This window comes from Phycodurus eques, chromosome 8, assembly GCF_024500275.1.
Source record: "Phycodurus eques isolate BA_2022a chromosome 8, UOR_Pequ_1.1, whole genome shotgun sequence".
In the NCBI taxonomy this organism is placed as follows: domain Eukaryota; kingdom Metazoa; phylum Chordata; class Actinopteri; order Syngnathiformes; family Syngnathidae; genus Phycodurus; species Phycodurus eques.
Genome location: NC_084532.1, coordinates 1906209 through 2482924, shown reverse-complemented (window position 1 = coordinate 2482924; position 576716 = coordinate 1906209). Strand labels below are relative to the sequence as shown.

At 44.5% G+C, this 576716-nt stretch overlaps 3 protein-coding genes across 14 annotated transcripts in view; 1 reads left to right on the top strand and 2 right to left on the bottom strand.

The window, feature by feature from the left end:
• Positions 1-67269: 67269 nt before the first annotated feature.
• LOC133406468 (pituitary adenylate cyclase-activating polypeptide type I receptor-like) lies at positions 67270-122652 on the top strand. Of its 3 annotated transcripts, none has more exons than XM_061684113.1 (14): positions 67270-67433; positions 79416-79559; positions 81546-81648; positions 84136-84249; positions 85436-85539; positions 86279-86376; positions 90369-90501; positions 99863-100016; positions 100109-100169; positions 100244-100313; positions 100403-100494; positions 110275-110404; positions 120392-120433; positions 122253-122652. In XM_061684113.1, exons 2-14 carry the CDS (start codon positions 79503-79505, stop codon positions 122532-122534), a joined length of 1440 nt encoding a protein of 479 aa, XP_061540097.1. In that variant the 5' UTR covers positions 67270-67433; positions 79416-79502; the 3' UTR covers positions 122535-122652. The 3 variants fall into 3 exon arrangements, with proteins under 3 accessions (XP_061540097.1, XP_061540098.1, XP_061540099.1); XM_061684114.1 differs by having other exon boundaries at positions 122266-122525; XM_061684115.1 differs by lacking the exons at positions 67270-67433; positions 79416-79559; positions 81546-81648 and adding an exon at positions 82400-82485.
• A 59248-nt stretch (positions 122653-181900) lies between these two features.
• nlgn1 (neuroligin 1) lies at positions 181901-470092 on the bottom strand. 6 transcript variants are annotated; one of them, XM_061683179.1, is made up of 12 exons: positions 470019-470074; positions 469723-469913; positions 432950-433611; positions 336675-336734; positions 307583-307735; positions 276037-276249; positions 267897-268163; positions 258147-258508; positions 257666-257826; positions 244321-244477; positions 207569-207646; positions 181901-184000 (listed from the first exon to the last, which is right to left on the bottom strand). In XM_061683179.1, the coding sequence occupies exons 3-12, from the start codon at positions 433476-433478 to the stop codon at positions 183404-183406; spliced, it is 2577 nt and encodes an 858-aa protein (XP_061539163.1). In that variant the 5' UTR covers positions 433479-433611; positions 469723-469913; positions 470019-470074; the 3' UTR covers positions 181901-183403. The 6 variants fall into 6 exon arrangements, with proteins under 6 accessions (XP_061539163.1, XP_061539168.1, XP_061539164.1 ...); XM_061683184.1 differs by having other exon boundaries at positions 258147-258310; positions 469723-470092; XM_061683180.1 differs by lacking the exons at positions 469723-469913; positions 470019-470074 and adding an exon at positions 450301-450341.
• Positions 470093-494197: 24105 nt separating this feature from the next.
• Positions 494198-576716, bottom strand: part of ect2 (epithelial cell transforming 2) — a 237404-nt gene continuing 154885 nt past the window's right edge. For 2 of the 5 annotated variants that reach the window (XM_061684632.1, XM_061684635.1), the window contains 8 exons: positions 568780-568861; positions 552195-552273; positions 542375-542494; positions 539220-539358; positions 537024-537178; positions 526086-526193; positions 521636-521764; positions 494198-495155 (listed from right to left, as the gene is read on the bottom strand). In XM_061684632.1, the coding sequence (XP_061540616.1) occupies positions 495060-495155; positions 521636-521764; positions 526086-526193; positions 537024-537178; positions 539220-539358; positions 542375-542494; positions 552195-552273; positions 568780-568861 (908 nt within the window). In that variant the 3' untranslated portion in view covers positions 494198-495059. Of the gene's footprint in view, positions 495156-521635; positions 521765-526085; positions 526194-532409; positions 532638-533323; positions 533411-535507; positions 535901-537023; positions 537179-539219; positions 539359-542374; positions 542495-552194; positions 552274-568779; positions 568862-576716 lie in introns of those variants that run through there. The other 3 variants (XM_061684633.1, XM_061684634.1, XM_061684636.1) reach the window with 3 other exon arrangements.

Sequence of the window (576716 nt, the reverse complement as noted above, 5' to 3'; positions counted from 1 at the left end):
AGGGACAAACCGAAAGCAAAAGAAGAAGAAGATGGAAGAGTGAAGTACAACAGTTGTAATGGACAAAATGTTTCATCAGTGGAATACACTTTAGTGGTAGACTTGTTACATCCATCCATCCATCCATTTTCTGAATCGCTTATCCTCTATAGGGTCACGGGCATGCTGGAGCCTATCCCAGCTATCTTCGGGCTGAACTGGTAGCCAGCCACTCGTAGGGCAGATATACTGTTCAATTAGCAAGATGGCGCCTACAAGTGTGGTCGCCTCGGTTACGCGCTCTCCAGTATTGTTTTTGTGTTTTTCGTTCGTCTTTGGAGACATTACATGACTCACTTACACAAGGGGAGACTTGCTAACCATCAAGGAGGCTCCTCCGGACTTTCTTTCGCAAATCCGCTCAGTTATTTTCCCCGAGTTACTCACCGCAGCGGCATCCGCGGTCTTCGGCGCATGGAGGCGGAGGCGGCGCCACAGAGGGAAGCGAGCCGGCATCCAGGTGAAACTCCGCGAGAGAGGATACAGATTGTCGTTCCCGTCAATCCACCTCGCGAATGTACACTGAATGTAACCCTAACAAAAATGGACGCGCTTCATCTTCTGATAAAGACCAGTAAAGACTTCAGACATTCCGCCGCCATGTGCTTTACGGAGACCTGGCTTTGCGACGCTGTACCCGACGGCGCCGTCATGCTTCCGGGTTTTCATCTCCACCGAGCAGATCGTATCATGGAGTTATCGGGGAAAACAAAAGGCGGCAGGATATGCTTCTATATCAACAAAAAATGGTGTACAGACGTCACGTAGCTCAGCACACACTGCAGCCCGCATTTGGAGTCGCTGTTTTTGAACTGTAAGCCATTCTACTAGCCGCGTGAGTTCGCATCATTCATTCTGGCTGGCGCCTATATTCCGCCTTAAGCTAACACGAACGCCGCACTGCTAACGCTCGCCGAACAAGTCAATGAAATTGAAAAAAAAAAAACACCCGGACTCACCCCTCATTATTCTCGGGGACTTTAACAAAGATAAACTCAACCACGAACTCCCTAAATACAAGCAGCACATCGACTGACCTACCAGGGAAAATAATACTTTAGACCACTGCTACACTACGGTAAAAAACGCAAACCGTGCTATACCTCGTGCACCCCTGGGCTCGTCTGATCACTGCTTAATTCACTTTATACCGACGTACAGGCAAGAACTTAAATGCGCGAAGCCTACAGTGAAAACAGTGAAAAAGTGGACCAAAGAAGCCAAGATGGAACTTCAAAGCTGTTTAAACTGCACAGAATGGAGTGTATGGAAATTCAGCTGGCAGCCTGGATGAATATACGGACACTGTCACATCCTATATCAGTTTCTGGGAAGAGGTTTGTGTACCAACAAAATCTTTTCGCACATTCAACAACAACAAGCCGTGGTTCACTGCTAAACTTAAGCAGCTTCGCCAAGCTAAGGAGGACGTATATCAGAGCAGGGACAGGGCCCTGTATAACCGAGCTAGAAACCAGCTGACTAAAGAAATTAACATTGCAAAGAGGAACTATGCAGCAAAGTTGGAAAAACAGTTTAGCGCTAACGACTCTAAATCAGTCTGGCATGCATTCCAGTCGCTGACTAATTACAAGCGACGATACCCCCAAGCTGAGAACAATAGCACACTAGCCAACAACTTGAATACCTTCTACTGCAGATTTGAAAAGGACACTTTCACACCCCACACCCATCTGGCCGCACCCCCGACTACAATCACACCTCTAACTTCTGCGTTTACCATCCACGAACAGGATGTGAGACGCATCTTCAAACAACAAAATATTAACAAAGCGGCAGGCCCAGACCATGTGTCCCCATCCTGCCTCAAAGTCTGAGGGGACCAGCTCGCGCCAGTCTTCACTCAGATCTTCAATAGGTCTCTGGAACTGTGCAAATTACCATCCTGTTTCAAACGCCCCACCATCATTCCAGTCCCCAAGAAACCTACAATCTCTGGTCTAAATGACTACAGGCCTGTCGCCTTGACATCTGTGGTCATGAAGTCCTTTGAACGTCTCGTGCTGGACCACCTCAAGAGCGTCACAGGCCCCCTGCTGGAACCCCTGCAGTTTGCCTACCAAGCGAACAGGTCTGCGGATGAAGCAGTCAACATGGGACTGCACTTCATCCTTGAACACCTCGACAGTGCAGGGACCTACGCGAGGATCATCCCTGAACTCCTTTCATCCAAGCTTCTCCAGCTCAGCGTCTCACCTGCCATCTGCCAGTGGATTTACTGCTTCCTGACGGGCGAGGCTGGGAGAGACCACCTCATCCACATGCAGCATCAGCACTGGGACGCCCCAAGGTTGTGTCCTCTCTCCGTTGCTCTTCTCTCTCTACACGAACGACTGCACCTCAACGCACCCGTCTGTCAAACTTTTTTCAGATGACACCACTGTCATCGGCCTCATCAAAGACTGTGACGAGTCTGCATATCAACAGGAAGTGGAGCGGCTGGAGCTGTCGTGCGGCCGACACAACCTGGAGCTGAACACGCTCGAGACTGTAGAGATGATCGTGGACTTCAGAAGGCATCCTTCGCCACAGCTGCCCCTCACGTTGTCCAGCTGCCTTGTGTCAACCGTCCAGACCTTCAAGTTCCTGGGAATTACAGTCTCTCAGGACCTGAAGTGGGAGACCAACATCAACTCCGTCCTCAAAAAGGCCCAGCAGAGGATGTACTTCCTGCGGCTTCTGAGAAAGCACGGCCTGCCACAGGAGCTGCTGAGGCAGTTGTACACAGCAGTCATCGAATCCGTCCTGTGTTCTTCCATCACAGTCTGGTTTGGTGCTGCTACAAAAAAGGACAAATTCCGACTGCAAGAGACAATCAAAACTGCTGAAAGGATTGTCGGTACCCCCCTACCCACCCTTGAGGACTTGCACGCTGCCAGAACTAAGACAAGAGCGTCCAAAATCCTCTCAACCCTCCACATCCCGGTCACCAGCTCTTCCAGCTCCTTCCCTCAGGTTGGCGCGACCAATCAATGCAAACTAGTACTAGCAGACATTCCAACAGCCTCGTCCCTCTTGCGATCAACTTCTTAAACACCTAACCTACAATTCTATTGCAACGTGCTGGCAATTTTTTTGACTTGAGTTCGTTGTCACATTTCTGTGGGGCCAATTATATATTACTTTTGCACTCACTGTAGTAGTATCACCACGCTGCACTATTTGCATATCTGTTGTTGACCTATACTGGCCACTCATGCCAGAATAGCATCTGCTCCATTTGCACACTGATTGAGGAGTATCTGTAACATTTGCACAACAAACATTGTCCCAGATTATCGCGCTACTCGTCACTTTAAACTGCATACACTCCTTGAACTCTTGGCGCCCTTTGCACAATGGTCATTGCACCGGACGATTGCAATATTAGTCATTCGAACTGCTCTAAGCGCTAAAGGACTCTGCATCTTTTGCACAATTGTCAAAAAAAAAATGTCCCGGCATTACCAGATAACTACCCTTTATTGCTCAGAGACTCTCTTTTTTTTTTTTTTTTTGTCAATGTCTTTATGTCTCAAAAGTGTTCTCTGTCAATTGACTGTATGTTGTCGTACTCGAGCGGCTCAAACTATCGGAGACAAATTCCTTGTGTGTTTTTTGGACATACTTGGCAAATAAAGATGATTCTGATTCTGATTAACCTACCATGCATGTTTTTAGGATGTGGGAGGACATTGGAGTGCCCGGAGAAAACCCACACAGGCACGGGGAGAACATGCAAACTCCACACAGGCGAGCCCGGATTTGAACCCGGGTCCTCAGAACTGTGAGGCAGATGTGCTAACCAGTCGTGCACCTTGCCGCCTAAAGAGAGTTCTAACCCAAATAATTTTGATTCATGTGTACAACAACATTATGCGAATATGAATTGCTAGAATCACGCATACACCTTTTTTGATAGCTATCTTAGTCCATAAAGCGCCAGGATTGAGGCAGCCATTTTGCATTCACACAATAGTAGACGGCAAAATAAATCATGTTATTTGTGAGATATGAATTTGTGAAAGTGTGGGGACAATTGCATGTCTTTTCTGTTATTACAGGTTGTATAAAGGCACATATAATGGGTTTCATGCAGATGTCGGCAGCTCGGGGAAAAAGGGTGCTACAGCCCTTACTTCACTTCCTTGTTACAGTATTTAAGGAACTGATTGGCCGTGTAACCCATGTGACATGACGACGTCAGAATAAAAACACTGATTGGCTGACTTGCCTCCCTGACTGCCCAAGTGACCGAAATGCAGCGTCACCGTTCAATGGAAGTAATATCCGCCGTTTTATTGACATTACTTCCGACACACACACACACACACACACAAACACACATTCATTTATAGGAACTGTCAGTGTCAGATGCTCACTGCATCGTAAGATCATGAACGCTGGATCTTTTTGTCGAAGTGCTGATTGATCATCTGGCCCACATTGAAGTGGAAAATGTATAGTTTGTGTTTGAAATATATCTTTGTGACACCAGTCCTGGAACCTTTCTGACACTCCTTGTATAATGTATATATACAACCCCAATTCCAATGAAGTTGGGACGTTGTGTTAAACATAAATAAAAACAGAATACAATGATGCGTCCATAACAGTCCGGATGGTTCTCTCCTCTTTGGCCCGGAGGACACGACGTCCACAATTTCCAAAAACAATTTGAAATGTGGACTTGTCGGACCACAGAACACTTTTCCACTTTGCATCAGTCCATCTTAGATGAGCTCGGGCCCAGAGAAGCCGCCGGCGTTTCTGGGTGTGGTTGATAAATGGTTTTTGCTTAGCATAGTAGAGTTTCAAGTTGCACTTACGGATGTAGCGCCGAACTGTATTTACTGACGTTGGTTTTCTGAAGTGTTCCTGAGCCCATGTGGTGATATCCTTTACACATTGATGTCGGTTTTTGATGCAGTGCCGCCTGAGGGATCGAAGGTCACGGGCATTCAATGTTGGTTTTCGGCCTTGCCGCTTACATGCAGTGATTTCTCCAGATTCTCTGAACCTTTTGATGATATTATGGACCGTAGATGATAAAATCCCTAAATTCCTTGCAATTGTCCTTAAACTGTTCGACTATTTTCTCACGCACTTGTTCAGAAAGAGGTGAACCTCGCCCCATCTTTGCTTGTGAATGACTGAGCAATTCAGGGAAGCTCCTTTTATACCCAATCATGGCTCCCACCTGTTCCCAATTAGCCTGTTCACCTGTGGGATGTTCCAAACAGGTGTTTGATGACCATTCCTCAACTTTCTCAGTCTTTTTTGCCCCCTGTCCCAGCTTTACTGGAACGTGTTGCAGCCATAAAATTCTAAATTAATGATTATTTGCTAAAAACAATAAAGTTTTTCTGTTTGAACATTAAATATATTGTCTTTGTAGTGTATTCAATTAAATATAGGTTCAACATGATTTGCAAATCATTGTATTCTGTTTTTATTTGTTTAACGCAACGTCCCAATTTCATTGGAATTGGGGTTGTACAATATACAGTTTGTAAATACACTGTTCCAGATTATAATGCATTAGGATTTAAGATAAAAAAGACATTCAGGTTTTTTTTTCACAATTTAAAACAGTTATGTAGTTTTCAAGATTTTTTTTCTTATCCTATTATGTCATACTTTATTTACTGGAATAATTCCCAAATGTAAAATGTTGTCAGTCGTTAGTACTGTTCCTATTGAGCCATTATTGTCATGCCATTTTAAATTTCTCCTGATGTGCTTTCTCTGACTTTTCAAATGCAATTAAATAGTCTTGTTAATCCAATCCCCACCACGGATTGTCTGTGTTGTTTGGCCATCTGCCTGCTGACCTGCCTGGCAGCCTCCATTTCCACAACACATTTGACAGCAGTGACACAGAGACAGCAGATCTCATGTTCTTTCTGATAAGCAAAACAGCTAAACAGAATGTGACATAGATTCTGCCTTCATTTTGTATGCTGTCCTCTATATTTGCTCATATTCAGTCATTCACGTTTGGTCATTGGTAGTCGTAGTTACCATTATTATTAGAGAGACATTTTCTACAGATTACTATGTTGGAGGTCCCTATCACTTCAAACAAAAGATAATCATGCATTCTAATTTGTCAGCAATAATATAGGAGTTACATGAGAAAGGTTCCAGGAAACAAACGATATATTTCAAATTCATAGCTGGGATATAGCTTCAGCATGGCCACCACCCTAGTGAGGATAAGTGGTATGGAAAATGAATGATGAATGAAGTTTTATGCTTCGAAGTAATTTCTCTGGAGTCTACTGAAACTTTCTCAGCCTTTTCTGCTTTCATTTAAAGCAGGAAGAACTCTTCTGGGATCCTCTGCAGCTCCCTCATCACTACCACATTCATGTTCTCTTGATATTTCTGTGTCATCATTGTTTTCAGCCCTGATAACCAGACCGGCCACTTGAGGCATTCTCACAAATTTCCAGCCTCCTTTTGGACATTCCAGACTCCTTTTATTATAGAGCCAGCCATTAAATTGAAGCCGGAGACTAATGCTAACATACAGACCCTTTAAAAAAAAATTTGAATATCATGGAAAAGTTTATTTATTTCCATAATTCCATTCAAAAAGTTAAACTTCTATAGATTATAGATTCAGGGCCCACAATATAAACAATTTATTCATTTATTTTTACATTATTTGAGCTTCCAGTTCATAAAACCCACGAAATCAGGAATTAAAAAAATTAGAATACTGTGAAGAAATCACCATTTACTTCTCAGTTTTTGTAGAAAAAAGAAAAAGAAAGGGTCATGTTATCCATCCATCCATCTATCCATCCATCCATTTTCTGTACTGCTTATCCTCACTAGGGTCACGCGTGCTGGAGCCTATCTCAGGTATCTTCGGGCGAGAGGTGGGGTACACCCTGAACTGGCCGCCACCCAATCGCAGGGCACATATAAACAACCATCCACGCCTACGGGCAATTTAGAGTCTTCAATCAACCTTCCATGCATGTTTTTGGGATGTGGGAGGAAACCGGAGTACCCGGAGAAAACCCACACAGGCACGGGGAGAACATGCAAACTCCACAGAGGCGGGGCTGGGATTTGAACCCCTGTCCTCAGAACTGTGAGGAAGATGTGCTCATCAGTCGTCCACCGTGCCGCCGGGTCATATTAAATCAATACAAATATGGTACATTCAAAACAATTTGTTAATCTTCAATACTTGTTTGGGAATCCCTTTGCTTTAATAACTGCCTTGATGCGCCTTGGCATTGAAGCAATCAGCCTGTGGCATTCCCTGGGAGTAATGGAAAACCAGATTTCCTTCATGCTTTCTCTGTTCTTCATTTTTGGGTCCGATTCATTCGTCCAAAATCTTTGCAAAGACTTTATAAATCGTTGAGAGCTGGCCAGTTAAGCACTGTGATGGCATTGGCATCAAAGCAGGTTTTGGTGCTTCTGGCGGCATGGGCAGGGGCCAAGTCCTCCTGGAAGATGAAATCTGCATCTCCATACAGATGCGCAGCAGAAGGAACCATGAAGTCCTCTAAAACATTCTGGTAGACTGTTGTGTTGACCTTGGATTTAAGAAAGCAAAGTTTACCAACACCTGCACTGAACATTGCACCCCAAATCATGACTGACTGTGGATATTTCCCACTGGACCTCAAGCGGCTTGGGTTCTGTTCTTCACCAATCGTCCTCCAAACCCCTTGGACTTTGATTCCCGAATGAAAGGTACACTTTACTTTCATCGTAAAACAGGACCTTGGACCACTGGCTGACAGTCCAATCCTTCTTCTCCCTGGCCCGGTTGAGACTGTTCCTACGTTGGCACAGGCGCAGTAGTGGCTTTACCCGAGGAGCCGACAGTTGTAGTCCATCTCCCGGATGCGTCTGAATGTGGTGTTTTTTAAAGTTGTGACTCGCGCCTCATTCCACTCTTTCTGGATCTCTGCTAGATTCTTAAATCTTCTCTGTTTGATAATCCGCTGAAGCCCATGTTCATCTCTTTTGCTGGTGCATCTTCTCCTGCCACATGTTGTCCTTCCACTAGACTTTCAATTGATATGCTTGGACACAGCACTCTGTGAACAGCCAGCCTCCTTAGCAATGAACTTTTGTGGCTTACCCATCCTATGGAGGGTATCAATGATGGTCTTCTGGCCAGATGTCAAGTCTGCAGTCTTCCCCATATTGAACCCAACTGAGACAATTGAACCAAACTGAAGGAATTTAATGACACCTGGGGAAACCTGTGCAGGTGCTTTGAGTTGAGTAGATTATTAGTGTGTGACACTCAGTTTAAAACATTTATGGCCTGCAAAATTTGGGCTGATTTCTTCACAGTATTCTAATTTTTGGAATTCCTGATTTCGTGGGTTTTATGAGCTGGAAGCCCAAATTATATAAAAATAAATACTTGAAATTGTTTACATTGTGGGCCCTGAATCTATGATCTATGAAAGATTTACTTTTTGAATGAATGAATTATAGAAATAAACTTTACCATGATATTCTATTTCTTGTAGGGATGGAGAAACCGAGGCTTTCTGAAGCAATTAATCACTTTGAGACAATTGGCCTAAACTGATTCACTGCTTCGAAGCATTTGACACACTTCAAAAGAGCTTCAACAAGGGAAGCATTGACAAAGCTTCTTTCATGGCTGTCATGTGTCTCACTGTTTTCATGTGTTCAATAAAGACCTAGTTACCAATCATTCGTATTGTGTAATTCGGTAAATAAATGTTCCAAAGTGACTATTACAATAAAGTGATGCCTCATAATAGGTGCCTACAGATGAGGATTTTTTTTAACTTTATATCAACATAAAATTTATTTATATAGCACTTTTCATCCATTCATCCATGGCTTTTATCTACTCTTTTGAGTTAGCTGACCTCATTAGAGAGACTAGTGATAATGTCCAGGGTCTTGTGCCCTTATTTCAGAGGTAGCTCAGGCATAGGTTTGTTTAAGTGGCTAGAGGAGGCACAGGCCTGCATGAGAGTGCGTCATTTTTCTACATCTGAGAAGGCTTTTTTTCTGTTTAATCACCTTGAGGGTGAGGCACGGGAGGAGATAAAATATCGTTCCATTGTTGAACAGTAAGGTCTAGAATGTACCAAAGCTGTTTTGCAAGAACTTTTGGGGTCTACTGACTTCTATGTGGCCTTGCAGGAAGCCTTTTTTCCCCACAAGCAACAGGAGTGTGAAACCTTGCAAGAGCTTTCAATTGCGTTAATGCGCCTTCTGGCATCAGTCAAACAGTGAGCACCTTGGGGTATGCCAAACTCAGATATAGTATGTTGCTGTGTGACCAGTTTGTAGAATTTCTTTTGGATAGTGCGCTCCATTGTTAACTTTAAATTTAATTTAATTTGTTCGAAGGCAGCCAACTGCTAGCTTGCTGGAGGTTCGGAGTGAGGAGATCCGGTGGGAGCAAGAGGGTTTGCCCGGAGGTGTTAGGAGACAAAGCCATTCTGTTCTTTCAGTCCTTGGCTTCCAAGTGTGAAGTGAAGAGTAGCCCCCTTGTGATGGCTACTACTTCAAAACCATCTGAGTGGAGTGAGGTGAGGGAGAGGTTAAAGCTCCAGGAGGAGCAGCCAAACCAACTCACCCAGACTGTCTCCCTTTTGCAGAGGTCTCATCCAGGCATACCACCTGTCGCCCGATTATTTGTCGATGATGCCAACAGCCATGTCATATTGCAAGGGAGTATGATGGGCCTTGGGTTCCTTTTCACCCAAGCCCTTCGTTGCCAGCTCAGTAGTCTTCTGGACAGCTCAATCCTTGTCAACCATCCGAAAACCAGAGCTGCAGAGCCACAGTTTGGAGGGGACAACCACTGACTCAGAAGAGGTTATTAACCTTATGTAATCTTGCCCACATTTGGTGGTGAATATGGGTGGGCTTATGGTCCCTTGCTTGGTAGACACTGGGTCAATGTTGTCTACAGTTGCAGAGAGCTTTTTTCATGAGCATTTTGAGCTTTGGAGTCAGCCAAAGCTCAAAATCTTGTCATTGGTTGTAGCTTTGAGCAGCCAATCGGCTGGCTATCCTCTATGTTGACTACTTGGAGTTGGATGTTGAGCTCTGCAGTAAGTACATGGGTCGTTGTGGGGTGTTGGTGGTTAAAGACCCCCTGACTGGTGTGTCCCCTGCTGTGCCTTCCGTGTTAGGGATGAACATCATCCGCAAATGCTGGCTTGAGTTTTTTGGGCAGCATGGTTTGGCTTTGTTTGATCTTCACCCAAAACAGTCTTGACGCTGTACCCAATGGCGTCCACATTCATCGAGCGGACCGCGACATGGAATCATCGGGGAAAACAAAGGGCGGCGGGATATGCCTCTATATCAATGAAAAATGGTGTACGGACATCACGGTGCTCAGCACACACTGCAGCCCGCATTTGGAGTCGCCATTTTTAAACTGTAAACCATTCTACTCGCCGCATCATTCATACTGGCTGGAGTCTACATACCGCCTCAAGCTAACACGAACGCCGCAATGCTAACGCTTGCCAAACAAGTCAATGAAATTGAAAAAAAAAAAAAACACCCGGACTCACCCCTCATTATTCTCGGGGACTTTAACAAAGCTAAACTCAACCACGAACTCCCTAAATACAAGCAGCACATCGACTGACCTACCGGGGAAAATAATACTTTAGACCACTGCTACACTACGGTAAAAAACGCATACCGTGCTATACCTCGTGCACCCCTGGGCTCGTCTGATCACTGCTTAATTCACTTAATACCGACGTACAGGCAAGAACTTAAATGCGCGAAGCCTACAGTGAAAACAGTGAAAAAGTGGACCAAAGAAGCCAAGATGGAACTTCAAAACTGTTTAGACTGCACAGAATGGAGTGTCTTTGAAAATTCAGCTGGCAGCCTGGATGAATATACAGACACTGTCACATCCTATATCAGTTTCTGGGAAGAGGTTTGTGTACCAACAAAATCTTTTCGCACATTCAACAACAACAAGCCGTGGTTCACTGCTAAACTTAAGCAGCTTCGCCAAGCTAAGGAGGACGTATATCAGAGCGGGGACAGGGCCCTGTATAACCGAGCTAGAAACCAGCTGACTAAAGAAATTAACATTGCAAAGAGGAACTATGCAGCAAAGTTGGAAAAACAGTTTAGCGCAAACAACTCTAAATCAGTCTGGCATGCATTCCAATCGCTGACTAATTACAAGCGACGATCCCCCCCAAGCTGAGAACAATAGCACACTAGCCAACGACTTGAATACCTTCTACTGCAGATTTGAAAAGGACAGTTTCACACCACACACCCACCCGGCCGCACCCGCGACCACAATCACACCTCTGACTTCTGCGTTAACCATCCATGAACAGGATGTGAGACGCATCTTCAAACAACAAAAGATTAACAAAGCGGCAGGCCCGGACCATGTGTCCCCATCCTGCCTCAAAGTCTGCGCGGACCAGCTCGTTCCAGTCTTCACTCAGATCTTCAATAGATCTCTGGAAATGTGCGAAGTTCCATCCTGTTTCAAACGCTCCACCATCATTCCAGTCCCCAAAAAACCTGCAATCTCGGGTCTGAATGACTACAGGCCTGTCGCTTTGACAACTGTGGTCGTGAAGTCCTTTGAACGTCTCGTGCTGGACCACCTCAAGAGTGTCACAGGTCCCCTGGTGGACCCCCTGCAGTTTGCCTATCAAGCGAACAGGTCTGCGGATGATGCAGTCAACATGGGACTGAACTTCATCCTAGAGCACCTCGACAGTGCAGGGACCTACGCGAGGATCCTGTTCGTGGACTTCAGCTCAGCGTTCAACACCATCATCCCTGAACTCCTTTCATCCAAGCTTCTCCAGCTCAGCGTCTCACCTGCCATCTGCCAGTGGATTTATAGCTTTCTGAAGGGCAGGACACAGCAGGTCAGGCTGGGGGAGGCCACCTCATCCACACGCAGCATCAGCACTGGGGCGCCCCAAGGTTGTGTCCTCTCTCCGCTGCTCTTCTCTCTCTACACGAACGACTGCACCTCAGCGAACCCGACTGTCAAGCTCCTGAAGTTTGCTGATGACACCACTGTCATCGGCCTCATCAAGGACGGTGACAAGTCTGCATATCGACAGGAAGCGGAGCGGCTGGAGCTGTGGTGCGGCTGACACAACCTGGAGCTGAACACGCTCAAGACTGTGGAGATGATCGTGGACTTCAGGAGGCATCCTTCGCCACAGCTGCCCCTCACGTTGTCCAGCTGCCTTGTGTCAACCGTGGAGACCTTCAAGTTCCTGGGAATTACAATCTCTCAGGACCTGAAGTGGGCGACCAACACCAACTCCGTCCTCAAAAAGGCCCAGCAGAAGATGTACTTCCTGTGGCTTCTGAGAAAGCACGGCCTGCCACCGGAGCTGCTGAGACAGTTCTACACAGCAGTCATCGAATCCGTCCTGTGTTCTTCCATCACAGTCTGGTTTGGTGCTGCTACAAAAAAGGACAAATTCCGACTGCAAGAGACAATCAAAACTGCTGAAAGGATTGTCGGTACCCCCCTACCCACCCTTGAGGACTTGCACGCTGCCAGAACTAAGACAAGAGCGTCCAAAATCAACCAACCCTCCACATCCCGGTCACGAGCTCTTCCAGCTCCTTCCGTCAGGTCGGCGCGACCAATCAATGCAAACTAGTACAAGCAGACATTCCAACAGCCTCGTCCCTCTTGCGATCAACTTCTTTAACACCTAACCTACAATTTTATTGCAACGTGCTGGCAATTTTTTTGACTTGAGTTCGTTGTCACATTTCTGTGGGGCCAATTATATATTACTTGTGCACTCACTGTAGTAGTATCACCACGCTGCACTATTTGCATATCTGTTGTTGACCTATACTGGCCACAAGGTAATTTTCTTCGGATTTAGACAAATGGTTTTCTTGGTTGAAAAAGATCCGTTTTTAAATTTGTGATATAATCCATAATCTTCTTTTTGCCTGTGAACAAATGCCATTTACATTCCATGAAACAAAGGTTATGCTTGACATATTAATGATAAGTGTACAATTGTTATAAGTGAATGTGGGACAATCTGTATGAGTGTATCGTGTATGGTGGGAAAGATAGATAACTCTCAGAAATATTATATATCTATATTCGTTAAGTGGAGGTGCGGGGGGTGCCTTAAAGAAGGAAAAAGCAAGTGCCATAGAGAGAGATGAGTAAAAAGAAAACAAGGGCCATGTCCCATCTCAGTGAGTGGAGGATGTGCGTGATTCCCTTTTTTTGTTTCCCCCATACAAATTATTACATGGTTTTCTACACGCTATATCAAATATTAGAGCAAACTTGGAAGGAATACTCATCTATTAGAAGAGCCAAGGGGTGATTTTTGAATCACGAAACAGTTGACTGTCTACGTATAGTTTGTCCACAACCGGTGAGGTGCGTTTACCTTGTTGCCGGTCGCTCGTTGATTTCGGGTGGAAACTGGTCATTCATCCCAAACTGTGTACCTTTCTGCTCCCATCCTTTCGTCTTTAAGTAGACTTTCTGCTGGAAATGTTTGAATTTTGCGATGATTGGACGGGGATGATTCCCTGCTCGTGGTCCTCGTAGTCTGTGCACTCGGTCGAAGTTAATGTTGGTGTGTTTCTCCTTTGGGATTTTCAGCGCTGTCGACATGAAGTTTTTTACTTGAGCCTCTGGATTATCAAATGTATTCTTGGAAATGCCAGAAAAAATGAGATTATCCAAATGCTTTTTGACTGTTAATCCAGCATTGCTTCTTTGATTTAAAAAATATATAATTTTTTCTTTCTTGAGAACTTCTACCTCAGTTGTTATCGCTTTCATGGCTGAATCAAGTTCGGCATTTGTCTTCTTTTTGCTCTTTGACTTGCTGGTGCGTGAACTCCAAGATGGTTTTGACGTCCTTAATCTCCTGATTTAATAGATCGACAAGTGATAGCTTCTTTGTTAGTGGAGGAGAGGACTTGAATATGGGCATCGGGTGTGGTGGGTAGTAGATCTTCAGTGCGAGTGGACGAATTAGTCCCCTGTCTTTTCAGCGGGGTGCTGCGTTCGTCATGGTGGGATCCGCAGGCTTGCATGACGAAGCGATCGGAAGTTCCATCGATGAAATCTTCAAGTGGCTCCACGGTGGGATCTTGACGTCAGCGGGGACTGAAAAAAGGTAATCAACAATAATCAAAAGAGTGAATGAGGAGGAAATGAAGTTTCGGGGTTGGTAATCCGATTTTGCAGGGTTGCCGCCAAATTTTATCTGGGAAATCTCGCTGTCTCGCGTGGTGTCCTAGCATGTTGCGGTCACCTCAGAGCATGTCAAAATAGCTACACTTTCCAAGGTAAAGAGGGGAAACCTGCAAGACATCAGTTTAGTGGGATAAAGAAGCAGTACTGTATAGAATGGTGCCGTGTGACCATAACCTTCTGATATGTTATTTCCACAGAGAAAATGCACAAATTATGGACAGGGTGTCTGGAGAGAAGGACTGAATATTTAACAATTGGAGTACAAATGATTGTTTTTCTAAATGAGAACACGGAAGAAAACGTTGACCTACTGCAGATGGTTGCCATAGTGATTGGTGAACTGGAGACGCTGCATGGGAGACAACATGTTCAAACGCGTGTGTTCAAGTGGAGGAGTGCTTGTGTGTATTTTTGCGTGTGCGCACCACTCAAATGTATCAGAAACTGGTCAGCTCACATGGCTGTGCCAAGCTTTGTGTTTTTCATATGGTACCTCCTTTTTTTATGATGCAGCCTCATGAAATGTTCACCCGGGGAAACCATAATAATAATAATCAGTAACACAATCATATGTAAATGGATAATACAATTACATTTAGGAATGATGCTTTCTTCTTTTTACAAGTTATCACAATTTTCTATGAATGTCATCCATCCACAAATTGGCATGAAACAAGGCCATGAAGGTGTAATCATGTGTAGGCTACTAATTGATTAGACTAAGACTTTTTTTTTGGGTCAGTTTTCCATATCATGGCCCCTTTTAAAGGTCCCATATTTTGGTTATTTAGAACGCCATAGGGTGACTCTCAAACAGGTATTTAGTCTAAAAGTGTCCATTTCATGTCAAATAACACCTTGGTCTTGTCATATGAGTGTCCAGAAAAGGCCCCTCTGACACCTACTTTTATTTGACCCAGCTTTGAGAGACCGGACACCCTGCGGAGGAAACTAATTTCGGCCGTTTGTAACCGGGATCTTGTTCTTTCTGTCACGACCCACAGCTCGTGACCATAGCTGAGGGTAGGAACGAAGATCAACCGGTAAATCGAGAGCTTCACCTTTTGGCTTAGCTCCTTCTTTACCACAACGGATCGATACAAAGTCCGCATCACTGCAGACGCTGCACCGATCCGCCTGTCAATCTCCCGTTCCATTCTTCCCTCACTTGTGAACAAGACCCCAAGATACTTGAACTCCTCCACTTGGGGCAGGATCTCATCCCCGACCGGGAGAGGGCATGCTACCCTTTTCTGACTGAGGACCATGGTCTCATGGTCTCAGATTTGGAGGTCTCATCTCATCCCAGCCGCTTCACACTCAGCTGCGAACTGCTCCAGTGAGAGTTGGAGGTCATGGCTTGATGAAGCCAACAGAACCACATCATCTGTAAAAAGCAGAGATCCAATACTGAGGCCACCAAACCGGAACCCCTCTATGCCTCGGCTGCGCCTAGAAATTCTGTCCATAAAGGTGATGAACAGAATCGGTGACAAAGGGCAGCCTTGGCGGAGTCCAACCCTCACCGGAAACGAGTCCGACTTACTGCCGGATATGCGGACCAAACTCTGACTCCGGTCTTACAGGGACCGAACAGCCCGTATCAGGGGGTTCGGAACCCCCTACTCCCGACGCACCCCCCACAGAACCCCCCGAGGGACACGGTCCAACGCCTTCTCCAAGTTCACAAAACACATGTAGACTGGTTGGGCGAACTCCCATGCACCCTCGAGGACCCTGCCAAGGGTGTAGAGCTGGTCTACTGTTCCACGGCCAGGACGAAAACCACACTGCTCCTCCTGAATCTGAGATTCAACTTCCCGACGGTCCCTCCTCTCCAGCACTCCTGAATAGACCTTACCAGGAGTGTGAGGAGTGTGATTCCCCCTGTAGTTGGAACACACCCTCCGGTCCCCTTTCTTAAAAAGGGGGACCACCACCCCAGTCTGCCAATCCAGAGGCACTGTCCCCGATGTCCACACGATATTGGAGAGACATGTCAACCAGGACAGCCCTACAACATCCAGAGCCTTGAGGAACTCCGGGAGAATCTCATCCACACCCGGGGCCCTGCCACCGAGGAGCTTTTTAACCACCTCGGTGACCTCAACCCCAGAGATAGGAGAGCCCGCCTCAGAGAACCCAGACTCTGCTCCCTCATGGGAAGGCGTGTCGGTGGAATTAAGGAGGTCTTCAAAGTATTCTCCCCACCGGCTCACAATGTCCCGAGTCGAGGTCAGCAGCGCCCCATCCCCACTATAAAAAGTGTTGGTGGTGCACTGCTTCCCCCTCCTGAGACGCCGGATGGTGGACCAGAATTTCCTCGAAGCCGTCTGGAAGTCTTTCTCCATGGCCTCACCGAACTCCTCCCATGCCCGAGTTTTTGCTTCAGTGACCACCAAAGCTGCATTCTGCGAGGCCAGCCGGTACCCATCAGCTGCCTCAGGAGTCCCACAGACCAAAAAGGCCTGATAGGACTCCTTCTTCAGCTTGACAGCATCCCTCACCATTGGTTTCCACCAACGGGTTCGGGGATTACCGCCACGACCGGCACCGACCACCTTACGGCCACAGCTCTGGTCGGCCGCCTCAGCAATGGAGGCGCGGAACATGGTCCACTCGGACTCCATGTCCCCCGCCTCCCCCGGAACATGAGCAAAGTTCTGTGGTGGTGGTGGGAGTTGAAAATCCTTCTGACAGGGGATTTGGCCAGATGTTCCCAGCAGACCTTCACAATACGTTTGGGCCTGCCACGTCGGACTGGCCTCTTCCCCCATGATCAGAGCCAACTTACCACCAGGTGGTGATCAGTTGAAAGCTCCGCCCCTCTCTTCACCCGAGTGTCCAAGACATGCGGCCGCAAGTCCGATGACACGACCACAAAGTCGATCATCGAACTGCGACCTAGGGTGTTCTGGTGCCAAGTGCACGCGTGGACACCCTTATGCTTGAACATGGTGTTCGTTATGGACAATCCGTGATGAGCACAGAAGTCCAATAACAGAACACTGAACGACCTGGAAAGCCGTTCCTCCCAATCACGGCCTTCCAGGTCACACTGTGATTGCTCATGTGAGCATTGAAGCCCCCCAGCAGAACGATGGAGTCCCCATCGGGAGCACTCTCCAGCACCCCCTCCAAGGACTCCAAAAAGGGTGGGTTCTATTAACTGCTGTTTGGTGCATAGGCACAAACAACAGTCAGGACCTGTCCCCCCACCCGAAGGCGGAGGCAGGCTACCCTCTCGTCTACCGGGGTGAACCCCAACGTACAGGCGCCGAGCCGGGGAGCAATAAGTGAACCCACACCTGCTCGGCGCCTCTCACCGCGGGCAACTCCAGAGTGGAAGATATTCCAACCTTCCCTGCCAGAGAGGTGACATTCCACGTCCCTAGAGCCAGCTTCTGTAGCCGGGGATCGGATCGCCAAGGTCCCCGCCTTCGGCCACCGCCCAGCTCGCACTGCACCCGACCCCTATGGCCCCTCCCACAGGTGGGAAGGGGGACCCACGTTACCCTTTCGGGCTGTGCCCGGCCGGGCCCCATGGGTGCAGGCCCGGCCACCAGGCGCTCGCCCTCGAGCCCCACCTCCAGGCCTGGCTCCAGAACGGATCCCCGGTGACCCGCGTCCGGGCAAGGGAAACCTGTGTCCATTTTTTGTCATCATCATAAGGGGTCTAGTGAAGGAACCTGAATTCTATAATCACCTATCAGACATCTGAAGTCATCATTGCTCTGCAGAATGATGGCCATTTGCCGCTGGCTCCAGGCGCGGTCTTCTCATATTTACAGCAACCCCCTGCAGCCATTGTCTTCTCCAACATCTGTTCTTTGTGGCCTCCACATGCACCCTGCTGGGAGCTTTCCTGCAACACACTCCCACACCCTTATCTGATTTCCATTTTATACTTTCTGCAATAAACACCCTTGTTTACCCCCAGACCAGTTACACAATAAAACCCTTTAATCCCCCTTTTGATCTCTGATTTTCAGAGATCAACATCCTCTCAACACGCAGCCTACTTCGCTACGATACTCAATAAACCCCAAACTAAATACCACAAATGTCCAAAACAACTTAAGAAGAGGATACAAAGGCGTCGTTCAACGGAGCGAGCGCCTTCATGGTCTCCACGTCCTCTTTCAGTGGCAGCTGCAGATATTGGCCAGGGGTCCTTCGCTTCAAAGGCCTTGAGAGCAATCCTCAGGACAAGACTCCTGAGAAAAGGAATAATACACCCCCCACACCAGTCACGCTCCCAGGTGAAATCCGCCATATGGTTGATTTCCTGCTGAGAGAGAGGGTTGATCTCTGTGGGGTTTATTATAGAAACCAATGCACAAGTGCCTGTCCATCCACTGGGTAACAAGTCCCACAACAGACCATCACCACACATCCACCACAATCAGACAGGTTGTCTTCCCTGTCGCAGAGGCCCACCTGACAAGACCTGCAAACAAACCCTTATATAAATTAATCACAACTCTGCAAAAGATACTCCTGCCAAAGGGGAGGACTACATAATTCCTGTATACATACTCCAGAGAAGGGACAAGTCGGCAATTGTCACCCATCATTCATATTATTCCCCAATCAATCATTAACCTGTTTCACAAAAGTGTTAATGTCAAAAAACCAAGAATCACATAAAAATCAGCGTTAAGTCAGCACACCAACAACCTGCAATACAGCAACACTATCAAGCTGCATCCTCCTGGGCGTCCTGTAAAATAATGTTATTTCAACAAATCAGTCACCCCCTCTTCATCATGTACACAGTCGCAAAGGTCAAACATTCAACAGTCTGTGTAGTCCGTATTCTCTTGTCAGTCACACTGTCCTTGGTAACTAAAGGACTGTAGTGTTAGAATAAATGTACATAGGTTATCTCATGTTTACTCTAATCCTATTTCAAAGCATTCATTCAGCAGTATAATGTTGATTGTATCATGAAATTTGACGTTGTCTGTGAAGCGGACTGTGCCCTCATCAAAAGATAGTGGCTGGAACATTTTGTGGTCGAAGGTTGAAACAATCAGCGCTGATGAAGAACACATCTGCATCTGCACAATGAGTCATATCTGTGATTTTTTTACGTTGCTGCTGTGTGTGCCCTTATCTCAAGATAGCAGCAGCAACGTCTGTGTAATTAGGAACCACACAAAGGAAATAAAAAGAGAGGGATCAGCAGAGAGTGCTCAGAGCGGTAGGAAGTTGTAACTGCGTACATCTCTATCCGTTCTCCTCGCGAGTAAAAGAACAAGTCTCTTGTCTTCCTTCCTTGTTTATTGTTTATTAAATGTTCTAGGTTGTTTGAACCTAACATGTAGTCTGTTGGATTTATCTCACACAACACCTATAAAAATGCACAAAAGGAATGAGGACGCTGGTTTCTTTTTCTCATGAGGAGGGCGTATGGGAGATTGTTCAGATTACAGCCTCTCAACACGCTCTAAACAATCTCTCCCGTCGCTCCTGTATTTATTTGAAATAGGGAGGTTTTACAAGACATAACGTACTAAGCTACAAGACACAACACACTAAGGGTAGAGTTTCAAGATAAAGACATTGCACCAACACCTGCCACGTCCCCGACCACGTCCTTTGTCAAGGCGCCCTTCCATCGGATGATTCCTGTTGAGTCATCTTCTTGAAGGCGAGACATCTTCCTTTCTCAAAATCGTCCATAATAAATACTAATGCAAGCTAAGCAAATAAATGATAACTTCTATAATATATTTAACATTTCCCTCCTGTTTATCATGTATTTGCACAAATTCTCATGTCATTTTACAGTCACTTCATTTCGATTTTTTAACTGTAGATCATTTTTATGGAACAAATACATTTACACTCAGAGTAAACTTGTCATACATGAATGTTGTAGTTTAAACATCGTAATCACCTGGATCAGGAAACAAATCAGGTAAAACAACATCATCATCATCATCATCAACATCCAATAAAGGATACATCTGCTCCATACGGTTCCATGTGGGTAATTGCTGTGGTGATTAATCTACTGATTAAAGCCCGAATGCATGGGATACAACAACATCCACACTACGCCAGAATGGCTGCAAAAACAGCAATTGATATCAATATTGGTGAAATTAGGGTTTTGTATTTACCAAAAACGTCCATCCAGCTGTCCCACAAGGAGTGTTGATTGAGGGTCCGTAGACCATCGATGGCTCTGGTCAAGCTGCCATCTGAAGCAGTATTGTTTGTTCTCCAAACATACCGCAAACACCTCCCTCTCTTGCGAGGACCATGTCGACAGCTATGCGGTTTTGGAACGTCCTTGAGCTACTCATGCACAGCTTCCAACCCACTCTTGAGTCCAATTTCCTAATCTCTGTACATCGAAGTAGATATAGTTTATCCCATCAACATTTTTATTAATCGTACACCACCAGCATATGAAGTATTCAAATCCTCCTGCAACTTGGTCAGCTAATTTGTATTGATTAGGAACCCCACGAGGAACACCTATGGCGTTGATGTATGTTTTATGTTGGATAATTTTGCCTCTGCCAGGATAAATCTCTTTTTTGTCTATGTTCTAGATTGGACAAAAACATTGGTGCCCTTTCCATTAAATCTTGAACAGGCATAGGGTAAACTGACACATGCAATATCAAAGTGATAATAGCGCACAATCCTGATATATCGTTAGGTAATCTATCAAACAGTCTATCATCTCCGCACCACCACCAGATGCCGCTCCGTAATACTGGCATAAACTTTGGTCCGACTTTTAAGGTTACTTCACACTGTGTGTCGTTCAGTGGTCCTAATTTTTTGCCTTAACTAATCATGTTTATACAAGTAAAATTATTCGGTGCTACTAAAATAGAAAACATTGGTTTGTGTTTATCTGCTTTTGTTACGGGATATATATAGGATCCCATGATTTACACCTCTCAGTTGGTACAGTAGCGTTCATTAATGGAATAATACAATCTTGTGATAATTGTGCCGGAACTATGCGCAACAAAGGCCTGGGACCCATGCAAACCACACAATCTTTTCTCGTTACATTTGCTGCTTGTTCCACCAATAGTAACCAATTGTTATTTTGTCCTGAAACTCCTGTGACAACAAGGAACCAATCATCAGTAGTTATGTTGTTAACCATTAAAATTTGTCCACCTTTCTTTGAAGTTTTCAATGGCATTTCTGGTTTAACACGGTTCCCATAACACAATGCTACTCGGAATTGGGGATCTTTTCCGCCAGAATATGCCCACAAGCTCATCATCAAACACACTGGATGACTTGATTTGTATTTCAATATTAAACTATGGGCCGTTTTGCTTATGTTAAACTTCTTTCTATGTCCTTTTGCTGTTTTTAATGACCAACTGGACCAATCATAATCTGTTTCACCAATGAGGTGTTCCCATCCAAAGCCTATAGTTGCATACCAGTCATATCCAAATCCCCAATTCTGCCCATTCTCTTGAGCATCATTGGTGAGAGCCGCATATGGAATTATGATTAAAGCAGTTTGATTTTGGGGGGCACAAAATATTAAACCGGTTTGCCGCGTTTGGAGGCCATGTCCACAGTTCTGATCATCAGCTGTACTCCTTTTGATACGAGTTAATGATTCAAGATTTTCCATTATTGGGTTCGTCATATTGGTCTAGTTGGTAGGTGATTTTCTATCTAAAAAATTGGCTGTATCATTTAGGGTGGGACGTCCCATGTACCACATAAACATAACCAACACCATAGTAGCCAAAGTTGCTACGTAACAACTTATCGAATCTTGTAACCAATGTGGGTGTGCCATTCTGCTGAGTTCTCACTAAACGGGTTGGTGTCTTTTTTCTTCACTGACCAGCAAGCGTTTTCAGAATCTACACATCTGCTCCCGCACCGTTATCAGACTTTTGCTCACCTTCCCTATTTGAGTACTCAGCTGAAATGACTCTTTTAACGTGGTCAAGACACTGTGTCCATGACCTTCCTGTCTCTTCCATACATTTTTTCAGTCTATTTTTTTATTGTCCCATTCATTCTTTCCACTAGACCTGCACTCTGAGGGTGGTAAGCACAATGGTTTTTCAAATTGATGTGGAACATGGTTCCTATTTTATTGATTATTTGATTTACAAAATGAGTGCCATTATCGCTGTAAATGGTTTCAGGTATGCCATATCTTGGAATGATGTCTTTACATAGTGCTTTTGCCACCGTCAGAGCATCAGGTGATTTTGTTGGGAATAATTCGATCCATTTCGAAAATGCATCTATGATAACCAAACAGTACTTATTTCCCTCACTTTGACTTAATTCTATGTAATCCATGTGAATGCGTTGGAAGGGGTATGTAGGCACTGGGAATTTAGGTCGCAATTGCCCTTGCGGATTATGTCATGCACAGATCAATAATTCTTTTAATATAAATTGAAACCATAGGTTGTAAAGTGTCAATGTATCTGTGCCACCATCCCTCCAGTTGAGACATGTGACACACCATGGCTCAATACAGCAGCCCATTTGAATAGGTTCTTTGGAAGTATTTGTTTCCCTTCTGTGCTAATGTAAATTTCATTTTGTAGTTTTGCACCTTGTTTTTCCCAATAATTGCGTTCTTGTTGTGGACTTTGTTGTTGCATGTCTTTTAGTGTTTGGTCATCTCAGGTTTGTTGTTCCATTTTATTTTATTTATTTATTTATTTATTTTAAACCTAAAAATGGCTTATAGGCTGCTTCTTTCGCGGTTTTGTCAGCAAATGCGTTTCCTTTAGAAACCTTGTCAGTGCCAGATGTATGTGCAACACATTTACAAATTGCCACTTTTCATGGATGTTGCACTGCGTGTAATAATTGTTTAAGTAATTCAGCATGTGTTACTGGCTTCCCTGTTGACGTAATAATTCCTCTGTTATCCCAATATTGCGCAAGCACATGAGCTGTGGAATACGCATATTGGCTATCAGTATAGATTGTAACATCTTTATTTATCATTAGTTTGCATACCTCGGTTAATTCTACTAATTCAGCAGCTTGTTCAGCCAATTCCTGACAATCATGCTGCGTGCCTTCATCAGGTAAGGGTATTAGTGTGGCTGGATTTAAGGTTGTGCATCGCTCAACAGTCAAATGTGGTTGTGACAGCAAGATGGCCACGCAAGATAAATGTCTTGCAGGTGATAAAAACGCCATATTCGTTTGCAATAGGAGAGCAGACACTGTATGTGGGACCTTAAGAAATAACACAATTGTGGAACTGCTCTCTACTGCCATCGAAGCTGCCACAATTGTTCTGACACAATGCGGTAATGCACACGTCACGCTGTCCAATTTAGTCCAAAAATAAGCCCATGGTCTCAGTTTATCACCGTATTGTTGTGTAAGTACGGCGGTCATGTAATAGCTTTTACAATCTACCATTTGAATGAATGTTTTATCATTAAATTTGGAAGGCCTAGCGCAGCACTGGACACCAAATGTTGTTTAATGTCACAGAAGGCCTTTTCTGCCTCTGTATTCCATTAAACAGGTGATGTCATTTTAAGGTTGTCGTCATACATTAATTTTGACAATGGTGCAACAATTTCTGCATAGTTTGGAATCCATGCTCTACAATAATTTGTCAGACCTAAAAATTATTATTATATGTTTCTTAGTCTGTGGTTTAGGATTTTTTAAGACTATAGCTTTCCTGTCTTCTAATATAGTCCTTCCTCCTACACTTAAATTTTGGCCTAGATATTTGACTTGCCTTTTACACCATTGCAATTTATTTTTGTTAACTTTATGTCCCTCTTCTGCTAGATGATGCAGTAAGGCCAATGAATCTTTGCATGTCTCTCCATCTGGAGATGCCAGGAGAACATCATCTACATATAGTAAAATTTGGCTCCCTCCTGGGGGAGTGAATTTAGACATGCGTGTTGTCATAACTTGTAAATAAATGAGTTGGACTTTCACAGTAACCTTGCGGTAATCTAGTAAATGTATATTTTTTGCCCTGAAATGTAAATGCAAACCAAAATTGACTGTTCTTTTCTATTGGTACAGAAAATAATGCATTACTTATGTCCACTACTATAAACCCAGTAGCGTCTGGTCTTAATGAATTTAACAATGTGTGTGGATCGGGTACGCATGCTGCTCTCTGTATTACTGCAGTATTTACTGCCTGTAAGTCTCCAACCCACTGAAGGTGGGGGCTTTTTTACGGGAAAAATGCGTGTGTTACATGGTGATTCTGGACACTCCACTATAACTCCTGCCTTAATTATTGCTTCAATTACCAGTTTGATTCCTTCATGTGCATCTGGTTTTAATGGATATTGACGAATCCCTGGTCTATATTCTGTTTTGGGTCTAATTTGTATTGTAAAGCCCCTTTAATAAGGCCTACATCAAATGGTCCTGTGGACCATAATTTTTTTGGAACTTTTTTTAATATTTCCTCATCAATTTCAGTGAGGATCATTTGGTCAAATCAAACAGGATGCATGTGTTTCCCTTCATCACCCTGTATTGTCCAAAACATCGCCTTCCTAATTAGACCAGTTGATGCACTGTATTCCAGTTTGTTTTTTATTTGCTGCCAATCATCTGTCTCCTGTCCTTGTTTTACTAATGTTCCCATGTGTTTCCACTGTGACTCATAATATTTGCACAATGAAATATGTGGGACACTTGTATTTTTATACAGTTCCTTTAATTTGTCTGGTAAAATAATTCCTGCCGCGACTTTTGCTTCACTAAATACTGACTTTATTCAAAAATGACAGGGTGACAATGAATGTCTGAGTTTTGGTAACACTCAAGCTTCTACCCACACGGGGCGGAGGATTCTTGCCTCTGCTTCCAAACCCAGTTGTCACTTAAAAATCCAGTCTTATGCATTCATACTTTTACACATTCACACGATACTAGTAACATTTTTACAAACACACGAAAATACAGAAACATGGAAACACGGAATTTAAGTACTCCGCCGTCCCCGCGGAATTTGTCGGACTTCGCCGTCCCTCTTTTACTTTGCCAGTGACTAGTATTACACAAGGTTTATTCAACACGGAATTTAAGTACATACAGGACTCCGCCGTCCTCGCGGAATTTGTCGGACTCCGCCGTCCCTCTTTTACTTTGCCAGTGACTAGTATTACACAAGGTTTATTCAACACGGAATTTAAGTACATACAGGACTCCGCCGTCCTCGCGGAATTTGTCGGACTCCGCCGTCCTCTTTTATTTGCCAGTGACTAGTATTACACAAGGTTTATTCTGCCGCAGACTTCTTCGTCGCGCAATTCACTCAGTCTTTAATCCTTTTTCCTCAAAAAATTTAAAATTTAACTCACCAAAGTCGTCTTCAATCCTGTGGATTGTCGTCACCCTTCAGATCCCAGTTGAAGAGAACGAAGACCAGTCCCGGAAAGGGTCTCAATTGCCGTGGCCACGGTCTCTTAACTGGATGTCGGCTCCACAACTGGAATCCTCGGATGTATTGACATCCGGCTCGAAGGACCAATTTAAATGTTGGATTTATCTCACCCAACACCTATAAAAATGCACAAAAGGAATGAAGACGCTGGTTTCTTTTTCTCATGAGGAGGGCGTATGGGAGATTGTTCAGATTACAGCCTCTCAACACGCTCCAAACAATCTCTCCCATAGCTCCTGTATTTATTTGAAATAGGGAGGTTTTACAAGACATAACGTACTAAGCTACAAGACACAACACACTAAGGGTAGGGTTTCAAGGTGAAGACATGGCACCAACACCTGCGACGTCCCCGACCACGTCCTTGGTCAAGGCGCCCTTCCATCGGATGATTCCTGCTGAGTCATCTTCTTGAAGCCGAGAAATCTTCCTTTCTCAAAATCGTCCATAATACTAATGCAAGCTAAGCAAATAAATGATAACTTCTACAATATATTTAACAAGTCTCTTGCACGTGATCAGATCCGTCATTACGTCAGTTAGCCGGCTTCATTGGAGCTCCATTTCTGCTTTTAATTAATACGACACAAACATTAAACACAAAAAAATAAACAATTAACATTACATGACAAGCGAGACTTCTCAGACAATAACATTGACCTGCACCCAGGAGTTGATGTCCATTCCCACATATACCACACAGACAAAACTGAACACAGAACACTTATTGGTTGAACCATAACACCTAATCATCCCATTTTGAAGCATTAGTGCTCTTACCCAGTTTGCGGATCCACATCCATAATTTGAGAGTTATGAAACTTCTACAGTCACATGAGGCTTCTTTAATGCAATTAATATCCAACTTCCCTCGTTCCTGTTTGGGCAAACAGTTAACTTATCTCCTGCAACCACGCAGCTTGTATTCGAAGGTTGATAGGTTGGAAACAAATATTACAATCACTACACTAGGTCTTCCTCCTCAGTAAACCAATATTTCTGCTAGAGTGATGATTTAAAAATAGCTCAGGCTAATAATAATTCATATTTATCACACTCCAGGTTTAAAAAAAGTGGCTTGGCTCGATGTCGCTCCACTAACCACACGTTACTGCGCATAATTTTCCCCAGGTACCTTTACAAGTCTACAGGTGTCCTTCATTGCTTTTGCTAATATACCGTAACTAACTGTTTGCCTAAGTCACCTAATTCCCAATATTACATCTGGCAAATTATCAAATCATGTCACCCTCAACTACTACAGCCCAGGCCTCTATCCATTGCATTAATTAAGCGACCCTATTGTAAATCTCTCCCTGGCCTTGGCAATACCACCCCCTTGTATCGCACTTTTTATTACTCTAGAACAAAGTCAAGAGAGTGGATCCCAAAAAGGCCCTAATACCACACCTCTACCATATGATCGTAAAACTCACACACGCGCCCAGTCGAGTAATGTATAATTGGCCCGACAGAAATGTGACAACAAACTCAAGACAAAAAAAAAAAATGGCAGCATGTTGCAATGGAATTGTAGGTTATCTGTTTAAGAGGTTCATGGCAATAGGGAAGAAACAGTTGGAATGTCTGCTAGTTCTATTTTGCATTAATCGGGAGCGCCTACCTGAGGGAAGGAGTTGGAATAGCTGGTGACCGGGATGTGGAGGGTCCAAGAGGATTTTGCGCACGCTCTTGTCTTAGTTCTGGAAGCGTGCAAGTCCTCAAGGGTGGGTAGGGGGTACCGACAATCTTTTCAGCTGTTTTGGTTGTCCGTTGGAGTCGGAGTTTGTCCTTTTTTGTAGCAGCACCAAACCAGACTGTGATGGAAGAACACAGGACTGATTTGATGACCGCTGTGTAGAACTGCCTCAGCAGCTCCCGTGGCAGGCCGTGCTTCCTCAGAAGCCGCAGGAAGTACATCCTCTGCTGGGCCTTTTTGAGGACGGAGTTGATGTTGATGACAGTGATATCTGTTTGCATTTAAAATCACTCTTAAAAACAGTCACAATTCCTCCACCTCTGCCGCATGTCCGGGGAGAATTGAAATAACAGCACTCATTAGGTAAAAGTTCTGTAAAGACAGGACTCACCAGCACTCAGCCAGATCTCGGAGATAAATACGAAATCCAGTTCCCGAGATATGAAGAAGTCCTTAAGGATAAAGGTTTGACCAGGCCAAACCTAGCAGGAGCTGGCGGGTCAGGGCAAACAGCTGACGAGGAAGTCCGACACAGAGGGCACAGATACTCCAGATTCACTCCGCGCCAGCGGATGCAAGGAGAGCAGGGGCCGCAGGGCTGGAAGGCCACATCGCAGCCTGCCGACATAACCAAACAGGCAGGAACAGGGTCCAGGGAACGCTGAGCGACACACAGGTGAGGACCAGTTCCAAAACCACCTCGATCGGAACGTGCCAACACGGCCCTCAGCCTCACAAGGCAGCCACCGCGCTTTCCACTCATTTTACGCCGATGCGGTGGAGCAAGAGTGCGTCGGAGGTATGAAGGGATATGCGATAGGAAAGGAGGCTCCGTTCCTCGCCCCCCGTAATAGTCAAATTTATGCACATTTCCAGCGGAGATCCTCAGATCTAGTAATGTTTGATGATCATTTACCAGCAGAGAACTGACGGTTTGTGTGCAAACAGAAAAAAACACACACAACAGGTGGACCAGCTGACGGCCTGCCTGACACACATCTTGCCACGTCGCCACCAAATCTCATAATAGAATATATTGCGTAAGAAAAAATATCAGAGGAATGAAAAACATATACAGTGGGTAAGGAAAGTATTCAGACCCCCTTAAATTTTTCACTCTTTGTTATATTTCAGCCATTTGCTCAAATCATTAACATTACTTTTTTCCCCTCATTAATGTACACACAGCACCCCATATTGACAGAAAAAAACAGAATTGTTTAAATGTTTGCAGCTTTATTAAAAAAGAAAAAACGAAATATCACACAGCCATATGTATTCAGACTGTTTGCTGTGACACTCATATATTTAACTCGGGTGCTGTGTTTGATTATACTGATTCAACCTAATTAGGAACGTCGATATGACCTTACAGCTGATAGTGCATGTCAGAGCAAATGATAATCATGAAAAGGAACTGCCTGAAGAGCTCAGAGACAGAATTGTGGCAAGGCACAGATCTGGCCAAGGTTACAAAAAACTTTATGTTGCACTTAAGGTTCCTAAGAGTACAGTGGCCTCCATAATTCTGAAATGGAAGACTTTTGGGACAATCAGAACCCTTCCCAGAGCTTTCCGTCCGGCCAAACTGAGCAATCATAGTAACACTAGCTTCATGGCGAGCTTGGCGCTGGGGCTCCCCTTTCATGCCCCGTGGCTGCTCCCTGGGTCCCCCCCTTAACGTTCCCTTATCGGGCGCCCCTATCCGCCCTCTTTTCCAACAAACAAGGGACACCGTCCCACTCTCGGGCTGGGTGGGGACTGGCTGCATCCTGGGCCCTGCGGGTTGGGAGGGGCGTCTTTCTCTCCTGGGATGGAGAGGTGGGGTGCTGTCGGGGCACGTGGGGCGGTGTGGAGGGGAGGGGTTTGGCTGGGGTGTGTCATTGGGTCCCTGCGGCCTCCTCCGGGTGGCCGGTTGTCGTGGTGCCTCGGTGGGGCTGGCAGACCACCCTGAGTCCCTCGGTGTGGGACATGTCGCGTCCGCTGGGCTGCTCTCGGGTTGACTCCTTGACCCGATCCCGCCTCTCGATTGATTGGGTGGGGTCCTCAGCCTCCGCGGTGCAGGCACAGGAATTACAATACACTTCTGTCAGTCATTGTGCATGCAAAACGGTGTCAATTCACTTGCAAGTGCACCCCTGGGACTTTTTCGCTGGGTGTGGGGCCTCTCCCTTATTGTGACAAATAACTAATGATTATGTGAATGGCTTGGGTATCCCCTCACTCAAACTCTGGTCCGAAAGACATTTATAATTTACATAGCCACTCCTATCACAATTAAGTTGTAAAGCCCACTTCACGACCCTTGTCATGCATGCTTCTTCTCCTATCCTTGTCTTGTCCTATCTTGTCCTGTCCTTCCCTCACAAGATGTAGCACTACTGCCCCATACAACACTCATATCTAATGTGTCATTGTTCTAGATATATCAGGGTTTACCTTTCTTATCTTGTTCACAGTTAGTGCTTTGTCTTTTGTTGTCTTCTTTTCTCACTCAGAAACCTTGTTCTGTTTGACTGATCGAGTAATAAATATTCATTATACGAAGAAACCACTGCTGCAGCTTAAAAACTCCACAGTACCTGTACCTGGGAAGGGAGCAAGTTGTGTCAGTATACAACATGCCGAGGTGCATTGGCAGCCGATCAACTTATTCCAGCCAGAGCTGCAGAACGATAGCTACTCAACAGAGCTGGTCACCCCTATTGCGCCACTGCTCCCATTTACTGGAACTCAACCCCATCCGTTCACCGGAGCCCAAGAACATTTACAAGTACAATGGAAAAGGCTTTATGACGCGATAGATAAACGTTGGCCTGTATACCATCTGATTGAGATAGAACCGCTGATGGCCGCAGGTTTCAGATGGTGGCAGCAGGACTTGCAAGTCGAGTGGCAATTGTCATCCAGCGAAACCATGGACAGACGAAGGAGATGGAAGAATGGGAGTGCGGCACCCAAAATGAGGTTGTGGAACCACGGAAATGAGACGGTATGGCAACGATTCACCTGGGCTGAGGTCTTTAAACAATTAATCGACAGGCCAGACAGCCCTTCAGCCTCTGGGGGCAGCCCCAAAGGAGACCTCATTAATGGGATGCAATTTATTTTGTTTTACCACAGCCTTAGATTATTTTGAGAGACCAATAGAGTTTAAAAGGAAAGGGTCTGTGTTTTGTGTGGCACCAATGGACAACAAGGTGTAATCTAACGTTTTCTTTGATCAGCGATCGATGATGTACATCTGTGTGTACATGGCCACGATCCCCTGTAATGGACTTAATGCTGTTGGAGTTGACATAGAAGCAATGCCCCAACCAGGCCACTGCACGCAACTTGTGAGAGCACCCTCCATGCCGGCTACGGCAGTTAAAGAAGAGGCTGAAACCAGAAACCAAGAAACTCAGTTGGGAGAGGCGATCACATTAATACACAGTGGGAGATGACTGCACTGTTATCGTCGTCCGAAGTTATGGTGACAGCCGTATCCCAGGGAATAGAATGGCAGAACAGAACAACCAACTCAGTGGACGTGGAAAATCAAATTGCACCACCCCCTGGATTCAACCCACTGGAGGTACTCTGCGATGCTGCAGAGCAACGACAACAAGAGGCGCATGTAAGAGTTATGAGAGTATTAGCCACTGTGTGGAACCGACCCAAGGGTGAAGACAGTGAACCTCTTCCCCAAAACTAAACTGCAACCGTAAAGACAATGGAAGGACTACGATGGTACGACTGGGATTATTACCGATGACTGACACAGATTAAATGAGGACCAACAAAAATTCATCCAGAATTACACTTAGAATTTACACTTGTAAAGGAAGTTAATCCAACAACTATTTGACTACTTCGACAAGATGCCTATGCAACGGTAACCTAGAAGAGACAGCAGTAGAAGAGCCCTATGATGGTTCCAGTAGTTTGAAGGAATATTGGGGATTTAAACCACCTTAAATCTGGAGCACAAGGGAATTTGGACAGATGCTTCGTTGTAGTAGGACTCCTGATGTGTTGTTTCGTTCAGAAACATTTCGTTTAAAAGAACAAATATTTTCAGTAAACATAATGAGCTGAAATAGTTTATGAAATTATTTCGTTCTTTGAGCTCTGCCGCCGTTAGCCAGCCCACTCGGACTGGAAACAGAAGCGTTCGAGCCGGCTGGGACTGGAAACGGAAGCGTTCTGTGCAGTCTCGACGTGTCAATTGAGACGTGCAGCTGGTGCGGCGGAGAAGATCCGGTCAATTTTCAAAATAAAACACATTGACACGCAAACTGCAATACAACAGAAATTATATAAATTGGTCATTCTTTATCTGCGGCCCGGTAACAAATGCCTCACAGCCCAGTAGCGGTCCGCGGACCGGTGGTTGGGTACGACTGAAATAGAGGATTACTGCAAAAACCTTAGGAAGAGAGCTCATCAACATCTATCCTCAATCCTTTTCCTAATGTAATTACAAAATTTTAAGTGGACGCTTGTCGAGGGGATGGCCGATCTGATCAAGTTTTGGATTTGCACATTTTGGTCATCGAATGAGACTTGGAATGGAATCAACTTTTTCCGTGCACTGATGTTTTTGGTTAATTTTGGTTTTCATCTCAAAGGATCAGCTTAAAATGTTTTGTCTCATTTTTGAATGAGTAGATGTTTCACAGACAGTTCTTTTTTGTGAATTTTATTTTTATTTTCATGATTTGATGCTTATGTCCTTGCTAAATTCTATTAATTAAAGAGCCTTTTTCTGATATTAGAATAATGTAATTTCCTTTTATTATAAGAATGATTTGGGACTGTGTTAACTATGTTGGCAGACATAACACTCTACCAACATAGCCTATATACATTTTACTCCTATTCTTGAAAGATTATTTCCGCTGTAACATAAATTCATAACAGGTCCTGACTGTCGTATAAAGATCGTCTAATCATCCTAGGTCAGTAACAAGTGCAAAATATCATTAAGAGCGGGAGCAGATTTAAAGAAGCATGGTTAGATCTTCAGCCGACAACTGCTAATGTTACTCTCTCGAGGTGTTGGCTAACTTAAGCGGGGCCGACACTTCATCGGCAGCTGTTAGAACCGAGGTGAATCCTTCTTGACGCCGGCTTAAACAAGCTCCCGTCACCGTTTATGGTCCGTTTTGTGTAATACGCAACGACAACGAGGAGCTTTAATCCTTTAAACGGAGAGCCGGTCAGGACTCCTTTGGTACCACAGGTGCAGGAGAGCCTGGGGTAAGTGAGATCTGACACACTCCGCATCACTGCAGACGCCGCACCAATCTGCCTGTCGATCTCCCGCTCCATTCTTCCTTCACTCGTGAACAAGACCCCGAGATACTTGAACTCCTCCACTTGGGGCAGCATCTCTTCCCAAACAAAGAGAGGGCACTCTAGCCTTTTCTGACTGAGGACCATGGTCTCAGATTTGGAGGCGCTAATTTTCATCCAAGCCGCTTCACTCTCGGCTGGGAACCGAAGCCATCAGAACAAGAAACAAGAAATTCTGTTCATAAAGGTAATGAACAGAATCGGTGACAAAGGGCAGCCTTGGTGAAGTCCAACTTTCACTGGAAACGTATTCGACTTATTGCCGGCAATGCCGACACACTACGTCCCGAGTTGAGGTCAGCAGCACCCCATCCCCACTATACACAGTGTTGATGGTGCACTGCTTCCCCCTCCTGAAATGCCGAATGATGGTCCAGAATTTCCTCAAAGCCATCTGGAAGTTTTTCTCCATGGCTTCACGAAACTCCTCCCATGCCCAAGTTTTTGCCTCAGTGACCACAAAAGCTGTATTCCCCTTGGATAGCCAGTATCCATCTCAAGAGTCCTACAGGCCAAAAAGGCCCAATAGGACTCCTTCAGCTTGACGGCATCTGGTGTCCACCAACAAGTACGAGGATTGCCGCCACGACAGGCACCGGTCGCCCGCCTCAACAACGGAGGTGGGGAACATGGTCCACTCGGACTCAATTTCCCTCACCTCACCGGGACGTGGGCGAAGTTATGCCGGAGGTGGGAGTTGACATTCCTTCTGACAAGGGACTCCTCCAGATGTTCCCAGCGGACCCTCACATAACATTTGGGTCTGCCAGGTTGGACCGACATCTTCCCCCACCATCGGCACCAACACACCCCCAGGTTGTGATCGTTTGACAGCTTAGTCCTTCTCTTCACCCGAGTCTGCAAGACATCTGGGCGGAAGTCTGATGACACGACTACAAAGTTGATTGTCGAACTGCGGCCTAGGGTGTCCAGATGCCAAGTGCACACCTGGAAACCCTTGTCTGAACATGGTGTTCATGATGGACAATCCGTGACGAGGGAGTCCCCAGAAGGGGCGCGCTCAGGCACTCCCTCCAAGGACTTGAAGAAGGGTGGGTACACTGTGCTTCTGTTCAGTGCATAGGCACAGACAACAGTCAGTCAGTCACTCAGTCAGTCGTCTCCCCACCTGAAGGCGGAGGGAGGCTACCCTCTCGTCTACCGAGTTGAACCCCAACGTACAGGCACTGGGACGTGGGGAAATTTGGGTTCGGGGGTGGTTGTCTGGTACCCTTCCCTTTGGGACTGGTTGGGTGCTTCCGTTGGGCTGGGGAACCGCCCTGGGTCCTGGGGAGTGGGTGACGTACCCCTGGGTGGGTCCCCCTGCAGGATGGGCTCGGTGGCTTGGTTCCCCCTTGCGGGTGGAGGGGGCTAGGGCCGGTTCCTCAATGTGCCGGCTTAGCAACTCCATACACCAGTTGACGAACATCAGAATCAGAATCATCTTTATTTTCCCAAGTATGTCCAAAACACACAAGGAATTTGTCTCCGGTAGTTGGAGCCGCTCTAGTACAACAGACAGTCAATTTACAGAAGACTTTGGAGACATAAAGACATTGACAAAAAACAATTGTGCAAAAAGATGCAAAGTCCTCTAGCACTTAGAGCAGTTCGAATGACTAATATTGCAATAGTCCGGTGCAATGACCATTGTGCAAAGGGCGCTGAGACTTCAAGGAGTGTATGCGGTTTAAAGTGACGAGTAGTGCGATCATCTGGGACAATGATGGTTGTGCAAATGTTACAGATACTCCTCAATCAGTGTGCAAATGGAGCAGATGCTACTCTGGCATGAGTGGCCAGTATATGCAAATAGTGCAGCATGGCGAGACAACTACAGTGAGTGCACGAGTAATACATAATTGGCCCCACAGAAATGTGACAACGAACTCAAGTCAAAAAATTTCCAGCTTGTTGTAATGGAATTATAGGTTAGGTGTTTAAGAAGTTGATCGCAAGAGAGAAGAAGCTGTTGGAATGTCTACTAGTTCTAGTTTGCGTTGATCGGTAGCGCCGACCTGAGGGAAGGAGCTGGAAGAGCTGGTGACCGGGGTGCAGACGGTCCGAGAGGATTTTGCACGCCCTTGTCTTAGTTCTGGCAGCGTGGAAGTCCTCAATGGTGGGTACGGGGGTACCAACAATCCTTTCAGCAGTTTTGATTGTCCGTTGCAGTCGGAGTTTGTCCTTTTTTGTAGCAGCACCAAACCAGACTGTGATGGAAGAACACAGGACTGATTCGATGACCGCTGTGTAGAACTGTCTCAGCAGCTGCGGTGGCAGGCCGTGCTTTCTCAGAAGCCGCAGGAAGTACATCCTCTGCTGGGCCTTGAGGACGGAGTTGATGTTGGTCGCCCACTTCAGGTCCGGAGAGATTGTAATTCCCAGGAACTTGAAGGTCTCTACGGTTGACACAAGGCAGCTGGACAACGTGAGGGGCAGCTGGACAACGTGAGGGGCAGCTGTGGCGAAGGATGGCTCCTGAAGTCCACGATCATCTCTACAGTCTTGAGCGTGTTCAGCTCCAGGTTGTGTCGGCTGCACCACAGCTCCAGCCGCTCCGCTTCCTGTCGATATGCAGACTCGTCACCGTCCTTGATGAGGCCGATGACAGTGGTGTCATCAGCAAACTTCAGGAGCTTGACAGTCGGGTTCGCTGAGGTGCAGTCGTTCGTGTAGAGAAAGAAGAGCAGCGGAGAGAGGACACAACCTTGGGGCGCCCCAGTGCTGATGCTGCGTGTGGATGAGGTGGCCTCCCCCAGCCTGACCTGCTGTGTCCTGCCCGTCAGAAAGCTGTAAATCCACTGGCAGATGGCAGGTGAGACGCTGAGCTGGAGAAGCTTGGTTGAAAGGAGTTCAGGGATGATGGTGTTGAACGCTGAGCTGAAGTCCACGAACAGGATCCTCGCGTAGGTCCCTGCACTGTCGAGGTGTTCTAGGATGAAGTGCAGTCCCATGTTGACTGCATCATCCGCAGACCTGTTCGCTTGGTAGGCAAACTGCAGGGGGTCCAGCAGGGGACATGTGACACTCTTGAGGTGGTCCAGCACGAGACGTTCAAAGGACTTCATGACCACAGATGTCAAAGCGAGAGGCCTGTAGTCATTCAGACCAGAGATTGCAGGTTTCTTGGGGACTGGAATGATGGTGGAGCGTTTGAAACAGGATGGAACTTCGCACATTTACAAAGAGTGAAGACTGGAGCGAGCTGGTCCGTGCAGACTTTGAGGCAGGATGGGGACACATGGTCCGGGCCTGCCGCTTTGTTAATCTTCTGTTGTTTGAAGATGCGTCTCACATCCTGTTCATGGATGGTTAACGCAGAAGTCAGAGGTGTGGTTGTGGTCGCGGGTGCGGCCGGGTGGGTGTGTGGTGTGAAACTGTCCTTTTCAAATCTCCAGTAGAAGGTATTCAAGTCGTTGGCTAGTGTGCTATTGTTCTCAGCTTGGGGGGATCGTCGCTTGTAATTAGTCAGCGATTGGAATGCATGCCAGACTGATTTAGAGTCGTTCGTGCTAAACTGTTTTTCCAACTTTGCTGCATAGATCCTCTTTGCAATGTTAATTTCTTTAGTAAGCTGGTTTCTAGCTCGATTATACAGAGCCCTGTCCCCGCTCTGATATGCATCTTCCTTAGCTTGGCGAAGCTGCTTAGGTTTAGCAGTGAACCACGGCTTGTTGTTGTTGAATGTCCGAAATGATTTTGTTGGTACACAAACCTCTTCACAGAAACTGATATAGGATGTGACAGTGTCCGTATATTCATCCAGGCTGCCAGCTGAATTTTCAAAGACACTCCAGTCTGTGCAGTCTAAACAGCTTTGAAGTTCCATCTTGGCTTCATTGGTCCACTTTTTGACTGTTTTCACTGTAGGCTTCGCACATTTAAGTTCTTGCCTGTACGTCGGTATTAAGTGAATTAAGCAGTGATCAGACGAGCCCAGGCCTGCACGAGGTATAGCACGGTATGCGTTTTTTACCGTCGTGTAGCAGTGGTTTAAAGTATTATTTTCCCTGGTAGGACAGTCGATGTGCTGCTTGTATTTAGGGAGTTCGTGGTTGAGTTTAGCTTTGTTAAAGTCCCCCAGAATAATGAGGGGTGAGTCCGGGTGTTTTTTTTCAATTTTGTTGACTTGTTCGGCGAGCGTTAGCAATGCAGCGCTCGTGTTAGCTTGAGGCGTAATATAGACTCCAACCAGTATGAACGATGCAAACTCACGTGGCGAGTAGAATGGTTTACAGTTCAAAAACAGCGACTCCAAATGCGGGCTGCAGTGTGTGCTGAGCACCGTGACGTCCGTACACCATTTTTCGTTGATATGGAGGTATATCCCGCCGCCCTTTGTTTTCTCCGATGATTCCATGTCGCGGTCCGTTCGATGAATGTTGAAGCCGGGAAGCGTGACGGCGCCGTCGGGTACAGCGTCGCAAAGCCAGATCTCCGTGAAGCACATGGCCGCGGAAAGTCCGAAGTCTTTACTGGTCTTTAACAGAAGATGAAGCTCGTCCATTTTGTTGGGTAGGGAGCGTACATTCGCGAGGTGGATCGACGGGAACGCCAATCTGTGTCCTCTCTTGCGGAGTTTCACCTAAATGCCGGCTCGTTTCCCTCTGTGGCGCCGCTTCCGCCTCCATGCGCCAAAAACCGCGGACGCCGCTCCGGTGAGTAACTCGGGGGAAAAAACTGTGCGGATTTTCGAAAGTTGGTGACATAAAGTCCGGAGTAGCCTCCTTGATGTTTAGCAGGTCTCCCCTCGTGTAAGTGAGTCATGTAAGGTCTCCAAAGACGGACGAATAACACGAAAAACACAAAAACAAAGACAAAAACAAAGACAATAGTAGAGAGCGCGTTATCGAGGCGACCACACTGGGAGGCGCCATCTTGCCATCATGCATGTGATATGGTGCTCATTTAATAAGTTCCATAGAAACGCTATAGGCTTTACTTGCTTGTGGTGGCACGACGAATAACAACACAGATATCAAGTAAGATATCAACTCACAGGTTCTTACTTTAGACACTATAAAAGCATCCTACCGCATCACTCATCAGTAGCGCTGCCTTGCTCATTTCCCACATTCTGTCCTGCCCTACCTTTTTCTGTCCTCTCTCATCTTGTCCAATCTGCTAGTTGTTGCATGTCCTCACCGGGTATCCCTCCTGTCCACAAACAAGAACAGGATTTGACTTTTGTAACATTACTTGTGGTCAAATATCTAGACTGTGTAACTATTGTTCTGTTCTGGTTCGCACACCTATTCACCTTGTCCACTCTGTTCCTCTGTCTGTCTCCTAAAACCCCTTTCTTTCCAGCTGCATTTTCAATAAACATCAGAATAATTAAAAAATAAGCAGAGGGAGTATTTCAAACTCCCCTGTTGCACAGCAAAACTGTTCCAGCACAAAAGGCAGACAGCTCCACCATTCTGCAATGCCATACAGCTGAACAGGATAGGTTAAAAAAAAAAAGATTAGAGAAAGAGCATCAGAAAAACATCTTGACATAAAACAACTCAAATGTGAGGAGGTGAGGGATGATCTCAGTGCTCAGGCCAGCCAAGAGACATTGAATCAAGGGTAACAAAAGCTTATTAAATGACAATAGATAGATTGATAGATTACGTGTTTAACGAGTGTTTACATTGAAGAAATTTCTTTTTTGAGCCGAGTTTTAATTTTTCAAAGAAAAGAGGACGAAAAAGACGTTACGTTTTGTTTTGTTCTGTATTTTTCTCCCTCTATGTACAACCCCAATTCCAATGAAGTTGGGACGTTGTGTTAAACATAAATAAAAACAGAATACAATGATTTGCAAATCATGTCCAACCTATATTTAATTGAATACACTACAAAGACAAGATATTTAATGTTCAAACTGATAAATGTTTTTAGCAAATAATCATTAACTTAAAATTGTATGGCATGGCCGAAAATCAACATAGAATCCCTCAGGCGGCACTGCATCAAAAACAGACAGGATATCACCACATGGGCTCAAGAACACTTCAGAAAACCAATGTCAGTAAATACATTTCGGCGCTACATCCGTAAGTGCAACTTGAAACTCTACTATGCAAAGCAAAAGCCATTTATAAACAACCCAGAGAAACGCTGACGGCTTCTCTGGGCCTGAGCTCATCTAAGACGGACTGATGCAAAGTGGAAAAGTGTTCTGTGGTCCGACAGGTCCACATTTCCAATTGTTTTTGGAAATTGTGGACGTCGTGTCCTCCAGGCCAAAGACGAAAAGAACCATCCGGACTGTTATGGACGCAAAGTTCGAAAGCCAGCATCTGTGATGGTGTGGGGCTGTGTTAGTGCCAATGGCATGGGTAACTTACACATCTGTGAAGGCACCATTAATGCTGAAAGGTGCATACAGGTTTTGGAGAAACATATGCTGTCATCCAAGCAACGTCTTTTTCATGGACGCCCCTGCTTATTGCAATGCCAAACCACATTCTGCACGTGTTACAACAGCGTGGCTTCGTAGTAAAAGAATGCGGGTACTAGACTGGCCTGCCTGCAGTCCAGACCTGTCTCCCATTGAAAATGTGTGGCGCATTATGAAGCATAAAATATGACAATGGAGACCCCGGACTCTTGAACAGCTGAAGCTGTACATCAAGCAAGAATGGGAAAGAATTCCACCTACAAAGCTTCACCAATTAATGTCCTCAGTTCCCAATGTTTATTGAATGTTGAACACAGCGGTAAACATGACCCTGTCCCAGCTTTTTTGGAACGTGTTGCAGACATAAAATTCCAAGTTAATGATTATTTGCGAAAAACAATCAAGTTTATCAGTTTGAACATTGAACAGCTTGTCTTTGTAGTGGATTCAATAAAATATAGGTCGAACATGATTTGCAAATCATTGCATTCTGATTTTATTTATGTTTAACACAATGTCCCAACTTCATTGGAAATGGGGTTGTACATACTCTGACACATATTCCAGCAGAATAGATAGGGATACTGCCTCTTAAAACGTGAGATGACATTGGCCACAAAATAAAACGAAGAAGTGGCATGCTGGTTGCCACTCGCCAGTGTGTTGCATTGCCTCCTTACAGTCATGGATTTTAAGACCAAAATTCTTCGTCTACGACACCAAAAATAGTCAACATCCGCAGTAAATTGGTTTTATGATCTCCAGCACTTGCTGAAATTAAGACCATCCAGTGACTTTCGTTTTGTAACTACGACGCTCGCGGCAACACTCAGCGGCCTACAAAGTTGCGGATTCGCATAGCAGCTCAAGTCAACAGAGGAGGGAGCTGGGCGGCTTTTCTCCATGCGGAAGCACAGTTGTCACGGTGGGCTAACAGCTAAGGTAAATGCTAACCCCTGCAGAACACCACTCCTACGCATCTTCCTTTACAACTTTTGCTCACTGGACAATACATTAGATTATTTACATAAGCAATTAACATCAAAACACAGAATGGCCTTCCTTTGTTCGGTGGGGAATGCACGAGCGCATAAGCACTAATGACGCACATCTGACGGCTTGCTCAGCATCAACAATCCTCCTTACCCTGGCACTCTGCCCAGCCACAAATTCAAATGTCTTAAAATAAACATTAACACGATTGATCGTCCGTTCTTATCTTGTTAGAAATGTAAAAAATACTTGAATTATTCAAAGTTGACAAGTTAATTGAGGTATCAATAGTATAGTATTCACTGCACAATAACAAAGTACATTAATACAGCACGTTAATCTCATTGTACTTGTGTATTTTGAGAATAAAAAGGCACTTTTATACTTATTATTATATTACATTATCTTATTTACAACGTGATTGCCTTCCGACCAATTCAGGGTGTACCCCCCCTCTCGCCCCGGGTCAGCTGAATAGGCACCAGCCCACCCGCGACCCTCGTGTGGATAAGTGGTTCAGAAAATGGATGGATGGCTGGATGATGTTAATAAGATACTATTTTCATTTAAAACATATTTTATATGAATAAAAAATATATTCTATTATAGGACCAGTTTGATATAAAATACAATAATATACAATGTACATATGTAGGCGGATCCCTGCTCCAGCATTCCATCAGTTTGGGGGTCCTTGGCCTGGAAATCGTTGAAGATCCCTGATATAAGCCATAAAAAAATTATATTGGTTATCTGTATTGGTGGAAAAAAACAGTTATTGGTGCATCCCTAATAAGAATTATACCTAAATAAATGTTTAAAAGTCAAATTGTTCTTAAAGATTGAATACAAATGGATTGTACTTCAAAGTTAAATACAATGTAACGTTTTCAGGGTGGAAAAAGAATCACTACTTTTTCCTGTTTGGTTGTAATATGACGAAGATTAAATGGTTTTATGCATTCATTGTTCAGACCTTCACCACATACCATGCACCTAGAAGCACTAGTGGTACTTGTTCCACACTTTGGGAATCACTTATCTATACCATGAGCGGTGAAGACTATTTTTCCTTCTCCATTTTTGGACATGAAACAGGATGCCGCTTGATCCTCTTCAAAATTGTTTATTAAAATGCCAGAGGATTAACATGCATCACCTGACATTTCCACTGGCTCGTTCATTAGTAAGAGGCAGCAGACAGTGGTGTCGACTTTCACATGAAGTGGCTGAATGACACCAGCAAGAAATGACTGTGGATTTACACCCTCGTACAGTATATGAGAGACTTCATCTTCCACCTGTGTCCAAGACTCATAAGTCAGCCTATTTATGTAAATGACAATGTTCGGATGCCTCATTCTTTTCCATTTGTTCAATAGTTCCCACTGAAACAGCACTCAGCTTGTAGGTTGGATTAGCCCATGTTTGATAACCTTCTCCACATTTTTCACTAACTATAGAATCAGAATCAGAATCAGAATCATCTTTATTTGCCAAGTATGTCCAAAACACACAAGGAATTTGTCTCCGGTAGTTGGAGCCGCTCTAGTACAACAGACAGTCAATTTACAGAATACTTTGGGGACATCAAGACATTGACAAAAAACAATTGTGCAAAAAGATGCAGAGTCCTCTAGCACTTAGAGCAGTTCGAACGACTAATATTGCAATAGTCCGGTGCAATGACCATTGTGCAAAGGGCGGTGAGACTTCAAGGAGTGTATGCGGTTTAAAGTGACGAGTAGTGCGATCATCTGGGACAATGTTGGTTGTGCAAATGTTACAGATACTCCTCAATCAGTGTGCGAATGGAGCAGATGCTACTCTGGCATGAGTGGCCAGAATGTACAAATAGAAAGAAATCATGCAACCACAAACTTCAACTGAAAATACTGCGAAAATAAATGTTGTATTGCTCACGACTAGGGCTGGGCGATTCATCAATTTAATCAATATATAGAATATTTTGGGGTTACTGATTTCTTTTTTCCCCTCCTTGAGCCGTCACCTTATCAGTGGAGGGGTTTGTGTGTCCCAATGATCCTAGGAGCTAAGTTGTCTGGGGTTTTATGCCCCTGGCAGGGTCACCCATGGCAAACAGGTCCTAGGTGAGGGACCAGACAAAGCACGGCTCAAAGACCCCTTATAATGATGACAAAATATGGACTCAGGTTTCCCTTGCCCAGACACGGGTCACCGGGGCGCCCCTCTGGAGCCAGGCCTGGAGGTGGGGCTCGAAAGCGACCGCCTGGTGGCCTGCACCCGGGCCTGCACCCATGGTGCCCGGCCGGGCACAGCTTGAAAGGGTAATGTGGGTCCCCCTTCCCATGGGGTCACCACCTGTGGGAGGGGCCATAGGGGTTGGGTGCAGTGCGAGCTGGGCGGTGGCTGAAGGCGGGGACCTTGGCGATCCAATCCCCGGCTACAGAAGATGGCTTTAGGGACGTGGAATGTCACCTCTCTGGCAGGGAAGGAGCCCGAGCTGGTGTGTGAGGTCGAGAAGTTCCGACTAGATATAGTCTGACTCGCCTCCACGCACAGTTTGGGCTCTGGTACCAGTCCTCTCGAGAGGGTTTGGACTGTCTTCCACCCTGGAGTTGCGCACGGTGAGAGGCGGCGAGCAGGTGTGGGTTAACTTATTGCTCCCCAGCTCGGCGGCTCTATGTTGGGGTTCACCCCAGTGGACGAGAGGGTAGCCTCCCTCCGCCTTCGGGTGGGGGGACGGGTCCTGACTGTTGTTTGTGCCTACGCACCAAACAGCAGTTCAGACTACCCACCCTTTTTGGAGTCCTTGGAGGGGGTGCTGGAGAGCGCTCCCACTGGGGACTCCATCGTTCTGCTGGGGGACTTCAATGCTCACGTGGGCAAGGACAGTGAGACCTGGAAGGGCGTGATTGGGAGGAACGCCCCCCCGATCACAACCCAAGCGGTGTTCTGTTATTGGACTTCTGTGCTCATCACAGATTGTCCATAACGGGGAAGCAGTTCACCATCAACACTGTGTATAGTGGGGATGGGGCGCTGCTGACCTCGACTCGGGACGTTGTGAGCCGGTGGGGAGAATACTTCAAAGACCTCCTCAATTCCACCGACACGCCTTCCCATGAGGGAGCAGATTCTGGGTTCTCTGAGGCGAGCTCTACTATCTCTGGGATTGAGCTCACCGAGGTGGTTAAAAAGCTCCTCGGTGGCAAGGCCCCGGGGGTGTATGAGATTCGCCCGGAGTTCCTCACGGCTCTGGATGTTGTAGGGCTGTCCTGGTTAACACGCCTCTGCAACATCACGTGGACATCGGGGACAGTGCCTCTGGATTGGCAGACTGGGGTGGTGGTCCCCCTTTTTAAGAAGGAGGACCTGAGGGTTTGTTCCAACTACAGGGGAATCACACTTCTCAGCCTCCCTGGTAAGGTCTATTCAGGGGTGCTGGAGAGGAGGGTCCGTCGGGAAGTTGAATCTCAGATTCAGGAGGAGCAGTATGGTTTTTGTCCTGGCCGTGGAACAGTGGACCAGCTCTACACCCTTGGCAGGGTCCTCGAGGGTGCATGGGAGTTCGCCCAACCAGTCTACATGTGTTTTATGGACTTGGAGAGGGTGTTCGACCGTGTCCCTCGGGGGGTCGGGAGTATGGTGTACCGAACCCCCGTGATACGGGCTGTTTGGTCCATGTACGACCGGAGTCAGAGTTTGATCCGCATATCCGGCAGTAAGTTGGACTTATTTCCGGTTGGACTCAGCCAAGGCTGCCCTTTGTCACCAATTCTGTTCAGAACTTTTATGGACAGAATTTCTAGGCGCAGCCGAGGCATAGAGGGTGTCTGGTTTGGTGGCCTCAGTATTGCATCTCTGCTTTTTGCATATAATGTGGTTCTGTTGGCTTCATCAAGCTGTGACCTCCAACTCTCACTGGAGCAGTTCGCAGCTGAGTGTGAAGCGGCTGGGATGAGGGAAGTCTGGGCCTCCCTGCTGAAGCTACTGCCCCCGTGACCCGACCTCGGATAAGCGGTAGAAAATGGATGGATGATTTCTTTTTTTAAGTAGATTTTTTTTTACCCTCAGCACTTTCCGTAGCTCGCTGACACACACTGTTTACTTTACACTGACAGCATGACGCCCAACTGAGAAGAGCTAGTTTCCTATAGAGGCACCATTTCGTCCATCATTTGGAATTGGTATGGGTTTGCAGCGTCAGACAATGAACAACAGTCTGCTGCAAAGTTATGCTTAGAAAATGTTCAAGACAAAGCGAGTAGCGGGGCCGAATTAGTTCAGCTTTTGAAACTAAGAGACGTGGCAGCAAATGTTGTTTTGTGTGGGACACGGAAGGGAAAGGTCACTCAAAAAACTGAAAAAATGAGCGGAATAATTTCTTGTTTAACGTATGACAAAGGAGAGGAAGGCAATCACTGAGTCTCTTGCGCTGAACATTATGTCAAAGTTAAGCTGCCCATTTATATGTTGCAAAAGCAGTCCTTCATCTGCATATGGATACTGATCAGCTTCAATTGTTGTTCGCAACTGTTGTGATGAACTACATACAATCTGTCCAACAGCGTATCCATATGAATTACACATTCATTGAAGTTCTGCTTATTATTACAATCCTTGTATTTTATTCGTCAAATCACAGAATATCACCTTTTACCCGACTACTTCCAGTGGTGTAATTTCACAATAAGAGGGTCTTGAAGTTCACCAAACATTACAACAGAATGAAATGAACTTCCCTCGGCTGAATTATATAGGCTAGAAATACCTCTTCCCATCAGAGGTTTGTAGGGGTGACATTATGACATGTACTGTAACAGCGCTTGCCTAAAGCCTCATGATGTCGAGAGTTTTTTTTTTTTTTTTTTTGCTAAAAACTATTTATTAAAATTATGCAACATACAGTACCTGGCATGTACCTGGAGTGCTATATATGGTATGCAGGTTTTGTTTATATTTTCAGAGACAAAGGTTAATTTTACTTAGAAAAAACATTATTTTTGTGTTGGTTTAATGTTTTTTTATGTTATGTTTAATTGACACTTTTGTTTTTGTATATTAATCCCAAAGGGAGTATTTAATTCATTTGTTACTTTGTCAAACACACACACATGCACACACACAAAGAGAGAGAGAGAGAGAGAGAGAGAGAGCGAAAGAGAGGGAGAGAGGGAGAGAGAGAATAATTTTATTTATTTAATATTATTTATTTGGCTGCTAATTTAGCGAATGTGAGATGGGATATTTCACCACTTGTCGTATGAAACACTAAATACACAGGTACTGGCTGTTGTTAACAGGGCACTTACTGTGTACAGACCCTTTCCAAAAAATTTGAATATCATGGAAAAGTTTATTTCTTTCCATAATTCTATTCCAACAGTTAAACTTTCATAGATTATAGATTCAGGGCCCACAAATAAAACAATTCCAAATATTTATTTGTTAATTAATAATATGTTGGGCTTCCACCTCATAAAACCAATGAAATCAGGAATTCAAAAAATTTGAATACAGTGAAGAAATCACCATTTACTTTTCATTTTCCTGTTGATAATACCGTTTAATGGGGTTTAGATCTGGCAGGTTGGCTGGCCAGTCAAGCACTGTGATGGAATGGGCATCAAAGCAGGTTTTTGTGCTTCTGGCGGTATGCAAAGGGGCCAGGTCCTGATGAAAGATGAAATCTGCATCTTCATACAGATCCTCAGCAGAAGGAATCATGAAGTCCTCTAAAACATTCTGGTAGAATGCTGTGTTGACCTTGGATATAACAAAGCAGAGTTTACCAACACCTGCATTGGACATTGCACCCCAAATCATGATTGACTGTGGATATTTCACATTGGGCCTCAAGCAGCTTGGGTTCTGTTCTTCACCCAACTTCCTCCAAACCCTTGGACCTTGATTCCAGAATGAAAGGCACACTTCACTTTCATTGGAAAAGAGGACCTCAGTCCAGTCATTCTTCTCCTTGGATGAGGGAAGTCTGGGCATCCCTGCTAAAGCTACTGCCCCTGCGACCCCACCTGGATAAGCGGTAGAAAATGGATGGATGGATGGATGGATGGACTCCCTCCTCATTCGACTCTTTCTGGATCTCTGTTAGATTCTTGAATTTTCTTTATTTGATAATCCGCTGAAGCTCACGGGCATCTCTTTTGAGGTTTCAGTTCTTGGTCGACTGGGAGGAGTATGGTCCAGAGGAGCAATGCCTGGATTTCTCGCAAGTTTATTTTAGATGACTCATTAATTTGGGATTTAGGCCTGGAAGGATGCCAAGAGGTGTCCATTGAGGGTTGTGGGGTACTGTTATGATCTGTGCCCTGCAGTTCCTTTTTTGGAGTTTGGCCTTTTTTGGAGTTTGGGTGGTCCTTTGTGCCTCGCTCACTCCCCCCCCCCCCTCTCTCTCTCCAGCAATTACCACCTCCTCTGTTCCGCACCTGTTCCCAATCAGCACTCATCACTGCCCTTTATTTAAGCCTGCCTAACCAAGGGATCCGGCGCCAGAGTATTCGCACTTGTTTTTGGTACACAGGCCGAATCTTCTGATTCCTACTCGTTTGTGTAAGTTGTTTATCTGGCCACCTGCACCTGTATTCATCCACTTGTGTTCTCCTCCACTTCACTACCATGCCATCAAGCTCTTCCACCTCCTCATGCTCCAGACTCCTGCACATTCCTTGTTCCTACGGACCACTATCACGCCTTGGATATACAAACCCTGAGCTATTCTAAAATAAACAATTCTTCTCGCCGGCATCCAAGTGAAGCTCAGTAAAAGAAGATACAGATTGGCGCTCCCATCAACCCACCTCGTGAATCTACGCTCCCTACCCGACAAAATGGACGAGCTTCATCTTCTGACAAAGACCAGTAAAGACTTCGGACGTTCCGCCACCCTGTGCTTTACGGAGACATGGCTTTGTGAACGCGTCCCCAATGGCGCCGTAATGCTTCCAAGCTTTTAACTACACCGTGTCACGGAGTTATCCGGGAAAAAACAAAGGTGGGATATGCTTCTATATTAACGAAAAATTTTGTACTTTTTTTTTTTTGTCCTGTTAGGCTATTAGGTCAAGCAGAATGGAAAATCTGTATCCCTTTTATGCTGAAACAGTTTTCCTGTGTCACAGTGGAGTTTTTAAGCTTCCGCTGTGGTATTATAATTGAGGTTTATTGAGAATCAGACTTGATCAGTCGAACAGAACAAAGTTTCAAGAAGGGAGAAAGAAACAAAGACAAAGTACTAATTGTAAACAGGATGAGTGAAGTAAATCGTTACATTATCTTCAACAATGAAACGCTTAATATGAGTATTGCATGGGGCTGTAGTGCTACACCCTGTGAGGGAAGGACAGTACAAGATAGAACAGGACAAGGACAGGAGAAGAAGCATGCAGGACCAGGGTCGTGAACCCGGCTGTACAACTGAATGGTGGCATTAATTATGTAAATTATAAAAGTGTACAGGATGAGAGTATAAGTGAGGGGATACACAAGCGATTTGCATATTCATGAGTTGTTTGTTGCAGTAAGGGGCGTGTGCCTGTGGACACATGCAAGTGAATTGATACCGTTCTACATGCACAAAGACTGACAGAAGTGTCCTGTAATTGCTGTGGCCGCACCACGGTGGCTGAGGACCCCACCCAATCAATCGAGGGGCGGGATCAGGCCCAGGGGTCCACCTGAGAGCAGCCCGGTGGACAGGAGACGTCCCACACCGAGGGACCCAGGGCGGTCCGCCGGGCCCACCGAGGCGACAACCGGCCACCCAGCAGGGGCTGCAGCCAAACCCCCCACCCCCACCCCCCTCACGACCCACCACCCCCCAAAGAAGATGTATGTGGTGCATTAAAACATGGGGAGTGTGTGTGATGCATTTAAAATCCAGGGGGGTAGGCAGGGCGGATGGGGCAGGGCGCACGGACCGGGAAACAGCACAGACGTACTGAAACCCAATCCGACACCCACACCCTCCCGATCCCATCCCAGTCCCCCAGGAACCCTTTGATATGTGTATGTGCCCAGAGGGGATTATTGAGAAATATATACAGTGAATGGTGTGAGTGTGTGCTAAGTGAGTGATTAAGAGGCATGACTCTCGCAGGTTGGGCCCATTAGGCCGGACAACCAAAGACGAAGATGGCCATCCCACCCAGACCCGCAGCACCAACCACGGAACCCCCCACCCCCACACCCACGCCAGCACCCACTACCCGCACTTGAGTGTGTGAGGTGGACCCCCCCACCCCCAAACCAGGCAGGGAAAAGAAACCCACAGCAGGCCGCCCGGCATCCCCCACGGGAAGAGGAAGAGGCAACCGCAGCAGGACGCAAGGTCCCGAGAGAAGAGGAGGAAGCAGGGCCGAGGAGCGACAGTGGGGCCCCACCGCCCCCACCAGTAGCCAGAGCGGGAGACCCAGGCGGGTGCCAGCCGTCACCGCCCCAGCACCCACGGAACATGGGCGAGTCACCATCACACCACCATTACTCCACAGGAGGTCACCCCAGTGGTTCCCCCCAGCCCCGAGATCAGGAAGGAGTGAAAAATAGTCCCGCCCCAACAGACTCTGGAACAGAAACACAGGGACAAGAGAAGATCCCCACAGCATGCATGTGTCTTTTCACCATGCAAACCGATCTAAAATGTGTGAAAATAAAAACAAAAAATAGAATAATAATAAAACAACAACAACCTCAACAAAACCTCGACATCAAAGAATATATATTCCATTGTTTACTTTCACACTTATGAAAATAGTCTTGCTATTGTCAAATGTCAGATGGCACCCTACTCAGGCAAGAGTCTAGATTTAGCATGTTGAGGAAAGGTATCTCTCTCTCTCTCTCTCTCTCTCTCTCTCTCTCTCTCTCTCTCTCTCTCTCTCTCTCTCTCTATATATATATATATATATGTGTGTGTAATTGATTTTTTCCTTCTGCTGATATTGATGAGGCCGATGAGAGAGGATAACGCAATATATTCTATGATAAGATTTAGCCACTGATTGATGTTAGTAGCTTGTTTGTTTTTCCAGTTTAATAGAATTGTTTTCTTAGCGGTAGCTAACGCGACAAGTAATGATTGTGAATATTTATTAGGGAGGTTAATTATGCTTAAGTCGCCAAGTATACACAATCTTGGGTAGGTGCATTCCTGCAGTTTGAAATACACGAGAGTTTTTGTATAACCGAAGACCAAAAGCGTTGAATTGGTGTACATTCCCATATAGCATGAAAATAGGTGTCTGGGGTATTTTTGGTGCATTGCACGCATATATTAGATGGAGAGAAGCCCATTTTATGCATAGTGTACTGAGTAAAGTGTGTTCTATGAAGCACTTTATATTGTATAAACTGTAGATTTGTGTTTTTTTGTCATTCTAAACGTATTGTTACAAATCTGTATCCAGTAGCTACAGTCAGCAGACATGGAGAGGTCATCTTCCCATTCGGTGATTGGTAAATTGATTGATTTAGTAAATGAAATTAATTTATAAACTTTTGGAGATTACTTTTACTTTGCGGGAGAAGCTTCATTATTTGCTTGACAAACTCTGGCAGTTCGAGGGTGCTCAGGAGTGTTGATATTCTTTTTATTTATTGCTGCTTTTTATTTATTGTATTGAAGAAAGTTTCCGGCTGTTATTTTGAATTCTTGGAACAGTTTATCACATTCTAAAAACATTATTGTTAAATAGTTGTCGTAGGTGGTTAATTCCATGTTGTTCCCATGTACTAAAATGAAGGGGTATATTATTAATTTCGAAATCTGGATTATGACAGATTGGGGAGAGCATACTGGGAGCTAATTGAGATCCTGTCGATTCTAAACTTTGCCACCAACCCGATAAGGTGGATTGTTATTGGATTCTTGATACATTTATGGCGTTGAAGATGAGTAGAAATAAATGGGAGTTTTGGTAGTTTGACGATGTTGCAGTCTGTTTGTTCCAATTCTATCCAAGAATCACACTCCTCACTGTGGTGCAACCATTTGATGAGGTATTGTAATTGGTTAGCTAAATAATAGTGTTTAAAGTTGGGAGCATTTAGGCCTCCATCCTGTTTACTTTTCTGAAGAGTGGATAGACTGCTTCTATTTTTCTTATTTTTTGAATAAAAATATATTACAGCAGAATCTAAGGTTTGAAACCATTTAAATGTGGTCTTAAATGGAATCATTGAAAATAAATAATTTATTTGAGGTAAGGTTTTCATTTTTATTGTAGCTATTCTTCCCAGTGATGATATAGGCAAGTTATTCCAGCGTCTTAAATCAGATGAGATTTTTTTCCAGAAGTGGTGTGTAATTTAGATTGGTTAGCTCTGTGAGTTTTGACGAAATATTGATACCAAGTACTTAATTTTTCCTATAGGCATAGGGTACTCTGGGATTTGATCTGCAGGAGTCCATGAGCTTGCTGTTATTGGGAGTATTGTCGATTTTGTCCAGTTAATAGAGTAGTCTGATATTTGTGAAAATGTTTTAATGAGATTGAAGACTGCATGAAGAGAATACTTGGGTTCCTGTAAGTAAAGAACAATATCATCAGCCCATAGATTGATTTTGTGTTCTGTCACTAGTGAGCAGATACCTTTAATATTAGCATTCTGACGTATAGCGGCAGCCAGAGATTCGATAAATATTGCAAATAACATTGGTGAGAGTGGACATCCTTGTCTGGTTCCTCTTTGTAATGTAAAACTTTGTGAAGTGATCCTATTTGTGGTGACTGTCGCTTTCGGCGAATTGTATAATGTTGCTATCCAATGTATAAATGAATCTCCAAAGCCAAATTTGCGAAGTACTGCAAACAGGAAAGCCCAGTTAACTTTATCGAAAGCTTTCTCTGCGTCAAGTGACATGATGATTGCGTTTAGATTTTACGCTGTGACATGCTTTTTAAATTCAACAGACATTATTTGTGGAACTTCTACCTTTAATGAAGCCTGTCTGGTCATAGTGGATTATCGACGGAAGTACCTTTTCAGATCTCGCTGCGAGGGCTTTTGAGATAATCTTGATATCTACATTAATCAGTGATAAGGGCCGATAATTTGCCTGGAGAGTGGGGTCTTTACCTGGCTTTAGTAATAACTTAATTGAAGCTGTGCTCAAATGGCTACTAATTCTACCTTAATCCTTTATCTCATTGACTGTTCTGAAAAATAGAGGTGCTAGTATTGGCCAAAAATGTTTCATGAATTCAACAGGGATTCCGTCTGGACCAGGTGAAAATGGTGTACCGACGTCACGTAGCTCACCACACACTGCAGCCCGCACTGTTTTTGAACTGTAAGCCATTCTACTTGCCGCGTAAGTTCACATCCTTCATTCTCGCCGGTGTTTACATTCCTCCTCAAGTTAACATGAATGCCGCACTGCTAACGCTCGCTGAAGAAGTCAGCGAAGTTGAAAAAAACCCACCCAGACTCATTATTCTTGGGGACTTTAACAAAGCTAAACTCAGCCACAAACTCCTTAAATACAACCAGCACATCGACTGTCCTAAAAGGGAAAATAACATTTTAGACCACTGCTCTATGACACTAAATAACACATACCGTGCTATACCTCATGCAGCTCTGGGCTCGTCTGATCACTACTTAATTCACTTAATACCAACATACAGCCACAAACTGAAATACGCAAAGCCTACGGTGAAAACAGTGAAGAAGTGGGCCAACAAATCAAAGATACAAGCCGTGGTTCACTGCCAAACTTGGCAACTTCGCCAGGATAAAGAGGACGCATATCAAAGTGGGTATAGAGCCCTCTATAAGTGCGCTAGAAACCAGCTGACTATAGAAATTAACATCGTAAAGAGAAATTATCCAGAGTAAAGTTAGAAGAACAGTTTTCCGCTAACGACTCTCAATCAGTCTGGCATGCATTACAATTTCTAACCAATTACAATCGACCATTCCCCCAAGCTGCGAACAATAAAAGACTAGCCGACGACTTGAACACTTTCGACTGCAGATTTGAAAAGGACACTTTCACACTCCACACCCACCCAGCCGCACCACCGACCACCATCACACCTCTGACTTCTCTGACCACCATCACACCTCTGACTCCCCCTCCTTCCACGAACAGGAGGTGAGACGCATCTTCAAACAACAAAAGATCAACAAAGCGGTAAGCCCAGACCTTGTGTCCCCATCTTGCCTCTGCGCAGACCAGCTCACTCCATTCTTCACACAGATCTTCAATAGATCTCTGGAACTGTGTGAAATATGTTAAGGACGTAATATAATGTCCATGTTCAATAGATCATGGAACCTTCAATCGTCCTTGCGCATTCGTTTTCTTTGTCCAAAAAGAGAGGAAAAAATAAGACACCAGAGTGCTGAGTCTCAGGGTGCATTCAATCAACTGTACACCAGAGTGCAGATTCACTGAATGACACACCTTGTTAACTCCTTTTATACACGTCAGAAGGTTTCGTTATGACTGTTCAGCAGAAGGTTTTGATATATGTTTGGCAGAAGGTACCTCTGGCCTTGGGTGTTATCAGAAAAGGGGGAGTCATCCCAAAACCATCATTCCTCAGTAATCTAAACTCCTACATATTCTCATGGATAACAAAACTTAATCATGTATTACCCATTAGTGTTTTGGAAACGGAACTTAATTGCTAGATAATGGAACATAGCTTCATGAGTACAAAATAGAACAATCCAACAATTCCCCTGTTTACATAGTGGAAATATGTAACAAACCCTAAGCAGTACTACTCTATGTGTAAGGCAATCAGAGGATATTTCAACAATGTAGTCATGAGCTACGCATTCTTCATAAAGCAGACTCTTGAGACAGGCCCAAACCCCCCCCCATATATTGATTTGAGGAGGGAAAAAGACAAGTCCTGTAACATGCTAAGATAAAAGAAACTGTATATTCTTGTATATTGATGGATGAATCAATAATTCATCCATCTGAACACGACGTCGTCTTGTGTGAGCAGAACTTCAGGAGTAGGAGCTTCTTCGGAGGTCGTCAACAGCTGTGATTCCGGCTGGTTCATATTCTTTTACACCACTCCCGAGACCATCTTGACACACAGTGTCCTCGTACATGGAATAATACAGCATCTGAAAAGTAACAACAAAGTAACAGCAGTAACAATAGAAATTATAAATGTAATTACAAGGTGTTTCCATTTTCCAAACCATGCCGTAGCCCAATCTTCCAGGGGGTTGGAAACGCCTGTTGAATCTGCCATTTCAGCAGCCAAAGTTTTTAACCCATGTAGGGCTCTCGTTACTTTTCCATCCGCGGCTGTGTTGTTGGGAATAAAAGTACAACATTGTGGACCAAACATTGCACAAACACCATTCTTTTCAGCAAGGATCATGTCAAGAGCCATGCGGTTTTGAATTGACATTAGGGAAGTGGGGGCCAATTGTTCAGCTAAGCCTTCAATGGCATCACTGGTTAAGTTTACTGCTCTTTGCAAATGGTAATAACCAAAGTTGATCCTATCCACATTCTTGTTTGGAGTTACAGGGAACAAGGCAGAGATGATGGGCATATTTTCAAATCCTGCTGCAATTTGATCAATTAGTTTGTATTCATTTGGAACTCCTCTGGGCACTCCAATCCCATCTATGTATGTGGTTCTGTCCTCTGACCAATTATTGCTGATTGATCTCTTTGACTTCACATTAGTTTCTGTTTTTGGTCTCGTTGGAAGAAAGTGACTCGAAAGATGACTCAAAAGATGAGCCAGAACCTGGAGCAGGAAAAGAAAAAGAAAAACCATGGTATATTTTGAAAGGGCTGAGTTTGTGAGTACTATTTACAGATGCTCTGATGGACATGAGCACAATTGGGAGAGTTCTCAACCATGACATATTTGACTGTGCACAGCATTTAGCCAATTTAGTTTTTAGTTGCATTCATACGTTCAACGACTCCTTTCGTTCACTACTAGTTCAATTACAGCGCATCCAGCCACTAGTTCCCAATTGTTTTTCCTCTAACAACAACCATCCGTAAACAACTTTCTCCCTTCCTTCAACGGTTCAGACAATAAATCTGAACGAGATGCTTTGTCTTTTCTAGCCTTCTCCTCACACCAATGCATTCCTTCAGTTACACCGTCAGCCATGTTATTATAGACATGTGTAAACTAAATATGCGGTTGTTCTAACAATGATATTTTGTTCATTTTTTGCTTGTTTGTAAAGGTTAATAGTCATGAGTTGATGAAAGCGGTTGTGGAGTGTTTGGTGTATACGCAGAGCGGGTGCATAAGCACCACGTGCGCATTTTTCGATAAGAGCCGCAGCTGCTGCAAACCAAGGCAATAAATCCGATGTCAGGTGATCCACTGCCGCAACACCCTCTCGTCCCACCACTATTCTATCAGTTGGTAAAATACCATGAGTGTCTGATAGTTTTTCAAAAATTCTTGTTGATAAATCAAATCGTGTTCTTTATCATAGAACAAGGTACAATGTGGAGGGTCAGGGGGTGGCAGGAATGGCCCCAAAGACACAATCCACGGCTTCCAGTCCACAAATGCCTGCAGCACGCTGTTATTTATTTGACACCTGTGGAGTCACAGTTTTTTGTTGGACACTTGCCAGCACATGTGTACGCAGGTCTCCTTTGGCCGGCAGCATGGTTCCATCTGGAAACACTATGTCAAGTCCGTGTACTGCACAGACAATGGCAGCATTACATTTCTGTAAAATATTTCTTTGGCACATTTCCCCTGCCTCGTCCTGTTGTTTCACCATGTCCTCTGGGCAGCAGGTTGGGACAACAGTTGGCAGTGTGTCCCTCTTGTCCACATAATAGAATAGAATAGGCCTGGGAACGCCTTGGGATCCCCCTGGAAGAGCTGGATGAAGTGGCTGGGGAGAGGGAAGTCTAGGCGTCCCTGCTAAAGCTACTGCTCCTGCGACCTGACCTTGGATAAGCGGTAGAAAATGGATGGATGGATGGATAAACTCATGAAAGAAACTACGCTGGAGATTCAATCACGAAGCATGGACGACAATCTTATTTTCTCCGGGATTCCAGAAAATGCTTATGATGAAGTTTATGATGTCTGTGCTCAAGATACAGCAAGATACAGTCGACAAGATTACCTTTCACCGTGTCCACCTATTGGGAGGCCCTCGTCCAGCAAACCAACCACGTCCCATCAGTTCAAAGTTTGAACACTTTCAGCAAAAACTGTTTGTAAAATCAAAAGGTCGGGAGCTCAAAGGGACTTCGTTTGGAATGAGCGATCAGTTCCCCAAGGAAATCAACGAGAGGTGTAAAATCTTGCACCTGTTGATGAAGAATTACCGTGAGAAAGGCAGACGAGCGTGGCTTGTTGTCGACAAGCTATATGTCGACGGCCAACTGTTTCGTGATGCCAACATCACGCCTTGGCTCTTCTAGATAAGTACGTCTTTTGCTCTGTTGTAAATATGAATTGTCAAAAGTGTATTGTATTGTGTTTCATTCTTTCCACTCTTGCTTAGACAAACAAAAAAATTTAATCACGCATGCCACCAGCATAATTCACTCCTATCTCTCTGCTTTTCTGCTGTTTGTTTCCACACACACTAAACACATAAGTCCCTCAAAACTCTTCTTGCGCACAACAAACAACCACCACACACCATATTATCCCCTTGTCCCTTGTCACAGGGACACAGTTGTATTTTCTTTGTTCAGTGTTTGTTTGTTCGTTACCCTTCTATGTACCCTGGCTTTGCTGTACTTAAAAATAGCATCTCTATCACCCTCTCTAAATAACATTTGTCAACACAATACCAAAAAATCTCCCAAAAACTGTCAAAAAAACAACAACAATAGCATAGTATGCATAGTACCAAATCTATTTAAAATTATGATACACGCACCCATTATATGTCACACTTAACTTTTGTTTCATGGAATGTCAATGGCATTCAATTGCAGGCAAAGATAATTAAGATTATAGATTTTATCAATAAACTTAAAACAGACCTCCTCCTATGACAAGAAACACACCTTATTGAGTCAGAAGAAAAATGCCTCATTGACTCTAATTTCGTTCAAGGTATCTTGGCCTTTTATAACTGTAGACAAAGAGGAGTCTCAATACTAGTCCATAAAAGACTATTTTCTACAATAAATAGTACAGTATCAGATCCAGAAGGCCGATACATAATTATACAGGCTTCAATATTTAACAAGCTTTACACAATTGTCAATGTATACGCTCCTAATAAAGATGATCCAGCCTTTTTTCACATGCTCTTTTTACACTTGTTAAACTCGTCAACCAATTCTACGATTATCATGGGAGGTGATTTTAACCTTGCGTTAAATCCCCTAATAGATCACTCAAATCTAAAAAATAGCAATCAGCCACAATGCCCCAATATACTAGAGTAGTATATGGACGACTTTGGTCTTGTTGACATATGGAGGCTGAAAAAACGTACTAAAAGAGAATACACATTTTTCTCATCGGTTCACCGCTCCTCAAGAATATTTTTTTTCTTTCAAACAATTCGGCAGCTCAAAGAATTACCCCCAAAATACATCCAATCATCATCAGCAACCATGCACCAATTTCTCTCAATCTAAAAGTTGAGTCAAGTTTGGGACCCCCACCAACATGGTGCTTCATCACATCCCTTTTGAAGGACCTGGATATTGATTCTTTCGTGAGGAAGGAATGGGATGAGTTTTTGAAATTCAACGACTACCCAACCATATCCCCATCTCTGCTGTGAGAAACCGGGAAAAGCTGTATTGAGAGGTCGAATCATATCATACTCTTCGTATAAGAAAAAAACAGAAAAGAAATTGGAAAATGGAATTGAGGAAAAAATTAAACACCACACAGAAGAATATGCAATTAATCTGACAGATACGCTTAGAAACCAACATCAAAAGGCAAAACATCAATTAGATGTTATCTTATCAAAAAGAACAGATTTTCTACAACAACAGTTAAGATACACTAACTTTGAGTACAATGATAAAGCAAGAAAATTCCTTGCGAACCAACTTCAGCGCAATAAAGAAAAGTCATTAATTATAGCCATTCAAGATTCAAACGCCAACTGTACACAGTCACAGCTAGAAATAAAAATTTTTTTTACAATTATTATATTATTGTACAGTCTCGCAAAAGTTGTCTGTGTCTGCTCACGAGCGTAGGTTCAAGCTGGAGGGTGGTGGTCTCTCTCTGGGCGCGTCTCAGGAAGCAAGGAGACAGATTTGGTTGAAGACGAAAAATGCGTAGAAAAATCAAACAAGAAACAAAAGAGGCAGAAGAAGAAGAATTGTTGTTCGTCACGCCTTGTTGGGAGAGTATGACCATCTCTGTTCCTACCTTTTTTTGTGTCTCCCTGGCAATTTCAGAGCGATCACGCTTGGCTGGAAGTAAGCTTGGTACCTTAGTAGCCCTCTGATCGCCTAGCAGTGGCCCACGGATAGGCTGGGAAGCCGAGTCTGTTCTCGTCCCGGCCTTCGCGGTTACCGAGCCGTGTGCCTGAACAAAAGAAAGGGGCGGGGTGGCCGGCCACCCCATGGCTGGGGAGCTAAGAAGCCAGCCAAAATTTCAAAGTGAGGAGGGAAAAAAAACAAGAGCGTCAGAAGGCGGGAGTTAAGAGTTAAATATCCCAGATGTAGGGCGTGGGCAAGAAGGATTAACGACCTGGGGAAGACCACACCCATCAGCTTGAATATAGACTACAAATTTGATAAAATGGGTTTAAAATCATATATTAATATAAAATAACCTCAACTTGGTACTCTCTTTACTCAGCGGTCAAGCATATCAGACTGACTGTTTATACTTTAGGTTTGGCAAATCAACTGCTTATGGTTCAAATCACATTTTATGCTGCTTAGAGTCTAATCAAGACAAACAATTCTCAGAATCGCGCAATTGCCATTGTAAAGTAGACACACTGACAGACATCAAGGCATACATTTGGAAAATTTCTGCAGAGTTTGTGAAAAATCAAAACAGACATTTATCCTTGGTTAAACATCAAATGAGAGTTCACGGGTTGCAGTACTCTCCAACGCCAGTGGGTGGGGCCTTGCGTGCACATTTGGATATTAAGCAAATAGTTTGTTGCTGCAGTTTATCCAGGTGTGTGTGTGTGTGGGGGGGGGGTGTTCTGGTAACGGGGTTAGAGCCATTACAGATTAAACATTCCTCAATTAAATACACAAATTAAAGACAGCCTTGATGTTCCTTTAACCATCACAGAATTACATAACACATTAAAAATTATGCAATCAGGACGAGTGCCTGGCCCGAACGAAATCCCCGTTGAATTCATTAAACGTTTCTGGCCAATACGAGCACCTCTATTTTTCAGAACAGTCAAAGATATAAACAATAAAGGTCAAATTATCTTAAAAATCTAAACACAATCATCATGACACTTGACGCAGGGAAACCTTTCGATAAAGTGTGCTGGGCTTTCCCATTTGCAGTATTTCGCAAAATTGGCTTTGGAGATTCATTTATACATTGGATAGCAACATTATAAAATTCGCCGAAAGCGACAGTCACTACAAATAGGATTACTTCACAAAGTTTTACTTTACAAAGAGGAACCAGACAAGGATGTCCACTCTCACCAATGCTATTTGCAATATTCATCAAACCTCTTGCTGCCGCTATAAGTCAGAATGCTAATATTAAAGGTATCTGCTCACTAGTGACAGAGCACAAAATTAATCTGAATGCTGATTATGTTCTTCTTTACTTACAGGAACCCAAGCATTCTCTTCAGGCAGTCTTCAATCTCATTAAAACATTTTCACAAATATCCGATTACTCTATCAACTGGACAAAATCAACAATACTCCCAATAACAGCAAACTCATGTACTCCTGCAGATCAAATCCCAGATTACCCTATTCCTATAGGAAACATTAAGTATTTCGGTATTAATATTTCATCAAAACTCACAGAGCTAACCTTTCTAAATTACACACAACTTGTGGAAAAAATCTCAGTTGATTTAAGACGCTGGAATAACCTGCCTGTATCACTACTAAAAATGAAAACCTTTATCTCAAATAAATTATTTTTTTCAATGATTCCATTTAAACCCACATTTAAATGGTTTCAAATTGTCATATACTGCCCTGCAGTTCCATTAATGGAGCCCTTTCTGTTTTCAGCACCTGTCTTCAATCAGCCTCATCACCACCGGTGTATATAAGCCTGCCTGTTCCCGGAAATCCTCGGCTAAGTATTGCAGCCTCTCCTAGCGGTACCACAGCCCACCTTACTGAAGTAAGCCACTTAACTCCTCGTTCCCTTGTTAACTCTTGTGTCTCCTCGTTCTCAGTGCTCCCCTGTGTTCCTGACCCACGTCATTCCTGGCACCAAGCCAGCCGCCTGTTCTGTCCACTGCCTGGCACCTGTTCACGCCGCTGCCTGCCAACACATCCAGGACGACATCCATAACCTTTCTTCAATAAACTTCATCATTTTACATCTGCCTCCGCCTGCTCTTGGGTCCAACTACTCCCCACACGTGACAGAATACTTAGGCCACCATGGACCCAGCAACTCCGGAGGCACTGAAGAACTCACTAACCCTCTAAGGCGCCCACATTGGACTACAGGACAAAATACTGCAAGAAATCACCGAAACGCTCCACTCCCTTTCACAACAGGTCTCCCTCCTTTCTCAACAGATGCAATCCATTCAACCCCCTGTAACTATTCCTCCCAAGCCTCTGGGCCACCCCGCTTCCCATACAAAGAATCTCATGTCCCTCCGCCCGAGCCCTACTCCAGGGACCAAGGTGCTTGTAGCCAGTTTATTCTTACAACCCCAATTCCAATGAAGTTGGGACGTTGTGTTAAACATAAAAAAACGAATACAATGATTTGCAAATCATGTTCGACCTATATTTAATTGAATACACTACAAAGACAATATATTGAATGTTCAAACTGATAAACGTTATTGTTTTTAGCAAATAATCATTAACTTAGAATTTTATGGCTGCAACAGGTTTCCAAAAAGCTGGGACAGGTGGCAAAAAAGACTGAGAAAGTTGAGGAATGCTCATCAAACACCTGTTTGGAACATCCCACAGGTGAACAGGCTAATTGGCAACAGGTGGGTGCCATGATTGGGTATAAAATGAGCTTCCCTGAATCTCTCAGTCATTCACAAGCAAAGCTGGGGCGAGGTCCACCTCTTTTTGAACAAGTGCATGAGAAAATAGTTGAACACATCACCACATGGGCTCAGGAACACTTCAGAAAACCAACGTCAGTAAATACAGTTCGGTGCTCCATTCGTAAGTGCAACTTGAAACTCTACTATGCTCAGCAAACGCCATTTACCAACAACAACCAGAAACTCCGCCGGCTTCTCTGAGCCCGAGCTCATCTAAGATGGACTGATGAAAAGTGGAAAAGTGTTCTGTGGTCCAACGAGTCCACATTTCAAATTGTTTTTGGAAATTGTGTACGTCGTGTCCCCCGGGCCAAACAGGAAAAGAACCATTCAGACTGTTATGGATGCAAAGTTCAAAAGCCATCATCTGTGCTGGTATGTGGCTGTGTTAGTGCAAATGGCATGGCTAACACCATTAATGCTGAAAGGTAGATACAGTTTTTGGAGAAACATATGCTGCCATCCAAGCAATGTCTTTTTCATGGACGCCCCTGCTTATTTCAGCAAAACAATGCCAAACCACATTCAAAGTGTTACAACAGCGTGGCTTCATAGTAAATTCATAGTAAAAGACTACACTGGCCTGCCTCCAGTCCATTATGAAGCGTAAAATATGACAACGGAGACCCCGGACTGTTGAACAGCTGAAGCTGTACATCAAGCAAGAATGGGAAACAATTCCACCTCCAAAGCTTCAACAATTAGTGTCCTCAGCTCCCATATGTTTATTGAATGTTGTTAAAAGAAAAGGTGATGTAACACAGTGGTAAACATGACCCTGTCCCAGCTTTGTGTTGCACCCATAAAATTCCAAGTTAATGATTATTTGCTAAAACCAACAAAGTTTATCAGTTTCAACATGAAATATCTTGTCTTTGTAGTGTATTCAATTAAAAATAGGTTGAACATGATTTGCAAACCATTGTATTCTGTTTTTATTTATGTTTAACATAACGTCCCAACTCATTGGAATTGGGGTTGTAATTGCTCACTATTCAATCTCCAAACGTACAGTTATCCCACCGAACGTTCCAAAGTAGTATATGTCACTAACCTCCTCCACAGCAAAGCAGTAAAATGGTACACTTCATTATGGCACAACTCCTCCCCGGTCCTCCTTTCCTTCGATTCCTTTTCCGCCGAACTCCGTAAGGTTTTCGATCACCCCGTTCAGGGCAAAGAATCCACCCATCGTCTCCTCACGCACACTCAGGGCGCTAAATAAGCAGTGGAATATTCCATTGAGTTCCGGATATTGGCGGGTGAATGCTGGTGGGAAGACGCGCCGCTTGGGGGCATTTTTTTCAAATGGCCTCACCGACCAATTTAAGGATTAGCTAGCGGTCCGGGACGAGCCCTCCTCTCTCGAGGATTTCATCGCCCTTTCCATCCGTCTTGATAACAGACTGCAGGAGAGCGCACGAGAGAGGAAGGCCCGCGTATGTAAGAATTCTCCCACTCAGAGCACCATGCTGTCGGCTTCTCACCCGCCTCCCGCACCGTCTCCCACACTTCCGTTACTCCCTGTAACTACCACAGAACCCATGAAAATTGGTAAAACACGTCTAGACCCGGCGGCACGGTGGACGACTGGTTAGAGCGTCAGCCTCACAGTTCTGAGGACCCGGGTTCAATCCCTGGCCCCGCCTGTGTGGAGTTTGCATGTTCTCCCCGTGCCTGCGTAGGTTTTCACTGGGCACTCCGGTTTGCTCCCACATCCCAAAAACATGCATTAATTGGAGACTCTAAATTGCCCGAAGGCATGACTGTGAGTGCGAATGGTTGTTTGTTTCTATGTGCCCTGCGATTGGCTGGCAACCAGTTCAGGGTGTACCCCGCCTCCTGCCCGATGACAGCTGGGATAGGCTCCAGCACGCCCGCGACCCTAGTGAGGAGAAGCAGCTCAGAAAATGGATGGATGGACGTCTAGACCCACAGGAGCGTCAGCGTCGAGTCATCCAGCGGCTGTGTATCTACAGCGGTCAATCCAGTCACTTTATTTCCTCATGCCCCCTCCGATCAAAAGACAAGGCTCACCACAACCCGAGAGCATCGTGGTGAGCCAAACCTCCATTCCCTCAAGCTCTCCCTCTCACATGACCGTACCTGCTTGCATTATAGTTTCTGTTCAGAACACCCCCTTTACTGCCCTTATAGATTCCGGTGCCGATGACAACTTCATTCATGAAGCAACAATTCACCAGCTCCAAATGCCTCTCCAACCACTTCCATCCCTTAAGAAAGTCACAGCCCTGGATGGCCGAATCATCTCCCGCGTTACCCACCAAACAGTGCGATTCACCTTGCTCATTTCGGATAATCACTGTGAGAACATATCCCATTGACACCCCATTAGTCCTCGGAATTCCCTGGCTCAAAAAACACAACCCCACCATCGACTGGACACACTTAGCCATCACAGGATGGAGCCTTCGCTGCCACTCACACTGCCTGCTCTCAGCTGTACCGTCCTCTGATAAATCGACACCCTCTTCCACACCCGTTGACCCTGAAGTCCCTGAAGAATACCATGACCTCTCTATCGTGTTCAGCAAAGACCTGGCCATTTCTCTACCCCCCACCGCCCGTATGACTGTGCAATTAATCTGCTGCCGGGGGCCCCTCTTCCCTCCATCCTCTGCAACCTTTCCCGACCTGAGAAAAAGGCAATGGAGGACTACATCGATGACTCTCTGGCTTCCGGACTCATACGACCTTCCTCCAGTGGAGGCCGGCTTCTTTTTTGTTGAGAAGAAAGACACCACTCTCCGCCCACGTTTTGACTACCGTGGTCTCAATGACATCACCGTCAAAAATAAATCTCCGCTCCCCCTCATCAACCCCTCGTCTGAACCCCTCTGTGTCGCCCAGATATTCACCAAGTTGGATGTACGGAACGCCTACCACCTCATCCGTATCCGAGAGGGGGATGAAGTGAAAACCACTTTCAACACCCCTCTGGGACACTTCGAATACCAGGTCATGCCGTTTGGATTGACTAATGCCCCCGCTGTGTTCCAGACCTTCATTAACGACGTCCTCCGTGATATGCTAAACTGGTTTAATTTTTGTCTATTTGGATGACATTTGGCGGCATGGTGGACGACTGGTTAGAGCATCTGCCTCACAGTTCTGAGGACCGGGGTTCAAAACCAGCCCCGCCTGTGTGGAGTTTGCATGTTCTCCCTGTGCTTGCGTGGGTTTTCTCCGGGCACTCCGGTTTCCTCAGACATCCCAAAAACATGCATGGTAGGTTAATTGACGACTCTCATTTACCCGTAGGTGTGAATGTGAGTGCGAATGGTTGTTTGTTTGTATGTGCCCTGCGATTGGCTGGCAACCAGTACAGGGTGTACCCCGCCTCCTGCCCGATGATAGCTGGGATAGGCTCCAGCACACCCGCGACCCTAATGAGGAGAAGCGGCTCAGAAAAAGGATGGATGGATGACATTCTCATTTTCTCCTGCTCCCTTGAAGAACATCGGCGTGATGTACACCACGTCCTCTAATGCCTCCTTGAAAACCGCCTGTATGTTAAACCCGAAAAATATGAATTCCACCTCTCCTCCATACACTTACTGGGCTACGTTATCTCTAAAAGACAAATACATCCCGACCCTGCCAAGATCCAAGCCGTCGTTAACTGGCCCACCACCCGCAAAGAACTGCAACGTTTTCTTGGATTCGTCAATTTGTACCGTCGATTCATCCGTAGTTACAGCAAGGTCACAATTGCCCTCACGGGCCTCACATCCACCACCTCCCCCTTTCAGTGGATCCCGGCAGCATCCCAAGCATTTAGTCAACTCAAGACCCTGTTCACCAGTGCGCCCCATTCTTCGCCACCCCGACCCCTCCCTCCGGTTCGTGGTGGAGGTTGACACCTCGGACATGGTTGTTTGTCTGTATGTGCCCTGCGACAGCCCCTGGGCTGTCCTCTTGCAGCGGGACCCCATGACCCAGAAACTTCACCCCTGTGCCTTTTTTCCCGTTGTTTGTCCCCTGCCGAGAGGAACTACGACGTCGGCAACCGAGAGCTGCTGATCATTGTATGGGCCTTGGAAGAGTGGAGACACTAGCTGGAGGGGAATGAACTACCATTTATCATTTGGACAGACCACAAGAATCTCTCTTACCTCTGTTCCGCAAAACGCCTTAACCCTGCTCTTCTTGAGCAGGTTTAATTTCAGTCTCTCCTTCTGTCCTGGCTCCAAAAACACCAAACCAGATGCCCTGTCTTGACTTTACTCACCCCCCTCCAGCCCTGACAAACCCATCCTTTCTTCCTCATGCTTTGTTGGAGCAGCCACTTGGCAGATCCAACAGGTGGTAAAGGAGGCCCAGAAGACTCAACCCGATCCCAAGACCGGGCCTCCAAACCACCTGTTCATTCCCGAATATGCACGCTCTGACATCCTTCAGTGGGCCCACAACTCCAAATTCACCTGTCATCCATGTATCACCCGCACCATTCACTTCACCCGGCAGCACTTCTGTTGGCCCAGCCTTGTTAAAGACACCAAGGAGTTCGTCCAAGCCTGCTCTTGTCTGTGCCCGAGGGAAGTCGTCACACCAGCCCCCAGCTGGGCTGCTGCATCCATTGCCTACCCCAAGCCGCCCTTGGTCCCATATCGCTCTGGACTTCGTTACCGGCCTACCCCACTCTGAAGATAACTCTATAATTCTCACTATTGTTGATCGCTTTTCTTAATATGTCCATTACTTTCCCATCCCCAAGCTACCATCTGCCTTCGACACTGCTAACCTACTTGTCCAGCATGTCTTCAGACTCCACGGTATCCCCATCAACATAATATCTGACAGAGGTCCTCAGTTCTCCTGCCAGGTTTGGAAGGAATTCTGTAAAGCAGTGGGCACAGCAGCCAGCTTGTCCTCAGGGTATCATCCACAGACCAACGGCCAGACGGAGCGGGCCAATCAATCACTAGAATCAGCCCTCCATTGTGTTGTGGCACACAACCCCTCATCCTGGAGCTCATTCTTCCAATGGATTGAATACACCACAACTCTCTCACAAGCTCCTCACTAGGGTCGTGGGCATGCAGGAGCCTATCCCAGCTATCTTCGGGCGAACCTTAGATTCTGATGTAATAAATTTTTATTAAATAAAAAAGAAAAATATTATTAGTCTATCTACTCTTCAGAAAAGTAAACAGGAGGGAGACCTAAATGCTCCCAACTTTAAACACTATTATTTAGCTCACCAATTACAATACCTCATCAAATGGTTGTACCACAATGAGGAGAATGATTCTTGGCTAGAATTGAAACAAATAGACTGCAACAACATCAAACTCCCAAAACTCACATTTATTTCCACAAGTCTTAAACGCCATAAATACTCCAAGAGCCCAATAATCGCATCCACCTTAAAGGCTTGGTGGCTAAGTTTAGAATCGACAGGATCTCAGTTAGCTCCCAGTATGCGCTCCCCAATCTGTCATAATCCATCCATCCATCCATTTTTTGAGCCGCTTCTCCTCACTAGGGTCGCGGGCGTGCTGGAGCCTATCCCAGCTGTCATCGGGCAGGAGGCAGGGTACACCCTGAACTGGTTGCCTGCCTATCGGAGGGCACATAGAAACAAACAACTATTCGCACTCACAGTCATGCCTACGGGCAATTTAGAGTCTCCAATTCCTGGGAATTACAATCTCTCAGGACCTGAAGTGGGCAAACAACATCAACTCCGTCCTCAAAAAGGCCCAGCAGAGGATGTACTTCCTGCGGCTTCTGAGAAAGCACGGCCTGCCACCGGAGCTGCTGAGACAGTTCTACACAGCGGTCATCGAATCGGTCCTGCAACGGACAATCAAAACTGCTGAAAGGATTGTCGGTACCCCCCTACCCACCATTGAGGACTTGCACGCTGCCAGAACTAAGACAAGGGCGTGCAAAATCCTCTCGGACCGTCTGCACCCCGGTCACCAGCTCTTCCAGCTCCTTCCCTCAGGTAGGCGCTACCGATCAACGCAAACTAGAACTAGTAGACATTCCAACAGCTTCTTCCCTCTTGCGATCAACTTCTTAAACACCTAACCTATAATTCCATTACAACAAGCTGGCAATTTTTTGACTTGAGTTCGTTGTCACATTTCTGTGGGGCCAATTATGTATTACTCGTGCACTCACTGTAGTTGTCTCGCCATGCTGCACTATTTGCATATACTGGCCACTCATGCCAGAGTAGCATCTGCTCCATTTGCACACTGATTGAGGAGTATCTGTAACATTTGCACAACCAACATTGTCCCAGATGATCGCACTATTCGTCACTTTAAACCGCATACACTCCTTGAAGTCTCAGCGCCCTTTGCACAATGGTCATTGCACCGGACTATTGCAATATTAGTCGTTCGAACTGCTCTAAGTGCTAGAGGACTCTGCATCTTTTTGCACAATTGTTTTTTGTCAATGTCTTTATGTCCCCAAAGTGTTCTGTAAATTGACTGTTTGTTGTACTAGAGCGGCTCCAACTACCGGAGACAAATTCCTTGTGTGTTTTGGACATACTTGGCAACTAAAGATGATTCTGATTAATGCATGTTTTTGGGATGTGGGAGAAACCCCACACAGGCACGGGGAGAACATGCAAACTCCACACAGACGGGGCCGGGGATTGAACCCGTGTCCTCAGAACTGTGAGGCTGACGCTCTAACCAATCGGGCCACCGTGCCGCTGTCATAATCCAGATTTTGAAATTAATAATGGGACATGGGAAGAACATGGAATTGACCACCTACTTCAAATGTAAATAAAAACGGAGAAATATTTGTATGAGTGTATGTCTGAGAGAGAGAGAGCGTGAGAGAGAGCGTGAGAAAGAGCGTGAGAGAGAGAGAGAGAGAGAGAGAGAGAGAGAGAGAGAGAGAGAGAGAGAGAGAGAGAGAGCAAGAGAGCGTTCACTTTTAAAGCACCAATCCACGCGCAGCGCAATGTTGTCCTTCGAAATACGAATGCTGTGGTTATTTCAGCAGCAGGACACTTCCGTGGTAATACTTCTTTCTTTTTATTTATTTTTCTGCTCAAAATAGTTTCCCATCTTGGAGTAATTTGTTGCCAGAATATGTCCCCTATGGAGGATTTCATCGGCACGGCAGCGCAATAAACGATATAATGGTAAGCTCTTCCATAATGACTTCACATGAAATACAGCTGCCATGTTTGGAAATTGGCGCTGTGTTTTTTGCGTCATGGTTAATGCGCAGCGCGTACACATGAAATAACGAGATCTTGCGACGTGTCTGTTGGGATAAGAGAGGAGGTTCCCCTCCCTCAGCGCGCTTTGTACAACAGGAATACAAAAAGATAACTGTATCTGAATGCCCTCCACGTTCTGAGGGATATGTACACACACACACACACACACACACACACACACACACACACACACACACACACACGTCCGATTTGGGAGATGAGGACCTGTTTTAAATCCATTTCAACATTTTTGTCAAGGTCATGCTTATGATTAAAATGAGTCTGGTCTTCTTTGTCGTTTCAATGGATTTTATCTATTACATTTCATTTAAACAGGCATGCCAGTTTTACACAAGAAATAAGCGCTCCCCATACTTTTGGAGGAGTTTAGCTACCACCCAACAATGCATTGACAGCTGTGTAGTATTCTTTTAATTTAGTGTTTGGCAGGTTGTCCATCCTAAAATCTAGAAAAAAATTCCTCACTGTCCTTCTTGCGACTGCTGCTATGAAGTGGAAGACATTGGTTTGATCAAGAACATGTGAGAACATATACCAACTATAGTTTCAATCTTTCTGAAGTACTTTAACACAAAGCAAAATCACAAATAAAATACTTAAAGGCTTGGTGGCCGACTGGTTAGCACATCTGCCTCATAGTTCTGAGGACCGGGGTTCAAATCAGGCCTCGCCTGTGTGGAGTTTGCATGTTCTCCCCGTGGCTGCGTGGGTTTTCTACAGGTTTCCTCACACATTCCAAAAACATGCATGATAGGTTAAATGAAGACTCTAAATTGTCTAAATGTCCGTAGGTGTGAATGTGAGTGAGAATGGTTGTTTGTCTATATGTGCCCTGTGATTGGTTGGCGACCAGTTCAGGATGTACCCCGCCTCTCGCCCAGAGTCAACTGGGATAGGCTCCAGCACGGCCGCGACCCTAGTGAGGATAAGCGGTACAGAAAATGGATGGATCAAAAATCCTAAGTCAAAATGTTACAAAGTAATTTGTTTTTACGGCTGTTGATTGATCCAGAAATATATTGCATGCGGATTAATTGCAAAAATGTGCTGTTGTTGCAAAAGTGAAACTAAATAGAGAGATAGTTGACGATCAATTATGCGTAGTTTGCACTAAAACTTACACACCTACCCCTCTACACAATGGGCTCACAACAGAGATAATTTCCTTCTTGAACCTCGGGAATAGCTGCATTATGCTGGGTTTACACTGGCACAAGCAATCCCACGTCTCTGTTTTGGATTCAGCATTGAATTCACCATGTCACAACAATATTGTGTGTAACAGAAGAGTAATTAAGTAATTATCCTTGACGTCAACAGCACTCTCTTGGGAGTCGTGTAGTGAAGATTTACCAGAGTCCCCATCCATCCATCCATTTTCTGAGCCGCTTCTCCTCACTAGGGTCGCAGGCGTGCTGGAGCCTATCCCAGCGATCATCGGGCAGGAGGCGGGGTACACCCTGAACTGGTTCCCAGCCAATCGCAGGGCACATACAAACAAACAACCATTCCACTCACATTCACACCTACGGGCAATTTAGAGTCTCCAATTCATGCATGTTTTTGGGATGTGGGAGGAAACCGGAGTCCCCGGAGAAAACCCATGCAAGCACGGGGAGAACATGCAAACTCCACACAGGTGGGGCCGGGGATTGAACTCACTGTCTCAATACCTCTGGAGGACTGTGTATATTTGTTAATAATACATTCAGACATCCCTTTTTACCATATGGATTGATGGATGTAATGAGGACAAGAAATCAAAAGAATTCTTGCTCAATTTCCTTTTTCGCCCCTTCATTCACATGCCTCCCTCTTCCCTCCCGAAATACTCAAGACTATTGTATGTCATGTCTGTGTGTATTAATCCCTGTCATAATTCCTAGAGCTAAATATAGAGCTACACATTTGAGCAACCCTAGACAGTCAACTGCGATTAACATGAGATGATGATACTTTCTGAAGAGCACTTTCTGAATATTTGCTGCATATTCATACACAATTTTTTTGTCTGAAGGAACTAATGCGATTTAAAATGAAAGAATAGGATATGGTGTCAAGCTCCGAAACATAATAAATCGGAATGAGATTATGGCCTGTGAGGAAAAACCTTTCCCACCAAACACACTATCTGTCTCACATATCCCCCCCCCCCCTTCTCTCTAATGATGTGCCTCGTCACAGAACATTCTGTGGCAGCATTTCACAATAAGTGAGTGATCGTGAAGCAGCCCCCGCTTCTCTTTCCTCACTCACTGTTGAGAGGAATAATTCCTTTTCCTCTCATATAATTTTTTTTCCTTTGTCACTAACATCCATTTACGTTCTCAAGGGAGTAATTCATTCTTAGTATTTTTAAGCCATTCTTTCTTTGCAGTGCGCAGTCCATCTTACTCTTTAACGTCAACTAGACTGAGCGGACCCCCTGTCATTAATACAAGTGTTTTAATGCTCAATTACCATAGGACTGCCTTGTTTAAAATTTGTAAATGTGAGGAATGAACGAGCGTGCGCACGCACGCACAGACACAAGCACTCGCACACACACACACACACACACACACACACATACACACACACACACACACACATACACACACACACACACAAGCAAGGGTTCGCTGTGCTAGATCAGTTGTTGAAAGATTTTCTATAGCAGAGTACTGGCAGTCAATATGTGGACTTGGCAAAATTGCACACCTCAATTCATGTTATGTCATTACAAATCCCTCTTTGACTATTCAAGCATCCGACAAGCCAAAACTGTTTCATTTATAATACATCATAAAGAGAACAACAGTTAATATTTTTTAGTCAGTCATATTAAAGAGAGTTTATTAAAAGGAAGCAGAAAAAAATAAGCAGAAGTAGCTTTTTGGTCCATAAGGTCTAGTCCAAATCTAAAATCAGCAGTTCTCTCGGCTGTTGCTCTTGACAACAGGGGTGAGGGCTATTGGGGGATGGCTGTTCTGGCAAAGCTATAGTGGAGCAGGATAGCCAAGCTGCCAAGCTCTCCTTGGAGGACAAAGACTGAGTACTTGTTTCTGCTATTTGGCTTTACACATGACATCAAGCCCCCCCCCCTCATTTTCCCTCCACACTACCTCCCCAGGTCTGCAGCATGATGACATGATAAACATTCACTCAAATGCACTCAGACCTCAGGACACTGTTGACAGGCTTGTGTGTTCAGCCATGTGAAATACACACTGACATGATTGCTGCACTGGTGTTGTGTTGTTTTTGAACGATTCCTCCAAATGAACAAAACTGAATAGGATCACTTTAGGAACTGATTCGTTCCATTCTCAGTTATGTTGAGCTCACTCAGCTGCAAGTGTGCCGGCCGGGAGTGGAACTGCTGCATTCTGTCATTCATTCGTGAATCTTCCACGAATGACCAATGACACAGCCGGTGTATGGGCAGGGGAGGGACTTTACTGAATGCGACTCGTGATTCTTTCATTGTGAAATGGCGACATGTAGGACTCTGTGAATTCTGCCCTGTGTGATTTGTTCGATGTGAATGAACGACATCACTCAGAGAACAAGACTCCCTGGAATGATTCGTGCGCTGCGAAAAAACAAAATGTGTCAGTCAGTGAACGATTCTCACTTGAGCTATTCGGTTTCCTCCACGCAGAAATACGCTTTTATTGACATCCGTTTCTCCAAGCTAAGGGCTAATTTCGAGTCTAGCCACAAGAAAATACACACACGACCCATTGCCATTGGGGCATGTGTCCCCATTATCCTAACAGACTACACAAAAAGTAATAAGTGGAGAGGAGACTGGTGAGGGTAAATGTATGTGTGTAGTGCAGGCAATGTATTGTAAGGTTACATGTTTTGTCCCCAAAATATCTAACCTTGGCTGTCCCTCTGATGAGCTCATTTCTAATCCTATCCAACCTGGTCACACCAAAAGAGAGCTTAAACACCGCCACCTCCAGCTCAGTCATCTCTTCAGTGATACTGTCTTTAAGGCGTACGTCATTGCTGGCCTCGCCACTGTTTTATACACCCTTCATTCTCGCAGAGACTCTTATGTCACATAACACACCTGACACTTTCCTCTACCCGTTCCAACCTGCTTGGATTTGTTTCTTCATCTCCTTACCACACTAACCATTGCTTGGGACTGTTGATCCTAAGGGCTCTATTTTCGTGACTAGCGCAAATCCAGCACTGTGCTTGTCATAATCTGTGAGTTTTGGTAATTGCTGGACCAGCGTACCGTCAGCACATTTAAAAATGGGACATCTGCGCTGGTGTGGACGTGTTCACACCCGGCTTAAATCCTGTTCAATCGAAGCAGGTTCTTTTATAGCATTTAAATAGTCTCACATGATGACGACTCAGTGATCGGTGCATGAGAGGAGCATTGAACAATAGCGGTATAATGTCATTAAATAGAGAATGAACTGGTGAAAAACAGCTGGTGATTTAAATATGACTGCGGTCCTCATTAAGAACTTCTCCAGCCGTGGCCCAATGGTTAAGATCATCGCCTACCACCGTGGGGGACCTAGGTCCAAGACCCCAACCGGACCATCCGTCACCATCCGCCGGACTCACGGCTGTGGTGTCCTTGAGCAAGACACTAATACCCCGAAATGCTCCCCGGGCGCTTCAGCTGCCCCCTGCTCCAGTGTGTTCCACTAACATGTGTATGTGTTCACTGTGATGGGTTAAATGTAGATAACAAATTTCATGTGCATGCATGCATGTTCATGACAATAAAAGGTGATTCTTCTTCTTCTTAAAGCCTCTTGTTATGTCTTGAGGACATTAAAGCCTGGATGGCATTGAACGTTTTGCATTTTATCGATAAGAAAAAAGAAGTTATTGTGTTTGGTTCCAGTGGCCCTTGTTAATGATTTGGACCCCTTGACACACTAATAAAAACCAACAGTCTCTAACTTTAAAGTGGACAGTGATTTTAAATTGGATCGGCAAATTGGTGCGGTTGTCCAAGCCCGCTTTTTTCATTTTAGGCAGCTGGCTAAAGTAAAGCCTCTTCTTTCACAACAGCATTTTGAAACAGTAATCCATGCCTTCGTTACGGCTCAGATGGATTACTGTAATGCATTTTATTTTGGAGTCCGTTAGTCCTTCCTCAGACGTCTCCAGTTGGCTCAGAACGCTGCTGCTCGCTTCCTAACTGGAGCACAAAGGAGGGAGCACATAACCCCATTTCTAGCCTCCCTTCACAGCCTCCGTGTGCATTTTAGAGTCCATTTTAAGATTATTTTGTTTTTAAATGTTTTAATGGTCTCGCCTTACTTTACCTTTCTGAGCTGCTCCATCCCTCCACTCCTGTATTTTGTCTCAGGTCAACTGACCAGATGCTACTGGAGATGCTAAGGACTAAGCAGAGGCTCAGAGGGGTTATAGCTTTTACCGTTGCCGGTCCATCTCTGTAGAATAAATATTAGGGAAGCCCCCTCACAGTCCATCTTTAAAATCTAATCTTAAAACCCATTTTTATTCTTTGGCTTTCAACTCAGGATGGACTCTGCACAGTTTTAGAGTGCTGTATTGTTTTTTTTAACGTCGCTATTGATCAATTGTTTTAATTTGCCTTAGTTTTGTTTTTATGTAATGTACTTTGTGTGCAACTGTGGTTGTTTTAAAGGTTCCATAAATTGGCTATTTAGACCGCCATACAGTGACTCTCTAACATGGACTTCTGTCATATGAGTGTCCAGTGTAGCATATTTGTGGTTTAAATAAAATTGTAATTAATTTGGAAAAAGATACGAAGGAAGGTAAACGTCTGCATTCACTTCCGGGTTAGTCCGATTTATGTTTTTACCATAAAAATCAAACTACTTTTGTCTCGTAGAGAGCAGCACGTCACTTTTTATACATATAAAATTTAGGGAAAGTGATGGGGAAACCTTTTTGTCGGTCCCATAGCTAAAGGGTGCTACATTTTATGAAATACGAGTCCTAGATGACAGAGGCTTGCTTAAACTCAAAACACACACACAACACAACCAAGGGTGGATTTTATAGAATATTTAATGACATCTACAAGGGATCTTGTATCTACAAGGGATCTTGTAGATGTGAACACAAAGAGGCTAACGACAACAAGGAAACATGCAAAAAGGGCAATAGAATATCGGGTGTTGCTGGGCTAAAAATGTGAAGGTGAGTGTTTAATGCGTTCAGTCAGAGCGAGAGAGAGCGAGAGAACAAAGTTGGGATTTTGTGTGAAGATGATAATTTCCCCGAATTTATTAGGCACTAATATTGTACAGTCTGGAAAACACTGGTATGTTACTCACGAACGTAGATCAGCTGATAGATGGGGTGGTCTGTCTCAGTCATCTCGGTAAGCACGGAGACAAGTTTAGTCAAATGAGAAAAAGGATGCAGAAAAATGAAACAGAGAATATGACCGTCTCTCTCCCCGCCAGCTTTCTGGGATCTGCTAGCAAGTTCAGAGAACTTGTATCTGGTAGCTCAGCAGCAACTGTTCTGGAGGTTTAGCAGCGGCGATCCCAGCTGCTTGGAGTGAAATCAAGACAAACAGTTCTCAAAATCTCGCACCTGCGCTTGTAAAGTTGACAAACTCTCACAGACATCAAGGCATACATTTGGAATAATTCGGGAGAGTTCATAAAATATCAAAACACAAATTTTCCTTTGGTTAAACATCAAATGCGAGTTCACTGTTCGGCTTTGCAGTTCCTATCAATGCCAGTGAGTGTCGCCTTGTGCGCACATTTGTCGACTCGTCCCTTTTGGCTGCTGCCAGTTCAAACGAAGAAAAGGACTCTTCAATCACTGTAAACCAAGATTTCGAGGGGACCTACTAATTACTTTAGGGTCCAATTGAAGTATGCCAGGCATCCTCTTAGTGACTATCTCACAGCAGGGTGGCTTCGAAGAATGCAGTTTATCAAGCCGTGGGGAGTCACTGTGTCACCTCAGGTTGTGGGCAGCATGTTCGCTACACCAGAAAAGGCCCCTCCAACATCGACTTGTGTTTGACCCAGTTTTGAAACTGCTCTGTCCATATTTGGCTAAGACCGCCCCTTTCCTCTGATTGGTTGCCTCCGTGTAGAAGACCCACTTGTGAGAGCACTTGTGTTTGTTATGTTGACAGCACTGGCTCGGGAGCAGAGCAGTAGGTGGCGATCTTCGCTAGTGACGTAGATAAGCTCGAGAAATTTGTATAGCCTGATTTCAGGCCTCTCGGCAGAAAAACGTTTGTAGCTCAGGAATGTGTGGATGATTTTAATTCAACAATTAAATCAATTAAATAATTAACGACTGATGCACTATAGAGCCAATGTAACATCCCAAATACTAGAAAAAGTTGGTTTGTTAAAATATGGGGCCTTTAAAGTAAAGCTGGGGCGGCTGTGGCTCAGTTGGTAGAACGAGTCGTCCAGTTACCGAAGGGTCGGCGATTCAAATCCTGGCTCCAACTGTCTGTAAATCGAAGTGTCCTTGGGCAACACACTGAACCCTAATTTGCTCCCAGTGGGCCTGGCAACACCTTGGAGCAGCCGCCCATTGGTGTATGAATGTGTGTGTGAATGGGTGAATGTGAGGCTTAGTAAAGTGCTTTGGGTAATGTGATGGTGTAGATAATAATAAAGTTAAATGAGTTTCTACGCGGCGGCACGGTGGCCGACTGGTTAGAGCATTCTGAGGACCCGGGTTAAATCCCCGGCCCCGCCTGTGGGGAGTTTGCATGTTCTCCCCGTGCCTGCGTGGGGTTTCTCCGGACACTCCGGTTTCCTCCCACATCCCAAAAACATGCATGAATTGGAGACTCTAAATTGCCCATAGGTGTGAATGTGAGTGCATATGGTTGTTTGTTTGCATGCACTGGTTGCCCAGCGATTGGCTGGCAACCAGTTCAGGGTGTACCCCGCCTCCTGCCCGATGATAGCTGGGATAGGCTCCAGCACGCCCGCGACCCGAGTGAGGAGAAGCGGCTCGGAAAATGGATGGATGGAGTTTCTAACCCCGCCCCCCGGCCCCCCAACCCTCAATAGCTGCGTGCTGGCCAGTACGTGGGATGATTAAAACATATAATAAGGATGATAATACTAATAATACGTTCAATTAATTGATTTCTGCACTGATTAAGAGGGTTGCATGCTCCACTTTTGAAATGAGTGTCAGCCCCACACACACTTTCGTGTATGACTGCCTGCATGTGCACTGAACAAATTCACCAAATTCGCATTAGATACCCTGCGCCAAAACTAAGACGTGCTCCCACTAGGCGTAAGTTTAAATGGACTTTGTGACACCAAAATGTCACTCTGCCTAGTGCATCTCCAAGGGGACAAGATCAATGCGCCGACACACCCAGCTTGGCGCAGACGGGTCTGCCAAACTGGCAAACACAAGTCATGCACTTGAATGAAAATCAAAATGCGCTGAAACACAGCTGCGCCATCCATCCATTTTCTTTTACCGCTTATCCTTGCTAGGGTCGCGGGCTGCTGGAGCCTATCCCAGCTATCTTGGGGCGGGAGGCGGGGTACACACTGAACCGGTCGCCAGCCAATCGCAGGGCACATAGAAACAAACAACCATTCACACTCACATTCACACCTACGGGCAATTTTGAGTCTTCAATCAACCTACCACGCATGTTTTTGGGATGTGGGAGGAAACCGGAGTGCCTGGAGAAAACCCACCCAGGCACGGGGTGAAGATGCAAACTCCACACAGGCGGGGCCGGGATTTTAACCCCGGTCCTCAGAACTGTGAGGCAAATGTGCTAACCAGTTGTTCACCGTGCCACAGCTGTGCCATCTACTAAAATAGAATTCTCACATGCACTGGGCGGATGTCAACGAACACACCCTTGTTGCGCTGGTACACCCGTCTCGACACAGGTCCGTCTGCCAAATTGGCAAAGACGCCAACGAGCCTAGCGTTTGCACAAAAATCACAATATGCCACAATTTGCGCTCCGGCGCACGTTGTGCACTCTGCAAAAATAAAGCCATTAGTGGTCCTTCACCTTCGTTATCTCATCTCCCTCTAGCCTCACTCTCCCCCTCCACCGCTCTCATTAATGCAAATATTGTCTGTCTGCCTGTCTTCAGCTAATCTTCATTCTTCTACTTTCCAGTGTCTGCCTCCATTTTTCTGATTGTTCTTCCAACTGCTCAGAGGTCTCACTGCAGATCACAGTCTTATTTGCGAACATCATGCTCCATGGGGATTCTAGACTAAGCTCATCTGTCAGCCTATCCATCAGTATTATAAATAGAAAGCGGCTGAGAGCTGATCCCCAATGCAGTCTCACCTCTACCATAAATCAGAATCAGAATCAGAATCATCTTTATTTGCCAAGTATGTCCAAAACACACAAGGAATTTGTCTCCGGTAGTTGGAGCCGCTCTAGTACAACAGACAGTCAATTTACAGAACACTTTGGGGACATAAAGACATTGACAAAAAACAATTGTGCAAAAAGATGCAGAGTCCTCTAGCACTTAGAGCAGTTCGAATGACTAATATTGCAATAGTCCGGTGCAATGACCATTGTGCAAAGGGCGCTGAGACTTCAAGGAGTGTATGCGGTTTAAAGTGACGAGTAGTGCGATCATCTGGGAAAATGTTGGTTGTGCAAATGTTCTCTCTTCTTTAACACCCCACAGCACAACTCACCACTGTTCTACAGCTCTCATCCTCATGCAGTACCACAGTTCCTCTCTGGGTCCCACTTTTGGTTTTTTATATAGTGGCAATCTCTGATCTCCGGCAAGCTAAACCCCCACACCCTACATTGGTTTTGGATCATACAAAGACTGGTTTGGATTGGCAAAATGTTGTGTCATCACTCCCCCAGATCCACCACAGCATGGCAGATGATGACAGCTCGCTAAGAGAGAAAGCTAGTTGCTAACTGAGCTAGGCTTTTTCTTTAAAATCTTTCCACCTTTCGTAGTTTACAACATTTGATAAACTCTGCAATATAGAAGAAAGAGGACTAGCATCATTGTGCAGTAATTATAGTGCATTTGTACCACTCAATATGAAGTTGCATCTCTTCAAAATGACTGAATACTATGGGCCGTAAACGCACGTCCCACGGTAAGTTAACGTGTGAACCTCAGGGCTGAATCATGAAGTGACGAAGTACTGAATGATCTGGTGAATGAGTTTTTTTTTCACTGATTGTAGTGTTTCTGTCCAGTCAAAAGAACAGCCGTTGCTATTACTATGCTGTACTAGTTTTGAAGAATGTCCAATTCTCAAATAGGCATAACCACACCTAATATATATTTAATTTGTACCATTCATATACACTTGGTGAACACAAAATATACTAAATTCTGATACGTATTGGCCAAAAGCTAAAAATAAACAATTACATTAGTATTATTAAATAGTAACAAACACATAAGACTTGACTGGTATTATATCTTTAATCATTTGGTTCTACAGGATGCAGTGGGCGGAATCAGTGTTGCATGTGGTTAGCGTGTCTGGCTCAGTTCGCATGCCCTCCCATTGTTTGCATGAGATTTTTCTATATACATCCATGCACAATCTTAAAACATACAATGTAATACTCTATATTGCGAATGTGAGAATGAATGGTTGTTTGCACCCAGTAGTCTAGCGTCTCTTTCGCCCAGCTGGGTGATCCTGAACAGGATAATCAATAGAAAATAAATGAATGAACAACTATTAATAAATACAGAATATAATATATACAGAAAATGATGTTTGATTGTCCACATATTCGACTGCCTATACATTAGAAATGCTGTTGTTGTTGTTTATAACATTTAACTTGAAAATACAACTAGTCCCTGACCGGGAAAATAAGGTTTATGTCCCATGCAATTATAAACAAACATTTGAAAGATTGCAGACTTTCAATACTGGCAGTAAATGTGGTATTGGAAATATGTGGGCCACTTTTCAATATTTTGCTTTTTTTTTTAAGTACGTATTGCACATCAGTTGCATCTCCCTTTCCACTAGTGGTTTGTATTGGCTTTTTGCAGGATTTGATCACATTCATGGGTCTTTGCTGTTCCATCCTTACAAAGAAAATGCTGCTGATAAAGGTGTTTGACGAAGATGGCGCAGCCTTTGCATAAAAGTCACAAGGGCAAATCACATGTAAAAGAGACCAGTTCTTCTAGCTTCAATCTTAAAGTAAGGCGTTGGGCATAAGGACCAACTTGTGTTCTTCTTCATCACGTTTTGTTTGCTGTTTGTTTCTGCCCTTTGTATGTCACTTCAATGTCAGCTTGTTCACCATCAGCAAACTTTTATTGAAGTTTTTCTTTCCATAAATGGAAATTCTTGAATGGCAGCTCTTGTACTTTTGGTAGTGATGCAGTGAATGACTGATTTTATTCATGTTTTGTGTGTTTTAATATTTTTGAAATGGAGTAATTTCATAAAGAAAATAAAATCTTTTTAATGTGATTTTAACAATGATAAATCCCCAACAATAACTCCTAATAACTTGAACCTGATAAGAAAGGGTATTTGGGTTCAACGTTATTTCAATTGACACAACTAGGCAAGATGACAGTGTGAATGGTTGCCTGTCTATATGTGCCCTGCGATTGACGGGTGACCAGTCCAGGATAAACTAAAGCTTCTCATGACCCTCAACAGGATAAGCGGAATAGAAAATAGATGGCTGGATGAAGGGAATTAATGTTTCAATAAAAAAGGGTTTGAAAGCATCTGTAGGCCTATAATTACTGGTTAGATCCTGTCAACACAATTAAGAAGTACAATCACAGCTTTAGCTAGATGTGAGGGTGACGCCTAAAATCATTTAGTTTTCAACATTTTTGTCAAGAAATTTCAACATTTTCATCTTTACCGTCTCTTACTTTCACAATTTCTTGTCCTGTTCAGATCCCGAAGTGAGCTGTGATACTCCTGCTGTGGTCGACTCGTTAACCATTTATGTGTTGAAAAGGAAACTCACAACAAAGAAACAAAATGTTAACTGCTCACCTCAACCCACTGGCCTTGGCTTTCTTTCTCCTACTGCTATTGGTAAGCAGAAAAGTCATTTGGCACCGTCTTCACCTTAACATTATGCTGGTGTTATATGTTATTGTCTGTTTGCAGGATTAGTAAAAATTTACTACATTATGAGGAGGAAGGCATCATGAGAATAACTCTTTTAGGGCTAATGGTAGCATAAGTGCCTGAGATTTTAAAATACAGTGAAAATACAATCATTGCTTTTAATGTCTTTAAGGGTGCTTATTTTTTTTCTTCACACTCGGGGGTAGTATTAACCTCTCGCCTCGGCACAACTCTAATTAAGTGGTGCCGGATTGTAAAATGGGATTTTCCGCCTGCACACACATTGTTTGCACTGGCCTCATGCCATGCCGAATAATTAAATTATCTTCCAAGATAATTATTTAATAAATTATTTCTACAAATAAAAAATGATGGTGTGCAATATGAGGGGTTCACTATCTGTGAAGAATCTTTATACATGGAGAAAATACTGGTTAACAAGTTTACACTGCGTATTTATAGGGAGCTGTTTAGTAAATAAATAATAAAATATCAATCCAATTTCTGAGATCGAACAAACCTCTCCATGATCAGTTTGTCAACAGACACATGCTTTCCAAGGTAATGGGAGTGCAGTAGCAAACCTGCAATATTTCCTACATGTTACTTCACTAAAGTGTGTATTTAAATACAATAACAAACAAAAGTGTTTTTTTTAATCCCAAAATAATTGGTTGCTGCATTTGTTGATCTGTTTGTTGATTTGTTGTCCACAGAATAACCTACTACTGCATTTTACAGTGTAATAAATAACTTCCTTCATCAGGTGTGAAGCAGTTTAAAGACTGTTAAGTTCAAAATGAGCTGAAAGCCCATTTCCATGAAAAGAGTTTCCATTTGGACTGTATTTACATTTTGCACTAGTGCATCACAGAAAACATCACTAGTACAAACAATGAAACAGGCTTACCACCACCTTAGTTGGTAAATAACACAATATAATTGTTCTATCATTTAAAGGGGACATGGGGACACTGGGCGGCACGGTGACCGACTGGTTAGAGCGTGAGCCTCACAGTTCTGAGGACCCGGGTTCAATCCCCGGCCCCGCCTGTGTGGAGTTTGCATGTTCTCCCCGTGCCTGCGTGGGTTTTCTCCGGGCACTCCGGTTTCCTCCCACATCCCAAAAACATGCATTAATTGGAGACTCTAAATTGCCCGTAGGTGTGAATGTGAGTGCGGATGGTTGTTTGTTTCTATGTGCCCTGCAATTGGCTGTCAACCAGTTCAGGGTGTACCCCGCCTCCTGCCCGATGACAGCTGGGATAGGCTCCAGCACGCCCGCGACCCTAGTGAGGAGAAGCGGCTCAGAAAATGGATGGATGGGGACTCTGGTAATTCTTCACTACACGACTCCCAAGAGAGTGCTGTTGACGTCAAGGATAATTACTTAATTACTCTTCTGTTACACACAATATTGTTGTGACATGGTGTATTCAATGCTGAATCCAAAACAGAGACGTGGGATTGTTTGTGCCAGTGTAAACCCAGCATAATGCAGCTATTCCCGAGGTTCAAGAAGGAAATTATCTCTGTTGTGACCCCATTGAGTAGAGTCCCAGGCATCCTGGGTGATCTCTGGTCCAAATTGTGCTGAGGCCACATAATGTAGGATAAACAGGACTGTAAAAGCAGTCCCCTCTGTGTGTCTGCATAGCTATTAGACTGCAGTGACACCTGGCATAATCCAATGTTAAAAGTACATGTCTAAATATATTTATTTATTTTCATTACAGAAATGCCCTCCTTTGGGTTGGCTTAGGGATAGTGCCAGCTGCTCTGACATATTTTGATTGGTAAAGAAGGAAGTTAAACAGTCCCATAACTCAGAATTCTCCACATTCTAGTTAAAGAATTGTGAAATAAATTAAGCATTTTTCCTGTAACAAACATGAATGTGATTCTCTTCGCCTTGTCACTTGTGGTGTGTGTGCACATACTGTTTTACAGGTTGCATGCCAGCAGGTCCCCTCTAACTGTGTAATCAAGAGGGAGGAGGAGAAATGTGCTCAGATGATGGCCTTGGATGAGGCTGGGAATGATTCAGAATTTGGTAGGTTTATGCATGTCTGTGTTTGTTGTTTAGCCATTAAATTTGTTTTGTATTTTGTTTGTCAAAATATATGTCCACATGACTCAGTAACAAAAGAACAATACAAAAGAAATAAGATTAAACAACATCCTGAAAGCCATCAAAAGAAGCAGGTGATAAATTTTTGTTTTCTACAACCTGGTTATCTGTAGACACTATAAGTAAGCTATATAGATCATAGTGACAAATTTGGTTTAATGTATCAGGTCTATTTTATCAAGGCTGTAAACTACCAAAATTCATAATCCACAATTTTATCCTTTAAATACTGAATAATTGACCATGTGTTTTTCTAGTTACATCTTTTGAAGTTGATAAACCCATCCATCCATCCATCCATCCAATTTCTGAGCCGCTTCTCCTCACTAGGGTCGCTGGCGTGCTGGAGCCTATCCCAGCTATCATCGGGCAAGAGGTGGGGTACACCCTGAACTGGTTGGCAGCCAATCGCAGGGCACATTCAAACAAACAACCATTCGCACTCACATGCACACCTACGGTCAATTTAGAGTTGTCAATTAACCTAGCATGCATGTTTTTGAGATGCGGGAGGAAACCGGAGTGCCCGGAGAAAACCCACGCAGGCACGGGTAGAACATGCAAACTCCACACAGGCGGGGCCGGGGATTGAACCCAGGTCCTCAGAACTGAGAGGCAGACGCTCTAACCAGTCGTCCACCGTGTCGCCTAAGTTGATAAACCAAATGAGGTAAAACACCTAAAGAGAACAAAATGATGAAAAGTGTGGTGTCGTCACCGGTGGTCAAGAGTGGGCTGTTTATTCAAGAAGAGCTTGAGGTACGTTCACGTAGTTTTAATATAATACGGCTCGCAAGGAGGCAACATAATTTTATGTAGACTAGCAAGCCAGTGCTAGCAGTATCGTTTGTATGTAAACAAGCCGGTGTTCTGTCGAATCATGTTTTAAAGCTTCGGTAAGCATTGGTTCGTGCGCGTGAATAACTTTTTACAACAGCAACCAAGTATGTTGACAACGGCAAGCATGGGAGGCGAAGCGACGGTCACAATACGCAATCCTATTGATTGACGTCAAAGTGCGCTGTTGGAGAGTTGTCCTTGATATGTCACACTTCATGGAAGATATCCAAAAACTCAAACATGCTAGACTTTTCATTTTGGTGTCGTAGGGCTATCGTAGGGCCAAATCCTTGGTCGTGGATTGTGTCACACAACAAGACGTTTTTGTCATTCCCGTCAAAATATGTCGGGCCCAATCTAAGAGGGCAAATATCGAGGGAAAAAAATCCTGTAGTCTGATCTAGGTATTACTTGTCGCTTCAGCATCGCGACATAAAAAAGCAATGCGACCCACTGGAAACTTTCAGCAGATATATTTTAATGGCTCAAACGTAGTTATGTGTAGCAATAAGAAAGATGCCAGATGAAGTAGCATCTATTTTCCCAGGTAGTAGTAGTGGGGTTTGACCGACAGTTGACAGCTCAGCAGGGCATGGTTTCAAAGCAATTAGCGGACATACCCACAGCATTTCAGAGTAGAGAGAACGGTTTGATTTTTCATGATTTTTGAAGCCTCATTTTATATAAAAGGTGATTTTTTTTTTTTTTTTTTTTACTCATTCTAATTCGACATATTTATTTTCACTTGACAGGAACTTTAAATATTGCTCACCGGTCCGTGAGTCCATACAGAAAAATGTACGAGAAGAAAGGCTGCCACCCAACTGAAACCTCCATCCATCCATCCATTTTCTGAGCCACTTATCCACACTAGGGTCGCAGGCGTGCTGGAGCCTATCCCAGCTGTCATCGGGCAGGAGGCGGGGTACACCCTGAACTGGTTGCCAGCCAATCGCAGGGCACATACAAACAGACAACCATTCGCACTCACATGCACACCTATGGGCAATTTAGAGTCTCCAATTTATACATGTTTTTGGGATGTGGGAGGAAACCGGAGTGCCTGGGGAAAACCCACGCAGGCACGGGGAGAACATGCAAACTCCACACAGTCGGGGCCGGGGATTGAACCCGGGTCCTCAGAACTGTGAGGCTGACGCTCTAACCAGTCGGTCACCGTGCCGCCCAACTGAAACCTATAAAATCTAAAATCTAACAAAAGTACATTTTAGTAGTTTTTTTCCAGTGGTTTGCTTACAACATCAAGACTTAGGGTAAATGTATTTTTATTTGGAACTGTCGACAAGAAATTTAAATATTTGCATTTAGGTATTTAAATCCATATGTAATAAATATGACCTGAAAATACATTATACGATTCTGGAAATAATGTTAATCCTGGCCTGTCTTGATATGGATGAGATATAGGATACACTGTAGGTGGATGGATTCAGGAAATACACTATCAGTTGGATGTTTACAAAGAAAATCCTGATGCTCTTCATTAACTAACACAGGATTAAGAAGAAAGACACTGTGAGCATCCATGCACCTGTGTTGTGTCTTTAGGGTGTCCATGGATGTGGGACAACCTGACGTGTTGGCAACATGCCAGTATTGGTGATGTGGTTGAAGTCATTTGTCCTGAACTCTTCTCTCAGTTCATGAGTGAAGAAGACTATGGTGAGTTCCTGATAACAGTAAGCTTGTCTGCTTATAAAATGAGGGGTGAGACAAAAATAACATAATTCTTTGTGATTGCGGCTTTTTTTTTTTTTAAACTAGCTCCAGAATATTTACATTGTTTGTCTTTATGTACAGTGTTGCGGAGTAACTAATTACTGTACATGTAAGAAGATAACATAATTGAATTACAAAATGTAATTGTAATTAATTACATTCATCCATCCATTAATTTTCTGAGCCGCTTCTCCTCACTAGGGTCGCGGGCGTGCTGGAGCCTATCCCAGCTGTCATCGGGCAGGAGGCGGGGTATACCCTGAACTGGTTGCCAGCCAATCGCAGGGCACATACAAACAAACAACCAGTCGCACTCACATTCACACCTACGGGCAATTTAGAGTCTCCAATTAATGCATGTTTTTGGGATGTGGGAGGAAACCGGAGTGCTCGGAGAAAACCCACAAAGGCACGGGGAGAACATGCAAACTCCACACAGGCGGGGGCGGGGATTGAACCCGGGTCCTCAGAACTGTGAGGCTGACGCTGTAACCAGTCTTCCACCATGCCGCCTCAATAGTTTCATCTTGATAATTTTGAACTTTTTTTTATGGAACATTCACTTAACTTGTTTGTCATATGAAGCGATATTCGCTAAGTTGTGCACATTTGTCATTAGGTCAATATGGTATCATGTTTTCCACATGCTGTACACATATACACTATATGTATACTGTATATATCTATAATACAATAAATATTTTATTATGTACAATTTACATTTCATCAGTTTGTCATCAGTTTATTATTTGTGTAAAGAGGAAATATTTGCTTATTTCCAAAATAATAATCTATGGTTTTCTTTCACTTTTTTTAGAGGAAGCATCCAAGGGTCCTGTTGATGCATTCATTCAAAATTAAGAAAAGTAATAAAAATGCAATCAAGTCTAATTAGTGCTATTACACTGAGAAAGTAATTGAAATAGTTCCACACACTACTGTTACATTTTCAACAGGATAGCATGTGATTGTAACCAACTGCATTTCCAAAGTAGTCTTCTCAACCTTGTTTATGTGTCAACATTTATAAAATCAACTGTACATAAAAATAAAAGCAATAATTAAATAATCAAAAATAGCATTAAACGTATTGAAAAGTTTATCACTGTCATTGCTCTTGTATTTACAGAGCTGGGGAAGGTCAAGCGTAATTGCACAGAGTTTGGCTGGTCAGAGACGTTCCCTCACTACATTGATGCTTGTTTATATGAAGAAGGAAACAGCAGTCATCCGGTTTGTCTACAACCACCAATAGTAATGTGAAGGAGCATTATAAAATGTATGTACAGTGGAACCGAATAGAAGTCCAACACAATCTATCTCATGATGGTCGTCCATTTTCAAATTCATGATAATTTCCCATTGAGATGAATTTAGAATTGTCATAATCCTATCGAGGGCGTACCCAACCCTATCGCCCAAAGTCAACTTGGACCCTTAATAGGATAAGCAGTGGACATAATATGCATGATTTATTATCAACTTTTTGATGACAACCTGGAAAGTGATCTGAGTACCAAACAATTACATAACCAAACTGTGTTCCTAAACATAGTCATTGCGGGTGGAAAGGGTCCAATTACTTAAAAATGGGTGGTTGTACCACAAATGCAGCTCTGATGTAATTTCTGCTCTTCATTTATTATTAGCAATATTTTACTGAGCAGTGAGGACTAAGACGTGTGCTTTCCCATGCCTGCGTCCATGGTCTTCATTGTATTTCTCCACATTGCCATCAACGGTCCAATTTTGTGGTGACATTGCAAAAAAAAAAAAAAACATTAAAAAGCCAGAAAAGGCAAAATACACAGAGCTAATCTTTGAGAGCTGTTGTAATTTTAAGCAATCTTACAGGCACATTTTTCTCAAAAATGTTGGTTCAATTCCAAATTGTAAGACCTGTTGTCCACTTTAATGGTTCCACTGTTAATGAAAGACAGTTTATTTATTTGTTTCCCCTTTTCCAAACCAGGACATGTACTATGTGTCAGTGAAGGCTCTCTATACTGTTGGCTACAGTACATCTTTAGTATCCCTCACCACAGCCATGGTCATCTTGTGCAGGTTCAGGTGAGAAAAAGCATACTATGGAGATGACAGATCTCGGTCCAGAAATTGTATTTGAATTGTTGTGCATGTAATCTTTTTTTACATCTTTTCTGCATGCAGGATTTTTATTTTACTGTTTTAAATTAAATAATGAAATACTTGTAATGTGCTGTTGTGTGATATAATCTAATATCATTTTATTCATCTTAATCTAAAAATCTATTATATTTTTCGCAGCATTATTTGTAACAAATCAAATTATTTTTCGCCAGGTGATCAAGTATTGGAACAGATGAACTTAAAATAGATCGTGAACAAGCTGTAATATTTAGTCACAAGGCAGCTCAATGGCTAGCACAAGGTTTAAATAAGGTTTAGGTTTTAAATCTAGGCTTGCACCTTCTTGTGTGGAGTTTGCATGTTTTGTACTTTTTTTTTTCTGTGTTTGTGTGGATTTTCTCAAATTGCCCACAGTCTAAAAACTTGCATGGTGGGTTAATTGAATACTCCACCTAGCCCACTGGTGTGAATGTGAGTGTAAAATATGGTTGTTGTTTATATTGTATGTGATTTGGGATGGCCTGGTGAACACTCCAGGGTATACCCCACCTCTCGCCCAAAGTCAGCTGGGGGATGCTCCAGTTTACCGTATTTTCACGACCATAGGGCGCAACCGTATTAAAAGGCGCAGTCTCAGTTACGGGGTCTATTTTTGTATTTAACACATACATATGGTAAAACACATGCAAGCTTAAAACATGCGGTAGCATGCATGCATGCTAAAACAATGTTTTTAAAAAGGCAGCGGGAGCAAAACTGAGTTTAGTTGTACTTTATTTAAGTATTTAACAATGTACTCATGTTATGTTTTGATCAATCCTCATCCACAAATCCATCAAAGTCCTCATCTTCTGTATCCGAAATGAACAGCTGGGCCAGTTCTCAATCAAACACAGCAGGTTCAAGTCAGTCTCGGTACCGTGCGAAAGCTCAAACAACAGTGCAAGCAGACACGTTAGCCTAATCCAGTCCACAATCCATTCACAAATCGTGGCGTAACTCGCTGCCTCCTAGTCTTAATAAAGCTGTGTTCGCCATCTGTCATCCATGGCTCCCAAGCCGCTCGCAACTTCACTTTGAACGCCCTTACATGGATGTCCAGCGGTTTCGTCAAGCCTCCCGGAATGATGGCAAAGCCCAGAGTTATTGCACTCAGTCGAATGGTGACTGTAGAGACGCTTCTCCTGGCTGTTCTTTGCTCATTAATCCATTGCTCAAGTTGGTCTTCCAACTCGGGCCACCTCGCCTTGTTTCCGCGGTTTGTTTTTCTTTTTTTTCCGTGGAAACTCAGCTTCGTCTTCTTGACTTGGCGAAGCTCGTTTTCCTGCTTCCTCCACTTGTGAACCATGGAGTCGTTGAGCTGGAATTCTCTCGTGGCTGCTCGATTCCCATGTTCCTCTGCGAAACTGATTGCTTGCAGTTTAAACTGTGCTTCGTAAGCGTGGCTTTTCGTAGGTGACATTTTAGGGGGTCCTTAGCCAAACCGATGTTCTTTTGCACATTGCACACCCTGGAAATGCTCCCAGTCAGTCAAGCGGTAAAAAAATAAAAATAAATCGATAAATAAAAAAAAAATAAAAAAACACCCCGGTGCTATATACCTACTGGAGGCGTGGCTTTAGCGTCCTATTTCACGCACCCTTCCCGTGTCCTCAGCCACGGCCGCTTTTCCTCTGTGTAAACAGCGTATCGGCAGGAAATGCTATAAAAAAAATAAAAAAAAAAAAAAAAATTCAAGCGGAGCACTCATCACACAACAAAATTTATTGATGTTGGAACTCGGTGCACACATAAGGGGCGCCGCGCCGCATTATAAGGCGCCCCGTTCATTTTGGAGAAAATTTAAGACTTTTAAGTGCGCCTTATGGTCGTGAAAATACGGTACCTACAGAATAAGGACAAGCAGAATAGAAAATGTATGTATTTAGTTACAAGTGCTTTGCTTACAATAACTGCATTAAGCCTGTGACCCATTTACATCACCACATTTTACATTCTTCTTTTGTGATGCTTTTCTGGGGTTTTGCCAGAGCCTCTTTCAGTTATTGTTTGTTTTGGGGTTTACTCCCTTCAGTCTCCTCTTTAATAGATAAACTGCATACTCTATAGGGTTTAAGTCTGGAGCTTGACTTTGCCAGTCTATAACATTCCACTCCCCTCATTAAAGTAAATGCTTTGTTGTTATGCCAGTGTGTTGTGGATCATCGTAGAGGTGTCACAATTTAATTGATTAACTGACAACTATTTGATCATCACATTAATCAACAACTATTTTGATAATGATTCATCATTAAGAGTCATTGTTTAACTTAAAATTGTCCAAATACTCTGAATCCAGCCACTCAACAGTAAACATTCTCTTGTTTCTATAGTCCTTCATGAAAGCAATCTGATTATCTTTTGTGTTTAGTCAAAATAAAATATTTGCAAACAAACTTGTTTTTTATTTAGTTTTGTTTCATCCTTAAACAGTACCAAATAAACAACAATAATCTGTTAAATAAAAAGTAATTTGAAAAATTTAACTTTAATGCAAAATGAATTTGAATGAATGACTGGTTAGAGCGTCAGCCTCACAGTTCTGAGGACCCGGGTTCAATCCCCGGCCCCGCCTGTGTGGAGTTTGCATGTTATCCACGTGCCTGCGTGGGTTTTCTCCGGGCACTCCGGTTTCCTCCCACATCCCAAAAACATGCATTAATTGGAGACTCTCAACTGCCTGTAGGTGTGACTGTGAGTGCGAATGGTTGTTTGTTTGTATGTGCCCTGCGATTGGCTGGCAACCAGTTCAGGGTGTACCCCACCTCCTGCCCGATGACAGCTGGGATAGGCTCCAGCATGCCCGCGACCCTAGTGAGGAGAAGCGGCTCAGAAAATGGATGGATGGATGAATAGAATAAATCTATAGAATAATAAATTGTAAAAATATTCGACAGTGACAGTTCTAGATCATTGTCTCGCTGCATGATGACTGATCTCAGGCAAAAGGTTTATGTAGACTTCCGAGTCTTGCTGTTGCTTCTTCATTCTGCTGCTGTCATCATGTTGTCTATCAATGAAGATTAATGACCTCAGCCGAGAAGAAGCCACCAAGCCCAAGCCATGACATTACCTTCACTGAATTTCACAGATGAGCTTGTAGTATGTTTGGGATCATGAGTAGAGCTAGCAAAGGTTGATTGATGGAAAACCATCACTTTGGTTAATGTTAATCTTTGTTTCCTCAGGCCATAATACATTCACCCTGAGATTTTGAGGCTCATCTCTGAACTTTCTTCGACAAAGCCCAGAGTTTCTATTGTTCTTGTTAATGACTATCTTCTGATGTAGTCTCTGTACTTTTATTGATGTTCATGACATTTTTCCTACCCTGTGGAAGTTGTTGCTGGTGTCACGAACAGTAGTTTTAGGGTCTTTCTTTACAGCTCTTCATGTTCTGTTCTTTTCTTTGATCTATGGAGTCAGTGTCTTGTACATCGGTTTCCCATCTTCTCTCAGCTTCACAATTGCTTGATATTCATCCATTAACAGCTCACAGTTTTTTATTTTGGTTAGACCTCTAACTAACTTTAGTATAATCCTTGTCTTCTCAGGCAAACCCAAAATCTGAATTTAATGCTTGAATAAAGAACTGTAACATTTAACAGGACACCTGGTTAACAAATCACCCCCGTTACCATGATCCAATGTTTTTGCACACGATGTGTGGGTGGAATCAAACAAAAGGTGCTATCTTCTAAATTGTGTGTCTGATCCAGATGAAAATAACTGAAAATAAAAATAAAATATAGATTTCTTGTCATATATTCATCGTTTGATGGAACCCAAATGTTTTCAGTCTACAGTATGGCACAAAGTAAAGAAATTGGGCCCACTGTTCCAAAACTATTGGAGGAGATTGCATGTCAGCATAGCGGTCATCATCATCATCATTTCCTCTGGTTTCTATACAGGAAGCTGCACTGTACAAGGAATTTCATCCACATGAACCTCTTTGTGTCATTCATCTTGAGAGCTATTTCTGTCTTCATCAAAGATGGTGTGTTGTATGCCAAGGAGGACAGTGAGCACTGCTTTATTCACACTGTGAGTAACATACACACCAACCCTGTGGATATTGTACTTAAAGGACCTACAGTAGCTAATACTTTGAACATTGGCACTTATTCCATAGTTCTGGAGTTAAAAACTATGTCTGCAGAAAAATATCCCCCCCAAAGTAGACCCAGTAGTAATTTTAGGCTTGTTTTCTGATGACATATTTAATTTTCAGCCAAATTTTGGTCCGCCCACAATTAGGTCAAAACCTGCCTGATTGACACATCAGACTGCTGACGTCAGCGACAGAATGACGAGCACATTTCCTTGTACTAGTTCGTTTTCTTAGTTGCTTCACAAATCGATACTATTGATCTGTCCCCACTTCGTCTGTTATTTTTACGCAATATTAACCGATTTAAATGGGTGACAATAGCTTGAGAAAAAAATCGACGCTCAAAATGTCTGTGCAGTGTTGTAAAATTCCACCTATTTTCCTCATTCTGCAGAAACAAAAACAAACTGTCGCATATATTGAAAGTATGGATGTTGTTTGAGAAAATAAGTGAAAATAGTTACATTTTAGTAGGCAATGCAGCCCTATGGGGGGCACAAGTCAGTGCAAACAGTATGCCGCTCCCAACCCCGGATAAATGCAGAGGGTTGCGTCAGGAAGGGCATCTGGCTTAAAACCTTGCCAAACAAATATGAGCGTTCATCCAAAGAATTCCATACCGGATCGGTCGTGGCCCGGGTTAACAACGTCCGCCACCGGCGCCGTTAACCTGCAGGGCGCCGTTGGAAATTCAGCTACTGTGGGTCGAAGTCAAAGAAGAAGAGGAGTTGGAAAGCGTGTTCTTTGGCAGAAAGAGAAGAGGAAAGAAGAGAGCCTAGAACTGAATGTGGGGACTTTGAATCATCTCGGGAGTTGGTTGACATGATGATTAGGAGAAAGGTTGACATATTGTGTGTCCAGGAGACCAGGTGGAAAGGCAGTAAGGCTAGAAGATTAGGGACAGGGTTTAAATTATTTTACCATGGTGTAGATGGGAAGAGAAATGGAGTCGGGGTTATTTTAAAAGAAGAGTTGGCTAAGAATGTCTTGGAAGTGAAAAGAGTATCAGATCGAGTGATGTGGCTGAAACTTGAAATTGAGGGTGTTGTGTGTGATGTGATTAGTGGCTATGCCCCACAGGTAGGATGTGACCTAGAGGTGAAAGAGAAATTCTGGAAGGAGCTAGACGAAGTAGTTCTGAGCATCCCAGACAGAGAGAGAGTCGTAATTGGTGCAGATTGTAATGGACATGTTGGTGAAGGTAATAGGGGTGATGAAGAAGTGATGGGTAAGTACGGTAGACAGGAAAGTAACTTGGAGGGACAGATGGTGGTAGACTTTGCAACAAGGATGCAAATGGCTGTAGTGAACACTTTTTTCCAGAAGAGGCACGAACATAGGGCGACCTACAACAGCGGAGGTAGAAGCACGCAGGTGGATTACATCTTGCATTACATCGTGCAGATGATGTAATCTGAAGTAGGTTACCAACTGTAAAGTAGTGGTAGTGGAGAGTGTGGCTAGACAGCATAGGATGGTGGTGTGTAAAATGACTCTGGTGGTGGGGAGGAAGATTAGGAAGACAAAGGCAGAGCAGAGAACCATGTGGTGGAAGCTGCGACAGGACGAGTGTTGTGTAGCTTTTCGGGAAGAGGTGAGACAGGCTCTCGGTGGACAGGAGGAGCTTCCAGAAGACTGGACCATAGCAGCCAAGGTGATCAGAGAGGAAGGCAGGAGAGTACTTGGTGTATCTTCTGGGAGGAAAGGAGAGAAGGAGACTTGGTGGTGGAACCTCACAGTACAGGAAATCATACAAGGAAAAAGGTTAGCTAAGAAAAAGTGGGACACTGAGAGGACCGAGGAGAGGCGAAAGGAATACATTGAGATGCGACACAGGGCAAAGGTAGAGGTGTCAAAGGCCAAACAAGAGGCATATGATGACATGTATGGCAGGTTGGACACTAAAGAAGGAGAAAATGATCTATACAGGCTGGCCAGACAGAGGGATAGAGATGGGAAGGATGTGCAACAGGTTAGGGTGATTAAGGATAGAGATGGAAATATGTTGACGGGTGCCAGCAGTGTGCTAGCTTGATGTAAAGAATACTTCGAGGAATTGATGAATGAGGAAAATGAGAGAGAAGGGAGAGTAGAAGAGGCAAGTGTGGTGGACCAGGAAGTGGCAATGATTAGTATGGGGGAAGTTAGAAAGGAATTAAAGAGGATGAAAAATGGAAAGGCCGTTGGTCCTGATGACATTCCTGTGGAGATATGGAAGCATCTAGGAGAGGTGGCTGTGTAGTTTTTGACCATCTTGTTCAATAGAATTCTGGCGTGTGAGAAGATGCCTGAGGAATGGAGGAAAAGTGTACTGGTGCCCATTTTTAAGAACAAAGGTGATGTGCAGAGTTGTGGGAACTATAGAGGAATAACGTTGATGAGCCACACAATGAAGTTATGGGAAAGAGTAGTGGAGGCTCGACTCAGGACAGAAGTGAGTATTTGCGAGCAACAGTATGGTTTCATGCAGAGAAAGAGTACCACAGATGCATTATTTGCCTTGAGGATGTTGATGGAAAAATACAGAGAAGGTCAGAAGGAGCTACATTGTGTCTTTGTAGATCTAGAGAAAGCCTATGACTGAGTACCCAGAGAGGAACTGTGGTACTGCATGCGGAAGTCTGGCGTGGCAGAGAAGTATGTTAGAATAATACAGGACATGTACGAGGGCAGCAGAACAGCGGTGAGGTGTGCTGTAGGTGTGACAGACGAATTTAAGGTGGAGGTGGGACTGCATCAGGGATCATCCCTGAGCCCCTTCCTTTTTGCAGTGGTGATGGATAGGCTGACAGATGAGGTTAGACTGGAATCCCCATGGACCATGATGGTTGCAGATGACATTGTGATCTGCAGTGAAAGCAGGGAGCAGCTGGAGGAACAGTTAGAAAGATGGAGGAATGCACTGGAAAGAAGAGGAATGAAGATTAGCCGAAGTAAAACAGAATAAATGTGCATGAATGAGAGGGGTGGTGGGGGAAGAGTGAGGCTACAGGGAGAAGAGATAGCAAAGGTGGAGGACTTTAAATACTTGGGGTCAACAGTCCAGAGCAATGGGGAGTGTGGTCAGGAAGTGAAGAAACGGGTCCAAGCAGGTTGGAACGGGTGGAGGAAGGTGTCAGGTGTGTTATGTGACAGTAGAGTCTCTGCGAGGATGAAGGGCAAAGTTTATAAAACAGTGGTGAGGCCAGCCATGATGTACGGATTAGAGACAATGGCACTGAAGAGACAACAGAAAGCAGAGCTGGAGGTGGCGGAAATGAAAATGTTGAGGTTCGCTCTCGAAGTGACCAGGTTGGATAAAATTAGAAATGAGCTTATCAGAGGGACGGTCAAGGTTCAATGTTTTGGAGACAAAGTTAGAGAGAGCAGACTTCAATGGTTTGGACACGTCCAGAGGAGAAATAGTGAGTATATTGGTAGAAGGATGATGAGCATGGAGCTGCCAGGCAAGAGACCTCGAGGAAGACCAAAGAGAAGGTTGATGGATGTCGTGAGGGAAGACATGATGGCAGTTGGTGTTCGAGAGGAGGATGCAGGAGAAAAGGATGACGTGCTGTGGCAACCCCTAACGGGACAAGCCGAAAGGAAAAGCTGAAGAAGAAGTTACATTTTAGTAGGCATGTTTGGTTAAAATTAATTGCTGTCATGCTTTGTTGCAGAAGGAATGATCCATGCCCTGCAGTTCCTCTTTTGGAGCTTGGGTGGCACCTTGCGCCTTGTCTCTCGCTCTCCCCCTCTTTCTCCCCAGCAATCACCATCACCTGTGCTGCGCACGTGACTTCAAGCAGCACTGATTACCACCTGTATTTAAGCCAGTCAAGTCCAGCCTTCGTCTGAGTATTGACACTTGTCTGTGACTCACGAGCCGACGCTCATACGTCCAGGTTTCTGTGTTATGCAAGTAATTATCTGGCAACAGAGGGTTGCATCTGTACTCACCCGATTTTGTTCTCTCCCATCTCCAGTGTACCTTCCGTGCCTTTCCGGCCTCTCTGCCTAATCCAGGCACTCCAAACCACACCACCTGCTCACGTTTCCGCTTCCTGCTCGCTCCTTGTCCCCGACGGCCCACCACCTCGCGTTGGATAGCCTTACCCTGTGCCAACCTGCAATAAACCATTCTAAATCTACTCCCTCTGCCTCAGTCTGCTCTTGGGTCCAATCCAATCACATCCGACTCCGCACTGTGACAGAATACTCAGGCCATGATAGACCCAGCGAGTACAGAAGTGTTGAGGGAAGCGCTTGCCGATCAGGGCGCGCACATCGGCAGACAAGACAAATCCCCCGCAAGATCATGGACTCATTAAATGCCCTTTCACAACAAGTATCCCTCCTGTCCTCCCAGACCCACCTCAGGAATCCTTCTGTGAGTATTCCTCCCGTGCATGTGGCCCCGCCTCCCGTACAAAAGAGCCACATGTTCCACCTCCCGAGCCTTACTCGGGGGACCTCTGCTCATGTAATACATTTTTATTAAACTGCACTCTCGTATTCGACCTCCAACCACTAAGCTATCCAACCGACAGATCTAAGGTTGCATACATTATCAAACTCCTACGCGGCAGAGCTGCCAAATGGGCCACTGCACTTTGGTATAATTCCTCCCCGGTACCAACCTCACTAGACTCATTAATGTCCGAACTCAAGAAGGTTTTCGATCACCCCGTTAAGGGGAGGGAAGCCACTCTGCGTCTCCTTGCTCTCACTCAAGGTTCGAGTTCCGTATCATCCTACTCTATTGATTTCTGGATACTCGCGAGTGAATGCGGGTGAGACGACGTAGGGCTAAGGGGAATTTTCTTTCAGAACCCCCTGCCACCTCCTCTTCATCCCCCACTACACCAGAGGAGCCAATGCAACTAGGCATGACCCGGTTAGGCCCCCAGGAACGACAGAGCCGCTTCACTCAGAAGTTATGCATCTATTGTGAACAGCCTGGTCACTTTATAGCCACTTGCACTCTCAAGCCAAAAGACCTGAGAACGTCGTGGTAAGCCAAACCAACACCTCCCAAAGCTCTCCCTCCCGTATGACTGTTCCCGCATGCATTCTTGGTCCCGTTCGCAATACACCAGTCTCTGCCCTCGTTGACTCCGGCGCAGATGACAATTTTATCCATGAGGGCTTGGTTTGTCAGCTCCAGCTTCCCCTCGAGCCCCTCCCGTCCCCTAAGAAGGTTACGGCCCTGGACGGGCGACTCATCTTCCCTCTCACCCATGAAACGGGAACATTCAACCTGCTCATTTCTGGGAATCACCGTGAAACACTCCCAATTGTTTGCGTCCCTTCCCCGGAGACGCCACTTGTCCTCGGCATCCCTTGGCTCAAACAACACAACCCTGCCATAGATTGGACCCAAATGTCAACCACTGGTTGGAGTCACTTCTGTCATTCCTAGTCTCCTTTCGGCCGTCCCGTCCTCCAGCACATCTCAGCCACCAATAAAACCTACCGATCTCTCCCGGGTGCCTGAAGATTATCACGATCTATTCCCCGTGTTCAGCAAGGACCTCGCCATCTCCATTTCCGAGGCCTCATTGACATCAAGGTAAAAAACAAAGCGCCACTGCCCCTTATTGATCCCTCTTTTGAACCCCTCTGCAACGCCCAGATTTTCATGAAATTTGATCTATGCAATGCATATCATCTCATCCGCATTAGAGAGGGGGATGAATGGAAAATGGCTTTCGCTACCCCCCTTGGACACTTCGAGTACCTGGTCATGCTGTTTGGATTAACCAACGCCCGCACCGTTTTTCAAACCTTCATCAATAACGTCCTCCGTGACATGCTGAAATGGTTCGTTTTCGTCTATCTTGACGACATACTCATCTTCTCCTGCTCCCCCAAAGAAAATTGCCAGCATGTCCGTCAAGTCCTCCAATGCCTTCTTGAGAACCCCCTTTTCGTGAAAACTGAAAATTGCGAATTCCACCTCTCCTCCATTCACTTCTTAGGCTACATCATCGCCAAAGGACAGTTACAACCAGACCCAGCAAAGATCGTCAACTGGCCCATTCCCTCCAACCGCAAGGAGCTTCAACGTTTCCTAGGTTTCACCAACTTCTATCGACGTTTCAGCCGTGACTACAGCAAGGTTGCCATACCTCTCACCAGTCTCATCTCCACCAGCTCACCTTTCCATTGGACCCCTGCCGCATCGCAAGCATTCAAATGCCTCAAAGAACTGTTCACCAGTGCTCCCATCCTGCGAAACCCAGACGCCTCCCTCCAGTTCGTGGTGGAGGTCCTCTTCCAGTCCTCTCCGTCCTCTTCCAGTGGGACCCAATTTCCCAAAAACTTCATCCCTGTGCCGTTTTCTCCTGTCTATATTCGAGCGGAACTATGACGTCAGGAGCTGCGAGACATCGTTTGGGTCCTGGAGAAATGGAGGCACTGGTTGGAGGAGACCATTACACCCTTTATTATATGGACTGACCACAAGAACCTGGCTTATCTCCGTTTCGCCAAACAGCTTAATCCCCGGGAAGCTCGCTGGGCTTTATTTCTGAGTCGGTTCAATTTCTGCCTCTCCTTCCGCCCAATGGCAAGCCTGACGCCCTCTCCCGAATGTACGCACTCCCCTCCAGTCCAACAGAACCAGAATCCTTCCTCACTTCCTCGTGTTTCGTGGGAGCAGCCACTTGGAAGATTGAACAGTGGGTTAAAGAGGCTCAGAAGACTCACCCGGACTCCAAGACCGGACCTCCTAACCGGCTGTTCGTACCCGATGACGCACGCTCTGACGTCCTTCAGTGGGCTCACAACTCCAAGCTCACCTGAACCCCGAACCATCCATTTCATTCAGCAAGACTTCTGGTGGCCCAGCCTAGTCAAAGACACCCGAGAGTTTTTCCTAGCCTGCTCCATCTGTGCCCGAGGTAAAGCATCGCATCAACCCCCAGCTGGTCTGCTGCGCCCCTTACCCATTCCAAAACGCCCTTGGTCCCACATCTCCCTGGACTTTGTCACCGGCCTACCCCAAACTGAAGGTAGCACTGTTATCCTCACCATTATTGACTGGTTCTCTAAGTGTGTTCACGAAAACTTCCCAAATTGCCCTCTGCCTTTGAGACTGCTAACCTTCTTGTCCTCCACGTGTTCAGACTTCATGGTATCCCTGGTGACATTGTATCGGACCGGGGTCCTCAGTTCTCATCCCAGGTCTGGAAAGAGTTCTGCAAGGCGGTGGGTGCAGCAGCCAGTTTGTCTTCCGGCTACCACCCCCAAACCAACGGCCAGACGAAGCGGCCGTTGGTTTGTTGGTTTATCAAAACCTGGAATCCGCTCTTCGTTGCGTCGCTGCTCGCCATCCTGCCTCCTGGTGCACCTTCTTCCTGTGGGTAGTATATGCCCACAACTCCCTCACCAGCTCCGCCATAGGTATGACTCCCTTTAGGGCATGTTATGGTTTCCAACCTCCATCCATCCATCCATCCATTTTCTGGGCCGCTTCTCCTCACAATGGTCACGGGCATGCTGGAGACCATCCCAGCTATCATCGGGCAGGAAGCGGGGTACACCCTGAAGTGGTTGCCAGCCAATCGCAGGGCACATACAAACAAACAACCATTCGTACTCACAGTCACACCTACGGGCAATTTAGAGTTTTTCAATTAACATACCATGCATGTTTTTGGGATGTGGGAGGAAACCGAGGTGCCCGGAGAAAACCCACGCAGGGACGGGGAGACCATGCAAACTCGACACAGGCGGGGCCGGGGATTGAACCCCGGTCCTCAAAACTGTTAGGCTGACGCTCTAACCAGTCGGCCACCGTGCCGCGTTTCCAACCTCCGTTGTTTAAAAATAAAGGGCATACAGTGGTGATACCCGTGGTGAAGGAGCATCTTCGACAGGTCCAGTGTGTGTGGAAGGACGTCAGGGCTGCTTTAACTGGGTTGGTGGAGAAAAATAAGCGGCTGGCCGATCTCCATCGCTCCCCTACACCTGTATACAAGGTGGGTCAGATGGTGTGGCTCCCCTCCCGTGACCTCCTTCTCCAAACCGAGTCACGTAAGTTCACGCCGCGCTTCATTGGAGCTTTCGTGGACCTTTCACCAAAGTCATCAGTCCCACCTCTGTACAGTTGAAGCTGCCCCAGTCTCTCAAGATCCATCCTACATTTCATGTGTCTCTGCTCAAACCTGTCTACACCAGTGCTCTTGCTCTTCGCCTGAGTATTGACACTTGTCTGTGACTCGCTGGCCGACGCTTGTACTTTCAGGTTTCTGTGGTATGCAAGTAATTATCCGACGACCCGCATCTGTACTAACTCACTGCTCCAGCCACGCCGCCAAGCCACACCACCTGCTCACGTTCCCGCTTCCTGCTCACTCCTTGTCCACGACGGCCCAACAACTCACCTTGGATATCCTTACCCTGTGCCAACCTGCAATAAACCATTCTAAATCTACTCCCTCCGCCTCAGTCTGCTCTTGGGTTCAATCCAATTTACATCCAACTTCGTACCATGACATGAGCAATATGGAGGTAAGTGCATGCAGTTTATTTCTGCCTATATACACAGGTTTAGTCAGCTCATTCTTATATTGAAAAGGAGTTTGGGAAGATGATGTAACACAGGCATTTGCTTTCATGAAGTTAAAGGCTTTTTGTACAGTCGGTGGGGTTGTGTGACCGCAGCAGATTTTGTAGGGCACCGCTGGCGGCCGATACCATATTCGTACCATATTAATCAATGACAGTGCAATAAATTAGCAATTTTTTAGCATATTATATTAGCAATTGAACATGATTTTGGGCTGCTGGTGTGTTAATGTGAGTGTAGATAATAGCAATAAAAGGTATAATACCAACTTCAACAAAGCGGTGTTTGGAAACTCAGCAAGAGGCGTTTTTCTATTTTTATTTCCTGAAAAGTTTTCATTTTAGAAGTGGGGGATTCCACCTGACAGCGATGATGTATAAAATAGAAGTAAATACTGCCATTTTATAGGATAGTAAACTCCTTCGTCATCACAGGCTATGCCGCGAATTTGGTCTCCAGTTCCGTCGCTGACGTCACTCGAAGACACGGCGGCGTGTTCTATCAATTTTGACGATGAAAAAATAAACATTCCCAGGGCAATTAGATATTTGCAAAAAGAAAAAACAGATTGATGTTATTGGAAATGACTGCCAGTTTCATTTTCTTGAGCAAAAAATACATAAAGAGAACTTTTTAGTGAAATACAGGTCATCTGGACGTTAAATTGTGAAGTCAGTGCAGACAAATTGATTGTGTGCCGTCCAAAATCTCTCAACTCACAGTTCTCTCTTCTCTTGAAGTTGGAATGTCGGGCTGTGATGGTTTTCTTCCATTACTGCGTCCTCTCTAACTATTTCTGGCTGTTCATCGAGGGTCTTTATCTCTTCACTTTACTGGTGGAGACTTTCTTCCCCGAGAAGAGATACTTCTTTTGGTACATCATCATTGGCTGGGGTGAGGCTGCTGACATCAGACGTTTCACCCAAAGATACTGTATAATCAGCTGCTATATTGTACTTGTCCTATGTCATTATACTTCATGATAGGAACCCCTACCTTGTGTGTAACCATCTGGGTGGCGCTGAGGCTGCATTTTGATGATATTGGGTATGACTGACAAAGTCTTGAGCCTACGGTGGCTGTTCCATGTTTTTATTTTAATCACCATGATTCTCTTTCAGCTGTTGGGACTTGAATGACAATGCTGCCATCTGGTGGGTGATAAAGGGACCTGTGTTGGCTTCAATTATGGTGCGTTTTTCTCTTTGAGCCTTGTTCTGTGAATTGTTCTTTCATCAAGATGATGTCAGTTATGCTTCTTCTTTTTTTTTTTTTAATAGATCAACTTTGCGCTCTTTATTGGCATCATCATCATCCTCGTACAGAAATTGCAGTCCCCAGATATTGGAGGAAATGAATCCAGTATTTACCTGTAAGAGTCATTTTTAACATTTATTTTCTGTTAAGTTAATGACAGTTTCAGCTCTGTAGTTGTAAAATGATTTACTGTAGCTTTCAGTTCTTACATATTAAATAAATTGAATACTCAATTAATGATACTGTCATGCATGGACACATAAATGTATTTCAGTGAGTCTGTCATGTCCCTGAATATTCTGAACCAGCGCTTAGTATGATGCAATGCAGTTCCACACACCCACAAATTAAATCTGCAATAATACTTTAGGTTAATTGAAGATTGTCCATAGGTGTAAATGTATTGTTATGTACACTGAACAAAAATATAAATGCAACACTTTTGTTTTTGCTCCCACTTTTCGTGAGCTGGACTCAAAAATCAAAAACTAAATTACACTAACTAAAACTACATACACAAAAGGCCATTTCCCTCAAATATTGTTCACAAATCTGTCTCAATCTATGTTAGTGAGCATTTCTCCTTTGTTGAGATAATCCACCCCACCTCACAGGTGTGGCATATCAAGATGCTGAGGAGACAGCAGGATGATTGCACAGGTGTGCTTTAGGCTGGCCGCAATAAAAGGCCACTCTGAAATGTGCAGTTTTGCTTTATTGTGGGGGTTTTGAGGGTCAGAAAACCAGTCATTATCTGGTGTGACCACCATTTGCCTCACACAGTGCAACACATCTCCTTCGCATAGAGTTGATCAGGTTTTTGATTGTGGCCTGTGGAATGTTGGTCCACTCCTCTTCAATGGCTGTGCGAAGTTGGTGGATATTGGCAGGAACTGGAACACGCTGTCATATACACCGATCCAGAGCATCCCAAACATGCTCAATGGGTGACATGTCCAGGGGGTATGCTGGCTATGCAAGAACTGGTATGTTTTCAGCTTCCAGGAATTGTGTACAGATCCTTGCAAAATGGGGCCGTGCATTATCATGCTGCAACATGAGGTGATGGTCGTGGATGAATGGCACAACAATAGGCCCCGGGATCTCATGATGGTATCTCTGTGCATTCAAAATGCCATCAATAAAAGGCACCTATGTTCGTTGCCCATAACATACGTCTGCCCATACCATAATCCCACTGCCACCATGGGCCACTCGATCCACGTTGACATCAGCAAATCGCTCACCCACACGACGACAATTCTTTGGTTATGCAAACCGATTGTTGCAGCAGCTGTCCGGGTAGCTGGTCTCAGACGATCTTGGAGGTGAACATGCTGGGTGTGGAGGTCCTGGGCTGGTGTGGTTACACGTGGTTTGCGGTTGTGAGGCCGGTCGGATGTACTGCCAAATTGTCTGAAACGCCTTTGGAGATGGCTTATGATAGAGAAATGAACATTCAATTCTCAGGCAACAGCTCATGTGGACACTCCTGCAGTCAGAATGCCAATTACACGCTCCCTCAGAACTTGCGACATCTGTGGCATTGTGCACATTTCAGTGGCTTTTTGTTATGGCCAGCCTATGGCACACGTGTGTAATAATCATGCTGTCTAAACAGCATCCTGATATGCCACACCTGTGAGGTGGGATGGATTATCTCGACGAAGGAGGAATGCTCACTAACACAGATTTAGACAGATTTGTGAACAATATTTGAGGGAGATGGCCTTTTGTGTATGTAGAAAAAGTTTTTGATCTTGGAGTCCAGCTGACAAAAAATGGGAGCAAAAACAAAAGTGTTGCATTTATATTTTTGTTCAGTGTATGAATTATCTGTTACAGTTCTGATTGTGAGGAGGACCTATCTGTACATACAAGAAGCTAGCAAGAGATGAATGTACAGAGTTCTTCTATGAGTTTTTAATATTTTAATATATGTGATTGCAAATCCTGTGGTGTGTTCAACACTGGGGTTAGCAAAGACATGCATCAATTTGTGACATACAATTCGAAGTATGTCACAAATTGAGGAGTCATTCTGTTGAATGTCTGTATGACACATTCTAAAATTAAGTTGTTGTTGTGACGTCCAGCTTGTCCCATCAGGGTTCCCCATAGCGAGTGACTCACATTAATAGTTTGGCATGTTTGAAAACGTGAATAGAAAAGTAGGCATTTACCGTAATTTCTTGTGTATAATGCACATTTTTTCCCGCCAAAAAAATGTCAAAAGTCAATCGTGCGCATTATACATAGACACATTTTATAAATGTATGCCGCCATCGACAGGTTAAGAAAAATATGTACACTTTCATTCCAATATTCCACTGCCACCTACAGGTTATGAAAAAGGTGTACACCTTCATTCGGGTATGCCACCACCACCTCTAGGTTATGAAAAAGGTGTACACATTCATTCTAGTATGCCACCTAGAGGTTATGAAAAAAGTGTCTCTATACTTTCATTCCAATATGACAGGGTTAGGGTTGTACATATGACTGCATATATGTACAGTTGTGCTCATAAATTTACATACCCAGGCAGAATTTGTAAATAGTTTTTAAAAATACGACTGATGATTGAACAACCATCATTAATTTCTTTGTTTATGTTTTGTTTAATGATAATGCTTTCTGAAATGCTTGACAGTTTAATTTGAATCCCATTAAAATATAATTAAATGTGTCTCGCCTGGTCCTTCATCTTTTCTTTAAAGTATTGTACACATCATTGAAATTCTGCCTGGGTAATCAAACACATGAGCACAACTGTGTGTTTTCTCATTTACGAAATAAATGTTGGGCTGGGCGGCATGGTGGCGACTGGTTAGAGCGCCAGCCTCACAGTTCTGAGGACCCGGGTTCAATCCCCGGCCCCGACTGTGTGGAGTTTGCATGTTCTCCCCGTGCCTCCGTGGGTTTTCTCCAGGCACTCCGGTTTCCTCCCACATCCCGAAAACATGCATAAATTGGAGACTCTAAATTGCCCGTAGGTGTGACTGTGAGTGCGAATGGTTGTCTGTTTGTATGTGCCCTGCGATTGGCTGGCAACCAGTTCAGGGTGTACCCCGCCTCCTGCCCGATGACAGCTGGGATAGACTCCAGCACGCCCGCGACCCTAGTGAGGATAAGCGGCTCAGAAAATGGATGGATGGATGTTGGGCTGTGAATTTCAAAATAGGAGTACTGTAAATAAAAAGAAAATATTACGTGTTCAAATAAAGTGCTTAACTTTAGAATAATTCTTTAAAAAAACTAACAAAACACAGATAATATTTCATGTGTAACAGACACGCCATTAACCAGATGGCACCCAGAAACACCCAATTTCGGCCTGTTTCGCATACCTGCCTCGGCTGCCCCGCTGAGCCTGTCTGCGTACACAAGAGATTTAAGGAAAACCAGGTCCACTTATCAAAAGAGAAGCACGGGAGTCTTAGCTTCTCACACGGACACTAAATTCATTACCAGCCAGCCTGAAGAATGTAATCATCAAAGCTAAGGCACGGAAAACTGGTTTCTCACTCGGATGCTAAGTTAATTAAATTTCACCCCCAGCCAGCCTGAAGAGTCTCACCAACAAAGATTTCTTTTTTTGGGACACTGACTTGATGACCAAGAATGTGAGAAACCCGCTGGTCAGTGGTTCCACATGAAGGCACAGGGCCATTTGTTCCTTTTGTCTGGGAAGTAAAGATGGCGCCTACCAGTGTGGTCGCCTCGGTAACGCGCTCTCTAGTATTGTCTTTGTTTTTGTGTTTTTCGTCGTCTTACACAAGGGGAGACCTGTTAACCATCAAGGAGGCTACTCCGGACTTTCTGTCACCAACTTTCGAATATCCGCTCAGTTTTTTCCCTGAGTTACTCACCGGAGTGGCGTCCGCGGTTTTCGGCGCATGGAGACGGAAGCGGCGCCACAGAGGGAAGCGAGCCGGCATTCAGGTGAAACTCCGCAAGAGAGGACACAGATTGGCGTTCCCGTCGATCCACCTCGCGAATGTACGCTCCCTACCCAACAAAATGGACGACCTTCATCTTCTGTTAAAGACCAGTAAAGACTTTGGACATTCCGCGGCCATGTGCTTCACGGAGACCTGGCTTTGCGACGCTGTTCCCGATGGCGCCGTCAACATTCATCGAGCGGACCGCGACATGGAATCATCGGGGAAAACAAAGGGCGGCGAGATATGCCTCTATATCAACAAAAAATGGTGTACGGACGTCACGGTGCTCAGCACACACTGCAGCCCGCATTTGGAGTTGCTATTCTTAAACTGTAAACCATTCTACTCGCCACGTGAGTTCACATCATTCATCCTGGCTGCAGCCTACATCCCGCCTCAAGCTAACACGAACGCCGCATTGCTAACGCTCGCCGAACAAGTCAACGAAATTGAAAAAAAACACCCGGACTCACCCCTCATTATTCTCGGGGACTTTAACAAAGCTAAACCCAACCACGAACTCCCTAAATACAAGCAGCACATCGACTGTCCTACCAGGAAAAACAATACTTTAGACCACTGCTACACTACGGTAAAAAACGCATACCGTGCTATACCTCGTGCAGCCCTGGGCTCGTCTGATCACTGCTTAATTCACTTAATACCCACGTACAGGCAAGAACTTAAATGTGCGAAGCCTACAGTGAAAACAGTCAAAAAGTGGACCAATGAAGCCAAGATGGAACTTCAAAGCTGTTTCGACTGCACAGACTGGAGTGCCTTTGAAAATTCAGCTGGCAGCCTGGATGAATATACGGACACTGTCACATCCTATATCAGTTTCTGTGAAGAGGTTTGTGTACCAACAAAATCATTTCGCACATTCAACAACAACAAGCCGTGGTTCACTGCTAAACTTAAGCAGCTTCGCCAAGCTAAGGAGGACGCATATCAAAGCGGGGACAGGGCCCTGTATAATCGAGCTAGAAACCAGCTTACTAAAGAAATTAACATTGCAAAGAGGAACCACGCAGCAAAGTTGGAAAAACATTTTAGCGTAAACGACTCTAAATCAGTCTGGCATGCATTCCAATCGCTGACTAATTACAAGCGACGATCCCCCCAAGCTGAGAACAATAGCACACTAGCCAACGACTTGAATACCTTCTACTGCAGATTTGAAAAGGACAGTTTCACACCACACACCCACCCGGCCGCACCCGCGACCACAATCACACCTGACTTCTGCGTTAACCATCCATGAACAGGATGTGAGACGCATCTTCAAACAACAGAAGATTAATAAAGCGGCAGGGCCGGACCATGTGTCCCCATCCTGCCTCAAAGTCTGCGCGGACCAGCACGCTCCAGTCTTCACTCAGATCTTCAATAGATCTTTGGAAATGTGCGAAGTTCCATCCTGTTTCAAACGCTCCACCATCATTCCAGTCCCCAAGAAACCTGCAATCTCGGGTCTGAATGACTACAGGCCTGTCGCTTTGACATCTGTGGTCGTGAAGTCCTTTGAACGTCTCGTGCTGGACCACCTCAAGAGTGTCACAGGTCCCCTGCTGGACCCCTGCAGTTTGCCTACCAAGCGAACAGGTCGGCGGATGATGCAGTCAACATAGGACTGCACTTCATCCTAGAACACCTCGACAGTGCAGGGACCTACGCGAGGATCCTGTTCGTGGACTTCAGCTCAGCGTTCAACACCATCATCCCTGAACTCCTTTCAACCAAGCTTCTCCAGCTCAGCGTCTCACCTGCCATCTGCCAGTGGATTTACAGCTTTCTGACGGGCAGGACACAGCTGGTCAGGCTGGGGGAGGCCACCTCATCCACACGCAGCATCAGCACTGGGGCGCCCCAAGGTTGTGTCCTCTCTCCGCTGCTCTTCTCTCTCTACACGAACGACTGCACCTCAGCGAACCCGACTGTCAAACTTCTGAAGTTTGCAGATGACACCACTGTCATCGGCCTCATCAAGGACGGTGACGAGTCTGCATATCGACAGGAAGCGGAGCGGCTGGAGCTGTGGTGCGGCCGACACAACCTGGAGCTGAAAACGCTCAAGACTGTAGAGATGATCGTGAACTTCAGGAGGCATCCTTCGCCACAGCTGCCCCTCACGTTGTCCAGCTGCCTTGTGTCAACCGGCGAGACCTTCAAGTTCCTGGGAATTACAATCTATCAGGACCTGAAGTGGGCGACCAACATCAACTCCGTCCTCAAAAAGGCCCAGCAGAGGATGTACTTCCTGCGACTTCTGAGAAAGCACGGCCTGCCACCGGAGCTGCTGAGACAGTTCTACACAGCGGTCATCGAATCAGTCCTGTGTTCTTCCATCACAGTCTGGTTTGGTGCTGCTACAAAAAAGGACAAACTCCGACTGCAACGGACAATCAAAACTGCTGAAAGGATTGTCGGTACCCTCCTACCCACCATTGAGGACTTGCACGCTGCCAGAACTAAGACAAGGGCGTGCAAAATCCTCTCGGACCCTCCGCACCCCGGTCACCAGCTCTTCCAGCTCCTTCCCTCAGGTAGGCCGCGACATGGAATGCAAACTAGAACTAGTAGACATTCCAACACCTTCTTCCCTCTTGCGATCAACTTCTTAAACACCTAACCTTTAATTCCATTACAGCAAGCTGCCAATTTTTTGACTTGAGTTCGTTGTCACATTTCTGTTGGGGCCAATTATGTATTACTCGTGCACTCACTGTAGTTGTCTCGCCATGCTGCACTATTTGCATATACTGGCCACTCATGCCAGAGTAGCATCTGCTCCATTTGCACACTGATTGAGGAGTACCTGTAACATTTGCACAACCAACATTGTCCCAGATTATCGCACTACTCGTCACTTTAAACCGCATACACTCCTTGAAGTCTCAGCGCCCTTTGCACAATGGTCATTGCACCGGACTGTTGCAATATTAGTCATTCGAACTGCTCTAAGTGCTGGAGGTCTTTTTGTACAATTGTTTTTTGTCAATGTCTTTATGTCTCCAAAGTGTTATGTAAATTGACTGTCTGATGTACTGGAGCGGCTCCAACTACCGGAGACAAATTCCTTGTTTTGGACATACTTGGCAAATAAAGATGATTCTGATTCTGACAATGGATGGAGCATGAGCGACACCCACAGGCGGTGGAGAGCTACTGCAGCTCCGGAGGAACTAATCAAAATCTTCACCGAATTTGAATGTTGTATGATATTTCAAGAACTTTGCATGAACGCTCCCACTTTTTACCATCACAACAGCGCCACAAGTGATTGTATTTCTGCAAATTGGAATGTCTGATGTCAAATCTGTTTGTCAACTGGGCTGGATAGGATGTTTCACCTCACACAACACAAATGCCAAATTCCAATTATTGCAGTGTTCTCAACAACCACATACAATTGAAACATTCATTGCAGGAGTTGAAGAGAGTGCGTGTGCGCGTGACAATGCAAAGCTGGAAACCGGTCTTGTTACCTTAGATCCAATAATTAATATTTTATCCCACTGGCTTTAAACCTCAAAATAATCCTAGGATGGGAAAAGTAACATTCAGAGGTGGTCTACCTCCCTTTTGGGGCCCCCGGGAGGGGGGGGGGGGCACCCCCTTTCGGCTGGGCATAAAGGCCAGAGTCCCCCTTTTGGTGTGGGCTCTCGCTTGCACGACCACCTTTCCGAAGACTGGCTCAGCCAGGAAGCCCCACCTCTCACCACGAGGTGGCAAGGACACCTCAGACCTTTCCCCGCCACAGGGCACACTGTCAGCGCCCTGAGCTACCCTTGCGAGTGCCTGGGCAGCTCACGGGCAAGCTCCGTTGGGAAGGAAATGGGCGGCGCACGTCTGCTCTTGCGGCGCTCTTGCGACTAGCACCACCCCCGGGCTCCAGCCGCCCTGCACTTGGAACTCTTCTTGTTGCTGTTTTTCTTTCTTTTTTCTATCCTCCTTTTTCCATTAACTCCACCTGTTCCCCGTACGAACCGGACCGGCCAAACATTCGGGAGATCGACCAGCCTGCCTAAATTGTGTCCCACACAACGCAAGTCCAACTTGCGGTCTACTAAAGTACAGATTGCCTATTTGGGTTTAAATTAATGGGAACAGGAATCCCCAGCTCTATGCATTGTCACCCCATGCTCATTTCCACCCTCACATCACAAGTCAGCCTCGTCCTCTCCTCCTCCTCTACCAATGTTTGTCTGTCTTCTGTTTTGATTTCCCCTGCATTGTTACCCTGTACATTCCCCTGTTAGATGTAATTACGTTTACTATAAAAATCCATTACCTGTATCAGTTGTGTGTTTGGCTTCGACAAAATACCTCTCTCTGGTTATCGAGAACTCTTATCTAATTCCTGTAGCAACCTTCAGATTACAAGACATCGAGATTTTTCGTCACTTTGTCCTGGAGTTTTACACATCTAAAAAGAGATGTGGTGCCCCTTTTCGAGATAAAATAATTAGATTTACCGCTTAAACTTATTTTTATCCAAACCAATATATGCTGCACGTTTTGATCATACGGGTAGAAGCAAAATCATGCATTGTAAAAATGCATTGTACATAGGTAGAAGGGTTTTCCAGAATTTTGAGGTCAAATTTGGGGGTGCGTATTGTACATTATACACGAGAAATTACGGTAATTATGAAATATAGACTAGGGTTTCTTCTAAAGATGGTTGCAACCAACTTATTGATGTACTTTGTCGATGTGCTGGTGTTGTGGAATCCATGACAGGCTTTAACCCGTGAGTAGTAATAATAATAATAATAATAATAACAATAATAATAATAATAGGCGGCACGGTGGGCGACTGGTTAGCACATCTGCCTCACAGTTCTGAGGACCCGGGTGCAAATCCGGCCTCGCCTGTGTGGAATTTGCATGTTCTCCCTGTGCCTGCGTGGGTTTTCTCCGGGTACTCCGGTTTCCTCCCACATTCCAAATACATGCATGGTAGGTTGAATGAGGACTCTAAATTGCCCGTAGGTGTGAATGTGAGTGCGACTCGTTTGTTTTTATGTGCCCTGCGATTGGCTGGCAACCAGTTTGGGGTGTGCCCATGCTCTCACCCAGAGTCAGCTGGGATAGGCGCCAGCATGCCTGAGAGGATAAGGATAAGTGAGGATAAGTGGGACAGAAAATGGATGGAATAATCCTAATAATAACAATAATAATAATAAGGGTGGCACGGTGGACAACTGATTAGCACACCTGCCTCACAGTTCTGAGGACCCCAGTTCAAATCAGGCCTCGCCTGTGTGGAGGTGGCATGCTCTCCCCGTGCGTGTGTGAGTTTTCTCCGGGTACTCCGGTTTCCTCCCACATCCCCAAAACATGCATGGTAGTTAATTGAAGACTCTAAATTGCCCGTAGGTGTGAATGTGAGTGTGAATGGTTGTTTGTTGATATGTGCCCTGCGATTGGCTGGCAACCAGTGTACCCCACCTCTTGCCCGAACATAGCTGGGATAGGCTCCAGCACGCCCGCGACCGTAGTGAGGCTAAGCGGTATGGAAAATTAATAAATGAATAAATAATAATAATAATAATAATAATGAAGAAGAAAAACAAGAATACATTTTCTTTCAAGCGCCTTTTCAGGAAACTCAAGGACATACATACTAGTTTAGGTGCAGCTGCACATTGCCGCCCTGTGCAACTGCACACTCCGCACATGCCAATTCGCGCCACTGCACAAACCAAGAAATGGCACTACTTGCTGGGGTGATATTTAGCACACTAAAGATCCCCACAATTCATGAAGGGCATTGTTTCAGTAAACCCCCTTTGCTGTGATGGAATGTGCTTGTCCATATAATGCTATGCATGTATTTCTCACGTGTGTAAATGTTAACACTGTGTAAATTTAACATCAGTTATGTAATGCCTCCTCTCGGGAACTAACAGAAGGACATCCGCTTATTTCCTATTTGGCAGGAGACTGGCACGCTCCACTCTGCTGCTAATTCCTCTGTTTGGGATCCATTACACTGTGTTTGCCTTCTCCCCTGAGAATGTCAGCAAGAGAGAGCGTCTAGTATTTGAGCTCGGCCTGGGATCCTTCCAGGTAACTCGTTTACTTTGGTCAAAATCGGTTGATGGGTGTTTAAGTATACAGTTTTGCAGCACAGGAACTTTACTTCACAATGAGAAAGTTAAGATCAACCAATCAATCAATCAATCAAATCTTGTTTATATAGCACTTTTCATACATGAAAAAATGGAACCCGTAGTAATTTACAGAGATAAAAAGAGGCAATTAAAATAGCAAGAAATATATCAGAACCCACCCCTCCCATCCCCACACCCAACATTGTACAGAGCCCTCCAGCACCCCCGGGGGAAACTGCAGAATGACATCCCCTTGAGGAGACCGAAAAAACCTCCCAGCGTGGAGGCTCCCAAGAAGAGATACTGCGGTAAAACTTAAAAAGACAATATGACAGGATCAAGGACAATTAAGATACAATTAAATAGGATACAAAATAAATTAATAAATAGATAAGTTAATAAAATAACTAAATAAATCGATAGATGAATAAGTAAATGAGTAGATAAATAATTGTCTATATGAATAATAAATACATCCGTTAAAAGCTAAATAAATAATTTAAAAAATAAGTTAAAAGCTAAACCAAACAGGTGAGTCTTGAGCCTCTTTTAAAAATCAACAGTCTCTGCGTTTCTGGTAATTTTTCGGCAATTAAAGAGACATTGCAAAGGGAGCCAGGAACGTTTTCTTTTGGGGCAGGGTCTGTAAACTGATCAGCATTTTGGATTGGATGGCCACATGATGAATTTTATTTCAGCCTGCAGCTGTTCTTATAGATACTACTTTTTTCATTGTGCTAGAACATTTACAGACAAAAAGCTCGCACAGATGTGGCTGGACAACAAAGTACAGGCTTGTGATGTTGCTTTTTCCCTGAGGCGGAGTGCAGAGGAAACGGCAGTGAGAAACTAGATCTGACAATGGTGAAGTCATGATACATTTGTAAGGTTCAAACAACCTAGAACATTTAATAAACAATAAACAAGGAAGGACCACAAGAGAATGGTTATTTTTACTCGCGAGGAGAACGGACAGAGTTGTACGCAGTTACAACCTTCTACCGCTCTGAGCACACTCTGCCGATCCCTCTTTTTATTTCCTTAGGGTGGTTCCTAATTACACAGACGTTGCTGCTGCTATCTTGAGAAAAGGGAACACACAGTAGCAACGTGAAACAATCACAGCTATAACTCATATTGCAGACGATAATGCAGATGTGTTCTTCATCAGCGCTGATTGTTTCAACCTTCGACCGCAAAATGTTCCAGCCGCTATCTTTTGATGAGGGCACAGTCCTCTTCACAGACAACTTCAACTTTCATGATAATTTCAACATTATACTGTTGAATGAATGCTTTGCAATAGGATTAGAATAAACATGAGATAACGTCCATCCATCCATCTATCCATTTTCTGAGCCGCTTCTCCTCACTAGGGTCGCAGGCGTCCTGGAGCCTATCCCAGCTATCATCGGGCAGGAGGCGGGGTACACCCTGAACTGGTTGCCAGCCAATCGCAGGGCACATATAAACAAACAACGATTCACACTCACAGTCACACCTATGGGAAATTTAGAGTCTCCAATTAATGCATGTTTTTGGGATGTGGGAGGAAACCAGAGTGCCCGGAGATAAACCCACGCAGGCACGGGGAGAACATGCAAACTCCACACAGGCGGGGCCGGGGATTGAACCCGGGTCCTCAGAACTGTGAGGCTGACGCTCTAATCAGTCGGCCACCGTGCAACCTATGAGATAACTTATATAAATTTATTCTAACATTTCCCTCCTGTTTATCACATATTTACTCAAATTCTCACATCACCTTACATCTGTCACTTCAGTTAGATTTTCGACTGGAGGATCATTTTTATGAAAACAAATACATTTACACTCAGAGGAAATGTTAATCTTTATTCATAGTCCCCTGGATCTAGAAACAAATCAGGCAGGTCATAATGCACGTCATAATCATCATCACTGTCATTATCTTCATTGTATTTTCCAAAGGCATTTATCCAGGAGTCCCACATGGAGGTGTCAACACCAGAGTGTTCCTTCATTTTACCATTAAGGGTTCGGAGTCCCTCTGTGGCCTCAGTGAGAGCTGTGTTGTTGGGAATGAATGTGCAGCATTGTTCTCCTGAACATAGCACATACTCCTCCTCTCAGCCAACAACATGTCAACAACTATCCTGTTTTGGAATGCAATAAGTGATGTGGCTGATAGCTGTTCATGTACAGCTTCAAACCCACTCTGTGTCCAATTGTCCAATTTTTGCACGTTGTAATGGATGTAGTTGATTCTGTCTACATTTTTGTTGGTTGTACACCACCAACAGATCGAGGACTCAAATCCTGCAGCTATTTGATCTACTAATTTGTACTCACTTGAAACACCACAGGGAACACCAATGGCGTCAATGTATGTTGGATCATTTTGGCCCTGCCAATCTGCTGCTCTTTTCTGACGTCGCCAATGTTCTGGCATGACAGTGGATAAACCTGCTGTTAATTCTTGTACAGACATGGAATGTGCCGATACCGGTAACAACAAAGTTACTGGAGCACAAAGACCTGTTACATTCTTTGGCAATTTATCAAATAGTCCAGCATCTCCACACCACCACCAGATGTCCCCTCTTGGCTGCGGATTGAAGTCAATTTCTACCACTATTGATACTGGAGGAACCTGAATTTTATAATCACCTATTACTCTTGAGGTTCCATGTGTGTTCGTTTTCGTGAAAGAGCTACAATTATAACGACGCGTTAAAAGTCAACCAATTTATACCTGACAGAGGAGTCTATACATTTTACAGAGCTCTGGGTCAGTAGCTACGCTTATCCTAGCCTCAGCAGAGACAGCGCAGAGGGAACAAAGCTATCTGTTCTTGCCCCCAACTTATACAATGCTTCAAAAAGGAAGTATGGAATTGCTGTCATCTGATTGGTCCAACGTCCACTGACGTCCTCATTGTCCTGCAAAATGATGGCCATTTGCCGCTGCCTTCAGACACTGTCTCCAGTCTGTTTTTTATTGTTCCATTCATCCTTTCCACTAATCCAGTGCTTTGAGCGTGGCAAGCACAATGATTCTTTAGATCAATGTGAACCATCACTCCGATCTTTTTCACAATTTGGTTAACAAAATGGGCACCGTTATCACTGTATATTTTTCCAGGAATACCATATCTAGGAATGATATCCTTGCAAAGTGCCTTTCACATATCAAACATGCCCTACAAAAAAAATTTTGAATAAGAATTAAAGCCATAAGTTGTATAATTTTGATGTATCTGCTCCACCATCCCTCCTGTTGAGACATGTGCTACACCATGACTCAATATAGCAGCCCATTTGAATAGATTTTTTGGTAGGATAGGTTTGTTGTTTGGTCATACATAGATGTCATCTTGTAATGTTGCGCCATTTTTCTTCCAAAGTTCTTGTTCAGTTTGGGACTTTGTTGTTGCATATCTTTTAATGTGTCTTTGTGTAAATTTGTGTTATCTTCTATTGCTAACACGTGTGTCTGTAAACTTTATTTTCTTTTTATCTTTTCTTATTTTTTCAGCATGGAGGGGGTGATTTACATACTCCTCCAAGGTGCCTGTAGAGAGGCCAATGTAATGTTTGTTAACCTAGCTGCGAATTGCATCTTTTGAACCTGCATGGAGAGCATTCTTCAACTGCTGTTGAAATGGTTCATTTACATCTCCATCCTCCTGCAGGCCGCTGTGAGTCTTGAATACAGTTGTCATTCTTACTCTGTATTCCTCAAAAGGCTCATCATCCTTTTGTTTTACTCTTCCTATTTCAGTGTAATTTGCTCTCTGTCTGAAACACTGTGTTGCTCTGTTAATTAATCCTTGCACCAATTTGCGACTATCATGGGCCAAAATCCCATTTTCATCTCTTGGATTCCATCCATCCATCCATTTTCTGAGCCGCTTCTCCTCACGAGGGTCGCGGGCGTGCAGGAACCTATCCCAGCTATCATCGGGCAGGAGGCGGGGTACAGCCTGAACTGGTTGCCAGCCAATCGCAGGGCACATACAAACAAACAACCATTTGCACTCACATTCACACCTACGGGCAATTTAGAGTGTCCAATTCATGCATGTTTTTTGGGATGTGGGAGGAAACCGGAGTGCCTGGAGAAAACCCACACAGGCACGGGAAGAACATGCAAACTCCACACAGGCGGGGCCAGGGATTGAACCCGGCTCCTTAGAACTGTGAGGCTGACGCTCTAACCAGTCATCCACCGTGCCGCCCTCATGGTCCTCTAATATTATGCCAATCTGGTCCCATGACTGCCATCCACACTTTAAATTCAAATTATATGATCGCCTTAAATTTTCCATTTTCTCAACCTTCTGCATTCAGTTTTGACTGATTCCAATTCTCTCTTCCACTATTCCAACTTTCTCTTCCTTTCTATGGAACATTAATTGTTCTTTTACCATCTCTACACATTCTCTGTCTTTCGTTTCAGATTATTTTTCCTTTATTTTGTCTACATTCTCTTTCCGTTCTCTGTCTCCCTCTTCTCTATTTGAGGCTACTGTCATCCAGCATTCTGTTTCCTCAAAACCATTTTTCTTCATTTTTTTTAGGGTTTTTCTTTTTCTTTTTTATGATTGATTCCTGCAACGCGGCTATTTTTTGTGTATTTAACTAACCATTAAAGCCGTGTTCAGTTATCCATGTGTCTAAATATTGGATTTTATCAGGTACTGTTTTTTAATGAACTTCCAATCTTTACACGACAGTGTATCCCTGGGTTTTATTTTACTACTCCCTTTCCCTATTTTAGAGAATTTTGTCAACACCTAGGGTGTTCTAAAACTAGTTTCTTTCAGTCAGACAGCAACTTAAATTTTCTGTTGTGGTAATTCTCACTTCAACCTTTTCAGGTGGAGAATTATTGCATTTGCATCCACACCAGTCTGCTGTTTACAATCCCACTGTTTTATATGAGATAAATACCTCGTGGTATTTTTATCTCCATTCGTTCACTTCACATTCACACAAGTGCTTTATAACTGCAATTTTCACGGAATTTAAGTGTACACAGGACTGCGCCATCCTTCTTCTATGGAATTTATCAGACTCCGCCGTCCCTCATTTACCTGCCATTTACTAGTATTCACAGGGTTTTTATTTCCTAACGCGCAATGACCTCCAGTTATTAACACACAATGACCTCCAGTCATTCACTTCCCCCCTTTAAGGAAGTTTAACTCACCACTGTTGTCTTCCCTCCGTCGGAATGCCGACAACCGTCAGATCCCAGCTGGTGGGTCGAGGTCCAGTCCTGGAAAAGGATCTTTAGGCTCACTCTAGGGAGTCTGCCGTGGCCGCTGTCTTTCTGGAGTCCACCACACCCGCTGGAATCCTCAGGTCTTTTGGCATCTGGCTCGAAGGACCAAGTTAATGCCAGGTTCAAACAACCTATAACATTTAATAAACAATAAACAAGGAAGGAAGACAAGAGACTGGTTATTTTTACTCGTGACGAGAACGGACAGAGTTGTACGCAGTTACAACCTCCTACTGCTGTGAGCACACTCTGCCGATCCCTCTCTTTTTATTTTCTTCGGGTGGTTCCTAATTACAAAGACGTTGCTGCTGCTATCTTGAGATAAGGGCACACACAGTAGCAACGTGAAACAATCACAGATATAACTCATTGTGCAGATGATAATGCAGATGTGTTCTTCATCAGCGCTGATTGTTTCAACCTTCGACTGCAAAATGTTCCAGCCGCTATCTTTTGATGAGGCACAGTCCTCTTCACAGACAACTTCAACTTTCATGATACATTCAACATTATACTGTTGAATGAATGCTTTGCAATATGGTTAGAGTAAACATGAGATAACATACATTTATTCTAACATTTTCTCCATGAGACAAATTTAAAAAATACTAAAATCGGATTTAATAAAAAGTTAGGCGGCACGGTGGATGACTGGTTAGTGCGTCAGCCTCACAGTTCTGAGGACCCGGGTTCAATCCCCGGCCCCGCCTGTGTGGAGTTTTTATGTTCTCCCCGTGCCTGCGTGGGTTTTCTCCGGGCACTCCGGTTTCCTCCCACATCCCAAAAACATGCATTAAGTGGAGACTCTAAATTGCCCGTAGGTGTGAACGTGAGTGCGCATGGTTGTTTGTTTGCATGTGCCTTGCAATTGGCTGGCAACCAGTTCAGGGTGTACCCCGCCTCCTGCCCGATGACAGCTGGGATAGGCTCCAGCACGCCCGCAACCCTAGTGAGGAGAAGTGGCTCAGAAAATGGATGGATGGATGGATAAAAAATTAAAAAAACAACAACAAAAAAACTGAAGTTCTGTCGGCTCACACATTGTCCAGCAACTAAACACTGCTGCTGGAAAACTGGAAGGATTATCAAAGATGGAGAACCCATTGACTCAAGGGAAATGCCATATTTAAAATATATAAAACGGTAATATTTCATTATGCAATTGTTACTTAAGTGTCAAGCTACTGGGCCTGTTAGGTAGCTATTCACAAACTGATAGCTAACCACTAGTCATTGTTTGACTTAATGTACTGTATTTTGCAAAAAAAAAACTATCGTTGTGTTTATACATCATTTATGCATATGGGTACATTATTTTTTTTCCCCAAATGCCTCTCCTGTTTTTGATTCTGTGTTGCAGTGTGTGCGCAGTAGCCAGAGGTGGGTAGAGTAGCCAAATGTTCTACTGAAGGAGTACTGCTACTTTAGAATAATATGATTCAAGTAAAAGTAAAATGTAGTCCTCCACATAATTATTTGAGTAAGAGTAAGAATGTACTGAGTAAATGGTAACTTAAATCAGCATGAACGTCAAATAAAATAAAAATAACTGAATAAAATGACTTAACATCACTTAACCTAAAACATAATGAAGAAAATATTTATAAAACAAACAAATGATCAATAAAATCTTTCTAAAATAACAAACTAATTCAAATTCACCTCCAAGAAATGGTCTTATACTATTTTGTTTCCACTTGTTGAAAACTACAATAGGCTCACCAGGCAGAGATGACAAAAAACCGAAACAAGGCTGCAGTGGATATTAAATGTCCACATAGACCCCTGTTCAAATGCGAGGTTTTTGTGATGTAAAAGAATTGAGACCAAAATAACTCATTTTCAAACTTTTGCCACCATTATTGTGACAGAATTTGCGCAACTGAATTGATTTTTGATTTTTTTTTTTTTTTTTTTTGTCTTTTTGAGAGGGTAGTGAAAATAAACTGAAATAATCTCTTTCAGATCACAATTGCAAAAGAGATCTTCTGGTTAAATACAATTAAAATAAAATAATAATCACAATAAAATACATCTGGTTTAACAAGGGCGCACTGCCTCTTATAACTGGCATGTGGCTGTGTTCAGGACTAACTATAATCACTTTTAAACACTTTTAAAAAAAAAAAAAAAGACTGCACACAAAACCGCAAAGGTTTTGTGTGCAGTCTTGTGGCTGCCGCTGCCTCATGCCGTTTGATTGGTAAACTGGATTCTAAACACAAGTCGTTGCATTAGATTGGTGCAAACAGTGCCCAATGCGGAAGTGTCAGGTCATCATGCTTTGTAGATATTTCGGTGTAAATGTGTAAAACGTAAGTCACTGATGGTGTAGTGGTACACTCGCCTGACTTTGATGCAGGCAGCGTGGATTCAGTTCCCACTCAGTGACGGTGTAAATGTGAGTGCGAATGGTTGTCGGTGTCTATATGTGCCCTGCGACTGACTGGCGACCAGTTCAGGGTGTAGTCCGCCTTTCACCCGAATTCAGCTCGGATAGGCTCCAGCGCCCCGCGACCCTAACCAGGTTAAGCGGTGTTGAAAATGGATGGATGGATGGATGGATGTGTAAAATGTTTCTGAGCCCTTCCAGTGTGCACTCCTCCTTGAGGGTAAAAAAATAACACAGCCTGTGCCTCGTTGTCTGTCCACATCTATGGGAGCATTTTGTCTGATGAGTAACTACAAAAGTGTCAAAATAGAAAAGTAGGGAGTACAACAACTGCAGATTTTCAAACATGGCAGATGAAATAAAATGCAGCGGGTAGTCATCAAATCGGGCTGTTCGGTCCCTGTAGGACCGGAGTCACGGTTTGGTCCACATATCTGGCAGTAAGTCGGACTCGTTCCCGGTGAAGGTTGGACTCCGCCAAGGCTGCCCTTTGTCACCAATTCTGTTCATAACTTTTATGGACAGAATTTCAAGGCGCAACCGAGGCGTAGAGGGGGTCCGGTTTGGTGGCCTCAGTATTGCATCTCTGCTTTTTGCAGATGATGTGGTTCTGTTGGCTTCATCAAGCCGTGATCTCCAACTCTCACTGGAGCAGTTCGCAGCCGAGTGTGAAGCGGCTGGGATGAGAATCAGCACCTCCAAATCTGGGACCATGGTCCTCAGTCGAAAAAGGGTGGCGTCCCCTCTCCTGGTCGGTGATGAGATCCTGCCCCAAGTGGAGGAGTTCAAGTATTTTGGGGTCTTGTTCACGAGTGAGGGAAGAATGGAACGCGAGATCGACAGCGGCGTCTGCAGTGATGCGGACTTTGTATCGGTCCGTTGTGGTAAAGAAGGAGCTAAGCCGAAAGGCGAAGCTCTCAATTTACCGGTCGATCTACGTTCCTACCACCTATGGTGACGAGCTGTGGGTTGTGACCGAAAGAACAAGATACAAGCGGCCGAAATGAGTTTCCTCCGCAGGGTGTCCGGGCTCTCCCTTAGAGATAGGGTGAGAAGCTCGGTCATCCGGGAGGATCTCAGAGTAGAGCCGCTGCTCCTCCACATCGAGAGGAGCCAGATGAGGTGGCTGGGGCATTTGATTCGGATGCCTCCCTGGTGAGGTGTTCTGAGCATGTCCCACCGGGAGGAGACCCAGGACACGCTGGAGAGACTACGTCCTTCGGCTGGCCTGGGAACGCCTCGGGATCCCCCCGGAAGAGCTGGATGAAGTGGCTGGGCAGAGGGAAGTCTGGGCGTCCCTGCTAAAGCTACTGCCCCCGCGACCCGACCTCGAATAAGCGGTAGAAAATGGATGGATGGATGGATAGTCATCAAATCAGATTCCAGAGCCTCTCAAAAGTAATTACAGGGAACTGTAATTTCATTGTGCGGCACGGTGGACGACTGGTCAGAGCGTCTGCCTCACAGTTCTGAGGACCGGGGTTCAATCCCCAGCCCCGCCTGCGTGGAGTTTGCATGTTCTCCCTGTGGCTGCGTGGGTTTTCTCCGGGCACTCTGGTTTCCTCACACATCCCAAAAAGATGCATGGTAGGTTAATTGAAGTCTCTAAATTGTCCCTAAGTGTGAATGTGAGTGCGTATGGTTGTTTTTTATGTGTGCCCTTCGATTGGCTGGCAACCAGTTCAAGGGTGTACCCCGCCTCCTGCCCGATGATAGCTGGGATAGGCTCCAGCACTCCCTTGTGAGGATAAGTGGCTCAGAAAATGGATGGATGTAATTTCATTGTATGGTGTGAACCCAAAGTACCAGGTTTTGCCTGGAGCACTCTCCGGCCTGCGCCAGGACCTTATGTGGATGTTACATCATTTTATTGTCGGAAGTGACTAATTTCAGAACATTGTGAAAGATAATACATGTTTTTATTATATTTGAACACAGCAGAGATAGGCCCAAATATTAGTTATGTGCTGGGGAGGTGCAAATTGTTTGACTCTTCCCATGCGCTGACAAATCAAGCTACGCAACAGGCACCACTCATCTGTTCTTCATCCTCCATGAACCATGAAGTATCCTTCTAACTAACAAACAGATGGACAAATATGGCACAGCCTTGCCTTTGGAGGAGGTCTACAATAAAAGATAACATATCTGTTCGAAGTGTTTTGCATAGTACTTTGTGTAATACAAATATGCATTTAGTTTGTGTTTTATCTGTAATCTGTACATTTTAATCAAAATATTTCAATGTTGTGTTTCATAATTGGATCTCTGTGTCATTTTAGGGGTTTGTGGTGGCTGTCCTCTATTGCTTCCTGAATGGAGAGGTAAATATTCTTTTAATAAAATACTAATTTACAATTAAATATAAATTACTTATCTACAGTCAGTGTACAATACAATCAATTGAGCGCTACACAAAATATGGTACGAAAATTATTTCTGTCAGTTAACTACATTGTATATAGTACAGTGTAATTACACTATGTCATTATTATCTATCTCCTTGAACCGTCACCTCTTCATGGTTGTAGAAGCTAAATTTCCGGGGGCATATGGGCAGGGTAAACAGATCCTAGGTGAGGGACCAGACAAAGCACAGGTCGGAACCCCATATGATGATGAAAAACCATGAACATGTATTACTTTTCCCGGAACCAGGCCCTCCTCTGAAGCCAGGCCTGGAGGTTGGGCTCGATGGCGATTGCTGCTGGCTGGGCGCTGCACAGATTGGGCTCAGTTGGGCACAGCCTGAAGTGAGTCATCACTTGTGGGAAGGGCCAAGGTAGTCTGGTGCAGTGTAACCTGGATGGTGACCTTAGAGGTCCGATCGCCATCTTCAGAAGCTAGAGTCATTTCCCTATAGGGACATGGAATGTCATCTCTTTAGCAGGGAAGGAGTCTAGCTGTTGTACAAAGTCAAGAGGTTCCGACAAGATATAGTCAGACTTGCGTAGACGCACAGCTTGGGTGCCAGAATTAGTCCTCTGAAGAGAGGTTGAACTGTACGTTAGGGTTCACCCTTATGGATGAGAGGGTAGTCTCCTGCCGACTTCTGGTGGGGGGACAGGTCCTGACTGTTGTTTGTGCCAATGCATCAAACAACTGCTCAAAGTACCCAATCTTTTTGACGCAGGCCGGAGAGTGCTCCATGCAGTCAATGACAATGAGACCTGGAAGGCTTGATTGGCAAGAATGGCCTCCCCTGAACTGAACACGAGTGGTGCTTTGTCATTGGACTTGTGTGCTCATCACAGATTGCTGATAACAAACACGATTTTAAAGCATAAGGATGTCCATACTTGGCACCAGAATGCCCTAGGTCAGTGGTCCCCAACCTTTTTCTGCCATGGACTGGTTCATGCTTGTACATATGTTTTGCGGACCGGCAACCATTTGTCAATGGGGGGGCAACTGAAGGACCTTTTCGATCGGAAGCTAATCGGTCACTGGCCAGGGTAGGGGCGGTGGTCTGGAGCTCATTGTCAATGGGGGGCAATAGGACGTGAACGTGGCGCCTTCAGGTATCTGGAAATTGCACCCAAGAATTTACCATACTTGTGCAAGTCCACAGTTCTCTTCCTGATATCTTGGCTGATTTAGTTTAGTTTACTTTCCCATTGTGTTACACAAAGTGGCATTGTTTTTCAGCTGTGCCTTCAAATGTGTCCACATATGCGTCTCGAATTAACTCAAATCTTGTCAATAAGTATAAGTTTCCAAGGACATGACATCTTCAGGGTTTTCCAAAATTCGTTTAAGGCATAGTAATCAGATTGTATGTAAACTTCTTACTTTGAAGAAAGTAATGAAAAATTGTCGGAAAAAAAATCCCATCATTAATCAAATATCGAGCAAATTAACAAAATTTAGGTCATCCTAATTGACCTAAAACAGGAAAACCTTTCATATCAGCCAGTGAGGTGAAAAGAAATGTTGTAAACGAGTAGTTTCAACTGTATGTGTGAATATTGTGCCATTAGTTTTAGTAATAGAAAGACTTATTACTTGCATTGTTTAATTGCACAGCTTGATCACATTTAAAATAATATCAGTATAAATAAGCCTATAACAAGGAACTTAGAGAATCTACTACAGTGAAGCTGAGGGATAGGCTGAGGGTCCATTAATAATGACCTTGTGAAGTATATCCCTCAAGGTGCAATCGGAGATCAAGAGGAAATGGCGCAGCTGGACGGTGAACAGGTACTTTGCTGTGGACCTGAAGCACCGGCACCCTTCGCTTGCGAGCAGTGGAGTGAACGGGGGGACACAGCTGTCTATCCTGAGCAAGAGCAGCTCCCAGATCCGCATGTCCAGCCTACAGGCCGAGACTCCAGCCACCTGAGTAGCACCGCCGGTATGCCGCAACCAGAAATGATGGATCTGACGTTACGAAACCTACGACACCCACTCTTCTCCCAGTGACAAGCCTCACCAAACCCCTTCCTCAATCCCTACCCAAATCCCTACCCAGATGAAAGCATAATGGAAACCACACTTAACTCCAACTCCAACTCTAATGTCTTGTGTAACATGCTTTAAGCTGAATCGTAAAGTAACCTTTAGTCACACGTGGATTGGAATGGGTGACATTGTGGAGAATGGCAAACTGGATTGGTACGGTTCTTTATTGAGCATTACAGTGTGTTTACATGTGATACAAACAACTGGAATAGAGAATGATTTTCCACCTGTCTGGTACATATTTGGATGGGTTCTATGCGAGCCAAAGAGATAAGTGTGTCCTCTGAGGAATGGACGCTGGGCCACAAATTATGTAGTGTACCTTGAAGACACACGTAATATTGACAACTACTATGGTAGTCGCCAGAATGCCACTGGAAGAATGTCTCAATTTAAGAGAAAGTATCCCTTAAACTTGTGGTTATAAAAACACTTATCAGAATAAAATTTTAAGTCTAAAATTTTTATTCTGTTGGCTCACAAATAATCTTATTATGGCTTTTCAGGCACCAAAAATATTGTGGAGGTGTGAAGTTGACAAAGACACAAAAATGTCAGGCAAGGAGCCTGCCTGATATTTTTTGAGTAAAATTCCCAAGCTCTTGCATTCTGCTTTGAATTCACAAGTGTTTTTATTATCTTTGTTGGGGTTCTTCTCCCACTCTTACAGTAGATTCATGGCTTGGGTGTGTGTCCCTTTAACTCATTCACTGCCATTGACGGCTGTTGAATTCAAATATCCATGTTAATATGGAGGACTGGCAGTGTTCAGAAAGGTGACAAAGTAGGCATACTAATATATCTTAAATAAACAGATTTGCTGACATTGATTTGTAGGTGAAGACATGAAATTATATCTAAAACAATTAAACTACTGTAAATGTTCCCACAAATTAGATGTTTATATGCAGACAAAGTATACTTGGGTTTGATTCCAAGGTTCTCTTTCGAATCAGTGTGCTGTGCTGATGTCTGTCTAAATACAACTGTTACGAGAAACTCTCTGAAGATCTCACCGTTTTAGAGGCGAATGAGGTCAGAGGATATGTAGTTGGAAGCAGCCGTTAGTACATAAAATGTCAATGCATGAAACTTCATGTATAATTCCTGTGATTTATTATAGTACAAGTTCTTTATATAACAATGCAGTTAGCGATGGGAAAATGATACCGAGGTTTTGGAGCTTGTGTCACTCTTCCTGAAGAGGAGTGATTCGAAACGCTGCGTCGGAGCTTGTATCAATACACCAGTGTCACGTGACCGATGACGTTTGAAGCTTCGAACGCGCTTCGCGCTTCATTCCTTCAAAATGTTTCGAAGCTTTTCATTAGCTCATGGTGTGTCAACACATTCTGAGCGAATGACAGCTTGACAGGTTTGACAGATTTGAGAGGTTTGACGCCATACTAGCTATATAAGATGCATAATTATGCTTCAAAATGAGGTTGTGAGGAGATAGAGATTTGGAGAGTGAGAGTATTTTGGCAAGTCAACCATACAAGTCCCCAAATGACAAACCATTATCTTTAAAGGGTTTCCTTAAAAACACCACACACACACACACACACACAAAACAATGTTTTTGAATTCACACACCATGATCATTTGCAAAGTATGAAGGATCTCTAATTGTGTTAGGGACTTTTAGTACAGTTTTTTAAAAAAGCTCAAAGCTTTAAATAAACCCTTAACCAACATCCATCCATCCATCCATTTCCGTTACTGCTTATCCTGGGGGTGCTGGAGCCTATCCCAGGAGGCGGGGTACACCCTGCACCGGTCGCCAGCCATTCGCAGGGCACCCTTAACCAACATTAAACCACATTTAACATTTAATATAATTTGCATTTATTTTTTAGGTTAATCTAGAATGTGTTTTAGAATATGGGGGAGAGCATCTGAATATGTTATTGTAATGACAATATAATGAGTTATTTGGTATGAACTTGAATGACCATATAGACTTTTATTGCTGTCAGGGGAAACAGTCGTGCTCTCTTCAGTCGTGCTCTCAGTTGTCCACCAGATGTCACCGTCACTGAAGCCTTGAAGCTTTTACTCTTTTTCAGCACAATTGTTAGGAAAGCCTCAGTGTATCATGAGGCTTCACTTGCTCACCACTAAATGCAGTGTTAAATGTGATGAACATCTCTACATACATTGATTTTTCTCTTTCAGTGTGTATACAACAGGCCGTTGAGGAGGTAAAGCGCATAATAACTGATGCTTTTGTCACTTTTTAAGTTGACCCTCTACAACTGCCTTCTGATGGATCTTTCAAAACAGAGGTTTCATTCAAATTAAGAGACTTAATTCATCATATGACATGTGAGTGTTTCCTTTCTGTATGTTTGAAATGAAATACATTGGGATGGATGTAATCTACACTCAATTTACAATACTTATTCCAAAAATGACCGAAGGTACACCTCACTGAATTTTTGCACAGACATCTCTGCTTGCTGAGCTGCTTTTGTTTGCAACTGATGTCATCTACCATTTCTGATTACTGTTAAACAACTACAGAATATGTTCCACAGGACATTTTTTCCTCAAGTGCCTTGAAGCAGAAATCAAGTATGTTAACTTATTTTCATTGGAAAAACACTACTGCGAAGATCAACATTGCTGGATTACAGTTTTTTATTATGGTTATAACTAAATCAGAATTTTAAACCTGGAGGTTAAAACTCCACACATATCTTCTTTGCTAAAGATGAGCAAAACATTCAAACATTTGATGCTTTAATTTTTCATTTGCACATTTTCATCATAATCATTTCCTATTTTCATACCTGATAATAGCAGAAAACCACATCTAGAAAACCTTCATACAATACAATATATATTTAAAGTCCCAAAAAAATAAAAAATGAATTTGCAACATGTTATGTCCAGAAGACGTCTCAAATGAAGCAAATTATATTTATGTTAACCTGATTCTCTACAATTGATCTGAACACTTTTAAGGGATTGCTGTATTTTACAGAACGGCACACTGGCCGACTGGTTAGAGCGTCCAGTTCTGAGGACCGGGGTTCAATCCCCGGCCCCGCCTGTGTGGAGTTTGCATGTTCTTCCCATGCCTGCGTGGGTTTTCTCTGGGCACTCCGATTTCCTCCCACATCCCAAAAACATGCGTGGTAGGTTGATTGAAGACTCTAAATTGCCCGTAGGTGTGAATGTGAGTGTGAATAGTTGTTTGTTTATATGTGCCCTGCGATTGGCTGGCAACCAGTTCAGGGTGTACCCCGCCTCTCGCTCGATGGTAGCTGGGATAGGCTCCAGCACGCCCGCGACCCTTGTGAGAATAAGTGGCTCAGAAAATGGATGGATGGATGGATGTAGCTTACAGTAAAATCAGGCAGCCCAAATTCCTCAAAACAATACTAAATTTTTCTATTTTGTCTGAGAAAAGGTCAATTTTACATCTCTAAAAATGAAATAGTTACAATGGTGTTTGACACAGCTACCTCTCATTTTCAAACACATCATATGAAATTTTAATCAGAATCCATATTCCAAACTGTTTGCACTTTCCTGTATCAAAGCCTCATGCCATAGGTGACTGCAATTGCAGGTAGACCTCAAGCGCATTGTGAGTAAAACAGCTTTGCCCTTATGCTATCTGACCATCACCAAACTAAACAGAGCACTGGGCCACTACCTGTATGTAGACCACATCTGTATTTCTTGCTTTGTGAAATAACATGCACATATTAAATCTGGTAATGGAAATTTAAGCGCACTGGCTAATTTAAGTTTAAACATTGGGGTGGCAGCAGCCCATCAATAAGGACTTGGGCTTCCGAACCGGGGTCACAGTTTGAGTCCTGGACAAATAAAAATGGCAACTTGTTGTTGGAGAGACATTTGTGTGCTTCCCAACTACTGTCGAGGTGGTCGAGTAGTGCAGCACAATTTGTGTGCCCCTTTTACTCTCTTCTTGCATGCCTGCATGTGTCTGATCTACAGTAGTTTTCTGTGTGGTGTGCAACACAAATGTACAACAGTGTGAGGAAAAGAAAATCCGACCAATCTACCGTGTGGCAGAATGGATATTAAAGAGAAATTGTCCATGTATTCGCCTCTATTTGCGCATTGTGAATCAGAATCGGAATCATCTTTATTTGCCAAGTATGTCCAAAACACACAAGGAATTTGTCTCCGGTAGTTGGAGCCGCTCTAGTACAACAGACAGTCAATTTACAGAACACTTTGGAGACATAAAGACATTGACAAAAAACAATTGTGCAAAAAGATGCAGAGTCCTCTAGCACTTAGAGCAGTTCGAATGACTAATATTGCAATAGTCTGGTGCAATGACCATTGTGCAAAGGGCGCTGAGACTTCAAGGAGTGTATGCGGTTTAAAGTGACGAGTAGTGCGATAATCTGGGACAATGTTGGTTGTGCAAATGTTACAGATACTCCTCAATCAGTGTGCAAATGGAGCAGATGCTACTCTGGCATGAGTGGCCAGTATATGCAAATAGTGCAGCATGGCAAGACTACAGTGAGTGCACGAGTAATACATAATTGGCCCCACAGAAATGTGTCAACGAACTCAAGTCAAAAAATTGCCAGCTTGTTGTAATGGAATTATAGGTTAGCTGTTTAAGAAGTTGACTGCAAGAGGAAAGAAGCTGTTGGAATGTCTACTAGTTCTAGTTTGCATTGCTCGGTAGCGCCAAAACATTCAAACATTTGATGCTTTAATTTTTCATTTGCACATTTTCATCATAATCATTTCCTATTTTTATACCTGATAATAGCAGAAAACCACATCTAATGCGTATGTCTTCATACAATACAATATATATTTAAAGTCCCAAAAAAATGAATTTGCAACATGTTATGTCCAGAAGACCTCTCAAATGAAGCAAATTATATTTATGTTAACCTGATTCTCTACAATTGATCTGAACACTTTTAAGGGATTACTGTATTTTACAGAACGGCACACTGGCCAACTGGTTAGAGCGTTCAGTTCTGAGGACCGGGGTTCAAATCCCGGCACTGCCTGTGCAGAGTTTGCATGTTCTCCCCGTGCCTGCGTGGGTTTTCTCCGGGTATTCTGCTTTCCTCCCACATCCCAAAAACATGCATGATAGGTTGATTGAAGACTCTAAATTGCCCGTAGGTGTGAATGTGAGTGCGAATGGTCGTTTGCTTATGTGCCCTGCAATTGGCCTGGCGATCAGTTCAGGGTGTACCCCGCCTCTCGCCCAAAGATAGCTGGGATAGGCTCCAGCTTGTGAGGATAAGCAGTACAGAAAATGGATGGATGGATGAATAGCTTACTTTATTCATGTGGGACTGATGATTGTGGATGTCAAAAAAATATATACAAATGATGACAAATATTCATGCAATTCTGTGTGTCTTTTTAATCTTAAAGTAGTGAGTGACGTGCTTAAAAGGTCTGTGGCAAGACTGTGAAAAATGTGCAGTTTAATGTGCAAGTGCCAATGTTGTATCTTGTAAATGGATTTGTTAGTGGTTCAAAGTGAACATAAAATAGTTGTCTTGCGCTGGGATTGTTCATATTTTTGTTTTAAAAATTAAGTTATAAAGTTGGCATTTGCTGAAATTGCAACGTTTCCTGCAATGCTTCTGTGTTTGCTAGCAAGTTAATGCCAGTGTTAAATTGTTTTGCACTGATGCAAACCAGGAAATAAGAAATAAAGATTAATCACAAGAGAATGTGTCGCTCTCAGGTTGGAGGGTATCCACAAGACAATTTATAAGATGCAGATACTGCTTTTGGTGTCATTGGGTATGGCTGGAAAAATAGTGGCTCTTGGGCCATCAAAATCCCCCAATCTCTAATGTTGTTAATATTGGAGCATGTTGTAAAACTACTGAAATATCTTTTTGGTGAGTTAATTTTTTTTTTTTTTGTGCTTTGTAAGAAAATTGTGAAAAATAATTTTCTGGTATTTTCCTTCTGATCTTTTCAATTGAAATACTTCATTGTATTTGTAATTGCTGGTTCATATAAGTTAAAGGGTCATTTCAGGTGTAAAAATTTACCCCTTCAGTGGACTGAAGGCTGAATATAAAACTTCTGTACGCATCTTTGTCACTCCTAAGCTCCCGCTCTCTCACTTGATCTGACACAGCATAGTGTGTGTTTTAAAGATCGTTTTTTGTACATTATGGAACTAATGACAATAAATGTTTTTAACTTATTGGCCCACGTACTATTGAGCTTTTACCATTAAGTCAAAAGGATGGTACATGTCTCACTAAGAAAGTAGAGTCCTGTGATTTCTCACAGCTAATCAAAAAACAATGAAAGTTTATTGTTCAAAAACTAATGAAGGATAAGTACAGTAAATTCCATCAATACATCATTATTGTTAATGTCACGATAATGATGAGGCAGTTTGAAATTGTTACTTAAATAGGAGTCTTCTAATCTGCTACGTATTTTTCACTGAATTTCAATCAGTACATAATAGCGACAGTATATGGATACTGTATTTCATATTTCACACATGGGGAGGCCCCTCCTTGAGCGGCCACCTCAGAATCAGAATCAGAATCAGAATCAGAATCAGAATCAGAATCATCTTTATTTGCCAAGTATGTCCAAAACACACAAGGAATTTGTCTCCGGTAGTTGGAGCCGCTCTAGTACAACAAACAGTCAATTTACATAACACTTTGGGGACATAAAGACATTGACAAAAAACAATTGTGCAAAAAGATGCAGAGTCCTCTAGCACTTAGAGCAGTTCGAACGACTAATATTGCAATAGTCCGGTGCAATGACCATTGTGCAAAGGGCGCTGAGACTTCAAGGAGTGTATGCGGTTTAAAGTGACGAGTAGTGCGATCTTATTGTGGTGGAGGGGTTTGTGCATCCCAGTAATCTGAGAAGCTAAATTGTCTGGGGCTTTATGCCCCTGGCAGAGGCACCCATGGCAAACAGGTCCAAGGTGAGGCGCGAGACAAAGCATGGCTAAACGAACCCCTATGATAAGTAAATTCATGGAATCACATTTTCCCTTTACCGGTTGCGGGTCACCGGGACCCCCTCTGGAGCCAGGCCTGGAGGTGGGGCTTGAAGCCCAGGTATGCACCCATGGGGCACAGCTCGAAAGAGTAACGTGTGTGTCCCTTCCCATGGACTCACCACCTGTGGGAGGGGCCATAGGGGTCGGGTGCAGTGTTAGCTGGGCGGTGGCCGAAGACAAGGACCTTGATGGTCCGATCCCCGTCTACAGAAGCTGGCTCGAGGGACGTGGAATGTCACCTCTCTGCCAGTGAAGGAGCCCGAGCTGGTGTGTGAGGTCGAGAAGTTCTGACTAGATATTGTCGGGCTCGCCTCCACACACAGCTTGGGCTCTGGTACCAGTCCTCTTGAGAGGGGTTGGACTGTCTTCCACTCGGGAGTTGCCCACGGTGCGAGGCACCGAGCAGGTGTGGGTATACTTATTGCCCCCCGGCTCAGCGCTTGTACATTGCCGTTCACCCCGGTGGACAAGAGGATAACCTCCCTCTGCCTTCGGGTGGGGGGACAGGTCTATGCACCAAAAATAAATTCAGACAACCACCCATTTTTGGAGTCCTTCGAGGGGGTGCTGGAGGGCGATCCCGCTGGGGACTTCATCGTTCTGCTGGGCGACTTCAATGGTCACGTGGGCAATGACTATGAGACCTGGATGGGCGTGACTGGGAGGAACGCCCCTCCTCCGATCAGAACCAGAGTGGAGTTCTGTTATTGGAGTTTTGTGCTCATCACGGATTGTCCACAAGGAACACCATGTTCAAGCATAAGGGTGTCCATATTGTATGGGCACTTGGCACCAGGAAACCCTAGGCCGCAGTTCGATGATCGACTATGTGGTCGTGTCATCGTACTTGCGGCCGGATTCAGGAGGAGCAGTGTGGCTGTGGAACAGTGGACCAGCTCTAAACCCTCGGCAGGGTCCTCGAGGGTGCATGGAGGTCCGCCCAAGTAGTCTATATGTGTTTTGTGGACTTGGAGAAGGCGTTCGACCGTGTCCTTTGGTGAGTCCTGTGGAGGGTACTTCGGGAGTATGGGATACCGAAACCCCTGATTCAGGCTGTTCGGTCCCTGGACAACCAGTGTCAGAGTTTGGTCCGTATTGCCGGCAGTAAGTCCGATTTGTTTCTGGTGAGGTTTGGACGTTGCCAAGGACACGGAGAGGGGGCCCAGTTTGGTGGCCTCAGTATTGACTCTCTGCTTTTTGCAGATGAAATGGTTCTGTTGGCTCCATCAGGCCGTGGTCTCCAACTCTTACTGGAGCAGTTCGCAGCCAATTGTGAAGTGGTTGGGATGAAAATCAGCACCTCCAAATCTGAGACTATGGTCCTCAGTCCGAAACCCGAACTGGTTAGGGTAAGATTATCCTGCCCCAAGTGGAGTTCTTGGGGTCTTGTTCACGAGTGAGGGAAGAATGGAACTGGAGATCGACAGGTGGATCAGTGCACCGTCTGCAGTGATGCAGACTTTGTTTCGGTCAATTGTGGTGTTGAAGGAGCAAACCCGAAAGGCGAAGCTCTCAATTTACCGGTCAATCTATGTTCCTATCCTCACAATTTATGGGTCATGACTGAAAAAAGATCCCAAATATAAGTAACCAAAATGAGTTTCCCCCGCAGGTTGTCAAGGCTCTCCCTGAGAGATATGGTGAGAACCTCAGTCATCCAGGAGGGGCTCAGAGTAGAGCCGCTGCTCCTCCACATTGAGAGGAGCCAGATGAGGTGGCTCAGGAATTTGATTAGCGTGCCTCCTTGATGACTCTCTGGTGAGGTGTTCCGAGCATGTCCCACCGGGAGGAGACCCCGGGGACGACCCAGGATATGCTGGAGAGACTATGAGAGACTAAAAAAAAGTGTACAGCAGGCGCTGGGAAGCATTTTTAAACAATAAAAAATGCAAAAAAAGTCCAACCAAAGATTTGGGATTCAAACCACTGCCTGTAATTAGTATAAAGGGGAGAGTTCTAAACTGGAATTCATGAGAATTTACATGGAAAGCAGCCTGTGTGAAGTAATGAGGGAAAATAAAAAGAAGTGCACAGGAGACGCTGGGAAGCATTTTTCAGCGATAAAAACTGCAAATGCGTGTAAAAGTCCAACCAAAGCTTTGGGATTCAAACCACTGCCTGTAACTAGTATAAAGGGAAGAGTTCTAAACCAGAATGCGTGAGAATTTACTTGAAAAACAGCCTCTGTGAAGTTCTGAAGGAAAATAAAAAAAAAAGTGAACAGCAGGCGCTGGGAAGCATTTTTAAGCGTTAAAAACTGCAAATGTGTATAAACGTCCAACAAAAGCTTTGGGATTCAAACCACTGCCTGTAACTAGTATAAAGGGGAGAGTTATACTCTCAAATAAAAGATATTTTATTGGGAAAGAATCATTTGTGAAGTTATGAGTGAACATAGAAAAAGTGTACAGCAGGCGCTGGGAAGCATTTGTAAGCAATAAAAAACTGCAAATGTGTGTAAAACTCCAACCAAAGTTTTAGGATTGAAACCAATGCCTGTAACTAGTATAAAGGGCAGAGTTCTACTGTAAAATAAAAGCGAATTTACTGGGAAAGAATCATTTGTGAAGTTATGAGTGAACATAGAAAAAGCGTACAGCAGGTGCTGGGAAGCATTTTTAAGCAATAAAAAATTGCAAATGTGTGTAAAACTCCAACCAAAGCTTTAGGATTGAAACCAATGCCTGTAACTAGTATAAAGGGCAGAGTTCTACTGTAAAATAAAAGCGAATTTACTGGGACAGCATCCTTTGTGAAGTTATGAGTCAAAATAAAAAAAGTGTACAGCAGAGGTGCTGGGAAGCATTTTTAAGACATAAAAACTGCAAATGTGTGTAAAACCCAAACTAAAGCATTAGGATTCAAACCACTGCCTGTAACTAGTATAAAGGGGAGAGTTCTACTCTAAAATAAATGCGAATTTACTGGGAAAGCATCCTTTGTGAAGTTATGAGTCAAAATAAAAAAAGTGCACAGCAGGCGCTGGGAAGCATTTTTAAGCCAAGAAAACTGCAAATGTGTGTAAAACTCCAACCAAAGCTTTGGGATTGAAACTACTGCCTGTAATTATTATAGAGGGGAGATTTCTACTCTAATAAGCAAGAGATTTTACTGGGAAAGCATCTTTTGTGAAGTTATGAGTCAAAATAAAAGAAAACTGTACAGCAGGCGCTGGGAAGCATTTTTAAGCGATAAAAACTGCAAATGTATGTAAAACTCCAACCAAAGCTTTGCGATACAAACCACTGCCTGGCACTCGTATAAAGGGGAGAGTTCTTCTCTAAAAAGCAAGCGACTTTACTGGAAAAGCATCCTTTGTGAAGTTATGAGTTACAATAAAAAAAGTGTACAGCAGGCGCTGGGAAGCGTTTTTAAGCAATAAAAATGTTTTGACGGTCGCCGCTCTGCCCCACAACCGCCCAGAGATTTGGGGAAGACATCCCCTGAAAGGTGGATTCACAACAATCGAGTGTGTCGAACGTCAGCCCACTAGCTCAAACTTAAGGGTTCAAAAGATCTGCCGAAATCACATAGGTCGTCATGTTACATTTAAATCAATAAAGGCCTACTACTGGAGCGAAACTGGATGTTTTGATGGTCGCCGCTCGTCCCCACAACCATCCAGAGACTTGGGGGAGACCTCCCCTGAAAGGTGGATTCACAACGATCTGCCGAAATCACATAGGTTGTCATGTTACAATTTAGTCAATAAAGGCCTACTACTGAAGCGAAACTGGATGCTTTGACGGTCGCAACTCGGCTCCACCACCGTCCAAAGACTTGGGGAAGACCTCCCCTGGAAGGGGGATGCACCATGATCGAGTGTGTCGAACGTCAGCCCACGAGCCCAAACTTAAGCTACTGGGCTGACGTTCGACACACTCGATCGTTGTGAATCCACCTTTCAGATGAGGTCTTTTCCAAGCCTCCCGGAGGTCGTGCGTCAAAGCATTCCATTTCTCTCCAGTAGTAGGCCTTTATTGACTAAATTGTAACATGACGACCTATGTGATTTCGGCAGAACTTTTGAACCCTTTTGAGCTCGTGGGCTGACATTCGACACACTCGATCGTTGTGAATCCACCTTTCAGATGAGGTCTCTTCCAAGCCTCTCGGAGGTCGTGCGGCCGAAAGGCGAGCGTCGAAGCATTCATTGGGAAGTCGAATCTCATTGGGAAGTCGAATCTCAGATTCAGGAGGAGCAGTGTGGTTTTCGTCCTGGCCGTGGAACAGTGGACCAGCTCTACACTCTTAGCAGGGTCCTCGAGGGTGGATGGGATTTCGCTCAACCAGTCTACATGTGTTTTGTGGACTTGGAGAAGGCGTTCGACCGTGTTCCTCGGGTGTCCTGTGGGGGGTGCTTTGGGAGTATGGGGTACCGAACACCCTGATACGGACTAATCGGTCCCTGTATGACCGGAGTCAGAGTTTGGTCCGTATATCCGGCAGTAAGTCGGACTCGTTTCCGGCGAGGGTTGGACTCCGCCAAGGCTGCCCTTTGTCACCGATTCTGTTCATAACTTTTATGGATAGAATTTCTGGGCGCAGCCGAGGCGTAGAGGCGGTCCGGTGTGTTGGCCTCATTATTGCATCTCTGCTTTTTGCAGATGATGTGGTTCTGTTGGCTTCATCAAGCCGTGACCTCCAACTCTCACTGGAGCAGTTCGCAGCCGAGTGTGAAGCGGCTGGGATGAGAATCAGCACCTCCAAATCTGAGACCATGGTCCTCAGTCAGAAAAGGGTGGCATGCCCTCTCCAGGTCGGGGATGAGATCCTGCCCCAAGTGTAGGAGTTCAAGTATCTTGGGGTCTTGTTCACGAGTGAGGGAAGGATGGAACGGGATATCGACAAGCGGATCGGTGCAGCGTCTGCAGTGATGCGGACTTTGTATCGATCTGTTGTTGTAAAGAAGGAGCTAAGCCGCAAAGCGAAGCTCTCGATTTACCGGTCGATCTACGTTCATACCCTCACCTTTGGTCACGAGTTGTGGGTCGTGACTGAAAGAACAAGATCCCGGATACAAGCGGCCGAAATGAGTTTCCTCCGCAGGGTGTCAGGCTCTCCCTTAGAGATAGGATGAGAAGCTCGGTCATCCGGGAGGATCTCAGAATAGAGCCGCGTCTCCTCCACATCGAGAGGAGCCAGATGAGGTGGCTGGGGCATCTGCCTCCCGGACGCCTCCCTGGTGAGGAGACCCCGGGGACAACCCAGGACACGCTGGAGACACTACATCCTTCGGCTGACCTGGGAACGCCTCAGGATCCCCCCGGAAGAGCTGGATGAAGTGTCTGGGGAGAGGGAAGTCTGGGCGTCCCTGCTAAAGCTACTGCCCCCGCGACCCGACCTCGGATAAGCGGTAGAAAATGGATGGATGGATGGCTAAAAAGCTGCAAAACATGCGCAATTACGACATTGTCCCCTATTAGTTTAGATAATGGAACCTATCGGAAATTTGGCGAACGATTCCAACGAATCCTTAAGTTTAGAACCGGTTGTCGACAGGAACTGGTTTTCGATTCCCATCCCTCTCCATAACACGTTTTATTTTCTCATACTCTTCACCCACGCGGCACGGAACTGTGTGCAGACGGCAGAATAGCGTCACCGGAACATTGCCTTCGAACCTAGATCCAATGTCGTGCGACTCTTGGGGAACCTTCACGAAACCTTGTCCTTTCCCCACAGCAAAGGGTCGTAAATCCTGGCCGCACATGCAGGCAATTTGACAGCCAAGCAAGTCTTCACATTCTGAGGCAACTTACCTTTTGCGAATCCTGCAGTTTTTTTGTTGCTTGTCCGCACCCTTTGGCGTTTGACAATTGTGCCTTATGAGGCCACTTGTTCGACTCACTTGTGTATTTGACTGTGACCGCACACTTGTTACAAGCAGCATGTTCCGTGTCAACACAGTCACACTCAATTTGTCTGTGTTGATTCTCAGTCATCCACGTAATTGTAATCCACAAAGGTTGAATTGAGCAACTGGACTGTTCTTGTTTGTTCTTGTTCCACACCTCAAATTTTACAGCTGAAGAATACTTTTGGATTCAAGGTGGTACATCTTGAGCAAACAAGAACAGTCCAGTTGCTTGATTCAACCTTTGCAGGTCATACTCAATTCTTGCAAACTTTGCACAAATTGCTGATTTCCCCCTAATCTCTTACAGTTGAACAGACCTTGTTCTTGACTTTGGTGGTCGGACTTTAATCAAGCTTGGTTCTCTGTGTGCGACACAGTTTTCCTCACTCTACTTTGGCGGGCTTGAGGTCACACATGTTCATTGCACGTTATTTGCAGATGCAGTACTTGACTAAGACGGTAGTAATGTTAGTCCCTTTGTTGAGCAATTTTTCACTCAATGCTAAGGGGAATTGTTCAAATATCGATTTGATTTGTGTTGTTCCTCACTGCTTGAGTAGGAGTCTGGTTTTCTCTTCGCTGGGTTGTTTCTCCATGATGTGTCAGACAAAGTATAAGTCAAACTCTTCGAGTGACTTCACGTTCAATGTTCCTGTTGGCAGAGTTGATCAGTGTTGTTTCAGTGGTGTACCACAAATGCAACTCATTCATTGACATCGTACTCTGATCCAGTTCAGCAGCAAGGCACTGCTATGGAATGTCACAAGAATCACGTCTCGCAATGTCAACACTAACCCTCATCTCCAAGATTAGCCTTTTACTGCAGTTTTTTGGTAAACAGTCTGATAGTACAATCGGAAAGTATGGAGGACTTCAACCAAATAAGCTATGCAAAGCATATTTATACTGAAATATGTCTCTGGCGCCTCCTCCATTTTTGTTTTTTTCACTTTGTCACAAACTTCCCCATCTCTTCTCCTCTGCCAGCTCTGTACAGTTAACCCTCGCTTAATAATTAACGGTTACGTTATGATAAAAAAAACTGAAGTAACTGAAATCAGCAATACAGCAAATAATGATGTATTTTATTACATTGCTATATACAGTATCTTCATACGTTTCATATATGCATTCCAGTGCCAATTTGTGGAACTGCACTTTTATGAGACGTGCAGGTTTCTTATTTGTCCACTTGAGGTCGCCATCTACACACAAAACACAAGCTGTGAGTTATGTAAATCAATTAGTCTCTAAAGCTAACTATCAGAGATGTGCAGGGAAGTAATAATTACACTGCATTGACCTTTAAATCCGCGATGCTCTGAATTTGCAGTAAATGAACCGAAATATATTGAGGTATTACTGTACATACACCACTGTTGTTCTAATCGGTTGAGCGGGCAGCCTGTTGATTTGTTTCAGTAGTGCTTCCTGGAGGCTTGTTTATCATTCATGCTTCAAAGTGACTATACTGATAGCCCCCATTATTTGGGAAGTACTGATTTGGATTAATATGCGTGAGAGAAATAGGGGGGTATAGATTTGCAGCCCAATTATCAGATGTCACACACACACACCTAATTTTGTAATGAACCTGGAGGCAGGAGTCCTTACTGTCCTAATCAGTACAAATTTGCCATTTCTTTTCAGGTGTGCCCTGTATTCCTAAAGCAAGAAATGTTGTTATAATCAAAGCCTATAGTGCAAACAAGTTTCCAAGCTATTTGTAACTGATTGGAAAAAAATAATTACAATGCTGACTATTTTTCAGGATTCTTGCAAGCATACCTTCTTGAAGCCATGTTGCTTTTTTTGTGAAATGTTCTGCCATTCAACAATAAAAAAATCCTTTGGTAAGGGCATTCATACATTTGGGCTTTACTCTGTATGTTATGTGATGTTCTCTGCAGGTTCCTTCAGTACTTGACCGAATTTAGGTTCTGGGTGAGTTGTACTCACTTTGACCCAACTGTTGTACGAACAGATGCCACACTGGAGCAGTTTAAATCTGTCCTGACCAAATACAGCATCCCTGCATATCCCAACAAGATTTCTGCTACTGAGGCCAACACTCCTTCCTCATGAACCTTTCCAGACTTGCTAGGATCTGCTCTCTTGGGGTGCCAGTTCATCTACAATAAAGGAAAATATCTGTCATCCTTGTGATTCAATAATATGGAAATGCTTTTCAATGGGCAGGTGTCATTCTACTACGTTTTATTTGCAGTACTATTGCTTAGTGTACTGAAAACAAGCAACAACATACTGGATCTGGTGTAAAACCTTGAATTCTGGTCTAGCAATCTGATTTCTATCCTGTTTAGCCCTTGCAGGGTATGAATGAGCCGGCACAGTGAATGACTGGTTAACACACCTGCCTCACAGTTCTGGAGACCGGGGTTCGAATCCCGGCCCCGCCTGTGTGGAGTTTGCATGTTCTCCCTGTCCTGCGTGGCTTTACTCCGGGCACTCCAGTTTCTTTCCACATCCCCAAAACATGCGTGGTAGATTGATTGAAGACTCTAAATTGCCCGTAGCTGTGAATGTGAGTGCGAATGGTTGTTTGTTTCTTTGTGCCCTGCGATTGGCTGGCGACTGGTTCAGGGTGTACCCCGCCTCCCACCCGAAGATAGCTGGGATAGGCTCCAGCAGCCCACAACCCTAGTGAGGATGAGCGGTAAGGAAAATAGAGGGGTGGATGGAGGGTTAGGGTTACGAGGATAAGACAATGTGACACTGAAGCCAACTCATTAGCAAGCTGGGAATTTTCTTTCTCTGTTTCTATGAAGTGCTAACCTTGTTGATATGTGATGAAATGTGTCAGCTGATTTATGATTGTTTTTACAGAAGACATTCAAACACTTTCATATTATATAAATTAAGTTGGTTTGCTTCCGTTGTCATAATAAAAACTTGCTGAAAATGTTTTTCGTAACTGCAACATCCTGGAAGTATCTCCAGGGTCTTGAACTTGGCTCAGGTCAAAGAGGTGTAACAGGCCTAATTTCTTTCTCTTACACATGAACGTTCTGAAGCCTGGTAAGAGGATACCAGCAGGCTTTGCCAATTTAACTCCTAGGTATTAACCCAAGTCTTTTCAGTGATTAAAACTCAACGTTACTCCTAGGTCCCCTTTACTTACAGACTTAGTAAAGATGGCATTGTTGCCCAAACGATCCCTGTTCACACAAACCCGCTATAAAGTGCATGCCGTGTCTATATTTGATGAGGGAACTTTGGAATCAAGCACGCCACGTGTACCGACAACTTAGTAACTCCTAATAATAATAATAATAATAATAAAAAGCATGCGCTCCCCACTCCCCGAGTTGTCGGGTCGTGGAGGGGTGGAGTTCCCAATTAACCTACCATGCATGTTTTTGGGATGTGGGTGGAAGCCGGAGTGCCTGGAGAAAACCCACCCAGGCACGGGGAGAACATGCAAACTCCACACAGGCGGGGAACCGCGGTCCCCAGAACTGTGAGGCAGATGTGCTAACCAGTCGGCTACTGTGCCGCCCGTTTTGGCGGGCTATGACCGTTATTTATTTTTTTCGTAGGCTGCTGGCTCCTGCGTTGGACCCTGTTGATGGCTGGGGCCCCCATGCTCTCTGGGGGCGATGGGGGCGGCGGTGGGGCTTGCTGGGGGGTGGGGGCCCTTGCACCTCCCCTTGGGACTGGTCTAGGCGCTTCGGTCCTGGGTGGTCGGTGGCCTCCCCCTGGTTTGGTCCCTTGCTGGACGGGCCCGCTGACTTAACCCCCCCTCCCCCTTGTTTGGGGGCGGGGCGGACACCAATTGACCAACATGCATGTGATATGGTGTTCGATAGAAACACTATAAACTTGAATCACTTGTGCTGGGATCACTTATAACAACACAGGTTATACTAACATATCAACTCACAGGTTCTTACTGTCCTTTAGACACTAAAAACGAATCCCATTGCACCACTTGACAATTGCACTGCCTTCCTCATTTTCCCACATCCTGTCCTGCCCTTTTCTGTTCTCTCTTATCTTGTTCTCTTGGTTAGTTATTGCATGTCCTCACCGGGGGTCCCCGCCAATCTACAAATGACTGTTGTAATGTTACTTGTGTTTAAATGCTAGACTGTCTCACTATTGTTCTGCTGTGGTTCTCACCCCTCGTCTCCTTGTCCACTCTGGCCCTGTCTGTCCCCTAAAACCCTTTTCTGTCCGGCTGCATTTTCAGTAAACATCAGATTAATTAAAAATAATAATAATTAAGCACAGGGAGTATTTCAAAGTCCACTGTTGCACAGCAAAACTGTTCCAGCACAAAGGCATACAGATCCACAATTCTGCAAGGCCATTCAGCAGAACAGGACAGATTATCCATCCATCCATTTTATGTCCAGCTGTATCCTCACAAGGGTCACGGGTGTGCTGGAGCCTATCCCAGCTATCTTCGGGCGAGAGGTTGTTAAAGAAAATGGATGGATTAATGGTAACTGAGAGCTAGGACCCACAGTGATTTATACCCACACTATGATATGTGAGTTAGATGATGAAGCAATAGGACCTTACATTGTATAAGTGGTAGATTGCAATGAAATGTTATTCACTGAATACATTGTGTCATGTTGTATGTTTTTCAATGATGTTTGATGATATCCAAGATGGCGCCTACCAGTGTGGTCGCCTCTGTAACGCGCTCTCTAGTATTGTCTTTGTTTTTGTGTTTTTCGTCCGTCTTTGGAGACCTTACATGACTCACTTACACAAGGGGAGACCTGCTAACCATCAAGGAGGCTACTCCGGACTTTCTGTCACCAACTTACGAAAATCCGCTCAGTTTTTTCCCCGAGTTACTCACCGGAGCGACGTCCGCGGTTTTCGGCGCATGGATGCGGAAGCGGCGCCACAGAGGAAAACGAGCCGGCATTCAGGTGAAACTCCGCAAGAGAGGACACAGATTGGCGTTCCCGTCGCTCCACCTCGCGAATGTACGCTCCCTACCCAACAAAATGGACGAGCTTCATCTTCTGTTAAAGACCAGTAAAGACTTCGGACATTCCGCGGCCATGTGCTTCACGGAGACCTGGCTTTGCGACGCTGTACCCGATGGCGCCGTCACGCTTCCCGGCTTCAACATTCATCGAGCGGACCGCGACATGGAATCATCGGGGAAAACGAAGGGCGGCGGGATATGCCTCCATATAAATGAAAAATGGTGTACGGACGTCACGGTGCTCAGCACACACTGCAGCCCGCATTTGGAGTCGCTGTTTTTGAACTGTAAACCATTTTACTCGCCACGTGAGTTTGCATCGTTTATACTGGCTGGAGTCTATATTACACCGCAAGCTAACAAGCTAACGCTCGCCGAACAAGTCAACAAAAATTGAAAAAAAACACCCGGACTCACCCCTCATTATTCTCGGGGACTTTAACAAAGCTAAACTCAACCACGAACTCCCTAAATACAAGCAGCACATCGACTGTCCTACCAGGGAAAATAATACTTTAGACCACTGCTACACTACGGTAAAAAACGCATACCGTGCTATACCTCGTGCAGCCCCGGGCTCGTCTGATCACTGCTTAATTCACTTAATACCGACGTACAAGCAAGAACTTAAATGTGCGAAGCCTACAGTGAAAACAGTCAAAAAGTGGACCAATGAAGCAAAGATGGAACTTCAAAGCTGTTTAGACTGCACAGACTGGAGTGTCTTTGAAAATTCAGCTGGCAGCCTGGATGAATATACGGACACTGTCACATCCTATATCAGTTTCTGTGAAGAGGTTTGTGTACCAACAAAATCATTTCGGACATTCAACAACAACAAGCCGTGGTTCACTGCTAAACTTAAGCAGCTTCGCCAAGCTAAGGAAGATGCATATCAGAGCGGGGACAGGGCCCTGTATAATCGAGCTAGAAACCAGCTTACTAAAGAAATTAACATTGCAAAGAGGATCTATGCAGCAAAGTTGGAAAAACAGTTTAGCGCGAACGACTCAAAATCAGTCTGGCGTGCATTCCAATCGCTGACTAATTACAAGCGACGATCCCCCCAAGCTGAGAACAACAGCACACTAGCTAACGACTTGAATACCTTCTATTGCAGATTTGAAAAGGACAGTTTCACTCCACACACCCACCCGGCCGCACCCGCGACCACAACCACACCTCTGACTTCTGCGTTAACCATCCATGAACAGGATGTGAGACGCATCTTCAAACAACAGAAGATTAACAAAGCGACAGGACCGGACCATGTGTCCCCATCCTGCCTCAAAGTCTGCGCGGACCAGCTCGCTCCAGTCTTCACTCAGATCTTTAACAGATCTTTAGAAATGTGCGATGCTCCACCATCATTCCAGTCCCCAAGAAACCTGCAATCTCTGGTCTGAAAGACTACAGGCCTGTCGCTTTGACATCTGTGGTCATGAAGTCCTTTGAACGTCTCGTGCTGGACCACCTCAAGAGTGTCACAGGTCCCCTGCTGGACCCCCTGCAGTTTGTCTACCAAGCGAACAGGTCTGCGGATGATGCAGTCAACATGGGACTGCACTTCATCCTAGAACACCTCGACAGTGCAGGGACGTACGCGAGGATCCTGTTCGTGGACTTCAGCTCAGCGTTCAACACCATCATCCCTGAACTCCTTTCAACCAAGCTTCTCCAGCTCAGCGTCTCACCTGCCATCTGCCAGTGGATTTACAGCTTTCTGACGGGCAGGACACAGCAGGTCAGGCTGGGGGAGGCCACCTCATCCACACGCAGCATCAGCACTGGGGCGCCCCAAGGTTGTGTCCTCTCTCCGCTGCTCTTCTCTCTCTACACGAACGACTGCACCTCAGCGAACCCGACTGTCAAGCTCCTGAAGTTTGCAGATGACACCACTGTCATCGGCCTCATCAAGGACGGTGACGAGTCTGCATATCGACAGGAAGCGGAGCGGCTGGAGCTGTGGTGCGGCCGACACAACCTGGAGCTGAACACGCTCAAGACGGTAGAGATGATCGTGGACTTCAGCAGGCATCCTTCGCCACAGCTGCCCCTCACGTTGTCCAGCTGCCTTGTGTCAACCGTCGAAACATTCAAGTTCCTGGGAATTACAATCTCTCAGGACCTGAAGTGGGCGAACAACATCAACTCCGTCCTCAAAAAGGCCCAGCAGAGGATGTACTTCCTGCGGCTTCTGAGAAAGCACGGCCTGCCACCGGAGCTGCTGAGACAGTTCTACACAGCGGTCATCGAATCAGTCCTGTGTTCTTCCATCACAGTCTGGTTTGGTGCTGCTACAAAAAAGGACAAACTCCGACTGCAACGGACAATCAAAACTGCTGAAAGGATTGTCGGTACCCCCCTACCCACCATTGAGGACTTGCACGCTGCCAGAACTAAGACAAGGGCGTGCAAAATCCTCTCGGACCGTCTGCACCCCGGTCACCAGCTCTTCCAGCTCCTTCCCTCAGGTAGGCGCTACCGATCAACGCAAACTAGAACTAGTAGACATTCCAACAGCTTCTTCCCTCTTGCGATCAACTTCTTAAACACCTAACCTATAATTCCATTACAACAAGCTGGCAATTTTTTGACTTGAGTTCGTTGTCACATTTCTGTGGGGCCAATTATGTATTACTCGTGCACTCACTGTAGTTGTCTCGCCATGCTGCACTATTTGCATATACTGGCCACTCATGCCAGAGTAGCATCTGTTCCATTTGCACACTGATTGAGGAGTATCTGTAACATTTGCACAACCAACATTGTCCCAGATGATCGCACTACTCGTCACTTTAAACCGCATACACTCCTTGAAGTCTCAGCGCCCTTTGCACAATGGTCATTGCACCGGACTATTGCAATATTAGTCGTTCGAACTGCTCTAAGTGCTAGAGGACTCTGCATCTTTTTGCACAATTGTTTTTTGTCAATGTCTTTATGTCCCCAAAGTGTTCTGTAAATTGACTGTCTGTTGTACTAGAGCGGCTCCAACTACCGGAGACAAATTCCTTGTGTGTTTTGGACATACTTGGCAAATAAAGATGATTCTGATTCTGATTCTGATATATAACTATGTTATTTACACATGTACCATTTTGGAAATTGATCAAACGTGAGCTTTTCCCAGGAGACGAGAGAGTGTTGGGTAATAAGTTACTGAAAGTCTTCTCCATAGTAACACAGGAGAAACGCTGTGTACTAATAATAAGAGATGGTGACATGTTCCCACTCGTATGAGGAAGTGAAACCTCTTCTGATACTGGAGTGAACTGGTTTTAACTGGCTAAAGTGAAGCTCATATGAGGTAGTGAACATTTTGATTAAAATAAAGACCTAAAATACAGTGAAGTCAAGTAGAGGAGTTTTGCAATGGCCTCAGGGATAGAGTCCTTGACATCTCTCTTCTAAACTCATATCTAATCTTAATACACATTTTGAAGAAGAAGCTCGTCGGAGGAATGCTCGACCTGATCAATCGAATATTCCTTTTTTAATTGGATTTTATTTTCATCATGTTTTGGATTTTTACATTTTGGACTGTTTTCCTTTCCCATCGAATGAGACTGAATGTAACCAATTGTTTCCTTGAACTGATGTTTTTGGACTGTTTTGGTTTTCATCTCAGAGGATCGGCTTGGAATATTTTATCTCATTTCTGAGTGAGTAGATGTTTCATATACAGTTCCTTTTTGTGAATTTTATTATTTAAATTTTCATTATTTGATGCTTATGCCCTTGCAAAATTCTATTCATTAAAGAGCCTTTTTCTGACTATAGAAAAACGTCCCTTTTATTTTAAGAATAAAAGATACAGTGTTAACCATGTTGGCAGACATAAAAACACTTTCCCAACATAGCCTATGACTGTTTTACTCCTATTCTTAAAAGGTTGTCTCGGCTATTACCAACAATAATAACAGGTCCTGACTGTCGTATAAAGACAGTCGAACCCTCCTCGGTCAATACCAAGTGCAAAAGATTGTTACAGTGACAGCAGCTTTAAAGAAGCGTGGTTACAGTTTCATCCGACATCTGCTAAACTTACTCTGTCGAGGTGTGGCCTAAATTAAATGGGGCAGATACTTGATAAGCGTCTATGAGAACCGAGGCGAATGTCTCTCAAGACCGGGTTAAGCAAGCTCCCGTCGCCGTTTACGGTTCACTGTGTAATATGCAGGGATCACGGGAGCTTTAACCCTTTAAACCAGGGGTGTCAAACGTACGGCCCACGGGCCAGATCAGGCCCGCAAATGGTTTTAATGCGGCCCGCAAAATGCTTTTGTAAGGTATAAAAATTAGCTGCAATTTTTCAAAATAAACAAGATTTTCTAATTGCGTCCACTGGATGGCGCAATAGCAATTGTGGTAAGCAAGCAAACTGTTTATACAAGTAGCAAGTAGGTCAAGCAAGTGCAGCCAGTCCAGATGAGCTACTTTGTGTTTTGCCCGCGCGATTTATCACAGCTTCTACTTTTAACACTATTTGCTTTGGCACCCTCGTTGCCCCAATATGTCTCTGTCAAAAAAGAGAAAAGTGGACGCAGAGTGCAGAGTGTTCCAAGAAAAATGGTCTTCAGGTTTAGCTGAATTTATGTTTAACGTTACAATCAAACTATTTTTGTCTCGTAAAGGGGCACCACATCTCTTTTTATATTTATAAACTTTAGGAAAAGTGACGAACACCTCTAATCAATCTCTATTCTGGAAGGTTTGCTACATGGATGAATTAAGAGTTCTAGATTACAGCGGTTTATTGTTGCACTCAAACACACAAAAATGACACAGGAAGTGGAATTTTACAGATAATTTAATTATATCTAAGGGGGGGACTACAGGGAAACAATGCAGAGGGACTGGACTACAAAGTAAAAGCAAATTTACGTAAAGAACAAAATATAGGGTGAATAACTGAACTCGTGATGTGAGGGCGGAATGAGCATGTGCGGTGACAATGGCAGAGTTGAGAACTTCTGTGACCGTTATTATAATCCAATTATGCACCAATTTGTAATCCAGAAACCAGACGCTGTACTCACATTGTGTAGAACAGAATTTAGACAGGCTGGATGGGCCGGGGAACCGAACAGGTGTATTTGAAGAAAAAGGAGAAAAAAAAGAAAAACTGACAAAAAGCAGGGGTAGGGTTGCTGAAGCAACTTGGTGAGAGTTTTCGTCATGGGCTCAGTGAAAACGTTCCCCTCAATTTCTTCCAGACGGATCTTTTATCCATAAGCTCCCCCCCCCCCGAAACACACACAAAAGTGCAGTTTCGGGGCGCGGGCAGAGTGCTTCTGCCGTCTGCACTCATCGGTGCGGTGAGGAAGGTTGAGTGCGTCTTCGCCGCCTCGGGTGAGAGGCGGGGCTCCCTGGCTGTGCGCCAGTTTCTTTGGCAGGCTGGAGAAACAAGAAGCCCAGAGAAAAGTGGGCTCCAGCCTTTTATGCACAGGAGAAAGGCCCAGGGACCAAGAGGAAGACAGACCAGGCCTCTTAGTATTAATTTTCATCATAAGATTATTTGTGGTTTCAAAGCCAGTGGAAATAAGAGATTAATTCATTCATTCCCAGCTTCTGCATTGTCACACACACACCCTGGTTGAGGTATGCAATGAGGGTTTAAATTTTATGTGGTGGCTAAGAACACTTCATATTGGTGGTGTGACATTAGTGTTGTGTGAGGTAGAACATCTCATCTGATTCAGTTGACAAACAGATTTGACATCAGACCTGTGCCAACGGCTGCCCTCACAAACAATCATTATTGACATTGGTGTCATGATATAAACTGGAAGCATTCGTGCAGTTCGTAAAATCACAACGGACATTTAAAGTCAGTGAAAATTGTTGGTGACTGTCGCGGCTCGCAGTAACTCTCCACCGACAGCGGGTGTCGCTTGTGTACCCCCATACCCACCCTTGAGGACTTGCATGCTGCCAGAACTCAGGCAAGAGCATAAAAAATCCTCTTCAAACCTCCACATCCTGGTCACCACCTCTTTCAGCTCCTCCCCTCAGGTTGGCGCTGTTGAACAATGCTAACTAAAACCAGCAGACATTCCAACAGCTTCTTCCCTCTTGCCATTAAATTGCTAGCGGCTAAGTGACTTCCCCTATTGTGTCTTTGTGTCTCAAAGTATTTACTGTAAAAATGGCTGTCTATTGTCATACTAGAGTGGCTCCAACCACCGGAGACAAATTCCTTGTGTGTTTTTTAAATACTTGGCAATAAAGAGGATTCTAATTCTGATTCTGATAAAAACTTCATCTGCAGACCCACATGTACAATTTACAAAACATAACATTTCAGAAGGGGGCAAAAATAAAATGATAATTGTAACAAACACAACAGATAAATCCTCCATTCAGTGTGCCTACATAGTGGCAAATGGAGGAATGCTAATTAATGGCACTCTTGGCCATAAAACATTCTTTCCTCCAATTTCCCCAAGTGTATCTTTGTCTGACGTTTTTTGGCTATGTGAAGCTGAAATATATACTGACATCTTTGGCAGAGAATTGGACTGGCATATGTGGACCCGTCATGGTAACTGGACATGTAACTGTAATTTCAGAAGAGGACACCCCAGTCTCACTTCAAAACAGAAGAGAGATAAAAGCATTAGAAAACTGATCAGGTTTATATTGCATGGATTCAGGTGCCAGCTGGGGTGCCCGATGAACACCAGGCCATCATGGAAGACTGGGTTAAGAGTGGACAAGGGACTGGTTGGATCCCTACGGTTGGCTCAGCAATTAACGGACAATACATTGCACGTAATAGCAGATGGGTTAACTACAGTGCTTTGAAAATGTATTGGCCCCCTTCTCAAATGTTTACATTTTTGCATATTTTCAACACTTTGTTTAAGATCATCAAACAAATGTAAATATCAGACAAATATAACCCAAGTGAACAGAAAATGCTGTTTTTAAATGGGGATTTCATTTATTAAGGGAAAAAAATATATTCAAAGTTACCTGGCGCCGCGTGAAAAAGTAATAATAATAACTGGTTGGGGCTTCCTCAGCAACAACAACTGAAATCAAGCATTTTTTTTATAACTGGCAATGAGTCTTTCATATCTCCATGGAGATATTTTGGCCCACTCTTCCTTGCAGAATTGTGTGAATTCAGAACATTTTGGGGGTTTTTGAGCATGAACGGCCTTTTTAAAGTCATGCCACTGCATTTCAATGAGATAAAAGTCTGGACTTAGATTAGGACACTCCAAAATCTTAATTTTGTCTTTTAAACCATCCAGAAGTTGATTTGCCTGTGTTTTGGATCGTTACCCTGCTGCAGAACCCAAGTGCACACAAACTGATAGCTGAACATTCTCCTTCAGGATTTTCTAGTCAAGAGCAGAATTCATGGTGTCATCATCCATCCATCCATCCATTTTCTACCGCTTATCCGGGTTGGGTCGCGGGGGCAGTAGCTTTAGCAGGGACGCCCAGACTTCCCTCTCCCCAGCCACTTCATCCAGCTCTTCCGGAGAGATCCCGAGGCGTTCCCAGGCCAGCCGAAGGACGTAGTCTCTCCAGCGTGTCCTGGGTCGTCCCCGGGGTCTCCTCCCGGTGGGACGTGCCCGGAACACCTCACCAGGGAGGCGTCCGGGAGGCATCCGAATCAGATGCCCCAGCCACCTCATCTGGCTCCTCTCAATGCGGAGGAGCAGCGGCTCTACTCTGAGATCCTCCCGGATGACCGAGCTTCTCATCCTATCTCTAAGGGAGAGCCCGGACACCCTGCGGAGGAAACTCATTTCGGCCGCTTGTAACCGGGATCTCGTTCTTTCGGTCACAACCCACAGCTCATGACCATAGGTGAGGGTAGGAACGAAGATCGACCGGTAAATTGAGAGCTTCGCCTTTCGGCTTAGCTCCATCTTTACCACAACGGACCGATACAAAGTCCGCATCACTGCAGACGCTGCACCGATCCGTCTGTCGATCTCCCGTTCCATTCTTCCCTCACTCGTGAACAAGACCCCAAGATACTTGAACTCCTCCACTTGGGCCAGGATCTCATCCTCGACCTGGAGAGGGCATACCACCCTTTTCCGACTGAGGACCATGGTCTCAGATTTGGAGGTGCTGATTCTCATCCCAGCCGCTTCACACTCGGCTGCGAACTGCTCCAGTGAGAGTTGGAGCTCACGGTTTGATGAAGCCAACAGAACCACATCATCAGCAAAAAGCAGAGATGCAATACTGAGGCCACCAAACCGGACCTACGCCTTGGCTGCGCCTAGAAATTCTGTCCATAAAAGTTATGAACAGAATCGGCGACAAAGGGCAGCCTTGGCGGAGTCCAACCCTCACCGGGAACGAGTCCGACTTACTGCCGGATATGCGGACCAAACTCTGACTCCAGTCGTACAGGGACCGAACAGCCCATATCAGGGGGTTCGGTACCCCATACTCCTGAAGCACCCTCCACAGGACTCCCCGAGGGACACGGTCGAACGCCTTCTCCAAGTCCAGAAAACACATGTAGACTGGTTGGGCGAACTCCCATGCACCCTCGAGGACCCTGCCGAGGGTGTAGAGCTGCTCCACTGTTCCACGGCCAGGATGAAAACCACACTGATCCTCCTGAATCTGAGATTCGACTTCCCGACGGACCCTCCTCTCCAGCACCCCTCCCTTACCAGGGAGGCTGAGCAGTGTGATCCCCCTGTAGTTGGAACACACCCTCCGGTCCCCCTTCTTAAAAAGGGGGACCACCACCCCAGTCTGCCAATCCAGAGGCAGTGTCCCCGATGTCCACGCGATGTTGCAGAGGTGTGTCAACCAGGACAGCCCCACAACATCCAGAGCCTTTAGGAACTCCGGGCGAATCTCATCCACCCCCGGGGCCCTGCCACCGAGGAGCTTTTTAACTACTTCGGTGACCTCAAACCCAGAGATAGACAAACCCACACTCTGCTTCCTCATGGAAAGGCGTGTCGGTGGAATTGAGGAGGTCTTCGAAGTATTCTCCCCACCGACTCACAACGTCCCGAGTCGAGGTCAGCAGCGCCCCATCCCCACTATACACAGTGTTGGTGGTGCACTGCTTTCCTCTCCTAAGACGTCGGATGGTGGACCAGAATTTCCTCGAAGCCGTCCGGAAGTCTTTCTCCATGGCCTCACCGAACTCCTCCCATACCCGAGTTGTTGCTTCAGCGACCACCAGAGCTGCATTCCGCTTGGCCAGCCGGTACCCATCAGCTGCCTCAGGAGTCCCACAGGCCAAAAAGGCCCGATAGGACTCCTCCTTCAGCTTGACGGCATCCCTCAACATTGGTCTCCACCAACGGGTTCGGGGATTGCCGCCACGACAGGCGCCCACCACCTTACGGCCACAACTCCGGTCGGCCGCCTCAGCAATGGAGGCGCGGAACATGGTCCACTCGGACTCGATGTCCCCCGCCTCCCCCGGAACATGAGCAAAGTTCTGTCGGAGGTGGGAGTTGAAACTCCTTCTGACAGGGGATTCTGCCAGACGTTCCCAGCAGACCCTCACAATACGTTTGGGCCTGCCACGTCGGACCGGCATCTTCCCCCAGCATCGGAGCTAACTCACCACCAGGTGGTGATCAGTTGACAGCTCCGCCCCTCTCTTCCCCCGAGTGTCCAAGACATGTGGCCGCAAGTCCGATGACACGACCACAAAGTCGATCATCGAACTGCGACCTAGGGTGTCCTGGTGCCAAGTGCACGTGTGGACACCCTTATGCTTGAACATGGTGTTTGTTATGGACAATCCATGACGAGCACAGAAGTCCAATAACAGAACACCGCTCGGGTTCTGATCGGGGGGGCCGTTCCTCCCAATCACGCCCTTCCAGATCTCACTGTCATTGCCCACGTGAGCATTGAAGTCCCCCAACAGAACAATGGAATCCCCAGCGGGAGCGCTCTCCAGCACCCCCTCCAAGGACTCCAAAAAGGGTGGATACTCTGAACTGCTGTTTGGTGCATAGGCACAAACAACAGTCAGGACCAGTCCCCCCACCCGAAGGCGGAGGGAGGCTACCCTCTCGTCCACCAGGGTGAACCCCAACGTACAGGTGCCTAGCCGGGGGGCAATAAGTATACCCACACCTGCTCGGCGCCTCTCACAGTGGGCAACTCCAGAGTGGAAGAGAGTCCAACCCCTCTCGAGAGGACTGGTACCAGAGCCCAAGCTGTGTGTGGAGGCGAGTCCGACTATATCTAGTCGGAACTTCTTGACCTCACACACCAGCTTGGGTCCTTCCCTGCCAGAGAGGTGACATTCCACGTCCCTAGAGCCAGCTTCTGTAGTCGGGGATCGGATCGCCAAGGTCCCCGCCTTCGGCCACCGCCCAGCTCACACTGCACCCGACCCCTATGGCCCCTCCCACAGGTGGTGAGCCCATGGGAAGGGGGACCCACGTTACCCTTTCGGGCTGTGCCCGGCCGGGCCCCACGGGTGCAGGCCCGGCCACCAGGTGCTCGCCTTCGAGCCCCACCACCAGGCCTGGCTCCAGTGGGGGGCCCCGGTGACCCGCGTCCGGGCAAGGGAAAACGAAATCCATTGTTTGTCGTCATCATTAGGGGTCTTTGAGCCGTGCTTTGTCTGGTCCCTCACCTAGGACCTGTTTGTCATGGGTGACCCTGCCAGGGGCATAAAGCCCCAGACAACTTAGCTCCTAGGATCACTGGGACACACAAACCCCTCCACCACGACAAGGTGACTGCTCAAGGAGGGGATGGTGTCATCAATCACAGGAATTTTTCCAGGTCCTGAATGGGCAAAGCAGCGAAAGACCATTATACTACCACCACCATGTTTGACTGTTGGTATGATTTTCTTAATCTGAAATGCTTTGCTTCATTTACCCCAGATGTAACGAGACACACACCCTCCAAAAACCTCAACTTTCATCTCGTCAGTCCATATAATATTCTCCCAAATGTCTTCGAAATCATTCGGATGTTTTTTTTGCAAAAGTAAGTAAGTAGTCAGCAGTGGCTTTCACCGTGGAACTCTGCCATAGATGAGTCATTGCCGTTCTCTTGGGGTAATCTTTGTAGGCCGGCCACTCCTGGGCAGGTTCATCACTGCTCCTGTTCTTTCCATATGAGCATAATGGCTCTCCCTATGGTTCGTTGAAATCCTAAAGCTTTAGAAATTACTTTTGTAACCCTTTCCAGACTGATAGATGTCAATTGCTTTATTTTCTCGATTTCTGTAATTTCTTAGGATCAAGTCATTTTTCTTTTCTTTCTTCTTTTGTAGGACTTGATTTTGTAGAGACAGATTCTGTTTAAGGGATTTCTTGATTGAGCAAATCTGGAGGTAATCAGGCTTGGGTGTGATCAGTAAAAATTAACCAAACATTGTGATTAGCCAGAATTAATTCACAGTTTAACAAGGGAGGTAATTACTTTTTCACACAGGGCCATGTAACTTTGAATTTTTTTTTCCTTAATAAATGAACTCACCATTTAAAAACTGCTTTTTAAATTCACTTGGGTTATGTGTCCTGATATTCACATTTGTTTGATGATCTTAAACAAAGTGGGGAAACTGCAAAAATATAAGAATTTGAGAAGGAAGCCAATACTTCTTCACGGTACTTTATTTGTGGTACAACCAACAGCGTTAATTGGACAATTAACAAATGGGACACATACCTGGCTGGGGGAATATTTCAGTTAACTCCTGTGAATGTCAAATTGTGTCACCACCTCTTCAAGTCCATGTTTATTGGGTAGAAACTAATAAATGGCATTGGACTAATCAAAGTTATGATATATATGATGGCCTAACAACACAGCATACCGTTGCGTAGCCGGCATTGGTTAGAAAATAATGATGAAGTTGCATATTTACTCTTAAAACTATTTTGAATTCTGTGACCATCCATTTTGGGACTGATATGTTATTCTCAACTCATAGAAAATGTGTTATCAATAAAACAAAGCAATTACTCTTTTCATGTAGAACTAAGCCAGACAAGCATACAAGTACATATACATGCTAGAGGATCTTTGTTTTCTTGCACCTGGACAGGACTCGAGCCAAATTGAGGACTCTTGAAAGACATGGTGTCCACTTCCGGTGGGAGCCCCTGACAAGGAGAGGGAGCTACAGGAGTCGAAGCCTCTGGTCGTGACAGTAAAACTGCAGTAAAACTGGGTTTTTTCTTCCACTGCAACTCAAACCAGTTCTTAAAGCTATTAAGGACTTAAAACAGGACTTCTTATGTAAAATTGATGGAGTTTTGAGGAAGGAAATAGGGGAATGCGCTGACCGAATTAAAAACGCAGAGACCTGTATATCTAGCACAGAGGCCGAGGTCCAGAACGTGCAATTTAAGATTGGTAAACTACCGGATAATGTAGAGGGGGATGACGCATGCTCATTACTTGAAAAGTGGGTCCCGGAGGCGTTGGAAATCACAACACTAAAATCTAAACTGTTTCTCGAGTGGGCCCATAGAGTTGGCCACCGACGTGAACCTAATGCCCCCACCGAGAACCTTGATAATGACATTTCTGAATGACTGAGACAGGTTGATGATGCTGAAGTCGGTCAAAGCCAAAAAGAAACTTTTTTTTTTTTGTCCTGTTGGACTGTTAGGTCAAACAGAATGGAGGATCTGTATCCCTTTTATGCCGGAACAGTTTCACTGTGTCACAGTGGAGTTTTTAAGCTGCCGCTGTGGCTTCATTGTATTATAATGGATATTTATTGAGAATCAGAGTCGATCAGTCGAACAGAACAAAGTTTCTAGAGGGGAGTGAGAAAAGAAGACAAAAGACAAAGCACTAATTGTAAACAAGATGAGAAAAATAAATCATTATGTATCTAGAATAATGAAACACTGCGATTGGCTGGCAACCAGTTCAGGGTGTCCCCCGCCTCCTGCCCAATGACAGCTGGGATAGGCTCCAGCACGCCCGCGACCCTCGTGAGGAGAAGCGGCTCAGAAAATGGATAGATGGATGGAACAATGAAACATTGGATATGAGTGTTGTATGGGGCAGTCGTGCTACACCCTTGGAGGGAAGGACAGGAGAAGAAGCATGCAGGACAAGGCTCGTGAACCCGGCTGCACAACTGAAGTAGGGTGGGAATGAATGTAAAAGTCTATAGGACGAGAGTGTGAGTGAGGGGATACCCAAGCAATTTGCATATTAATGAGTTATTTGTAAGTGAGTGCCCACACACCCAGCAAAAAAGTCCCAGGGGTGTGTGCCTGCGGACACATGCGAGTGAATTGACACCGTTTCGCATGCACAATGACTGACAGAAGTGTCCTGTAATTGCTGGCTGTGCCTGCACCACGGTGGCTGAGGACCCCACCCAATCAATCGAGAGACGGGATCGGTAGTTAAGTGGAAGAATGGTGAGTTCTGGCCTTTCCTCACTGTGTGTGGAGAGGTCATCTGCTTTTCTAGGGAGTGAAGTGAGGGAGAGGGTTAAAGCCTTGTTCAATGGCTTGGTGTAGAATACAGCAGTTTTGAGGCACTTCATAGCATTAAGGGTTTGTGTTTTTTTGTGCAATTTTAGTTTTTGTCTTGCCAGGGTCCCATTTCTATCTTTATAGAAAATCTCTAACCGGTTGTAATTGGCAAATATGTCCAGTGAGTTAGAGATCAAATTTAGATATTGGAATTGTAGAGGGTTGCAAACATTTGTCAAGGTCAAACAGGTTATGAGGAGGTTAAAAGAGCTGAAATCTAAAATTATTTTCCTCCACGAAACACACTTGGTTGGAAAGGATCATATGAGAAAAAGGAGGAGATGGCAGTGGGACGTCTATTCGACACCTTTTACAACCCAGACGAGAGGGGTAATGACTAATACTTAGGACCATTCCATTCAGGGTCAAAAAAGTGGTGACAGATAAAATGGGCAGATACTTGAATGTGCATGGCACTCTCTTTGAGTCTCTTAATTTAGTCAATGTTTATGCTCCAAATAAAGATGACCCTAAATTTTTCAATGATCTGTTCTTAAATTTGGCTTTCCTACGAAGATAGTATATTATCGCAGGAGATTACAACTGTGTGATGGAAAGAATAGACCAATATACACGTGTACAACCCCCACAAATGGAATAGAGAAATTATCCGACATTTTAATAAAGATCAGAACTTAAGGGACATCTGGAGGGATCGCAATCCACAATGGTCAATGTTTTCATATTATTCCAGTACATATTGTGCAGGAAGTGGTTTTTTGACGGAAATGTGCCGGAACCCACGTCATCATATGCTGCCAGAAGTGGTTTTGTTGCCGGAAATGACGACATCAGATGTTGCCGGACATGACGTGTTGTTGTCGGAAATGTGTCGGAAATTACGTGATTGTTTGTTGCCGGAAATGTGTCGGAAATTACGTGATTGTTTGTTGCTGGAAATCGGAGGTGACATTAGCGGATGTGACGCCATCAGTTGTTATTGCCGGAAATGTGGAAGGTGTGACCAGAAATCAGAAAGGATATCACCGTGTTTCAACTTGGCCAGACATGTTCAGTCAACATGTTCGTTAATTCATAGAATATGTATATCAAAATATCATTATAATGTTTACAATCTATCAATTCATTTGAAACTCACCCAGGGTCATACGACAGGCCGATATGTCGACAGACGCACGACTGAGTGACTTTTCAGCCTCGTACTTTGTGTTTTTATAATCCATAGCAAATAAAACAGCTTAATTTTGCGAGAGGGCCGGCCTCGAAGGCGTGTCTGAGCATGTGCACTCTTGATCTATAGCACCAATGTCACAGTATTTAATTAAAGTTATTCACATATCAGCATTTAATCCATTCAATTTACAAGATATTACAATATTTAATAATTTTTCATGATCATCAACTAACTCGGGTTGGGGCTTTTTGACAGTTTATGCATATTTCCTACATATACATGACTACTTGTCATATAAAACTGGTAAAGACCATATTCTTAAATTTGAAAAATACCTCACTTCCTGGCTAATCCATAGCATAGCTATCTTGAATCGACTGGAGTTGTGGCCGTAAGGTGGTGGGCGCCTGTCGTGGCGGCAATCCCCGAACCCGTTGGTGGAGACCAATGGTGAGGGATGCCGTCAAGCTGAAGGAGGAGTCCTATCGGGCCTTTTTGGCCTGTGGGACTCCTGAGGCAGCTGATGGGTACCGGCTGGCCAAGCGGAATGCAGCCTTGGTGATCGCTGAAGCAAAAACTCGGGCATGGGAGGAGTTCGGTGAGGCCATGGAGAAAGACTTCCGGACGGCTTCGAGGAAATTCTGGTCCACCATCCGACGTCTTAGGAGAGGAAAGCAGTGCACCATCAACACTGTGTATAGTGGGGATGGGGCGCTGCTGACCTCCACGTTGTGAGCCGGTGGGGAGAATACTTCGACGACCTCCGACACACCTTCCCATGAAGAAGCAGAGTGTGGGTTCTATGAGGCGGGCTCTCCTATCTCTGGGGTTGAGGTCACCGAGGTGGTTAAAAAGCTCCTCGGTGGCAGGGCTCCGGGGGTGGATGAGATTCGCCCGGAGTTCCTCAAGGCTCTGGATGTTGTCGGGCTGTCCTGGTTGACACGCCTCTGCAACATCGCATGGACATCGGGGACAGCGCCTCTGGATTGGCAGACTGGGGTGGTGGCCCCCCTTTTTAAGAAGGGGGACCGGAGGGTGTGTTCCAACTACAGGGGGATCACACTCCTCATGTGGTTCTGTTGGCTTCATCAAGCCGTGACCTCCAACTCTCACTGAAGCAGTTCGCAGCCGAGTGTGAAGTGGCTGGGATGAGAATCAGCACCTACAAATCTGACACCATGGTCCTCAGTCGGAAAAGGGTGGCGTGCCCTCTCCAGGTCGGGAATGAGATCCTGCCCCAAGTGGAGGAGTTCAAGTACCTTGGGGTCTTGTTCACAAGTGAGGGAAGAATGGAACGGACAATCGACAGGCGGATCGGTGCAGCATCTGCAGTGATGCGGACTTTGTATCGATCCGTTGTGGTAAAGAAGGAGCTAAGCCGAAAGGTCACGAGCTGTGGGTCGTGACCGAAAGAACGAGATCCCGGATACAAGCGGCCGAAATGAGTTTCTTCCGCAGGGTGTCCGGGCTCTCCCTTAGAGATAGGGTGAGAAGCTCGGTTATCCGGGAGGATCTCAGAGTAGAGCCGTTGCTCCTTCACATCGAGAGGAGCCAGATGAGGTGACTGGATGCCTCCCGGACGCCTCCCCGGTGAGGTGTTCCGGGCACGTTACACCGGGAGGAGACCCCTGGGACGACCCAGGACACGCTGGAGAGACTACGTCTCTCGGCTGGCCTGGGAACGCCTCGGGATCCCCCTGGAAGAGATGGATGAAGTGGTTGGGTAAGGGAAGTCTGGGCATCCCTGCTAAAGCTACCGCCCCCGCGACCTGACCTCGGATAAGCGGTAGAAGATGGATGGATGGATGGATGGTATAGGCATCATAAGAACATGAGTGTTATAATGCCAACACTAAATGTATTCCATCGAGGCAAGTACAGCAGGACCATCATCTTAAATTCAAATTATATGATACTGTTTAAAAATCCTATCGATAAATTACAAACAGCTGTTTTGGCTCATCAGATTTTCCCTTCAAAGAAAACTAGAGCTCTGAAGACGCCATGTGAGATGCCCACGGTTATTTATTAGTATATTTAACACCCACCTGTCCAGAACAATTCCATCTGAGGACCGGATTGCTCCCAGGTCAGTGGCCTACTGTCTACATTGCTAAAAGCTAACATCTACACTTTTAAAAAGAAATGCGTTGCTTCTCAAAGCTCTGTATCACGCCACACCAAAGAGGCGTAAAGACATATTGGTGCACAGTCCACAGGATCTGATTAAGGCTTACTGCGAAATCAATCTTTTGAAAGGTCATATAGCACTCTCACCTTCACAGTACAAGAAATTGAAAAAATAAAAAATAATTATCAGACTATTGGTTGATAAAAAAACTAGCTTGAAAAAGAAACGCAGTGCTCTAACACAACGGGGTGGTTTTGTATTCCCGTTGCACTAGCACCTGCTCTGGGGAGCGTCCTCGGGGGAATAACAAGGAGTGGCTGAATAGCATTAAAAAAATTAGTGGGAGAAGCGCTCAGAAAATGTTTCTCATCACTCCTCAACAAATGGATCGATTAAGCAGACCCGAACCAACTATACGACAGATGGCCGAGCAGGATTCGAATCAGGATTTCTAACCCCCAAAGGCGTCATCAATTTAGACAACTGAAACTCGATGGTATTGTATCTCATCAGAATGATACGCCGGAGCAATTGTCTACATCGGGAAGTAAAAAGAGAAAGGGACAGAGGAAGAGACCCGCCGCTGCCATAAAGTGGATAGGGTTTTCCCCTTAATGATGGCTATTATTTAATAATGAGACACAACGTATTTGTACATTTTCTTGTCTTTTTATAGAATAAAAATGTTAGAAAAGCAACAAAATTGTTACAGACAATGGCATTTTTTTTATTTTTGAAAAGAAAATGACATCTGACCGTTTCATGATGGGCTCGGATAAGGCTGATGACATCTAACAAACCTGGATACCATAGCATCGTTTTTAATTACATCACCGTTATAACAAGCCAATACATCTTGATAAGACAGACCACAGCCTCGACTGCTCAAGTAATAAACACAATGTTGACCACAAGTGACTGGCAGCTCATGTTGCAGATGACGGTTATGGTATAATATACGCTCAGAATGGTCTTCCAAGAATGATTTTATAGTCTGTGGGTAATATTCAAATTAAGGGGGGAAAACTGAATGCGTCGAAAAAAGTAACTTTCCCATCTTTTTCTCACGTGATAGCCAACCAATGTTCTCCTGGTAGGTTTCTCGGAAAAGTATTGACGATGTAGAATACGGGGGGCGTTGGCTGTAAAAATTGTAACTCGTCAGAAGCATACACACCGCCAAATAATTTGCCTTGCAGGCGTTTCATAAGGGTTTCAAGATCATGTCCATTCATCCTTTCACTAATAAACCACCAACACGTCTTTTTGAATTTATTTCGAGAATAGAGTCGAACCAGGCGTACACGAGGTATAGAGCCCCCGTGTCATCGTTAGGGTTCAAATTAATTCTTGACATAGAGCTAAATATTCCAAGTTATGATGGGCAAAATTGAAAGGGTTTAGATCTTTCCTGCCAACAAATGCATTATGATTCATAAGTCCGAAGACCATGTAGCGAGGCGTTTGTCCCAGGAAATTATTATCTTGGTGACACATTCTCGAGTGTTGAGGTATGGAGTAAGTTTTCACACTAATTCGCGATAAAGGATATAAGGCGTTTTCTTTGCTGAGAGCTGCGGCGTGCCCTAGAGAAATAGCCGGTTACTCTTTTCACAAAGAAAGTAGCTTGTAATATTTGCATATGGTAGTTTACATCGGGAGGGCTCATAAAGCAGAAGCCTCATTGGCTTGAATGAGTTTAACTCTCAGATTGACATTAAATATATCCGCATGCAGTGGTCCTATCACATGGAACAGGGTGGAACCTTGAAATAACTGCGATCTGCGCACCAATCCTTTATTAACATCTTCCCCTGTAAGCTCAAATGAATCCATTCTTCCGGCTGTATCTTTGTAAAACATGCCAGCTGAGAATTGACGTTTTAGAGAGCTCGGTGAATAGTTTAACAAAGTTTCTATCATAGCTCTGTAAGGATGTGTCACACTTGACTGCGATATCAACCTGTCGCCTAGAGTCACATCAACTTGAGAGAAGATTGTGTTGAGGGCGTAATTAACGATGCCCACATGCTCATTCAGCCCTAAATTGGTACCCTCGCTGTTGGTTACTTTTAATTGCAGATAAATTGCAGATATTTAGATCCATCCCCAGGAATAAAAAAATCAATAGGGCTTCCGTCGGTGAGGGAGGCTATAGGTGACATTTCGACATATTGACTCTGATCTATCAAGAGTTGTGTCATGGGCGGAGCAAATAAATCCAGCTCTGTCAGGGTACATTCCGGAGACTTGTGATGTAAAAAAGCCATTTTTCTGAACGTTTTTTAAGAGCAAATGTCAGCAGTGCTTCTCCGACGGGGCCTCTTGGCTACTGATTTCTTTTTAGTGTTGCGTCGTCTCTTTTTATTCACCCTCACACGCTGTTCTCCGGGTGTTTTAAGAGGTCTTCGCGTCAAGACCATTAACCCTGAACCTTCTTGAGGTTCAGTTTTGCAATGTCGTCTGTCCATCACGCGCCCTGTCACATCTGTAGCTATGTTTTTAGCCGCAGTTTGAAGATGCGGTCTCGCAATGTTAAAACCTTTTCTGACTAACGGGACTACAAAGCGGAATAACTTGGCAAAGATGGAACCCAAACCGCGGCCATATTGAACCGGTAATCCGTGGAAATCAGGTAGCAACCCGCCCGCTTGGCTCTCATAATAATTTACAAAACGATAGACATCAGGCTGAGTCTCCAACACCACCATTTTTATTTAGGTCTGAAATGTAAGGTGAGGATAACTTTTCCGTGTGTAAATTCAATGAGTTGGTTTGATACGTCTTGATTTCTATCCCAATGCCCTCAATATGTCTTCTACAAACAATAGGTAATAATGGGTGCTGAAGGCTTTAAAACAATATTCCCGTGTGCACCTTCTATCGGTACTGTTCTTAATAGCGGTGTGAATGCATCACCCACTGCTTGATGCTGTATCAAGTCTGTGTAGACAAATAGATGATACAGACCTGCTTTTATATCAGCCGGGCGTGGGGAAACCATCCAATTAGGTCCACAACGGAACCACTCGTCCTCTATCATACCAAATATGTAAGACAGAGGTGGTTTAAAGTGTACTCGGTACCGCCCAGTCCCGCTTCAAAAAAAGCGCCCCTTGAGCTGGGAGTAGACGATTTTAGCTTCCTGATGTCTGTTCTTTAAAAGGCTCCCCACATCATTTCCAATTTTTTTACAATATCTTCATAATAACCTGTAGGTAAGTGAAGAGTCTCAATGTTAAGTTTATTTTCATCAATATCCCTCGGTGGTTCTTCATCTTGTTTTGGAGGGGTGGGGTTCCACTACAATGTCAAAGGCCGCTTGGTCTTCAGGGACATTGAACCACATTGAACCATGTATGAAGGTATGAGATTTCAGTCAGGGCCACCTCCCAGCTTCCTTCGAGATCTAGATGTTGAGACAAATTCACTCTGTATTCTGCGATTGTATTTTCTGTAAACACATTAGAGCTTCAATTGGATGGTAAAGTCACACAAAAAAACCTCCTTCGAGGTTGGGATTCATACTGATATTGATGAGATTCGTACTCGTACCTGTTTTTATATGTCAACAACTTGCGAAGACAGTACCCAGCTGTCAAATTTCTCGGGCCACCCCTTCCAGCGTATAAGAACTTCCATACGACCGCCGTCTCTTAACAATCTTCTCGATATAAAATGTTTGAACTTTTAATATCTCAACTTTCTGGAGTTCATGGGCATAAAAACTGCCCTTTATGGTGTCCCCGTCATAATCAATCAGTTTGTAAATAGGGGGGAAATGCGGTACGGAATCCGCAATTGTAAATAATTCATCTGTAAAGGTCTGCTCATAGTTCTTGTCAAAAACACCTCTCAATTTAGATATTCTTACAATATCCCCTTCTTTAAGTTTCATTTTTAATCTCTCACTAACGCCTATGGGGAAGTTACCGTACAGGTTTTGAAAAACTTGAAAAGTATTAGCTGAATTCACTTCATTGGGTTTCATTGTGATACTTTTATGATAGCTTCCTTTATAACAATTGACAAGATCTTGTACAATATCGATTTAACGTCGTGTGTTTTCAGCTGTGAAATATCGCCACATTGTAGTTTTCAGTCCTGTTGAACATTTCTACCACAAGAGGCTTTCAGATCACTTGCTGTAGCAAAATGAATAATACCATGTTTTTTCATGAAATTCTGAAAATGTCTGTTAAAGAATTCTTTCCCTTCATCAGTTTGTAGCTTTTTGGGTGTACCGCTAGTTAATAGAACAGATTCAAAAGCTTTTACAACTTCCGGAGCCGTCTTATTCTTCAAGACGCGAACAAAGGCCTTTTTAGAAAACATATCTAGGACTGTCAGTCGATATTTAAATCCATCATTGTACTCTGCTAGAGCTTGCATGTCACAGATGTTGTTCATCCATCATAGCATCTGAGAAGATATAGGTTATCTTCATACAAAGCACCACATCTGAAGTCATCCAATTGTCCGGGGGGGTCTGTCCAACTCAGGTCGTCTGCTCCTCCATCAACCTCAGTGTTTGTACACGGTTGTCATGGCGGCCAGTTGTGATGGGCGGGTTCAGGTTGCTGGTTCTCTTCTCGCGAACCAGTGTCTTTGGTAGGGATATAGTAATTCTCACCCACCTCGTCGTTGATGTCGACGACGTTCTCGACCTCAACCGCCGGTGTTAGACCCTCCCCCGTAGAATTCGGTTCACAGTCGGTGTTGTCACAAGAGGCTGTGTAGTCAGTATCGGATATGGAGGTCTCTTCAACGCACACAAAGGTTCCCGGCTTGTTGTTTTTAATTATAGACTCGTTACAAGGGATTAGAGTATCTGCGCTGATTTACGGCCGCACCGCCTCGTTGGAACCGTAAGGTCCTCCTCTCTCTCTCTGAGTCATACCTTTTTATATTTTGTTGAGTACTGGGGGGTTGGATTAGAAGCGTGGTTATGGAAATTATAATGATCTTTTGACACTCACGATGTTCTTCCATTGACGACTGTTTGTAAAGTGGGCTGAGATGTCTCTGGAAACGAGCACTATTTTTTCAGTCCAATCACTCAATGGTAAGACTAAGATGTTGTAAAACACTCCGCATTCGCTATTGAAGGATGATAATGTAAACTCTAAATCCGATTTTCTCCTTTGGACACGTCCAGAGGAGAAATAGTAAGTATATTAGTAGTAAGTAAGTATAAGTAGAAGGATGATGAGGATGGAGCTCCCAGGCAAGAGAGCGAGAGGAAGACCAAAGAGAAGGTTGATGGATGTCGTGAGGAAAGAGTTGGTGTTCGAGAGGAGGATGCAGGAGATTGGCTTACATGGAAAAGGATGACGTGCTGTGGCGAGCCCTAAAGGGACAAGCCGAAAGGAAAAGAAGAAGACGATAGGTACATCCACGCCTCTGATGAGCGTATAGTTTTCATGATGACTTCTGGCACAACCTGGTTCAATACAGCCCAATCATTGGAATTCAATGTCCCCATATTTGTCAATAATGCATTTTCCCGGCCTTGATTCTTCATGTACAGACAAAGTTCCACTGTTTCGTGATAGAATGGGTGGGGGGGGGGGGTTATGATTGTTGGCGGGGGCACATGTCCAGAACATTTCACAACTTCCCACACATTTCTGGCAACAACATGTACATTTCCGGCAACAAACAATCACGTAATTTCCGACAAATTTCTGGCAACAACATATACATTTCCGGCAACAAACAATCACGTCATTTCCGTGGATTATAAGAACATGCAATACAAGTATAAAAAGTAAACTCAGTCATCACACCTGTAAACAGTCTGTTGACATATTGGTTTAGCCATTTGACCACGGGTGAGTTTCAAACAAATGGATAGAATGTAAACATTATCATGAAATTTCGAGATACATATGCTATGGATTAGCCAGCAAGTGGGGGATTTTTCAAATTTAAGAATATGGTCTTTACCAGTTTTATATGAAGAGTAGTCATGTATATGCAGTAAATTGTGTAGGAAATATGCATAAACTGTCAAAAAGCCCCAACCCTAGTTAGTTGATGAACATGAAAAATTATTAAATATTGTAATATCTTGTAAAGTGAATGGATTAAATGCTGATATGTGAATAACTATAATTAAATACTGGTGATATCCTTTCTGATTTCTGGTCACACCTTCCACATTTCCGGCAACAACAACCAATGGCGTCACATCTGCTAATGTCACCTGCGGTTTAGATTTCCGGCAACAAACAACCATGTCATTTCCGACACATTTCCGACAACAAAACCACTTCCGACACCATATGATGACATCACTTCCAGTCATCCATCATTTTGACAGAAGGTCAATAGTATAGTTTTTCTCTCATGAAACCTCAGCAAGCACAAGGTGGGAAGCTTTCAAGGCCTTCATTTGAGGCCAAGTTATTAAGTTATTATTAGTTCAAAATCTAAAAAGGTTCGACAAAAATTGACATTATTAGAATCAAAAATTAAAACTCAGGAGGAAGCCTATTTTAAGAAACCATGTTCAACTATACATCAAGAAATTTTACTCCTATGTTTGCAGTATAATGAGGTTTCTGCAAAGCACCAGCCAATTTATTAAAGATTAAACAATCCATTTTTGAACAAGGGGGGAAATCTGGTAGGATCATAGCATGGCGCATAAAACAATTGCAAACTGAAAGAACTATTACCGCATTGAGGGATGAGAGCGGGGAGACCATTACTGATCCAGTAGCTGTCATGGTCTGTGTTTTGGTTTGGGTTGTGTTTAGTTTTGTTCCATGTTTTCCTGTGTTCAATGTTTGTCGTGTGCTCATTAAGTTGTTGTGTCCACCTGTTCTCGTCTGCTTTGTGTCGACCAATCAGCTCTCTCCAGCCACTCATGTCTTGTCCAGGTGTTCCTCGTTGTCTCGTCTATCTGTTTGCATTTAGTTCCCTGGTTTCTTTCAGTTCTTGTCGGTTCATTGTCGTTGTCACATGTCTCTGCCATGTCATAGTCGTCAGTTGTCTTTATCATTGTGGTATGTCATTGTCAGGTGTCATTTTCCGTTTCTATTCCACGTCTTACTCACAGGTCATAGTTTGTTTCCAGTTTTAGATATTCGAGTGTTTCTTTGTTACTTTGATTTGATTGGTATCTGTTGTGGGACTTTGTTCAGTTTTCCCTTTTCTACGATTAAATATTATTTTGAGACTCCGCACTCCTGCCTTGCCTCCCTGCTTCCCTGCAATTGGGTCCACCATGTTCTTACCTTGCGTTACTCGCCCTCGCCTTAACCACGTACGTGACAGAATGAACTGACCAGAACAGGACCCAGCGGGAAGAAGATGGCGTCACCCTGGACACCACCAAACTGCCTCCCACCGTCCTCAGCCTGCCATCCATACCTACCCTCCTCCAGTAAGCCCTATTGTTCAGTCGTTTCTGTCCTTTTCATCGGGTCCCCCCACTTGTCCTAGTTATTCACCATGCTCTACTATTTTACATCCACATGTTTCTTTAGGTTCTGATTTTTCTGATTGTGAAGATGGCCCCGATTTAGTTAACCTTCTGTCTGATTCTGACTCTGACACAGACTTAGATTTTTCTGGTTCCTTCCCTACTTTATCCCGTCCTCGTCAGTTTTTGTCACGTCTCCCCGTTTCCAACCCCAGTGAGTCCAAAACCTTTCCCTCGGACCTTTTCTTGGGCACCCGTTTGGCCATCTACCCGGGACCGCCGCGTGGTGGCCAACGGAGGCGCCCAAGTAAAGGTCAAATTTTGCCCCCTCGTTTTTTCCCTGTTCACAAGTCAATTAATTTGTCACCTGTTCCCACATGTTGTTCCACGGCTCCAATTAAGTCACGTCCAGTCAAACCTGCCCCCAAGCCACCATGTTCAGTACCAGCCATTTTTCCTAGTTCACCTTCCCGAGACCTTGTGCACTCTTCCACTCCCGTACCCTCTACTCCCAAACCTCAATGGCGGCAGGCTGAGGAAGCGACTGCAGGCCCCGTTCCTGCTCCTCTCCAGCTGCGGCAGGCTCCCGTTCCTGCTCCTCGGCAGCTGCGGCAGTCTCCCGTTCCTGCTCCTCGGCAGCTGCGGCAGGCTCCCGTTCCTGCTCCTCGGCAGCTGCGGCAGGCTCCCGTTCCTGCTCCTCGGCAGCTGCGCCAGGTTCCCGTTCCTGCTCCTCGGCAGCTGCGCCAGGCTCCCGTTCCTGCTCCTCGGCAGCTGCGCCAGGCTCCCGCTCCTGGTCCTCGGCAGCTGCGCCAGGCTCCCGCTCCTGCTCCTCGGCAGCTGCGCCAGGTTCCCGCTCCGGCGGCGCTCGTCCAGCGGCCGCCTCCCGTCCTTGCTCCGGCGGCGCTCGTCCAGTGGCCGCCACCCGTCCTTGCTCCGGCGGCGCTCGTCCAGCGGCCGCCACCCGTCCTTGCTCCGGCGGCGCTCGTCCAGCGGCCGCTACCCGACCCCGCTCCGGCGGCGCTCGTCCAGCGGCCGCCACCCGACCCCGCTCCGGCGGCGCTCGTCCAGCGGCCGCCACCCGACCCCGCTCCGGCGGCGCTCGTCCAGCGGCCGCCACCCAACCCCGCTCCGGCGGCGCTCGTCCAGCGGCCGCCACCCGTCCTCGCTCCGGCGGCGCTCGTCCAGCGGCCGCCACCCGTCCTCGCTCCGGCGGCGCGCGTCCAGCGGCCGCCACCCGTCCTCGCTCCGTCGGCGTTCGTCCAGCGGCCGCCACCCGTCCTCGCTCCGGCGGCGCGCGTCCAGCGGCCGCCACCCAACCCTATTGCCTGACCCCTGCATTACCATTGGCTTCGGCACCGTGGCCGTCCGCCTGAATGGCCCTGTAAAGACCCTGGTGCTTGGCGTTCTGGACGACCTCCTGAACCGCTCAGCCAAGCACCTCACCCTGGGTGGCCTGGATGGCCACCAGACTGACCTGAGGGATGGACTCTGTACCCTCCTCCAGGCCCCCTTCCGCCCACCCTGGGTTGGTGACTTTTTGGTTGTTGTTTGGGGAACGTCTGGGATCCGTTCCTTTAGAGGGGGGGTACTGTCATGGTCTGTGTTTTGGTTTGGGTTGTGTTTAGTTTTGTTCCATGTTTTCCTGTGTTCAATGTTTGTCGTGTGCTCATTAAGTTGTTGTGTCCACCTGTTCTCGTCTGTTTTGTGTCGACCAATCAGCTCTCTCCAACCACTCATGTCTTGTCCAGGTGTTCCTCGTTGTCTCGTCTATCTGTTTGCATTTAGTTCCCTGGTTTCTTTCAGTTCTTGTCGGTTCATTGTCATTGTCACATGTCTCTGCCATGTCATAGTCGTCAGTTGTCTTTATCATTGTGGTATGTCATTGTCAGGTGTCATTTTCCGTTTCTATTCCACGTCTTACTCACAGGTCATAGTTTGTTTCCAGTTTTAGATATTCGAGTGTTTCTTTGTTACTTTTATTTGATTGGTATCTGTTGTGGGACTTTGTTCAGTTTTCCCTTTTCTACGATTAAATATTATTTTGAGACTCCGCACTCCAGCCTTGCCTCCCTGCTTCCCTGCAATTGGGTCCACCATGTTCTTACCTTGCGTTACTCGCCCTCGCCTTAACCACGTATGTGACAGTAGCAATAGATGGGCGATTAGAGATTATTACGAAACTAATTTCGGCCGCTTGTATCTGGGATCTTGTTCTTTCGGTAGGTAGGTACCCTCATAGGTGAGGGTAGGAACATGGATTGACCGGTAAATTGAGAGCTCCTTCTTTACCACAACAGACCGATACAAAGTCCACATCACTACAGATGCTGCACCGATCTGCCTGTCGATCTCCCGTTCCGTTCTCCCCTCACTCGTGAACAAGACCCCATGATACTTGAAATCCTCCACTTGGGGCAGGATCTCATCCCCGACCTGGTGAGGGTACGCCACCCTTTTCCGACTGAGGACCATGGTCTCAGATTTGGAGGTGCTGATTCTCATCCTAGCCGCTTCACACTCAGCTGTGAACTGCTCCAGTGAGAGTTGGAGATCACGGCTTGATATAGCCAACAGAACCACATCATCTGCAAAAAGCAGCGATGCAATACTGAGGCCACCAAACCGGACACCCTCTACGCCTCGGCTGCGCCTTGAAATTCTGTCCATAAAAGTCTAACCCATAAAAGTCCAACCCTCACCGGAAACGAGTCCGACTTACTGCCGGAGATGCGGTTCGCTACCCCATACTGTCGAAGCACCCCCCACAGGACTCACAGAGGGACTTCTCTAAGTCCACAAAACACATGTAGACTGGTTGGGCAAACTCCCATGCACCCTCGAGGACCCAGCCGAAGGTGTAGAGCTTGTCCACTGTTCCACGGCCAGGACGAAAGCCACACTGCTCCTCCTGAATCTGAGATTCAATTTCCCGACGGACCCTCCTCTCCAGCACCCCTGAATAGACCTTACCAGGGAGGCTGAGGAGTGTGATCCCCCTGTAGTTGGAACACACCCTCCGGTCTTCGAAGTATTCTCCCCACCGGCAGACAACGTCCCGAGTTGAGGTCAGCAGTGCCCCATCCCCACTATACATAGTGTTGATGGTGCACTGCTTCCCCCTCCTGAGACGCCGGATGGTGGAGCAGAATTTCCTCAAAGCCGTCCGGAAGTCTTTCTCCATGGCCTCACCAAACTCCTCCCATACCAGAGATTTTGCTTCAACAACCACCAAAGCTGCATTCCCAAGCTGTGTGTGGGGTCGGAAATTCTCAACCTCACACAGCAGCTTGGGCTCTTTCCCTGCGGGAGATGTGACATTCCACGTCCCTAGATCCAGCTTCTGTAGATTGGGGATTGGATCGCCAAGATTGGGGATTGGATCGCCAAGGTCCCTGCCTTCGGCCACCGCCCAGCTCGCACTGCACCCAACCCCTATGGCCCCTCCCACAGGTGTTGAGCCCATGGGAAGGGTTACCCACGTTACCCTTTCGGGCTGTGCCCGGCCGGGTCCCATGGGTGCAGGCATGGCCACCAGGCGCTCGCCTTTGAGCCTATGTGCTGAAAACGCGCAATACATCACGTGACGTCATTGACCCAGATGGCTGCGTTTATAAATATTTAGCATTTATTTTTGTTATTGTAGTTAGGCATTTTAGTTAGGGATAGTTAAGAATATAGTGTTTTCTTTGTTTTATTAGTCATTACTAAAACAAAGGCTGAAAATTGGTCTACACTTATGACATGCACCATGACTGAATCAAGTTTTTTGGTTATTGACTAGTTCCCTAGCACTGCAGTTTGTTAATGATAATTATCTGTCGTTGTCTAAAGCTTTAATAGCGATATCGTCGATATCCTCCATGATATGCTGAACCGGTTCATCTTTGTCTATTTGGATGACATTCTCATCTTCTCCTGCTCTCTTGACGAACATCGCCAACATGTCCTCCAAGTCCTTCAGCGTCTCGTTGAGAACCGCCTTTGTCCAGCCTGAGGAATGCGAATTCCACCTTACCGCCGTGCACTTCAGCGTAGATTGAGGGTGTTATGTTTATGCGATTAGTGGCTATGCCCCACAGGTAGGATGTGACCGTGAGATGAAAGAGAAATTCTGGCAGGAGCTAGATGAAGTAGTTTTGAGCATCCCAGAGAGAGACCCTTAATTGGTGCGGATTGTAATGGACATGTTGGTAAAGGAAACAGGGGTGATAAAGAAGTGATGAGCAAGTTTGGCATCCAAGAAAGGAACTTGGAGGGACAGATGGTGGTAGACTTCTGATTTCTTCACAGTATTCAAATTTTTTAAAGTCCTGATTTCGTGGGTTTTATGAGTTGGAAGCCCAAATTATTTAAAAATCAACAAATAAATACTTGAAACTATTTAAATTGTGGTCCCTGAATCTATAATCTATGAAAGTTTCACTTTTTGAATGAAATTATGGAAATAAACAAACTTTTCCATGATATGAATTTTTTTTTGTAAAGGGTCAGTATATCTATCCATTTTCTGTACCGCTTATCCTCACTAGGGTCGCGGGTGTGCTGGAGCCTATCCCAGCTATCTTCGGGTGAGATGTGGGGGCCACCCTGAACTGGTCGCCAGCCAATCGCAGGACATAAAAAAACCAACAACCATTCACACTCATATTCACACCTACGGGCAATTTAGAGTCTTCAATCAACCTACCACGCATGTTTCGGAGGTGTGGGAGAAAACCGGAGTACGTGAAGAAAACCCACGCAGACATGGGGAGAATATGCAAACTCCACATAGGCGGGGCCGGGATTTGAACCCCGGTCCTCAGAAGTGTGAGGCAGATGTGCTAACCAGTCGGCGACCGTTCTGCCAGGGTCTGTATATAGTGAGGATAAGCGGCACACAAAATGTATGGATAGACAGACCCTTTCCAAAAATGTTTAATATCATGGAAAAGTTTATTTATCTCCATAATTCCATTCAAAAAGTTAAACTTTCATAGACTATAGATTCAAGGCCCACAATTTAAACAATTTCAGTAGCAAGTATGCCCTGACGGAAGAAATGGCACCCAGCAACCCCCAATCTCTGTTCTGCATTCTTCCAAGCCGCCCTGCTGTGACAGAACTAATTGCCTAATTTATCTCACCCGGACGCTAAATTAATTACCAGCCAGTCTGAAGAATCTTATCAAAGGAGAGACACAGGAAAATCCTCACTCGGACACTAAGTTAATTAACATTCACCCCACAGCCACTCACCAACAAAGACCTTTCTCTGCACACTGATTGAGGACCAAGACGGTGAGCAACCCGCTGTGTAAAGTGGTTCCACGTGACGAACAAAGGACTATTTGTCCCTTCTGGTCTGGGACAATTGGTGGAGCACAAGCGACACACAGTGGCTATTGAGAGATACTGCAACATGTTCTTACCATGGACATCCTGAGGCACCTGATGGGTACCGGCTGGCCAAGCGGAATGCAGTTTAGGTCGCCGCTGAAGCAAAAACACGGGCATGGGAGGAGTTCGGTGAGGCCATCGAGAAAGACTTCCGGACGGCTTCGAGGAAATTCTGGTCCACCATCCGGCATCTCAGGAGGGGGAAGTAGTGCACCATCAACACTGTGTATAGTGGGGATGGGGCGCTGCTGACCTCGACTCGGGACGTTGTGAGCCGGTGGGGAGAATACTTCGAAGACCTCTTCAATTCAAAAAAACACGCGCAGAGTCTGGGTTCTCTGAGGCGGCCTCTCCTATCTCTGGGGTTGAGTTTACCGAGGTGGTTAAAAAGCCCCTCGGTGACAAGGCCCCGGGGGTGGATGAGATTCTCCCAGAGTTCCTCAAGGCTATGGATGTTGTAGGGCTGTCCTGGTTGACACGCCTCTGCAACATCGCATGGACATCAGGGACAGTGCCTCTGGATTGGCAGACTGGGGTGGTGGTCCCCCTTTTTACCCCTACCCACCATTGAGGACTTGCACGCTGCCAGAACCAAGACAAGGGCGTGCAAAATCCTCTCGGACCGTCTGGACCCCGGTCACCAGCTCTTCCAGCTCCTTCCCTTAGGTAGGCGCTACCGATCAACGCAAACTAGAACTAGTAGACATTCCAACAGCTTCTTCCGGGAGGCATCCGAATCAGATGCCCCAGCCACCTCATCTGGCTCCTCTCAATGCGGAGGAGCAGCGGCTGCGGAGGAAACTCATTTCGGCCGCTTGTATCCGGTATCTTCTTCTTTCGGTTACGACCCACAGCTCATGACCATAGGTGAGGGTAGGAACGAAGATCGACCGGTAAATTGAGAGCTTTGCCTTTCGGCTTAGCTCCTTCTTTACCACAACGGACCGATACAAAGTCCGCATCACTGCAGACGCTGCACCGATTCGCCTGTCGATCTCCCGTTCCATTCTTCCCTCACTCGTGAACAAGACCCCAAGATACTTGAACTGCTCCACTTGGGGCAGGATCTCATCCCCGACCTGGAGAGGGCATGCCACCCTTTTCCGACTGAGGACCATGGTCTCAGATTTGGAGGTGCTGATTCTCATCCCAGCCGCTTCACACTCAGCTGTGAACTGCTCCAGTGAGAGTTGTCGAGATCACGGCTTGATATAGCCAACAGAACCACATCATCTGCAAAAAGCAGCGATGCAATACTGAGTATCGGCGACAAAGGGCAGCCTTGGCGGAGTCCAACCCTCACCGGGAACGAGTCCGACTTACTGCCGGATATGCGGACCAAACTCTGACTCCGGTCGTACAGGGACCGAACAGCCTGTATCAGAGGGTTCAGTACCCCATACTCCCGAAGCACCCTCCACAGGACTCCCCGAGGGACACGGTCGAACGCCTTCTCCAAGTCCACAAAACGCATGTAGAAAAGTCAAACATAAAAAAAGTCAAATATATATAAAAAGTCAAATATATAAAGTCAAATATAATCAACAAAGTTACTCTTTACAACTTTGCAGTTGCAAAGACGATCGTGATTGGTCAATCACCAAACCCGTCCCGAACGCCTCCGTAAAGAGCGATTTTAACGTAATTATGGCCACAATAACCATTTGTTGTTTAATTATAGAGACGCTAATATTCAATAAATACTGTAACATACACACTGTAAATATTTTTTGACGAAGATAAAATTATTTCCGAACTTCTTTTTTACCATGTTAATCACAAACGTGATTAACATGGTAAAAAGATTTGGATTGAATGATCGAGGATGTTGAGGTGGAACTTCCACCTTGAGCAGATTTCCACCTTATGCCTCGGAGCAGACAACTAATTTTCACCTCACAGCCAAGCGTTATGTCAAGTTCGGAACCCGAGATATATTATATATATATATATATATATATATATATATATATATATATATACACACACACACAGTGGGTACGGAAAGTATTCAGACTCTATTAAATTTCTCACTTATATTGCACCCATTTGCTAAAATCATTTAAGTTCTTTTTTTTCCTCATGAATGTACACACAGCACCCCATATTGACAAAAAAAACCCGAATTGTTAAAATTTTTGCAGATTTATTCAAAAAGAAAAAGTGAAATATCACACATTCATAAGTATTCAGACCCTTTGCGCAGTATTTAGTAGAAGCACCCTTTTGATCTAATACAGCCATGAGTCTTTTTGGGAAAGATGCAACAAGTTTTTCACACCTGGATTTGGGGATCCTCTCCAGTTCTGTCAGGTTGGATGGTGAACGTTGGTGTACAGCCATTTTTAGGTCTCTCCAGAGATGCACAATTGGGTTTAAGTCAGGGCTCTGGCTGGGCCATTCAAGAACAGTCACTGAGTTGTTCTGAGGGCACTCCTTCATTATTTTAGCTGTGTGCTTAGGGTCATTGTTTTCTTGGAAGGTGAACCTTTGCCCCAGTCTGAGGTGCACTGAGCACTCTGGAGAAGGTTTTCATCCAGGATATCCCTGTACTTGGCCGCATTCATCTTTCCTTTGATTGCCACCAGTCGTCCTGTCCCCGCAGCTGAAAAACACCCCCATCCCCCACAGCATGATGCTGCCACCACCATGCTTCACTGTTGGGACTGTATTGGACAGTTGATGAGCAGTGTCTGGTTTTCTCCACACATACCACTTAGAATTATGGCCAAAAAGTTCTATCTTGGTCTCATCCGACCAGATAATTTTATTTCTCACCATCTTGAGTCCTTCAGGTGTTTTTCAGCAAACTCCATACGGGCTTTCATGTGTCTTGCACTGAGGAGAGGCCACTCTGACATAAAGCCCCGACTGGTGGAGGGCTGCAGTGATGGTTGATTTTCTAGAACTTTCTCCCATCTCCCGACTGCATCTCTGGAGCTCAGCCACATTGATCTTTGGGTTCTTCTTTACCTCTCTCACCAAGGCTCTTCTCCCCCGATTGCTCAGTTTGGCCGGAAGGCCAGCTCTTGGAAGAGTTCTGGTCGTCCTAAACGTCTTCCATTTAAGGATTATGGAGGCCACTGTGCAGCAGAAATGTTTTTGCAACCTTGGCCAGATCTGTGCCTTTCCACAATTCTGTCTCCGAGCTCTTCAGGCAATTCCTTTGACCTCATGATTCTCATTTGCACATTTGCTCATTTTCACAAGCACTGTGAGCTGTAAGGTTTTATATCGACAGGTGTGTGGCTTTCCTAATCAAGTACAATTGTCATGGGTGTGTGTTCTGGTTTTTGTCTTCCCCCTGTTTCATACACACCTGCTCCTGAGAGCATCATCACCACCTGTGCCTCCTTCACCCTAATTACCCCTTGCATTTAACCTCATGTCTCATTCATTCTCGTCGCCAGTTCGTTGTACCTTGTCATCGCATTCCAGCATTCCATGTTTCCACGTCACGGACTCACAGTAAGACTAGACCCTGTTCCGATTATCGACCTCGCCTTTTTGCCTCACGTTTTTGGATTCTGTTGTCTTTTTTGGATTACCTGCCTGTGTACCGACCTCTGCCTCGATATTAAACCTCTCTTTTTGAAACTGTCCATTTGTTTTGGATTTTTGGGTCCTATCCTCTGTTCCGTCCATGACAGAACGAACTGGCCATAACATGGACCCAGCAGACTCAGACCGGTGCGCAAAACCCTTCAAGCGCAAGGTCAACACATCTCGAAGCAGGATGAGCAGCTTGCTGCCCACCACCTTCATCTAAAGGGACTGTCAGAGCATCAGGACACTATGATGAGACAGGTACCTTCACAGTTTGAAGTCCTAATGAATATGCTTCAGAAGAAGGAACCAGCCGACACAGCACCCGATGCCGCCACTGTACCCCCGTTTCCAGGTGAAGCAGTCACCATGCAACCACTTGCCACTTCCGCTGCTGTCTGCCCACAACTCTCTCGACCGGAGAGGTTCTCTGGAGATTCTGGGAACATTAAGACATTTATCACTCAGTGCGAACTCCACTTTGAGCTGCAGGCAGCTGTCTTCCCCACCGAACGGGCAAAGATCGCTTTTGTCATTTCCCACCTGACTGGTCATGCGGAGGCGTGGGCTACTGCTGAATGGAGCCGAAATTCCGCCGATTGTCACTCTTGTGCTTCTTTCGTAAAGACGATGGAGCAAGTTTTTCAGTATTCCACACCAGATCGTGAGGCAGTTCGCTCCTGTGTCACCTTACAATGAGGCAAGCGCAGGGTGTCAGATTACGCGATTGAGTTTCGCATTCTAGCGGCTGAGAGTCAGTGGAACAACAGGGCACTAATCGATGCATTTTTTCAAGGATTATCCCCCACCGTCAATAATCATTTGGTCCCACTAGATATGCCGACCGACTTGGACACTCTCATCGCTCTCGCCGTAAAGCTCGACAAAAGGCTTTTGGATCGCGAACTGGATGGAGATCGGCGGAGGGATGCATCACAGCGCACTTGGAGGACGAGCCTCTGTGACCAGCCAAACCAAGGTAGAGCCCCTGTTGCCAGTCTCAATGCACTGGCTAGCATCACCACGGATGAACCCATGCTACTGGGCAGGTTCCGTCTCTCCCCTGAGGAACGTCAATGAGGGAAGGGCGTTGCTTCTACTGTGGGAAGTTGGGTCATTCCGTGAGCAACTGTCACGTCAAAGTTGCCGGTGCCAGTAACAAGGGTGCAGGAGCGGTGAGTCTAAATTTCATTAAGGAAGACCCTACCCGGTTAGAGCGTCAGCCTCACAGTTCTGAGGACCCGGGTTCAATCCCCGGCCCCGCCTGTGTGGACTTTGCATGTACTCCCCGTGCCTGCGTGGGTTTTCTCCGGGCACTCCGGTTTCCTTCCACATCCCAAAAACATGCATTAATTGGAGACTCTAAATTGCCCGTAGGTGTGAATGTGAGTGCGAATGGTTGTTTGTTTGTATGTGCCCTACGATTGGCTGGCAACCAGTTCAGGGTGTACCCCGCCTCCTGCCCGATGACAGCTGGGATAGGCTCCAGCACGCCCGTGACCCTAGTGAGGAGAAGCGACTCAGAAAATGGATGGAAGGATGGAAGGCCCTACCCGCGTTCTTCCTACAGTGACACTATGCTCTCCAGATCAAGAGATTCATACATCTGTATTTATTGACTCTGATCCTGAATTGTCTCAAGTGCCCACCTGTTACCATGACATGAAAGAAGTTTTTTCCAAATCCAAAGCTAAATCCCTTCCACCCCACAGACCTTATGACTGTGCAGTTGACTTGCTGCCTGGAACCACACCTCGACGGGGGAGGTTGTTCTCTCTTTCAGGGCCGGAACACAAGGCCATGAAAGAGTAGGTGGAAGAATCACTGGCAGCCGGGATCATTCGCCCATCTTCATCTCCTGCGGGAGCAGGATTTTTCTTTGTGGACAAAAAGGACAAGACCCTGCGACCCTGTATCGATTACTGGGGTCTCAACGAGATAACTGTAAAAAACAGGTACCCTCTTCCTCTCATCTCCACCGCCTTTGAGTTCCTGGAGGGAGCCAAGGTTTTCACCAAACTAGACTTAAGAAATCCGTATCATCTAGTCAGGATAAGGGAGGGGGATGAATGGAAAACTGCATTCAACACACCAACGGGACATTATGAGTATTTGGTAATGCCTTTTGGACTCACATGTTGAATGTGTATATTTTTGTCTATTTGGACGACATTTTGATATTCTCCCCGGATGAGGAGACTCACATTATTCATGTCCGCTCTGTATTGCAGCGGTTACTGCAGAATCAACTATATGTCAAGGCTGAGAAATGTGAATACCACAAGGCGTCCATTTCTTTTCTGGGTTTCGTGCTGGCTCAAGGTGAAGTCAAAATGGACCCTTGCAAAGTCGATGCCGTGATTAATTGGCCTACTCCCATGTCACGCAAAGATGTACAAAGGTTCTTAGGGTTCGCAAACCTCTACAGAAAATTCATTCAGAAATTTCAGTTCAATAGCCTCGCCTTTGCATGATCTTACCTCGCCACACAGACCCTTTGTGTGGAAACCGGCTTGTCAATCAGCTTTACAGAAATTAAAATCGAGCTTTACCTCCGCTCCCATCCTCACTTTGCCAGATCTCAAATAGCAGTTTGTGGTAGACGTTGATGCGTCTGTTGCCAGTATAGGAGCAGTGCTCTCCCAGAAATGTCTCAAGGATGGTAAGTTACATCCTTGTGCTTATCTCTCTAAAAAACTGACTCCGCCCGAGGGAAATTATGACATAGGTGACCGTAAACTGCTGGCGGTCAAGGTGGCTTTGGTGGAGTGGAGGCACTGGCTAGAGGGGGCACAGACTCCGTTTTTAGTATGGACAAATCACAAGAACCTTGAGTATATTAAATCTGCTAAAAGATTAAATGCGAGGCAGGCTAGATCTGCTCTGTTCTTCACTAGATTTAATTTCATGTTATCCTACTGACCTGTTTCTAAAAATCGTAAACCAGATGCTTTATCATGTATTTTCTGCAAAGAGAATTCTTTGTCCAACCCTCAGACTATTTTGCCCAAGTCATGTTTCATTTCTGCTTTTGTTTGGGGCGTTGAAACTGCGGTTAAAGAGGCTCTGATGAACACTCTTGGCCCTGAAGATTGCCCTGAAAACAGGCTTTATATGGTTCCGACCTTAAGGGGAAGAGTCATCCACTGGCCTCACACTAACCGGACCGTATGTCACCCAGGCATTGCCAAAACGCAATCTGTGGTCGAACAGCGCTTTTGGTGGCCTAATGTTAGGAGGGATGGTATCGATTACGTCAATGCTTGCCAGGTATGTGCTGCTAACAAGCCCTCTCGTCAACGTCCTTCTGGGGAGTTGCGACCTCAGCCAATACCACAACGTCCTTGGTTAGACATTTCCGTAGATTTAGTGACAGGATTACCGGCTTCTAAAGGTAATACCACCATTCTCACAGTTGTGGACAGATTCTCTAAGATGGCACACTTCATTGCACTTCCGAAACTTCCCTCAGCTAAAGACACTGCCGAGTTGATGATTCACCAGGTATTCAAGTTTCATGGTTTTCCCAAGAATCTGGTATCTGATAGGGGCCCCCAATTAATTCCACGATTTTGGAAGGAGTTTTGCAGTCCAATAGGTGCTACCGTCAGTCTGTCATCTGGGTTTCATCCTGAAACCAACGGACAAACAGAGAGGCTGAACCAGGACCTGGAGACTGGGCTCCGATGTCTCGCTTCACAGGATCCACAATCCTGGTCTCAGAAGCTGGTTTGGGTCGAGTTCTCTCACAATTCCCTCCCCTCTGAATCCACTGGTCTATCGACTTTTCACATTGTGCATGGTTACCAACCATCTCTATTTCCTGCCATAGCCCCAGAGTCCACAGTTCCAGCGGCACTGACCTGGGTGAGATGCTGCAGGAGGACCAGGGAGCGAGCCCGCCAGATGCTGCTGCGCCAGGGACGGTCCTAGAAGACCGCAGCTGACCGTCGGAGGACACTGGCCCCAAACTACAAAGAGGGTCAGCGAGTTTGGCTCTCCACCAAGCATATTCCACTCCGGGTGGAGGCCGCGAGCTCGCTCCCAGGTTCGTTGGGCTCTTCCCCATCACAAAGATCATCAACCCTGTCACCGTGAAGCTTAGGCTCCCGAAGTCGATGCGGGTCCACCCTGCTTTTCACGTCAGCCTGCTCAAGCCCGCCCGGGAGTCCCCTCTGGTCCCGCCTTCCAGCCCCCCTCCTCCCCCACGGTTAACACAGCTGGACTCCAATGAAGGTGTAGAACAATCTCAAGGATGATCAGAAGAAATGGACAGCACCCGAGTAAAATATTTGAGTGTCACAGCAAAGGGTCTGAATACTTATGGCTGTGATATTTCAGTTTTTATTTTTTAATTAATCTGTAAAAATTTCAACAATTCAGTGTTTTTTCTGTCAATATGGGGTGCTGTGTGTACATTGAGGAAGAAATAAACCTAAATGATTTTAGCAAATGGCTGGAATATGACAAAGAGTGAAAAACTTAAGGGGGTCTAAATATTTTCTGTACCCACTGTATGTATGTATGTGTGTGTGTGTGCATTTGTGAGGTTAGACACTGATGTTGGATAAAAGAAGGTCTGGCTTTCAGTCTCCATGATAATTTATCCAAAAGTGTTCTATAGGGTTGAGGTTGGGATTGTACAAGCCAGTACAATTCATCCACATCAAACTCTCTCATCCATTTCTTTTTTTGCACATTGTCAAAAAAAATAAAACATAATTGTACTGGCATTACCACATTACTGGTAACCTTTTATTGCTCAGTGATTGTTTTTTATGTTTCAAAAGTATTCTCTGTCAATTGACTGTCTGTCATATGGCTCCGACTACCGGAGAGATGTTTTTGAGATACTTGGTACATAAAGATGATTCTGATTCTGATTTACAGTCATGTTGGAACAGTAAGGGGCCCTCTCCAAAATATTAGCCCCTGAGCTCCAGTGAAAGGAACTCTGAATAGTTCAGCATACCAAAAGATTTTTTTTACAGCCAAACAGTTTGGTGATGACCCCTGTTTGATTTCAAGTGGACAGTGAGCCAGGCCTTCTCCCCCAACATCAGTGTGTGACCTCACAAATATGCTCCTGAAAGAAGAAAATAATTTTGAAAAATTTATTATTAATTTATTAGCAAATTATGGTGGAAAATAAGTATTTGGTCAATCACAAAAGTTCATCTCAATACTTTGTTATATACCCTTTGTTGACACTGATCAGTCGTCCTGGTCCCTTTGCAGAAAAAGAGCCTCAAAGCATGATGTTTCCACCCCCATGCTTCACAGTAGGTATGGTGTTCTTTGGATGCAACTCAGTATTCTCCGTCCATCCATCCATTTTCGTCCGCTTCTCCGACGTTGGGTCACGGGGGCAGCAGCCTCAGCAGGGACGCCCAGACTTCCCTCTCCCCAGCCACTTCCTCCAGCTCTTCCGAGAAGATCCCGAGGTGTTCCCAGGCCAGCCGGGAGACATAGTCTCTCCTACGTGTCCTGGGTCATCCCCGGGATCTCCTCCCGGTGAAAGTGCCCGGTACGCCACAGGGAAGTATCCGGGAGGCATCCTAATCAGATGCTCGAGCCACCTCATCTGGCTCATCTCAATGCGGAGGAGCAGCGGCTCTACGAGATGACCGAGCTTCTCATCCTATCTCTCAGGGAGAGCCGGCGGAGAAAACTCATTTCGGCCGCTTGTATCCGGGATCTTGTTCTTTCGGTCACGACCCACAGCTCGTGATCATAGGTGAGGGTAGGAACGTAGATCGACCGGTAAATTGGGAGTGTCGCCTTTCGGCTTAGCTACTTCTTCACCACAACGGACCGATACAAAGGCCGAATCACTGCAGAGGCTGCACCGATCCGCCTGTCAATCTCCCATTCCGTTCTTCCCTCACTTGTGAACAAGACCCCAAGATATTTGGACTCCTCCCCTTGGGGCAGGATCTCATCCCCGACCTAGCGAGGGAACTCCACCCTTTTCCGAATGAGACCATGGTCTCAGATTTGGAGGTGCTGATTCTCATCGCACCCGCTTCACACTCTGCTGCAAACCGCTCCAGTGAGATTTGGAGATCATGGCTTGATGAAGCCAACAGAACCACATCATCTGTAAAAAGCAGAGATGCAATACTGAGGCCACCAAACCGGACTCCCTGTACGCCTCGGCTGCGCCTAGAAATTCTGTCCGTAAAAGTTATGAACAGAATCGGTGACAAAGGGCAGCCTTGGCGGAGTCCAACCCTCATCGGAAACGAGTCCGACTTACTGCCGGCAATGCGGACCAAACTCTGACACTGGTCGTACAGGGACCCAACAGCCCGTATCAGGGGTTTCGGTACCCTATACTCCCAAAGCACCCCCCACAGAACTCCCAGAGAGACACGGTTGAACGCCTTCTCCAAGTCCACAAAGCACATGTAGACTGGTTGTGCAAACTCCCATGCACCCTCGAGGACCCTGCCAACTGTTCCGCAGCCAGGATGAAAACCACACTGCTCCTCCTGAATCTGAGATTCGCCTTCCCGACGGACCCTCCTCTTTTTAAAAAGGGGGACCATCACCTCATTCTGCCAATCCAGAGGCACTCTCCCCAATGTCCACGCGATGTTGCAGAGGCGTGGCAAACAGGACAGCCCCACAACATCCAGAGCCTTTAGGAACTCCGGGCGAATCTCATCTACCGCCAGGGCCTTGCCAACGAGGAGCTTTTTAACCACCTCGCCAACCTCAACCCCAGAGATAGGAGAGCCCACCTCAGAGACCCCAAACTCTGCTTCCTCATGGGAAGGCCTGTCGGTGGATTTGAGGAGGTCTTCGAAGTATTCTCCCCACCGACACAACGTCCCAAGTTGAGGTCAGCAGTGCCCCATTCAATATACACAGTGTTGATGGTGCACTGCTTCCCCCTCCTGAGACGCCAGATGGTGGACCAGAATTTCCTCGAAGCCATTCGGAAATCGTTCTCCATGGCCTCACCAAACTCCTCCCACGTTGCCTCAGCAACCACCAAAGCTGCATTCCGCTTGGCCAGCCGGCACCCATCAGTTGCCTCAGGAGTCCCACAGGCCAAAAAGGCCAGATAGGACTCCTTCTTCAGCTTGATGGCATCCCTCACCGCTTGACGGCATCCCTCACCGTTCTGTGCCAAGCTCCTCGTTGGCAAGGCCCCGGCGGTGGATGAGGCGCGGAACATGGTCCACTCGGACTCAATGTCCCCCGCCTCCCCTGAGACGTGGGTGACTCAGTATTCTTTCTCCTCCAAACATGACAAGTTGAGTTTTTACCAAAAAGTTATATTTTAGTTTCATCTGACCATATGACATTCTCCCAATCCTCTTCTGGATCATCCAAATACTCTCTAGCAAACTTCAGACAGGCCTGGAAATGTACTGGCTTAAGCAGGGGGACACCTCTGGCACTGCAGGATTTGAGTCCCTGGTGGCGTAGTGTGTTACTGATGGTAGCATTTGTTACTTTGGTCCCAGCTCTCTGCAGGTCATTCACAAGATCCCCCCATGTGGTTCTGGGATTTTTGCTCACCGTTCTTGTGATCATTTTGACCCCACGGGTGAGATCTTGCGTGGAGCCCCACACCGAGGGAGATTATCAGTGGTCTTGTATGTCTTCCATTTTCTAATAATTCCTCCCACAGTTGATTTCTTCACACCAAGCTGCTTACTTATTGCAGATTCAGTCTTCCCAGTCTGGTGCAGGTCTACAATTTTGTTTCTGGTGTCCTTTGAAAGCTCTTTGGTCTTGGTCATAGTGGAGTTTGGAGTGTGAATGTTTGAGGTTGTGGACATGTGTCTTTTATACTAATGAGCTCAAACAGGTGCCATTAATACAGGTAACGAGTGGAGGACAGAGGAGCCTTTTAAAGAAGAAGTTACAGGTCTGTGAGAGCCAGAAATCTTGCTTGTTTGTAGTTGACCAAATACTTATTTTCCACCATAATTTGCTCATCAATTCTTTAAAAATCGGACAATGTGATTTTCTGGATTTTTTTCTTGTCTCTCATAGGTGAGGTATACCAATGATAAAAATTACAGGCCTCTCTCATCTTTTGAAGTGGGAGAACTTGCACAATTGGTGGCTGACTAAATACTTTTTTTGCACCACTGTATATAGGGACTGTAAAAAGGGAAATGACAGTTTTGATGTGCTCAAAGGAGGAGAATAATATAGCAATGGAATTTCATTTGAAACCGGTGCTACAATAGATTTTAAGGGGAACTACACCCAAGATGTCAAAACATATATTCTTTATCTGAGGCTGTTTACTTAAATCTACGAAGTATTTATTCTAAAAAAATACTTTTAAAACTCTGCATCTACCCCCCTAAAGGGGCAGCCATTTTTATATATTTTCATTCTCGCAAGTGTGCAAAGTTGCGAAAAGGTGATATGTATCAGTCCTTCCTTCCTGCCTGCTTTATTTACTGACAAAACCAGATAGAGTTGGTCATTATTTAGCAACAAGCTACACATTAGTCAGTTAGCGGGGTAATGTCGGACGCACAATGGCTGTTCTCATCAGTCGCGGCGTTAACTCAGCTGGGGAGCGCGACCAGTAGGCTCTGGAGAGTTGGTGGAGTTGGTGGACTACTTTTCAAAGGTAGTTTAATAGGCGAAAATGAATCTGGACACTTACCTTTGATGCTGACAGCCTGACAGTTGCAGTTCCTCCCGATCCATTTTTAACAGACCACACTTACGCAAATGTAAGGCAACGAGCTACAGTAATTGTGACGTCACTTCATCACTTTTGGACTGATGACGTTTTCTCTCGAAGTGGTACTGCTCGTATGATGATTAATTATTCCATTTAATTCTTATTCCACAAACACAATATTAATCAGAGTACCTTGTTTTGACTAATGCTGGCACATACAATTGTCTTGCAAAAAAAAATAAAAAAATTGGGGGATTAAGTTCCCCTTAATGAAGTGTTACCACATACATAGATTGCAAAGCTTGTCCTCATATTTCCATCTGATATTTAGATATTTTTATCTCTTCTTTTACCTAGTCCCAGGCCACAATATCCATAGGTAGAAGGACTGAATTTCTGACTAAATTTTGTGAATGTGTGTCTGATAATCCAATCAGGAAATTCAACTAAACTTCCTTAGAAGATGGCGAAAATGATCATTTTAATGCTATTAAGAAAATGAATTGTCATGCACATTGTGTTAAAATCTACTTATCTTTCTGGTCCCCCAGATTTCTTTGGAACTGTCTGCATATCCTAAGGTTCAGTCCTTCTGCGACAGTTGTAGACCAGGCCACCAATTCAATAGAATGACTATAAAGCATCGATGCTCAAAGTGCAGCATTAAATATTTTAATTGTTCTAATGTTAACTTTTTTCACGATTCTCAAACTTGAAAATACAATAATGAAAAACTTCTTTAGGTTTCCATTGTGCATATTACATACGCTTCCTTAAGTTTTTTTTCTCTCATCTTTTCATTTAAAAAAGTCTCCATTCATGAAGTACATGCCAAAATTGCTTTGAATGGAATCTGCCCTATAGTTGTCTACAGTGCATTGAGTATATATTCCCATGTATCTCAGATCCAAGCAATAGCCTACTTCCAGATTACACAGTTACATCTTTTGCTGTATTTTCAGAGTAAAAATGCTGAAAAATATATACGAATGTGCCTGGATCATTATCTTACTCTTGGTGTTTTGTACTTATTCATTTTTGTGATTTTTATTATGCAAAAACAGTGCCTTATATCCCTTGATAATAATGTCACTACTAGTGGTTCAGGCTGGTGTTAGCCCCTGACAGGGTATTTGAGTTTCTGAAAAAGCAGTGGCATTAGTTAGGAGAGTCCTGCCTGTTTGGGTGGCTGTCCAGGACTATACTCGGGTGGTGGAATGTGAGTGAGGGTGGGGAAGAGTGTTATTTTGCTCGCTGCTGGAAAAGGTGCTGAAAGAGTGGAGGGAGGTAAGCCGTCCAATAGTACTGGGGATCATGGTAATGGTGTTTGGCGTCATCAGAGGGATGTCATCTGGTGAGCGCCTCAAGGCCAGAGTATAGTCTGGTGGGCAGGTAGTCCTTAGCAACACATCATGAGGATTAACAGAATCACCCAGCTGCCTGCAGTCTTGGTCCAGGTCTGAGTGTTCCTTCATCCGAAGAGACATTATCTCCTCTTCCTGGCTATGAGAGAGCTCATTGTTTGCATTCTGTTGAGGGCTGCAACGCTTGTGGATGTCATGCCGATGCTTGTCCTTCTTGTAGTAAAGAGCAGCAAAAGCCAGAATGTTGAGGAAGAGCAGAGAGGCTCCCACAGCGATAGTCACCGACAACTCAGTGGAATAGTCACGCTGGTCCACCAGATGTGGTTGGTTGTGGATGTCCTGGGTCTCAGTTGGGAATGGAGTTGGGTTGAAGTTCTTAGTCACTTGAACCTTTGGTTTTGGGGTGCGGTTGCTTGCGCCTGATGGAGAAATCTGAAGAAACCATACAACAGAAATATGTTATATTATGCATTGTAGTTAACAGTTGCTTAAATACTGCGATTGGCTGGTGACCAGTTCAGGATGTACCCCGCCTCTCGCCCAGAGTCAGCTGGGATAGGCTCCAGCTCGCCCGTGATCCTAGTGAGGATAAGCGGTACGGAAAATGAATGAACGACTGAATGAATGAGTTGCTTAAATAATAGGTCTGTCCCCACAGTTATATATTGTCTCTGTGTTTCTATATAGAGTGGATTATTTTTATCTGAGCATTTAAAATCATTGACTTTCAGTGCAACCGAAATAGAACTAACTATTAGAACTACAGGGGGCTCACACTCCTTAGCCTCCCTGGTAAGGTCTATTCAGGGGTGCTGGACAGGAGGGTGCATCTGGATGTCAAATGTCAGATTCAGGAGGAGCAGAGTTTTTTTCGTCTTGGCCGTGGAACAGTGGAACAGCTCTACGCCCTCACAGCAGGGTTCTGAAGGCTGCATGGGAATTTGCCCAACAAGTATACGTGTTTTGTGGACTTAGAAAAGGCATTCAACCGCGTCCCTCGGGGAGTCCTGTGGAGGGTGCTCCAGGACTGTGGGGTACCGGACCCCGATAAGGACTGTTTGGTCCCTGTCCGAGAGTTTGGTTCGAATTGCCAGCAGTAAGTCGAATATTTTTCCAGTGTGAGTTGGACTCCGCCAAGACCGCCCTTTGTCATCGATTCTGTTCATTAGTTTCATGGACAGAATTTCTAGGCGCAGCCAAGGCATTGAGGGGGTCCAGTTTGGTGACGTTAGTATTACCCCTCTGCTTTTAGCAGATGAGGTGGTTCTCATGGCTTCACCAAGCCGTGATCTTCAACTCTCGCTGGAGCGGTTCGCAGCAGAGTGTGAAGAGGCTGGGATGTAAATCAGCACCTCCAAATCTGAGACCATGCTTCTCAGTCGGTAAAGAGTTGACTGCCCTCTCCGGGTCGAGTCCCAAGTAAAGGAGTTCAAGTATCCCTGGGGTCTTGTTCACGAGTGAGGAAAGAATGGAGCGGGAGATCGACAGGCAGTGCAGCGTCTGCAGTGATGCAGACTCTGTATCAGTCTGTCTTGGTAAATTTACAGATCGTCCCACCGGGAGGAGGCCCCAGGGATGACCCACGACACGCTGGAAAGACTATACTGTATCTCTCAGCTGGCCTGGGAACGCCTCGGGATTTCCCTGGAAGAGTTGGCCAAAGTAGCTGGGGAGAGGGAAGCCTGGGCTTCCCTCTTTAAGATGTTGCCCCCGCGACCCAACCTCAGATAAGTGGAAGAAAATGGATGGATGGATGCTTTTTGACATGTTACAATGGTACAAGAATAGAGCCAGTAAATCATGGATTGGTTGTGGGCTGGTCCACGCCAAGAGCCCAACGCTGTTGTTGTAGTTACAATTCCCACTTTGGTCATACCATTAATAAATCAGAGAAAAGCTGAATTAAAATCATTCATTAACAAATCTTTTGTGTAGTGTGTAAATTGAGAATAAACTACATTTGAAAATCCATCCATTTCCTACAGTATGGGCAAATTAGACTAGGCTTCAAAGAACCTAACATATATCAAGTTTCAAGGTTTCTCTTTATTTGTGTTGGAGCAAGAGACAGCTGCATACACGAATGCAACAATAAACATAATCCCATATAAACACAACATACACATTATATTAGCACAATACACTTTGTCATCCGCATCCAGCCATCAATCTCATTTTATTGGTTGCTCATGTTGATAAGCTTAATTCACTAACGAATTAACTTTTATATCTGTTATTGTTTCATTGTGATAAAGTACCTTGTATCTTTTGGGCAGATCTTAATAGGTCATGCAGGGGATCTGAAAGTATTTTTTTGAGTTTCTTTCACAGGCGGTTATTCAAATATTACCAGACAGTTGTTCGGAGGTGTCGATGTACACATTTGCTTTCCTTTCCTTTTTATTGTTCTAAAGTTCTGATTATGAAATTTAACTGTTAGGTTACCAAAACTGCTTGCCAATCCATATCTTAGTACAAATTATACACACATTTTACGCTCTGTAAAATAAATCATGATAGTCTTGAGTTACTCCAAATAAAAAGTGGATTCTCTGTTTTTTTATTTTGTTTTTTTTGTACATATGCTTTTACATGCATCTGTAGCTCATCTCTAAATCAATTTGCACGCCCAGACATTTATACAGTAAGAGGTGACCTGTTCAATCTTATTTTTTTCATCTGAATTTGTATGTGAGGATCATAGACTTGGGATCTACTAAGATTTTTTTGTTTTCTTTGTTTATTTGTTCATCACACCACTCTACAAATTGTTATATGATCTTGTTTGAATTTTTATCTGAAGACAATATAACAGTGTCATCTGAATATTTTATTGTATTGGTTTGTTAACACGAACGCCGCACTGCTAACGCTCGCCGAACAAGTAAACGAAATTGAAAAAAAAAAACACCCGGACTCCCCCCTCATTATTCTCGGGGACTTTAGCAAAGCTCAACTCAACCACGAACTCCCAAAATACAAGCAGCACATCGACTGTCTTATCAGGGAAAATAACATTTTAGACCACTGCTATACTACGCTAAATAACGCATACCCGTGCTATACCTCGTGCAGCCCTGGGATCGTCTGATCACTGCTTAATTCACGTAATACCGACATACAGGCAAGAACTTAAATGCGCGAAGCCTACAGTGAAAATAGTGAAAAAGTGGACCAATGATAGACTGTACAGACTGGAGTGTCTTTGAAAATTCAGCTGGCAGTCTGGATGAATATACGGACCCTGTCACATCCTATATCAGTTTCTGTGAAGATGTGTGTGTACCAACAAAGTCATTTCGCACATTCAACAACAACCACTCCCCAAGAAACCTACAATCTCTTATCTAAATGACTACAGGCCTGTCGGCTTGACATCTGTGGTCATGAAGTCATTTGAACATCTCGTGCTGGACTATCCTCAAGAGCGTCACATGTCCCCTGCTGGACCCCCTGCAGTTTGCCCACTGAGCGAACAGGTCTGCGGATGATGCAGTCAACATGGGACTGCACTTCATCCAAGAACACCTCGACAGTGCAGGGACCTACGCGAAGATCCTCTTCGTAGACTTCAGCTCAGCGTTCAACACCATCATCCCTGAACTCCTTTCCTCCAAGCTTCTCCAGCTCAGCATCTCACCTGCCATCTGCTAGTGGATTTACAGCTTCCTGACGGGCAGGACACAGCTGGTGAGGCTGGGGGAGGCCACCTCAATCACACGCAGCATCAGCACTGGGGCGCCCCAAGGTTGTGTCCTCTCTCCGCTGCTCTTCTCTCTCTACACTAATGACAGCGCACCAGGCTTTCAAACTCCTGAAGTTTACAGATGACACCACTGTCATCGGCCTCATCAAGGACGGTGACGAGTCTGCATATCGACAGGAAGTGGAGCGGCTGTAGCTGTGGTGCGGCCGACACAACCTGGAGCTGAACACGCTCAAGACTGTAGAGATGATTGTGGACTTCAGGAGGCATCCTTCGCCACAGCTGCCCCTCACGTTGTCCAGCTGCCTTGTGTCAACCGTCGAGACCTTCAAGTTCCTGGGAATTACAATCTCTCAGGACCTGAAGTGGGCGACCAACATCAACTCCGTCCTCAAAAAGGCCCAGCAGAGGATGTACTTCCTGCGGCTTCTGAGAAAGCACGGCCTGCCACCGGAGCTGCTGAGACAGTTCTACACAGCGGTCATCGAATCAATCCTGTGTTCTTCCATCACAGTCTGGTTTGGTGCTGCTACAAAAAAAGGACAAACTCCGACTGCAACGGACAATCAAAACTGCTGAAAGGATTGTCGGTACCCCCCTACCCACCATTGAGGACTTGCACGCTGCCAGAACTAAGACAAGGGCGTGCAAAATCCTCTCGGACCGTCTGCACCCCGGTCACCAGCTCTTCCAGCTCCTTCCCTCAGGTAGGCGCTACCGATCAACGCAAACTAGAACTAGTAGACATTCCAACAGCTTCTTCCCTCTTGCGATCAACTTCTTAAACACCTAACCTATAATTCCATTACAATAAACTGGCAGTTTTTGACTTGAGTTTGTTGTCACATTTCTGTGTGGCCAATTATATATTACTCGTGCACTCAATGTAGTAGTCTCGCCACGCTGCACTATTTGCATATCTGTTGTTGACCTATACTGGCCACTCATGCCAGTGTAGCATCTGTTCCATTTGCACACTGATTGAGGAGTATCTGCAACATTTGCAGAATCAACATTGTCCCAGATTATCGCACTACTCACTTGAAGTCTCGGCGCCCTTTGCACAATGGTCATTGCACCGGACTATTGCAATATTAGTCTTTCGAACTGCTCTAAGTGCTAGAGGACTCTGCATCTTTTTGCACAATTGTCAAAAAATAAAAAAAATAAAAAATGTACCGGCATTACCAGATAACTAGCAACCCTTTATTGCTCAGTGACTTTTTTTTGTCGATGTCTTTATGTCTCAAAAGTGTTCTCTGTCAATTGACTGTCTGTTGTCGTACTAGAGCAGCTCCAAATACCGGAGACAAATTCCTTTATATGTTTTGTGGACATACTTGGCAAATAAAGATGATTCTGATTCTGAATATGATTAGCAGGCGCACTTTTTATCTATGTAAATTCTTCCGTCCAGACTTCGGACACACCCACCATGTGTAAATTCATTGATGTCTGAGGCTGAAATGAAGTATGTAATTAACCATGGAGCATGGAGTTATTCTGATATTTGTGAATGTCATTGAAAGCCACTTGAAAAATATAGCACACTTTGAATTAAAATGAAATTATGCAGTGGCTGTGTTGTCAGCCAGTCCGAGCACCGCTCCATTAACACACCACACTTTTAAAGGAGAGCATGTTTGTTTCTGTATAAATCCAATACAAGTAATTTAATCAGAATACTGAACTTTTGGTTGAATGCGTGTTTGGAGGTCAATTAATAAAAAAGGTGTGTCTGCCGTTCTATAGCGCGCCCAAGCTTCCTTGCGCCACAGATCGGGCTCGTCACTTAAAGGAGGTATGGGGTCTTAATGGTCCATATTTCACTAAGAAGTTCATTTTATGTATTTTTTGCTCTAGAAAATGAAACTGGCACTCATTTCCAATAACATCAATCCATTTTGGAGCAATTGGTAAGTAACTAATTGCCTTTGGAATGCCTATTTTTCATCACCAAAGTGACCCCCATGTCTTGGTGTGATGTTAGAGGTAGAAGTGGATACCAAATTCGCTGCATAGCCATTGTGGAAAAAATGTACTAGACTATAAAGTGGCAGTATTTAGTCATATTTTATATTTTGTTGCTGGAATCTCCAAAATGACAACTTTTTAGGGGAAAAAAAAGACTAATGGGATCTCACCTGTCACTGTAAGATACTGTGACAGCCAGCTAGCTCCAGTTTTTACTGACATTTTTAACAAGCAACATTACAGGCCTCAATGACTACAGGCCAGTAGCCCTTACATCAGTGGTCATGAAATGCCGCGAGCGGCTGTTCTTGTCCCACATCAAAAGCATCACGGCCCCCCATTTTGATCCATTACAGTTTACATACAGAGCTAACTGCTCAGTGGATGATGCAGTTAACCTAAGTCTGCACTTTGCTCTTCAGCACTTGGACTCTCGTGGCACTTACAGTATGTCAGAATGCTGTTGGTGGATTTCAGCGCCGCAATCGTCACAATCATGTCTGCGCGACTGAAGGAGAAACTGTCTCTGTTCAATGTGGACCCCTTTATCAGATCATAGAATTCCTTACAAACAGGAAACAGCATGTGCAGCTTGGTACTCACGTCTGATCCTCAGTTCGTGCTATCACCGTTTCTCTACTCTCTGTATAGAAACAACTGGACTTCCAACTACTCCACCATCAAATTGATTAAGTTTGCAGATGACACAACCTTGGTCAGTCTCATCAGAGATAATGATGAATCTACTTACAGACAGGAAGTGTCTATCTAGTTGCATGGTGCTCTGAAAACAACTTGCAGCGCAACCCGCAGAAGACAGTGGAAATGGTCATAGACTTTCAGAGATCCCCCTCCCCTCTCCTACCCTATCAATAACACCTTGGTTAAGGAAGTGGAGTCAGTCAAGTTTTTAGGCACCATCATAACAAGCGACTGCAAATGGGAGTCAAACATCTCCTTCATTAGTAAGCAAGCAGACAGTGGGATGTTCTTCCTGCGGTAACTACGAAAACTCAACGTCTCCAGCTTGGCTCGGTCCAGGTTTTACAGACCCACCGTGGAAAACCTTTCATCATCCATCACTGTGTGGTTTGCCTCAGCATCTGCCCTCGTACAAGGCAGACTGCAGTGCTTTGTACGCACAGCAGAGCGGTTGACTAGACAACAGCAGCTCTAAATCAGTGACCTGCATGGAACCGGGGTAAGGAAGAGGGCTGGGTAAAATCGCTGCTGATCACTCCCACCCTGGGTACCCCCTCTTCAACAGGGTCCCCTCAGGAAGGCAATACTATGTCATCAGGACAAGGACCACATGCCACCTAAATACCATTTTCCCCCAAGGCTGTTTCTATCCTAATCAAGCAGAAACAAACTACCGTATTTTCACGACCATAGGGTGCACCATATTAAAAGGCGCAGTCTCAGTTACGGGGTCTATTTCTGTATTTAACACACACTTAAGGCGCACCGTATTATTGGGCAAAGGCATGCTAAAACATACGCTATCTTTAAACATATGGTAGCATGCATGCACGCCAAAAAAATGTTTTTAAAAAGGCAGCGGGAGCAAAACTGAGTTCGGTTGTACTTTATTGAAGTATTTAACAATGTAGTCACGCTATATTTTTTATCAACCCTCATCCACAAATCCATCAAAGTCCTCATCTTCTGTATCCGAAATGAACAGCTAGGCAAGTTCTCCAACAAACACGCCGGGTTCCCTCTCGTCACAGTCTCGTTGCCGGGGGGCTGTTCAGCAATGAGACCGGGTTTCGCGAAAGCTCGGACAACAGTCAAAACAGATACCTTAGCCCAAGCATCCACAATCCATTCACATATGGTGGCGTAACACGCCGGGCGTTGCCTCCCAGTCTTAGTAAACCTGTGTTCGCCATCTGTCCTCTTAAAAATCACCATAGGTGGCAGTTTCTGTCCATTACCATGGCAACCAAGCACAACAGTAAAAGCCGACTTCATGTGCCCCGTTGTGCGTATCGCTACCGTGGTGGTCCCCTTCTTATCGACAGTGTGGTTCACTGGGATGTCGAAAGTGAGCGGCACCTTGTCCATGTTGGTGATGTGGTTGTGCTGGATGTGTTTGTTGGCAATCTTTTTACTGCAGAAGGAGCGGAAGATGGCCAGCTTTTCCTTGTAATTCGCCGGAAGTTGCTGCGCCACGGTAGTCCTTGCCCGGATGGCTAAGTGGCGCCGTTTTATAAAACAAAAGGACCAAGACGGACCTCCTTGAAAATGTTTGATTTTCTTTTCTTCTGTAAGCATTATTGCCCTCAGTCGAATGGTGACTGTAAAGACGCTTGTTTCCGCGGAAACTCAGCTTTGTCTTCTTGACTTGGCGAAGCTCGTTTTCCTGCTTCCTCCACTTGCGAACCATGGATTAATTTATCTTGAATTCTCTCGCAGCTGCTCGATTCCCATGTTCCTTTGCATAACTGACAGCTTGCGGTTTAAACTGTGCTTCGTAAGCGTGTCTCTTCATAGGTGCCATTTTTGGGGGTCCTTAGCCAAACCGATGTTGTTTTGCACAATGCATACCCCGGCGCTATGTAGCTACTGGGGGTGTGGCTCTTTCATGCACCATTCCCGGGCACGCCGATTTCCATGCTTTCATGTGGCAGTGTTCAGTGTCTTCCTACTTCTCCTGTCTCACGTGGACACATTGTCTGGTAGGTTTCATCCACTCCGAGACGACGTAGACATTACGGCAGGCTGGTGAAGCCCCCTGAAAGACTTTCATTACGAGTCTCCCTCTGGGTGTTCGGGGGGGTTGGGGTGGGCTGACATGAGGACCATGGCAGGCAGGTGGGGGCGTGTGGGAGACTCTATTGGTGATGATGGTTTATGTGCAATGCTGTTTAGTTCACTCTGGTATTTGTGGGCAGTCAAAGAATAAAGACATTTGAACTCAACGATATGCATTCCTTTATTCTGCCACATTTGATAGAGGCATTGAAAAATAAATAATACAGATTATCATCCATCCATTTTCTGAGCCGCTTATCCTCACGAGGGTCGTGGGAGTGCTGGAGCCTATCCCAGCTATCTTCGGGCAGGAGGCGGGGTACACCCTGAACTGGTTGCCAGCCAATCGCAGGGCACATACAAACAGACAACCATCCGCACTCACATGCACACCTACGGGCAATTTAGAGTCCCCAATTTATGCATGTTTTTGGGATGTGGGAGGAAACCGGAGCGCCCAGATAAAACCCACGCAGGCACGGGGAGAACATGCAAACTCCACACAGTCGGGGCCGGGGATTGAACCCCGGTCCTCAGAACTGTGAGGCAGACGCTCTAAGATTAATCATAACACGTGTACTTGCTCTGTGGTGATTAAAACTTGGACACGTGTTCCACGTCATCAGTAGCGGTGTATATAGTGTGTTAAGGTGAATAATGTGTGGTTTTAGCATGTTTAATATGTTGAAGAATTTCAAAGTGACCCTTTCATCCTTCGGGTTTTCTATATGTGGCCATCGGAGAAAAAAGATTGGACACCCCTGTAACAACTATATTTAGAAGATACCAACTGTTGGATGATTTGTAAATGTTGGTAGCAATTTATTCTGGCCTTTAAGAGTGAAAAACGGGCCAAAAAGGTGGCCAATGTATTGAATGAGATGAGTGCAATGAACTTGCTGTTGCTGTTACACATAATGCCTCATTATATTAATTGTAAATTTTGTGCGATTTTCAAAGTTATGTTTTGGTTGCGGCTGTATCATCATTTTCGGCCCATTTCATCTGTCAAGAGGTCAAACCTCCTCAGTTTTTCAAGGGTTAAAATCTCCTTTGCCTCCATAACAGTCCAAATGGTTCTTTTTCTCTTTGGCCCGGAGGACACGACGTCCACAATTTCCCAAAACAATTTAAAATGTGGATTCGTCGGACCACAGAACAGTTTCCTACTTTGCATCAGTCCATCTTAGATGAGCTCGGGCCCAGAGAAGCCGGCGGCGTTTCTGGATGTTGTTGATAAATGGCTTTTGCTTTGTATAGAAGAGTTTTAAGTTGCACTTACGGATGTAGCACCGAACTGTATTTACTGACATTGGTTTTCTGACGTTTTCCTGAGCCCATGTGGTGATATCATTTACACATTGATGTCGGTTTTATATGCAGTGCCGCCTGAGGGATCCAAGGTCACGGGCATTCAATGTTGGTTTTCGGCCTTGCCGCTTACATGCAGTGATTTCTCCAGATTCTCTGAACCTTTTAATAATATTATGGACCGTAGATGATGAAATCCCTAAATTCCTTGCAATAGTACGTTGAGGAACATTGTCCTTAAACTGTTCGACTATTTTCTCACGCACTTGTTCATAAAGAGGTGAACCTTGGCCCATCATTGCTTGTGAATAACTGAGCAATTCAAGGAAGCTCCTTTTATACCCAGTCATGGCACCTACCTGTTCCCAATTAGCCTGTTCACCTGTGGGATGTTCCAAACAGGTGTTTGATGAGCATTCCTCAATTTAGTCTTTTTTGCGACCTGTCCCAGCTTTTTTGGGAATGTGTTGCAGCCATAAAATTCTAAGTTAATGATTATTTGCTAAAAACAAAAAAGTTTATCAGTTTGAACATTAAACATCTTGTCTTTGTAGTGTAGTCAATTAAATATAGGTTGAACATGATTTGCAAATCATTGTATTCTGTTTTTATTTATGTTTAACACAACGTCCCAACTTCATTGGAATTGGGGTTGTAAATAATTTATGAAATGACTTCAAAGGCCAGGAATCCTCAGTTATTTTAACACAAATTTGGCTGGGTGGTTCCCCAGATTCGCTACGAATCGGTGGAAAAACAGTGACACACATTGTCTATTAATCACTTATTTGCATACACTTTGGCTGAAATTTTACCTTTGGGCTGCTGGGACATGAAATTCGAGACTTTAAGGAAGATATTTTTGGAGAAATCTTGAAATGCAAACCAGGACTAGCAGACATTCCAACAGCTTCTTCCCTCTTGCAATCAACTTCTTAAACACCTAACCTACAATTCCATGACACATGCTGCCAATTTTTTTACTTGAGTTTGTTGTCACATTTCTGTGGGGCCAATTATAAATTACTTGTGAACTCACTGTAGTAGTCTCGCCACGCTGCACTATTTGCATATCTGTTGTTGACCAATACTGGCCACTCATGCCAGAGTAGCATCTGCTCCATTTGTGCACTGATTGAGGAGTATCTGCAATATTTGCACAATCAACATTGTCCCAGATTATCGCACTACTTGCTTGAAGTCTCGGCGCCCTTTGCACAATGGTCATTGCACCGGACTATTGCAATATTAGTCTTTCGAACTGCTCTAAGTGCTAGAGGACTCTGCATCTTTTGGCACAATTGTAAAAAAAAAAAAATATACGCGAAACTATACCTTGTGATATGCGGACTCTTTAGCCAGAGCGGGTCACATGACAGCAGCATAGTGGAGGAGGTTTGCAGGGGTTGTCCAGCTTGAGGCATAGTAGTCTCCTTTTCCAATATTGATTCCTGCTTTACGTATCACGTCTCTGGAGCTCAGCTCGGATGTCCGCTGGTATGTCACCACCGATTGATGTCCATAGGTATATAAGGAAGTCTTGGCTGAGAGAAACTTCCCAGTCTGCGTTCCTCCACACCATGACAGGTGAGAAAGTATGGCAGCAGTGTAACGACGCTCAAAGTTTATAATCAAGTGGATAAAAGTTCTCTTAAACAACATCGCTGGGTCACTTGCAAGTTAATTTACACAAAGGGTGGACTCATTTTTGACTCGGCCCACATTGTTTCCCTCACAGGGCTGTTTATGACTGAAACCATATAAATGTTTCAGCACCTCATCATAGTACTACATATTTACAACAAATTGATGGGTAACTAATTTTGAAATCATAAGTCGAAGATAATAGTTTGTACAAATATCACAGTGTTTTCAAAGGCGAAAAAAAAAAATGCTTGCAACGTCTCAACGTTATATATTATGGAAAATGGAGATTGAGATTAAGATTTTGGTACAGATTTTAGCCCGGGCCTTGGTTTGACACGTGATTTACACACATTTTAAAAGAAATAATATAAGGATCAATAAAAGCAATAAATACAGATAAGTAAGGGCAAGAGAAGTCCTGGGTCCCATGCACTACAACGCCCACACAGCTGCTGGGCAGCCAATGGGTCAGCGATAAGAGGTACATATTCTTTCGCGGCAAATATTTTTATTATTATTGTTTTCGTTTACTCACTAATTATTGTAAAATTATTTTCAGCTAGAGAAACGCAAAATAATATGTTTAGTGAGCTTTTTATAAAAGACAATGGGCTGCGCTACACCTTGGTAAAAGGCTTGTCAAGATGCAGGCAAATTCCAGTCTCGCTTTTTTATGACTTATTTTCAACAGTGGTGTCCTCCTTGGTCGTCGCCCATGAAGTCCAGTGCGATCTGGCACTGATATACCTTGCCCTTGATGTTCACCTTTATTTTCTTTGGATGTGAGCTTTTTACAAAAGACAATGTTTTACAAAAGACAATGTTGTTGTTTGTTACCATTCGTATTATCCGTCCCTTCAATTTGTCATTAATTACCTGCGGTCAGGTATAGTGAGGTTCTTTACATTTTACGTGCTTGTCTATAATTTTCTAATAATAATAATAATTTTAATTATAATAATAATAATAATTTTCTTTCTAATCGCCTGAGACAACTCTCTCCTCTCCACTCTCCTTCGCTTCCTCTGGTCCATATTTAGTGGACACACCATGTCACCAAACAGCACAGTGATTACTTATCACCCTTTAAATAGACCGACTGACTGCTGAGAAGTTTGAAAACACCTGTGATGCCAATTAGACACACTTTGTTTGAACGTGTCCCTATGGTCAAATTGTTTTAAATCAATCAATCTTAGGGTACCATCATTTTTGTCAAAGCCTGTTTCATGATTTCCATCCATCCATTTTCTGAGCCACTTCTCCTCACTAGGGTCGCGGGTGATGCTCTAAGATTAATCATAACACATGTACTTGCTCTGTGGTGATTAAAACTTGGACACGTGTTCTCCGTCATCAGTAGCGGTGTATATAGTGTGTTAAGGTGAATAATGTGTGGTTTTGGCATGTTTAATAAGTTGAAGATTTTCAAAGTGACCCTTTCTTCCGAGAGGCAGACGCTCTAACCAGTCGCCCACCATCCCGCTTGTTTCATGATTTTAAAAAAAAAATAATTCTGTTGAACCACAAGTCAAAACACCCACCCAATCACAGTTTCCGGAGTGCCACCCTTTATTTCAAATGAGCAAATAGAACATGAACTCAGAAGATTCGGGAAATTTGTGAGTGGTTTTAAGACGCTGAACTTGGGTTGCAAAGACACCAAAGTTAAACACGTTCAGTCAGTGCGTAAACAAGCCTTAATGTTCCCTGGCTCGCCCATGCAGCCAATGGAAGTCTCTTTTAGAGTGAAACATTGTGGATGGACATTATATGATTTATGCCAGCTCCAGAAGCCTCAAATACTTTGAGTGTGGAGACATAGGACACAAGCGTTTCGCGTGTCCGTGTGAAGTGCATGCTGATGATTCCCCCCCAACCCCCCAGCAGACTCCGGATGCTGACTCTGCCCTGGTGGAGCAGCCAGCGGGTGACTACAGTGGCCCCGCTACCTCTGCGGGGGTGTCCACTAACAGTGAGGCAGTGAGGGAATCTACTCGTGTCAAACCCAAAGCTCCAGTCATGCCTGTGGCAAGTGTGGAGGTACAGCGGTTGGTTGAAGCTGCTGATGCCTCCTTATCATCGTGTGATCAAGTTAATGATACTCAAATCAATAATAATTACACAGAACCCGCGTTTAGGCTACGTGCCACTGCTGCACAAAGCAGGCACATACATCCTTTAAATCACGAGGAAATTGATGAGAAAGTAAATGAAAACGCTGAACATAAGTATTCCTGTGAAATACACTGGGTATGGAAAATTCACACCCCCTTAAATGTTTCACTCTTTGTTATATTGCAGCCATTTGCTAATATAATTTATGTTCATTTTTTTCCTCATTGATGTACACACAGCACCCCATATTGACAGAAAAAAACGGAATTGTTGAAATTTTTGCAGATTTATTAAAAAATAAAAACTGAAATATCACACAGCCATAAGTATTCAGACCCTTTGCTGTGACACTCATATATTTAACTCGGGTGCTGTCCATTTCCTCTGATCATCCTTGAGTTGGTTCTTCACCTTCATTGGAGTCCAGCTATGTTTGATTATACTGATTGGACTTGATTAGGGAAGCCACACACCTGTCTATAAGACCTTACACCTCACAGTGCATGTCAGCAAATGAGCATCATGAGGTCAAAGGAACTGCCTGAAGAGCTCAGAGACAGAATTATGGCAAGGCACAGATCTGGCCAAGGTTACAAAAACGTTCTGCTGCACTTAAGGTTCCTCAGAGCACAGTGGCCTCTATAATCCTTCAATGGAAGACGTTTGGGACGACCAGAAGCCTTCCAAGTCCGGCCAAACTGAGCAATCACGGGAGAAGAGCCTTGGTGAGAGAGGTAAAGAAGAACCTAAAGATCACTGTGGCTGAGCTGCAGAGATGCAGTCGGGAGATAGGAGAAAGTTCTAGAAAGTCAACCATCACTGCAGCCCTCCACCAGTCGGGGCTTTATGGCAGAGTTGCCCGACGGAAGCCACTCCTCAGTGCAAGACACATGAAAGCCCGCATGGAGTTTGCCAAAACACACCTGAACGACTCCAAGATGGTGAGAAATAAGATTATCTGGTCTGATAAGATCAAGACAGAATTTTTTGGCCTTAATTCTAAGCAGTATATGTGGAGAAAACCAGGCACTGCTCATCACCTGTCCAATACAGTCCCAACAGTGAAGAATGGTGGTGGCAGCATTATGATGTGCGGTTGTTTTTCAGATGCAGGGACAGGACGACTGGTTGCAATCGAAGGAAAGATGAATGCGGCCAAGTACAGGGATTTCCTGGACGAAAACCTTCTCCAGAGAGCTCAGGACCTCAGACTTGTCCGAAGGTTCACTTTCCAACAAGACAATGACACAAAGCACACAGCTAAAATAACGAAGGAGTGGCTTCAGAACAAGTCCGTGATTCTTCTTGAATGGCCCAGCCAGAGCCCTGACTTAAACCCAATTGAGCATCTCTGGAGAGACCTGAAAATGGCTGTCCACCAACATTTACCATCCAACCTGACAGACCTGATAGATGACATCTATGGTATCTGCAAGGAGGAAAGGCAGAGGATCCCCAACCCAAATCCAGGTGTGAAGAACTTGTTGCATCATTCCCAAAAAGACTCATGGCTGTATTAGTTCAAAAGGGTGCTTCTACTAAATACTGAGCAAAGGGTCTGAATACTTATGGCTGTGTGATATTTCAGTTTTTCTTTTTTAAAAAAAATGCAAAATTTTCAACAACCGTTTTTTTCTCTCAATATGGGGTGCTGTGTTTACATTAATGAAGGGAAAAAAAGAACTTCAAATATTGGAGCAAATGGCTGCAATATAACAAAGAGTGAAAAATTTAAGGGGGTCTGAATACTTTCCGTACACACTGTAGATGAAATGGACAGTCAATACACTCCACTCGGTGACAGAAATGAACAACATCTTAGGTGAGCACTGAAAAATCAGTGAGAGTGACTACTACAAATATAGCCATAAAAGTATTAGATCAGCAAAAACTGGTAGGGCTTGATTAAATGGATGAGAAAAAGCGCTTCCATCTGAAAAAAATATTTAACGACGGCTAGGAAAAATTTTAAATCTGTAAAGGAGCTAAGGAGGAAGAATAAATAAATAAAATGGTCATGCATCACTCGGTGTTTTCATGTTGCTCCTTGATTTGGATGTTGCGCTCTTTATTTTTACTATCCATGAGCGCAATTACAATAGGCTTCCTTTATATTATTGGAGGTATAGAGAGGAAAGAGCTTTATTAGTGAAAATGTCATCTAAAAAACAATGTGCTTTTTCTTCGAGAGAGACAAACAGTACTTTTAGATGAGTCTGAGTGGGGTAGGTGGTGGAAGGGCCCACAGAACTTCAGCCATGGTACCAACAATAGTATGGGGGTTACGATTCTCTTATCGTCTGGAACCAAGGCCACCATCTTGTCCTGTACTGAGGTGGTGGAGGGCCGATGTCTTGTGATGAAGGCGGAAATAGGAGCCTCTAATTGTATCTAACTATGCAGATGACGTCTATGGTATCATTTCAAATCGGAGAGATGTTACGTGTCTGCAGGCCAGTTTGTCTTTGCATGAGAATGCTACTTATGCACGGGTGAATTGGGGTTAGAGCAAAGCTTTGCTGATGGGTCAGTCAGGGGGAGAAGACAACACCGGTACTGCCTGCGTGCCTTGAGTGGCAGACAGAGGGCTTAAACACTCCTCGGAGTGTATCTCTGAATCAGAATCATCTTTATTTGCCAAGTATGTCCAAAACACACAAGGAATTTGTCTCCGGTAGTTGGAGCCGCTCTAGTACAACAGACAGTCAATTTACAGAACACTTTGGAGACATAAAGACATTGACAAAAACAATTGTGCAAAAAGATGCAGAGTCCTCTAGCACTTAGAGCAGTTCGAATGACTAATATTGCAATAGTCCGGTGCAATGACCATTGTGCAAAGGGCGCCGAGACTTCAAGGAGTGTATGCGGTTTAAAGTGACGAGTAGTGCGATAATCTGGGACAATGATGTTTGTGCAAATGTTACAGATACTCCTCAAACAGTGTGCAAATGGAGCAGATGCTACTCTGGCATGAGTGGCCAGTATATGCAAATAGTGCAGCATGGCGAGACAACAACAGTGAGTGCACGAGTAATACATAATTGGCCCCACAGAAATGTGACAACGAACTCAAGTCAAAAAAAATTCCAGCTTGTTGTAATAGAATTATAGGTTAGGTGTTTAAGAAGTTGATCGCAAGAGGGAAGAAGCTGTTGGAATGTCTACTAGTTCTAGTTTGCGTTGATCGGTAGCGCCGACCTGAGGGAAGGAGCTGGAAGAGCTGGTGACCGGGGTGCAGACGGTCCGAGAGGATTTTGCACACCCTTGTCTTAGTTCTGGCAGCGTGCAAGTCCTCAATGGTGGGTAGGGGGGTACCGACAATCCTTTCAGCAGTTTTGATTGTCCGTTGCAGTCGGAGTTTGTCCTTTTTTGTAGCAGCACCAAACCAGACTGTGATGGAAGAACACAGGACTGATTCGATGACCGCTGTGTAGAACTGTCTCAGCAGCTCCGGTGGCAGGCCATATCTTGGCAGCGAGGTGTTCCTAAGGAAGAACTGGGAAGGAGCGAAGGAAGAAAATGTGTACAAAGTTGTCTAACTGTAAATGGTTACTACCACAGCTGTCATACAGGGGAAGACTTCTGGTTGCCGATATTCTGGTTGCTTCGACTCTGGCACAAAGTGGGTGTGCTGACAGCTCCAAAGGAAATGATAGATGACATTAATTTTGGATTTCTCTGGTCTGGTCACTACTGGTTTTGTGCAGCCTCCATCTACCTGCCTGTAAACAAAGGAGGGCTGAGGACAGCTCAGAAGCTGTTATACAACTGCAGCCCAAGTTGGTTGGACAGGGCCTGCTTGCTTCTGTGGATGGCTGAACAATGGGGCTACGACAAACACTTCTTCCCGTTACAATCGGACCAGTTGGACTTAAATCATTTTAGACCTTTCTATCTCTACAGGCATGGCAGCTACTTAAAACCAGCCGAGGTAACGACAACACTCCTGATATGTGGCTGCTGGCAGAACCCCTTTGCTGGCAGAACCCCTTTTCTAATAACTTTGTGAGGGCCCGAATGCTTCAGTCTGCCAGCGTGCACGCCAGATTCAGAAGGGCTGGATGTACTAAAATTGTACACCGGATGAAGTGGATGGTTTACATCTCCAGAAACACTTAGATAAAAATCACACATGACCTCCAACATGCTCATTGGGAAAGTCCACAAAGATGTCTGAGTCACGACCACAACCTTTTAGGATTTTTGTTCAAGACCTTTGGGGACAGTACAGCGAGAATTATGACTACGGGCTTCCAGCCCTGCTCATCTGCCCAGCCATTGAGGATTGGCACGAGGAAGAAATTCAGCTGCTCTCTTTTTCCACTCCCCCCCTTGACAGTTTTGAGGTGGCTGGGAAGAAGGAGCTATACCAATTATGTCTCAAGGTCCTAAGCTTTCTGCAGGTCATTCATGAGGTCCCCCCATGTGGTTCTGGGATTTTTGCTCACCGTTCATGTGATCATTTTGACCCCACGGGGTGAGATCTTGCGTGGAGCCCCAGATTGAGGGAGATTATCAGTGGTTTTGCATGTCTTCCATTTTCTAATACACCAAACTGCTTACCTATTGCAGATTCAGTCTTCCCAGCCTGGTGCAGATCTACAATTTTGTTTCTGGTGTCCTTTGACGGCTCTTTGGTCTTGGCCATATTGGAGTTCGGAGTGTGACTGTTTGAGGTTGTGGACAGGTCTTTTATACAGGTGCCATTAATACAGTTCTGTGAGTGCCAGAAATTTTGTTTGTTTGTAGCTGACCAAATACTTACTTTCCACCATAATTTGCTAATAAATTCTTTAAAAATCAGACAATGTGATTATCTGGATTTTTTCCCCTCATTTTGTCTCTTATAGGTGAACTATACCTATGATGAAAATTACAGGCCTCTTTCATCTTTTTAATTGGAAGAACTTGCACAATTGGTGGCTGACTAAATACTTTTTTGCCCCACTGTAGTTTGATGGGTATTCTGAAGTCTCGACTGAGAGTAGAACACATATCACATAATGAATGACAATTCAAAGAGCTTCACTTTAACAGTGGGCTTATTGGGGGAGTGCTGTGTTCTGTTGGGAAGGCAAGAGAACTGACTTTTCCATGACCCATTTGTTTTTTTTTTGTTTTTATGTGGAGTCATATTGGGTTGAAATTTTAACTTTTTTGTCACCTTGATTTGTGTAATAAAGGCACTTCAAAAATATTTTTCTTCTAATTATTATTATTATTATTATTATTTAATCATTTATTTTGAACTGAATTGCAGTATATTGGGGTTGCAGTCAGGCACTTTTTTTTATACAAACCTCAATTCCAATGAAGTTGGGACATTGTATAAAACAAATAAAAACAGGCATCAAATTCAAAATTAGTGAATATTCAGAAAAAAAAGTTTGAACATTAAATATCAATTCAATTAAATACAGGTTGGAAACGATTTGGGAAGGTGTGTCCGCAGTGTGCAGTGCAGGGAAGCAGTGTCTGGGTTCTCTGAGGCGGGCTCTGCTATTTTTGAGTTTGAGGTCACCGAGGTAATTAAAAAGCTCCTCGATAGCAGGGCCCCGGGGGTGGATGAGATTCGCCCGGAGTTCCTCAAGGCTCTGGATGTTGTTGGGCTGTCCTGGTTAACACGCCTCTGCAACATCGCGTGGACATCGGGGACAGTGCCTCTGGATTGGCAGACTGGGGTAGTGGTCCCCCTTTTTAAGAAGGTGGACTTGGAGGGTGTGTTCCAACTACAAGTTCACACTCCTCAGCCTCCCTGGTAAGGTCTATTCAGGGGTGCTGGAGAGGAGGGTCCGTCGGGAAGTTCAATCTCAGATTCAGGAGGAGCAGTGTGGTTTTCGTCATGGCCGTGGAACATTGGACCAGCTCTACACTCTTGGCAGGGTCCTCGAGGGTACATGGGAGTTCGCCCAACCAGTCTACATGTGTTTTGTGAACTTGGATAAGGCATTTGACCGTGTCCCTGGGGCGGTCCTGTGGGGGGTGCTTCGGGAGTACGGGGTACCGAACCCCCTGATACGGGCTACCAAATGCCGTGATACAGGCTGTTCGGTCCCTGTACGACCGGAGTCAGACTTTGGTCCGCATATCCGGGAGTAAGTCGGACTCGTTTCCGGTGAGGGTTGGACTCCACCAAGGCTGCCCTTTGTCACCAATTCTGTTCATAATTTTTATGGACAGAATTTTTAGGCCCAGCCGAGGCGTAGAGGGGGTCCGGTTTGGTGGCCTCAGTATTGCAGCTCTGCTTTTTGCAGATGATGTGGTTCTGTTGGCTTCATCAAGTCGTGATCTCCAACTCTCACTGGATCAGTTCACAGCTGAGTGTGAAGCGGCTAGGATGAGAATCAGCACCTCCAAATCTGAGACCATGGTCCTCAGTCGGAAAAGGGTGGCGTACCCTCACCAGGTCGGGGATGAGATCCTGTCCTAAGTGGAGGAGTTCAAGTATCTTGGGGTCTTGTTCACGAGTGAGGGAAGAATGGAACGGGAGATCAACAGGCGGATCGGTGCAGCCTCTGCAGTGATGCAGACTTTGTATCGATCCGTTGTGGTAAAGAAGGAGCTAAGCCGAAAGGCGAAGCTCTCAATTTACCGGTCGATCTACGTTCCTACCCTCACCTATGGTCACGAGCTGTGGGTCGTGACCGAAAGAACAGGATCCCAGAGTAGAGCCGCTGCTCCTCCACATCGAGAGGAGCCAGATGAGGTGGCTGGGGCATCTGATTCGGATCACTCCCGGACGCCTCCGAGGTGTTCTGGGCACGTCCTACCGGGAGGAGACCCCGGGGAAGACCCAGGACACGCTGGAGAGTCTACATCCTTCGGCTGGCCTGGGAATGCCTCGGGATCCCCCCGGAAGAGCTGGCAGGGAAGGAGCCTGAGCTGGTGTGTGAGGTCGAGAAGTTCCGACTAGATATAGTCAGGCTCGCCTCAACACACGGCTTGGGCTCTGGTACCAGTCCTCTTGAAAGGGGTTGGAATTGCTTCCACTCCGGAGTTGCCCACAGTGAGAGGCGTCGAGCACGTGTGGGTATATTTATTGTCCCCCGGCTCGGCGCCTGTATGTTGGCGTTCACCCCAGTGGACGAAAGGGTAGCCTCCCACCGCCTTCGGGTGGGGGACGGGTCTGGACTGTTGTTTGTGCCTATGCACCAAACACCAGTTCAGAGTACCCACCCTTTTTGGAGTCCTTGGAGAGGGTGCTGGAGGGGGCGCGGCATCCCTCCCCTGTGAGGGATGCCGTCAAGCTGAAGAAGAAATCCTATCGGGCATTTTTTGCTTTTGGGACTCCTGAGGCAGCTGATGGGTACTGGGTGCCCAAGCGGAATGCAGCTTTGGTGGTCACGGAGGCAAAAAAACTGAGCGTGGGAGGAGTTCAGTGACGCCATGGAGAACGACTTCCGGACGGCTTTGAGAAAATTCTGGTCCACTATCCGGCGTATCGGGGGGGGGGAGCAGTGCACCATCAAGACCTGCACCTGTAGTGTGTTCCAACTACAGGGGGATCAGACACCTTAGCCTACTTGGTAAGGTCTATTCAGGGGTGCTGGAGAGGAGGGTCCGTCGGGAAGTCGAATCTCAGATTCAGGGAACAGTGTGCTTTTCGTCCTGGCCGTTGAACAGTGGACCAGCTTTGCACCCTCGTCAGGGTCCTTGAGGGTGCATGGATTTCGCTCAACCAGTCTATATATGTTTTGTGGGCTTCAAGAAGGCGTTTGACCATGTCCCTCAGGGAGTCCTGTTGGGGATACTTCAGGAGTATGCGGTACCGAACCCCCTTATATGGGCTGTCCCGAAACAACCAGTGTCAGAGTTTGTTCCGGATTCCCGGCAGTAACTCGTATTCGTTTGTGGTGACGGTTGGGACTCCGTCAAGGCTGCCCTTTGTCATCGATTCTGTTCATGGACAGAATTTCTCAGCGCAGCCGAGGCAAAGAGGGGGTCCGGTTTGGTGGCCTCAGTATTGCATCTCTGCTTTTTGCAGATGCGGTGGTTCTGTTGCCTTCTTCAAGCCGTGATCTCCAACTCTCAGTGGAGCGGTTCACAGCCGAGTGTGAGGCGGTTGGAATGAAAATCAGCACCTCCAAATCTGAGACTATGGTCCTCAGTTGGAAAAGGGTGGCCGTCACCAGGTCGGGGATGAGATCCTGCCCCAAGTGGAGGAGTTCAAGTATCTTGGAGTCTTGTTCACGAGTGAGGGAAGAATGTAATGGGAGATAGACAGGCGGATCGGTGCAGCGTCTGCAGTGATGCGGACTTTGTATCGTTCCGTTGTAGTGAAGAAAAAGCTAAGCCGAAAGGTAAAGCTCTCAATCTACAGGTCGCTCTACTTTCTATCCTCACCTATGGTCATGAGCTGTGGGTCGTGACTGAAAGAACAAGGTCCCAGATATAAGCGGCCAAAATGAGTTTCTTCTCCCTTAGTGATTGGTCATCCGGGAGTTCCCATGAGGAAGCAGAGTCTGGGGTCTCTGAGGCAGGCTCTCCTATCTCTGGAGTTGGTCACTGAGGTGGTTAAAAAGCTCCTCAGTGCCAAGGCCCCGGGGGTGGATGAGATTTGCCAGGAGTTCCTCAAGGCTCTGGATGTTGTAGGGCTGTCCTGGTTGACACGCCTCTGCAACATCACATGGACATCGGGGACAGTGCCTCTGGATTGGCAGACTGGGGTGGTGGTCCCCCTTTTTAAGAAGGGGGACCTGAGGGTGTGTTCCAACTACAGGCGGATCACACTCCTCAGCCTCAGTGTTCCAACTACAAGTTCACACTCCTCAGCCTCCCTGGTAAGGTCTATTCAGGGGTGCTGGAGAGGAGGGTCCGCTGGGAAGTCAAATCTCAGATTCAGGAGGAGCAGTGTGGTTTTTGTCCTGGCCATGGAACAGTGGACCAGCTCTACACCCTCGGCAGGGTCCTCGAAGGTGCATGGAAGTTCACCCAACCAGTCTACATGTGTTTTGCGGACTTGGAGAAGGCATTCAACCGTGTCCCTCAGGAAGTCCTGTGCTTCGGGAGTACCAAACCCCCTGATACGGGCTGTTCAGGCCTTGTACGCCCAGGCTCAGAGTTTGGTTCGCATTGCCGGCAGTAAGTCTGACTTGTTTGCGGTGAGGGTTGGACTCCACCAAAGCTGCCCTTTGTCATTGAGTCTGTTCATTACTTTTATGGACAGAATTTCTTGGCGCAGCCGAGATGTAGAGGTAGCGGTTGGTATCGGTCCGTTGCGGTAAAGAAGGAGGTAAGCCGAAAGGCGAAGCTCCAATTTACTGGTCGATCTACGTTCCGACCCTCACCTATGGTCAAGAGCTGTGGGTCATAACCGAAAGAACAAGATCCCGGATACAAGTGCCAGAATGAGTTTTCTCTGTAGGGTGTCCGAGGTCTCCCTTAGAGATAGGGTGAAAAGCTCGGTCATCCGGAGGGGCTCAGAGTAGAGCCGCTGCTTCTCCACATTGAGAGGAGTCAGATAGCATGCCTCCTGGGCACCTCCCTGGTGAGGTGTTCCGGAACCGTCCCACCAGTAGAAGACCCCGGGGACAATCCAGGACACGCTGGAGAGACTATGTCTCCCGGCTGGCCTCAGAACGCCTCGGGATCCTCCCGGAACAGCTGGATAAAGTGGCTGGTGAGAGGGAAGTCTGGGCGTCCCTGCTGAAGCTACTGCCCCCGCAAAACGATTTCAGATAAGCGGAAGAAACTGGATGGGATTATCTCAGTGATACACATACTGTATTACTCCAAGCTAAACTCATGCAGCGGTTTGTTGATGCATGTATTTATTTCGTCAATTATTTCACAACCATATTTATTAATTTCCAACAGCAACAGGGCTGAGCACCGCTTAAAGCTCCAAGTTTTCTCCCTTCGGACATGTATAGTGCCAGAGACATCTATCTTGGCAAGCAGCAGCACCTGACACTATGCTCTCCGCTTCTGTCGACATGTGGTTTAACCTGAGGTGTTTTACAAGGTTTGTTGTGTTGCAACAACCCCTTACCATTTTTCCACAAAAATGCATCTTGGCTCTTTGTGGAGATGAAATAGCTCCACACATCACTCTGTTAACACTCTGCCATATTGACATCATACAGAGTCAGACTGAGACTGAGAAACTAACTGAGTAATGTGGCGTGCACGCATTTAACCAGGTAGAAGAAAAAGTAGCTCCCACCAACCGCGTATTCTTAGACAAGATCTCAATAATTTAGTTTTCCACTTTCCACTGTGTTGCTCTTAATGAGAGACATTACCTGAAATGACAAGTATAAAAAGTATTCATGTTTTGATTTTAAAATCGATTTTAGAGCATAAAGATCTGGTATTGAAGCTATTGACATTTCTGCATATGCGTCGCCCACACCTAATCCCTATCCCTTTTTTCTTTGTTTTTAGTTGTACTTTTATTTTTAAAGAAGGTTTTCTTAGGATCTCTGGATCATTTTGAATTGGCAGTAAATAATGAATTGAAGAAAAATAAAACTTCCTACCTTGGTGGTGGTCGGAATAAGATGGGTGACATCATTTAGGCTGTGCAAATGAGGAACCAGCTCCAACCATAAATTAACCTGGGGAGATAAAATTTAAGGAGAAAAAAAAAGGATCAATCTATCTGTCTATCTAACCACCCACCCACCTACCTACCCACCTACCTACCTACCTACCTACCTACCTACCTACCTATATTCCTATGATCCAACTGGATCGATCTGTGCTCGGCAAGCTAGCCTTCCGGGCGTAAATATATGGATTTAAATCGTTTTAAAAGGTAATCAATCTATTGTATCAATACTAGGAAATAACGCACTGGATTTAAGTATGCCAGGCTTTTTGTGGAGGTTTTCTATTTCCAAGAAAAACGCTTGTAATTCATTATACTTGGCTTGATTTTTCAGTGAGCACACAAGAGTAAGATCAAGACTACTTTCTTCTTCGTCCCTTTTCTTTTTCGCTCCCCCCCCCCCCTCATATCTAGGCAGTCCTTTCTGAAGTGCACCTAGTGGTTGGATGAGACACCACAGAATGTGTGTCTGTATGTGTTATTTTTAAGCACTTTTTTAAGTTTAAGACGTCCGTCGGTCTGGTGGATGGCAAATGAGAAGAAGGGTAGACAGAAATTATCATTAAGGATGCCGCGTGTGAGGCTCACGGCAAATCGCCGTGCACTTTGAAGCCTTTCAAGCTGGTTAGTTTAGCTTGCGAGCTGCTAACAATGATAGCAGAGTATCCTCGAGGGGAAACTCGGAAGAACAAGAGAACTTGTGACAATGTCAACTGCTGGATGCTGTTTCAAGGTCAAGTTTGTGTTCCAGAGAACAGGTTTGTGCATTTATTTACCTCCCTATGTATTATTAATGCTATTCCTAAAAGATTTTCTTCATGAAAATCTCAGTGTTTCATTTCTATCCATTACTATTCAACTGTTTAGAACAGTCTCTCAAACTTTGGGTCCAGCTAGGCACACGTTATAGTGTGACATCTCTTACCGGCATTACCAGATAACTAGCAACCCTTTACTGCTCAGTGACTTTTTTTTTTGTCAATGTCTTTATGTTTCAAAAGTGTTCTCTGTCAATTGACTGTCTGTTGTCGTTCTACAAATTCCTTGTGTGTTTTTTTTTTTACATACTTGGCAAATAACGATGATTCTGATTCTGATTCTTTGGGAAAGAAATACCCCAACAATAAAATCATAGCTGAAATAATATAAATAACAATAAGTTGCTGTCTTCCCCTTTGTGTTCTTGCAAAACAATACAATTGATCGATCAATCAACTTTTATTAAGCCGATTCATCGTCCATTAGAAAACACATACGGTACAGTACACAATAAGACACATAAAAGGAAAGTAGATCAGGAAAATCTTCATCTTTAATGACCATAACTAGTTTTGTCCTGTATTCAGGTATTTATTTCACAGTCATACTGAATCAATTTTGGGCTAAAAAGTTACTAAATCAATTTCCACCCACTGAATCATTTCGGATCATATCGCTTTGTTCTAAATGAACCAATATTGTCCTTGAAACGAATCGGCAACCACAAATCATAAAATAAATCGAATCCTTGCTGAACCGAATCGTTACATCCCTACTGTTTGTCTTTCTACTGTATCTAGCTATAGTATCTACTGTATATCCCACATGTTTATTATTTGCCACAAAGAAGAATACACAAGTTTAATTCACCTCCAGATTGCGTTTTTAAATTATTAAGATGAAAGAGAAAAATATGAGCCAAACCTTTGTATGATAAATCATGACAGATGCACTTGTTCCGTTGCTCACTGTTTTTAATATTGGAAATTAGAGTCTCCATACATTTCTCTTTCTGATTTATTTTGACAGTTGAACAGTTTGAATTACTGAATATCCTTATCGACAGAATTTAAGTGTGACAGCAGTGCCCTGTAAATATGAGCAGTGAAGTGACGGGTGTCTGTCTTTTTTCCCCCAAAATGTTTTCAATTGAATTTTTCGGTCACAGGTTATAAGTACATAGCACACCTCCAGATAGAGACACTATGCATATATACACTATATTGCCAAGAGAAATATTATCCCCTGAGCTCCAGTGAAAGAAACTGAATGCTTCAGCATACCAAGAGATATTGGATATTTCCAATTTTGTGGGAACAGTTTGGAGATGGACCCTTCCTGTCCCAACATGTCTGGAGATGGACCCTTCCTGTTCCAACATGTCTGGGCATCAGTTCCCAAATCAAAGTTCATACAGACACGGATAAGAGAATTTGATGTGGATGAACTTGACTGGCCTGCACAATCCTGACCTCAACCCTAAAGAACAGTTTTGGATGAATTAGAGCGGAGACTGAGAGCCAGGTCTTCTTGTCTAACATCAGTGTGTGACCTGACAAATATGCTCCAGGAAAAATGGTCATAAATTGCTGGAGAGCGCCCCCGCTGGGGACTCCATTGTTCTGTTGGGGGACTTCAATGCTCACGATGGCAATGACAGTGAGACCTGGAAGGTCGTGATTGGGAGGAACGGCCCCCCCGATCAGAACCCGAGCGGTGTTCTGTTATTGGACTTCTGTGCTCGTCATGGATTGTCCATAACGAACACCATGTTCAAGCATAAGGGTGTCCACATGTGCACTTGGCACCAGGACACCCTAGGTCGCAGTTCGATGATCGACTTTGTGGTCGTGTCATCGGACATGCGGCCACATGTCTTGGACACTCGGGTGAAGAGAGGGGCGGAGCTGTCAACTGATCACCACCTGGTGGTGAGTTGGCTCCGATGGTGGGGGAAGATGCCGGTCCGACATGGCAGGCCCAAACGTATTGTGAGGGTCTGCTGGGAACGTCTGGCAGAATCCCTGTCAGAAGGAGTTTCAACTCCCACCTCCGACAGAACTTTGCTCATGTTCCGGGGGAGGCTGGGGACATCGAGTCCGAGTGGACCATGTTCCACGCCTCCATTGCTGAGGCGGCCGACCGGAGCTGTGGCCGTAAGGTGGTCGGTGCCTGTCGTGGCGGCAATCCCCGAACCCGTTGGTGGACACCAACGGTGAGGGATGCCGTCAAGCTGAAGAAGGAGTCCTATTGTGCCTTTTTGGCCTGTGGGACTCCTGAGGCAGCTGATGGGTACCGGGTGGCCAAGCGGAATGCAGCTCTGGTGGTCGCTGAAGCAAAAACTCGGGTATGGGAGGAGTTCGGTGAGGCCATGGAGAAAGACTTCCGGACGGCTTCGAGGAAATTTTGGTCCACCATCCGACGTCTCAGGAGAGGAAAGCAGGGCACCACCAACACTGTGTATAGTGGGGATGGGGTGCTGCTGACCTCGACTCGGGACGTTGTGAGTCGGTGGGGAGAATACTTCGAAGACCTCCTCAATTCCACCGACACGCCTTCCCATGAGGAAGCAGAGTGTGGGTTCTCTGAGGCGGGCTCTCCTATCTCTGGGTTTGAGGTCACCGAGGTAGTTAAAAAGCTCCTCGGTGGCAGGCCCCCGGGGGTGGATGAGATTCGCCCGGAGTTCCTAAAGGCTCTGGATGTTGTGGGGCTGTCCTGGTTGACACGCCTCTGCAACATCGCATGGACATCGGGGACAGTGCCTCTGGATTGGCAGACTGGGGTGGTGGTCCCCCTTTTTAAGAAGGGGGACCGGAGGGTGTGTTCCAACTACAGGGGGATCACACTGCTCAGCCTCCCTGGTAAGGTCTATTCAGGGGTGCTGGAGAGGAGGGTCCGTCGGGAAGTCGAATCTCAGATTCAGGAGGAGCAGTGTGGTTTTCGTCCTGGCCGTGGAACAGTGGACCAGCTCTACACCCTCGGCAGGGTAGAGCGAATACTTTTGGCAGTAGCGGTGGGACTTTAATTTAAATTTCATTTAATATTAGTCAGTTTTCTGACTAAAATATAATTTTGTTTTAGTCATTTTGTTTTCTAAATGGTTTGTTGTTTTCTAGTTTTAGTTGGAGAAATAGCATAAAATTATGGTCGACGAAAACTCCAGTAGATTTAGTCAACTAAAAAAAAAAATGTATAGAAAGTAATATGTAAAATGTCCCTTCACTTTCTGAAGGTCATTAACTCACCTAGCTCTGCAGTTCTCAAAGTGTGGTACAAGTACCAGTGACGCACTGGGTCCCTCATGAAGGAATCACTGAATTAAATGTGCACAATGTTACACTGGTTTAAGCTTTTGTTTTTTTAATCCAGTAGAGTAAATTTTTAATATAAATATATATTAATATATTAATATTAACTTTGAGTTCAATATATTTAAATTCATTTTTAGAAATGCTATCAAATATTTATCTAGGTACAATTTTAATTTATCTTTTATTGTGCAATACATTTCTAATTGAGGCATCTAAGAACATTTTATTTTCTATATTCAAACACAGTGTTAATGTTCACACCATGCATATTTTTACAGTGATTTACCAGATTAAATAGAGCTTTTAGGAATACAACCACTGCTATTTTTTTGATGAACACTTTTTCCTAGTATATTTCTGAATTTTACTGTTGGTCATAATGGTGGTACTTGGATAGCCATATCTATGGATATTGTAGCAATCTTGCAGCTGTGTTAAGCAGATTTGTCATGAGTTCTGTAATTTCCAATTGGCTGGGAGGCCACGAAGGTAACGTGACGTGAATGGATGAGAAGGTCAGGGGGTGGGACAGAGAGGAAAGAGGCAGCGATTGTGTGTGCATGGGAGACACGTAGTAGATGGAGTCGGTTGCGGGAAATATAGTACGAGTTTAATGTCGTTTTGGCGTGATTACGGCCGACAGTAATAATTTGTTTTGAAATAAATACTTTTTTGATACCTCGCTACTCGTCCTGATTCCTTCGTGCAAGCTAAGGCAATGCTACCATATAATAAGCTCTCTATGGCATTATGACAGACCTGCCCCGTGAACCGTGATCAAACATACTCATCCTAATAAGCCTATTTAATCACCAATCCACAAAGTGATTAATCAAATCAAGCCTTCATTGAAAACAAACACACACAGTGGCGGGTTAGCAAAGCAGCTGGAAAGACACGGGACACAAGATTAATATACCCTAAGTGATCAATAAAAGTCATATATTTATGCATTCTTTGACTTAAAATCCTAACCTGGATGGATTTCAGAATGCCTGGGCTGTAAATGTCTCTTCAAATTGGTCGTGTTTCTGACCAAGGGGCATGTATTAGCATGTATTCCCGGCCACAGAACTATTGTTCATACAGTGAGTCATACAGACAGTACCTGTGTTACCCGGCGCAAGCTCAAACTGGGAAGGTAACTTCCTTACTGCGTCGTTGTGATTGGATACCTTGTCAAGTCCTCCTGCCTCATCAAACTAAATTAGTTCTGACTGCATCTCATCTTCGGCAGACATTTGCGTCTCATTTTTATTCGTTGACGAACATGTCAATACATTTTATCGGCTTAATCCCCGGAAAATAATTGTTATAATGTCATTCTCTTGTTTTTGTCGGAAAAAAAGGTCGCTGACTATGACTGACGAGCATTTTTCGTCAACAAAAGTAACTGCCATAAAGCATTGACTATGTGAAAACGATTGATTTTCAGATGTGATTCAAACACCAGTTAAAGGGAAAGATCACTTCTCAGTAAGAATTGATGTTAATTTCTTACCTTAATGCCTCAAAAAATGCTTTAATTGAGAGGGAAATCTCTGACAACGACGGGAAATCAACGACGCAAATCGGCTACTGCCACATGCAAAACAAGGAAAACCACAATGTTTGGTATCAACAGAAAGCTTGGGGTTCGCTGCACCTGCGGATTTAATTCAAATGTCATTACATGTATGAACCAACAAGAGACTGTAATAAAGTCCCTCGTGGTGTAAACAAAACATCCTTGTTGCTAGGCTTACACTGAAATGTTGCTTCCGGTCTTTAAACGGACATATCTTCACCAAATGTTACCCATTACCATAATCTATACACCATTGGAAAGCATTTTTAACATGTATATAGCTCAAAACATGGCTGGGTGACCTCTTATTGGTTTTGTACTAGAGGGTCAGATATGGCTTTCGCTTTGTATGGCATAGTCTTGCAATTGTACAAATCCAATTCCAATGAAGTTTGGACGTTGTTTTAAACAAATAAAAACAGAATACAATGATTTGCAAATCATGTTCAACCTGTATTTAATGGAATACACGACAAAGACAAGATATTTAATGTTCAAACTGATAAACTTGATTGTTTTTAGCAAATAATCATTAACTTAGAATTTTATGGCTGCAACACATTCCAAAAAAGACGGAAAAAGTTGAGGAATGGAACATCCCACAGGTGAACAGGCAAATTGGGAACAGGTGGGTGCCATGATTGGGTATAAAAAGAGCTTCCCTGAATTGCTCAGTCATTCACAAGCAAAGATCAGAATCAGAATAATCTTTATTTTGCCAAGTATGTCCATTGACAGACTATCGAGAGAGGAACTGTGGTACTGCATGCGGAAGTCTGGAGTGGCAGGGAAGTATGTTTGACTAGTAAAGGACATGTATGAGGGCAGCAGAACAGCGATGAGGTGTGTTGTAGGTGTCACGCAGGAGTGTAAGGTGGCGATGGGACTGTGCCCATGATGAACCATGATGTGAGAAGATGACATTGGGTCTGCAGTGAAAGCAGGGAGCAGGTGGAGGAACAGAAAGGTGGAGGCATGCACTGGAAAGGAGAGGAATGAAGCCGAAGTAAGACAAAATATATGTGCATGAATGAGAGGGGTGGAGGGGAAGAGTGAGGCTACAGGGAGAAGAGATAGCAAGAGTGGAATACTTTAAATACTTAGCGTAAGCAGTCCAGAGCAATGGGGAGTGTGTTAAGGAAGTGACGAAACGGGTCCAAGGAGGTTGGAACGGGTGGAGGAAGGTGTCAGGTGTATTATGTGACAGAAGAGTCTCGGCTAGGATAAAGGGCAAAGTTTATAAGACAGTGGCGAAGTCAGCCATGGTTTACAGATTAGAGACAGTGGCACTGAAGAGATAGCAGGAAGCAGAATTGGAGGTGGCGGAAATGAAGATGTTGAATTTCTCTCTCGGGCTCACCATGTTGGATAGGATTAGAAATGAGCTCATCAGTTGGACAGCTAAGATTAGATGTTTTGGAGACAAATTTGGAATTCGATGATTTGGACACATCCAGAGGAGAGATAGTGAGTATATTGGTAGAAGGATGAGGAGAGTGGAGCTGCCAGGCAAGAGAGCTCAAGGGAGACCAAAGAGAAGATTGATATATGTAGCGAGGGAAGACATGAGGGCATTTGGTGTTAGAGGGGAGGATGTAGGAGATAGGCTTACATGGAAAAGGATGACACGCTGTGGCGACCCATAACAAGACAAGCCGAAAGGAAACGAAGAGGAAGATGGTCCAGTGGACTAGTTTTACAACCTCAGCATGGGAGTTCACCCAACCAGGGTACATGTCATTTGTAGACTTGAAAAGAGTTTTCTCCGGGCACTCCGGTTTCCTCCCACATCCCAAAAAAACATGCGTGGTAGGTTAATTGACAACTCTAAATTGCCCGTAGGTGTGAATGTGAGTGCGAATGGTTGTTTGTTTGTATGTGCCCTGTGATTGGCTGGCAACCAGTTCAGGGTTTACCCCGCCTCCTGCCCGATGATAGCTGGGATAGGCTCCAGCATGCCCACGACCCTAGTGAGGAGAAGTGGCTCAGAAAATGGATGGATAGATGGATGTCCAAAAAACACACAAGGAATTTGTCTCTGGTCATTGGAGCCGCTCTAGTACGACAACAGACAGTCAACTGACAGAACACTTTTGAGACATGAAGACATTGAGAAAAACAGTCACTGAGCAATAAAGGGTTGCTTGTTATCTGGTTATGTCGTTACAATTATTATTATAATTTTTTTTTTTGACAATTGTGCAAAAAGATCAGAATCAGAATCATCGTTATTTTGCCAAGTATGTCCAAAAAACAACGAATTTGTCTCCGGTAGTTGGAGCCGTTCTAGTACGACAACAGACAGTCAATTGACAGAGAACACTTTTGAGACATACAGACATTGAGAAAAACGGTCACTGAGCAATAAAGGGTTGCTAGTTATCTGGTAATGACGGTAGAATTTTTGTTTTTGTTTTTGACGATTGTGCAAAAAGAGGCAGGGTCCTCTAGCATTTAGAGCAGTTTGAATGACTAATATACCAATAGCCCGGTGCAATGACCATTGTGCAAAGGGCGCCGAGACTTCAGTATATGTTTATATATGTATGCAAGTTTAAAGTGACTAGTAGCACGATAATCTGGGACAATGTTCATTGTGGGCTGTGTTAGTGCCAACGGCATGGGTAACTTACACATCTGTGAAGGCACCATTAATGCTGAATGGTACATACAGGTTTTGGAGAAACATATGCTGCCATCCAAGCAACGTCTTTTTCATGGACGCCCCTGGTTATTTCAGCAATACAATGCCAAACCACATTCTGCACGTGTTACAACAGCGTGGCTTCGTAGTAAAAGAGTGTGGGTACTAGACTGGCCTGACTGCAGTCCAGACCTGTCTCCCATTGAAAATGTGTGGCGCATTATGAAGCTTAAAATACGACAAAGGAGACCCCGGACTTTTGAACAGGTAAAGCTGTACGTCAAGCAAGAATGGGAAAGAATTCCACCTACAACGCTTCAACAATTAGTGTCCTCAGTTTCCCAAACGTTTATTGAATGTTGTTAATAGAAAAGGTGATGTAACACAGTGGTAAACATGACCCTGTCCCAGCTTTTTTGGAATGTGTTGCAGCCATAAAATTCTAAGTTAATGATTATTTGCTAAAAATAAGAAAGTTTATGGCGGCACAGTGGCCGACTGGTTAGAGGGTCAGCCTCACAGTTCTGAGGACCCGGGTTCAATCCCCGGCACCGCCTGTGTGGAGTTTGCATGTTCTCCCCGTGCCTGCGTGGGTTTTCTCCGGGCACTCCGGTTTCCTCCCACATCCCAAAAACATGCATTAATTGGAGACTCTAAATTGCCCGTAGGCATGACTGTGCGTGCGACTGGTTGTTTGTTTCTATGTGCCCTGCGATTGGCTGGCAACCAGTTCAGGGTGTACCCTGCCTCCAGCCCGATGACAGCTGGGATAGGCTCCAGCACGCCCGCGACCCTAGTGAGGAGAAGCGGCTCAGAAAATGGAAATAAAGTTTATCAGGTTGAACGTTAAATATCTTGTCTTTCTAGTGTATTCAATTAAATATAGGTCGAACATGATTTGCAAATCATTGTATTCTGTTTTTATTTATGTTTAACACAACGTCCCAACTTCATTGGAATTGGGGTTGTAGATGTAGCAAAGCAAAGCAAATTTATTTATATTGCGCATTTCATACACAAGGTAACTCAATGTGCTTTAGATGACTAAAAGCATTTTATAAATAAAGAGGAAAAAATATATAATTATAACAGCGTAGAGTGCAAGAAATATCATTCAAAAGTGGCACTGCTCTAAAAAGGATGGGAAAAAAGAAGAGTTTTTAACCTGGACTTAAAAACATGCACACTTGGGGCTGAGGTCACTTCTATTGGCAACTTATTCCATGTGTGCAGCATAATAGCTAAATGCTGCTTCACCGTGTTTTATTTGAACTCTGTGCTCCACTATTTGACCTGAGTCTGTCAATCTCAGAGCCCTACTGGGTTTATATTCCATTAGCATTTCATTCATGTATTCAGGACCTAAACCATTTAGTGATTTATAGACAAGTAGCAGAAGTTTAAAATATATTCTAAAGCTGACTGGAAGCCAGTGTAAAGACTTTAAAATTGGAGTAATATGCTCTGACCTCTCTGTTCTGGTCAGAACCTGAGCTGCAGCTGTTTAATGCTCTTTTTAGGGAGTCCATCAGAAGACCATTACAATAGTCAAGTCTACTTGGATGAGCTTCTCTTGGTCTGCTTGACACATGCAAGCCTTCAAGTCTACATGGATGAGCTTCTCTTGGTCTGCTCGACACATGCAAGCCTTCACTCTGGATATGTTCTTCAGATGGTAGAAGGCAGTGATGGTAGAAGGCAGGCTTGTTAGCTTGTCAGCCACAGCAAACAGTGCGAGTATTGTTGAAATTCTTACTGATGATTTCAGAAAGGTGTTGCTGTCTTGCCCTGACAAACTCTTTGTTAAAATTACAAAGGATTGTAATGGATTTTTATATCATTGTATACATTTTTTATTTACATTTTGCACAACTTCTCAACTTCATTGGAATTAGACTTTGTAGTGAGTTGGTTTTCTTTTGCCTGTAGGTCTGAGCTGCTGGTGTGAGAATGTCTAAATTAAGGTACTATTAAAAGTACACTACAGTAGTAAGACTATTACTATAATATTGTATATATCCACTACCTATCATGTGATGATGTGACGTGGCAAGCTGAAAAGCCTTTGTGTCAGAATAGCTGTTTTCAAAGTCAGATTCACAAAGAAGCCCCTCAAAATTCTCGGGCAGAAGCTTATAAAGTCTCGCATCTGCGGGCATATCCTTAAGTACCTCCCCTGAGTGGTTTTGAACAGCAAAGCTACTCCCCTTTACCTGCAGTTCATGTCACTTTTTTTCACCAGGTGGCTCTCTGTCCATAAGTCAACCGTACGCCCAATGGCACCAAAGAGACTTGGTTTTGAACCAGCAAATGGCGGTTATCTTGATATTACCATGGCAGTCCCCGGTTTATGGCTCGCCTCCTAGCTTACCTAAAGGACATATTGTCCTGTAAACAGCAGGGAGATGAACCTGCTGGGTAAGCAAACTGTCCCCAGAAACCAATTACTGTATTTGAAGTCGAGAGTTGAAAGGTCCCATGGTTAAATTAGTCAGTCTATATATGCACAATACTTTACTGTGAGAATGTCTAAATTAAGGTACTATTAAAATACACGACAGTAGTAATACTATTACTACTAATACTATTATTATAATATTATATATTATATATCCACTACCTATCATGTGATGATGTGACGTGGCAAGATGGCGCCAGAGTGTCAGACAGTTTCTGTTTGCAACACTTGCACAAACCGTCAACTCCCAGCTGGTTATGACCGGCAAACGCTACTGGAACTAAGGATCACCGCAGGAAATTGTGTAAATTGAACTATTACGGGGGGCGAGGAACAGAGCCTTCTTTCCTATCCCTTCATAGCTCCGACGCATTCTTGTTCCACCATCTTTCCATAAAAGGCACGGACGGCAGGGAAAGCGTGGTGGCTGCCTTGTGAGGCTGAGGGCCAGGTTGGCACATCCCGATCAAGGTGGTTTTGGAGCTGGTCCTCGCCTGTGTGTCACTCAGCGTTCCCTGGACCCCGTTCCTGCCTGTTTGGCGGGCTCCGATGTGGCCTTCCAGCCCCGCGGCCCCTGCTCTCCATGTCTGTGCTGGTACGGAGTGAATCTGGAGTATCTGTGCCCTCTGTGTCGGGCTTCCTCGTCAACTGTTCGCCCTGACCCGCCAGCTCCTGCTAGGTTTGGCCTGGTCAACGCCAGATCACTTGGGAATAAAACATTTATCCTTAAATCCATTTATCCATTTATCCTTCTTCATATCTCGGGAACGGGACTTCCTCTTTATCTCTGAGACCTGGCTGAGTGCTGCTTAGTCCTGTGTCTTTACGGAACTTGCTGCCATTTCAATTCTCCCAGGACATCTGGCCGAGGTGGAGGAATTGTGACTGTTTTTAAGAGTGATTTTAAATACAAACAGATATCACTGTCATCTCCCGCCCACTTTGAACTGAGTCTGTTTGAACTGGGACATTCACACACAGTGTTGTGTGCGGTAGACTTTTTAATGGACTTCTCTATGTTCTTGTCAGATATTATGCCTAAATATGACTGGGTTCTTATTGTTGGTGATTGTAATATTCATGTGTGTTGCTCCAAGAACCAATTAGCAAGTGACTTTCTAAGCATCATCGACAATTGGGCCAACACATGCACGTGTCACACACTGACTCTTGTTTTATCCTATGGTTCGTCTGTTTCTAATCTGGAGATCTGTGATATCTTATTTTCCCTCTATTTATTCCCACTCAGCTCAATTCTCAGGAAACATGCTATTTCTTTTCATTGCTATGCAGATGACAGTGAGCTTTTTGCACCCCTTAAAAAGTCAGACTCCTCCTGTGCTAAGCCATTGCTAGAGTGCGTACATGATATTAAGGCCTGGGTGTCTCTAACTTTTCAAATTTTAATGTAAAAAGACAGAGGTCATGGTCTTTGGTGGCACTTCTTTGAAACCCTAGTTGATTTGGGTCCCTTAGCGCAATATCAAAAGTCCATCATTAGCAACCTGGGTGTAAAAGTGGACACTGATCTTAAGTTTGACACCCAAATTAAAGCTGTGGTTAAATCTAGCTTTTTCCAGTTAAGACAGCTAGCAAAAATCAAACCGGTCCTTCAGAGAGGACACTTTGAAATAGTAATCCACGCCTTTGTGACCACTCAGCTGGATTACTGGAATGCACTATATATGGGGGTTAGTAGGTCCTCCATTGCGTGTCTGCAACTGGTTCAAAATGCTGCAGCTCGTCTTTTAACTTGTACAAATGTTTGAGCACCTATTTTAGCTTCACTCCACTGGCTGCCTGTTCATTTTAGGATTGATTTTAAAATTAAAAAGATGGCGCCTACCAGTGTGGCCGCCTCGGTAACGCGCTCTCTAGTATTGTCTTCGTTTTTGTGTTTTTCGTCCGTCTTTGGAGACCTTACACGACTCACTTACACAAGGGGAGACCTGCTAACCATCAAGGAGGCTACTCCGGACTTTCTGTCACCAACTTTCGAAAATCCGCTCAGTTTTTTCCCCGAGTTACTCACCGGAGCGGCGTCCGCGGTTTTCGGCGCATGGATGCGGAAGCGGCGCCACAGAGGAAAACGAGCCGGAATTCAGGTGAAACTCCGCAAGAGAGGACACAAATTGGCCTTCCCGTCGATCCACCTCGCGAATGTACGCTCCCTACCCAACAAAATGGACGAGCTTCATCTTCTGTTAAAGACCAGTAAAGACTTCGGACGTTCCGCGGCCATGTGCTTCACGGAGACCTGGCTTTGCGACGCTGTACCCGATGGCGCCGTCACGCTTCCCGGCTTCAACATTCATCGAGCGGACCGCGACATGGAATCATCGGGAAAAACGAAGGGCGGCGGGATATGCCTCCATATAAACGAAAAATGGTGTACGGACGTCACGGTGCTCAGCACACACTGCAGCCCGCATTTGGAGTCGCTGTTTCTGAACTGTAAACCATTTTACGCGCCACGTGAGTTTGCATCGTTTATACTGGCTGGAGTCTATATCACACCGCAAGCTAACACGAGCGCCGCATTGCTAACGCTCGCCGAACAAGTCAACGAAATTGAAAAAAAACACCCTGACTCACCCCTCATTATTCTCGGGGACTTTAACAAAGCTAAACTCAACCACGAACTCCCTAAATACAAGCAGCACATCGACTGTCCTACCAGGGAAAATAATACTTTAGACCACTGCTACACTACGGTAAAAAACGCATACCGTGCTATACCTCGTGCAGCCCTGGGCTCGTCTGATCACTGCTTAATTCACTTAATACCGACGTACAAGCAAGTACTTAAATGTGCGAAGCCTACAGTGAAAACAGTCAAAAAGTGGACCAATGAAGCAAAGATGGAACTTCAAAGCTGTTTAGACTGCACAGACTGGAGTGTCTTTGAAAATTCAGCTGGCAGCCTGGATGAATATACGGACACTGTCACATCCTATATCAGTTTCTGTGAAGAGGTTTGTGTACCAACAAAATCATTTCGGACATTCAACAACAACAAGCCGTGGTTCACTGCTAAACTTAAGCAGCTTCGCCAAGCTAAGGAAGATGCATATCAGAGCGGGGACAGGGCCCTGTATAATCGAGCTAGAAACCAGCTTACTAAAGAAATTAACATTGCAAAGAGGATCTATGCAGCAAAGTTGGAAAAACAGTTTAGCGCGAACGACTCGAAATCAGTCTGGCGTGCATTCCAATCGCTGACTAATTACAAGCGACGATCCCCCCAAGCTGAGAACAATAGCACACTAGCCAACGACTTGAATACCTTCTATTGCAGATTTGAAAAGGACAGTTTCACTCCACACACCAACTCGGCCGCACCCGCGACCACAACCACACCTCTGACTTCTGCGTTAACCATCCATGAACAGGATGTGAGACGCATCTTCAAACAACAGAAGATTAACAAAGCAACAGGACCGGACCATGTGTCCCCATCCTGCCTCAAAGTCTGCGCGGACCAGCTCGCTCCAGTCTTCACTCAGATCTTTAACAGATCTTTGGAAATGTGCGAAGTTCCATCCTGCTTCAAACGCTCCACCATCATTCCAGTCCCCAAGAAACCTGCAATCTCTAGTCTGAATGACTACAGGCCTGTCGCTTTGACATCTGTGGTCATGAAGTCCTTTGAACGTCTCGTGCTGGACCACCTCAAGAGTGTCACAGGTCCCCTGCTGGACCCCCTGCAGTTTGCCTACCAAGCGAACAGGTCTGCGGATGATGCAGTCAGCATGGGACTGCACTTCATCCTAGAACACCTCGACAGTGCAGGGACCTACGTGAGGATCCTGTTCGTGGACTTCAGCTCAGCGTTCAACACCATCATCCCTGAACTCCTTTCAACCAAGCTTCTCCAGCTCAGCGTCTCACCTGCCATCTGCCAGTGGATTTACAGCTTTCTGACGGGCAGGACACAGCAGGTCAGGCTGGGGGAGGCCACCTCATCCACACGCAGCATCAGCACTGGGGCGCCCCAAGGTTGTGTCCTCTCTCCGCTGCTCTTCTCTCTCTACACGAACGACTGCACCTCAGCGAACCCGACTGTCAAGCTCCTGAAGTTTGCAGATGACACCACTGTCATCGGCCTCATCAAGGACGGTGACGAGTCTGCATATCGACAGGAAGCGGAGCGGCTGGAGCTGTGGTGCGGGCGACACAACCTGGAGCTGAACACGCTCAAGACGGTAGAGATGATCGTGGACTTCAGGAGGCATCCTTCGCCACAGCTGCCCCTCACGTTGTCCAGCTGCCTTGTGTCAACCGTCGAGACCTTCAAGTTCCTGGGAATTACAATCTCTCAGGACCTGAAGTGGGCGAACAACATCAACTCCGTCCTCAAAAAGGCCCAGCAGAGGATGTACTTCCTGCGGCTTCTGAGAAAGCACGGCCTGCCACCGGAGCTGCTGAGACAGTTCTACACAGCGGTCATCGAATCGGTCCTGTGTTCTTCCATCACAGTCTGGTTTGGTGCTGCTACAAAAAAGGACAAGCTCCGACTGCAACGGACAATCAAAACTGCTGAAAGGATTGTCGGTAACCCCCTACCCACCATTGAGGACTTGCACGCTGCCAGAACTAAGACAAGGGCGTGCAAAATCCTCTCGGACCGTCTGCACCCCGGTCACCAGCTCTTCCAGCTCCTTCCCTCAGGTAGGCGCTACCGATCAACGCTAACTAGAACTAGTAGACATTCCAACAGCTTCTTCCCTCTTGCGATCAACTTCTTAAACACCTAACCTATAATTCCATTACAACAAGCTGGCAATTTTTTGACTTGAGTTCGTTGTCACATTTCTGTGGGGCCAATTATTTATTACTTGTGCACTCACTGTAGTTGTCTCGCCATGCTGCACTATTTGCATATACTGGCCACTCATGCCAGAGTAGCATCTGCTCCATTTGCACACTGATTGAGGAGTATCTGTAACATTTGCACAACCGACATTGTCCCAGATGATCGCACTACTTGTCACTTTAAACCGCATACACTCCTTGAAGTCTCAGCGCCCTTTGCACAATGGTCATTGCACCGGACTATTGCAATATTAGTCGTTCGAACTGCTCTAAGTGCTAGAGGACTCTGCATCTTTTTGCACAATTGTTTTTTGTCAATGTCTTTATGTCCCCAAAGTGTTCTGTAAATTGACTTTTTGTTGTACTAGAGCGGCTCCAACTACCGGAGACAAATTCCTTGTGTGTTTTGGACATACTTGGCAAATAAAGATGATTCTGATTCTGATTCTGATTCTGATTATTTTATTTGCTTTTAAAGCCTTGAATGGCCTTGGCCCATCGTACCTCTCTAAGCTGCTGCACCCCTACATTCCCAGCCGCTCTCTCAGGTCAGCTGACCAGCTGCTCCTGACAGAGCCCAGAGCCGGGTTTAAATTTAGAGGGCAACGAGCGTTTGCTGTTGCAGCTCCAAAACAGTGGAATGTTTTGTCACTCCACATCAGACAAGCCTCATCTTTGTCTGATTTTAAATCCTTGCTGAAAACCCATCTTTTTACCCTGGCTTTTAACATCAGTTAGCTTGTCTGATGTGGTGTATGTGTTTTGTTGGCAGTGCATTTTATTTTATGTTGATTTTACCTACTTCATTTAATGTAGTTTTTATCTCATTTTATTTTATTTTATTGTTTTTATCATTATTTTGGATTTTTGATGTTTTTATTGCATTGTACAGCACATTGGGAACCTTGTGCTAGTTAAATTGTGCTATATCGTCTCACTCGCTCTCGTAAAGTGCAGACGCTTTTTTGCCCCCTCTGCTTGCTTCGCCTCTGTTTACATTTTTCTTGCTGATAAGCTTGTTTTTCTTCTAAAAAAAATAGAAGCAGCAACTCCTGGATATTTTTAAACCTGTGGGACTGTACTTTCTTTGTAGATACAGTCAGTTGTTGCCATATTAGCAATAAGATCAGCAATGAAGATGCCTCCCTTTTCCACTGAGGACTATCACGGACTGCTGCAGAGGATGTCAATCCTGGAAAAAAAAATCCACTGTATGTGGATGTAAATGGCCAGTTGGGGAATGAAACCACTCTACCGATGTCTCAAAATGGTGAGCAGAAGTGTGCTAACAGACAGCCACTTAGCTCAACAAAGAGGACGGATGTGGACTGTGGAAACGGTAATGGATCATCCAGCAGTTCTCCCTGGAATTTACTGGGAGCAAAGCCCTAAGATATGGGACAACATCGAAAAGGGAGGACGCAACACCAGCAGATTACCGAGGAATCCGGCTGGCCTGCATTGCGTGCTGCTTCAACTGCAAGTGAGTGGCTGTGGACAGTTGCTACAGCGAAGGGCATGAAAAAAGGATGCGAGTCAATGCAAAACATTGACATCAGACTTACAAATAGATTTGAGCTACTTTTACAAGACCCTGGCCAAGAATGCTCATCCCCCACCACCACTTAAAGGTATGAAATTAAATCATACAAGAAAAAAAAGGGCACCCCAAACGGTAATAGTTGGTGATGGAGCTGTCAAGGATGTGAAACGTTTTTGCAGTGAGAAGAACACCAAAGTACTGTGTTTTACCAATGACATGGTGTCTGATATCTCCCAAAAGAAATCATGGAACTCACTAATGGGGACCCAACTGTGAAATCTGTCATCATACACACAGGGGCCCTGGATATTGTCAAGCAGTAATCAGAGGTACTTAAGCAAGTTTTCACTGATCTCCTAACATAAGTCGCTGAGGTTTTCATAAGTGGACCTCTCCCAACGGTACGAGTTGGAGATAAACGTTTCAGTCGGCTCAGTCAATTAAGTGGCTCAAATATGTGTGTACTGCACTGTCCGTGAATTTCATTGATAGGTTCTGCTATTTTGGGAGTGCAGAGATCTTTACAAGGCAGACGGTTTCTCTCTAGATAGACAAGGGGTTAAATTAATGGCTGCCAACATTTTTTACTGTGTACGTCATTCACCGGCCCAAAAAGAAAACACTGGCTTTGTTGACACGGCTGAAGGACAAAAAGATGAAGTTGTTCCCAAATAATAGGAGAAACAAGAGACAAGGCGACATGAGGTGCAGATGGATTTATCAGTGTCACTCAACCAATCGGAGGAACGAAATGAGATGAGGCAGCACTTTCAATCTCCCACACCCCTCCCTGGCCCATTGGCGCAAAGCCCAACGCAAAACTCACTCTCGACAAGCCTAAATGCCATGTTAGGTCTGACAGACAGGTTGAAGGCTGTTGTCAATATTGGAGTCGAGCCCATAACACACTAAGATCTTCCTCCCATCCCCCCTCTCCTGAAACCACCGTCCACTAAGATGCGAAGGGCCCCTCCTCCACACTTGAAGAATCTTATCTGCGAATCTGACTGATATCTGCAGGGTCTTTTCCAGAACAAGTCAGACCCCTATGGAGAGGAGGCATTTTTCATCCCTGTAATCACGAGGGACAGAAAGTCAAAGTTGATTAATGACATCATTACAACCTATGATCTGGACTTTGTGTTACTAAATGAAAGGTGGTTAACAGAAAGTAGCTCTAATACCATTTTAAATGAGGTAACACCGGCAAATTTTTATTTTATGAACAAGTTTCGAATTGGGAAAAAGGCGTTGGTATTGCTGTTATTTTTAAGTTATAATTTCAGTGTCAAGAAATTATACTGGGTGATTTTAGGTCTTTTGAATATCTCTGTTTTTTAGTTAAAGTTGACCCAAATGTTTTTGTTTTAATAATTTATAGACCTCCAAGATACAATAGAAAATTTATGGAGGATTTTTCAGAACTGCTATCAGTTAATTGTACTGACAACAACTATTTTTGTCATAATGGGAAACTAACATTCACACTGACAATAACATGGAAAAAAAATCTAAAGAACTCTCTGCTATACGAGACACATTTTACCTCTCTCAACATATTAAGAGTCCAACCCACACTCAAGGTCACATCTTAGACCCGGTTATCTCTAAGGATGTTGAAATTCTATCAATTGACATTGAGGATATGGTTGTTGTTTCTGACCATTTTTTTTATTTTTATTTTTTTTAAATTAAAGATTCGTCCAACGGTTCAGACAACCTCTATGTCTATTAAGAACGTGAAGAAAAGAAAATGAGAGTACCGCCACTAACTTTATGGAGACCATAGCTGTGCCACAAACTGTGAATGCTGAGACAGTTGATGAAGTAATCAGAGGTACTTAAGCAAGATTTTACTGATCTCCTAACAAAAGTGCAATGTTTGGATGCTGAGGTTTTCATAAGTGGACCTCTCCCAAAGGTACGAGTTGGAGATAAACATTTCAGTCGGCTTAGTCAATTAAGTAAGTGGATCAAAGAAGTGTGTACTGCACTATCCGTGAATTTCATTGACAGGTTCCGCTATCCCCTCCTTGAGCCGTCACCTTATCGTGGTGGAGGGGTTTGTGTGTCCCTGTATTCCTAGGAGCTAAGTTGTTTGGGGCTTTATGTCCCTGGCAGGGTCACCCATGGCAAACAGGTCCTAAGTGAGGGACCAGACAAAGCACGGCTCAAAGACCCCTTATGAAGAAGACAAATTATGGACTCAGGTTTCCCTTGCCCGGACGCGGGTCACCGGGGCCCCCCTCTGGAGCCAGGGCTGGAGTTGGGGCTCGAAGGAGAGCGCCTGGTGGCCGGGCCTGCACCCCACACAGCCCGAAAGGGTAACATGGGTCCCCCTTCCCATGGGGTCACCACCTGTGGGAGGGGCCATAGGGGTCGGCTGCAGTGCGAGCTGGGCGGTGGCCAAAGGCGGGGACCTTGGTGATCCGATCCCCGGCTACAGAAGCTGGCTCAAGGGACGTGGAATGTAACCTCTCTGGCAGGGAAGGAGCCCGAGCTGGTGTGTGAGGTCGAGAGGCCGACTAGATATAGTCGGACTCGCCTCCACGCACAGCTTGGGCTCTGGTACCAGTCCTCTCGAGAGGGGTTGGACTTTCTTCCACTGTAGAGTTGCCCACAGTGAGAGGCGCCGAGCAGGTGTGGGTATACTTATTGCTCCCCGGCTCGGCGCCTGTACGTTGGGGTTCACCCCGGTAGACGAGAGGGTAGCCTCCCTCCGCCTTCGGGTGGGGGGACGGGTCCTGACTGTTGTTTGTGCCAATGCACCAAACACCAGTTCAGAGTACCCACCCTTTTTGGAGTCCTTGGAGAGGGTGCTGGAGAGCGCTCCCGCTGGGGACTCCATTTTTCTGCTGGGGGACTTCAATGCTCACGTGGGCAATGACAGTGAGACCTGGAAGGGCGTTATTGGGAGGAACGAACCCCCCAATCAGAACCCGAGCGGTGTTCTGTTATTGGACTTCTGTACTCGTCACGGATTGTCCATAACGAACACCATGTTCAAGCATAAGGGTGTCCACACATGCACTTGGCACTAGGACACCCTAGGTCGCAGTTCGATGATCGACTTTGTGGTCGTGTCAACGGACTTGGGGCCGCATGTCTTGGACACTCGGGTAAAGAGAGGGGCGGAGCTGTCAACTGATCACCACCTGGTGGTGAGTTAGCTCCGATGGTGGGGAAGATGCCGGTACGACGTGGCAGGCCCAAAGTTATTGTGAGGGTCTGCTGGGAACGTCTGGCGGAATTTCAACTCCCACCTCCGACAGAACTTTGCTCATGTTCCGGGGGAGGGGGGGACATGGAGTCCGAGTGGACCATGTTCCGCGCCTCCATTGCTGAGGCGGCCGACCGGAGCTGTGGCCGTAAGGTGGTCACCCTACAGCTGTCGTGGCGGCAATCCCCGAGCCCGTTGGTGGACATCAATGGGGAGGGATGCCGTCAAGCTGAAGAAGGAGTCCTATCGGGCCTCTTTGGCCTGTGGGACTTCTGAGGCAGCTGATGGGTACTGGCTGGCCAAGCGGAATGCAGCTTTAGTGGTCGCTGAAGCGAAAACTCGGGCATGGGAGGAGTTCGGTGAGGCCATGGAGAAAGACTTCCGGACGGCTTTGAGGAAATTCTGGTCCACCATCCGACGTCTCAGCAGGGGAAAGCAGTGCACCATCAACACTGTGTATAGTGGGGATGGGGCGCTGCTGACCTCGACTCGGGACGTTGTGAGCCGGTGGGGAGAATACTTCGAAGACCTCCTCAATTCCACTGACACACCTTCCCATGAGGGAGCAGAGTCTGCGTTCTCTGAGGCGGGCTCTCCTATCTCTGGGGTTGAGGTTACCGAGGTGGTTAAAAAGCTCCTCGGGGGTAAGGCCCCAGGGGTGGATGAGAGTTCCTCAAGGTTCTGGATGTCGTACGGCTGTCCTGGTTGACACGCCTCTGCAACATCGCGTGGACATCGGGCACAGTGCCTCTGGATTGGCAGACTGGGGTGGTGGTCCCCCTTTTTAAAAACGGGGACCGGAGGGTGTGTTCCAACTACAGGGGGATCACACTCCTCAGCCTCCCTGGTAAGGTCTATTCAGGGGTGCTGGAAAGGAGGGTCCGTCGGAAAGTTGAATCCCAGATTCAGGAGGAGCAGTGTGATTTTCGTCCTGGCCGTGGAACAGTGGACCAGCTCTACACCCTTGGCAGGGTCCTCGAGGGTGCATGGGAGTTCGCCCAACCAGTCTACATGTGTTTTGTGGACTTCGAGAAGGCATTCGACCATGTCCCTTGGATGGTCCTGTGGGGGGTGCTTCGGGAGTATGGGAACCACCTGATACGGGCTGTTCGGTCACTGTACGACCGGAGTCAGAGTTATATCCGGCAGTAAGTCGGACTCGTTTCCGGTGAGGGTTGGACTCCGTCAAGGCTGCCCTTTGTCACCGATTCTGTTCATAACTTTTATGGACAGAATTTCTAGTCGCAGCGGAGGCGTAGAGGGGATCCGGTTTGGTGGCCTGAGTATTGCATCTCTGCTTTTTGCAGATGATGTGGTTCTGTTGGCTTCATCAAGCCGTGACCTCCAACTCTTATCGGACCAGTTCACAGCCGAGTGTGAAGCGGCTGGGATGAGAATCAGCACCTCCAAATCTGAGACAATGGTCCTCAGTCGCAAAAGGGTGGCGTGCCCTCTCCAGGTCGGGGATGAGATCCTGCCCCAAGTGGAGGAGTTCAAGTATCTTGGGGTCTTGTTCACGAGTGAGGGAAGAATGGAACAAGAGATCGACAGGAGGATCGGTACAGCGTCTGCAGTGATGCGGACTTTGTATCGATCCGTTGTGGTAAAGAAGGAGCTAAGCCGAAAGGCGATGCTCTCGATTTACTGGTCGATCTACGTCCCTACCCTCACCTATGGTCACGAGCTGTGGGTCGTGACCGAAAGAAGGAGATCCCGGATACAAGCGGCCGAAATGAGTTTCTTCCGCTGGGTGTCCGGGCTCTAAAGATAGGGTGAGAAGCTCGGTCATCCGGGAGGATCTCAGTGTAGAGTGTAGAGCCGTTGCTCCTTCACATCGAGAGGAGCCAGACAAGGTGGCTGGGGCATCTGATTCGGATGCCTCCCGGAAGCCTCCCTGGTGAGGTGCGCCAGGCACGTCCCACCAGGAGGAGACCCCGGGGACGACCCAGGACACGCTGGAGAGACTACATCCTTCGGCTGGCCTGGGAACGCCTCGGGATCCCCCCAGAAGAGATGGATGAAGTGGCTGGGGAAAGGGAAGTCTGGGCGTCCCTGCTAAAGCTACTGCCCCCGCGACCCGACCTCGGATAAGCGGTAGAAGATGGATGGATGGATGGAGGTTCCGCTATTTTGGGAGTGCAGACATCTTTACAAGGCACACGGTTTCTGTCTAGATAGACAAGAGGTTAAGTTAATGCCAGCCAACATTTTTTACTGTGTACGTCATTCAGCGGTCCAAAAGGAAAACACTGGCTTTGCTGAGACGGTTGAAGGAGGTACATAAGAGGTTGATGAACTTTTGGATAATTTCACCTGGAAAATCTCAAATGTCATGAATGCTGTTGCTCTTATTAAAACTCAGACAATCTTGAGGTGACCTAGAACACTGTGGAGGAGCACTATGATGAAAAAATACCTCTAAGTCAAGTGTGGGAAAGCAGAACGTAAGTAGAGAAAAACTCGACTCCAAATTGACTATGACCTCTACAGACAAAAGTCTTTGTAATTTTAACAAGTCAGGGCTAGACAGCCACACTTTCAAATGGCATCAAATGGCAATGACCTATAGGGTCCCTCAAGGGTCAGTTCTTGGACCCCTCCTGTTCAACCTGTATATGCTACCCTTGGGTCAAATTATAGATGATACACAGTTATATCTCGCAGTGTCTCCGGATAACTACAGTTCAATTGAGGTGTTGTGTCACTGTCTAAAACAGATAAATAACTGGATGAGTCAAAATTTTCTTCAATTAAACCACAACAAAACTGAGATAATTGTTTTTGGCAATAAAGAAAAGAGTATTGCCGTTAGTAAATATCTGGAGTCCATCCATCCATCCATTTTCTGAGCCGCTTATCCACACAAGGGTCGTGGGAGTGCTGGAGCCTATCCCAGCTATGTTCGGGCAGGAGGCGGGGTACACCCTGAACTGAATGCCAGCCAATCGCAGGGCACATATAAACAAACAAACATTCGCACTCACATTCACACCTACGGGCAATTTAGAGCCCTCAATTAACCTACCATGCATGTTTTGGGGATGTGGGCGGAAACCGGAGTGCCCGGAGAAAACCCATGAAGGCACGGGGAAAACATGCAAACTCCACACAGGCAGGTTGGGATTTGAACCCCGGTCCTCAGAACTGTGAGGCAGAAGCTCTAACCAGTTGATCACCGTGCCGCCTATATCTGGAGTCACTCTCTTTAAAAAAACAAAGACTAAGGTCGAAACCTTGGTGTTCTGATAGATTCCGACCTGACTTTCAACAGTCATATCAAATCACTTACTAAAACTGCCTTCTACCATCTAAAGAACATATCCAGAGTGAAGGCTTGCATGTGCCAAGTAGACCAGGAGAAGCTCATCCATGCTTTTATCTCAAGTAGACTTGACTATTGTAATTGTCTTGTGACTGGACTCCCCAAAAAGAGCATTAAACAGCTACAGCTCATTCAGAATGCTGCAGCTCGGGTTCTGACCAGAACAGAGGTCAGAGCATATTAATCCAATTCTACAGTCTTTACACTGGTTTCCAGTCATCTTTAGAATATATTTTAAAGTTCTGCTACTGGTCTATAAATCACTAAATGGTTTAGGTCCTGAATACATTAAACAAATGCTAATGGCATATATAAACCCAGTAGGGCTCTGAGATTGACAGACTCAGGTCAAATAGTGGAGCACATAGTCCAGAGCAAACATGTTGAAGCAGCATTTAGCTTTTATGCTGCACACAAATGGAATAGGTTGCCAACAGAAGTGACATCAGCCCCAAGTGTGAATGCTTTTCAGTCCAGGTTAAAAACCCTACATTTTCCTCATGCTTTTAAGAGCATTGCCACTTTGAAATGATATTTCTTGCACTGTACGCATTTTTAATTGTACTTTTATTTTTTTCCCTTTGTTTTAAATGTTTATTAGCTTCTTTTTTTTTGCCTTTAAATGCTTTTAATCATGTAAAGCACATTGAGTTACCTTGTGTATGAAATGCGCTATAAATATGCTTTGCGCTATAAATATGCTTTGCTTTGCTTTATATAAATAAAGTGGATTGGATTGTATACCTACTTGGGCACTGTATATCAGAATCAGAATCAGAATCATCTTTATTTGCCAAGTATGTCCAAAAAACACACAAGGAATTTGTCTCTGGTAGTTGGAGCCGCACTAGTACGACGACAGTCAATTGACAGAGAACACTTTTGAGACAAAGACACACAAAAAATAAAAACAGTCACTGAGGAATAAAGGGTTGCTAGTTATCTGGTAATGCCGGTACATTTTTATTGATTTATTTTTTTGACAATTGTCCAAAAAGATGTCCTCTAGCACTTAGAGCAGTTCAAAAGACTAATATTGCAACAGTCCGGTGCAATGAACATTGTGCAAGGGGCGCCGAGACTTCAAGCGAGTAGTGCGATAATCTGGGACAATGTCGATTGTGCAAATGTTGCAGATACTCCTCAATCAGTGTGCAAATGGAGCAGATGCTACTCTGGCATGAGTGGCCAGTATTGGTCAACAACAAATATGCAAATAGTGTAGCATGGCGAGACTACTACAGTGAGTGCACGAGTAATATATAATTGGCCCCACAGAAACGTGACAACAAACTCAAGTAAAAAAATTGCCAGCATGTTGTAATGGAATTATAGGTTAGGTGGTTAAGAAGTTGATTGCAAGAGGGAAGAAGCTGTTGGAATGTATGCTAGCTCTGGTTTGCATTGATCGGTATCGCCTACCTGAGGGAAGGAGGTGGCAGAGCTGGTGACAGGGATGTGGAGGCTCCGAGAGGATTTTGCACGCTCTTGTCTTAGTTCTGGCAGCGTGCAAGTCCTCAAGGGTGGGTAGGGGGGTTCCGACAATCCTTTCAGCAGTTTTGATTGTCCGTTGCTGTCGGAGTTTGTCCTTTTTTGTAGCAGCACCAAACCAGACTGTGATGTAAGAACACAGGACTGATTCGATGACCGCTGTGTAGAACTGCCTCAGCAGCTCCTGTGGCAGGCCGTGCTTTCTCAGAAGCCGCAGGAAGTACATCCTCTGCTGGGACCTTTTGAGGACGTAGTTGATGTTCGTCGCCCACTTCAGGTCCTGAGAGACTGTAATTCCCAGGAACTTGAAGGTCTCGATGGTTGACACATAGCAGCTGGACAACGTGAGGGGCAGCTGTGGCGAAGGATGCCTCCTGAAGTCCACGATCATCTCTACAGTCTTGAGCGTGTACAGCTACAGGTTGCGTCGGCCGCACAACAGCTCCAGCCGCTCCACTTCCTGTCGATATGCAGACTCGTCACCGTCCTTGATGAGGCCGATGAAATTGGTGTCATCTGCATACTTCAGGAGTTTGACAGTCGGGTGCGCTTAGGTGCAGTCGTTCGTGTAGAGAGAGAAGAGCAGCGGAGAGAGGACACAACCTTGGGGCGCCCCAGTGCTGATGCTGCGTGTGGATGAGGTGGCCTCCCCCAGCCTGACCTGCTGTGTCCTGCCCGTCAGAAGTCTGTAAATCCACTGGTAGATGGCAGGTGAGACGCTGAGCTGGAGAAGCTTGGATGAAAGGAGTTCAGGGATGATGGTGTTGAACGCTGAGCTGAAGTCCACGAACAGGATCCTCACGTAGGTCCCTGCACTGTCGAAGTGTTTGAGGATGAAGTGCAGTCCCATGTTGACTGCATCATCTGCAGACCTGTTCGCTCGGTAGGCAAACTGCAGGGGGTCCAGCAGGGGACCTGTGACGCTCTTGAGGTGGTCCAGCACGAGACATTCAAAGGACTTCATGACCACAGATGTCAAGGAGACAGGCCTGTAGTCATTTAGACCCGAGATTGCAGGTTTCTTGGGGACTGGAATGATGGTGGAGCATTTGAAACAGGATGGTACTGCACACAGTTCCAGAGATCTATTGAAGATCTGAGTGAAGACTGGAGCGAGCTGGTCCACGCAGACTTTGAGGCAGGATGGGGACACAAGGTCTGGGCCTGCCGCTTTGTTAATCTTTTGTTGTTTGAAGATGCGTCTCACATCCTGTTCGCGGATGGTTAACGCAGAAGTTGGTGGAGTGATTGTGGTCGGTGGTGCGGCTGGGTGGGTGTGGGGTGTGAAAGTGTCCTTTTCAAATCTGCAGTAGAAGGTGTTCAAGTCGTTGGCTAGTGTGCTATTGTTCTCAGCTTGGGGGGATTGTCGCTTGTAATTAGTCAGCGATTGGAATGCATGCCAGACTGATTTAGAGTCGTTCAGCGCTAAATTGTTTTTTCCAACTTTGCTGCATAGTTCCTCTTTGCAATGTTAATTTCCTTAGTCAGCTGGTTTCTAGTGCGATTGTACAGGGCCCTGTCCCCGCTCTGATATGCGTCCTCCTTAGCTTGGCGAAGCTGCTTAAGTTTGGCAGTGAACCACGTTGTTGTTGAATGTGCGAAATGACTTTGTTGGTACACACACATCTTTACAGAAACTGATATAGGATGTGACAGTGTCCGTGTCATCCAGGCTGCCAGCTGAATTTTCAAAGACACTCCAGTCTGTGCAGTCTAAACAGCTTTTAAGTTCCATCTTTGCTTCATTGGTCCACTTTTTCACTGTTTTCACTGTCGGCTTCGCGCATTTAAGTTCTTGCCTGTATGTCAGTATTAAGTGAATTAAGCAGTGATTAGACAAGCCCAGGGCTGCACGAGCACAGTATGCGTTTTTTAGCATCGTATAGCAGTGTTCTAAAATGTTATTTTCCCTGGTCGGTCAGTCAATGTGCTGCTGGTATTAAAGTCCCCGAGAATAATGAGGGGTGAGTCCGGGTGTTTTTTTTCAATTTTGTTGACTTGTTAGGTGAGCGTTCGCAGTGCGGCGTTCGTGTTCACTTGAGGCAGAATATAGGCGCCAGCGAGAATGAATGATGCAAACTCACGCGGCGAGTATAATGGCTTACAGTACAAAAACAGCGACTCCAAATGCGGGCTGCAGTGTGTGCTGAGCTCCGTGACGTCCGTAAACCATTTTTCGTTGATATAGAAGCATAACCCACCGCCTTTTGTTTTCCCCGATAACTCCGTGATGCGGTCTGCTCGGTGAAGATGAAAACCCGGAAGCCTGACGGCGCCATCGGGTAAAGCCTCGCACAGCCAAGTCTCCGTAAAGCACATGGCGACTGAACGTCCTTAGTCTTTACTGGACTTTAACAGATGATGAAGCTCGTCCATTTTGTTGGGTAGGGAGCGTACATTCGCGAGGTGGATCGACGGGAACACCAATCTGTGTCCTCTCTTTCAGAGGTTCACCTGAATGTCGGCTCGCTTCCCTCTGGGGCTTCTCCATGCGCCGAAAACCGCGGACGCCACCCCGGTAAGTAACTCGGGGAAAAAACTGAGCGGATTTGCAAAAGTTGGTGAAAGAAAGTCCAGAGTAGCCTCATTGATGGTTAGCAAGTCTCCCCTTGTGTAAGTGAGTCGTGTAATGTCTCCCAAGATGACCGAAAAACACAAAAACAAAAACAATACTAGAGAGTGCGTTACCGAGACAACCACACTGGTCGGCGCCATCTTGGTCCATACCATAGGTACACAAAAATCCAGGAAATCACATTGTATTATCCATCCGTCCGAAGTCTTTACTGGTCTTTATTAGAAGATAAAGCTCGTCCATTTTGTGGGAGTGTACATTCACATGGTGGATGGACGGAAACGCCAATCTGTATCCTCTCTTGCGGAGTTTCACCTGGATGCCAGCTCACTTCCCTCTGTGGCGTCGCCTCCGTTTCCATGCGCCGAGGACAGTGGTCGCTGCTCCGGTGAGTAATTCTGGGAAAAAACTGAGCGGATTTGCGAAGGTTGGTGAAAAAACGTCCGGCGTAGCCTCCTTTATGGTTAGCAAGTCTCCCTTTGTGTAAGTGAGTCGTGTAATGTCTCCAAAGACGAAAGAAAAACACAAAAACAATACTAGAGACCGCGTAACCGAGGCGACCACACTGGTAGGTGCCATCTTGAAAATATCATCTGTACTATGCAGTATAGCATGGAGTATAATATAGTACTGTGTAGTAGACTGTTATATAGTATAGCACAGGATAGTTTACATGTAATACATAAATCATTTTACACTTGAGACTGTGAGTCCTGGGATGCACATGTCTGGAAAAAATGAGTCCCAGCCCTGGAATAATGAGTCCCTGCAATTTATCATCACGAAATACAGAAACAGTAATCCTCCGCTATATCACAGTTCTTCCTTCGCGTTCCCGCTATATTGCAGATGTCTATTGCTGTTTTTACAGTTTTTTTTAACACTGTATATTTTGTACACTTTTTACACTTTCTTTTATGCTGTTTGTGTAATATTTTCGTGTTATCCATTGCTCTTGCTCTCTCTCAATATACAGGGTGATTGAAAAGTAACTCCCTATTTTAAAAGACTTATAATTTATTCATAAGCTGTAATATTTTTCTTAATTTTTGTGTGTGTTGTTAAAAGACTTATAATTTATTCATAAGATGTAATATTTTTCTCAATTTTTGTGTGTGTTCCATGATTAAAGGAGCAAGTCTATTCTACCAAACTAACAACTTTGGAAGAACTTGAAGGCGAATACGAGAAGATATGTCTTCCATCCCACAAGAGTTCTTTGTGAAATCAGTTAATGCGGTTCCCAGGCGGCCTGAGAAACTGGTGGCTAATGCTGGCGGCCATATCGAATTTTAAATAAAACTCTATGCAGTACATTTTCTTCTCATGTTCATTTCTTGTAAGGATTATAGTTCAGAAATAAATTACAATTTTCAATCACCCTGTAGTTATGTGTTTGCATGTTTGTATTTTTTTAGTCATTTAAAGGCGTTTGAAAAAATTTAAGTGCCATAAATGCAACAAAAACATGGAGTGTATTTAAATAGGATTTCTCTATTTTACGAATTTCACTTACTGCGGAGGTGGACTGGAAGGGGGATTACTGCATCCAGATAATCAGGTTATGGATGGATAACCAATTTATGATCATAAAATAACTAATTTATGAACAGATAATCAGCTGATGAAAAAAAGGACCTGGTTATTTATATTTCCACACAAAAGGACTTTGAGGACTTTATGGAGCTCAGGAAATCGTAGAATTTGCTCAAATTGACACTTTTAGTTGATAACAGTGTAGCGTATATGAATGCATATATACATATATATATATACATAAAAATGTTATTAATTTAGGATAAATATTCCGGTTTAGCGTAATATTAAGTTAAATCGTTAAAATCAAACTAATATGTTTTGTCCAATCTAGAACATAGACAAAAAATAGATTTATCCTGGCAGAGGCAAAATTATCCAACATAAAATATACATCAACGCCATAGGTGTTCCTCGTGGGGTTCCTAATCAATACAAATTAGCTGACCAAGTTGCAGGAGGACTTCATATGCTGGTGGTGTACGATTAATAAAAATGTTGATGGGATAAACTATATCCACTTCAATGTACAGAGATTAGGAAATTGGACTCAGAGTGGGTTGGAAGCTGTGCATGAGCAGCTCAAAGCTACCTCTTCAAGGACGTTCCAAAACCGCATAGCTGTCGACACACTCCTCGCAAGAGAGGGAGGTGTTTGCGGTATGTTTGGAGAACAAACAATACTGCTTCAGATGGCAGCTTGACCAGAGCCATCGATGGTCTACGGACCCTCAATCAACACTCCTTGTGGGACAGCTGGATGGACGTTTTTGGTAAATATAAAACCCTAATTTCACCAATATTGATATCAATTGCTGTTTTTGCAGCCATTCTGACATTTTGTGGATGTTGTTGTATCCCATGCATTCGGGCTTTAATCAGTAAATTAATCACCACAGCCATAACCCCATGGAGAACCGTATGGAGATGATGTATCCATTACTGTTTGATGATAAAGATGATGATGATGATTTTGCTTTAACTGATTTGTTTCCTGATTCAGATGATTACGATGTTTAAACTACAAAATTCATGTATGACAAATTTACTCTGAGTATAAATGTATTTGTTTCATAAAAATGATTCTACAGTTAAAAAATCGAAATGAAGTGACTGTAAGATGATATGAGAATTTGTGCAAATACATGATAAACAGGAGGGAAATGTTAGATATATTGTAGAAGTTATCATTTATTTGCTTAGCTTGCATTAGTATTATGGACAATGTTTAGAAAGAAAGATGTCTCGCCTTCAAGAAGATGACTCAGCAGGAATCATCTGAGAGAAGGACGTGGCCGGGACGTGGCAGGTGCCATGTTTTCACCTTGAAACCCTACCCTTAGTGTGTTGTGTCTTGTAGCTTAGTACGTTATGTCTTGTAAACTTAGAAACCTCCCTATTTTCAAATAAATGCAGGAGCGACGGGAGAGATTGTTTAGAGCGTGTTGAGAGGCTGTAACCTGAACAATCTCCCATGCGCCCTCCTCATGAGTAAAATGACCAACGTCTTCATTCCTTTTGTGTTTATTCATTATAATGTTTGGTGAGATAAATCCAACAGGGAACCACGTCACTTTTTATGTATAAAATGTAGGGAAAGTGACCAGAAAACTTTTTTTTCGCAGTCTCGTAATTTGAAGGATGCTACATGAATTAGAGTTTTAGACGGACAGAGGTTTTTTTCTCGAACCCTCGAATACAACTGATGCCGGTAGTGAATTTTTATAGAAAATTCAATGAGATCTAACATGGGGAATCTACAAAGGGAAGACAGGACAGACGAACATCGGCAAAGGAGACTGACTTGTGATGTGAGGGTGGAATGAGCGGGTAGTGACAAATGAATATAGTTGGGGATTCTTGTTCTCGTTAATTTAAACCCAAATATGCACTAATCTGTACTTTTAGTCGACCGCAAGTTGGACTTGTGTGTGTTGACCAATTCAGGCAGGCGGGTCGACCTTCTGGGGGTTGGCAAGAGCGCTCACGAGGGGTGGTTTGGAGAAAAAGGAAGGAAAGAAGAATAGACACACTTCAGGTGCAGGATGGCCGGCGCGCTGGCAGTGGCAATGCTTGACACGCGGTCAGCGAAAAATTTGCTCTGCAATTACTTCCCAACAGAGCCCTGTCCGTAAAGTGCCCCACACCCAAAAAGGGTAGCTTCGGGGAGTTGGCAGGTCCTTCCTGCGGTACACACTTGGCAGCGAGGCAGGGAAGTTCGGTGTCTCCTAGCCTTCGGCACCTCGTGGTGAGAGGTGGGGCTCCCGGGCTGGGCCAGATCTTCGGCAGGTTGAACAACGAGAGAGTGAGAGAGCGAGCGAGAGGGAGAGCGCAGGCGAAAGGAGCGTCGGCCTTTCATCCACTTCAGAGGGCGAGGCCGGCCCCTTTTGACCAAATGAAAGGCAGACCGCACCTCTAGAATCGGATTTAATTTTAGGATAATTTATAGTTTAAAACCACTGGAATAAGGTATTAAGTATTGGATTTAAGATAACGAGACCATTTTCCGACTTTGCACTGTCACGCGCCCATCCTCTTTAACCCCTGTAATGAATGTTTCAAGTGTATGTGATTGTTGGGAACACTGTAATATTTGCAATGTGGCATTTATGTTGTGTGGGGTGAAACATTTAATCCGGTTCAGTTGACAAACAGATTTGACATCAGACATTCAAATGTGCAGAAATACAATCACTAGTTGTACTTCTTAAAATATTATATCACATTCAAGTCCAGTGAAGATGGTAATTAGTTAATCCGGGGTTGCAGTGGCTTTCCGCTACCTGTGGGTATCGCTTGTGCTCTGTCCAAACACCTAGCAACTATGACTGCCAGTCGGGGACCTGGCAGTCATAGTAACAGGGGGGGGGAGGTGGGTTCTCACTAGGCTCATGGCGGTGATCCTGAGGCCGGGCTCTTCTGGCTTGGATGGCTGCTTGGCGTGGGGTGTGGCGTTGGGTCCCTGTGGCCTCCTTCCGGATGGCCGGTTTTCGGGGCGCCTCGGTGGGGCCGGTGGACCACCCTGGATCCCTTGCTGTGGGAGGTGTCCCGTCCACCAGGCCACTCTCGGGTGGACTACTGGGCCCAACCCTGCCTCTCAATTGGGTGGGGTGCCAGTGTTCAGGCATAGCAATTACGGGATACTTTTGACGGTTAATGTGCATGCGAAACGGTGTCAATTCGCTTGCATGTGTCTGCAGCCACACACCCCTGGGACTTATTCGCTGGGTGTGGGGCCACTCAATCATTGCGACAAATAATAACGATGCGAAGTTCTTGGGTACCCCCTCACTTGCACTCTGGTCCTACAGATGTTTACAATAACCATAGCCACTCCCACGGCACTTCAGTTGTCCACGACCCCTGTCCTGCATGCTGCCCCTCCTGTCCCTGTCCTATATTTTCTTCCCTCACAGAGTGCAGCACTACTGACCCATACAACATTCGAATTTAAAGCTAGTGCTTTGTCTTTTGTTGTCTTCTTTTCCGATATTATTGTTACCTTTTCACTCTCCTTTGTTTTTTCTGTCACTCCCCTTTAAAAACTTTGTTCTGTTTGACTGAACGACTGTAATTCTCAAATATCCATTAGAATACGAAGAAACTGTGTCACAGTGGCGGCTTAAAAAGTCTACAGTGACACAGTAAAACTGTTCCAGCGTAAAAGGGATACAGATCTTCCTGTCTGCTTGACCTAACTGCCGAACAGGAAAAAAAAAAAAAAAAAAGCTATCTGTACTATACTTCAAACATTCCTTGCGGTTATATATGTTTCATTTTGGCAGAGAGCAGCAAACTGGCTGGCCACAGTGGGCTGCCCAGAAATAGGCAGACTCCCCCACCCTGCAGGATCGATTGTGAGGCTCATGGCAGCGAGCGGTGTCACCTCCCCACTTGGAGGAAAAACTCAAGTAAATTAACTCCCCCTCAGTAGCGGTGAGAGGGAAATACAAGATAACCAAACAATTACAAACGGTATGGTCGAGGATTTTACTGCAGACGTACAGTTGTATCTGCGGCGCTTGTTCCCATGTCATGTGTTTTGTTTATTTAAAGACACACATACCGAGGGTGAGTCTTGTAAAAAAAAAATCATACACTGGATTTCTGGCACTACACTGGAGCACTTTAAGCCATGAACAAATTTTTGAGTTTCCTTAAAGTGCTGCACTTGTGTGCATCTATTGCCAACGGCATTCCACCAGCAGCTTGCTGCTTTCGTGAGCGGTGTGCTGGGTGTTACCACAACAATGGCAATTTATCAAGCCCGGAAAAAAAATCTCCTTTGCATTTATGGAACGATAACCTCCCCTACTCAGCCTCTGATTGGCTACCACCAAGAGAGTACTCGTACTTTTAGTAGATAATGATTTGCTGGAGCACTTTACCAACACACATACATACGTGGCTAAGCAAAGCTGTGCGTCTTTGGACGCAGATTCATCATGGTTTACGCATCCCTGCTCATTTTTGTGTCTCAGGCGTGGGATGCACATCAAATGCAATCCCTGCATAAATATTGTATTACGATGTACCAAAGCTGTAATCACAAAAAGAAGGGAAGAGAAAAAAAAAGTTCACCTCACATGTGACATCAAAACTGCATAATTAGAGGAAAACAAGGTCCATACGTAGCAGTAGAATATGAGAAGTATGTATTTCACTCCTGGAACGCGCCTTTGGTTAACAAAAACTTTTTTTTTCCATGGATACCATGATGTTAACCGAAGATGACCGTCAAACAGCAAATTCAGATGGTAGCGAACAGCTAATGAGGGAAATGGTTCTTGGGCAAGCAGAATACTCCAACCCGCCAAAAAAATAAAAATTAAAAAAAATAAAGTAGGAGTAATTAACAGCTCGCAGGGCCTGACTGCCAGTTAATTTGCGGCAATCACTCACTCTTCGTAGAACGTATGTGCTTCCAAAAAGGTCTCAAAGGGGAAGGTTTCATCTCCATGGACAACCTGCAGATGTGCAGGGAAACGTGAACTTTAATTCCTTTTTGATAAAGAGTTTGTTTGACCTTGTTAGATAAAGCTTGATCCCTCCCAGTGGCAGCACTTACATCCGGATACACACAAAGCACAACGTCACCGTATTTCAGCTCATGTTGTCGGGTTCGGCGAAACACTTTCTCCTTCACTTGAAAACTATAAAATCATATCAGAAAGGGCCTGGGCTTCCCTCCCGGTCCAGGTGTTGGGGCAAGGGAGTTCTCTCGTCCTCTGGGGGTGTGGAGAGTACCTTGAGGCCAGCGTTTTTCATAAAAAGCTCAGACATAAACTCATTAGGTCCCGGCCTTTTTCACTTCCCTCGGGGAAACAAATTATCTGGAGGATGATTCTGTGAGACCTGTTTTCTAAGTCCTTAAGCCGCTCTTGTAGCGATTTATTGACGGTCTCCTGTAGCTTAAATGTTTTCTCCGTGCTTGAAATGCCCTCAAAGTTATTCCCAGCCAAAGTTTCTGCCGCCATGAGGCAGCCATTCAAGTTATTCACCATCTTAAGGAATGTGGCCAGTGATGATTGTAAAAGTTTAACCGACTCCTGGATTAGCACTGACATGTCTTCCCTGAGCGAGAGTCGTTGTTTATCAAGTTTTGAAACAAGCTTTGGCTCTTGGATGAAGTGTCTGGGGAGCCTTTGAATCGTGAATCGTTAGCATCAGAGCTACTGGTGGCCATTTTAGCTAGTTTGCTGGCTCCAGTAGCTGCACTTCCCCGAGTCACTGTAGCGCTTGGTGTAGCGCCCGCTTCGGGAGTTGAACCACTCATTGCATGATCAAGAATAACCTTAACCTTTATACCCTCATCTGCTACACTACTCCAGTATAATAGTCTGCTCTCTAATTGCATTAGCTCAACAATTATTACATGTTTGGAAATGCTGGTATACATTTTAGCAGGAATTGTGGATGTTGACACACACTTTGCTTTCACCAGTCATATTAAAACATAAAATGTAATTTTGTGGATTGATGTCATGTGTGAAATGTTTTTGAAGAGTTTTAAAAATGCTCCTTTGCCGGTTTAAAATAACGTGCACTCACCCCTCCCCTCCCAGAGATGGGCACTCTCATGGATTCAACACGAAACCTGCCCCCTGCGAGGTCCAGGGTCACAGTTGTCCCTCAATACCAAGGTTACATTTTTCTTTGCTAGAAGTTGATAGAATCCTCCCACTGACCCGATGTCAACCCCGTGTCTCCTGCCGAGTCTTGCACTGAGTTGCCCCCAAAATGTCACATGTTCGTGCGTGACCTATTTTTATTCCTTTACAAGGATGTAATGTTACAGCCTGTGATGTTGTACTCTTGAAGCGCCCGTTTTATTGATTTACAAGGGACAATATAATACCATGTGACACCATGATCATGTCTGACCTCATGAAAGAGCCATAGTTTCTGCTAAAAGTTGATAGACTCCTCACACTGAACCTATGTCAACCACAAGTGTTTCCTGACTTGCCCCAGTCATGTCGCAACATGTTCGTGCATGCCCTATTTTTATTGCTTTACGATAGGCAACAATGTGGCCTGTGCTGTTTCAATAACCACTTCCTTCCTCCTGCCACTCCTAGAGAAAGTCACACATTGAATCTGGCCTGAGAACGTCCGCTGATGTCCTGAATATTCTTCTTTCCTGGTACCATTTTTAAAATTTTACGATAGGCAATATTGTAGCCTGTGCTGTTTTACGACTATCTGAAGTAGCAGTTCTATTGTTTTAAATATGCTTCTTTACTGGTTTAAAATAAGCACACACTCACCCCTCCCCTCCTTGGTCCATGCGCGGCCACTGGCCTGAAACTCGTTTCCTGACTTAGCCTCGACAATGCACAACATGTTCGTGGGTGACCCCTAACCCTTCCTCCCATCTTTCCCCCTCCTCCCAGACATTTGCTCGGGCATGTTCTAGGGGTGACCTCGCATGACCCCTCACCCTGATGCCTTTTTGCTTTATAAGAGACAATATAATTACATGTTTCCTGATGTATTTTTGTACAACCCTTTGAAGTGCTGGTTTTATTGTTTTACAACCCTTTAAAGTGCCAGTTTCATTTTAGTCTTATAATAGTATTATAGTCTTTGAATTTACATTTTTATTGTTTTATAACCACTTTAGGGCTTCTTAATTATACCACATGCTACTTTTTATGACAGCACGATGGAGCCATACTGGCCATAAAGCTGCCAAAAGTTTGATGAAAAGTTCCCTTTATACTTTTTTTGTTACGTGTAGAATTTTAGTCAACCTTGGAATAAGGCTGTAACATGAAATGTGGAAAAAGGTGAAGCACTGTGAATACTTTGCACATGTACGGTATGCTGGTACATTTATTTTTTTTTGGGGGGGGGGGGGGGGTTAGATTGTCAGCATTTGTTTTAGAACATGTTTTACATCATTCTTTACTATGTCGGACTGAAAAGACAGACTACCTTGTTGGCGCGATAGTGCTCTTTGACACGGGGCTTGAGGCCTATGTGCAGGTAAAGCTGGTCTTTCTGGTTATAGCGTGTCCATGCCACTTCTTCAAAGCGGTTGGGCTTTGTGTGGATGAATTTGGTGTCCTGGGGTACAGGCTGATTCGGGTCCCTGAAAATAAGAGCAAAATGTGAACAGGGAGAAACTAAATATAATAAAAAGTTCAATTTCATTGTTTGCAAAACAATTAAATTATTTGTACTTTGTCCTTTTTGGTCTAATTTTCCCCCTCTTTGTTTTCAAATGCTTGTAATCATTTAAAGCACATTGAGTTATCTTGTGTATCAAATGCACCATATAACTAAATTTGCTTTGCTTTGCTTACGCAGACCCTGTCCACACTGGAACTACTTTAAGTATATCCACAAATTTAATTTTTATTTTTATTGTTACTACATTTCATCGAGATGGAATTGGCATTATGGGAGCACAAATCCATCCATCTTCTGAACCGCTTCTCCTCACTAGGGTCGCGGGCGTGCTGGAGACTATCCCAGCTATCATCGGGCAGGAGGCGGGGTACACCCTGAACTGGTTGCCAGCCAATCGCAGGGCACACATAAACAAACAACCATTCGCACACACATTCACACCTATGGGCAATTTAGAGTTTTCAATGAACCTACCTTGCATGTTTTTGGGATGTGGGAGGAAACCGGAGTGCCCGGAGAAAACCCATGCAGGCACAGGGAGAACATGCAAACTCCACACAGGCGGGGCTTGAACCCAGGTCCTCAGAACTGTGAGGCTGACGCGCGAACCAGTCGCCACCGTGCCGCCTGGGAGCACAAATGTGCTAATTTTTCTAACCAGATCCCAGTGTGACTAAATTTGAAAACACTCCTCCTGCAATTCAGTTTGTACAGTTACGGATCTTTCCTGACATGATGACGCGGTAGTCCCAGTTCTCGCATGATGGTGCACGAGTACTGCCAACAACAATCGTGGATCACTATGTCGGATGTTCTTTACCTGGGCAGTGATCTGGGCTTTCGTTCCATAACAGAAGTTCTACCTTGTCATAGTCGACACAAATGTCTCCTTTCTTGTTCACTTTGTATTCCCACCATTTTATGAGTATGTTTACATCACACAGGCTTCTTAATTCACAATTTTTGGTGACACACATTTCTTTAAATGATTCCGTGTTTACCGACAATGAAAAAGTGACACATAGACTTCATTAACGTGTGGAAATGGCCATAGTCTATCAGACCTTGTTTTCAGTCTGTGACACCTTCAAATTATTACAAATTATCTTGTATTTGGCAGCACAGTGTGATGGTTGTTAGCATATGCTAACTCATAGTACGCTAAGAATTTGTGTGGACTCAAATGTTATTCTGGTACCTCAATGATGTGCTCACATAAAACAGTTAGTACGCCAAGATAAAGCAAGAGCAACGTGAGTATAGAAGCCATTACAATAGACATTTAACAACATGTCCTGTAGTCAGGTAGTGTTGCTAATGAGAACTGATACAATGCTAATATGCTAACAGTTTCTATGGAAACATGAAGCAGGTTTGCAACCTGTATACAGTCACAAAGGCAGTTCAATAAGGATTTGTTATCATGCCGTGTGGTGAAGTACTTTTTCAAAAGAGAATAGCTAAAATGTTCCAATGATACAATGGTGATACAATGGTGAAGTTGGTATACAAACATGTATCAATCTGAGTGGAGAAAGTGCTTTAACAGAGTGATAGATTTCACATCTTACCCTTTACACCCATTTCTAATGATAATTGATACAATGCAAAGTTGGCAAAGCTGATCGTTTGTGTTTCCCCAGCCTCAATCCCCCAAAGCCACCCGCATTTCTCGTTCGCAATGCATGTTTGTAGTGACTTGTAATTAGTAGAAGTTTTGATATGTTGCTGTGTAGCATGCAAAGAATAAAGAGAAAAGGATCATTTAAAACATTGACAAATTTAAAACAATAGACTTATATGACAGCTGTGGCTGTATTATTAAGACTAACAAAAAAATAAACAACCGTTTCTGGATAAAAATTCTATAACGTGGAATGCAGAAATTGTGTAAAATCAAAACTTTGTTTTATTGGACATTTTTAATTCCTAGATATGTCTAAATGCATTTGAAAACATTACTTCCTTAATCCAGACTTTCATTTTGTAGTAAACATGAACCAATGTAAAATGAGTAATTTCAGCATTACATTACTACCCGAACATCCATCCATCCATTTTCTGAGCCGCTTCTCCTCACTAGGGTCGCGGGCGTACTGGAGACTATCCCAGCTGTCATCGGGCAGGAGGCAGGGTACACCCTGAACTGGTTGCCAGCCAATCGCAGGGCACATAGAAACAAACAACCATTCGCACTCACAGTCATGCCTACGGGCAATTTAGAGTCTCCAATCCATGCATGTTTTTTGGGATGTGGGAGGAAACCGGAGTGCCCGGAGAAAACCCACGCAGGCACGGGGAGAACATGCAAACTCCACACAGGCGGGGTCGGGGATTGAACCCGGATCCTCAGAACTGTGAGGCTGACGCTCTAACCAGTCGCCACCGTGCCGCTACCCAAACATGAAACTCAAAAAATAAAAATACAAAATAAAATAATCAACAAATTACAAAAACGAAAGATGAATTTATCTGTTGTTTTTCATTCAATTCACATGAAAGTTGGCAGCGGGTATGGATGCAGAGCCTCGCTGCTGTTTTTTGTGCTATTTTTGTTCATTTGAGCCACACTCACAAACCACATCTTAAGTCGCCAGGACAGAATCACAGCCCGAAGTGGTAACGTGGATCCCCTTTCAAATGGGTTGCAGTGTGAGCTGGTCGCCGACTGAAGGTGGGACCTTGGCGGTCTGATCCTCGTCTACAGAAGCAAGGTCTGGGGACATGGAGCATCACTTCGCTGCCAGGCAAATAGCCTGTTGTTGTGGAAGGTCGAGAAATTCCGACTATCACCAACAGCAGCTCAGAGTACCCACCCTTCTTGGAGTCCTTGGAGGGGGTGCTGCAGAGCACCCCTGCTGGGGACTCCCTCGTTCTTCTGGGGGACTTCAATGCTCACATGGGCAATGATAGTGAGACCTGGAAGGGCGTGATTGGGAAGAAGGGCTTCCCCGATCATAACCCACGCGGTGCACTGTTATTGGATTTCTGTGCTCATCACGGATTGTCTATAACAAACACCATGGTCATACATAGGGTGTCCATATGTGCATTTGGCAGAAGGACACCCTTGGCCGTAGTTCGATGATCGTCTTTGTGGTCTTGTCATCAGACTTGCGGCCCCATGTTTTGGACACTTGATGTCGACCTGTCGACCACGCAGTGGTGGTGTGGGCTCCGATGGTAGGGTGAAGATGCTGGTCCAACCTGGCAGGTCTAAACGTATTGTGAGGGTGTGCTGAGAATGTATAGGAGAGTCCCCAATCAGAAGGAATTTCAACTCCCTCCTCCAGCAGAACTTTGACGACGTCCAGGGGGAGCTGGGGAACAATGAGTCCGAGTGAGCCATGTTCCATGCATCCGTTGCTGAGGCGGCAGACTGGAGCTGTGGCCGGAAGGTTGTCAGTGCCTGAGGCCATGAAGAGCAACTTCCGGACGGCTTTGAGGAAATTCTGGTCCACCATCTGGCATCTCAGGAGGAAGAAACAGTGCACCATCAACACTGTGTATAGTGGGGATGCGGCACTGCTGACCTCAACAGGTGGTGTCATGAACGGAACAGAGGCTAGGACCCAAAAATGCACGACTCCAAAACAAATGGACTGTTTCAAAAAGAGAGGTTTAATGTACGGGCAGAGGTCGGTACACAGGCAGGCAATCCTGGTTCAGACTCTCGGTTTGTCCGTTGGTTTCAGGGTGAAACCCAGATGACAGACTGACGGTAGCACCTATGAGATTGCAAAACTCCGTCTAAAATTGCAAAATGAATTGGGGAACCCAATCGGATACCACCTTCCTGGGGAAACCATGGAACTTGAATACCTGGTGTATCATTAACTCGGCAGTGTCTTTAGCTGAGGGGAGTTTCGGGAGTGCAATGAAGTGTGCTATTTTAGAGAACCTGTCCACGACGAGAATTGTGGTATTTCCTTTCGAGGCCCGTAATCCCGTCACAAAGTCTACGGGGATGTCTGACCAAGGACGTTGTGGTATTGGCAGGGGTCGCATCTCCCCAGAAGGATGTTTACGAGAGGACTTGTTAGCAGCACATACCTGGCAAGCATTGACATAATTGGTAACATCCCTTCTAACATTGGGCCACCAAAAGCGCTGTTCGACCACAGATTGAGTCTTGGCAATGCCTGGGTGACATATAGTTAGTGTGAGCCCAGTGGATGATTCTTCCCCTTAAGGTCGGAACCATATAAAGCCTGTTTTCAGGGCAATTTTCAGGGCTAAGCGTGTTCTTCAGAGCTTCCTTTACTGCAGTCTCAATGTCCCAAACAAAAGCAGAAATGAAACATTACTTGGGCAAAATGGTTTTAGGGTCGGACAAAGAATTCTCTGCACAGAAAATGATAAAGCATCTGGACAGTTTCAAAAAGAGGTTTAATATACGGGCAGACGTCGGTACACAGGCAGGCAATCCAAAAAAGGCAACAGTATCCAAAAATGTGAGGCAAAAAGGCAAGGTCGATAATCGGAACAGGGTCTAGTCTTACTGTGAGTCTGTGACGTGGAAGCAAGGAATGCTGGAACCCGACGACAAGGTACAACGAACTGGCGACTAGAAAGAATGAGGCACGAGGTTAAATGCAAGGTGTAATTCGGGTGAACGAGGCACAGTTGGTGAAGATGCTCTCAGGAGCAGGTGTGTATGAGACAGGGGGAAGACAACAACCGGAACACACACCCATGACAGGTGGAAGAGAAGATAATGTATAGAAGGGTGGGGCAGAACAGAAAGGGAGACTGATGGCCAAATGGCACAACATGGGTGGTGAGGCCTTTGCATTTTCTCTATTAGCTAACTTTTGTTTTTCCCCAAAGTTGCCCAGGACCCAATATGATTCTTTGTTATTTTAGTATGTTGTTTTAGTTGGTCTCGGGAGATTGCCAGTATCCCAGTTATTCAAGTTTTCTGTGTTTAATCTATACTCTTAACACACTGACACGAAAGGGAGACTCACTTCTATTGGGGCCTTAATTCATGGGATTACGATATCGTTATGCAAATATATATGCACCTAACAAAGAGGAGCCTGATTTCTTTCATAAAGTTAATAGAGTGGGGGGAAATTTAGAGAGGATCGTGATTATGGTAAGTGAGTTCAATCAGGAGATGGACAGGATGATTGATAAGAGCAAGTCTAGTGGCAAATCAACACCCAAGACAGTTCTGCAATTCAGATGGCAGAGGTTTAATACTATATTTTTACAAGACAAATGGTTCAGTATTATGTTGTCAGAACATCTCAAATTCAGTTTTTAGTTCAATATTGGAAAATAGCCTTAGTCTGGAAAGCATCTAAGGCAGTGATCTCAAATTGTGGTACGAGTACAAATCGTGGCGGCCCGGTGGACAACTGGTTAGAGCGTCAGCCTCACAGTTCTGAGGACCTGGGTTCAATCCCCGGCCCCGCCTGTGTTGAGTTTGGATGTTCTCTCCGTGCCTGCGTGGGTTTTCTCCGGGCACTCCGGTTTCCTCCCACATCCCAAAAACATGCATTAATTGGAGACTCTAAATTGCCCGTTGGTGTGAATGTGAGTGCGTATGGTTGTTTGTCTATATGTGCCCTGCGACTGGCTGGCGACCAGTTCAGGGTGTACCCCGCCTCCTGCCCGATGACAACTGAGATAGGCTCCAGCACGCCCGCGACCCTAGTGAGGAGAATCGTGGTACACGAAAGAATCAATGCCTCAGTTGTTGTCAATCACATTGTTAATGTTGAAATTGTGGCGGATAATAATAATAAATATACTTTCTAGTATTATATATATATATATTTTGATGAACACTTAGGCCTACTACACTAATCAATTCTGATGTTGGTCATGATGGCGGTACTTGGTGTCAAAAGTTTGAGAAGCTCTGATCTAACGCATATAACCATCCATCCATTTTCTTCTGCCTAGGACACGCTGGAGAGTATCTCTCCCAGCTGGCCCTAGGCCATCCTTGGGGCCGCTTCCCGGTGGGACGTGGCCAAAACACCTCACCAGGGAGGCATCCAGGGGGCATTGCCTGAGCCACCTCATCTGGTTCCTCTCAATGAGGAGCAGGAGCTCAACTCTGAGCCCCTCCCGGATGGCCAAGATTCTCAACATACCTTTAAGGGAGAGCGGCGGAAACACATTTCTGCTGCTTGTATCCGCGATCTTGTAACCCTAACGACCCACAGCTTGTGATCATAGGTGAGGGTAGGAATGTACTGTAGATCGACCTGCTTCACCATGACAAACCGATACAGAGTCTGCATCACTGCAGTGATCCGCTTGTTGATCTCCCGCTCCATTCTTCCCTGTTGATCTGCTGCTCCATTCTTCCCTCACTCGTGAACAAGACCCCGAGATACTTGAACTCCTCCACTTGGGCCAGGATCTCTTCCTCAGCCTGGAGAGGGCACTCCACACTTTTCCGACTGAGGACCAGTGTTGTCACAGTTACCTTGAAAAAGTAACTTATTTGCTTTACTGATTACTTAAGATTAAAAGTAACTTACTTTAATGATTACTTGATTTCAAAAGTAACTAGGTTAGATTATAAGTCACTTTTTTAGTTACTTCCATCATCTGTCAAGTAGCAGGAATATCACTTATCCACAGTACAAAAAGAGCATGAGCTAAACCGTATCCATTACTCTGTAAAATATGCCACACAGGTTACAGAATGACGGCAACATGAACCAATAACTTAAATATTAGTGTAGTTGAAGCCACATTAAATGAGTGTAGAGTTGAGATCCCAAATACAGTAAGTACCTAAACATGGGAAGAAGCACACCATTCTTAAGTACAGTTCTCTAAAGACTCTTAACAGATATATAGATTATATATCTTATATATCTCTTATAGATAGATAGACTGTAGCAACCCTGCATATTGTTCGAGTTTTCGATTATGTGGGGGTCCATGTAGGCAACTGTGTGTGTGAGTGTGTGTGCGTGTGTTTGTGTGTGTGCACATAAATGGGTTCCACAAAGGCAACTGTGTGTGTGTGTGTGTGTGTGCGCGCGTGTACATAATGTGAGAGAGTGGCGGTTAGGATGTTGGGCTTGGGGGAAACAGACAGGATTGGAATGTTGTTGGTAAATGCAACCCTATGGGGGGCACAAGTCAGTGCAAACTGTAGGCCGGTCCCAAGCTCGGATAAATGCAGAGGGTTGCGTCAGGAAGGCCATCCGGCTTAAAACCTTGCCAAACAAATATGAGCGTTCATCCAAAGAATTCCATACCGGATCGGTCGTCGCCCGGGTTAACAACGTCCGCCACCGGCGCCGTCAACCTGCGGGGCGCCATTGGAAATTCAGCTACTGTGGGTCGTAGTCAAAGAAGAAGAGGTGGATAGCGGGTTCTTCAGAAAGAGAAGAGGAAAACACAGAGCCTAGAACTGAATGTGGGGACTATGACAGGAAAATCTCGGGAGTTGGTTGACATGATGATTAGGAGAAAGGTTGATATTTTGTGTGTCCAGGAGACCAGGTGGAAAGGCAGTAAGGCTAGAAGTTTAGGGGCAGGGTTTAAATTATTTGACCATGGTGTAGATGGGAAGAGAAATGGAGTCGGGGTTATTTTAAAAGAAGAGTTTGCTAAGAATGTCTTGGAGGTGAAAAGAGTATCAGATCGAGTGATGAGGCTGAAATTTGAAATTGAGGGTGTTATGTGTAATGTGATTAGTGGCTATGCCACACAGGTAGGATGTGACCTAGAGGTGAAAGAGAAATTCTGGAAGGAGCTAGACGAAATAGTTCTGAGCATCCCAGACAGAGAGAGAGTCGTAATTGGTGCAGATTGTAATGGACATGTTGGTGAAGGTAATAGGGGTGATGAAGAAGTGATGGGTAAGTACTTCATCCAGGAAAGGAACTTGGAGGGACAGATGGTGGTAGACTTTGCAACAAGGATGCAAATGGCTGTAGTGAACACTTTTTTCCAGAAGAGGCATGAACATAGGGTGACCTACAATAGCGGCGGTAGAAGCACGCAGGTGGATTACATCTTGTGCAGACGATGTAATCTGAAGGAGGTTACCAACTGTAAGGTAGTGGTAGGGGAGAGTGTGGCTAGACAGCATAGGATGGTGGTGTGTAAGATGACTCTGGTGGTGGGGAGGAAGATTAGGAAGACAAAGGCAGAGAAGAGAACCATGTGGTGGAAGCTGAGACAGGACGAGTGTTGTGCAGCTTTTCGGGAAGAGGTGAGACAGGCTCTCGGTGGACGGGAGGAGATTCCAGAAGACTGGACCACTGCAGCCAAGGTGATCAGAGAGGCAGGCAGGAGAGTACTTGGTGTATCTTCTGGCAGGAAAGGAGAGAAGGAGACTTGGTGGTGGAACCTCACAGTACAGGAAATCATATAAGGAAAAAGGTTAGCTAAGAAGAAGTGGGACACTGAGAGGACCGAGGAGAGGCGAAAGGAATACATTGAAATGCAACACAGGGCAAAGGTAGAGGTGGCAAAGGCCAAACAAGAGGCATATGATGACAGGTTGGACACTAAAGAAGGAGAAAAGGATCTATGCAGGCTGGCCAGACAGAGGGATAGAGATGGGAAGGATGTGCAGCAGGTTAGGGTGATTAAGGATAGAGATGGAAATATGTTGACTGGTGCCAGCAGTGTGCTTGCTAGATGGAAAGAATACTTCGAGGAGTTGATGAATGAGGAAAATGAGAGAGAAGGGAGAGTAGAAGAGGCAAGTGTGGTGGACCAGGAAGTGGCAATGATTAGTAAGGGGGAAGTTAGAAAGGCATTAAAGAGGATGAAAAATGGAAAGGCAGTTGGTCCTGATCACATTCCTGTGGAGGTATGGAAGCATCTAGGAGAGGTGGCTGTGGAGTTTTTGACCAGCTTGTTCAATAGAATTCTAGTGCGTGAGAAGATGCCTGAGGAATGGAGGAAAAGTGTGCTGGTGCCCATTTTTAAGAACAACGGTGATGTGCAGAGCTGTGGGAACTATAGAGGGATAAAGTTGATGAGCCATATAATGAAGTTATGGGAAAGAGTAGTGGAGGCTAGACTCAGGACAGAAGTGAGTATTTGCGAGCAACAGTATGGTTTCATGCCTAGAAAGAGTACCACAGATGCATTATTTGCCTTGAGCATGTTGATGGAAAAGTACAGAGAAGGTCAGAAGGAGGTACATTGTGTCTTTGTAGATCTAGAGAAAGCCTATGACAGAGTACCCAGAGAGGAACTGTGGTACTGCATGCGGAAGTCTGGCGTGGCAGAGAAGTATGTTAGAATAATACAGGACATGTACGAGGGCAGCAGAACAGTGGTGAGGTGTGCTGTAGGTGTGACAGACAAATTTAAGGTGGACGTGGGACTGCATCAGGGACCAGCCCTGAGCCCCTTCCTTTTTGCAGTGGTGATGGATAGGCTAACAGATGATGTTAGACTGGAATCCCCGTGGACCATGATGTTTGCAGATGACATTGCGATCTGCAGTGAAAGCAGGGAGCAGCTGGGGGAACAGTTAGAAAGATGGAGGCATGCACTGGAAAGAAGAGGAATGAAGATTAGCCGGAGTAAAACAGAATATATGTGCATGAATGAGAGGGGTGGTGGGGGAAGAGTGAGGCTACAGGGAGAAGAGATAGCAAGGGTGGAGGACTTTAAATACTTGGGGTCAACCGTCCAGAGCAATGGTGAGTGTGGTCAGGAAGTGAAGAAATGGTGTGTTATGTGACAGAAGAGTTTCTGCTTGGATGAAGGGCAAAGTTAATTAAACAGTGGTGAGGCCAGCCATGATGTACGGATTGGAGACAGTGGCACTGAAGAGACAACAGGAAGCAGAGCTGGAGGTGGCGGAAATGAAGAGGTTGAGGTTCGCTCTTGGAGTGACCAGGTTGGATAAAATTAGAAATGAGCTCATCAGAGGTACAGCCAAGGTTCGATGTTTTGGAGAAAAAGTTAGAGAGAGCAGACTTCAATGGTTTGGACACGTCCAGAGGAGAAATAGTGAGTATATTGGTAGAAGGATGATGAGGATGGAGCTGCCAGGCAAGAGAGCTAGAGGAAGACCAAAGAGAAGGTTGATGGATGTCGTGAGGGAAGACATGATGGCAGTTGGTGTTCGAGAGGAGGATGCAGGAGATAGGCTTACATGGAAAGGGATGAAGCGCTGTGGCAACCCCTAACGGGACAAGCCGAAAGGAAAAGAAGAAGAAGATAGTGTTGTTCGTAGCTTTTCCTGATTCCGTCCACCAGCAACACACACGAGCGAATGCACACACAAACACATACACACACTTGTTCCCACCATCGTAATTTTGATGCGAAGAGGGAGAAAACTGTTTTGTTCCCAGTGACAAGTTTACGCAGATGTTTAACTAATAAAGCTGTGGGTGATTGATGGGGGGGAGAAGCACTTACGTAAATGTCAGCAGTGCAGCATTTTAAACCAGTGTTGCACCGCGTTAAACCAGCTCACGAGCAGTCCGGACTCCAGACGAAGTTGAAAGCACACACATTTCATTGTAAATATTATTTAAGATAAGTATTGTAAGTCCTTCAGTGAGTCAGCCCCAACCTCCATGACAATTTTTGACCACGCACTTCGGTATGAACAATTAACCCACAATGCCTTGCGCGCTTAACACGTCAGTAAATCTTACTGAGAACAGTTTGTTTGCGCGCTTAACACGTCAGTAAGTTTTACTGAGAACAGTTTGTTCTTAGTGAAAAAAAAGTAACAAAATCAAATACAGTTTTTACTAAGGAAAATAACAAAAATAGTGTGGCGACAGTGAAGCCATGCATTTATTTGCACTTTTATATTTACTGCGCCTTCACTGTGGATTATATGATAAAGATTGCCCTCCCAGTCATGTTCCTCAATACATTAGAAGCAGCAGTCTGCCTATTTGGTAAAATGTTACTAGACAGATGGGTGGTTACTTCAAGTCATCAGCAATAAATTACTTCTTGCAAGGAATCTTTGTTGACTCTAGTAACTATTATTGGTTTGATGTAATCTGAATACTTCCCGGTATACAGTAACGAGTTACATTGGTGGCCAACGTGTTACATTGTAAAGGTAATTTGTAATGCGCTACAATCATCACTGCTGATGACCATGGCCTCATGTTTGGAAGCTCTAATTTTCATCCCAGCCGCACACACTCATACTCGGCTGCGAACCGCTCCAGTGAGAGTTGAAGATCACGGCTTGATGAAACCGTCAGAAGCACATCTTCTGCAAAAAACAGAGACGCAATGCTGACATCACCAAACCGGACCATTTCAACACCTCGGCTGTACTTAGAAATTCTGTCCGTAAAAGTAATGAACAGAATCCGTGATAAAGGGCATCCTTGGTGGAGTCCAACCCTCACTGGAAACTCCTGGAGCACCCTCAACAGGAACCCCCCCGAATGACACGGTCAAACGCCTTCTCCCAGTCAACAAAGCACATATAGACTGGTTGGCAAACTCCCATGCACCCTCGAGGACCCTGCTAAGGGTGTAGAGCTGGGCCACTGTTCCATGAGCAGGACGAAAACCACATTGCTCTGCCTGAATCTGAGATTGGACTTCCAGATGGACCCTCCACTCCAGAATCCCTGAATAAACTTCACCAGGGAGGCTGAGGAGGCACTTTCCTCAATGTCTACCAGGGGCATAAAACTCCTCGGCTCTCTTGGATACACACACCCCTCCACCATGATAAGGTCGAGGAGGGGCTAAGGCATAGCTAAGAGGGAAAATTACACAAAAAAACAGCTTTAGCCCTTGTAAATTGGAGATAGACTTGGCAAGGCAGTTCTCAGATCATTTATATCTAAATATCAGTTACATGATATGGATGGATGGATGGATGAATGGATGGATGGATGGATATGACTATTCAGACAAACAAAATTCTGTGAGGGAGCTGAAAGGACTACGAGCACTACGAGCTATGCAATTAAAGCAACAGGAAAATACCAACAACATTCTGATGATTAGGAGGGGCAATGGGTGATTAACTATATCAAAAGAACATTTGGTTTTTGAAATGTTCTTTAAGGATCTTCAAACCTCTAACTGCACCGAGCACAGAGGAAGTGGAAACATTTTACTTAGAACTTTTATTACCAACAATCTCTGATGAACAAAAAAATAAATTGGATGCTCCAATAACATCCAACCATCCATTTTATTTTCCGCTTATCCTCATTAGCTTCGCAGGCTGCTGGAGTCTATCCCAGCTATCTTTGAGCGGGAGGTGGGGTACACCCTGAACCGGTCGCCAGCCAATCGCAGGGCACATAGAAACAAACAACTATTCACACTCACATTCACACCTACGGGCAATTTAGAGTCTTCAATCAACCGACCACACATGTTTTTGGGATGTGGGAGGAAACCGGAGTGCCCGGAGAAAACCCACCCAGGCACGGGGAGAACATCCAAACTCCACACAGGCGGGGCCAGGAATTGAACCCCACTCCTCAGAACTGAGGCAGATGGCTCCAATAACAGAGGAAGAAATTAGAACTATCAATCTCTCCATGAAAACAGCAAAATCACTAGGTTTGGATGGCTTCCTTGTTGAATATTACAAGAAAAATATTGATATTACGATTCCCATCTTACATACAGTAAGGTACAGTCTATCTGGACGCATTTGAAATAGGCTGTACTGATGATAATGATAATGGTGATGCTGTAATATCTCTTTTCCCTCAATAAAATATAAAGATTGTTCCAACCCTTCAAAGTTCAGACCCATAAGTCTCCTTGGGGTAGATTTTAAGATACACTGGCCTCACGCTTAGAGAAAATATGATCAGTTATCATAAATGGTGACCAAGTATGATTTATTAAAAATAGATCCTCATTAGATACCATGCGGAGACTTCTGCACCGCACTCATATGAATCGCTTTAACCCAGTAATTGTAGCGGCTTCACTCGACACCAAGAAGGCTTTTGATTGGGTGGAATGAGGATTTCTATATTACTTATTGTATTTTAAATATTACAGACAGACACACTGCCAAGTACCTAGCCAGATATGGATCCCAATAGATCATCATGTTAGCATTATAAAAAATGATGTCTTGATGTAATAACTTTTCTGAATTGGCCTTGATTTAGGATTCCCTAAGGCTCACGAAGAGTGAAGCTAATAGCATAACAACAGTACATTTGTGGAACTGTACCCAGTTTTGGCGAAGTTGGTCCAATAAGTCATCATCACAGCACTGAGCATCACATCATTCTTCGAAAAATTGCAGGGAAATAGCTCAGTTGGTCCAATCATTGGCAGGCCAAACACATAGGGGATCTCATCTCCATGAGAAGCGTCAGCCCACGGTGGCACCTAATGAGTAACGGAGTCAAACTACAGTAGGTTAGTGTTACAATTTTGTGATTGGTGTTTTTTTTTTTTAAGCATACAAAATAAAGATAGCAACACAGTCATTTTTATGTCAACAAGAATTAAATGTTACATAGTTTCAACTCCTAGATCTTGAAATGCCAACCAGAAGTCCTTGACAATATAATAACTGTCAGGAAAAATGTACTCATTGAAAAACTGGAATAGAAAGGTAACAGATACTTTTATCACAATACTGATGATTAATTTCACAGATTCTGATTCTGTTGTACCACAGGGAAACAAGGATGCCAGAGACCCACCTGTTCTGTTTGACAGTGATGATAGAACGCATAGAAGTAAGTAGGAGACCCAAAGCTAGAGTGCAGGTCTGCTGTGGCAACAGCAGGAGCCACCCACTGGTGATCAGTGAATAGGGCCATCAAGGTCTTCCTGCGTGTCTCTGGGTTGTGCCGATCAGCCCAATCTGTGTACATAAACTTGATGGTCTCTCTGAGTATGTCTTTACCCTCTGGATAGCCATAGAGGTCATCCACAAAGCTAGACACAGCGTAGTCGAAGTCATTTGCCTGAACACCATTTTCATTGTCCACGATCAGCTCCACAAATTTAAGACCCTCACCCTGATTCACTCCGAGCATAATATCATAGTTTAGGAATTCACCTGAAAATAAAACACAGAAAAACAGGTTGGTAAGCTACAAAAGTGGCAACATTTTTAACAATAAATTCAATCCATTCATCTCGTTCCACTTATCCAGTGTCACGTCACGGTGACAGCAGCCTAAGCAGGGAAGCCCTGGCATTCCTCTCGCCAGCCACTTTGTCCATCTGTTCCCAGATCAGGAGACATGAACTGGGTCCTCCCTGGGACATAGCGGCTCTACTCTAAGCCCATCCAGGATGACCAAGCTTCTCACCCTATCTCGATGTGAGAGCCAGGACACCCGACATATAAAACGTATTTCAGCCGCTTGTATCGGGAAGATTGTTAATGCAGTGGGGCACAAGCCAGTGCAAACTGGAGGCCAGTACCAAGCCCGGATAAATGCAGAGGGAAGGGCATCTGGCTTAAAACTTTGCCAAACAAATATGAGCGTTCATCCAAAGAATTCCATACCGGATCGGTCGTGGCCCGGGTTAACAAAGTCCGCCACCGGCACCGTCAACTTGCAGGGCACCGTTGGAAATTAAGCTACTGTGGGTCGAAGTCGAAGAAGAGGTGGAAAGCGGGTTCTTCGGGAGAAAGAGAAGAGGAAAGCACAAAGCCTAGAACTGAATGTGGGGACTTTGAATGTTGGGACTATGACAGGAAAAGCTCGGGAGTTGGTTTACATGATGATTCGGAGAAAGGTTGATATATTGTGTGTCAAGGAGACCCGGTGGAAAGGCAATAAGGCAACAAGTTTAGGGGCAGAGTTTAAATTATTTTACCATGGTGGAGATGGGAAGAGTCAGGGTTATTTTAAAAGAAGAGTTGGCTAAGAATGTCTTGGAGGTGAAAAGAGTATCAGATCGAGTGATGAGGCTGAAACTTGAAATTGAGGGTGTTATGTATAATGTGATTAGTGGCTATGCTTCACAGGTAGGATGTGACCTAGAGGTGAAAGAGAAATTCTGGAAGGAGCTAGACGAAGTAGTTCTGAGCATCCCAGATAGAGAGAGAGAGTCGTGATTGGTGCAGATTGTAATGGACATGTTGGTGAAAGAAATAGGGGTGATGAAGAAGTGATGGGTAAGTACGCCATCCAGGAAAGGAACTTAGAGGGACAGATGGTGGTAGACTTTGCAAAAAGGATGCAAATGGCTGTAGTGAACACTTTTTTCCAGAAGAGGCACGAACATAGGGTGACCTACAAGAGCGGAGGTAGAAGCATGCAGGTGGATTACATCTTGTGCAGACGATGTAATCTGAAGGAGGTTACCAACTGTAAGGTAGTGGTAGGGGAGAGTGTGGCAAGACAGCACAGGATGGTGGTGTGTAAGATGACTCTGGTGGTGGGGAGGAAGATTAGGAAGACAAAGACAGAGCAGAGAACCATGTGGTGGAAGCTGAGACAGGACGAGTGTTGTGCAGCATTTCGGGAAGAGCTGAGACAAGCTCTCGATGGACAGGAGGAGCTTCCAGAAGACTGGACCACTACAGCCTAGGTGATCAGAGAGGCAGGCAAGAGAGTACTTGGTGTATCTTCTGGCAGGAAAGGAGAGAAGGAGACTTGGTGGTGGAACCTCACAGTACAGGAAATCACACAAGGAAAAAGGTTAGCTAAGAAGTGGGACACTGAGAGGACCGAGGAGAGGCGAAAGGAATACATTGAGATGCGACACAGGGCAAAGTTGGAGGTGGCAAAGGCCAAACAAGAGGCATATGATGACACGTATGGCAGGTTGGACACTAAAGAAGAAGAAAAGAATCTATACAGGCTGGCCAGACAGAGGGATAGAGATGGAAATATGTTGACTGGTGCCAGCAGTGTGCTCGCGAGATGGAAAGAATACTTCGAGGAGTTGATGAATGAAAATGAGAGAGAAAGGAGAGTAGAAGAGGCAAGTGTGGTGGACCAGGAAGTGGCAATGATTAGTAAGGGAGAAGTTAGAAAGGCAGTAAAGAGAATGAAAAATGGAAAGGCAGTTGGTCCTGATGACATTCCTGTGGAGGTATGGAAGCATCTAGGAGAGGTGGTTGTGGAGATTTTGACCAGTTTGTTCAATTGAATTCTAGCGCGTGAGAAGATGCCTGAGGAATGGAGGAAAAGTGTGCTGGTGCCCATTTTTAAGAACAACGGTGATGTGCAGAGCTGTGGGAACTATAGAGGAATAAAGTTGATGAGCCATATAATGAAGTTATGGAAAAGAGTAGTGGAGGCTAGATTCAGGACAGAAGTGAGTATTTACGAGCAACAGTATGGTTTCATGCCTAGAAGGAGTACCACAGATGCATTATTTACCTTGAGGATGTTGATGGAAAAGTACAGAGAAGGTCAGACGGAGCTACATTGTGTCTTTGTAGATCTAGAGAAAGCCTATGACAAAGTACCCAGAGAGGAACTGTGGTACTGCATGCAGAAGTCTGGAGTGGCAGAGAAGTATGTTAAAATAATACATGACATGTACGATGGCAGCAGAACAGTGGTGAGGTGTGCTGTAGGTGTGACAGACAAATTTAAGGTGGACGTGGGACTGCATCAGGGATCAGCCCTGAGCCCCTTCCTGTTTGCAGTGGTGATGGATAGGCTGATAGATGAGGTTAGACTGGAATCCCCGTGGACCATGATATTTGCAGATGACATTGTGATCTGCAGTGAAAGCAGGGAGCAGGTGGAGGAACAGTTAGAAAGATGGAGGCATGCACTGGAAAGCAGAGGAATGAAGATTAGCTGAAGTAAGACAGAATATATGTGCATGAATGAGATGGGTGGTGGGGGAAGTGTGAGGCTACAGGGAGAAAAGATAGCAAGGGTGGAGGACCTTAGATACTTGGGGTCAACCGTCCAGAGCAATGGTGAGTGTGGTCAGGAAGTGAAGAAACGGGTCTAAGCAGGTTGGAATGGTGGAGGAAGGTGTCAGGTGTGTTATGTGACAGAAGAGTCTCTGCTAGGATGAAGGGCAAAGTTTATAAAACAGTGGTGAGACCAGCTAATCCGTATTAGAGACAGTGGCACTGAAGAGACAACAGGAAGCAGAGCTGGAGGTGGTTGAAGTGAAGATCTTGAGGTTCGCTCTCGGAGTGACCAGGTTAAAATTTGAAATGAGCTCATCAGAGGGACAGCCAAGATTCGATGTTTCGGAGACAAAGTTAGAGAGCGCAGACTTCGATGGTTTGGACACATCCAGAGGAGAAATAGTGAGTATATTGGTAGAAGGATGATGAGGTTGGAGCTGCCAGGCAAGAGCGCTAGAGGAAAACCAAAGAGAAGGTTGATGGATGTCGTGAGGGAAGACATGAGCGCAGTTGGTGTTCGAGAGGAGGATGCAGGAGATAGGCTTACATGAAAAAGGATGACACGCTGTGGCGACCCCTAAAGGGAGAAGCCGAAAGGAAAAGAAGAAGTATCTGGAACATTGTTCTTTCGATCACTACCCACCCGATATGACCATAGGTGAGGGTGGGAACGTAGACTGACTAGTAAATAGAGAGCTCTGTCTTTCAGCACAGCTCCCTCGTCAACACGACAGACCAATGCAAAGTCGGCATCACTGCAGACGCTGCACAGATCCATCTGTTGATCTCCTGTGACATTCTTCTGAAGACATACAAACAAAAAACCATTCGCACTCAAATCCACACCTACGGGCAATTTAGAGTTGTCAATTAACCTACCACGCATGTTTTTTTGGGATGTGGGAGGAAACCGGGGTGCCCGGAGAAAACCCACGCAGGCACGGGGAGAACATGCAAACTCCACACAGGCGGGCCCGGGGATTGAACCCCGGTCCTCAGAACTGTGAGGCAGACGCTCTAACCTGTCATTCACCGTGCCGCCCTGAATGTCATGAACAAAATTTGTGACAAAGGGCAGCCTTGGCAGAGTTCAAACCCCACAGCAAACAAATCCGATTTACTGACAGCAATACCGGCCAAATTCTCACACTAGACGTACAGGAAGGGAACGGTCCATATCAGGGGTTCCAGTTTACCACAATCCTGGAGCACACCGCACAGAACTCACTGGGGGATAGTCAAACGCCCTTTTCAAGTCTACAAATGACATGTACCCCGGTTGGGTGAACTCCCATGCACTCCAGGACCATGCAGGACCCTGCTGAGGTTGTAAAACTAGTCCACTGGACCATCTTCCTCTTCGTTTCCTTTCGGCTTGTCTTGTTATGGGTCGCCACAGCGTGTCATCCTTTTCCATGTAAGCCTATCTCCTACATCCTCACCTCTAACACCAAATGCCCTCATGTCTTCCCTCGCTACATATATCAATCTTCTCTTTGGTCTTCCTTGAGCTTTCTTGTCTGGCAGCTCTACTCTCATCATCCTTCTACCAATATACTCACTATCTCTCCTCTGGATGTTTCCAAATCATCGAATTCCAAATTTGTCTCCAAAACATCTAACCTAAGCTGTCCAACTGATGAGCTCATTTCTAATCCTATCCAACATGGTGAGTCCGAGAGAGAAATTCAACATCTTAATTTCCGCCACCTCCAATTCTGCTTCCTGTTATCTCTTCAGTGCCACTGTCTCTAATCTGTAAACCATGGCTGACTTCACCACTGTCTTATAAACTTTGCCCTTTATCCTAGCCGAGACTCTTCTGTCACATAATACACCTGACACCTTCCTCCACCCATTCCAACCTCCTTGGACCCGTTTCGTCACTTCCTTAACACACTCCCCATTGCTCTGGACTGTTTACGCTAAGTATTTGAAGTACTCCACTCTTGCTATCTCTTCTCCCTGTAGCCTCACTCTTCCCCTCCACCCCTCTCATTCATGCACATATATTTTGTCTTACTTCGGCTTCATTCCTCTCCTTTCCAGTGCATGCCTCCACCTTTCTGTTCCTCCACCTGCTCCCTGCTTTCACTGCAGACCCAATGTCATCTTCTCACATCATGGTTCATCATGGGCACAGTGCCACCGCCACCTTACACTCCTGCGTGACACCTACAACACACCTCATCGCTGTTCTGCTGCCCTCATACATGTCCTTTACTAGTCAAGCATACTTCCCTGCCACTATAGACTTCAGCATGCAGTACCACAGGTCCTCTCTCGGTAGTCTGTCAATGGCTTTCTCAAGATCTAACAATGTAGCTCATTCTGACCTTCTCTGGACTTCTCCATCAACACCCTCAAGCCAAATAAAGCATCTATGGTACTCTTCCTAGGCATGAAACCATTGCTCGCAAATACTTCTGTTCTGAGTCTGGCCTCCAATACCTTTCCCCATAACTTTATTGTGTGACTCATCAACTTTATACCTCTATAGTTCCCATAGCTCTGCACATCACCCTTGTTCTTAAAAATAGGAACCAGCACACCTTTCCTCCATTCCTCAGGCATCTTCTCGCCCGCTTTAATTCTGTTGAACAAGCTGGTCAAAAACTCCACAGCCACCTCTCCGTGATGCTTCCATACCTCCACAGGAATGTCATCAGGACCAACTGCCTTTCCATTTTTTATCCTTTTTAATGCCTTTCGAACGTCCCCCTTAGTAGTCATTGCTACTTCCTGGTCCACCACACTTGCCTCTTCTACTCTTCCTTCTCTCTCATTTTCCTCATTCATCAACTCCTCAAGGTTTGCTTTCCATCTATCCAGCAAACTACTGATACCGGTCAACACATTTCCATCTCAATCCTTAATCACCCTAAACTACAGCAGATCCTTGCCATCTCTAGCCCTCTGTCTGGCCTGTAGATCTTTTTCTCCTTCTTTCGTGTCCAACCTGGCATACAGGTCATCATATGACTCTTGTTTGGCCTTTTGCACCTCTACCTTTGCCCTATGTCGCATCTCCATGGATTCCTTTCTCCTCTCCTCAATCCTCTCAGTGTCCCACTTCTTCTTAGCTAACCTCATTCCTTATGATTTCCTGTATTCTGAGGTTCCACCACTAAGTGTCCTTCTCCCCTTTCCTACCAGAAGATACACCAAGTACTCTCCTGTTTCTCTCTCTAATCACCTTGGCTGTAGTGGTCCATTCTTCTGGAAGCTCCTCCTGTCCACCGAGAGCCTGTCTCACCTTTTCTCGAAAATCCGCACAACACTCTTCCTTTCTCAGCTTCAACCACATGGTTCTCTGCTCTGCCTTTGTCCTCTTAATCTTCCTCCCCACCACCAGAGTCATCTTACATGCCACCATCCTATGATCTCCAGCCAGACTCTCCCCTACCACTACCTTACAGTCAATAGCCTCCTTCGGATTACATCGTCTGCACAAGATGTAACCCACCTGCATGCGTCTACCTCTGGTCTTCTAGGTCCCCCAATGTTCCTGCCTCTTCTGGAAGAAAGTCTTCACTCCAGTGATTTCCATCCTTTTTGCAAAGCCGACCACCATTTGTTCTTCCAAGTTCCTTTCTTGGATGCCGTACTTACCCATCACTTCTTCATCACCCCTGTTTCCTTCACCAACATGTCCCTTTCAATCTGCACCAATCATGACTCTTTCTCTGTCTGGGATGTTCAGAAATACTTCGTCTTGCTAGAGAAATCTCTTTTACCTCTAGGTCACATCCTATCTGTGGGGCATAGCCACTAATCACATTATACATAACACCCTCAATTTCAAGTTTCAGCCTCATCACTCGATCTGTAACTCTTTTCATCTCCAAGACATTCTTAGCTAACGCTTCCTTTAAAATAACCTCTACTTAATTTCTCTTCACATCTACACCATGGTAAAATAATTTGAACCCTGCCCCTAAACCTCTAGCCTTACTGGCTTTCCACCTGCTCTCCTGGACACAAAATATATCAACCTTTCTCCTCATGTCTCATGTTTCTCCTCATTTCTCATCATGTCAACGAACTCCCAAGCTTTTCCCATCATAGTCCCAATATTAAAAGTCCCCACAATCAGTTTTAGGCTCTGGGCTGTCCTCTTGACTTTCTGCCTCGGAACCTGCTTTCTACCTCTCCTTCACCTTCGACCCACAGTAGCTGAATTTCCACCGATACCCTGTAGGTTAATGGCACCGGTGGCGGACGTTGTTAACCTGGGCCACGACCAATCCAGTATGGAATTCTTTGGATGCATATTTGTTTGGCAAAGTTTTAAGCCAAATGCCCTTCCTGATGCAACCCTCTACATGTATCAAGGTTTTATCAAGGCCTACAGTTTGCACTGAACAAAAAACCCACTGCTTCCCCTGATTTCTGAGGTTGACTCTTTCAACAGACCATCCACTCCTGGGGCCTCATTTATCACAGAGTGCGTAGAGCAGGTAATAAATTTGTTATGCAGGCACAAGAAAATCCATATTAAGTAAACTTGCGGACACCTGTCGCACTCAAATCAGTATGCAATGTGTGCTGACAAATCTCACTTGTTCTAAACTGCCGAGATCGCGAACGCTGAGCCTTATTGCATTGTGAAATTCCTCCAACTGGCCATATATGGGAGCAACAATCCTTTCAAGGACACGGGGATTTGATCCCTCCGAAAAAGGGCAGAAAATTTTTTTAGTAATTTGAAACCAAAATGTGAATGTAACCAATCTGTCACTTAACTTTGAGTTACAGAAACAAAGCAAAAAAATACTGTTTGCAACAATTAATGCATGGGTCAAATTCAACCGCTGCTGTTAATTCTATCGATCACAGAGAAGATCAGTCTCAGAAATAAAAATAAATGGTTTCACATGGAAATAAAAATAAATGGTTTCCCGTAAAAATCAACACCACAAAACGTGTCACGGCCCACAGACAAGAATTATCTTCAATTAACGGGGAAGACGCACAATTATGGATACTCGTATTGCTAGCATTACTGGAGACATATTATACTGTACAATGTGTGGAGCATTCTCAACCACAGCTCCCAATGAAGAACGCATGCATCCACGGCGCTTTTCTGTAGCATGAATAAATGAATGAATTTTGTGTTCCTCCTCCATCTGTGATCGCAGATTATTTGTGCATCGATTGAATGAAAACCTTTCCCGTTTACGCAGCTGAATTCTTTATGTGATGGTAATTCACTTGAAATGTGGGTACAATCTATGGCTCCAATACGTTTGGGAGACCTTTGTTTAATCTCATTTTATTGATGTCTGTAAAGCAACTCGATGTAATTGCGGCCAGGGAAATAATTGCACATCGGTATGATTCATCTTATTGTCAATTGCAAAATGCCACATCTGTGCAATCTCACATTAAAATGTCCCTGTGGCCACAAGTCTCAGTGATGACAGCAGCTGGATGTCCACTCAGATGACTTTGGTGACCCTCTTAGTCAGTTCTATTTGTTGTTTTACTGTTTGACCACAAGGTTTTCTGTGTACGCATTCTCAGAGCTTGGTGTAGATTTACGCATGTCCCCTCACATACGTCCAAATTGATAAATCCAATATTTTGCGTGGAAATGCTCGTACGCATGCTTTGTGCACACTTCGGAGGCCCCAGAATCGTTGAATAGACCTTACCAGGAAAGATTAAGAGTGTGACCCCTGTAGTTGGAAGACATCCTTTAGTCCCGCCTCTTAAAAAGGGGGATCACCAACCCCAGTCTGCCATTCCAGAGGCACTCTCCAATATTTATGCAATTTTGCAGAGGCTAGTCAACTAAGACCGCCCCACAATATCCAGAGCCTTTGAGGGCCTCCTGGCATGTATCTTCCACCCCCGGGGCCCTGCCACCAAAGAACTTTTTAGCCACCTCGGTGACCTCAACCTCACCGAAAGGAGAGCCCTCCTCAGACTCTCCTATACTCTGCTTCCTCATTGGAAGGCGTGTAGGTGCAATTAAGGAGGTCTTTGAAGTAATCTTCCCAATGACCCACAACGTCCCTTATCCAAGTCAGCAGTGCCCCATCCCAATATAGAGAGTGATGATGGTGCACTGCTTCCCCCTCCCGGGGCCACCACATGGTGGACCAGAATTTCCTCGAAGCCATTTGGATATCGTTCTTGATGGCCTCACTGAATTCCTCCCAAGCCCAAGTTTTTTTCTCAGCAACCATTGAAACCACACAACCGCCCCTGACAGAGGTGGTGAACCCGTGGGAAGGGGGACACCCATTGCCTCTTTGGGACCACCAGGGGCTCGCCATCAAGCCCCACATACAGGCTTGGCCCAAAAGGGGGGACCCAGTGACCCGTATCCGGGTGAGGAAAAAATTGTTCCAGACATTTTCTTCGTCATAGCGGCTTCTGAGCCATGCTTTGTCTGGCCCCTCACTTAGGGCCTGTTTGCCCTGGGTGACAGAAACTGCTCCACTATGGCAAGATGAAGGCTCATGGAGGAGTAAGAATATATTCTACTAAAAAAATTGGTATAATTTGACTACTTCAACTGGGTAAATCAAGTACTAGGGACAATATTGAGCGAAGACTGAATAATCAACCAAATAGTCAAGTCTAAAATGTGTTGTACCTTGCTCCATGAGTATCTGCGGGTCATCAGGGATTACATCGCCATCAATAACAGGTCCAAAGGCAATGTGGTACCGTGCTGGCTGTATGTCTTGATCCACCAACTCTTTGTAATGTTTTCTCTGAAGACACGCCACGAGCTCGACTGTGTCCTCAAGATTACAGCCAACTTTGCGGGCCAGGGTTCTAGCATACTTAGCTGGCTGGAAGCTAACAGCCCAGCTTGACAGCGCTGTGCCACTCTGGGTGATGGCCCTTTGAAACAGGCCTAAAAATATTTGAAGCACAGAAAGAAAAGAGGGGGAAGGGGGCAATTATTTTTTATACAGTTTTAAAAATGGCAATAATGTGAGATAAATAACAACAGAACTTATTGGCCACATCAAAAAGAATAGTAAATACTTACCTGCGTTGGAAAGAGCATTGTGTTTTACATTTAGTAATGACAAAATAAAGTATGAATAGATCTCAACAGGACAAAATATAACACCAATACCATACTCGGTAAGGATTGAAATGAGTTTGGGATTTGATGTATTAAGACTCAAGAGACTATTTCTCAATATTCACAGAATGGTTTTCGAGTCAGGTGATTTGCACGTACTGTACCTCCCTGCCACACACGCACAACCGCACGCACGCACGCACGCACACACACGATGATGATTGGCTGCACGTTTTTTTAGCAGCGTATTTCAGCATTCTTTAGTTGTGTAATTTGCATCATTGCGAACTCAACAAAGATACAGTATGTAACAGTCAACACCCATGTCCGCCATTATACAATATAAGGCATCGTTTTAAAGTTGTGTAAATTGCGTCTTTGTGACATAAAAAGATAGTGTAAATCCAACTTCACTGTTGCACATTCAAGAAACACAAGAAAATCAATCCACAAATGATGCCTTCACTTACAAGTCAGAAACATCAATACCAGACAATAAACATGAAATCTAAAGTATGTGAGGTGCCTGTGAACGGATGGAAATTTAGGAACAACTCGTTTCATGAACAGTACAACCATAATAATTCCTGAATATGATCACTTCATACTGCCATGCAGGATTTAATGGGGCCCCTAAATTCAAGTTAATGCCTTCATTAAAAACACAATTAAACTGTTCCAATTTATGTACTGAGTCGTAATTTGAATTATTGTATATGTTGAAAGCAGCTACACAGTTAAAATCTATAATCCCATGTATCAAGTTAATTAACTGTCAGAATAAAAGTATATAAATTATCTCATGTTTACTCTAATCCTATTTCAAAGCATGCATTTAGCAGAATAATGTTGATTGAGTATAATGTTAATTGTATCATGTAAATTGAAGTTGTCTGTGAGTCTGTATACACGTTGCTGCTATGTGCTCCCCCAACTTTATAGCAGCAACAGCTGTGTAACTAGGAACCGCCCTAAGAAAATAAAAAGAGAGGGATCGACAGAGTGAGTTCAGAGCAGTAGGAGTTTGTAACTGCGAACAACTCTAATCATTCTCCTCACAAGTAAAAGAACCATCTCTTGTCTTCCTTCCTTGTTTATTGTTTATTAAATGTTCTAGGTTGTTTGAACCTGACATTAACCTGATGCATGTTTCGATTATTAAAAAAAAAAAAAAAAAGTCAAATCTTCTTCACTTTTTAATGTTTGCTTCAGCATTTACGTTTGTTTTACTTTTTTATTTATATTTTTTAACTTGTCCTTAACTTGTCCCCATGCAGAATGGTGGATCTATGTGCCTTTTGTGCTGGAACACTTTTGCTATGCCACAGGGGAGTTTGAAATACTCCCTCTGCTTATTTTTTTATTATTCTGATGTTTATTGACAATGCAGCCAAACAGAAAAGGGTTTTAGGGGACCTACAGAGGGACAGAACAGACAAGGGGAAAAGGGGTGCGAACCACAGCAGAAGAATAGTTAGTTTAGATCAGACATGCCCAAAGTCGGGCCCCCGGGCCAAATCCGGCCCGTGTTCATATTTCCACTGGCCCGAAGCCTCTGTCATAAAACCAATAATATGCGGCCCGGCAGTGCAAAATAAAATACACGCGGAAAATGCACGCGCAATTTTATATTTCACCACAGGATGGCAGTAAACTTGTGGCTGAACTCTCGCAGGGCCGTTTTGCCGCATGATCTGTTTTTTGCCCATTTCTAAAATGGCAACTGGAAGTAAGAAAAGGAAAGTTGATAGCGAGGGCCGACGTTTCCAGGACAAATGGAAGTCTGAATATTTTTTCACTGAGTTTCGAAACAACTGCGTCTGCCTAATTTGCCAAGAGACTGTGGCTGTGTTCAAGGAGTTCAATATAAAGAGGCACGACCAGACGGAACATGCTAATTACGACAAGCTAACTGGGAACGAACGCAGTGAAAAATTGAAGCAACTGGAAGCTGGTTTAACGGCACAGCAACACTTTTTCACAAGAGCCAGTGAGTCGAATGAAAATAAAACAAAGGCAAGCTATGAGGTGGCAACGCTGATTGCCAAGCACTGCAAACCTTTTACCGAGGGTGAATTTATTCAAGACTGTGTGATGAAAATGGTGGAGAACATTTGTCCTGAGAAAAAGCAACAGTTCGCCAATGTTTTCCTGGCTCGTAGCACTGTGTCACGAAGAGGCGAAGAAGTTTCTTCTGATATTAAGAGACAGTTGGACGCAAAAGGAGTGGAGTTTGAATTTTTTTCGTGAGCCTGTGACGAAAGCACGGATGCATCCGACAGCGCTCTGTTACTGATTTTTTTTAGAGGAGTGGACAGTGAAATGAACATGCGTGAAGAGCTACTTGACCTCCAGAGCCTTCAGGACCAAACAAGAGGGAAAGATTTATTTGCTTCTGTTTGTTCCGCCGTACATGACATAAAATTAAAGTGGAATAAAATCACGGGGATTATTTCGGATGGCGCACCTGCCATGGTTGGCGAGCACAGTGGATTTTCAACCCGAGTGTGTAACAAAGAAAGCGAAGAAGGAGGTAAAGCTATAAAACTCCATTGTATTATTCACCAAAAAGTTCTATGTGCCAAACTGTTTCCGTGGATCTCAGTGACGTTCCAGCCCACCTGCAGTTGGAGCTCATTAACCTTCAGTGTGACACAGATTGTCGCAGCCGGTACCAACAACTCCCTCTTGTCAACTTTTACCATCAGCTGGATAAAGACAGGTTCCAAGAGATTCGTACATTTGCTAAGAAAATGTTGAGCTTGTTTGGCTCGACATACTTGTGAGAAGACATTCTCAGTCATGAACATGAATAAGAACCGCGTGAGGACAAGACTAAGTGACTCCCACCTGCGTGACATCTTGCGCATTAAAACCACCGCTTTTGAGCCAGACCTGCCCCATTTCTTGCAGTCGAGATCTCAGTATCACCTTTCACATTAATGCAAACATGTTGTGTGTTGATTCTGATGAATAAAGTTTGAGTTTGAGTCAAATTTCATAAAAATACTTTATTTTGCATTTCATTAATTTTTATTTTAACCTTCATTTATCCAGGTCAGGCAGTTATAAGATCTACCTAGCAGCAGACAGCATAGTAAAACAGTAAAATAAAAATACAAAAAAGCATTTCCCTCGTCGGTAGCATGTAAAATTAATGCTGGCCCGCATGACAATTTTTTTACGCCAATGTGGCCCCTGAGCCAAAAAGTTTGGGCACCCCTGGTTTAGATATTTGACCACAAGTAACATTACAACACTCAAATCGTGTTTTTTTTTGTGTGGATTGGGGGGACACCCGGTGAGGACATGCAACAACTAGACCAATAGAACAAGATGAGAGAGGACAGGAAAGGATGTGGGAAATGAGCAAGGCAGTGGTACTGATGATTGGTGCAGTGGGTGCTTTTTATAGTGTCTAAATACCAGTAAGAACCTGTGAGTTGATATCTTAATATAACGTGTTATTATTATCAGAATCAGAATCATCTTTATTTGCCAAGTATGTCCAAAAAACAGACAAGGAATTTGTCTCCGGTAATTGGAGCCGCTCGAGTACGACAAACTTTTCGACAAAAACAGTCAGTGAGCAATAAAGGGTTGCTAGTTATCTGGTAATGCCGGTACATTTTTTTTTTTTTTTGACAATTGTGCAAAAGATGCAGAGTCCTCTAGCACTTAGAGCAGTTCGGATGACTAATATTACAATAGTCCGTTGCAGTGACCATTGTGCAAAGGGCGCCGAGACTTCAAGCGAGTAGTATGATAGTCTGGGACAATGTTGATTTGGCAAATGTTGCAGATACTCCTCAGTCAGTCTGCAAATGGAGCAGATGCTACTCTGGCATGAGAGGCCAGTATTGGTCAACAACAGATATGCAAATACTGCAGAGTGTCGAGACTACTTCAGTGAGTGCACGAGTAATATATAATTGGCCCGACAGAAATGTGACAACAAACTCAAGACAAAAAGACGAAACATTATTAGTTATTATTAGTTGTCTCAGCACAATTAAAGCCTATAGCATGTCTATGGAACTTATTATTGAATGAACACCATATCACATCAGAATCAGAATCAGAATCAGAATCAGAATCATCTTTATTTGCCAAGTATGTCCAAAACACACAAGGAATTTGTCTCCGGTAGTTGGAGCCGCTCTAGTACAACAAACAGTCAATTTACAGAACACTTTGGGGACATAAAGACATTGACAAAAAACAATTGTGCAAAAAGATGCAGAGTCCTCTAGCACTTAGAGCAGTTCGAACGACTAATATTGCAATAGTCCGGTGCAATGACCATTGTGCAAAGGGCGCTGAGACTTCAAGGAGTGTATGCGGTTTAAAGTGACGAGTAGTGCGATCATCTGGGACAATGTTGGTTGTGCAAATGTTACAGATACTCCTCAATCAGTGTGCAAATGGAGCAGATGCTACTTTGGCATGAGTGGCCAGTATATGCAAATAGTGCAGCATGGCGAGACAACTACAGTGAGTGCACGAGTAATACATAATTGGCCCCACAGAAATGTGACAACGAACTCAAGTCAAAAACATTCCAGTTTGTTGTAATGGAATTATAGGTTAGGTGTTTAAGAAGTTGATCGCAAGAGGGAAGAAGCTGTTGGAATGTCTACTAGTTCTAGTTTGCATTGATCGGTAGCGCCTACCTGAGGGAAGGAAATGGAAGAGCTGGTGACCGGGATGCGGAGGGTCCGAGAGGATTTTGCACGTCCTTGTCTTAGTTCTGGCAGCGTGCAAGTCCTCAATGGTGGGTAGGGGGGTACCGACAATCCTTTCAGCAGTTTTGATTGTCCGTTCCAGTCGGAGTTTGTCCTTTTTTGTAGCAGCACCAAACCAGACTGTGATGGAAGAACACAGGACTGATTCGATGACCGCTGTGTAGAACTGTCTCAGCAGCTCCGGTGGCAGGTCGTGCTTTCTCAGAAGCCGCAGGAAGTACATCCTCTGCTGGGCCTTTTTGAGGACGGAGTTGATGTTGGTCGCCCACTTCAGGTCCTGAGAGATTGTAATTCCCAGGAACTTGAAGGTCTCGATGGTTGACACAAGGCAGCTGGACAACGTGAGGGGCAGCTGTGGCGAAGGATGCCTCCTGAAGTCCACGATCATCTCTACCGTCTTGAGCGTGTTCAGCTCCAGGTTGTGTCGGCTGCACCACAGCTCCAGCCGCTCCGCTTCCTGTCGATATGCAGACTCGTCACCGTCCTTGATGAGGCCGATGACAGTGGTGTCATCTGCAAACTTCAGGAGCTTGACAGTCGGGTTCGCTGAGGTGCAGTCGTTCGTGTAGAGAGAGAAGAGCAGCGGAGAGAGGACACAACCTTGGGGCGCCCCAGTGCTGATGCTGCGTGTGGATGAGGTGGCCTCCCCCAGCCTGACCTGCTGTGACTTTGAGGCAGGATGGGGATACATGGTCCGGTCCTGCCGCTTTGTTAATCTTCTGTTGTTTGAAGATGCGTCTCACATCCTGTTCATGGATGGTTAACGCAGAAGTCAGAGGTGTGGTTGTAGTCGCGGGTGCGGCCGGGTGGGTGTGTGGAGTGAAACTGTCCTTTTCAAATCTGCAATAGAAGGTATTCAAGTCGTTGGCTAGTGTGCTATTGTTCTCAGCTTGGGGGGATCGTCGCTTGTAATTAGTCAGCGATTGGAATGCACGCCAGACTGATTTTGAGTCGTTCGCGCTAAACTGTTTTTCCAACTTTGCTGCATAGATCCTCTTTGCAATGTTAATTTATTTAGTAAGCTGGTTTCTAGCTCGATTATACAGGGCCCTGTCCCCGCTCTGATATGCATCTTCCTTAGCTTGGCGAAGCTGCTTAAGTTTAGCAGTGAACCACGGCTTGTGGTTGTTGAATGTCCGAAATGATTTTGTTGGTACACAAACCTCTTCACAGAAACTGATATAGGATGTGACAGTGTCCGTATATTCATCCAGGCTGCCAGCTGAATTTTCAAAGACACTCCAGTCTGTGCAGTCTAAACAGCTTTGAAGTTCCATCTTGGCTTCATTGGTCCACGTTTTGACTGTTTTCCCTGTAGGCTTCGCACATTTAAGTTCTTGCTTGTACGTCGGTATTAAGTGAATTAAGCAGTGATCAGACGAGCCCAGGGCTGCACGAGGTATAGCATGGTATGCGTTTTTTACCGTAGTGTAGCAGTGGTCTAAAGTATTATTTTCCCTGGTAGGACAGTCTATGTGCTGCTTGTATTTAGGGAGTTCGTGGTTGAGTTTAGCTTTGTTAAAGTCCCCGAGAATAATGAGGGGTGAGTCCGGGTGTTTTTTTTCAATTTCATTGACTTGTTCGGCGAGCGTTAGCAATGCGGCGTTCGTGTTAGCTTGCGGTGTAATATAGACTCCAGCCAGTATAAACGATGCAAACTCACGTGGGGAGTAGAATGGTTTACAGTTCAAAAACAGCCACTCCAAATGCGGGCTGCAGTGTGTGCTGAGCACCGTGACGTCCGTACACCATTTTTCGTTGATATGGAGGCATATCCCGCCGCCCTTTGTTTTCCCCGATGATTCCACGTCGCGGTCCGCTCGATGAATGTTGAAGCCGGGAAGCATGACGGCGCCATCGGGTACAGCGTCGCAAAGCCAGGTCTCCGTGAAGCACATGGCCGCGGAACGTCCGAAGTCTTTACTGGTCTTTAAAAGAAGATGAAGCTCGTCCATTTTGTTGGGTAGGGAGCGTACATTCGCGAGGTGGATCGACGGGAACCCCAATCTGTGTCCTCTCTTGCGGAGTTTCACCTGAATGCCGGCTCGTTTTCCTCTGTGGCGCCGCTTCCGCATCCATGCGCCGAAAACCGCGGACGCCGCTCCGGTGAGTAACTCGGGGAAAAAACTGAGCGGATTTTCGAAAGTTGGTGACAGAAAGTCCGGAGTAGCCTCCTTGATGGTTAGCAGGTCTCCCCTTGTGTAAGTGAGACGTGTAAGGTCTCCAAAGACGGACGAAAAACACAAAAACAAAGACAATACTAGAGAGCGCGTTACCGAGGCGACCACACTGGTAGGCGCCATCTTGGTCACTTATACATCGATAAGTCATAAAAGCCGAGCAACGACCAATCATCTGTTGACTGAACTGATCCGCGCACACCACACACACACGCGCACTTATGCAATTCGGCAGAAGAACGGAAGAAATAAGATGAAGTCCCCAGTACACTGAGGGGTTCAAACCCTTTCCTCTGTGGTTCAGCATCAATTTTCATAGTAGTTGTGATAAAAATGTGAAATTGGGGTGGGCAAGATATTGTTGCGATACGAAACTCTAAATTATCGCTTTTCCAGTTGTGTGAACACTACCCTGACCATTCTTGAGGCTTCACATGTGGTGTCCCTGGGTGACACTAATACAATTCATGAAGTAGCCCTCCAAAACAGCATGACACTTGATTTGGCTCACCGACAGTAGCGACATATGCAGGCACCAGTAAAAAATAACCCGGTTTAGAGAATCAAAAGTAACAAATGCAATGTAGCGCCATGTCATATGGGAAGAGTAGCGTTTCTTCTTGATACAAATACTTGAATGAGTAAAAAGTATGTTAAATTAAATCTACACAGACAAATTTCCCAAAAGTTAGTACGTTAAAAATTAAACGTAGCGCTCTACTACCCACCACTGCTTGCTTCACACATTCCCATTTGGCTTGTAAATTTTACCTTTTGTGGTGTTGCTCCAGCGGTTGCCCTCTGAGTAGTGAGAAAGTGTGAGAAGGTTGACACAGGAGGCTCCAGCCCCTGAGCCAAACACAGTTATACGTAAAGGATCACCACCAAAGGCTGCAATATTCTCACTGGTCCAGCGAAGAGCCTGGATTTGGTCTAACAAACCATAATTTCCCTTTGCTGCCTGGTCGCCAGTACTCAGGAAACCTGCAGGGGAGTAGAAAGAATCATGATTTTAGCGAACTGAAGGCAACAGTTTTACCTTTTGGTACAAAATGTGATTTACTGTGATATGGATAAAAAGATGAAGGAATTATAGCTATATAAAAACTGATGAATTTTTTTTTTTTACTTTCAGCCTTTCCAATCAGGAGTTGCTATAGTGAGTCACTTTGCTACGGTTAATATTACTTAAATAATATCTAAAAGACTGGGATAAGTTTAAAGATGATTGCATTACATATACATATACATTACCATACAACAAAAGCAAAAAAAGCAGCTTATACAGGGGTTGTTCCAAAAATACTAAATGTTAGCTTCTCTTTTATACGTGTAATTCACATCATCGTCTTCACTCAACATGGACTATGCGTTGTATTGATTACCATTGTTTTAACTGTTGGAAAAATGCCAATCAAAATCTGACTCACACCTCATCGTGATGAGAGAGTGAACATTGAGAAGGAAGGGATTGCCTGTTAGGGCTATGCCATCAGTGATGAAAGTACTTGGACTGAAATATCACCTTGCGGAGGAAATTCATTTCGGTCGCTTGTATCCGGGATCTCGTTCTTTCGGTCACGACCCACAGCTCGTGACCATAGGTGAGGGTAGGAGCGCAGATTGACCGGTAAATTGAGAGATTCGCCTTTCGGCTGAGCTCCTTCTTTACCACAACAGATCAATACAAAGTCCACATCACTGCAGACGCTGCACCGATCCGCCTGTCTCCCGTTCCATTCTTCCCTCATCGTGAACAAGACCCCGAGATACTTGAACTCCTCCACTTGGGGCAGGATCTCATCCCCGACCTGGACAGGGCACGCCACCCTTTTCCAACTGAGGACCATGGTCTCAGATTTGGAGATACTGATTCTCATCCCAGCCGCTTCACACTCAGCTGCGAACTGCTCCAGTGAGAGTTGGAGTTCATGGCTTGATGAAGCCAACAGAACCACATCATCTGCAAAAAGCAGAGATGCAATACTGAGGCCACCAAACCGGACCCCCTCTACGCCTCGGCTGCACCTAGAAATTCTGTCCATAAAAGTTATGAACAGAATCAGTGACAAAGGGCAGTCTTGGCGGAGTCCAACCCTCACCGCAAAGGAGTCTGACTTACTGCCGGATATGCGGACCAAACTCTGACTCCGGTCGTACAGGGACCGAACAGCCCGTATCAGGGGTTTCGGTTACCCATATTCCCGAAGCACCCTTCACAGGACTCCCCGAGGGACACAGTCGAACGCCTTCTCCAAGTCCACAAAACACATGTAGACTGGTTGGGCGAACTCCCATGCAACCTCGAGGACCCTGCGAAGGGTGTAGAGCTGGTCGACTGTTCCACGGCAAGGACGAAAATCACACTGCTCCTCCTCAATCTGAGATTCAACTTCCCGACGGACCCTCCTCTCCAACACCGCTGAATAGACCTTACCAGGGAGGCTGAGGAGTCTGATTCCCCTGTAGTTGGAACACACCCTGCGGTCCCCCTTCTTAAAAAGGGGGACCACCACCCCAGTCTGCCAATCCAGAGGCACTGTCCCCGATGTCCACGCGATGTTGCAGAGGCGTGTTAACCAGGGCAGCCCTACAACATCCAGAGCATTGAGGAACTCCGGGCGAATCTCATCCACCCCTGGGGCCCTGCCACCGAGGAGTCTCTGCTCCCTCATGGGCAGGCATGTCGGTGGAATTGAGGAGGTCTTCGAAGTATTCTCCCCACTGGCTCACAACGTCCTGACTCAAGGTCAGCAGCGCCCCATCCCCACTATACACAGTGTTGATGGTGCACTGCTTCCCCCTCCTGACACGCCGGATGGTGGCCCAGAATTTCCTCGAAGCCATCCGGAAGTCTTCCTCCATGGCCTCACCGAACTCCTCCCATGCCCGAGTTTTTGCTTCAGTGACCACCAAAGCTGCATTCTGCTTGGCCAGCCGGTACCCATCAGCTGCCTCAGGAGTCCCACAGGCCAAAATGGCCCGACAGGACTCCTTCCTCAGCTTGACGGCATCCCTCGGAGATTACCGCCACGACAGGCACCAGCCTGCCCCGGAGCATGAGCAAAGTTCTGTCAGAGGTAGGAGTTGAAACTCCTTCTGACAGGGGATTCCACCAGACGTTCCCAGCAGACCCTCACAATACGTTTGGGCCTGCCACGTCGGACCGGCATCTTCCCCCACCATCGGACCCAACTCACCACCAGGTGGTGATCAGTTGACACCTCCGCCCCTCTCTTCACCCGAGTGTCCAAGACATGCGGCCGCAAGTCCGATGACACGACCACAAAGTCGATCATCGAACTGTGACCTAGGGTGTCCTGGTGCAATGTGCACGTGTGGACACCCTTATGCTTGAACATGGTGTTCGTTATCAGAATCAGAATCATCTTTATTTGCCAAGTATGTCCAAAACACACAAGGAATTTGTCTCCGGTAGTTGGAGCCGCTCTAGTACAACAGACAGTCAATTTACAGAACACATTGGAGACATAAAGACATTGACAAAAAACAATTGTGCAAAAAGATGCAGAGTCCTCTAGCATGTAGAGCAGTTCGAATGACTAATATTGCAATAGTCCGGTGCAATGACCATTGTGCAAAGGGCGCTGAGACTTCAAGGAGTGTATGCGGTTTAAAGTGACGAGTAGTGCGATAATCTGGGACAATGTTGGTTGTGCAAATGTTACAGATACTCCTCAATCAGTGTGCAAATGGAGCAGATGCTACTCTGGCATGAGTGGCCAGTATATGCAAATAGTGCAGCATGGTGAGACAACTACAGTGAGTGCACGAGTAATACATAATTGGCCCCACAGAAATGTGACAACGAATGCAAGTCAAAAAATTGCCAGCTTGTTGTAATGGAATTATAGGTTAGATGTTTAAGAATTTGATCGCAAGAGGGAAGAAGCTGTTGGAATGTCTACTAGTTCTAGTTTGCATTGATCGGTCGCGCCTACCTGAGGGAAGGAAATGGAAGAGCTGGTGACCGGGATGCGGAGGGTCCGAGAGGATTTTGCACGTCCTTGTCTTAGTTCTGGCAGCGTGCAAGTCCTCAAGGGTGGGTAGGGGGGTACCGACAATCCTTTCAGCAGTTTTGATTGTCCATTGCAGTCGGAGTTTGTCCTGTTTTGTAGCAGCACCAAACCAGACTGTGATGGAAGAACACAGGACTGATTCGATGACCGCTGTGTAGAACTGTCTCAGCAGCTCCGGTGGCAGGCCGTGCTTTCTCAGAAGCCGCAGGAAGTACATCCTCTGCTGGGCCTTTTTGAGGACGGAGTTGATGTTGTTCGCCCACTTCAGGTCCTGAGAGATTGTAATTCCCAGGAACTTGAAGGTCTCGACGGTTGACACAAGGCAGCTGGACAACGTGAGGGGCAGCTGTGGCGAAGGATGCCTCTTGAAGTCCACGATCATCTCTACAGTCTTGAGCGTGTTCAGCTCCAGGAGGTGGCCTCCCCCAGCCTGACCTGCTGTGTCCTGCCCGTCAGAAAGCTGTAAATCCACTGGCAGATGGCAGGTGAGACGCTGAGCTGGAGAAGCTTGGATGAAAGGAGTTCAGGGATGATGATGTTGAACGCTGAGCTGAAGTCCACGAACAGGATCCTCGCGTAGGTCCCTGCACTGTCGAGGTGTTCTAGGATGAAGTGCAGTCCCATGTTGACTGCATCATCCGCAGACCTGTTCGCTTGGTAGGCAAACTGCAGGGGGTCCAGCAGGGGACCTGTGACACTCTTGAGGTGGTCCAGCACGACACCTTCAAAGGACTTCATGACCACAGATGTCAAAGCGACAGGCCTGTAGTCATTCTGACCCGAGATTGTAGGTTTCTTGGGGACTGGAATGATGGTGGAGCGTTTGAAACAGGATGGAACTTCGCACATTTCCAATATATTAAGATTGGGTGGTACAGTACACTTGTCACGTAGGTCTGGCTGGAACCTAATTATAACGGAGATTAGCCAACTTTGAAGAGCAAAATAGTAGGCAAATTAGTACATTTATAGAGGGAAATACTGTAATATTTGATGCTAGATTGCCATAACAGGGACTGTGTCATGATCTGTGCCCTGCAGTTCCTCTGCGAGGCGTGGGTGGTGCCTTGTGCCTCTTTCCCCCCTCTCTCTCTCTCTCGCTCTAATAACCTACTCGCCTGCGCACCTGGTTCCAATCAGCACTCATCACTGTCTGAACTTAAGCCTGCCTGCCTGTTCCTGTGTTCCATCCATTTTCTGAGCCGCTTCTCCTCACTAGGGTCGCGGGCACAGAGTATTCTCACTCCAAGGCGGTACATCGGCCGACACTTTGCTCTTGATAGGAAGAATTGATACTCTGACACTCGTGCTTGAACTTACTCCCTGTTGTTCCTCCTCCTCCTCCAGTGCCTTCCTGTGCTTCCTGCAACGACGCTCGCTCCAGCCGTATTACCAAGTTCCCTCACCTGCTCATGCTCCAGTCTCCTGTACACTCCCTGCTCCTACGGACCCAGCTCAAGCCTTTGAATCGACCTTGCACTTCATCTTAATAAATCCCTTCCAACTGCTTCCTCAGTCTCAGTGTGCTTTTGGGTCCAGTCCAGTACCGTTTGGTGAGAAACCATCACAGACCGTAAACCGGAAACAAATTAGTACGTCACCTCTGCTACAGCACTTGAGAAAATGAAACTATAATTTAAAAGTACATTAATATCATAAATCTTTATAGTATATAACCTTTATTTGTCCAACAATAGGGAAATTTGCATAATTTCAGCAGCAATAGTCGATACAGGAAATACAAAAACAGCATGAAAGAGAAGTTCGTTTGGCTGCAAATGCCTCCAGCATTACAGGGTTGATGCAATAAATACTTTAAAATACCAAATATTGAAGCCGTAATTTATTAATGATTTAAGAGTAATAACTATGTTGAGAAATTTACCAGTCTGCAGATTTAAAAAAAAAAAAAAATCGTATTACATAATATACTCATGCAATAACTGTCCCACAGTAATGTTCTTGATATAATTTAAAAAATATGGAAATTCAGACAAATTGTTCTGGAAGTGAATTTCTATTGGTTAGCAGCTCTGCGGTCATAGCCATAAATGCAATTTTACCAATAATTTTACCAATAACTTTCTGAGCCGCTTCTCTTCACTAGAGTCGCGGGCGTGCTGGAGCCTATCCCAGATATCATCGGGCAGGAGGCGGGGTACACCCTGAACCGGTGGCCAGCCAATCGCAGGGCACATACAAACAAACAACCATCCGCACTCACATTCACACCTACGGGCAATTTATAGTTGTCAATTAACCTACCATGCATGTTTTTGGGATGTGGGAGGTGCCAGAAACCGGAGTGCCCGGCGAAAACCCACACAAGCACAGGGAGAACATGCAAACTCCCCACAGGCGGGGCCGGGGATTGAACCCTGGTCCTCAGAAATGTGAGGTAGATGCTCTAACCAGTCGACTACCGTGCCGCCCAATAATTGACATAGTTTTATAATTAATAACTGCCAGATTTTATTTATTTATATTTTTTTAATACATGTAAAGCGCTTTTTGTTGCATATTTTGTTTGAAAAGACTTTACTAATAAAATTTGATTGATTGATAATTTCTTTCGGTGTTTCAGCTTTCGGTTTTTGGCCTTGGGCGTGTGAATATTCTCATTCATCGAGGCCATTTCATTCTCAGGGCAACTGGGTTGTTCTGTTTGTCTTCGAAGACGTTTCACCTCTCATCCGAGCAGGCTTCATCAGTTCATGCAACAACACTTAGTTAGAACACATGAGCCAGTGTTTGTGTGGAAGACTGAACTATTTATGCTCCAATTTAGTGACATGCCCCACACCACGGATGGAATTATACTTTTGGAAAGCAAAAAAGGGGAAGAGCCGTTAAGCTGCCTGGCCGATAGGCCACCAGAGTTATTGGGTGGAAACTCCCTTAATGATATTCCATTCAGTTGTAGAGTGGTCGTGGAGTTACCTCCTCCTCAGTTTCGGTTTCAGTCAAGAATTTTTGTTTTGGTGCATCACTACTTGAATCCAAATTTTATTATTTTTGGAGCGCCAGGTTGGTGCGAATGACCCCCCCCCCCCTCCTCCCCGATATAAAATGTATGTTTCATATATACCAAATATTACTTCTATTAGTTTATACAACCTTCACATGCTTTATTGTTCCATGTTGTGATTACTAGCTGTTTTCCAGCCGTGCTGTGTGTACTAGTTGTTCCCAGTCATGTGACTACTAGCTGTTTTTTGATAAAGATAAGTTGAGTGCAGCTGGACAAAGATAATTGTTTTGCTTTCCTTTTCTTCTCTGTCTCTCTCACTTCTGTATAATGGAGGTTATTTTTTGGTTGGACTTCAGTAAGGGCTAACAACTCGTGACGACATGTACCTTTTCCTCTCTTTGCAAAGATGTTTCTTTTTTCCTTGTAATAAAAATCCATAAAGACAAGATTGCTTCTTCACTTATTCTTTCATTAAAAAAATGCTAAAACAAGTTACTAGATTATGATGTATTTGCAAGCAAGCTGACTGTATTTTGTATTTGTATGTGATAAACTTTACCTCTCTAGTGGCATTTGGTGGAGAAATTTAATATAGCATTCATATGAGCAATTTAGTAGTATAAAGGGTTGGAGATCAATGTCCTACTTAATAAGGTTTACTCTATTTATTTCATACCTTCATCTTCCCTGCCGCTTATTGTTACTAGGGCGCGAGGGCGTGCTGAAGCCGATGCCAGATTACTCTGGGTGAGAGGCGAGGTACACCCTGAACTGGTCGCCACCTAATCGCAGTATTTATTTCATTTTATTTTTAAATGTATAATTTACCTCATGGAATATATCCGATCCAATTTCCATTAACCTAATCTGTTTAGGGAATTCATGCCCTTATGTCAAACCTGAATACTGTAACACGACACACTTCAATATACTTGAGCCAGGAAAAGTATTGTCATGGGAATGTGAGTGTAAGCCCTGGTACACGGAAATAGTTTTTAAATCTTAAAATATTTTTTATTGTTTTTTATCTCTGACAGACCAGACACATAAAGATAACAAATAATTAGAATGGGGGGGTGACGGGGCTCTGGATGTCAGCTATCACCTCAGGATCCAACTTGTTGTCCTCCAAACAAAGAATTACGGTAAAGAAAATTTTTATTCCTTGAAAATCGGAGCATTTCATAGGGTGGACTGTATTTGAAACAATCTTGCCTTTGTACTAAGTGGTATTGGTAATTGCTCTCCCCACATTCCATTGGTAAGGTTTGAGTCCTTCAAATCCAGATTATAAAGTCTACTGGTTCGAGTCCGGTGGTTAGGGGTTCGAGCCCCCGACAGTGAGGGGATTGAGTCCCCAGGTTTGAGTCCGATGTGGTTGGAGGTTCGAGTCCCCTACAATTAGAGGTTCAGGTTCGACAATTAGGGGGTTCGGGTCCCCAACAATTTTGAATATTGTAAAAAAAGAGAAGGGCTTCTAACGGGTACTGGAAAAGGGATGTGTGGGAGAGCAAAAAATAATTCCTGGTGTGTACGTTACTTGGGTTGTTTGTTGAAGTAAAAAAATAATAACAATAAGTTAAGGCTTCAGAAGAAATTGAGAAAAGGCCAAATGTCTGGATATGTGGTTGACTGTTAGATTTAGATGCGAATAGGAACAGAAGCTTTCTGACAAAACTATGTGTAGGGCAAGTTACTGATAACTGTGTATCACCTGTGGTCTAATCGCTCCGAGTTGGCCAAGGGGAGGATGTTAGGTTGTGGTCGCGTGCTGGGTTCCACAGTGGCCTCCACAAATCAATCACCCGATGACAAAGATCAAGGAGAGTGCAATCTGGAAGAAGACCAACAACACAACCGCCTCCTGCGACACACAGCACGGCCATCCACAAGCAGCACTTTTGCGTTTCCCCCTCCTCTTCTCACACAGCCTGCTGCAGTGTCACAACCAGAGCAGCCAGCTCCCTCCTACACCTACTCCCTCCTAGCCTTGCAGGATGCACTCGATGACGGCCTCATGGACAGCAAGCATCGCTGAACCAAATTTGAGGAGGTTTAGACAAGGGAGGGGACGCAGAGGAGGATGAAGAAGATGCTTCGATTGTGGAAAGGAGGAACATTGGATGGACACTGGATCAGAGACTGTCTGAAGAAGATAAATAAAAGAGTTTGTCCGACCTCTGGCTGACTCCCAGCGGCCCCAAAGACAGAGCAGCACTTAATTGATGATATATAGACACGCATTCAACATTGCTTTCTTTGTGTTATTTTTCTGCAATGAAGACGCGCTTGGCACTGATAACACTGCTTCGCTTAGGCTAGTTTCTCATGTATAATGCTCACCCATTTATAATGCGCACCCCCAAAGTTGACCGAAAAATTCTGGAAACCCTTCTTCCTATGTATAATGCATTTTTACAATGCATGATTTTTCTTCTACCCATATGATCAAAACATGAAGTATTATCTGTATTTTGTTAGTCTTTTCAAATAATTATTCTTAAGTTAAGCACTTTATTTGAACACATAATACTTTCTTTTTATTTACTTGCTCTTATTTTGAAATTCACAGCCCTACTTTTATTTATTAAATGAGAAAACACACAGTTGTGCTCATATGATTGATGACCCAGGCAAAATTTGTAAGGTGTACCATTCTTTTAAGAAAACATGAAGGACCAGGCAAAACACATTCAAATGGACCAGGCAAAACACATTCAAATTAAACTGTCAAGCATTTCAGAAAAGCATTAAACAAAACATAACCATAAATAAATTAATAATGGTTGTTGCTCATTCATCAGTTGTATTTAAAAACAAATTCTGCCTGGGTATATAAACTTATGAGCACAATTGTACAATTTATATGCTGTCATATGTACCCCTGTCATATTGGAATGAAAGTGAAGGCTTCACCTTTTTCATTACCTCTAGGTGGCATACTAGAATAAAAGTGTACAACTTTTTCATAACCTCTAAGGGGCGGTGGCATATTGAAATGAACGTGTACCGCTTTTTCATAACCTCTAGATGGTGGGATACATTTATAAAATGTGAAAGTCGTTTTCATTTTCTCCTATACCTATGAATAATGGGCACTATTGACTTTTGACATTTTGTTGGGGTAGAAAATGCGCATTATACACGAGAAATTACGGTATTTAATTTACAGTCACCACCATCATATACACACTTATGGAGTTAATGTATGCAACTATCAAGTATAATTGATAGATCCCTTTGAATGATAAATATGTCCTTCCCCTCTCCAAAACCAGTCCAAATCGACAGAATTAGCACTATATCTGGATTTCTCAGCATTGTTTTTTGTTGTTGTTTGGTTTTGTTGTCATGACAACAAAAGACGAGGGATAACGAAGATAACAAATTGAAAATTGAAGTACCTGAAGTGTTATTACTTGTAATTGTCTGAGGATCTCTTCCCCGCGTTAGATGTTGTAGATGTTTGGTCTGGGACCTAAGGTGTGCCATTTGGAACTGGTTGAACAAATCTACAGTAGCGATGGTGTAACTTGGGCAGGGTCCTAAGGAAAGGTGATCGAGGAATCACCCGAAATGTAGGACGATTATTTGTAATTTTTCAACGTTCCATGGTAATAGATACATCAAACTTAAACTCGTCGTTAAACTCATGGTTAATTCCACTGATATAAATAAATGAACATATTTGTGAAAAGCAAATTGTTAACTATTTACTGTGAGGGGTGACAATATCGGTTTTGTGAAAATGCGCAATTCGCAACACTGAGATCAAAACCACGATTTGTATGCACTCACAGTTTTGTTTGAAATAATGCTGTCAAATGAAAGCAAATCTATTTATATAGCACCTTTTATTCATTTTAAAAATATCACACCAAATGCTTTAGAGCAATTTTAAAAAACAAAAAAACTTTAAAGGTATTTGAGACTGAAGAGATAAGACTATCTGACTGACAAGACGTGTGTTCAACTTATGAAGGAAAATGACTTGGTGTGAGTGACTGCGGTTTGCTGATTACTGGTGTGTTGGAGTGTTTAGGTATGTGTGTGACATTTGAGAGATGAATGCTGCAATCTTGGGAAAGTGTTTGGTGAAAGTGCGTTGTTTGATTATAGGAAGTTGTGTTGTTTACTGTGGATAATGTATGTATCTGTGTGCGTGTTATTACTTATGTAATGTGTTTTTAGCTGTTGCTGCGCGGGAAAATAAGTTGTGGGAAAATGTTTTTTTTTTTGGATTGGTGATTAACGAGTGTAATGCTGAGCAAGAGTTTTGTTTTGTTTTTATGAAGTAGTAAAAATGAGGCCTTAGAGACCTGAACAGGAGTAGCCTACTGATAACAAAATAGATTCCATTCGGGAAAAAAAAGGAGAAAAGGAAGCTGCTGAAAATCTTAGAATAGTGCAACTCAACATTCGGACAAAATAATCATATTGTCTGAATTAAGTTATTATCCATCCATCCATCAATTTTCTACCGCTTATCCGGGTCGGGTCGCGGGGGGCAGTAGCTTTAGCAGGGACGCCCAGAGTTCCCTCTCCCCAGCCACTTCATCCAGCTCTTCCGGGGGGAATTTTTTTTTGTTTTTGTATTTTGCTAAAGTGAGCATGGGCGGGACAATGTGTCACTTTATCAAAAGAGGGGGTGGGGTGTGATGTCTGGAGTGGTTTGTTTTTGTTTTCTCTTCTTTTTATTTTGTTGGATTTGTTTTTGGTTTTGTCTTGTCGCATCACACGTTAAATTATTATTGCGTTTGACGCATAATTGATTGCCACAAAATCTGAATTTATAGATTCACTTCGAGCCAATTCAACAGGCTGCAAACACAGCACCATTATTGGCATTATCATAGTGATACATTTGATGATTGTTCTACAAACATTTGTTTATAATCTTGAACTCTTCATGGAACATTCACTTATTTGGGTTGACATATGAAGCAATTTGTCATTAGGTCAACATGGTATGATATAGTGGCTTTCCACATGCTGTATACATATTACAAATTACACAAAGTACAAGACTTGGAGACAATAGAATGTTTATGGTTGAAAAAGGCAGACGGGCTTTACTGAGATTCTGAGCTGATACTGGCATACAGTCAGCAAATATAGATTTTAACTGTGGTCTGAAAAATTATATTTCTAAATTTCAAACCCCCAACCTTCAGACGAAAAATCTAATAATGATACATATGTTACATTTGGGCATGACAAATTATTGCAGATCCTGGATCAGTAATTATGAATAACTGACCGTTTCATTGGCATCCCTTGGACAAAAAAATGCCTAGGGAGATTTTAGCCAACGAAAGAAAGTCCTTCGATTGACAGACTACTCGAAACCCTTTACTCGTTATTTACATGAACTCGTGTTAACACAGATACAGGCTTTTGGGGGTAAGGAAAAGTACCTAGCGGGAGCTTTTATTCCACTGAAATTTTTACAATTTTCGTTATGTGTCTAGAGCACTTTTTATGTATTTATATTTAGTAATTTTTTTATTATCAGTCTCAAAGATAATGATAATATACAAATGCTATATTAGTATAATGATGATAATGGATATTGGGTTGGACCAGATTGTCTCTATACTGATAATGTATATAATGAAATAACAACCAATGCACTTACAAAATTCTGTCTAGATATGGTAGACATGTAAAAGAAAGAATTGAAGGAAGAGGATTCACTGTTAGAATACACTATTAGCTACAATCAGTGCTAGTAACTAATTGCATGTTGATAGGTCATAGAGGACCAGAAGCTAGGTCATAAAAGCCGAACAACAACCAACGACCAATCATCTGTTGTCTGAACTGATGCACTTGCGTAACTCTGCAGAAGAACAGAAGAAAGACGATGACTCAAACCCATTGTTCAGCGTCAACTCTCATAGTTGTTGTGATAAAAATTTGTTGAAATGTGTATTGATGCTTCCACTTTTACAGTTGACAATTTTGTACCTTATGAGACGTAACTATTACGAGCTTCTTTGTTTACATGCGATCGCCACTACCTCTGCTAATTTCGCCTCCTACAGGATGAATGTTTGGTTTCTGTATGCCCTTCATGTGGCACACTCTTAAAATCATTCAAACTGCTATGGTTGTTCTTTCATGCCACAAGCCGCCGCAAACCCACATGTTGTGCCTTCCCCAGATCCTAAGGCTTTATCACTCTATCCTTAGTTTTCTTTATTAGTCCACTATACTTTAATCAAACTGTCCTTGCTGAAACAGGTTCTCCTCTCCCCTATGTCAATGTGAGGGCTTTAAAACCACTAATGATTCTGGTATGGTACCTTTGTTTGGCCCAGTCCACATTCGCCCCAGAGTGAAGTTCCACTGTTTTACTATGAACAAGACCCTATATGGCCAGCGTGTGTATGTTGGGAAGGTACCAAAATCTTATTGCCAATCTATAGCTGTACCATGCACAACCTTTGTCTCGAACTCCTCTCTGAACAATTCTCCAAGTCTTCTTGGTACGACCTGTCTTCTGTCAACCCTATATGTCAGCACATGACCGGTTGTGCATGTTGCCATTTGAGGGCGTGTACTGGCTTTGTGGACAGTTTCTACACGAGACTCGTTCCCGATTGATCGGGTCGATGCACCCCTATTGCTTTGACAGACCACTCATACATTATCGCTGCCAAATCTCGTTCCTGTTGTCGCACAGGCCCAATTTAAAGAACACGTTCCAGTTTGGGGCACAGATGTCCCCACCGATCACAAGGTTTGGAGTACAGGTACCAAGGTATTATACTCACTATTTCCTCAAATTGGGGTGGGCAAAATGATGTTACGATATGTAAGTTCTCCTTTTTCTAGTTTTGTTAACACTACCCTGACCATTCTAGAGGCTTCACGTGTGGAAATTAATGCAATTTGTGAAGGAGCCCTCCAAAATCGCATGACACTTGATTTACTGTTGGCTTCTCAGGGTGGTGTTTGTACTCTCTTGAACCAAACCTGTTGCACATACATTCCTCACAATGCTGCTGATATAGGCGTCATAGCCAGTGGTATTAAAAACCCCACTACACGCCGCAATGTCATTGCCCGCAAGGAGGTGCTCGATTCGAGCTGGTTCACAGGACTTGGATGGCAGGCTTGGCTGTATCGCTTTGCTCTTATGATTTTTATCACTTTGCTTATTCTCTTCTTCATGTCTGGTTGCCTGGTCCCTTTGGTGAATTCTTTAGTCTCTCGCATGGTTGACACAGCGTTTCTCCACTATTCACGATTTCACTATTCAGTCTCTGATGACCGTTTTCCTGACCTTTTCCCTCAATCCGACTGTTTGGATGACAACGACGACTTAAATGATGACCATGATTCATATTCATCACTCTAAGTTTGTTGCATGACTGATTTAGAGCCCGTATATGAAGGATTTTCTTAAACTGAGGTCTGAATTTCTGGAGGCGGCACGGTGCCCGACTGGTTAGAGCGTCTGCCTCACAGTTTTGAGGTCCGGGGTTTAATCCCCGGCCACGCCTGTGTGGAGTTTACATGTTCTCCCCGTGCCTGCGTGGGTTTTCTCCGGACACTCCGGTTTCCTCCCACATCCCAAAAACATGCATGGTAGGTTAATTGACAACTCTAAATTGCCCGTAGGTGTGAATGTGAGTGTGAATGGTTGTTTGTTTGTATGTGCCCTGCGATTGGCTGGCAACCAGTTCAGGGTGTACCCCGCCTCCTGCCCGATGATAGCTGGGATAGGCTCCAGCACGCCCGCGACCCTAATGAGGAGAAGCGGCTCAGAAAATGAATGGATGGATGAATTTCTGGATGATTCTAAGGGTTGTTTTGTGTTGTTACATATAATACTGTGATATCATTTTGATTTGTTTCATGTTTTTGATTAACTTTTCATGTTTTTGATCACTTAGTGTTTAGCAATATTTAGTAACTTTTAATGTTTTTGATTAACTTTTAATGTTTTGAGTACTTGGTGTTAACCTTTAGGTACTTAGAATGTAATAATGTTTAGTAATTTTCCTTTTGTACGTGATTAATAGTAGATTGTGTGATTTAATCAAAAGGGTGGAGCTGAGTTGGAAAATGTACGTTTCATTATATATATAATTGTGCAAAAAGATGCAGAGTCCTCTAGCACTTAGAGCAGTTCAAATGACTAATATTGCAATAGTCCGGTGCAATGACCATTGTGCAAAGGACGCTGAGATCCCTCCAGCCAGTGCCTCCATTCTTCCAGGGCCCATATAATGGCCAGCAGCTCGCGGTTTCAGACGTCATAATTTCATTCTGCTGAAGATAGGCGACGGGAAAAAAAAGCACAGGGGTGAAGTTTATGGGTCGTGGGATCTCGCTGCGAGAGGACTGCTCCAGCTCCGGCATCTGAGGCGTGAACCTCCACCACGAACTGGAGGGAAGGGTCAGGGTGGCGCAGAATGGGAGCAGTGGTGAACAGGGATTTTAGTTTATTGAATGCTTGTGAGGCTGCTGGGGTCCACTGAAAGGGGGAGCTGGTGGAAGTGAGACTGGTGAGGGGAATAGCGACCTTGCTGTAATTGGCGAATCCAAGGAAACGTTGCAGTTCTTTGCGGGTCGCAGGGTTGGACCAGTCGATGATGGCTTGGATTTTGGTGGGGTCCGGTTGTAGTTGTCCTTTTGCAATGATGCAGCCGAGGAAATATACTGAGGATAGGTGGAATTCACATTTTTCTGGTTTGACATATAGACGGTTCTCGAGGAGGCGCTGGAGGACTTGGCATACATGGATGCGGTGTTCTTCGGGCGAGCGGGAGAAAATGAGGATGTCATCGAGGTACACAAACACGAACCGGTTGAGCATTTCACGGAGGATGTCAGTAATTAATGTTTGGAAAACAGCAGAGGCATTGGTTAAACCGAATGGCATGACCAGATACTTGAAGTGTCCGAGAGGGGTATTGAAGGCGGTCTTCCACTCGTCCGCCTCTCGGATATGGATGAGATGGTAGGCGTTATGGAGGTCCAATTTGGTAAAGATTTGCGCTTCGCAGAGGAGTTAAAATTACGGGTCGATCAGGGGTAGCGGTGACTTATTTTTAATTGTAATGTCATTGAGTCCTCACTAGTCGACGCATGGGCGGAGAGTAGTGTCTTTTTTCTCAACAAAAAAAAATCCTTCCCCGACCGGTGACAAGGAGGGGCGTATGAGGCCAGCAGCCAAGGAGTCGCGGATGTAATCCCCCATAGCCTTTTTTTCGGGACCGGAGAGATTGTAGAGTCGGCTGGTGGGAAGTGGAGCTCCCGGCAAGAGGTCTATGGCGCAATCATAAAGGCATTGGGGGTGTAGAGAGCTGGCCAGGTCTTTGCTGAATACTGGGGAGAGGTCATGATATTCTTCTGGAATTTGGGAGAGGTCCACTGGGGCGGCAGAGGGTGGTGGGTCTTCTGTGGGTGGAACGGCAGAAAGCAGACAGTGGGAATGGCAATGAGGACTCTATCCGGTGATGGATAAACGACCCCAGTCTATGGCGGGGTTGTAGAGTTTGAGCCAGGGAATATCAAGAACTAAGGGGGTCTCAGGGGAAGGAATGACAAAAAGGGAACTGTTTTCGTGGTGATTGCCTGAAATAAGGACTGTGATGGGCACTGTTTGATGGGTGACCAGGGAAATTACTCGGCCATCCAAGGCTGTGACTTTTTCGAGGATAGAAGTGGTTGGAGAGGGATTTGGAGCTGGTGAATTATTTCTTCATGAATAAAATTATCATCAGCACTGGAATCAATAAGGGGGTGTTATGAGCAGAAATGAAAATGCAAGCGGGAACGGTCATGCGGGAGGGAGAGCTTGCGGGAACAGAGGTTTGGCTCACCGCGACGCTCTCGTGACGCGGTGAGCCTGGTCTTTCTAGTCCGAGGGGGCACGAGGAAATAAAGTGACCAGATTGACCGCAATAGATGCACACTCGCTGGATGACACGACGCTGACATTCTTGTGGATCTAAACGTGTTTGACCAATTTGAATGGATTCATCGGATGCAACGGGGAGTGACGAAAGTGCGGAAGACGACTGCGTGGTACTCAGAGTGGGAGAGTGTTTACGCGAGCATAGCCCTTTTTCATGGGCTCTCTCTCGCAGTCTGTTATCCAGAAGGATGGAGAGGGCGATAAGAGCCTCGAGAGACGAGGGCTCGTCCCGGACCGCAGGCTCATCTTTGATTTGTTCGGAAAGGCCGTTTTGAAGATTCCCCTAAGGGCTGCGTCCCACCCGCATTCACCAGCAAGGATACGGAAGTCGATGGAATATTCTGCAACGCACTTAGCACCCTGAGTGAGTGTGGGAGACGACGGGTGGCTTCTTTGCCCTGAATGGGGTGATCAAAGACCTTACGGAGTTCGGCGGAAAAGGAATCGAACGAAAGGAGGACCGGGGAGGAGTTGTGCCATAATGAAGTGGACCATTTTGCTGCTTTTCTGCGGAGGAGGTTAGTGACATATGCTATTTTGGAACGTTCGGTGGAATAACTGTACGGTAGGAGATTGAATACGAGTGAGCAATGAAGAATAAACTGGCTACATGCACCTAGGTCCCTGGAGTAGAACTCGGGTGGAGGGACATGAGGTTCTTTTTACGGGAAGCGGGTTGGCTCGGAAGCTACGGGCTTGGGAGGAGTACTTACAGGGGGTTGAATGGATTGCATCTGTTGGGAAAGGAGGGAGACCTGTTGCGAAAGGGAGTGGAGCGGTTCGGTGATTTCTTGCAGTATTTTGTCCTGCCGTCCAATGTGGGCGCCTTGGAGGGTTAGTGCGTTCTTCAGTGCCTGAGGAGTTGCTGGGTCCATAGTGGCCAAAGTATTCTGTCAGGTGTGGGAAGAAGCTGAACCCAAGAGCAGGCGGAGGCTGATGTAAAATGATTAACAGTTTATTGAGCAAAGGTTATGGAAGTGGTCCTGGATGTGTTGACAGGCGGCGGCGTGGACAGGTGACAGGCAGTGGACAGAACAGGGGGCTGGCAGAAATGACGTGGGTCAGGAACACTGGGAACGAGGAGACACAAGAGTTAACAAGGGAACGAGTTGTTGAGTAGGTTACATGAGTACGGTGGGCCGTTGTACCGCTAGGAGAGGCTGCAATACTTTGGCAAGGATTTCCAGGAACAGGCAGGCTTAAATGTAGGTGGTGTTGAGGGTTGATTGGAGACAGGTGCGTGGCTTGAGGAGAAGCTGAAACAGAGAGGGGAGGGGCGAGAGTGGACGAGAGGGCACAAAACGCCATCCAGGCTCCAAAACGGTACTGCAGGGCAGTACATGACAATAATATCATCAGAAGGTTCAGAGAATCTGGAGAAATCACTGCATGTAAGCGGCAAGGCCGAAAACCAACATTAAATGTCCGTGACCTTCGATCCCTCAGGCGGCACTGCATCAAAAACCGACATCAATGTGTAAAGGATATCACCACATGGGCTCAGGAACACTTCGGAAAACCAGTATCACTAAATACAGTTTGGCGCTAAATCCGTAAGTGGAACTTGTAACTCTACTATGCAAAGCAAAAGCCATTTATCAACAACACCCAGAAAGATGGACTGATGAAAACTGGAAAAGTGTTCTGTGGTCTGACGAGTCCACATTTCAAATTGTTTTTGGAAATTGTGGACGTCGTGTCCTCCGGGCCAAAGAGGAAAAGAACCATCTGGACTGTTATGGACGCAAAGTTCAAAAGCCAGCATCTGTGATGGTATGGGACTCCGTTAGTGCCAATGGCATGGGTAACTTACACATCTGTGAAGGCACCATGAATGCTGAAAGGTACATACAGGTTTTGGAAAAACATGCTGCCATCGTCTTTTTCATGGACGCCCCTGCTTACTTCAGCAAGACAATGCCAAACCACATTCTGCATGTGTTACAACAACGTGGCTTCGTAGTAATAGAGTGCGGGTACTAGACTGGCCTGCTGTAGTCCAGACCTGTCTCCCATTGATAATGTGTGGCGCATTATGAAGCGTAAAATACGACAACGAAGACCCCGGACTGTTGAACAGCTGAAGCTGTACATCAAGCAAGAATGGGAGAGAATTCCACCTACAAAGCTTCAACAATTAGTGTCCTCAGTTCCCAAACGTTCATTGAATGTTGTTAAAAGAAAAGGTGATGTAAAACAGTGGTAAACATGACCCTGTCCCTGCTTCTTTGGAACGTGTTGCAGCCATAAAATTCTAAGTTCATGATTATTTGCTAAAAACAATAAAGTTGATCAGTTTGAACCTGAAATATCTTGTGTTTGTCGTGTATTCAATTAAATACAGGTTGAACATGATTTGCAAATCATTGAATTCTGTTTTTATTTATGTTTAACACAACGTCCCAACTTCATTCAAATTGGGGTTGTATAAAAATGCACGTAGCAACCAATAAAAGCAGAAAAAAAAGCAAAATAAAAGCGAAAATACATCATAATATGTACATTATGATGTATTTGCAAGCAAGCTGACTATTTTGTATTTGTATGTGAAAAACTTTACCTCTAGTGGCATTTGGTGACAAATTTAATATGAGCATTCATATGAGCAATTTAGTACTATAAAGGGTTGGACATCAATGTCCTACTTAATAAGGTTTACTCTATTGATTTCATTCATTCATTCATTCATCTTCCGTACCACTTATTGTCACTCGGGTCGCAAGTGTGCTTAAATCAATGCCAGATTACTCTGGGTGAGAGGCGAGGTACACCCTGAACTGGTCGCCACCCAATCGCAGTATTTACTTCATTTTATTTTTAAATGTATATTTTACCTCATGGAATATATCCGATCCAATTTCCATTATACTAATCTGTTTAGGGTATTCATGCCCTTATGTCAAACCATATTACACGTACACTCTGAATACTGTAACACGACACACTTCAATATACTTGAGCCAGGATAAGTATTGTCATGGGAATGTGAGTGTAAGCCCTGGTACATGGAAAGAGTTTTTAAATCTTAAAAGATTTTGTTTTTTTTTAATCTGTGACAGACCACACACATAAAGATAAAAAAATTTGCATTTAATAGTTTTGTCGTATTGTGTGCTCTGATAAATTCAACACATAACACCACACAAGGATTTTGTTCCACCGCCAATCTAGGTACAAGTCCTCTGAGGCAGAAATCTCACATGATCAGACATGATCTCACAAAAACAAAGATGAGGAGACACTGCGTCGATATTACCAGTGTTTCCCAAGGTTGCCGGAAGTGGAACCACTGTAAAATGGCAATCTGGTCAATAAAAATACCGTATTTTCACGACCATAAGGCACACTTAAAAGTCTTAAATTTTCTCCAAAATGGAGATATAATGCGGCGCACCTTTTGTGTGCACCGAGTTCCAACATCTATAAATGTTGTTTTGTGATTTTTATTTTTTTTGACCGCTTGACTTACTGGGAGCATTTCCTGCCGACACGCTGCTTATACAGAGGAAAAGCGGATGTGACTGAGGACAGAATGCGGACGTAAAGGGGGAAGGGTGCATGAAGGAGGACGCTAAAGTCACGCCCCCAGTAGGTATATTGCGCCGGGGTGTGCATTGTGCAAAACAACATCAGTTAGGCTAAGGACCCCCCCGAAAATGGCACCTACATAGAGACACGCTTACGAAGCACAGTTTAAACTGCAAGCTGTCAGTTATGCGGAGGAACATGGGAATCGAGCAGCCGCAAGAGAATTCAAGATCAACGAATCCATAGTTCGCCAGTGGAGGAAGCAGCAAAACGAGCTTCGCCAAGTCAAGAAGACGAAGCTGAGTTTCCGCCGGGGTGTGCATTGTGCAAAACAACATCGGTTTGGCTAAGGACACCCCCGAAAAATGGCACCTACGAAGAGACGCGCTTACGAAGCACAGTTTAAACCGCAAGCTGTCAGTTACGCGGAGGAACATGGGAATCGAGCAGCCGCGAGAGAATTCAAGATCAACGAATCCATGGTTTGCAAGTCGAGGAAGCAGGAAAACGAGATTCGCCAAGTCAAGAAGACAAAGCTGAGTTTCCGCGGAAACAAAGCGAGGTGGCCCGGGTTGGAAGACCAACTCGAGTACTGGATTAATGAGCAAAGAACAGCCGGGAGAAGCGTCTCGACAGTCACCATTCGACTGAGGGCAATAATGCTTGCAGAAGAAATGAAAACAATTTTCAAGGAGGTCCGTCTTGGTGCTTTCGTTTTATGAAACGGCGCCATTTATCCATCCGAGCAAGGACTACAGTGGTGCAGCAATTTCCAGCGGATTACAAGGAAAAGCTGGTGTGGAGCGATGGATGACAGATGGCGAACACAGCTTTACTAAGACTGGGATGCAACGTTGGGCGAGTTACGCCACCTCATGTGAATGGATTGTGGATGCTTGGGCTAACGTGTCTGCTTTGACTGTTCTCCGACCTTTCGCAAAAGCCGGCATCATTGCTGAACAGCCCCCTGGCAACGAGACTGACTGACAATGAAGGGAGGGAATCCGGCGTGTTTGTTGGAGAACTTGGCCAGCTGTTCATTTCGGATACAGAAGATGAGGACTTTGATGGATTTGTGGATGAGGATTGATAAAAAAAATAACGTGAGTACGTTGTTAAATACTTCAATAAAGTACAACCGAACTCAGTTTTGTTCCCGCTGCCTTTTTAAAAACATTGTTTTAGCGTTCATGCATGATACCATATGTTTTAAGATAGCGTATGTTTTACCATGCCTGCGCCCAATAATGTATGTGTTAAATACAGAAATAGACCCCATAACTGAGACTGCGCCTTTTAATACAGTGTGCCCTATGGTCATGAATATACGGTACTTGCTTTAGTAAATAATACTTGCCACCTTAAATATTTAAGCTTGTCGGCCTCAACCCATTTCGGACCCTGTAATCAGGACAAATCCACTCTTAATACATCTCAGACCTAGGGATAATCTTAGAAAATAATCTCATGAGGCATTGACGTCCTTGGTCGGGAAGGGGCAAAATCTGGACAAAAGCAGCTCGATTGTCTTTACTGTATGTGTGTATCTATTTTATTTAAACAACTCTTATTTCTCATTCGTAACATTCGTACTGATGTGCAGAGTGTTAATATGGCCACGGAGGGCCAGCTAACAATAAGTGTTGCTCTTAGTACAATTTCGTTCGGATGTTGTGATAAAAATGCTATTTTTGCCTGGGGCCCACGCCAGCTAGATCATGTAAACATACTGTACGTACATAATAGCCCACTTTTAGCTATTGTAAGATTGCAATGCCATTATATTTCATAATGCAGTTCTACTGTTCTCATCTCACATGGTTGACTGCCACTGCTTGAAAAGGATGTTGGGGCACTTTGGGTCAGTGAGGCTGAAATATGAACCAGACCATACACAATGTAATGCCCTCTGATGAAAAGTGAAGATTAGTAATCTGTGTTAATTTTTCTTCCATAAATGAAGACTCAGGAAAGGTCCTGATGTTGAACTCCATCAACGTGGAATAAGCAACAATAGGAGACAACACATTGGACTTTGATTACACAGCATTTAAGGTAGAATACACGTTCACTACGTCTCTGAATTCATTGAACATGGTGGACATCAACCTATCACTTATAAAATGTACTTATTTTTCCCCTCCAGCAAATAGCAGCTCGACCTGTGATTTTTTAAATTCCGTTTTGTGTATGTAGAAACCACGAGGCTTCCTTAGAAGCCATCTTTGTTGGGGCTGTGGGTCGTTGTACATGGTTCATGGCAGGCCTCGAGCGCCGCCCCGTGGACGTTTGTGTCATTACGTCAGAATCAGACTCAGAATCATCTTTATTTGCCAAGTATGTCCAAAAAACACACAAGGAATTTGTCTCCGGTAGTTGGAGCCGCTCTAGTACGACAACAAGACAGTCAATTAACAGATAACACTTTTGAGACAAAGACATTGACAAAAACTGTCACTGAGCAATAAAGGGTTGCTGGTGATCTGGTATTGCCGGTACAAATTTTTATTTTTTATTTTTTTGGGCAATTGTGCACAATGATGCAGTCCTCTAGCACTTAGAGCAGTTTGAATGACTAACATAGCAATAGTCCGATGCAATGACCATTGTGCAAAGGGTGCCAAGACTTCAAGAATGTATGCAGTTTAAAGTGACGAGTAGTGCGATAATCTGCGACGTTGATTGTACAAATGTTGCAGATACTCCTCAGTCAGTGTGCAAGTGGTGCAGATGCTGCTCTGGCTTGAGTGGCCAGTATTGGTCAACAACAGATATGCAAATAGTGCCGCATGGCGAGACTACTACAGTGAGTGCACGAGTAATATATAATTGGCCCCACAGAAATGTGACAATCAACTCAAGCCAAAACAATTGGCAGCATGTTGCAATGGAATTGTAGGTTTGCTGTTTAAGAAGTTGATTGCAAGAGGGAAGAAGCTGTTGGAATGTCTTCGTGTTCTAGTTTGCATTGATCGGTAGCGCCTACCTGAGGGAAAGAGCTGGAAGATCCGGTGACCGAGATGTGGAGGGTCCGAGAGCATTTTGCATGCTCTTGTCTTAGTTCTGGCAGCGTGCAAGTCCTCAAGGATGGGTAGGGGGGTACCGACAATCTTTCCAGCAGTTTTGATTGTCTGTTGCAGTCGGAGTTTGTCCTTTTTTGTAGCAGCACCAAACACAGGAAGAACACAGGACTTACTCGATGACCACTGCGTAGAACTGCCTCAGCAGCTCCTGTGGAAGGCCATGCTTCCTCAGAAGCCGCAAGAAGTACATCCGCTGCTGGGCCTTTTTGAGGACAGAGTTGATGTTGATCTCCCACTTCTGGTCCTGAGAGACTGTAATTCCCAGGAACTTGAAGGTCTCGACGGTTGACACAAAGCAGCTGAACAGCGTGAGGGGCATCTGTGGCGAAGGATGCCTCCTGAAGTCCACGATCATCTCTCCAGTCTTGTTCACCTCCGGGTTGTGTCGATCACACCACAGCTCCAGCCGCTCTACTTCCTGTCAATATGCAGACTCGTCACCGTCCTTGATGAGGCCGATGACAGTGGTGTCATCTGCAAACTTCAGGAGTTTGACAGCCGGGTGTGTTGAGGTGCAGTCGTTCATGTAGAGAGAGAAGAGCAGCGCAGAGAGGACACAACCTTGGGGCGCCCCAGTGCTGGTGCTGCGTGTGATTGAGGTGGCCTCCCCCAGCCTCACCTGCTGTGTCCTGCCCGTCAGGAAGCTGTAAATCCACTGGCAGATGGCAGGTGAGACGCTGAGCTGGAGAAGCTTGGAGGAAAGGAGTTCAGGGATGATGGTGTTGAACGCTGAACTTAAGTCCACGAACAGGATCCTCGAGTAGGTCCCTGCACTGTCGAGGTGTTCAAGGATGAAGTGCAGTCCCATGTTGACTGCATCATCCGGAGACCTGTTCGCTCGGTAGGCAAACTGCAGGGGGTCCAGCAGGGGACCTATGACGCTCTTGAGGTGGTCCAGCACGAGACATTCATTTAGACGTGACATTGTAGGTTTCTTGGGGACTGGAATGATGCGTTTGAAACAGGATGGTACTTCGCACAGTTCCAGAGATCTATTGAAAATCTGTGTGAAGACTGGAGCGAGCTGATCCGCACAGACTTTGAGGCAGGATGGGGACACATAATCTGGGCCTACCGCTTTGTTAGTCTTTTGTTGTTTGAAGATGCGTCACACATCCTGTTCGTGGATGGGTAATGCAGTAGTCAGAGGTGAGATTGTGGTCGGTGGTGTGGCTGGGTGTGTGTGGGGTGTGTGAAAGTGTATTTTTCAAATCTACAGTAGAAGGTATTCAAGTCGTTGGCTAGTGTGCTATTGTTCTCAGTTTAGGGGGATCGTCGCTTGTAATTGGTCAGCGATTGGAATGCATGCCAGACTGATTTAGAGTCGTTAGCGCAAAACTGTTTTTCCAACTTTTCTGCATAGTTCCTCTTTGCAATGTTAGTTTCTTTAGTCAGCTGGTTTCTAGCTCGATTATACAGGTCCCTGTTCCCGCTTTGATATGCATCCTCCTTAGCTTGGCGAAGTTGCTTAAGTTTGGCAGAGAACCACGGCATGTTGTTGTTGAATATGCGAAATGACTTTGTTGGTACACACACATCTTCACAGAAACTGATGTAGGATGTGACAGTGTCCATATATTCATCCAGGCTGGCAGCTGAATTTTCAAAGACACTCCAGTCTGTGTAGTCTAAACAGCTTTGAAGTTCCATCTTTGCTCCATTTTTTCACTGTTTTCACTGTAGGCTTCGCTCATTTAAGTTCTTGGCTGTATGTCAGTATTAAGAGAATTAAGCAGTGATCAGACGGGCCCAGTGCTGCACGAGGTATAACACGGTATGGGTTATTTAGCGTAGTATAGCAGTGGTCTAAAATTTTATTTTCCCTGGTAGGACAGTTGATGTGCTGCTTGTATTTAGGGAGTTCGTGGTTGAGTTTAGCTTTGTTGAAGTACCTGAGAATAATGAGGGGTGAGTCCGGGTGTTTATTTCCAATTTCGTTTACTTGTTCGGCGAGCATTAGCAGTGCGGCGTTTGTGTTAGCTTGAGGCGGAATGTCGACACCAGTGAGAATGAATGATGCGAACTCACGAGGCGAGTAGAAAGGCTTACAGTTCAATAACAACGACTCCAAATGCAGGCCGCAGGGTGTGCTGAGCTCCGTGACGTCCGTACACCAATTTTTGTTGATATAGAAGCATATCCCGCCGCCTTTTGTTTTCCCCGATGAGTCCATGTGGCGGTCTGCCCGGTGAAGATGGAAGCCAGGAAGCATGACGGCGCCATCTGGTACAGCCTCACAAAGCCAAGTCTCCGTAAAGCACATGGCGGCGGAACGTCCGAAGTCTTTACTGGTCTTTATCAGAAGATGAAGCTCATCCACTTTGTTGGGTATGGAACGTAGATTCGAGAGGTGGATGGACGGAAACGCCAATCTGTATCCTCTCTTGCGGAGCTTCACCTGGATGCCGGCTCCCTCTGTGGCGTCGCCTCCGCCTCCATGTGCCAAAGACTGCGGTCGCTGCTCCGGTGAGTAACTCAGAGAAAAACTGAGCGAATTTGCGAACGTTGGTGAAAGAAAGTCCAGAGTAGCCTCCTTGATGGTTAGCAGTCTCCCCTTGTGTAAGTGAGCCGTGTAATGTCTCCGAAGACGAACGAAAAGCACAAAAACAAAAATAATACTAGAGAGCGCGTAACCAAGGCGTCCACACTGGTAGGCGCTCTCTTGGACTTTAATGTCCTCGATCACAATTCCCACATCCTCTGGCTCCTCATGTCCATCTTTTCGGATTGTGTAAATCTTTATGACTGTGGTGGTGATGTTCCTTTCTGCATCCTAAGCGGGCAGGAAGGGAAATGCCAGCTGTCTTTCTCCGCAGCAGCGCCGCCACAAATTGTCGAATGTTTTTTTCATTATGTTTTTCTCGTCCGGAAGCCGTTAGCTACCTACCTGGGACCTAACTGCTAGTAAGCTACTAACGAACACGTGCTAAAGCCTCCAATGTCCAATCGATAAAGCATAGCAAAGCAAAGCAAATTTATTTATATCGCGCATTTCTTACACAAGGTAACCCAATGTGCTTTACATGATTAAAAGCATTTAAAAACAAAGAAAAAAACAGCATATAAACATTTCAAACCAAGACCAAGAGAATAAAATTCAATTAAAGCAGCTTATAGTGCAAGAAATATCATTTAGAAGTGGAAATGCTCTAAAAAGCATAGGAAAAAAGAAGAGTTTTTAACCTGGACTTAAAAACATGCACACTTGGGGCTGACATCACTTCTGTTGGCAACTTATTCCATTTGTGTGCAGCATAATAGCTAAGTGCTGCTTCACCATGTTTGCTTTGGACTCTGTGCTCCACTATTTCACCTGAGTTTGTCGATTTCAGAGCCCTACTAGGTTTATATTCCATTAGCATTTCATTCATGTATTCAGGACCTAAACTGTTTTGTGATTTATAGACCAGGAGCAGAACTTTAAAATCTATTCTAAAGCTGACTGAAAGCCAGTCTAAAAACTTTAGAATTGGAGTAATATGCCCTGACCTCTTTGTTCTGGTCAGAACCCGAGCTGCAGCATTGTGAATGATCTGCAGCTTTTTAATGCTCTTTTTAGGGAGTCCAGTCAGAAGACCATTACAATAGTCAAGTCTTCTTGAGATAAAAGCATGGAAGAGTTTCTCCTGGTCTCCAAGCACATGCAAGCCTTCACTCTGGATATGTTCTTCAGATGGTAGAAGGCAATTTTAGTAATTGATTTGATATGACTGTTGAAAGTCACTCTATCAGAACACCAAGGTTTCAGACTTCATCTTTGGTTTTTAAAGAGAGTGACTCCAGGTATTTACTAATACGATAGTTGTTACTTCTGAAGTAATAAACTTGTGTTTGAGTCTGTTTGCGCCGCTGTGTGCTGCTTCTTGCTGTTGAAAGATTTCTGTGCCCGTTTCCCCCCAAGATTACTTCTAGCATAGCAACCTCTCCGCCAGTTAGCGTCATTAGCAACGCTCACAGCGTCCCCTCCCGTTAGCCCCGGCTAGCTAGCATAGTTGGTAAGCTATTGCATCTACAAGCGACCAGGATCGATTGCTTTTGATTTTGTGTGTGAAAACACATGGCGTCCAACGGTCGCTATTTTGCTTCCTGTGTGTAAAAACCACGAGATTTCCGTAGAAGCCATCTTTGTTGGGGCTGTGGGTCATTGTGCACGCTTCATTCCAGTCTTCAGGCGCCACCCCGTGGACGTTTGTGTCATTGTGTCAAGCCGTTAGCTACCTACCTGGGACCTAGCCACTAGTACGCTGCTAACAAACACGTGCTTAGGCCTCGTGTTCAACCGATAGTTGTTACTTCTGAAGTAATAAACTTGTGTATATGTCTGCCGCACCGCCGCGTGATGTTTCTTGCTGTGTGAAGCTTTCTTTGTGCCCACTTCCCATCTGGAAGCCATTAGCCACCTAGTCACTAGTACCCTGCTACTGAACATGTGCTAAGGCCTCGTGTCCAATCGATAGTTGTTACTTCTGAAGTAATAAACTTGTGCCTCTCCTTGAGCTGTCACCTTATCGTGGTGGAGGGGTTTGTGTGTCCCAATGATCCTAGGAACTAAGTTGTCTGGGGATTTATGCCCCTGGCAGGGTCAACCATGGCAAACAGGTCCTAGGTGAGGGACCAGACAAAGCTCAGCTCCAAAAACCCCTATGATGATAAAAAATTCAGGAAGACGTTTTCCCTTGCCCGGACGCAGGTCACTGGGGCCTCCCATCTGGAGCCGGGACTGGAGGTGGGGCTCGAAGGCGAGCGCCTGGTGGCCAGGCCAGAAACCCATGGGGCCCGACCGGGCCCAGCCCGAAAGGGTAACATGGGTCCCCCTTGGGCTCACCGCCTGTGGGAGGAGCCATAGGGGGCTGTCCTGGTTGACATGCCTTTGTAACATTGCATGGACATCGGGGACAGTGGCTCTGGATTGGCAGACTGGGGTGGTGGTCCCCCTTTTTAAAAGGTGATCACAGGGTGATCACACTCCTCAGCCTCCCTGGCAAGGTCTATTCTGGGGTGCTGGAGAGGAGGGTCCGTCGGGAAGTCGAATCTCAGATTCAGTAGGAGCAGTGTGGTTTTCGTCCTGCCCGTGGAACAGTGGACCAGCTCTTCACCCTCGGTAGGGTTCTTGAGGGTGCATGGGAGTTCGCCCAACCAGTCTACATGTGTTTTGTGGACTTGGAGAAGGCGTCCGACCGTGTCCCTCGAGGAGTCATGTTGGGGGTGCTTCGGGGGTATGGGGTACCGAACTCCCTGATATGAGCTGTTCAGTCCCTGTACGACCGGAGTCAGAGTTTGGTCCGCATATCCGGCAGTAAGTTGAACTCGTTTCCAGTGAGGGTTGGAGGCTGCCCTTTGTCACCGATTCTGTTCATAACGTGTATGGACAGAATTTCTCGGCGCAGCCGAGGCGTCGAGGGGGTCCGGTATGGTGGCCTCAGTATTGCATCTCTGCTTTTTGCAGATGATGTGGTTCTGTTGTCTTCATCAAGCCATGATCTCCAACTCCCACTGGAGCGGTTCACAGCCGATTGTGAAGCGGCTGGGATGAAAATTAGCACCTCCAAATCTGAGACCATGGTCCTCAGTCGGAAAAGGGTAGAGTGCACTCTCCAGGTCGGGGATGAGATCCTGCCCCAAGTGGAGGAGTTCAAATATCTTGGGGTTTTGTTCACAAGTGAGGGAAGAATGGAACGGGAGATCAACAGGCAGATCGGTGCAGCGTCTGCAGTGATGCGGACTTTGTATCGGTCCGTTGTGGTGAAGAAGGGCCTAAACCGAAAGGCAAAGCTCTCGATTTACCGGTCGAGCTACATTCCTACCATCACCTATGGTCACGACCCACAGCTCGTGACAGAAAGAACAAGAACAAGCGGCCGAAATGAGTTTCCTCTGCAGAGTGTCCGGGCTCTCCCTTACAGATAGGGTGAGAAGCTTGGTCATCCGGGAGGGGCTCAGAGTAGAGCTGCTGCTCCCCCGCATTGAGAGGAGCCAGATTAGGTGCTCGGGCATATGATTAGGATGCCTCCCGGACGCCTCCCTGGTGAGGTGTCCCACTGGGAGGAGAGCCCGGGAACGACCCAGGACACGCTGGAGAGACTATGTCTCTAGGCTGGCCTGGGAATGCCTCGGGATCCCCTCGGAAGAGCTGGAGGAAGTGGCTAGGGAGAGGGAAGTCTGGGCTTCCCTGCTGAGGCTGCTGCCCCTGCGACCCGACCTCGGATAAGTAGAGGAAAATAAATGGATGGATGGATGGACCTCCCACTCCAGACGGAATCCCGCAAACTCACTCCGTGCTTCATTGGTCCGTTCCCTCTCACGTCTGTCCAACTGAAACTTCTGCCATCTCTAAAAATTCATCCTACATTCCATATGTCACGACTCAAGCCTGCCTCCCTCTGCACTCTTAGCCCTCCGGCCATGCCACCTCCGCCCGCCCCCCCGCATTATCGACAACCATCCGGCCTTCACGGTTTCGCGCATCCTCAATGTGAGGCCCAGGGGGAGGGGTTACCAGTACTTGGTGGACTGGGAGGGGTATGGTCCGGAGAAGCGCTCCTGGATTTCCCTTAGGCTGATCCTTGACGACTCCCTTCTATCAGACTTTTACGCGGCTCACCCGGGTAAGCGGTGGCAGGATACCTGGAGGGGTCCGTACTGTCATGAGCTGTGCCCTGCAGTCCTTTTATTGGAACTTGGGTGGCGCTTTTGCTCTACTCTCGCTCTCTTTCTCCCCCTCTCTCTCTTCCCAGTAATCAGTACCTTCTCGGCCGCGCACCTTTCACCAATCAGCCGTCATCATCAGCTGCATTTAAGCCCGCCAGTTCCAAGACTCCACTGCCAGAGTACTAACGTTATCTTGTGGTACAACGGCTCTCAAGCATTCACGTAAGCTACACCATTCCTCGCTATCTTTTCTTACCTCCATGTTTCTCCTTGTCTCAATGCTCCCTCCGTCTCCCTTGCTGAGTTGACTTCTTCCACCACGTCGCCAAGCCATCCACCGTTCCCTGCATCTATAACCCGCCAGCACATCTCAAGGATCATCTCCATTTCCTCTTTCAATAAACCTTTCATCACAACCTCTCAGCCTCAGCCTGCTTCTGATTCCAGTCAAAAAAGAATCGTGACAGGTTCATCATTATTATAGGTTGTCTGTTTGTGTGTTTGGCTTTCCAATGATCCCACCATTTTGAAAATAGGATAAAGATTAAGAACGTTATGACCGTTTGAAACTCGGATTAAAAAAAAAAGGGGGCCCGTGTTCATTGTTATTTTTAGTACATGGCGGGCCTAAAAAAAATGGACGTCGAGCCGTAGACACCACTGCCTTAGATTGTCTCTATAAGTGAAAATCCTGGATTTAAAAATAATAGACAAATTAGACACCATCACTGCAATGTCTTAAACAAATACAAGATCTTAAGTTTTAGTAATTTCATTAATTTCAATGCAAAGTTTGTGTTTAAATACTTAAATGGACTTGCTCCTCCACCTTTCTGAAAATATACAGTAAAGAGACAACAGAACTGCAGCAAATCCACTAGAGCAGAATTAAATGGAAACTATCATTTCTTTTGTAAAACATAATTTGCTCAGACAGCTTTCTCTGTGAAAGGGGTGAAATTCTGGAATTCTCTACCTGAACATCAAAAATGTATCACAAACTTACCTACTTTTAAGAGAGCTACCAAATTCTGGTTATTTCAGGAACAGAGCTGCTCGTATCTTTGATCTTCTGTGACATGGTCATTGCTTTATGTGGCTTTATTCTTTCTATTGTATCCACTTTTTCTTTTTCCCTTTTTAATCAAATAATTTAGCATTAACATTTAACATTTCGACATGGCTGCCATGATGGCAGGAGTTCATCTACTATAGTAGCATATCTCGCATAGTGCTCTGCACCGCAGAGAGAGTTCACATGGCTGGCTGCGATGTTAACAGTTTATTTTAATTTTTTATTATGTTTTTGTCAAGCCGTTCATCTATGGCAACGGAGTTGGAACTAGGAAGCACTTATTCTTTGCGGCTCGTGAAAGTGAGTCGCCTATGACAAGTCCGTCAACAATGTCTACATAAAGCACACCAGTGGAAAGTTTGGATACAATTTTAAACTTTTCAAATATTTTAAAGCTTTTCTATATTCATTTACAATAATTTTGTACTGTACTGGGCGTTTTAGGCCACGGAAAAAAAGTACAAAACATAATTTTGTACAGTAATATGGGTGCATATGGCCACAAAAAAAGTGCTTCAATGTACCGGACAATCGGCTATAACAGATGACCCCCCCCCCGTCCCTATATGTCCATTTTATTGAGGTTCCCCTGTACTTGCATGTGATGCCTGTTTGCAGTTGTCTATGTTTTTTTGTATCTGTCCCCACATAAATAAATAAATAAATAGATTTCTTGAAGACTCAGGTAACAAAGTTATTTTTCACACCTCTCTGAAATCTCAGTTTATATAAACTGGGTTTAATTCGATCTTTGGCCATACTATTTCTGCATTTGCAATGCTACATGGCGATGATGCTCTTTTCAGACTGTTTAGCTGTGAGGATTCAAAAAGTAAAATGTTGATTTCTTCTCAGTGGTTGCTAACTGGTTCACACCAAGTGGTAAAAGAGAAAATTGTACCGGTCTGTACAACCAGTACATGTGAAAATGTTTTATTTTTTCAAAAACAAGTCTTCTCAGACATCTTCAAGTATTGTGCGTCTGCTTTTTGAAGATGATGTGGTTCTGTTGGCTACATCGAGTTGTGGTATCCTTACCTAGAACACCCAGCCGGTAATTGACCGTTATGACAATCACATTCCCATAGCTGGCCAGGACACTGCCATCAAAAAGGTTCCCAGTTCCTTCCATGTAGGATCCACCATGGATGAAAACCATCACGGGTTTGGGGCTTCCACTCTCCCTGATGTCTAAAGATAGAGCAGTGAAAAGGAGTAGGAATTGGGGTAAAGAGGAGATTAGATTTTAAATTGATGATGGTAACCACAGAAACAATATCACTTCTAGGTGGCCTTGGCCACCATTTTTACAAATGTTCTGACAAAATCACGTCGATGAAGCTTCAATCAACTGGATGTTAACATATACAGGAAGTCTTTTCATGGGCTCCCCATCTTCTTTTATTTGTTGAAAAACACCCATATAATCATGAATAAAACAAAAAAAGAAGTTTTGAAAATGTTATCCTTGGTGAACATGAACCTGACCACCTCAACTCGAATGCTAAAGGAGAATTATACCTTTGCTTTTAGAATGAAAATTAATTATTAATAGTTAATGTTTAGCATCCATAATGCAGCCCTACGGGGGGCACTAGCCAGTGCAAATTGTAGGCCAGTCCCAAGGCCGGATAAATGCAAAGGGTTGTGTCAGGAAGGGCATCCGGCTTAAAACTTTGCCGTTAACCTACCGTCACCGGTGGAAATTCAGCTACTGTGGGTCGAAAATGAGGGGGAGGTGTAAAGTGAGTTCTTAGGCAGAAAGAGAAGAGGAAAGCACTGAGCCTAGAACTGAAAATGGGGACTTTTAATGTTGGGACTATGACGGAAAACTAAGGAGTTTGTTAACATGATGATTAGGTCCAGGAGAGCAGATGGAGAGGCAGTAATGCTAGAAGTTTAGGGGCAGGGTTGAAATTATTTTACCATGGTGTAGATGGGAAGAGAAACGGAGGAGGGGTTATTTTAAAGTTAGGGCTAGTTAAGAATGTCCTGGAGGTGAAAAGAGTGTCAGATCAAGTGATGAGACTGAAACTTGAAATTTAGTCTGTTAAGTTTAATATAATTAATGGTTATGCCCCACAAGTAGGCTGTGAACTAGAGGAGCTAGACGACGTAATTCAGAGCATCTCACAGAGAGAGAGAGAGAGAGTCGTGATTGGTGCAGATTGAAACTGACATGTTGGTGAAGGAAATAGGGGTGATGGCTTCTGAGAAAGCACGGCCTGCCACAGGAGCTGCTGAGGCAGTTCTACACAGCGGTCGTCGAATCAGTCCTGTCTTTTTCCATCACAGTCTGGTTTGGTGCTGCTACAAAAAAAGGACAAACTTCGACTCCAACGGACAATCAAAACTGCTGAAAGGATTGTCGGTACCCCCCTACCCACCCTTGAGGACTTGCACGCTGCCAGAACTAAGACAAGAGCGTGCAAAATCCTTTCGAACCCTCCACATCCCGGTCACCCGCTCTTCCAGCTCCTTCCCTCAGGTAGGCGCTACCGATCAATGCAAACTAGAACGAGCAGACATTCCAACAGCTTCTTCCCTCTTGCGATCAACTTCTTAAACACCTAACCTACAACTCCATTACAACATGCTGGAAAAAAAGGGTAGAAGAGGCAGTTGTGGTGGACCAAGACATATCAGTGATTAGTAAGGGGAAAGTTAGAAAGGCACTTAAGAGGATGAAAATTTTAACCGTTGTTGAACAGAATTCTAGAGGGTGAAAAGATGCTGCAGGAATGGAGGAAAAGTGTGCTGGCGCCCATATTTAAGAACAAGGATGATGTGCAGAGTTGTGGAAACTATAGAGGAATAAAGTTGACAAGCCACACAGACATTATGGGAAAGAGTAGTGGAGGCTAGTCTTAGGACAGAAGTGAGTAATTGTGAGTAACTGTATGGTTTCATGTCTAGGAATAGTATCACATATGCATTATTTACCCTGAAGGTGTTGATGGAGAAGTATAGAGAAGGTCAGTAGGAGGTACTTTGTGTCTTTGTAGATCTAGAGAAAACCTATGACCCTCTTCAGAAAGTCCAATCTCCCAATCTTTATGCCACCTTTCCTTGACTTATATGTCACAGGGTCAAGGAGACATGGGAAGTAGCTTCCTTTCAAACAAAGGAAAGGACTGCACTGTTTCAAATGAATTCGGCTCCACTTTTCGTAACTTACGTAATCGCGCGATGGCGAGTATTGCTGACTTACAGTGAGTCACTACCTTTTGGACTTCACCTGCAAAAATATTTATCCAACAATAAAATGAAAGGCGTATCTTTTAAAATAATTCACAGGTTTTTCAAAAAAAAGAGGACGATAATTTTTTTTCATATCGTTTGATCTCAATTTATCCCAACATTTAAATATATTTTTCAACTTTTAAAGCCAGTTTTAAAGCCTCTGTACTGAAAACTAAAGAAGCTAAAGAGTAGTTCCACATCATATTAACGCCTTTGGTGAACAAGACTCCTCATAGTCAATATTTAAAACAGTCACCCCAACATGATATTGGCATACTAAATAAATAAGGCAAATATAATAAATATAAAAAAAAATAAGAACAATTTTCATTCAACATTCCAATGAATGAAGAAAAAATAGAACAACAGTGCACTCGTTTGAAGTCCTGAGTATTTTTAGAGGTGCACAGTACAAAATAAACAAACTGCCCACTCCGGGATAATGAAGACACCGTGGACTGTAAACATGATCATGCTCCAGTTATGATGCCACATATACCCTCTTAAAATTATTGCTAATTTCAAATGTGCATCATCTTTAATAACAATACAGATTACCAAATTTGCTCACAAGTTTGAGTCCCCGCCTTCCTATCCCCTCTCCTGGCCCCCTTGCCAGTCATTCCTCACGAGGGCACTTAACTTGGGCTCGCTTTTGGCGGGCTGTGACCTTTTTCAGGTAGCAGCTGACTCCTACGTTCAGGTAGCAGCTGGCCCCTGCGTTGGTGGCTGTGGCTGGTCGGGGGGGGGGCCTAGGTCCTGGGGAGTAGGTGGTGTCTCCCTGACTTGGTCCCCCGCAGGATGGGCTCGCTGGCTTGGGCCCCCCTTGCGGGTGGAGGGGGCCAGGCCCACCCTTCCTCGATGTGCCAGCTCAGCAACTCCATATACCATCTGATTAATATTCATGTAATAAGGTGTTCATTTACTCATAAGTTCCAAAGACAAGCTATATTCTTTAATTGCTTGTGCTGGTACCACTAATAATAACACAGGTTATATTAAGATATCAACTCACAGGTTCCTACAGGTGTTTATACACTGTAAAAAGCATCCCACCTCACCACTCATCAGTAGCACTGCCTTGCTCATTTCCCACATCCTGTCCTATTCCCCTTGTCTTTTCTGTCCCTCTATCTGTCCCCTAAAACCCTTTTCTTGTCCAGCTGCATTTTCAAAACATCAAAAAAATATATTATTTTTAAAAATAAACGGAGTATTTCAAACTCCCATTCTGCGCAGCAAAACTGTTCCAGCACAAAAGCCATATAGATCCACCATTCTGCATGGCCATGAAGCTGAACAGGAAAGGTAAAAAAAATATATACTGTATATATCCATCCATCCATCCATTTTCTGAGCCGCTTCTCCTCACTAGGGTCGCGGGCGTGCTGGAGCCTATCCCAGCTATCATCGGGCAGGAGGCGGGGTACACCCTGAACTGGCTGCCAGCCAATCGCAGGTCACATACAATCGCAGGTCACATACAAACAAACAACCATTCACACTCGCATTCACACCTACGGGCAATTTAGACTCTCCAATTCATGCTTGTTTTGGGGATGTGGGAGGAAACCGGAGTGCCCAGAGAAAACCCACGCAAGCACGGGGAGAACATGCAAACTCCACACAGGCGGGGCCGGGGATTGAACCTCGGTCCTCAGAACTGTGAGGCTGACGCTCTAACCAGTCGTCCACCGTGCCGCCATACTGTATATAATTAAATAAAAAAATAAATACGTTTGCTATCTTACAAACCACCTAATAATTATGACACGACTGATTGATTGATTGATTGGTTGGTTTGGTCTGGTGGCGTCACCGCTAGCAGTGGCTAACTCCAAATGCTACTTGTGCTGGTAGCTTTGAGTGACAGGCTGTCTTGACTACGCTCCTATTTTTATTTTTTTCCATATAATCTGTTGGGCGGTGGTACTTCAAGTAAACACAGTGTTGCTCGTTTTTGAGGCACATTGGCTAGTTAATAGCATTGCTCCATGTCGCTTTGGAGACGTCGCCACACAACCGAAGTTGCAAACTCGCCGAGGGGCCAGCTGCCTCCATCGCCGGTCCAGAGCCGGGACTAAAAGTGGCCGCCGACAAGGCTGCAGCACCGTGCCACGTGTGACAATGACTGGGTCGGACCGGGAGTTTCGATTTCGCAACGGATCAGGCCAGCCGAGGAGCCGCAATTTCTGTTTACTCCCACAACTAGCAACCGGAAGTGAAGCAGGAAAGACGGCTGTTGTCACGCAAATTCCCGCAGTGTTAGATCGAGCAAATATCCATACAACTGATAATCGAGATGGACAGGAAATTTATCACAATCTTTGATCTCAATCATATAATCGCACAGCCCTAGATTCTACTCATGTAAAATATTTAACAATATATAACAAAGAAATTTTCGATATGTATGCTAAAATAAAGTTAGAAAAATTATATTCGGACCATGAGACACTGCGAAACCCATTAAAACTAATAATGTATTTATGTGATATGATCATCTGCCTTTTTGCCACTGGCGATAAGTCTTAAGTCTTAAGTATTTGGCAAGCAAGTCAGAATAATCATCAGAATCAGAATCATCTTTATTTGCCAAGTATGTCAAAAACACACAAGGAATTTATCTCCGGTAGTTGGAGCCACTGTAGTAAGACAACAGACAGTCAGTTGACAGAGAACAGTTTTGAGACATAAAGACATTGACAAAAAAACAGTCACTGAGCAATAAAGGGTTGCTAGTTATCTAGTGATGCCGGTACATTTTTATTATTTTTTTTAAATTGTGCAAAAAATTGACAGAAAATACTTTTGAGACATAAAGACATAAAAAACAGTCACTGAGCAATAAAAGGTTAACAGTAATGTGGTAATGCCGGTACAATATATGTATATTTTTTTGACAATGAACAAAAAGATACCTCTACCAATTAGAGCAGCTTGAAATGACTAATAGAACAGTAGTCCGGTGTAATGATCATTGTGCAAAGGGCGCAGAGACTTCAAGAAATGTATGCAGTTTAAAGTGACTAGTAGTGCGATAATCTGGGACAATGTCGATTGTGCAAATGTTGCAGATACTACTCAGGCACCTGAGTGGCCAGTATTGGTCAACAACAGATATGCAAATAGTGCAGCGTGGCGTGAGTGCACAAGTAATGTATAATTGGCCCGACAGAGATGTGACAACAAACTCAAGACAAAATTGGCAGGATGTTGCATTAGAATTGTAAATTAACTGTTTAAGAAGTTAATGGCAAGGGGGAAGAAGCTGTTGGAATGTCTGCTTGTTTTACTTTGCATTGATCGGTAGTACCTACCTGAGGGAAGGAACTGGAAGAGCTGGTGACCAGGATGTGGAGGATTTTGCATGCTATTGTCTTAGTTCTGGCAGCATTCAAGTCCTCAAGGGCGGGTAGGAGGGTACCGACAATCTTTTCCGCAGTTTTGATTGTCCGTTGCAGTCGGAGTTTGTCCTTTTTTGTAGCACCACCATACCAGACTGTGATGGAAGAACACAGACTGATTCAATGAATACTGTGTAGAACTGCCTCAACAGCTCCTGTTGCAGGCCGTGGTACATCCGCTGCTGGGCCTTTTTGAGGACAGAGTTGATGTTGATCTCCCACTTCTGGTGGCAGGCTGTGCTTTCTCAGAAGCCGCAGGAAGTACATCCTCTGCTGGGACTTTTTGAGGACGGAGTAGATGTTGGTCGTCCACTTCAGGTCCTGAGAGACTGTAATTCCCAGGAACTTGAAGGTCTCGACGGTTGACACAAGGCAGCTGGAAAACGTGAGGGGCAGCTGTGGCGAAGGATGCCTCCTGAAGTCAATAATCACTCTCTACAGTCTTGAGCATGTTCAGCTCCAGGTTGTGTTGGCCGCACCTCAGCTCCAGCCGCTCCACTTCCTGTCGATACGCAGTCTCGTCACCGTCTTTGATGAGGCCGATGACTGTGGTGTCGTCTGCAAACTTAAGGAGTTTGACAGCCGGGTGCCTTGAGGTGCAGTCGTTCGTGTAGAGAGAGAAGAGCAGCGGAGAGGACGCAATTTTGGGGCGCCGAGGTGCTGCTAGTGCGAGTAGATGAGGTGGTGTCCCCCAGCCTCACCTGCTGTGTCCTGCCCGTCAGCTGTAAATCCACTGGCAGTTGGCAGGCAAGACGCTGAGCTGGAGTCGCAAGTCATAAAACTGGCAACTCGAGTTGACTGAAGTCAAGTCAATTGACTCGAGTCCCCCCATCTGGTGTGAGGACCCTTTATAGCTGCTCGTAGCTCTAGTTATTATTATCCTATTGTAATCGTAGAAATTATTATTTTTTATTTTCTTTGCTATAAGACCCAGAGCAGCGACCACTGTAAGGGTCCGATTGTAATCATAGCAATTATTCTTTTTTTCCCCCCCTCTCTATTAGAGCCGAGCAGCAACTGCTGCAAGGGACTTATTGTAATCGTAGGAATTATTATTTTTCATGATTATTATTCTCCCTAAACATGCTCAGATTCGAACTAAAGATTGCAGGCACATTGAGCCTGGCGAAAAATGTGATATTTTAAAGTTTTCATACACGATTACTAAAAACTGGCCCCCTATAAATCTAAAATGTCCTAAAATGAACAGGAACTGAGCAATGATTTTTGGAAAATACAATTTTGGCCCATTTTAAACCATCCATCCATCCATTTTCTGAGCCGCTTCTCCTCACTAGGGTCGCGGGCGTGCTGGAGCCTATCCCAGCTGTCATCGGGCAGGAGGCGGGGTACACCCTGAACTGGTTGCCAGCCAATCGCAGGGTACATAGAAACAAACAACCGTTCGCACTCACAGTCATGCCTACAGGCAATTTAGAGTCTCCAATTAATGCATGTTTTGGGGATGTGTGAGGAAACCGGAGTGCCCGGAGAAAACCCACACAGGCACGGGGAGAACATGCAAACTCCACACAGGCGGGGCCGGGGACTGAACCCGGGTTGTCAGAACTGTGAGGCTGACGCTCTAACCAGTCATCCACCGTGCCGCCCCATTTTAAACCATATTTCCACATTCACAGGGGTCATACTTTCGCTGACTTGTCCTACAGCTTTCATCCGATTGACTTCAAACTTGGTGTGTAGCATCTCCAGACCTGACTTGCGTGGCTTTCCTCCTAAAACATGGCGTACGCTCAAATCCAGAAAACGTCGTATGCACAAAAATATTCAGATGTATGAAACTCTGCATACTCATGAATCCAAGCACATTTCCTTCGTACATTCCAATCAACGTGGAATTTTGAATATGCAAATCACATTTAAATGAACCCTGCACCTGAGATGCTGATCTCTGCATGATCAGAAAAAAAGGAAAATGAGAAAGGTAATGAAGAAAAATAATTTTTCTGAATGTGAAGTTGCTCAATGAAGTGGAGGAGCGCAAGAAAATCCTCTTTGGCACGCTGTCCTCCGGCGTTAACAACACGCGAAAGAGGAGGAAATGGGACAACGCGTGTGCTGCCGTCGATGCTGTGGGGTCGGAACAGCGCACGCACACTGAACTAAAAAAGAAGTGGTCAGACATTCAGGTGGATGTGAAGCGGAAGAAAGCTGCCCACTGCCAAAAAAAGGCGGAAGAACCGGCGCGGAGGGCCTCACTTCAAGGAGTGAATCCCTGCAATCATGGGTGATGCTGCTCTCTCAGGGGTAATGGGAGGACATGGCTGACTATGATGGTTAATATCATGTATTTTTTAGAACTCATAACAAATGTGTTCATACAGTAACCTACACTCAGCCCTGTTAGATAAAGGTTCATGCGTAAATGTTGTATGTGTGGTATTTGTAATAAATCTTTTGAATTAAAATAGAAGCACATCAGCATATCAAAGAGGATATCAAATAATTCCTTTTTGATGACTCAATTTATTATTTTAATACACAGGAGAGGACACGCACATTGAAAAAAAATCATGTTTTTTTTCGGAGAAGAGAGGTAGATTATATCAATTTAAACACATTTTAATCATGTGCAACTGATGTGCATGTTCAAATGAAGTAAATTCAAAGGACTCTTTTTTCAGTGCATGTGCTGGAGTCACGAAGCGATTTTGAGGGCATAGATAAATGATTGCCTGGATCAGTTAGTAGGTGTCCTCACAAATATCAATGGTTCATTAAATACACTGGATAACAAATTTATTCTGAGTCCTTGCTTCAATTGCATTGTTGAAATCAAATGTTGCCGGGGATGAATTGTTCATCAGTGCTAATTATTCACGTCTCTGGTGTGTAGATTTATGAGAACAGTTTCCCAGCATCACCTCTAAGTGTCGCCAAAGCACCAAAAGCTGCAGAAACGTGCATACATGGCTGGCGTGAGGCACCGCACATTTCCACGGTCATCTCACTGTTGATACATCTGAACTTTGCCTTGAAAAAGAACGGACGCTACGTTTTTGTGCGGACGCACCTTTTGTACATGAGTACCCCGGAACATTAAAAGTTGTTAAAAGCTTTTCATTTCTCCATACTATATGCTGGGGACGGGGCATAAAATGTCGCATCTCAAATTTCCTTCGCCACAAAACAGGAAATGCTGCATAACTCCTCTGCACATGCTCCCAAAAGTCCCAAACTTCACATTTCATAATAGTCATGCCCTGAACACATCTGTATGACAACATTTCATTGTCCTCTCACACCACCAAGTAGCAACAAAAAAAACATCTTCCTTTACATCTTAATATACTGCATGTTGAGCACCTCCACCTGAAATTCAGTTAAGCTTCAAGACATTGATCATGCTTTGTAAAAGAAATTGTGACGCTTCGGCAGAATGCGTGACCGCGATGGCGTGGCGAATTTTTATGATTCTCTGCGACATCAAAAGATAACTTGCTATTTTTCTAAATTTCACACACTTGATGACAGTCCACACTTAAAGGGATCTATGGACCAAACTTTTATCTTACTAATAGTGCCACATACTGGCACAAGGAAATTATGTTTCATACTTTGTTGTTCTCCTGCTCGTAGGTTAATCCGATCTATCTAATATTTGCTCAAGACTGTTAAGGCCTTCATGATGTCATAATACAAAGTTAATGAGTTTTCGACAAACGCTCTTGCTGTGGTGATGTGATTTTCACCGCGCTCTTCGCCAAGAAACCAACACTGTTTTGAGGATCGAAACATGCATGCAAACTCATGAAACTTTGCACACACATCAAGCCCGGCGAACATTTAAATATTTTTATTTGGTTTTTTTTTGTGCAATTAAAAACAAAATGGCTCAGTAGCCCCCGTACAAATTTTCACAAAAGCAGCCTGTGCATTTCACCTAGTGCTATAAAAATTAGGAGACATATGAAACAGCCCAAGCCCTACAAAAAGCCTTTTGGAGCCATAACCTAAACCCAACAATAAGTCCCCCATTTTGAATTTACTTTCAATTTTCACCTAATTTATTTCGGGTTTTATGGAGTTCACATTTTTAAAAAATCCTCCTCGAGATTTAATCCCATCGACTTCAAACTGTGGGTATCTGATCGACTGTTGAAGATGAAAAGTTATTTAAAAGCTTTTTATTCCGTGCAATATTTAAACGCTTTTTGTTCCGTTTTTTGCGCAGTTTAAAAAAAGAAGACTCAGTAGTGCCCCTAAAGAGCAGCCTCGGCTATACGTTTTACCTAGGTCTACCAAAATTGGGAGGCATATATAACAGCCCATGACCTACAAAAAAGTCTCTTGGAGCCATACCCTAAACCCAACAGTAAGTCTGCCATTTTGAATTTACTTTCAAGTTTTACCTCATTGTTTGCCTTTTGTAGAGGTCATTTCAACAAACTCCTTCAGGTTTAATCCGATCAACTTCAGATTTTGGGTGTCTCATCCAAAGATATTGAACATGAAAAGTTCTTAAAGGCTTTTAATTTCATATCACTCTGATGCTGTGGCGACATGCTGTTCGCCAAGAAAACGAGCGTCTGAACATGCACAATAACTCATATGACACTTTGCACACACATCATGCGGCCAAAATGTCAATATTTAACATGTTTATTGTGCAATTTCAAAACATGGCTCAATAGCACCCCCAACAAAATTTCAACGAAGCAGCCCCGGCTGTATTTTTCACCTAGGTCTTCCACAATTGGGGGGCATATGTAGCATCTCCAGACCTGGGACATTCAAATATTTTTTTATTATATATAATTATATATATATATATATATTTTTATATATAAATATAAAAATAATATTTTTTCAGTGTCGCCATACAATAAAACGGGGCGGGGCATAACATTTTGCATATCAAATGTCCTTCACCACAAAACAGAAATGTTGACCACATCCACCTGACATTTTGTCAGCGATGCATCAAAACATTGATTATGCTTTGTAAAAATGTTTTTAACGTTTTGGCAGAAGGCATGGCATGGTGAATTTTGATGATTGGCCGTGACATCAAAAGCTGTTGTAACTTGACTCCATCCATCCATCCATCCATCCATTTTCTACCGCTTATCTGAGGTCAGGTCGCGGGGGCAGTAGCTTTAGCAGGGACGCCCAGACTTCCCTCTCCAAAGCCACTTCACCCAGCTCTTCCGGGGGGATCCCGAGGCGTTCCCAGGGCAGCCGAAGGACGTAGTCTCTCCAGCGTGTCCTGGGTCGTCCCCGGGGTCCCCTCCCGGTGGGACGTGCCCGGAACACCTCACCAGGAAGGTGTCCGGGAGGCATCCGAATCAGATGCCCCAGCCACCTCATCTGGCTCCTCTCGATGTGAAAGAGCAGCGGCTCTACTCTGAGATCCTCCCGGATGACCGAGCTTCTCACCCTATCTCTAAGGGAGAGCCCGGACACCCTGCGGAGGAAACTCATTTCGGCCGCTTGTATCCTGGATCTTGTTCTTTCGGTCACGACCAACAGTTCGTGACCATAGGTGAGGGTAGGAACGTAGATCGACCGGTAAATTGAGAGCTTCGCCTTTCGGCTTAGCTCCTTCTTTACCACAACGGATCGATACAAAGTCCGCATCACAGCAGACGCTGCATCAATCTCCCGTTCCATTCTTCCCTCACTCGTGAACAAGACCCCAAGATACTTGAACTCCTCCACTTGTGGCAGGATCTCATACCCGACAACTTGACTCCAGATGGTCATATCTTTTCAAAATTTCACACACTTGATGGTATTCCCCACTTCGAGCCATCCATGCAAAAAAATTATAATTGTACTAATCGCGCCACTGACCAGCACAATGAAATGGCATCTTTCATACTTTCTTGTTCTGTTGCTAGCAGGTTAGTCCGCTTTACCAAATATTTGCTCAGAAGATAGGCGCCAGCGACCCTAGTGAGGATAAGCAGTACGAAAATGTATGGATGGATGGACTGTTGAGGTCTTCATGATGTTACAATACAAAGTTTGTGAGTTTTCAACAAACGCTGATGCCATGGTGATGTCCTGTTCGCCACACTGTTTTGAGGCTCTAAACACACAAACTCAGAAACTTTGTACAAACATCAAGCCTGGCAAACACTTCCGTACTTTATTTTTTGTGTGCACGTTTTTAGTGCCTCAGTCGCGCCCCCCTACAAATGTTCAAAAAAGTAGCCACGGCTGTACGTTGCACATAGGTCTACCAAAATTGAGAGGCATACATAGCCAAAGACCTACAAAAAAAAATTGTCTCGGAGCCATACCCTAAACCCAACAGGAAGTTCGCCATTTTTAATTATCTTCCAATTCTGACCTATTTTTCGCTCAGCGTTCAACGCCATCATCCCTGAACTCCTTTCATCCAAGCTTCTCCAGCTCAGCATCTCACCTGCCATCTGCCAGTGGATTTACAGCTTTCTGACGGGCAGGACACAGAAGGTCAGGCTGGGGGAGGCCACCTCATCCATACGCAGCATCAGCACTGGGGCGCCCCAAGGTGCTTCTGGAGTATAGGGTACCGAACCCACTGATACGGGTTGTTCGGTCCTTGTACGACTGGAGTCAGAGTTTGGTTCGCATTGCCGGTAGTAAGTCGGATTCGTTTCCAGTGAGGGTTGGATTCCGCCAAGGCTGCCCTTTGTCACTGTTCATAAGTTTTATGGACAGAGTCTCTAGGCACAGCCGAGGCGTAGAGGGAGTCCAGTTTGGTGGCCTCAGTATTGCATTTCGGCTTTTTTCATGCGATGTGGTTCTGTTGGCTTCATCAAGCCGTGATCTCCAACACTTACTGGAGCCGTACGCAGCCGAGTGTGAAGCGGTTGGGATGAAAATCAGCACCTCCAAATCTGAGAGCATGGTCCTCAGTCGGAAAAGGGTGGAGTGCCCTCTCCGGGTCACGGATGAGATCCTGCCCCAAGTGGAGGAGTTCAAATATCTTGGAGTTTTGTTCACAAGTGAGGGAAGAATGGAACGGGAGATCGACAGGTGGATCGGTGCAGCGTCTGCAGTGATGCAGACTTTGTATCGGTACGTTGTGGTGAAGAAGGAGCAAAGCCGAAAGGCGAAGCTCTCAATTTACCGGTCAATCTACATTCCGACGCTCACCTATGGTCACGAATTGTGGGTCGTGACCGAAAGATCCCGGATACAAGCGGCCGAAATGAGTTTCCTCCGCACGGTGTTAGGACTCTCCCTTAGAGATACGGTGAGAAGCACGGTCATCCGGGAGGGGCTCAGAGTAGAGCCGCTATTCCTCCGCATTGAGAGGAGCCAGATGAGGTGGCTTGGGCATCTGATTAGGATGCCTCATGGACGCCTCCTTGGTGAGGTGTTCCGGGCATGTCCGACTGGGAGGAGACCCCGGGGACGACCCAGGACACGCTGGAGAGACTATGTCTCCCGGCTGGCCTCGGAACACCGAGGGATCCTCCCAGAAGAGCTGGTTGAAGTGGCTGGGGAGAAGGAAGTCTGGGCTTCCCTATTAAAGCTTCTGCCCCTGCAACCCAACCTCGGATAAGCGGAAGAAAATGGATGGATGGATGGACGGCTCAGTAGCACCCACTACAAATTGTCAAAGAAGCAGCCCCGGCTGTATGTTTAACCTAGGTCTATCAACATTGGGAGGCGTATGGAACAGCTCAAGACCTACAGAAAAGTCTCTTGGAGTCTTACCCTAAACTCAACAGGAAGTCCGTCATTTTGAATTTACTTCCAGAATTTTCCATATTTTAATTTTCCATACCTTTGGTCTTTTACAGCCATCATATTTTTACGAACTCCACCTACAGATTTTATCCAATTGACGTCAGACTTTGAATGTCTCATCTGAGGTGGAAGATGATGTTATCCAAAGCTTTGCATGCTGTATATCGCTGTTGCCATGGTGACATGCAGTTCACTGCGCTCTTCGCCAAGTAACCAACGCTGTGTTGAGGGTCTTAAACATGCATGCAAACTCATGAAATTTTGCACAAACATCAAGCCTGGCATCAAACAGCAAATCTGTTCCAGCACAAAAGACATACAGATCCACCATTCTGAAAGGCCATGGTAAAAATAAACAAAATAAATACATTTTAAAAAGGCAAGCATTTCAACAGTTAATTTTTTGTGCATTTTTTAATAAAAAGACTCAGTAGCACCGACTGCAAATTTTCAAAGAAGCAGTCCCGGCTGTACGTTTCACCAATGTCGACCAAAATTGGAAGGCATATGTAAAAGCTCAAGACCTACAAACAGTGCAGTTGGACAGCGTGAGGGGCAGATGTGGCGAAGGACGCTTCCTGAGGTCCATCATCATCTCTACAGTCTTGAGCATGTTCAGCTCCAGGCTGTGTCGGCCGCACCAAAACTCCAGACATTCCACATCCTGTCGATATGCAGAGTCGTCACCGTCTTTGATGAGGCCGATAACTGTGGTGTCATCTGTAAACTTCAGGAGTTTGACAGTTGGGTGCGTTGAGGTACAGTCGTTCGTGTAGTGAGAGAAGAGCAGCGGAGAGAGGACAAATCCTTGGAGCGCACCGGTGCTGATGGTGCATGTGGATGAGGTGGTGTCCTCCAGACTCACCTGCTGTGTCCTGCCTGTAAATGGCAGGCGAGACGTTGAGCTAGAAAAGCTTGGAGAAGTGGAGTTCGGGGATGATGGTGTTGAATGCAGAGCTGAAGTCCATGAACAAGATCCTCGCGCCATCGAGGTGTTCTAGGATGAAGTGCAGCCCCATGTTGTCTGCGTCATCCACAGATCTGTTTGCTCGGTGGGCAAAATGCAGGCAAAATCCAGGGGCAGTGATGCTCTTAAGGCCGTCCAGCATGATGCATTTAAAGGATTTCATAACCACAGATGTCAGGGCGACAGGCTTGTAGTCATTCAGACCCGAGATTGCAGGTTTCTTGGGGACTGGGATTGATAACGTGGGACTGAAACAGGATGGTACACAGTTCCAGAGATTTTTTGAAGATCTGTGTGAAGACTTGACCGAGCTGGTCCACTCAAACTTTGAGGCAGGATGGGGACGCAAGGCCAGGGCACGCCGCTTTGTTGAGCTTTTGTAGTTTGAAGATGCGTCTCACATCCTGTTCATGAATGTAAACTTCTTTTCGACATAATATCTCTTTGCGATGTGAATGACCTTGGTCAGCTGATTTCTAGCGTGCTTGTACAGGGCTCTGTCTCCACTTTGATAGGTGTCCACTTTAGTCTGGCGAAGTTGCTGAAGTTTAGCAGTGAACCACGGCTTGTTATTATTGAATGTTCAAAATGTCTTTTTTGGTATACACACACCTTCACAGAAACTGATATAGGATGTACCCTGTCCGTATATTCATCCAGGCTGCCATTTGAAGTTTCTTGAAGTATCTTAGCTTCAGTGGTCCACTTATTCACTGTTTTCTACATAAGCTTCGCACATTTAAGTTTGTGACTAGATGTTGGTTTTAAGTGAATTAAGCAGTGATAAGATGAACCCAGAGCTGCACGGGGGATAGCACGGTATGTGTCATTTAGCGTGGTATAGCAGTGGTCTAGTAGGACGGTCAATATGCTGCTTGTATTTAAAGAGTTTGTGGTTGAGTTTAGCTTTGTATAAGTCCCCAAGAATAATAAGGGGTCAATCTTAGTGATTTACTTGTTCAGAGAGCGTTAGCAGTGCGACGTTCGTCTTACCCTGGGGAGACAGACCGGTGTAGACACAGGTGAGGATGAATGAAGAGAACTCGCAAGGCGAGTAGAATGGCTTACACTTCAAAAACAGCGACTCCAAGTCCATGTGTGTTGAGCTCCAAGACATCGGTACACCATTTTACGTTGCTATAGAAGCATATTCCGCCACCGTTTGTTTTTCCCGATAGCTCCGTGACGCAGTCCGCTCGGTGTAGTTGGAAGCCCGGAAGGATTACAGCGCCATCGGGGATGCGTTCACATAGCCATGTTTCCGTGAATCACAGGGCAGCAAAATGTCCGAAGTCTTTACTTGTCTTTGTGAGATAAAAAGTGATGAAAAGCTTTCCATATCGTCTAACGCTGTTGCTGTGGCGACATGCTGTTCGCCACGCTGTTGTGTTGTGGTGCAACTTATTGTGAGGTGGAATGAAAATAATACACGTTTTTACGCAAATATTAATCTGAAGTGTGGTGCACATTTCTATTCAAAGGATCCGGATCTGATCAAAGGAGCCAGTACTCCAACGTGCCATTACCCCAACATGGCCAGGGGTGCGAGGGCCCTTAGTCGCTGCTTGCAGCTCTAGTTATTATTATTATTATTATATTATTATTATTATGCCAATTTTTTGTCCTACAACTTCCACATTTTTCATCCGATTCACACCATTATAACTTCAAAATATTAAAGTCACGCCTTCGAGGCTTCCATTCAACTTTTTTTCCAAAATTACTGTTGGATATATTGTAGAAGTTATCATTTATTTGCTTAGCTTGCATTAGTATTATGGACAATTTTTAGAAAGAAAGATGTCTCGCCTTCAAGAAGATGACTCAGCAGGAATCATCTGAGAGAAGGACGTCGCCAGGACGTGGCAGGTGTTGGTGCCATGTTTTCACCTTGAAACCCTACCCTTAGTGTGTTGTGTCTTGTAGCTTAGTACGTTATGTCTTGTAAACTTAGAAACCTCCCTATTTTCAAATAAATGCAGGAGCGACGGGAGAGATTGTTTAGAGCGTGTTGAGAGGCTGTAATCTGAACAATCTCCCATGCGCCCTCCTCATGAGAAAAAGAAACCAGCGTCTTCATTCCTTTTGTGTCTATTTTTTATAATGTTGGGCAAGATAAATCCAACATTAAATTGGTCCTTTGAGCCGGATGTCAACACACCCGAGGATTCCAGTTGTGGAGCCGACACCCAGTTAAGAGACAGTGGCCACGGCAATTGAGACCCTTTCCGGGACTGGTCTTCGTACTCCTCAACTGGGATCTGAAGGTTGACGACAATCCACAGAATTGAAGATGACTGGTGAGTTAAATTTTGTAAATTTTTTTTGAATGTATTGTGCGACAAAGAAGTCTGCGGCGAAATAAACCTTGTGTAATACTAGTCACTGGCAAGTAACTGATGGACGGCGGAGTCCGACAAATTCCCCATGGACGGCGGAGTCCTATACGTGCTAAAATTCCGTGTTAAATAAAATAAAAAAATTTAAAAAAATAAAGGACGGCGGCGTCCTAGACGTGCTTAAAATTCCGTGCCTTTGTGTTTCCGTGTTTCCATGTTTTCGTGTGTTTGTTAAAACGATACTAATATCGTGTGTGTGTGTAAAAGTATGGATGTATGAGACTGGATTGTAAGTGACAACTGAGTTTGGAAGCAGAGGCAAGAATCCTCCGCCCCATTTGGGGTAGAAGGTTGAGGTTTACCAGAACTCAGACATTCATTGTCACCCAGTCATTTTTTGAATAAAGTCAGTATTAGGTCACTCTAGGTGCGAATAAACTGACTTCCAAATTCACAAAAATGGGAAACAATAACAATAAAACGAATCCAACAGAAAGCCTGACGTGTAAAGATTGGAAATGTGTACAACTTCAAAACCCTTCCAAAATAAAACATTTAAACACGTGGATAACCAAATATGGTTTCGCTGGCCAGCTAAATTCGCAAAAATTAGTTCAACTTCGAAACGAAATAGAGGGTCGACACAAAAATAATATATCACAAATGGAAAAAGATGGATTTGACGACTTACTTTTTGGCTAAACATGGCGTCTAAAAGAGAAAAAGGAGAGGAGAAAAAGAAATACTATCGAGGCAAAGAGGAAGATAATTTTAGAGGACGCGGCAGAGGCCGTCGGAGAGTAAGATATGGTCGAAAATGTTATGATAATACCATCTGTTGGTGCTGTGGAGATAAAGGCCACATCGCACGTAACTGCCCTAAGAAAAATAACAGAGAATACGGACAAACAACCGCATGACTAAGCCAACCTGATTCCCAACTCAACAAATCCTCTTGTTTAATTATTACAGAGAATGAGGAAGTGGATTTCAATTTACAGGACATTCTGAGTTTGGACACAAAAAAAAAAAAAAAACCGAAATAAGCTTGTCAATAAATGGGAAAGAAATTAAATTTCCTTGCGATACAAAAGCATGTAGGGAAAAGATCCCAGGTTCCAAACTATCGAGACATAAGGCAATAGTTAAATTTACAAATAGGCAAATTACTTTTGCTATGGAACTTGAACTTGAGCCTGTGTGGATTAGAGACAGTTCTCCCTCAGGGGAGAACTTGTAAAATACCAATTTAAAAAAATACCAAAATACGTGGCCGGGACGTGGCAGGTGTTGGTGCCATGTTTTCACCTTGAAACCCTACCCTTAGTGTGTTGTGTCTTGTAGCTTAGTACGTTATGTCTTGTAAACTTAGAAACCTCCCTATTTTCAAATAAATGCAGGAGCGACGGGAGAGATTGTTTAGAGCGTGTTGAGAGGCTGTAATCTGAACAATCTCCCATGCGCCCTCCTCATGAGAAAAAGAAACCAGCGTCTTCATTCCTTTTGTGTCTATTTTTTATAATGTTGGGCAAGATAAATCCAACAATTACCCACATTTTCTACAATTCTCCATTTAACACATCAAAAAATTTCATTCATTCCCAATGAGAAAATCAACAAAATTGTTCCCGATAATTGCTTTTTCACATTCAGCTTATTCAGAACTTTGTTAAAAAAAATTCCACAGTCCCACAATTCCCACATTACCCAAATACAACATTTTTCACCCACATTAAACTTTTCCCCCCACATTAAATATGAGGAACAATTGTAACGAGTTAACGTTCAGTGATTTCTGTCACAAAATACGGACGTTCTGTAAGATTTGGCAGCTCTGCACAGCACTTCAATTGGATTCATGTCTGGACTTTGACGAGGGCCCTCCAAACCTTCATATTTTGAAATGTTTTTTTTTTTTTAAGCCATTCAGAAGTTGACTTTATGGTGTGTTTTGGATCGTTGTCCTGCTGCAGAACCAAAGTGTGCTTCAGCTTGAGGTCACAACTGATGGCCGAATATTCTCCTTCAGGATTTTCTGGTAAAGAGCAGAATTCATGTTTCTATCAACCACAGCAAGTCTTCCAGGTCCTAAAGTAGCAAAGCTGCTCCTGACCATCACACTACCACCACGTATGACTGTTGGTATGATGTTCGTTTTCTGAAATGCTGTGTTAAATTCTGATATTCAAGTTTGTTTGAGGCGGTACGGTGGATGACTGGTTAGAGCGTCAGCCTCACAGTTCTGAGGACCCGGGTTCAATCCCCAGCCCCGCCTGTGTGGGGTTTGCATGTTCTGCTCGTGCCTGCGTGGGTTTTCTCCGGGCACTCCGGTTTCCTCCCACATCCCAAAAACATGCATTATTTGGAGACTCTAAATTGCCCGTAGGTGTGACTGTGAGTGCGAATGGTTGTTTGTTTCTATGTGCCCTGCGATTGGCTGGCAACCAGTTCAGGGTGTACCCCTTCTCCTGCCCGATGACAGCTGGGATAGGCTCCAGCACGCCCGCGACCCTAGTGAGGAGAAGCGGCTCAGAAAATGGATGGATGGATGGAAGTTTGTTTGATGATCTTAAACTTTAAAGTGGGGAAACTATGAAAAAAAACTAAGAATTTGAGAAGGCGGCAGATACCTTTTCACAGCACTGTATACTGTGTGTAGAAAAAAATGCCCCAGACTTCCACAGACTGGAATTAGTATCTCTCACAGTTTGTCATGAGAAGTTCATTCATTCATCTTCTGTTCCTCTTATCTCCACTTTTCATCCATCCATCCATTTTTTGTACCGCCTTATCCAAGGGTCGCGGGCGTGCTGGAGCCTATCCCAGCTATCTTCGGGCTAAAGGCGGGGTACACCCTGGACTGGTCGCCATCCAATCGCAAGGCAGATATAGACAAGCAATCATTCACACTCACATGCACACCTATGGGAAATTTAGAACAACTATTCACACCTACGGGCAATTTTGAGTCTTCAATTAATGCATGTTTTGGGGATGTGGGAGGAAACCGGAGAAAACCCACGCAGGCACAGGGAGAACATGCAAACTCCACACAGACAGGGCCGGGATTTGAAGTTCTCAGAACTGTGAGGCAGATGTGTAGTCGTCCATCGTGCCGCCGCATGAGAAGTGGATTGTTATCCTGCTGCAGAACCCAAGTGCGCTTCAGCTTGAAGTAACAAACTGATGGCTGATCTCCTCCAGGATTTTCTGTTAAAGAGCAGAATTCATGGTTCACAGCAGAATTCATGGTTCTATCAATCACAGCAAGTTGCCCAGATCCTGAAGGAGAAAAGCAGCCCAAGAGCAACACACTACGACAACCATGTTTGATTGTTGGTGTCATGCTGTTTCTGAAATCCTGTGCTACATTTATACCAGATGTAACACACACCTTCCAAAAAGCTCAACTTTCATCTCATCAGTCCATATTATATTCTCCCAAACGTCTTGGGAATCATTCAGATGTTGTTTTTTTCAATTCAAAAGTAAGATGAGCATTTATGTTACTCATTGGATCGGGCCTCCACCAGAGTTTTCTCTGCCCTGCCCAGGCATAGTTCGCCATCTTTCAAGTCCTATGACGTGCACTCGGGCTCCACCTCCACAACGCGGTGGGCAAGACGGTCTGGTGGTGCACACAGGATCAACCAAGAAGACACAAACTGTCAACCTCAGATGAAAGGACATTGATTAGGATGTTCTGAACAATCCAGGAACCACCAATGCTCAAATCTTCCATGAACTATAACTGCTGGAACTTCAGTTACACTTTCTACGGTGAAACTGCTTTTACATTACCAAGGTCTGACAGGGCGCAGTCAAAAAAAGAAGTCCCTCTTCAGAATCGACACCTTCAGGCTTACCTGAAATTTGCAGCTGACAAAGTGGACAAGCTTCTGTCCAAAAGTGTTATGCTCAAACATCAGTAAGCTACTGGTATTTGGCCGCACAAGTCAGGGTAATGTTTTCAAATGCTATAATACTGCAGTATCATGGTCTTGTTACCAATGGTACTGGTGCACTGCAGAAAGAAGAAGAAGAAGAATCACCTTTTATTGTCATGAACATGCATGCATGCACATGAAATTTGTTCTCTCCATTTAACCCATCGCAGTGAACATATACACATGTTAGTGGAACACACCGGAGCAGGGGACAGCTGAAGCGCCCGGGGAGCATTTCAGGATATCAGTGTCTCGCTCAAGGACACCACAGGCGTGAGACCGTGGTGTCCTTGGATAACCGAGCTTTTCACCCTATCTGTAAGGGAGAGCCCGGACACCCTGCGGAGGAAACTCATTTCGGCCGCTTGTATTCGGGATCTCGTTCTTTCGGTCACGGCCCACAGATCGTGACCATAGGTGAGGGCAGGAACGTAGATCGACCGGTAAATCGAGAGCTTCGCCTTTTGGCTGAGCTCCTTCTTAACCACAACGGATCGATACAAAGTCCGCATCACTGCAGACGCTGCACCGATCTGCTTGTCGATCCCCCGTTCCATTCTTCCCTCACTCGTGAACAAGACCCCAAGATACTTGAACTCCTCCACTTGGGGCAGGATCTCATCCCCGACCTGGAGAGGGCACGCCACCCTTTTCCGACTGAGGACCATGGTCTCAGATTTGGAGGTGCTGATTCTCATCCCAGCCGCTTCACACTTGGCTGTGAACTGCTCCAATGAGAGTTGGAGGTCACGCCTTGATGAAGCCAACAGAACCACATCATCTGCAAAAAGCAGAGATGCAATACTGAGGCCACCACACCGGACCCCCTCTACGCCTCGGCTGCGCCTAGAAATTCTGTCCATAAAAGTTATGAACAGAATCGGTGACAAAGGGCAGCCTTGGCGGAGTCCAACCCTCACCAGAAACGAGTCCGACTTACTGCCGGATATGCGGACCAAGACCGAACAGCCCGTATCAGGGGGTTTGGTAACCCATACTCCCGAAGCACCCCCCACAGGACCACCCGAGGGACACGGGTAGTCCACAAAACACATGTAGACTGGTTGGGCGAACTCCCATGCACCCTCGAGGACCCTGCCAAGGGTGTAGCTGGTCCACTGTTCCACGGCCAGGACGAAAACCACTTTGCTCCTCCTGAATCTGGGATTCAACTTCCCGACGGACCCTCCTCTCCAGCACACCTGAATAGACCTTACCAGGGAGGCTGGGAAGTGTGATCCCCCTGTAGTTGGAACACAACCTCCGATCCCCCTTCTTAAAAAGGGGGTCCACCACCCCAGTCTGCCAATCCAGAGGCACTGTCCCCGATGTCCACGCGATGTTGCAGAGGCGTGTCAACCAGGACAGCCCTGCAACATCCAGAGCCTTGAGGAACTCCGTGCGAATCTCATCCACCCCCGGGGCCCTGCCACCGAGGAGTTTTTTAACCACCTCGGTGACATCAACCCAAGAGATAGGAGAGCCCGTCTCAGAGAACTCAGACTCTGCTCCCTCATGGGAAGGCGTGTCGGTGGAATTGAGGAGGTCTTCGAAGTATTCTCCCCACCGGCTCACAACGTTCCGAGTCGAGGTCAGCAGCGCCCCATCCCCACTATACACAGTGTTGATGGTGCACTGCTTTCCCCTCCTGAGACGTGGGATGGTGGACCAGAATTTCCTCGAAGCCGTCCGGAAGTCTTTCTCCATGGCCTCACCGAATTCCTCCCATGCCCGGGTTTTTGCTTCAGCGACCACCAAAGCTGCATTCCGCTTGGCCAGCCGGTACCCATCAGCTGCCTCAGGAGTCCCACAGGCCAAAAAGGCCCGATAGGACTCCTTCTTCAGCTTGACGGCATCCCTCACCATTGGTGTCCACCAACGGGTTCGGGGATTGCCGCCACGACAGGCGGTTGGCCGCCTCAGCAATGGAGGTGCGGAACATGGGCCACTCGGACTCGATGTCCCCCGCCTCCCCCGGAACATGAGCAAAGTTCTGTCGGAGGTGGGAGTTTAAACTCCTTCTGACAGGGGATTCTGCCAGATGTTCCCAGCAGACCCTCACAATACGTTTGGGCCTGCTACGTCGGACCGGCATCTTCCCCTACCATCGGAGCCAACTCACCACCAGATGGTGATCAGTTGACAGCTCCGCCCCTCTCTTTACCCGAGTGTCCAAGACATGCGGCCGCAAGTCCGATGACACGACCACAAAGTCGATCATCGAACTGCGACCTAAGGTGTCCTGGTGCCAAGTGCATGTGTGGACACCCTTATGCTTGAACATGGTGTTCGCTATGGACAATCAGTGACGAGCACAGAAGTCCAATAACAGAACACCGCTTAGGTTTTGATCGGGGGGGCGTTCCTCCCAATCACGCCCTTCCAGGTCTCACTGTCATTGCCCACGTGAGCATTGAAGTCCCCCAGCAGAACGATGGAGTCCCCAGCGGGAGCGCTCTCCAGCACCCCCTCCAAGGACTCCAAAAAGGGTGGGTACTCTGAACTGGTGTTTGATACATAGGCACAAACAACAGTCAGGACCCGTCCCCCCACCCGAAGGCGGAGGGAGGCTACCCTCTCGTCCCCCAACGTACAGGCGCCGAGCCGGAGAGCAATAAGTATACCCACACCTGCTTGCCGCCTCTCACCGTGGGCAACTCCAGAGTGGAAGAGAGGACTGGTACCAGAGCCCAAGATATGCGTGGAGGTGAGTCCGACTATATCTAGTCGGAACTTCTCGACCTCACACACCAGCTCGGGCTCCTTCCCTGCCAGAGAGGTGACATTCCACGTCCCGAGAGGCAGCTTCTGTAGCTGGGGATCGGATCGCCAAGGTCCCCGCCTTCGGCTACCGCCCAGCTCGCATTGCACCCGACCCCTATGGCCCCTCCCACAGGTGGTGAGCCCATGGGAAGGGGGCAGGCCCGGGCACCAGGCGCTCGCCTTCGAGCCCCACCTCCAGGCCTAGCTCCAATGACCCGCGTCCGGGCAAGGGAAAACATAATCCAATCATTTTTGTCATCATAGGGGTCTTTGGAGCCGTGCTTTGTCTGGTCCCTCACCTAGGACCTGTTTGCCATGGGTGACCCTGCCAGGGGCGTGAAGTCCCAGACAACTTAGCTCATAGGATCATTGGGACACACAAACCCCTCCACCACGATAAGGTGACGGCTCAAAGAGGGGTTCTTTTTATTATTATTATTATTTTTATTATTATGCAATACTTTGGAATACGGTAGAAAACAGACGTTTTTTCAGTCGTTCAGTTAAAAAAGTGAAACTAACATATTCTATAGATTCATTAAACCATATTTATTTATTTTTTTATTACAGTGCCGTGAAAAAGTATTGGCCCCCCTTCTCAAATTCTTATATTTTTGCATAGTTTCTGCAGTTTGTTTAAAACCATCAAACAAATGTAAATATCAAACAGATATTACCCAAGTCAATTTAAAATGCAATTTTTAAATGGTAATTTCATTTATTAAGGAAATAAACTATTCAATGTTACCTGGCCCTGTGTGGGGGGGAAAAAAGTCATTACCACCTTGTTAAATCACAAATTAATTGTGGCTAATCATAATTTCAAGTTAATTTTCACTGATCACATCCAAGCCTGATTACCTCCAGACCTGTTCAATCAAGAAATCACTGAAACAGAATCTGTCCCGGCAAAATCAAGTCGGACAGACGATTTTAAAAAGCTGCAACAAAATGACGTGGTGGTAGTGTGTTGGTTTTGGGCTACTTCAGGACCTGGACAACCTGCTGTGATTGATGGAACCCTTAATTCTGCTCTTTAACGTAATATCCTTAAGGAGAATATTCAGCCATCAGTTTGTGACCTCAAGCTGACATGCACATGGGTCCTGAAGCAGGATAACGATCCAAAACACGCCAGCAAGTCAACTTAAAAAAACAAAATGTACATTTTGGAGTGGCCTAGTAAAAGTCCATACTTGAATCTGATTGAAATGCAGTGGCATGACCTTAAAAAGGCTGTTCATGCTCGTAAACCCTGCATTTTTGCTGAATTAAAAAAATTCTGCAAGGAAGAGTGTGCCAAAATATCTCCACAGAGAGTTCACTTGGGTTATATTTGTCTGATATTTGCATTTGTTTGATGATCTTAAACATTAAAGTGGGGAAACTATGCAAAAATATAAGAATTTGAGAAGGGGGCCAATACTCTGTATGATGATTATGGCTTCCATCTAATTAAAACCCCCAAATCCAGTACCTCATAAAAAGTGAATTATCGTAAAGTAGTGGTGTCAATCTCCAAACCCCTACATTACTTGAAATATCTGCAAAGGATTCCTGAGCCTTTTTCGTGGCCTCAACAATCACGAGGAAGACTGCTGTCTTGAAGGTGATCACTCAAGAAGCTGGCAGGTCTCAGAGTTCTGTATCCGAGCACATTAATACAAAGTTGATTGGAAGAAAAAAGTATGGTAGGAGAATTTGCACAAGGAACAGGGATTACCATAGCCTCAAGAGGATTGTCAAGTAAAACCGATTGAAGAATTTGTGGGAACTTCACAAGTAGTAGATTGAGGCTAGAATCAGTGAATCAAGAGCCACTATGAATAGACATAGCAAGGAATTTGGGCAAGTGCCACATTCCTGGTGTCAAGCTGAACTACAGACAAATATAGAACCTAGGGTAAGGCGAAAACTGGGCTATTGGTCAATGGCCTGAAGTCCCAAATGCTTAATTAAATTTGGGAATCAAGGACTCCATTTCTGGAGGAAGAGTGGCGAGACACACATTCCAGCAAGTGTATAGTTTCCACGGTGTTTTTGTCAATGTCTTTATGTCTCAAAAGTGCTCTCTGTCAATTGACTGTCTGTTGTTGTACTAGAGCGGCTCCAACTACTGGAGACAAATTCCTTGTGTGTTTTTTGCACATACTTGGCAAACAAAGATGATTCTGATTCTGATAGTTAGGTGCCTTATCATGTGCAGGTATTGGTGCACTGTGTTTCAAAGTCAACAAAGCTGTTTACAAGTTAAATAAATAAATAAATAAATAAAAATAAAGTAAAATAAAAAGACAGAAAGGTATGCATTTTTAAATAATCCAAGATGGCGCCTAACCGTGTGGTCGGCTCGGTTACGTGCTCTCTAGTACTGTTGTTGTGCTTCTCGGTCGTCTTTGGAGATATTATGCGACTCACATACACAAGGGAAGAGTTGCTAAAAATGAGGGAGTCTACCCCGGACTTTCTTAAACCAACGTTCACAAATCCAATCAGCTACTTACCGGAGCGGCGGCCGCGGTGTACGGTGTATGGAGGCGAAAGAGACACCACAGAGGGAAACGAGCCAGATTGCAGGTCAAGCTCCGTAAGAGAGGATTCCGAATGCCGCTCCCATCGATTCACCTCGCAAATCTACACTCCCTACCCAACAAAATGGACGAGCTTCATCTTCTCACAAAGACCAATAAAGACTTTGGACGTTCCACCACCCTGTGCATCATGGAGACATGGCTTTGTGAACGCGTCCCCGATGGTGCCATAATGCTTCCAGGCTTTCAACTACATCGGACACTATATCAATGAAAAATGGTGTACTGAAATAACGGAGCTCAGCACATACTGCAGCCTGGAGTTGATCTTTTTGAACTGTGAGTCATTCTACTCGCCGCACGTGTTCGCCTCTTTCATACTCGTCTACATTCCTCCTCAAGCTCACACAAATGCTTCACTGCTCACCCCTCATTATTCTTGGGGACTTTAATATAGCTAAACTCAACGACGAACTCCCTAAATACAAGCAGCACATCGACTGTCCTACCAGGGAAAACAACATTCCCAGACTACTGCTATACTATGTTAAATGACGCATACCGTGCTATCCCCCGTGCAGCTCGGGGCTCGTCTGATTACTGCTTAATTCACTTAATACTAACATACAGGCAAGAACTTAAATGTGCGAAGCCTATGGTGAAAACAGTGAAGAAGTGGACCAATGAAAAAAAGATAGAACTTCAAAGCTGTTTAGACTGCACAGAATGGAGTGTCTTTGACACTTCAACTGGCAGCCTACGCGAGGATCCTGTTTGTGGACTTCAGCTCTCCGTTCAACACCATCATCCCCGAACTCCTATCCTCCAAGCTTCTGCAGCTCAGCATCTCGCCTGCCATCTCCCAGTGGATTTACATCTTGCTGACGGGCAGGACACAGCAGGAGAGGCTGCGGGACACCACCTCATTCACAACCACCATCAGCACCGGGGCGCCCCAAGGATGTGTCCTCTCTCCGCTGCTCTTCTCTCTCTAAATGAACGAATGCACCTCAATGCAGCCAGCTCTCAAACTCCTGAAGTTTGCAGACGACACCACAGTCATCGGCCTCATCAAGGACGGTGACGACTCTGCGCATCAACAGGAAGTGGAGCCGCTGGAGCTGTGGTGCGGCTGACACAACGTGGAGCTGAACACGCTCAAGACTGCAGAGATGATCGTGGACTTCAGGAAGCATCCTTCGCCACAGCTGCCCCTCACGTTGTCCAACTGCCCTGTGTCAACCGTTGAGACCTTCAAGTTCCTGGGAATTACAGTCTCTCAGGACCTGAAGTGGGAGACCAACGTCAACTCCATCCTCAAAAAGGCCCAGCAGAGGATGTACTTCCTGTGGCTTCTGAGAAAGCACGGCCTTGCCAAAGGAGTCATCAAAATCAAATCAGTCCTCTGTTCATCCATCACAGTCTGGTTTGGTACTGCCACAAAAAAGGACAAACTACGACTGCAACGGACAATCAGGACGACTGAAAAATTGTCGGTACGCCCCTACCTACCTTTGAGGACTTGCACGCTCCCAGAACTACGAAAAGAGCATGCAAAATCCTCTTGGACCCTCCACATCCTGGTTACCACCTCTTCCAGCTCCTTCCCTCAAGTAAACGCTATCGAACAATGTAAACTAAAACTAGCAGACATTCCAACAGCTTCTTCTCTCTTGCCATTAACTTCTTTAACAGTTAACTTACAATTCCATTGTAACATGCTGCCAATTTGTGTCTTGAGTTTGTTGTCACATCTCTGTTTGGCCAATTAAGCATGATTCGTGCACTTACTGTAGTAGTCTCGCCACTGCACTATTTGCATATCTGTTGTTGACCAATACTGTGCTTGAGAAGTATTTGCACCATTTGCACAATTGATCCTGTTTCAGACTTGTCACTTCAAACTGCTTAAATTTCTTCACGTCTCTGTGCATTTGCACCATGGTCACTGTACCAGACTATTGCTCTATTAGTCATTTCAAACTGCTCTAAATTGCTAGGCGACTGCATCATTTGCACAATTGTAAAAAAATTTTTATTGGCATTACCAGATCACTGGTAACCTTTTATTGCTCAGTGAATCTCCGTACTGTGTTCTTATGTTTTTATGTCTCAAAAGTATCTTCTGTTGTCGTACTGGAGCGGCTCCAACTACCAGAGACAAATTCCTTGTGTGTTTTTGACATACTTTTGCAAATAAAGACGCTTTTGATTCTTTTTGCTGACAATCTTGATGGAGATGATGATTTCATGATGCAGCAGGACTTGGCACCTGCCCCAGGTGCCAGAACTACAAAACAATAATTAAATAATCATGACTTTACAGTGCTTGACTGGCCAGTAAACTCACCAAACCTGAACCCCATGGACAATCTATGGGGTATTGCAAGGAGGAAATAGAGAAACACCAGCCAGTAGCACAGACGAGCCGAAGGCGACAATCAAAGCAACTTGGACTTCCATATAACTTGAGCAGTGTCACAGGCTGATCGCCACCATACCGCGTCATACTGACGCAATAATTAAAGCAAAAAGAGCTCCAAAATAGTATTGGTTGCATATGAATGATGAATACCTTTCAATAGCCCAACATTTCTGTATTAAAATTATTTTAAATTATTGTCCTATTTTAATATTTTGAGACAGTGATTAGGAGCTTTTGTTCGCTGTAAGATGCAATCATTAACATGGTAAGAAATTCAATCTTGAAATAATTCACACTGTGTGGAGTGAATCTAGATGGTTTCACTTTTTCCAAGTTTTCCATGATATATTAATTTAATGCACTGCACCCGTGTATAGTGCAAATGCATTATTTTCTTAGTGTTAGCAAAAGTGCAACCCAGTAATTATTATTTCATTATTCATAATATTTTAAATGAAATAGATTAATGTATGACATGCAAAATATTTTCTGAGTTGGCTGGTGTGATTAATATTTACTAAATTTGTAACATCGGATGCAACGTAGAAAAACAAATGTGAAGAGAAGAACACACCGAGACACACATTGTCAAAAGACAATATAGTAGACATCAAAATAAAACTGAAAAAAGGATAAAATACATTCAGCCAAAAAGTATTTTTTTAAAAAAGGAAAAGGCATTGGCATTTTAAAAATTACAAGAATTCAAGGAAAATCACTTAAGAATAAAAAGAGAAAGTGAAGTTTGATTTTCTTATTCATGCAAATCAATCATTTTTGTCAGTAAATGGAAAATACCTTCATCTGCTGCGCGGTCACTATCACTTAAATCATCAGAGTGTTTCTTTGTAAGGGGACCTATAAGACCAAGAAGGAGAAGGAAGGAGGAAAACAGGATCATCAAAAACATATACAGACTCAAAAAGATGATTTCAAGGATTCTACTGTTTCTTTAATGTAGACTTTGTTGAAATATAAATGATTTAATTAGACAGAAACACTGGACAATTACACAGCACCCTACAAAATCCTGGCTTTTGTGATCTAAAATAACAACAAAACAAGTAACAATATTTTCAGAACCCTTTATAAAAAAATATCTCTTTAAAAAAAAGAAAGAAAAACAAAAATACAGTGAATTTTGATCTGAAACCTCCAACTGGTTTTAGGATGATCGCAATAATGTTTGGGATCATCTCTCCCGAACAAAGTAAAGCAGCATCATGCACTAATTATGGTTTTTGGTACACTCCACAAATGAATGTGTTGTAAGCATTGTGTGAGTTGGCTGCTGTTACAGTCAGTGAGACACCTCATGAGCAGCTTTTTAAGAAGAAACATTTAAAAATATAAACTCCAATTCCAATTAAGTTGGGACATTGTGTAAAATGTAAATAAAAACAGAATACAATGATTTGTACCATAATTTCTCGTGTATAATGTGAATCCCCCCCCCCCCCTAAAATTGTCAAAAGTCAATAGTGCACATTATACATACAGTAGGTACAGGGAAAAATTTTAAAAACTTTCACATTTTATAAATGTATGCCACCATCGAGAGGTTATGAAAAAGCTGTACACTTTAATTCCAATATACTACCACCACCTCGAGGTTGTTGGAAAGGTGTACACTTTCATTCTAATATGCCACCGCCACCTATAGGTTATGAAAAAAGCGTAGCCTACACTTTCATTCCAATATGACAGGGGTACTATGACTGCATATATGTACAGTTGTGCTCATATGTTTACATACCCTGGCAGAATTTGTGAAATATTTTTTTTTAAGTAGGACTGATGATTGAACAACAACCATCATTAATTTCTTTGTGGTTATGTTTTGTCTAATGATAATGATTTTCTGAAATGCTTGACAGTTTAATTTGAATCCCATTAAAATAAAATTATATGTATTTCGCCTGGCCCTTCATGTTTTCTTTACCATTTCCATTTTTACCCAATTTTACCCATCTTACAAATTCTGCCTGGGTAATCAAACATATGAGGACAACTGTGTGTTTTCTCATTTAGTAAATAAAAGTCAGGCTGTGAATTTCAAAATAAGAGCAAGTAAATAAAAAGAAAGTATTACGTGTTCCAATAAAGTGCTTAACTTCAGAATAATTATTTTAAAAAATTATCAAAATACAGGTAATACTTCATGTTTTGATCATATTGGTAGAAGCAAAATCATGAATTGTAAAAATGCATTAAACATGGGTGGAAGGGTTTTCCAAAATTTTGAGGTCAACTTTGGGGGTGCGTATTATACATGGGTGCACATTATCCATCCATCCATTTCCTGAGCTGCTTATCCTCACAAGGAGTGCTGGAGCCAATCCCAACTATCATCGGGCAGGAGGCGGGGTATACCCTGAACTGGTTGCCAGCCAATCGCAGGGCACATATAAACAACCAACCATTCACACTCACATTCACACCTACGGGCAATTTAGAGTCTTCAATTAACCTACCATGCATGTTTTTGGGATGTGGGAGGAAACCGGAGTGCCCTGAGAAAACCCACGCAGCCACGGGGAGAACATACAAACTCCACACAGGCGGGGTCGGGGATTGAACCGCAGACCTCAGAACTGTGAGGCAGACACTCTAACCAGTCAACCAACGTGCCACGGGTGCACATTATACATGTGAAATTACGGGTATATATTTTTCAACCTATATTCAATTGTATACAAGACAAAGACAATATATTTAATGTTCAAATGGATAAACTTTGTTTTTTGCAAATATTGACTGATTTTGAATTTGATGCCTGCAACAAGTTTCAAAAAAGCTTGTACAGGGCCTGTTTACTGCTGCGTTACATCGCTTTTCCTTTTAACAACACTCAGTAAGCGTTTGGGAACTGAGGACAGTAATTTTTTAAGTTTTGTATATGGAATTCTTGCTGGATGTTCAATTTCAATACTGGATGTCGTATTTTGCACTGCATAATGTACCACACATTTTCAATGGGAGTCAGGAGTGCTGGCAGGCCTGTCTAGTACTCACACTCTTTTACAACGAAGCCACACTGTTGTAATACATGCAGAAGGTGGCTTGGCATTGTCTTCCTGAAAAAAGCAAGACCCTGACCCCGAAAAAGATGTTGCTTGGATGGTAACATATGTTGCTTTAAACCCTGTACCTTGTACATTTCTGCATGAATTGTCCTTTCACAGATGTGCAAGGTATCCATGCCATGGACACTAACACACCCCCATACCATCACAGATGTTGACTTTGTGCCAATAACAATCTAGATAGTCCTTTTCTTCGTCGACCCGGAGGACACGATCCATGATTTCCAAAAACAGTTTGAAATGTGGACTCATCAGACCATACCACACTTTTGCACTTTGCATCAGTCCATCTCAGATGAGCTAGGGCCCAGACAAGCCGGCAGCGTTTCTGGTTGTTGTTGATATATAGCTTTACTCTATCTATTGGACAAAATGAACAATACTTCCAATAACAGCAAACTCGTGTCATCCACAGATTACCTTTATACCATAGGAAATATCAAGTATTGAAACAGGGATGTCGTTTGATGTGAGTCCCATGTCTGAGATGCAAACAAATTAGTATGGATGCATAAAGTATATTGTATATGAATCCATAGACATCTGCCCTATATATGTATGTACTGTATGTGTGTGTGTGTGTGTGTGTGTGTGTGTGTGTGTGTGTTGGTGAAGAGCTTCCACACACAGCGAATCAAGAGTACGACTCCTGTCTTGGTGCTAGCCAATCGGAGGCAGAGTCAGGCGGGTTATCGTACAATGGACACAGGAGTAATTTCTGGACTTTGCTCTGTAGATGCACACAACCGGAACACTTAAGGGAAAGTTAACTGTTTATTACATTCGCTAGTCTGCGAGCTAACGAGCTAGCAAGCTAAGGGCGGGAGCTAAAAAGCTCACTTGACCGTGGCGACACTGTTAAAACGTCAGCACTCAAGAGTTGTGTGTGTGTGTACCCACCATAACACACACACACGGGAAAGTTTACTGATTATAAATCAGAAGCACAGCGGCACACGTTATCAATATTCAGGCAGGAATTTACTTCAGCAAACTCATTTTCAGCGTTATTTGATTGACAAATAAATGTCTCACATCAGGTGGCACGGTGTACCACTGGTTAGAGCGTCAGCCTCACAGTTCTGTGGACCCGGGTTCAATCCCCGGCCCCACCTGTGTGGAGTTTGCATGTTCTCCCCGTGCCTGCGTGGGTTTTCTCCGGGGCACCCCGGTTTCCTCCTACATCCCAAAAACATGCATTAATTGGTGACTCTAAATTGCCCGTAGGTGTGACTGTGAGTGCGAATGGTTGTTTGTTTGTATGTGCTCTGTGATTGGCTGGCAACCAGTTCAGGGTATACCCCGCCTCCTGCCCGATGACAGATGGGATAGGCTCCAGCACGCCCGCGACAATAGTGAGGAGAAGCGGCTCAGAAAATGGATGGATGGATGTCTCACATCACAGTCCAGCAGCTTAAGGGTGGGCCTTATTTTACATTTTATTTATCCTTTATTTAACCAGGTTAAAGCTTATTGGAAGAGAAAATATTTCTCAAAAGCCAAGAGGCAGCAGAAATTATACAGTTTTTTGGCAAATCTTTTTCTGACAGAATAAGTTAGGAAGCAATCTTGTCTTTGTGGGGTTTTTTTCACACACCACTTCAGCAAAAATAGTTCCGCTGACTTAAAACACTGGAATAACCTACCCATCACACTCCTGGGAAGAATAGCTACAATAAAAAATTAAAACCTCACCTCAAATCAACTATTTATTCTCGATGATTCCATTTAAACCCACATTAACGCTCCACCATCATTCCAGTCCCCAAGAAACCTACTATCTTGGGTCTAAATGAGGCCTGTCGCCTTGACATCTGTGGTCATAAGTCATTTGAACATCTCATGCTGGACCACCTCAAGAGTGTCACAGGTCCCCTGCTGTACCCCCTGCAGTTTGCCTACCGAGCGAACTGGTCTGCGGATGATGCAGTCAACATGGGACTGCACTTCATCCTAGAACACCTCGACAGTGCAGGGACCTACGCAAGGATCCTGTTTGTGGACTTTAGCTCAGCGTTCAACACCATCATCCCTGAACTCCTTTCATCCAAGCTTCTCCAGCTCAGAGTCTCACCTGCCATCTGCCAGTGGATTCACAGCTTCCTGAGGGGCAGGACACAGTAGGTGAGGCTGGGGGAGGCCACCTCATCCACGCGCAGCATCAGCACTGGGGCGCCCCAAGGTTGTGTACTCTCTTCACTGCTCTTCTCTCACTACATGAACGACTGCACCTCAGCGCACCCGGCTGTCAAACTCCTGAAGTTTGCAGATGACACCACTGTCATCGGCCTCATCAAGGACGGTGACGAGTCTGCATATCGACAGGAAGTGGAGCGGCTGGAGCTGTGGTGCGGCCGACACAACCTGGAGCTGAACACGCTCAAGACTGTAGAGATGATCGTGGACTTCAGGAGGCATACTTCGCCACAGCTGCCCCTCACGTTGTCCAGCTGCCTTGTGTCAACCGTCGAGACCTTCAAGTTCCTGGGAATTACAGTCTCTCAGGACATGAGGTGGGCGAGCAACATCAACTCCGTCCTCAAACAGGCCCAGCAGAGGATGTACTTCCTGCAGCTTCTGAGAAAGCATGGCATGCCACAGGAGCTGCTGAGGCAGTTCTACATAGCGGTCATTGAATCAGTCCTGTGTTCTTCCATCACAGTCTGGTTTGGTGCTGCTACAAAAAGGACAATCTTCGACTCCAACGGACAATCAAAACTGCTGAAAGGATTGTCGGTACCCACCTACCAACCCTTGAGGATTTACACACTGCCAGAACTAAGACAAGAGCGTGCAAAATCCTCTCTGACCCTCCACATCCCGGTCACCGGTTCTTCCGGCTCCTTCTCTCACGTAGGCGCTACCGATCAATGCAAACTAGAACTTGCAGACATTCCAACAGCTTCTTCCCTCTTGCAATCAACTTCTTAAACACTTAACCTACAATTCCATTACAACATGCTGCCAATTTTTTGACTTGAGTTTGTTGTCACATTTCTGTGGGGCCAATTATACATTACTCGTGCACTCACTGTAGTAGTCTCGCCACGCTGCACTATTTGCACATCTGTTGTTGACCAATACTGACCACTCATGCCAGAGTAGCATCTGCTCCATTTGCACACTGATTGAGGAGTATCTGCAACATTTGCACAATCAATATTGTCCCAGATTATCACACTACTCGCTTGAAGTCTCGGCGCCCTTTGCACAATGGTCATTGCACCGAACTATTGCAATATTAGTCTTTCAAACTGCTCTAAGTGCGAGAGGACTTTGCATCTTTTTGCACAATTGTCAAAAAAAATAAATAAATGTGGCGGCATTACCAGATAACTAGCAACCCTTTATTGCTCAGTGACTGTTTTTCTCAATGTCTTTATGTCTCAAAAGTGTTCTCTGTCAATTGACTGTCTGTTGTCATACTGGAGCGGCTCCAACTACCAGAGACAAATTCCTTGTGTGTTTTTTGGACATACCTGGCAAATAAAGATGATTCTGATTCTGATGAAAGTGGTTCCCAACCTGGGAAAAAAACTAATAAATGTATATTCAAAGAATAAGAAAAACAATGAAATTATCCACTAGTCAGAAAAACAAGCAGGACGGTGGGCTAAATGGTCGCAAATTTAGACACTATTATTTGGCTAACCAATTACAATACCGTACAATACAATTACAATAATACACCAAAATGAGGAGAATCATTCTTGGCTATAATTGGAACCGATAGAGTGCAATAACATCAAACTCTCAGAACTCCCATTCCCATTCATTACTACAAGCCCCAAACGCCAGAACTGTTTTAAGAACCCGGTAATCACATCCACCTTTACAGCCTGGTGGAAAGGTCAATAAGATACAGAATCTCAATTAGCGCCCTATGTTCTGACCAATCTGTCATAATCCAGAATCTTAAATTAACAAAATACCTCTTTATTTTGGCACATGGCAACAAGTTGGAATTTATCACCTAAAACAACTATTTAACAATAAAATATTTATGACATCCAAGGAATTGTTCCAATAATTTCAAATAAGAGGCAAAAACTTCCTCCAATACAATATATTAAAAGCAGCAATCGAAAAAAGAATTCCAACACATCAGAGAACCCTTCAGCCACCTGAGTTGAAGAAAATAGTGATGCTTCTCCCACACAGAAAAAAACAACTCTCAAACATGTATAAATTAATCTCATGTACAAATTCAATGCACTTTCAAATCGCTAAATGGAAAGACCTATGTCTGCTGATGCGGCACGCAATTGAGACCTTTGCCTTTCATCTTAGCTCCTTCTTTACCACAACGGATCGATACAAAGTCTGCATCACTGCAGATGCTGCACCGACCTGCCTGTCGATCTCACATTCCATTCTTCCCTGACTTGTGAACAATACCCCAATATATTTGAACTCCTCCACTTGGAGCAGGATCTCATCCCCGACCCGGAGAGGGCACGCCACCCTGTTCCAACTGAGGACCTTGGTCTCAGATTCGGAGGTGCTGATTTTCATCCTAGCCGCATCACACTCGACTGCGAACCGCTCCAGCGAGAGTTTGTGATCACGGCTTGTTGAAGCCAACAGAACCGCATCATCTGCAAAAAGCAGAATTGCAAAACTGAGGCAACCAAACCGGACCCCCCTCTACATTTCGGCTGCGCCTAGAAATTCTGTTTATAAAAGTAATGAACAGAATCGGTGACAAAGGGCTGCCTTGGTGGAGTCCAACCCTCACCGGAAACGAGTCAGACTTACTGCCAGCAATGCGGACCAAACTCTGACACTGGTCCTACGAACAGCCTGTATCAGGGGGTTCGGGACCCCATACTCCAAAGCACCCCTCACACGACTCCCCGAGGGACACTGTCGAACGCCTTCTCCAAGTCCACAAAAAAGATGTAGATGAGTTGGGCGAACTCCCATGCACCCTTGAGGACCCTGCCGAGGGTGTACAGCTGGTCCACTGTTCCACAGCCAGGATGAGAATCACACTGCTCCTCCTGAATCTGAGATTCGACGGACCCTCCTCTCCAGCACGCCTGAATAGACCTTACCAGGGAGGCTGAGGAGTGTGATCATCCTGTAGTTGGAACACACCCCCTTGTTAAAAAGGCGGACCACCACTCCAGTTTGCTAATGCAGAGGCACTGTCCCCGATGTCCACGTGATGTTGCAGAGGCATGTCAACCAGAAATGCCCCACAACATCCAGAGAACTCCGGGCGAATCTCATCCATGATGGCCTTGCCACCGAGGAGCTTTTTAACCACTTCGGTGACCTCAACCACAGAGATAGAAGAGCCAATCTCAGAGACCCCAGACTCTGCTTCCTCATGGGAAGGCGTGTTGGTGGAATTGAGGAGGTCTTCGAAGTATTCTCCTCACCGACTCACAACATCCCGAGTCGAGGTCAGCAGCGCCCCATACCCACTATACATAGTGTTGATGGTGCACTGCTTCCCCCTCCTGAGATGCCGGATGGTGGACCAGAATTTCCTCAAAGCCGTCTGGAGTTCTTTCTCCGTGGCCTCACCAAACTACTCCCACGCCCGGGTTTTTGCTACAGCGACCAGCAAAGCTCCATTCCGCTTGGCCCAGCAGGTACTCATCATCTGCCTCAGGAGTGTTTTTTATTATTGTTCTCGACTGCAATGCATGTTGAAAGGACACAGGTATGTATTGGAGATCCTCTCTGTCGAATCTGTACTTGCGGTTCTGGCCTCTGTGGCTCTGTGGGCTTTTAGACGCTTTGCTCCTCCGCCATGTTTGCCCCCCAGGTTTTAATGCATAACACACACGTAGCCCCCTTTTTTTTTTTAAATGTACTACGTAAACTGATTTTTTTTTGGGGGGGGGAGTTGTGTGGTTTGGCTCAGGGGTGGCAGCCTCTAGTGCAGTAGTGCCTGGCAGCCTCCCCTAATGCACAACACCACACGGGGGCCACACGAACATGGGGCAAGGGCCAATGACTGCCAGTTGGGAAACTGCCAGTCATAGAGAAATGATGGGTATTCACTATGCTCATGGCCATGTTACTGGGGCCTGGATGGGTGCTGGAGGTGGGGGTCCTCTCTCGTGACTTGTGGCTGCCCTCTGGGATGCCCCCACCCTTATTATCCCCCTGTTGGATGCCCCTATCCGCCCTCCTGTCCACCTGGCACGGTCACCAGCTCAACCAGCTCTGGCTGGGACGGTGGCTGTCTATTGTGGACGGTACTGTTGCACCAAGTACCAATACCAGTACCGGACCAAGGTATTTTGACGTCAAAAATAGCACGGTACCATTTTTTTTTATTTTTCTAGCGGTATTTAAAAAAAACATTATATATACGCAATAGCACTCCTTCAGTGTCTTAAAGGCCACTGCACAAAAACCCGACAGTAAGCTGCTGACTGGCTGTCTGTCGACAACTTAAAAATGTGAAGTGTGAAGGCTACTGCATGTGGAACTGTGCATGCTGCCCACGAAGAGAAGATGCCTACAAACTGCAGAGCTCCTGCAGACTCGACTCACAGAGAAACAAGATACACAACGCATTATTTGGAATTATTTGCTCCTTCTCGCTCTAAGTGGTGTGCTAACCAGTCAGCTCAGAGGATTAGCATGCATGAGCATGCGTTAGCATTAGCAACACCTTGGAAATCTGGATGTCTGAAAAGAGTAACAATCCAATCAAATGCAAAAAGAAAAACACTTAATATCCAAATGGAGCAAAAAGGACCACTGTTTGAGAGTGTTCTGGTTCCGTACGCAATGGAAAACAGCAACAGGAGCTAGTGAAAGCCACTGACGTTGATATAAATGTATTGAATGAAATAAAACACAAGAATATTGCATAATAAATTACATATACATTTACAAATATACCAAAAAATATGTATATTCATATTTTTTATTAAAACAATATATGAGACCCTTGTTTCTTCAGTTTCTTGTTAATTTATAATGCCTGGTAAAGGTACATTTGTTTGGACAAACATGATGATGATAATGAAAATAGCTCAGAAGAATTAAATTTAAGAGCGGATATCTTGCCAGTTTCCATGGTTTACTTGATCATCACAACAATCATTTTATAATACAATAAAAATTATGCATTCTTCAGGTACTATACCTTTAGTGACACCAGACATTAAAATGAAAAGGGTGGTATATCATATGCAGTATATCATATGCAGTATATAATACAGTGGGTGCGGAAAGTATTCAGACACGATTAAAGTTTTCACACTTTGTTATATTGCATGTGTCAGTATACCCTATGCCTGTCCAAGATTTAATGGAAAAAGCACCAATGTTGTTGTCCAATCTAGAACATAGACAAAAAAGAGATTTGTCCTGGCAGGGGAAAAATAATCCAACATACATCGACGCCTTAGGTGTTCCTCGTGGGGTTCCTAATCAATACAAATTAGCTGACCAAGTTGCAGGAGGATTTGAGTCCTTCATATGCTGGTGGTGTACAATGAATAAAAATGTTGATAGGATAAACTATAGCCACTTCAATGTACAGAGATTAGGAAATTGGATTCAGAGTGGGTTGGAAGCTGTGCATGAGAAGCTCAAGGCTACCTCTTTAATGACGTTCCAGAACCGCATAGCTGTCGACATGCTCCTCGCAAGAGAGGGAGGTGTTTGCGGTATGTTTGGAGAACAATGTTGTACATACATTCCAAACAATACTGCTTCAGATGGCAGCTTGACCAGAGCCATCGATGGTCTACGGACCCTCAATCACAAGATGAAGAACCACTCTGGTGTAGACACCTCCTTGTGGGACAGCTGGATGGACGTTTTTGGTAAATACAAAACCCTAATTTCACCAATATTGATATCAATTTCTGTTTTTGCAGCCATTCTGACATTGTGTGGATGTTGTTGTATCCCATGCATTCGGGCTTTAATCAGTAGATTAATCACCACAGCAATTATCCACATGGAACCGTATGGAGCAGATGTATACTTTATTGAAGGTTGATAATGATGATGATGATGATGATGATGATGTTGTTTTACCTGATTTGTTTCCTGATCCAGGTGATTACGATGTTTAAACTACAACATTCATGTATGACAAGTTTACTCTGAGTGTGAATGTATTTGTTTCATAAAAATGATTCTACAGTTAAAAATGAAGTGAAGTGACTGTAAGATGATGTGAGAATTTGTGCAAATCCATGATAAACAGGAGGGAAATGTTAAATATATTGTAGAAGTTATCATTTATTTGCTTAGCTTGCATTAGTATTATGGACGATTTTGAGAAAGGAAGATGTCTCGTCTTCAAGAAGATGACTCAGCAGGAATCATCCGATAGAAGGGCGCCTTGACCAAGGACGTGGCCGGGGACGTGGCAGGTGTTGGTCTCATGTCTTCACCTTGAAACCCTCCCCTTAGTGTGTTGTGTCTTGTAGCTTAGTATGTTATGTCTTGTAAAACCTCCCTATTTCAAATAAATACAGGAGCGTGTTTAGAGCGTGATGAGAGGCTGTAATCTGAAGAATCTCCCATACCCCCTCCTCATGAGCAAAAGAAACCAGCGTCTTCATTCCTTTTGTGTCTATTTTTATAAGTGTTTGGTGAGATTGATCCAACACAGCGATTTGCTAAAATCATTTAAGTTCTTCCCCCCCCCCCCTCATTAATGTACAGGCAGCACCCCATATTGACAGATACAAACAGAATTGTGGAAATCTTTGCAGATTTTTAAAAAAAGAAAAACTGAAATATCACACAGCCATAAGTATTCAGACCCTTTGCTCAGTATTTAGTAGACGCACCCTTTTGAGCTAATACAGCTATGAGTCTTTTTGGGAATGATGCAACAGGTTTTTCAAACCTGGATTTGGGGATCCTCTGCCATTCCTCCTTGCAGATCCTCTCCAGTTCTGTCAGGTTGGATGGTCAATGTTGGTGGACAGCCATTTTCAGATCTCTCCAGAGATGCTCAATTGGGTTTAAGTCAGGGCTCTGGCTGGGCCATTCAAGATGAGTCACGGAGTTGTTCTGAAGCCACTCCATCGTTATTTTAGCTGCGTGCTTGGGGTCATTGTCTTGTCAGAAGGAGAACCTTTGGTCCAGTCTTAGGTCTTGAGTACTCTGGAGAAGGTTTTTGTCCACGATATCGCTGTACTTGGCCGCATTCATCTTTCCTTCGATTGTAACCAGACGTCCTGTCCCTGCAGCTGAAAAAAACACCCACAGCACGATGCTGCCAACACCATGCTTCACTGTTGGGACTGTATTGGACAGGAAATGAGTAGTGCCGGCCACACATACTGCTTAGAATTAAGGCCAAAAAGTTATATCTGAGAATCTTATTTCTCACCATCTTGGAGTCCTTCAGGTTTTTTTTTTTTTTTTTTTTAGCAAACTCCATGCAGGCTTTTATGTGTCTTGCACTGAGGAGAGGCTTCTGCGACTGGTGGAGGGCTGCAGTGATGGTAGACTTTCTAGAACTTTCTCCCATCTACCGACTGCATCTGTGGAGCTCAGCCACGGTTATCTTAGGGTACTTCTTGACCTCTCTCACCAATGCTCTTCTCCCCCGATTGCTCGGTTGGGCCGGACAACCAGCTTTAAGAAGGTTTCTGGCCACTGTGCGTTTACGAACCTTATGTACAGCAGAATTTTTTTGTAACCTTGGCCACATGTGTGCCTTGCCACAATTCAGTCTCTGAGCTCTTCAGGCAGTTCCTTTGACCTCAGGATTCTCATTTGCTCTGACATGCACTGTGAGCTGTAAGGTCGTATAGACAGGTGTGTGGATTTCCTCATCAAGTCCAATCAGTATAATCAAACGCAGCTGGAGTCCAATGAAGGTGTAGAACCATCTCAAGGATGATAAGAATAAATGGACAGCAACCGAGTTAAATATATGAGTGTCACAGCAAAGGGTCTTGTTAGATATATTTTAGAAGTTATCATTTATTTGCTTCGCTTGCATTAGTATTATGGACAATTTTTAGAAAGAAAGATGTCTCGCCTTCAAGAAGATGACTCAGCAGGACTCATCAGAGAGAAGGACGTGGCCGGGACGTGGCAGGTGTTGGTGCCATGTTTTCACCTTGAAACCCTCCCCTTAGTGTGTTGTGTCTTGTAAACTTAGAAACCTCCCTATTTTCAAATAAATGCAGGAGCGACCGGAGAGATTGTTTAGAGCGTGTTGAGAGGCTGTAACCTGAACAATCTCCCATGCGCCCTCCTCATGAGTAAAGAGACCAGCGTCTTCATTCCTTTTGTGTCTATTCATTATAATGTTGGGTAAGATAAATCCAACAGTCTGAATACTGGCTGTGTGATATGACAGTTTTTCTTTTTTAATAAATCTGCAAATATTTCAACAATTCAGTTTTTCTGTCAATAAGGGGTGCTGTGTGTACATTAATGAGGAAAAAAAATGAACTTCAACGATTTTATCAAATGCCTGCAATACAACAAAGAGTCAAAAATTTAAAGGGGTCTGAATACTTTCCGTACCCACTTTAAATATACTGTATATATATATATATATATATATATATATATATATATATATATATATATATATATATATATATATACATATATACTGTATATATATATATACACAACCCCAATTCCAATGAAGTTGGGACGCTGTGTTAAACAAACAAAAACAGAATACAATGATTTGCAAATCATGTTCAACCTGTATTTAATTGAATACACGACAAACACAAGATATTTAATGTTCAAACTGATCAACTTTATTGTTTTTACCAAATAATCATGAATTTAGAATTTATGGCTGCAACACGTCCCAAAAAAGCTGGGACAGGGTCATGTTTACCACTGTGTTACATCACCTTTACTTTTAACAACATTCAATAAACGTTTGGGAACTGAGGACACTAATTGTTGAAGCTTTGTAGGTGGAATTCTTTCCCATTCTTGCTTGATGTACAGCTTCAGCTGTTCAACAGTCCGGGGTCTCTGTATTTTACGGTTCATAATGCGCCACACATTTTCAATGGGAGACAGGTCTGGACTGCAGGCAGGCCAGTCTAATACCCGCACTCTTTTACTAGGAAGCCACGCTGTTGTAACACGTGCAGAATGTGGTTTGGGATTGTCTTGCTGAAATAAGCAGGGGCGTCCATGAAAAAGACGTTGCTTAGATGGCAGCATATGTTTCTCCAAAACCTGTATGTACCTTTCAGGATTAATGGTGCCTTCACAGATGTGTAAGTTACTGGCAATTATTTAAAAAACAATGTAAGTTACATTGGCACTAACACAGCCCCATACCATCACAGATGCTGCCTTTTGAACTTTGCGTCCATAACAGTCCAGATGGTTCTTTTCCTCTTTGGCCCAGAGGACACGACTTCCACAATTTTTAAAAAAAAATTTAAATGTGGACTCGTCGGACCACAGAACACTTTTCCACTTTTCATCAGTCCATCTTAAATGAGTTCAGGCCCAAAGAAGCCGGCGGCGTTTCTGGGTGTTGTTGATGAATGGCTTTTGCTTTGCATAGTAGTGTTTGAGGTTGCACTTACGGATGTAGCGCCGAACTGTATTTACTGACATTGGTTTTCTGAAGTGTACCTGAGCCCATGTGGTGATATCCTTTACACATTGATGTCGGTTTTCGATGCAGTGCCGCCTGAGGGATCGAAGGTCACAGGCGTTCAATATTGGTTTTCGGCCTTGCCTCTTACATACAATGATTTCTCCAGATTCTCTGAACCTTTTGATGATATTATGGACTGAAGATGATGAAATTCCTAAATTCCTTGCAATTGTATGTTGAGGAACATTGTCCTTAAACTGTTCGACTATTTTCTCACGCACTTGTTCACAAAGAGGTGAACCTCGACCCATCTTTGCGTGTGAATGACTGAACAATTCAGGGAAGCTCCTTTCATACCCAATCATGGCACCCACCAGTTCCGAATTTGCCTGTTCACCTGTGGGATGTTCCAAACAGGTGGTTGATGAGCACTCCTCAACTTTATCAGTCTTTTTTGCCACCTGTCCCAGCTTTTTTGGAAAGTGTTGCAGCCATAAAATTCTAAGTTAATGATTATTTGCTAAAAACAAAGTTTATCAGTTTGAACATTAAATAACTTCGTACGGTATTTAATGAAATATAGGTTGAATATGATTTTCAAATTGTATTCATTGTATTTATGTTTAACACGTTGCAACTTCATTGGAATTGGGGTTGTATATAGCCGACACGGTGACCGACTGGTTAGCACATCTGCCTCACAATTCTGGGGACCGGGGTTCAAATCCCGGCCCCGCCTGTGTGGAGTTTGCATGTTGTCCCCGTGCCTGCGTGGGTTTTCTCCGGGCACTCCGGTTTTCTCCCACATCCTAAAAACATGCATGATAGGTTGATTGATGACTCTAAATTGCCCTTAAGTGTGAATGTGTGCGCGAATGGTTGCTTGTTTATATGTGCCCTGCGATTGGCTGGCGACCAGTTCAGGGTGTACCCCGCCTCTCGCCTGGAGATTGCTGGGATAGGCTCCAGCACGCGCCCGACCCTAGTGAGGATAAGCGTAACGGAAGATGAATGAATTAATAAACCGAAAGAGACGTAGGCGTTGCTTCCAGCTCATTCTTTCCATCCATCCATCCATCGATCCATCCATTTTCTTCCGCTTATTCGGGTCGAGTCGCGGGGACAGTAGCTTTAGCAGGGACGCCCAGACTTCCCTCTCCCCAGCCACTTCCTCCAGCTCTTCCTGGGGGATCCCAAGGTGTTCCCAGGCCAGCCGAAGGATGTAGTCTCTCCAGCGTGTCCTGGATCGTCCCCGGGGTCTCCTCCCAGTGGGACGTACCCGGAACACCTCACCAGGGAGGTGTCCGGAAGGCATCTGAATCAGATGCCCCAGCCTCATCTGGCTCCTCTCGATGTGAAGGAGCAACGGCTCTACTCTGAGATCCTCCCGGATGACCGAGCTTCTCACCCTATCTCTAAGGGAGAGCCCGGACACCCTGCGGAGGAAACTCATTTCGGCCGATTGTATCCGGGATCTCGTTCTTTCGGTCACGAACCACAGCTCGTGACCATAGGTGAGCGTAGGAACGTAGATAAATTGAGAGCTTCGCCTTTCGGCTTAGCTCCTTCTTTACCACAACGGACTGATACAAAGTCCGCATCACTGCAGATGCTGCACTGATCCACCTGTCGGTCTCCCGTTCCATTCTTCCCTCACTTGTGAACAAGACCCCAAAGATACTTGGAACTCCTCCACTTGGGGCAAGATCTCATCCCCGACCTGGAGAGGGCACGCCACCCTTTTCCGACTGAGGACCATGGTCTCAGATTTGGAGGTACTGATTCTCATCCCAGCTGCTTCACACTCGACTGCGAACTGCTCCAGTTAGAGTTGGAGGTCACGGCTTGATGAAGCCAACAGAACAACATCATTTGCAAAAAGCAGAGATGCATTACTGAGGCCGCCACCCCTCTACGCCTCGGCTGCGCCTAGTAATTCTGTCCATAAAAGTTATGAACAGATTAGGTGACAAAGGGCAGACTTGGCGGAGTCCAACCCTCACCGGGAATGAGTCCGACTTACTGCTGGATATGCGGACCAAACTCTGACTCCGGTCGTACAGGGACAGCCCGTACCAAACTCCCGAAGCACCCTCCACAGGACTCCCCGTGGGACACAGTCGAACGCCTTCTCCAAGTCCACAAAACACATGTAGACTGGTTGGGCGAACCCCCATGCACCCTCGAGGACCCTGCCGAGGGTGTAGAACTGGTCCACTGTTCCACGGCCAGGACGAAAACCACACTGCTCCTCCTGAATCTGAGATTTGACTTCCCGACGGAACCTCCTCTCCAGCACCCCTGAATAGACCTTACCAGGGAGGCTGAGGAGTGTGATCCCCCTGTAGTTGGAACACACCCTCCGGTCCCCCTTCTTAAAAAGGGGGACCACCACCCAGTCTGCCAATCCAGAGGCACTGTCCCCGATGTCCACGCGATGTTGCAGAGGCGTGTCAACCACGGCAGCCCCACAAGCTGAATTTAGCTCGCCGTGTTTAAAAAAAAAAAACGTGGCACCCATGACGGGCGCCATTTTCCCTTTGTGTTAAAATCACAAGGCTCTCATTGAACGCCATTTGGTCATTTACAAACTTAAGGCTTCGTAATTCGTCTTCCTTTGGAGAGACGTGACGTTATTGTGACGTTGCCACCTTGGTTTCTTCCTTCGTGGCGTGATCCGTAGCATAAGCTCTGGGTTGTCCTTGAGTGCCCCTCGTGGACGTTCATTCCATCACGCAACTTCCGGCTGTGTGACTGGAAGCTGTCGTTGACTAGCCGCTGCTTAGCCGCTAGTAAGCTATTACCGATTGTGTGCTCAGGCATCGTGTTCATCTTGGGTCGTTGCTTTTGAAACAATAAACGTGGATTTTCAGATAACTAAGAAAGAGCGATAGTTAGAAAGAGCGTTTTTAAGTTAAAAGCCTCCGTTTTTGCTCGTTTTCAAAACGCAGACGCCGTGATCATGCTTTAAAGCTTTATGCCTGGTATTTTTAACCAGTTTTAGGATTTACAACGTGAGATTCTTAACGAGTTTCACTGCAGGAAGGGGTCGGCATTGCTATACAGCAACACCGCTACCTTCCCTCGGCAAACGTGCACAAAACCTTCTGATGATTTAAACTGCAACAGCTTACAGTAACCACAGTAAATGAATGGATTTCTTTTACAAAGTGGCGCTTATTAATTAATTGCTTGTCTGTTTTTAATCACTTTGGTTTTTCATTATTTTTATAATAAAATAAAAAAAAAGAACTTGATTTTAATTTTTCCGAATTTTAGTTTTTATCTTTTTAGAGAATTATTATTATTATTTATTTATTTTTAATCATTATTATTTATTGATTTATTTTTAGCTTTTATTTATTAATTATTTTGGAATTTTTGGGACAATTATTTAAAAAAACTTTTTTTAAAATTTTTCTTTCTTTGAATCGCTTCTTGTTTTTGAGGCCTCTTCCCTTGGCCTAAAAGGCATACAAGCAATTAACTAATTCACAAGCCTAATTATAACTACATTTGACTTTTACCCAAAGTTCAATAAAACTTATGTGAATCAGGTGAGTCCTAAATTGCTTCACCAATTGAATTGACTTGCAGTGATATCCATCACACACAGTCAAATCACGTTCTTAACTAAATCACAACTAAAATTTATTTATTTATCCAAACTAAATAAATTCATTGGTTGAATTAGTTTCAAATTTAGTTAACAAGCTGATTTGTTTCACTCCATCAAGTGCCCTTCGCAACTATTTGAAATCACCAATTAAATGTAACTTTAACAACTCACGCAGCAATTTAACTAGATCAAATAAATTTTGTGCGCATACCTTGACGCCGTCAAAACTTTTGTGCTACTCGATCACGGCTTCTATGCACATTCTCAAACAGATTTAAAGTCCATGATAAACCCTCACACCATAATTTGCAAACACAATTTAAGTGTTTAACATGCAATGACATCGCCTATATTGTGCCTTTATTCCAAACTAAACGCACTGCTCAAACGAGCCTACATTACGAACAATTTAGTTGCGTACCTCGTACAAGCTACCACACACGGAACGCAATCATGGCGGAACTTTCAGAAAGTCCCATCAATATGACAATCTTGACACACTGGAACAGTTCGTCAGCAATTTAAGTAGGGACCTTGTCCCGGGCTATGCAGAGTCCGTCAAAAATGCTGGCCTTGAAGTCCTCAATGATAACATAGCACAACTTATGAGTGACGCTGAACACAAAACCTTAAAAGATAAAAGTCTCGCTCGAACGCTTGGCTGCATGGTGCTGAACTTGGTGGCCCAACTCAAATGGAGCGACCGCGAGGACGCTCTAGTGAAACGCAGACTGGAAGCTGAACAGCATAAACAAGTCCAGTTAACTGCACAATTAAAATACACCACCGCACGCTTAAACTCGGCTGAAGCCCGCCTCCTTGACTATGATAAACCAAACCAAGCCCCTGCCTCCAGCGAATTAACTTCCGGAGGTCAGCATAACCAGCTACAAGACGCTTATGCCGACATTGCCCACTTAAAATCTAAATTGGTAGAATTGGCCGATTTACTGTCTAATGACCAAGTGCTTGAATTACGGGCTGACATTCAGCAAGCAAGCGTCCGGTGACATTCAGCGCCTCACCGAATGCACCGAAACACTCAAAGCGGAACGCTCCAAAGAGATGGAACAGTCCTATGGGCTCAAGACACAAATGGTAATCCGGGAGATGGAGCTGTGCCGCCTCCAGCAACAGCTCCGGGACCAAGAGGATGAGTTGGTCCATGTCAGGCGTGAGCTACCATTAGCTCGACAGCTGTCCACCGACTCGCTGACTCATTCCAGTGCTCCGGCGCCTGCTACAGACAGCGTGGGGCCCTCCCTCGCCAGAAGTGTCACAGTGCCCTATAAAACAGCTACAGCCTTTGGACCGGAACCCACCTTCAGGGGGTGCCATGCGGCCTCCTGGCGTATGGCGGCTCCACCAGTCGCAGCTCACCTTTTTGACTCACCCCGACTCTCCCTCCACCCAGCGCTGCTCCAGGTATGACTCTAAAAGACCTAGACAAAGTTGCGCACAACATCCCGAGGTTTGAACCTAAGCCAAACGGGTCACACGACACAGTCGCGTACCTTAGAGACCTCGAATTTCACCTTAAACGATTGCCTTCTGCTACTACGGACGAAAGACTGTACCTTATCAAAGTTACATCTAGCCGAGAAGTCAGCTGCTTAATTGAACGACAACCGGCTCAGGTGCTGGCCGATTACCCGGCCCTCTGCCAAGCATTGTCTCAAGAATTTGATGATCCAGAGGCCTCAATCGTCTTATATGCAGCCTTCACAGTTAAACAGGGGAGACTTGAGACAACCCAAGCTTATTACTGCCGGTTGCGTAAAGCGTACTTTGGAAATTTAAATGAGCCGAAAATGGAAGAGGACAAACATTTCAAAACACTGTTTCTAAATCTACATTCTAACACCATCCACCTGCTGGGTGTAGCAGCATGCTCGCGCACACTGTGCAGTGCCCAACTGCGTGAACTAGCCGCCAAGGGTTTTGCTAAACAAAAACATCCTCCCTCGAAAGCAAAAGACACAGGCGTCTTTTTCACAAACGCACCACCACAGATGGAATTCGAGGGCGCTACGTGCAACACGCGTGTGACTGAGACACAACGTTCTGGCGATGTTAAACCCAACAATTAAAAGAATTCGTTTAACCCATACAACCAATCTCAGCCCGTGTACAACAATGGTCCTCGTAACCAACAACGCGAATCCAATGATAAATCAAAATCATGGAATGACCGCAGCTCTAATGCGCGCCAAACTGACATGTTGAAACAGGGTACACGTAACGACCAGCCTAAATCTGCCTCGTCCAACTGAGACCCTAAAACGACTAGTGACAACCGGGAAAAGGGCTCCCGAACCAACAGCTCCCAAAGGGAATTTAGTGCCGTGGCAGAAGAAATACTTGAGGTGCTCCGCAGCCTGTCCAAAGACAAAAAGTGGGACACATCATTATGAGTAGGCCTGACTGAGTCGAACAGGGCCACAGAGGACATGATAGGTCAACCAGGTAACCGCCGTTGTTCCCCTAATGACCTGCCAAGGGACTCCGAGACCCCGGCCGAGTCTACGACGACCTCACCTCGCCATAACCTTAGCAGAGCACTTTGTGATGACCAATCCCTAAACCCCTCGCCTAATCATCCGACTAGACCCAGGAGAGCCCCTTGACTCGCGTGACATCACGCTACTAAATAACGTTCTGCCATTCCGACAGCTATTGGGTGAACTAACCGCAAAAGGTACTTCCCTAAAGTTCTATTTAACCGTTACACTTGAGCACGAACTTGTCCGAGAAGCTCTGATTGACCCCGCAGCAGACATCACTGTTATGTCCCACGCTGTGTTCAATCAACTTGTGACATTGCTACAAGCCAGTGGCCACACCCTTCAACTGCAACGCTGCGCATTAACTATCTGTGCATTTTCAGTGACTAATACCGAGCTAAACACCTTAACTATGCTCCACTGGACAATTGGCCCTATGACGTTACTCCATCCGGTCTACGTGTCTCCAATTGAAACCGTCCCCCTGCTCATCGGCCAAAACCTGCTCTGCCACTTCGAGCCATTAATTGATTACAAAAATCTTCAACTGTGGGCGCAGGTGGAACAGGCCTTACCACCACCAACTCGGGAACTGTCCTCAGGCCGGTGCCTGGTGTTGGACCACTCGGAGGACGGCGACCTGTCAGGTCGCACTCCTTCAAGTTACGACACCCCCATTGACGACACCGCGGAATCCCCTGTAGCCACTTCGCCACTGCTGAACGGACTCAGAGAACTTGACACATTTCTCTGCCATCTTGTCCAACCACCGCACGAAGAGCGCTACGGCCCCAATGTTGCTGGTGGAATTAATTTGCATGACTGCCCAACGGAAGACGTCATCCTGGCCTTGTGGGCTGACAAATCGGCAATCTCTCAGGCACTGTTTGACACCCTACGACTTAAGCATCCTGACCTTCAATTAACACTGAAAACCTTTCGCTTTTCCGTCAACACCGTGCCGCCATCTGCCATCACTGCAGTGGGCGTATGCGCCTTGAACTTGCAATGGAACCATCGCTCGTTAACTCACTGCTTCCTAGTAGTCCCCAATTTGCTGCATAAAACTTATGTTGCCACGGATGTACTTGTCCGACTGGCCATTCAAGTTGACACTATTAACAGTGTTTTGTGGTTGCGCGCTAATAGCGGCTCCGCCAACCGCGTTGTTCAACTATTAAACCTTAAGTCGGGACAAACCATCCCCGACACTTGCGAAGTTTTGAGCGAAGACGAAGTTATAGTAAAAGCGTCAACTATTAACGTCCCTATTCAACTGGTCACACGCGCTAACCAAGCAGTAACCGGTCCACACGCGTTCTTTCAGCCCTTGCCGGAATTTACGACCTGGGTTTGTCGCTGCATGCCACACCCCTCCTCGACGCTTCCAGAACAACCGTGCTGCTGATTCACAACCACACACGGAACGAAATTCACATCCCCAGATCTACTAGGCTTGGCCTCTTGATCTACTCCAACTTCCATTACTTCAATCTTCAAGCTCAGTACAATCCCAATTGCAACCGATAACACGTCTCCCGCGACTTCACCCACTCCCTCAAACTCATTGCGAACCAACTTGCCTGCACCGGTAACACCGGGAGATAGTCGCCAACTCCCTTATCCCGACTTTGAAACCCACATGCAGCAGGTCCTAACGGATGCTGACGCCTTATATTCCGATGACGAACGACAGCGTTTGCAGGAAGTGCTAAACAAACATGCCGCGCCATATGCTAAAGACTCACTCGACTGCGGCCTGACCGACTTGCACATGGTCCGCATTCCAACCCCCTCAAATGACCCACCCAATTCCGCTCGCCTCCTACAAGCCGGTACAAGAAACAATTGACGCTATGCTAGACAAAGGCATTATTCGACTATGCAATAGCACCTACACGCCACCACTCTGGCCAGTTCTAAAATCGAATGGTAAATGGCGACCCACCATCGACTATCGAAAATTAAACACTCAAATTCCCTTGTCACGCTGGCCTGTGGCCCAGCTCAAACAAGAACTTCCTAAATTTGGCTAAATTTTTCACCATTATCGACGTAGCCTCCGGCTTTTGGACCATTCCAGTGGATCCGCGGATCAACACAAATTGGCTTTCACTTTTGCCAACAAACAATACACATTCACCAGGTGTCCATTTGGCTATGCCAACACACCGGCTGAATTCAACATTTTCCTCAACAAGGCAACCTCATCTACGTCGATGACATCATGATGAGGAGCCCCTCGCAGGATGCCCACCTGGCGGAAATTGACCACGTCCTATCCCAACTTGCTGCCGCCGGGGCCAAAATCTCCCTCCTAAAGGGACAATGGTGCTGTAAAAAAGTCAATTATGTCGGCCTCCTGATTGGCCCGAATGGCATTGAAGCCCAATCCAGCCACATTCAGGGCCTCCTAAACATAACCGCCCCCACTAATGTGTCCAAACTTCGTAGTTTTCTCGGTGTGTGCAATTATTCCAAGCAGTTCGTCGAACACTTCGCGGAGATCGCGCGACCCCTCACCGAACTCCTGAAAAAGGACACTCCTTCCATTTGGGGTGACGAGCAAGAAGCCATGATGCAGTCCCTAAAAGAGTGGCTATGCTCCGCCCCACGTCTTGCCTACGCTGACAGTGAAAAATAATTCTTCCTCGAAACAGGGTTTTTGGATCATTGCCTTAGCACTGGTCTTTACCAAATGTACGACCAAGCGTGAGCAAAACTCTAAACGGTCATGAGCTTAAATACTCGGACTGTGAAAAGGCCCTACTCTCCATGATCAGGGCCATCACAAATTTCTCCAACTACATAGGAGGCCAAAAAGTGGCCATTGACACGAACCACCATCCGGTTACCTTCCTTCAAAACCAACGCATCAGAGAAGGGCCCGTCACCACCACTCGTATCGTGGCCTGGCTTATGGCACTGCAAAGCTACAATATTGAGGTCCGCTATTCTAAAAACTCCAGACTCCCCCTAGCGGCGGGCTTGGCCGCCTGTCAGAACTGTCTGTCTCCAGACCCGCCTGCAGGACCTCCCACCACGGCATTACCACCGCCTGTTTTCACGCGCCATCGTTATTTCGATGAAAATGTGGATGGGGTGTTCCTTCCTCCACCAAATGCAGCTGCAAGCTGGCGTCGGCATTGCATGGGTCAGTGACGTGCCGTCCGCACTCCTCCCAATACGCTGAAATTGCAGGCATACTTAACATTAACCTTAGCGGTGAAACACAAAACCACCTCCTTGTTTATCTGTACCGACTCGCATTCACCTGCCACTTGCCGACATGGCAACGTAATGGGTTCCTCACGTCGGGGCGAAAACCAGTCAAACACCGCGATCCAATCATTACATGCAACCGTCTAGTCAATTCGAACAACATGCACGTCGACTGGAAGAAAGTCCGAGGCCACTCTCGTGTTCCGATTTATAACGACTTGACTGACTCTTTGGCGAAGCGAGGCACACTTCATGGTACCCCGTGGCAGTTTGATGCCTCATGGTTCCCCACCCTACCCAACCCAACCCATCAGTGTCGGTAATCACGCGCCGTCAAACCGCCTCCGCTGCACCTGCCACCACTCGGCCGCATGATGACACTTCATATGACTCCGTCAACCCAATGGCTGGTGCCTCTGCGACTCGTGACTTTGACTTGACCGCCTAACAATCTGGTGACCCGGCACTCGCCAAGCTCTCCAATTGGCTCTCCGACTCTGACGCAAACTTAGTCTCTGCCGACGACATGACCGCCAACCAAGACCTTCCGTACTTATGGCTAATACTGTACAAGCTGCGTCTAGTCAAAGGCCTACTTGTTTATGTCCCCTAGGACCACTCCCTGCCCAGGTTTGTGGTCCCTCGGGGCTAAAGGGAGGTGATGCTGACTTACGTCCACGACGCACCTTGTGCAGGACACCGCGGCGTCAAAGCAACAACCACGGCCCTGCGCCACGCAGTATACTGACCACACATGCACAAAGTTGTAACAGCCTACATCAAAGGCTGCCTGGTATGCTGCCAATTTCATCCAACCACAGAGCACCTCTCCAATAAAGAGGAGTTGCATTCCCGTGGTCTGACCTACAGATTGACTGGGTGAGACCAATGGTCAAGTCCACACGAGGAAATAAATACTTCCTCACAGCCACATGCACATTCACCAAATGGATAGAATGCTTGCCAGCACAAAACGACACGGCACAAACTACCGCCTACTTGCTGATGAACCACGTGTACTCCAGATATGGGTTGCCCTCTCGGGTCAACTCAGACAGGGCAACCCACTTCACCAGCGAGGTGGTACACGAACTGTGGCGGCTCCTTGGGATCAAGTCCCAGTTGCACATCAGCCACCACCCAATGTCGTCGGGTCAGGTCGAGCACGCTAACTGCACAGTGGTGAGTCTCTTAAAGAAATTTGTGACTTCAAATCACAGAGACTGGGAAAATGAAACTCCCATTGATATTGATGGCCATCAGGGCCACCCCACACAAGTACACAGGAGTGTCCCCTTTCGAAATGATGACCAGAAGGCACATGACACTGCCTCTGCACTTGCTATACCAACCTAGCCGCCGCCTATACGACTCACCAATACATGACCGACCTACACGCCACCTTCGCCTTGGCCCAGCGACACCTGGGGAGAAGTGCTGAAGGCCAGAAGGCGTATTATGACCAGAAAACCTCACAGGACGAACTCCAAATAGGGGACGAGGTGTGGTATTACCCGTTTGCACAACCAGGCAACACTAACCAGAAAACCCTATGCCCCATATCTCGTAAATTCATTAGAGGTTCATTCTCAAGGTTTCAACTAGTGAGTCTCAGCAGCAGACCGACCCAAGCCAGTATAGTCACCTACCTGTTTTCTTGTCGTTGCCAGGAAAAAATTATGCTCCTGCTGTGACTTGCGCTGTACCTGCTCGCCATTACTGCACAGCCTGAAATGATTTGGACGAGGCCCACCTCCGGGATCGCCCTGAAAGACCAGGCTGCTTATCACCAAATGTCGAACACACACCCAATGTGTTTGTCCGCTTCGAACCACAAGAAGTGTATTTGAAACACGTAGGGACGTGCACCGAAACCAGCTTCGTAGGAGCCACATGGTCTCGCAACGCTATCCACTATGCCGCCTTTGAAACCACACACATGCTCCAGCAATTACAAAAATTCGCCGTCACTCAGGCCGACCTCAGCGGAATGCCCAGACGTTCGAAGCGTTTTGTAGGGGGCCTACTCATGGCTGCCGTCTCCCTCGGCACATTGTTTGGCATAGGAACCTCCACGGTTAACGCCATCAGCTTAAACACGGTTAAGATACAAATTGGGGAGTTCCAAACTGAAAATCCTAGCTTGCAACGCAGCATGGAGAGACAAACCGCCAACCTCCAATCGTTAGGCGAGACACTCAAGGGCACTTTCCTTGTCCTCAACACTCAGTGTCATCCTGAACCAAACTAAACAGAGCATAAGTAAACTGCTGTCGGTGGTCCAAACGGATTATGCTCACACACGGATTGTTACCACATTGATGAATCACATGCTACGTGAAATATCTTCGTCCATAGACAACTTAGCAACGGGTAGAATCTCTACATAGTTGGTTCCCCTGAGTTTAATCAAAAGCATTCTTTCTAAAGCGCTAGCAAGCTCCATTAGCCCAGTTCTAGTTACTCTTCCAATTATCAAATTCCACAACATCTATCGCCGAAAAGACGTAATTAATGTTGGCATCTGGCAAAGCGACACATAAGTCCGAATCAGTACTCCGGCGGTAGTCGCCTATCACTATTGTAATCCTGATCTGTATCTGGGGCCAAATTTGCACATGTGCATCCTCACCAAAGACATCCATTATCTGTGTCCCAGTAAGCCGTAGCGGATGGGATTTGTGGCCTGAAGCCCATGAAGGATTGGGTCGCGGTGTAGAGCAGAAGCTACACCTCCCTACCAGGTTACTATTACTCACGCGGAAATTGTTGGGTCCAAGTGGCTAGTCAACACAGCAGCCCTAAGCGCAACGCGGAGTTACGACCACCACGACACCACGAGACTCGCCCTGCCAAATCAAACCATGTGGCTCGACGTCCCCAAAGATGCCATTTTGCATATTGAGGACGTCACCCTCTACCAGCTGCCAACCGAAAGTTATGAGAGCGAAAACGAGATTTCTAACTTTTTCGGACAGTACAAACTAGAAGTGGATTCTGAGACGCTAAAACAGGTTCAATTTGAAGGAACTCAGGCGATTGACATCACCCACATTGACAACACCTTACCCACTATAATCACAGAGGACAGAACACCTGAGCTCCCGCTCATGCACTCCTGGTCCGCAGCAGATAACATCTTAATTGACTTGGTCAGTCTCGGTTAAGTAACTCCCTATTTTAAAATATTTATAATTTATTCATATGTTGTAATATTTTTCAATTTTTTTAGGTGTATATTCCGTGATTAAAGGAGCAAGTCTATTCTACCAAATCAACGACTTTGGAAGAACTTGAAGGGCGAATACGAGAAGTTATGTCTTCCATCCCACAAGAGTTCCTCGTGAAATCAATTAATGCGGTTCCCAGGCGGCTTGAGAAACTGGTGGTTAATGCTGGCGCTCATATCGAATTTTCAATAAAACTCCATGCAATACATTTTCTTCTCATATTCATTTCTTGAAAGAAAGAAATTACAAATACTTAAAAATAGGGAATTACTTTTCAATCACCCTGTATAACTGCAGAATATAATATACACATTAATTAAATCAAAATATTGTAGATATTAACATATTTTTATTGTGTTGGTAAAAAAATTACTTGAAAGGACTCAAAACTCCACGTGGAGGACTTGTGACTTTGACTAGGGACTTGCATGTCTTAACTTGAGATTTGACTCGGGACTTGCCTGTCTCGACTTGGGACTTGAGGGCAAAGACTTGAGACTTACTTGTGACTTGCCAACTAATGACTTGTTCCCACCTCTGGCAGTTTTTGTTCGTTTTCCCGCAGGTTTTTTGAGAAAAAGACAGCTTCAAATCATATATTGTGCAGTTCTATCCCCGTCCATCCAACGTTAACATTCATATGATCTACCTCCAAAACAGTATTATTGCTGCAGCAATAATGTATGATTACAATAGCAAAACTGTCCATTGAGAAATTGTCTGTTCAATAATTCAACAGTATTTACTGTATTATCATATTTTTTATTCATAATATTAGAAATTGGATACGGCGGCACGGTTAGAGCATCTGCCTCACAGTTCTGAGGACCGGGGTACAATCCCCGGCCCCGCCTGTGTGGAGTTTGCATGTTCTCCCCGTGCCTGCGTGGGTTTTCTCCGGGCACTCCGGTTTCCTCCCACATCCCAAAAACATGCATGGTAGGTTAATTGACAACTGTAAATTGCCCGTAGGTGTGAATGTGAGTGTGAATGGTTGTTTGTTTGTTTGTGCCCTGCGATTGGCTGGCAACCAGTTCAGGGTGTACCCCGCCTCCTGCCCGATGATAGCTGGGATAGGCTCCAGCATGCCCGTGACCCTAGTGAGGAGAAGCGGCTCAGAAAATGGATGGATGGATGGATGGAAATTGGATACTGCCTTCTAACAGTGATTTCTTTGCTTGGATACAAAAATTCAAGTCATAAACGCAGGGGCACTCTTAATGGCATAAGGATCCTGAGTTTCTTTTCCTCCGCTTAGTGATATTGTAGGATGATTTATTTTTCAGAGCAGCCTCTGTAATATGTTTTCATTTGAAATGTGGACATTTCATTTGAAGAGAGGGAAGTATGTCAGATTTATTTTTGCATTGATATCTGTATTTGTATGGACCTATTTCATTTTTGGAAATATTGCAATGTATTGGCAGAAGGATATGTTGTAATGGTGAGTCGGAATCGTTATTCTCTCTCCGGGTGTTGTTCTTTTACCCACAACCTTCGACTTTGGATAAACACTCACTAGTATACCACTAATATGCTTAAATAATTTGGCGGATCACATCTTCGAGGGGGAGCGGTGGTGGTGGGTCGCAGAAGGCCGGCTAGTGGGGCTCCCTAGTGGCGGCCGGAATGCGGCTTCGCGAAGTGGAGGTCCACTGGGTTAGCGTTTGCTGGGACGGAGGCCGTCGCAAACAACAAGGCTCCTCTCAGCCAATCGATTGCTTTATCTGTCCCTTTGTATTAAATGAACCTGTGTTTTAAAATAACCTATTAACTCTCGAGGTTCCATGTATGTTCGTTTTCGTGAAAGAACTACAATTATAACGACGTGTTAAAAAAAGCCAACCAATTTATTCCTGACAGAGGAGTCTATACATTTTTCAGAGCTCTGGGTCAGCAGCTACGCTTATCCTATCCTCAGCAGAGACAGCGTAGACTGAACAACGCTATCTATTCGTGCCCCAGACTTATACAATGCTTCAAAGAGGAAGTATGGAATCGTCTTCGTCTGATTGATCCAGGGACCATTGATGTCATCATTGCTATGCAGAATGATGGCCATTTGCTGCTGGCGCCAGACGCCGTCACCACATTGTTGCTTCTCAAGTTTACAGCAACACTTTGTAGCCACTTGTTATCTCCGATAGATGTTCCCTGTGGCCTCCACATGCACCCTGCTGGGAGCTTTCCAGCAGCACACCCCCAAACCCTTCTCTGATTTCCATTTTATCCTCCCTGCAATAAAGCACCAATGTTTACGCACAGACGAGTTACACAATAAAACCATATATCACATTAATCCTCCTTCTGATCTCTGCTAATCAGACATCAGACATCACTAGTAGACATTCCAACATCTTCTTCCCTCTTGCGATCAACTTCTTAAACACCTAACCTATAATCCCATTACAACAAGCTGGAAATTTTTTGACTTGAGTTCGTTGTCACATTTCTGTGGGGCCAATTATGTATTACTCGTGCACTCACTGTAGTTGTCTCGCCATGCTGCACTATTTGCATATACTGGCCACTCATACCAGAGTAGCATCTGCTCCATTTGCACACTGATTGAGGAGTATCTGTAACATTTGCACAACCATCATTGTCCCAGATGATCACACTACTAGTCACTTTAAACCGCATACACTCCTTGAAGTCTCAGCGCCCTTTGCACAATGGTCATTGCACCGGACTATTGCAATATTAGTCATTCGAACTGCTCTAAGTGCTAGAGGACTCTGCATCTTTTTGCACAATTGTTTTTTGTCAAAGTCTTTATGTCTCCAAAGTGTTCTGTAAATTGACTGTCTGTTGTACTAGAGCGGCTCCAACTACCGGAGACAAATTCCTCGTGTGTTTTGGACATACTTGGCAAATAAAGATGATTCTGATTCTGATAACACCCTCTAAACATGCAGCCGAGTACGGTATAATACTCAAACTAAATACAGCAAATATCCCAAAAATTTAAGGAGAGGATTCAAGGCGTCATTCAACGGACCGAGCGCGCTCATTATCTCCACGTCCTCTTTCAGGGGCAGCAGCAGAAATTGGCTGTGGGGGTCCTTCCCCTCAAAGACCTTAAGAACAATCCGGAGGATAAGACTCCTTTCAGAATCAGAATCAGAATCATCTTTATTTGCTAAGTATTTGCCAAGTTTCATGGCTCTGTTTCCCACTTGTTCTTCTTTTTAGTCCAGTACATCTTTTAGACCATATCATGTGAAATTCCTGGATACTATTGCATTAGATATTCCTATATTGGTCATACTCTGCAAAAGATGCTCCTGCCAAAAGGGTGGACTACATAACTCCTAAATAAATAAAAGGGATGGATGGATGGATGGATAAAAGGGACAAGTCGGCAATTGCCACCAAACATTGATATTATTCTCCAATTCATTATTTACACGTTTCACAAAAGTGTTAATGGCAATAGAGCAAAAATCACATAACAATCAGCGTTTAGTCAGCAATCCAACAACCTGCAATACAACAACACTGTCAAGCTGCATCCTCCTGGGCGTCTTAAAAAATAATCACAAACCAGAGTCTTCCCCTCTCTTCATCATGTACACAGTCTCAAAGGTCAGTCATTCAATAGTCTGTGTAGACCATACTCTCTTGTCAGTCACACTGTACTCGGTAACTAAAGGTTTGAAGTCCTAATAAAGGGTCATAGCACAAGAGTACTTAATTCGAACTCAGGCTCCCAACATCCTGGGATGCTATATTAAATACTGAGACTTACTCTTGCACGTGATCACATCCCCACAAACACTTCTGTTAGCCGGCTCCATTGGTGTTCCATTTCTGCTTTTAATCTCTTTTCTCCATATAGATATAATATAATGGTTAACCAGCGCTTTGATGACAGACGGCGCGTCCTCTTATGCACAAGGATAGGCTTCGGCCCATCCAGAAAAAGTGTCGACATCATTAATAGGTACCTTTTTCCTTGAACTGGGACCACCATGTCGGTTTAGTCCATTACTGGGACCACCATGTCGGTTTAGTCCATTACTACCACATCATTCGGGGATCGGCCCATCTCAGTGTGTTGCAGTTCCCTCTTCATTGTAGGGCCAACACTGAAATTCTGACATATATCACAAAAAACACAAAACTCTTTAACTTACGCAGAAGATCAGGGTGCCACCTAAAGCGCAGCTTGTACAGCATTGACATAACTCTCATGTGTCGGGACGTGCGCTTCCTCAACCACTAACCGCATTAACTTTCCTGTAGGTAACACCAGTTTCCTAGGGCCTCTCGTCGGGCCAAACCACAGCTTCTCCTTGTCGTCATACTCAGCATCTTTCTTTTGCCACTTAAATTTGTCTTCCTCTGGCACCGCCTCTTGGAGGCCGCGGACTACATCAACAGTTACTACAGGGAGAAAGTCAATCAACTGATCCTGTAACAACATAGTCAGCATCCGTTTGATAGCCTGCTACTTTTTTTAGCCGCGGCATCAGCCACACCATTAATAAATAGTAACACTCTGACCTTCAGATAACTCCAGTGCCCTGCACATGGCCAGCAGTTCTGCAGCTTGAGCGGAGGCTTTCACAAAATCATTTGTGGACCAAAGCATTTGAAAGTCATAATTTGGGTCTCCGCCATGTCTTCAGCGGCCTCTTGTTTACAGGGATACTACGGCACGTCAACAAAAGCAGTCAGGGTCTACCTCGAATGTTACCAGACTCACGGATGCACATAGAACCCCATCTGCAGGCCCCTCGGACCACAGTGAGTCCGGCAGCGAGTTCAACAGCTGTACGGCATCCTCATGGTCCGAGAGCTCTCTGCCATGGAATCGCGCCAGTGTCACATCTCCGCCACCCCCTCGTCCACCGCGGCACCCTGAATACAAAAACATTCAGTACTAGGAGAGTACAACACTTTGGGTATTTGACCTTGTTGCCAATCATTTGCCAAATGGCATTTGCTTACCATGGGTCCCAGTTCTCGGGCTTCAAGACCTAGTGCAAGTGCAAGTGAAATGTGTGGAAAAGATGTTGAACTCATCATAAACCACTCACTCTGCTCTGGCGTCAAGGTGGTGGCAGCTGCCACACCTTGCTTCCCTATGTAAATACCTGTACTATTGAGCATCCAGTTTTCATCCTGTATTGACTCAAAGGCTTCTCTGTAAACCAATCGTCATTTTTATCATAGTACAGAGTACGGTGTGAGATGGAGGGGATCGATCGGAGGGCTGTAGGAGGCAAGAGAGTCGATCCAGGGCTTCCACCGCAGGAAGGCCAAGTAGACGCCGCCTCTTGCCTTTGTTTCTGGTTTAAGTCGGGCCCAATATATGTCAGCGGTAGCTTCCAGAAGTTCATGTTGCACCATGTGCAACACGTCCAAAGTTCATCACGGTCCCATCTGGGAACCGTATCGTCAGTACGTCCGGGCTGCAAAGGATGGTAGCCATTGTTTTGATAAGCAGATCTGTGCCCATCAGGTTCAATGGAGCTCCCCTTTCATCAGGACAAACTGATTTTCATGTGTCTGTCCAGCAATTTCAGTCTTTAATGATGTCGAAATCGGCAGACTCATGGGCACCCCTACAAAGTTCATTAAGGTGGTCGTATTCCCTGAGTGTTTGGATGTGGGAACTGGTAAACATACAGACGAATATGTGGTACCTGTGTACACTAGCATGTGGATGTCCGTCTTGTCCGCCTTAGCGGGGTTAAGAGGCTCTGCCTTTCCTCCGTCCCCTGGCTCCGGGCCCATTGGGTGTTCGGACCAGTCCTCATCGGAGTAGAACTGGCTAGATGGCTGTTGTTGCTGTGGAGCCTGCTTGCGGATGCTGTTGCCAGGGTGCCGGGCCGTGTCCACCTCTGCCGCGTGGAGCTCTGTAGCCTCCTCTTTGAGGTGGGGCCCCTCCGGGTCCACTGGAGGTCTCTGTTGCATCAGTGGGGGAGCATTACATTGACGATACCAGTGTCCATGCTGACCGCAGTTGAAGCATGCTGGGTCCGGTGGAGGATGGCGAGCGCTTCTCCTGCCCCCGTTGGTGTATCCCCTACCACAACTCCCGCCTCGTCCCCCCGTTGACTCCTGCGCCATCCACATCCGCTTTTCTGCTTGCATTTTTTTGTTCTTTTTTCCTTCTTGTTATTTGTCAGTAGCGACTTTTCAGGCCTGGGCCAACTGTAACTCCAAAAGTTGTTCCTGCATGTCCTCTACCTCATCTGATGATTTGTGGTGTCTGTCGACAAAAAGTTTTAAATGGTGAGACACATGACGATTAAAGTAGCTATCTCCCCCTTTCATCAGGTCAGGGTCTTTAATAAGTTCAACCCTAACTTCAGATGGCAATGTGTCAAGCAAAGCAATTCTATAAATAACATTTGCCTCCCTAAGATGGGAGGGATGGGACCCTTTCTTATCTGTCCAAATACTTATGCAATTTTCAAAATGAGAACTGGGATCCATGAGCGGTTTGAAGTCCGGGAGCTTCGGCACCATCGGCGAGGAGGACGGGAACATGTCACGGATGACCGCAAACACTGGAGGAGCAAAAGGGGCAAATAAAATTTCAGGTTTGACATTATTCAGACCAGACCGTGTCAAAATATCATCCGATTGATGAACCAAAATGCAACAGGCGCGAAACAATCTTACTATGTCACCACACGCCAGGCTCATGGTGTCTGTTTACTTTTTCATCGCCTGGATCCACATTTCACTGCCAGCAGCCAGTCCGGGCAGCCGTTTTTGTAAAAACTCAAGATCTTTTAAAGACAATTCTTGGTATAGTAACCCACCTCGTTGACTGGGGGATCATCCGGGATTGATGGGAGTTTTGGTGTCTTGGTCTGTCATTTGAGCAGCTCCCTTGACCGGCGAAACCGGGATTAAGGGAAGTCACTGGGGGGCCGCTTTTGGGAAGGTCCATAATTGGATTTAGTGGGTCAATTTGTCGCTCTTGTTCGCCGAACAGCTGCCATGGCAGTGGACACCGCACAAATCTTGTGTACATTTCTCCTCAATTTTTCATTCTCTTCTATTTTCTTATTCAAATCTCTTTTCTCCATCCACCCTGCACTGTCCAACTTTTCCTTTTTCCACTTTGCCGACACACTTCTAAATTCTGCTTGTTTCTTTCAATGCCAGACAACATCTGACCTTCTATTTCCATCCACAAATCCTTCAATGACTTCTGGTAATCACTCTGATACATACCACAATCATTATCTCTCCACTCGATTGTCTAATTCACACCCCAGGGTTTTGGTGGTACACTCGTCTTATTCTAAATTGGGTTTTGGGGTCCCAAAATCCCCAACGTCTACCGAAACGTCACAGAATGAAACCGTGTCCGATTTCAAGTCAGTCTACGATGGGGCTAGTAGGCACCTCGTTAACCTACTTTTCCCAGGTCATCTGTTACCCTGGTCTGTCAGGACATCTGTTACCCTGACCAGTCAGGCTCCTTGTTACCCTGACTTCCGATTAACACAACAATAACAACACAACGTCCTAGTAACTATTGACAATGAAACAACTGTACCACAAATCTCCCAAATTTCACAATTTCCAATGTGCAGAATTTGTGATATAATCAATCAGGTTTTGCTCACCTCTTTCTGTCAGTGCACCGGGGAGATTGCAGTCCAACTGAATCCCTGTCCACTCCTCTGTCCTTTTATCTAATGTCCTTCCAGGATCACGTACGGGGTCACCATTTAAAGGAACCTGTGTTTTAAAATCACCTATTAACTCTAGAGGTTCCATGCGTGTTCATTTTCATGAAAGAACTACAATTATAACGACGTGTTAAAAGCCAACCAATTTATTCCTGACAGTGGAGTCAGTTTTTCAGAGCTGTGGGTCAGCAGCTATGCTTATCCTAGCCTCAGCAGAGACAGCATAGATTGAACGTTATCTATTCCTGCCCCAGACTTATACAATGTTTCAAAGAGGAAGTATGGAATCGTCTTCGTCTGATTGGTCCAGGGTCCATTAACGTAAACGTTGCTGTGTAGAATGATGGCCATTTGCCGCTGGCGCCAGACGGCATCTCCACATTCTTGCTTCTCATAAGGTTTACAGCAATGCTTTGTAGACACTTGCATGCACCCTTTCCAGCAGCACACCCCCACACCCTTATCTGATTTCCATTGTATCCTCCCTGCAATAAAGCACCAATGTTTACGCACAAACGAGTTACACAATAAAACCATTTATCGCATGAGTATTTTCATGCCTGGCATTGAATGATGTGCACCAGTGTTGTTTATGAGTTGAGAGTACTTTTCTACACCTTTATCAAAAGTCTCAGATGCTGGTCAAGTCTCAGAAGCATTGTCTTTCAGCACCATCTACACAGAAGAAAAGTGCAACTGTTCTTCATTTACATTTCTCTGTAAATGTTTCAAAGAGGATGATGGTAGTTTAGAAATATCTGGAGGGATATAATATCCTGGAGGATCTGTGAGGTGAGAAGATTAATGTTGATGATTTAGGGTTGGAAAACCCGTGCACAAAATAGATAGTTTGGTAACCCCAATCTGTGATAAAATGATAATTTGTTGGTTTGTTGTCCATTCACGGTTTTAGCGGCGAATTGCATGAGTTTTGAAAGCAGCATAAAACGGTTAGAAGTTCGAAGGCTCTTGAATATGATTGAGTAATTGTCTAAAAACCAGCATCAATTGTTTTAAGCCCCCCAACGATTAAAATAAATAATTAGGTCCTTAAAGAACCCAAAAGGAGCAAATCGGGGGTTTGAAGTTCCAGATCTGTAAGACAGTGAGCAATTTAGATTATAATAGTAGGGTCCGTTTAGACAGCGCTATATAAAACTGATCACATTGTATATGTGTGTGTGCTTATATTATTAAAAATTGGCGGAATACAATGAGGAGGTGAAGCGCAAAATGGCTGCCGCCTAGAATGACGAAAAAAGTAATTGGGGTGACAATACATTCTAGGTTGCTACAAAAAGAATCGAAGAGTGCCCGTAAAACAAGGATGCAACCGAAATATTAGATTTGACCAAATGGGCAAAAATAGTCCCTACCGAAAAACAACTGTTGATCATTTTAGAAAGACAAAAACGACAATTGGAAACAACACAATCCACAACATTAGCCACTATATTCGGCAAAGCAAAACATGAAAGAAAGAAAATAATCATTGGAGGATGAGGTGAAATTGACAAAGAAAGTAATAGGAGACATGTTGAAACATAATTGTGTCCCTCGTGTCCTGTTCGGGAAGTTGCAAGTGGTGGGGGAAAGGCCCTCCCCCATCTCTCGGAACAAAGGCCCGCAAACCCTTTTACCACAGAAAACCCCAGAAAGGGGAAGGGTGAGCCAACCCTCCCCCGTACCAACCTGGGCCATATGCCCAAGTCAGAGAACTACTGACTCAGACTGAAAATAAGGCAACAGCAGTAAATCAACAAGCGGTAATACATATATAAAGGAAAAGATGAGGAGTATGCAACATGTGAGGAGTTCTCCACCGTTGAGCCACCCGCAGGTGCCACCCAAGTCTTTGAAATGCATGCATTAATGAATGCTTGTTATCTTGCAAAGAGAAGTTGCCGATGTGGAGGAGAGCAAGTCGGGGTTGTCCCTTGGTTGTAAATATATAAATAGTCTGTGGGTTCACGATGACGGCCGCATTGTAGCTCCTTATAGTTTTGATCAGGTGATCGTGTTTTGTTTGTCCACCTAGGCAGAGGTCCAGATTAGGACGATACAACTATAGGACCTATAACTGTGTAAACAGAATGACAATAAAAACCAATATACAGTATATATTATTGATAATATAATATATGACTATAACACATATATCACATATATATATACATTGATACATGGGTTGTTATTTGATTACGGGCCTTTTTGTGTCCTTGATGTAAAATTTTAAGAAAAAAATATATTTAAATAGATTTTTTTTCAATAACCAGCAGTGGGCGTTTTGTCTAAAATTTCATGTTAATATTAATATATTTAGAATTGTTTTTTTAGTGGTTTTATGGTGGCATTTTACAGTTTTCACCCTGTCCGTAGCACAGGGTTAGGATATATGTAGCTCTATCGTTCTACTAAAAAATGCTAAAATGGAGCAACTTTTACCATAAATTCCTTAAAATATAATAGAATGATTTATCATCATACATACAAAACATTTCAAATTCTGTCTTTTATTTTTACTAAAATATGTCTGTCCCTTAAAGTTGCTGTCATTACCGCCACATTGACCATTTTCAGATCAATCAAGTTTATTCACAATCTGATTCTTTAATTCCCCGTGTCATTTTGTCTTGTCACTCAAGCACATGCTAGGGCAAAGAGAAGTCAAACATTTTGAGAACTGGAAGAGTAAGTTTTTTTCCTCATTTGTATCCTTAAGTCACATAATATTTTTATTATAGTAGTAGACAAGATGGTGCCTACCAGTGTGGTCGCCTCAGTTACGCGCTCTCTCGAATTGTTTTTGTTTTGTGTTTTTCGTTCGTCTTTGGAGACATTACACGACTCACTTACACAAGGGGGCTACCCCTGACTTTCTTTCACCAACTTTCGCAAATGCGGTCAGTTTTTTCCCCCGAGTTACTCACCGGAGCAGCGACGGCGGTCTTCGGCGCATGGAGGCGGAGGCGACGCCAAAGAGGGAAGGATTCGGCATCCAGGTGAAACTCCGCAAGATAGGATACAGATTGGCGTTTCCGTCGATCCACCTCGCGAATCTACGCTCCCTACCCAACAAAATGGACGAAATTCATCTTCTGATAAAGACCAGTAAAGACTTCGGACGTTCCGCCGCCATGTGCTTGACAGAGACTTGGCTTTGTGAGGCTGTACCCGATGGCGCCGTCATGCTTCCTGACATGGAATCATTGGGGAAAACAAAAAGCGGCGGGATATATTTCTATATCAACGAAAAATGGTATACGGACGTCACGGAGCTCAGCACACACTGCAGCCCGAATTTGGAGTCGCTGTTTTTGAACTGTAAGCCATTCTACTCGCCGCGTGAATTTGCATCATTCATACTGGCTGGCGTGTACATTCCGCCTCAAGCTAACACGAACGCCGCACTGCTAATGCTCGCCGAACAAGTTAACAAAATTGAAAAAAAAACACCCGGACTCACCCCTCATTATTCTCGGGGACTTTAACAACGCTAAACTCAACCACAAACTCCCTAATGCCAATGAAGCAGAGATGGAACTTCAAAGCTGTTCAGACTGCACAGACTGGAGTGTCTTTGAAAATTCAGCTGGCAGCCTGGATGAATATATGGACACTGTCACATCCTCTATCAGTTTCTGTGAAGAGGTGTGTGTACCAACAAAGTTATTTTGCACATTAGACAACAACAAGCCGTGGTTCACTGCCAAACTTAAGCAGCTTCGCCAAGCTAAGGAGGGCGCATATCAAAGCGGGAACAGGGCCCTGACTAAAGAAATTAACATTGCAAAGAGGAACTATGCAGCAAAGTTGGAAAAACAGTTTATCACAAACGACCCTAAATCATGGTGGACGACTGGTTACAGCGTCTGTCTCACAGTTCTGAGGACCGGGGTTCAATCCCCGGCCCCGCCTGTGTGGAGTTTCTCCCTGTGCCTGCATGGGTTTTCTCCGGGCACTCCGGTTTCCTCCCACATCTCAAAAACATGCGTGGTAGGTAAATGGATGACTCTAAACTGCCCGTAGGTGTGAATGTGAGTGAGAATGGTTGTTTGTTTGTATGTGCCCTGCGATTGGCTGGCAACCAGTTCAGGGTGTACCCCGCCTCCTGCCCAAAGATAGCTGGGATAGGCTCCAGCACGCCCGCGTCCCTAGTGAGGAGAAGCGGCTCAGAAAATGGATGGATGGATGGACTCTAAATCAGTATGGCATGCATTTCAATCGCTGACAAATTACAAGCGACGATCCCCCCAAGCTGAGAACAATAGCACACTAGCCACCGACTTGAATACCTTCTCCTGCAGATTTGTAAAGGACACTTTCACACCCCACACCTCACACAGCCGCAACACCGACCACTATCACACCACTGACTTCTGCGTTAACCATCACCGAACAGGATGTGAGATGCATCTTCAAACAACAAAAGATTAACAAAGTGGCAGGCCCGGACAATGTGTCCCCATCCTGTCTCAAAGTCTGCGCAGACCAGCTCGCTCCAGTCTTCACACAGATCTTCAATAGATCTCTAGAACTGTGCGACGTACCATCCTGTTTCAAACGCTCCACCATCATAAATCTCGGGTCTAAATGACGACAGGCCTGTCGCCTTGACATCTGTGGTCATGAAGTCTTTTGAACGCCTCGTGCTGGACTACGTCAAGAGTGTCACAGGTCCCATGCTAGACCCCCTGCAGTTTGCCTACTGAGCGAACAGGTCTGCGGATGATGCAGTCAACATGACTGCACTTCATCCTAGAACACCTCGACAGTGCAGGGACCTACATTGATTCTGTTCGTGGACTTCAGCTCAGCGTGCAACACCATTATCCCTGAACTCCTTTCCTCCAAGCTTCTCCAGGTCAGCGTCTCACCTGCCATCTGTCAGTGGATTTGGATTTACTGCTTCCTGACGGGCAGGACACAGCAGGTGAGGCTGGGAGAGACCACCTCATCCACACACAGCTACCATGGATTCTTAATCTGCGGTCATACACATTACCACACGACCTCATGCACTACACATATGCAAGAAGAAAAATCACAATTAATCAAGGAATATGGAAATTAATTGTGGTCTGCTGTAACTGAGTAATGGGATATTGCGGGACACACCTGTGGAGGACTTTAGGAGTCCTTTTCACCTTGATGTCTCTGAAAACAAAGGTATGGTGGGTGCTGTGCTGTACCAGCAGAGTCCTCAAGGGAGGAAGATCCTTTGTTACTACTCTGGATCTTTAGAACTTGCTGAAAAAGTCCAAAACACATTCATGAGAGGAGTGTCACCAATTGCGAAAGCCCTGAGTGGCACATCTCATATAACAACGGGGATGACATACACATACATACCAACCATGCGGTACCATCATTCCTGAACAGTAAAAGATTCACATACTCACCCAAAAGACATCTAAAACTCACTGAGATATTGAGACAAACTAACGTACATTTCCCAAACAATACACAAGCTAACTTAGCAGGCTTACTAGGAGACCATGATGACACAGTACACAATTGTGAGGCAGCCATCGAAGAAGAATTGGCACAAACAATCAAGAGTACAAAGCACACCACAGGAAAACCCAGACATGACATTGTTTACATGGGCACAGTCATTTCGACCGAAACACAGGACATGTAGCCGCTTCATATGTAATCACGACACCGAACATAGGAGAAGAGAATGTGTTTTCAATCATACAAGCAGAAAAACTACCACCACCACACTTGGCAGAACGCCATCCGGTCCATCGGACAGGTCAACTAATGGAAGGTAAGACTGTAAATATATGCACAGACTTGGCCTATGTCTGCAGGGCACTGCTTGTAGACATGGCTGCATGGCAAATAACTGATTTCCTGACCACCACAGGCACGCTAGTGAAACACCACCAATTGCTCCTCCAATTGGCAGAATCAGTAAAATTACCTAATACAGTCTCGCTCATCAAAGTAGCAGGTAACTCCAAAGCTGATACATTTGAAGCACATGGTAACGCCAGTGCCAACTTAGCAGCCAAGCAGGCTGCTGACTATCAAACCACGCCTGGACCACAACTGGTGTGTAAAATAGCGGACAATTCACAAACACATAGCGGATCAGCAGAAACAAAAGAACTTCAAGCGACAGCTTCCCCAACTGAAAAACAACAGTGGAAAGAGAAAGAATCAGAATCATCTTTATTTTGCCAAGTATGTCCAAAAACACACAAGGAATTTGTCTCCGGTCATTGGAGCCACTCTAGTATAACAACAGACAGTCAATTGACAGAGAATACTTTTGAGACATAAAGACATTGAGAAAAACACTGAGCAATAAAAGGTTGCTAGTGGAGCGAGGAGGAGGAGCACCTAAATCAGAGATATAAGGAATTTGAAGATCGCAGGAAGGGAAAAAGTGGCTAGTGACTTACTCCAAAATTTTGCGTTTCGAAACATGCTGAATCTACCAATCCGTTTGTTGGTGAAATTAATGAAAAGAACTGTGTCCAAACCATTGATCTGTCAGCCCGCACTTCTGGCTCTCAATTGACCTTGGCGAGAGCCAACGTATGGTGGTTCTGTTGAGGTCAGGTTTTGTATGGATTCCTGGCCCCAAATTGGGCCGGGAAGTGTGCCTAGGTCTCATTTCTCTCACCTATACAGATATACAATGTGTCGGACCTGGACATTGCCAAACAGTTGTCCATCCCGCTGCCTACCTTCATGAGGAGGAAAAGCACCGTGGAACCCATGGCTGGGAGTCCTGTCCACATCAACGCCATAGGAGTCCCATGAGGCGTCCCGTGTGTATAAATGAGTTGACCAAACTCCAGCAGGTTTCGAGTCTATTTTCGTATGGATAACACCTAACAAAAAGATAGACCGCATAAACTACATACATTATAACATTCAAAGGTTGACAAATTTTACACGTGATGGCTTCAAGGCGGTGCATGACCAACTGGCTGCCACCTCGTTAGTTGCCTATAAGAACAGGCTGGCACTCGACTCCATATTAGCAGAAAGAGGAGGCATGTGCTCCATGTTTGGTGAAAGCTGCTGCAAGTTCATTCCCAATAATATGGCCCCAGACGGGAGCCTCACCAAAATGCTTCACGGTCTGACAGCCTTATCCAATGAACTTAAAGAACAATTGGGAATAACTAACCCGTTTAATGATCTAATGCATATATGTCAAACTCAGGCCCAGTGGCCAAATTTGGCCCACGATGTAAGTACATTTGGCCCACAAGACCATATTAAATATGTATTAGAGATGGCCCGCCAGTATATGCACATGCGCCACTAATATTACAAATCCCAGAATGCTTTGCTAGTGTGTTGGCCCATCAGTCTAGACCGGCAAGCGCCCCTTCCCTTTCTGTTGCAGTCGTGAGCAACTATGCTACCAGTCTCCTCAAGCAAATTTACACTTGCCCTTCCCAAAAATGGCCAAATGAAAGATGGAAAACAGTTAAATTCCAAGACAAGTGGGACGCAGATTATCTGTTCACTGAAGTAAAAGACAGACCTGTTTGTCCTGTGCGGTGCAACGTGGCTGTAAAAATGAATATAACAATTGAATTCATGTTTTTTTGAATGCCCTTTATCAACTCCTAGGCACGGACTGTTAATAGTTTGAGGTTTAGATTTTTATTGAAGGACAAACAGGTCTTTCTTTTACTTTTTGGGTTGTTTTGTCGTTGGCCTTTGAAAAAAGATTTACATAAAAAAGAAATGGAGTTGGAGATAGATAAACAGAAGATAGAGAGAGAAGAATTCATGTTATCTATTTAAATACAAAACAACAAACAAATACCACTAATGTCTTTTATCACAAATTTGATTTCTCGTGTTTATAATATTAAAGTTTGTTTATTCCAGATTCAGTGTTTAAGCAAAATGTACGTTTTTTTGTCAATGATAAACTTTAAGGCGGCACGGTGGACGACTAGTTAGAGCGTTAGCCTCACAGTTCTGCGGACCAGGGTTCAATCCCCGGCCCCGCCTGTGTGGAGTTTGCATGTTCTCCCCGTGCCTGCGTGGGTTTTCTCCGGGCACTCCGGTTTCCTCCCACATCCCAAAAACATGCATTAATTGGAGACTCTAAAATTGCCCGTAGGTGTGACTGTGAGTGCGAATGGTTGTTTGTTTGTATGTGCCCTGCGATTGGCTGGCAACCAGTTCAGGGTGCACCCCGCCTCCTGCCCGATGACAGCTGGGATAGGCTCCAGCACGCCCGCGACCCTAGTGAGGAGAAGCGGCTCAGAAAATGGATGGATGGATGGATAATACAGAGTCAAACAATAAGGTTGGTGAAGGTTGAGCACTGGGCTCTCCTGCACGTGGCTCAGAACAGCGTCCGTACGTCCTTACTTTCATCCTAGCAGAGACTCTTCTGTCACATAACACACCTGACACCTTCCTCCACCCGTTCTAACCTGCTTGGACCCATTTCTTCACTTCCTGACCACACTCACATTGCTCTGGACGGTTGACCACAAGTATTTAAAGTCATCCACCCTTGCTATCTCTTCTCCCTGTAGCCTCACTCTTCCCCCACCACCCCTCTCATTTATGCACATATATTCTGTCTTCAGCTAATCTTCATTCCTCTGCTTTCCAGTGCATGCCTCCATCTTTCTGACTGTTCCTCCACCTGCTATCTGCTTTCACTGCAGATCACAATGTCATCTGCAAACATCATGGTCCACAGGGATTCCAGTCTAACCTCATCTGTCAACCTATCCATCATCACTGCAAACAGGAAGGGGCTCAGGGCTGATCCCTGATGCAGTACCACTACCACCTTAAATTCGTCTCATAATTGCCACTTCCTGGTCCACCACACTTGCCTCTACTACTCTCCCTTCTCTCCCGGATGCCCTTCCTGATGCAAGCCTTTGCATTTATCCGGGCTTGAGACCGGCCTACGGTTTGCACTGGCTTGTGGCCCCCATAGGGGTGTATTAAATGAATAAATTAATAAATATTAATTATTCATCAATCTGTTATTTTACACCTATTTTTTAACATATGCATGAGTATTTCTATATTTGAGTGCATTAGTTTAAGCAAAACACATTGTTGTGTACACCGGACGTTTGACCCTTCAATAATGCTGTGGCTTTCCCCCACTTCCCCAAGTGTAATCTGTTGCAACATGCAGTCGTTCATCATAGTTTGAAGAGAGAAAGTAAATGCAGGCGTATAATTGTTTCTCGTGTCCTAGTTATCTTTCCAAAAAATAAGTATGTAATACCATGGGCTGCTCCATGTGTCTTGTTTGATGGGTAATAATTAAGCCGATCATCGGTGCTAATACGATGAGCATGTCCAAACAACTATGGCCCTCTGTTGTTCACTATTAAAATTACAATTGATTAACTGCATATCAATCCACCAACATTGAGCAGGACCCTACGATGTGACTATGGCGCACATGGACATTGTGATGACAATGCTTAAATGATATTGTGCAGCCCTGGCGTGGATTGATTAGAGAAATTAGAACTGTGTGGCAGGCAGAGGTCAACAGCTACACTCAAAAAAGGGATATTGGCTGTTTGTTTGATTTACTTAAGTCTAACCTTTAACTGGTAATCAATAATTTCATGTATGTAAGAGGCATGAAATTTGGTCAACTTAACATTGAATAGATTCATTCACCTTGCAATAAAACAAGTTAATCGCTTGTCAATGCTGCTGAGACGTCGTCACAACAAGACCGCGAGATTTTAAAATAAACGGGAAGCGCGGCAAAGACTCAGCGGAAGAGAAGGTGGCTGCTAATGTAACATGACATCAAAATCTATCTCTACCCCCTGGTATGGCGAAACATTAGCGGGGGTGGAGGTAACAATTACTATCGTGACCTTAACTATTGTCCATTTTTAAAATTTGACTGGAATTTTTTTCTACTGTTCTAATATCTGTATAAGGTCATGTGCTCCTTGCATCCATGTGAAGGACTTGTGTGTACTTGACCAAATGTTACGTCCTCACTCCTGACGCTACTGTTTTGAGCTTATGTCATCCATATGTGAGTTCTCGTGACGTGTAATTAAAGGACAAGATGTGTTGGTTTTTCTTTTCTTTTTTTCCTGTTAAAACTACATTTGATTGGTAAAGCTGTGTGGTGGGGTCTGTGTGTCCACACAGGCAGAAGGGAGAAGGGAGGAAGGAGGAGCAGGAGGGTTGCAGACACTCAGCAGCACATTGAGCACACAAACTAAAGGAAGGGAGGGACAAGAAAGCGGGATAGACTAAACTACAAGCTAAGGTGAAATATTAGCATCCAAAAACCAAGCATAATTTGGGGCCAGGCTCCACAAATATTAGACACACACATACTATTCACCCATTATTTCAGTTTGAGGAGGAAAGACAAGCAAGGTAACCTGCTGTTCATCATTGTGCGTCAAAGATTAAGGCTATCATGGTACCCATAACCCAGGTATGACAATAAAACTCAAATGTGACAGGGGAACGGTTCAGCCTGTACAGCTTTGAGTTTTGAGTCCTCCATGAACAACTGATTATTGTTTAAAATACTGATGTTCTGGAGATCAGGTGTACTTTTATAGACCAGATCAATTTGGAGAAGAAAACGTTTTACCCATTAAAGGAGCTAGTCACCTTAAAGACCCTGTAAAGTGATTTTGGTGATTTGTTTATAAATATATTCAAGGGCCTGGAGGTGGGGCTCGAAGGCGAGCGCCTGGTGGCTGAAAAGGTAACGTGGGTCCCCCTTCCCATGAGCTCACCACCTGTGGGAGGGGCCATAGGGGTCGGGTGCAGTGCGAGCTGGGCGGTGGCTGAAGGCGGGGACCTTGGCGATCCGATCCCCGGCTACAGAAGCTGGCTCTAGGGACGTGGAATGTCACCTCTGTGGCAGGGAAGGAGCCCGAGCTGGTCTGTGAGGTCGAGAAGTTCTGACTAGATATAGTCGGACTCGCCTCCACGCACAGCTTGGGCTCTGGTACCAGTCCTCTCGAGAGGGGTTGGACTCTCTTCCACTCTGCAGTTGCCCACGGTGAGAGGCGCCGAGTAGGTGTGGGTATACTTATTGCTCCCCGGCTCGGCGCCTGTACGTTGGGGTTCACCCCGGTGGACGAGAGGGTATCCGCCCTCCGCCTTCGGGTGGGGGGATGGGTCCTGACTGTTGTTTGTGCCTATGCACCAAACAGCAGTTCAGAGTACCCACCCCTTTTGGAGTCCTTGGAGGGGGTGCGGAGAGCGCTCCCGCTGGGGACTCCATCGTTCTCCTGGGGGACTTCAATGCTCACGTGGGCAATGACAGTGAGACCTGGAAGGGCGTGATTGGGAGGAACGCCCCCCCCCCCCCGATCAGAACCCGAGCGGTGTTCTTTTATTGGACTTCTGTGCTCATCACGGATTGTCCATAACGAAAACCATTTTCAAGCATAAGGGTGTCCACACGTGCACTTGGCACCAGGTCGTGGTAAAGGTCACCAGGTCACTCGGGTAAAGAGAGGGGCGGAGCTGTCAACTGATCACCACCTGGTGGTGAGTTGGCGCCGATGGTGGGGGAAGATACCGCTCCGACGTGGCAGGCCCAAACGTATTGTGAGGGTCTGCTGGGAACGTCTGGCGGAATCCCCTGTCAGAAGGAGTTTCAACTCCCACCTCCGACAGAACTTTGCTCATGTTCCGGGGGAGGCGGGGGACATCGAGTCCAAGTGGACCATGTTCCGCGCTTTCATTGCTGAGGCGGCCGACCGGAGCTGTGGCCGTAAGGTGGTTGGTGCCTGTCGTGGCAGCAATCCCCGAACCCGTTGGGAGACACCAACGGCGAGTGATGCCGTCAAGCTGAAGAAGGAGTCCTATCGGGCCTTTTTGGCCTATGGGAACTCCTGAGGCAGCTGATGGGTACCTGCTGGCCAAGCGGAATGCAGCTTTGATGTTCACTGAAGGAGAAACTTGGGCATGGGAGGAGTTCGGTGAGGCCATGGAGAAAGACTTCTGGACTGCTTCGAGGAAATTCTGGTCCACCATCCGACGTCTCAGGAGAGGAAAGCAGTGCACCACCAACACTGTGTATAGTGGGGATGGGGCGCTCCTGACCTCGACTCGGGACGTTGTGAGCCGGTGGGGAGAATACTTCGAAGACCTCCTCAATTCCACCGACACGCCTGCCCATGAGGGAGCAGAGTCTGGGTTCTCTGAGGCGGGCTCTCCTGTCTCTGGGGTTGAGGTCACTGAGGTGGTTAAAAAGCTCCTCGGTGGCAAGGCCCCGGGGGTGGATGAGATTCGCTCAGACTTCCTCAAGGCTCTGGATGTTGTAGGGCTGTCCTGGTTGACACGCCTCTGCAACATCGCATGGACATCGGGGACAGTGCCTCTGGATTGGCAGGCTGGGTTGGTGGTCCCCCTTTTTAAGAAGGGGGACCAGAGGGTGTGTTCCAACTACAGGGGGATCACACTCCTCAGCCTCCCTGGTAAGGTCTATTCAGGGGTGCTGGAGAGGAGGGTCCGTCGGGAAATCGAATCTCAGATTCAGGTGGAGCAGTGTGGTTTTCGTCCTGGCCGTGGAACAGTGGACCAGCTCTACACCCATGGCAGTGTCCTCGAGGGTGCATGAGAGTTCGCCCAACCAGTCTACATGTGTTTTGTGGACTTGGAGAAGGCGTTCGACCGTGTCCCTCGGGGGTCCTGTGGGGGGTGCCTCGGGAGTATGGGGTACCTGTACGACCGGAGTCAGAGTTTGGTCTGCATATCCGGCAGTAAGTCGGACTCGTTTCCGGTGCGGGTTGGACTCCGGACAGAATTTCTAGGTGCAGCCGCCGAGGCGTAGAGGGGGTCCGGCTTGGTGGCCTCAGTATTGCATCTCTGCTTTTTGCAGATGATGTGGTTCGTGTGGGGTAACGTGGGTCCCCCTTCCCATGGGCTCATCACCTGTGGGAGGGGCCATAGGGGTCAGGTGCAATGTGAGATGGGTGATGGCCAAAGGTGGAGGACCTTGGCGATCAGATCCCCAGCTTTAAAAGCTGGCTCAAGGGACGTGGAATGTCACCTCTCTGGCAAGGAAGAAGCCTGAGCTGATGTGTGAGGTGGAGAAGTTCCGACGCGATAAAGTCGGGCTCGCTTCCACACACGGCTTGGGTTCTGGTACCAGTCCTCTTGAGAGGGGTTGGACTCTCTTTCACTCTGGAGTTGCCCACGGTGAGAGGCGCCGAGCAGGTGTGGGTATACTTATTGCCCCCCGGCTTAGCGCCTGTATGTTGAGGTTCACCCCGGTGGACGAGAGGGTAGCCTCCCTCCTCCTTCGGGTGGGGGAACGGGTCCTGACTGTTGTTTGAGCATACACACCAAACAGCAGTTCAGAGTACCCACACCTTTTGGAGTCCTTGGAGGGGGTGCTGGAGAGCGCTCCCGGTGGGGACTCCATCGTTCTGCTGAGGGACTTCAATGCTCAGGTGGGCAATGACAGTGAGACCTGTAAGGGCGTGATTGGGAGGAACGATCTCCCAGATCAGAACCCGAGTGATCATGGATTGTCCATAACGAACACCATGTTCAAGCATAAGGGTGTTCGTACGTGCACCAGGACACCCTCGGTCGCAGTTCGATGATGGACTTTGTAGTCGTGTAATCGGACTTGAGGCCATATGTTTTGGACACTCGGGTGAAGAGAGCGGCGGAGCTGTCAACTGATCACCACTCAGCGTCTCGCCTGCCATCTGCCAATGGATTTACAGCTTTCTGACGGGCAGGACACAGCAGGTGAGGCTGGGGAAGGCCACCTCATCCACACGCAGCATCAGCACTGGGCCACCCCAAGGTTGTGTCCTCTCTCCGCTGCTCTTTTCTCTCTCTACACGAACGACTGCACCTCAACGCACCCGGCTGTCAAACTCCTGAAGTTTGCAGATAACACCACTGTCATCGGCCTCATCAAGGACGATGACGAGTCTGCATATCGACAGGAAGTGGAGCGGCTGGAGCTGTGGTGCGACCGACACAACCTGGAGCTGAACACGCTCAAGACTGTAGAGATGATCGTGGACTTCAGGAAGCATCCTTCGCCACAGCTGCCCCTCACACTGTCCAGCTGCCTTGTGTCAACTTGCAAACTGACTGAGGAGTATCTGCAACATTTGCACAATCAACATTGTCCCAGATTATCGCACTACTCGTCACTTTAAACTGCATACATTCCTGAAGTCTCGGCACTCTTTGCACAATGGTCATTGCACCGGACTATTGCTATATTAGTCATTCAAACTACTCTTAGTGCTTGAGCACTCTGCACAATTGTCAAAAAAATAAAAAAAAAATGAAAAAAATAAAAAACATTTTTACCGGCATTACCAGATACCTAGCAACCCTTTATTACTCAGTGACTGTTTTTCTCAATGTCTTTATGTCTCAAAAGTGTTCTCTGTCAATTAACTCTGTCTGTTGTCGTACAAGAGCGGCTCCAACTACCGGAGACAAATTCCTTTTGTGTTTTTTGGACATACTTGGCAAAATAAAGATGATTCTGATTCTGATGAATCTGACAGATACTGCACACATAGAACCCAACTGCAAAAGGCAGAACATCAATTGGACAACATCTGATCAAAAAGAACAGAATTTATACAACAGTTAAAACACACCAACTTTGAGTACAGTAATAAATCAGGTAAATTTCTTTCAAACCAACTTCAACATAATAAAGAAAAATCAGTAATTACAGCCATTCAAGATTCAAACGGCAACTGTACACTGTCACCGCTTGAAATAAATGAAATATCTTAATATTATGATAGCAGCTCATATGCATCTTCGAACAACCCAAACAAAAAAAACCAAAAAAACATTGAAACTTTTACTAATGATCTAAACATTCCTCAATTAAACACAGAACCTACAGGCAGTCTTGATGCTCCTTTAACATCACAGAACTACATAGTGCATTAAAAAATATGCAAAATATACGCCTGGTCCGGACGGAATTTCGGTCGAATTCATTCAACATTTCTGGTCAATATTCGCACCTCTGTTTTTCAGAACAGTCAAGAAGATAAAAGATACAGGGCAAATTAGTAGCCATATGAACACAGCTGGCGGCACGGTGGATGACTGGTTAGAGCGTCAGCCTCACAGTTCTGAGGACTCGGGTTCAATCCCCGGCCCCGCCTGTGTGGAGTTTGCATGTTCTCCCCGTGCCTGCGTGGGTTTTCTCCGGGCACTCCGGTTTCCTCCCACATCCCCAAAACATGCGTTAATTGGAGACTCTAAATTGCCCGTAGGTGTGACTGTGAGTGCGAATGGTTGTTTGTTTGTATGTGCCCTGCAATTGGCTGGCAACCAGTTCAGGGTGTACCCCGCCTCCTGCCCGATGACAGCTGGGATAGGCTCCAGTACGCCCGTGACCCTAGTGAGGAGAAGCGGCTCAGAAAATGGATGGATGAACACAGCTGCAATGAAAAGACTAAAACCAAGCAAAGACCCCACTCTCCCAGCTAATTATCGGCCTTTATCACTTATTAATATAGATATTAAAAGTATCTCAAAAGCCCTTGTAGCATGACTTGAAAAGGTACACTCGCCAATAATCCACTGTCACTAGACAGGTTTCATTAAATGTCGACGTTCCACAAAAATATCAGACAGCTATTAAATTAATTAAGCATGTCACATTGCAAACATTTAAAAGCAATCGTCATGTCACTTGTCACTTTTACTCTACAAAGAGGAACCAGACAAGTGTGCCCACTTTCATCAATGCTATTGGCAATATAAATAAGTGCTAGTATTAAAGATATCTGCTTAAAAGTGGCAGAACACAAAATCAATTTGTATGCAGATTACATTCTTCTTTATTTACAAAAACCCAAGTCATCTTTACAAGCCATATTCAATATCCTTAAGACATTTTCACAGTTATCAGATTACTCTATCAATTGGACAAACTAGTCAATCCTCCCAATAACAGAAGACTCGTGGAATCCTGCAGACCAAATCCCGGATTACCCCATTCCTATAGGGAACATTAAGTATTTAGGTATTAATATTTCACCATAAATTAGAGCTAACCAGTCTAAATTACACACCACTTCTGGAAAAAAATCTCAGCTGATTTAAAATGCTGGGATAATTTATATCACTCCTGGGAAGAATAGCTACAGTAAAAATTAAAACATTACCTCAAATAAACCAGTTCTTCTCAATGACTCCATTTAAACCTACATTAAAATAGTTCCAAACCTTAAATTCTTCCATAATACATTTTTATATAAAGAATAAGAAAAATGTATTTAGTTTATCGGTGGCACGGTGCGGTTCAGAAAATGGATGGATGGAATTATTTTAGCCACTCAACAATATATCCCTTTATTTTAGCATATGGGAACAATGTGGAATTGGCCAACTACAACAACTATATATATTTTTATGACACGTGATGAATTGTTCCAGGAATTAAAAAAAAAAAGGAGCGGAACACTTCCTTCAATAAAATACATTAAAAACAGAAATAACAAAAAATCCCAACACTTCAGAGCACCCTTCAACCGCCGGAGTTTGTTCAGCAAAGCTTCTTTTCTTTACTCGATATACTATGCATAAAATGGGCTCCTCTTCATCTAATATATGTATGCAATGCACGAAAAATGCCACAGACACCTGTTTCATGCTATATGGGAATGCACACCAATTCAATGCTTTTGGACTTCGGTTAAATATATGTTGAACTGCAGGATTCCACTTTCCACCAAGATTGTGCATACTCGGTGACTTAAGCATAATCGACCTCTGGGAGGAGGTACTGCGGCGCTGGGTGTGTCGGTCCTCTCTCCCTGTGGTTGTCCCGCCAGATGCGCCCTGGCTCCAGGAGCCATGCCTCTTTACCACTCACTTAGCACACACTCACACCATTCACTGTAAATAATTTTTCACTCGTAACAGCCCTAATGAGACTTGCTCTTTTAATCATGGAACAACCACAAAAAAATTGAGAAAAATATTACAATACATGAATAAATTTTAAATATTTTAAAATAGGGAGTTACTTTTCAATCACCCTGTATATTCTCCAAGTATTTAACTGGCTTGTCCAAATGTTATTCAGCAAACTTTAAACAACTTTGACTTGCTTTTTTTTTTCAGCAATGGGGTCTTGCGTGGTGAGTGTGAATACAGGCCATGGCGGCGGAGAACATTACTCACTGTTTTCCTTGTGACAACAGTAGCTGCTAATTCCAGGTCTTTTTCAAGCGCTCCACAGGTGGTCCTTGGCTCTTGGACAAGTCTTCTGATTATACTTTGTACTTCTTTGTCAGAAATCTTGCGAGGAGCTCCTGATCGAGGCAAATTTATGTTGGCATGATTGGCTTTACCCTTACATACTGTAGCGGACGTGTGCTCTGTAAATTGAGGCACCACAGAGACTCCCAACCACTTGAGAACCCTACTCCTCCACGCTGCCCTGCTGTGAGACAGCGACTAGGACAATGCCTTGTGTAGGTCAAGTGGACCTTAACCTAATTAGCAGCTTCCCATCAAATCTTGATTCCTGTCTTCAAAAGACCCCTTCCCGGACCAAATGGTTGGGGGAAATTATGTATTTAATATTCAAACCTGCACGTGAGGTGCCACCAACTGGCGTTGAGAGGAACTGCAAGCTCCAGAACTTGTGGACGTGCCTTTGATGTTTTTTAATGGAAGATAAAATATCCGTTTTTATATCTTGCAAACTCTGTAAAAATATTCCAAATGTATGCCTTGGTGAACTGTTTCCCCGTTCTCACTTTGACAGGTCCTCTGCAAGATTTTGAAAGCTGTTCATGATTTCAACAGTACGAAATGTTGTATTGAACAATAAGCAACACATCTGCCACGAGCAAAGTTTAAACAATGATTCTATGCGCGAGAGTACAAAGTTGGGAGTGTTTTAGATGAAAATGATTTTAAACCCATTTACTCAAATTTGTAGACAAGATTCAGGTTGATGGGTGTGGTCTTCTCCAAGTCGGCACTCCCTCTTCCTACGCCCCGCCCCTGGAGTATTTAACTCTAAACTCACACCTTTCTCTGGGAGTTGAGTTGAGGCTAGTATTGTTTTACTTATTCTCGTACCTTGCTGGCAGCTCGCAACCCCCTTCCCCTTCTTTTGTTCCCTTTTTCCCTCGGGCGCCTACAGGTGCCACCACGTGCGCGAACGCCCGCCGGAATCCAAGCCGGTGGCGATTTCAATTGAAGAAGTCGACCATGCGGCTCCGATCGCTTTCTCTAACCATGATCGGTTGGCGGGGCCTCAACGAGAAACTGCCAGCATCCTGGACGGGTGCCGCACGCCTCTGAGGGCGAGAGCTCGGCCCGCCACCAGGTCAACTGGCTGGAAAGTTATGAGCGCATCCCAAACAGGACAACAACGTTCCTTTCCTATTTCTTTTTTCTTTTTGTGCACCTGGTTTTTCTTCAACCAAACCTTCGTTTCCGCCTGAGATCCGGAGGAAGACCACCCCCAAAGACCAGCTGATCTGCGTTGTTGAGTCGACAATGCAATCCTTACAACATCAGTGCTTAATAATTGTGGGGAAATTACGAAGTCAGAACTTTGCCTTCTCTCGCTCTGACTTAACGCATTAAACGCTTAAACGCTCATTTATTTTAGCCCAGCGACCAGACACATTATGTCCTCTTTTCCATTTTCGTACGCCTCATTTTATTTATTTCTTTTGCCCTTCGTGGTATTTTCATTTTGTAGTTTGTAGTTGTAGTTGTGTGTTTCATTAAATATATCATAAAATTGGTCGTATTTTGTGTGTGTTCTGTCACCTCGGACTCAAAATGTCGTAGAGTGTAGCAACCTCCAAATTATGAGACTGATTAAAAAGGTTTGTTGTCATTTGCCTAAAGTTAAACTGCCCTTTTCCGAGACATTAGTTTGATTTCAACAATTAAATTCAAAATTACGATAAACCGGAAGTAAAGCAAACGTCGCTCCCGGTTTATTACTTTCTCTGAAATTAATTAAATTCTTATTTAACTATAACTGCTACAATACAGTATTATGGCCACAGCCGTGCTCACTGAAACATTCAGAAGCTTAGATATGCGCCTCTAACCAATGCCATCATTATGTTTTGCAACAATTAGTTTGTGATGGTCTTGAGCCAGCTCTGCTCTTACCCATCATGAGATGTGTCTTGACTCACATCTTGGCAATGAGACCTTTTTGTAGGCCATCAATTAGGACTGAACCAGGTGGTATTCATTTGCACTAACAAGGGACTGGATTGCTGTTTGATTATTGATAGATTTTAGGTGTTGTCTTGGCTTTCCATGTCTGTTTGCACCTCCCTTTCTTCATGTGTTCAATACTTTTTCCCTGTGTCATTTCACATTTTTACACACAACTTGATTTCTGAAATTATTTGTTCTACTTTCTTGTTATGTATGGATTATTTAGGATGTTCCCAACATCTGGTTAACTTTTCAGGTCAATAGCACCTTTGAAAGTATATTTAGTGAGAAAAATGGTGACGTGTTAAATATTTTAGCCAGTGTATATAGCGCTTTTCTAAGACACTTTACAATTGCATACATTATTCATTCACTCCAGATTCAGACCCTCTTGGTGGTAAGCTACTTGTGTTGCCTTGGGGCAATCTGATGGAAGTGTCGCTGCCATTCTGCGCCTAAGGCCCCTCTTAACCACCACCAAACATCTAACCACAAAATGAGTGAATATTTTCAAAAAAACAAAGTTCATCAGTTTGAACAATAACTATCTTGTCTTTATAGTGCATTCAATTGAATATACATTGAAAAGGATATGCAAATCATTGTCTTCTGTTTTTAATTGTTTTACACAACGTGCCAACATCATTGGAATTGGGGTTTGTAAAATGTATTGCATTTGTAAACAAATGAGACATGCATTTCCAAATTGAAGACAGGACAGAATAACAATGAAGTTGTACCTTTCGATTTTGGCTCTTCAGTTTGGTCATTTCTACATGCTCTAATTGTCACAAATATGTGAAATATAATTTTTGCTGCAATTCCTACCGGGGATCTGAATCAATTACAGGTGTTACTGATACGAGGAAGGGACTGCAACAAAAGTAGAATATAGACCTGGCTGCTCTTATGGGAGCTTCAGGTGGGACACTGCAATGGGGGTTATATTTGCCCTATTAATACCTGTTGATCCACAGAAGGTGATCTACAAATATGCCTTGATTCACACGTGTTTTGCTATCCACAAATACAAGTGTCATTTTCATAACTTGTGCGTATGTTTTTTTAAACAGATGTGTATTTGTAAATATTTTTCAATTTGGTGAAAAAAAACATCCATCCATCCATTTTCTGAACCACTTATCCTCACTAGGGTCGCGGGCGTGCTGGAGCCTATCCCGGCGTAACGGACATGCCCTCACCGATGGCACCACGCCCCATAACTCCGGACTGAGCTGCATCGCTGCCTCCGCTCCCCCGGCGTGACAGGCAACCACAAGGATTCCTGGTTTATCTCACACGGACGCCAGTCCGAAGGAGCTCATCAACGCAGAGACGAGGAACTCCTCACCCCGGACTTTAAGTTAATTAGCAGTTACCTCTGAAACCTGGGCTCCCAGTCATCAGGAGACCGCCTGGGTGTGCAGGGCTCAAGATTTTATTTTTTTTGTCCTTTGAAATGCAATTCGTTAAGACATCTGTCTGGGACAATGGGTGAAACACTAGCGACACCCACAGGCGGTGGAAAGCTATTGCAACTCCGGAGGGACATCTTGATTTAAACTGTGTTTCACGTTCATAGTAAACAATTACGTAACGGTTTGGTTTCCGAAGGGGACCTATTAATTAATTGCTTGTTTAATTTTTAATCACTTCGGGTTTTCATTTTTAAGTTTTACAAAAAAAAAATAAAGGAAAAACCTGATTTGATTTTAATTTTTCAGAAACAAAAAAAATTGGGGCGGGGAATATTTTGGGGGATTTTTTTTTATTTTTGTGTATTCTCTTAAAATCTCTTAATTTTTTTTTTTGTTGTTGGCTTTTCCCTCTGCCTAAAACTCAGACCATTGCTAGCCATACAAAAAATGTATTAATTCACAAGCCTGAGTATAAGTACATTTGACTTCCATCCATCCATCCATTTTCTACCGCTTATCCGGGTCGGGTCGCGGGGGCAGTAGCTTTAGCAGGGACGCCCAGACTTCACTCTCCCCAGCCACTTCATCCAGCTCTTCCATTTGACTTTTACCAAAGTTAAATAAACTTTATGTGAATTAGCTGAAGTCCTAAATTGCATTCACAAATTGAATTGACTTGCAGTGATAGCCATCACACACACAGTCAAATCAATTTGTTTAACTAATCATAAATACATTTTATTTATTTATCAAACCTAAATAAATTAACTGGTTAAATTAGTTTCAAATTTAGTAACAAGCTGATTCGCTTCACTCCAACCAAGTGCCCTTCGCAACTATTTTAAATCAACAATTACAATTACAACTGCCAACTCTCATGGAGCAATTTTAATATTATCAAATAAATTTTGTGCGCATAGCTTGACGCCGTCAACATTTTAGCTCTATTCGATCGCTGATCCTATGCACATTCTTGAACACCTTTAAAGTTACGTGTTAAACCCTCACACCATAATTTGCGAACGCAATTTAACTGTTTAATAATTAATTACATCGCTTATATTGTGCCTCTAATTCCAAGTTAGATGCACCGCTCAAACGAGCTTACTTTACAAACAATTCAGTTGCATACCGTGTACAGCTACTGCACACGCAACGCAATCATGGCGGAACTTTCAGAAAGTCCCAGTCAATACGACAATCTTGACACACTGGAAGAGCGCGTCAGTATTTTAACTAGGGACCTTGTCCCGGGCTATGCAGAGTCTGTCAAAAATGCTGGCCTAGAAGTCCTCAATGACAACATCGCACAATTTATGAGTTACGTCGAGCAGAAAACCTTAAAAGATAAAAATCTCGTTTAAACACTTGGTTGCATGGTGCTGAACTTGGTGTCCCAACTGAAATGGAGCGAACGAGAGGACGCTCGGGTGAAGCGCAGACTGGAAGCTGAACAGCATAAACAAGTCCAGTTAACTGCACAATTGACAGAAACCACTGCTCGTTTAAACTTGACTGAAGCCCGCCTCCTGATGTTGAAATGCAACACAATGATGCGGAGTCTCGGATAGCTGACGTCACTGCTGCAGCTGAGGCTGCACAGTTGCGTCTAAAGACAGCGGCGAATTAAACTGGGACAATGATAAATCAACCCAGGCCCCTATCTCTCGCGAACTAACTTCCAGAGTTCAACAAAAACAGCTACAAGACGCTTATGCCGAGATTGCCCACTTAAAAGTTAAATTGGTAGAATTAGCCAACCGACCGTCAAATGACCAAGTGCTTGAATTACGGGCCAAACATCAGCGGGCAACTCTTCCGCTGCGTCAAGCTTCCAGTGACATCCAGCAGCTCACCGAACGCACCGCTCAAAGCAGAACACTCCAAAGAGATGCAACAGTCCTACGACCTCAATACACAAATGACAGTCCTGGAGACAGAGATGTTCCAACTGCAACAACAGCAACAAGACCAGGTGGATGAGTTAGCCCATGTCAGGCGTGAGCTACAATTAGCCTGATAGCTGTCCGCCGACTCTCTGACTCATCCCATCACTCCAGCCCCTAATATAGACAGCCAGAAGCCCTTCCTTGCCTGAAGTGTCACAAAGCCCTACAAAACATCTCCAACCTTGGGGCCGGAACCCGTCTTCGGGGGGCGCCGTGCGACCTCCTCACGGGTGGCAGCCCCACCAGTCACCGCTTACCTTATTGACTCACCCACGACTCTCCCTCAACCCAGCGCCGCTCCTGGTATGTCTCTAAAAGACTTAGACAAAGTTGCGCGCAACATTCTGAAGTTCGAACCTTAGCCAAACGGGTCACACGACACAGCCGCATACCAAATAGACCTCCAATCTCACCTTAAACGAGTCCCTTTCGCTACGACTGACGACAGATTGTACTTGATTAAAGTTACGTCTAGTCGAGAAGCAAGTAGCCTAATTAAACGAAAACCGGTTTAGGTGCTGGCCGATTACCCGGCTCTCTGCCAAGCATTGTCTCAAGAATTTGATGATCCAGAGGCTGCAACTGGATTATCTGCAGCCCTCACCGTTAAACAGGGGAGACTTGAGACACCCCAAGCTTATTACTGCCGGTTGCGTAAAGCATATTTCGGAAATTTAAATGAACCGAATATGGAAGAGGACAAACATTTCACAACACTGTTTGTCAAAAACCTACAGCCAAATACCAGCCACCAGCTGGGCGTGGCGGCGTCCCGCGCACACTGCCCAACTGCGTGAACTGGCCGCCATAGGTTTCGCTAAACAAAAACACCCTCCCTCTAAAGCACAAGACTCGGGCATCTTCTTCACAAACGGACCACCGCAGATGGAATTATAGGGAACTACGTGCGACACGTGTGTGACGGACACACAACGTTCTGGCGATGTTAGACCCGACAATCAAAAGAAGTTGTTTAATCCAAACAACCAATCTTGGTCCGCGTACAACAATGGTCCTCGTAACCAACAACGGCAATCCAATGATAAATCAAAATCATGGAATGACCGCAACTCTAATTCGCACCAAACTTACATCTCAAAACGGGGTACACGCAATGACCAGCCTAAATCTGACTCATCTAACCGAGACCCTAAAACGACTACTGTCAACCGGGAAAAGAGCTCCCGAAATAACAGTTCCCAAAGGGAACTTAGTGCTGTGGCAGAAGAATTACTTGAGGTGCTCCGCAGCCTGTCCAAAGACAAAATTCAGGACCCACCATTATGGTTCGGCTTGACTGAGGTGAACAGAGCCACAGAGGACACAATAGGCCAACCAGGTAACCTCCGTTGTTCCCCGAATGACCTCCCAAGTGCCTCTGTGACCCCGGTTGACTCCACGACGACCTCACCTCGCCATAACTTTAGGACCACTTTGTGACGGCCAATCCCTAGACCCCAATCTTACCGTCCTAATCCTCCGACTAGACCCAGACGAGGCCCCTGACTCGCATGGCATTACGCTACTGAATAACGTTCCGCAATTTCAAGTTTTTGGGTGAACTAACCGCCAAAGGTACTTCCCGGACGTTCAATTTAACCGTTACACTCGAACATGAACTTGTCCGCGAAGCTCTGATGGACCCTGCAGCAGACATCACTGTTATGTCCCACGCACTCCCACATCCAAAAACATGCATGGTAGGTTAATTGAATACTCTAAATTGCCGGTAGGTGTGAATGTGTGACAGACCGCCACTCTCAAATTAAGACATTTTTGTTGGTTGTTTGTTTCTACGTGCCCTATGACTGGCTGGCGACGTGCCCTACGTGCCCTATGACTGGCTGGCAACCAGTTCAGGATGTCTCCCGCCTCCCGGCCGAAGATAGCTGCAGCACGCCCGTGACCCTTGAGAGGATAAAGCGGTACAGAAAATGGATGGATAATTGTAACGACCAGTTTTAATATTAATCCCTGAAATACAATCTCCTTTCATTATATTGTGTTTGTTTTGTGTTGTATGCATCCTTAATACCAATCCAGAGGCTGTAGATAACAGCAGATAACTGTAGATAACTTTCAATAATCATCCACTTCTGCAGACATTCCTCACTGTTCCCTTTGCTTGATGCTGCTGAGCAATAAATGTGATTGGTGATGGACTGCGACCATTTCAACACCGCCTCGCAACCAGACTTTTTTGAAAGGGCCAGCAGCTGCTTCTTGATTCCTGAAAAGAAAATCATTATCAGTCCAGTGTGTCAAATACCGTTGTCTGATTAGTCCTTCAATGTAAAAAACTGAAACATGCACAGACAATCATAAAAGTGACAAACTCACAGGTAAGACTACCTTTTGCGACATGCCAAACGTCAAACCAGTGGCAAAGGTCCTCATGGGTTTCCCTCAGAAATTTCTTAATTTGAGAGTGGCGGTCTGTCACAAAGTTTTTCATAGTGACACCTTTCCTCTGTAACAAGGCAAGGCACCTCTTCAAGCCCTCTAACTACATGGCGTGGGGTTTTTTCACCTCTGTAACCTGAAATGGGAATTATTTGCACAATATATGAATACACAAAACATTTGGCCTAACTACTAGCTTGATCCCGAGAAATGTCATGGCAAAGATTATTTAACTGTACCAAGTCAACCTTTTTTGTTGACTGTCTGACATGAAATCAGACTAAACTTGTCCTGTCTTAGGATTACCAAAATTATGTCTATTCGCTAAATGCCAGAATAGTGAAAGGAGGATTCTTTTGTTACAATAAAATATAACAGGCATGCTCATGGGGTCAGACAGTTGAGGGGAAAAAAGCATGTCTTTTTATAGTCATGGCTAGAAATAATGACACCCCAGAGGTGCCAATATTTTTGAGCACGACTATACGTATTATAAATTCATATATGTTTCAGTGACACGGCACAAGCCTTTATATTGCAAGTAATATTCCTATACACTGTGTGCCCCTTGCTCGAGCAGCGTTATAACACGCCGCACAGAAAGTCTTTGCCGTCTGTCTGTTGGCTTGTCATATAGGCAAAAGTACAGATAGTACATAATAGAGTCGTAGGTATATACAAGGAAATGCTCACCTCTCGTCTGCTGCGCCGCTTCGCTACTGCACCATGGCAGCTGCGAGATTCAGTTCTCTTGCTGGCGGTTGAGGTCTCGGTGGCCGTAGGAAAAATAGTTGGCACCGCAGCTGGTTTCAGTCTCTGCCTAACTACACCTCTGTATCCAATGCTGTCTGCTAAATGCTTCTCAAAACACGCCAGTTCCAAGTGATCATTACAGAGTTTGGAATGCTTGCTAGGCACCCATAGCTGACCACGTTTCTTCCCCTGTCGATTGACTTTGTCTATCCACTGGTCATGTATTCCTTTTTCACTTGGAAAGCCAAAGAAACACTTGCCAGTGCCTGAAGCATTTGTACAACCAAATGACACACAACAAACCATCGTGAAAATCGCTGAATCATACAAGTATAAATACAAATTCAAATATACAGCAGGGAAGAATAGCACACAACGCCGAATGAATGTTTGGCTTGTGTTACGTCACGGCGCCGGAAAGAGACGAAGACCGGAAGGCGCGGGATACAAAAAGCAGAAGGTGCATTCTGCATCATATTTATCGATTTAACGTTTGTATATCTGCTATATAATCACTTTGAAATGGCAGATGTGGTTTGTGAAGGGGTTCAAGATTTATCAAGAAAATATTTAACATCTTTGTCCGCTGACCTTTAACTAGCGTGGTAGCCAACTGTCTTTTTCCCCATCGTCCATCTTCCTCGCTTCCTATACACACGTCCTGTTACCTTCACGCCCCCCGGACAATCAGAAACCACAGACTCATGAACAACATGCAGGGTTGCTACAATAGGATTTCTGTTTTCCTACAAGTCACATAATAATTATCGTACATCGTGAGTATTTTATTTTTTTTTGCCACCGTTACCGATATCGTTTCTTTGGGGGTTTGGAGTAAAACTGTTAGACCGAGACATCTCTTTAGGAATCGTTTGGTTTGCCAGCAATGTAAGAGGATCTTCCCGCTCAGACGATCTTTGACGTAATCTTCTCTCGGTAGAAGTCAAGATTGTCGTCGACGTGGCACAGTAAAAGTGAACTCTGAAAACGGCTAATAACACGAAATATGCTGTAAACATTTCAGCCTTGGCAAACGTTCATCTTTTTACTATATCTATCTGACATTTGTATCAACACGAGGCCGCCATAAAAGTAAGAAAAGAACACCTTGTGTATGGGGCTTTCTTTATAAGTTCGCTGGCTGTCTCACTTCACATACACACAGTTACGTGTCGTGAGGACAGCACAAGGTCACTAGGTTCACGGGCGTGCTGGAGTCTATCCCAGCTAACTCTGGGCGAGAGCTGGGGTGCACCCGGAACTAGTCGCCAGCCAATTACAGTGCACATATTAAACAAACATTCACACTCACATTCAACCTATGGTTAATTTCAAGTCTTCAATTAACCTCCCATGCATCCTTTTGGAATGTGGGAGAAAACCGAAGTACCCGGAAAAAAACGACACAAGCATAAAGAGAAGATGCAAACTCCACACAGGGGAGGCTGGGTTTGAAGCCGGGTCCTCAAAACTGTGAGGCAGATGTGCTAACCAGTCGACCATCCTGCCGCCTCAAATAGTCGTGTTTTTTTGGGGGGGGTTTTGTATCGCAATAAATGCTGTACAAGTTTTTGGGGAGTATTTAAGACCCTGAAATAAGGGGTGGAGAGTATAGATACAATCTCTACAGTATTTTCAAATGTAGGAATTTAAATTAAAAAGTCATGCAAAAAAATACTATAAATTACTTGCTGGCCTATCTGTTGCACACTAAAGAATCATACAGCCATCTCTCGTTTTAGACATTGTACAGACAGATACAAGTCATCAATTTATAACACATAGATAATTGTTTTAAAGGTTGTGGGGAATTACAATACAATACAACTGAGAGCCCCCCCAGAATAACATTCTGCGAAGTTAGAAGAACGTTAGGACTGTTTGAGTGGCGTGACGGTAATTGCTCAAACGTTATATAATCTTGCTCTCGTGATGTTTAAAGCAGTGACAAAGATAATTATATCTTTGTCACTGCTTTAAACATCACTAGATAATTGTATCTTTGTCACTGCTTTAAATATCACTAGAGCAAGATTATATAACGTTTGAGCAATTACCGTCACGCCATGCCTCCCTAAATGTCTTACTGTTGGTCTCGCGATGATCTATTGCATGAAGTGTAGTCTTATCACTATCACGTCATTATCTCATTTGAATCACTATCATTGCGGTTATTTAAATTTTTTTAAATTGACTTTGTTGCCGAACTGGGCGGCTGTGGCTTAGTTGGTAGAGCAGGCCATCCAGTGACTGAAGGGTCGCCGGTTCGAATCCCGGGTTAAATTGTCCGCATGTCAAAATGTCCTCGGGCAAGACACTGAACCCTAATTTGTTCCCAGTGGGCCTTGCAGCAGTTTGTATGGCAAGAACCACCCATTAGTGTATGAATGTGTGCATGAATAGGTGAATGTGAGGCTTTGTCAAGCGCTTGCGGCACTGTGATGGTGTAAATAAAGTGCTTTCCATTTACCATGTCCCATCTGTCTTCACCATCTACTAAACTTATACTTGGCGATTTCAATATTTACATGGACAATTCAAATAACACAATTCCCAGTGAGTTCTAATCTTGCCTCAAAAACTTGGGTCTTCAGCAATTTATTAACTTTCTTAGCCACTGAAAAGGACACATCCTGGATCTAGTACACTGTTCCGGTATCATTACAAGTAACTTTAATTCCGACTCACTCCCATTTTCAGACCACATGCTAATAACCTTTTCTACTAACCTAACCTTTTCCAAAATCAACCTCCCCCTGTGCCATCCCTCTTCGCCAAATGAAGAACATTAGCCCAGATACTCTCTCCACTCTTATCAAAAGCCTCCCCAGCCTCTCTCTCCATCCCAATGAACTGGTTACTCACTACAATAATAATCTTCATCATCTCCTCAATACACTTGCTCCATTAAAAACCTAATCTATTTATTTCACCACCACCACCTTGCACCCTGGTTCACCCCTGCACTGCGACAATTAAAACCCAAAGGTCGTGAACTCAAACGCCTCGATGAAAAAAACGGACTCACACGGTGCCATTGGAAATGGTTTCCTTTCCATCGGATTACTATTGGAAATATAAAATACTTTTCCTTTTTGGAATTATTGTGTAATTTTTCCAGAAAATGAGAAGTCCTTCTGGCTAAAGGTTCCAATGTAAGAATTGTACAAACCTGTTTTTAATATTACGTGCTGCTTTATGCCCTTTCCAAATATCTGGCCATTAAATCTCTTTAATAACACATAAAGAGAGTCGCCTTAATTCTTTGGTGATGTAAATGATGATCTGGATTGACAACACCAACAATTGTAACTTCCTAAAGATTATTCCGTCATAAATTAGTCCAACAAATCCTGTGGGGTGATTCAGACTGACAAAAACTCCTAGGTGCGTTCCAAGAGCCATAAATCCATAGAGAGTGAGCGGCCTAGAAGGTTACTCGGCTAAGGAGTGTGTTGACTGAAACGGGGTTGGCGCCGCCCAGTAGCCATTAGAACCTAGGCATATCACTCTCGACATCGACTTAATTGAGCCCCGTCGGTTGAATCAAAATAAACCCAATCGCGTAATACGTGAGGATTATGGGGGCTTTTAACCTTTTAAATGGAGAGTTGGTCAGGGTTTCCTCGTACCCGGAAAACTCGTGTAAGTACTTTGAAGCGGGTATAATCAGGATTTTACATGTACAGTTATCATCTTAACAACTTCAAAGGCTGTTTGACTCAAACCAAATCCACCTACCATACATTTGTAACCCATAAAAACGAAGGCTACTCCAAGCCACTAGATTCCATAAAGTATCCGCCGCTCCAAGCCGACCATTAGCCAACTTGACCCCCTCCCTACTGTTATGGTAAGATATTAACTCCCGTAACTGGTCCCCCTCGTCACTAACATCAGAATCAGAATCATCTTTATTTTCCAAGTATGTCCAAAATACACAAGGAATTTGTCTCCGGTAGTTGGAGCCGCTCTAGTACAACAGACAGTCAATTTACAGAACACTTTGGGGACATAAAGACATTGACAAAAAACAATTGTGCAAAAAGATGCAGAGTCCTCTAGCACTTAGAGCAGTTCGAATGACTAATATTGCAATATTCCGGTGCAATGACCATTGTGCAAAGGGCGCTGAGACTTCAAGGAATGTATGCGGTTTAAAGTGACGAGTAGTGCGATCATCTGGGACAATGTTGGTTGTGCAAATGTTACAGATACTCCTCAATCAGTGTGCAAATGGAGCACATGCTACTCTGGCATGAGTGGCCAGTATATGCAAATAGTGCAGCATGGCGAGACAACTACAGTGAGTGCACGAGTAATACATAATTGGCCCCACAGAAATGTGACAACGAACTCAAGTCAAAAAATTTCCAGCTTGTTGTAATAGAATTATAGGTTAGGTGTTTAAGAAGTTGATCGCAAGAGGAAAGAAGCTGTTGGAATGTCTACTAGTTCTAGTTTGCGTTGATCGGTAGCGCCTACCTGAGGGAAGGAGCTGGAAGAGCTGGTGACCGGGGTGCAGACGGTCCGAGAGGATTTTGCACGCCCTTGTCTTAGTTCTGGCAGTGTGAAAGTCCTCAATGGTGGGTAGGGGGGTACCGACAATCCTTTCAGCAGTTTTGATTGTCCGTTGCAGTCGGAGTTTGTCCTTTTTTGTAGCAGCACCAAACCAGACTGTGATGGAAGAACACAGGACGGATTCGATGACCGCTGTGTAGAACTGTCTCAGCAGCTCCGGTGACAGGCCGTGCTTTCTCAGAAGCCGCAGGAAGTACATCCTCGGCTGGGCCTTTTTGAGGACGGAGTTGATGTTGTTCGCCCACTTCAGGTCCTGAGAGATTGTAATTCCCAGGAACTTGAAGGTCTCGACGGTTGACACAAGGCAGCTGGACAACGTGAGGGGCAGCTGTGGCGAAGGATGCCTCCTGAAGTCCACGATCATCTCTACAGTCTTGAGCCTGTTCAGCTCCAGGTTGTGTCGGCCGCACCACAGCTCCAGCCGCTCCGCTTCCTGTCGATATGCAGACTCGTCACCGTCCTTGATGAGGCCGATGACAGTGGTGTCATCTGCAAACTTCAGGAGCTTGACAGTCGGGTTTCCTGAGGTGCAGTCGTTCGTGTAGAGAGAGAAGAGCAGCGGAGAGAGGACACAACCTTGGGGCGCCCCAGTGCTGATGCTGCGTGTGGATGAGGTGGCATCCCCCAGCCTGACCTGCTGTGTCCTGCCCGTCAGAAAGCTGTAAATCCACTGGCAGATGGCAGGTGAGACGCTGAGCTGGAGAAGCTTGGTTGAAAGGAGTTCAGGGATGATGGTGTTGAACGCTGAGCTGAAGTCCACGAACAGGATCCTCGCGTAGGTCCCTGCACTGTCGAGGTCTTCTAGGATGAAGTGCAGTCCCATGTTGACTGCATCATCCGCAGACGTGTTCGTTTGGTAGGCAAACTGCAGGGGGTCCAGCAGGGGACCTGTGACACTCTTGATGTGGTCCAGCACGAGACGTTCAAAGGACTTCATGACCACAGATGTCAAAGCGACAGGCCTGTAGTCATTCAGACCCGAGATTGCAGGTTTCTTGGGGACTGGAATGATGGTGGAGCGTTTGAAACAGGATGGAACTTCGCACAGTTCCAGAGATCTATTGAAGATATGAGTGAAGACTGGAGTGAGCTGGTCCGCGCAGACTTTGAGGCAGGATGGGGACACATGGTCCGGGCCTGCCGCTTTGTTAATCTTCTGTTGTTTGAAGATGCGTCTCACATCCTGTTCATGGATGGTTAACGCAGAAGTCAGAGGTGTGGTTGTGGTCGCGGGTGCGGCCGGGTGGGTGTGTGGAGTGAAACTGTCCTTTTCAAATCTGCAGTAGAAGGTATTCAAGTCGTTGGCTAGTGTGCTATTGTTCTCAGCTTGGGGGGATCGTCGCTTGTAATTAGTCAGCGATTGGAATGCATGCCAGACTGATTTGGAGTCGTTCGCGCTAAACTGTTTTTCCAACTTTGCTGCATAGATCCTCTTTGCAATGTTAATTTCTTTAGTAAGCTGGTTTCTAGCTCGATTATACAGGCCATGTCCCCGCTCTGATATGCATCTTCCTTAGCTTGGTGAAGCTGCTTAAGTTTAGCAGTGAACCACGGCTTGTTGTTGTTGAATGTCCGAAATGATTTTGTTGGTACACAAACCTCTTCACAGAAACTGATATAGGATGTGAAAGTGTCGGTATATTCATCCAGGCTGCCAGCTGAATTTTCAAAGACACTCCAGTCTGTGCAGTCTAAACAGCTTTGAAGTTCCATCTTGGCTTCATTGGTCCACTTTTTGACTGTTTACACTGTAGGCTTCGCACATTTAAGTTCTTGCTTGTACGTCGGTATTAAGTGAATTAAGCAGTGATCAGACGAGCCCAGGGCTGCACGAGGTATAGCACAGTATGCGTTTTTTACCGTAGTGTAGCAGTGGTCTAAAGTATTATTTTCCCTGGTAGGACAGTCGATGTGCTGCTTGTATTTAGGGAGTTCGTGGTTGAGTTTAGCTTTGTTAAAGTCCCCGAGAATAATAATAATGAGGGGTGAGTCCGGGTAGTTTTTTTCAATTTCGTTGACTTGTTCGGCGAGCGTTAGCAATGCGGCGTTACTAACATTATCCCCCTGAACTGGTTGCCAGCCAATCGCAGGGCACATACAAACAAACAACCATTCGCCTTACATTCACACCTACAGGCAATTTAGAGTTTTCAATTAACGTGCATGTTTTTGGGATGTGGGAGGAAATCGGAGTGCCCGGAGAAAACCCACGCAGGCACGGGGAGAACATGCAAACTCCACATAGGCGGGGCCGGGGATTGAACCCGGGTCCTCAGAACTGTGAGGCTGACGCTCTAACCAGTCAACCACCGTGCCACTAATTGATGTTTTATGTTCTGTTATTTTATTTGCATTGTTTCATTTCATTTCTTCTGCGGCACGCTGGCCGACTGGTTAGCACATCTCGCCCAGAGGCAGCAGGGATAGGCTCCAGCACGCCCGCGACCCAAGTGAGGATAATTAGTATGGAAAATGGAAGGATGGATGCTTCATTTCTTTCAACTATGTTTATACGGTGACCTTGAGTGGTTTTAAAGGCGTTTATTAAAAAATGAATTATTATTATTATTATTATGAAGTGACTGCTGCAAGAGTCCTATTGTCATCATAGAAATTATTTGTATTTATTATTTTTATTTTTTAAATTATTATTGTGGGCCGAGCGGCAAGGGTCCGATTGTAATTGTATAAATTATTCCGGCCCCAGCAGTGACCACTGCAAAGGTCCTATTGTGGTCGTAGAAAGTATTCTTTTTCCATTATTAGAGCCTGAGCAGCGACTGCTCGTAGAAATTAGATCCTCTTACTACTATTATTATTACTATTATTCTCACAATCAATCGCTTTTTGAGGGCCTAAACATGCCCTGATTGGAACCAAAGTTTGCACACACAATACTATAAAATGGTTCTGTCGTTCACCCCTACAAATCTAAAAAAAAAGCTGCATGTCACTTAGGGCTATCAAAATAGCTCCCAAATAGTGTAGCTCCCCGGCCTTTGGCCTTTTTTTGGCCTTTTGGCCTTTTTGACCGTTTTTCCACATTCACAGGGTCATACTTTCGCAAACTTGTCCAAGAGCATTCTTCCGATTGACTTCAAACTTGGTGTGTAGGATCTCCAGACCTGGGACAATAAAATTTGTTAAAAGCTTTTCATTTCGCCATACTATGTGACAGGGGTGGGCTATCAAAAATTTCCTTTGCCACAAATCAGGAAATGCTGATTAACTCTCTTTCACTTGCTCCAAAGCATCCCAAACTTCACGATTCATATTAGTCACACCCTGAACACATCTGTACGATGAATTTTCATTGTACATATAGCGCCACCTAGTGGCAACAAAAAACGCATCTTCAAACAACAAAAGATTAACAAAGCGGCAGGCCCAGACCTTGTGTCCCCATCCTGCCTCAAAGTCTGCGCGGACCAGCTCGCTCCAGTCTTCACACAGATCTTCAATAGATCTCTGGAACTGTGCGAAGTACTATCCTGTTTCAAACGCTCCACCATCATCCCAGTCCCCAAGAAACCTGCAATCTCGGGTCTGAATGACGACAGGCCTGTCACCTTGACATCTGTGGTCATGAAGTCCTTTGAACGCCTCGTGCTGGACCGCCTCAAGAGCGTCACAGGTCCCCTGCTGGACCCCCCGCAGGTCTGCGGATGATGCAGTCAAAATGGGACTGCACTTCATCCTAGAACAGCTCGACAGTGCAGGGACCTATGCGAGGATCCTGTTCGTGGACTTCAGCTCAGCGTTCAACACCATCATCCCTGAACTCTTCCAAGCTTCTCCAGCTCAGCGTCTCACCATCCATCTGCCAGTGGATGTACAGCTTCCTGACGGGCAGGACCCAGCAGGTGAGGCTGGGGGAGGCCACCTCATCCACACGCAGCATCAGCACTGGGGCGCCCCAAGGTTGTGTCCTCTCTGCGCTGCTCTTCTCTCTCTACACGAACGACTGCACCTCAGCGCACCTGGCTGTCAAACTCCTGAAGTTTGCAGATGACACCACTGTCATCGGCCTCATCAAGGACGGTGACGAGTCTGCATATCGACAGGAAGCGGAGCGGCTGGAGCTGTGGTGCAGCTGACACAACCTGGTGCTGAACACGGTCAAGACTGTAGAGATGATTGTGGACTTCAGGAGGCATCCTTCGCCACAGCTGCCCCTCACGTTGTCCAGCTGCCTTGTGTCAACCGTCGAGACCTTCAAGTTCCTGGGAATTCGTCTCTCAGGACCTGAAGTGGGCGACCAACATCAACTCCGTCCTCAAAAAGGCCCAGCAGAGGATGTACTTCCTGCGGCTTCTGAGAAAGCACGGCCTGCCACCGGAGCTGCTGAGACAGTTCTACACAGCGGTCATCGAATCAGTCCTGTGTTCTTCCATCACAGTCTGGTTTGGTGCTGCTACAAAAAAGGACAATCTCCGACTGCAACGGACAATCAAAACTGCTGAAAAGATTGTCGGTACCCCCCTACCAACCCTTGAGGACTTGCACGCTGCCAGAAGCGTGCAAAATCCTCTTGGACCCACCACATCCTGGTCACCAGCTCTTCCAACTCCTTCCCTCAGGTCGGCGCTGCTGAACAATGCAAACTAAAACTCGCAGACATTCCAACAGCTTCTTCCCTCTTGTGATCAACTTCTTAAACACCTAACCTACAATGACATTACAACATGCTGGCAATTTTTTTACTTGAGTTTGTTGTCACATTTTTGTGGGGCCAATTATACATTACTCGTGCACTCACTGTAGTAGTCTCGCCACGCTGCACTATTTGCATATCTGTTGTTGACCAATACTGGCCACTCATGCCAGAGTAGCATCTGCTCCATTTGAACACTGATTGAGGAGTATCTGCAACATTTGCACAATCAACATTGTCCCAGATTATCGCACTACTCGCTTGAAGTCTCGGCGCCCTTTGCACAATGGTCATTGCACCGGACTATTGCAATATTAGTCTTTCGAACTGCTCTAAGTGCGAAAGGACTCTCTTTGCACAATTGTCAAAAAAAAAAAAAAAAAAAATTACCGGCATTACCAGATAACTAGCAACCCTTTATTGCTCAGTGACTGTTTTTTGTCAATGTCTTTATGTCTCAAAAGTGTTCTTTGTCAATTGACTCTCTGTTGTCGTACTAGAGCGGCTTCAACTACCGGAGACAAATTCCTTGTGTGTTTTTTGGACATACTTGGCAAATAAAGATTATTCTGATTCTGATTTCAAATTGTTTTGGGAAATTGTGGACGTTGTGTCCTCTAGGCCAAAGAGGAAAAGAATCATCCGGACTGTTATGGACGCAAAGTTCAAAAGCCAGCATCTGTGATGGTATGGAGCTGTGTTAGTGCCAATGGCATGGGTAACTTACACATCTGTGAAGGCACCATTAATGCTGAAAGGTACATACAGGTTTTGGAGAAACATATGCTGCCATCCAAGCATGGACAGCGCTGCTTATTTCAGCAAGACAATGCCAAACCACATTCTGCATGTTACAACAGCGTGGCTTCGTAGTAAAAGAGTGCGGGTACTAGACTGGCCTGCCTGCAGTCTAGACCTGAAAATGTGTGGCGCATGATGAAGCATAAAATACGACAACGGAAACCCCGGACTGTTGAACAGCTGAAGCTGTACATTAAGCAAGAAGGGTAAATAATTCCACCTTCAAAGCTTCAACATTTAGTGTCCTCAGTTCCCAAACGTTTATTGAATGTTGTTAAAAGAAAAGGTGATGTAACACAGTGGTAAAGATGACCCCTTCCCAGCTTTTTTGGAACGTGTTGCAGCCATAAAATTCTAAGTTAATGATTATTTGCTAAGAACAATCAAGTTTATCAGTTTGAACATTAAATATCTTGTCTTTGTAGTGTATTCAATTAAATATAGGTTGAACATGATTTGCAAATCATTGTATTCTGTTTTTATTTATGTTTAACACAATGTCCCAACTTCATTGGAATTGGGGTTGTACGTTGAAGGGAATATAGAATACTTTATATTCTAATTTGTAATTCTAACTAGTTTGGAAGAGAATGTGTATTGGAGTATAGGAATATATTGCAGGAAGGCCCCCATCGGGGGGTATTTGGCCCCCATCAGGGGGTATTTGGAGACAAATGTCAAGGAAGAAAGGAACTGCGGGGAGCCACTATAAACATTGAATGCAGGAGACATCTGCAGGCGACGTTTGGAGCCAGATCAGATAGTCATCATTCTGCCGAACAACGATGACGTCAGATTACGGACCAATCAGACGACAGCGATTCCATACTGGCCTGTTTGAAACATTGTATAAGTCTGGGGTAGAGTCAGATAGTTTTTGTTCGACTACTGTATCTGCTAAGGATAAGATAGGGTAGTTACGAACCCAGAGCTCTGCAAAATGTATAGACTCCTCTGTCAGGAATAAATTGGTTGGTTTTTATACATTGTTGTGAACGAAGTTCTTTCACGAAAACGAGCATGCTTGGAACCACGGGAGTTAGGAGGTTTTAAAATACAGGTTCCTTCAAATGGTGAGCCCGACGTGATCCTGGACGAACATCAGATAAAAAGACAGAGGAGCGGACAGGAATTCAGTTGGACAGCAAATCTCCCCGGTGCACCGAAATAAAAAAGGTGAGCAGAAGCCTGTTTGATTATATCACGAATTCTGCACATTGGAAATTGCGAAATTTGGGAGACTTGTGGTACAGTTGTTTTGTTGTCAATAGTTAATAAGACGTTGTGTTGTTAAAATTGCATAATTAAAAGTCAGGGTAACCAGGATCAGAGAAAATCCTGGAAGTAGGGTAACACGGTACCTACTTGTCCCGTCGAAGACTGACTTGAAATCGGACGCGGTTTCAAATTGTAACGTTTCGGTAGACGTTGGGGATTTTGGGACCCCCAAAAACCGATTTAGAATAAGATGAGTGTGCCACCAAAACGACCAAAACTCGGGGTTGTGAATTGGACAGACGAGTGTCGAGGTAATGAATGTGATATGTATCGGAGTGATTACCAAAAGTCATTGGAGAATTTGCAAAAGGAAATAGAAAGTCAGTTGTTAGCGGGCATTGAAAGGAAGAAGCAAAAAAAGAAAAAACAAGTAGAATTTAGAAGGGTGTGGATAATGTGGAAAAAGGAAAATAAGATAGAAAGGCAGAAATGTACATTGTTTCATGTAGCGGATGAGTTTCGGAAGGAAGAAAGAGTAGTTATTCAGAAGGGAAAAGAAATGAAAGAGAAGTTGGGCACTGCAGGGTGGATGGAGAAAATGAATTTGAATAAAAAAATAAGAGATAATGAAGAATGGAGGAGAAAAATTCATGAGATTTATGTGGTGTCCACGGCAATGGCAGCAGTTTGGGGCGAAAAAGCGCATCAAATTGCTCCACTAAATTCGATTAGGGACCATTTGGGAAGCGGCCCCCCTGTAACTTCCCTCTATCCGGTGTTGCCGGTAGAGCGAGCCGATAAGATAACACACCAAGACAATGGGGAAGTAAAGCTCCCATTGACACCCCCAGCCGATACTACTCTTAACCAATCTGACAAACGGCAACCTACGTACCCACTACAAGCACCCGTGTACCAAATAGTGGGCGAAGTGAATCTGTTGGGAACATCAGCAATACCTGAATTGACCCAACAGCAGCATACTACCATGGAAGAAATAGTGACTGCTAACCGACAAGGTACAGTAGAATACCAAAATTCTAACTGCCAAAACTTTAAGATAGCAGGAACCTTCCCCGAGAGGAGACGAGCCTGCAGACAAAGGAGCGGGCAACATCGCCACGACGGGGGGTTCCGCCCGAATGACAGGTTTGGCAAACCACGTTGCAGGAAGAGTTGACTTCTAGTATTAATAAGAGAGGTTCCCACTTGAGGGAACCGAGACAAAGTGATGAGTCTGACTCTGAATTTGATGAGGATGTGAAGGGGGAGCTTCCCCCACCGCCCCCTCCGACAGACAAAGACTTGACAGCAGACGACCAAAGAAGGCAACAAGCTAAGCTAATGACTTCGGGGGAAGCACGTAAATGGATGGAAAAGGCTTATCAGCCCCCATCCCGGGACCGAGTCAAGACGAGGTCCCAGACTGGAACCAGAATTAAGAGTCCGACGAGATATACCCCGACTCCCGGTAATTATCCTATGATCCCCAGTCAACAAGGTGGGTTAATATATCAAGAATTGTCTTTAAAAGATCTCGAGTTTTTACAGAAACGACTGCCCGGACTGGCAGCTGGCGGTGAAATGTGGATTCAAGCGCTGAAGAGGTTGACGGACGGCATGAGCCTGGCGTGTGGTGACATAGTGAGACTGAAACGCGCCTGTTGCATTTCGGTTCACCAATCGGATGATATTTTGATACGGTCGGGTCTGAATAATGTCGAACCTGAAATTTTATTTGCCCCTTTTGCTCCTATAGTGTTTGCAGTCATCCGCGACATGTTCCCGTCCTCTTCCCCAGCCGAAGCTTCCGGACTTCAAACCTCTCATGGATCCCAGTTCTCACTTCGAAAATTGCATAAGTATTTGGACAGATAAGACAGAGTCCCATCCCTCCCGTTTAAGGGAGGCAAATGTTATTTATAGAATAGCTTTACTTGACACCTTGCCGGTGGAAGTTAGGAGTGAACTTCTTAAAGACCCTGACCTCATGGAAGGGGAAGATAGTTATTTTAATCGTCATGTGTCACACCATTTGAAACTTTTTGTCGACGACAACACAAATCATCAGACGAGGTAAAAGAGATGCAGGTACAACTTTTGAAGTTGCAATTAGCCCAAGCCCGTAAATTGGCCACTGACAACAAAAAAGAGGAAAAAAAGGACAGAAAAATGGAAGCAGAAAAACAGATGTGGATGGCGCAGGGGTCAACGAGGAGACGAGGCGAAAGTCGTAACAGGGGATTCACCAAAGGGGGCAGGGGAGGCGCCTGCCGACCTCCACCTGACCAAGCCTGCTTCAATTGTGGTCAGTATGGACACTGGTATCGCCAATGTACTGTTTCCCCAATGATTCAACAGCGATCTCCAGTGGAACCCGGAGAGGCCACACCTCAAAGAGGAGGCTACAATGCTCCACGAGGGAGAGGTGGACGCGGCCCGGCGCCCTGGCAACAGCATCAGCAGCAGGTTCCACCACAACAACAGCCATTTCGCCAGTTCTACTGCGAGGAGGACTGGTCCAATTGCCAATAGGGGGGCCCGGAGCCAGGGGACGGAGGAAAGGCAGAGCCTCTTATCCCCGCTAAGTTGGACAAAACGGACATCCACATGTTAGTGGACACAGGTGCCACATATTCGTCTTTGTGTTTACTACTTCCGACATCCAAACACTCAGGGAGGACGACCACCTTAATGGGCTTTGCAGGGGTGCCCATGAGTCTGCCGATTACGACACCATTAAAGACTGAAATTGCTGGATAGACACATGAACATCAGTTTGTCCTCATGAAAAAAGGGGCTCCAGTGAACCTGATGGGCAGATATCTACTTATCAAGACCAGGGATACCATCCTTTGTAGCCCGGATGGACTGACAATACGGTTCCCCGATGGGACCAATATGAACTGTCGACAGAAGTGGTCCTCCGGATGGAACATGATACAACATGAACAAATACCCAATGTGTTGTACTCTCCTAGTACTGAATGTTTTTGTATTCAAGGTACCATGGTGGACGGAGGGGTGTTGGCGCATGTGACTTTAGCGCGATTCCATGGCAGAGAACTCTCGGACCATGAGGACGCCGCACAGCTGTTGAGCTCCCTGCCGGACTCATTGTGGTCCGAGGGTCCTGCAGACGGGGGTCTGCGTACATCCGTGACTCCGGTAACTCGGCTGAAACCTGCTTAAAAGCAACAGATACTGTGTTGTCCCAACTTGAGGACTTGGGGTTCAAGGTGTCAAAAAAGAAACTTCAACGTTGCAGACGACAGGTGACGTTTTAGGGGCGGGTGATCTCAGGGAAGGGCTCGACCCTGAGTAATTCGCACCGCTCTTCCATTTTGACTTATCCACGACCGACTAATGTTAAGGAAATGCTTTCTTTTTTGGGCTTTTGCGGCTATTCCCGTGGCTTTATTCCTGACTTTGCGGTTAGAACACAAGCTTTGTGGGACCTAGTTAGGGTCAAAGGCATGCGTAACCTCCATGCTAGCTTGGACTGGACAGACAAAACTGAGAAGTTGTTTACCGACCTTAAAAGAGATTTGGCCGCGGCGACTCACTTAGCCCAGCCTGACTATGACCTGCCTTTTCATTTAGATGTTTCAGTGACCGAAGGTACAGCAAACGGGGCTTTGTTCCAGAAGATGGGTGGTAACAGACGAGTCCTGCTTTACGTCAGCGTCTCTTTGGACAAAATAGAAGAAAGATAACCTATATGTGCGGCATATGCTGCAGCTGTGGCCACATGCATTAATAAGACGGCACACATTGTTGTGGGACATCAACTCTTTATTCTTACTCATCATGGGGTGACAGCATTCGTGGCCTCAGCAGCGTTCACAATGTCACCATTACGTCAGCAACTCTTGATGACGACCCTCACCCAACCCCATATTGTATTCCTCCTCTCGGGGATCAATATGGCTGATAATGTTTCCAGTTCTGGAGAACCACACACCTGTCAAGATCAGGCCATGCGGGATTTGAAGGCCCGCCCCGATTTGTCCTTAGCTCCTTTTTCAGGTGGTCGGGTGTTATTCACCGACGGCTGCTGGTGGAGACGCACTTCGGGACCGTTACATGCTGGGGCAGCCGTCATGGAGGCCCTGACCCCGGGAGACCCAAATTCTGACTTCCACATGTTATGGTCCACAAATGAATTTGTGAAACCCTCCGCTCAAGCTGCGGAACTGCTGGCCATGTGCAGGGCACTAGAGTTATCTGAAGGTCAGTGTGTTACGATTTATTGTGATTCGGCGCATGTGGTAGGATGTTTGTTTGTTGATCTGGCTGCATGGAGGCGACAGGGTTTTGTTACGTCCACTGGTGACCCAGTGGCCCACGCAGAGCTGATTCAACGACTGAGTGAGGCTATTGATAGGCCGGTGGAGGTGGCTGTGGTCAAGTGTCCAGGACATGCGAAAGCGGGCACTCTGGTAGCCCGGGGGAATGGCGCAGCGGATGCGGCGGCGAAGGAAATAGCAGGCTATCGAAAGGATGCTGAAGGTAACTATGTTGTTAAACGGGATCAGTTGATTGACTTTTTCCCTGCAGTGACAGTTGATGTGGTGCGCGACCTCCAGGAGGCGGCGCCAGAGGAAGACAAGCGTAAGTGGCAAGAGACAGGTGCTGTGTATGATGACAAGGAGAAGCTGTGGTTAGGCCTGAAAAGAGGACCTAGGAGACTGGTATTACCTGCAGGGAAGTTCATGTGGTTAATGATTGAGGAAGCACACGCCCCGACACATGAAAGTTATGTGTCAATGCTGAACAAGCTGCGCTTTTGGTGGCACCCTGATCTTCTGCGTAAGGTAAAAGAGTTTTGTGTTTCTTGTGATATATGTCAGAATTTCAGTGTTGCCCCTACAAAAAAAGATGGAATTACAACACACTGAGATGGGCCGATGCCCAAATTATGTAGTGGTTATGGACTTTACTGATATGTTATTCAAAGTCCAAGGAAAAAGGTACCTGTTAATGATTGTCGACACTTTTTCTGGATGGCCTGAAGCCTATCCTTGTGCGAGAGAGGACGCGTCCTCCGTTATCAAAGCGCTGGTTAACCATTTTATCCCGACACATGGGTTTCCACGAGTCATCAGATCTGACAATGGTACCCATTTTACGGCCACTTCGTTAGCCACGGTTGAAGGTATACTCGGGCTTAAACACAAGTCTACCATCCTCAGTCCCAGGCCCATGTGGAAAGGATGAACCGCACAGTCAAACAAAGGCTGGCTAAAATGTGTGCACACACAGGGCTTAATTGGCTCCAAGCCCTTCCCCTTGTTTTGTTTACCATCAGGCAAGCTATTAACCGCTGGACAGGGTTCACCCCTTTTGAACTCCTGACCGGCCGCTTGATGCCTGGTCCAGAATCAACTTTGCTCCAGCCGGACATGGACCAGCCAAAGGGCTATAAGCCCTACTGGGAGCAACTGTCATCTCTTGTGTCCTCACTTTGTGTTTCAGATCCCTCTGTTGCAGACGTCCACGTCAGTGACCCCTCCCTTCCGTCTCACGTGTATTTGAAAGTACTCCAAAGGAAGTGGTCTGAACCCCGCTGGACTGGTCCGTTTGAGGTGTTGGCTCGGACATCTCACGCTGTGCGTCTCTTTGGAAAGGGGGACAAGTGGTACCACGTGTCACAAACACGCCCGGCACAGACCTCATTTGCGGAGTAAACAAAGACATTGTGCTTCTTGTGCCTGGTGAATGTCTGCTGTATTGTGTGTGCTGGATTTTTTGGGGCGCTGGTATTCGCTGTTTTTTTTTTACCTGGTCGACCTGTTTTTTTTGTTGGGGGGGGTTGGTGTTATTGTTGTGGTAGTTGTATTGTTCGTTCTATATCTTTCGTTTTTGTGTAAGTGTGTCTGTATGTTGTGTTTTGGGATTAAATTAGTCCTTTAACAAAGGGGGAAATATGTACATCCTGGATGTCTGGTCAAAGAAGGTTATAATCATGACTCTGGTGATCTCCCTGATTATAGTTACAGGAATCTATTTTGGAATGCCTTCAATACAAGGAGAAAGAGTAACAAAGAGGGCCGTGAAGCCAACAGGGGCCCTAGAATTGAACTATACATTGGGGGAAAAGACGGTATACCAATTTGAATTGTGTAAGGTGGTAAATTGTGCACGCTGGGGCGACCCGGCCGGATACGATATTTACTTGTGCGCTTTGAGTACAGGACACGGGGGAGCTGGCCAGTATCCGGTGAACCATCAAAGCGAACCAGCAGGTGGATTTGTGTTACAGTTGGAAGCAAGTGATTATCCACTCGAAACCGAAATACTGGGAGCCGACGAACAATAGAAATTGGCGGTGGAAGGACAAGATCAAATTGGAAAGAGGTAGTATGCACTCAGGAACCCCGAGGGAAAGACATCCCGTATTGTTGACCTTGTATGATATAACTAGCACCCCGTGCTGGGGCAAAACCAGTAGCGACCTTTACAGGTTTTGGGTATAGATGTCTAAGGGGCTGATCCACTGGGACAGATTATTATTAATACGACCTACAAAAAGTTCTTCTAGTCCGATAATGAGAAAATTTGCTCAAGTACCAGCTTCAAAAAATGAGGATTCAGTGGTTTTTCGAACCTCTAAAGTGACGGGATATGACCTGAATAATGACTTGGTCAAAGGAGCGGTAAACAGTCATGTGGTACAAAAGGCGAAGGGACGAGCGGCAGGAATTAATCTAGGTAATTATTGGCTTAAGGAAATTACTATGGAAGGTAGGGACGCAGTCAAAATCTATCAAAAAGACTGTCTTGTTTGTGCTACGATGAATAACCTCAATTGGATTGTAAACCCTGTGGTCCAGGAAAATTATACTGCTGCTACTAAGTTCAAATTGACCTGTGCCTACCAGCTGATGACTAATGACAACCTGGAGGGTGAGTGCCAGCACTGGGATCAGGTTTATCCTCTGACTAAGGTGAAAGGTGCTCCCCTCTATGATGTCAATATGGTCCCTTCCCTTCCCTGTATCACACAAAATAAGAGTAAGGTAACTTTGGGCCCAAATAACAAACTTTCCCGATCAATTGGCCACCTAGATCCACATTTTTGTAATTTCACGCTTTTTATTGATTATTATGATGCGGCCCGATTAAGTAAGATGAGGTCTGATTTGTGGTGGATGTGTGGGGATGGTCTGTTGTGGGACTTCCTGGCCGGGGAATGGACAGGCACTTGTGCATTGGTCTCTATGATAGCTCCCACAGTGATTAAGCCCCTCTCTGAGCAGAAAATCACTCAAATGGCGGATTTCACATGGGAGCGTGACTGGTGGGGTAGCTTGAACCGTTTCCGCCGTATGGTCAGTGGCTTCAACGTGGGCGGAAATGCTTGGGAAGAAGGTGAGGACCCCACCTACCTGGATGCCATTGGAATTCCCAGAGGTGTCCCGGATGAGTATAAAGCTTGCTGTCATAAATTTCTGCAGGTCTTATTTTTATATGGGTAACTCCGAATAAAAATGTTGATTTCATAAATTACCACCATTATCAAATTCAAAGATTGGTGAATTTCACCTCCCAACTAGCGGAGGGCATCCATGAGCAACTATCAGCGACATCTCTCATGGCATTCCAAAATAGGTTGGTCCTTGATAGTATGTTAGCGGAAGAAGGGGGTGCCTGTTCTCGAATCAAAGGACATTGTACAATTATCCCCAATAATACCCCGCCGAACGGAAAGATCACCAGAGCCATGAAAGGTTTGCAAGCCATGTCTGTTAAACTTAAATCCATGTCTGGAGTGGAGGACAACCCATTCTATAGCCTGCTTAATAGGATGTTTGGTAAATGGAGAGGTCTCATACTGACTTTGGCAACTACCATCATAATTGTCATGGCTGTGCTTGCTATTTGTGGATGTTGTATTATCCCTTGTCTCAGGAACCTGGTTATCAGAATTGTCCTCAAGGCCTTTGTGGGTAAGGACCCCTACGGCCAATATCAGCTGCTGTCCCTGGACGAGGACAGGGTGGCCATGGAATCGCTCGCTCCATTGAACGATACCGGTGTATCCTCTCTTTAAATTGTTTAGTTTTGCTGTGCTTAGAATAGAATATTGAGTATTGTCGTGAAAATATTAGTAAGTATTGGGGTTGTTGATCTTCTGATTATCAGAAGATCAACTTGGGGGATTGAATGGAATATAGAATACTTTATATTCTAATATTTAATTCTAACTAGTTTGGAAGAGAATGTGTATTGGAGTATAGGAGTATATTGCAGGAAGGCCCCCATCGGGCGGTATTTGGCCCCCATCAGGGGGTATTTGGAGACAGATGTCAAGGAAGAAAGGAACTGCGGGGAGCCACTATAAACATTGAATGCAGGAGACATCTGCAGGCGGCGTCTGGAGCCAGATCAGATAGTCATCATTCTGCCGAACAACGATGACGTCAGATTACGGACCAATCAGACGACAGCGATTCCATACTGGCTTGTTTGAAACATTGTATAAGTCTGGGGTAGAGTCAGATAGTTTTTGTTCGACTACTGTATCTGCTAAGGATAAGATAGGGTAGTTACGAACCCAGAGCTCTGCAAAATGTATAGACTCCTCTGTCAGGAATAAATTGGTTGGTTTTTATACATTGTTGTGAACGAAGTTCTTTCACGAAAACGAGCACGCTTGGAACCACGGGAGTTAGGAGATTTTAAAATACAGGTTCCTTCAACGTATGATTAATGGACTTCTATCCTCAAACTGCATATGTTGGTACTATTGAGTTTATGGTACAAATGGGGTCGAGTGCAATGTGAGGTGGGTGGCGGCCAAAGGCGGGGACCTTGGCGGTCCGATCCTCGGCTACAGAAGTCACCTCTGTGACAGGGAAAGAGCCTGAGCTGGTGTGCGAGGTCGAGAAATTCCGATTGGATATAGTCGGGCTCGCCTCGGCACACAGCTTGGGCTCCGCTACCAGTCTTCTCCAGAGGGATTGGACTCTCTTCCACTCTGGAGTGGCCCAGGGTGAGAGGCGCTGAGCAGTTGTGGGCATACTGATTGCCCCACGTCTGTACATTGGGGTTCAACCCGGTGGACAAGAGGGTAGCCTCCCTCCGCCTTCAGGTGGTCCTGACTGTTTGTGCCTATGCACCCAGTAGCATTTCAGAGTACCCACCCTTTTTGGAGTCCTTGGAGGGGGTGCTGGAGAGAGCCCCTGCTAGGAACTCCCTCGTTCTTCTTGGAGATTTCAACACTCACGTGGGAAATGACAGTGAATCCTGGAAGGGCGTGATTGGGAGGAATGCCCCCTACCCGATCAGAACTTTAGCGGTGTTCTGTTATCGGACTTGTGTGCTCGTCGTGGATTGTCCATAATGAACACCATGTTCGGACATAATGGTGTCCACGTGTGCAATAAGCACCAGGACACCATAGGCTGCAGTTCGATAATCGACTTTGTGGTCGTGTCATCAGACTTGTGGTCGTGTCATTAGACTTCTTGGACACTCAGGGGTAGGGGGGGCGGAGCTGTCAACCGATTACCACCTGCTGGTAAGTTGGCTCCGATGGTGCGGGAAGATGCCGGTCCGACCTCGCAACGTCTGACAGAGTTCCCTGTCCGAAGATGTTTTGACTTCCACCTCCAGCAGAACTTCGAGCACTTCCCGGGGGCAACAGGGGACATTGAGTCTGAGTCGACCATGTTCCGCACCTCCATTGTTGAGGTGGCCAACCGGAGCTGTGGCCGTAAGGTGTTCGGTGCCTGCCATGGCGGCAATCCCCGAACCCGTTGGTGGACACTAGCGGTAAGGGATGCCGTCAAGCAGAAGAAGGAGTCCTATTGGGCCTTTTTGGCTTATGGGACTCCGGCGGTAGCTGATGAGTACTGTGATTTGGAAAATGTATGTTTCATATATGGGTCATTCCACGGATGTGGTGAAATGCTACAAGCAATTATTAATGGCAAAATACATTAAAAGGCATCAAATATTAACACACAACAGTATCGTTAGTAATCAGGTATCCACATGTAGATATAAAAAAATATTGTATCAAGAATTTTCCACCTCCAATTATTTTGCAATAAACCACATGAAACGCATTTTTGTGGTTTTTGACCAGCGCCGGTGTGACATTTCAGCAGTCACCAACGGAAATAGGCACAGTGTGAAAAATATCGGCAAAATCATGCAACCACTTCTGCTAAAAGGGTGCGCCTACCACTCAACAGAAGTTAATGAAATTCCACGGCGAGATTTCTTAGAGGCACTTATTAGAAATGGGCATCATGCTCGTAACTTTGTCGGTCAAAACACGTTACGAGCAAGCGGCCACTCAATTTCATAACTGTAAACAAACAACGACCATTTTACGACGGCTATTTGGAATTGATGCAATAATCTCCAAAAAATAATCATAGAAGTATCAATCAATTGCTTCAGAAAGAGTACGAGACAATACTGACTTACATTTTTAAGTGTCGGTCATATTTTCGTCGTTCAGACAACGATCTGTTGTCTGAACAGACCCATGCACACCACACACACGCACAGTTGTGTAACTCGGCAGAAGAACCGAAGAAGATGATGACATTTCCCAGTTTCAAACCCCTCCTAGGTGGTTTGGCATTAATTGCTATAGTTATTGTGATTAAATTGTGTATTGTTGCTCCCACTTTGACAGTTGAAACAATTTTTCACCTTATGAGACGTGACAACTATGACGAGCTTCTTTGGTTACATGCGATCGCCACAACCTCTGCTAATTTAATTTCCTACAGTATGAATGTTTGATTTCTTAAAGCCCTTCATGTGGCACCCTCTCAAAATCGTTCTAACTGCTATGTTTGTTCTTTCATGTGGCATGCTGCTGCAAACCCGCATGTAGTGCCTTCCCCACATCCCAATTCGTCATCACTCTTTCCTCGCACCTTAACGTCTTTTGTCAGTCTACAATACCTTAATCAAACCGTCCTTGCTGAAAAAGGTTCTCCTAGCCCCTACGTCAATGTGACCAAAAATGTGGATGGTTTTAAACCCACTAATGATTCAGGTATGGTCCCTTTTTTTGGTGGAATTCTGCGGTTTTGCTATGAACAATACCCTATTTGGCCAGTGTGTGTATGTTGGGAAGATCTTATTGCCAATCTCAATGTACAACCTGTGTCTCTAACTCCTCTCTGTATAATTCCCAAACTGTTCTTGGTACTACCTGCCTTCCCTATATGTCAGCCATATGTCAGGCAGGGGCTGACATATAGGGAAGGCTGGCAGCCCCTGCCCTGGCTGGCAGCTCCTGGCAACATGCCCCCTTGGTTCCCATTGCCTTTTGAGGTCATGGACTGGCTTTGTGGACACAGTGTCTACACTAGACTCGTTCCCGATTGGTCAGCTCGATGCGCCCCTATTGTTTAGACAGACCAATCTTACATTATCTCTACCACACCCCGTTCCTGTCATCGCAGACAGGCCCAATTACAAGAACACGATCCAGTTTGGGGCAAAGATGTCCCCTCCGATCACAAGGTTTGGAGAACAGGTACCAAGGTATTGTACTCTCTCTTTCCTCAAATTGAGATGGGCAAATTGATGTTGCAATATGAAACTCTTAAGTTATCACTTTTCTAGTTTTGTTAACACTGCCCTGGCCATTCTTGAGGCTTCACGTGTGGAAACTAATGCAATTCGTGAAGTAGCCCTCCAAAATTGCATTACACTTGATCTGCTATTGGCTTCTCACGGCGGTGTTTGCACCCTCTTGAACCAAACCTGCTGCACATACATGCCTGACTGCTGGCGATACAGGCATTACAGCCAGTGGCATTAAAAATCTCACTATACTCCGCGATGTCATTGCCTACGAGGAGATGCTCGATTCGAGCTGGTTCACTGGACTTCGATGGAAGGCTTGGCTGTACCGCTTTGCACTTATGGTCTGTGTTGCTTTGCTTGTTCTCTTTGTCATGTCCTGTTTGCCTGGTCCCTTTGGTGAAATCTTTAGTTTCTCGCATGGTTGGCACAGCGTTTGTCCACTACTCACGAGTGATCTCTGATGGCCCACTGACGTCTCCTGCTAATAACCGACGTTGTTCTGACCTTTTCCCTCAAACCGACTGCTCGGATGAGAACAACAACATGACTGATGACCATGACTCATATTCCTCAGTCTAACTTTATTGCATGGCTGACTTACAACCCGCTTATGAAGGATTTTCTTAAACCTAAGGTCTGAATTTCTGGATGATTGTGGGGTTGTTTTGTTAATACATATTATAGTGTTATATTGTGTTGATTGCTCGTTTACCGTTTTTGGTTACTTCGTGTTTAGTCATATTTAGTAACTTTTAGGTACTTAGTATGTAATACTGTTTAGTAATTTGGCTTTCATATGTGATTAATACTTGCTTCTTTCTTTCTTCCCATAAAGATAAGTTTGAGTGCAACAGGACAAAGATAATTGTGTGAGAATGATGTGGGAATGAGGGGTGTATTTCTTTTTACCTTTTCCTCTCTTTGCAAAGAGTTCTCTCTTTCTTGTAATAAAAACCCACAATGACAAGATTGCTTCCTTACTTATTCTGTTGAAAAAAGATTTGCCAAAAAAACCGACTAGCCAAGCGGAACAGACCTTTGGTGGTCGCTGAGGAAAAAGCTGTGTGGGAGGAGTTTGGTGAGGCCATGGAGAACGGCTTCCGGACAGCTTTGAGGAAATTCTGGTCTACCATCCGGCGTCTCAGGAGGGGGAAGCAGTGCACCATCAACACTGTATATTGGGGATGGGGCAATACTGACCTCAACTGGGGACGTTGTGAGTCAGTGGGTGGAATACTTCAAAGACCTCTTCAATTCTACAGACATGCCTTCCTATGAAGAAGGACAGTCTGAGGACTCTGGGCTCTCCTATATCCGGGGTTGAGGTCACCGAGGTGGTTAAAAAGGTCCTTGGTGGCAGGGCCCCTGGATGAGAGCTGCGGGGAGTTCCTAAAGGCTTTGGATGTTGGAGGGCTGTCCTGGTTGTCATGTTTCTGCAACATTGTGTGGACATCGAGGACAGTGCCTCTGGATTAGCAAAAAGGGGTGGTGGTCAACCTTTTTAAGAGGAGAAACCGGAGGGTGTGTTCCATCTACAAGGGGATCACACTCCTCAGCCTCCCTGGTATTTGGGGTAGCTGGAAAGGAGGGTCCGTCTGAAAGTCGAATCTCAGATTCAAGAGGAGGAGTGTAGTTTTCGTCCTGGCCATGAAATAGTGGACCAGCTCTACACCCTTAGCAGCGTCCTGGAGGGTGCATGGGAGTTCCCGTGACAGTGACAATAAAGTTGTATTCTATTCTAGTCTATTCTAGTCTATTCTAGTCTATTCTAGTCTATTCTAGTCTATTCTAGTCGATTCTATTCTTTTTGAGATATTTCCTCCTTTTTTTCTTTTTACAAATGTTTGGTGTGTGTTTTTAGATGGTTGTTGTTATTGTTATTTATTCCTCGACATTAGGCCATAAAGTCAGTTTGTCAAAATGTGTTTGCTCTGTAAAAATGTGTTTTTGGAGTAGATAAAGATGAAATATATAAATGTATGCACATACCATGTGGTAGGAAACATTTATTAAAAACAATTTCAAAATACCAGTCACCTTTAGGAACTGCCAGACAAATTTAAAGCACAATTTATCATTGTAACATTTATTTGACAGAAGATGGCATCTTGGAAATGTCAACAATTGTTGCGTCTGCCTACCACATAGCCAGCAGGGGGCAAGGGGTGATGATGTGGCGATAATCAAGTGTCGTCCCAATTCAGCATATGTTATTTAACCAAAATAAAACGTGTAAAGCTAAGATATAAATATTATTACCTGTAAATTTTCACATTTTCTGTTTTGTAAAAATCGGAAAAAAATAAATAGTAAAGCCCATTGTTATTAAGGGTGGATCGGTTCACAAAATCCACTGTTCGGTTCATATCTCAGTTTAGTATTGACGGTTTTCGGTTCGTTACGTTGTCTCTCATGAAAGTATTATTATGATTGCAATATTTTTTCATTAATCAGAAATATATCTTTGTTGGTCTCTCTATGACAACGCCGTTTAGTGACAGGCAGAACAATTAAATGCTCTCCCATTGGATGGCAAAAGGTACAATAAAGCTCTGTATCCACCTGTTGCAATTGATACAACAAAATAAATCATAGCGCCCTACAAATATACCAGCAAGCCCAGATTTCACACTGAGTGACAAGATTTCAGTACTTATAGTTTTTATTATTTATCATTATATTATTTATTATTAGTCTGATTGAATACTACAAATAATACAAATCCGGCCTCGCCTGTGTGGAGTTTGCATATTCTCCCCTGCGTGGGTTTTTTCCGGGTACTCCCGTTTCCTCCCACACCCCCAAAACAAGCATGGCAAGTTAATTGAAGACTCTAAATTGCCCGTAAGTGTGAATGTGTGTGCGAATGGTTGTTTGTCTACAGTATATATGCCCTGCGATTGGCTGGCGACCAGTTCAGGGTGTACCCTGCCTGTCGCATAGTGACTTTGTGTCATTTGATTGGTGAACTTGAGTCAAACATCACTGTGGTAATCATGGTGGATTGGAGCAACGGCACCCGATGCGGAAGTTGAAAATGAAAACTAAAAATAGATCGTGCACGCAATTATTGATAAATGAAAGTAGCAAGCGGCATGTAGATTATTAGTAAAAGGACCGTTTCTTCCTGACATTAATACTCGACTAAAAGTAAAAAGCATGTTTCATTAAAAGTACTCTACAAGTACAATTTATCCAAAATGTTACTTGAGCAAATGTAACAGTAAATGTAGCACGTACGTATCGCCTCTGATTCGCGCTACTGTACACTTTGTCTCAATAGTAAATGAGAAATAACTACCTAAATAAATGAATTAACTTAAAAAAAAAAAAAAAAAAAAAAAAAAAAAAGAGTTGCTTGTGCCGGACCAAACAGGACGCATGCAGTCCAAACCGCTCCATCCCTAATTGTTATGTATTGATAAAGATATAAATTAATAGTAAAGAGTTATTTACTTGGATTTCTTCACTTGAAACCACAACATTTTAGTTGAATGTTATTTTTGATTAATTCTTGACTCCGGGAAAGCCAGTAATACGACTTAATTTCAGTTGCTAGGCATTATGTTGAGAGCTCACTGAAATTGAAAGAGTCCGCATTAAGCACTTCATGATAAAGTGGATGGACCCTTCTCATTTTCATAACATTGGGTCTAATACATTTACTTTGACACAAAATGCAACATGACTTCCCATTTCAGTCGAACATCTGTTTGAAACCACTTACACCCTCACTAACTCTGACCAAGATTCAAGGAATTGACTTTGCGTTCTGTACTGAGTGTGCCCCACTAACACAAATACCAATATGCTTTTAAGAGTAAAATACTTTCAATAATCATACATTCTACCATTGTGCACATAGGGATGCAAACAAAAAGCTTTGCTGTACCACACCTTTCTTTCTTTCTTTCTATATTGTTGTGCATATAATACATACCTCCTTTCCTACATATTTTCTTGCCAGGTTTTCTTGCACATTCCTTGGATATTCTTTTGACTGTAAAATGAATAGAAGACTAAAAAATAACGTGGATCCCTGGACACAAAATGCAGAGGTGTTGGCATGCACACACATATACACACACACATATACACACACACACACACACACACACACACACACACACACACACATTTTCCAATGAAGTGAAATTGTAATATGAAAAATAAATGAAAAAGACCATCTCATCAGGCTACAGGGCAAAAGGCTTGAGTACCTATGAACCGTAGGAAGGTGGTACAGGAGTACAGTGCCCGATGGGCCGCTAACGGCCATATGCTGCAAATGCAGGAATGACAAAACACACACAAGCACATAAAACAGCGAAAAAAATGCTACAATCGCAGAAAACAACAGCAAAGGAAAAATACTGCAGACACAAAAAAAACCCACACAAATCTTAAAACAACTGCAAGAGAAAAAAATGCTGCACATTCATGCTACACAATGGAAGTCTGCCAGGGCACTAAGGGGCGCGAAATCCGGGGCGGACCAGTCCTGCTAGACCAGGGGGTGCCTCTTATAGATGCTAGATACACCAGCACCCTGTTGCAGCCCGACTAACCCACCTGCTTACGTGGCAGCCATGTTGGGGAGGTCGTCCTTCGTATAGAAGGCAATGCGTGGAAACTGAAATTAGTTGTAACATGCTCATTTCTCAACCGATTTTCATGAGGGTTACTGTTTTTTTTCAACACCAAAGCGTATGCCATTAATACGCAACATTTGATAAAAAGAAAAAAAAATACATGTGAAATGGACAGTGGCACGGTCAACGACTGGTTAGCACATCTGCCTCACAGTTCGAAGGACCCGGGTTCAAATCCAGCCTCGCCTGTGTGGAGTTTGCTTGTTCTCCCTGTGCCTGCGTGGGCTCCGGTTTCCTCCCACATCCCAAACAGATGCACGGTAGGTTCATTGAAGACTCTAAATTGCCCTTAGGTGTGAAGGCGAGTGTGAATGGTTGTTTGTTTATATGTGCTGTGCGATTGGCTGCCGTCCAGTTCAGGGTGTACCCCACCTCTTGCCCAAAGATAGATGAGAGAGGCTCTAGCACGCCCATGACCTGAGTGAGGATAAGCAGTATGGACAATGGATGGATATGAAACGGACTCCCAGTTCCCTTGTCATAATTGTTCAACTATTTGCAGTACAATGTGCCAGCATCCTCTGTCTTTTGTTTTCTTGCCATCCACACACGTGGAATGCGCTGACGACTTTGACCTCCCAAGATTTCCGTAGTGTGGCGTGACCTTGCAGCATTTCTCTTTTGGGATTTGTGTGTATTTTGTTGTGTTTGCAGCATTTTTCTTTTCCTGTTGTTTTTTGTGATTGCAGCATTTTTATCCTGCAGCATTTTTCTTTTGCTGTTGTTCTCTGTTATTGGACTTCTGTGCTCGTCACGGATTGTCCATAACGAACACCATGTTCAAGCATAAGGGTGTCCACACATTTGACACCAGGACACCCTAGGTCGCAGTTCGATGATCGACTTTGTGGTCGTGTCATCGGACTTGAGGCCGCATGTCTTGGACACTCGGGTGAAGAGAGGGGCGGCGCTGTCAACTGATCACCACCTGGTGGTGAGTTGGCTCCGATGGTGGGGGAAGATGCCGGTCCGACGTGGCAGGCCCAAACGTATTGTGAGGGTCTGCTGGGAACGTCTGGCAGAATCCCCTGTCAGAAGGAGTTTCAACTCCCACCTCCGACAGAACTTTGCTCATGTTCCGGGGGAGGCGGGGGACATCGAGTCCGAGTGGACCATGTTCCACGCCTCCATTGCTGAGGCGGCCGACCGGAGCTGTTGGCCGTAAGGTGGTTGGTGCCTGTCGTGGCGGCAATCCCCGAACCCGTTGGTGGACACCAACGGTGAGGGACGCCGTCAAGCTGAAGAAGGAGTCCTATTGGGCCTTTTTGGCCTGTGGGACTCCTGAGGCAGCTGATGGGTACCGGCTGGCCAAGCGGAATGCAGCTCTGGTGGTCGCTGAAGCAAAAACTCGGGTATGAGAAGAGTTCGGTGAGGCCATGGAGAAAGACTTCCGGACGGCTTCGAGGAAATTCTGGTCCACCATCCGATGTCTCAGGAGAGGAAAGCAGTGCACCACCAACACTGTGTATAGTGGGGATGGGGCGCTGCTGACCTCGACTCGGGACGTTGTGAGTCGGTGGGGAGAATACTTCGAAGACCTCCTCAATTCCACCGACACGCCTTCCCATGAGGAAGAAGAGTGTGGGTTCTCTGAGATGGGCTCTCCTATCTCTGGGTTTGAGGTCACCGAGGTAGTTAAAAAGCTCCTCGGTGGCAGGGCCCCGGGGGTGGATGAGATTTGCCCGGAGTTCCTAAAGGCTCTGGATGTTGTGGGGCTGTCCTGGTTGACACACCTCTGCAACATCGCGTGGACATCGGGGACAGTGCCTCTGGATTGGCAGACTGGGGTGGTGGTCCCCCTTTTTAAGAAGGGGGACCGCAGGGTGTGTTCCAACTACAGGGGGATCACACTGCTCAGCCTCCCTGGTAAGGTCTATTCAGGGGTGCTGGAGAAGAGGGTCCGTCGGGAAGTCGAATCTCATATTCAGGAGGAGCAGTGTGGTTTTCATTCTGGCCGTGGAACAGTGGACCAGCTCTACACCCTCGGCAGGGTCCTCGAGGTTTGTGGACTTGGAGAAGGCGTTCGACCGTGTCCCTCGGGGAGTCCTGTGGAGGGTGCTTCGGGAGTATGGGGTACCGAACCCCCTGATACGGGCTGTTCGGTCCCTGTACGACCGGAGTCGACCGGAGTCAGACTTTGATCCGCACATCCGGCAGTAAGTCGGACTCGTTCCCGGTGAGGGTTGGACTCCGCCAAGGCTGCCCTTTGTCGCCGATCCTGTTCATAACTTTTATGGACAGAATTTCTAGGCGCAGCCAAGGCGTAGAGGGGGTCCGGTTTGGTGGCCTCAGTATTGCATCTCTGGTTTTTCCTGATGATGTGGTTCTGTTGGCTTCATCAAGCCGTGAGCTCCAACTCTCACTGGAGCAGTTCGCAGCCGAGTGTGAAGCGGCTGGGATGAGAATCAGCACCTCCAAATCAGAGCACATGTACCTCAGTCAGAAAAGGGTGGCATGCCCTCTCCAGGTCGGGGACGAGATCCTGCCCCAAGTGGAGGAGTACAAGTATCTTGGGGTCTTGTTCACGAGTGAGGGAAGAATGGAACGGGAGATCGACAGGCGGATTGGTGCAGCGTCTGCAGTGATGCGGACTTTGTATCGGTCCGTTGTGGTAAAGAAGGAGCTAAGCCGAAAGGCAAAGCTCTCAATTTACCGGTCGATCTTCGTTCCTACCCTCACCTATGGTCATGAGCTGTGGGTCGTGACCGAAAGAACAAGATCCCGGATACAAGCGGCCGAAATGAGTTTCCTCCGCAGGGTGTCCGGGCTCTCCCTTAGAGATAGGGTGAGAAGCTCGGTCATCCGGGAGGATCTCAGAGTAGAGCCGTTGCTCCTCCGCATTGAGAGGAGCCAGATGAGGTGGCTGGGGCATCTGATTCAGATGCCTCCCGGACGCCTCCCTGGTGAGGTGTTCCGGGCACGTCCCACCGGGAGGAGACCCCGGGGACGACCCAGGACACGCTGGAGAGACTACGTCCTTCGGCTGGCCTGGGAACGCCTCGGGATCCCCCTGGAAGAGCTGGCGGAAGTGGCTGGGGAGAGGGAAGTCTGGGCGTCCCTGCTAAAGCTACTGCCCCCGCGACCCGGTAGAAAATGCGGTAGAAAATGAATGAATGAATGTTGTTCTCTGGTAGTGCAGCGTTTTTTCATTTTATTGAATTTGTGTATTTTTTTATCTTGCAGCGTTTTTCTTTTGCAGTTGTTTTTATGTGCTTGTGTGTTTTTCGTCTTGCATCATATGGCCGTTTGCAGCACATTTGCCCCTGTCGGCGACGGTACAGGTGGCCAAATATTTCAGAGAAGTGAATGGTGGAAGAGCTTGTTGGCAGTGGTTACGCTCGTTCTTTAGGAGCCAGGATTTTTTTTTTGTCAAAATTCCACAATGGATCGACGCTCTAAAGTTTGGTTACAGTACAGTGGTGATTGTAGTTCTAAAGTTGACTGATTTTAAGTAATTTCAAAGTACCGTAATTTCTCGTGTATAATACGCACCCATGTATAATACGCACCCCCAAAGTTGACTTAAAAATTCTGGAAAACCCTTCTACCTATGAATAATGCATTTTTACAATGCATGATTTTGCTTCTACAGCATATGATCAAAACGAAGTATCGGTATTTTGTTAGTTTTTTTTTAAGCTCTATATTTGAACACGTAATACTTTTTTTATTTACTTGCTCATACTTTGAAATTCACAGCCCTACTTTTATTTTGTAAATGAGAAAACACAAAGTTGTGTTCATATGTTTGATTACCCAGGCAGAATTTGTAAGATGGGTACAATTCTTTAAAGAAAACATGAAGGGCCAGGCAAAACACATAAAATTTTATTTTAATGGGATTCAAATTAAACTGTCAAGCATTTCAGAAAAGCATTGTTAAACAAAACACAACCACAAAGTAATGAATGAATGGTTGCTGTTCAGTCATCACTCATCTTTAAAAAACAAAATTTCATAAATTCTGCCAGGGTATGTAAACTTATGAGTACAACTCTACATATATGCAGTCAATGCATACCCCTGTCATATTGGAATGAAAGTGTAGCCTACACCTTTTTCATAACATCTAGGTGGCGGTGGCATGTTAGAATGAAAGTGTACAGATTTTTCATATCCTCGAGGTGGTGGTGGTGGCATGTTAGAATGAAAGTGTAGAGATTTTTCATAACCTCAAGGTGGCGGTGGCATATTAGACTGAAAATGTACACCTTTCTCATAACCTCTAGGTGGCAGTGGCATATTGGAATGAAAGTGTCCAGAGTTTTCATAACCTCTCGATGGCGGCATACGCATTTATAATATATCACTGTTTTTTCATTTTACCCTATACCTATGTATAATGCGAACTATTGACTTTTGCCATTTTGGGCGGGGTGCGTATTATACACGATAAATTATGGTAGTTGCAGTAGGGATACACTACTTAAAGGTAGAACGATGTCATATGTGACGTCAGCATATCATACATGTACAAGCTCCGAACGTATCTAACTATACCTCATTTCAGCCTACATCAAATGATTCACTGTCTGTGTTTGGATTTATGCCTTTTATTGTTTTTTCCCGAAAGAAAATGGTGGGAACACTTAAAGCGAATCCTGATTGTCAAGACAAATACTTCCTAAAATACAACCACTGACCTCTACTTTTGAGATACAGTGTTACATATTTATAAATTATTCCTTTAAGTTATAAAAGTAGTTTTTGTTTGTGGCCACTATTTTTGTGTGTGCAAAGCATTCTGGGACTGATGACATATAATTGTTGCTGTTTGACACCTTAAATTGCTGCCATCTCTTATCTTAAAATGCAAAGCAAATTTAGTTATACAGCAAATTTCATACATACGGTAACGTCATGTGTTTTACATGATTAAGAACATCTTAGAAATGAATAAAAAATAAAAAGCTGCTTAAAAACATTTAAAAACAAAGAGAAAAAATAAAAACAACACAGTACGTAAATTAGTTAAATGTTGAAATTTGTATTGCGCACTTGTATTGTAAACTGTCATCCATTGCAATGAATTAAAAACAAAAAAAAAACATTGTTGCCCTCTGCCAAACTAATGGCTTTCGCAAACCCACCAACAGCTTAGCTAAATGCACAGAAGCTTTCCCTCACGTTGAAAATACATTTTCTGGTTTTAATAGCGCCGCCACATCGAGTCTCTATCTATCTATCTATCTATCTACAGAAATATATATATATATATATATTTATTTTATTTTATTTTTTTTCACACATATACAGTATATACACATCTATACATGTGTATATACTGTGGGTACGGAAAGTATTCAGACCCCCTTAAATTTTTCACTCTTTGTTATATTGGAGCCATTTGCTAAAATCATTAAAGTTAATTTTTTTCCTCATTAATGTACACACAGTACCCCATATTGTCAGAAAAAGACAGAAGTGTTGAACATTTTGCAGATTTATTCAAAAAGAAAAACTGAAATATCACATGTTCTCCCCGTGCCTGCGTGGGTTTTCTCCGGGTACTCTGATTTCCTCCCACATCCCAAAAACATGCATGGTAGGTTAATTGAAGATTCTATATTGTCCGTAGGTGTGAATGTGAGTGTGAATGGTTGTTTGTCTTCTATATGTACAGGCTCACTAACCCCCTAATTAGATAGCTCCAGAAGTCTTCACAGCAGATAAATGCAACGAATTTGCTTGTTATTTTAGTGAAAAAATACAATCCATCAGGTTAAATATCAGCACAATAATAAATTGATGCTACATCTGAAGCCACCCAGGAAATCTCTATTACCATGTCAGAATTTGATCCAGTTAACGAATAAAATGTTGCAAAAGCGGTTCGGCAACTGAAACCATCAACTGACTTCATTCAATACCATCTGACTTTTTCAAAACTATTGTGAAATCTGTGCTAGCTGATTTGCAGAAAATAATAAATTGCTCACTTCAGTCAGGCAAGTTTCCTGAAGCTCTTATAGCTGGCATTAAGCCTCTTCTAAAAAATAGAACACTATACGCTTCCAGTCAGAAGATTGTCTTGAAAGTTATTTTTAATCACCTCAGCAATTTGTTGAACTTAGATGGACTTTTTGACAAATTTCAATCAAGTTTCCAAACTCAGATGATATAAGTGCTAGATGATATAAGGTTGAATACTAATTTAGGGAAGGTGTCAATTATGGTCTTGTTGGATCTCAGCTTTTGACACAGTAGATTATAATATACTGTTGAACAGGTTGGAAACGTGGGTAGAACTGCATGTAACAGTCCTTAAATGGTTAAGGTCCTACCTGGAGGAGAGAAGTTACTTTCTAACCATTGAAAGTGTTCAATCTCATCGACCACAACAAAAACTTCAGTAAAGAAGAAAAGAGGATTACTCTTTGTAAATACCTGGAGTCAATCTCTTTAAAGTCCGAAACCTTGCTGTGCTTATTTGCAATTTCTAAAACAGCCGTCTACCAGCTGAAGAACATATCTAGAGTGAAGACTTGCATGTGTTAAGCAGACCAGTGGAAGCTCATCCATGCTTTTATCTCAAGTAGACTTGACTACTGTAATGGTCTTCTTACCTGACTTCCCCAAAAGAGCATTTAACAGCTGCAGCTCATTCAGAATGCTGCAGCTCAGGTTCTGACCAGAACAAAGAGGTCAGAACATATTACATCAATTCTAAATTCTCTACACTGGCTCCCAGTCACCTTTTGAATGGATTTCTGCTACTGGTCTATAAATCACTGAATGGTTTAGGTCCTGAATACATGAAAGAAATACTCATGGAATATAAATCCAGTCGTGCTCTGAGATCTACAAACTCAGGTCAGATAGTGGACCAGAGTCCAAAGCAAACATGGTGAAGCAGTATTTAGCTGTTACGCTGCACACAAATGGAATAAGTTGCTCACAGAAGCAACATCAGGCCCCAAATGTTAATGTTTTTAAGCCTAGGTTAAAAACTCATCTTAATTCAGAGCATTTCCACTTTTAAATGATTTTTCTTGCACTGTACACTGTTTTATTCATTCATTAATTAATTTTCCGTACCACTTATCCTCACTAGGGATAATGACTAGTGCTGGAGCCTCACCCAGCTGACTCTGGGCGAGGGGCGGGGTACACCCTGAACTGGTCGCCAGCCAATCGCAGGGCACCTTTCAACAAATAATCATTCACACTCACATTAGAGCTTTCAATCAACCTACCATGCATGTTTTTGGGATTTGGGAGGAAACTAGAGGACCTGGACAAAACCCACGAAGGCACGGGGAGAACATGTAAACTCCACCCAGGCGAGGCTGGATTTGAACCCCGTCTTCAGAACTGTGAGGCAGATGTGCTAACCAGTCAACCACCGTGCTATGTTTTTATTTTGTTTATCAAATGATGTCAGTAAGACGAACACTCTTGCTTTTAATCTCACCCATGTCCTCTCTTTAGAAATCTACTTCTTCCTTAACTATTACACTATCTTTTTATGGTTTCATAAATATGGTAAAGTACTAAGTGTACATTGTTCACCACAGTATCCACTCAGAGCTGTGCATGTCCAATTTGCGATGTAGCTGTACAATGAATGAATGGCAAGCTGATTGATGGACACTTGTCAATCAGCACACGGACCACAATTACTCTGTTAAACGTGACATCGTTTTTGACGGAGATAGTGAAGGTTTATTTTACCTGATGACTCCAGCGAACACAGTCAACAGCGAAAATGAAAGGAGATCTTTCTACTACAGCATGCTCTCTTTCTCAGTAGGCTTTGCCAAGCAGCAGCTAAGACGCCACCATAAAATGACCAACTTGAGCTTCTTCACACCTGTCATTCTCATCTCCATTTTCACTGGAGGTTAATTCCTCTCTCTCCTCATGTCTTTAATCACACGCTGGCTCAAACTGAAAACGCTGAACAGCTGTCATCGCTGCTGCGGCTGCTACTGTAGCCAATGCTATAAACACCGGCAAAACTGGGCATACCCTCTTTTGACGTCACTATCCAGCGACGCAAACAACGATGACGACCAATGTTAAAATAATGTTTCGTAAAAATGTATAAACCTGGAAATGATTTTCGAAAGTTGTATCTTATTGTTTTGTTACTTACATTGAAAGAGATCAGATAAACCAAACGTCATCACAATCAGAGTTCTTTTTAAGAATTCTAGAAGAGAGGAAAAACAATGTCCATTGGAAGTTACTTTGAAGTATGCAGACATATTTTAAGCAGAAAAGCTTTGGCAGTGTACTTTTGCCTAGCATTGCTATGTTTCAGTGCCATGCCCATTCATTATCTAATCATTGTCTGTAGCCATTTGGATGACTGAGCAGAAATGTTGGTTCTTTAAGTAGGCTGGTTTAATTTTAGTAGGTTTCTAATTCCAGTTTTTGTAGCCATTTGGAAAATTATTTTCAATTCAGATCTTCCATTTCTTTAAACTCTGAAGTCGACAGACTGTGTTTGACAAGAAGCACTAATATTTAGACAGTTACGTCAGCTTCTCACGCTAGCTGCTATCTGGTAGCTGCTAACTGCCATGTGCTTGTCAAAAAGGCACAGTGTTAAATGTGGTAACTGTATTATTGTACTTCCGATTAATTTCATTTTATACTGTATTGACAGTGACAGTTAATATTAAAACGTGTGACGTCTTATCAGCAAAGCAAAGTTTATCACCCCCTTTAAACTGCCAAAAACTGGCATACAATGCGAACATAATCTGCTAAATATAACTGTAAAATATTGCAACAGAATAAAGCAAGTTGTTGACAATGGAAAAGTGAGGCAGAGATGGTGAAGGAAAAATAAATTTGAATTAATGTTTCTTCCACTCACACAGTTATATACAAAATACATGCTTATTAAACATGCTCAAGTTCATGCGATCTACTGAGAGACAGACAGAGAAACAAAATTGGACTCTCACACACATACAATAACACATTGACTCTGAACTCTTAATTAAGCTGCAGATTAATTTTACTGACACGCTCCACTATGCCTCCAACCATTTTTCCCTCAGCCCATTGATTACCACTCACCATCTTCTGTGGGCACATAGATGTTAAGGTAGAGGCAGTCCTCACTCTGGTCCTGGAGATATGCAGATACCACTTCAATGCTGTTGGTGAACCACACTGGCAGCATCACATCAGGAAGGCGGCCCTCCACAATGTTCTGGGGGCACACTGGGGCAAAGTGTGTTGCATTGCGGATATCAGGCCATGGCACTGAAGGCTCAGGGGGCTGAAAGCGGTGCTCGCCTGTGGGTGGGGCAGCAAACGGGACACCAAGAAACTGTATAACAGGGCCCAAGATCTCATTGTTCAACTCCTTCTTCATTCCACGAAGCTTGCCGTTGGTGGTCGAAACCACTGGGTCATTTTCATCAAGTTTCTCAGCGTCCACGGCACACATGTGGATTAGCAGTAGAAGCAGCCATAGAAAGGACCACAATTTGCCAGTGCTTGCGTGATGATCTAAACCTATGTATCGCATTTTCTTGCTGCATGTATATGAAGGCTGAAGTAGGAGACGTCCATTCCTTAGATGTTGCCTCCACATAGCCATAACTCTAAACTTTTTTTTTGCTGTGAATTTGAATATCGTCCAAGTAGTAAAATTGTTTCCTTTTTTCTATTTCCGGCTGAGATGATAGAAGATGACACTTCAGAATACCAAAAGAGATTGTTTAATCCAGTCCCTGCAAAAAAAAAAGAAAAAAAAGAAATGTGCAACAATTAGTACACAGATGAAAATAAATGGGGGGCTTCACACATAATTCTCAAGAATCAGATTTATAATTTGTAATAAAAATATTACAAGTATTTATAATTCACAAACATTATTACATATAATCATTCTGTACAACGACTGACTTTTTCCGTTTCACTCATAACATCATGAGCATTTACAAATGATTACAAGAGCTGTATCAAAGGTTCTGCTCATGCAAGGATAATAATACTCAGTTGTAATCCCCACTTTCAAGAGGTTTTAATTTAACAATATTGCATTAGAATTATAGTTTATTATTGTGACTGTAGTGTGTGATGGTGCTGCACTACACCCTGGCTTGGGAACTAACTTAATACATGTACCGGTGTTACATATTCAGGAAACAAAATTTTTTTACCTGTAATGCGGCACACTTACTGACAAAATTGCAATCACATCACAGGTACATTTAATAAAAATGTTGATTATTTCACAGGATTACATTTTTAATGTGGGCAGAGAGAGGCCGGTTGTTGGTATGAGCCCTCACCTGCTTTCAAACTAGTGGGCCGAGCAACCTTTATGAATGGTCACAACGTAAGTAACTAGACAGCAGGGAAACAAGGCCATTGGATGGCTGTCTTGGCTTCCCAGAATGGGCCGGTTCAAAAGCGAGGGAATGGATCATATTCACTGGAAGGCATTCATTTTGTATAACATTTACAAAGAAAAGTGTGAGCTATCAAAGTCATTCGGACTGCTGGTGACTTCGGCTAGGAGGAGCTCGCGAGCTACCCCAGGAGACCGCACCTTGTAAGTAAATATTTCAATACCCCCTTAACAAATCACCCACTACGTTACTATTTAAGAACATTTTACCAATACCATTTAAATTTTCTACCGGAAATAAAAATTAACGTCGCGTATCAACATCATCATATCATAATATCGTGTGTGTGTGTGTGTGTGTGTATGTTTGTGTGTATGTGCGCATGTGTGTAAACCTCAATTGTCCTCTTTTTTCCGTTTCACTCATCACAAACACCAGTGTTTGGCCCATGTGGAAAGGTTTAACTTAAGCTGGAACTTTGTTATGAAGCTAGTAAATGGAACGATGCACAAGCAAGCACCCCCTTTTTTTTGTCCTCCAGGTCAAAGTTTCTAGCTAGAAATACCATCCCTCCACCATTTTGACGCTTTGCAGTTACAGATAAACACAGACTCGCCAGTCAGGATGGTGCCAAGCTGGCCGTGTTGACACAGAGGCAGAGGCGCTCAGATGCGGCACCGTTCACCATATTTGGTCAAGTTCTAGGAACACACCCAGGTCCACCCAGAATTCTGCATCGTATACGCCCAAATATTTAGTGCCCTAATAAGCTGATGTTGGGGAAAAAACAGAACTGCCACTTTGAATTTGACCCGTAAGCAGCTGCTTGACACAACATTGCAATATACCACTTTGAATACAATGCAACATGTCATGACCCTCATTGTTCCTCCTCAAGATTATTGGGAGCTAGACCGGTCGCTTATCAGCATCACACATCAGACCAATAAAAGCCACCACAAACTTGGCATCAGAACACAGCGTTTTGGTCTGCTGTGGCGGCCCGCCTTAACGATGTGAAGTTTTGATTCGCGTTTTTGTATGCCTGGCGGCCGCTGTGTGTGTCTCTGTGACCTGATTAATCGGGGGCCGAGTACCGATCCCTGCGGGTCTCCGCAAGTGACATTATAATAATCTGAAGTCACATTACCATGAATTATACGGTGCGTCGAAGCCGAGAGATAAGCTCTAAATCAAGAAAGTGCTGGGCTTGTAATACAGAGTGTTGTTGACGCTTGGCTTCAGGGCGTTATGTTCTTGGGTGTAAATGTGTAAGCACTGTGTTACTTTTAACAGCCGTATGGTTAGAAACGGCGTCAACGAGTCGATGTGCGTAATGAGAGACAAGCGCACACCAGGAGGGGTTGCAGAGAAGCGATAGATCCCTCAACGAATGAACAAAGTTATCTCTGGTTAGGCTCCCACGTTAGTCCATCCATCCATCTGTTTTCTAGCGCTTATCCGAGGTCGGGTCACGGGGGCAGTAACTTTAGCAGGGACGCCCAGACTTCCCTCTCCCAAGCCAGTTCATCCAGCTCTTCTGGGGGGATCCCGAGACGTTCCCAGGCCAGCCGAAGGATGTAGTCTCTCCACCGTGTCCGGGGCCTTCCCCGGGGTCTCCTCCCGGTGGGACGCCTCCCTGGTGAGGGAGGCGTCCCACCGGGAGGCATACGAATCAGATGCCCCAGCCACCTCATCTGGCTCCTCTCGATGTGGAGGAGCAGCGGCTCTACTCTGAGATCCTCCCGGATGACCGAGCTTCTCATCCTATCTCTAAGGGAGAGCCCGGACACCCTGCGGAGAAAACTCATTTCGGCCGCTTGTATCCGGCATCTTGTTCTTTCAGTCACGACCCAGAGCTCGTGACCATAGTTGAGGGTAGGAACGTAAAACGACCAGTAAATCGAGACCTTCGCCTTCCGGCTTAGCTCCTTCTTTACCACACCGGATCGATACAAAGTCCGCATCACTGCAGACGCTGCACCGATCCGCCTGTCGATCTCCCGTTCCATTCTTCCCTCACTCGTGAACAAGACCCCAAGATACTTGAACTCCTCCACTTGGGGCAGGATCTCATCCCCGACCTGGAGAGGGCACGCCACCCTTTTCCGACTGAGGACCATGGTCTCAGATTTGGAGGTGCTGATTCTCATCCTAGCCGCTTCACACTCAGCTGCGAACTGCTCCAGTGAGAGTTGGAGGTCACGACTTGATGAAGCCAACAGAACCACATCATCTGCAAAAAGAAGAGATGTAATACTGAGGCCACCAAACCGGACCCCCTCTACGCCTCGGCTGCGCCTAGAAATTCTGTCCAAAAAAGTTATGAACAGAATCGTGACAAAGGGCAGCCTGGGCGGAGTCCAACCCTCACCGGAAACGAGTCCGACTTACTGCCGGATATGCGGACCAAACTCTGACTCCGGTCGTACAGGGACCGAATAGCCCGTATCAGGGGGTTCGGTACCCCAAACTCCCGAAGCACCCCCCACAGGACACTCAGAGGGACACGGTCGAACACCTTCTCCAAGTCCTACAAAACACATGTAGACTGGTTGGGCGAACTCCCATGCACCCTCGAGGACCCTGCCGAGGGTGTAGAGCTGGTCCACTGTTCCACGGCCAGGACGAAAACCACACTGCTCCTCCTGAATCTGAGATTCGACTTCCCGACGGACCCTCCTCTCCAGCACCCCTGAATAGACCTTACCAGGGAGGCTGAGCAGTGTGATCCCCCTGTAGTTGGAACACACCCTCCGGTCCCCCTTCTTAAAAAGGGGGACCACCACCCCAGTCTGCCAATCCAGAGACACTGCCTCCGATGTCCACACGATGTTGCAGAGGCGTGTCAACCAGGACAGCCCCACAACATCCAGAGCCTTTAGGAACTCCGGGCGAATCTCATCCACCCCCGGGGCCCTGCCACCGAGGAGCTTTTTAACTACCTCGGTGACCTCAAACCCAGAGATAGGAGAGCCCGCCTCAGAGAACCCACACTCTGCTTCCTCATGGGAAGGCGTGTCGGTGGAATTGAGGAGGTCTTCGAAGTATTCTCCCCACCGACTCACAACGTCCCGAGTCGAGGTCAGCAGCGCCCCTTCCCCACTATACACAGTGTTGGTGGTGCACTGCTTTCCTCTCCTGAGACGTCGGATGGTGGACCAGAATTTCCTCGAAGCCGTCCGGAAGTCTTTCTCCATGGTCTCACCGAACTCCTCCCATACCCGAGTTTTTGCTTCAGCGACCACCAGAGCTGCATTCCGCTTGGCCAGCCGGTACCCATCAGCTGCCTCAGGAGTCCCACAGGCCAAAAAGACCCAATAGGACTCCTTCTTCAGCTTGACGACATCCCTCACCGTTGGTGTCCACCAACGGGTTCGGGGATTGCCGCCACGCCACGACCATGCCATGACCTTACGGCCACAACTCCGGTCGGCCGCCTCAGCAATGGAGGCGTGGAACATGGTCCACTCGGACTCGATGTCCCCAGCCTCCCCCGGAACATGGGCAAAGTTCTGTCGGAGGTGGGAGTTGAAACTCCTTCTGACAGGGGATTCTGCCAGACGTTCCCAGCAGACCCTCACAATACGTTTGGGCCTGCCACGTCGGACCGGCATCTTCCCCCACCATCGGAGCCAACTCACCACCAGGTGGTGATCAGTTGACAGCGCCGCCCCTCTCTTCACCCGAGTGTCCAAGACATGTGGCCGCAAGTCCGATGACACGACCACAAAGTCGATCATCGAACTGCTACCTAGGGTGTCCTGGTGCCAAGTGCACGTATGGACACCCTTATGCTTGAACATGGCGTTCGTTATGGACAAGCAGTGATGAGCACAGAAGTCCAACAACAGAACACCGCTCGGGTTCTGATCGGGGGGGCCGTTCCTCCCAATCACGCCCTTCCAGATCTCACTGTCATTGCGCACATGAGCATTGAAGTCCCCCAGCAGAACGATGGAGTCCCCAGCGGAGCGCTCTCCAGCACCCCCTCCAAGGACTCCAAAAAGGGTGGGTACTCTGAACTGCTGTTTGTTGCATAGGCAAAAACAACAGTCAGGACCTGTCCCCCCACCCGAAGGTGGAGGGAGGCTACCCTCTCGTCCACCGGGGTGAACCCCAACGTACAGGCGCTGAGCCGGGGAGCAATAAATATACCCACACCTGCTCGGCGCCTCTCACCGTGGGCAACTCCAGAGTGGAAGAGAGTCCAACCCCTCTCGAGAGGACTGATACCAGAGCCCAAGCTGTGCGTGGAGGCGAGTCCGACTATATCTCGTCAGAACTTTTCGACCTCACACACCGGCTCGGGCTCCTTCCCTGCCAGAGAGGTGACAGTCCACGTCCCTAGAGCCAGCTTCTGCAGCCGAGGATCGGATTGCCAAGGTCCCCGCCTTCGGCCACCACCCAGCTCGCACTGCACCTGACCCCTATGGCCCCTCCCACAGGTGGTGAGCCCATGGGAAGGGGGACCCACGATACCCTTTCGGGCTATGCCCGGCCGGGCCCCATGGGTGCAGGCCCAGCCACCAGGCGCTCTCCCTCGAGCCCCACCACCAGGCCTGGCTCCAGAGGGGGGGGGCCCGGTGACCCGCGTCTGGGCAAGGGAAACCTGAGTCCATAATTTGTCTTCTTCATAAGGGGTCTTTGAGCTGTGCTTTGTCTGGTCCCTCACCAAGGACCTGTATGCCATGTGTGACCCTACCAGGGTCGTGAAGCCCCAGACAACTTAGCTCCTAGGATCATTAGGACACACAAACCCCTTCACCACGATAAGGTGATGGCTCAAGGAGGGGTCCCACGTTAGTTATCAACTTAAAAGCATGAGGTTAATACAGCAAATTAGACTTATAACGGCGGCACGGTGGGCTACTGGCTAGAGCGTCAGCCTCACAGTTCTGAGGACCCGGGTTCAATCCCCGGCCCCGACTGTGTGGAGTTTGCATGTTCTCCCCGTGCCTGCGTGGCTTTTCTCCGGGCACTCCAGTTTCCTCCCACATCTTAAAAACATGCATAAATTGGAGACTCTAAATTGCCAGTCGGTGTGACTGTGAGTGTGAATGTTGTTTGTTTTTATGTGCCCTGCGATTGGCTGGCAACCAGGGTGTACCCCGCCTCCTGCCCGATGACAGCTGGGATAGGCTCCAGCAGGCCCGCGATCCTAGTGAGGAGAAGCGGCTCAGAAAATGGATGGATGGATAGACTTATAACAGGAATTAAATCGTGCAATTTGTGATAGAAGATTGCTTTGCCATTGGGAGTGGATAAAGTAAAGAAAAGGGGGGAATCTCCAAGTTTCTAATTTTCACTTTTATTTTGAAGGCAAGTGCCAACAGACCGGATAGAGTTATGTAAGAAGGGGTGGCTTGATGAAGGGGCCTGAACAGGGATAAGACTTTTGATGCTGTATGGCGCCCCAAGTGTACAACTTAGTGGAACATTTAATAACTGCTGGCTGAAAATTGGATCAGTGTACTACACATTTAAAGCACATACATTTGTGATGATTAATGGGGAAAAGGAGTCATGAGAAGGTGCTAATCCGTATTCCGCACTATGCAAAACAACATTTCGAGTTTAGCTTTGAGAATAACTTATTTTTTTTTTCTGATTGTTTCCCCCTAGATTCAGTGCTGAAAGGAAGGAGGTGGACCCTATTGGTCTTTCAGGATTGTACTGTGAAGCAATTGTCAAGCAAACATCAAAGAGTGCAGTTTTTTTTAAGTAATTCGAGATTAATCTTAGAATTAAAAATAGTTGATACAGTTTTCATTTAATTATTTTGTATATGGTTGATCAATTTAGACAAATTGTATTTAATTAAATTAAAACTATATTTTTAAGCTTATGCTGTCGACAATACAGAGCAAAGCAAATTGAGGCATTTGTTTTGTCAATACTTTAATAGTTCTGTTTTATTTTGAATGGATTCACATTCCAGCAATTATTAATTCCTGACAAGGTGGTCATGTCACGTAATATTTTAATCCCCCCACCCAAAAAAAACAAAACGATATTTAGTGACAACTGAAGGGGGAAAAGCTATTGGAGTTTTAGATAACACAATAGGTCAATGGATAATGAGGTTTGAAGTTGAATGTGACGTGACGTGACGGGAATGAATAACAAAATAATAATGAAAGAAATGGTCTATTCAGGCGGCATGGTGGACAACTGGTTAGTGTGTCTGCCTCACAGTTCTGAGGACCGGGGTTCAATCCGGCCTCGCCTGTGTGGAGTTTGCATGTTCTCCCCGTGCCTGCGTTGGTTTTCTCCGGGCACTCCGGTTTCCTCCCACGTCCCAAAAACATGCATGGTAGGTTAATTGAAGACTCTAAATTGCCCGTAGGTGTGAATGTGTGTGCGAATGGTTGTTCGTTTATATGTGCCCTGCGATAGGCTGGCAACCAGTTCAGTGTGTACCCCGCCTCCTGCCCGATGATAGCTGGGATAGGCTCCAGCACTCCCGCGACCCTTGTGAGGATAAGCAGCTCTGAAAATGGATGGATGGATGGATGGATGGATGGTCTATTCACGGCAATGTTTCAATTAACATATGGTCCCAATAAATTGGTAAGGTGAAAGAGTAGTCAGGGCCGGCCGAAGTCAATGTGGCGCCCAAGGCGAGATTTTATTTAACGCTTCCCCCATTCATTTGCGATTTTCATTCGCGTTCGTTTAAAAAAAAGAATCTGAATAGCATTGCTTTAAAATTGTCTAAATAAAATAACAAGATCCAATTTAAAAGTAAAATAATATTCAAAATAATTTAATTACTATAATTTTGAATATAAAAATAAAAAACTCAATCGGGACATGTTCTCTACTATGCATGTCTAATATATGTTTTTTTTTCTTATATGCATGTTAGTAGCATAGATCAGGCCAATGGAGGCATCGACCAAGTAGGTTTAGTCTTCACAAATGATCTATAATTGTGTAGTGACTCTAACCCAGGTGCCAGAACCTTCCCCCCCTACCAAGAACTTGATAAATTGCATGCCTCCCTGCGGCCCTGCTGTGCGAGACAGCCCCTAAAAGACGCCTGCTGGACCTAAACCTACTTAGCAGCTTCCCATCAAATCTTGATCCCCGTCTTCAAAAGACTCTTTTCCTTCTTTTGAAGATAGCAACCAAAAGATTGGGGGACCCTGTCTCCAAGAAGACCAAGGTGGGACAGATCGACAAGGGCATGCAAACACAGCAATTACCTACTTGCTTAATATTCAAACATGCATGCAAGGCGCCACTCACTTGGCATCTGAGAGGACTGCAATGTGGACTTCCATTCTGGGTTTCGGATAGCTAAAGATAAAATGTATGTTGTGTTTTTTCACGAACTCTGCAGTCTGTGTCAGTGTGTCCTGGGTATTTAACCTTTGACTCTGCCTCTTCAACCTTACTTGTGTCTTGCCCCCTTGTGTCCTGCTTCTCTGCTGTTCATGCTGGTTAATTTCTCCAGCCACCGGGGCACTTTGGCCAACCGACTCCCCCTTTTTCTTTTGACCTCCGGCCACCACATGCACAAGCGCCCACCGCAACCATACCGGCGGCGCTTTCGATTGCTTTCCCTAGCCGCGATCGGTTGGCGGAGCAACTACCAGCATCCCGTACCGATAATGCACGCAGCTGAGAGCAGGGGGTGGGCCCGCCACCAGTTCAATGGGCAGGAAAGATACGGCTAGAATGTACAATATTAGTGCCTAATAATTTTGGGAAAATTACTAGCTTCACACAAATCTCTCTCTCTCTCTCTATCTCTCTCTCTCTCTCGCTCGTTCTCTCTCTTTCGGACTGAACGCATTAAATGCTCACATTTTCAACTTTAGTCAAGCAACACACGGCCCTATCTTCCCTTGTCGTTACCCTTAGTGTTATTTTCTTCCTGTAGTTATACTCTGTGTGTTTCCTTATAGATCCCTTGTAGCTGTCATTAAATATTGATGAAATTCCACTCCTTGTTGCGTTTTGAGTTAAATAATGAAGCCTCTGTAATCTAGGACTTGTATTTCATTAAATGTAGCAACTTTCAAATTATGAGACATGGAGGTTTTTTCATCGCTTTTACGCATATAAAAAGTTACGCATATTAGCTGAACTGAACTGAACGTGGTGTGCATTATGGCATCTAAACAGTTCAATATTGCACTCATCCGATCAGACTATATTCTCCCAGTATTTAACTGGCTTGTCCAAATGTTGTTCAGGAAACTTTAAACCAGCTTTAATTTTTTTTTTTAGCAATGGGGTCTTGAGTTAGAGCGTGCATACAGGCCATGGCGGCGGAGTGCATTATTCACTGTTTTCCTTGTGACAACAGTACATACCTGCTATTTCCAGGTGTTATTGAAGCGCTCCACAGGTGTTCCTTGGCTCTTGGACAACTCTTCTGATTATTCCTTGCACTCTTATTTCAGAAATTTTGCGAGGAGCACTTGATCGAGGCAAATTTATGGTGGTATGATTGGCTTTCCACTTACGTATTATGGCCCTAACCGTGCTCACTGGAACGTTCAGAAGCTTAGATATGCGCCTGTAACCAATGCCTTTGCTATGTTTTGCAACAATTAGTTTGCGATGGGCGGCACGGTGGCCGACTGGTTAGAGCGTCAGCCTCACAGTTCTGAGGACTCGGGTTCAATCCCCATCCCCGCCTGTGTGGAGTTTGCATATTCTCCCCGTGCCTGCGTGGGTTTTCTCCGGGCACTCCGGTTTCCTCCCACATCCCAAAAACATGCATTAATTGGAGACTCTAAATTGCCCGTAGGTGTGAATGTGAGTGCGAATGGTTGTTTGTTTGTATGTGCCCTGCGATTGGCTGGCAACCGGTTCAGGGTGTACCCCGCCTCCTGCCCGATGACAGCTGGGATAGGCTCCAGCACGCCCGCGATCCTAGTGAGGAGAAGCGGCTCAGAAAATGGATGCATGGATAGTTTGCGATGGTCTTGAGACAGCTCTCTGCTTTTACCCATCATGAGACGTGTCTTGACGCACACCTTGGAAATGAGACTTTTATGGAGGCCATTAATTATGACTGACCCAGCTGATATTCATTTGCACTGACAAGGGGCTGGATTGCTGTTTGATTATTGATAGATTTTAGGTGGTGTCTTGGCTTTCCATGCCTTTTTGCACCTCCCTTTCTTCATGTGTTCAATACTATTTGCCTGTGTCATTTTACAATTTTACACACACACTTTCTACTTTCTTTGTATGTATGGATTACTTCGGTTGTTCCTAACATATGGTGAAATTTTCAGGTCAATAGCACCTTTGGAAATATATTTATTGAGAAAAATGGTGACGTGTTAAATACTTATTTCAGCCGCTGTGTGGACTGGTTAGCACGTCTGCTGCACAGTTCTGAGGACCCGGGTTCAAAATCCGGACTCACCAGTGTGGAGTTTGCATGTTCTCCCCGTGCCTGCGTGGCTTTTGTTTTACTCCGGTTTCATCCCACATCCCAAAAACATGCATGGTACTGTAGCGTATATTAGTTGAATAAAAATGTAATTAATTTAGGAGAAAAGAATAAGCCAGAAGCGACGCCTGCGTTACTTCCGGTTTAGCGTAATTTGACATTTAATCGTTAAAATCTAACTATTTTATCTTGTAAAGGGGTACCACGTCACTTTTTATGGGTATAGAATTTAGGGAGAATGACGAGAAAGTCCCGTGATCTGAAGGTTGCTACACTTTATGAAATTTTTAGTTCTATATCAGTGGTCCCCAACCAGTGGTCCACAGACCGGTACTGGGCCGTGAGGCATTTGTTACCAGGCCGCAGGGGAAGAATGACCAATTTATATAATTTCTGTTGTATTGCAATTCACGTGTCAATGTGTTTTATTTTGGAAATTGACCGGATCTTCTTCGCCGCAACAGTTGCGCGTCTCAATTGACACGTCAAGACTGCACAGAACGCTTCCATTTCCGGTCCCAGCCGACTCGAACGCTTCTGTTTCCAGTCCGAGCGGGTTGGCTAACGGCAGCAGAGCTCAAAGAACGAAATAATTTCATAAAATAAGTCAGCTCATTACGTTAACTGAAAACATTTGTTCTTTTGAATGAAACATTTGTGAACAAAACAACACTATATCAGGAGTCCTACTTAAAATAGGGATTTATCCAACTCCCGGAGACAAATTCCTTGTGTCTTTTTTGGACATACTTGGCAAATAAAGATGAATCTGATTCTGATTGAGGAGCTATGGAACTGCAGTCTGGTCTGGCTGCCTACAACAACTCCGACCCCCACTCCTGCATCGCGCCTACAGTGGACGCGCCACGAACGGCGAAAGAGGAAGCAGAAGCGAGGCAAGTGTGTGTGTGTGTGTGTGTGCACGCCACCTCAGCCGGTCCGTGACAAAAATGCCAACTCCTAACCGGTCCGTGGTGCAAAGAAGGTTGGGGAATACTGTTCTAGATGACAGAGGCTTACTTAAACTCAGAACACACACAAAATACGACCAAGAGTGGAATTTTATAGTATATTTTATGACATCTACAAGGGATCTAAAAGCACACAAAGGGGTCTAACTAAAGAAAAAAAATAAGACTAATAATGGTAAAAGAAGGAAAATAGGCATACGAAAGGGGAAACAGAAAATCGTGTGTTGGGCGAAAGTGGAAACATGAGCGTTTACCGCATCCAATGCGGACGGGGGGGAGAGAGAGAGAGAGAGAGAGAGAGAGAACGAAGTTGACATTTTGTCTGAAGCTAGTAATTTCCCCGAACTTATTAAGCACTAATATTGTACAGTCTGGCAAAAGTTTGCCATGTCTACTCACAAGCTTCCAGGTCTCACTGTCATTGCCCACGTGAACATTGAAGTCCCCCAACAGAACAATGGAGTCCCCAGCAGGAGCGCTCTCCAGCACCCCCTCCAAGGACTCCAAAAAGGGTAGGTACTCTGAACTGCTGTTTGGTGCATAGGCACAAACAACAGTCAGGACCCGTCCCCCCAGCCGAAGGCGGACGGAGGCTACCCTCTCGTCCACCGGGGTGAACCCCAACGTACAGGTGCCGAGCCGGGGGTATACCCACATAAGTATACCCACACCTGCTCGGCGCCTCTCACCGTGGGCAACTCCAGAGTGGAAGAGAGTCCAACCATCTCTCGAGAGGACTGGTACCAGAGCCCAAGCTGTGTGTGGAGGCGAGTCCGACTATATCTAGTCGGAACTTCTCGACCTCACACACCAGCTCGGGCTCCTTCCCTGCCAGAGAGGTGACATTCCACGTCCCTAGAGCCAGCTTCTGTCGCTGGGGATCGGATCGCCAAGGTCCCCGTCTTCGGCCACCGCCCAGCTCACACTGCAGCCGACCCCTATGGCCCCTCCCACAGTTGGTGAGCCCATGGGAAGGGGGACCCACGTTACCCTTTCGGGCAGTGCCCGGCCGGGCCCCATGGGTGAAGGCCCGGCCACCAGGCGCTCGCCTTCGAGCCCCACCACCAGGCCTGGCTCCAGTGGGGGGCCGTCGTCGGAGACACTGCCTCATAAGGGGAAAATGACCATGTCTCTTCCTGCCTTTTTTTATGGCTCGCTGGCAATTTCAGCGCGATCACGCTTGGCTGGAAGCATACCTGGTACCTTCAGAGCAGCTGCTCTGATCACCAAGCGATGCCCCACGGATAGGCTGGGAAGCCGAGTCTCCATCCCCAAGGCTCGTGGGTTCCGAGCCGTGTGCCCGAACAAAAGAAAGGGGCGGGGTGGCCCGCAGCCGCCCCGTGGCTGGGAAGCTAAGAAGCCAGCCAAAAACACGAGAGAGAGGAAAAAACACAAGAGAGAGCAAAAACACACCAGCGTCAGGGTTAAGTACCCCAAGGGCGTGTTGAAGAGGGACGGAGAAGACCACACCCATCAGCTTGAATCTCGTCTACAAATTTGATAAAATGGGTTTAAAACCATATAGTAATCTAAAATAACCTCTTTTTACTCAGAGGTCAAGCATCAGCTTGTACTTTACGCAAATCAACTGCTTATGGTTCAAAATCACATTTCTTGCTGCTTGGAGTCAAATCAAAACAAACAATTGTCAAAACCCCGCACTTGCACATTGACATACTGACACAGACATCAAGGTATACATTTGGAAAATTTCTGCAGACTTCGTGAAATATCAAAACAGACATTTATCGTTGGTTAAACATCAAATGAGAGTCACCCTGGCTCGACATTGCAGTTCCTCTCGACAGCTGCGGGTGTCGCATAGTTCTAGACAGATGGTCCGCTGGAAACATCTGGCATTTGATGCTTGGGAGTTCAGACTTCGAGGGTAGATGTTAATTCGTTTAGGGTCCACGAGGAGTCTCCTTGGGGGCAGTCTCACAGCAGGGCCGCTTGGAAGAATGCAGTTTATCAAGTTGCGGAGTCACTGTGTCACCTCAGTTTGGGGGAGCATGTTCAGTAGGTTCATTGAAGACTCAAAATTGCCCATAGGTGTGAATGTGAGTGCAAATGGTTGTTTGTTTATATGTGCACTGTGATTGGCTGATGACCAGTTCAGGGTGTACCCCGCCTCTCGCCCAAAGATAGCTGAGATAGGCTCTCGCACGCCCGCAACCCTAGTGAGGAGAAGCGGTATGGAAGACGAATGGAAAACATAATTATATATATTTTTTATTTTTTATTTATTTATTGGTTGTTTTTTGTTGGTTTTTTACCCTTTAGCAATTATACAGTGGGTACAGAAAGTATTCAGACCCCCTTAAATTTTTCACACTTTGTTATATTGCAGCCATTTGCTAAAATCATTTAAGTTAATTTTCATTAGTTCAAGTTCATTAAGAGGAAACACTTAATGCATACACAGCACCCCATATTGGCAGAAACAAAAGGAATTATTGAAACTTTTGCAGATTTATTAAAAAAGAAAAACTGAAATATCACACAGCCATAAGTATTCATACCCTTTGCTCAGTATTTAGTAGAAGCACCCTTTTGAGCTAATACAGCCATACGTCTTTTTGGGAATGATGCAAATAGTTTTTCACACCTGGATTTGGGTATCCTCTGCCATTCCTCCTTGCATATCCTCTCCAGTTCTGTCAGGTTGGATGATGAACATTGGTGGACATCCATTTTCAGGTCTCTCCAGAGATTCGCAATTGGGTTTAAGTCTCTGGCTCTGGGCTGGGCTCTGGCTGGGACATTCAAGAACGGTCACGGAGTTGTTCTGAAGCCACTCCTTCCTTATTTTAGCTGTGTGATTAGGGTCATTGTCTTGCTGGAAGGTGAACCTTTGGCCTTGCCTGAGGTCCTGAGCACTCTGGAGAAGGTTTTCGTCCAGGATATCCCTGTACTTGGCCGCATTCATCTTTCCTTCGATTGCAACCAGTCGTTCTGTCCCTGCAGGTGAACCCCCCACAGCATGATTCTGCCACCACCATGCTTCACTGTTGGGACTGTATTGGACAGGTGATGAGTAGTGTCTGGTTTTCTCCACACATACCGCTTAAAATTAAGGCCAAACAGTTCGATCTTGGTCTCATCAGACCAGAGAATCTTATTTCTCACCATCTTGAAGTCCTTCAGGTGTTTTGTTTTTAGCAAACTCTATGCGGGCTTTCATGTGTCTTGCACTGAGGAGAGGCTTCCGTCGGGACACTCTGCCATAAAGCCCCATCTCCCGACTGCATCTCTGAAGCTCAACCACAGTGATATTTGGGTTCTTCTTTACCTCTCTCACCAAGGCTCTTGTCCCCCGATTGCTGCCGGATAGCCAGCTCTTGGTAGGGTTCTGGTCGTCCCAAATGTCTTCCATTTAAGGATTATGGAAGCCACTATGCTCTGAGGAAGCTTATGTGCAGCAGAAATTTTTTGTAACCTTGGCCAGATCTGTGCTTTGCCACAATTCTGTCTCTGAGCTCTTCAGGCGGTTCATTTGACCTCATGATTCTCATTTGCTCTGACATGCACTGTGAGCTGTATGGTCTTATAGACAGGTGTGTGGCTTTCCTAATTAACTCCAATCAGTATAATCAAATACAGCTGGACTCCAATGAAGGTGTAGAACCATCTCAAGGATGATCAGAAGAAATGGACAGCACCCGAGTTAAATGTATGAGTGTCACAGCAAAGGGTCTGAATACTTACGGCTGTGTGATAGTTCAGTTTTTCTTTTTTAATGTATCTGCAAATATTTCAAAATTTTTGTTTTTGTCTGTCAATATGGGGTGCTGTGTGTAGATTAATGAGGAAGAAAATTTACTTAAATGATTTTAGCAAATGGCTGCAATATAACAAAGACTGAAAATTTTAACGGGGTCTGATTAATTTCCATACCCACTGGATATTCAGTAACAGCTTAAGGAACAATTTACATATTTTAATATACATGTGACAAAAGGTATAGGACTCATAGTCATATGCCCGTTTTATATGTGCTAGGATGGGGAAGTGATAGGCCCTTTATTGTATTAATGGCTTTTGATATATTTAAATTTTCCGTACCGCTTTATCCTCACAAGGATCTTTGGGCGAGAGGCGGGGGTACACACTGAACTGCTCACCAGCCAATCGCAGGGCACATATAAACAAACAACCATTCATGCACACAGTCACACCTATGGGCAATTTAGAGTCTTCAATCTGAGCATTCTGGAGACGGTTTTCGTCCAGTAAATCCCTGTACTTGGCCGCATTCATCTTTCATTCAATTGCAACCAGTCGTCCTGTCCCTGCAGCTGAAAAACACCCTCCACAGCATGCTGCTGCCACCACCATGCGTCACTGTTGGGGCCGTATTGAACAGTTTTCTCCACACATACCGCTTAGAATTAAGGCAAAAAGTTCTATATTTGTCTCATCAGACCAGATAATCTTATTTCTCACCATCTTGGAGTCCTTCAGGTGTTTTTTTTTATTAAACTCAATGTGGACTTTCATGTGTCTTGCACTGAGGAGAGGCTTCTGTGCTTAGTGTTCCAGTATAACGAGTGAAAAATTTAAGGGGGTCTGAATATTTTCCGTACCCACTGAATATTGCGTTTAAAGTCAATCTTTAGTTAATAACACCTTTAAGGTTTACATATACTAGTTGAAGTTTTCTTCAAGCTGTCAGAAGTTGCTTGAATAACAAGTGTGATAGTATGGTGATGTGGGAAAGAATGTGGGCAACCTCAACCTTATACTGGGATAAAAATAGGCCTTCTGAGAGATGGGTACTTTCCCTTTAAATGAGAAAATAAGACCATAAAAGGTAATAAGTTTCATTAAGCACCACCTATTTTCTGAGTTTATAAAACCTCGAGCACACTGAGCTCGACAGTGACTCCTCACGGCTCTCAAGCAACGATGGGCACTTAGAGAAATGATAGACATCCTTTTTTTCTACCGTGTAAGACGCGAAGAGAATGGAGAGATACAAATTTCTTATGATGGTTTAAGACTTCAGAATAAATTTTGTGGATTTTAAAAAGGATTACTCGTACCAAAAAAGAAGAGTCATGCCACGTTCATACTTTTACCATCCACTTTATCTACAATTTGGCCTTTTCATGAAGAAGCTCGTCAAGAGGGAAACTCTCACGGAAATGCCCATCTGATCAATCCCAATATTCCACCTAAATTGGACTCATTTCAAGTAGGGGATTTTTACATTTTCAAATTTTTTTCTTTCCTTTGGGATTACTTAACGAATGCATTGTTTCGATTTGAATATTTGTCAGTAGCACTGAATGAGGTAATGTTGGAGTAAACATGCTCTAAAGTATTGTCTCTTTTGGTGGCGTAACTCACATGCTGAGTGAATTTGGGGAGGACAGTGTTTAAGCACACTTGGTTGAAGTCGCCGGCAACAATACAGACACCATCTGGGTTGGCAAGCAGCTGTTTGTTGATGCACATAAGCAAGAGGCTCAGGGGCGGGCTAACATTGGCATCGGTTGAGATGGAAAGAGCTATCGTAATAACTACAGTGAACTCCCTCTGGAGCTAAAAATATCTGCATAAGACTGCCAGAACCTTTAAATCAGGAGAACAGTGAGTGTCAATGATCCTGCTATTGCAACAGCACTCACTGTTCACGTAAACACAGAGCCCCCCCACCTCTGCACTTACCCGAGTCTTTGTTTCTGTCCTGCTGGTGTGGCCTGATAGCTCGACTGCAGCATCGGGGATCAATGGGTGAAGCCACGTCTCTGTGATGAAAATAACACTGCAGTTCTACACATCTGTAACTACAATTTGTCCATTTTGTGGGTGGTTGATCTCGTGTTGGGGAGGAAGAGGATTTGTAATGCTGGCCTATATGGTTGTTTACCTAGCCTAACATCCTTGCTTTTGCTTCATCTCTCTCCGCTGCCTTCACCGGTTGCTGGGCAAGTCGGTCATCCACGGAGAACCTGGCGATCTCGCTATGTCCTCCGGGATATTGAATTCCTGGTGGAAGTTGCCAATAACAGACAAATTGTACCTGAGACCGAGGTCAATAAGGTTCTGGCGACTGTAGGCAAAGGTAGCTTTGCTAATCTCAAAAAGTAAATAAAAAAAAAAAAACGTGCACCAAACTGGAAAGCAGAGAGCTGCAGCACCCATGTGCGCCGCAATTTTTCTCGGAAGAGAATACCAATCCCGATCATGTGCTCTTTCTACTGGGGAACCATTGAAAGTGTCATCACAGGCTGCATCACTGTGTGGCAGGGAAGCAGCAACGCCTGGGCCGGAATACACTACAGCGCATAGTGAATACAGCCAGCAGGATCAACATTGCCCCTCTGCCCTCCATCACGGACATTTTCAACACTCGCCTCACCCGCAGAGCCATCAGCATTGCAAAGGACACCTCCCACCCTCACACTCAGTTCAGGAAGAAGGTACCAGAGACTCGAGGCCTGCACACAAAGACTGGGGAACAGCTTCATCAATCAAGTAGTAAGGATGCTGAACTTGATTCATTTCCTTGCGGTTGAGCCCTGGGTTGAGCCCTGGGAAGCCCAGCCCAGCCCTGGGAAGCTTACTCACACACACATCTCTCTCCCTGTGCGTACCTCCTCCATCGCCACCGTTCCTGCATACGACGTGTATCTGCATACGACATGTATCTGTTTACAACGCACCATGACACTTTATTTCCCTTTTTGCACGACCCTATTGTATATTGTCTGTTGTTTCACTCTATTAATTGTATGGTACTGTTTGTATATTTACTGTATTTAATGTAGTGTGCGGCACGGTGGAGGACTGGTTAGCACATCTGCCTCACAGTTCTGAGGACCCATGTTCAAATCCGGCCTCGCCCGTGTGGAGTTTGCAGGTTCTCCCCGTGCCTGTGTGGGGTTTCTCAGCTCTACACCCTCAGTAGGGTTCTGGAGGGTGCATGGGAGTTTGCTCAAACACTCTAGTAGTAGTAAGGGGGATTCATTTCCAGTGTGGGTTGGACTCCGCCGAGGCTGCCCTTTTTCAGAATGCGAATCAGAATAAGAATCCTCTTTATTGCCAAGTAAGACAAAAACACACGCCCTGTATAATCGAGTTAGAAATCAGCTGACTAAAGAAATGAACATTGCAAAGAGGAACTATGCAGCAAAGTTGGAAAAACAGTTTAGCGAATCAGTCCGGCATGCATTCCAATTGCTGACAAATTACAAGCGACGATCCCCCCAAGATGAGAACAATACCACACTAGCCAACGACTTGAATACCTTCTACTGCAGATTTGAAAAGGACACTTTCTGATTTTGATTCTGATAATATCATCAAAAGATTCAGAAAATCTGGAGAAATCACTGCAAGTAAGCGGCAAGGCCGAAAACCAACATTGAATGCCCGTGACCTTTGATCCCTCAGCCAGCACTGCATCAAAAATGTCAATGTGTAAAGGATATCACCACATGGGCTCAGGAACACTTCAGAAAACCAATGTCAGTAAATACAGTTCGGTGCTACAGCCGTAAGTGCAACTTGAAACTCTGCTATGCAAAGCAAAAGCCATTTATCAACAACACCCAGAAACGCTGCCGCCTTCTCTGGGCCCGAGCTCATCTAAGATGGACTGATGAAAAGTGAAAAGGTGTTCTTTTGTCCGACGAGTCCACATTTCAAATTGTTTATGGAAATTGTGGACGTCGTGTCCTCCGGGCCAAAGAGGAAAAGAACTATCCGGACTGTTATGGATGCAAAGTTCAAAAGCCGGCATCTGTGATGGTATGGGGTTGTGTTAGTGCCAATGGCATGGGTAACTTACACATGTGTGAAGGCACCATTAATGCTGAAAGGTTACAGGTTTTGGAGAAACATATGCTGCCATCCAAGCAACGTCCTTTTCATGGACGCCCCTGCTTATTTCAGCAAGACAATGCCAAACCACATTCTGCACGTGTTACAACAGCGTGGCTTTGTAGTAAAAGAGTACGGATACTAGACTGGCCTCCCTGTAGTCCAGACCTGTCTCTGAAAAGCGTAAATTACGACAACAGAGACCCCGGACTGTTGAACAGCTGAAGCTGTACATCAAACAAGAATGGAAAAGAATTCCACTTACAAACTTTTAACAACATTATTGAATGTTGTTAAAAGAAAAGGTGATGTAACACAGTGGTAAGCTGGTGTCCCAGCTTTTTTGGAACGTGTTGCAGCCATAAAATTCTAAATTAATGATTATTTGCTAAAAAACAATCAAGTTTATCCGTTTGAACATTAAATATCTTGTTTTTGTAGTGTAGTCAATAAAATATAGGTTGAACATGATTTGCAAATCATTGTTTTCTGTTTTTATTAATGTTTAACACAACATCCAAATTCCATTGGAATTGGGGTTGTCAATGAGTAAAACAACTCAGGACAGAGCACCTTTTGTTTGAAGCCCCCCAATTTTCAAGTGAGACCAAGTATTGGAATAGACATTAAAGTACCTTCAAGTGAATAAAATTTCATATTTGGTGGCATAACCCTTACTTGCAATTACTGCATCAAGACTGCGAGACTCACTGACTTCACCAGACTTGCATTCTTCATTTGAAATGCTTTTCCAGGCCTTTACTGCAGCCTCTTTCAGTTCTTGTTTGTTTCTGGGGGTTTGTCTTTTCAGTCTCTCATCAGGATGTAAAATGCATGCTCTATTGGATTAAGGTCCGGTGATTGACTTGGCCTTCGACTTTTTCCTCCTGATGAAGTCCTTTGTTGTGTTGGCAGTGTGGTTTAGGTCATTGTCGTGTTGCATGATGAAGCTTCTCTCGATTAGTTTGGATGCATTTTACTGTAAACTGCCAGACAAAAACGTTTTGTGAACTTCACAATTCATTCTGCTGCTACCATCATGAGTTACATCATCATCAATAAAGATTAGTGAGCCCGTTCCAGAAACAGCCGTGCAAGCCCAAGCCATGACATTACCTCCACCATGCGTCACAGATGAACTTGTGTGTTTTGGATCATAAGCAGATCCTTTCTTTCTCCATACTTTGGACTTTCCATCACTTGCTAGAGGTTAATCTTGGTTTTTCATCAGTCCATAAAACTTTGTTCCAAAACCTTTGTGGCTCATCTCTGTACTTCTTTGCGAAATCCTTCCGATTCTTTTTGCTGATGAGTGGTTTGCATCTTGTAGTATGGCCTATATATTTGTTCTCTTGAGGTCTTCTTCAAACAGTGGATCGTGATACCTTCTCCCCTGCCCTGTGGAGGTTGGTAGTTATATCACTGACTGTTGTCTTTGGGTGTTTCTTCACAGCTCTCACAATGTTTCTGTCATCAACTGTTGTTGATCCCCTTGGCCGACCTGTTCGATGTCTGTTGCTCAGTACGACAGTCGTTTCTTTCTTTTTCAGAACATTCTAAGTTATTGTATTGGCTATGCACAATGTTTGTGCAATAGCTCTGATCGATATTCCCTCTTCTCCCAGCTTCAAAATGGTTTGCGTTTCTCCCATAGACAGCTCTGTCTTAGTCTTCATGTTTACTTAATAGCAAATGCAGTTTTCATGAAAAGTCCCGCATCAACAAGCATGGATTTGTTTCTGGTGTAAACTGGTTAATGCTGGTTTGTGCTGGTCAGATGCTGGTGTTACTGGTGGACCAGCATGGCAATGCTGGTCAAGATAGTGGAGCAGCCTAAGATTTTAGTAGACCAGCATGGGATGCTCGTGGACCAGCACGGGATGTTGATGGACCAGCACGGGATGTTGGTGATGGACCAGTACGGGATGTTGGTGATGGACCAGTACGGGAAGCTGGTGGACCAGCATGGGATGTTGCTGAACCAGCATGGGATGCATACTGGAACAGTATGGGATACATGTCAAGCAGATTTACAACCACAGCTGTTCCCATGTTACTGAATGAGTCTACATTTCCATCATAGTCAACCAATAGGGTCATCTTAATGGTTTGAGATTTTGATGGGCAATGATGAGGCAATCCTTACCATGAGAGCACCCGTCACAGGTACGACTGCTCTCCAGGGAAGGGGCGTAGCGCCAAATCCAGAGCCCCGATACATAAAGACTCTTGAAGGGTTCCTCCACTTAACCTAAAAACTCACCTCCACTGCGCCCTATATACTCACTGCAGTCTATACTTGTTTTATTTTGTTATGTGACTTGTGTTTAAGTTTGAGCTCACAATATTGTATATCAAAAGGCTGGCCTAGTGGCATGCAAAGGGTGGAGCGAACGTTGCAGTGGCCTCAGGCATCCACCTTGGGCATCCAAATGGGTTGGGGTGGGCATTGTTGTAACCCCCACCCACCACCACTGTCAGTTATTTTTCAAGGGGGAAAATCTTCGATCAGTATTGTTGAACATAACCCTTGTGAAACAATCAATAAAAATATATCTAATTCACCAATCCCTCACTTGATTCACTCCACCACAGCTAACACAACACCATCATATATGTTAGCTGCTTACTGATGGAGCAACGCTCGTCCATCTGTCTGGACCTTTTTACATGTTATGGTGAGCAGGGGCGGTTTCTGATATGAGCAATAAGGGCCACCGCCCAGGGTGGCATTCTGTGAAAGGTGGCCAATTTGCCAGAAAAATGCATCCAAACTAATGGAGAGAAGCTTCATCGTGCAACAAGACAATGACCCAAAACATACTGCCAACACAACAAAGGACTTCATCAGAGGGAAAAAGTGGAAGGTCTTAGACTGACCAAGTCAATCACCGGACCTTCATCCAATAGAGCATGCATTTTACCTCCTGAAGAGGAGATTGAAGGGAGAAACCACCAGAAACAAACAAGAACTGAAAGAGGCTGCAGTAAAGGCCTGGAAAAGCATTTCAAATGACGAATGCAACAGTCTGATGAAGTCAATGGGTCGCATGCTTGATACAGGTATTGCAAGTAAGGGTTATGCCACCAAATGTTAAATGTTATTCACTTTAAGTTAATTTAATCACATCTGTTCCAATACATTTGCTCACTTGAAAAGTGGGGGGATTCAAACAATAGCTGCTCCGTCCTAAGTTGTTTAACACATCTGGAAGTAAAAACCATGAAATAAAAGCTGCAATTCTGAACTTTTGTATCATATTCAACATTTGATCTGAAAGCCAAATGACTTAATATACAACAAAAACAAAGGAATTGACCTTTCCGTTCCAATACCTTTGGAGGGGACTGTATATGAAAAAAAAATCTTAAAACTTGTTGTACAAGGCCCCCTCCATGCTTGGGGCCCTAGTACAACATTCCAATCCCTCCCCACTTCAATGTCCTTGCAGCAGGGACAAAAGCGGTAACTTAACGTCAGCAACACATAAATGCACCGCACCGTGAGTCCGAGAAATTAAGACAGGTCAGCACCATTATAGCTGCACATTGCTTTATGTGAATAAACTGCCTCAGTCTACAAATACACTTCCAATAATGATATCTTGTTTGGTGTCCATGCACACTGTTTAGGAGAACATTTATTGTGCATGTTTTGATGTTAGTTATTTATTGCAGGCCATGTTTTCATCGGGCAACTCTGATATGACGTAGTATGAATATTAAATACATGTGATGTGGGTCTCATGCATCTTAAGAGAATGTTTTTCAACCTACTATCTCCTTAAAAGTATTGGTTTTAGTGAAAAAAAACAATTTTCAAAGCACACTGATTTTCTTGTATCGTAGTCACATATCAGACGTTTCTGACAAAACAAACCGCTTGAAAATCGCTTAAAAATTTAGAGTTATGATTTTTTTTTTCTGTGATGTGTTTATGCCCAACGTAAAGTTTCAATAAAAATTAATTGCTGTGATATTTTTCAAAGGTAAAGTATGTGCCTTGGCTCAATAAAGGTTGAAAATCACTGCTCTAAATAATGCCTTTTGACCAATCCATACTCCAGTCCGTTAGATGACGGTAATGCGCCAAACTCGGGTTTGCCAACCGCCAATCAAACTCAAGAAGGATAATACAAATCTGTTTCCGGTGGAAAGCTGCGCGCCGAAGTCGACCATAGTGTCTGCTTTTCAACGAGGATTCACACGGTAAGTCAATTTATTTAAATACATGTCAATTTTTTCGTCTATTAAAAAAATAGCTAATCAGGTTAACCGAACTCACTTGCTGTTTTGATAAACTAACGTTAAACCTAAAATAGTCAGGTTTTTGTCATACAAAAGATTACTTCAGTCTACTGGAGTTAGCTGCTAGCTTGTTTCCTCTGTGCTGGTAATTTGGGCAGCTAACATCTTAAATTTGAAACTTGCACGGCCTTTTTATCATAAAAGATAGCTCGGCTAACGTTAGCTGCTAGCGCTAACTAGAAGCTTTAGGGTATTTCTTATGCTGTTCTGTTTTTTTGGGAGGGCGTGGGGGGTTGTTTGGCTGCATGTCATTTCTTTTCTTTCCTCTTTCTGACTCTTTTTTGATTAATGCGATTTGTACTCCAGAACAGTTTATAATCCGGAAAATACAGCACTATACTAGATAAACTGTATTTTCCAGACTATAAATCACACTTATTCACTAATCCTGCAATTTATAGTCAGGTGTGACTTGTGATTTTATTTTATTTTTTAATGTCTACATTATGCGTTTTTTGACTAGTATGATTTATGCTCAGGAGTGGTCTGGAAAATACAGTCCATATATTTGTGAATGTGCGGATGTGTGTTAATGTCGTCTGTGTGTCTCAGATGACCCCATGCCCAGAAGCTCCCAAACCTTGGCAGCAGAAGACATCTTGCACAAGTGCCAAACGCCCGACAACGTTTGTGTGTTGCCTTTAGCTGTTTGATTTATAATTTCCCCCCGATATATTAGGGTCATATCTATTTTTTTCTATATAAATATAAAAAACATTGTTTTTTTACCTCAGCGCCTTCTGTAGCAGTGTAGCTTACTGACGCGGACTCTGGCAGAGCAGTCCCACAGCAATATCCAGTAGACAGAATGCCTTTTTTACTCATGTTATTTCGAGGGGTGGTACTAAAAAATGTATCCAATTAAATACAGGCTTTGTAATTAATTAATCTCGATTAATCACATTTCACTGCGATTGGCTGGCGACCAGTACAGGGTGTCCCCTGCCTCTCGCCCGGAGTCAGCTGGGATAGGCTCCTGCTCGCCCGTGACCCTAGTGAGGATAAGCGGGTATGGAAAATGAATGAATCAGTGTAATCGGTGTACCGGGAAATTGTGCACTGACAAAGTTTACATGTTGCTTGGAACACAAAATCCAATTAAAATCTTATTTTTTGAACAAATTATTTTTTTTGTAATTAATCGTGATCAAAGGGTTGGATTCCCGCCTCTAGTTATTTCTCTTTATCGGTGTTAAGAGGTTTTATGCAGGAATTTAAAATAATTATTTACATTGAATCCTTAGCTAGATGCAATTTAATCAACACCATTTTGTCCAATTCAACTACAATGCTTGTGCATTTCAGCTTGTGATGTTGTGCAGGGGGCTATCAGGAAGTAGTACCTCAAGACGCCTCCTATTTTGGCACGGATAGCCCCCTTTGCATCAAGCACAATTAACTGCGCAAGCATGAATTTGGATTGGCAGTCCAATTTGCCAAGCCGCAATTCAAAGAGCATCACTCTGTTTAGAAATGAATGGACTGTCTTCTTCCAGTTTTCTGAATAGTTCCATGTTTCTCTTGGATTCTGTTGTCAGGAGGACAAGTACGTCTCAGGTTTGGTCAAGAAGCAGCACCCAAATGAAGGATTCACTGTTTGTCAAAGAGTTGGCACGAGCTACAGTATTTGGGATAACCTTGGCTAACAGGAATCTGACATGGAAAGTGTTTCCCACCACTAACACCTTCAGATGGCCTCTGTCTCCATATAAACCACAGTCACTTAAAAGTATGTGGCTCCTATACACCTGCTGACTACTGTATTAGTTTAGCCTTCTGCAGTCCAACATTGTTCTCCATTGGTTAATGCTTGAAATACTACAAGTCATATTGTAGTTGTAAGGAGACAGTTCCCCTCACACACTTAGTAATGTCAGTCGTAACACCCTCATACATTTAAAGATTTTTTTGTGACATTAAATGATAATGTAATAATAATAATAATAATGACAAGTTATTGTCATTGTCTTGTAATGGCCCCAATCTAGGGCTGACTATTGCGGACAAGGATGGACTAAATCAGATTGAGAGTTTTAATAAAATTAGCAACCTGACAAGATTTCCCAAAAATGACAGTCTGTCAAAATGCCACTTCAACTATGCACCAAATATTTTGAAACTCTCATGATTGGTCCCGGACAAATTGATTTTTTTCTGTTTGGGGAAGAAATTGCCTTTTTGGGAAATGTATTTGGATGGAAAATCTGGTCAAAAAAATTATTCAAATTAAGAGTAAAACTGTATAACTTCCTTATTTCTCAACATACCTTCTCAGCAATCTTTTTTTGTCTTCTACGAGGGATTTATTTGTTATATGATCTAGCATTTATTAAATCACAATTTTTTTGCATTAAGCCGATTCTCCTAAAAATGGGATGAAAAGTATTTTTTATTAGATCTATTTTGTAATAATTTATCTTATAATTCGTTGATTGAATAGTAATACAATTAAATAGTCAATTTAGCTTAATTCTAATTACATAGTAAAATGAGAATAAATTATTTTATTTGTAAAATAAACATTTTATTCATTTACTTATTTTTCATTTAATTAAACCATTGGTAACTGATTTATTGTCAGTCAAATAAATTAACATGACTAAAACAATTTTACATATACATTTGTAATAAAAAAAATGACCAATTGCTTTATTATCAGTGAAATAATTATTTGATATATATTTTATAATTAATTATTTTAAATGGGAGTTAATTTTATTCATTTTTATTTGCGTAATTCATTTATCTAATTGAACAACTGGTTATTTGATTTATTGTAAATAAAATAAAACAATTTTTAAAGAACACAATATTATTGTATTATTCGAGTAAATAATTTTTTTATACACTAATTATTTCGATTTACCTCATCTGCATATGACCTGGCCCATTTGTCCATTTTAAAAACCCAATGTAGCCCTTGAGAAAAAAAAAATTTCCCCTGAATGCAGTCTAATTGGATGTCATTTTGGCTTCTAAAAATGGGACTCGTCATGCATATACCATATTAATTTCATCGTCAACACATTTTTATCCAACAAAATTTTAATTACATGTTTTTGTCATTGATTTGTAGACCCAAATTTAACAGTCTGTGTAAATATACATTCATTCATTAATTTTCCGTACCGCTTCTCCTCACGAGGGTCGCGGGCGTGCTGGAGCCATCCCGGGCAAGGGTGCACCCTGAACTCATCGCCAACCAATTGCAAGGCAAATATAAACAAAAAACCATTCACACTCACATTCACACCTACGGCTAATTTCTTCTTCTTCTTTTCCTTTCGCCTTGTCCCATTAGTGGTAACCACAGCGTGCCATCCTTTTCCATGTAAGCCTATCTCCTGCATCCTCCTCTCTGACACCAACTGCTCTCATGTCTTCCCTCACGACATCCGTCAAACTTCTTCTCTTTGGTCTTCCTCTAGCTCTCTTGCCTGGCAGCGCCATCCTCATCATCCTTCTACCAATATACTCACTCTCTCTCCTCTGGACGTGTCCAAACCATCAAAGTCTGCTCTCTCTAACTTTGTCTCCAAAACATCTAACCTTGGCAGTCCCTCTGATGAGCACATTTCTAATTTAATCCAACATGGTCACTCCTAGGGCGAACCTCAACATCTTCATTTCTTCATTTCTCCACCCTCGGTATCTCCCTGTAGCCTCTCTCTTACCCCTCCAAAAAAAACCTCCAACCCGCTCATTCATGCACATATACTTTTTCTTACTTTGGCTAATCTTCATTCCTCTCCTTTCCAGTGCATGCCTCCACCTGCTCCCTGCTTTCACTGCAGATCACAATGTCATCTGCAAACATCATGGTCCACAGGGATTCCAGTCACCACTGCAAACAGGAAGGGGCTCAGGGCTGAGCCCTAATGCAGTCCCACCTCCACCTTAAATTCCTCTGTCACACCTACAGGACACCTCACCACTGTTCTGCTTCCCTCATACATGTCCTGTATTATTCAAACATACTTTTCTGCCTCTCCAGGCTTCCACATGCAGTACCACAGTTCCTCTCTGGGTACTCTGTCATAGGCTTTCTCTTGATCCACAAAGACAATGTAGCTCCTTCTGATCTTCTCTGTACTTTTCCATCAACATCCTCAAGGCAAAGAAGGCATCTGTGGTACTCTTTCTAGGCATGAAACCATACTGTTGCTTGCAAATAGTCACTTCTGTCCTGAGTCTAGCCTCCACAACTCTTTCCCATAACTTCATCATGTGGCTTCTCAACTTTATTCCTCCATAGTTCCCACAGCTATGCACATCACCCTTGTTCTTAAAAATGGGCACCAGCACACTTTTCCTCCTCCTTCTCACCCGCTAGAATTCTGTTGAACAAGCTAGTCAAAAACTCCACAGCCACCTCTACTAGATGCTTCCATACCTCCACAGGAATGTCATCAGGACTAACTGCCTTCCAATTTTTCATTCACTTTAATGCCTTTCTAACTTCCCCCTTACTAAACATTGTCACTTCCTGGTCCACCACACTTGCATCCTCTACTCTTCCGTTTCTTTAATTTTCCTCATTCATCAACTCCTCAAAGTATTCTTTCCATCTATCCAACACACTACTGGCACCAGTCAACACATTTCCATCTCTGTCCTTAATCACCCTAACCTGCTCCACATCTTTCCCATCTCTATCCCTCTGTCTGGCCAACCTGTATAGATCCTTTTCTCCTTCTTTAGTGGCCAACTTGGCATACATGTCATCATATGCCTATTGTTTGGCCTTTGCCACCTCTACCTTTGCCCTACGTCGCATCTCAATGTATTCATTTCTCCTCTCCTTGGTCCTCTCAGTGTCCCACTACTTCTCAGCTGACCTCTTTCCTTGTATGATTTCCTGTACTGTGAGGTTCCACGACCAAGTCTCCTTCTCTCCTTTCCTACCATAAAATACCAGTACTCTCCTGCCATTATCGCTGATCACCTTGGCTGTAGTGGTCCAGTCTTCTGGAAGCTCCTCTGGTCCACCGAGAGCCTGACTCAGCTCTTCCCGAAAAGCCGCACAACACGCCTCCTTTCTCAGCTTCAACCACATGGTTCTCTGCCGTGGCCCAATGGTTAAGATCATCGCCTGCCACCGTGGGGGACCTAGGTTCAAGACCCCGACTGGACCATCCACCAACATCCCCCGGACTCACGGCTGTGGTGTCCTTGAGTAAGACACTGATACCCCGAAATGCTCCCCGGGTGCTTCAGCTGCCCCCTGCTCCAGTGTGTTCCACTAACGTGTATGTGTTCACTGTGATGGGTTAAATGCAGAGAACAAATTTCGTGTGCATGCATGCATGTTCATGACAATAAAAGATGATTCTTCTTCTTCTTCTGATACTTTAGATTAACGCTCATATTTGTTTGGCAAAGTTTTAATTCCGGATGCCCTTCCTGACGCAACCCTCTGCATTTATCCGGGCTTGGGACCGGCCTATAGTTTCCACTGGCTTGTGCCCCCCATAGGGCTGCATTACACATTATGCAATATTCTATGCATAAAATGGGCAATTCAAAATCAAACACTCATTGTTCTGAAAAGACTCCAGACACTTATTTTCACGCTCTTTGGCATTGTACACCTGTACTGCACATCGGGTCACTAGTTACACAGAAACTCTCCTCAGTTTTGAACTGTAGAATTTTAATTTCTGGGTGATTTCAAAAGGTATAGCGCTTCCAAATAAACATGCTCAACCAATACTTGTAATTCTAGCAATCGCTAAAAAAAAACAATATTGTTAAACTTGAAAGATAAACAAGCTATCAACATTAACCAATGGCAAAATCTTGTCATAGAGTACATTGGCTGAATAAGTATTTAACATGTCACTATTTTTCCCGTTAAATATACAAAAAAAAAACAGAATACAATGATTTGCAAATCATGTTCAACCTGTATTTAATTGAATACACTACAAAGAAAGACAAGATATATAATGTTCAAACTGATAAACTTTATTGTTTTTAGCAAATAATCATTAACTTAGAATTTTATGGCTGCAACACGTTCCAAACAAGCTGGGACAGATGGCAAAAAAGACTGAGAAACTTGAGGAATGCTCATCAAACACCGGTTTAGAACATCCCACAGGTGAACAGGCTAATTGGGAACAGGTGGGCGCCATGATTGGGTATAAAAGGAGCTTCCCTGAATTGCTCGGTCATTCACAAGCAAAGATGGGGCGAGGTTCACCTCTTTGTGAACAAGTGTGTGAGAAAATAGTCGAACAGTTTAAGGACAATGTTCCTCAACGTACAATTGCAAGGAATTTAGGCATTTCATCATTTACAGTCCATAATATCATCAAAAGGTTTAGAGAATCTGGAGAAATCACTGCATGAAAGAGGCAACGCTGAAAACCAACATTGAATGCCCGTGACATTCGATCCCTCAGTCGGCACTGCATCAAAAATCGACATCAATATGTAAAGGATATCAACACATGGGCTCAGGAACACTTCAGAAAACCAATGTCAGTAAATACAGTTCGGCGCTACATCCTTAACTGCAACTTGAAACTCTACTATGCAAAGCTAAAGTCATTTATCAACAACACCCAGTCATTTATTTATCAACAACACCCAGAAACTTCTCTGGGCCTGAGCTCCTCTATGATGGACTGATGCAAAGTGGAAAAGTGTTCTGTGGTCCGACGAGTCCACATTTCAAATTGTTTTTGGAAATTGTGGACGTCGTCTCCCTTGGCCAAAGACGAAAAGAACCATCCGGACTGTTATGGACGCAAAGTTCAAAAGCCAGCATCTGTGATGGTATGGGGTTGTGTTCGTGCCAATGGCATGGGTAACTTACACATCTGTGAAGGCAACATTAATGCTGAAAGGTACATACAGATTTTTGGAGAAACATATGCTGCCATCCAAGCAACGTCTTTTTCATGGACACCCCTGCTTATTTCAGCAAGACTTCAACAGCGTGGCTTCGTAGTAAAAGAGAGCGGGTACTAGACTGGCCTGCCTGCAGTCCAGACCTGTCTCCCTGCAGTCCAGACCTGTCTCCTCCTGAAAATATGTGGCGCATTCATTATGAAGCGTAAAATACGACAACGGAGACCCCGGACTGTTGAACAGCTGAAGCTGTACATCAAGCAAGAATGGGAAAGAATTCCACCGACAAAGATTCAACGATTAGTGTCCTCAGTTCCCAAACGTTTTTTCTACTCTGAGATCCTCCCAGATGACCGAGCTTCCCACCCTATCTCTAAGGGAGAGCTCGGACACCCTGCGGAGGAAACTCATTTCGGCCGCTTGTATCCGCGATATTGTTCTTTCAGTCACGACCCATAGGTGAGGGTAGGAACGTACCATCACCATCACTGCAGACGCTGCACCGATCCGCCTGTCGATCTCCCGTTCCATTCTTCCCTCACTCGTGAACAAGACCCCAAGATACTTGAACTCCTCCACTTGGGGCAGGATCTCATCCCCGATCTGGAGAGGGCACGCCACCCTTTTCTGACTGAGGATCATGGTCTCAGATTTGGAGGTGCTGATTCTCATCCCAGCCGCTTCACACTCGGCTGCGAACTGCTCCAGTTAGAGTTGGAGGTCATGGCTTGATGAAGCCAACAGAACCACATCATCTGCAAAAAGCAGAGATGCAATACTGAGAATACTCAGCTGCGCCTAGAAATTCGCCAAGGTCCTCCACCTCTGGCCATCACCCATCTCACATTGCACCTGACCCCTATGGCCCCGCCCACAGGTGATGAGCCCATGGGAAGGGGGACCCACGTTACCCCACACGAACCACATCATCTGCAAAAAGCAGAGATGCAATACTGAGGCCACCAAACCGGACCCCCTCTACGCCTCGGCGGCTGCACCTAGAAATTCTGTCCATAAAAGTTATGAACAGAATCGGTGACAAAGGGCAGCCTTGGCGGAGTCCAACCCTCACCGGGAACAAGTCCGACTTACTGCCGGATATGCGGACCAAACTCTGACTCCGGTCCTACAGGGACCGAACAGCCCATATCAGGTGGTTTGGTACCCCATACTCCCGAAGCACCCTCCACAAGACTCCCCGAGGGACACGGTCGAACGCCTTCTCCAAGTCCACAAAACACATGTAGACTGGTTGGGCGAACTCCCATGAACCCTCGTAGACCCTGCAGAGGGTATAGAGCTGGTCCACTGTTCCACGGCCAGGACGAAAACCACACTGCTCCTCCTGAATCTGAGATTCGACTTCCCGACGGACCCTCCTCTCCAGTTGAATTGTCCAATTGAGGAGGTCTTCGAAGTATTCTCCCCACCGACTCACAACGTCCCGAGTCGAGGTCAGCAGCGCCCCATCCCCACTATACACAGTGTTCGTAGTGCACTGCTTTCCTCTCCTGAGACGCCGGATGGTGGACCAGAATTTCCTCAAAACCATCCGGAAGTCTTTCTCCATGGCCTCACCGAACTCCTCCCATACCAGAGTTTTTGCTTCAGCAACCACCAGAGCTGCATTCCGCTTGGCCACCAACGGGTTCGGGGATTGCCGCCACAACAGGCACCGACAACCTTACGGCCACAGCTCCGGTCGGCGGCCTCAGCAATGGAGGCACGGAACATGGTCCACTCGGACTCGATGTCCCCCCGCCTCCCCCAGAACATGAGCAAAGTTCTGTCGGAGGTGGGAGTTGAAACTCCTTCTGACAGGGGATTCTGCCAGACGTTCCCAGCAGACCCTCACAATACGTTTGGGCCTGCCACGTCGGACCGGCATCTTCCCCCACCATCGGAACAAACTCACCACCAGGTGGTGATCAGTTGACAGCTCCGCCCCTCTCTTCACCCGAGTGTCCAAAACATGCTTCATCGATCATCGAACTTTTGTCTTACTACATAAGTTTTTTTAAAATATGGAAATTCAGACAAATTGTTCTGGAATTTCTATAGGTTGGCAGCTCTGCAGTCATAGCAATGAATGCAATTTTACTAATAATTGGCATAATAATTTTCTCTGGTGTTTCGATTTTCGGCCTTAGGTGTCTCCCCCTTCGCCCCTCCACCCGTTTCAGTCAATAATTTTAATTTCGGTGCATCAGTAATTTTGAGATCATTATATTTTGAAATACCTGCAGGGAAAAGTAATTTATTTATTTGTGATGTTTGTAATTGTTAAATAAACCTTCTGCTTTATATAATGCTAATTAATTTAGTCTGGTCCAGTTTTCTACATTTATAAACTTACATACAATAAATATTGAGTCATATTGAATATCGACATGGGGGTTGTGATTTCAAATTTAGGCCATATTGCCCAGCACTAGCACCAAGTAAGAAAGTGGGTTTCAGGATGTGCACCTGTGTCTCCATTCAAAAAATGGAGACACTTCCCTTCATCCGCTAGGCGGAAGTGTCTCCTTTGCGAGAGAGAGAGACAGACAGCGGCTGAAATACGTATTTAACACATCATTGCAAAGGGTTGGCACGGTGGACAACTGGTTAGAGTCAGGCTGACGCTCTAACCAGTCGGCCACCGTGCCGCCCAGATCCCCTTCCATCAAAGTCAATTGTTTGCCTATTGTTTTACGCAAAACATAGCTCAAAATTAGTCTGTGACCTTGTTTAAATTTGACATCTAAGTTTGTCGATTGAATGAAATAGCCTCTGAACACCAAACTGCTTGCAAAAATAGGTGGATTTAAATTTGCTATCGTTGTAACGTACTGTGCCCTGAGATTGGCTGGCGACCAGTTCAGGGTGTACCGCGCCTCTTGCCCGAAGATAGCTGGGATAGGCTCCAGCACGCCCGCAACCCTAGTGAGGAGAAGCGGCTCAGAAAATGGATGGATGGATGGAGGTAACGTACCATAGGTTCGGCAATTAATATTCAAGTACCTGCCCACTTTGTGGTTGCTACATGCCCACTAATCTCAGGAAAAATGGCTGAGTGTCAACCTGAACTACACCCTGAACTAATCACCAGCCAATCGCAGGGCACATATAAACAAACAACCATTTGCACTCACATTCACACCTACGTTCAATGTCGAGTCTTCAATTAACCTACCCTGCATGTTTTTGGGATGTTGGAGGAGACCGGAGTACCCGGAGAAAACCCATACAGACACGAGGAGAACATCCAAACTCCACACAGGCGGGGCCGGGATTTGAACCCCGGTCCTCAGAACTGTGAGGCAGACGTGCTAACCAGTCACCTACCGTGCCCCCTCATTTCAGATTCAGTTCGACAAATTCAATGTCAAATTAGGTGTGACAGAGGGTTAGTAAAAATAAGCTTTCACACAGTGCTGGAAGTGTATTTCCAGGTTTGACGCGAACTGCCATCTAGGCGGCCGCTGCACCCCAACCCATGAAAGTACAGTGTATAAAAGCATACATGTTGTAGTTGACCACAATACTTAAACTGAAGATGGCGCCCTAAAAACAATCAGCGATATATAGTTTAAAAAAATGTCTGATTGTCGAGTCTGATGATAATAACTAAATCACTGTTTGGGCATTCAAAAAGCCACCTCAAAATGTGGCTTCCATTTTGTGACGTCAGGGGTTGAATGCTTTGGCCTGAGGGAGCGGTGGCCGTCGCTTGTAAACAATTATCCTCCTTCTGTTCATTAAATTATGTTTTATTGTATTGTGTCAAGTTTGCTTTGGGGTCCACAATTTGGCGGTACCCCAATGTAACACGCACTGCGCCCCTCCTCTTCCGTCATTAAAATTAAGGGATTGTTTCGTTTGTAACGGAAATATTTAAATGAATACTGACTGGTCATCATGATAATAGTTGTTTTTCTACTTTGTGTTGCAAAAAAAAATTTGACTTGATGGCAGCAAACTTCATAAAATCTGCCCACATCACTTCACAGTTACCTTGCAGTGAAAAGTAATGTATCTGTTGTGTTTTGGGCTCAATTTTCAGTTTTTTTTTAGCTAAATGTCTTTTTTATTATCACAATGAAGAAGTGATGTCCATGGAATCAGAGCATGAAATTATACAAAAATATGTACAAGTGTAAAAAAAGGCAAAAAAAAGGACTAAATTCAGCAATAGTAAAGTGAAAAGAAATATTCGAAAAACTGCTTCATTCTTTACATTCTATTTAAGTGAAGTAGAATGTTTTTCTTATGAAAACTTTTCTTTACATTCTATGCTTACAATTTAGGACTATGTTTTTTTAATACAGTACAAGAGTGCTATTTTTCTTATTAAAAAAAACACAGAACATTTACTTTTAAATGCATTCATTTCAACAGGGAATGTTGATTTGAGATACAAATGCTTTGAGTGATGAGTGCGGTCATGTAATGCATTAAACTCATTAGTCAAGGTACCACTTGTTAAAATATTACCCAAATCATTGCCTGTACAGTCAATAAAGGCTTCATTTTGGCAACAGTTTGGGATTCTGTCCATCTGCGGTTCGTTCTTGAGGTTTCTTATTTCCCCCTAAATGGGGTTTTGAGTCTTTTCCTTGCCCGATTGGGGGGTTTAGATCAGGGGGATGTCGTCGGTCTTTGTCAGTTGTGTGCCTGTGAAGCCCTTTGTGACTCTTTTGTGATTAACAGCTATACAAATAAACTTGAAGAAACCTACTCTAAAATACATCTGACAATTTTATGTATCGGAGGTGGGGAGAATGTAAACATTTTTCTTCAAAGATTTGAAAGCAATAACTGCGATGTCATCCAGTTATTATTACCTTTAAACATATATCAAGGAATAGATTCATTTAGGAAATAGCTTCCTCTAGAATTAGTGGAAAAGGCACAATGAGAGGAAAAATGAGCAGATTGACGAAGAGAACAATAGTCAGAGGTGGGTGAAGACAGCATTGAGGAGATGTTTTCCTTGAGGGCTGAGTTATGTAGATCAGAGCCTCAGGGATTGTGTGAACTGCTATAGCCTGCCCCCTGTCTCTGGAAACAGCATGAAGGCAGTCTTCACTGCCATATGATGAATGAACAAATCCAATCACAAAAAGAAATAGGGAAATAAAAACAACAGACTTCATTATCATGCAAGAATATATTTTGGGCTGCAGTGTCTATTGAGATTTTTTGACAAATGTCTGGAGGATGGGAATGAAAGTAGCTCTGTCAGTGGCTGGCGTTTGAGACTTGATGTGGGTCAAAAATATGACAATTAGGACTGTCGTTTGAGAGCTGCCCGTTTTAAAAGAATTTTTCGGGACCTTTCCATTGAGGCTTAATTTCAAATCTTCTTAACCAAGAGGTGATAAGTCTCATTCCTTTATTCTGCTCAAAGTAAAATTTGCATATTAATAAAGACACCCGCAAATAATCTAATTGCTAAATCAATCATGTTATAGTAATATATAACACTGCATTAATCCATGTTAATTGCACAGTGGTGCCCCCAATGGTTGCCAGTGTCAACAAAACATTGCACACACATTAGATTTTTTTGTTTACTAATCAGTGTTGGGAAAGGTTTGCAATTATATATATATATATATATATATATATATATATATATAACTGAGTATTACATCATTGCAAGATCGTCTGTGATGTTTGAGAGAAGAAATTGCATCGCACATGAACGCAGTCTGCAAGGGACATGCGCCAGAACATGTAGCACATTCCAAACTGCGAAAGATTAGACATGTCATAGTGACGATTTGGATTCCCACTAATTGAAATCAAGTCTATGAACGCCGCTGTTTGCGCAAACCGAGTGGATGTGCGCAGGTCTGTCATCCGTCTGCAAGGGGATCTCGCCAAAGAAGCATGACGAATGTTTACCCACATTATCCTTTTCCACTCAGCAATATTGACATGAAACATAGGTGAATTTAGCCCCCAACCCACACACCTAGCATCACTATATTCTCTTATGTCGTGCGATTATGAAATTCAGAGCACTGCATTGGCTGCTTCAATTTATCAGTCGTGTCATGCCACATTACCGAATTCCGAGTATAGACTTTGAGAAGCATGTGCATTTACCATGTAAGAGTGTCCAATCCACTGCTTGGTCCACAGTAGTCCTCTGTGCGCTGCGTATCACTGGAACATGGAGCCTTTTTTGGTCGACATAGCCCGTAAAAAATGCAAGGATGATATGCTAGAAATAAAAAATCCCAAAATAATGTGTTCGAACAAACACATCGGCGGACAAAAAAAAGGGGCATTCCACTCTGCCAAAAAAATAATAATTCGTGGTTAATCGCATGTGTTTCAAGAATTCACGTCGATAATAAGAATGCCATTCTACGGCAATCGAACATGCAGCCACTACGTACTGAGTGTTTGACGCACAAGCGACTACTTCACAAATGGCGCTGATGCTGGAAAGATGAACCGGACCGCCCGCTCCTCACGAACCAGGCTGCACTTGGCTGAAGGGGGGTGGGGGGAGCACCTTCCTCTCCCTACAGCTTTAATGGAGCAGAGGGGTGGGAGACAACCACAACAGCTTGCTTTGTTCTTTAAAGACATGAATTAATTATGTAAATTCTAGTCTTCTGGTTGTATGTATACTGTGTAATTACCTAGATGTGTGAATGTATGTAAATAAATCTTACTGCAACCGCATACACAGCTTTCCAGCAGGATCGTTCTGTGCTCGGATGCATGCTGGTGCCTTTATGCTGTTAACACAAGCACAAGTAAACGCACGTTGTGTTTGGTCATTTGCTATGACCGGCATAGACAAAGCACACAAACTAATTAGTAATTACTGGAATTAAATAAGGTTGTCAAAACAGTATGTAAATCGAATGAAAAACGCCCAATTAACACAATGTAATTGCAAATTAGCCTACTAACAGCAATCTGCGAGTACTGTAGTGGTTATTTTAAAAACCCAACAACAACAAATAATGCAGGGTTGCAATAAAAATCCACAGTTCGGTAGCTGTCTTGGTTATTCGTATACGTTGATTGTTAGGAAAAGCAATTATGTCTTGTATAGTCAGGTGAAAACTGAAAGAATGAGGAGGTCTGACATTTGACACATTATTGTGACAGTACGATCATGTTAAAAGTAGATGAGATTGGATGCAAGAGACCATTTCTGTATCTTAATATTATTACTTCCAACAACATGCCTTTCATCCCTTTGGCAAGGAAAATTAGTTATTCACTGTCACTAAAATGAAGCGGAATTGTATCGTTATACTAGGCACAAAAAAATTATCTTATAAAATATAAAAGTAAAACGGGCTCTGAAAGCTCAACCCTCGAATTGCATACAAGATCATTTGCTTTTCCAACCATATGTGTCACTGTTGGGGTTGTCGAAGGCTAGGAAGGCAAGGCAAAAAAATGTGGAGGACCCAAGTGCAGGGAAGCAGGGAGGCAAGGCAGGAGTGCAGGAGTCTCCAAAAAATAATATTTAATCTTCAAAAAGGGGCAAACAAGGAACATGGATAAAGCAAAACCAAACAAAGTCCCACAACAGATAGCAACCAAACCAAAGTAACAAAGAAACACTTAAATACCTAAAACTGGAAACAAACTATGACTGGTGAGTAAGACGTGGAACAGATAGGGACAATGACATACTGCAAAGACAATGAAACGACAAGAACTGAAAGAAACCAGGGAACTAAATACAAACAGATTGACGAGACAACGAGGAACGCCTGGACAAGACACGAGTGGCTGGAGGGAGCTGATTGGTCGACATAAGGCAGAAGGTTGACGAGAACAGGTGGACACAACAACCAAATGAGCACAGGAAAACATGGAACAAAACTAAACCCAAACCAAAACACAGACCATGACAATATGCGTGTATCGCAGATAGGGAAAATTATTTTGATAATTTGTGTAATAGGTATTTATTTTTTATTTCACCGAAATACTTGGCTTTCTTTTTTACTTTTCACTGGGGTTGTTATTATCAAACGTTTGTAGCTTTATTGACTTTGTTTCCTGTATTTTCATGGGATTGAGTTTTTGTTATGTATGGTGTGATATGATTCTGGTGGATATGACGTGGTTGCTCCCGTCTCAGTCAGTTTGATTTCTGTTTGATTTTCAAGGCCTGGCTGGAGTGCTGTCCATATCACCCACAGTAATTGCCCCTGGTCCTGCCATTTGTGCATCGGAACACATTTGAGTGTAGTTGGATGTGCAGATTACTCCAACTCCTTAACAACCTGAAGTGAAGGAAGGTCCGGTGACAAAGCGGATGGTGGATATGCAAAGCAAAATTTTTGTATAGCGCATTTCATACACAAGGTAACTCAAAGTGCTGTACATGATTAAAAGAAAGCATTTAGAAACCAATGGGGAAAAAAACTGTTTATAAACATTTAAAACAGAGAAAAATAAAAGTATAATTAAAATTACAGTGAATGGAAATATAATTTAAAAGTGAAAACATTATAAAAATTATAGTGAAAACATTATAAAAACATAAACAAAAAACAAAAAATAATTTAAAAAAATATATAAAACATTTTTATAGGAATCCAACAGTCTATAGTTCGACCCTGCTGAATCCCCAATAAATTGACCGTGGCTGAACAAGGTGGACAACCAGCAGCCCCGTCATTAGTAAGTAAAATATAAAGGAATCACCTTCCTCATCTGTCAGCAAGATACAAAAAACAGCTTATGACAGTGTTTAAATATTAACAGTGGCTCGCTCTCAAACATCTCTGTACTGTATATCTATATATACAGCGGCTGAAATAAGTATTTAACACGTCACATTTTTCTCTATAAATATATTTCCCATGGTGCTATTGACATGAAAATTTCACCAGATGTTGGGAACAACCCAAATAATCCATACGTACAAAAAAGTAGAACAAATAAGCTCAGAAATCTTGTGTGTAATAATATGAAATGGAACAGGAAAACTGTATTGAACACGCCAACTGGGATTTATTTAATACTTTGTACAAAAGCCTTTGTTTGCAATGACATGTTCAAGACGCCTCATGTATGGAGAAACTAGTTGCATGCATTGCTCTGGGTGTGATTTTGGCCCATTCCTCCACACAAGTACTCTTCAAATCTTGAAGGTTCCATGGGCTTCTTTTATGGACCTTGAGTTTCAGTTCTTCCCATTGATTTTTGATTGGATTCAAGTCAGGTGATTGGCTGGGCCAATCGAGCAGCTTTATTTTTTTCTTTAAAACCAATTGAGACTTTGCTTGGCAGAAGGTTTTGGATCATTATCTTGGTGAAATGTCCACCCTCGTTACATTTTCATCATCCTCATAGAGGACAGCAGATTTTTGTCACGAATGTGTTCCCACCTCAGTAATTCACTGTTGGTATGGTGTTTTTAGGGTTATGTGCAGTGCCATTTCTCTTCCAAACGTGGTGTGCATTAATGGCATCCAAACAGTTACATTTTGCTCTCATCCGACCAGACTATATTTTGCCAGTATTTAATTGAATTGTCCAAATGTTGTTCAGCAAACTTTAAACCAGCTTTGATATGCTTTTTTTCAGCAATGGGGTCTTGCATGGTGAGTGTGCATACAGGCCATGGCGGCAGAATACATGACTCACTGTTTTCCTTGTGACAACTTTACCTGCTAATTCCAGGTCTTTTTTAAGCTCTCCACATGTGCTCCTTGGCTCTTGGACAACTGTTCTGATTATTCGTTGCACCCCTCTGTCAGAAATCTTGCAAGGAGCACCTGCTCAAGGCAAATTATGGTGTTATGATTGGCTTTCCACTTACGTATTATGGCCCCAACCGTGCTCACTGGAACGTTCAGACGCTTAGAGATGCGCCTGTGACCAATGCCATCATTAGGTTTTGCAACAATTAGTTTGCGATGGTCTTGAGACAGCTCTTAGCTCTTTCCCATCATGAGATGTGTCTTGACACACACCTTGGCAATGAGACCTTTTTGTAGGCCACCAATTAGGACTGAACCAGCTAATTTTCATTTGCACTGACAAGGGCCTGGATTGCTTTTTGATTATTGATAGATTTTAGGTGTTGTCTTGGCTTTCCATGTCTGTTTGCACCTCCCTTTCTTCATGTGTTCAATACTTTTTCCCTGTGTCATTTCGCATTTTGACACACTTAATTTCCGAGTTTATTTGTTCTACTTTGAATGTCTGGATTACTTGGGTTGCTCCCAACATATGGTGAAATTTTCAGGTCAATAGCACCTTTGCAAGTATATCCAGCCATCCATTTTCTGTCCTGCTTATCCTCACAAGGGTCACAGGGGTGCTGGAGCCTATCCCAGCTATCTTTGGACGAGAGGCGGGGTACACCCTGAACTGGGCGCCAGCCAATTTATGAGCAATTTAGACTCTTCAATTAACCTACCATGCATGTTTTTTTGGGATGTGGGAGGAAACCGGAGTACCCAGAGAAAACCCATGCAGGCACAAGGGAAAACATGAAAACTCCACACAGGCGAGGTCGGGATTTGAACCCCAATCCTCAGAACTGTGAGGCAGATGTGCTAATTAGTCCATCGTGCCAACCCTTTGCAATGATGTGTTAAATACTTATTTCAGCCGCTGTCTCTTTCTCTCTCTCTCTCGCTCTCTCTTTAGTCTATGCTCTCAAAGGAGACACTTCCGCCAAGCGGATGAAGGGAGGACCTTCCTACACGTGATTTTTTTTCAACTTTAAACTGCGTTACGTTTGTCTCAAAAAATAAATGCACGTGCCTGCTGATTTACAAACACACTTTCAACAATTCACAAGCAAAATTGAATATTTTCAAATGGTAAGTAATGATAAATGCACACGCAACATTAAAAAACACGTGTAAATTGCGGATATATTTGTGAATTTGAAAAACGTGCAAATAATTTGTGGATTTCAAAAACGTGTGAATCGCGGATATATTTGTGAATTTGAAAAACATGTAAATCGCAGATATATTGTGTATTTGAAAAACGTATAAATCCCGGATATATTTGTGGATTTGAAAAATGTGTAAATCGCAAATATACTTGTGTATTTAAAAAATGTAAATCCCAGATATATTTGTGGATTTTAAAAACCCATGCAAATAATTTGTGGCTTTGAAAAACGTGTAAATCACGGATATATTTTTGGATTTGAAAAAAACGTGCAAATAATTTTTAGACTTATCTTTCCCCATAGGTTCCAGGTGGGGGCGATGGGAGAAAGATCTTGGCGTGGTGTGCATTGGATTTCAATACTGACAATAACTTTCATCCTGTCTGTCACATCTAACAGGGCATTTAGGCGAGTAGAGAGTGAATTTTGCATTGGGCTTTGCTCCATTGGGGCAGGGAGGGGTGTGGGAGATTCCAAGTGCTGCCTCATCTCATTCTTCATTCGTTCCTCTGATTGTTTGGGTGACACTGGCGACTCCATCTGTGCCTTGTGGCGCCTTATCTCTTGTTCCTCCAATTGTTTGGGAACAACTGGAGACTCATGTGCTTTTTGTCCTTCAGCTGCGTCAACAAGGCCAATGTTTTCCTCTCGGGCCGCTGAGTGATGTACACAGTAAAAAAATTTGGCAGCCAATAACTTAACCCCTTGTCTATTTAGACAGAAACCGTCTGCCTTGTGACCTTTTTTCTTGTCTCACATAACGTCTGCGCTCCCAAAAACAGAAATTGTCAATGAAGCCCACGGATAGCGCAGTACACTGTCTTTGAGGCACTTATTTAATTGACTGAGCCTCCTGAAATGTTCATCTCCAAATCCTACCATTGGGCAAGGTCCACTTATGAAAACCTCAGCATCTAAATATTGCACTTTCGTTAGGAGATCAATGAAATCTCGCTTCAGTGCCTCTGATTGCTGCTTGACAACATCCATGGTCCCTGTGTATGACAGAATTACAGATTTCACAGTTGGATGCTCATGAGTGATCTCCAGGATTTTTTTTTTGAGCTATTAGACACTATATCCTTGGTAAAACATAGTACTTTGGTGTACTTCTCACTGCAAAAATGTTTCACATCCTCGAGAGCGTCATCACCAACTATGAACGTTTGGGGTGTCATTTTTTACTTGTATGATTTAGTTTCATAGCTTTCAGTAAGTAGTAAGCGAGTCATTTCTATTCTAAATGGCTTGCTCGTCTATGATAAAAAAACAATGAAAAAAAATTACCATATCAAAAGCTGCTTCTGACATTCTGTTTAGAGATGATGATTTCTCAGAAGGTGGAGTTCAGGGCATGGACAACAGCACAGAGGTCAGTTGGACCCACGATATTCATTTTAGGGGGGAAAATGTAGTGACTTCTTTTACGGTGTTTTACACAAGCACTACAATAACGTTCCTCCTTATATCATTTCATTTCAACATGTAATAGAATAGTGTAGTGTTTCTTTTTTCTTTTGTGTATTTAGTTGGTCATCGGTGGACAGAAATAAAAGGAAACTGAAGAACATATGCAACTACATGCAAGTACTTTCCTGGAATGCTGTAAAGTTACTAGATTTGTATTTACAGCGGCTGAAATAAGTATTTAATATGTCAAAATTTTTCTCAGTAAATGTATTTCCAAATGTGTTACAGACATGACATTTTCACCAGCTGTTTGGAACAACCCAAGTAATCCATACATACAAATCCATACGTACAAATAAGATCAGAAATTAAGTTGTGTGTAATCATGGGAAATGACAAGAAAAAAGTATTGAACACATGAAGGGAGGTGCAAAAAGACATGGAAAACCAAGACAACACCTAAAATCTATCAATAATCAAACAGAAATCCAGCCCCTTGTCAGTGCAAATGAGTATCAGCTGGTTAAGTCCTAATTGATGGCCTACAAAAAGGTCTTATTGCCTAGGTCTAAGTCAAGATAACCTCATGATGGGAAAGAGCACAGAGCTGTCTCAAGACCATCGCAAAGTAATTGTTGCAAAACCAAGATGGCATTGGTTAGAGGCACATATCTAAGCTTCTGAATGTTTCGGTGAGCACGGTTGGGGCCATCATACGTAAGTGGAAAGCCAATCATACCACCATAAATTTGCCTTGATAAGGTGCTCCTCGCAAGATTTCTGAAAGAGGAGTGCAAAGAAAAATCAGAAGAGTTGTCCAAGAGCCATGGACCACCTGTGGAGAGCTTCAAAAATATCTGGAATTAGCAGGTATTGTTGTCACAAGGAAAACAGCACACAAGACCCCATTGCTGAAAAAAAAAGCATGTCAACGCTCGTTTAAAGTTTGCTGAACAACATTTGGACAAGCCAGTTAAATATTGGGAGAATATAGTCTGGTCTGATGAGAGCAAAAATTAACTCTTTGGATACCATAATGCACACCATGTTTGGAGGAGAAATGGCACTGCACATCAGAATCAGAATCAGAATCATCTTTATTTGCCAAGTATGTCCAAAACACACAAGGACTTTGTCTCCGGTAGTTGGAGCCGCTCTAGTACAACAGACAGTCAATTTACAGAACACTTTGGGGACATAAAGACATTGACAAAAAACAATTGTGCAAAAAGATGCAGAGTCCTCTAGCACTTAGAGCAGTTCGAATGACTAATATTGCAATAGTCCGGTGCAATGACCATTGTGCAAAGGGCGCTGAGACTTCAAGGAGTGTATGCGGTTTAAAGTGACGAGTAGTGCGATAATCTGGGACAATGTTGGTTGTGCAAATGTTACAGATACTCATCAATCAGTGTGCAAATGGGGCAGATGCTACTCTGGCATGAGTGGCCAGTATATCCAAATAGTGCAGCATGGCGAGACAACGACAGTGAATGCATGAGTAATACATAATTGGCCCGACAGAAATGTGACAACGAACTCAAGTCAAAAAATTGCCAGCTTGTTGTAATGGAATTGTAGGTCAGGTGTTTAAGAAGTTGATCGCAAGAGGGAAGAAGCTGTTGGAATGTCTACTAGTTCTAGTTTGCATTGATCGGTAGCGCCTACCTGAGGGAAGGAGCTGGAAGAGCTGGTGACCGGGGTGCGGAGGGTCAGAGAGGATTTTGCACGCCGTTGTCTTAGTTCTGGCAGCGTGCAAGTCCTCAATGGTGGGTAGGTGGGTACCGACAATCCTTTCAGCAGTTTTGATTGTCCGTTGCAGTCGGAGTTTGTCCTTTTTTGTAGCAGCACCAAACCAGACTGTGATGGAAGAACACAGGACCGATTCGATGACCGCTGTGTAGAACTGTCTCAGCAGCTCCGGTGGCAGGCCGTGCTTTCTCAGAAGCCGCAGGAAGTACATCCTCTGCTGGTGTGTGACTCAAGATGGCAAAAGAAAATACCCAAATATCTGTCTGTCAGGTATATTATGATAGGTACACGATTACCTAATGTATTATGTTTGTTTTCCCATTTTTGTTTTTTGAATAATAAAACAAAATGCTTGCTGTGGTTAGGTGTTCTATAAAAGCAAGCAAGCAAACTTGTTATCTGACTAAAAATATGTTTTAAATATAATTTTGCCCTCAGCTTACTTGTGAGCAAAATGTACAGTACAACCCATGCTGCTTCTTTAACTGTCAATTTCCCTCTTGTCCCTTACAAATGAACCAATACAAATAAAATGGAATTACATGTTGTCTATCATCAGTGGCCTGCCGCAGATTACAACAGCTCAGGCCTGATGATCTACTCAGGTGTTGGAAACTCAACTCAGCAGAGGCCAAGGTGAGTTTTTCGTCAATCTTATGGCTGTCTCAAGAAATAATACAGTACAAATATGTATAAGGTAATTATAAACATCCATGCTTTACTGAGTGAAGTTAACTTTCTCAATGAAATCAGGTCTACTGACAGTAATTTGGATTTCTTGCAGACGTTTGTCAAAATCTGTAAAAAAAAAATCAAATAAAATACATTTAAAAACGTTATTTGTAGCTGGCACGGTGGCCGACTGGTTAGCACACAGTTCTGAGGACCGGGGTTCAAATCCGGCCTCGCCTGTGTGGAGTTTGCATGTTCTCCCCGTGCCTGCATGGGTTTTCTCCATGTACTCCGGTTTCCTCCCACATCCCAAAACATGCATGGTAGGTTAATTGAAGACTCTAAATTGTCCGTAGTTATGAATGAGAGTGTGAATGGCTGCGATTGGCTGGCAACCAGTTCAGGGTGTTCCTCGCGTCTCGCCTGAAGATAGCTGGGATTGGCTTCAGCACGTACACAACCCTAGTGATGATTAGTGTAACGGAAAATGAATGAATGAATGTATGCTATTCGTATTTAGGGTTGTGTGTGAAATGCATTTCATAATTATGTAATTAAACCATGTGGATATATTGTACATAAAATGTGTTTAAATACTTTGAGTTAGTTTTATATTTCTTGTTTTAAATACACAACCATGAACAAGCTTTATATAGGGCACTGATGTTTTTGAACTGGAAGGAGATACAAAATGTAACACTGACTTCTGAGTGGCAGTTGTGAAGAAGGAACCATTCATTTTCAGTTCTTTATTTTTAACAATTGAACAATTTCAAAATGGTAGAGGTAAATGTGTAGACATTCCCGGAAGTAAGTTTAAAAATACGCTGCAAACAAATCTACAAACTTTGAAATTATGAAAAGTGGTTCCTCGTTGACTGCTTTGTCCGAATCATATAAAATGTCCTCGGGGATTTTTCACATTATATATTAGTGATAGGCGGCCTTGGTGGAATTGTCTGTTGTCCTCTCCAGGGACACAAAGGTCATCAGCTGTCCAGATGTCATTCTACATTCGTCTGGCGAGGTGTATAATTCGCTCGTCCAAGATCAAGGTGTCCATGAGGTTTGTCATGTGTCTGCATTTATGGCAGACACCAATCCATTGATCAGGGGCTGAAGAGTCACAATAGCTTCCACAGATGTCTCGGGGAGGATGTCAAAACATGGAGCTGGGGTCGCGTCTCAGAAATGTTATCACACTATGTAATTACTCAGGCAGCCGTAGCCCAATGGTTACGATCATGGGTAATGGGTAGAGCCTCCACCTTCACTGACTGCTCGAGCCAAGAGCGGAAGCTGATAAACCAAGTGACAACTCTTAAGAGAGGCCAATATTTTGTAACCTTTCACGTCGTATGGAATTAAATCAAATGCCTTTGCCAGATCCACAAAAACAGCAGAAATATTATCTGTTGTCTATGGCACATACAGTGGGTACGGACAGTATTCAGACCCCCTTAAATTTTTCACTCTTTGTTATATTGCAGCCATTTTGCTAAAATCATTTAAGTTTTTTTCCTCAATGGACACACAGCACCCCATATTGAACAAAAAAAAAAAATATTGAAATTTGTGCAATTTATTAAACAAGAAAAACTCAAATATCACACAGCCATAAGTATTCAAGACCCTTTCCTCAGTATTTAGTAGAAGCACCCTTTTGAGCTAATACAGCTATGAGTCTTTTTGGGAATGATGAAGTTTTTCACACCTGGATTTGGGGATCCTCTGCCATTCCTCCTTGCAGATCCTCTCCAGTTCTGTCAGGTTGGATGGTGAACGTTGGTGGACAGCCATTTTCAGGTCTCTCCAGAGATGCTCAATTATTATGCTTATTTTAGTTTAAGTCAAGGCTCTGGCAGGGCCAATCAAGAACAGTCACAGAGTTGTTCTAAAGCCACTCCTTCGTTATTTTTGCTGTGTGCTTAGGGTCATTGTCTTGTTGGACGGTGAACCTTCGGCCCAGTCTGAGGTCCTGAGCACTCTGGAGAAGGTTTTCATCCAGGATATCCCTCTACTTGACCGCTTTCATCTTTCCTTCGATTGCAACCAGTCGTCCTGTCCCTGCAGCTCCTGTCCCATTTTAGCAAATGGCTGCAATATGACAAAGAGTGAAAAATCTGAATACTTTACGTACCCACTGTACAATATTGTTTACCACTTACAGAGTGGGTCATTGATGGTGCAGTGGTACATTCTCCTGGGTTTTGGTGCCAGTAGCGTGGGTTCAGTTCTCACTCAGTGATGCAGGATAAGTGGTATTGAAAATGGATGGGTGGACTTCTAGAGTGGCAGCGGTATAGCTGTGTCGTGATCGAAAGCCCGACTGCAGAGGATTTAAGGCATTAACAGTCTGTAGATGTTCTAACAGCTTGCGGTTGATCTCCCCCCCCCCCCCCCACCACCCAGAATATTAGGATAGTTCATTAGTATATAAGTAGTAGTAGTTATAAGTTGACTGGTGCCAGTCGTGTGTTGGATAGATGGAAAGAATACTTTGAGGAGGTAATGAATGAGGAAAATGAGAAATAAGAGTAGAAGATGGAAGTGTGGTAGACCAGGAAGTAGCACTGATTAGTCAGGGGGAAGTTAAAAAGGTACTAAAGAGGATGAAAATGGAAAGGCAGTTGTTCCTGATGACATACCTGTGGAGGTATGGAAGCATCTTGGAGAGGTGGCTTTGGAGTTTTTGACCAGGTTGTTCAACAGAATTTTAGTGGGTGACAAGATGTCTGAGGAATGGAGGAAGTGTGTTGGTGCTCATTTTTAAGAACAAGGGTGATGTGCTTAGCTGTGGGAACTATAAAGGGATATAGTTGATGAACCACACAATGAAGTTATAGGAAAGAGTAGTGGAGACTCAGGACAGAAGTGAGTATATGCGAGCAACAATATGGTTTCATGCCTAGGAAGAGTACCACAGATACATTATTTGCCTTGAGGGTGTTGATGGAGAAGTACAGAGAATGTCAGAAGGAGCTACATTGTGTCTTTGTAGATCTAGAGCATATGACAGGGTACCGAGAGAGGAACTGTGGTACTGCATGCAGAAGTCTCAAGTGGCAGAGAATTATGTTTGAATAGTACAGGGCATGGATGAGGGGAGCAGAAGTGGTGAGGTGGGACTGCATAAGGGATAAGCTCTGAAAACCGTTTTGTAGTGGTGATGGATAGACTGTCAGATGAGGTTTGACTGGAATCCCTATGGACCATGATGTTTGCAGATTACATTGTCATCTGCAGTGAAAGGAGGGAGCCGGTGGAGGAACAGTTAGAAAAGTGGAGGTATGGACTGGAAAGGAGAGGAATGAAGATTATTTTAAGTAAACTAGAATATACCTGTATGTGCATGAATGATAGGGGTGGAGGTGGAAGAGTGAGGCTACAGGGAGAAGAGGTAGCGAGGGTGGATGACTTCAAATACTTTGGGTGAACAGTCCAGAGCAATGGTGAGTGTGGTCAAGAAGCAAAGAAATGAGTCCAAGCAGGTTGGAAGAGGAGGAGGGAAATGTCCGATGTGTGATGTGACAAGAGTCAGCTGGGATGAAGGGAAAAGTTTATAAGACAGTGGTGAGGCCAGCCATGATGTCCTAATCAGAGACACTGCTACTCAAGAGACAACAGGAAGCAGAGCTGGAGGTGGCAGAAATGAAGATGCTGAGAAGTGGGCAGGTTGTATAGGATGAGAAACGAGCTCATCAGAGGAAAAGTGAAGGTTAGATGTTTTGGAGACAAAAGTTAAGAGAGTGCAGACCTTGATGGTTTTGACACATCCAGAGGAGAGATTGTGAGTATATTGGTTGAAGGGTGATGGCTGCCAGGCTTATGAGCTAGAGGAAGACCAAAGAGAAGGTTTATAGGTGTAGTGAGGGAATACATGATGGCAGTTGGTTTGAGAGAGGAAGATGCAGCAGATAGGCTTAAAAGGAAAAGGATGATGCGCTGTGGCGACCCCTAACGGGACAAGCCGAAATGAAAAGAAGATAAGTACCCTCGTCATTGGATCTCCATCGACATGTAATGAATACCCCCAGTCAAATCATATTAAGTACAATTCAGAAGCCTTTTGGCATTTTTATTGTCAACACAGAACTGAACTTAAGTTGCTGTGAAAAAGTATTTGCCCCCTTCTCCAATTTTCTTTTTGTTTTTGCATTGTTTCCCCACTTTGTTTAATCCAATCCACTATTTATATAGAACAATTTAAACAAACAAAGTTCCCAAAGTGATGTACATCCATCCATTTTCCGTACCGCTTTATCCTCACAAGGGTCGCTGCGTGCTGGAGGCTATCCCAGCTATCTTCGGGCAAGAGGCGGGGTACACCCTGAACTGGCCGCCAGCCAATCGCAGGGCACATATATATATATACAAACAACCATTTGCGCACACATTCACACCTAAGGGCAATTTAGAGTCTTCAATCAACCTATCGAGCATGATTTTGGGATGTGGGAGGAAACCAGCCTGCCCGGAGAAAACCCGCGCATGCACGGGGAGAACATGCAAACTCCACACAGGCGGGGCTGGGATTTGAACCCCGGACCTCAGAACTGTGAGGCAGATGTGCTAACCAGTCGTTCACCGTGCCACCAAGTGATGTACAATGCAATAAAAACATAGCAAAAAATACAAAAGAAGGATAAAAATAAAATAAAATGTGATAAAAACTATCCATCCATTTTCTACCGCTTATCCAAGGTCGGGTCTTGGGGGCAGTAGCTTTAGCAGGGACGCCCAGACTTCGCTCTCCCCAGCCACTTCATCCCAGCTCTTCCGGGGGGATCCCGAGGCGTTCCCAGGCCAGTCGAAAGACGTAGTCTCTCCAGTGTGTCCTGGGTCGAGAGGAGCCACCTCATCTGGCTCCTCTCGATGTGGAGGAGCAGCGGCTCTACTCTAAGATCCTCCCGGATGACCGAGCTTCTCACCCTATCTCTAAGGGAGAGCCTGGACACCTTGCGGAGGAAACTAATTTAATAATTTAAGATCAGTGTCCACTTTTACACCCAGGTTGTTAATGATGGACTTTTGATATTGCGCTAAGGGACCCAAATCAACTAGGGGGGGTCCAAGAAGTGCCAACCATGACCTCTGTCTTTTTTTCATTAAAATTTAAAAAGTTAAGAGACATCCAGGCCTTAATATAATGTACGCACACTAGCAATGGATGAGCACAGTAGGAATCTGACTTTTTAAGGAGGGCATAGATCTGACTGTCATCTGCATAGCAATGAAAAGAAATACCATGTTTCCTGAGAATTGAGCCAAGTGGGAGTAAATAGAGGGAAAATAAGAGAGGGCCAAGCTCTCTCATCTCTTCAACAGGAATGTGGCATTCCATGTGAAAGGGGAGCAGTGGAGGACACAGAGTAAGCAAGGCTAACACAAACGGTTCACTGAGACAGGTAGGACGTGAACCATTCAAGTGCTGTACCTCTGATGCCCACCCACTGTTCCAAACGAGTAATCAGGATATCATGGTCAACTGTATCAAAGGGTTCAGTCAGATCTATAGTACAAAGTACAAAGACAACACAGTGACCAGAGTCAGTAGCTAAAAAGATGTCATTAAAAACTCTTAAAAGCGCTGATTCGGTGCAGTGCAATGTTTTAAAACCAGATTGAAAAGGCTCAATAATATTTTGTTTATTAATAAACTAAATAAACTATAGTATATACAGTACAAAAAGTATTAATTGAATGTGCAAATATCAAAGGTCAGGTGACGTGTGCAACATAGTCAATGTCAGAGAACCAAGGCAAATAAGACATTTATGAATTAGATGACAAAACCCCAATTCTGCTAAAGTGGCTGGTGCGACCCCGAGTCTGCTGTGAGTGTATGTATATCTGCGTGTGCATCTACATGTTTGCAGGGCGTCAGAGTTCAGAGTTCAGGTGGGCAGAGGACAGAAGAGGTAGAGGGGGCAGAGAGTTTAGATTCATGACAGCCTAATGAATAAAACTGTCTTTGAGTCGGCTAGTCCTGGCCCGCAGACTCCTCAGTCTCCTGCCAGATGGGAGCAGACTGAAGAGTCTGTGTGATGGATGGGTGGCATCCCCCGCTATGTGGAGGTCTTTGCGGGTGAGACGGGTGCTGTAAATGTCCTGCAGGGAGGGAAGAGAGGTTCCGATGATCTTCTCAGTTGCCCTCAGTATGCGAAGGAGAGTCTTGCGGCAGGATGCAGTACAGGCTCCGTACCACACAGTGATGCAGTTGGTTAAGATGCTCTTTATGGTCCCGCTGTAGAATGAGCTACATGATGGGGTTTGGGGCTCTGGTTCTTCTCAGCTTGTGCAGGAAGTAGAGACGCTGGTGAGCTTTCTTGGCCAGTGATGAGGTGTTGCTGGTACAGGAGAGGTTCTCTGTGATGTGCACTCCCAGGAACTTCGTGTTGCGCACCGTCTCCACCGCGGCACCGTGGATGTTCAGGGTAGCGTGCTAGGAGTGCGCTCTCCTGAAGTTCACAACAATCTCCTTGGTTTTTTTACATGTTCAAGGAGAAATAGTTGTCTGTGCATCACCCTGCCAGGTGGCTCACCTCACTCCTGTCAGTCTTGTCCACGTTGCTGATGAGACCTATGACAGTTGTGTTGTCTGCAAACTTGAAGCGGTTGGAGCTGTATGTTGGCGTGCAGTCATAGGTCAGCAGGGTGAAGAGGAGGGGGCTCAACACAGAACCTTGAGGGGCCCCCGTGTTCAGCGTGATGGGTGCTGGATGTGTTGCTGCCGACCCGTACTGCCTGCAGTGTCCCTGTCAGAAAGTCTGCAGCCAGTTGCACATCGAAGTGTTGAGCCCCAGCTGGTCCAGTTTGTAGATCAGTTGTTTAGGGATGATGATGATGCTGAGGTGAAGTCCATGAACAGCATTCTGACATATGAGTCCTTAGAGTCCAGGTGTGCGAGGACAGAGTGGAGGGCGGTTGGACCGATATGCAAATTAGAAGGGTTCCAAGGAGGGGTTAGGTCGGATTCGACGTGGTGCATGACTAGCCGCTCGAAGCACTTCATCAGGATGGGAGTGAGCATTACCGGACGATAGTCATTGAGGCAGGAGGGAGACGACTTCTTCGGGACTGGGATGATGGTGGTGACTTTGAAGAACGTGGGGACAACAGCCTGACTCAAGGAGGTGTTGAAGATGTCCGTGAAGACATCTGTGAGTTCAGCTGCACAGTCCCTCAGAACACGACCAGGTATGTTATCTGGGCCTGGGGCTTTTCGTGTGTTGATCCTGTCGAGAGATCTTTTCACGCTGTGCCAGATCAGTGTCAGCACTTGGTCACCAGGAGGGGGTGGAGTCTTGTGTGCAGGAGTACTGTCTGTGGTGAGGATATATAGTCCATAATGGTCTGAATACCACGCCACAGACTCCTGGTGTCACTGTTGTCACTGAAGCAGTGGGCAATCTTCCTGGAATGCTCCCTCTTGGCCTCCCTGATGGCACGGGACAGATTGGCCCTGGCTGTTCTCAGGCCCTCCTCATCCCCAGACCTAAAAGCCGCGTTGCGGAACTTCAGTAGTCTGTAGACCTCCCCTGACAGCCATGGCTTCTGATTAGCACGGACAGTGATGGACTTAGTGGTGGGGACATCATCCATGCACTTGTTGATGTAGGCAGTAACAGTCTCTGTGTACTCCTGAAGGTCTGTAATGGAGTTGTAGCCTGACTCAAGCCTATTTGAACATGGTCCAGTCTGTGTCGAAACAGTCTTGAAGTGCCTCAAGGGACCCTTCTGGCCACACTCGTACCTATTTCCTAACTGGTTGCGAGACATTAACCAGTGGTCTGTAAAATGGCATTAGCATAACAGTGAGATGGTCTGAGGCGCTGAGGTGGGGGAGGGGAAGGGCCTTGTAGGCCCCTCTCAGGAGGTAAAAACATTGTTCAGAGTGTTATTTCCCCGTGTTGGAAAGTCAATGTTTGAGTAGAGTTTACGAAACAAAGCCTTGGGGTCACCATTATTAAAGTCCCCAGCTCGGATGAGGAAAGCATCTGGGTGGGCCGTCAGCTGTTCACTTATATAATGGTATCGCTCATTTAGCACCTCACTCCTGTTATTGCTGGAGCTTGGAGGAATATAGATTGCCACAAGCAGTATGGCAGTTAATTACCTCGGTAAATAAAACAGCTGGCACTTCAAAGCCATAAACTTCAGTAGCGGTGAGCAGTGTTGACTGCTCACCGCTACTCACCTTCCTCAAGTCAGGCTCCCGAGTGTTCGGCCGGCCCGGTCCGCGTCAGGAACAGGTGGCTTCGACAGAAGGGAGGAAGAAAAAAAGAAGGAAAATCAGGAGGCCAACGAGTACGTCTCTCTGGTGTCTCTGTTCGCAAGATGTTCCCCCTGACTGAGCTCGGGCCCCCAAACAGGATAGCTCGGAGCGCTTGCAGGATGCTCTGCAGCCGGGGATCATCCTTGCCACCTCAGGTGAGGTGGGCGTCCTGCCTGGCCCGGTCGTCAGCGAGTTGGTCGGGGTGAGACCAAAGCAAGACTTCTCCACCACCGCCCTTTTATGGCCGGAGACGGACAAAAAAAAAAAAAAGGGGGGGGGGGTTATCCCCCCCCTCCTCCTTTTCTACCACCTTCGCGAACACAGAGGAGCTGGACTGCCTTTTGGCGTTATTTTTCCATTTTAGGATTATTTTGTGATTTAAAACTAGTGGAATAAAATATTAATTATTGGATTTAAGATAACGAGACCATTTCCTCACCCTGCATTGTTCCACGCTCATCCTCTTTCATACCTGTAAGGAATGTTTCAATTGTTGTGTGGTGTGGAGGACATTACTATTGTCCATGTGACATTTGTGGTGTGGGGTGGAACATTTCATCTGGGTCAGTTAACAACAGATTTGACGTTAGACATTCGAGTTTGCAGCAATACAGTCACTAGTGGCGTTCATGTAAAGTTCTTAAAATATTAACTCCCAGTCGAGTCACAGACTGTTTTATGAACCCATGTCTGTAGTGTCGTTCTGTCGTCCGTGGGTGTCGCTGTTGCCTGTTCCAACTCCCAAGTGGTGGTACTCAACAGAGTGGAGACGCTTTTGTTGGTGCGCTCCTTCGACTGGCGGGGAGTTAATTAACCTTGCGTCCAGGGGCGAACTCTGTGTCCTTGGGTCTCCGCTTTGAAGCGCCAGGCAGCGGTGATTCACTTAACGTCGGCATGGCAAACAAATGTTTGTTTTTGATGATTTATGGCGTTGATTCCTTTAGAGTCTGCATGTGACGTTGCGTCTCACAAGCAGTTATCGTCTACCCCGGTGGGGAGCGGCGGTTGTCCGAGGACGGGGTGCCGGGTGGCATGTTTTGCGTGCCATGTCCTCTACAACGTTAATAAATTAAATAATTTAAAAACTGCATTTTATATTTACTTGGGTTATCTTGGTCTGATATTTACATTTGTCTGATCATCTTAAAGTGCGGAAATTGCAAAAAAATACTTCTTCACTGGACTATTTCCTTCTTCAAAAGTCATACTTTTGTTGAATTGCTCCTGTTATGGATCATTGTCCTATTACAACATACAGTACATCCTCTTTTGAGCTTCAACTGTTGGATACATGGCCTCAAGTCTCTCCAGTGTATATCTAAATATCTTCATAAACTTGTGAATTCATTTGCCATTGATGATAGGACTTGATTGATGATCGCAAGCTCTCCAGGCCCTGAGGTGGAAAGACAGGCCAATAACATGATGTTCAAGCCACTATGCTTCACTGTTGGGATAAGGTTTTGATGTTGGTGTGCTGTGCCATTTTTTTCCTCCACACACAATTATTATATTTTTATTATTATTATTTGTTTTTTTTTTTTTCCTCCACACACAATTACATTGTGTGTTCCTCCCACACAATTCAACATGGGTTTCATCTGTCTACAGAATATTTTACCAGTTGTGCTGTGGAAAATCTATGTCAGGGATGGGTAACTTCAGTGATGGCGGGGGCCAGAATATTTTTTCAGTGTTACGAGGGGGCCGCAATTTTCTTGGTCAAGTTTTCTCTTACCGCAGCTTTTTGACACGACTGTCATTACTCTCTCTTCCTGCTGATTTTCAACTCGGTGTCACTGCTCTTTTTTTCTGTTGTTGATCTGGCACTGCTCGACATTGGCAGAACTACTTTTACGGAGTTAAAGTCTTCTCTCACTGAGGAGGGACGGAACTGTGGTCTGCTCGTGTGTCTACAACAGCTACGACTCGCACTCCTGCATTGCGCCCAAAGCGTAAGAAGAAGCAGAAATGGGGCAAGCGCAGAGGTATCAGAGCTAGGCTAGCGGCTTAACCACACAGGCCAGCTATTCCCTCCATCGCGTGAGCCAACATACGCTCTCTGGACAACAAGCTGCATTATATTCGGCTATTCCGCTTTAACCGTAAGACTGTGGGGGAGTGCTGTGTTTTTGTGTATGTGGAAACATGGCTTAACAGCAGCATTCCAGACGGCGCCATTCAGCTCGACCGCCTAGCATGCTACCGAGCGGACAGAACTCTCGCAGAAGGTAAGACGCGGCGGCAGACTCTGTGTTTACATCAATGACGCCTGGTGCCGGGATGCTAGCTTGGTCAGTCAACACTGTTCAACCGCTGCTGGAGTTTATGGGTCTGAAGTGTTGGACGCTTTATTTACAGACGGAATTCACTGCCATACTGCTTGTGGCTGTCTATATTCCTCCAAACTCCAGCAATAACAGGAGTGAGGCGCGAAATGAGCTATACCATCATATAAGTGAACAGCTGACAGCCCACTCAGATGCTTTCCTCCTCTGAGCTGGGGACTTCAACAATGCTGATCCCAAGGCTGTGTTTCCAAAACTCTACTCAAACATTGACTTTCCAACACGGGGAAATAACACTCTGGACAATGTCTTTACCCCCATGAGAGGGGGCTACAAGGCCCTTCCCCTCCCCCACCTCGGCGCCTCAGACCATCTCACTGTTATGCTAATGACAGCTTACAGGCCACTGGTTAAAGTCTCCCAATCAGTTAGGAAACGTACTAGTGTGGCCAGAAGGGTCCCTTGAAGCACTTCAAGACTGTTTCGTCACCACAGACTGGACCATGTTAAAATAGGCTGCAACCTACAACTCCATCACATACCTTCAGGAGTAAAATGGTAAATGGACTGCACTTATATAGCGCTTTACACCAACGGGCGACTGCTGCCATGAAAGGCGCTGCCAGGCCCACTGAGAACAAATTAGGGTTCAGTGTCTTGCCCAAGGACACTTCGACATGCGGACAGTCGTAGCTGGGATTTGAACCCGTGACTCTTCGTTTCACTGGAAAACCCGCTCTACCAACTGAGCCACAGACGCCCAAATACACAGAGTCTGTTACTGCCTCAGCAAGTGCATGGATGCAACAGTGACCAGGAGCCCGTGGTGTGGTATTCAGACCATTACGGACTATAAACCCTCACCACAAATGTGCAACAGCGCCACCTCCCTGCTAAATGAGCTAAATGACTTCTTTGCTCGCTTTGAGGCACACAACAATACTCCTGCACACAAGACTCCACCCTCTCCTGGTGACCAAGCGCCACCTCCCTGCTAAATGAGTTAAATGACTTCGTTGCTCGCTTTGAGGCACACAACAATACTCCTGCACACAAGACTCCACCCCCTCCTGGTGACCAAGTGCTGACACTGATCTGGGACAGCGTGAAAAGAACTCTCGACAGGATTAACACACGAAAATCCCCGGGCCCAGATAACATACCTGGTCGTGTTCTGAGGGACTGTGCAGCTTAACTCACAGATGTCTTCATGTGTTATATTTGTCTGCTATTTTAAATCCTCCTTGAGTCAGGGTGTTGTCCCCATGTGCTTCAAAGCCACCACCATCATCCCAGTCCCGAAGAAGTCATCTCCCTCCTGCCTAAATGACTACCGTCCGGGAGCGCTCACTCCCATCCTGATGAAGTGGTTCGAGCGGCTAGTCATGCACCACATCAAGTCCCCCCCCCTTCCTTGGACCCCTTCCAGTTTGCATATCAGTCGAACCGGTCAACCGATGATGCCGTCTCCACAGCCCTCCACTCTGCCATCACACACCTAGACTCTAAGGACTCCTATGTCAGACTGCTGTTCATAGACAACTGATCTACAAACTGGACCAGCTGAGGCTCAACACTTGCAATGTGCAACTGGCTGCTGGAATTTCTGACAAGGAGACTGCAGGCAGTACGGGTTGGCAGCAACACATCCTCCACCATCACTCTAAACTTGGGGGCCCCACAAGGTCGTGTGTTGAGCCCCCTCCTCTTCACCATGCTGACCTATGGCTGCACACTGACATCCGGGTCCAACCTCTTCATCAAGTTTGCAGACGACATAACAGTGGTGGGTCTCATCAGCACCGGGGACGAGATAGACAACAGGAGTTAGGTGAGCTGCCTGGCCGGGTGATGCACGGACAACAATCTCTCCCTTAATGTGGAGAAAACCTAGGAGATTGTTGTGGACTACAGGAGAGCGCAACTCCCAGCATGCTACCCTGAACATCATTGGTGCTGCGGTGGAGAGCGTGAGCACATCCAAGTTCCTGGGAGTGCACATCGCCAGCAACACCTCATCACTGGCCAAGAAAGCTCACCAGCGTCTCTACGTCCTGCGCAAGCTGAGAAGAGCCAGAGCCCGGACCCCCATCATGTGCTCGTTCTACAGAGGGACCATAGAGAGCATCTTGACCAACTGCATCACTGTGTAGTAGGGAGCCTGCACTCCATCGTGCCAGAAGAACTCCCCATCGTATAGTGAGGGCAGCTGAGAAGATAATTGGAACCTCTCTTCCCTCCCTGCAGGACATTTACAGCACCCGCATCACCCTCCACATAGTGGGGTATGCCACCCATTCATCACACAGCCTCTTCAGTCTGCTGCCATCAGGGAGGAGACCGTGGAGTCCGCGGGCTAGGACTAGCCTCAAAGATTTTATTCATCAGGTTGTCAGGAATCTGAACTCTCTGCCCGCTCGACCCCCTCTACCTCTTCTGTCTACCTGAACTCTGACGCCCCACAGACACTCACACAGACATCAATACACGCACACGCGCGCACACAACAGAATCAGGGTCGCACCAGCCATTTTAGCAGCATTGGGGTTTTTTCATCTGATTTATGTCTTATTTGCCTTGGTTCTCTGACCTTGACTATGTGGCACACGTCAACTGATCTTTGCACATTCAATTAATACTTTTTATACTGTACTGTACCATAGTTTTAGTTAGCTTTTTATATTGATATTATTTGTACTGTCTTTTGTAGCACTGCGGGCCCTTGAGTAATGTACTTCCAATCGTCTATGTGTGACGCATATTGAAGAATTTACAATAAAAGTACCTTGTCTGCTATCTCGTCTGGAATGGTATTATTACAACTGATCTGTTAAGGCAGAGGAAACATAATTTAAAAAAAATAATTAATCTAGGGGCCAATCCGAGTGTAGGCGCTGGCCCTGTATCCTCTACCATGTTTAAAATTAAAATTAATTTAAAAAAAAAATAAATCCCTAAAATTAATTTATGGGCCACTTCATGTGTGCTGGTCTACAGGCCGCCAGTTGCCCATCCCTGATCGAAGTACTCTTTAGCAAATTTCAAACATGCTGTAATGTGTTTTTTTTTACAGTGCTAGACTGCAATGGCTTCCTCCTTGGTGTTCTCCCATGAACCCCGTTTTTGTTCAATGTTTTACGTATGGTAGCTTCGTCAACAGAGATGATGGCATGTGCCAGTGATTTCTGCACATCTTCAGCTGACACTCTTAAGGTTCTTCTTGACAGGAGAAAATTCTATCCTGGTGTTTTCTAGTGGCCAGAGCAGCTTTAAGCCACACCACCAAGCTTGCTTCATTGAGTGGACTCCAGGGTGGACTTTACTCTTATTTGCTCTTTTTAGAATCTGAAGCCTCGAGGTTCACTTACATTTTCCTCCCTGTACTGTGACTGTTATTTTCATTAAAATATGAAAAAATGTTTTGGTGCGGTGTTAGTTTATGCAGATTTTATTAATGTTTGTAATATAGAATAAGATCATACCACATTTTATGACTAATTTACTCAGAAATTACAAAGGGTTCATGTACTTTTCCCTCCCACTGTATTAATAAATATAGCAGGTCTGATTCATTGTGCCATTTGAAAATTATATAGTGTACTGTATGTCATGTTGCTTTCTGTGGCAACTAAAAAAATGTTATGCAGCTCCACATGGAAAAACAATTTATGCTTTGGTGAATCTTTTGGACATAATACATGTGGGTTGTCTTGTGTTCAGTAAATTACAACAGCGATATTCCAAATGTGTCACATTCGACGGTACAGTGCTGTGAAAAAATATTTGCTCCCTTCTCAAATTCTTTTTTTTTTTGCATCGTTTTCCCACTAATGCCTAAGATCATCATTAAAGTGTAAATATCAGAAATATAGCCTTAAAGTGCTGTTTTTAAATGGTGATTTCCTTTATTAAGGAAAAAACAAAACCTATTTCAGTTACCTGGCCTTGTGTGAAAATGTAATGGCCCCCCTAAACCTAATAACTGGTTGGGCCATCCCCAGCAGCACCAACTGAAATTGTTTTCTATAACTGGCAATGAGTCTTTCACATCTTTGTGGAGAAATATTGGCCCACTCTTCCTTGCAGAATTGTTTGAATTAGGGTCCTCAAAAAAATTGAGGGTTTTCGAGCATGAACGGCTTTTTCAAGCTCATGGCACTGCATTTCAATCGGATTTAAGTCTACTCCAAAACCGTCATTTAGTTGTTTTTCTAAGCCATTCAGAAGTTGACTTGCTGCTGTGTTTCGGATCGTTATCCTGCTGCAGAACCCAAGTGGGCTTTCAGCATAAGGTCACGAAGTGATGGCTGAACATTCTCCTTCAGGATTTTCTGTTAAAGAGCAGAATGCATGGTTCCATCAATCACAGCAAGTTGTCCAGGTCCTGAAGGAGCAAAGCAGCCCTAAACCATCGCACTACCACCACGTTTCACTGTTGGTATGATGTTCTTTTTCTAAAAAGCTGTGCTCCATTCACACCAGATGTAACAAGACACACATCTTCCAAAAAGCTCAACTTCTATATCATCAGTCCATATAAAACCCTTTGAAAAGTCCTGGGAATCATTCAGATTTTTTATTTTTTTTGTAAAAGTAAGATGAGCCTTTATGTTCTTTTTGGTCAGCAGTGGTTTTCGCCTTGGAACTCTGCCATGAATGCCATTTTTGCCCAGTCTCTTCCTTATTCCTTATTGTGTCATGAAGAACGGACCTTAACTGAGGCAAGGGAGGCCTGCAGTTCTTTAGAAGCTGTCCTGACTTCCATTCTGGCCTCCTGGATGAGTCTTTGCTGTTCTCCTAGGGTAATCTTTGAAGGCCGGCCACTCCTGGGAAGGTTCACCACTGTTCCATGTTTTCTCCATGTGAGGATAATGGCTCTCCTTATAGTTCGCTGGATCCTAAAGCTTTAGAAATGGCTTTTGTAATCTTTTCCAGACTGATAGATGTTAACTATATTTATTGACTGTTCTGGAACTTCTTTGAATCATGTCATTTTTTTGCAGCTTTTTTTTTTTTTAAGATATTTTTTCCAACTTGATTTGTCGGGACAGATTCTGTTTAAGTGATGTCTTGATTGAACAGGCCTGGAGGTAATCCGGCTTGGGTGTGATCAGTGAAAATGAACCAAAAATTGTGATTAGCCACAATTAATACATGATTTAACAAGGGGGGGTAATTACTTTTTCACACTGGGCCAGGTAACTGATTATCCCCCCCCCCCCCCCCCCCCACTTAATACATGAAATCATTTAAAAACAGCTTTTTAAATTCATTTGGGTTATATTTGTCTGCTATTTACATTTGTTTGATGATCTTAAATACTAAAGTGGGGAAACTACGTAAAAATGTAAGAATTTGAGAAGGTGGCCAATACTTTATCAGGGCACTGTAGATGTTAACAGGCTAAATCTACACTTGGCATTTTGTCGTTCAGAGCACAGCAACTCCAGAATCTGTTGCTTCACTGTCACCTTTCAGGGTGGACAAGAAAGTGACGTGAATTGAATATGATAAAACAGTCAACAATAGAAAATGTACTAGAAAAACAGATATTAATGTTGGAAAATAACAATTTCTGAAATGTATTATGCAGCAATTAAACAGACAATAACAAAAAGCAATACAATCCTTACAGTTTGCATATGAGAAAATTGTATGTTGTGGTGCACTTTTATTCCATTTAAAAACACGCCTTAAAGATACATAACAGTGGAAAAAAATAGCAAATTCTGGATCTTTGTCATACAGTAATAAATAATGCAACACCCATTTTCTTAACTAGTTTATAAATGAGCACAGCAACATGGATTTCTTATATATACACAAATACAAGCTATAGATGTAATAGATATACCACAGAAAAATGACTAACTTTCTTCATCCTACTATTGGTCATCTTCATCAGAAGCACTATATGTGTGTGTGTATATATATATATATATATATACACACACACACACACACGCCACATACTGTAATTATAAATTGTTTTCAAAATTATGTTGTCCCTAGTTTAATAACAAATACTATAATTGTATTGATAATTCTGATATCGGCTTATCACATGAAGGCAGAACTCTATACACAACTACGAATTAAAAAGATGCATTGGCCCTGGCTTGTTGTCCTGAGAGCGCAGGTCTCAAAACAGTTGACTAGTTGACTGACTGAAGGTGTGGTACTTCCTCTCAAACGTGGATGTTAGCTTCACCATGGATGGAGAACGATGTCCTGAAAACTACAAGAGGAGAAAAATAAGTGACAAAATACTGATGCAACATAAGTCCAGTTTGTAATTGAAGTTGCATACGACCCCATGGCCAGGTCGGGGTCATTTATTTACTGAGCTGCTAAAGAAGCGTACAAGGAGTCTACTTCTTTTCCTTTCCTCTTTTCCCGTTAGGGGTCGCCACAGTGTGTCATCCTTTTCCATGTAAGCCTATTTCCTGCATCCTCCTCTCTAACACCAACTGCCCTCATGTCTTCCCTCACTACATTGATTAACCTTCTCTTCCATCTTCCTCTAACTGTCTTGCCTGGCAGCTCCATCCTCATCACCCTTCGACCAATACACTCACTGTCTCTTCTCTGGACGCACAAGGCGTCTTCAATAATGTATATTAGTATTTGGACAATGACAGTTTGTTTAAACTTCATCCCAAACTGCAATGGATTTGGACTAAAAACAAAAACAAAATGTAATTGAAAGGCAAACTTTCTTTTTAATTCGCCATTTATCGATTAAATCATCTCAGAACGTTATTTATTTTTTTCCCAGCAACTGGCATAGTCATCTTCCTTCTTCATACACAACAGCATCGAATGTTCTTTTACCAAACATGTCCAAGTAGGAGTAGGCGATAGGGGCCCAAAAAAACAACATGTATGTATTTATATATATATATTTATTTATTTTATTTAAGAATGATATCTAAAAAAACAAACAAAAACGTAAAAATCTCAAATTACTCCCCAAGACATGTATTAACTTTCAGAACAACAGCTCTTGTTTATTTTGTAAAGTGCTTCATACGGTTACTGTAACACATTGCACAAGAATATTGTATGGCAATATTTAACAATTAATAACTTCACATTATGTCCAGGCTATATACAGGAGAAAATGCAAAATAACATTGGCAAAATAGTATTTAGTTTAAAAATAATTTAGATGACATCTAAATGTAAACCTAATACAATATTTTAAACCAAATAGGTTTTTGTCACTACAGCACACACTACAATACAAATTTGGCTAGAACACTGCAGAAAGAAATGTAGTTGATGGTGTTCTTTATCCATCCATTTTCTACACCACTTATCCTCACTAGGGTCGCGGGCATGCTTGAGCCTATCCCAGCTATCTTCGGGCGAGAGGCGGGGTACACCCTGAACTGGTCGCCAGCCAATCGCAGGACACATAAACAACCAGTCACACTCACATTCACACCTACGGACAATTTAGAGTTTTCAGTTAACGTACCATGCATGTTTTGGGGATGTGGGAGGAAACTGGAGTACCCGGAGAAAACCCACGCAGGCACGGGGAGAACATGCAAACTCCACACAGGTGAGGCCAGATTTAAACCCGGGTTTTCAGAACTGTGAGGCAGACATGCTAACCAGTTGTCCACCGGCATTCATTATGTATTGCTGTTTACTTGCTTTATCATATGGTATGTGTTTGTTAAATGACTTGGCGAGGGTTTTCTGAGTGTGTTGTGCAGATTTATCTTTTATTTAGCGGTAGTCGTGCTTGTGGAATCAAAGTTTCATATATTCCTGCTATTAAGCGTTTGGAGGGTTACTGAAGAAATGTATTCTGACACAGTTCCAAGTTAACCTATACCGAAGACGATATATGACGTCATGACCGCATAATCTTTTTGCATTCCCGTTGACAAGTTTAGCAGCTGGTAAGAATGTTTAAATAAGTAAAGCACTGGGTGATAGGTGATGGGATAGTGAAATATTTCTTTATGGTGCAGCCGTAGGGCTATGCTAGCTCGCTTCTCCATTAACCTCACCAGCAGTCAGGATGACTTTGCCAGTGCAGAGTTTTCTTTGAAAATCCTCCAGTGAATATACGATCTGAACAGCACTGTCCATTGTCCATTCTCTGAGTTTCACTTTTAAACTGGCCGTGTTTGGGAACTACCCTGAACATGATTAGTGTTATAGAAAATGGATGGCTGGATAAATGCATCTGATAAATCACTCATCTTCTGTGGTGTACTCTTAGCAAAGCAAAAGCAAAGCAAATTTATTTATATAGGGCATTTCATACACAAGGTAACTCAATGTGCTTTACATGATTAAAAGCATTTCAAAACAAAGGGAAAAAAACAGCTTATAAACATTTAAAACAAAGAGGGGGAAAAAAGTACATTTAAAACAGCGTTCTGTGCAAGAAATAGCCAATCCTTCATGTCAACTGATAGAATTTCAACATCCATAGAGATAACCAGGTATAACTCATCACAGTACAGAATCTGCTCTTATCAAAGTGCTAAATGATGTAAGGTTGAAGACTGATTTGGGAAAGGTGTCAATTCTGGTCTCGTTGGATCTCAGTGCAGCTTTTGATACGGTAGATCATAACAGTGCTGAACAGGTTGGAAACGTGAGTAGGACTAAATTAAACAGTCATTAAATGGTTCCAGTCCTACCTGGAGAAATTGTGTTATTTTGTAACCACTGGAAGTGTTCAATCTCATGAATAAAAATACATGGTATTAACCTTGTGGGGTAATCAGAGTCAGCCACGTGCTCCCACCACCCCTGAGAGAGCAGTGTCACCCATGATCGCAGCGACTCTCTCCTCGAACGGGGTGAGGCCCTTCGCGCCGGTTGTTTTGGCCACACTTTGGCAGCGTACGCATAGATTCATACATCTTAATATTTTTCTGCATACGTTTTCTGGATTTAAGCGTACGCCATGTTTCAGAAGGAAATCCACGGAAGTCTTTGTACATGAGGCCCCAGGAGAACCTCATCCATGCTTTACATCGCAAGTAGGCTTGACTATTGTAATGGTCTTCTGACTGGACTTCCCAAAAAGAGCATTAAACAGCTGCAGCTTGGGTTCTGACCAGAAGAAAGAGGTCGGAGCATATTACGACAATTCTAGTCTTTACACTGGCTTCCAGTCAGCTTTAGAATAGCTTTTAAAGTTCTGCTACTGGTCTATAATTCACTAAATGGTTTAGAGGTCCTGAATACATTAAATAAATGCTAATAAAACAAACTCAGTAGGGCTCTGAGATCGAAAGACTCAGGTCAAATAGTGAAGCACAGAGTCCAAAGCAAGCATGGTGAAGCAGCATTTTGCTATTCTGCACACAAATTTAATAAGTTGCCAACAGAAGTGACATCAGCGCCAAGTCTGAATGTTTTTAAGTCCAGGTTAAAAACTTTTTTTCCTCATGCTTTTAAGAGCATTTCCACTTTTAAATGATATTTCTTGCACTGTATGCTGTTTAAAATTTTACTTGTATTTTTTTCCCTCTTTGTTTTCAATGTTTATAAGCTGTTTTTTTCTCTTTGTTTTTAAATCTTTTAATCATGTAAAGCACATTGAGTTACCTTGTGTATGAAATGCGCAATCATTCATTTTCTGAGCCGCTTCTCCTCACGAGGGTCGCGGGCGTGCTGGAGCCTATCCCAGCTGTCATCGGGCAGGAGGCGGGGTACACCCTGAACTGGTTGCCAGCCAATCACAGGGCACATGCATACAAACAACCATCTGCACTCACATTCACACCTACGGGCAATTTAGAGTCTCCAATTAATGCATGTTTGTGGGATGTGGGAGGAAACCGGAGTGCCTGGAGAAAACCCACGCAGGCACGGGGAGAACATGCAAACTCCACACAGGCGGGGCCAGGGATTGAACCCGGGTCCTCAGAACTGTGAGGCTGACGCTATAACCAGTTGTCCACCGTGCCGCCATGAAATGCGCTATATAAATAAATTTGCCTTGCTTTAAGATGTGACCTTGACAGTGGGTTGGACTCTTAATATGTTGTGAAAGGTCATATGTTTCTCGTATAGCAGAGAGTTCTTGAGATTTTTTCTCCCGTTATTGTCAACATGAATGTTGAAGTCTCCCGTTATGACACAATAGTTGCAGTCAGTACAAATAACTGACAGCAGTTCTGAAAAATCCTCCACAAATTTTCTATTGTATCTTGGAGGTCTATAAATTATTAAAACAATAACCTTTGGATCACCTTTAACTAAAAAAAAGATATTCATCCATCCATCCATTTTCTTCAAAAGAGCTAAAATCACCCAGTGTAATTTCTTTACACTGAAATAATGACTTAAAAATAACAGCAATACCACCGTTTTTTTTTTCCCTGTTCGACACTTGTTCATAAAATAAAAATTTGCTGGTGTTGCATCATTTAAAATGGTATTACTGCTACTTTCTGTTAATCATATTCTTGGCAGAATATAAAACAAACACTCAATTACTGACAATAAAAACAAGTTTAGAAGCACTGTTGTATGGGGTCCAATTCTTTAAGAATATATATATAAAATAAATGAAAAATTGTTTCTGGTGCTGCTATTCTTGACACATTTGCTGTCCAGTTTGAACTGTTAAGTGGACTGTTTTGTGTTGGCACAGTGAAGTTTGTTGCACGCATGCTTCTTGTTTTTGTCTGGTTCCACTTGTTTTCGCATCAGGGTGATGAAAATATGTTGTCTTGTTTGTTGTATTTCCACCGATTAGTTTTAGCACTGTGTGACATTTAAGGTACAGGTACATTTAAGGCATTAACCATGTTGCATGTATATATCTTCGCATATATCTTCAGTAGCTTGGTCTGAATGAATGTGGGAGAGTCATTTTAGTGGATCTGCACTTTAAAATTTAAAATCCAGTGGTCTTGGTTTGGTACTGTATTGAACTGTTTGATACAGATACACCCCTAACAACAGCAATATCATTTGGTATGGATCAGAAGACTTTTTAACCAATCCAAAACCCCGGTTCACTTGAAACCTGATAACACCCTGAGACAAAGGTTGGTACATACCCAACAGGCACTCAATACCCATAAAAACAATCTGATGTCTTCTGTCCAGTTCAGTGAGGACTGTACTGATTTATACAGTATATTGGTAAAACCAATCAGCCACTGAGCAGGCACGTTACAACAGAGATGGTCAAGACACAGCTGTTTACCTGCACCTCGAAGGGAAAAGAGCACTTTTGAGGACATAAATGTATGTTCTGGACAGACAAGACATTGTTTGAAAGAGGAGTGAGGGGGGCCATCTAGGTCAAGGTTGACATACATCAACTTCAAGCAATCGCTGAACAAAAGTAGACGTCTACGACACCACCTATCTCCCACATACTAGGGGTTGAACAATTTCAGATTTATTCTAGTCGATGCTTAGGTTATGGTCGAGTTGCCATTGACTGATTGACAGCATCATTTATATTTTATTATATTAAGTTGTCAACTCTATCCATGCAACCTGCATCCAACTGTTTGCCTCCAAATACAAGCTCACGCTCACTGCCATAGACATGCTCCCCACCGTCCCGGGGTGCATTCGCCCCAGCCCATGACTCGGTCATTCATTCAAATTCAGATACCTTCATAGTTTTGCAGACAGTCGGAACTTGTAAAGCTAACACCAGTTCACAAAACACAACTGCACCGTCGCTACTTTCTACAGTATTAGGTCGAGAGGAAAGGGACAAAGGGAATGCTTTGCAATAATGTATTGTAGCGACCCTGCTACTGACCGTGTTAAGTGAATTCTTTCAGGCAGTGAAGGTGTCAAAGCGTGATTTGTGATTGGATGAGTGAGTCTGGGGTGGGGCGACTGGAATGAGGGATGGGTGAAGGCTTTCATGAAACACGAGCTGGATGTTTTGTTTTTGGCATAGTAACAGCCGACATTCACTGTTTATTTTCACAAAGAGCTTGTTGACCAACCAGTGCGCATTCTCATTTCATCATCTAAAGTCCGGTACACACAAAGACAATCGGCCTGTTTTTGTGCCGATTTTGCCCCTTCCCAACCAAGCACATGAAAGAGCAATCTTACAGCATGTCTTATGTGATTATCCTATAAGATTATCCTTAGGTTTTGGTTGTGTTAAGAGCAGCTTTGTCACAATTTTAGGGTCCGAAACAGGTCGGGGCCGACAATCTTAAAGAATAAACGCACTCAATATTTACAGCCAAAACACTTCATGTACATGCGGGAAGCTGACGACTCCCGAGTCATGACTCCATTAATTGTGAGGTGGAACTGAATATAGCCAATCAAGAAGCACCCTGATTCAGCAAAAGGTAAATACAGTGAAAAAAAAAAAAGGTCTTACCTGATGTAAATGTTTCTTTTGTATAAAACTGGGTTCCCCAGATGGCAAGAAGTATTTTTCCAAGCAAGTTGTCTTTCGGGCACCTTGCCATTTTATTCGGTTCCCAGCTCTGGCAGACCTTGGGAAAACTTGGCATAGATCTGCACATATCTGGAAGTGTTTCTTCTTCTTCGATTTTGTGAGATCACGTGTAATTACATGAGATATCAAGATCGGTGGTGAGACAGAATCCTTAGGGGCTTGCCCACCGCATGAAGCTTCCCTAGCTACCCTGGTAGCTTCAGTTCCCTGTGTCCCCACCGAAAAAACGACCAGGGTACGGAAGGTTCCCACTGGATTATTTCATTCCTCCTGGCGGATAGGGTCTTCCTGGAGCTACCAGAAACTCTTAGAGGGGCGGGCTATGCTGACGAATGCTGATTGGATGACAGACCTCTGTAGGCGTTCACTTTTTCCATTCACAGAGCTGCCATTATGTGGCGTTATGAAAGGTTTCAAATAAGAGGATTAAAACACATTAAAAAGCAAAACTTTGAAAAACCGATCGAGTGTGGCGGTGGCAGACCTGGCAAGATCTACCGCCACCCTGGTGGCCGACTTGGTTCCGCTAAGAAGTGGACGTCAAAGCCCAAGCGGGCTCGTGTGTCTTCCTCGGCCGGGGCGTGAGGCTTCCAAAGACTGATCTTTACATTTTCGCGCTGAGCCGCACTTGGTAAAAAAGGAGCAGGCTGGACGAACTCTGTGCTCGCCAATTTTAAAATGCGTCGGACCCTGTCGTGAAGTCCACCGCCGAGAGGTCCGCCACGGGCTCAGAGGCGAAATCTGATGCCGCCCCAGTGGCAAGGTCTACCACTGGTCAACTCGGTCCTGCTAAGGAACGGAGGTCCGAGCCTAAGGGGGCGTGTGTGTCTTCCTCGGCCGGTATAGAGGAGACGAACACCGGTGTGAGGCTGGCTGGCGGGGAAGCTCTGATGGTCCAATCCAGTCAGTCGTGGGGGGGGGAAAAAAAAAATCCTTCCGCTCACAAATAAATATTTGCAATGTAAGTCTGTTTTTTTTTTCCCCATGCAAACACAGCGACAGATACCAAATACTTCACACTGCTGGATTTAAAAAGTGAAAACTGCCCAAGAGCTGTCCATGAAGTCAGGTATTTGTATTTAATTCTTGAATCTTATCAAGGTAAGGTATTTGCAATGCTAACTTGGCTGCAGACAGCAGAGTAAAACAAAGAAAATAGAAGCAAATACATATACAAACTGTACGTGATAAAGTAATAAGTAAATATTATGTAAGTTCAAGACCCCGACTGGACCATCCGCCAACATCCCCCGGACTCATGGCTGTGGGGTCCTTGAGCAAGACACTGATACCCCGAAATGCTCCCCGGGCGCTTCAGCTGCCTCCTGTTCCAGTGTGTTCAACTAACATGTGTATGTGTTCACTGTGATGGGTAAAATGCATAGAACAAATTTCGCGTGCATGCATGCATGTTCATGACAATAAAAGGTGATTCTTCTTCTTCTTCTATTGCATTTTCCATCTGATAAATCACATCGATAGTCATCTGCAAGCTTCTGCTGCACAATCCATTTAGGTGTGTCATCTCAATAAAATAGAAAAAATATATTCTAACTCATTGAAATGTATATATAAATAATAAATGTATATAAAACTCCCAACCTCAGAGACTATCTGCAGCCAGGTTGGCATTGCAAATGAGAATCTAATTCTAATTTCCTCACCTGGATAAAGGGTCAGGCTTTAAAGGTATCAACAATATTAGAAATTTAGATTAAGATATAAAATAAGATATTCAAAGCTTGAAATACCAGCATTTTTTAGATCCAGTAGATGTCAGTAATGAGCAACACCAGCCTCATTTGCTTAAGCTACCCTGAACTAATAAGTGAGATGGAAACACAAACCACATGGGTCACAGGAACATTTTGCTACCAGGAACTCAAAGTTCCTGGGCTGGTTGGTGGAAAAGCCCCTTCTATGTGTGTGGTGTTCTGTGTTGAGATTGTTGGAGCACATCACACACAATACGACTAAACCTGTTAAATGTCTGATTTCTTTATCTATTTGTCGGGTCTGTCACAGACAAAAAAAATCTTTTGAAATTTGAAAACTCCTTGTGTGTATCAGGCCTTAACAGACATCAGAGCACGTTCTATTGACAGTTAATGTGAAGATATTGGCTGTTCATCACTTTACGGTTAAGTAAACCCAAACAATCGAGTCCACCCGAAAGCAGAACATGTCGATGGCACACGTCCCACACCGAGGGACCCAGGGCGGTCCACTGGCCCCACCGAGGCCACCCCGTTTGTAACGCGAGAAATTCTTAACCTGAGGAAATGTTTCCCATTGAAATGAATGGAAATGCAATTATTCTGTTCCAGAACAAAATTTAATTGTACTTATGTTCTTTTATCAGTGTGTGATTGAAATGAATTAGTGCAATATAAAAATAAGTGAAAACGGTATTTTATAGAAATAAAACACTAAATAAATATGATGACAGTTTATTGCTCATTAACTTTAACCAAGGAGGGGGAAGGGGAGGACGTCAGTTCCTCATTGAAGAAGAGCCTTCTTCCATAATAACAGGGAAATTCTGATTCAGGTTTTTTCTCTCTTTTGTCTGGTTCTTTTCTAATTCAATGGTTGATTTTGGCACAACAAACCGATCCAGGGAAACTTTTCTTTTTCTGTTCAGAAAGTGCGGCGTCACATTGTCATTTAAAAGATTAATTGCTCTGCTGGCCGATTTCTTTTGATATATTTTTTTAATTCCCTCAATCATGCTATAACCAGTGAGCACTTTGTCTATTTTGTCAGTCTAATAAAGAGCATAAAAACAAAGATAAAGTCTATTAGGCATGGGCGTTTATGAAAAAAATGATTTTAATAATTTTGACTGATATTGAATCACAATTAATAAACACTATGGCTCATTGATTTACAAACTTTGTATTTATTTAACTGCCAAAATTCAACTTTAAATATAACTTAAAAGAACCAGAAAATTAATTAGTAACAAGTAAAAAAATAATATATCAAAACATAGAATTAAAGCAACAATGAATACAAATAAATACAGCCATGGCTAAAAACCTTGGCATATATACAATATATATATTTGTGTGTGTGTCGTGTGCGCGTGAATATATATATATATATATGTATATATACTCAACTCTGAGCCCCTCCTGGATAAGTGAGCTTCTCACTCTCTCTCTCTAAAGGAGAGCCCGGACACCCTGGAGGAAACTAATTTTGGCCACATGTATCTGCAATCTTGTTCTTTCGGTCACAACTCACAACTCGTTACATAGGTTAGGGGAGGAACATAGATCGACTGGTAAATTGAGAGCTTAACCTTTTGACTCAGCTCCTTCTTTGCGACAACAGACCGATACAGACGCACTGATTCGCCTTTCGATCTCCTGCTCCATTTTCCACCTCACTCGTGAACAAGATCCCAAGATACTTAAACTCCTCCACTTGGGGCAGGATCTCTTCCCCGACCCGGAGGGGGTACTCCACGCTTCTCCGGCCAAGGACCATGGTCTCAGATTTGGACGTGCTGATTTTCATCACAGCTGCTTCACACTCGGCTGTGAACCGTTTCAGTGAGAGCGGAAGATCGCGGCTTGATGCAGCCATTAGAACCACATCATCTGCAAAAAGCAGAGACGCAATACTGATGTCACCAAACTGGACCCCCTCGGCTTTGCCTAGAACTTCGGTCCATGAAGGTAATGAACAGTATCGGTGACAAAGGGCAGCCTTGGCTGAGTCACAACACTCACTGGAAAAGTATTCGACTTACTGCCGGCAATGCGGCCCAAAGTCTTACATCGGTCGTACAGGGACCGAACAGTCCGTATCAAGGAGTTGCGTACCCCATATTCCCAGAGCACTCGCAACAAGACTCTCTGAGGGACATAGACTGGTTGAGCGAACTCCCATGCACCCTCGAGAACACTGCTGAGGGTGTAGAGCTGGTCCACTGTTCCATGGCCAGGACGAAAACCACACAGAGATTCGACTTCTTGAGCTTACTGGGAGGCTGAGGAGTGTGATCCTCCTATAGTTGGAACACGCTCTCTGATCCCTCTTCTTAAAAAGGGGGACCACCACACCAGCCTGCCTATCCAGAAGCACCGTCCCCGGTACTCATACCTCAACTTGAGAATCATTGCTCTAAGGATTACAGTTTGACCTCCAAGTATTTGTGACTTTTTTTCGTTTAACTCCAAATTGTATGACATTTGACTTAGAGTTTTTACTATATTTTATGTCTCCAGTCTACACCCGTTCACCCTGTCACCTCTTTCCAGCCACCAAGTGAAAACTGCCATCAACACCAGCAAGTACCCCAGTGGTAAAGTGTAATAAAATTCTTCCAAATCAATATCTTAAAATCTAGTTCCTTTATTTTCATATCAAACTGAAAATCAAGAGGCTAAAAACACATGGTACTTTAATGTACTAAACCTGCTTGTTTCGGGTTAGACTTTCAGACTTCCAACATTTACGAATAGCTAATAATATTCAAAACTAGACTTTCAACATTTAGTTAAGCATAAATGATAATTGCTCACAATCTGTAGAACCTGGTCTTAGTTGGGGGTTAAAGGAGTCTCCCTTCGGACACTGAACTGCACTGCTTCCTGAGGTTCAAAGGGAACCTGGGCATTCCTGCATGACGCAGAAAATCCGATGGTTTAAGACGCTTGGGAGCCTTGGCTTTAACTCTGTAACCTGAACATGTCTGGAAACAATTGGATTTAAAAAATTTTTGAGTTGAAATGAGGGGTGATTTGGCCATTTGAAACAGAAGCACACTCGGGATGGGCTACATTGGATGTATGTTTGGGAACAAGAAGGCTTGAAGAAAAATATATTGGTTGGACTAATAAATGAGATTCAAGCACAGAGGATTTTGACTCTAGGCATCTGGGGTGGAAATTAGGGTAGAAGCTTTGGTTTCCCTGAGTATCTGTGCCAAAACTAGGGTAAGTAATGTTTTGTGCAGGGCTGCAAGAACTGCGTATACAGACAGGAACTCTGGCACTGAGAGGAGGGTGGTCCAAAGAATTTGAGCGTTGCACCATGGTACTGATTTTCACAGAGTCACTCAAAGTGTGCGTGGAGGCAGAGCGAGATATCTAGAGTACGAAACAAAAAGGAAGACAAAGTGCGGGAATTTTTAATTCATATCACAAAGATGGTGACAATGCATTATTTCCGCAAAGGGATCAGACAAATGTGTAAAACATTGACAACCGATAGAGCCCTTTAAAAAAAAAAAAAAGTTATGCAACGTTGTGTGTTTTCTCCTTGCTTTCACCCTGAGCTTCATCATACAACTCAGATCAGATGTCATTCAAACTCAAGACCTCATGCAAAACAATTGTGATTATAAATCCTGACAAGGAACCTTTGCTACATGTCAAGTTGAGGTTTGACTGGAGAAACAGTTTAATTGTTGGCTTCCAAAATGAAACGTGATTGTGTGCTGAAGCAGATCGATGATTCCTAAATGCTTACAGACTAGGATTAAGCTTGCAAACAGTAGCCTATCATGAAGCAGTTTCTACTAAGCCACAGAGGCAGTAGGCCGAGGTAACAACACAGCAGCCTGTTGCTTTGCAAGGGCTACAATTAAAATAAGACAGTAATAAAATTTCTATGTATTGTAATGGGAAACTTGTTAAAGCCCCTATATTTTGGCTATTTAGACCTCCATAGAGTGACTCTAACATGGACTTAGTAAAAAAGTGGACATTTAATTATAAAAAAAAACCCACCTGTTTTGTCATACTTTTTTTGTCTAGAAAAGGCCCTCTGACAACTAGTCCTTTTTGACCCTATTTTGTATCAGCTTTGTCCATATTTGGCTAAGATATCCCCCTTTCCTCAGATTGGTTGTCTCCTTGTAGAAGACCCACTTGTGAGAGCACACATTTTTTATGTTGACAGCGCTGGCTCAGGAGCGGAAAGGGAAGGCGTAGATAAGCTCAAGAAATTAAACGACCTGATTTCAGGCCTCTCAGCAAAAGTCTGGAACTCAGGAATTTGTGGATGATTATAATTCCTATTTCCCATGTTTACTGAGACACCATCGAGCCAATGTTACATCCCAAATAGTAGAAAAAGTTGGTTTGGCAAAATACGGGACCTTTAAAACAAGACAACTGATTCATCCATCCATTTTCCGTATTGTTTGTCCTCACTAGGGTTGCGGGTGTGCTGGAGCCTATCCCTGCTAACTCTGGTAATCAGCTGGGGTACACCCTCAGCTGATTACCAACCATGTAAAGTTGTTTTAAACTAGACAATCATGAATAGAACTCTTAACATCTATCCTTTGAAACGTGGATAAGCACAACCTGTCCTCCGTCTGTGGGAAGTAGAGAGGTAATAACACTGTCTACTATGCTCTACAAGACAAGGTGCTTAGTGAATGCCTTGATTGTTAGGTTTCAGAGTGTAAATCCATGTTTTCTGCTTTTCTGGTATTTTGGGGAGGATGTCAAAGTATGATGTCTAACTCAAAGTATGATGTCACTCAGATTTCAGTCAGAGAGCAAGGAGACAAAGGGGAGATGCTACACACTTTTTTTTTTTTTTTTTACTTGTTCATTCTACGATAAATACATAGACTTGTCTAAATCAGATGATTTATTCTTTGAGCTGACACAGACCAACAGAAATTTCCACAACAAACTGGACATCAAAAACAGTATTGCCTGAGAGCCTTCAGATGCCAACGCAAATGTTGCAGGGGACGTCCAATAGCAAAAGATTTTTGTGTCTAACATCAATTTGAGATTGGAGGTCCGATGTCTTTGTGGGTTATCAGCTGGCTCCACGGCAATCATCAAACGGGAACAATTTCCTTGATCTACTGAGACGCTCAAATAGCTTAGAATGTTCTTAACTGATTCGCTGCCAATGCCGTCCAAAGACGTCATTCAGAATCGAGCTATTCCCTGCCAATGCCGTCGAAAGACGTCAATGCCGTTTTTTAACGGGGATCAGTGGGGGAGGGTCTTGTGCAGTTTATTTGTGATTGTCAAGCCTCTGGATAACCAATAAGGAATGGCACCCTGTAGAGGGCAACAATGCCTTGAGGTGAACCTCCCTCCCTCAGATTGAAGAAGAGGAAGAAGGAGGAGGGGGCGGGGTGCAGGAGACAATGAGAAGATGCAAGCATAATGGCAGAAAAGGTACTAGAAATTTATTGCGCCAAGGCAAGAAAAATAGTCCTGCGACCGACAGGTAGGCTAAAGTGATGGATTAGATCATGCAAGGGATTAAAGGATGACACTCCGAGCAGATTCCTTTGTTGCATCGGTCAAAATGCCGGGCCATATGGCGAGATGCTTTCGGCCATTTTCCAGATGATTGTCTGCCGACCAGGATTTAAGTAAATGGGATCCGGAATCGTGATGAGTGAACTCCCTCTGGATCGCCTGGAAGCAGCCGAGCTTCATTCAGTGCTTATTCCAGATAATAATGGAGATGAAGGGAACTCGTTTCCAGCTAGCGCTTCGCTACATTTAGCGAGCAAACACGCTCCTTCAATCGGTATACTTGTAAATATATTTTTCTGTCAAAAGTACTTTCTCAGTGTTATTTTATGTTGAGATGTTTGCGATTTTCACTAAATAAAAAAAAAATATTGGTGTCAAATTCATTGTTCGGCTTGATCTGTCTGCTGTCACAAAAAGGCTGTTTTCTCTCTTTTTTTTCTTCAGAAACAGTTTTGGCTGAAACTAGCCTACATTTGACTGCTGATTAATAAAGAACGGTATAAGCTAGAGAAACTTTTTTTCTGATAAAAGAAGAGAGTCTGATCTTTCTTTTGGTGTTTACATAGTCATGGTCCACACTATTCTGTGGGGCTTGAAAAATGAGTGAAATTGCTCGAAAATGCCTGGCAGTCTGGGGGTTCCCTGCTCAGGAAACGGCTGGCAGTGAATGAGTTAAAATATTAACCTCTAGAATTCCAACTTTTGGTCCACTGTTTAAGATTATTGTTCAAAGGAGAGGTTTAAGTAATCTTTGAGGAGTTTGAGTCTCATACATTTGAAAAAAAGGTTTGAGTCCCTTCAAACAAGATGAAACAGTTCGACTCCTATCTGAGGAGGGTTTGAGTAAAATCAGAGTTCGATCTTGGGGTTTGAGTCCTTCTAGCACAAGATCAAAAGAGATGCTCAAATCTTGGTCCAGGTGGGTTCAAGTTATTTTTGCATATATGAGAAAAGTGTTCAAAAGGGTTAAAACAAAAAGAGAGCTTTTTGAGTCTTCTTCCAGGAGGGCTTGAGTCCCTTTGTCTTCTGTCAGTAAAGGGTTTGGAGTCCCTTCTGACGAAAAGAGAGAGGTTCAAGTTATCTCCTAGGAGGGTTGGAGTGCCTTCTGCATATAGAATCTGTTTGAAGCAGTGGCTTTTAACATTTTTTTGTGCCGAATAAACAGAAACAAAGATTCGATGTGAGACTTTGTTGAAGGAAATTGTGTCTGTGTCAGAATTCACACCTGATGAGGAATACTGAGAGTAAAAATAGGACCACTGAACTGGTGCATCGGGGTAATTATGATCAAAGAGGATGGACAAGGTGGTGCTTGGAAGATTGGACAAAAAAGTTCAGATTTCACAACAATGGTACATTGAGTGCCATATGGTACAACTTTCAATATAAAGAACAATGTTACAAAAATAAAAAGATAACCTCAATCGAAGTTGAAGTTTAAGACGGAAGTGATTAGACTGATAGATAAACATAAAATATGTTTGAGACTAGGATAAAGTAGCAGAGGAGAGAAAATGTTACGAGGCACAGTGACAGCAGTAAAGAAAACGTAAAAATTACAACAGAAACACCAGAGAAGAACATATCGTCCACTTCCGCTTCCTTTATGTCTCTTGCACGTCATGGCGGCCCTCTCTCTTGTCCCCCAGTGGCTCTTGTCCCTTGTTGAAACGCACTGTTTGCACTGACAACTTGGCGGTCAAGTCAATCATTTGGAATTGGTTTCAGTTTGGAACGTCATAAAATGAGCATCAAACAGTCCACTGCAAAGTACAGCGACTGAAAAGTATTTCACGTCACCATTTTTCTCAAATATTTTTCCAAAGGTGCATTTGACGAAAATTTAAACAGATGTTGAGAACAACCCAAGTAATCCATACACCCAAAGAAAGTAGAACAAATAAGATCAGAAATTAAGTTGTGTGTAATAATGTAAAATGACAGAGGTAAAAAGTATTGAACATGACAACTGGTATTTATTGAATACTTTGTACAAAAGCCTTTGTTTGCAATGACAGCTTCAAGATGCCTCCAGTATGGAGAAACTAGTCGGATGCATTGCTCTGGTGTGATTTTGGCCCATTCCTCCACACAAGCAGTCTTCCAATCTTGAAGGTTCTGTGGGCTTCTTTTATGGACCTTTAGTTTCAGTTCTTTCCATAGATTTTCGATTGGATTCAACTCAGGTGATTGGCTGAGCCATTCTTGCAGCTTTATTGTTTTTCTTTGAAACCAGTGGAGAGTTTCCTTGGCAGTATGTTTTGGATCATTATCCTGCTGAAATCTCCACCCTCGTTTCCTTTTCATCAACCTCGTAGATGGCAGCAGATTCTTGTCAAGAATGTCTCGGTATATTTGCCCATTCATCCTTCCTTCAATAATGTGAAGTTTACCAGTACCATTTTCTGAAAAGCAGCCCCACACCATCATGTCCCCACCTCCGGACTTCACTGTTGATATGGTTTTTAGGGTGACGTGCAGTGCCATTTCTCCTTCAAGCGTGGTGTGCATTATGGCATCCGAGCATTTAATTTCGCTCTCATCCGACCAGACTATATTCTCCCAGTATTTAACTGGCTTGTCCAAATGTTGTTCAGCAAACTTTAAAACAACTTTGACATGCTTTTTTTCCAGCAATTGGGTCTTGTGTGGCGGCACGGAGGACGACTGGTTAGATCTTCCTCACAGTTCTGAGGAGCGGAGTTCAAATTCTGTGTGGATTTTCTTAGGGCACTCCTGTTTCTTCCCACATCCCAAAAACGTGTGGTAGGTTGATTGAAGACTCTGAATTGCCCCTAGGTGTGAATGTGAGTGTGAATTGTTGTTTGTTTTTTATGTCCCCTGCGATTGGCGACCAGTTCAGGGTGTACCCCGCGTCTCGCCTGAAAATAGCTGGGATAGGCTCCAGCACGCATGCGACTCTAGTGAGGATAAGCAGTACAGAAAATGGATGGATGGGTCTTGTGTGGTGAGCGTACATACAGGCCATGGAGGCGGAGTGCATTATTCCAGGTTTTCCTTGTGACAAAAGTACCTGGTGGAATGATTGGCTTTCCACTTATGTATTATGGCCCGAACTGTGCTCACTGGAACATTCAGAAGCTTAGATATGCGTCTGTAACCAATGCCATCATTATGTTTTGCAACAATTATTTTGCAATGGTCTTGAGACAGCTCTTTGCTATTACCCATCATGAGATGTGTCTTGACTCACACCTTGGCAATTAAACCTTTTTATAGGCCATCAATTAGGACTGAACCATCTGATATTCATTTGCACTGACAAGGGGCTGGATTGCAGTTTGATTATTGATAGATTTTAGGTGTTGTCTTGGCTTTCCATGCCTTTTTGCATCTCCCTTCATGCGTTCAACATTTTTTCCCTGTGTCATCTCACCTTTTTGCACACAACTTAATTTCTGAGCTTATTTGTTCTACTTTCTTTGTATGGGTTGTTCCCCACATCTGGTGAAATTTTCAGGTCAATAGCACCTTTGGAAGTATATTTATTGAGAAAAATGGTGACGTGTTAAATACTTATTTCAGGCGCTGTATGTTTAAAGACTGTTGAAACCAAAGTGTGTAGGACAAAAGAGAATGCTCCCACTAAGAAACGGACAAAATGAGCCAAATTATTTCTCATTGGTTTACTTATGACAGAAGAGCCCAGTGGAATGCAATCACGGACTCGATTGTGCAGAACATTGTCAAAGACGAATAAACTGGCACCATGTCTGTTTATACATTGCAAAAGCAGTCATTTATTCAAACAGTGGTCCACTTCAATGGTGGTCGTTGCTGTTGGAATAAACTACATACAATCTGTACTATAGATAAACTAAAGCATTACACACTTCACCTGAGTTTACTCCTGTGAAGTCATAGTCTATCGCAATAAGAGAATCCAGAAGTTCACCAAACATTACAGCAACAGGAAATAAACTTTCCACGGCTGAATATATGATGGAAATACCTCTAATCCTCAATCCCCCATCAGAGAGGGTTTTTAGTGCATGGGTGACATTGTAGGGAACACGGCATTGCCTAAAGCCTCAGGTTATAGACAAACTTATTTTCCTTGCTCAAAAATGTTTATTAAAACTTGGCAACCTACATGGCACGTACCCATAGCAGGGGTAACCAACCTTTTCACACCTGAGAGCTACTTGGCTACTGACTAATGTGAAGGCCTGTCAGTTTGATAATAATGCATCTGTGGTGCTCTTTCTAGACATGAAACCATACTGTTGCTCGCCATTACTGACTTCTGTCCAGAGACTAGCCTCCACTACCCTTTCCCATAACTTCACTGTGTGGCACATCAACTTTATTCCTCTATAGCTCCCACAGTTTTGCACATCACCCTTATTCTTAAAAATGAGCAGAGCACACTTTTCCTCCATTCCTCAGGCATCTTCTCACCCGCTAGAATTCTGTTGAACAAGCTGTTCAAAAACTCCACAGCCACATCTCCTAGATGCTTCTATACCCCCACAGGTATGTCATCAGGACCAACTGACTTTCCATTTTTTCATCCTCTTTACTGCCTTTGTAACATCCCCCTTACTAATCATTGCCACTTCCTGGTCCACCAAACTTGCCTCTTCTACTCTCTCTCTCATTTTCCTCATTCATCAACTCCTCAAAGTATTCTTTGCATCTATCCAGCACACTACTAGCACTACTATCAATAAAATTCCATCTCTGTCCTAAACATCTTAACCTGGTGCACATCCTCTATCCCTCTGTCTGGCCAACCTGTATAGATCTCTCTTCTTCTTTAGTGTCTAACCTGGCATATATGTCATCATATGCCTCTTGTTTGGCCTTTGCCACCTCGATCTTTGCCCTACGTCGCATCTCAATTTATTTATTTCTCCTCTCCTCAGTAATCTGTGTCCCACTTCTTCTTTGCTAACCTCTTTCCTTGTATGATTTCCTGTACTTTGAAGTTCCACCACCAAGTCTCCTTCTCCCCTTTCCTATCAGAAAATAAACCAAGTACTCTCCTCCCTCTGATCACCTTGGCTGCAGTGGTCCAGTCTTCTGGAAGCTCCTCCTGTCCACTGAGAGCCTGTGTCACTTCTTCTCGAAAAACAACACACTTACTTTCTCAGCTTCCACCACGTGGTTCTCTACTCTGGCTTTGTCTTCTTAATCTTCCTCCCCACCACCAGAGTCTTACACGACCATCCTTTGCCGTCTACCTACACCTCTCTCGCTCTCCCCTACCACTACCATACAGTCAGTAACCTCCTTCAGATTACATCGTCTGCACAAGATGTAATCCACCTCCGTGCTTCGACTTCCACTCTTTTAGGTCACCCTATGTTCCTGCCTCTTCTGGAAGAAAGTGTTCACTACACCCATTTCCATCCCTTTTGCAAAGTCTAGCACCTTCTGTCCCTCCAAGTTCCTTTCCTGAATGCCGAATTTACACATCACTTCTTCATCACCCCGTTTCCTTCACCCACGTCCATGACAATCTGCACAAGTCTCTCTGTCTGGGATGCTCAGAACTACAACGTCTAGCTCCTTCCAGAATTTCTTTTACCTCTGTCACATCCTACCTGCGGGGCATAGCCACCGATTGCATTATAGATAACACCCTCAATTTAAAGTTTCAGCCTCATCACTTGATCTGATACTCTTTTTACCTCCAAGACACTCTTAGCTAACTCTTCTTTTAAAATAACCCCAACTCCATTTCGCTTCCCATCTACACCATGGTAAAATAATTTGAACCCTGCCCCTAAACCTCTAGCCAATGCTCTCCTGGACACACAAAATCAATCTTTCTCCTAATCATCATATCAACCAACTCCTGAGCTTTTCCTGGCTCTGTGCTTTCATCTTTTCTTTCTGCCTAAGAATCCGCTTTCCACCTCTCCTTCGTCTTCGACCCACAGTAGCTGAATTTCCAACGGCCCCCTGTAGTTTAACGGTGCGGGTGGCGGATTTTGTTAATCCGGGACACGACTGATCCGGTATGGAATCGCCGCCGCTGGAGTAAAGTAGGCAAAAAAGTTGAGCAATATTTGCTGATGCACTTTCAGTTGTGAATTGAATGAGAAAAACATTCAAACACACACATATAATATGAAAATACTCAAGTAAGGACCATGGAGATGACGATAACACTGAAATAAATGGTACATGGCTAGTCAGGGCCACTCCCTTTAATAGCATACAACATGCGAATTTACAACATGTGCACTTTCAGTTGTGAATTGAATGAGAAAACCAAACACACAAATATATGAAAACACTCAAGCAAGGACCATGGAGATGACGATAAGACTGAACTAAATGGTACATGGCTAATAAGAGCTCCTAACGTCACTCTCGGCCACTCCCTTTAATAGCATACAACATGCGAATGTACAACAGTGTATGTGCAACTTTTGGTTGAATTTCAATATAAAACCAATTTATTTCGTTGTTGTAAGTTTATTAATATTATCTTGTGAATATATTGAAAGAGTTAATTGAAACACAAACATAAAACCTCAGTGGAAGTGCAGGAATAGCCATACAAGCCACACATAAATGGCAATAATGTATACCGTGCTGACCGTCCAAAGGAAGAAAAAAAAAATTCCAATGAAGTTCGGACGCTGTGTTAAACATAAATCAAAACAGAATACAATGATTTGCAAATCATGTTCAACCTATAGTTAATTGAATACACTACAAAGACAAGATATTTAATGTTCAAACTGATAAACTTGATTGTTTTTAGCAAATAATCATTAACTTGGAATTTTAACGTTTAACGGCCCCTCCTCCACCCATAAAGAACCTTATCTGCGAATCTGACTGATATCTGTGGGGTCTTTTCCAGACCCCTATGGAGATCAGGCATTTTTTATCCCTGTAATTACAAGGGACAAAAAGTTGGTCAAAGAAATATGGCACAAAAAAGATATATCATTTAAAAGTGTAAATGCTCTAAAAAGCATGGGAAAAAAGGAGTTTTTATCCTGGACTTAAAAACATGCATACTTGGGGCTGACGTCACTTCTGTTGGCAACTTATTCCATTTATGTGCAGTATAATAGCTAAATGCTACTTCATCATGTTTGCGTTGGACTCTGTGCTCCACTATTTGACCAGAGTCTGTCGATCTCAGAGCCCTACTGGGTTAATATCCCATTAGCATTTCATTCATGTATTCAGTACCAAAACCGTTGAGTTATTTATAGACCAGTAGCAGAACTTTAAAATCTAGTCTAAAGCTGACTGGAAGCCAGTGTAAAGACCTTAGAATTGGAGTAATATACTCTGACCTCTTTGTTCTGGTCAGAACCTGAGCCACAGCATTCTGAATGAGCTGCAGCTGTTTAATGCTCTTTTTAGGGAGTCCAGTCAGAATACAATTACAACAGTCAAGTCTACTTGAGATAAAAGCATGGATGAGCTTCTCCTGGTCTGCTTGACACATGCAAGCCTTCACTCTGGATATGTTTGGCAGTTTTAATAATTGATTTTATATGACTGCTGAAAGTCAGTTCGGAATCTATCAGAACACCACGGTTTCGGACTTGGTCTTTTGTTTTTAAAGAGAGTGACTCCAGGTATTTACTAACAGCAATCCTCTTTTCTTTATTGCCAAAAACAATTAGAGAATTGACCCTTGAGGGACCCCATTGGTTATTGCCATTCGATGAGATTGAACACTTCTAATGGTTACAAAATAACTCAAGCAGGTACGACTTGAACCATTTAAGGACTGTTCCATTAAAAATAACTTTCTCAACAATCTTGCCTATGAAAGGGAGATTTGAGATGTGTCTATAGCTTGCTAACATGGAAGTATCCAGCTTAATGGCAGCTACTTTAAGAGCTTTAGGAAATTCACCTGACTGAAGTAAGGAATTGATTATTTGCTGCAAATCAGCTAGCACAGACTTCGCAATAGCTTTGAAAACGTTAGATGGTATTGAGTCAAGACAGCTCGTTGATCGTTTCAGCTGTTGAACCGTTTTCTCTAAAGTTTTTTGGTCAATTGTATCAAAGTCTGACATGGTAAATAGAGTTTTTCATGGGTGGCTTCAGATGTAGTATCATTTTATCTTTTTGCTCATTTGTGCTAATATTTAACCTGATTGTATTTTTTCACTAAAATAACAGGCAAATTCATTGCATTTATCTGCTTTTAGGAGTTCTGGAGCTATCTGATTCTGGGTTGTGAGCTTGTCAACAGCAAACAGAGTGCGAGTACTGTTGAAGTTCTTACTGATGATTTCAGAAAAGTGTTGCTGTCTAGCACTGGTTAAAATTAGACTTTGTCTGAAGAGGTCATAGTCAATTTGGAGTTTAGTTTTTCTCCACTTACGTTCTGCTTTTCTACACTTTGATTCAGAGGTCTTTACCACCATTGTGCTCCTCCACGGTGTTCTAGGTCGTCTCAAGATTGTCTTAGTTTTAATAGGAGCGACAGCATTCATGACATTTGAGATTTTACAGGTTAAATTATCCAAAAGTTCATCAACTGTCTCAGCATTCACAGTTTGTGGCGCAGCAATGGTCTCCATAAACCTAGTGGCGGTACTCTCATTTATGTACCTTTTCTTAATAGACAAAGAGGTTGTCTGAACTTTTGGAAGAATCTGTAATTCAAAGAATACACAAAAATGGTCAGAAATAGGCATATCCTTAATGTCAATTGATAGAATTTCAACATCCTGAGAGATGACCAGGTCTAAGATGTGACCTTGAGTGTGGGTGGACTCTTAATATGTTGAGAGACGTCAAATGATAGCAGAGAGTTCTTTAGATTTTTTTCCCACGTTATTGTCAACATGAATGTTAAAGTTTCCCGTGATGACAAAATAGTTGTTGTCAGTACAAATAACTGACAGCAGTTCTGAAAAGTCATCCATAAATTTTCTATTGTATCTTGGAGGCCTATAAATGATTAAAACAATAACCTTTGGGTCACCTTTAACTAAAAAACAGAGATATTCAAAATAGCTAAAATCACACAGTATAAGTTATTTACACTGAAATAATGACTTAAAAATAGCAATACCACCGCCTTTTTTCCCTTTTCGACACTTGTTCATAAAATTTAAATTCGCTGGTGTTGCCTCATTTAAAATGGTATAACAGCTACTTTCTATGAAGCACTTTTCATTTAGTAACAAAAAGTCCAGATCATAGGTTGTAATGATGTCATTAATCAACATTGATTTATTACCCAGTGACCTGTATTGAAAAGAGCTAGTCTTGCAGAGATAACTGGAAACAATGGTTTGATAGATTCACATTTTATCCTCACTACGTTTGTAGTTCTACTTTTTTTTGTGCCATATTATACATATCAGTCAGATTCCCAGATAAGGTTCTTCATGTGTGGAGGAGGAGCCCTACGCATCTTAGTGGAAGGTGGTTTCAGGCGAGGGGAGATGGGAGGAAGATCTTGCCGTGGTGTGCATTGGATTCCAATATTGACAATAGTCTTCATCCTGTCCGACACACCTAGCAGAGAATTTAGGCTAGTAGAGAGCGAGTTTTGCGTTGGGCTTTGCTCCAATGGGGTAGGTTGGGGTGGTGGAGATTCAACATGCTGGCTCATCTCATTTGTCATTCGCTCCTCTGATTGTTTGGATGACGCTGATGAATCCGTCCGTCTGTGCCTCGTGTCGCCTTATCTCCTGTTCCTCCGATTGTTTGGGAACAACTGCATCTATTTGTCCTTTCGCCGTGTCACCAAGCCCAGTGCTTTCTTTTTGGGCTGCTGAATGATGTACACAGTAAAAAATGCTGGCAGCCAATAACTTAACCCCTTGTCTATTTACACTGAAACCGTCTGCTTTGTAAAGATGTCTGCACTTCCAAAAAATGCAGAAATTATCAATGAAACTCACGGATAGTGCAGTTCACACCTCTTTGAGTCACTTATTTAATTGACTGAGCCTAGAGAAATGTTCATCTCCAATCGTACAAGTGGGAGAGGTCCTCTAATAAAAACCTCAGCATCCAAACATTGCACTTTTGTTAGGAGATCAAGAAATCTTGCTTCAGTACCTCTGATTGCTGCTTGAGAACATCCAGGGCCCTCTGTGTATAATGACATATTTCACAGTTGGGTGCTGATTAGTGACCTCCAGGATTTCTTTTTTTTTTTTTTTTTTAAAAGAGATATCAGATACAATGTCATTGGTAAAACACAGTACGCTGGTGTTCTCACGACAAAAACGTTTCACATCCTTGGCAGCTCCATCACCCACAGCTGCTCACTCGGGGTTGAAGCAGCCCGCAATGCCATTGCGGGCTGCCATTCCTCAGGCCATTCCTCTGTAATCTGCTGGGAAGACTGAATCTGCAATCGGTAAGCAGCTTGGTGTGAAGAAATCAACTGCGGGAGCAATTATTAGAAATTGGAAGACATACAAGACCACTGATAATCTCCCTCGATCTGTGATTCTACGCAAGATCTCACCCCGTGGGGTCGAAATGATCACAAGAACGGTGAGCAAAAATCCCAGGACCACACGGGGGGAGCTAGTGAATGACCTGCAGAGAGCTGGGACCAAAGTAACAAAGGCTACCATCAGTAACACACTATACCGCCAGGGACTCAAATCCTGCAGTGCCAGACGTGTCCCCCTGCTTAAGCCAGTACATATCCAGGCCCGTCTGAAGATTGCTTGAGAGCATTTGGATGATCCAGAAGAGGATTGGGAGAATGTCATATAGTCAGATGAAACCAAAATAGAACTTTTGGGTAAAAACTCAACTTGTCGTGTTTGGAGGAGAAAGAATGCTGAATTGCATCCAAAGAACACCATACCTACTGTGAAGCATGGGGGAGCATCATGCTTTGGGGCTGTTTTTCTGAAAAAGGGAACAGGAAGATTGATCCGTGTAAAGGAAAGAATTAATGGGGCCATGGATTGTGAGATTTTGAGTGAAAACCTTCCATCAGGAGGGGCATTGAAGATGAAAGGTGGATGGGTTTTTCAGCATGACAATGATCCCAAACACACCGCCCAGGCAAGGAAGGACTAGCATCGTAAGAAGCATTTCAAGGTCCTGCAGTGGAATAGCCAGTCTCCAGATCTCAACCCCATAAAAAATCTTTGGAGGGAGTTGACAGTCTATGTTGCCCAGTGACACCCCCAAAACATTGCTGCTCTACAGGATATCTGCATGGAGGAATGGGCCAAAATATCAGCAACAGTGTGTGAAAACCTTGTGAAGACTTACAGAAAACATTTTACCTCTGTCATTGTCAAGAAAGGGAATATAACAAAGTACTGAGATGAACTTTTGTTATTGACCAAACACTTATTTTCCACTATAATTTGCTAATAAATTCTTTACAAAGCAGACAATGTGATTTTCTGGAATTCTTTTTCTCATTTTGTCTCTCATAGATGAGGTATACTTACGATGAAAATTACAGGTCTCGCTATCTTTTTAAGTGGGAGAATTTGCACAATTGGTGGCTGACTAAATACCTTTTTGCCCCACCATATATAGTTTTAGGTGTGTTTATAGGCCTTTGAAAAAGTGCCGTAAATACAACAAAACCATGCCTAGGGTGTATTTAAGTAGGGTATTTCTAGTTCACAGATTTCACTTATTGCAGAGGTGGACTGGAATCTAACCCTGCCGATGGAGGGGGAATTACTGCATACAAGTTATCAGTTTATGATTCGATTTAATATCATATAACTAACTACTTTATTAACAGATAAACATCTGATGAAAAAATGGTCTGGATATTTACACTTTTATACAAATGGACTTTAAGGACTTTATTGAGCGCAGGAAATATAATTTTCTCATACTCACGCTTTTCAGTTGATAATCAACATATTGACAATTTTGGGTGATAAATATTTACTGGACGGGCATAATATAAAAATTGTTATGTACAGTAACTTAAGCTGTCAAATAATTGTAATAGATTTAAAAAGCAGGAAAAAACTTAGCCAAAATGACATACAGTAACTCACCCTTTGTCAAAACTGAAGTACAGTACCTGAGTTCACGTGGATGTGAAAGGCCCGATTTGATTGAGTTTGCCTTGGACCACCCCCACTGTATTAGGCCAGCAACGGCCAGCCCACAAACTGTGACAGCATGGTGGATCACTTGATTGTACTTTGATTAAGAAACCAGCTATCTAGCCCACTAGCTGCACTACATCTAAAACATTTCTCACAGTGACATATTGACGCCGAGTGGCAACCTGGCTGGCCACTGTGGGCTGCCCATGACAGCCTCTTCCAGCCTGCAGGCTTCTCTTTACCGATCGATTGCGAGGCTCGTGGTTGCTCCGCTCCCCGCATGTGAAAGCCGGTGCTGCTGTCCGCCTGCTCCTCAGAGGGAAAACTAACTTTAATAGCGGTGAGGAGGAAATATATGCTAACCAGAGAATTACAAACCGAATGGTAGACGTTTTTACAGTGCACGGACACCTCTATCTGCCACGTTGGCTCGCATAACGTGAGCGTTGTTTTTTTTCCTCTCTTTTTTAAAACACACACAAACATACGGCAAGAGAGAAAAAAAAATAAATCTTACGCTGGATTTCCAGCACTACACCGGAGTACTTTAAGTCATGTATTTTGATGGGTCGTTGCAGCTGCTAAACAGCGAGACAGAGGCCCACAAAGAACGCTGCCTCTTTGGCAACCCATCTGAGCTCAACCGCCATTGCCTCCCCACAAGTTGCACCATTTGCGACGGGTTTCTCGTGTGGCTCATACTCGCGATTGAGCTCAACTGAACTGAGAAAGGATCAAATCAGTTCATAAAGTGATTCCATTCAGGACATTCCTTCACAAGATTTGTTCATTTGAACACATCGGTCGCGAACAACACAGCACGACTTGAGTCGCTCCAAAAAAGGAAAACCCAAAATGCTTGGTACAAAATGCACACCAGTGACACAGTTGAATCTGGTGCACTTTTAATATTTTCAGTATGCATGCCCACCCGCAGACCACTTTATGTGCACACCTTTTTATAATCAATTTATCACCAGTTCACCAAATAAACAGAAAGACTTACAGTCAGTGTCGAGGTGCTGTGGTTTTCAGAGCTCAATCGCTGTTTTTTATCATCTGGGGTACTGCTGGAGATAAATGCCCTCTGGATCACACGCTTTGGCGTCTTTGTGAACGAAAATGCTCTTGTCACCTAGAACACATAAAATAACAGTTAAAGCTGTTTTTTTGGTACATCTGCTCCGTCAACAATTTAAATATTGTGACAGATCATGACGACGTCAAAGCTTCTTCAATAGTTTAAATGAAAATCGGTAAAGGGTAATTAATCCATTGACTCATTTTTGATGATGGCACGTTAAAATCTCATACTTTAATTTAGGCTGAAACTGCCTCCATCATTCCAAGGTTGATGTAATAAATACATTAAAAAATGTTGAAGCCATTATTTATTAATGATTATATGATAGCGTAATGATTATGTGGTTTGAACAGTATACAGAATTCTTTTTATCCTATTACATACAGTAATATAGTGCAATAACTTTGCCTTGGTAATGTTCCTGACATAATTTTAAAAACATGGAAATTCAGACACATTGTTTCTATAGGTTGGCAGCTCTGCAGTCATAGCCATAAATAAAATGTCACTAATAATTGGCATATTAATTTCTTTTGGTGTTTCGGTTATCAGCTTTGGTGTCCTCATTTTCGGTTTTGGTAATGAGTTTTCCCCATCCTTGAGCCGTCACCTTGTCGTGGTGGAGGGGTTTGTGTGTCCCTGTGATCCTAGGAAATAAGTTGTCTGGGGCTTTATGCACCTGGCAGGGTCACCCATGACAAACAGGTCCTAGGTGAAAGACCAGACAAAGCACGGCTCAAAGACTCCTAATGATGACGACAAACAATGGACTTTGTTTTCCCTTGTGCCCCGGTGACACGGGTCACCGGGGCACCCCACTGGAGCCAGGCCTGGTGGTGGGGCTTGAAGGCGAGCGCCTGGAGGCCGGGCCTGCACCCATGGGGCCCGGCCGGGCACAGCCCGAAAGGGTAACGTGGGTCCACCTTCCCATGGGCTCACCACCTGTGGGAGGGGCCATAGGGGTCGGGTGCAGTGTGAGCTGGGCGGTGGCCGAAGGCGGGGACCTTGGCGATCCGATCCCCGGCTACAGAAGCTGGCTCTAGGGACGTGGAATGTCACCTCTCTGGCAGGGAAGGAGCCTAAGCTGGTGTGTAAGGTTGAGAAGTTCCGACGAGGTATAGTCGGACTCGCCTCCACACAGAGCTTGGGCTCTGGTACCAGTCCTCTCGAGAGGGGTTGGACTCTCTTCCACTCTGGAGTTGCCCACGGTGAGAGGCGCCGATTAGGTGTGGGTATACTTATTGCCCCCCGGCTCGGCGCCTGTACGTTGGGGTTCACCCCGGTGGACGAGACGCCTTCGGCTGGGGGGACGGGTTCTGACTGTTGTTTCTGCCTATGTACCAAACAGCAGTTCAGAGTACCCACCCTTTTTGGAGTCCTTGGAGGGGGTGCTGGAGAGCTCCCGCTGGGGACTCCATCGTTCTGCTGGGGGACTTCAATGCTCACGTGGGCAATGACAGCGAGACCTGGAAGGGCGTGATTGGGAGGAACGGTCCCCCCGATCAGAACCCGAGCGGTGTTCTGTTATTGGACTTCTGTGCTCGTCATGGATTGTCCATAACGAACACCATGTTCAAGCATAAGGGTGTCCACACCTGCATTTGGCACCAGGACACCCTAGGTCGCAGTTCGATGATCGACTTTGTGGTCGTGTCATCGGACATTGCGGCTGCATGTCTTGGACACTCGGGTGAAGAGAGGAGCGGAGCTGTCAACTGATCACCACCTGGTGGTGAGTTTGCTCCGATTGTGGGGGAAGATGCCGGTCCGACGTGGCAGGCCCAAACGTATTGTGAGGGTCTGCTGGGAACGTCTGGCAGAATCCCCTGTCAGAAGGAGTTTCAACTCCCACCTCCGACAGAACTTTGCTCATGTTCCGGGGGAGGCGGGGCACATCGAGTCCGAGTGGACCATGTTCCGCGCCTCCATTGCTGAGGCGGCTGACCGGAGCAGTGGCCGTAAGGTGGTTGGTGCCTGTCGTGGCAGCAATCCCCGAACCCGTTGGTGGCCACCAACGGTGAGGGATGCCGTCAAGTTGAAGAAGGAGTCCTATCGGGCCTTTTTGGCATGTGGGACTCCTGAGGCAGCTGATGGGTACAAGCTGGCCAAGCGGAATGCAGCTTTGGTGTTCGCTGAAGCAAAAACTCGGGTATGAGAGGAGTTCGGTGAGTCCATGGAGAAAGACTTACGGATGGCTTCGAGGAAATTCTGCTCCACCATCCGGAGTCTCAGGAGGAGGAAGCAGTGCACCATCAACACTGTGTATAGTGGGGATGGGGCGCTGCTGACCTCGACTCGGGACATTGTGAGCTGATGGGAGAATACTTCGAAGACCTCCTCAATTCCACGGACACGCCTTCCCATGAGGAAGCAGAGTCTGGGTTCTCTGAGGAGGGCTCTCCTATCTCTGGGGTTGAGGTCATCGAGGTGGTTAAAAAGCTCCTCGGTGGCAAGGACCCGGGGGTGGATGAGAGTTGCCCAGAGTTCCTAAAGGCGCTAGATGATGTGGGGCTGTCCTGGTTGACACGCCTCTGCAACATCGCGTGGACATTGGGGACAGTGGCTATGGATTGGCAGACTGGGGTGGTGGACCCCCTTTTTAAGAAGGGGGGCCGGAGGGTGTGTCCCAACTACAGGGGGATCACACTCCTCAGCCTCCCTGGTAAGGTCTAATCAAGGGTGCTGGAGAGGAAGGACCGTCGGAAAGTCGAATCTCAGATTCAGGAGGAGCAGTATGATTTTCGTCCTGGCCGTGGAACAGTGGACCAGCTCTACACCCTTGGCAGTTTGCCCAACCAGTCTCCATGTGTTTTGTGGACTTGGAAAAGGTGTTCGACCGTGTTCCTCGGGGGGTCCTGTGGGGGTGCTTCGGGAGTATGGGGTACCGAACCCCTTGATATGGGCTGCTCGGTCCCTGTACGACCGGAGACAGAGTTTGGTCGACATATCCGACAGTAAGTCGGGCTCGTTTCCGGTGAGGGTTGGAGTCCGCCAGAGCTGCCCTTTGTCACCGATTCTGTTCATAACTTTTATGGACAGAATTTCAAGGCACAGCCGAGGCGTAGAGGGGGACCGGTTTGGTGGCCTCAGTATTGCATCTCTGCTTTTTGATGTTCTGTTGGCTTCATCAAGCCGTGATCTCCAACTCTCACTGAAGCAGTTCGCAGCTGAGTGTGATGTGGCTGGGATGAGAATCAGCACCTCCAAATGTGAGACCATGGGCTAAGCCGAAAGGCGAAGCTCTTGATTTACCGGTCGATCTACGTTCCTACCCTCCCCTACGGTCACGAGCTGTGGGTCGTGACCGAAAGAACAAGATCCCGGATACAAGCGGCCAAAATGAGTATCCTCCCCAGGGTGTCCGGGCTCTCCCTTAGAGATTGGGTGAGAAGCTCGGTCATCCGGGAGGATATCAGAGTAGAGCCGCTGCTCCTCCACATCGAGAGGAGCCAGATGAGGTGGCTCGGGCATCTGATTCGTATGCCTCCCGGACGCCTCCCTGGTGAGGTGTTCCGGGCACGTCCCAGCTGGAGGAGACCCCGGGGACGACCCAGGACACGCTGGAGAGACTACATCCTTTGGCTGGCCTGGGAACACCTCGGGATCCCCCCGGAAGAGCTGGATGAAGTGGCTGGGGAGAGGGAAGTCTGGGCATCCCTGCTAAAGCTACTGCCCCCGCAACCCGACCTCGGATAAGTGGTAGAAAATGTATGTATGGATGGATGGATGGACTATAGATCTATTGAAGATCTGTGTGAAGACTGGAGCGAGCTGGTGTCGATTAAAATTGGAAATTGGATTTTTGGGGAAAAAGACGGAAAGCTTTGTTTTCAAAGTCCCATATTTTGGCTCGTTAGACCTCCATAGAGTGACTCTTTAACATGGACTTAGTATAAAAGTGTCAATTTCCCTCTGACAGCTACATCTGTTTGACCCAGTTTTGGATCCACCCATAAGAGGCTAAGACCCCTCTTTCCTCAGATTAGTGGCATCCGTGTCCCAATTTTCAGAGCACACATCTTTGTTTTGTTGACTGCGCGAGCTCGGGAGCGGAGAGGTAGGCGGAGATCTTCGCTTGTGCCGTAGATAAGCTTGAGAAATTGGAATGACCTAATTTCAGGCCTCCCTGCAGAAAAAAACGTCTCAAACTCAGGAATGCGTGTACGATTTTAACTCATATTTTACATGTTTACTGAGCCACTATCACACCCCAAAAACTGGAAAAAGTTGGTTTGGTAAAATATGGCACCTTTAAACCTTTAAGGCCATGTCGCCCAGCCTTAATAGCAGCCCAGAGTACAATTTTATATGCATCCAATGCATACAAACTAGTTAAAAGACTACTTTTTAAAAATCATTACTTTTCTTTTACCTTTTTGGATGTCTTCTTGATGGCTCTTGAGGCTTTGCTGAGGGTGCTGTCCATGTCTTTAGTACTGACCTGTAGTGAATCTGGGTCTGTACAGTGAATAATTTCAGCCTGTTGATAAGATTAAAAAATAAATAAATAACAGGCGGCACGGTGGCCGACTGGTTAGAGCGTCAGCCTCACAGTTCTGAGGACTGGGGTTCAAACCCCGGCCCCGCCTGTGTGGAGTTTGCATGTTCTCCCCGTGCCTGCGTGGGTTTTGTCCGGGCACTCCGGTTTCCTCCCACATCCCCAAAACATCCATGAATTGGAGACTCTAAATTGCCCGTAGGTGTGAATGTGAGTGCAAATGGTTATTTGTTTGTATGTGCCCTGCGATTGGCTGGCAACCAGTTCAGGGTGTACCCCGCCTCCTGCCCGAAGATAGCTGGGATAGGCTTCAGCACGCCCGCGACCCTAGTGAGGAGAAGCGGCTCAGAAAATGGATGGATGGATGGATAAATAAATAACATTGTAGATTTAACAAATAATGAGTAGTAAATTAGCAAAACAAAACAAACTCATCCTTTGGCTTATCTGTGCAGAGAAAGCCCGATGCATTCATTGAAGGTAATTATGAGAAATTAAGACCAAAAAACAAGTAGCTTGAAGCGATGCCATGACATCATTGCCACAGAGCTATTGCTTTTCTGTCCTGTCAGGGTTTTTACCTCCATTTAAAATTTCGAGGTGGACATTATCTGACCAACGTTTAACTAGTTGGGTGTTAATTTCAACTGCAATTGCTATAATACACCACGACTACTACAACTGTCAAAGAAGAACAGATATGGGGGAAGGATTTTCTTTCCTACTGCAAATGTGTTGAACCATACAATTTATATACACACACGCATATACACATATATATATACATATATATATACACACACACACACATACTATGAGTCCCGTGGAAGTATGCAGTGATGTGAGATGCTGACACTGTCTTATATCAATTGTGGACATGAGACTTAAAGGTATAATCCACCACTATTTTTTGTAATAAAAAGAAAAAAAAAGGATTTTTCACTCAAGCCACTACCAGAGTAGATGACAGAATGCTGATTAAGCCTATCAGCTTCTAAAACATCTTGCTATACTTTCCAATATTTATTTACTTATATTTAGTGACTTTCCTATACAGTCCCACGCTGGATCACTTGGTAGCACTCCAAAATGATGTAGCCGAGATTACGTATTCTACCTACGAACGGGCAGGCCCATATACCGTATGGACAGTGTGCAAATTGACCAAGCCATAGAAAAAGGAGAAAGCAATTGAAGCAATATGTTGGAGGAGAACCCCAATAAATGTCCGAGACATGGTGCAGAAGTGGATCCTACCACAAAAAGGCCTACTCGTCGTTCGGCTGAAGGCTTATTAGCAAAGAAGGAAAGTATACGACGTTTCAGACTAACATGGACAGATTTGTCTTGGTGTCGCTTTTCCGCGGTGGAAAACAGTGAAGTAAAATCTTTAGCTGAAAGCTGACAAGGATGTCGTCTTGCAGCTGTTGGATTAGTAAGTAACCGGCTTTATAAGATATTTCGAGTAGTATGTGTGTGCTGCTACATAGTAGTATATATTATTGGAAATGGTGCTAAAGTGTAAATGTGATGTAATGTTATCTGCCTGGCGTACACCACGTTGTTTGTTATCCCCAGAATGTATCTTAAGCAGAGTAGTACATGTATGAATGCATAGGTCATTGTTGAACATTGCCCTGGTTAACATATTTTACATTTCTGTATCAGAAAACATTAATACAATAACCACATATCCGACAATTGAATTTTTTCCCCCCCACTTGTTTTTCTTTCAAAAAGTTTGAATGCCAAAATGTTTGAGATGTGCTCTTGAAAACACGGTGGGGTAAGGGTTGGAAGGAGGCCGGACAAACATTTAGCCTACGTCATAAAGCGACGAAGGCTTTGTTTTAATGCTGAATTCCAGCGTTAGGAGGCACCAGAAATCCCAGATTATACCTTTAACAGTTGCATTTATATCCTTATATCGCTCACAATGATCATTTACATATTATAATAACTGTATAATTGTGGACAAAGGAGTCAACGGCCTTAGGTTATGTGTGTGTTTGGGGGGGGGGATTCGCGCCGTAATCCTAACCGAAGTCAATGCAGTCCGCATGAATAGACGCAAATCTGTGCTGGGCGGCGCGTATGACACGCTAGTCACTGCGTGAGTGGGGCGGGCAGGCGAAAATTTGCCTCATTCGCATCATGACAGCCAATCAGCATCGAGAAAGGACTAGATCACACAGTGTGTCCTGTACAGTTGAGTAGAGGAAAATGGAGGACCTGATTGTTGCAGTCAGTGGGCACTCTGAGCTGTATGACACAACGTTTTATCAGTACTTAGACCGAGTAAGAAAGGAGCATGCTTGGAAACTTGTGAAGGAAGGAATGAAAGTTTATTTATTCATTTACTTGTTTACAGCAGTTGAACTGTGAGCCAATCTAGCAGCGGCATTAGCCAAAGCTTGAGCACAACCACCGGCCACCTGATTACACAGACGCACACTATTTATTTCCATTTACAGATGTACTTTATCGGACAGATGAGGGGGAATAAGAGTGTCGAGGAGAACAGGAGGCTGCTGCCTCTGCCCCACCTCAAAGACTGCCTGTGGGTATGTACATAAAACATTTGGATTGACTTCCATAGTGTACAAGTGTATTAGCAATTCTGGTATGCTTTTCACCATGACTAGTGATGTCTTCCAAACTTGTCCTTTTTTTTTTTTTGGTCCGGGCGTTTTTTTGTTGTTGTTGTCTTGACTCTGGTTTCAATATTTATATTTTAAGTTATTCATGAGAACTGGTTGGGCTTTAACTTATCTATTATTGATTCTTGTGTACTGTTTTGCTGTATTTTAGTGCTAATATATTAATTTTATATTGTTTTAACCCAGTGTAGGTGACCATTGGTGACATAAAAGGCGTCCAAAATAAAATGCATTATTGATATAATTAACAAATATAAACTTTATAAGCTGCTTTGTATCACAAAATGTTTCCATTTCTTACAGGAAAGAGGAAATGTAAAAGGTGGGGAAGAATTTTAGCATCTTCTATGTCTCCTGAAGGAGTGTCCAAATGTTCCTCCACCCCAGCCCCCACTGTGAGGATACAAGCATGATGACAAGTATGATTCCTTCCTTGAAAAGATTGCCACTAGAGCAGAAGGAATATGTAAAATTTCAATTTCATTAATGTATGAACAGAGCACATTTACTCTAAATCCAAGATGGCGCCTACCAGTGTGGTCGCCTCTGTAACGCGCTCTCTAGTATTGTCTTTGTTTTTGTGTTTTTCGTCCGTCTTTGGAGACCTTACACGACTCACTTACACAAGGGGAGACCTGCTAACCATCAAGGAGGCTACTCTGGACTTTCTGTCACCAACTTTCGAAGATCCGCTCAGTTTTTTCCCCGAGTTACTCACCGGAGCGGCGTCCGCGGTTTTCGGCGCATGGAGACGGAAGCGGCGCCAGAGGGAAACGAGCCGGCATTCAGGTGAAACTCCGCAAGAGAGGACACAGATTGGCGTTCTCGCCGATACACCTCGCGAATGTAAGCTCCCTACCCAACAAAATGGACGAGCTTCATCTTCTGTTAAAGACCAGTAAAGACTTCGGACGTTCCGCGGCCATGTGCTTCACGGAGACCTGGCTTTGCGACGCCGTACCCGATGGCGCCGTCATGCTTCCCGGCTTCAACATTCATCGAGCGGACCGCGACATGGAATCATCGGGGAAAACAAAGGGCGACGGGATATGCCTCCATATCAACGAAAAATGGTGTACGGACGTCACGGTGCTCAGCACACACTGCAGCCCGCATTTGGAGTCGCTGTTTTTGAACTGTAAACCATTCTACTCGCCACGTGAGTTTGCATCGTTCATACTGGCTGGAGTCTATATTACGCCTCAAGCTAACACGAACGCCGCATTGCTAACGCTCGCCGAACAAGTCAAGGAAATTGAAAAAAAAACACCCGGACTCAACCCTCATTATTCTCGGGGATTTTAACAAAGCTAAACTCAACCACGAACTCCCTAAATACAAGCAGCACATCGACTGTCCTACCAGGGAAAATAATACTTTAGACCAGTGCTACACTACGGTAAAAAACGCATACGTGCTATACCTCGTGCAGCCCTGGGCTTGTCTGATCACTGCTTAATTCACTTAATACCGACGTACAGGCAAGAACTTAAATGTGCGAACCCTACAGTGTAAACAGTCAAAAAGTGGACCAATGAAGCCAAGATGGAACTTCAAAGCTGTTTCGACTGCACAGACTGGAGTGTCTTTGAAAATTCATTTGGCAGCCTGGATGAATATACGGACACTGTCACATCCTATATCAGTTTCTGTGAAGAGGTTTGTGTACCAACAAAATCATTTCGCACATTCAACAACAACAACAAGCCGTGGTTCACTGCTAAACTTAAGCAGCTCCGCCAAGCTAAGGAGGACGCATATCAGAGCGGGGACAGGGCCCTGTATAATCGAGCTAGAAACCAGCTTACTAAAGAAATTAACATTGCAAAGAGGATCTATGCAGCAAAGTTAGAAAAACAGTTTAGCGTAAACGACTCTAAATCAGTCTGGCATGCATTCCAATCGCTGACTGATTACAAGCGACGATCCCCCCAAGCTGAGAACAATAGGACACTAGCCAACGACTTGAATACCTTCTACTGCAGATTTGAAAAGGACAGTTTCACACCACACACCCACCCGGCCGCACCCGCGACCACACCTCTGACTTCTGCGTTAACAATCCATGAACAGGATGTGAGACACATCTTCAAACAACAGAAGATTAACAAAGCGGCAGGCCCGGACCATGTGTCCCCATCCTGCCTCAAAGTCTGCAGAACTTTGGAAATGTGTGAAGTTCCATCCTGTTTCAAACGCTCCACCATCATTCCAGTCCCCAAGAAACCTGCAATCTCGGGTCTGAATGACTACAGGCCTGTCGCTTTGACATCTGTGGTCATGAAGTCCTTTAAATGTCTCGTGCTGGACCACCTCAAGAGTGTCACAGGTCCCCTGCTGGACCCCCTGCAGTTCGCCTACCAAGCGAACAGGTCTGCGGATGATGCAGTCAACATGGGACTGCACTTCATCCTAGAACACCTCGACAGTGCAGGGACCTACGCGAGGATCCTGTTGGTGGACTTCAGCTCAGCGTTCAACACCATCATCCCTGAACTCCTTTCAACCAAGCTTCTCCATCTCAGCGTCTCACCTGCCATCTGCCAGTGGATTTACAGCTTTCTGACGGGCAGGACACAGCAAGTCAGGCTGGGGGAGGCCACCTCATCCACACGCAGCAGCAGCACTGGGGCGCCCCAAGGTTGTGTCCTCTCTCCGCTGCTCTTCTCTCTCTACACGAACGACTGCACCTCAGCGAACCCGACTGTCAAACTCCTGAAGTTTGCAGATGACACCACTGTTATCGGCCTCATCAAGGACGGTGACGAGTCTGCATATCGACAGGAAGTGGAGCGGCTGGAGCTGTGGTGCGGCCGACACAACCTGGAGCTGAACACGCTCAAGACTGTAGAGTGTACTTCCTGTGGCTTCTGAGAAAGCACAGCCTGCCACCGGAGCTGCTGAGACAGTTCTACACAGCGGTCATCGAATCAGTCCTGTGTTCTTCCATCACAGTCTGGTTTGGTGCTGCTACAAAAAAGGACAAACTCCGACTGCAACGGACAATCAAAACTGCTGAAAGGATTGTCGGTACCCCCCTACCCACCATTGAGGACTTGCACGCTGCCAGAATTAAGACAAGGGCGAGCAAAATCCTCTCGGACCCTCCGCACCCCTGTCACCAGCTCTTCCAGCTCCTTCCCTCAGGTAGGTGCTACCGATCAATGCAAACTAGAACTTGTAGACATTCCAACAGCTTCTTCCCTCTTGCGATCAACTTCTTAAACACCTAACCTATAATTCCATTACAACATGCTGGCAATTGTTGTAATGTTTCGTTATGTGGGTCGAGATGGATGTTTAGTTAAAGTTTGTTCGGATAAATACATTTTATTTTACTAATTTGTCTTTTACATTTGTCAGACAAAAATACAGTTATTAAATATGTAAACAACCTTTTGTGCCTTACCTTATGTCATGATGTCGGTGTCGGGTTTACTTCAGTATTTCACGACCGCGTACAAACAGTTTTGTTTGGTTACCTGCTAATTATGGTCCATACATTTTACAGTGTAGCTATTTCAAAAGTCATGCTTTATTGCCTCACTAAATAATACAATATATCATGGATAAAATATAAAAGCAGACACAATGCTGCTCCTCAAAACTCTCAGCAATTTTTCTCCACTCCTCTGTGGTGGACACAGCCATGAAGTCATCCACGAGACAGTCCCAAATCGCTGTGGCCACATCAGGGAATATCCTGGAGACCCCAACACAGAAACTGCTTGCGATGGTCCTGAATGAGTCCCCTGTGGCAAAGTATCTGTAGCACATAAAACGTTAAATTTAACAGAGTTGTACTTAAGATCCTGCAGTAGTCTAGATATGTAAAAACATAATGATGATAATCACATGCAGTCATGGCTAAAAACACTGGAAAATAGACCATGACTGTATTGTCTATTTTATATATTTATCGAAAATAATAATAATTAAAAAAAAAAACTCATATCCTCATTATTCCAGTATTTAGCAAATAGAAATAGTTCTGTAAATCCCCATGACCCAATACAGGAAGAGGTGAGTTTTCTCATGTCAGACAGGATTCAGGGAAAAAAAAAAAAGTATACCGTCTTGTAATTTAGTCAAAATTATGTTGAAAAACTACATCATGACCACCATCATAAATACATTGATACAGTACATCAAACAAATACATAAAACGTGCTGCTAGTGGTCGTACTATTTTATTGTATTCCCCCCCCCCCCCCCCCTATTGTATTGATCAGATAATCTGATCAATCTGACCTCCATTCATGCCATTCCTTTTATCAAGCCATTCCTTTGTACAATTTGGCAGCATAATGTAGTTATTTCAACATGATTTTTGACACATTTGTTAGCGCTGTAGTAAACCTTTGGTAGGTTATCTCCTGTGACTCAGTGGATATAGTTAATATTAATTTATTTTGACACCCGAACTAATAATGACACGAAACCTCCACTCACCGGAGACAAATGGACAGGTGCTCCGCAGTTGAGATGGAACGCCTGTAGTTTATTAGATTGCAGGGAAGTCCTGGGACCGATTCGAGCCTACATGTTGTCAAAGTGGGCACAGGTTAGCCTCATGTAGCACTGGAAGCTGCAGTCATCCAGAAGCAACTCCTGGAGAAAGTGACGAAATTCACCAAGCTGCGTGCGCTTCTGGATGGTGTTATGGACCCAAGTACGACGGTGTTTGGCATTCCGAAGACGTTTGGACTTCCGCAACAAGTACAGAGCCACAATACAGGTCAAAGCGTTGTCCATTGCTGCTCGCGTTTGGCAGGAGGAAATGTCTTCGCCTCCCAGAAGAGAAGCCTCTCCCCTTTTCCGTGTTTGTGCCACAAATGAAGAAAATGCACATTAAATGTGTACTTTTTACTCCTGCGATCAAACTCAAGCAAGGGGCGGGAGGCGAAGCCAAATTGTGCGTTCGATGTGAATGCACCATAAACTTGAAAGGTCCTGAAGACTGTATGTAGGCTTTTCCCAACATGGAGTGGCTTTTCCTAGAGAAAATACACACAAATACAAACAAAAACAGCACCGAGTGTGCTGTGACGAGATGTCATTACGCCGGCTGGAGCAGCGTCACTGACATGGGGAAGGATCGATACTGTCTGAAATGTCGATGCCACTGATACTAGAAAATCGTATCCTACCAGAAAGGAAATCGGTGGTATGGATCATTAGCAGACACACAAAGGGAGCACATGGTGGCACCATTTTCGCGCAGCAAAAGCCAGAATTTATTTGCGGTGGCCAAAATGTAATTGTGGCAGCACGCCACAAATAAATGTATATGTGGGAAACCCTGCCCTGCTTCTGTCTTCGGGACAATCTCTGTGGCAAAACTGACCGCAGTTTTGCTTTTCAATGACTTTTGAGGCGCAAAATGTGAATTTCGCAAACTGGATCACTTATTCAAGCCGTGCACTCAGCGATCACGCCGCCAGCCTCTCTCCCACTGGAGGAGCTTTCTGCCGTCGTCGCGACAGAATAGAAATTGTTTCTATTCGATGGCGCGCCGCAAAGCGTCAGCCCCCCTCTGCATTGCCGCGCCGTAGCACGGCAAACCGCGTTGCCGTCCACTCAGCACATACACAATGAATGGGAAAGTCGTCGGTGGCTTGCGTGTTGCCAAGTGCCGTGTGAAAAGGCTACTTAACACCCAGCGTGCCAGTGTTTATACCACAGAGTCCCAGCTGTGCCAAAGGTTGCCGACCTCTACTCTATGCTCTCAGACACTGTGGGGGTGTCTGCTGAATGCGCTGCAACAACACCCAGTTTAACTGTCATTCAAATACCACTACCAATCCTGGAAAAATTAATGCAACATCATCTAGCATCTTATGCCTACACGTAACTACTGTACATGTTTGAGCTGCAAATATATATCCGCTTATAGTCTCTGGTGGCTGGAATATACTATGTACAACCGGGTCGTTGCAAGGAGTTTTCCACAGTGCGACAACCAGGATCTTTAAAGCAGCCACAGGCGCCGCAAAACACCTGTCCACACACTAGATGTCGTCAAACCTTTTTGACTTTGTCGCACTCACGGCTGACAACAAGGCACAGTGAAGCGGCCCCACCAGCTCAAAGTCCCAGTACACATATCCAGCAAGTTGGACTTTGAAAAAAATTTCCCCGCTCCTCCCTCTTCAGTCCTTCTGTACGCACACTCAAGGGTTGACAATGAGGTGCTCTAAAATCCTCAGTCCACACGCTGCCTGTCAAATTTGACTTACAACAAGGCACTCTCTTGGGGCCACAGCAGCTTAAAGCCCCTGTCCACACTCTCGCTGTTAAGTCAGACCTTTTATCCCGCCTCTTACTCTTCTGTCTTTCTCTGCGTGACGTAACTAAAGTGACCACGCCAGAAGACTCTCAGAAGGGAAGATTTTTATTTTCAGGGTTTGAGCATAGCCAGCTAACAGTATGTGCAATTGCCTCGGCTAATAGCTAACACGAAAAAAAAAAAGGCGCTTGTGTCGCGTTTAATTCATGATTTAACAGAGGGGGTAATTATCACACAGGGCCAGGTAACAAATATTTTTGTCCCTTAATATATGAAATAATTTAAAACGGTATTTTAAGATCACTTGGTTTATATTTGTCTGATATTTATATTTGTTTGATGATCTTAAAAATAATGGGGAAACTATGCAAAAATATAAAAATTGGAGAAGGGGGCCAATACTTTTTCATGGCACTGTACATGGTGGTTGTGGGTATGTGGGTTTAGGGCGTATATGTGTGAGCATGTATATATGTTAAAATAATGCAATTGCACGTTTACACGTGATCATTAAGGTAAATACATGTACTTACAGGATGTATGTCAAGTGATGTAAATGTGTACTATGGATGTATTAATTTGTATTGGTGAATGTGTAAAAAAAGTACGGACGCACAGAATGTTGTCTTGTACAAATACTACTCAAAAACATCCATCCATCCATTTTCCGTACCACATATCTTCATTAGGGTCACGGGTGTGCTGGCGCCTATCACAGCTGACTTCGGGTACACCCTTCACTGGTCGCCGGCCAAGTTCAGAGTACATATAGACAAACAACTATTCACACTCACATTGACACCTATGGACCCCAGTACCCACAGAAAACCCACGCAGGCACGGAAAGAACATACAAACTCCACACAGTTAAAGATGTTTAAAAAATAAAAAAACAGCACTCTATTCTGCAAACAAATTAACATTGCTGATATCAAATATTTTTATGATATTCTTGAAATCTTTAGAGGCCTGTCCTCTTGGCTGACATATGCAGTAGATTCACTTAATTCAGTTCCAGTTTTTGGACTGTACTGTGTGTGACTGTGTATTTAATTTTTTCTCTCGACATGCACACTTATTAACTTGCTTTTCATAGGTGGTTACTCTTTGCTGTCAACGAATGTGGTTTCAGCTAGACTTTTGTGAAAATTGTACCTTTGCACTTGCACCAATCACTTACTCCTGTGTTTTGTGACTACTACTACTCGATAGCTTAGCGTCGGTTTAGCATGGCTTAGCTGTCTTTGCTTGCTAATTACTCCTTGTCCTCCTTCCGTAATAACGATACTTGTCAGGGTGCTGCTTATTCGCGGCAATGGAGGCGATGATTAGTGACTTTTAGAGGAACAGTGTGTTAGCCACACTAGCCAGCCAGCCACAGCCGCGGAGCTCGTTTTTTTTAGTTTTTTTTTTTTTTTTTTTAACATGGAGGAAAATGTGATGACATCATTAATAAATGTTATTGTGATTGGTTGGGAGAGTCCAAATCTTATGTCAGCCAAACACTTGCTGCGGTACTTACCAAGCACGTAATGAAAAGCACGTAATTAAAAGCATGTTCGCTCACTCATTGGCATACTTCAAGTTAAGCAACCGTGCATGTTGTCTCGTCCACTCCGGAGACCAGAACATTTTTGACGTCTGCGGAACAAGAACGCCTCGGAACAAAATACGGCCAAACTGGATGATCAGAATGGTACCATCGCTATCTCAATTTCACCCAGGAAAAATCCTGCTTAGGTCTTGAAAAGGCTAATATTTCAGAACTGATTTGGATAAAAGATAATGCAGAACATTAATGCCATGCATTATTTTCAACAACACTATTTTACATCATGTGTGTGTTTGTGTGTTGTTTGTTACCGCATCAGTCCGGCAGATGGTGTTGGCTACATGTCGACAAAGTGTTCGAAGCCAATCACATTTCTCGGTTTCCTCTCCAGCCAACTGGAAGCTGAACAACATGTTCTCCTGTTCAGTCGGCGGGCGAACAACTAAAGCAAATGCATTTACACATTCTGAAAGAAAGGATAAAGGAGAAATGCCAGATAGAGAGACAGAGTTTGTAAGTATTTCTCAAAGTACAAAAACCTTAAATCCAGAACATTCTATCATAAGACAATTTTCTTGTGTTGGACCATAAAGTTAGTTTTAATACAGTATCTGTGAATGTTGAGTAAATGGTGATGCAATTTAAATTTTTATCGATATTAGGGCTGCAATATATTGGACAAAAATTATATTTATTTATTTGTACATTGATATCGGTATTTGGATGGAGTGGACCTATTTCAGTATTTCATTTTTGGGACTGTTGTAATGTACTGGTGGAGGGATATGGAAGTCCGAATCGTTATTCTTTCCCCGTGTAATCCTCTTTCACCCACGACTTTAGACTTTAGGATAAACACTTACTAGTATACCTATAAAGAGTGCTACCGTTACAATATGCTTAAATAATTCCGCGGATCATCTCTTCGAGGTGGGACGGTGGTGGCGGCCCGCGGAGGGTCGGCTAGTAAGGCTTCCTGGGATGCGGCTTCGCAAAGTGGAGGTCCACTAGCAGCCGATGCCAGCCTGTAGGTCAGCATTTGCTAGGATAGAGGCCGGCGCAAACAACAACCTCTAGCCCAATCGACTGCGACACGACGTTCAGACCGGCACAGCGGCTACACTGTCGCCTTGGGAGGGACTCGGGGTACCGAGTTGTTTTTGCATCCCTCCCAACGCAGCCTTTTGGTCACGTGGGCTAGTCGGCCAATCAGTGTATTTTTTGTGACGTACCCACATGGTCACATGGGTTACACGTCCAATCGGGTGCGTTTATAATGTTAATGAGGAAGTGGAGCACTGTGGTCTGGCCGTAGCAGCCTGGCTAAGCGGTGTGGCTGCGTATAGCTGGGCCAAAACTAAATTTTAAACACAATGGCTTATTATTTTATACAGAGACAAGACCACGACGATAGAGACACTTCTGATTTTGTGATATCGCGGTATCATGAATATGGTTACATCCCTAATATATATATATATATATACATACATGCATAAAGTACATACACAGAGTCAGCCCAAAAGATTTATACACACATGAGGAAAATGAAAACTTGCATAAATATTTTAATATTACATTTATTTAGCTATCACAGGATTAATACAAGTTACCTTTGGCCTCTACAATTACAAGAGGTGCTCAAAGTACGGCGAACTACTGCTTGGGTAACGTTGCCTAAAGTGCCCAATGGGATTGCTGCGAATGCATTTTCAATTTCTTTTCTAAGGGCCACCAACGTAGTCGGTTTCTTGCAATACACAACATACTTTAGGATCCACCATAAGTGAAAGTCTGTAGGTGTTAAAGCTGAAGAACGTCAGGGAAACTCGACTGCACCTCTTCATTTTAGCCAGTGTCCTTGCAAATTCTCAGCCAGAGAAGCTCACGCGTCTGGGTGGTAGTGTGGCACAATGTTGTATGATGATGTGGTCCCTATACCAACTTTTTGGAACGTGTTGCAGGCATGCAATTCAAAATGAGTGAATTTGTGGAAAAAAAAAAGCGTTTATCGGTTTGAGTTTTATTCTGTTAAACATAGGTTGAAAAGGATTACCAATCGTTGCATTCAGTTTTTATTTACATTTTACACACATTTTAATTTACTGAAATTAGGGTTTGTATTTCAAGTTTTTGTCATGTTATTCGATAAATATTGATTGAAAACTGCTATATTGTAGTGTATACACCACAACCTCTATAAAGGTAAAACTGTAATTACCTCAGTTATTACAGATGTCAGTTATTAACGTTCACACACAGACATTATAATAATAATTATTAATCCCATTTGAACTCCATTGCTAACTGAGCAGTACCTATCGATACATTTATAATTATTATTTATGATGTAATATTTTTTATTCCAAAAATACAGTTGAACAGAAAGGTCTCCTATCGCCAAATAAACACTTCCATACCATTTACAGGTGGGTAAATAAACACCCACCATTCCTTAGCACTGACTTCATTATACTTGTAGATAGCCTTTCTGCCTTGTGTCTTACCTTCTGTGTCCTGCAGGTCCAGAACTCTTCGAATTTGTGACAGTGGCATCAAAGTGATGTGCTTCAGTGGAGGTGGCGGTCTTGTTTGTCCCAGTGGACTCTTAAAAGTATTGATAACTTTGTGTCGCTTCCTTGCAATCTGCATAAAAAAATATAATTGGACAAATAGGGAGATTCTGTTATGGGTGCAGCCACGGGGAAGTGAGGGAAAATCAGTTGGCATTTTCAACCCAGCTGGTTACCAAGCATTTACTATACCTCAACTGGAACCAGGTTGAGAGGAATCAGATTTGAGAGGGCTCTTTATTGGTCAAAAACTAAATAATTGTAAGGAAGAATTGTAAAAACTTTATAAGGCACCAACTAATTTGCCCTTATAGTCCATCTACCTTCAAAAATTTGTGTTGGCTATTCTATAAAATGGAAATGGTTTATATACATCTACAAATTTCATGAATTTTATTTTGTCGTGGTGGTGTACATTCCTCCCTCTGCAACTGCGTGTGAACGCATCCCTATCACCGTTGCAGACAAGGCACCTACATCCTCATATCTGAAGACTTAAATTATCCCTCTCCCTCTGCCACTCTCCCCGACTTCATACAGTATGTGGATTGTCACAAAAGAGACAATAGAACATCCATCCAACCATTCTCCGTACTGCTTATCCTCACTAAGGTTGCGGGCGTGCTGGAGCATATCCTGGATTAGGGTGACTGGTTTTTGATGCTGTGACTCCTGCCTCATTCCACTCTTTCTGGATCTCTGCTAGATTCTTGAATATTCGCTGTTTGATAATCCACTGAAACCCACGGTCATCTCTTTTACTGCTGCATCTTCTCCTGCCACAGTTTGTCCTTCCATTGACATGCTTCGAGACAGCACTCTGTGAACAGCAAGCCTGCTTAGCTATGAACTTTTGTGGTTTACCCATCCTATGGAGGGTGTCAATGATGGGCTTCTGGCCAGTTGTCAAGTCTGCAGTCTTCACCATATTGAACCCAACTGAGACAATGTAACCAAAATGAAGCAATGTAATGACACCTGGGGAAACCTGTGCAGGTGCTTTGATTTTAGTAGATGATTAGTATGTGACACTCAGTTTAAGACATTTATGGCTTGCAAAATCCGATTTCTTCACAGTATTAAATTTTTTTGAATTCCTGATTTCGTGGGTTTTATGAACTGGAAGGCCAAATTATGTAAAAATAAACAAACAAATACTTGAAATTGTTTATATTGTGAACCCTGAATCAGTAATCTATGAAAGTGTAGCTTTTTGAATGTAATTATGGAAATAAATAAACCTTTCCATGACATTACTTTTTTGGAAAGGGTCTGTATTAACTTCTGTGTGGAAAACACTGCCATCCACAGAAGTAAAGAGTTTTCCCAACATCAAACGTTGGGTGACCCTTGAATTGAAGACTACTAAACAGGAAGAGAACAATCTCAGGGGACAAAGAGGAGCTACAAAGAGTACAACGGAAGCTCAAGTACAACAGGAAGTGCAAAAAAGACTACAAGCATCGACTGGATGAGGTCATAAACACATCTCAGGAGATGACAAGAGTGGGGATGGACAAATCATCGTTGAAGACCAGGACTGGGCAAACAAGTTAAACTTCTTTTTTTCCCCTCAACAGATTTGACTGCTCCCAAACCAACTCCCAATCAACATGGCACCATTTCTTCACAGTTCTCGAGACCTTACTCCAACAGCTGCAGCTCGTCTCACCTCAGCTCTTCCCACGAACAACTCTGCCCCTCCTCCAGCCATCACAAAACTCTTTACCTGCAGCTCAGGATTGCCCCCACCGCGTGAAAAAATTATTTGCCCTGGAACCTGATAACTGGTGCCGCCCTTGGCAGCAATAATTGAAATCAAGCATTTGCGATAACTGGCAATAAGTCTTTCGCATCGCTGTGGAGGAATGTTCTTCTTCGTAGAATTGTTTAAACTCAGTCATATTAGAGGGTTTTCGAGCATGAACTTCCAGTTTTCAGTCATACTACAGCAGATCAATGGAAATTAAGGCCAGACTTTAAATTGGTAACACCAAAAGCATTTATTTTACTTTCACCATTCAGAAGTGGACTTGGTATGTTTCTGGTCAATATCCTGCTGCATAACCCAAGAGCACCTGAGCTTCAGGGCACAAACTGATGGCCAGATATTCTCCAGGATTTTCTGGTACCAAGCAGACTTCATTGTCACAGTCGTCCAGTTTCGGTAGTAGTAAAGCAGTCACAGATCATCACTCTGCCACCACCATGTTTGATTATTGGCATAATGATCTTTTTGACAAATGCTTTGTTATTTCTACAGCAGATTAACGGGCCCCAGACCTCCCAAAAAGTTCAACTTTTGTCTTGTTCATCCACCGAATATTTGTGTTGAGGATTATCAAGATGTTTCATGGCAAATGTGAGATTAGCCTATTTGTTCTTTTTCTGTCAGCAGTGGTTTTAAACAAATTTCCTATGGATGCCAAGAAATGTCTTTCTTATCTTTGAGAAGTGAACAGTGACCTTAAATGAAGCCAGTGAGACCTATTTAAGTGATTTCTGCATTGAACAAATCCATCAGGCCTGGGAGTGGCCTGTGAAACTGAACGAAGCTTTTCCAAAAACTTTTGGAAAATCACAGATAACTCATGATTTAACAAGGGTTGTTCACATTTGTTTCCCTTAATAAATTAAGGGATTAAGGGATTTGTTTCCCTTAATAAAAAAATATCATGTAGAATCAGCATTTTGTATTTCTTTCGATAGTGTATGTGAGTTTAAAGTTGGTTTGATAATCCAAAATATTTGAGTGTGATAAATGTGCCAAGAAAACAAAACAAGATGGCATAGGCATTACAGTTAATGAAACCCCACCGAATCAGAGAAGTATGTGGCTCAGAACAGCGTGAGCACTTAAATTGCAAGGTTGGACTCCATCGCAGGCATCTCAGTTGGCTTTAATCTATTAATGTATTCTTTATTTATTTTTCTTTGAGTTTAGGAAGCCACAAATGCCCGCCCACAAAAATGCCACGAAAAGTCCAAAGTAGACCATTGGATAGACTGAGAAATGCAACAATAATAGGCTGGTCCATACAGTATAAACAAATTATGCATTTCAAAAGCTCAGGACTTAGAATTTTCACCTCCAGACAATCACTGAAGAGGAAAAGTGTGACATGTTCACCACGGTCACATGGTTGGTCTCCGAGTGCAATGGTTTCCACTTTGTAAACCAAACTGCGGTGGGAGGATAGCAAGTTGGCCTGTAGAGAGATGGATATGTTATTGACAAAGTCAAATGAACAAATGCTCCACAAACAAGGGTCTATTTGTCTAAATCAATAGACTTTTTTACACAGACAGAGGTCCTGACGTACAACCCCAATTCCAATTAAGTTGGGACGTTTTGTTAAACAAATAAAAACAGAATACAATGATTTGCAAATCATGTTCAACCTATATTTAATTGAATACACTACAAAGACAAGATACTTAATGTTCAAACTGATAAACTTGATTGTTTTTAGCAAATAATCATTAACTTAGAACTTCATTGGAATTGTACATGTATAATAACCGCAGATTCATCAACTGATACCGGCACATTTTATTTTGAATAAAAAACAAACAAAAGAAAAAACAATCAGTAAACGTGGGAGTCTGTTGACATGATTCATTCCGATTCAGAGTTTGATTACTTGATTACTTGAAGCATCTTGAATTATGCATATTTTGTTCTACAAAATCATTTTTTATTTTACTGAATGAACATATAATACTTTTAAAACAAGATAGACAAGTCATTTCAGACATGAAAATGACACAACAACTCACCCAATAATTAATGAAAGGAAAGTCTACAACTCACACACACACACACACACACACACACACAAATAATGCAACATCAAGAGTCACTGGGAGTTCCGTATATTGCCGAGGAATGTTTGTGTTTGGAATAGAATGTCCCGATCACATTTTATTGCACCAGAGTCGGAGTCTTTGATTTTAAGGATCTGCCAATAACGAGTCCCAATCCAATACCTCAACAATGCATTAAAAAATGAGCGTGCATCCAAATGTTCTAAAATTAATATGTGTACATATGTGTAAGTATATAGTTATGCATAGATACATCCAAAATTATATATATGAACAATAAATACATTTATTATATGGGCCATTCACAAAACACACGTTAATACTTAGCAAGTTACAGATCAGTGTGAAGGATGCTTAATATTTTCATGTAATTGTATGGTGCATTTATACTTTTTTTTTTTCTTCCTGGGGATGCAAATATCACCAATTCAGTGGAATTGCATTCAGTCCTTTCCAAAAGTATTGGAACGGCTAGGTCAATTCTTTTGTTTTTGTTGTATACTGAAGACATTTGGGTTTCAGATCAAAAGATGAATATGAGACAAAAGTTCAGAATTCCAGCTTTAATTTCACGCTATTTACATCTAGAAGTGTTAAACAACTCAGGACAGAGCACCTTTCGTTTGAAGCCACCCACTTTTCAAGTGAGCAAAAGTATTGGAACAAACATGATTATTTGGTTATTATTGGGTAAAAACAAAATGCATCCAAACTAATCGGGCAAAGGTTCATCATACAACAAGACAATGACACATTGCCAACACAACAAAGGACTTCATTAGGGGGCAAAAGTGAAAGGTCTTAGACTGGCCGAGTCAATCAATGGACCTTAACCAAATAGCGCAGGCATTTTACCTCCTGAAGAGGAGATTGAAGGGAGAGACCCCCAGAAACAAAGAACTGAAAGAGGCTGCAGTAAGCGTGGAAAAGCATTTCAAATGAAGAATGCCACAGTCTGGTGAAGTCAATGGGTCGCAGGCTGGATGTATTTATTGCAAGTAAAGGTTATGCCACCAAATACAGTACTAAATGTTATTCACTAAGTTCATTTAATCATGTCTGTTCCAATACATTTGCTCACTTGAAAAGTGGGGGGCTCCAAACAAAAGGTGCGCTCTCCTGAGTTTTTCTTTTTTTTTTTACACATCTAGATGTAAATACCATGAAATAAAAGCTGCATTTCTGAACTTTTGTCTCATATTCATCTTTTGATCTGAATCCCTAATGTCTTCAGTATACAACAAAAATTAAGGAATTGACCTTGCTGTTCTAATACTTTTGGAGGGGACTGAAGAAGCTTTTTAGATAGTACGGGGGATTGCTGTGAGCGCATGGGAAACAATACATTTAGATCATTATTTATTAGTTTAGATTCCATCTTAACGCTATAATAACCGTCCACGCAGCTACAGAGTTGGTGGTATACGTCACCTGGGTAACATGTACAAACAACACTATTGATTTATGACCACAGGCTTGCTTGTCACAAAATAATTCGCACGTATTAAACTTTTATTTGACGTTAAGTCCTTTGAATGTGTCACAATTGCGAACCTGTCTGACGTTTTCTCGACTCGTTGACGACACTCTTCAGCGAGGCGGCTTTATATTAGGATTTGCAGACTTATTTAGAAATAGTGTCTTGCAGCTTGCACTGAAATAAAAATAGAATAGAATCAAGGCAGACTGTCTTTGTGACGTGCGTACACACGCTCACACACACACAGTGTGTGTCTCTTTCACAGACGATTATTTTCTTGTTGATAAGCTTGTTTTTCTTCGTCCAAGGAAATTGGAAGAAGCGACTCCTGGATATTTTTAAACTTGTGGGAATGTACTCTTTTTTGTTGTTGTTGATGCAGTCAGTTGTTGCCTTATTCCTATATGTTTTTTAAACCTATTATGCGTGAGCGTGGCCTGCTAATTAGCACAGGCCTGCTGCTATTGGCAACGAGACCAGCAACGAGATGCCTCTCTATTCCACTGAGGACTATCACGGATTGCTACAGAGGATGTCAGTCCTGGAAACGAAAATCCACCGTCTTGTAGCGTAGCGGTTTCCACATTCATCGAGCGGACCGCGACATGGAATCATCGGGGAAAACAAAGGGCGGCGGAATATGCCTCTATATCAACGACAAATGGTGTACGGACGTCACGGTGCTCAGCACACACTGCAGCCCGCATTTGGAGTCGCTATTCTTAAACTGTAAACCATTCTACTCGCCACGTGAGTTCGCATCGTTCATCCTGGCTGCAGCCTACATTCCGCCTCAAGCTAACACGAACACCGCACTGCTAAGCATGGAATTTTTCTAATAGTAAAATAGGTACCTTGATTCACGAACTCCCTAAATACAAGCAGCACATCGACTGTCCTACCAGGGAAAATAATACTTTAGACCACTGCTACAATACGGTAAAAAACACATTCCGTGCTATTCCTTGTGCAGCCCTGGGCTCGTCTGATCACTGCTTAATTCACTTAATACCGACGTACAGGCAAGAACTTAAATGCGCAAAGCCTACAGTGAAAACAGTGAAAATGTGGACAAATGAAGCCAAGATGGAACTTCAAAGCTGTTTAGACTGCACAGACAGGAGTGTCTTTGAAAATTCAGCTGGCAGCCTGGATGAATATACGGACACTGTCACATCCTATATCAGTTTCTGTGAAGAGGTTTGTGTACCAACAAAATCTTTTCGCACATTCAACAACAACAAGCCGTGGTTCACTGCTAAACTTAAGCAGTTTCGCCAAGCTAAGGAGGACGCATATCAGAGCGGGGACAGGGCCCTGTATAATCGAGCTAGAAACCAGCTGACTAGAGAAATTAACATTGCATGCAGCAATGTTGGAAAAACAGTTTAGCGCAAACGACTCTAAATCAGTCTGGCATGCATTCCAATCGCTGACTAATTACAAGCGATGATCCCCCCCAAGCTGAGAACAATAGCACACTAGCCAACGACTTGAATACCTTCTACTGCAGATTTGAAAAGGACACTTTCACACCACACACCCACCCGGCCGCACCCGCGACCACAATCACACCTCTGACTTCTGCGTTAACCATCCATGAACAGGATGTGAGACGCATCTTCAAACAACAGAAGATTAACAAAGCGGCAGGCCCGGACCATGTGTCCCCATCCTGCCTCAAAGTCTGCGCGGACCAGCTCACTCCAGTCTTCACTCATATCTTCAATAGATCTCTGGAACTGTGCGAAGTTCCATCCTGTTTCAAACGCTCCACCATCATTCCAGTCCCCAAGAAACCTGCAATCTCGGGTCTGAATGACTACAGGCCTGTCGCTTTGACATCTGTGGTCATGAAGTCCTTTGAACGTCTCGTGCTGGACCACCTCAAGAGTGTCACAGGTCCCCTGCTGGACCCCCTGCACTTTTCCTACCAAGCGAACAGGTCTGCGGATGATGCAGTCAACATGGGACTGCACTTCATCCTAGAACACCTCGACAGTGCAGGGACCTACGCGAGGAACCTGTTCGTGGACTTCAGCTCAGGGTTCAACACCATCATCCCTGAACTCCTTTCATCCAAGCTTCTCCAGCTCAGCGTCTCACCTGCCATCTGCCAGTGGATTTACAGCTTTCTGACGGGCAGGACACAGCAGGTCAGGCTGGGGGAGGCCACCTCATCCACATGCAGCATCAGCACTGGGGCGCCCCAAGGTTGTGTCCTCTCTCCGCTGCTCTTCTCTCTCTACACGAACGACTGCACCTCAGCGAACCCGACTGTCAAACTCCTGAAGTTTGCAGATGACACCACTGTAATCGGCCACATCAAGGACGGTGACGAGTCTGCATATCGACAGGAAGTGGAGCGGCTGGAGCTGTGGTGCGGCCGACACAACCTGGAGCTGAACACGCTCAAGACTGTAGAGATGATCGTGGACTTCAGGAGGCATCCTTTGCCACAGCTGCCCCTCACGTTGTCCAGCTGCCTTGTGTCAACCGTCGAGACCTTCAAGTTCCTGGGAATTACATTCTCTCAGGACCTGAAGTGGGCGACCAACATCAACTCCGTCCTCAAAAAGGCCCAGCAGAGGATGTACTTCCTGCGGCTTCTGAGAAAGCACGGCCTGCCACCGTAGCTGCTGAGACAGTTCTACACAGCGGTAATCGAATCAGTCCTGTGTTCTTCCATCACAGTCTGGTTCGGTGCTGCTACAAAAAAAGGACAAACTCCGACTGCAACGGACAATCAAAACTGGTGAAAGGATTGCCCGTACCCCCCTACCCACCATTGAGGACTTGCACGCTGCCAGAACTAAGACAAGGGCGTGCAAAATCCTCTCGGACCCTCCGCACCCCTGTCACCAGCTCTTCCAGCTCCTTCCCTCAGGTAGGCGCTACCGATCAATGCAAACTAGAACTAGAGACATTCCAACAGCTTCTTCCCTCTTGCGATCAACTTCTTAAACACCTAACCTATAATTTCATTACAACAAGCTGACAATTTTTGACTTGAGTTCGTTGTCACATTTCTGTGGGGCCAATTATTTATTACTCGTGCACTCACTGTAGTTGTCTCGCCATGCTGCACTATTTGCATATACTGGCCACTCATGCCAGAGTAGCATCTGCTCCATTTGCACACTGTTTGAGGAGTATCTGTAACATTTGCACAACCAACATTGTCCCAGATTATCGCACTACTCGTCACTTTAAACCGCATACACTCCTTGAAGTCTCAGCGCCCCTTGCACAGTGGTCATCGCACCGGTCTATTGCAATATTAGTCATTCGAACTGCTCTAAGTGCTAGAGGACTCTGCATCTTTTTGCACAATTGTTTTTTGTCAATGTCTTTGTCTCCAAAGTGTTCTGTAAATTGACTGTCTGTTGTACTAGAGCGGCTCCAACTACCGGAGACAAATTCCTTGTGTGTTTTGGACATACTCTGCAAATAAAGATGATTCTGATTCTGATATGTGGATGTAAATGGACAGTCGGGGAATGAAACCACTCTACCGATGTCTAAAAATGGTGAGCAGAAGCGTGCTAACAGACAGCCACTGAGCTCAACCAAGAGGATGGATGTGGACTGTGGAAACGGTAATGGATCATCCAGCATTTCTCCCTGGAATTTACTGGTAGCAAAGCCCAAATATATGGGACAACATCTAAAAGGCAGGACACAACACCAGCAGATAACCGAGGAATCCGGCTGGCCTGTGTTGCGTGCTGCTTCAACCCCGAGTGAGCAGGCGTAGACGGTCGCCACAGTGAAGGGCAAGAAAAGAGGACGCGAGTCAATGCAAAACATTGACATCAGACTCACAAATAGATTTGAGCCACAAGACCCTGGCCAAGAATGCTCATTCCCCACCACTACTATAAGGTATGAAACTAAATCATACAAGAAAAAAATGGCACCCCAAACGTTACTAGTTGGTGATGGAGTTGTCAAGGATGTGAAAGGTTTTTGCAGTAAGAAGAACACCAAAGTACTGCCTTTTAACAATAACATGGTGTCTGATATCTCTAAAAAAAAAAAAAATAAAAAAAAAAGTCCTGGAGATCATGAATGAGCGTGAAATCTGTCATTATACACACAGGGATCAGCAATCAGTTGTACTGAAGCGAGATTTCATTGATCTCCTAACAAAAGTGCAATGTTTGGATGTTGAGGTTTTCATAAGTGGAACTCTCCCAATGGTACGATTTGGAGATCAATGTTTCAGTAGGCTCAGTCAATTAAGTGGCTCAAAGAAGCGTGTACTGCAGTACCCTGTGAGTTTCATTGACAATTTCTGCGTTTTTTTTTTTGGGAGCGGACAGCTTTGTAAAGCAGACGGTTTCTGTCTAAATAGACAGAGGGTTAAGTTATTGGCTGCCAAGATTTTTTTTTACTGTGTACGTCATTCAGCAGCCCAAAAGGAAAACATTGGTCTTGTTGACACGGCTGAAGGACAAAAAGACGTAGTCTTCCCAAACAATCGGAGGAACAAGAGATAAGGGGACACGGGGCGACGATGGATTCATCAGCGCCATCCAAACAATCGGAGGAACGAATGAGGAATGAGATGAGGCAGCACTTTGAATCGCCCACTCCCCTCCCTGCCCCATTGGAGCAAAGCCCAACGCAAAACTCACTCTCTACTACCCTAAATGCCCTGTTAGGTGTGACGGACAGGATGAAGGCTATTGTCAATATTGGAATCCAGTGCACACCACACCAAGATCTTCCTCCCGTCCTCCTTCGCTTAAAACCACTGTCCACTAAGATGCGAAAGGCCCCTCCTCCTCCCATGAAGAATCGTATCTGCAAATCTGACTGATATCTGTGGGGTCTTTTCCACAATAAGTCAGACCCCTACGGAGATCAGGCATTTTTAATCCCTGTAATTACAAAGGACAGAAAGTTGGTCAAAGAAATATGACACAAAAAAAGTAGAACTAAAAATTTAATGAGGATAAAATGTCAATCTATCAAACCATTGTCTCCAGTTACTTCTGTGAGACTAGCTCTTTTCAATTTCAGGTAACTGGGTAATAAATCAATGTTGAGTAATGAAATCATGACAACCTATGATCTGGACCACTAAATGAAACATGGCTAACAGAAAGTAGCTGTAATACCATTTTAAATGAGGCAACACCAGCAAATTTTAATTTTATGAACAAGTGTCGAATAGAGAAAAAAGGTGGTGGTATTGCTGTTATTTTTAAGTCATTTCAGTGTAAAGAAATTATACTACTAATTTTCGTTAAAGGTTACCCAAAGGTTATTGTTCGAATAATTTATAAGCCTCCAAGATACAATAGAAAATTTATGGAAGACTTTTCAGAAGTGCTGTCAGTTATTTGTACTGACGACAACTATTTTGTCATAACGGGAGACTTTTAACATTCATGCATGGAAGAAAAAAAAAAAATCTCAAAAACTCTGCTATACGAGACACATTTGACCTCTCTCAACATAAGAGTCCAACCCACACTCATGGACACATCTTAGACCTGGTCATCTCAAAAGATGTTGAAATTCTATCAGCTGACATTAAGGATATGGCTATTTTTGACCATTTTTGTGCATTAATTGAATTACAGATTCTTCCAAAAGTTCAGACAACTACCATCTCTATCAAGAAAAGGTACATAAATGAGAGTACCGCTACTAAGTTTATGGAGACCATAGCTGTGCCACAAACTGTAAGTGCTGACACAGTTGATGAACCTTTGGATAATTTCACCAGGAAATTGTCATCAATGTCATGAATGCTGTCGCTCCTATTAAAACTAAAACAATCTTGAGGCGACCTAGAACACAGTGGAGGAGCACAATGATGGTGAAGACCTCTAAATCAAAGTGTAGGAAAGCAGAACGTAAGTGGAGAAAAACTAAACTCCAAATTGACTATGACCTCTACAGACAGTCTTTGTAATTTTAACCAAGAGTTAGTCAGGGGTAGACAGTAACACTTTTCTGAAATCATCAGTAAGAACTTCAACAATACTCGCACTCTGTTTGCTGTGGTTGACAAGCTCACAACCCCCCCGAATCAGATAGCTCCAGAACTCCTAACAGCAGATAAATGCAATGAATTTGCTTGATATTTTAGCAAAAAAAATCCAATCCATCAGGTTAAATATCAACAATCAACTCAGCAATTTCTTGAACTTAAATGGACATTTTGACAAGTTTCAATCAGGTTTCCAAACTCATCACGTGAACGAATCTGCTCTTATCAAAGTGCTAAATGATATAAGGTTGAATACTGACTCGGAAAAGGTGTCAATTCTGGTCTGGTTGGATCTCAGTGTGGCTTTTGATACGGTAGATCATAATATACTGCTGAACACGTTGGAAACATGGGTAGGACTAAATGGAGAATCCTTAAATGGTTCAGGTCCTACCTGGAGGAAAGGAGTTATTTTGTGACCATTGGAAGTGTTCACGCTCATTGAATGGGAATGACCTATGGACCCCTCCTGTTCAGCCTGTATATGGTACCCTTAGGTCATATTCTTCAGAACTTTTATTTTGTCTATCATAGCTATGCAGATGACACAGTGATATCTAGCAGTGTCTCCAGATGACTACAGTTCAATTGAGGTGATGTGTCACTGTCTAAAACAGATGAATAACTGGATGAGCCAAAATATTATTCAACTAAACCACAACAAAACTGAGATAATTGGTTTCTGGCAATAAAGAGGATTGCTGTTAGTAAATACCTGGAGTCACTCTCTTTAAAAACCAAAGACCAAGTCCGATACCTTGGTGTACTGATAGATTCCGACCTGACTTCCAACAGTCATATCAAATCAATTACTGAAGCTGCCTTCTACCATCTAAAGAGCATATCCAGAGTGAAGGCTTGCATGTGCCAAGCAGACCAGGAGAAGCTCATCCATGCTTTTATCTCAAGTAGACTTGACTATTGTAATGGTCTTCTAACTGGACTCTCCAAAAAGAGCATTAAATAACTGCAGCTCACTCAGAATGCTGCAGCTCGGGTTCTGACCAGAACAAAGAGGTCAGAGCATATTCGTCTCATTCTAAAATATTTTCACTAGCTCCCAGTCAGCTTTAGAATAGATTTGAAAGTTCTGCTACTGGTCTATAAATCACGAAATGATTTATGTCCTGAATACATGAAAGAAATGCTTGTGGAATATAAACCCAGTAGGGCTCTGAGATCGACAGTCTCAGGTCAAATAGTGGAGTTCAAGAGTCCAAAGCAAACATGGTGCAGCAGCATTTAGCTATTATGCTGCACACAAATGGAATAAGTTGCCAACAGAAGTGACATCAGCCCCAAGTGAGAATGTTTTTAATTAAGTCCAGGTTAAAAACTCTTGTTTTTTCTCATGCTTTTTTAGAGCACTTTGACTTTTAAATATTTCTTGCACTGTATTCTGTTTTAATTGTACTTTTTTCCTCTTTGTTTTCAATGTTTATAAGCTCTTTTTTTCTTCTTTGATTTTAAATGCTTTTAATTATGTAAAGCACATTGAGTTACCTTGTGTATGAAATGCGCTATATCAATAAATTTGCTTTGCTATGATGTAAAGACAGGGGGAAAAGAAAGGAGATAATGAATTCAGACTTACGGGACATCCGTCAACTTCATAAACAACATCAAAGATCTGCTTCTGACCATCTGTCTTCCTCTTGTCTTCGTTAATGTGACTGGTGGAAAGTAAAGTACAATTATCCATCCATTTTCTTCCAGTTCTTTATTGTCTCTCTCAGTAAAGCACAATTACTAAAATGGAATTTAGTGTTAACATGACACCAAAATTCTGACTTTGATACGATAAATGCATAAAGTAATTCGATACCGATACAAAAAGCCTAAAACATCAGTAAAAGCAGTATCAGATGACAAAACATGGTCTTCAAAATCTTTGTATTTTTATTAAGTCAAAATAATATTAGGTAGGGCAGCATATTGAATGAAATAATATACAGCGGCTGACATAAGTATTTAACACGTCACCATTTTTCTCAAATATATTTCCAAATGTGCTATTGACATGAAAATTTCACCAGATGTTGGGAACAACCCAAGTAATCCATACATACAAATAAAGTAGAACAATTAAGCTAAAAAAATAGGTTGTGTGTAATAATATGAAAAGACACAGGGGAAAAGTATTGAACACGCCAACTGGTATTTATTTAATACTTTGTACAAAAGCCTTTGTTTGCAATGACAGCTTTAAGACGCCTCCTGTACGGAGAAACTAGTTGCCTGCATTACAATGGTGTGATTTTGGCCCATTCTTCCACACAAGCAGTCTTCACATCTTGAAGGTTCTGTGGGCTTCTTTTATGGACCTTGGGTTTCAGTTCTTTCCATAGATTTTCGATTGGATTCCATTGAGGTGATTGCCTGGGCCATTCTAGCAGCTTTATTTTTTTCCTTTGAAACCGATTGAGTTTCCTTGGCAGTCTGTTTTGGTCATTATCCTGCTGCAATGTCCACCCTCGTTTCATTTTCATCATCCTGGTAGATGGCAGCGGATTTGTGTCAAGAATGTCTCGGTACATTTGCCCATTCATCCTTATTTCAATAATGTGAACTTTACCAGTACCATTTGATGATAAGCATCCCCACACCATCATGCTCCCACCTTCGAACTTCACTGTTGGTATGGTGTTTTTAGGGTGATGTACAGTGCCATTTCTCCTCCAAATGTGGTGTCCATTATGGCATCCAAACAGTTCAATTTTGCTCTCATCCCACCAGACTATATTCTCCCAGAATTTAACTCGCTTGTCCAAATGTTGTCCAACGAGCTTTGACATGCTTTCTTTCAGCAATAGGGTCTTGCGTAGTGAGCATGCATACAGGCCATGGCGGCGGAGTAAATTACTCAGTTTTCCTTTTAACAACAGTACCTGCTAATTCCAGGTCTTTTTGAAACTCTCCACAGGTGGTCCTTGGTTCATGGACATCTCTTCTGATTATTCTTTGTACTCCTCTGTCACAAATCTGGCGAGGAGCACCTGGATCAAGGCAAATTTATGGTGGTATGATTGGCTTTCCACTTATGTATTATGGCCCCAACTGTGCTTATTGGAACATTCAAAAGCTTAGATGGCCTGTAACCAATGCCATCATTATGTTTTGCATCAATTAGTTTGCAATGGTCTTGAGACAGCTCTCTGCTCTTACCCATCATGAGAAGTGTCTTGACTCTCACCTTGAAATGAGACCATTTTGTAGGCCATCAATTAGGACTGAACCAGCTGATTTCCATTTGCACTGACAAGGGGCTGGATTGCTGTTTGATTATTGATAGATTTTAGGTGTTGTCTTGGCTTTCCATGCCTTTTTTCACCTCCCTTTCTTCATGTGTTCAATACTTTTTCCCTGCATCATTTCAAATTTTTACACGCAACTTAATTTCTGATATTATTTGTTCTACTTTCTTTGTATGTATGTTTTACCTTGGTTGTTCCCAACATTAGGTGAAATTTTGAGGTCAATAGCACCTTTGAAAGTATATTTAGTGAGAAAAATGGTGACGTGTTAAATTATCTTTCAGCCGCTGTAGGTTCCCTGTTGATAAAATAAAATTCCACATAGAGGCACAGCTATTTAGCCTTTTTTTCAACAGAAATACAATTATTCTCTCACCGCTGAGATTTGTAGCATTGTTTAGAATATAAAAATTGCTTCAAAGAGATTAGGGTTAGGACAGTTCACCTGCAAAGGTTGAATCAAAGCAACTGGTCTGTTCTTGTTTGTTAAAGCTGAAAAAAAACAAAACACAACCACAAAAACAAAAGCCTCTTCAGTTCTCAGTGTGGAGTCCTTCTATTTATGCCTTGTGTTTCCTGGGTGGTCAACAATAGGGTGTTGTTGTTGTTGCCCAGTGTGATAAGCAAAACAACCGTCCTACATTCCAATCATTCGTTCACTAATCTTGTGGTAAAACAGCAGGTTAGGGCCACTCTTCCTGTTGAATGAGGCGATCTTTAGAACTTTTGAAACTTTAGAACTGCCTAGAATATTTGACGCTGGAATCGGTCTCGGTCTTGGTGCTATCGTTGCCAAAATTCTCTGGTCAGGCGGCAGAGGGAAACGCCGCCCTGTTTCTGAGGAACAGCCTATAGCCCAAAATCTGTGGGCGTGAAAAAAGCGGTGCCATTTTTATAAGCACACCTTACAGAAACTCACCCATTATTGCACAGACAGAATGTTGATTCTTAAAGTACTGTAACCAATTCCTTCATTACCCCCACACTTTAACGCCAGGCGAGCATGGTGTGCATAGGACTGAACGCACGTGGGTGGTCATTAGTTAACGGGGAAAACATGAGCGGTTAACTGATATTTGTGAAGCAGGAAAATAGCAGTAGTTTTCACACCACCATATGAATATTACAAACTGCTGAATTCACACAATTGATGAACAAATCTAAACATTTTAACTGAAATTATAGATTAATGATTACATTTTCTCCCATACCCGAGTTTTTGCTTCAGTGACCACCAGAGCTGCATTCCGCTTGGCCAGCCGGTACCCATTAGCTGCCTCAGGAGTCCCACAGGGCAAAAAGGCCCGATAGGACTCCTCCTTCAGCTTGATGGAATCCCTCCCCAACGGGTTTCGGGATTTCCGCCACGACAGGCACCGACCACCTTACAGCCACAGCTCCGGCCGGCCGCCTCAGCAATGGAGGCGCGGAACACGGTCCATTCGGACTCGATGTCCCCCGCCTCCCCCGGAAAAAGAGCAAAGTTCTGTCGGAGGTGGGAGTTAAAACTCCTTCTGATAGGGGATTCTGCCAGACGTTCCCAGCAGACCCTCACAATACGTTTGGGCCTGCCACGTCGGACCGGCATCTTCCCCCACCATCGGAGCCAACTCACCACCAGATGGTGATCAGTTGAGAGCTTCGCCCCTCTCTTCACCAGAGTGTCCAAGACATGCGGCCGCATGTCCGATGACACGACCACAGTCGATCATCGAACTGCGACCTAGGGTGTCCTGGTGCCGAGTGCACGTGTGGACACCCTTATGCTTGAACATGGTGTTCGTTATGGGCAATCCGTGACGAGCACAGAAGTCCAATAACAGAACACCGCTCGGGTTCTGATCGGGGGGGCCGTTCCTCCCAATCGCGCCCTTCCAGGTCTCACTGTCATTGCCCACGTGAGCATTGAAGTCCCCCAGCAGAACGAGGCGTCCCCAGCGGGAGCGCTCTCCAGCACTCCCTTCCAAGGACTCCAAAAAGGGTGGGTACTCTGAACTGCTGTTTGGTGCATAGGCACAAACAACAGTCAGGACCCGTCCCCCCCACCTCAAGGCGGAGGGAGGCTACCCTCTCGTCCCCCGGGGTGAATCCCAACGTACAGGCGGCGAGCCGGGGGGGCAATAAGTGTACCCACACCTGCTCGGCGCCTCTCACCGTGGGCAACTCCAGGGTGGAAGAGAGTCCAACCCCTCTCGAGAGGACTGGTACCAGAGCCCAAGCTGTGTGTGGAGGCTAGTCTGACTATATCTAGTCGGAACTTCTCGACCTCACACACCAGTTCGGTCTCCTTCCCTGCCAGAGAGGTGACATTTCACGTCCCTAGAGCCAGCTTCTGTCGCCGGGGATTGGACTGCCAAGGTCCCTGCCTTCGGCCACCGCCCAACTCACACTGCACCCGACCCCTATGGCCCCTCCCACAGGTGGTGAGCCCATGGGAAGGGGGACCCACGTTACCCTTTCGGGCTGTGCCCGGCCGGGCCCCATGGGTGCAGGCCCGGCCACCAGGCGCTCGCCTTCGAGCCCCACCACCAGGCCTGGCTCCAGTGGGGGACCCCGGTGACCTGCGTCCGGGCAAGGGAAAATGAAGTCCATTGTTTGTCGTCATCATTAGAGGTCTTTGAGTATGGGAGGAGTTCAGTGAGGCCATGGAGAAAGACTTCCGGACGGCTTTGAGGAAATTCTGGTCCACCATCCGGGGTCTCAGGAGAGGAAAGCAGTGCACCACCAACACTGTGTATAGTGGGGATGGGGCGCTGCTGACCTCGACTCGGGACGTTGTGAGTCGGTGGGGAGAATACTTCGAAGACCTCCTCAATTCCACCGTCACGCCTTCCCATGAGGAAGCAGAGTGTGGGTTGTCTGAGGCTCTGTTGTGGGGCTGTCTTGGTTGACACGCCTCTGCAACATTGCGTGGACATCGGGGACGGTGCCTCTGGATTGGCAGACTGGGGTGGTGGACCAGTCTGCGTGTGTTCCAATTACATGGGGATCACACTCCTCAGCTTCCCTGGTAAGGTCTATTCAGGGGTGCTTGAGAGGAGGGTCCGTCGGGAAGTCGAATCTCAGATTCAGGAGGAGCAGTGTGGTTTTCGTCCTGGCCGTGGAATAGTGGACCAGCTCTACACTCTCGGCAGGGTCCTCGAGGGTGCATGGAAGTTCGCCCAACCGGTATACATGTGTTTTGTGCACTTTGAGAGACGTTCGACCGTGTCCCTCGGGGAGTCCTGTGCTTCGGGAGTATGGGGTACCGAACCCCCTGATACGGGCTGTTCAGTCCCTGTACGACCGGAGTCAGAGTTTGGTCCGTATATCCGGCAGTAAAAAGGAAAGCCAATACAGTCTTATACTCATTTGCCTGCTCAATGCATATTATTAGCAAACATACAGACCCTTTCCAAAAAAAAATTATATCATGGAAAAGTTTATTTCCATAACTCCATTAAAAAACTTTCATAGATTATATATTAAGATTTAAACAATTTCATGTATTTATTTGTTTATTTTTACATAACTTGGGCTTCCAGCTCATAAAACCCACGAAATCAACAATTCGAAAAATACGGTGAAGATAGCAACCCAAATTTTGAAGGCCATTAATGTCTTAAACTGAGTGTCACACACTAATCATCTACTAAAATCAAAGCACCTGCACAAGTTTCCCCAGGTGTCATTAAATTGCTTCATTTTGGTTCAATTGTCTCAGTTGGGTTCAATATGGTGAAGACTGCAGACTTGACAACTGGCCAGAAGACCATCATTGATACCCTCTATAGGATGGGTAAGCCACAAAAGTTCATAGCTAAGGAGGCTGGCTGTTCACAGAGCATATCAATGGAAAGTCTAGTGGAAGGACAAAATGTGGCAGGAGAAGATGCACCAGCAAAAGAGATGACCGTGGGCTTCAGCGTATTATCAAACAGAGAAGATTCCAGAATCTAGCAGAGATCCAAAGAGTGGAATGAAGCGGGAGACATTGCTTCAAAAACCACCACATTCAGACGCATCTGGGAGATGGGCTACAACTGTCGGGTTCCTCAGGTCAAGCCACTTCTGAACCTGAGCCAATGTAGGAAGTGTCTCAACTGGGCCAAAGAGAAGAAGGACTGGACTATTGGCCAGTGGGCCGAGGTCCTCTTTTCCGATGAAAGTGTGGCTTTCATTCGGGAATCAAGGTCCAAAGGTTTGGAGGAAGAGGGGTGAATAACAGAAACCAAGCTGCTTGAGGTCCAGTGTGAAATATCCACAGTCAGTCATTATTTGGAGTGCAATGTCCAGTGCAGGAGTTGGTAAACTCTACTGGTAAAATCCAAGGTCACTGCAGCAGTCTACCAGAATGTTTGCGAGGACTTCATGATTCCTTCTGTTGAGGATATAGATCCTCAACAGAAGGAATATATATATATTTTTTTTTACAAAAACGGTGATTTCTTCACAGTATTCAAAATTTTTTAATTCCTGATTTTGTGGGTTTTATGAGCTGGAAACCCAAATTATGTAAAAATTAACAAAATAAATACTTGAAATTGTTTCAATTGTGGGCCCTGAACCTATAATCTATAAAAGTTAACTTTTTGAATGGAATTATGGAATTCAATAAACGTTTCCATGATATTCTAATTTTTTGGAAAGTGTCTGTATATCACCTTTAACAATTTATTCCATATAATTTGGTAACTGTTAGGAACCCACAATTATCTGTGCCCACACTGTGATACAGTCCCATCGAAAAGCATTGGAACGTCAAGGTCAATTGCTTTGTTTTTGCTGTATACTGAAGACATTTGCGTTTCAGATCAAAAGATGAATATGAGACAAAGATTCAGAGTTCCAGCTTCTATTCCATGGTATTTACATCGCAATGTGTTAAACAACTTAGGACAGAGCACCTTTTGTTTGAAGCCACTCACTTTTCAAGTGAGCAAAGTTATTGGAAAAGACATGATTAAATTAATTTAAAGTGAATAACTTTTACACAAACATGAACTAACATTAACAATAAAACAAGTAATTTGCTATAACAGCAGTATTTATATATGTATCACGCAGGGAAAGTCCTTCTTTTGAATTCCTCTATGCAGTATTTCAGAAATTTTAACTAAATAAATGCTGGTTAGGTTTAAAACGATTAAATGTGATTTATGCTTTTTAAGGAATCTGGATAAAATTTACCTGAAATTAAATAGATGCAAATACTTAAAAATAACACAATGTCAGCCTTTTGTCTCGTTAGATGAACACTCAAATCTTCTAAAATACTGTATTTTAATCATCTTTTTAATGAAATATTCTAATGGTGATTAATATGATGCCTATTCTTAAGTCAGGTTAATATGCTAAGGATAACTCTATTGTGTTGTTGCTTTTAAGCACATTATGTTCCCCTGTATTTAGAGGGTTGGGCTACAGTTACAAAATGTGGATAACGTTAACAGCAGCTTGTAATAATAAATATACTTTTAGGAGAACATTGTGATGGGAATTTTTTTTTTTTATTAGGTTATCTTATGTCTTAACACGTCATGTCTAGTACATATAGTAGCTTCGTTTGTACAGAAAAATCTAAAGTCAATCCGTTGGGCATCCACATAAGTACATATACATAACTCTATGTTTGGGTGAAACGCAATATCCGATGGTTCACTCCATCTCCCCCCACACGGAGCCTAAAACGTTCTCAGTCGTGAGCCGCTTCTTCCCAGGATCCTATACGGACCTTGCTAGCGGCATAGAGCAACACTCTCATCACGTTCATCTCTACCAGGGGAGAAAAGCGGACCTTGCGCTACATTACAAACAAACAACAACTCAAACTTGGGTCTTTTTTTTTTTTTTTCATGATTAGAGGATCTTAACTCGGGAGTTAATATTTTTGTGATTAAAAATAATAATACATTCCATTACTGTTTTTGCCTTCGTTATTAAAATAAGAGTAGTTAAAAGCATAAAACCTCAAGCTTCACAAATAAACTAAAATGGTAAAATATACAATATGTAAATTAATACAACGCTGGATCGTCCGAGTGGGTCGTGGTATGATTTGTAATAGAAAGGGTTGCGGGGTTGGCTTACTTGGATTGTTTTACTCTTTACTGCTAGTGATTCCACATTGTCTGCCAAAGTGTATAATGCAATGTTTTCTTATAATTTCTTTTATGTGTATATGTACTGATGTAGGACTCAGTGCTGTTACTTAGAATAACACAGGTCAAGTAAAAGTAATAAATACTTGCTAAGTATTCAGTGAGAAAAAAAAACTTGAGTACTGAGTAACTTTTGAGTAATTTGTATTTCATTATGTATTTTTATTTGGCGCATGAGCGTCAAATACATACAGTCCCCTCCAAAAGTATTGGAACGGCAAGGTCAATTCCTTTGTTTTTGTTGTGTACTGAAGACATTGGGGTTTCAGATCAAAAGATGAATATGAGTTCAGAATTCCAGCTTTTAGTTGATGGTATTTACATCTCGATGTGTTAAACAACTCAGGACAGAGCACCTTTTGTTTGACTTTTCAAGTGAGCAAAGGTATTGGAACAGACTATAAAATTCACAATGCATTCTCACATTTACACACACATTCATACACCAATGGGCGGCTGCTGCCATGCAAGGTGCTGCTAGGCCCACTGGAAGCCAGGATTCGGACCGGCGACCCTTCGGTCAATAGACAACCCGCTCTACCCAACTGAGCCACAGCCACCCATAAGCACGTTCTTTCTTGCTTTCTCTTCTGGCTCATCTCTGTAGTTCGTATTAGCAAAATCCAATTTGGTCTTCCGATTCTTTTTGCTGATGAGTGGTTTGCATCTTGTGGTATGGCCACAGCTCTCATAATGTTTCCGTCATCAACTGCTGTTTGCTTTGCTTTGGATGACGAGGATCATGGTCGCCATGTCAACAGCCAGGAAACAACACGAAGTGTGATGACTGACATGATATCCGGTGAGTTTGCGTCACTCTCAGCGCATTATGTAGCTAAATACGTGATTATTTTGCAATCAAAGGCCATTCCTAAATTTTGTTTTAGCTGGATTATGCAATAAAAACACATAACGTGACAAAAGGCAAAAATAAAATATCCAAGCATCAAAGTTACTGTTGCATAAATGCTGTTTTTCACAAAAAGCTAATTATCTCCATCTGTGAGACGCAACCAAAAAATTTAAAACCTACCTATGATTCACTGCACATAACTAAATCTAGATCTAGCTTTTTTTGCTGCTGAAAGAAGAGAGCTCATCCTTCAAAAAGGGCCAGCAGAGGATGTACTTCCTGCGGCTTCTGAGAAAGCACGGCCTGCCAAAGGAGCTGCTGAGGCAGTTCTACACAGCGGTCATCGAATCAGTCCTATGTTCTTCCATCACAGTCTGGTTTGGTGCTGCTACAAAAAAGGACAAACTCCGACTGCAACGGACAATCAAAACTGCTGAAAGGATTGTCGGTACCCCTCTACCCACCCTTGAGGACTTTTGCACGCTGCCAGAACTAAAGACAAGAGCGTGCAATATCCTCTCGGACCCTCCACATCCCGGTCACCAGCTCTTCCAGCTCCTTCCCTCAGTTAGGCGGACAATGCTGATTGTGCAAATGCTGCAGATGCTCACAGTTCTGAGGACCGGGGTTCAATCCACGGCCCCGCCTGTGTGGAGTTTGCATGTTCTCCCCGTGCCTGTGTGGGTTTTCTCCGGGCACTCCTCCTCCCACATCCCAAAACATTCCTCCCACATCCCAAAAACATGCATGAATTGGAGACTCTAAATTGCCCGTAGGTGTGAATGTGAGTGTGAATGGTTGTTAGTTTGTATTTGCCCTGCGATTGGCTGGCAACCAGTTCAGGGTGTACCCCGCCTCCTGCCCGATGATAGCTGGGATAGGCTCCAGCACACTCGCGACCCTAGTGAGGAGAAGCGGCTCAGAAAATGGATGGATATATATATACACACACACATATATATATATATATATATATATATATATATATATATATATATATATATATATATATACACACACACACACACATATATATATATGTGTGTGTGTATATATATATATATAAATACACACAGACCTAACACGTGCTACACAGGTCCAGCAAAACAGAATCATTCCTCTCAAGATGGATGGAACTAATTTGCACAAACTATTCCAAAAATAAAAAAATTACATTATAATGACATAACTTAAATGTTTTATTTTATTTTATTTAGTTTTCCCTTTATTCATCAATTAATTGTCCCATTGAGAAACTCTTCTTCCAGGGAGTCCTGGGTCAAGGTGACACACAGGACGTTTTCAACAGAAAACAAAGGCATTCCTCATATACTGTACATGTAATGTGACAGAAACATTGTGAGAGCTGTGAAGAAACACCCAAAGACAACAGTCAGTGATATCACTGCCAACCTCCACAGGGCAGGGGTGAAGGTATCGCAATGCTGTTAGAAGAAGACTTCGAAAAAAGAAATATACAGGCCATACCACAAGATGCAAACCACTCCTCAGCAAAAAGAATCAGAAGCCCAGCGAAGTACAGAGATGAGCCACAAAGGTTTTGGAACAAAGTTTTATGGACTGATGAGACCAAGATTAACCTCTACCAATGTGATGGAAAGGCCAAAGTATCGAGAAAGAGGATCTGCTGATGATCCAAAACACACAAGCTCATCTGTGATGCTTGGTGGAGGTAATGGCATGGCTTGGGCTTGCATGGCTGCTTCTGGAACGGGCTCACTCGTCTTTGTTGATGATGTAACAAATGATGAGCTGTATCTCAAAATCATTATGTCTGGCAATTTACAGGAAAATGCATCCAAACTAATCGGGAGAAGCGTGCGTCATCATGCAACAAGACGACCCAAAATATACTGCCAACACAACAAAGGACTTCATCAGGGGGAAAAAGTGGAAGGTCTTAGACTGGCCAAGTCAATCACCAGACCTTAACCCAGTAGCATGCATTTTACCTCCAGAAACAAACAAGAACAGAAAGAGTCTGAGTAAAAGGCGGGAAAAGCATTTCAAATGAAGAATACAAGAGTCTGGTAAAATCATGAGTCGCAGGCTTGATGCAGTTTTTGCAAGTAATGGTTATGCCACCAAATATTAAATGTTATTCACTTTCAGTTAATTTACTAATGTCTGTTCCAATACTTTTGCTCACTTGAAAAGTAGGGGGATTCAAACAATAGGTGCTCCGTCCTAAGTTGTTTATCACATCTGGAAGTAAAAACCATGAAATAAAAGCTGCAATTCTGAACTTTTGTCTCATATTCAACATTTGATCTGAAAGCCAAATGTCTTCAATATACAATAAAAACAAAGGAATTGACCTTTCCGTTCCAATACCTTTGGAGGGGACTGTATATGAAAAAAGAAAATCAAGCAAAAGGTGCTCTGTCCTGAGTTGTTTAACACATCTAGATGTAAATACCATGAAATAAAAGCTGGAATTCTGAACTTTTGTCTCATATTCATCTTTTGATCTGAAACCCAAATGTCTTCAGTATAGGTTCAGGTTTTAATGATGTTTGATTATGTAATCAGGAATGTTTTGTGTATACATACACTGTTACATGATTGATCGGGTATGAGCTACCAAACACAGTGGGTTAGTTAACATATTGTCCACTAGATGGAGCCCTGCTTAAGCACGTTTTGTCTCTATGGCAACACAGGACAAATACTGTTTACAGGAAGTGGAAGATAAGGAAGTTTCAGCCCACTTGGGGAAAGTACCATTGCGTAATCTGTCTCTGGGTGTTGCTTTTATTACCTTTTAACGGCATAAAAATGGGAATGAATCAATGGTTTCTAAGCATTGTTCACATTACTTTATCACGACATGAGAGTGAACCACTCCGAGATGGCTCTGTAGTGCTTTAATATGCCAGAGTAAAGCCAGGTGGGTTGTCCTACAGCCCCTAGTGTGGCCATCCTATATAAGCCAAAAACTGGTGACTTTAGTGTTCTTGTTCTCCCGTAGATCAGCAACTGAGTTTACAGCTTAGTCTCATATCTATCTTTGTGTAAGACTCAGGACGATTAGAGAGGCGGCTTATCCATCCATCCATTTTCTACCGCTTATCCAAGGTCGGGTTGCAGGGGCAGTAGCTTTAGCAGGGATGCCAGGACTTCCCTCTCCCCAGCTACGTCATCCAGCTCTTCCGGGGGTATCCCGAGGCGTTCCAAGGCCAGCCAAAAGATGTAATCTCTCCAGCGTGTCCTGGGTCATCCCCGGGGTCTCCTCCCGTTGGGACATGCCCGGAACACCTCACCAGGGAGGCGTCCAGGAGGCATCCGAATCAGATGCCCCAGCCACCTCATCTGGCTTCTCTCGATGTGGAGCAGCAGCGGCTCTACTCTGAGATCCTCCCGGATGACCGAGCTTCTCACCCTCTCTCTAAGGGAGAGCCCGGACACCCTGCGGAGGAAACTCATTTCGGCCGCTTGAATCGGGAATCACGTTCTTTCGGTCACAACCCACAGCTCGTGTCTATAGGCGAGTGTAGAATTTCATCCCCGACCAAGAGAGAGCACTCCAGGACCATGGTCTCAGATTTGGAGGTGCTGATTTTCATCCCAACCGCTTCACACTCGGCTGTGAATCGCTCCATTGAGAGTTGGAAATCACGGCTTGATGAAGCCAACAGAACGACATAATCTGCAAAAAGCAGAGATGCAATACTGAGGCCACCAAATCGGTCCGCCTCTATGCCTTGGCTGTGCCTCGAAATTCTGTCCATAAAAGTTATGAACAGAATCGGTGACAAGGGGCAGCCTTGGCGGAGTCCAACCCTCACCGGAAACAAAGGCAATTTATTGCTGGCAATGCGGCCCAAACCTTGAGACTGGTTGTACACGGACCGAACATCCCGTAGCATTGGGTTCGGTACCTCATTCTCCAAGGGACGCCTTCTCCAAGTCCACAAAACACATGTAGACTGGTTGGGCGAACTCCCCCTCGAGTACCCTGCTGAGGGTGTAGGGCTGGTCCACAGTTCCATGGCTAGGACGAAAACCACACTGCTCCTCCTGAATCCGAGATTCAACTCTCCTCTCCAGCACCCTGAATAGACCTTACCAGGGAGTCTGAGGTGTGGGATCCCCCTATAGTTGGATCACACCCGCCGGTCCTCCTCCTTATAAAGGGGGACCATCACCCCAGTCTACCAATCCAGAGGGACTGTCCCTGATGTCCACGCGATGTCGCAGAGCTGCGTCAACCAGGACAGCCCCACAACATCTAGAGCCTTTATGAACTCCAGGCGAATCTCATCCACCCTTGGGACCTTGCCACTGAGGAGTTTTTTTTTAACTACATCGGTGACCTCAACCCCAGAGATAGGAGAGTCCGCCTCAGAGATCCTAGACTCTGCTTCCTCATGGGAAGGCGTGTCAGTGGAATTGAGGAGTTCTTCCAAGTATTCTCCCCACCGACTCACAACATCTCCAGTCGAGGTCAGCAGTGCCCCATCCCTACTATACACAGTGTTGATGGTGCGCTGCGTCCCCCTCCTGAGATGCCGGATGGTAGACCAGGATTTCCTGAAGCCGTCCGGAGGTCTTTCTTCATGGCCTCACCAAACTACTTCCACACCATAGTCTTTGCCTCAGGGACAATCCAAGCTGCATTCCACTTGGCCAGCCGGTACCCATCAGCTGCCTCGGGAGTGCCACAAGCCAAAAAGGCCCGACAGGACATCTTCTTCAGCTTGACAGCATCCCTCACCACTGGTGTTCACCAACAGGTTCGTGGGTTGCCGCCATGACAGGTGTGTTCCGTCAGATGTGGTTCGAAAAACAGCAGCGTCTTTTTTATGCCCACAGCTTTGGGCTATAGGTGGTTTCTTAGAATCAGGGCGGCGTTTCTCTCTGTGAACCCAGCCAGCCAACCAGATAATTTTGGCAACGATAGTGCCAAGACCTAGACCGATTCCAGCATGAAACACAGCGAGCTCTCTTGTTTACATTCACCATCACGTAAGTGTATTTTTAACTTTAAGAACTGCACAACCTTTGGTCAAAAACGTCATGCATATCAAGCTTTCCCAGCATTAATGTGTGTGGATAATACTATAAAACATTGGTTACAGAGTAAAAATAAAAGACAGAAGTGTTTGTTTGAGTGTTGTTTCAGAAAAAAAGTATATATTTCTTCGAGACACCCCATTTTTACTGGTAAATGCTGTTTTTAACAAACAAAGAAAAATCCCAATAAATTGTCTACCATGTATTTTTCAAGTTAATGACTCCACAAATGTGTCAGCCCTCTCAGAGGGCCAATATGAAACCATATAATTGTTGAATTGACTTAACCTATTACTGCATATACACAACAAAATGTTGGATACATAATTTTGAAACACCAAAGTCCAGGATAATAGTCTGTTCAACGATTGTAATAGCACAACAATTTATTACATATCTAAGAAGACACCCCATTTTTGTCGGTAAACGCTGTTTTTAGTGTTTTAAAACTATATTGCAATGTATATTATATAATGCAGACTTGTTTGACTTCTTAGTCTAAATGCAGACTGGAACATTATCCATCTAAATCTCTTCTTCTTCATGCTGATATGCTAAGATCTCTATTTTCTGCATTCATCAATGAATAGTCTGAATGTCGGTAAATGTCATACATAAAAAAAATCTATATTTTAATGATCCAAAAAACTCATAATTCTTGTTTAATCGCCAACTCTATCGTTTAGTCCCACAGAGGGATGTCAAACTCAGACCACTTTATAATAACAGTCCCCACAGAGGGCCGTGATGACTGTGAAACCAAATAATTGTTTAATTGACTTCTGCTGGATAACTAGTTTTGAAACCAAAATCTGGACAATAGTCTGTTCAACTTTTGCAATAGCACAATTTATTACATATCTGGAATTTCTTTTATAGATTTTAGCAGGAATCATGGTTGTTGCCCTTACATGTTCAGGGGTGACCACGTGTGACCTCCCTCTATAACATTCTATTGTTTTACAAGAATGCTTTAATTATTCTACATGACACAACATGTCCTTGTGTGCCCCCACGAAGAAGCCATGGCTTCTGCTAAAAGCTGATAGATTCCTCCCACTGACCCGATGTCAACCCCCATGTCTCCTGTCCTGATTTTCCCTGACATGCCCTGGGGATGGCCACACATGACTCTTTGAAGTTATTGTTTTAAAATCCTTTGAAGCGCCAGATTTTATAGCATCGTGATACTTTTGTTTTATAACCCTTTTGAAGTGCCAAGTTTTATTGTTTTTCAACACTTTCAAGTAGCGTTTGTATTGCTTTATGCCTTATGACCGCTAGAGAAACCCATGACGTCACGTGATCAACACAAGCCAATAAAGGTCAAAGAGTATAAACTACCAGACTATTGTTTTATTAGTCATTTCGAACTGCTCTTAATAGCGAGAGGACTTGGCATCATTTGCAGAATTGTCAAAAAAATAAAATAAATGTATTGCCATGACCACATTACTGGTAACCTCTTATTGCTCAGTGACTGTGTTTTTATGTCTCAAAAGTATTTACTGTCAATTGACTTTCTATTGTTGTACTAGATCTGCTCCAACTACCGGAAACAAATTCCTCGTGTGTTTTTGACAAACTTGGCAAATAAAGATGATTCTGAAGGTTGAAGCCATAAACCTGTGAAAACAAAGCGATAAATCATATGACGTCAGGGTCATAAATCACTCTTTGACAAAGTCCATTCTATTAGTTTTACCATTCACCTGATTTGGATGTAAATAGCAGTGAAGGTCTGCAGTTAAACCACATTGTTTGTTTCATTTCACATCCATTGTGGTGGTGCTTAAAAGCAAAAAGATGAGAATTGTGTCCATGTCCCAATATTTATAAACCTGACTGTATATATTTATCTCACAAAGATAAATTATAAAATTTTACAATTCTGAAAAAATAGTCTCATATTAGATAATGGTGGACATGAAAATTGACAGTTGCATACATCTGTTTACTGAATTTCACAAAGATGCAACTTACACAATGTTAAAACTGTAATACGCTCTCTAAAACTTTTCCACGCTTTCCTTGACTTGCCCTAACAGAAGGACAATTGTCATGGGTCACTAAAGTGCAGTGTTATTTTATATCGTTTAGCAAAGTCACAGCTTACCTTGGGGTAAAAAAAAAAAAAAAAAAAAAAAAGCTTACTTAGCCAAGTGTGTGAGCTGGGGAGAAGAGTTGAGGGTTTCCTTGGCAGTATGTTTGAGTGCTGCATTTCACCGGTCTGTCTGTGAGAATTGCGTTTGTGTGTGTGTGGGTGAGGGGGGGGGGGAGAGCCATGCACTCGCAGAATGGAGCACAGACTCTCAGGAGCAGCACAAGAGAATTTTCACCCAGCAAATACATTAGTACATGGGTTATATATTGACTGATGTTGATATATTATTGATACGCTAAAATTGGCACGATTAATCAGTCTGCCAATTTATTGGTCTGGTTCTACTAGAAATGCCCCATCTTTCCCAACAGATCGTCAGGTTACAACAATGTCCCGACAAAGATTATCTCACACCATGGGTAAAGTGGCCACTAAGGAGCCATTTGTTCATAGGTGACTGACCCGTCGTTATGAAAAATGGTCATTTAGCCACACCTGGCAAACAGCAACGACCAACACCATATAACCAACCCCAAGGGAAACAACCACCAGAGACATAATTAGGGGAACTAGACACCCTAAATTTAATAACTAATGAAGCCCTGTGAATTCAAATGATATTTCTTCAACAACCGGTGCAGTGCCTCAATTCAGCTTTTGCAGATTTTGTTTGCTTGTGAACATTCATCCATCCATTTTCCATACCATTTATCTTGACTAGGGTAACAAATAGATGAAATCATATGTGCTGATTGTTAATTTAAAATGAGATTGAAGACATGGATACTCACGTCATAACTTCTTTTAGAGACTCAATTGCATTCTCCAGTTTCATCTTGTCTGGGTTCTCATCTGATGTGTGCTTCTTTATGTCTGCAATGGTTACAAAACAGTAATATAAAGAGACGTCAAGGGAAAATTGAAGAGAGACATAATTTGTTTCAGATACCATTAATCCTTTTTCTACCACTTGTGTTCAGGGCCACCGGTTGAGATGGAGCAAGGTACAATACTGTCTATAGACAACCAACAATTCATAGTCCCACCTGTGGCTAATTTAGAGTCTTCGAATGGGCTCTTTTCACATACATTCTCTTTTCCGGTTTTTGCTCCATATGACAGCTGTATTCACAGTGACAAGTAAACAGCAAAGTATGAGTCTTACAAAAGTTTTTTTTTTTCTCCAAAAGCAGAGCTGCCAACCTATAAAAATTCACTTCCAGAATAATGTCCAAACCGTTCTGAATTTCCATATTTAAATTTTTTTATCAAGAACATTACAGTGGGACAGTCATAATCATAATTGTTAATACATTTTGGCTTCAATATTTGTAAATGTAATGTTTTTATTGCATCAACCTTGTAATGGTGGATGCAGTTGCAGTCTGAATCAAAGTACCAGTATATGAGATTTCTATATGCCATCATCAAAACATATCTGTCTATGGATTAATTTGCCTTTGCCAATTTTGTTTTCAACCCTGATAACCAAAAAAGCAAGTCCATTAAATAAGATTGATCAGATCTCAAACGTCAAAACTAAAACTCAGCACTCTATTTGCAAACAAACAATTAGGGATGTCCGAAGCACATTTTTTTGCACCCAAGTCCAAGGCTTTGATTTTAAGGATCTGCCGATACAGTCTCTCTGGACAATGCATTAAGAAAGAGCATGCATCCAAATTAATATATGTACTGTTGGAATTAGGCAAATATTCGAGCTAAAGAAATAATGATATAATATTCCTGTCACGGGTGTGTGTTCCGGTTGTTGTTTTCCCCGTCTTGTACACACCTGCTCCTGAGAGCATCTTCACTACCTGTGCCCGTTCACCCTAATTACCCCTTGCATTTAACCTAGTGTCTCATTCTTTCTAGTTGCCAGTTCGTTGTACCTTGTCATCGCGTTCCAGCATTCCTTGTTTCCACATCACCGACTCACAGCAGGACTAGACCCTGTTCCGTTTACCGACCTTGCCTTTTTGGATAGTGTTGCCTTTTTTGGATTGCCTGCCTGTGTACCGACTTCTACCCATATATAAAACCTCTCTTTTTGAAACTGTCCATTTGTTTTGGAGTCGTGCATTTTTGGGTCCTATCCTCTGTTCCGTTCATGACAATTCCAGTTAATTAAAAAAACCATAACAGCTAACATTGTGTGCAAGAAGGGGAAGTACTCTCATATGATTGTGGCCATAAACACAGATATTGTATGTTTGTATATGCTGCCAAGTGTATTTTTATCTCGTTTGTCCAGAAGGGTGGAAGTTTCAGGATGTTTCGAGATGATGCAAGAAGTGGCCCGGGTGGTAGCTGACGGACCGAAAAACAAGTCAGGTTCTTGGCACACCAGCGAAAGAGAACCTGCGCCATCCGCTCTTGGGTGGGGCCTATCACCAGGAACCAGATGGGGCCTGGACACACCAGCAACATCCAGAAGTGTCTCAGCATGAACTATAAATGTCAGTGCCGAGAGGGAGAGGTGCTTTTTTCCCCATCTACTAGTGACGGGACTTTCAGACAGGGGAAAACGGCCCCAGAGTTCCGTGTGTGATCTTGTAATCTTGTTGAGTTCTGGACATAAATACAGATAAAATTGCAATGATTGTGAGCTTATTCTTTGGTTATCTTTCATTGGAAAAGCAACGAACACGCATCAGAAAATTGTGGCGAGAGTTGTTCATTAAGGGTAAGGAATAGACGCACATTTCCAAGAGTACATAGGGTTTGTGTGTGTGTGTATATGTATGTATATATATATACATATATATATATATATATATATATACATATATATATATATATACACACACACACACTGGGTACGCAAAGTATTCAGACCCCATTAAATTGTTCACTATATATTATATTATATTGAAGCCATTTGCTAAAATCATTTAAGTTAAATTTTTTCCTCAATGTACACAGAATTGTGGCAAGGCACAGATCTGGCCAAGGTTACAAAAAAAATTCTGCTGCATTTAAGGTTCCTAAGAGCATAGTGGCCTCCATAATCCTTAAATGGAAGGTGTTTGGGATTAGCAGAACCCTTTCTAGAGGTGGCCGTCTGGCCAAACTGAGCAATTGGGGGAGAAGAGCCTTGGTGAGAGAGGTAAGAAGAACCCAAAGATCACTGTGGCTGAGCTCCAGAGATGCAGTCGGGAGATGGGAGAAAGTTCTAGATAGTCAACCATCACTGCAGTCCTCCACCAGTGAATGTGAATGTGTGCGCGAATGGTTGGTTGTTTATATGTGCCCTGCGATTGGCTGGCGACCAGTTCAGGGTGTACCCCGCCTCTCGCCTGAAGATGGCTGGAATAGGCTCCGCAACCCTTGTGAGGATAAAGCGGTATGGAAATTGGAGGGATGGATGGAGGCTTCAGAACAAGTCTGTGACTGTTCTTGAATTCAGTCCTAATTGATGGCCTACAAAAAGGTCTCATTGCCAAGGTGTGAGTCAACACAGATCTCATGATGGGTAAGAGCAAAGAGCTGTCTCAAGACTATCGCAAAGTAATTGTTGCAAAATGTAACGATGACATTGGTTACAGGCGCATATCTAAGCCTCTGAACGTTCCAGTGAGCATGGTTGGGGCCATAACACGTAAGTGGAAAGCCAATCATACTACCATAGACTTGCCTCGATCAGGTGCTCCTCGCAAGATTTCTGACAGAGGAGTGCAACGAATAATCAGAACAGTTGTCCAAGAGCCAAGGACCACGTGTGGAAAGCTTAAAAAAGACCTGGAATTATCAGATACTGTTGTCACAAGGAGAACAGTGAGTCATGTACTCTGCCACCATGGCCTGTATCCACGCTCACCACGTAAAACCCCATTGCTGAAAAAGAAAGCATGTCAAAGCTCGTTTAAAGTATGCTGAACAACATTTGGACAAGCCAGTTAAATACTGGGAGAATATAGTCTGGTCTGATGAGAGCAAAATTTAACTCTTTGGATGCCATAATGTACACCACGTTTGGAGGAAAAATGGCACTGCACATCACCCTAAAAACACCATAACAATAGTGAAGTTCTGAGGTGGGAACATGATGGTATGGGGCTGTTTTCAGCAAATAGTACTGGTAAACTTCACATTATTGAAGGAACCATAACAATAGCGAAGTTCTGAGGTGGGAACATGATGGTGTGGGGCTGTTTTCAGCAAATAGTACTGGTAAACTTCACATTCTTGAAGGAAGGATAAATGGGCAAATGTACTGAGACATTCTTGACAAAAATCCGCTGCCATTGAGGATGATGAAAATGAAACGAGGCTGGTAATTTCAGCAGGATAATGATCCAAAACATACTGCCAAGGAAACCCTCAATTGGTTTCAAAGAAACAAAAATAAAGTTGGTCGCCCAGCCAATCACCTGACTTGAATCCAATCGAAAATCTATGGAAAGAACTGTGTCACGGACACATGATCAACAAGATGGCACCAGCAACCCACAACCTCTGATAGTTCTGCATTCTCGCCTTCTCCCCCGCTGAGCCAGACGGTCACAAGAAGCCTGGTTTATGTCACCCGGACCTTAAACTAATTTCTTGTTAATGTCACCCGGACCTTAAACTAATTAACAGCTCTCCTAGAGACCTGGGCTTCCAGTCATCAAAGATCCCTTGGTGCGTAGAACCACCGTTCAAAGCAATTCAAAATAAAGTTCAAGGAATCATTTCCTCCTTTGAAATGCATGCAAGCCCCAGTGTGACAATTGATGGAACACAAGTGACACCTGCTGGCGGTGGAGAGTTACTACCAGCCATGAGCTGAGCCACATATTTCTCCGAATTTAAATGCCTGTTTGATAATTTAGGAACTTTGCATGAATGCTCCCAGTATAAATCATGACACCAATGTCACTAATGAGTGCTTGCCACAGGGATGATGTCAAATATGTTTGTCAACTGAATCAGCTGAGATGTTTCACCTCACAAGACAAATGTGACATCACAAATATTAAGTGCTTTTAGCCATCACATATAATTTAAACACTCATTGCATAGATGTGCAGGGTGTGTGCGTGACAATGCAGAAGCTGGGTATGAATGAATGAACCAGTGGAATTTTATTTCCACTGGTTTAAAACCACAAATAATCCTAGGATAAAACTTAATACTAAGAGGTGTGGTCTGCCTTCCTTTGGGGCCGAAGCCCCTTTGTTCTGGGCTCTCTGACTCTCATTTTCCAGCCTCTCGTTTTTCCAACCTGCCAAAAATGGCGACAACCAGGGAGCCCCGCCTCTCACCACGAGTCGGCGGAGACTCATCCTTCCTCGCCGCGCCAACGAACGCGGAGTACATAAGCACTCTGCCGCACCCCGCAACCACGCTTTGGTGGATGTGGGGTAGCTTACGGATAAAAGACCAGTTCGGAAAGAAGTGCAGCACAAGTCTTCTCTGAGCCCGTGACGCACACCGTCACTAAGGTGCTTCAGCCACCCTACCCTTGCTTTTTCTCTGTTTTTGCCTTCTTTTTTCCTTCCTTCCTTTTTCGTTTAATACACCTGTTCGGTGACCCAGCCCAGCCATCTGGAAGACCGACCAGCCTGTCGAAATTCTGTTCTACCCAACGTAAGTGCAGCATGCTGTTCCTAGGTACAAATTGGTGCATAACGTGATTATAATAATGGTCACAGAAATTCTCAGCCTCGCATTGCTAACCGCACACTCACTTCCCACATATGTCATAAATTAAACCTGCTTTACGAATTTTTGTCTGTATCCTTTGTAGTCAAGCCCTCTGCATTGTTTCCCTGTAGTTTTCCCTTTACGATTAAAATTTCCTATAAAATTCCACTTCCTGTTGTGCTTTGTGTGTATTTTGAGTTTTAATAGTAAAACCACTGAAATCGAGAACTCGTATTTCATTCCTCTAGCAACCTTCAGATGAGTTTTTTTCGTCACTTTTCCTAAGATTTACGAAAATAAAAAAAGACATGGTGACCCTTTACGTGACAAAAATAGTTTGACTATAAAGTTAAACAAAATAATCGAGCTAAACCGGAAGCAACGCAGGTGTCGCTTCTGGCATATTCTTTTCCGAAGTTAATTACGTTTTAATCCTAAACCAATATACGCTACAACTGAAACAGAAGGTCCATAAAATAAGCACACGGAACCTTCAAGATTTGAAGACTGCTTGTGTGGAGGAATGGGCCAAAATTACACCAGAGCAATGCATGCGACTAGTTTCTCCATACAGAAGGAGTCTTGAACCTGTCATTGCAAACAGAGGCTTTTATACAAAGTATTAAATACCAGTTGGCATGTTCAATACTTTTTCCGTGTGTCATTTCACATTATTACATACAACTTATATTCTAATGCAGCCCAATGCCGGGCACAAGCCAGTGCAAACTGCAGGCCGGTCCCGAGCCCAGATAAATGCAGAGGGTTGCGTCAGGAAGGGCATCGGGCTAAAAACTTTGCCAAACAAATATGAGCGTTCATCTAAAGAATCCCATACCGGATCGGCCGTGGCCCGGGTTAACAACGTCCGTTAACCTGCAGGGCGAGGGTGGAAATTCAGCAACTGTGGGTCGAAGATGAAGGAGAAGTGGAAAGCGGGTTCTTAGGCAGAAAGAGAAAAGAAAAGCACAGTGCCGAAATTTAATGTTGGGACTACGACAGGGTGGCACGGTGATCGACTGGTTAGAGCATCAGCCTCACAGTCCTGAGGACCCGGGTTCAATCCCCGGCCCCGCCTGTGTGGAGTTTGCATATTCTCCCCGTGCCTACGTGGGTTTTCTCCGGGCACTCCGGTTTCCTCCCACATCCCAAAAACATGCATGAATAGGAGACTCTAAATTGCCCGTAGGTGTGAATGGTTGTTTGTTTGTATGTGCCCTGCGATTGGCTGGCAACCAGTTCAGGGTGTACCCCGCCTCCTGCCCGATGATAGCTGGGATAGGCTCCAGCACGCCCGCGACCCTCGTGAGGAGCATGCCGTCCGGGCGCTGCTGGATAAATTTGCTGGAGCGGAGCATGGAATGGACTGCTTGTATAAGAGAACGTTGTCCAGCTGCCTTGTGTCAACCGTCGAGACCTTCAAGTTCCTGGGAATTACAATCTCTCAGGACCTGAAGTGGGCGACCAACATCAACTCCGTCCTCAAAAAGGCCCAGCACAGGATGTACTTCCTGCGGCTTCTGAGAAAGCACGGCCTGCCACCGGAGCTGCTGAGACAGTTCTACACAGCGGTCATCGAATCAGTCCTGTCTTCTTCCATCACAGTCTGGTTTGGTGCTGCTACAAAAAAGGACAAACTCCGACTGCAACAGACAATCAAAACTGCTGAAAGGATTGCCGGTACCCCCCTACCCACCATTGAGGACTTGCACACTGCCAGAACTAAGACAAGGGAGAGCAAAATCCTCTCGGACCCTCCGCACCCCGGTCACCAGCTCTTCCAGCTCCTTCCCTCAGGTAGGCGCTACCGATCAATGCAAACTAGAACTAGTAGACATTCCAACAGCTTCTTCCCTCTTGCGATCAACTTCTTAAACACCTAACCTATAATTTCATTACAACAAGCTGACAATTTTTGACTTGAGTTCGTTGTCACATTTCTGTGGGGCCAATTATGTATTACTCGTGCACTCACTGTAGTTGTCTCGCCATGCTGCACTATTTGCATATACTGGCCACTCATGCCAGATTAGCATCTGCCCCATTTGCACACTGATTGAGGAGTATCTGTAACATTTGCAAAACCCACATTGTCCCAGATGATCGCACTACTCGTCACTTTGAACCGCATACATTCCTTGAAGTCTCAGCGCCCTTTGCACAAAATGGTCATTGCACCGGACTATTGCAATATTAGTCATTCAAACCGCTCTAAGTGCTAGAGGACTCTGCATCTTTTTGCACAATTGTTTTTTGTCAATGTCTTTATGTCTCCAAAGTGTTCTGTAAATTGACAGTCTGTTGTACTAGAGCGGCTCCAACTACCGGAGACAAATTCCTTGTGTTTTGGACATACTTGGCAAATAAAGATGATTCTGATTCTGAAATAGTAGACATTCCAACAGCTTCTTCCCTCTTGCAATCAACTTCTTAAACAGCTAACCTATAATTCCATTACAACAAGCTGGCAATTTTTTGACTTGAGTTCGTTGTCACTTTTTTGTGGGGCCAATTATGTATTACTCGTGCACTCACTGTAGTTGTCTCGCCATGCTGCACTATTTGCATATACTGGCCACTCATGCCAGAGTAGCATCTGCTCCATTTGCAGACTGATTGAGGAGTATCTGTAACATTTGCAAAACCAACATTGTCCCAGATTATCGCACTACTCGTCAGTTTAAACCGCATACACTCCTTGAAGTCTCAGCGCCCTTTGCACAATGGTCATTGCACTGGACTATTGCAATATTAGTCATTCAAACTGCTCTCAGTGCTAGAGGACTCTGCATCTTTTTGCACAATTGTTTTTTGTCAATGTCTTTATGTCTCCAAAGTGTTCTGTAAATTGACTGTCTGTTGTAGTAGAGCGGCTCCAACTACCGGAGACAAATTCCTTGTGTGTTTTGGACATACTTGGCAAATAAAGATGATTCTGATTCTGATTGGCTCAACAAAGATTGGAAAACGCTGATCTAATCATTCCTCTTCAAAATAAAAGATGCGCATAGACTGGCATGTTTGTACGGACATAACGATTTCCAGAGAGTGGTCGTCTGTGCAACACAAGATCTCTGGTAGATAAAACAAATGC

Bases quoted from the DNA above. Each gene is read 5' to 3' on its own strand.
- nlgn1 (XM_061683179.1), bottom strand. From the start codon at position 433,478: ATGGCTATGTGGAGGCAACATCTAAGGAATGGACGTCTCCTACTTCAG. The intron at 276,250-307,582 runs GTAAGGATACCA...ACTCCCCTGCAG, and splicing joins TTACCGGCTGGGTGTTCTAG to GTTTCCTGAGTACTGGCGAC. The intron at 184,001-207,568 runs GTAGGAAGTTTT...TGGTTTCTTCAG, and splicing joins TTATTCCGACCACCACCAAG to ATTTCTCCATCAGGCGCAAG.
- LOC133406468 (XM_061684113.1), top strand. From the start codon at position 79,503: ATGTTAACTGCTCACCTCAACCCACTGGCCTTGGCTTTCTTTCTCCTA. The intron at 85,540-86,278 runs GTTTGTCTACAA...TTTCCAAACCAG, and splicing joins AAGGAAACAGCAGTCATCCG to GACATGTACTATGTGTCAGT. The intron at 86,377-90,368 runs GTGAGAAAAAGC...GTTTCTATACAG, and splicing joins GTCATCTTGTGCAGGTTCAG to GAAGCTGCACTGTACAAGGA.